Here is a 568942-nt window from a genome sequence, read left to right as displayed (position 1 = left end):
TTTTTCCTTTTGTCTCATGATTAAGTTGTCATTTGGTAAAGGGGAAAATGTGCGTCCAAGTGTGCCAATGCTCCATTCAAGTTTCATTCCTTTGAATCCAGCCTGTCAAATTTGATTAATCAGTGATTAATCTTTTCAGTTATATAGAAATTTTGGCCCTGTGTGAAATATCTGAAAGCTTGTCTCAGTTGGCAAGGTACTGCTACAGTTACTGAATATTTTAAAATACTTCTTCTGATTAAATTTCAGCTTTTTTGAAGTAGCAGACTTCCAAATTCACTTGTTACAGGAAAAGGAAAGGACTTTGTGGGGACCTTCTGACTCAGAATATTCTGTGATTCAAATCACTTTAAAAAAAAAATTAAAAAAATTAAAAAGGAGAGGCTAATTCAGTCTTCAATTTGGGACGCCTTTTAACAGTCTTAGAGAAAGAACAAAAGGAATTGTTCCTCAGCAATATCTCTCTCAAAAATGCGTGCTCATGGATTTGAACATTTTTGACATCTAGAAATTTCAATTCTTTAAGCAGTAAGCGTAGATGTTTGGAATATCTTGTGCTTTGCCTTGTTGTGCTGTGCATTGCTTTCAGAACAGCTGTCTTGGGTTATTGTGTTCATTGAAGAGATCATGGCCCAGCTCTCCCTGATCTGCCCTCGCACTTTCTAACCCTTTTAGCCAAGTTTGTGTAATAATATGTCTCTATGTAAACCTTTCTAATGTTTCTTATTCCTTCTTTCTTTCCTTTTCCTTCTTCCTCCCTTCCTCTCTTATTTATCCCTTCCTCTCTTCCTCTTTTACTTATTTATCCCAGTATATCCAGCTCAAGAAGTGGGACAATGCAAATCTCATGACATTTAACAAGACTTAGGTTGAAGTGCTGCATTTGGGTCAGTACAACCCCTGGTATCAACACAGGCTGTGGGATGGACAGACTGAGATGGACAGCCCTGTGAGAAGGACTTGGGGCTGCTGCATGAGAGGCTGGATGTGACCCAGCAATATGCTCTTGCATCCCAGAAAGCCAAATGTGCCCTGGGCTACATCCAAAGCAACATGGCCAGCAAAACAAGGGGGAGGACTCTGCCCCTCTGCTTTGCTCTGGTGAGACCCCTCTGGAGTGCTGCATCCAGCTCTGGAGTCCTTAATATGAGAAAGACTGAGCTGTTGGAGGATGTCCAGGCCAGGCCACCAAGATGATCAGAGGGATGGAACTCCTCTTCTGTGAGTCATGGCTGAGAGAACTGAGTTTTCAGAGTTGGAAAAGAGTGGGCTCAGGGGTACCTACTTGCAGCCTTCCAGTATCTAAGGTGGGCCTACAAGGAAGACAGAAAGGGACTTTCTACAAGGATGTGTAGTGACAGAAAAAAACAGCAAAACAGCATGGCTTCAAACTAGAAGAGAGGAGGTTTGGATTAGATATTAGGAACCAACTCTTTATTATGAGGGTGGTAAGGCATGGAACAGGTTGCTCAGAGAAATTGTGGTTGTCCCATCCCCAGAAATGTTCAAGGCCAGGTTGGACGGGGCTCTGAGTTGCCTGGTCTAATGAAGGATGTCTCTGTCTATGGCAGGGGTTTGGAATCACATGATGTTTAAGATTCCTTCCAACCCAAACCATTCTATGATTCTATGACTATAGGGAAAGAGTAATCTGAATCTAATTGGAAATAGTGGAAATAGTCTAGTATTCCTTCATTAGACCTTATTATAAAAAACCCAAAAGTTTTACACTTTGACACTTAAGAATTTCATAAAACCTTAGTCCTGTGCCAAAGAAGATAACAGAAATAACAGCTTTTATTTTGTTATTATTTAAGGTAATTTTGTCAAGATTCAATGAAGACAAGTAGTTCCCTAACAACATAAATACTTATCTATGGATCTGAATACCTCTTGTCTGACCTCGTCTCTTCCCATATGCTTTGCTTTTCTCAGTTTAGGAATATTGATATCCTTGCCTTTCACTCTTCCAGAAAATTTGTGATGAAGGAAAATAATAGTTTATGTAAGATAATCAAAGTTATTTCTCTACTTAAAGACAAATTCCTTTTTTTCTGTATTTTGTTCTTTTTCTTTTTTTTTTTTTAGGATGCTTTGACCAGAATTTTATTTGTACTTGATGATACTAAGGATATTCTTTTGTTATAGTCTAAAACTGCACTTTGTACTGCAAAAACATTGTGAAAATCTTTTTCTTTTTTTTTGTAAGGCAATAACATCTAATATTTCTAGTATCTTTGTTTAATTATAGTTGGAAAGTGAATATGTTAGAAACAATTTCAAGACATTCTCAAGCTGTGTTGACATACAACATAATTGCAAAGGAAAATAAAGTCTTCAGCATTATTTTACCTATTATCTACAAGCAGAAATATCAATCATGAAGTCATTTAGCAGGAATTCTTAGGTAACATAATAAATCCTTATGCTCAGCCATACATCTTACCAAGGATATTTATTTTCACATTATCAAACGTGTAATGCAAATAAGTTGCCACCATGTTGGAAGATGCAATTTCTTTAGCGCCAGATAATACACTACATTTAATAGACTGTTTTACACTTTGCTTAAGCACGTTGTAAAAACCCTTACAAATGTTATCTCAGAAAACATTTTTCTGTCCTAGAGTGTGCAAGACGTCCTTGTAATTTTGCAAGTGATTAGTCTGTGGTGACTGCTTTTTTGCCAGTGTTGTAATGGCTGTAAGTATTTAGAATCTAGAATTCCTCTTCTGTTGCACTACTGTAAATTCAGTGTCAGCATCAAAACCAGTATTGTTTACCCCAATATGTCAGAGGGGCACCCATTCCCCAAGGGAAACAAAGACAGGAGCTGAGCAGCTCTGACTTTTGGTTTCCAGCAGAGCATTTTGTCCAAGCTTTATTTAAGGTCCTTTATAAAAGGGGAGCAGGGGCATGCCCTCAGCTATACTGCCTCTAAATTGTCCCAAAGCCCAGGCAGCCCAGCCTCTGCCCTTAGAGCCCCACTGTCCATCACTTAGTATCAAATGACTATATCTGTATTAGAGCTTGGCTAAGAAGATATAAAACTGTTGAACAGTGATAGTTTCAGCTTAGCCTAATTCATCAAAATAATAAGTTCCTTCTGTTCAGATTGATTAAGTGTGAGCTTGGTTTTTTGTTTGTTTGTTTGTTTCGTTTTGGTTTTATGAGTTTTTTGGTTTTGTGGGTTTATTTGTGGATAGGGTTTTTTGTTTGATTTGTTTTGGTGGTTTGTTTCGGGTTGTTGGTTTTTTTGTGTGTGTTTTGGTTTTTTGTTATTGTTTTGTGGTTGTTTGTTGTTCTGGTAAATGAATCAATTAATAACTTTTATGTCATGTTGAAGGTCAATACTGATGATAGCTGACCTTCAAATGGAAATGACTGTAATGGGCTCCTGTATAGTTGAGTGGAAATACCTTTTACCAAGTCTAATGGCCTAGAACTGATAAGTTTAAATCAATTACTCTACATTCACACTCTTGTGGTTTTATGATTACTAGGTGTAAAGGTATCTGCAGTTCTGAATTGTCTTAGACATTTACAACTCATCACTCGACACACTATGATTGAAGAAGGTGCTTTTTCATAAGTAATATTTCCAGCTAACTAAGTGGAAGTGAATGCTTTTGGCAGTTCTGCATCCCTGGCTCCCATGGTATGAGGCAGATCAATTTACATGAAGAATATTGTTGGTAAAATCTGAAAGGTCATGGTACTCAGACATACATAATAGTCTGCCTTCTGAAAAATCAATCTGTCTGCATTGATTAGGTGAAGAAAGCTATTGATGTTTCTGTTTGTTTCAGAAACTGATGGTTGTGCTGAGACTAAACTTTATTTCCATTGACCTTACTGGGACTTCTTAAGTCTAATAAATAAATTATTTCATTTTATATGCAAGAATAGCCTTTATGTTTTAAAAAATATCTACTCCACAAATTAAAAAATTTTAGGAAAATGTCCTATGAAGAAAAAGAACATAAGGTCCTAGAGAAAAGTAATAAGACATTTTAATTTTTTTTATTTCCCAACAAAGCTAGATTTGACTCTACTCTCTTCTGTTTTCACAATGCTCCACAGAAATCTTGTAGCTTATAAACTGGTCCATTTGTTTCCATCAAGATGTAATAAAAGCTTCAATAATGTAAAAAAATTGTGGTGTTCAAACTAAAAGATGAAGGATAATAAAGTGAAGATAATAAAAAGCCTTGAATGCTTATGGGATTTTTTTTAACGAATGTATGCATCCACTGAAATAGGAATAGAAAAATGTTAAAGAAATCATATGCCCTGACACCATTGCAGCTACAATTTGGTATTCCGTTGTTAAGTGATTTGATAACAAGGGGTTAAAAAATATATATTTTCTGAATTTCTAGTAATTTTTCCAGTATATTAGTTAGTTCTTCTGCAAGAAAAAATTGTTTTCTTCCAAGTGCTTATTTTTCTGAAATGTTTCAGGTAATGCAATTTAGCCTCTAATTTTTTTTATAAAGATTTTATTACTAGTGACCAAAATACATGATGACAAATCACAAGAGGTTTTCAAGACCTTTCCGAGTGTGTAGTGCTTAATAGCTTCCAAATGCAGATAAGTTAATTTCACTGAACAGTGGATGCAACTCACACAAAAATGTTAAATCAAATGCTTCAGGATATGCCTAAATTAAATTTCATAAGCACCAATCAGGATCATGTGCATGAAGCAGAAGTTTTACACTTTGGAATGCTGAAGGTCATACGCCAATCAAAGAGAAGTTGTGAAAACTGGAATTTATGAGGAAAAATGTCTAGAAATAGTTTCAAATGCTTCTTATTCCTCACATAGCAAAAAAACCCTCTTTTCTTTCATAAAGAAAACAAGATTTGTCTCTAAATACTGGACATGATTCCCTAACTTGCATACAGCACTTTGGAATAGTAAAATATGTTCTATATAATTTTTTATAATTTTCGGAGTAGGCATATTTATGCTATACACTTGTGTTTTGTCCATTATAAAAATATTTTCACAAACTGAAAAAATAAAAAAGAATCAATTGATGAAAAAAAACTCTCCAAAATTTCTACAATTAAAACAATGTAATATTTAAAATGGAGTTTTAAAAAATATTGGTGTTCAATCTTGTCAGCCAAGACTTCACTTGTTCTTTGTATTCTCTAAATGATTAAATGTTTAAATACATAAATGGTCATACAAAACCAGACACAGTAAAAATTTTTACTTATTTGGAGCTTCTTGCTTTCAAGCAAGAAGAAAATGGAATTATCCTATAAAATAACACAGCCTTAAAAATTATTTTGAACTTGTTTGGATTGAAAGCACAATCCACTTTAGGAAATGAAAGCTGTTTTATGAAAATGAGAGTTGTTAGCTGGTGTGTTGTAAATGTATTTTAAATAAACTTCTTTGGGATTAGACTTGTTCCCGCATAGAAGGTAAAAATAAGTTTTCTGAAGAGGGGTGAGAAAAGGAAGGAACAAAATTTTGAATTATTTTAACCTAAAACATTGATATTAATGACAAAGCAATTTTAAAAATACAGCTATGTTATATACTCCAAAGTAGCATATATAGAATAATAGAATCAGAGAATCATAGGATGGTTTACGGTGGAAGGGACAATAAAAACAATTTGGTTCCAACTCCACTGCCATATGCAGGGACAATTTTCAACCGACCAGTTTGTTCAGAGTTCCATCCATCCTGGTTTTGAACACTTCCAGGGACGTGACCTCCACAGCTTTTCTGGGCAAGCTGTTCCAGTAGCTCATCAGCACCACAGAAAAAAATTATCATAATATCTAATCTAAACCTACTCTCTTTCACTTTGAAGCCATTCCTTCCTGTTCTGTCACTACACATCCTTGCAGAAAGTGCCTCTTCATCTTTCTTGTAGACTCCCTTCAGTTGTAACTGGAAGGTTACAATTAAGTTAACCCAAAGCCTTCTCTTTCCCAGGTTAAACAAACAATTCTCTCAGCTTTTCCTTATAGGAGAGGAGCTCCTTTCCTCTACTCAACTTGGTGGCCTCCTCTGGACTCACTCCAGCAGGTCAATGTCTTTCTCATATTAAGGACTCCAGAGCTGGATGCAGCACTCCAGAGGGGTCTCACCAGAGCAGAGCAGAGGGGCAGAGTCCTCTCCCATGCTTTGCTGGCCATGTTGCTTTGGATGTAGCCCAGGGCACATTTGGCTTTCTGGGATGCAAGAGCACATTGCTGGGTCATGTCCAGCCTCTCACCCAGCAGCAGCCCCAAGTCCTTCTCACAGGGCTGTCCATCTCAGTCTGTTCATCCCACAGCCTGTGTTGATACAGGGGTTGTATTGACCCAGGTGCAGCCCCTTACACTTGGTTTTGTTAAATGTAATGAGATTTGCATTGTCCCACTTTTTGAGCTTGTACAGGTCCCTCTGGATGGTATCTCGTCCTTCAGGTGCGTTAACTGCACTACTCAGCTTGGTGTCATCTGCAAATTTGCTGAGGGTGAACTCAATTCCTTCATCTTTGTCATTAATGAAGATATTAAATTACTCCGGTCCCAGTACAGACCAGTACAAAATATAGTTTGGTTTTATAAATACTAATGGTAGAAATAGAAACAAGAATATTTGTAGTGGTGGAGAATCATAGGAAAATTGTGAACCATCCAGTTCATGGCATGTTCCCAAACCCACGCACGTGGGTGTGAACTCAACTTTCTTACATCTTTAAGCAGCAAACCAGTACAATAACAGAATCAGAAGTTTTTACAGATGATATTTATGAACACTAAAATAGATACTATGCAATCACTTGTCTACCTGTTGTGGTCTCTTACCTACTGGATGTATTTTTCCTTTAACACAATAATTATTATATATTAAGATATTCAGTATCTTAAATTAAATTAGGGGTCTATGTATAAACTACTGAGCTGTGGATTTGGACTAGTAAAAGTAGGCTGACAGAGTCCAGCATGTAAGCTGCAGTATTTCTTATCTACCTTTGAACTGTGGACAAAATATTTGAATTTGTATTTTTCTTATTTTTAAACAGTTCTGCTGGGCTAAGGAACTTGCACTGGAGTATTGGTTGAGTTTGGCTCTAGAGAAATAGGAGCTGTTTCATAAGATCAGCTAAATTGATATTTAGAAATGTCACTGGTGATATGGTGGCCTTTTCTAATATATCCCAAGGTAAATATTACCTTTCACTCAAAATTTTTGTTGTTGAAATTATGTAGTTGTATAGTCTATTTCCTATTTGGAGTCCTTAATATTTTAATATTTAAATGATTTTACAAAGAAAACCCCAAAAACCAAAAAACAATAAAGCCCAACTTATTTTTAAGCAGATCTACCTTTTTTCTTTTGCTTCATGACATCATTGATTTATTGATTTCTATTTGTATATATGGTAGAAAGCATGCCATTAGCTTCCACAGTAGGAAATGGTTGAACAGAATCTAAATGTTTGGTCGAACAATTCCTACTGAGAAGGGGAAAAATATGCCTTATTCGATTGGGCAAAAAGGAATTTTTGGTGTGAGAAACACATGGGAAATGGTGGAAAACATGCATACTCTATAAAAAAATTTATGATATGGTGCTATCTTTCTATGCATTGTCCTCCCAAGACAAGAGGAATGCTGTGATAGTTTAATCTTTAAACTTTTTTACTTTCTCTCTGTATTGTGTCCTCTTACCTTTTGCCCCAGCCTGCTGCAAAACCAGGGATAACTCTCCCGATGACACCAATAAATGCTGACAGGAAAATTATGCTGCTTTAGAATAGCCCTCAGGTAAATTGCTCAGGAGACCTGTCAAAAATGCCTTACAGTTCTCAAAGCACACGTATTAAAGTTGCCTTCTGGGTGATCTGAGGGAAGAATAGTGCTACATACTTTTCAAGATCAGAAATAGAAATATTACCCTGGTTTTGGATGTGCACTGTATATTGCTTATTTTGAATTCTTTCTACCACACTGTACTAACTCAATAGCTTCTAGGAGTATATCAAAATTATACCATTTTGGGGTATTTTTTCAACTCTTTGTGCCAGGTAGCATTTCCATGTGGTTACTGCAAAGAACTATTGTTCAGAAAAAACTCCAATGATCAGCGAGACAGAAAAAATTAATATATTAAAAAAAAGTTTAATAAGTATGAATATATTAACATATTGTGCTAACATAATGTGTTAATGTGCATTTAGGGCAACTGTGAAATTGCTTACACAAGCCAGTAAGATAATTTAGATAGCAACATTGCTTTTAATTTTTCCATATGTATTAAATATAAAGTGTGGAATTGGTAAACTGAGCTGGATTAACGTATGCATTAGATATGTATGATGACATATGAAGGACTGTATTTACAGAAGGATTGTAACTGGCAAAACTAATGGTTTTGTCAGTGTGGTAGTACCCATCTCAAGATGTAGTACAAGGCTGGAATAAAAAACAAGCAAGCAAAAAACATACTGATATTTTATGTTAAGGTATTCATAACTCTTCTCTCCCCCACCCACAGAAATTATATTCAAGTGACATTCAGAGGTCTTGTTAATAGATGTTTGGTAGGGTCTTGTTCAAAATACAAATCTTGAATTGATTACAAAATTTCTTTACTGATAATCTGAGGATCCAGGGCAGATCCATTATGTAGATCAGTTTCATAAGACTTGTGGAGTCATGCTCTGATTTTGGAGAAAGCAGAAGTCATGCTGCATTGCTCTGCATTGTTGGTTTGACCACAAACAGTAAATCTGATATGAGAAAAATGTATCACCTGTCCTGAATGTGCTCCTATCATCTGTGAATATCATACTCAATGGAGCTGACTTGGAAATTTTGGTTTGTTGTACTCATTTGCTAAGCAGGACATCTGTACATGCTGCTAAGCAGGACATCTGTATATAGGGCAGTATGTCTACCTGAGAAAGGTAGATGGTGAAAAAATCAGATTTTTGCTATGTAGTTTTCCTGCTCTGAATGCCCTGCCCTCCCTTCTTCTTCCTCCAGCTTTATATGGTGAGCATGACATGGTATGGGATATCTCTTTGTCCTGTTGGGTTCAGCCGGCCCAGCTGTGTTCCTTCATAACCCCTTGCCGATCCTCAGTTCCCTTGCTGTCAAGGCAATACGAGAAGCAGAAAAGGCTTGGATTTTGTGCAGGTACTGCCCAGCAATAGCTGAAGCAGCTAATGTTGCAACACTCTTCTCTACAGTAATTCAAAATACTGCATCATAGGACTGCTATGGAGAAAATCAACTCTGTCCCAACAAAATAAGTACAACTATGAAAGATTCCTTCAGGTTACATTGATCTCTTTTTTGAGGATGATTCAATGCAGTGTTACTTTGCTTAAAATGAGACATCATTTGTCTGTTGATAGCATCTTTTTCAATAGTTTATTTTACTTTATTTTAATAGAATGTAGGCAATAAACAGAAAGAATGAAACTAAACTATGTGAATGACATATACTTATTTAATTATTTTTATAGAGAAACTATCATTATGCATTTCTAATTGGACATTTGCTTTTAATACTTTTGTCAGATATAGATTCACAGCCTTTAGAACAGCAGCTTTTAGCTATAATCTGGAGGTGGACCAGGATTCCTGTACCCATCTTTATTAAAAAATAAATGTTCCATCTGCTCTTTTTCTTTTTTTTTGTGCATAACATATGGTGACAATAACAAAGAAATAATACCTAGGGGGAAAAGTGCCATCTCTGTGTACCTAAGGATGGCTGCATAATACTGTGAGATTCTATTATGTCATCCCATTACAATATGTTTCAGAGGCAAAAAGTATATTTTATTGTTCTGTATCTATGATGTTTGTGGTAATATCATGATCGTATTGTAGTAACATGAGAAATGTTGTGATTTGAACAGGATTGCATTAGAAAATGGCTAGTATAATAATTCTAGTTGATTCAGTCTTAGTAAGGCCAAGCTAAAGGAAACAGAGACCAGTAAATTCATTTATTACTATTTAAATAGCAAGATGCATATTTATTTGACATATTTATTTTAATCGATTTGAAGAATGATTCTATCATGGGGTTCCTGATTCACCCAATAACCCTTTTCCACCACATCAAAAATTCCATGTTCCTAATAGATAATTATACGGTGCATCTCCATTGTCACTTCAGTATTTTGTGTTCAGAATATAGCATATAGAATTAAAGTTGAAAATACTGATTAAATAAGGGTGATACTGGCAGTGGGAAGAGGGAAGGGAAGCTGAAATTTTGCTTTAATATCAATAAAAATTACAGATTTTTGGTTTCTATCAAATGTTTTATTTTTAATGTCTAACGTACTTGAGAGTAGCAAAGACAGAATTTACAATAAAAGTTAAAAAGCTTCTTGGCTTGCTCTTAATTGGCTTCCTTTCCTACCTAACAATTTCTCTGTGATAAAATTTGCCTTTTTTAAACTATTGTTGTCTCTAATTATTTGACCATATTTGAAGATTCACTTTTTCAACATAATTCTTTTTTTGGCTGCCATAGTTCTGTCTTTGTTGCAGTGTCAGGCACTTAGATCTAGAAGTAAGATTGTTTCTTCTGTTGTCAGGATTAAGAAAAAAACCCCAAAACACTGCCAATTATTGCCTTTTTGTGGTATTTTAGACTGTTCTTTAAAATCGTTTTATTCTTTCGCTGTCTGCTATCAACATAAACAGATTCTATGAAATACCAGTAGAGTTCAGCTCTGTTATTTCAGTTGCTACTTCACTGTGTATCAAGAGCATTCAGAACACTTAATGGGCTTTTTTTTTCTTAACAACTGAGTTCTGGAAAGGCCTTAAATCCCATCTCTTCCTATTTTTTGTGGGACATGCAGTTGTCATGCCATGCACTTTTTCTGTAGGTGTACAAAATTCTTTTTCACATGCCAAAATCAGAAGACTGGAATAAAGAAGAAGACATCTGGTTAGGTCGTCACTATCTTTCAGTTTGCCAAATTATTAGCTTAATAATATAATATCCATCAAAAGAAAAGAAAGAAAAAAATGTTGGGGGTTTTTGTTTGTGCACCATAAATGGATATTTATGGTAAAACCAGTGAGGACATTAATTTTCAAACTCCCTTTACTTCTTGAGCCACAGCAAGAAATGCTTCATTTGAATTTTTCTGGGTTCACTGATTTTCCTTCTCATCTAAGAGGGATTAGAAGCAGAATAAAAAATAAAGTAGTCTCTTCACAAACCCAATCCATCTTGGTTTTTTTTTTAACTCTGATAGTAATAGACATTAGAGAGAAAATCATTAGTTAAATGCTGTTTAATCATGTTCTTCATTGAAAATTAACTGTCACTCTGTTTAAGATTTGGACTTCACTACTCTAAGTAAATAATTGTTTGTTGGCATTGTTTAAGTATAGTAAACTTTGAAGTTGTTCCTGATTTGTTGCTTTTTCTTCTTGAGTGACTGATGAATGTTGTGGTGTTTGCAGTATCAGGCAAAGACAAAGAAAGAAAACAGAAAATAAGTAAAGAAGTTCATAATGAGTATATCTTGAAATTAGGAGGATCACATGAAATTGGTATGAATTCAGGAAGAGCACCCACACTTTGGAAATGAGTATATCTTGAAATTAGGAGGATCACATGAAATTTCGTATGAATTCAGAAAGAACACCCACACTTTGGCTTGTGTTATAAGGTTAGTCTAATTAAAGTCTAATTGTGTAATCCAAATAGGTAGTTACTGTCTCACTGATATTTACAGACTGAAATATCTAGATAATAAAGAAAAGCTTTTAGTAGAAATAGGGTTCAATTTGGGGGAGGATTACAGAGAGCTACTGGTCCTGATTTTTTTAAATGAAGAATTTTATGATTGGTGGGACCATTTCTTTCTTCTCAGATTTGAGTCTGTCGTGATTTTTTTAAAGTGTTTTCAAACACAATGTTTGACTTCTGTTTGTTCTGGTGGGACCATTTCTTTCTTCTCAGATTTGAGTCTGTCATGTGATTTTTTTAAAGTGTTTTCAAACACATTGTTTGACTTCTGTTTGTTGGTTGCTGCCTAAACTGTGTTTGCCCCTTTGTGAAGGCAGTTTGCAAATATCAGTTTACCTTCTGTGATAGCCTCCTCCAACCCCAGTGTAAGCTATAGGCGTAATGTCTGCTACTTTTCAGCTTTATAGATTTGTCAGACCTTTGCCATAAATCATATTCAGATTGCTAAACTCAACTCTGGTCAAGACAAGACATGAGATGTTGCACTGCTGAGTTAATAGACACTCTGTGGCCTTCCATGAGTAAGGTCAAATTGCTACATGGACTGGCATCACCACCACACTCTCAGTTTCAACTTTGAGATATATTCCATGTAGACACCCTTTAGCATATGGATTTTTAAATTTGGTGTTTGATCTCTTGTTTGGATTAGGGGTTTTTCATGTGGTTTTGAGGGATGGGTGGTTCTGCTTCTAAGGCTAATAAATGAAATTAGTTGGAAAGCTACTTGTTGATCCTCTGATAGGTAGCTATAGCAAAGATACACTATAATTTAATTGTATTTACCTGGGTTGGATTCAATGATCTTAATGATCTCTTCCAACCTAGTGATTCTGTGAAACTGTGAAATGTTCCAAATCAAGTTACATAAGACATCAGATTTGCTGTTAATAAATTAAAAGTATTTATGAGAAAAAGACTAATAAAAATTTAATCTTTGAACAATGGAAAGTGAAATGTAACTCAATATGGAGTACCAGAAGGAACCCTATGAGCTTATCCTTGCTCCTTTTCTTTAGAATGTGCAAGGTTTGAGGTTCTACAGCCTTACTCAATGGCCATTTCTCCTTTTTTAACTTTTCATTAAAGGAGACTGATAGACAGTGATGTCATCAGAGATATATTATGGAACTAAACAGCTTCAGTGGAACAGCTTGTCATTCTCTCATTTTGCTTTTCCAGTTCCCATCCAATAGTAAAACAAAAAAAAACTTATCTCTTCCTTTGGTCTAACATGCTTTCTTTCAGAGTGTGATAACATTCAGTAGTTTTTATGTATTTTGTCTTACACTCCTGTTTCTCAAAATTCTACTGCCTGAGGAACATGGAGTCTTAAACAAAAAAACCTTTGCTACAGTGCTGTAAATATTTCTCAAAATTCTACTGCCTGAGGAACATGGAGTCTTAAACAAAAAAAACTTTGCTGTAAATCTCTATAATTGAATGGCCAGAGGTCCATGGATTCTTTAGAAGGTATCTTGTTTAAATCCATACTTCACTATTTATAATGCATCCCAGCAGAGTCTGATCACATGGAGACCGATAAAAGTTGTGAAGTGGTTCAGCTGATACCTGTAAGAAAAAGTAATTGACTTGGGAATACAAGCAAAGGTTCATCTGGCCACAGATAACTAATTTCCTAAGATATTGCAAAGATACTGCTTGAAAAGGAATTTGTTGTGACTGAGGTTGTAGAAGAAAACTCAAAGGGACAAGTTTGTCTTGAAAGTCTAAAAGTGCTCATTGGTATATGTGGAAAACAAAGAAAAACTTTGAGGAAGAAGACTTGCCTACTGATTTTGGCTCTATTCCTATGGATTTGAATGGATTTAAACCTTTGAGCAATGTTTTTAAGAGACAAATATGAGAAAAAATAAGACAAGAAGGATGTAATTTCAGAGTATATACACTATTAGATGTAAAATTTATCTTTGAATTACTTTTTCCTGCTATTTCTGTACAGAACAGTTCTAGAAATTGCAACTCCTTTCCCCAGTTTCTCTTTCCAATTCATTAAATTTCAGTAATTTTTTACTCAATAAATTGAAAGTTATTTATGTCCTCTGAATAGAGAGGACAATAAATATTTTACTTTGAAAATCTTGGTGCTTGATGCATCAAACTGCTGTGGGTACAAAAAAACTAAGGTGATGCTGTGACTTAGGTTATATATGATGGATTCTGCATGTTCAAATTTGCAGGTGTGTACACCAAAAATGTCTGTACAGCAGTCTTATAAAGCTACATTAACTGTTGAATTTTATTTTCTATTTCCATGTATTGAAGGATTGTATAAGAATTGTTGTTGTTTCTTCCTCTGACAATTCTTCCAACAGACCTGAAAAAGTTAAATGAAACATGATTGTCAGTTTTGCAACATCTGAAAAGAAAAGGGACTTGTAATTTTTCAATATCTGACAATTCTTCCAACAGACCTGAAAAAGTTAAATGAAACATGATTATCAGTTTTGCAACATCTGAAAAAGGACTTGTAATTTTTCAATGTTTGTATCAGTAAACGTGGTAGAAGTGTAAGGCTATTGTCAGGTTATACTTCATGCTGGCTAAGCAGAATTTCTTATTTGGCATTTTAAATCTGTGGAGACCTGCCCTTTTTTAGTAAGAGTCACAAGTAAAGCTAGGAATATCTTAGTTTGAAGTCAATCCTCATGTGGATGTATTTGCTAAAATAAAATTAATACAGGCAACAGCCTTTTGCCTCAGATTAAAGTACGTGGATCTGCTCAGTAATTTTATTTTATGCAGAGAAGAGTGGTAACACTCCTTTGTGGATAGACAATCATACTGAGTAATCTTCCTGCTTACTGATTTTTGTTGGTCTTTTTGACATATCTGTTAATGATGTTGAAAACACCTCTGGGAATTAGAAGAAGCAATTATTAAAATTGATTAGTAATAACTTAAGGAAAATTTTCAGTGCCTTTAGAGCAGTCAATTATATGATGATATGAGATTTTTATTTACTGTGTTTAGTTAACTGACAGTCAATAAGGATGGAAGGTTTGGATGTATGCTATATTTTATACCTGCCCTGGAGAATTTTCAATCTTTGTGAGTGGAATGCACATAAGTTACGTCAATATATAGACTATTTGCAGTGCTTTTATTTTTTTATATTTTTTTTTTTATTACGGTGCTCTAAAAGTTCACTGTTGTTTTTTTGCTCCTGACCAAGCATAAAAACAATGATAGTCCTCAACAGGGGGCACTGGAAATAGGTCACAACAGTATTTGCCACAAGTGTCTGCATGGCATAAATATGGCATAACATATTGTGTATAATTTTGAAAGACATAACCATATTGCAGAGATGTTTCCAAGCTTCTGGAACTATGAGAAGTTGAAGAGGAGAACTGCTAGGTGAGCTCTGTAGTGGTTCATCTCCTTTGCCTCCCCTGTGTAATGATCTTATTGCAGGAAGTGCTCCTGAAAGCTTCTGCCTTTTGCATATCATTACTTGTCAATTGTTAATGAGCTGGTCATTTGGGAAAAAAGTGCTGGATTAAACCTGACCAACAAGTAGGTCCTAATTACCTGTATTTCTGTGAAAGTTCATGAATGGCCTGAAGGATCAATACAGACTGCTTGCTCTGTCTCTAGCACAGCATTCATTCAGCACAACTTTGTATTTTGTGTTACCTCAAATTCTGGTGATTAGATATTTTTTATCTCATAAAATTAACTGCAAGGTCAAAAATTTCAATCTTCCAAAATTTGTTTATGAATGCAATATACCTAAGAGAAATATGTAGAAGATAAAATATTTGATTAATAGTTACTCAGTAGTTGATCTTAATCAGTAATGAGTAATATTCAACATTAGTATATTAGATGACTAGTGCTAAATAATTTAAACAAGGTGTTTCCTGTATCTATTGTAACTCGATGGTATACTATGTGAATAAAGACAATATCCATACAAACAAAGCTTAGCTTTGATATTACACTTAGTTCTCTGTGTTTTAGGGATATTAATATTGGGACGTTAATATTGATTTATATTTACACAATCTGCCAACTGTAGCTGAGAAATCATTCAAAAGTAAAAAAAAAAATTATAAAGAGATGACTATGAATGAAATATGAATAAAAGTGAAAGAAATATTCTTGGCTTGCTTTGGTTTTGATATACTGTACTGTCAGTAACTGCAATAATCAGAAGGTCTCTGCAAGGTAGTGAATTTTTAAGCATTAAACTTCTGGATATGTAGATAGTTTTAGGTACTGCTACAATTGCTTTAATGACGGGGAAATTTTTTAATCTCCATGTTTATTTTGTGAGTGCTGCTATAAAAACTCAATAGTTTTGACAGAACAGAGGATATTTTATGTAACTGCCATATGTATATGTATATGTACATATATGTTCTACCAAAGAAAAAATGGGAGTATTTTTACTTTAAAACTTTAATCATGCTGGTTATATTCAGTAAAACTTAAATTTAGCTTGCTGTATTTCAATACAGGAAACTTAGATTTAGAGTTTCTAGATTTTCAATGACTTTTTTTCCTTAAGAAATCAAAGTGTCCCTGAATAACATTTTATTAAGAATTAGCAGGAAATCCCCCACTATCCAAATATAATAGGTTCTGAAATTACTATATTTTGGTTTTGCCTAGCTAGCTTCCACTGACAGTTCTCCTAGGCAGAGAGGCAGTTTTTAATACCTTGATTGTTAAAGTAATCTTATTTGCAAAGATGTCTCCTCATTTTCATTGTTTTGATTTGAAAACAATCTTTACATCAAGTGAGTTATAAAAATAATTGAAGTATTGATAAAGCTGCAAAACTGTAGCGTTTAAATTGTAAAAAAATACAGAGTTCATTTCATTTCTGCATATTGATCATGCTGAGAATATAAAAACCTTGATAAAGTGGCAATGACTGCAATTTAAACAAAAGGAAATGAAGCTGAAAAATTAAGTGAGTCTTTGAATTAACATCAGTAATTGAATTTTTCTGCATTCTGAATATTTTGGTTTTTCTCATATAAACTATGAAACTCCAAAGTTGGGTATTAATTTAATCTATTTGGTTATTAATAATATATTGTTCATATTTTAGAATATTCCAGATCAAAGTACAGCTTCTAAAATCAAAGAACATGGAGAATCTATCAATTTTAATACAACAATAATTTTAAAAGAAATGTGGAGAGAGTAGTGACATCATCTTCCTTTTGTATTCAGCTTGGATATAGTTCAGAGAGTGCAGACATTTTCAGGTGCCTTTCAAAGCAATCTGCCAACAAACTGTTGATTAGAAAAATGAAAGATAAAATAGTTAGAGTTGTGGAAACTTGAAGTATTGCCCTACTAACAGGTGTCTCAGGCAGCTTGGGCACAACTACATTTCTGGTTATTGACAAATAGCAGCAGGGCTACTGCTGATTAGCTAACAGTGGCTATCCTGAAGGAAGATAAATGGTTCCGTGCTGCTCTATCACCACCATTTCCATGATTACCATAGAAACAATCAAAGATGAGATATTGCTGACAAAACTGCAAACTGCAGCAGCAATCATTAACTTCAGAAAGGCTGAGCTTTGCACTTGATCAACCTCAAACTTAACAGTGGGTATTTTTCCTTCCATTTGGTGAGCTGTCCTTTTTCAATGGGGTAAGCAGGGGCTAAAAACTGGCTTGAAGTGTGGATTGCTGGGTATTCAGGCTCTGGCTATTGGTTTATATCTTGCTCTTTTCTGCTGGTGCATTTATGTTTGCACATGGCCAGGTTTACTTGGCAGAAGCTCAATGGAATATATGGTGCAATACTTCTTATGTGAGAAGAAATTAAACTGAGATTTCACCATGGTTCTCATGATTGATGAGATTTGTAAAATAAGAGGGAGTCCAATTACTAAACGGTGTTTCAGGCAAAAAGATCACTGAGTTTCTCAGTCACTCCTGACTGCTAATCAATTTGTTGAGTGATGATTAAAATGTTTTGCTTTGACCTAAAATGACTTAGCAGTTTGAGTCCTAGCTAAATGGTTCTCTTTGATAAGGAACTACATTCTTATTCTCTATATAAGTTACAGTTCTGTGCTCTGAAATGAAAAATTGTGGGTAGCTCTTTCAGAATTTTATAATTCCCTCCATTTTTTACTTATTCAAAACAGGAATTTGTCATCTTCACAATACCTAAATAATTTCTGTTCAGGTGGTAGGAAAAGAGGATGAAATATCTCAGAGATTAACAAGATATTAGTGTTTTCAGAATTTTTTTTCCAATATATTCCTCCTTAACATTTTGAACAATTCATTTTCTGTTTTTTAAAGGGTTTTGAGACATGGGTAACAAAAATATATTTGTAAATGTAGGTGACATCATGTTTTATTCCAGATAGTAAACCCATTTTTCTTAGATAAGTGAAAAAAAAAATTAAAAACCACTAAATTGTTATACAAAACATTTTCCTTTTTTTTTTTTTTCTGGAAGAAAGATTTCATGCAAAAATGCCAGCATATTTATGCTTTTTTGCCTGAATTTCTGAAGTTTTATCCAAAAATATATGGTTTTATGTCAATTGTATTGTTGTGTTGGCAATAAAGAACTGCAAGAAAACAAAGAAAACTCTGATGTATTGTATCCCATCTACAGGTAGACCAAATTTCATTGCAAGCTCTTCAGATGCATAAAGGGGATGCTTGGGTAAAATCCAGATAGAATTTTGTAGAATGGAGCCATCATTGCTGATAGCTTTGGTAAACCTTTTGCAAGATTTGTCCAACAGTCAGATAAGAACATAAAAAATTTGCATTTTTTTGGTCTGGAAAAGAAAAAGTGCTGGTGCATCAAAATGTCAAAGTAAATGATAATATCAAAGTAAGTAAACCTTTTCCTCATTAGAACATATGAAACTCCTGAAGCCATCATTTTTCAAAGTAGATTTGTGATATAAAAGCTTTGTGCAGATGTCAGGTATGATTCAAACACACAATTCTGGCCAAAATCCCAGATTAGATACTGTAGCATTAAATCTGTTACTAGCCTGAAATCCAGACTTCTTGTAGGTGTCTGTATAGTTTGTGAAGTGATTGTAAACCAAAGAGGTCTTAATACTCTTAAGCAGTTTTATTTAGGCAAAAGCCACATTTGCTTTAATTTTTATTTTTCCTAGCTTAAACAAACTAGGATATATGGTAATTGGAGAATTAATATATGCTATTTTAGAGAGCTGAAAGGTCTTTGGAGAGCTCTAAACAAACTTCTGTAATTTTTTACTAGTTTGTATTTCACTATTAAAATTACAAACAGTACAATTGTAAATTTGTAGAATTGTTTTTGAGCTGATTTTATTTTCTATTGATCATATTTAAGAGGCTGAGCATTCTAGTTCAGGGCATATGGAAATCCATGAGCGTAACTTTTGTATATTAAAAGCCACATTCCATATGTAGGGTTGTTTTGATTCACTCTTTCTGAATTTAACTGAATTTTTTAAGTGCCATAGGAAAATAGAGAAAGTCAAATGCAGAAAGCAGTATCCTGGCTTTATTTGTATAGGGACATCTATAAGAGCACAACATATAATACACAGACTCTCTTGAAGAGTGCAAAGGTGGGGAGAAAGCTGAATTAGCTTATCCACTGCCTATCAGCAGAGTCAAGCTGTTCTTTGGAATACTTTGTTTTGCCCCCAGGCATAAGTAGTGGCAGTATTCCCTCTTCACATTTACTCTAGATAGAAGAGCTTTTTGGGAAACCACTCTAAGCAATGCTAAGTAGGAAGTTGGAAATGCAGAGCAAGCAGACTGTTTGCTTGTGGGGAAAAGACAATCTGTCTGTGCTCACAGGAGTAACATCTCACTTTAGCAAGATTTATTGCAGCTTCAAGCTGAAACCAGTTTCTTGATATATATAGAAAAGAGGATGTGGTTGTCTTGATTAAAGCACTGTTCTAAAGATTAATTGATCTGTGCTGTATGTTCGGTTTTGTACAGACTTGAAGAAGACAGGTAGTAGTACCCTGTTTCAAATTTCTCATCAATCACAACAGATGATACTTTCCTTCTTTTTTAGCTTGTTATGAGCAAAAGCAATTCCTCATAAAGGCTCTAGTATTGTGGGTCCATAGTTCTGGAGAGAAATTTAAAACACTAACATTCAGTCCCTCTATGTACTTTCATACTCATATTTTTCACTGTGTTGTGACATGTGCCAAGAGGTTGTCCTCTGATTTGTTTGGATTTAAAGCAATTTACCTGTGTCACATAATTGGCTGTGAGTATCTTTGCCTTTCATCTGTCTTCATACATGGAAAGGGAGTTTTCAGGTTGATTTTAACTACACATCATTCACATATGCAATTATATGAAAGCTGGTGCCTTTTTGAAACTTTATTTTTTAAAAAATCAGAAAAATTTATATAAATCTAGCTGACAACAGATAAATACTTAATAAGCATTAGGAATATTTCTGTATTATATGATCATATGAGGTACATAAAAATTCTCTATATTCACTAATATTCACTACATGATAAGGCATGCCTCCTTCTGTGTGGTACCAAATATTTATAATGTTTCAATTTTCCATGCTAACCTTTTTGCAGAGAAGTGCTTTAGCTTCAATATCTTGAGAAAAAAACCCAGGTAATCTACCAGCAGAGAAGAATTTCTTTAATGAATAAGCCCTTTAATTATGTTCTCGTTCTGCTATATGCTCAAGATTGTAAAATTGCTGGAGAGAAGAGTAAGTAATTGAATAGCAATTTAAGTGTGAATTTATTAAATCAATTAGATTTACAAAAGTAATTTGAGACACAGTGCTGCTATGTTGGGTGCACCAAGTATATAAAAATTTTAAATAGATGCTTGTAAGTGCAGCATAGTTTCTAATGGGAATTTGTCTTGGTTATAATAGTAAAAATGATTGATTCTACGTGTCTTGTAAAGCTTATTCTGTAAGTTATTCTTATCCTAATAGCACCTCAGAGGTAGGCCATTTCATTTCAGATTGCTGGGGAATCTCTAGGCATAATAAAAGATTTAATAAACTGATGAAAATTTATAACAGTGATGGAAATATTTCTGTGCTTTTATTTTCCTATAAAACAAACATATCTTCTTATTAACTAGTTTGATAAAGTCATTAATTTCTCTACACTCGGAACTTCCATGAACATTATGTTAAACTTTTATGCATAATGTACTATGTAATATTTTATGTTGTACTTTAGAAAACTAAAGGAAAACTAATTTGTGCAACTCTATGGGTTTGTTTATTGTAACTAGCCAAACATAAGGACAGAAAATGGTTACAAAGTCTTTTGTAATCAATTGCTACATTAGCAAACGTCTTCCTAAAGACCTGACCTCATACCATGGTGTTAGGTGCAGGGCATCAGAGTGTGACAGAAGTTACCGTGTATCAAAAACCACAAAGAATCTAACATAAGCAGTGTGACTGCTACTCATTTCTTACCTTTCCTGCCTTCCAAAGGACATGCATGTTCAAGCTTTCCTTAGTGTGATAAAATAGATTGAACAGATGCAGAATTTATTGCCTCTAATGGAAGTATGATCTCATGATGCAATTTCATTGTCCCTCCAGTTTAGTGACCATCTTCTTCCTCTTCTGCCTCCCATAAAATATCTGTGGTCCTTCAGATCATCACGTTTCCTATCCCATGAGACTCTGTTTCCCTACTTGCTATCCAGAGGTACATGGTGCCATGAAATACAGCTTTATTCTTCTCCACTTTCAAATTGCATTTGGCATCTTATATTTGGAACTACAGTCACTGTTTTTATGTTCCTTTTTCTTCTCCTTACTTCACCTCCACTGTTATTTGGATATTCAAGATCTTCTCTTTCTCCCCTTATCAATCAATATTTTAGTTTCCAGACTCTGTATATTAATTTTTCATTATTCTCCTTAGTCCTTTGCATTCAGGAAATTTTCAGTCTGAACAGGAAAATTTCATGCTTTATGAACATTTATCATTATAAGATTTTTTTTCTGATTAGTCCACTATACACATTCAATGTTGAGGCTACATGCTAGTATCCACATCAAAGGGGGGTAGGAGAGTGAATTAAAAAATAATATTTGCTAAAGAGTATACACATATTCCTGTGACATTGAGTGAAATATCATAAAGATCAAAGCAGTAAATAAACTGTTCAAGATTAAATAGATCAATCATTTATTTAACTCAAAGTGAAAGTTGAAAAAAATTTCATTTAAAAGTGCAAAATTGAGTAGTTGCAATATTATTCTCAACAGTTAATTTTGTCCAGAGAGGATGATCTCAGGATACTAATATAGGAAAATCCATTTACTATCTGTTTTTAAGGCAATAAAACAGATGTGTTTGTAGACTATCGCTATATTAGCTTGGGTACTTTCTGTACGGCCTCTTTGGGTATTAGGCAATCATTTACAGAAGTAAAGTAATAAACCCCATGTCTTAAAATATTACAGCTCAATGAACATGGAAATATCCTAAAAGTCAGATCCCTATTTTGTAAGATATGAAGTGTTAGAGAAGCTAATGAAAAAAAGTAAGCTTGAACTTCTTGGCTTTATTAAAGTTTCTGTATGCACTGAATTTATAACCACAAGGAACAGTGAAAAGTGAAGGATAGAAAACTTCTAATTAAAAACTTCTTAATGCCTAATTGGTTGCTGAAACAGCCAATAGGAAAGCTGATTGGACACTTAACAGATGACAGAATCTCAGAATGGGTAAAGTTGGAAGGCGGCACAGTTGCATCATCCAGTCAAATCTTCTGAGTCAGGGTCATCCTAGAACACATGGCACAGAATTGCATCCATATGTGTCTAGAATATCTCCAGTGAGGGAGACTCCACAACCTCTCTGGACAGTTTGTTCCAGTGTTTGACCAACAGTCAAGTTCTTCCTTGTGTTCAGGTGGAACTTCCTACTCATCAGATTTTTATGTTCAACCATCAGTGGTTGGCTGGGTAATATTTTCCATAAGTGGGAAACATTAGCAGCAGTGACACTTAGGAAATTCAGCAATATCTGTCTCTTTGCCAGCTTGGGACACTAAGAGGCAGAGATATGTTTCTAATATCCATAGTCTCCACTCTCTGCTACCACATTACCTGTGAGGCTAAAATGAGTTATATTCCAAATCCCACAGGATCCTAGGCCTGACCTCACTATCTTAAGTTAGCAATGAGTTGCCCCATCTTGCACTACCATCTACCCCAGCCCCTGCTCCTCGCTAATTATTTGACAGAGCCATTGCCCAGCAAATTTAGCAGGGCATATGAGCCCTTCAGATCATCTACAGAGCACTGATGCCTTAAGTACGAACTGCTGCAGATTCTTTCCCTAGGGAATCTTGTTTAAGGATTCAGAAGTATTTGCTCTACTGTGAAGTAGACAAGTACCATACCAGTCACTTCAGAGCCATTTTGGTGACCCTCTTAAAGAATTCACCAGGTAGTGGGTGTAAAGTAAGTGATGTCTTCCAGAAAACTTTCTGGAAACCAACTAATGATATTGGTTATCAGGAAAAACTGAAACAGTTTTATATTCTCGACAGACAAGGCCTTAAAATTTTGTTCTGTTTCTGAAGAGTTAATTTTTTTTCACCTTTTTTTTTTCATCTGCAGTCGCAATGCACCAAAATCTGGCAGCATTGTAACCCAAGGAGACAGTAAATTTGATGGAGAATATAGCCATTTCTTTTTCATCTGCATATAAAATCATCACAGATGAAAGAAATATTTTCTTCTGGTGCAATCTGACTGAACATGTGACCAATATTTCACTTACTAATGCATTTTAGGTGCATTAGTTAAAAGCTGCTACTTTGGGCAGAAGAAGTATGAATTCTAAGGCTAGTAGGTACTGGATTTGCACTGACATTCTTGTGAGGGCAGATTGTATCCTCTATACACGGGATATTTAACAGCAGGCTTTTAAATTTACATCACCCTGACAGCATGCTTGAAGCTAGGCAAGGTATGGTGTGGTAGTATTGGTATAATACAAATTGTGTCACTCTTGAGGCCGGTCTAGTAGGGAATTCCAGAAATAAAGTTGAGATATTTCACATTTCTCAGGGGAATGACAAATAAGAGGACATTTCCTTTCAATTGACCTCAACAGTCATGGCTAAAATCTTTCTGAGAGCAGTACTGGATGACAGTAGATGTGGTAAACATCACAGGGATCCAGAGAAAAATGTGTGAAAATCACACTAATGTGCTATGAAAATGTGTCAGCAAATAATTTCAAGAAGTGAACTATCTTTTTATTTTTCCTCTTACCAGAATTCTTGGGGTCTTCCAAATAGTTATGGAATATGGCCAAGGAAAAATTGTAACACTCATGGTCAGATATCCCTTAAAGAAAATGTCTTAATCAATATTCTGACCATTATAATGATCAGACAGACAGAGACACAGCGGGATCTCAACTGTGACAGAGATGGTGGATGCTATACAGGATTAGGAACTGTGCCCAGTGTTCTTCAGGGAAGCTCTGTTAGCTCAATATTCCAGTGCCCTTATCTGTAGTACAAGCGGCCTGAGAGAAATTAGCACTTTTGCCTCAATACATTAAGCTCATAAACTTGCATAAAAATTGAAATTCTCACCAACTTCATTAACAATTATATTTTGGAGTCTGTCTTCAAATTCTTTCATGGAATAGAATACAGAAGATGGGAAAGTCAGGAGTAGTAGAAACATTTCCAAATGCTGCATCTAAATACACCAGAGCTGAACTATTTATCCTTATTTTTAACATGTTTTAATGATTGATTAATCATCAGAAGAATGTAGTAAATTATCAGTAGAATGTATCTATGAACAGATTTGTATTTACAAAGAATTGCACAGTTCAAAATGAAATTACCATGTTCTGGTGTGTGAATACTGTAATGCAAGCCATGCTGGTTTACTCCCACATAGCTTCTGCTCTTGCTGACAGTGTGGACACACACACATGCACACAAACAAATCTTTGCATTCATGCATTCCCAGACAGAGTTCTTTGTGACCCTGAGCTGTGCCATGAAGAATTTTGATAGAGATAAGTCCAAATAGCAGTCAAATTATTATGCAGCTGTCCTGTTGGTTTTGTTGTTGTTGTTATCAGGTTTTTTTTCAAGGAAATGTTTGTTTCCTTTAAGGTTTTGGATTTTTTACATATGGCACTAAGCATCTCATGACTTATCTATAGTCAGATTCCTTTTGTGCTGGTCCCTCTGGTAGGTAAAAAGGATAAAATTCTTCATATTTTTCACTGTTTTAATACTCTGCATAAAAAGACAGCTTGCTTTGACAGAAGGTTTTTAAAAATGTTAGGTGATAACAAATCTAAGGCCATCATGATGGCTCATTATCGCAATCTAGATTGATGTAATTGAATCCCACACTTGTGAAACAAAAGAATGCAGTAAAAAAGTATTTCTTCAGTTACTTTGTGTGCCTTGACCATGCAGTATACTTGGCATTGCATGAAACATTGGTAAAACTCGTGGTATTGAACAGATCGAAAGGTGTTTTACTATAATTTCTAGATTGAAAGTTAGGTACATGTTGAGAAATAATTTCTCTTTTGTCCTTTTCAGATTAGTTTGCCATGTGTTTGTAGGACTGAAACACTCTAGTGTGGATAAATGTTGTCATTTCATGCCAATATTAAACTTTGCCCATTTCTTCACTTATCACCTTGACTTGCAAAGAAGAGGTCACCATCAGAAGAATATTTTTTTATTCAGTCACCCCAAAAGGAAACACTGTGCTCCAGATAATAAGGAAATTCTTCTTTGTCTCTGGTGCACATTTTTCTGCTTTTCTGAGAATCAGTGATCTTCCGGAATTGATATTTTGCTGATTCCCGGTGACCCTTGAAGGCCTCATGGCATTCAAAACATCTATGCAACATTAATTTCTAGGTCCCCATGTAAATAAAAACAGCTATCCTCATCTAGATGATATTCTTGCATCAATTGCTATGGAATGCAGAACTGATAAACAGTTACAGACATATTAATGCACGTGTTTACAGCAGCTGAAGAAGTTTGCAGGACGTAAAACATATACATGTAAGAGAATTAAAACATTTTTTAAAATCATGTTTTAACATTCAGAATTCACAGACTGAAACTTTGTATACTAGTTCTTTATTTAATCAATTTCTAGTCTTTGCTTTTACTGAATCATAACTTTTTACAGACACTGTTATTTCTAAAGTGCTCTGGTTCTGTCAGAGAATCAGATGTAAGTATTTTCAAGTATTTGGAGGAAATCTTGTCAGCTTTGACAGTCATAGATTCAGTAACCTATTTCAAAGTTCTTAGAGTATTCCAGGCCACTTCTACAGACAATATTGTCTATATATATTTATCTCTGTGAGGGAATGGAGGGAGTTGAGCACTGTTAATACTAAATTGCAGAAGAATTCTAACTTATGTTTGTAGATAATTAATATTACTGATAGGGGTCTGGTCTCTAAAAGAGGGTAAATATTTCTACACTGTAGCTGAAAGGGAGTGGGTTGTATAACCTTGGTCTTCTGGATGTGAGCTGGTAACAACAATTAGCTGAAAAATAGACTGTATTTTAAAAAGTCATTTACTATGTAATAACTATTTACTATAATGGTAGTATTTCCCCGTTACTTTTAATTGAATAGAAATACCCATTTTGTCTTTCTTTCAGTCTCCAACTTTCCTGCCTGCATGGATGCAGCTCAGACTTCAAATGAAACTTTGGATACAAATAATGAAACTCATTTAACTTAATTTAGCAGAATGGGCTATTCTAAGATACAGTTCATTTCATCCTAAAGTGGATGTCTCTCTGAAAATTTCTGTTATCTAACAAGTCACACATGCAACATCAATATAGCGGATGAGGTATGAGTGTTCAAAGTCTAGAGATTATTAGTTCACTACTTAGCTCAAAACAAATTTTATTCAGTTCAGTCATTACAAATGTCATTCTGATGTATTGTTGACCATTTGTGAACTATGGGAGCTGAAAATTACAGTAATAGATGGTGAAGATGGGAAATATGGACCATTTCTTTCACATAATCACTAATGTGGCTTTTTTTCAATACTGAGAGAAATTAACACTATGGTAGTCAATAATAGTTGTTCAGCTTTGAAGGTGATGGGGCAGATTTATTCAGATTTTGCCTTCAATCAAGTTCCATTTTATTTATGTTCTATGTTGCTGAGGATAACATTCACTTTTTCTGTTTGCTCTCACCAGAGTGTAATGGCACTGCACCTGTTTAGTCTAATGGTACCAAACATCAATGTGATTAAAACACAATGTTTGTTCTTAAGTCACTTTTGCACATTTATAGGCTACATTGTTTTTTTCAATTTTAAAAGCTGGTTCCATTATCTGCCTCTACAAACCAGAAACATTAAATTAACCATACTGTTATTTTTCCACATACAATAAAATAATTATTTCTGACTGAGTGCCAACAGCTATCACACAGGAGGGATGGTATAGTCTCAATGTATATATATCACATTAGTGCTCAGGAGGAAATAGCAGATTATGCACAGGATCGGTAGGACAGCACAAGATAATAGTGATAGTGTCACGGTGAGGCTATTTTAAATATATATATCTATTTATTTTTTTTCCAAACAGCCTCTGTCAGTGCTTACATTTAAAATAAAAAACATACTTGTAAATATAAAATCATTTTATTAGCATAAATAAAGCAAGACTATTTTTAGTAATTCTTTAAAAAGTCTGTGTCTCTGAAAGTCTTACCCTAAATATAGCAAATGTGGACAGATAGGGATTAAAAAGAATAACAACCACCAATGGTGGAAATATTACTACATACTGGAAATATTATAATGCTTTTTTTTCCCAGCAGTAGTCAGATTCCTTGACATAACTCTAGATAAGGTCTTGGAGTTCCACTTTTGTTTGGTTTCTGTTCTTAGTTAAAAGTAGTTCCAAAATCTACAGCATGCTTACACCAAAATAAAAGTGGAGGATCAAGAAAAACTAGGAAAACTGATACACACAAAGAAAGTAATCGAATATCTTGAAACTGAAGCTAAAATACTGATAATTCTCAGGAAATCTTAGGGAGTTAAATATTCAAAAGCTGAGGTACATCAAATTAGAAGTTACTAGTAGCATATTTTATCAGAAGCACTTGGTTTATAAGGTTTGGAAAATTTATATATTTATTGGAAATTAATCAAGGCTTATATCTGAATTTAGACAAGGATCAGACTAATCCATTGCTGATACTCTTCTTCCTATATCTTTCCTCTATACTCATATTTGCTTTCCTGCCTCTGTGTGCATGTATGTATAAAATTTGAAATGTCTCTATTTGTATAAGTAATTGAGATTATGACAGGCTAATCTGTAAAAGCACAGCATGGTTTTAAGGTAAAATCTTAATGCTTTTAAAAATATATTTAAGTAAGTTTCAGCAGTCATGTTATTATAAATCAAAAGAAGCTGATTTTTCCTCAAGTCTCATGATCACTTACTTTGAGGAGAGATGAAGGAGTTATAAATCAAAATGGTTATCAAGAAGTGCATGCAGTAAGTTATCTAGAAAATGGTATTGGGCAGATGCAAGGCACTTTTGTTAATTATCTTTAATTGTAAATAATTATTTAGCAGTTTTGTTTTTGTTTTTGTTTTTGTTTTTTTTAATTCAGGTATAGGATCCTCATGAAAGCTTCATTTTATACTTCCCTCAAGTGAAAAATTATATGAAAGAAATCAAACTTTATCTTTAAATCTATATGTGCCAGGTATTCATTCTTCCAAATCCATCCTCTTTCTGAAAATAATCTTGCTTAATAAATGCTCTTGCACCAGTCTAAGAGTAAAAGTTTCTACTTGTTACTGTTGTTGTGAGTAAAGTCTCCTTAGTAAGACCATGAAAGTAGCTGCCTTTCATTCTCTGCAAAATGGCTGGACTTTCATTACTGCATCTCATTTCAAGGATCACACTTCATCGATAAATGTGTGCAAGTTCTGTGTTTGCTCTTCTCTGAATTCATGGAAAGGGGCAGGGAGAGGTAAATCACACACAAGCTTTATTTTGAAACCTATAATAGTCCTTTGTGTAATCATACTCATGATATAGTATAAAGAAGACCTCTCCCTACTGTTAACCTTGTGCTTTTCATTCTTGTGTAGAAGTGTATAGGGATAAACATTTTCTTATCAAACAATATGACCCTTGTAAAAAAACACAATGCATAAAAAATCAGGTGAAGTGAAATAAAAATAGAGAAGTTCTTCCCTTATCCTGAAAAATGTGTCATTTTTCCTTGAGCTTTTGTTAGGTTTTTCATTTCCTGTGATTGAATTTCTGACTGTCAAATCCACACAAAGACCAGACCCAAGCAACAAGATTTCAAAGAAGATAGAAAATGGTAGGAATAATAGGAAAATATGGGATGGTGGGCAATGAAATTATTTTTAGGCTTGTTTTGAGCATTTTGGATTTGGGTATTTTGTTTGGTTTAGTTTGGCTTTTTTTTTTTTTTTTTTTATCTGTTTTAAGATCAAATCTTTGCTCTATATATTCCTATGTAAAACCTTCAATTGTCTCACTTGAGCCGGAAGAACTAACTTGCCTCATTGCTTAGTTTTTCACGATCTTCCTGAGCCTTAATGTGAACCTCACCACTGCTTCAACAGGTGACCCAATAGGATGCTTGCAGTTTAGGTACACAGATGCAACTGCTTGTGACTTTAGCTGTCCCAGGTTCCAAGTCCTATAAAACTCTGAGTAGCAGGACTAGTATCACTGCAATCAGTAAGGATATCTTTCCAGTGAAAAGACTTCAATTGCAGAATGCATTAGGAGCTGTCTTTAAACTTTTAATATATTCTTTATTATAGTGTCTGCACAGCAGCAATAAAGCACAATAGAATTTTATGAATGAATACACATATATTTGGCACACCTGCTAAAACATATTTTAATGATAAAGGTACCTGATCAAAAGTGTTTGGAGGCCTCTGTACTAGACCTTCTCCAGAGGTACCTACCAGCCTCAGCACTTCTATGACTTTTTGATTCTGAAATTAATTGACACATTTCCTAGAACTGTCAGGAAAGGGTTTATATAAAGAATAAATACAAAATAATTTAACTTCCTTTTCTAAAATATACAGTTTGTGGTACTGTAAGGGGTTTTTAAAATAAAACTACCATTCATCTCGAACCTTTCTTATAGTGTGAAAATACAGGCTTCAAGTCTGTAATATTGTTTTACCTATTGAATTCCCTGATCATCAGCAAAAACCTTATCTCTGATCTTTCTGGAGTAATAAGTAAAAACATGGGAAAAATGCCTACAGTACTGGAAGAATATATTTTCCTATATTGCTTAAAAAAACCCAACTCTATAAAAGGAGAGAGAAGTTGTATTTTTAAAGTATCATATTTATTTACGTTCCTTTCCCTAACACAGCTGTTTATCAGTAATTTAGCAAAAAGCATGAAGATCCTGTTTTCACTTTAAATCTGAGTGTTAGGAATAAAGGGATAAGACTAATGTCAATGTAATTTTCTTTAGAGAGCCCTTAACCACAACATATTTGCAGTTAATATATGTTGCACAGAAGAATTGTACTTAATGGTACAGGCAGTACATCTTTAACATACCACAAAAGTAATCTGTTGTTTTCTGTTTCATTGTCAGGAGATTATCTTGTGTATTCAAATGAAATGTGCAATGTGATTATTTGTATTCTATGACTCATAGGAAAATGAAAAGTTCTTAGTTTTTCTGACTCTGCTACTTTTCATTTTACTATATGATACCTATTAATTTTCACTGCTTCTCTTAGGAGTAGATTCATATAGCCATACCCTAACCTAGCAGGTTTTGAAGGGATATTTGACATGCAGTTAATATTCAACTAACTGATTTATGTAGATTAATGCAACAATGTGATGTGCTGTCAGATTTTTCCATTATTTGGTGCACTGTTTAGGACACGCATCATTAAAGTGATCAAGGCAAGTAAGTGTGATTCCAAACACTATTGTCAGTGAGTTTATAGTAAAGTGTACCATTTCAAGGATAAAGAGGTTCATTTTTTCTTTAGATTTGTTATTCTCAAGTCAAATAAATTTTACAATGCATGTTAACAATATGTAGCACTCAAGTTTTGTATGTGAAATTGCATTTATGTACAGCTGTAAATATTGCTGCAAATAGTAATATTACTTTGTTTCCAGTGAGGTAATAGCTCATTATTGTAGTATATCCCTGTACAATGGAGTGTGTTTTCTTTTTTCCTATGGCTGTAAATGTTTAAATCCTATCATATAGTTTCAGAAGAAAGTCTTTATGATGAGTTAGGAAAATGAAATTTTTCTCACGAGACAATAAAAAGATACTCTCTTAAAGATTTACATCCAAAACTTTTTGCTGTATGAAAACACATACAACTGGAATATGTGTGATGAATAAGGTGTAAGCAATACCAGTTATTTATAAACAAAGAGAAGGTTTTCTGCCCAAAACAACATAATGTTGATTGTAACGTGGCTAGAAGCAAAGATAATTTTGATGCATAATTTTTTTCTCTCAATAAATAAAATCAGAAACACTTATACTTTTTAACTCTCTTAGGGAATTGTAGGATAATGCTCCATTAACTTATTTCTTTTGTGAGCAGGAATTTTCATTTAGGCTCTACTCTATGAGTAGTCTCTTTTCTGAATGAGTAAATAATTGGGGTATTTTATTCATGTAGTCACTTTAGGACTGTAGTTTTTCAAAACTCCTTGTGGTACCATGTTGTGTATTCACTTTAAAAAAAAACCACCCCAACCAAACACAAAAAAAATTTAAGAATGAAAATATCAAGAGTGATTTTCAAGCCTATCTCCTGTAATTTCTGACAGTAATCTGTATTTACAGATGCAGTGAGATTTGTGTTTCACAGTAGTTGAAATTATTAAAGTCTTTCAAGTGCTGGAAATATGCTTAATTATCATCTTTACTGTGTTTAATCCCAGTGAAAAATGAGACTCTTTAGACTTGAAAACTCATGGTTGGATGGTAGGGAATAGAGAAGAAAGGAGTACTCTATAAACTAAGAAGCAAAAGAACAGGAGCATTAAATCCGTGGCTGTAAAAGGAGACTGGCTAAAATCTTGCTCTGGGGATACCAGATGAATGAGTGGATAATGACTTCTACATACATTAGAAGCAGTCTCCCAGATCCTGGTCCTTATAGGAACTTCAATCACCCCAAAATCTGCTGGTTAATTAATATTCAGTGATTTTCTCTGACCTCCAGACTGGTCCACTCTATTGAGCAGGAAATTGGGTAAAAATCCCAGGAGGCCTGCATGGGTGAACAAGGAGCTCCTGGTAACACTCAAATGCAAAAAGGAATTCTACAGAGGGTGGAAGTAAGGACAGGAAATTTGGGAGGGATGCAGAGACATTACCTCAGCATGAGGAGACACAGCTAGAAAAGCCAAGAACCAAGTGTAATTCAATCAGGCCAGGGATGACAAGAGCTTCTGTAAGTACATAGCAGACAAAACAAAAACTAAATAGAATTTGAATGGGGTGGGGGCCCCAGTGACAAAGGATATAGAAAAGGCCATGGTCTTGAAAAGTGTCTTCACCTTCTTTACTAGCAAGATTAGCTTTTAGGAAGACCAGGGCAAAAGTCTGGAGCAACAAAAATGTACACTTGCTGGAAGAGGACCAGATCAGGGAATTCATAAGAAAACTAGGCATACATAAGAAAACTGGACATGCATAAGCCTCTGGGCTCTGATAGGATGCACCCACAAGTGCTGAGGGAGCTGGTTGCTATCATTGCCAAGGCCACTTGATTATCTTTGACAAGCAGTGGTGGCTGAGAAAGATGCTCAAGGACTGGACTATCTTCTATCCTCAGGAAGGGTGAGAAAGAGGACACAGAGAATTACAGGCCAGTCAGCCTCATCTTGATCCCTGGAAATGTGACAGAGCAAACAGCTTCCAGGCAAGGACAAGACGTGGGTGTAGTCAGCATGGACTCTAGGAGAGGAAGACCTGCTTGGTCAGCAGGGACAACCTGTTGAACCTATTGGGTTAATTTTGTGAATACTAGGATCTGAACCAGAGAGGCACACAATGCATTTGCAAATACAAGTGGTGTGATCTTCATATTAAAAACAATTTGCAAAAAGAAAGTGGATCGCATGAGAAATATTTATTTGCAGATCTGCTTTCATTCAGGACATTTTATGATGGGTTTTGTACTACAGGTTTTTTTCTGGGAAGTCATTCAAGGTGAAACCTTGAAGCTTCTCATTGAAAATGAGCTAATGAAACTCCTATTAGGCAGCGTCAAGACTCATAATTTTCAGATTTTGGTCTTGATTACAGTCTGGTTACTAGATTTTGTGGATCCCAATGAGGAAAAGATAGTAAAAATTAATAATTTTGGCCTGCATCATGCAAAGGAAAAATGCAGATGGCTAATTGACTGATTAATCACTGGGAAAAAATGCAGTTTTTCATAGCTTTTAAGTGAGAAAATCTATGAAAGTAATAAAATTAAATAATTTAAATTTAAAAAATTAAAATGTTATATAAAATGAAAAATATTTAAACAATTAAATTAATTTATTTCTTTATTCATTTTTATTAGGATCATGGACTGCACTAATATACCATGCAAAGGGGTGAAAATTGTCCCAAACTATTGCATAGTTTCAACCCATCAATTATGAGATTGTGACCTGTTCTGATGAGGAACAAACATGACAGCAGCTCCATGTCTTTCAAAATTATCTCTAGCACAGATATGGTTGGGAAAGCTCATGAATTCTGAGAAGGTCAGTGTCATGCTAGCATTTATTTGAAAGGAAACAAAGTTCTCAGCCCAACAGATCTGAATTTTTTTTCTGCAAGGTTCCAGGTGACAGAGTCTGTATAACAAATTCAGCAGGAACTTACTCTGTACATACATGATTTTAATAGAGTGAAAATAATTTAAAACATTATATCTAAAGATAAGAAATGATTGAGTGATCTTAGACATTACTAAGAGGACATAATTTTTATAAATAATTTGGTTGACTAAATATCTGGCCATTCACAAAGCTCTTAAGATCAATATTATTCTTGCAAAATAAGAAAAAAATAAAAAGATGTGTATACCTGGAATTGTACCAATAAATTGTCTGCATTCTAGAGTCATATCTTGTTATAAGTGAAAAGATAAATTGGCACTGTTTCTGTTTTTAACTCTTATCCCTGAAAATAAGTAAAATTGTCTTTCATACCTAAGGATATAATGTCTCTCAAATTTAGATCAATATTGCCTAAATAAGCCTACTAGGATCAAACAGCAAAATTCTTACAGAATTATATTTTTTATCTTTTGTTGACTTGAAGGCCATTACAATTTTATACACTGTAAATTTGAATACAAATATTAGCCAAAAAAACCCAAAAGGCTCAATGTATTTATTTTCTGTTCAACATCGCTCTAAGGTAGATAGTTTGAAGGTATGGTCAGTGTGGCATACAGTTTATCAAGCTTCTTCTTTGTTTCAATAACAAACAATATTCAAATGTGTGTAATAATAGTGCACTGTTCTACATATACAATTGAGGTTACATTTCTATGGTAAGGTGAATGAAGATTTAAAACAAAGCAGTTGTATGGATAAAGCAAGGCCATCCTCCTTGTAAAATTCCTTCCCTTAAAAAGGGTCACTTTTGCCTGCAAAATTAAAATTTATTGTCCTACTCTTGAACCATCAGTCCTTCAAAACAGTATGAAGTATCTATTACTTGAGAGAGTAATAGATAAATAATTTAAGAGAGAAAAAAACTTTGAGAGATATTAAAAGTAAGATTAATAAAATATTTTATTAAATTGTGTTTTACATAAATGTTATAAAAACTTCTAAGAGATATTTTAGGTCATGGAGTTTACTGTCATGTAACAGATGATGAACCACTGAATTAAAACTCAGAAACCTTGAATTCCCATTCTAGTTCTGCCATTGAGGCATCACGATGTCAAGAGAGTCACTTGTCTGTACTTCAAACTGACAGCCTTGAAAATTGAGATAATTGCGTTTCTCGAATCAGATCTCTTTTGATATACTCATGTTTTTCGCTGTACCATTTCAACTGACTACAAACCATGGGACAAAACCAACTTAGAAATAACAGGTTACTTTTCTTTCAGAATTCTAATTCTTCAAAGAACTATTACCAGTATAAAATATAGTCCATTTCAGATGTGATAGCATGTTCTACCCTCTAACATCTCCAGCCTGGCAGGTCATACTTGAAGTATTTTTGGTGGTAATTCAAGATTCTCACTGTTTAGAAGACTGGGAGGATTTCTGTGAGAGTCAGTTGTTTAAAGATAATCTATTGAATGTCTAATCCTCCAAATGAGGCACAGGGCCAAGGTATTGACCACTTGCAGTGATTAATTTCCATGGCTCAAAGGGTTGAATCGGTGTTGAGCCAAACTGTGCCAATTGGTTTTACTGAGATGGTATGACTGCAACAGATGGCAGAATTTGTCTTGTGTTTCTCTGGCCTCCTTCCAAATTGGGTAGTTACATTCTACATAACTAGAGTTATGTACAGTTTCAGTTCAGTTCAGTATTTTTCATCCTCTTCATTGCTAGGCAGTTTTCATATTTGAGGAACCTGTTTGGGCTTCTTTATGGGTTCATAGATGGTGCTTTTCTATAGTTAAACCAGTATTTTTTATTTATAGCAAAACAGCATGCTAAGAATCTCTCTACAGAGAAAAACACAATACAGATTTTGAGAATCTTAGAGTCCATTTAGATTGTTACAGTCCTAATATATTAAAGTATGCCTGGCAACTGTGTTTATATAATGTGAAATGTATTGCCAGTGTAAGAGTCACCATTTGCAGTCCTGCAAGCAAAATGAATTAAGGATGGTGTGCTTTGTAGTGCAATATAAATAAATCATTTTGCCATCAACAACATTTATTTCATGTGAACCCTCCCAAACAAACCCACTCAAACAAACAAGCAAACAAATGAAACAAAGCAAAAGAAAACAAAAGAAGACAAAACTCTTTTTATAACAAAGTACTATTATGTTCCAAAATGTATTGCTAATGACTTGCTTCACTCTTTTCATAATTGTGGTTAAGAACAACAGAAACAAGAAAATTCTGCTGCAAGTTCTAGCCTAAAGATAGGAAAACAATAACCAGAATAAATCATGTACAGAAAATTGATATTTCTCTGTGAAGAAAAATTTCTGCATGTAACCATAGGCTAGCAAAGTACTTTCAAATTAATTACAATGATTTCAAATCCTACTAGAACTAATTCTAGATTTAGTGAGAGCTTTGTTCTCATACCTGTTAATGTTACATTAGGAATATCCTTTTCAGAGTCCTTGAAGATTTCCCACTCCTCCTCCATCTTTACTCTCTGTCATAAGTATCAAAAAATAACTTTTACTCAAAAGTGCAGATTTGTGCAATATTGGGTTAATTATACTGTTTTGAGCTGTTTACTACTTAGATTTCACTATTCAACTGTCGACATAACCTTAGTTTTTAGCTGAATTCAGGAAAAGTGAGATTCCTGTGTTCTCATCCTTCTGTGCTCATATAAAAGGATGCTGAAATTTTTGGATTTAAATGTTTACAGCTCACATAAATGTTTAAAGTGATTTGAAATCTGTTAAATTGGAATACTTATCAGCTTCTCCAGTTTCTTGGCTTGTTTATTTCTTAGCTTCTAAACATCATCCATCATTGCAAATTGCAAAGTATTTACCCACCAAAAGTCCCCTGGTTTAACATTTACATTTAGTTGAAGAAAGCAATATAAATTTGTGGGGTTTGACATATGATCTCATGGAGATATTAAGAATGACTACATTTCTTTTCCTCCAAGTGAAGATCCACTATAGTAAGGAATTAAGTTATATGTTGTATTCACATTGAACCCATTTATCTGAAACTGCTCAAAAATTCATAGGGTATCTTCAGGGATTCCGGAGGTCATGATTAGGAAAGAGAGTTACATATCTGCAGTTTTCTTAATTACCTCTCTTTTAGAGAGTTTTATTCTCTTGACTCCTTTACTGACCAAAGCATCTGGCTGAGACATGTTTTATTATTTCTTAGGGACTATGCTAACAGGGCTCATTTTGTGGCTTTTGTTCACAATAAGCCATATGTAATGATAGTTAGATCCTCCCAGATAAGTTCTTGATGTTATCCTGGTGTGAATTAATCAGGCATCCTTTGGATGACGTAAGCTATTTGGTCTATTTGGTCTGTTTTGTATAAAATGAAATTCCCTATGTGCATTGTGTGTAGGAGGAACTTTCTTGTACACTGCAAACTCACGAAGAGAAGACAATGTTTGGTTTCTCCCTCCACCAGCATGGTAGCCAATGTGACTAGAGGCACCAGTTATTGCCAGTAACATTCATGCATGGTTGGAGAGGCAGGTGAATCATACTACTTGTTGGGAATTAATTTAAGAGATGAAGAGCATTTGGACTTTTAAACTGAAAACTTTTCCATTACATCTAGACAAGAAATTGGAGGCCATCAAAGACTTTACACTGATTTTGTTTCCTGCTTCCTCTATTTTGATTCTGATGAATACCATACTGTAACTCATGACTTCCCTAACACTGCTGAGAATGGTTCTTAAAAAATATCTACTTTATTTAAAGTTGAGATTGTCCATGCTTACTTAATTTGCTTTCCTTTTAAATAAATAAGTTTCACTCTTCTAAGAAATCTATAAAATAGCACAAATCTTTCCTTTCTCTTTCCCATTCAGAACTTGCCTGTTGATTGATTTTGAGTCTTGAGAACAAGAATTATTATTTTATTATTATTGTTATGAGTGAGCATCATAAATTTTCTTGTCTCTTGTGGAAAGCTGCATTCTTCACACAGTTACTGAGATGGCTGTCACTGTTAATTCTGTTAAATTCTGACAATTAATTATATTATCAAAATTTAGTTCCCTTGTGAAAACAATGAGTAACACATTAGCTCTAGGATATGTACAAGTGACATGACAAGAAAAAGTTATTAAGACTTGCGTACAGAAATGACTATCTAATTATTGCATAGTCATGATTTTTTTATTTTCTACTCTGTTTCTAGGGACCTATTCATGTCTGGTCAAAACATAAAAATGAGGCTGGTTTTACTTGTAAATGAAGCCAGGCAAAAATGCTACCTCTAGTGGAAAACTTAATGAGTTCTCTATTTGTAGACAGAATAGTTTAAAAAGATCATCCAAATTAATATTTTATTTTTGCTTCATGCTCCAATTTGGCTGAAGAGGTACTGTTCATTAGAGTGAAATATGTATATACATGTGTATATATATATATATATATATATATGAAGCAGAGTTGTTATTCTCTTTCCCTGTGCACTTTCCCTGTCAGAGGTTGGTAGAATATTTTGTCCTTTTTTTTTCCAAGGTAATCAAACAACAATAGCTATACAGCAGCAGTTTGTACCATGCTGATGGTAGAAATACAGAAATACAGAAAGTCATAGAAATACAATACAGTCATAGAAATAATAAAAATGAGTCACGTTTTTTCAGAGCCATAAGAATAAAAGAATAGATCTGGAAGTACTGAAGAATAGCTTTTTCAATAGCATTTCTATTTTTTATATGTTCTTTGTTTCAGTTAAATTATTTTATACAAATTATTTGTCTTTAGCAACCAGTGGAATGAAAGTTAAACAGAAATGTAAGTGGTTTTTTCTATTTAAATTTGTATTTCAAGTCACATTTTTGATATGGAACATTGTGCATATCTAAATCATATTTCCTGTGATGTAAATTTGTCATATGTAATGCAGAGGAACACATATTATCTGATGAATGAGAATACACTCAAATAGGATTGAGTACCATTCCGTAAAATCAATATTTTAAAAACTAATTTAGTGTATATGGCTTCATGACATTTTAAAGAACGAAACTGATTTTTTAAAATTTTGTTATGTTTTATCAAACATTTTAGTTTCAACTTCAGTAAGACATGTTTTCAAGTATTGTAGTTTATAGCATTATATGTACTATGGCAAATTATGAAAGTTTTTTAAATTATCTTGGAAGAAATGACATATCAACCAATAAAAAATATTTCAGCATGCCGATCTGAATTATTGATTCACCATCTTCTTGTACTGCCTTTGCCTAGAAAAGGCCTAGAATATTTGACGAGAAGCTAAGTACTATTTGAAAAGAATCTCCTGAATCAGAATGGCTTCTGAGCCATAATATCAACCCTCTCATTAAAAGATTTTCCTCTATTTTATTAACTGTTATCACTATGTATATGTATACACATGAATACACTCAGAATTCTTTTCAAAAGTATAAATGCAAGATTTCGGCCCACCAGGTTATTTCTTTGAGAAACTTGAAACACAACACTCACTTCTTCTTCAAGATTTGTTTTTGTTCTTGTGATTAGGAATACCTACCTCAGTTCATCAAGTGCCTGAAAGTACAGAAGGCCATGGAGTTTGGAAAGCAGTTCATGCTCAGTTAGAAGTTTTTGATGACTCCTTTAAAAAAAAAAAAAAGATGGCCATACATGGATTGTTAATGTATCAAAACAAACAAACAAGACAAAATCAAACAAAAAAAAATTTCATCCATTACAAGTCTTCGTTGCAGAGATTTCAAAGTGTTCAAAATAACAGTCCTGTAGTGGAAGTTATATGTGACTTATTTCTTAATCATCTCTGCACTATATTGCATTTCGAGTCGTGCGAATGTTTTCTTGTCAGTGGTGCAGGAATCAGGGAAATACATTAAGATAAAGAAATATCCTTGTCTGTTATTAAAAGGCAAAATGTGTGCAATGCCCTGTTGTCTATAAACTGTCATATAACATTTTAATGGAAGAATTTCAAGGTAGCTAAGACATGTATAGCCTAGAACGCACTGTACAATGATATGTAATAAAACATGCCATAAGATCTGACAACTTTTATTTCAAGCATGAGAAGCACAATACTACTCTTTGAAGTTAAAAATTTTTAAAAGTGAAACGTGTACATATATAGAGAACAGCTTCAAATATTCTTGTATGTTACTTTGCAATGTAATCAACATCAAAGTAAAAATGTGCTTAGGATATTGAAAATCAGTCTTAATTTTGAGTTTAGTGTTTCGCTAAATTAGATTCAAAAGCTACAACAGTGTCTGGATTAAACAGAAAGAAGAAAAAGAAAACCTGCAAATTCAGTCTAGGCATTCAAAAAATATTCAGATGACGTTAACAGCTGGGTCTCAATGGTGATGTTCAAATGGAAGATGCACTATATTTTGATTTGCTTTCACAACATTGATTTGCAGTTCACAACAACAGTTAAGGTAGTTTTTTTACAAAAAAGAATTCTGTTCTGCATCTATGTTTCAAATTGAAAATGTTGGGTTTAAGGTCAGATGGATGTAGCAGCATTCAGACAAAGTACAGGCAAGCAGTGTCATTTCTGAAAGGAAAATATCTCATGCTCCTGCAGAAGGAATTCATGAGGGACAGCTAATTGTACATATTCATATTGTGCCTATATATTCTGTTTTAATGGTTTTTGGGGAAAGAACTAGATAGTTAGCAATGTGTAAAATACAAAAGATTTAACATTTACTCTATTTCCAAATATACTTTCAGTTATTTGACCCACATTTGACCCACAATGAAACAGCAGATCAGCTGGCTATCTAAGTTTTTTTTAATGTCAGTTCTGCCAGCCACATTACAAAAAGTGGTTACCACAGTAAGCAGTTACGTTCTTAATTGCAATATTCTTCCTGCCTTTGCGATGCTACCTTCTCAGGATAGATGAAGGCTTATGTGTTTAATAAACCAAGAAAGTGTTAATTAATATACTAAAATTGGCAGACACTTTACTGGGGTCTGAGTGTACTTTTGAAAGAATCTGCGGATATTGGAAAAGATCCAAACCACATAGGAGACCTCTATATTCATGTCAGCAGATGGGATTTTGTTTGAAAATGCAGGGTTGCAATAAAAATTTGGGCTACTGCTGGAGGTGTTCAGATCTATGAGCTTTTAATGACCAGCTGTTTCCTGTATCCATGGTTACCCTGAACATTAAAATATAATTTTCAAAAAAACTATTTCTATATTGCTCTTTATTTATGCTATACTGCTACATCTTACTATGGAAAAATATTAAACAAAGGTCTGTAATAATACAGTGCTGGTTTTGCCTAAGAAAATACACCTAGGTAAAATAGCCTAGATACACCTAAAGGAAAAAAGAGTCTTATTTCTTCATATTTATTTTAATTTTGTAATTAATACTCATAAAGAAATAAGTTACAGTATGGACTAATAAAGACCTTATGTAAAAGCAAATGTGATCATAGAAGAGAAATTCACCATTTCAAGAAAAGGAATATGTACAAATATCACAGATTGAACTGTCTTGGCATTGTTGTTCAAGTGCTGATGTCAGGTTGCATAAGGTATAAATTATAGATTTATTAAGTCCCAATAAACAGTAATTAATTTATGGGATTGTCACAGAAAATTATGTAACTAGTAAGATACACAGAGACTTTTGTCTATGACTATACTATGACTCAGGTCTATGACAGCCTTAGTCTTTGTACACAGCTTCAACATTTTATCACTTCATCAGAATTAAAGAATTAAAATTGGTCTTTTTCAACCTAAAAAAAATATTTCTGTAGGAAAAAAGGAAACCAAAATATTTGTAAGATATGAGTTATGCTGTATTTTGCAGTTAAATAGAATTATTGCAGTTAAGCACTGTGTTTAACACCTACCTGCATCTTCCTGTACAGTCAATTTTTTAAAATGTATTCCTACACTCCCAACTAGTCCAAGATATTTTCCACAGTTTTCCTACTGAAAATGTTCTATGGCTGTCCTGCAGTCAACTCAAAGTTAACAAGCATCTTAAATTAGTAGTGAGAAGAAGATAATTTACCAGGAAATAATCCAGATGCTTAAGTATTATAGTGCTCTTCATAAAAGTGAATTTCTTGCTTAATCTGCTTCTCTCTGAGTCTTAAGGGCAGCCAAGTGAAGTGCCTTCATGCATTTTCAGAAGCAGAATCTTCACACCTTCACAAGACTATGACAACATAAATTTTTTTTTATTTTTTGATAGTGGTTCTACCTAATATCATAAAGGTGCTTTAGAGTATATAAGAAATGCAGCACCATTTAGATTAAATGTCATTATTAATTTTTTATGCAAATCAAAATCCTTTGCATACATTACTTAAGAGATATTTCCAACTTTGTCTGATTTTTTTTTTTTGTGACTTATGTTTAAAATAAAAGAACATTTAAAAAAAATATCTTTTCATGCCCACTAAATAGCTTTTAATGCCCACTACTTTTATTTAGTAAACTAATAGCTTCAGTTCAAGGAACTAAATTGTAAGGGACAAAGTTGACACACAACTATTCTTGCACATTTCCCTTAACTAGATTAAGTTGATAGTTTTAAGTAAATGTTCACTGATTTAATTTGAAGGAATTTTCAATTTCAATTGAAGTCAGTTTTTATTGTCACAAGGTGTTAACATTTTAGCCTTTCCACAGTCAGAATCTTGGCTGTGTAATTGTCTAATTTAGTGTCTGTCAATATTTTAAGATTGGTTTGCTCTTTAGTGTTACTCAGAAAAAGAAATATTTGTTCCCAGTAAAGATGTGAAAAAGTGATGAATTCGAGGTTTGATATCAAAATGATGACACTTTTATGTTGGGAATGGTACTGAAGAGTGTCTGAACTCAAAAAAATCTGCATAAAAATAAAAAGCTTCCCTCAGATCTGCTGCAACTTTTAGGCACAAGCAGGTCCCAGCTAAATGGCTCTGAAAGATTCAGCTAAAATGTAGTGATGTCAAAAAGAAAAAGAGTCTATGTGTGAAACAAGCCTATAATATTCTTCCCATTTCTCATTAAGTGTAATTCTACTGGATAAGATAGCTTCATTATGTTGTGAAAGCACCATTTACTGTTGGTGACACGAATGCTGCTGTTCTGGGTTATCCATTGTCTGATTAGACAAGTATTTGGGACATGCTGTTCTCTGGAGGTGACTCTGCAGTAGATCTTGGATCAATCACTTCTCTGGTGATTTTCACTTCTTGAAGCAATCACTTCTTCATTTTTTTGCATCCTCTCTTTGCCTCTTCATTTTAAATTCTTGTCTTTTTAGACTGTGAAATGCTCCCTATTATGCACTTTTCTGACATCTAGAACAGTTGGGATCTAAATTCCACTGTAATTTTAGCACTTCAGCATATAAATATTCTTGAAGGACTTTTAAAATCACAGAGGTTGTGATAATTACAATTATATGAAGTGTTTAAGATAAAATAACTTTTCTGAGTCAATGTTAGAAAAATTTATCCTGCTGAGTTCTGAAATATAGAGTGAAGTTTGTCTCAGAACATGTCTTCATTATGCTGTTGGAGGATTCTCCAAGTCTGCTTTTCTTATTCGTGATCTTGCAGCCAACTACTGTTTCAGCCTCTTTCCTTCTCTCTCACTTTCTGCCACACTGTTAACCCTGTCTGGGTTTTCCTTTTTTTTTTTTTTTTCAGATGCAGATTTCTATTTGAGAGGAGAAATAATATCATTACACTTCTCTCTGTTTTGCATAGTAGCCTACTGATTCCTCTATTTCTTTACTGCTGGTGTTTTGGCAGCAAGTATTAATCCCGTATTCTCTCTTTCAGTCTCATTTTTTTGGTAGTCTTGTTTTGTGGGGTTTGTTGTAATTTTTTATTTTTAAGACAGACAGGAAGCTATCAGATGTCTTTTGATAGCAATGCAATTGTTCAATGGAATTTTGACTTGGTAGTTTGATAATTTTGAGTCCACATTACCACAATATTCCATTCAGGTACCAGGTTTTGAAAAACTGTGCCAGTGCGTACAACAAGTGAAGTGCTAAAATGCATAGAACCAAGCTTCATCAAGTCAGGTGTTGTTACCAGTTTTATGAGTTCCAGATCAATCAAGTGGGAACAAAATGCAAAAAAAAATATCCATATATTTTACTCTGCACTTGTTTAGACAGGATGGAAATGACAATCTGTCTCACAGTCAGTGCTGGGACTGTGTACTCTGAGAAGGAAGCTGTTTCCTTATTGATTTGGAGTAGTGTTACGAATAAAGGTCCTGATTCTTGAACTTTGATGTTTCATGTAAAAAAACCTTGATATTTAAATGCAAACTAGAATGTTGGTATTTAAATGCAAGCTACAAAATTCAGTTAGAAATTGCACATTAAAAAAAAAAGCAACCCCCACACACAATACGCAAAAAGTAGTAATATTTTGAGTATTTTGTGCAAATCTTGCTATGGTTCTCAGTGGTTACAGTATTACAGCACAATAGTTCTTATATATATAATCTTCTTGGCAGTTTGAAATTAGACTTTTCATAAAGTGTCATGCTTATTCTATGTTAGTATCATAATTTCAACATTTTGACACAATCTAATCTGGCTACATGTAAGTACATAAGGTACTAAGGACCAAAAATATTTTGACTTATTCATTTCAGTGTGAGTTGTTTTTATCTGTAACTAATAGCAATTTCACATGTAAGTACATAAGGTACTAAGGACCAAAAATATTTTGACTGTATTTATCTGTAACAAATAGCAATTTTGCTGTAGCAAAGAGTGCCATTATAGAAAAATTCTAACAACAATTATTAACTGTTAATATACTTGCAAAATCAAATTCAAGAATAGTACTGTGTTTTGTTACCAAATTCAGAATGACACTAGGAAGGACAGGCGAGCTAGATATTGAAAATTGATCACGGCTCAGTTTCTCTGTGTGTATAAATTTCCTGTGTGTACATTCTTTGCTAAATCTCTTTTCCTTAGATTAAAAGTTAGAGAAATAAATATGTTTAAAGTTTACTTTTATTTTTCCCTGACTTGATGTCTTCTTTGTAATACTGACTCACATAGGAATTACATCTATCAATAATACTTAATATATTATGGTTTTGCTAACTTTACTAAGTGCTTTACTCACAGGGTAGGATGACAACCTAGAAACCATGTTTCTACTAAAGTCAAATAAATCACAAATATGTTATATTTCTCCTTAGAGAATGGGCTTGTGGTTCTGCTGTTCATATGATACATCACAGCAAGGTCAGGGAGCAGACTGAGCATCTCTCCAGGCATTTTATCTCATTTTAGAAAGGATGCTGATAGTAAATCATCCAGAAACACTTTTATTCCCATTTTCTCGTTATGGCACTGTAGCTCCTTTTTTAATAGCCAACCATTTTATTTATTTTAACATGTGTACTAAAATATTTTCCTTCCTTGAGCTCAGGGTCAGAGTCCATGAAAATGCATCTATGAGCACTGGCTAAGCTGCTCCCTCTGTGATAATTCTGAACTTCAGTATAATTTAGTGTTGGCGTTTGGTATACTCTGACTCTCAGTAGCTTGTTGCCCCTATATCTTCATATATTTTGAGTTTGACTTTTGAAATCCTGCCATTACAACCATTTGAACTGTGTAATATTTTTAGGCAAATCATACAAAAAATGGTTCAGCTTGCCATATTTCACATTCACTTATGTGTAATAAATGTTGAAACCAAGTTTATTATTCTTTTTACAAAGGTGGCAGTTGTGACTTGGAGTCAGACTTTGGAAATAATATTCATAACTTCATGGACAGTGATTTTCAGAAGTTAAGAAATTATTATTACAGGGTTGGTTTTTTTTAAGTTGCTCAATGTATATTACAAACTCTTGATGTTTTCAGACTCTAGTAGAGGCAGGTAAGATGGAGCTGTTTTTAAGCTGGTCTTTTATGTAAAAAATTGCTTTTAAATAATTTTATAGAAAATATGGAATAATTCAAACAGAAACTGCCAAAATAACTCTTTTTCTAGTTGAAAATTAAATTTAACAGATTTTCCCATGAAAATATTAAATGTCTCAGTGCAAAGTACCGTGTTTTACTTCAAATTAATGATTTTTCCCTTTGTTTCTGAGTATCTTATTCTTCCTTGCATAACATTCTTATTCTTCTTTACTTCAAATTAATGATTTTTCCCTTTGTTTCTGAGTATCTTATTCTTCCTGTTATGCTAAGCAGAATCTGCTTGCATAACATTTATGTAGCATTTGAAGCCAGGGAAAAAATAGCTGATACACAGTATTGTATTTCAATAAACATGATTGCTTATTGGAATACACTGAATTGAATTCTACTACTACAGAACACTAATATGTATTATAGTATTAGAAAAGCACGAGTGTTCCTGTTTTCTTTAGCTTCTGTGCTCAGTCTGGACATTATTCTCAGGTAAAATTATAGGAAAAAAAACAGAAAAATTATTTTAAATTTGCTGTAAGTTCTATAAAATATTGTCTTTAGAATCTAGAATCTAGAACTGCTCTCCCATTGTAATTAAAGTTCTGGTGAAAGACAGGGACATGCTGCTCTGCCTTGGTGATATTACAATGAAAAATCATAGATACAGTGAGATTTTAATAAATAAGTCAAATAATGGAGAACTGGAGTACAATAATAAAAAGCAAAATATTCTGAAAATTAAATAAATTTCTCTCTGGTCAGTAGGCTGTTATGAATCTGTGGATGTTTATTTAAAGTGAGGACAGAGTATGGAATAGTTCATCTTTCAAAGCTCTTTGGGATTAATGCTTGTAAAATTAGAACCGATTTTCACTGAATATGCTTGATCTTCAAAATGTATGGCTGGGTGGAGCAGACGAGCATAGATTTACATGTGTGCATGGGAGTTCTGTTCACTGTTTGCTAAAAATCTCTACTTCCAGAAAAAGATTTGTCACTAACAGAGGTTTTGAAACATCATTAGCAGAAATTGAAAGAAGGAAACTTTTCTTTCTATAATTTTGTAATTGTGTTTTAGTTTTGTTTTTGGTGGTTTTTTTTTTGTTTTTTTTTTTTTTTTTTTTTTTAATAAACTTTTTTCCTGGCTTTATTGCATGAGCTGGCTGGGAATAGTGCATAAAGAAAAACCCCCTGGTCTACTGGCTAGTTCTTTGTGACACAATGGAATTAAAATTAAATCAAACTTAATCAAGCCTCATGAATGAATAATCAGGTTGTACATTAAATCTTAATTGCTTTTTCTAAAATATAACAAAGATATTTAAAATCATTTTTGCAACGAGGCAGCACTTACATCAACACTTACTAGTCTGATAATGTTTCATGTTCCCTAATATGGATAAAAAGTAACCTTAATTCTTTTCAATATTTTATTATCTTTCATGTATCAAAATGTTTACCTTTTTTAAGAATTACATGGAGAAAAAAGAATTTATGTCCTTACAGATTTAGGCTCTTTGATACATTTCTATGAACTATACAACAACACAATGATTAAGCTGAATTATCTCAGTAATTTTTAAATTTATATTCACTGTTCTTCTGCATTTGACATAATTTCTTTTGTCTGATCCTTCAAATGATGCATCTGCTTTGCAATTGCTCAAAAAGCATTTAGCAGCATACTTCTAATGAGGTATGGAGATTTCTGAGGTGTTCTGCCCTGATAATCTAAGTTTGCATATGATTTTACTAAAAAACCTTCAGATTTAAAATTGGTTTTGTGAAATTTAAGGAAAAACTTCATGTATGCCCTGTAAACAGAACACATGGATAATGAAAGAAAATAATTGATGTGGTGCTTGTAAATAACAGAAAATGCAAGTTTAAAGCAAACAAAATTAATAATATAAATTTTTGACAAGAGAAGTTCAGGATTATTTATGGCAATTAATGTGTATTTCATATTCCTAATGCTTACTGCTTCCTAAAGTGACATCTTCTTTGGCACAAAAGGATAATATTGAATTGTACAGTATATTCAGATTAATTCAGGGTGCTTTTAAATTTCACTTCAAGCCCTTAGGATGAAGAATTCTGTAGACCTCAGTAACCATTGTTATTTCTTCATATTGTGCATTTACCACATTATCTCATATAATTAATGCAATAATGGGGGGCAGGGGGGTGGTTTCCTCTTCTTTATGATGATTTCTTCTTTGGGATTACTAGGTTTGTTTGTTTTCTATCACATCCCTCATAAAGCACTAAAAGCTGTGGCTTTAGTTGCCAAAACTCAGCTGTAGTTCACACCATCCAAGATTTCCAACCTCACTTGTTGTAGATCATTAGTTTCATGTAAATCTGCTCATTTCATATAAAACCAATGTTGCTTTTCAGGTTATGGCATTGCAATTGAAATATAATTTATTCAAACTGCTGCAAGCTCACACTTCTCTTACTCTTGTGTTCAAGATTTCCAAGTTCAATATTTGCACTGGACAGTCCAGCTTGATTATTCATGTTTTCTTCTTTTTTTGGTCATATGACAGTGTTTCCAAGGAATGGATTTTAGTCACACTGCTCTAACATATCCATTTTTTAGGCTGACAGATTTCTTTTGCTCTTTGTATCTATGGGGAAGATAAAATGCTTACAAACACTAAGTGCTTCAAGAGCCTTCTCTATTCCAATACACTTTTTCATGACTCTGTAAATTCAAATTATAGCAGTATGAATGTGTAGATCCAAGGCTTGACTATGTTACAAAAAATTTTAATTGTTTCTCTTTGATAGAATATCTGTATTTTGCTATTATGTAAAATAGTATTGGTTATTGATACTAAATTTTTTTCCCCTGAGAATCTACTTCATCACTTCAAAAAAACCTGGTTTTATAGTCAAATTAAACCCAGTCCACTTCCAGCAATTCCAGCATGGAACAAAATCAGAAACTCCTCTTTAGGGTGCAGGATAAAGGTTAGGCTGGTGTATGAAATCACTGATAGGACAAACCTATTTCTTATCAGTCTTTGTGCTATCTTGCATCCTTTCTGTTTGCTACTTCCTCCAGAAATGAGCACAATTCCCTGAGCCTGTGTTTATTCCCATTATTTCATAGTGAAAATACAGAACTCCAATTCCTTTGTTAATTTCATTTCAGTATTACTATTTTCTATTAGCATTTTTTGGCTTTATTTGTATTACAGGAAACAAGAGGGACTCTATTGTAGCAAAGATAATGCCAGAAAATGTTTGCATTGTATTGTAAAATGTGTAGAATTGGAATTGGAATTGTTTACTTTTTTTTTATGGGGGTGGCAGTGGTGTTGTTTTTTGTTGGAGTTTTTTGGAAGCTTCATCAGTGAGCCTGGGGCTAATGCTCTTAGCAGAAGATTTACATATAGAGAAATGGTAGCAGAGGAATTTTGAGAAAATACTCTTATTGCTGCCTTTATATGGATAGGTGAAGGATATTGAATGCAATTCTCTTCTGAAAGGGGTAATTGCTACACGGTCAGATGCTGCATCTATTGCTTCTCTGGGAAGAATCCTACTTGTAGGATGATATCTTTTTATATGAGTAATCCCTGAGTCATCCACTGATCAGCTGAGTCATCAGTGTTTCTTAATTTTCAGTTTTTTGGTCAAAAGACTTTTTAATTTATTGATTGGGTTAATTACTTGCAGATTTTTCTCTTTCTTCAGATTTTTACTTTATTGAACTGAAATTGTTTAGGTAAAAGTGGGCATGTTTAGTATTATAAGCTGTACTTGTTAGAAGGTTTCACTGTTCTAATTCTCCAAAAATTATGAGGAATTTTATGCCTGCAGTAGAAGTTGAAGCACATTGTGTCTTATCACTTTCTTTGTTGTTACTCCCAGAAATTACTGAAGTCTGCAAGAATTCTTGGCAGAAATAAAAATTAGTCTGTTTAAAGAAGGAAACTTTGTGAAGACATTTCTCTAAAAAGGCCAATTAGCTGTTGTATAAAAGTAAATTCATTTCAGAATATTCAGGAGAAGATACTAAGAAATAAATAGCAATTCTAGCCTAAGTTTTGAGAAGGAAAAAAGAAACAGTCTTTATTTTTATAGCATGCCATTATATTTTAAATTACTTTACACATTTTTTTCTTTTCTTTTTAAATTCTGTTTGTATTGTCATTTTTCCTTAATATGAATTAAAGATACTATAAACTTTAGAGCATATAATTTGATGCATAAAATAATTTATTTACAGTTTGTAGAACAGAAGATCTGAATATTCTTAGTAAATTATACTTCTTACATAAGCAAATCCATATTCATGCCTTGTGTCTTTGGAAATTTAGATCCTCTCTCTTTCAGAAATTAACAAAGAAGATTTCTGAAGTTCTGGAACTCATGTAGATTTAAAAGAATGTATGTTTTCAGGATTTTCCAAACCAAATTAATTGCATAATTAACTGATACAAATCTAAGTTTAAAACTGATAGTGTTTTATCTAAAATTTACAAATATTGTACTTAAGCTGAAGTTTTTAGCAATATATGAGTTTTAAAACATTAATCATCTACATTTATTCTATTTTATTATCAATCCAATACATTTCTTTAAATCAGGCTAATTAATGTATACTATTTGCACTTATCATGCTTAATAACACTCTGGAAAATAGTCAATGTACCTAATTGTTCCTAAGACCTCTGTTGTAGAATCCAACATCATCTCTTATTTGTAATTGAAATATTTGGCAAGGAAAATCAAACAACATGTTGTGGTTTTGAAACTTTTCAAAGTCCTTAACAACCATTACATTTTCCTCAGAAGGAAAACTGAAAAATTAAGTTCTACATTTTAGTCAGACATAAATATTTCACTTTCAGTAGCAATTTGGAATCAGAATAATTTAGGTTGGAAAGAACCTAAGAAAAGGAAGAGATCCAGCCCAACCCTATGCTCGAAGGTCAACTTTGAGGACAAATGTGGTTGCTCAGAGCCACTCAATGCTTTGGATGTTTTCAGCAGCAGTAATGTCACGATTTCTCCAGAAAACTTCTTTTTTTTGGAACTTTACCTGCGTGTATTCAACAATAGTCACCATTCTAAACACATTATATGATGTCACTACTGATTAATAAATGATTAGTAAATATTGTCTGAGGAAACAAGCACAGTGTGCTTCTGAGATACCAACTATCTGTATATTTGCAATAGTTCTATGGCAATAAAGCAAAGTTTTTGAGAGTATTCTCAAATATTGGAAGAAAGTATATGAAATGGGTAAATTCATATCAATTTTAAGCACATATAATGCCACTGATTTAGTCAAAGCAATGTTTCTTTTATCTCAGCCCAGGACCTTTAAATCTTGTCAGTTGTAATTTCACACTAAGTTTATTTTTTATTTTAGGTTTTGTTTTTCTTCATATATTTATTTCTTCAATTAATATTACTTTTTATTCATTCAAGACCTCTTAACTCTTATATAATTTTTTTTTTGCACTGGTTTCATTTTGGTTATGACAACTATTGTTCATTAAATGTATGAAAATTATGAATCATTGTAAGCCTTCTAAGCCCAGTGCTATAAAATAAGAAGAAAAATCCTTGATAAAGTGATTGAGATGCTTCCATTATTTCCACAAGATGCAAGAGTGAAATATAAGTTCCCTTTTTTATAAGAACCTCTCAAACTTAGAAACTAATATCTGATACCACATAATGGGATTAGGGCTAGCACTGCTTCTGTTACAGTCAAGAAGAAGGATATTTGTCTCTAGCATTGAAGGAAAGGACAAGATGTATTTGTTCCTACCAGGACTAGGGCTGGAACAAGAGGCTAGATACACAATGTCTCTGTTTAGACTTTTCTATGGTCAATATACATTCTCAGTGCCAAAGCGAATTTGTCTCTCAAGAGAACAAAAAAATAAAATTATGAAGTTTGTGTTCTGAACAAAGCAATTACCTTGCAGTCAAAATAAACAGACAACATTCTGCAGCTGTCTGAATCATGGATGCTTACTGTATCATTTTTCCCTGTGGTCCAAGAAAAATGTTCCATCTGCAAAATGATTAAATGGATTTCATAGGTAAACTCATTTACAATTCCATTTTAATGGAGTTACCCTTCATTAGAGGCTGTCATTCAAAATTAATATGAGGAGCTATTATTGAGATACAAAATGTGAAGAGCTGAATGTCATAGTACTCATTTTTCTTAAGTACGGATGCTCTTGAAGTGAGAATTGAGCACTGAGAGCAGATTGATCAAATAAATATTTGGTGTAGTACTTAGTTACTTTTTTATGTCAATTGCTCCTGTCAGTCAAAGCATGGCAAACTAAAGGAGAAAATACAGCAGAACAAATATTCAAAGCAACAAGCACAAACAAAATAATGTCCTTCCCTTGTCCTTTTTGCCTATAACACTTCCACAATCATGGAGGAAGGGTCTGGGTTCATTGTTTGTTGGGTTTTGTGTTAGTTGGTTTTGTTGCCTTTTTTTTGTTGTTTTGGGGTTTTGGGTTTTTTTTTTTAATAATAACTGAAATTACTGACTATACAATAAATTAATATTTCAAAAGAAACAAATGGGCACTGAGCCTGTACGAGCTTACTGAGCTAGAAGACAATTTGAATATCACCACTGGACTTATATCTTTACCTAGAAATTTACCTGACAATGGAAAGAAATAAAAGAGTAGAGGAGAAGCATCAAGTACATTTGTATTTTCAGTAAATACAGTGTGCAAAATATCCTATAGCCTTTCTGATTTATTTGCTGAGTAATATATATTGTCAGGATGATGTGATCTTATATACTACTTCCTAATGTAATTCATATAATTTTCTACTCTTGTTTCCTAGCGGATATCTATACTTCTGTTCTCTTTAATAAAAGTCTGTATTGTCCTTCATATGTAATCATAACTTTCAGAGTATGACAATAGGTAGTTGTACTTGGTGTGTGTCTTTTTTTAAGGTAAGCTGTGGGAAATAGATTTGTAGAGAGTTCTCAGGGCCTGACAGAAGGCCCACACAGTATGTATCCCTATGAAAACTTTGAAATAAGAAATGCTGACTTAGAAATGCCATGGAATAGGACAGATATTGTTGAGGGAGATACAGAGCTAGAAAAAAGTTTCAAAGGATGGCCTTGCAAATAAGGCTAGATACTTTTGGGAAATAGAACTATGAAAGATGGATTGTAGTAGGACCCATGATGGGTAGTTCTAGATTATTTGCTTTAAGGCATCTGCAGCATGGCGTGGCAAAAGCTGATAGGCCAAGAAATGCTTATAATGTATTGCAACTAGGAAATATCTGATTGTGATGGCGGGAATTATAACATCTCTATTGTCTCACCATTCTCATGAGACTGAAAAGGAAATAGAAGTTCTTAAAATGCCTCTCAGTTGCCCCATCACTGGGTCAGGAGAAGGGTATTGTCCAACAGTATGCACTTTTGTGCCCTTTTAAAACTTATAGCATCTTTTGCTGTCAGCTGCTCAAGGGGAGGAAATATTTCTTTGCACCTATTCTATCATCTCAGCTTATATTTTGTTGATAGTAAAGTATAACAAGAGGGGAGTGGGTCAGACACAGAGACAATACACAAACCAGGATTGCCATGAAACTGCAGTTTGTTTTATTGTCTGCACGCTCCTTAAATAGGAAGATTTGAATCTCCCAATCCAGACAGCTCATTGATCTGGCTTAAACACCGCCCAGCTCGCCCAGCTTCTGTGCCAGTGAGATTCTGCAGCTCAGGGTGGAACATGATTGGGTCAAGTCCCTGTATGTGTTCAAATCCATCCTATCATAGTTCAGCTCAGGGGCTGGTTTAGGGAACTGGGCTGGGTTTCTTATTTATAACTGAATTATTTGCTCAGCCACCGACCAGCTGTGACAGTAATGCTATTAAAATTTACATGTAATAATTAGTATTGTTTAGTTTGATTAGAGCATGCATCTGCTCCTGAAAATTATGATGCTTCAATTTTTATTTTACTGTTTGCTCTTATTACAATGGAAAACCATTGTCAGTAATTAGACCATTGTTTACTTCAAGAAAGTGGAGTAGTCATCTGCCTTCAGCAGCATCTGTGTGCAGCTACCATCTGTTCTGCTCAGGCAGTCATGAAGTACTGTCTAAATTTTCTTCCTTTCACTCTGTGAATGATGTCTAAAATGTCTTAATATTTGCTGCTAACCAAAAAGCAACTTTTTGTGTATTCAGTTAATAAGAGGTGGTATAATATAATTTTAAAATATAGAAGACATTATGTCTCAGGAAATATCTTCAACCTTCAGAAGATGAAGGTCCACAGAGACCTTACAGCAGCCATCCAGTATCTAAAGAGAACCTATTGGAAAGCTGGACAGGGACTCTTCACAAACACCATGTAGTGATAGGAAAAGGAGGAATGTTTTCAGACTGGAAGAGGATAATTTGGATTAGATATTAGCAGGAAATCCTTTACTGTAAGAATTGCTAAACACTGAAAAGGGTTGCCCAGGTAACTTGTGGATACTCCATCCCTGGGAATGTTCAAGGTCAGGCTGGATGTAGCTCTGACAACCTGGTCTTACTGGAAGGTGTCTCTGCCCGATGCAGTGAGGTTGGAACTAGATGATCTTTAAGGTACTTTCCAACTCAAACTATCTATATATATTATTATCTACTCATCTGCAAAGACTATGGTTCTGTGATGCGAAATCTAGTTTTCACTATTACTTTAGCATTTTGAAATAATTTCCACAGGAAAATGTGCTGTAAAAGTGAGATGGCAATAAACTGAAGCCTTCCGTAAGCTTAGAACTCATTTCATTATCAGTAAAATTTAGGAATTTTTTCATCATGATAATCTGTTGTTAGGCTTAGAAGGTTACATTCAGACTACTGATTATTAAGTCAATGTATTTTTTCTCTTGAGGAACTTAAGAATTTAAATAAGGCCAGTTTAACATGTCCATCTCATTTATATTTTTACAAAAGTCATATATATATATATATATATATATATATATATATATATATATTCTCAGAGAAACTATTAATCCTCAACATAGTTGATAGACACTGTAGAGAGGAATGAGCCACATTTTAACCTTAAAATTATTTGATTTCATAAATGATTTCAAAATATCTTTAAGACAATAGTAAATTGTATTTTATTAATGTTGAATTCATTGGTACTGTTACAAAATATCCAAGGCAGAATTATGTATAACTTCTGTACTGCAGTTTAGGATGTATTCTGTGACTGTGATGTCATTAGTGATAAGGTTAGGGATGGAAGGCTTATAAACCTGCTTTATAAACCAACCTCTTGGGCAAAATAACATTTGAATTGGCAATATTTTGCATTTTATATCTGCTTTCTATAGCAAAATGTTCTTGAGGGTTTTTTGTGACATTGCTTGTCAACAAGTGGATATAGACTTTCTTGTTGAAAATGTAGAATGCAGAAAGTAATAAAAAACAGGGCAGGGGGAAAGGAAAAAAAAAAGGAATATTATTAAAATGATTGAATTAAAATTTGAAGACTTCTTTCCTGAAATTAAAGTAAGAATACAAAACAGGTCCTTGTTATACTTCTTATCCGTGGTTTATATTTTGCCTTAATCCTTTTTTCCCCTCCACCGCCAGATTCTCAATATTAAAATGGAAATATAAAAAATATAGCATTATAGACAGGGAAAAGTTTGGTTCGGCCAGACATAACATCAACTATTCATAGGTAATCTGCAGTTCTTAATCTAAATGCAAGGTTAGTCATAAGAAAAATTCTGGCAAAGGGATGTGGCTATGGTGGTTAGTCTTTTCTGGTTAGCCTTAATGTGTTGTCAGTGTTTTCCTCCACTACTTTCTTTTTTAAAAATACACATATATAAAAACCTGTGTAAAAATAAAAAACTTGAGGGATGAGAAAAGGCGGTATTTTCATCAAATTTTAAATATGCATTATTAAAGTGCTGGTATTTCCAAATTCTTGACAATGATCATCAGAATAAGTGAAGATTGATCAAGTGGCCAGTGTAAGTTTGTTTCAGGAAACTGGAATGATGAAAAATGCCCACTTTATACATGCACTGAAATGTTAATTATAGTCAAGTTCTGCTGATTTCATAAAGCTGAAGTCACATTTTCACATCAGCATTCAATGAACATAAATAACTAATGAGTAAAAATGTTATTTCTATTAAAGATTCTTAATAAACCATAAAGAGTAGATTGGAAAAATGATGGTTGTTCAATTTTAGCATAAATAAAGGAAAAGCACGAGAAAATTAATCTAATAATTTTTATAGTGACAAATCAATTTTAACAAATAAATTTGTAGGACAAAAAGCCATTTTTTTGCTGATAAGCTGCAATTTTCTGCTTAATAATTATCTTTTAGGGAACAGTCACATTTTATTAAAATGACTAATTAACTCACCCTACTGCTGTGCTAATAGTGAAGGAAGCACAATAAATGAATATTGATAACATGATTTTTTAATAAGAAAATAATTAAATAACAATGTGTTCCCCATATTCCATGGCAGCAATTTAAATGCAAATGTGCAATACAAAAATTGCCCCCACTCTCCCCCTACACAGAAGGAATATGTATTCTGGTAAAGGACATTCTTATTCAGGAAGAGGCCTGAGAGCTAATAGGGAGACATCAGTTGTTAAAATGCAGTTGATCTGTTCAGCAGGGGGAGATTTCAAGCAGGGTTATCCTCCTTAAATTGAGATTTCAAAAGCTGTAATCTCTCCAATTATCTAATTTCCTTAGTTTTATGCTTCTCAACAATTGCAAAACTTGGAACAAAACTGGGAGTACAGATTTTTGGAGAAAGAAGATCTTTTCTCTAGGAATGTGATAGATGGATATGGTAGGACTAATCAAGGTCTCATTGCTACCAACTGCACTTGTCTCACATACTATTCAGAATTTTTGCTTTACTTAACAGGCAATACATCATGCTCAGGGGGGCTACATAGAACATAAAATGGCAGGAAACTTGGGCTGATGGAAATTTTTGCTGAGAAAGAGAACATGGAATAAATAGTAATGTAAAAGCAATTTGGAGATTTTCATCAGTCAGTATTTTTCCATATCTAGTCAGATTTTGGTTAATCACGTGCATAGACTGATATGAATTTTCTAGTTCAATAAGAGCTCACACTAAACAGGAAGGTTAGAGTTATGTGGTGATTAAAGGCATGTATTAATGACAAATTAGAACTGGTTTATACATTGTTTCAAGCAAGCAATATGCTATTTTGGAACAGCCCTTACCTTCTATAGAGAGACCTGGCATCCAAATTTTACATCCAGCTAGATATTTGAACACCACTATCATATTTATAGCTTGATAACCTTACTTTGCTTTGGCATTTCTTATTTATAACTATGCGGTCCTTTAAATAATTCATACTGAATATTTGCACTTGCAAAGTGGAGAAAATTGAAAGACTATGAAAGAAAAACTTTCTTCTAGTATCTTCCAACTGTGCTTCCAGAATGATGAAGGGAAAAACAGATACCAAACTGACATTTGGACCTCTTAGTGGGTGCAGTGCTACATCGTGTGTCAAAAAGAAGTTTAATCCCACAGTGTTAGTTGTGTCATTGTAAACATTGCAACAAATAGCTTCCTAGTATGGAAATCTAGTATGGAAGCACTTGCATCAGAAGGTGACCAAAATACAAATAAATATTGCCTATGGAATTTTTCAGAAGATGCTATGACTTTCTAATATTATTATTATTATTATTATTATTATTATTATTATTATTATTATTATTATCATTATCATTATCATTATCATTATTATAATAATTATTATTATTATTGTTATTATTATTGTTATTGTTATTATTATTATTATTGTTGTTGTTGTTGTTGTTGTTATTTCTACTATTATTCTGATTTTTTATTAAAAAGGGCCCTCAATTCACTTTCATTCTCACATAATATAATCTCTCCAGCTGAAGAGAGATATCTTTTTTTCATTTCTTTTGTATCTTATTTTATTTCTCTTGCCTTTCCTTCTCTCTGATTAGAGTAGCCACAAACCTGAAAGCTGTGGTTTTTCTATGTGAATTGCAGCATGAATTGATGAAGAGATTTTCAGCCTGAATTTATAATAGGAGTTATAACAACTAGTTTCTTCACAATGTTGCATTTTACTACAGCAGTTATAGCTAAAAGTACTGAGAAACTATTCATGTCAAAATTAGAATAAAAAATGAAGCTTAAAACTGCAGAAAGCAAAGAAAGCAAGAATTAGATTTTCAAAAGCAACTGTAACTCAGGGGTAGGTTCTTTAGAAACCTGGGAGCTGATAAGGGTGGAAATTAATAATGGAACTCAAAAAGTGTTATGAATAGTTCCCAGGGCTAGAGGTAAATAAGATGTCATGCAACATTTCCGAAAAATAACACTGACAACCAAATGTAATCTTCTAATAACAGCCTCAGACAGGATCATACTAAACATTATGTGCTAATATATACTGTATTCCTGCCATTAAGCTCCACATCATTAGTTAAATGAGATTTATGTCTCTATAAACATATCTGGAAAGAAGATTTTTACTGGAATTTTTATTTCAATTGCATTCAGTTAGAAACTACCCATGTTCCTAAACAATACCTGTGCCATTAAAATGAAATGTACTGTGTTCCTATCACCTTGTAATAGCTCAGTAATGAGAATCTCCATCAGGAAATGATGGATTGGGTTCCTACTTTGCTCTACTCAGATTAGCAATTTGTTGTTCCATCTGTAAAACTCAGAAATAACCCCCACATATCTGAGCTCCTACTTCAGTGCATTTCTCCAGTCTCAGTATGGTAACATTTTCTTTCTGCCAAACTACATTCTGAGTATTCAGGTACAGAAAATCACTTAATTTGCAATTGGTAATTGTAATAATTATCAGGTATAGAAAAATGCTCAATTCTACAGCCATTGGTCATATTTTTCAATCATAAACCAGTACACATTTATTTTTAATTTATCTCTACTGAAATAGAATACTGAAATAGAGTTACTTGCCAGCAAATTAATTGAATAAATAGAGACTTTTCCATATACTGGTGCTCCATGACAAGCATTGATCAGAAGTTTGGCTGTAGTTCATAATTTAACTAGCAGCTTTAACTAGAGGCATGTTTAAGAGGTATTGTGATGACTAAGGGAAAAACAAGAAATACACCTTATGCCATCGTCTTTCTTCAGTGAAAGATTAAGTAATTGTGTCCCTTTTGGTTTTACACTTACAGCAGGTCATCTTCAAATCTCCTTCTTTTTAGCCTTTAGAAAAATACTGATGAAGAGACTCATTTGACACAAAATAATAGATTATATGTGAAAATACTCACTATACATATCAAATGCAAACAATGCAAATGGTCAAATCCACCCACATTCTTTTCACTCTCTTTTTTTTTTGATGAACACATAGGCAAGAACCAATTCTTCTGAGGGTTTTGGATTAAGAGTTAGTGTTTGGAAAAACAAGTTGAAGGTTTTCTATCATATCATCAAATAAAATTATGAAGGAAAACAGACTTGTACAAGACTTTCCTACTTACTCCAGTCAAAGTATAGCATGGTCTCCATAGCCTGCCTGAGCTGTGCCCCAAAAGGCAGTTTAGAAATTTTCATAACATTGGAAGACTGTGTTCTTACTGACTACAGGCCTTTTCACAATCTGGTACCTTTGCCAACAAATGTTTATGTAGCACTTGTCATACATTCTGAAGTTTGATTCAGTTTGAGGTTGAAATTATTCATTTGTAAAGGAATTGTCTACACATCCATTAAGTTTCTCATAATTTCAATTCACTTTTGAAAGCTAAAGACCTTTCTCAAACATTCACAGCACTAGAAGGATGTTAATCTACAGCTCTTATTTAGATGATTTTGTTCTCTTTTTACATAAGAGGTATACAGGAATCTTATCAGAATACAACATTTTCTATTTTATCTAATGGTGTTGCGAAATTCTAATGTGTAACATGTAGGCAACTGTTTGGACACATTATGAAAAATCCATGGCAATAAATATTTCATATATACCTTCCTGTGTGAATAGTAAAAAATTTTAGCTCTCTTGGATTGTGATATTTTGTTGGCTTACTAAAGACGCTCAGATAGTGAGCAATAGGCAGCCTTCTGTGGCTTGCAAAATCAGTTATGCTTCTTGATTTTTTGGTTAGCATTGGCCCAAATCCTTGATTTCCCACTGTATAAGCTCCAGAGTGATACTCTTTTATATGCTGGAGCTCATCATCAAACCCTAAGCACTGGAAAAAAAATTAAAAATGGAAAAATATTTGCAAAGTTACTTTTTTTAATTAAGCGCTTGATGACTAGGAATATAATGTACATGAATTGTTTAAAAGTAATATGATCTGAAATTCTTGCAATAAACAATGATTAAAATGACTCAAAACTATAGTTGCTGGGTTGGCTTTTTTGTAATTCCCAAACGTCAACTAAACACAGACTGATGTGGTGTATGTAGCAGAGCACTCTATAATTACTGTCAGGAGTGACACCACTCATCCTGCTGAGTGAGAAGGCTTTGGGTTCTCATTTTTTCTTTCTTCTTGTATAATATCTGTGCTCATCTATTAAACTGCTGGACTGTCTGACTAAGTTTTTATTGTTGAGATAGCCTTCTTCAGAGCCAAATGTCTGTGGAATAATGGGTGCAGGTTTTTTTGTTTTGGTTTGGGTGTTTTTTTGGGTTTTTTTTTGTTTTTTGTGACAGTGTTGTTGGGCTTTTCTGTGACACTAGAAACTACAAACTTCCAGCTCCCTTCATTTCTGAGGTTATTGAAGTATACTTACATCTTATTGCGAGAAAAGGATTTTCGAATTTGTTGTATTTTTTGGTCTTAAAAAAACCTGTGAGAACATATTGCAGGCTACTTGACTAACTTCCACTATTGCCATCCTCTAGTGACATCTTATTGTCCCCAAAAGTTTCAGATTTCTTACTTAAATTTTCAAGCTGATGTGAACAATAATGTGACTTGTGAAGAATGTTCCTGGAACAAAGCTTAAACCTATATATATAAACCCTTTAAAGACAGAGCCATTGAAGAAAGATTGTATTTAAGATATGTAGAAATACAAAGAAAATCTCTTAAAAAGTTCATCATATTCAGGATTTCAAATATTTTGAATAAACTTCATTGTAACGCACAGAGAAAATATAGCATAAGGAAACAAAAAGCATGAACAATAGTTAAAATCACTCCACAAAATAAATAAATATTATAATTAAGTAATCTGTGTGGTTACTTACAGAATAAGTGATATAAAAGGTTTAGGTGGATATTGCTTTGTAAACTGCATCCACCACTCATGCTGCATCAGCCGAATGTGTTACTTTGTTGTAGCAAGAGTTGGTTTGACAAGCACAATTTGCCCTTGGTGAACCTATGCTGTCTTTTCCCAATCCCCTGCTTCATTTGACTTCTGAGAACCTCCAGGAGTCTGCATTCCATAACTGTCCCTGGGATGTAGTAAGCCTGATGGGCCTGTAATTTCCTGGATCCTCCTTCAAGACATTCTTCTTGATGGGTGTGACATTAGCCTCCTTCTATTCTTCTAGGACATCCCCTGACCTCCATGGCCTCTGAAACATCATGGAGAGAGTGGCCTGGCAATTGTGTCAGGCAGCTCCCTTAACACCCTTGGGTAGATAATGTCAGGGCTCATCAATTTCTAGGGGTCATGCTCAAGTAATCATTCACACACAACCGCTTCCTTCACGGACAGTAGCTCTGTGTCTTCATCAGCCTGGATTTTTGGTTCCAAGGCCAGGAAGCTATCAGACAGAGGTAAAGAGACTGTTGAGGATCTCTACCTTTCTTGATCTGCTTTTTAACCTCAGGCTAATATTTTTCTTCTGATTTTGATCATCATTTACATACCTGAAGAACCCTTCTTGTATTTTTTAACCTCTCTGGCCAATTTCAATTTTAGCTGAGCTTTTGCATTTGTAACTCTATCTCTGCATACTCGGGCAATGCCCTTGTAGTTCTCAATGTATGTTTGTGCACTTTTCCATCTCTGGCATGATTCTTTTTTTTTTTGCATTTGAGCAGACTCAGATGCTTTCATTTAAGCCAAGAGACTCTCTTGCTTTGCCTGCTTTCCCTTACCTTAAAGAGGATTAATTGTTTTTGTGCTTCCAGAAGAGTGCTCATAAAAAGCTTCTAGTACTCAGTAACTCCTTTACCCCCCACAGAAGCTTCCTGCAGAATCCCTCCCAACCGAGCTCTGCACAAGCTGAAGCTTCCTCCTCTAAACTGAGAAACTTTTGTCTTAGAAATAACCTTCACTGCACTCAGCAGGATCCCAAAGTCCACAGTCTTGTGATCACTGCAGACAAGGCTGTCAATAACAGAGATAATACAAAGCAGGGTTTCTTGGTTTGTGATCAAATTTTGATTGAACTCTTAAGACTTAGTGGCTGTAGTCTAGTTCCATAAAAACAGCAAGTGAAGAATAATAAAAACAAACTGATTTATCCATAATGTCTTGTTGTTGGGGTTTTCTCTTTTGTTTTTTTTAATAAAACATAGTTTTATATAAAGAATAATAAGTGGCACAACTACAGTATATTAAATTTGTTTAAAAAATAATATTAGAAAGGCTTTCTATCTCAAGTTTATTAGTCAGTCACAGCATAGTTGCTTGAAGTGCATTTCTTAGTAGTTCAAAAACTGATTTAAGAGAACAGTCCATTTTCTGAAATATGAGAGCAAACTAGGGTTGAAATTTCACAATTATACAAAAACCTAGGGCATGATGCCACATTAGATTGTGAAATAGTTCTCAAAGTTTTCGAAAACTAATATTCCACAAGTCTCCTAAAACTAATATATCTCCTGTGTCCTTATATAAATAATATTCAGTGGTAGACAAGAAGCAATTTGAATATATGAGGAACTGATATATGTATATGACCATGAAGAGTACATATTCACAAAAACTAATATATGTCAATGACAGTGCCATCCCTAACCTTCCTTGATGTAAACCAAGTGGTCAGGAGAGAACAAAAGGCTCACTTTGATTGTCCCCTTGGTATAATACTTTTTTTTCTCTTATTTTACTTTTAAGTGATTACCTTTGACCAAGTTTGTCAGGCTGGCATAAAGGTATGATCTGCCAGTTAATCTCAGTTCCCTGAACAATCTGATCTTGCTGGAAGGTGTGTCTGCCCAGGGCAGGAAAGTTGAAATTTGTTGATCTTTAAGATTCCTCCCACCTTCTGTGATTCTATGATGTATCTTTTTCTCTCTCTATGATTTGAAGGAAATCCTCTCCTTAGGTAAGAATTATGTGCACTTTATTAGCTGGAGATTGCAAACCATCTTTCAAGTGTGGAGGAAATTTGCCGGTCTTTAGCAAAGCAGTTTAATATAATAAAACCCTTGACAAACTTATAAAAATAATTTGATGTCTAACCTTACAACAGTCTTCTAACATATTTTCTACGAACATTTTGGAGACAATATCTTGTACAGAAAGAATTTGTTTAATTGATCAGTTTGCAATCATGTAGAAACAAGTATTTACTTACATACACTGGCAAATATTTTTAGTTTTAAAAGTTAACTGTAATAATGATGCAGTAAGTTTCACATCAGCCATATAAATTCATAACAGAGCTACCATGGCTAAACATTTAAGGGAAATTTTCTTTTTCACTGTGTCCCGAAAGTTGAAAAGTCCCAGTTCAGCCAGAGCAAGGCAAGAATGCAAAAATAGAGGGCTGCTAAGACAGAAGTATTATTAGCTCAATCCTATCTCTCAAACTCTCCTCCCCTCATTCTCTCTTCCCTCCCATCACTTTCCTTCTCTCACTCTTTCTTTCTCTTCCGCACTCTGTCTTTCCCCCTCTTCATTTTTATTTTTTTTAACACCATGGATTACCAGCTTCAGTATGGTTGGTTTTGAACTATGGTGGCAACAGAGAAATCAGATTATAGACCAGTTAGTACCTAATTCAGCTGAGTTATTCCTGTTTATGCAAAGCCCATGGAGACCTCAGAACAGTGACCCATGCTGTCTGGTTCAAATGGTTGGTCATTTAAATTTATTACACCTTTCCTGGGCTTTGTAAGTGCATGTGTCTTGCCCAGAAATGCCAGAGGGTGTGTATTTTTTGTTAAGCAGAAATGCAAAAAGGACACATGTCATGATATTTAATCCCTGAAAGTCCAGTAAGGCTTTCAAATATAAATTTGAAATCCATTAGGTGAAGATTTATTTCTATGCTGTGAACATGACTAAGACATAAATATATAAGAAAAACACTCTGTCTAAAAATAATGATTTTGACTTTGGTATATAAAACTAGATTGGAGAGAGTGATTTTTAAAAATAACTTATTAAAAAGTGTACAAAAATATTTGACATATTATGAATGACGTAAGCTAGAAATTAGAAAGAATCTTAAAATGTTAAGATGCAAGAATTTGTAGGAATAAGATTTTCCTTTCTGAAGGAAATAATTTAAACAGGTTATTCCCTTATTAGTAATGCTTCTTTTTAATCTGAATAATATCCATAGCTACTAATATTATTTCTACCAGAAATTTTCAAGAAGTGTTAACTGAAAATTATATTCTTTACAATGTCATGGTATTCGTAAAAAAAACAAAAAAACAAAACAAAAAAAAAAAAAAAAAAAAAAAAAAAAAAAAAAACAAAAACAAAAAAAAACGGGGTTTGCAATAAAGAGCTCTTTCATTCAAGCATCTATAAATGTTTTCCTTAAGACACTATAAGCAAATTCCACCATCTAGATCCTGGGTTTTTTGGCTTTTTGTTGGTTTTTTTTTTTATAAAGTATTCTTTGCCAAAATTTCTAGAGGCTTGTGACCTGTAGCAATTACATAAACATGGAAAATAATCCAAATAATAGCATGTAGTACTTATGCCTATCTTATCTATTTAGATGTTGCCCCTTGTAATTCTGCATGAGATCTGGATTTGTCTCAGGAGCTAATGAAGGGCAAAATATTTTGGCAGGAATGTGTCTGTATGACAATTATTGCTTATTTTTGCTACAAAGAACTGAAGTACCATTTTTATTTCTTGCTTGCAGTATTTCCAAAGCACTGTTGACTACTCCTGATTATCCTAGATTGTGTGACTGAAATGAGATATTTATTTGCTTGTTGGCTCAGAACCTTCAGCAGTATTTTGCATCTCTAAAATTGGCATTAACATTGCCCATTGGCTTTGATAATTAAATTGTACACCTGTTCAAAAATAAGCACCAGATTGTTAATGGTTCTTGGCCATCACACTGCCGGTCGTTTTCCAACAATATTTCTCTTCAAATTATCAGAACATTTTTGTATTCCTCTAATTGTGACATTAACTATTGCAAGTCTTCCATGGCAATGCAATGGTAAAACCATAACATCAGTATTCTAAATAACAATAACACTCTAGCTGAAGTGGGGAACCTGATGAAATGAGGATCATTATTATTAAGGGTTTCTTTAAATAATCAGCTTATAAATTCTCTTAATAAGACATTTAATTTTGGTTATTTCTACAAAGATATAACAACTTTACATATCACTGGAGGTTAAGTAGTTTCAATAAATTTAAGTCCATCAAATTCTCTTAAAAATTTGCTTATTATATTTAAAAGTACATGTTATTGCATAATTAAGAGAATAATAACAGACACAGAGAATAATTAAGAATAAACCATCCCATCCCACCTATACATTTTATTGGTTGATATAATTTTTTAAGTAATAGATGCAATGAAACACTATCAGTGTTTACATGTTAGAGTTTTTATGAATAACCTTTTCTTGCAATTTCTTTTCTAAGTATGTCATTACAAGACTTATAAGCTTCGTGTTTCATGAAGAACCTTTCCACCAGGACAAGGCTTCATTCCACCAAGTGATTGTTGAAAAACAAAGTACAAAAAGGACTAATACAGTGTATTAAAGTATTTCCTTACTATATTATTATAGTCTGGCTCGTACATTTCCAGGCACCAGAAGGACAGAAAGAAGAATCATTGCATACTTCCTGAGTACTAAAACAAAATAAAGTGCTGTCTTTTGTTGTCATTCACTCTCTGCAAATCTGAATTCCTTCTACAGTTGAAGTTTAGCTTCTCAAGGATTGCTTTATATATTTTTTTTCTTATGGCATAAAATAGAATTAGTCTTTGCTTACTTGTAAACACAATTCCAAATTTCCTTCACAGCTGAATTTTGACCTGATTACTTGTGGTCTGTACAATCACTAGGGTATGAACTATTTTGCTCTCCATAGCATCTCATCCTGCTCAGCTGGGTCTCAGCTGCTGGGCTTCCCAGACCTAGAAGCAAAGATAGAGCATCCTGTAATCATCTGTTCCAAGTGCCATCTGTGTGGTGCTCTGAAGTTGGTTTACTGCATCTGGCAGCACTTCTGCTTTTCCTGGGCTATGCCTTATTCTCACCTTGTAGAGCCGGAATCTCAGTAGCTGGCTCTGCAGAGATGAGGGTTACATTCTGTAGGGTCATCTCCCTGATATGTTTTAACAGCTACTGCTCAGAGTGCACATCTGCTGAATGGCCAAAGGCAAACTGATGAAAAAAACCATGCAAAGCATCATAACCACTAACTTCTTCCCCATCTCCTGTCCCATTTTGATATGCACTGGCTGACTCTTGCTGTTATACAGAGTACCAAGGAGGATTGACCTGCTCCAGGAGTGGTCTTACTGATTTATTCATACATTAAAGCCCCTGATATTTTATCTTTTGTTCTGATTCGGCTTGCATTACCTTTCTCAAGTTCTGTAAGCTTCAAATAAATATGAATGAAGAAAAGTACTGTTTGGGCCATATGTATCATTAGACTGTATTCATGTTTGTAGTGAAGACATTTACACTATAACTGGCAGATAACTTAGACATCTCTCTCTAATGGTCCCAGAGGTCAGCGTTCCAAAGTATGGTTGTATGTTGCATTAATCCAAACCTTGTATTGTCCAAGCTTTTTTCTTCGTTTGGGAATATACCTTTAAAAGCATTCTGAGGTGCCCTCATGCTGTGTTTCTTATATGATTTGTTGATTTTTCTTTTGTCTTTGTTTTGACTTTCCCTAGAAGGACCACTGACTCCAAGTTTCATGTCCCATTGTGTAATAGCATAAATATTTTTTTGTTTATAAAATTGAATGGGTTCCACTTTTTAGGACAAAACCAATTTGACTAGTCTTGTGAATACAACTGGTATTTCAGAAAAACTTTCTCACATCTCCTCCAGTATTTTCCCTTTTGTAGTATGGGATCCTCTTGTCTTTTATTTAATCAGATTGGGCCATCTGCACCAGCAAAATACTGTCCACGTCATCTTTATAGATCTAGCCTGAAGAAAAAACTGAGAGAATAGTCCTTCCTTCCTCCCATTAGAGGCAAAAGAAACTATATAAAGGAAAATGAGTTTTCCTAATCTTGTAATTGGAAAGCCAAGCTCAAAGAAATATCAAAATATTAGTTCAAGAAAAACACTCTGTGTATGTAGTGAGGCCATAGAAAAATTTTCTGAAACATATTATAAATCAATTTAAACCTGTATTCTCTAACAGTGTTAAACCTGTATTCTCTAAAATGCTGTCTCATTTTAATTACCTTAGGTAGCAGTTTTAGAAGATACCACATTTTTTATCCAGAAAAAAAAAAAAGAGGTTTGTTACTATATGGAATTTTATCAACTTATGTGATAGCTGTTGTCATTTACAGCACAGCAACCATGAATGACAGTAGTCAGGAGCTGTTGCTGTATCTGCATTATAAGAACTGCCAGAAGCAGCTGGAGAAATGTGATGGACCAGCTGCACATTTCAACACGTGTCTGTTCAACAGAGGATAAAATGAATGAGAAGAAAATAGAGAAGAAAATAATATCACCAAGAACATGGAAACTCTTCTCAAAAACAAAGCACCAGTATTAGGAATTGAGTTCCTAGCATCTTTATCCCAACTAACCTCTGTTGTAAGTCATTAGGAAATGCCTTTCAGGCCTGCAGAACCACTGCTACTAATGAGTACAATTACAAATTCATTTGCAAGACTAAAAAAAGGATTGGAACCTCACATGGATAAAAAGACAGAGTGAACATACTTAAACAAATCATGGAAAGGAGGTATAAAACTCTTAAACCCAGGATTAAGGCAAAAAGTAAATATCTTTTATTAAACAAGTAGATTATTAATTATTTCCAATCAGAATTTGGTAAAATTAATATGCATATATATATAACGGCTGAAACTCTCTGTGGATTGTGAAGAATCTTCACACTGAAATTATACTGGGTTGATCAACATAGACATCTGGAATAGCTGTTGTAGTGTCTTAGCTGCATTTTCAAACACAAAATAATTTTGGAGGAAAACAAGTGACATAGCTACATCTCCTTTTTAGAAAAGATGCAGATATTGCAGCTCCTTTTATTTATGCAATGTTTGCACTAAGTAATATACTAAGCAATGAAAAATTGGAAAAAATTAAGAGTTGTTTCACAAAATCTGTAAAATATTCTGTTTTGGATTTTATTGGAATTCAATTAAAGTTTTTGAAATTTTTTAAAATATCTTTATTGAAAGTAAAACCTTTTCGGGTATGTCAGTCTCATATCTGCAATTGTAGCAAAAACGTGAAATAACAAGGGAGGTGATGTTTTTAGATTCATTTATTCTTCAGACAATTTGAAGCTTTTATTTGAATTTTTGAAAAGGAGAGTTTATTCAGTGCATTTCCTTCTGGTTAATTTTTAACTCGGTGTTGTTTCTAATGTTTTAGCTGATGAATATCCCACTTCTCCCTCCCTCCTTGCCACCCTGAGGGCTCCTAAACTCTGTCACAGGAACCTGCCTGTGCTAGCATGTGTTTCTTTCTGTGTGCAGTGGGGACAGAATTAGAACCAGTGCATTCAGCTCAAAAAGGAATTAAGTCTGGGAAAGAGTCAGCAGCTGTGGAGTTAAGGTGGTGGTGGACTCCACTGATCCTGGTACTAAAAGCCCTGATCTTTTAATTGATTGAAGTTTAACTTTGGATAAATCAAGTGAAGCACAGTAAAATCTGTACCATTTAATAGTTCCTTCTACAGACATGGTGCTGGTGTTAAACATAAGAAATGGAATTTCAATATAGGAGTTATGTTAATTTTTTAATATATATGAAGATATATAATGGGAAAATATTTACCATGATAAGGCACATCATATCAGAAAAATATAAAATGTTACAAATTTCAGAATTTTTTTTTTTAAATTTGCAATTGTATAATGAACTCAAAATAGTGGAAGAATAAGTTTTTTAGTTTTCCTGGAAAAAAAGATTCATGTACCTACAGATTTGTATATTTTCTTCTAGTCAATTCTCTGCTTTGAGAGATTAAGCTGTTATCTAGTATATAAATTTTGTTAGTTAAAATTGCTACAAAAGCATAATTACCAGCAAATAGTGAAAAATGCTACAAATTTTCTCCTACATAATTTGTGCCATCCTTTTGCTCTTCCTCAAATGTATGATGTCATTTTTAATGAGCTAGTTTTGATTTGGAGCAAGAGTACAGCAGGGTGTTTACAAATTAATATTACAGAGATGTATCAGCCCATCTGATTTAGACTTCAAATTCTTTACTCATTTATCCTTTGAAATTCCTTTTGTTAAGCTATTCATCTACTGTATTTCCCACTTACTGAAAGACATAAGACAATGACAGAAAAGGTTAAAAAAAATAAACAGCAGTAAAGTATTTCCAAAGAGTGGAAACCAGAGGCATATTATGATACAATACAAAATACAGATTTTTTACTATTATATTTCAGAATATGGTCTAATACACATTTGCTCTTAGAACTTGCTCTAAAATAAAATTCTGATCTTTATCCTTCAAAATCAATTAATCTCTTTTGAAATTCATGAACCAACATTTCTACTGTGTCCATTCTTCCCACTGTAATTTGAACAGTGTAACAGGTAAGTGTGGGTTTTTGCACATTGGAAAGAACATGGTAGCTTCATGCCCTGTCCCATGGCTCATAATGGAAGGATGACAAGATTTTAGCTTCTGTATTCATGTTACACTTTAAGCCAGAGGAAGACTTGGTGGCTATTAAGAAATCTGCAGCTCCCTGAAATTAATGAAAAATCCAGCTGTGCAATGAATACAATTTTACTTCTGGTTTTAGAAGGTTAGAAAGAAATTATGGACATCTGTAAACCAGCACCCATAAATATTGAAAAGCTCTGCTCCAGCACAGTAACATGCATGTACAGCTTGTAAACAACAGGAGACATCAATCTTGATGTTCATAATATTGGATGGATCAGAATCTCAGAAAGCAGACTTTTCTATTTGCACAGTCTCCTATGGTTGCTCCTTGTTGCAATAATAAACAAATGGGATTCAGTTTCTTCATGCAGAAAAAGCTAATTCTTTATTCACATAACTCATTTTCATACAGCTTTCACAGACCTCTTGTCCAACTCCAACTGGCTAGTAGTTTTCTTGTCACTCAATTCCTTGGTTAAAAGGCGTTTTTGTGTGTACATGCTAAGACTCCCTATTGTTAAATACTTTATATATCTTCTTTACTGATTCTCTGGGATAGATTTGTTGGTTTTGCAGGTGTGAACTGTTCTGTTAGCAGAATAGTTTGTTGTGCTAACTGCTCTCGTTCTTATGATTTTTCACATGGGAAGTTACAAGCTGACTGTTAGCTTAACTGGAGTAGCAGGGCCTAAACCTTATCTCATAAGGCCTCTTTTATAATATCTCTACCTGTATGCAACAACTCGTGTATTAAAAAAAAAAAAAAAAAAAAAAAGGCATCTTTTATAGCGACCTTTTTACCTGGAGATGATGATGATGATGACAATGGTGGTGATGATTATAAGCAACTAAAAAACTTCATCTTATTATATTGAACATTTAACAAACTTCCATGGTACAGCACTGCACTGTCTGGAAAGGCCTGAAGCTGTGTGTTTGTGTCTCTGTGAGTGTGTATTGCTATATAAAGTCCCTATAAGGACTTTGCAACCTCCTTAAAAACACAAATATTTGCTTACTTTAAAATACTACCTGACTTTAAAATTTTCAACTCACATTGCTTTAGAGACCTTAAATCAGGTAAATTGATTGTTCTGCTGTCAGATACATGCCTTTTGCCTTCCCTGTTAAAACATGGAATATTCTGATGCAGCCGGCAAAAATCAATTTCCTGCACTGGATACTTGTTAAGAGTTTTGAAGCAAAATTCTTCATAGCTTTTCAGTCTACCTGGTGCACATCAATCCTGAATCATGAGGTAATACAATATTTGCTAGAACTTCTTCTTCCAGCTGCAAAAAACCTGTGGAATCTGCAATGTTTTGGGGCAGGATCTGTTCTGTGTGTGCAGCACTTCCCCTCTGACATCCACATGCTGAGATGGGTAAAGGTCAGCAGGACTGGGCTCGACGTGATGCACAGTGGAGGAACTGGGGGAAGAGGTAAAACGGGAAGGGCAAACAAAGGAGTATCAGATAGTAGGGGAAGGGACAGAAGGAGATTAGGAGAAGAAAGGGTGATTAACAGGGCAGATGTGAATAGGGATGAAATTCTCAACCATTTATGCTATATTTTAAATAAAATTTGGGTCCACCAAAAAGTTGTGAATGTCAGTTCTTCAACTTTTAGCTTATAAGATGTTTGATATTTGCAACCATAAACTATATATGGATTTTGTAGCCAGAGGCAAGAGGAGAGCCTACGCATAAGTCTTACCTTTCCATCATATAATTCCTCCACAATTTGGATTTTTTTATTTTTTTCCTATCCTCAGTGAAGAATACATTCTGAAGTTCTGTACTGCTTCTATCCACCAAAAATAGCTGTCCTTCTGCCAGTAACAATATGTTTTCCAAAAGTAAGGGAGGAGAAGAAGGCAGACAATGTTTCAAAATGATGTATCTAACTAAACTGATCAATATCTCCATCTTTACTGAATAAAATTATTTTTGCTTTATATAGGATTGAAAGAAATAGAGTAAGTGGTTTTTCTGTATCAAGGGACTTCCAAACCTCCAGTCTGTGATCTTACGAGGCAGCTATCCAGCGTAACTCAGTTCTTTCTTGAAAGTATATGAGTTATCTCCATGCAAGAACAGTTTGAAAAGAATATATAAAATTTTCATTTCTTAAAATTAAATTTGACATCTGGGAATAAGGTTCCAGGTTTCAGACTATATGAAAAATGAATTATTCAGATGCTTACAGGGCAGTATTCTTATTTGATGTAGTTTAACCTTATTGCACTGAAAACTTGCCTTCCTGAATAACCATCAAATATTCAGCCAATATTCAGACACTAATTACTCTGAGTTTGCTTTTTTATCCTTTTTTTGGTGTGTGTTTAATGCATAAAAGCTTTTGATGAGAGGCAGATCTTTTTTAGATACATACAGATTAATTTTTAAAAAATTCAATTAAAAATTATATGATTGATTAACTCACCAACAGCATTAAGCAACAAATGATTAGAATAAGCATTGCAGTAATAATTTCAATAATGCATTATTCTAAAAGTAAAAATGCATTTAAGCAGATTCAGTGACAAAAGATGAAGATTTCAATTTCATACAGCTAGATACATGGGACTTGGAACAAGCAAAACTGAAAGATGTAAAATATGATTGGTGTGCATGCTACAGTATTGCATCCTTCAGTAAATTATGGGTACAAATGAGTACTTTCTAACATCAGCAACATCGCTAAACTTTTATGCTTGTATCAAATTAAAACTGAAAATTTTATTGGAAAGTTGGGTCTCAAAAAGGATTTTTCCCCTTAGCAAAAGAGTATGAAAAAATGCATTTGGTGTTGTTGCCTCTGCAGTGGAGATATTAAGTACCTTGAAAGTCTATAAAGTTGGGTTGGTTTTTTTGATCAGATTTTTAATAGGTATTCCCATTTTTCATAGTGGAGTTGACATTCAAAGAGCTCTGAAGCAGTGGGTCTTGGAAAAGGAGTCACTTCACAAGGATTTATTGATTCCAAACTTCTAGCACCATAGCAAACCTTCTAATCTAGAACTTTAATTATTCACATTTTTGCCATACTAACGTGGCACCCAGGAATCACAAGGATACTATTTCAATGAACATGAGCTGTTACATTGTCTTGTGCGAAATGAATGTGGGAAAAGAATATCAAGTGATATGTAACAGTTTTATAAAGACAAGATTTTTGCATACTTCTTCTACCACTTTAAATATTCCAGGCAAAAGACAAATTGTACAGCATCCTGATGCTATTGGCTTCTGCAAAAAACTGAAACACTAATATTGTTTCTCTGTAGCTTTAGAATCAGTGTTCCAGATAATTCAAACTCATAACTACATATGTTTTCTATGTCCTTCATTCTCAAATTGAATGTGTTTTCTAAACTGACATCAGGGATGAATTTATCTTATGACATAGTTATTAAGATCTTGAATTACTTGTTTTCATTCATAAAATCTATGAGAATTTTTTTTTGTCAGATGCAGATGGAAAAACCTGGTTTCCCAGGTCTTTAGTTCAATTAGAAGACAACTAAGGAAATTAAATGGTAATTTTTGATTATTTTAAAATTATTCTATATTTTTAATTTAATTAGAAAGATTCTCAGCTAAGTTGCCGATCTTTTGAATGCTTTCACCTATAGGTTTTTCAAACTGAGAAATAAATTTGTAAAAAATTTTTTAATGAGATTTCTAAAATTTAAAAATGCAGGCTGATTTTGAGTGGGCATTTAATAAGATACTACTGTGTTGTTTGCATGCATATGTCTCTAAAAAGTTCTCCTTATCACTAGTTTTTAGTTGTCTGATGATTGGTAGAACTTACACAGAAGCAAATGTAAGGAGATAGCAAAAGGTGAATATTTATTAACATTTAAGGAAACATAACAGAAGGAGAGTTACCATGTTTTTTGAATTGTTTATCACAGTGCAATTGTGTTTGTCTTCTCTCTTAAATTAGAAAGCCAAACAAGAGTCTTTTGTCAATGACCTCCTGAAACTACAGCCTGCCTGTCTGCATTTATCCCCTCTCTTAGGAAGTTTTCACTTAAAGCATTAAAAGTTGCTAAACTCTTTTTGTTAGTGATTTAATGTCAGCACAGAAGTAAATTTCAATACTAGGAAAAAATATTTACAAATCCAGTAATTCAAGTCCTTTTTTTTTTCATTGTGACTGACAGTGTTGTAATGTCCATAGAACCAACCACATTGCTTCTTATAGGCCTGCAAAAGTTCACTATATGAGGATATTTTTTTATGCTATGCTGATTATCTGCAATATCAGCAGTATATATATTATTATCTACATATCTGAAAGGTTCTTTTCCTTACATTATATTCTTTTGGATTTTGTGTTTGAGATAAATATCCACCCCTCTAAGCAACACCATTTTGACATCATTCTATAAATTTTCCAAACGGGAAGATGTGGCATAGGATCTCATGAGCAAGATGAATCCTTTCTATTTCAATCTATTATTTAGAGATTATTAGGTCACTAGTGCAGTAAGAATTTGGCTAAATCATGAACAGTTTTTAAGGCAACAAAAATATTAGATTTTAATATGTGAAATATATGATCTTTTTGTCTTAATCTTGATGATGGTAATAACATATTTTCTTTCAATAGTATTGAATTAATATGTACAGTAGAGATAACCAATGTATTAGTCTGAAATCTAACCTGAAGTATTTTGTGATTTTCTTAAATATAGACTGTCACCATGAATGTTCTTGAAATGAGTTGTTGAGCTTTCCTGAAATTGTTCTGTCACTAAGCATAAATACCATTTGTAGAATGAGTATTAAGATTAACTTGTAATTAAACAGAAAAATTATTTACTTGAGATGGTAAATATCATAGTCTTGAAATGTGATTTTACAGAAGTTTTTTAAAGAACCATTCAAGTCACAAAGCATTTATAAAAGAAACACACTTCTTTTTACACATAATTTAAAGTTTCAACTTTTCTGAATGCACGACTTTATGCTGAAGACTAGAAATGTTTATCATGGCCGAGATTAGCTAATGGTCTTCAGCAGAATTTGAAGACGTTTTCTGTAGTCAACTGTGCATTTTCTGGTTCTGAAAGATTGCTCAAAAGATGATTTGTCATGACAGTTTCTGTGTCAGCAGCTCTTTTCTTTATTCCTGAGAGCTTTAATTAAATCTTTTAGCTGTGTTTATCACTTCTTGGAAGATATTTCCGTTGTATTTTATTCTGGGGACCAGAAGAATCACTTTCTTCCAGTTTTCACATAGCAATGTGAAGAATTTCTATTATATAACTTCTTCCAACAACATTTCCAAATACTTAAAACTTGCATTACATACACTTTTTTTTTTGAGTAGCATGTTTGTCATCCATCAGTTCCACACTTGAAAGTCTCCTGCTGTGCTTTGCATTTACTGTCACTTGCAAAAAAGTACTACTGTATGTTACTCATTTTTCTTCAAACAAGTTCCTGAGATGCTTTTAAGGAACAGATTTTGCCTGCTTGCCCACACTGGAGGTGTGTTTAAAGACACAGAAGCAAACAAAAAACATGCATGATTTTTGAAGCACCAATACAGATCTGCAGTGACCACTAATAAAATTTTATTATAAGTCTCAGACAACACAACCTACAATTTTTGAGAAAATTCCCCTGGGTGCGGCATAATTCCATCACAGTGGTAGACGGACTGAAGTTCCTTTTCAGTAAAACTTCTTTATTTGTAATCACTAGACTAAACACGAGCAAAGCATACAATCAATATTTAGAATTTGAGAAAGCAAAGATTTTCAATATTTAAGCAAAACTAGTTACTTGACACAGAGAGATCAGTTTTTTTATTATATGGTATTTCATTTTAGAAACTAATTCATAAGTATACATACTGCACTGCAGTTTTAAATAGACAAGTTTAAAGTCTTCAGAAGCACTAAAACTTTTGTGGTTTGATATCTAAATGAAAAGTTAATGCTTCTACCCAGAACTGACCTACCAAAAAGCTAGAAATTTGTAGTAAAATATATGGCTTCGGAATAATTGAAAAATTAACTTGTATATTCAAAACAAATAGACGTAATAGAAAAAAAGAGAATGTGGAAAGGAGTATAAAAGAGGAACATTAATTAGAAAGTGATGTATGACCAAGTGGTGGGATTTATAAGCAATTATGCACTTTGCAGAAGGTCCTGGAAACCTATCATTGGAATGATTAATTATTTTCATAAGTGTTTAGAAGATTTGCTTCCATATTTGGAGTCATGTCCCTAAGGAGGCCAGCTACAGCTGGTTTCATAAGATATGAAAAATGAAGTATCTTTGGATGGGATGATGGGAAAGTGTGGAGTGAGAGAAGCAATACTGCAAAATGGGTGCCAAATAGCCTAAGTTGTGTGAAACTGGAGCACACATCAAAAATTACAAGCCTTGTGATCCTTCCAGTTTTATATATTTTAATAAGCCAGAATTTTGTTGGGGTTAAGTGCTACACTAATTAATTTTAATTCTCAAGTGACAATTATGGAGATGTTATTTCAACATTTTTAAGGCCATTCTTGATCTCAAAAAAAGAAATAAAATACACTACAATTATATGAATTACTTAAATTCATCAATATTAACAAGAAATTTTACATTGATTGCAATGAATTATAAGGGAGATAATAGCCCAGATTCTTCTAAATGAGAAACTGTAATTTCTCCTTATCCTTGAAATCATAATACAGGCAAAATTCCGCTGGGTTTTACTGGACAGAGAAAAATCCCAATCTGAAATCAAAAAGACTGAACCTCATATTTCCTTAGGCTGCATTTTGAGACATTGGTAGGGCTTTATAGTAAAAGAGAAAGCCATCCTTATAAACCTGAATGCTTCTCTCTGGTTAGTGGGGATATGTGTCTTAAATTCAGTTGGATTCAAAAAACAGCAGAAGCAAAAAATCCTGCAAGTTCTAGCAGACTTCATTTCACATTTACAATTCTTCTGATGCCACCTCAAACCCAGCTGGTTTCAGATGTTGTTCTGAATGCTCAACAGTGCCTAATGAGTGCCACAGAATAATATCACACAAAGTTCCCTCTAAACTGGTGTCCTCTTTGTGGGGTGGAAAAAAGTAGGTCTCTGATTTTAAGAACAAAGCAGGTGTCCCAGGGGTACCATGCAAGATTCCAGGAAAATCAAAATTAAGGACTCTGCAGTCAGAGGTGTTATCTTTTATACCTTTCCCCTACTAAATTGTTCAGTTTCTTTCTGCTCCCCTCTAAAGCTTTTATAACAGCTTGATTCAAGAGGTCTTAAGACTCGTGTTCTGTTAAAATTCATTCAGTACTGATAGAGATTGTGACCTGTTTCTATTCACTCCATGATATGCACCCTGAAGTTTGCCTAGTCACTTCTGCTGTTCAAGTCAGACCATATATGTGTTAACATATCTGTGTGGTTCTGGAGACATTTTCTTGGTTTAGCATGATTTCTTGTCAGGTACAGTAAATATTGTATTCATATTCATCATGTGGTCATTTGTTGGATTAATATAGTAACATAAATATTGTGAATACTGTGTGCCTCACTTATTTTCTAGCAGTTAATTTTTTTTTTTTTTTTTTTGGTACTTTTCCATTCCAGACCATTGTTACAGTATCTTATCACTTTCTAAATTCTTTATAATGATCAATTATCAATTCTTTCAAAGAAGAGAGCAACATGTTCTCACTGAAAAAGTAATGCGATAACCAAAAAAAAGTATTAGTTTTGTAAGTGGAATATTTCAGAAGTTTTCAACTTCAGCTCCTGTTAATTAAGATTATTTATAATCTACTTGTCTATAACTAATCAGAAGATCAGAAGTCAGTTATTTCCATATGAGATATTTCTTCTTTTTTTTGAATGCTGATAGTCTGATGATTCCTTTCACTAAATTGATCTCACTGTCACTTCACTGATCTCAAATGATCATCTTTAGAAATCCTGAATGATGATGTGCAAAACTGTTTCTTGAGCCTATAACTCCAAATACTTCTTTTTAGACAGAAAATAGTAATGTATTTTCCTATATCCATTGTGGTGTGCCTAACTAAAAAAAAAAAATGGAAAAAAGGGGATAATCAATTTTGCTACCAAAATTAACAGTAGCAAGCAAGGATGGTCTATCAACATAGGTATGTCAGCATTTGTCGTGCTTGTAGGCTTGTGCTTTTTTACTATTACATGTAAAATATTTGGCACTTAGTGTTTCCTTTGTGTGTTTGGGCTTCAGCTTTGTTCCAAAATTTAGAAAATTGATAGAGAAAAGCAGACCCAGTGTTCTAATGTTCTTACAGTTATAGATTCATATCTGTTTTTCTCTCAGACATAAGATTTTTAAAGTAAAACAACATCTCACACTTGGAGAATGCAAATGTATTCCTCTTAGAGGCACTTTAAGTGCCTCCTTCTGCAGATGACACTGCCAATAAAGAGCTTCTTTCCCTTCCTAGTACAGTTGCTCTTGTCATAAAAAATTCCCAAGTGATAATTGAAGACTGCAAAGTTAAAGTTGAGCTAAGATTATTCATATTCTTTGTATGGTTTCTTTTTTTAATTTCTAGGTTATAAGGAGGAGAGGCTTAAGAAAACTTAAAAATTCCTACTAACACCAAAGAGTTGTTCCACAGAAATTATTTGTGTATGCTCACAATTTGTATTAGTTTTGTGAATATAGCTCTATAAATTTTAGAGATACATCAGTGTTGAGCTGTCAGTGGTGCTTCTTTCACAACTTTCAGTGGAAAAATATATTTCTTCCATCAGGTTTAGGAATAGTTAAATTCTGTGTTCATACCTCTTCTTATTCAGAGGTAAATTAACCCATAAACATAAATGTGTTTGTAGCAAACATGTCTCTATTTTCATGTATGGTTGTATTATGCTCAATATTCTATATAATATAACTTGAAATGGATGAGCTACTTTACTTTACCATAATGTCAAGGCCAATCACTACTGCAATCTCACAATGAATAATTATAATACTCTATGTGCATCAATTTATGCAGTTAATGTAACTATAGTGGCACAATACCAATCAAATCCAGTTCTTACAAGATATGAGCAGAATTCAGAATTCAGAACCACATGATGAAACAACCAGCTTGCTTGATTTAATTTTTTGGTAGGCTTTAAATTTAGCATATGTCATGTAAGTGCTTCTGAACTCTGCATGTTCTATGGATCTTCTTTATCTTCTATAAAATGCTGTAAAGATTCCTAAAATTTAAGAAAATCTACCAAGAAAATATTCTCAAACTGGTTTTTGATATTTCTGAACCCAGTTAAATGATGCTCACTCTTTAGTTCCCTGCTGTGATTCATAATTTTCAGGAAATAAAGAGAATACATTAAATCAGCTATGCCTGTTTAAAAATGTAGCAGAAACCTGGATTCTGTTTCTAGTCAGAGAAGAGCTTCACAGCATTTTAGTCCAATAGTCTATTGATTTTATGACATAAATATAACCATAACCTTGTTTTATTAATTATTTATATTTTTGAAAAGTAGCAATTTACAGGCATCTAAAGAATTGTTTGAAAAATTTAATCTGGAAGTAGCAAAAAATTTTAAGATCTGAAAATCAATGAACTGCAAAGCAACAGACAGAAAATTGTAACAGTAACAAAATTAATATCTTAAAAGGTTTCTGTATTGCTATTGAAAGAAAGAATGTTCAAGATATAAGACTTTTTCTATCATTAGAAGTTATAAGTAAAATTGCAGATGATGTGAAAATAAACTCAATTACATATAATTGGAGCTATTAATATTCCATCTTACTGTGTATACGTTTGGGGTTGTCCTAATTTTAAAGCGTAAGTGTTCAATAAACCAACAGTTGTGCATGCTCCACCTGCTGAATGGGTCAGGTATTGGGTGCTTTGCAAAGAAAGAGTCTTGGACTGTTCCACTCATAGACAGAGAGCTGAGAGGGGTGTGAATGAGATTTACAGAATCATGAAGGCAGGAGATGAGCTGAGCATGGCACTGTTGTTGGCCAAACATGATAAATAGGGGTCACTAGAGCCTGGGCAAGAGCAAGGATAACAAGGCAGCAGTTTGCACAACCTTTTGCACAGAAAGGTACAAAAAGTGGAGACCGGAAACCACAGGACAGTCAGTCTCACCTCACCCCCCAAAAAGGTAGCAGCTAAACCTAGAAACCATTTCCAGGAGTACTGAGGACAATAAGCGTGTTGTCTGGATCCAGAATTGGTTATCTGAGTTGCTAGGCAACAGGACAATAAGGGAATCCTGAAAGTACGAAGCAGGAACCTATCCTCAGACATTCCTGATGCAATGGTTCTGGATGCTGGAGGAGTACCAGAAAAACAGGTGGTAGAAATGCATTGTCCTGGAAATGAAATAATCCAGAGAACTAAAATTGGACTTTTCAAAGGAGTGTGTAGGTAATAGGTCAACTTATCCTGAAATGCATTGTGAATTAAGTGTATCAAAAATGTAATTGAGATATGGAAATTTTCAGGCAACTTTTCTTACCAAAAAAAAAACAAAAAACAAAAAAAACCAAAAAAAACCAAACCACCAAAAACCCAAACTTAGAAAAGCAGTATTTTTAATTTTTACCAGATCTATGAATAGTATTTAGCAAATACCAATTTGTTTTCCTAACACATTGTTAAATAGATAAAACAATGTTGTGAAAAATTGACAAAGAAAAAAAAATAAGCATGATGTATATGTTATCTACTTGTGTTTTAACTAATCTTTACTCTTTCACTGCTTTTGTCTTTATCAGCTTTACTGCCATTTTGGCATCAGAGGGTTTCCCCCTGCTGTTTGCATACATAAGATAATTTTATTGGTCCTGAGAACCCTTGTGTGTTTTTTATCAGACATGGTAGGTCCTAAGATAACGAAACCTTCATGTCACCAGATTACCATCAGCATTTGTTGCTTTTCACTTCAGCTCCCACATGATTTCAGCAGTCAAAACCTTACCAGCCACAGAACTGGACATTAGTGCTTTGTGATACTTGAAAGCTGAGTTCCAACTTCCAGTTACATGATTTTCAAGCTGCATGCTATCTTCAACAGCTGGTGAGATAGTAGCTGCTATCATGTCAGAATTTGAAGCTGTGAGGAACGGAAGGGAGAAGAATGACTAATTGTAATGCACACATTCACTTTCTATCTCCAGCTTTGGAAGTTTTAAAAGAAATGCTTTCACTGTTGTAAAGCTCATAATCACAGCACAGCAGTTGTGCACGGTATTTGTTCCTACTCCAGCCGGTTCAGGAGATACCAGAATTTAATACTGTCAAAGATGAGCAGTGCTTTGGGCAATGATCCAAGGCAGAACATGGTCTATGGCCTAACTCTCTAGTGCTTCCCAGAACTCTCATATAATTTTGATAAAATGACTATAACTAGGAGGCATAATATTGAATGATGCCACAATATACTAAGCAATTTTTTCAGGAGTTAAATTATTTATTTTCTTGAATGTACATGAGTTTTTCCCTTTTTTTGAGGGGAACTGGATTTTCAGTCTAAATCTTAGCATGCTTTTCATTGTGAAAAGTACAAAGAACCTCCCCAATATAACTCTGAAAATAATTTAATTTCAATTACATATTTGAATGGAAAATAGCAATTGAATAAGGGACATGGGGAGGAAAGTTAATGTCTGCTTCATAGTTGTATATCCTTCATACCTGGAAGAAGTAGGAGGAAAGCAATGAAGATGCATGGTGAGCAAGTGTTAAAAGTTTAGAATTCTGAAAGGATAAAAGAAACTAAATTGAAGCTGGCAAACATGTAATTGCTGGGAAGGGAAATTATCGTGATTTTTATTGGCCTGGAGATTATGTAGGTGAAGATATTATTATGGCAAGTGAATCTTAATGTATCAAAAAATGAATGAGAAAAGGGCTTGTGCCAAGTATACTTTCTTAGCCTCTTTTCAATTCCGAGGAAAATTGCTCACAGAAAATTGCCACCTGTACTAGCTACATCCTTCAATATTCGTGATATCTCTTTTATTAATTTTTAATTTCAAATGTACTTAAATTTTAAGTGCTTGCAATATGAATATCAAGCTTTTAATTATGAGAAAATGCACTGAATTATGAGAAAAATGGCAACATCAGTTTGTATTTGGCCTAAATGTATGCTTAGCAAGAGCAAAAATGCTGAGACATGCTTTCTTTTCAAACATAAGGGAAATTTTCTGATATCTTTTTGTAATATGCAAGGAATAAAATATTTATTGGCAAAATTAGAAGAGTGATAAATGGAGATGGACATAAGAGAAAAAAAAAGCATTTTCCGACAAATTTTGAAAAATGTACTTTATTCTGAATACTTTCACTGTAAAAGCAGATAATATTGGTATTCTGGATCATTCCAGGAGGTTCAAAGTATTCTAGAAACCAAAGACAGAAAGGCCATTACTCCCCTATTACTATCATTCCCAAAAAGCTGGAAATTTGACTTCTTTGTGTTCATTTTCTTGGGGAGAATGGATTAAATTAATTAGTGGATAATTTTTTCTTCTATCATGTAGTTGAAAGGGCAAGTTGTCTTATTTGGTCATCTCATGGCCTGCCATGGTCATACTCTAAAATGTTATAAATTAAGAAAGATGTTATTATGCAAAGCTGTTATGAGAAAAAATATCTGAATATCTGAGAATTAACAATTTAAGACAAGGAGCTTTTATTTTAAAAGTAATTTAAATTCTTATTACATGTCAGAATTATATGTCAGAACAGTGAAAGAATTATGTTATAAATGGGAACGATTCTTCTTTTGAAAAACCACAGTCAACAAGACCTGAGTTTAAGAAAGCCTGTTCAAAGGAGTCCTTTCCTATTAAGTATTCACTGAGTTGTATTTATCCTCTACCATTCTAAAAGTTCTTACAGTCAGTAACTTATTCAAAATTTCAGTGCAGTTATGGCGATGCATAAGCAAAGGGTTTGCTTCAGTAGCAAAAGTTTGATAAAATATTAATTTTGTCATATTGTATTTTAGGGAAAATATTACATGTAATTGTATAGTGAATTTCAGTGGTACCTATTGTGATACACTGTACCCAGAAATGTCCTTGGGAAATTTATTCTGATATAAATTTTGAAGTTAAAAGGGATTATAATCATATAGGAAAACAAAAACAATTTCTTGTAAGGAAAATAAAAGCATAATTTTTCATTAGTTCAATAATTAAAAATAATTTAATGAGAAGTATAGAAAAAGATGGCTTGTGCTCTTGTGGGTCCCAAAGGAAACACAACATTTAACATTTAAAGAAAAAGTCATGCTGTTTGAGAGCGCACGTAGTATTTTTAGAGATTGGAATGGCATAGTGGATGAGTTTACAGTGGGTCTGTAGTGTAAAATATGAAACCTAATTCAATATCCATATGTGCACTCATGATCTTTCACAGTCCCCTAATGCTAAATGGCAAATACATTTTAATTAAAGCAGAAGCTGACATAAATCCATGTTCTATAATTTGGGCATTAGCTTGTAATCCCACTCAGAATATTAATTATTTTATTCATAAATAAATATCTAAAATTTATACCAGTAGATGCTAGCTCAAGTTTATAGTGATTTCCTTTCTGAACTCTGATTTTGTTTCACACCAGAGATCCCTTCTTTCTATATCCACCAATGAAAATAGCTTAGCATAGCACCACTGTTGAAACAGTAAATGACAAATTGAAGTGGTTCTGAACTGAAATTTATTATTGATTATTACCAAGTGAATTCTCATCTTTTATATTTAAAAAATACATATCCGAGATAATAACTATTTGGTCTAAATTATTTGATCAAAACCTTTCTGATGCAAGTATTTGAGATTTTAGTGGAAAGGGCTCATTTTCTTTCTTATGTCATTTTCTATATCAAGCTCATGACGCAGTATATGCCTTTTGAAAAACTTGTGGCATAGTTAAGAGTATTCCTTTGAGAAGATAACTGTTTTTTAGTCTCCACAGGAGTTCTAAATTTAAATAGGAACCTTGATAGGATTGAGCTAGTGTGGCAAAATTCAGCTCATCTAAGAGGCCTATGGAATCTGTAAATACCAAAAAGAGGGATAATGTGTTTTACAAATAACTATCATTGTAGATTTGGAAATCCATAAATTCCTTAAAGTTTAGTTTTTCTAGAATGAATGCCTTAAAAGCAGAAAAATATTTAATACATCTTCATTTTCCTCTCTTCTCCACATGTACACATGGATATTTATCAGAATATAGTTACCTTGTATTTCTTGCTGTATTTTCTTTAAGGCTCCTACACTAATCCCTTACGATTTTGCCTCTAATCTGTGCTCCTGAGAAATACACACATCTGTCCTTGGGAAGTCATCATTGATTAAAACAAACAACAACCTTGTAATGTCTCTCTGTAGAATCATTACAGTAAATTGTGTGAGGATTAAATAAGATGACAATAATAATTTAAGTATCATGTGTAGCTACCTTAAAATAGTTCTATCTAGCTCTTCCATCTAATTAAGATTTGGAAAAAATCCTACCTTCCATTAATCCTTACTGTGCACTTTCACTAAAAAATAGATTAATTTAAACAGCAGTGAAATTTTAAAAAATATTCTGTGGAGAAATGCATGCACAAACTATATTAATTGAGCTCTAAAATAGTGATGCTAAACAACAAAAGCAAGGAAATGCACAGTGAAGCAGGAAATGTACCATATGTTATTGTATACCTGGGTACAATGGGGACACTATCTTAATGGCTTTCTTAATATTTCTGTTGTACCAGATATTGGTGGACATATGGTATGCTGCATTTTTATACGCTTGTGTCTTTTCACAATTTTGTTACCTGACTGATAGCATTTTTTTTTGTCTGCTGTTAGAAAAAAGGCTTTAAAATTATTTGCTTATTTACCTGGAGTTTGAAACACATACACATTATTTTGCTTATTAATTTAGACCCCATTTTTAAAATTTTCTTCAAGAGTATTTGCTTATTACTTTTATTTTTAAGCTTTCCGTAGTCTTAGTCCCTGTATGGCAGTAATTTGAAATACAGCTGAGTATTTCACATGCAGATGGGTTTCGACTCACTGTCATTGCTGGCCAAACAGATGGCTAAAGCAACAGCAACAGCTGCAGAGCTCACCAGGCTTTGCACAACCAGGATGGTACAATCAGAGAATCATAGAATTATAGAATCCTTTAGGTTGGAAAAGACCTTCAAGATCATTAAGTTCACCAGTTAACCCCGCACCACTAAATTATGTCCCTAAGCATCATATCTACACATCTTTTGAACACCTCCAGAGGTGATGACACAACTACTTCCCTGAGCAGCTGGCTTCAGTGCTTGACACTTCTTTTAATGAAGAAATTTTTTCTAATACCCAATCTAAACCTCCACCGGCACAACTTGAGGTCATTTTCTCTTGTCCTTTTTCTTGTTACTTGAGCACTCATGCAACTGGCTTCCTCCCTGACTGCCCCAAGGAACCTCAACCTGTTCCAGCTGGCATCCAAGTTTCCCATTTCACTTGGCTCCTAGTGCCCTTCCAGCTGAGGAACAAAATACAACTTCTTGTGACATCATTTCCTGGATACCATGTGTTTTGAAGTTTGGCTGATGCAGAATACCAAAGGGAAAGGTTTCCTTTATTTTTTTATGGGCCAATCTTCATAAATATTCACATTTAATTAGGTTGTTCATTGCTTCCATCACATGGAATACACACATTGAAATCACAGAAGTCCAGAAGTAGTCAGAGGAAATATATCATGTAGCAGAGAGAGCAACTGGGCCAAATCATTTTGACACACGTGTGACTTACTCCAGTTATATCCTGGCAAAAATTCCCTTCATTAAAGCAGTGACCTCAGGGCTTCTTACTGGAGGTGTTCAAAGACTGTTCAAACCAACGTGGAAATAAAAGGACATTGTTGTACATTAGTTGGTCAATAGCCATTCTTAAGTCTTATAAAGCTTTACAGACCAGGGCTAGTTTTTTAACTAAGATTTAGTAATTTCTGGCAAGTGTGAGTATTTTTGTCAGAACATTTAAAACTTACCATTCTAATATTCATACAGCTGTTCTGGGAGCAGCTCATTATATGTGCAGCTGCATTAGTTTAAATATGAAATAGAAGGCATAATGAAAGTCTCCTAACTTTTTATAATATCAGTAACCTTACATGTTATCTAGCAATGCCAGACTAATTGTTTCTAAAATGTTTAAATAAGAAATATTTTTTAAAAAAATAACTTGATTTGTGCTGAAAATGTACCTTGTATATTCCCAGGAAATCTACTAATTTAAGTCCATAGCCATCATTTACACCAAATAATTTTTCATATATTTTAGGGTTTTTTTCTTTAAATTTAATTCAAAACTTTTTCAGTTGCTAGTTTTAGGAATTCTATTTTTAATTTATATTAATATATCTTTGATTAACTCATGAATGAGAAAGGATAGAACTGAGTAATTTTGCACAAGTATTTTAATAAGGAATTGTTCATATAACTAATCTGGAATTTTTTATAAGGTTAAGTCATTATTGGAAATCATTAAATGAATGTAATTTAAAAGGAAACAGCGATCTCTTTCAAAAGGATTCCAGTAAAATTCAGTAAGAACAACCAAGTTGCTGCACAACCTAGTCTTGTGTATCCAGCAGGGTGAAGAACTTGCCAGCTTATTGATTCTTACTGATGTAGGGCTTGGCAATCAGTCTGTATCTGGAATAATTAGTGGGGATGTTAATCAGTAGATAGGAGCATCATGGTGTTCCTGACACTATGAAGAATTACACTGCTATGCCAACTCAAAGGCTTTTACACTTTGGCAGCGTAAATGCTTTTGACATGTGACACTGCTTTTTTCTAAGAACGTTGTTGTTTTATAAATAGTAAGCAGATTAGATGAGATGTGTGTGCACAGTGGCATGACTGACCTGTCCATACTGTCAGGGAATGGATTTACAAAGGGATTACAATTGCAAAGAATTAACTGGGTACCATTACAGTGATAAAATGTCTCAGGTTCCCTGACATTTTATTCAGACTTTGTTCATAAGACTAGTGGGGTCCCAGAATCAAGGGTAAACCAATGTGTTTGTGAATTCCTTTTTCTGAAAACCTGTTCAAGATATATAAAGGGACAAGGAACACAGTAATGGCACCATGGCTTTCAGTAGGATTTGAATGAAAGAATAAAAGTGCCAAGATTACATGGAGGGAATTGGAGATATATACCCCTTAGCTTAAAGGACAATAAATTAATCATGGATGAGATAAAACCTAGTAACATGTAGAAACAGTTTAGATCTGACATGATTTCCTCACTCTTACATGAAGTCTTCTTGAGTCAGCTTGTAGTGCAGCTACTTTGGGTGCACTTAAGATCCTAAATTTTGATAAATGTCTTCTATCCTGTGCAAGGCTACTGTCTGTTCACCGTGCTCTAAATTCCCCAGAGTGTAATAGCCAGTTTCTGACACCCAGTTTGAGTGGATTTTGGTCTGCTACACATTGTTATTAGGAGTGCAACTTAACAAGTCAAAAATTATAAAAACTGACATACTTTTATCATAGTTATGTTTCAATTATAAATTTTATAGTGCTTATACTATCTCCTCATTGTCATTAATTTAATATGAAGACATTATGCCAAACTAGTGGCTAGAATTCTGTCAAATGAGGAGTTTGATACCTGTTTGGTCTTTTACACTATTTCCTCCTTTCCCTTCTTGCCAAAAAGACACATGAGTTGAAAGTGCTTTAAATGCATCTTGCACAGCAATAGGACTGAAGTTCAGAACTGCCAATCAATCAATAACGTCTCCTAGTCATCAAAACTGCAGTTTGCTTCTCACTGTGAAAGACAATTCCAAGCAATTGCTCTGAAACCCTGTGCTTTTTCATTTCTTATTAAGGAATCAGCTGAGAAACTATCCAATGTGTACACTACAGAAAGATTTTCTCATCTAAATTCTAATGTCTTCTATTAAAATCATTTTCTTAGAAGAAATTTGAGCTGCAACTGTTTAAACTTGAACTGACTTTTCTGTTTTGTGTTGTGGTCACAGCTTTTTAAAAATTCCATTTCAGAGTAAAGAGGCGGAAGGAAGTGAACACAGGATTTGGAACCAGACAAAGTTCCTTGTCTGTTGTTGGAGATTCTACCATGACAGTGAGTGAAGATGTGGGAGATCACCAAAAAGCCCTGCAGCAACAAGGCTAACAGCAAAGAGGAGAGGCAAACACTCTTCATAAAGACATACAAGAAAGTTTCATTGAAGAAGTGCATGTCAGATATATTATATAGGAATACTGTATGCATTTTTTCTATGTATTCCTGATTTTTTATAAGAACCAAGGAAAATATGCCAGAGTCAGGGTGCACATTTCTAGAAATTATGCTGACCATTATCATTCCTTTCCAGTTGTTTTAACTGTTATTTTTTGAAGTAAAAGGTGGACTTTAATTAAAATGTCCCTTATTTTACCTTTGGAAAAAGGACTTAAAAATGTGCATGGTCTATGAGAGAGGTTCACGTTCTGTCCTGGGAAGACATTGAGTCTGAAATGGAAGTCTGTGGTTTGTTTCTTCCTTTGCTTGTGTGTTTTACTTTCATACAGCAGTGGAAAAAAATATCTGTATCACAGGACCCCAGTTCTACCAGGGTGACATGTGTATTACAATTTTCTTTCATAAAAAAAAAAAAAATATTATTTTAAATACCCAAAAATTATCACATACACATTTAGATTTAAAAAAAAATCCTCATCTTATGTGTTACTTATACTCATCACATAACAAAATAAATGCATCCCAAATTTAACCTTATATTACATTTTTATTTAAATTTCACTTTATTAATTGTCCATGAAAAAAAAAATTGTAAATGTCACATAGGAAGTAACATGAATAAGACAAACTGTAAAAGCAGATTTTGAGAATTTTAGAAAATTCACAGTTTATAAAAAGACCAGCAACTTTCATCCATCAAGGGAGACATAAATTATAATTTTTTTGCCATGTGCAATTCATAATGAGTATGTGCAGATTCTATTTCACAATGCTTGCTGTAATTGCTCAGCAATATTTTTGTTTCATTCCTTATATCCCTATAAACTGAAAAAGTATCTGAGGGATCTAGCTGTATTTAGCTTATGTCCTTTCTAAGAGGGGGTTGTTAGATTTCTTGATTTTGTTTGTAACCAAGGACCACACAGAAAGTGAAAAGTATTAAAGATAATTGATTACACAGGAATTGCATTTTTTCCAGGAATTCTCTGAGCTGAAGATGCTTGGACGCTGGGAAGAAAATGTTCTTATGACCCTCTCTGAGCTTTAGGCTGCTGCTGGAGATGGGATGCTAGAGCAGAAGTATCTATGTTTTGACTACCTTTATAGATTCTTAACCCTCTTTCATGTTTGTAATGCTGAACTAATTTCAGCCACTACCCCTCAGTACATGCTAAGGGATATACAATGAGGAAATTCTGTCTTTGTTGCCAGTAGCTGATTCACAAGTTCATCAACAAGCTACAGAGATACTGTAAGACAATTTATTTTTTAATGGAGTTTAAACATGTAATACTTACAAGAACTGACAAGAAAATAAGATTAATTTTCTTCATAATTCAAACTTCCTCCCTTTATTAGCTCACTGGTTCAAGGTTTTATATTAGACAAAAGAACTCTGGTCTTGTTCCATGCATTGTGAAATGGCACACTGACTTTCTCTAAAACTCCATCTGCTTTTCTTATGCCAGCGTCTTCACGATGCCACAGTGTGTGAAATGGCTGCATTGAAAATGTTGATGTGAACAATAGAAATGGAAAGTGCATAATTATTGATTTTTAAGTGCTGTAGCAGCCAAATGTACTTCTGTGGTTACACTGAAGCACTTGAAAGTATACAAAAACAAAACAGCTTACTGATAAAAGCTTCTATCATTTAGATAAGCTTCAGAGATAAGATTCTTTTTTTCCCCTCTGTCAAGCCATTAGAAATACAGCTCTTTTAGAGATAAATTATAGTTTCAGCACTGGCCAAAATATCTATATGCTCCAGAGTATTTTTTCAGCCCTCAATAATAACTGTGCCTAAAAATCAAGTCAAAGGATATTAGGAATTACTGGAGAAACTGGGATTCTGTCTTTCGTGTCTCTGTTTCTAAATCTGTTGGAAAACCAAATAGTGCTTAATTGGTTCTGTAGATCATTTCTATGTTAACTGCTTGGTAGTGTAACATAGATATTGTGGGAAATCAAACCAGAAGCTGTTTCTGTTGTTCTTTCTAACTCTACCATAAGTCCTTTAATATGTGTTCACTGTATTATACTACCCAGCAGGTGGGATGCACCTGGCTGGTCTAAAAGTCATGGCAACAATAAAATTATCAACACATGATAGTTTTAAAACTTATATTTCAGAATGTCAGTACAGTATCTTTTCTTTCTCATAAGAAAATCTTAGTTTCTTTTGGGGTGGTTAATATTGACATTTATCCTACACATATCTTTTTGATAACTTATTGATCATATTTTACTTTCAGGCACCTTCTGAATAGCACTTTTTAAGTTTTCTTTCTTGCCTCTTATACACTGTACAAGATGCCTTAATTTTTCATGATTTCTCCCTATTGCCTGAGACAGAGAAAACTCAGCTACTTCCATTATCTAAATAAAACATTTATTTCACCTTTACACACACCAGGAACTTCAGAGGCATCTCTGAAGAAGTAAACCCATAAATTAGTCACTTGAAAGTGAATCAAAGTAAGATGATATATGATTACCCTGGGTGCAGTGAGAATGTTTGTGAATGCTAATTTTTGACCTTTTCATAATAATACTATAATATTTCCTGATCTTAAATCTGCAGCTATGATATTTGCTATATACCAATGTTCCCATCCATTCTTCTTCACATTTTACATGTGGGAAGTGAAAATACACAGATTTGTGCAGGAGTGATTTGCCCAAGGTCACCAAATATAATTATGGCAAAGCCAAGAAAACTAATGTTAAATATGATTACAAACAATTGAGCTGTTCATCTTTTGAGATGAACGGTGCCTAAAACAGTAGAAAAAATAGTCTTTCTTATTTTCCTTTTTAAGATAATAAATAGCATTAATCTTTTATGTGGATCAATTTTGCAAACTGATTGTAAACACAGTGATAGAACAACACGGAAATAATTTTCACAGTGCTCAATTAAACCTTGTTTAATACCATAAACGTGTGTATTATTTAACATTGTTACATGTGCAGAAATATAGGAGAGAATGATTTATGTAGTCTTGTGGTCCTGTACTAGTTGATATGGAAACAGTGGGTAACACTATGTTTGGAATAAAATAAACTAAAATAGCTCAGCTGGAAGAAACCTACAATGACCATCTACTCCAACTGCATGACCACTTCAGAGCTGACCAAAAACTAAAGTGTGTTTTTAAGGATATTGTCTAAATGCCACTTGAACACTGACAGCTTTGGGGCACTGATCACCTCTCTAGGAAGCTTTTTCCAATGTTTGACCACACTTTCTGTAAAGAAATGTTCCTAATGTCCAGTCTAAACCTTCCTTGGCACAACTTTGAATTATTGCTAAGCATACTGTCACTGGGCAGTGGGGAGAAGGGTTCAGCACTTCTCTCTCCACTTTTCCTCCTCAGGAAGCTGCAGAGGGTGATGAGGCTGCCCCTCAACCTCTTTTTCTTCAAGCTACACAAGTCCAAAATCCCTAGCTGCTCTTCCAAGGACATTCCCTCCAGCCCTTTCACCTGCTTTTTTGTCCTTCTCTAGATTCATTCGAGGACCTTTATATCCTTCCTAAATTTTGGGGTGCAGAATTGCACAAAGTGCTCAAGGTGAGGCCACACTAACACTGAATAGAGGGGGACAATCTCTTCATTTGACTGGCTGATTACACTGTTTCAGCAATCCCAGGATGGGATTTGCCCTCAGCACTTCCAGGGCACTCTGCTGACTCACACTGAGCCTGCTGCAGAGCAGCACCCCCAGGGTCCTTCCTCCAAGACTGCTCTCCACCCATTCCTCTCCCAGTTTTTAACAGTGCCCAAAATTACTCCACTCTTGGAGCAGAATATGGCTTTTGTTCTTGTTACATTTCATCCCATTAAGCATTACCTAATGCCCAATCTGTCTAGATCCCTCTGCAAGGCATCCTGTGCCTCAAGAGAGTCAACAGCAGCTCTCAGCTTGGTATCATCAGCAAACCTGCTAATGGTGTATTCAGCTCCTACATCCAGATAGTTAATAAATATATTGAGATATTGTTGATAAATATATATTAAGTTCCTTTTTGTCAGGCCAGGGTTTATGAACCTTCAAAAGGGAACCTAATACACCCAAGGATAACTTAGCTATTACCTTTGGAGGCAAATAATGAGCAGGATGGCTTCTGCTGCAGTGTTAGAAACAAAAAGGTTTAATAAAAGGCAAAATAACAAACAGAAAATCCAAGCCAGGTACAGAGGTCTGCCCCTGGTAGAAAGCCTCGTGGTTCTTTTGTTTTCTTCTTTTCTACTTGATGGGCCAGGCGGGACTTTTTGGCTTCTATCCAATTAGGTGACCCCAAGGTTTTAGTGAAGCCTCTGGGGTCCTACAAGGTCGCTTTTCACCTGATCGTTGAGAGAAACTTCTGGGCTTCTTTCCTTTTTTGGGGGACAAAGGCTAGCTTTGCCACTCTGTCATTAGGGGGCACTCTCCTACACTCCTACAAATATATTTAACAAAATGGGCGCTAAAACTGAAACCTGAGAAACACTGCTGAGGTCAATTGGCAGAGAGATGTAGCCCCATTCAGTACAAACCTTTGAGCTCTACTTTTCAGCCAGTTCATCACAGAGCACACCCTAAAAACACTCATCCCACAGCTGGACAACTTGTCCAGAAGGATGCTGTGATGCACTGAATTAACAGCCGTAGTGAAACCCAGACCAACATCTACCACCTTCCCTTCACACACTGGCAGATGACTTTATCATAGCTATATATCAAATTAGTCATGTAGGACTTTGCTTTGTGACCCCATGTTGTCTGTGCCATGTTGATTTCCTCCTTCCCGAATTAAGTGCTGCTTCTCTGACGGATGTCTCAATCCCCTTCTAGAGCATTTTGAGATACTTTTCAAGACACAGGCCAAAATAATGTGCACTTATTGGACTGTTGACTTGATTAACAGTTAGAGAATACTACTGAAATCTCTACCCTTGAATTCCCCAATCCTCCTGTCTCCATGACTTTCCCAACTGAAAACTTTTCTCAGAAGAGCCTGAGTCTATTTTTACCATTTTAAATGGAAAGAAACCTTAAATGCTGCATCTAAAATATGCCAGTAAACATATTATTTCTCAGAAAACATAAAAATTCTTGGATGCCTTTTACCATTACAGACCTTTTATCATGTCACTTCAGGAAGAAGACAGGCAATTTTAGTCAACTGAAATCAGAAAAGGTCTATTCATAATTTTATAAAATCTAAATCAAAATTACCTAAAACCCAACACTAATTTCAAAGGATATTCGAAATATATTCAACAAATATAACTATGTAAGACTGCAAATGTGATTCAATTGCCTCCTTTAATCATGAATAGAATATTTTCCAGGCAATGCCATTTCAGAAATCTATTGATTATAATTAGAAAAGGGCCATGAATGACTGCTTATGCTAAGATTGGATAAAATAATTCTTAAGGCTATTAACATTTGAAAGGAAGAAAATGTAGATAAGAACAGGACAAATAAAACCCTGTTATTTACTGTTTAAACTTTGGGGGTTTATCTTTGCAAGAGAGTTTAAAGTGAAATTTTAGCATACCATCAATCAGTGACCACATCAGAAGACAAAAGTGGGCTTAGTAGTCATCTTAACTGAACAAAATGCTATTTCTGTTAACAAATTAATGCTTTTCTTCCAGTTATATAATCAATAAAAATACAAATGGATTTAAAAGGCAATGTATAACCAAGCTTCTCATTACACATTGCACGATTTTATTGGCATCCACAAATAGAATTTAAGGAGCAGTTTTAACAGTTTTGAAATGGCAGCATATTTCTGAAGACTCTTAGTTGTTTCTTCATGTTCTGTCAATGGGCATTGACTAGAGCTCAATGAAATCATGCACCTCTCTCTTAGAAAAAGAAAACAAAACAAAAAGACTCCTGTGTGGAGTAAGTAGTGACATGGTAATTTTCTAAGAAAACAATTCAGAATAAGGAAAAATATTGAGCTTTTAGGTGTTTGTGCTTAGAAAACACTATTTTAATCTACAAACATATATCTTAGACATGTATTTTGAAAAATCCCCCTTTACAAGCAACAAATAAATTAATCCATTTTTTAATATAATATATAAACATATAATCTCATATTTTTTTGTTTCCTTACCGTGTACTAATTCTGCACCATTATTCCTATTATATATTTTCATGTGTCTTGCTTAATTCATGTTGAGAAATAGGATTTTTAAATGCTTTTACTACATCTAATGGAAAAATAATTCGTTTTACAAATTAAATGCCCTATGAAAGGTAATTACATATAAATAATCATCAGTCACATTGTCTATTTGCAGTGTTGTGGGTTAGCCATGGCTGGCTGCCAGGTGCCCACCGAGATGCTCCTCCCTAGAACAGAGGGAAAAAACAAGATTAAAGAACTTTAGAATAAAGCTAACATAGTGATTTCTTACCAGTTAGTTTCATGGGCAAAACAGAGTTGACTTGGGGAGTTCAGTTTATTGCTAATTAATAACAGTGTAAGATGATGAGAAATAAAAAACTAAACTAAGAGCACTTTTCCCTTCCTCTTCTTCCCAGGTTAAGCCTCAGTCCCTCACTCCTGACTTCTGTACCTCTTTCCCTCAAGTGGCACAGTGAGATGGAGAATGGGGTGTGTATCAGCCCATAACAGCTCCTCCCTGCCACTCATTCCTTCTCACACTGTTACCCTGCTGCAACATGCAGTCTCTTTCACAGGATACAGTCCTTTATGAACTGTTCCAATGAGGCTCCTTTCCATGGGGCGCAGTCCTTCAACAGCAGACTGTTCCAACATGAATCCTGAGCTGCAGCTCCTGCTAGAAAATCTGCTCCTGGATGGCTCCTCCACGTGCTGCACCTTCCTCTTGACATGTCCAGCATGGGGTCCTCCATGGATCTGTGCTCTACCACAGACCTCCATGGGCTGCAAGAGGGCAGCCTGCCACACCACACTGCTCTCCAAGGGGCTGCAAGAGAACTTCTGTTCTAGAGCCTGGAGCACCTTCTCACTTCCTTCTTCTGTGACACTGATGTCTCCAGAGCTGTTGGTTTCACTTCTCATTCTTCTTTTCCACAGCTGCTGAGAAGCATTTTTACCTATTCTTAAATATGATACCAGAGATGAGCTACCAGCTGGGCACAATTTCAGCCAATGGCAAGATCTCTTAGGAGTTGTCTGTAACTGGCTTTGTCTGATATGGGGTCACCTTCCGTTGTCTTCTCACAGATGCCACCTCTATACCCACCTCCCTGTTACCAAAACCTTGCCACAAAGCCCCAGTATAATGGTTTTTATTCTAATTGTAAAACACTTCCTTCTGGACTAATGTTAACAGTGGAAGAGGATAACTTAGAGTAAATTTACACTATTGTCTTATTTAAACAGATTTAATCAACCATTATTCTGTTGTTATGATCTCCTATAAACCAGTGTACCAGAACTGCATGAACTATTCAATACAATTGTGGCTATGCAACAGTATAGCAACCTGTTCCAGAGAGGTCAAATTTTATATTCTTCTCCATGCTTATGAGCTGTTTCCAATACTGCCATTCATTACACTAATTAATGAAAAAGAAAGACCACAAGAATAACACAATTTCACTAAAAACCACACAAAATTTAACCTAGTTTATTGTTAGCAAAGTAAAATTGTTTCCAAAAAACCATCCCATGCATTTCTGTTCTGTTATTAAAAGACCAGCCACTTATAAGAGTTCATAGAATCATAGACCAGTTTGGGTTGGAAGACACCTTAAAAATCACCTGCTTCCAACCCCCCCTGACATTGCCTGCTGTGCCCTACACTAGTCCAGGGTGCTCAGAGCCCCATCCAAACTGGCCTTGAGCACTTCCAGAGATGGAGCATCCAAAATGTCTCTGGACAATCTGTTCCAGTGCCTTGCCAACCTCACAGCAAGGAACTTTTTTTTAATCCCCAATCTAAGTCTAATCTCTTTCAATTTTAAGCCAATTTCCCGTGTTCTATTACTACACACCTTTGCAATCCTCTTCAGATTTTGTCTAGGCTCCCCTCATGTCTTGAAAGGCCACAATAAGGTCACACCAGAGCCTCCTCTTCTCCAGGCCATAGAATCTCTAAATCTAGTCATCTTTGCAAGTCTCAAGTTCCCATGTACAGAATGATGGGCAAAGGAAGAGCACCACAAGTTATGGGACAGATGGCATCTGTGGCCACCAATGACAACTGAATGTCCCACAAATATTCCTCTGTGCATACCTGGAATATGCAGATATGGTAAAGGGGTGCTATTGTCCAGATGTTACCTGAGACCAGGGGGAGGTTAACATAGCTGGGAGAGATTGTATGACTGAAAATAAACACAAAGAATGAGGAATTTATGAGCCACGAGGGAAGCCAGCTCATCAGCTGTGCTGAAGTCAGCTAAGACTGGCCAAAATGTAATTCTGGCAAGGACAGATTACAATCACCATCTCCCAGCCCAATGATCCAAGAAACCACTGACTCAAAAGTAGAGAAAGACTGAGCACGCTCTCTAATTAGCATTTCAGAACAGTGTAACCATTGAACATTAATTCCTTCATTTGCTAAAATGTGTAATATGTGAAAAGTTTTGAATGACATCAGGACCAGCACCACCAAGAAGCCCAGGGTGAAGAAGGACCAACAGGATGTCACTGAATCTGTGGGTGGTGACTGTCTTCTGCTTGGTTTCTGTCTTCACTTTCTTTTCTATATCTTTCTATCTCTCTACATCACATTTACTGTTAAATAAAATCCACATTATTGACTTTGGCATATGGTCTCCTTTGCACCTTAATTCAGACAGAGGCATCTCAGTAGTCAGATTTTAGCTATGTTTTTAACAGACATGCTTTTTCTGGGTTAAATTTAAAAAAAGTGTCCAAACATATGAGAAAATGAAGGAGTGTTTTTGGAATAGAACCAGCACTTCAATGAGAATGAGGACTAGACACATAACTTGGCAGATTCAAGAGAGCTCGGAACTAAAAATCACCATGATCTTCAATGACAATGGAGTAAACATTCCATTTCTATTAATTCAACTCATTTAAATTCTCACAGTTTGCATCAATCTGCATTCCAGCCAATGTGAGAGGGAAAATAGAAAATATTATCTACGTGTTCGATGAAAGTCTTTTCATGCATTCAGGGAAAGACAGAACCTTGCAAGCTGGATGGCTATTGGGGCACTATTTAAAATTTGGTTTAAAATATCTTTCATCAAGAAATATGAAGAGAAACTATAAATGTGAGTCCTCTGCAATTATTTATATATGAAAATACTGCTCATAGAACTGAAAAACTTAAAGAGACTTCACTTTCACAGTACTTTTTGATAGAAGATCACCCTAGACTGTTCAGGGAAAAAAAATACAAAGATTCTTGGGTACAACACTGGCACAGAAGTAATAATAAAGATATATTTTATTTATGAACTTTCTTTCCACTCTTTAATTTGTTCATATTTTTTGTATATATGGAAGCACTAAGTTCACTTTTCAGTTTTGCCAATTTTTTCAGCAAGATGTAGTTTAATCCTTCAAAACTTAGCATTGTAGTTTGCCTTTGTGGCTGCACAGGTGATAGAAAAGTCAGATTCAGTTTTCCATGTAATTTTTTCTTAGAAGCTTGAAAACTTCCTGTGTCTTTGTTGTATTACTTGATATTTCTTTCCAAACTGATCTGAGTCATGTAGAAACAATTTCTTCTGTGTTTAAAGACAGAAATTCAGGATAGTAGAGAAAAAAAAATCAACTCCTGGCTAAGTTACATTTTCTTATACACAAGAAGTAGTTTCTAAACATGAGCGTTGGGTAAGGGTCACATTAAAAGGGCTGACTAAAGAGTACTATCACTACTTTGTGAAAAAGCTTTTACTGTTACTGGTATCCCCTCTTGAAGCTGATCCTAAAGGGAAAAAAATAGCTTCATTTTGCTTTAGAACTAATGCACAGTATAACTCAAAGTCCTCCTTAATTGCCATTTCTTCAGGCTTGACTTCCCGTAATAAAACATTTCACCCATAGGAAAAGATATATTTGGCTGCTGAAGATTTAACCATTTTCCTTAGATGGTGCCCTGTGGGAGAGACAAGGCAAGGAAAGACTTATTTTTTACTCCTAACTAATTTTCACACAGGAGAAAGGAGATGCTAGAGGTTAAAAAATAGTCTTGCTATATATTTTTATTTTTACAGCACAATTTTCTGAAGCACTGTTTAATTGGTATATTTGTTTGATTTGGCCAAAATTACATTGACCCTATAATATTTTTCAAAAGATGGATTCTTCTCAAGGTTAGTTTCCAATTGAGGTCTTGATGCAGTAACTATCTCAGCTATTAGTTTGAGCATATCAAACTAATAAAGTCTGTTAATTTGATGTACATCAAATAATGTATATATATCATGATCATGCATTTGGAAAGCTTTTGTGTCCTTCAAAAAATCAAACCAGAAACATTTGGGAATTTTAATATGAAAATATTCTGCTAATTGCACATTTTATTCAAGCTAGAAAAGATATAATACAAAAGATTTGTGACCAGGAGAAACTGATAAGACAGTTTTTTTGCTGAATGGAAATATCATAGAGTGTAGCTCACTGTTTGTTTTGCTTTTTTAAGATAGAAGTTCCATATTCTCTGTTCTAAACTTTTAGATTTAGGACTATTATTTTCTAAACTAATCACTGAAAATTATTCTTTAATATATTTATATTGAATTTTAAAAGCAAGTATTGTTTCATGAAAGTGGAAAATGTCATAACAAAGTGATACAGAAATTCAAACTTCTTCCTGTACACATCAAAGCTACCTGATCAAAGCCATGACAGTAAAATGGAAGGAAAGTACCAAAGCATAAAAAGCTGGTAACTCATGGGTCAAAGGACTGTAGCAGTTCAGGCCAGGATAACAGGGTTTTGTTGCAGGGAGGCTTGCTAGAGCTAAAAATATATTTGAAATGTACATCATCTCCAGCAGGGAGCATGTCCCATGTAATCCCAGACTGAATGCTTTTAGCATAATATAAGGCACTGCTATCAAGAGGCTTGATGAAGAGCATAAGGATCGATGAATGCATCTGAACCTAAATGTAACAAAATATACCTGTTATCTTCACAAAACCCCCATCTGCCTCTTACTCATACAAAGTTCTTACTCATACAAAGGTTCCATCAATGAGCAATGTGGAAAAAAGCTATTAGAACAGCACTGTGTGTGTGAGAGAGTGTGTTGGTGTGCATATAGACGGACATAACTTAAAATACAAGTTTTTTCTTTACCATGTACTTATTTTTAGGCTCAACATCAGTTAGCAAAACAGAATTAAACTACTATAGACTGACTTACAAAGTTTTATAGCACAATTTAAAAAAAATATTCAAATATACAGAAAGCCATCAGAAGGTTTCAGAAGTACTTTGCTGTAATAGAGGAAACAATAATGAGATGCACTGGAGGCTACATAATAAAGATACATAGTACTCTGGTTATTCAGAAAAAATAGAATTCAAATTTGGACACTTGCTGTCAAGGCTACTAAGATGGATATAGACTAGAATGTGGGTATATTTGACTAGAAGAACTATCTCCTTTTATTTTACTGTGGAAAGCTGAGGAGGAATCAGAAATACACTAGATGTGGGCAAAAGCAGCAATACAGGCCATGCAGCAATGACAGTGTCACACCATAAGACCATCAATTGACTATGAAAGATTTCTCTCCACAATTAAAACCACGTGTCTGCCTTTTCTTGTGGAGTCATGGTATGATACAAGGTGAGTGATCACTGAATTTAATCAATTTTTTAAAAAATTCAATCGAAATTTAAGTATTATGTATTTCACAGTGTTATAATAGGGATGAAAATGTGGACTGTAAGACCTTCTGAAGTCTAATGTGCGAACTCAGTCTGATGCACTAGGAAAGATAGAAAGTGATTGAATGACTGCAGTAATCCATCAACCCAGCTGCATGCTGTAACACTGTGTTCCTGCTGCAGGAAGGTAATACAAGCATTGATCACGCTGTTCCAAGATTCCTGTTCTCCAAGATGTTTAAGAAATATTGTAGCTAAACTTGTGGAATTAATGAAAATATTCAATTGTATCCAATTGAGGGGAAGGTGTGGTACTACAGTTCTATTAACTGCAAGGATCCTGCATCTACTCTCTTTGAAATTCTGCTTCCTCTGGGATATTAGGAGTAAATTGTTTACCCGAGTTTGTAGAGTGAATGGAAAAGGTTTCCTAACATGTTTGAAATGTCCCTAAATCTCAGATGAGGATTAATCACCAGGTGCAGCCAACAGCTGGCTCTGCCACTGCCAGCTCAGCCTGCAGCTGAGCAAGTTGAGCAGTGCTGGCAGTTGTGTGCTGTACGACCCCTGCTCCCTGGCTGTGGAGGGATTTCATAAGAAATCCTTCCATTCCATGGAGACAGAAGAGGTTTGCTGCCTTTCACAACAGGAGAATGTACTTCATGAGGCTGAAGAGGCCTTTCTCAACTGTTAAAGAGGTCAATGGCTTTCTCTGTAACCTAAAAAGTTGTACAATAACCTAATATGCTATGGTACAGTGTTTCTATACTTTAAAATAATCCACAGTTTCAGACTTAACTAAATCCAGAACACAGTCACTCTCTTGACAAATGTTGTTATAATACCTAAATACATAATATTCAAATGTGTTTTTAAGTTACTAGAAGCAACAGAAACCTGAATTCTGGGCTGACGACAGGAAAGATTTGCATTCATAATTTTGTCTTCTGTGTCTTCATTCTAGAGCAGTGAAGTACCATCAACCGTACCTTTCCCAACAGCAAATTGACATTTTCTAAGAAGACAACAGCAGGAGAATTGATCTCTGTGTGGGAACAACCACTAAAACATTTGGTGCTCTCTGGGAGTTGTTCAACATATGCTCATCCATTGAAACGTTCTGCATGTTTCCTACATAATCGGGGCTGGACCTCAGCCATCCACAAAGTTGATGACAGCCATAAGCACCAGGCCATGAGCTATATTCTCTGTATGGCCTTTTCTCAGCACACCTTCTGTTCCCTCCACTCTCCAGAAAGGAACTTGTTTTCTAAACATAAAGGTTTTTATTAAATGTAATTTCCCCTTTTTTGCCAAATCTGGTAATTGTTCATATCATCTTCACTTTAAATGAAGAAAGAAACAGTGTGCTCTTTGGCAGAGTGTTCCTTTCTTAGTTGGCAAACAGGAATTTATCACAATGGAATAAATTATGTTATAGCATAACTTTTTAAAGCACCATTAATACAAATACATATCCTCCCTTTTTGACAGAAATGCCACTGCTCTATTCAAAATCTAAATTAATTTTCAGACTTTTATTGATTCAACCATTATCCTTTTCATCCGGAACTCTAAAATAATGCATTAACTTTACATGTTAGAGAAGTGCAGCCTGATCATATATCCTTTCCAATCTTCAACATGCTATAAAAATACCCAGAAAAAGTCATTTTTTTCCCAAATGATCTTTACATGATAGCATTATTGTAACTATGGTCATATTTTATTTTCAGTTTATGGGTCTGTAACATAGCTACTCTCAGTTATATTAAAAGCAGAGGATATGGCTTTGAGGCTGGAAGTTCTTATGCTGGCTGCAAAAGATCCATGAAACCATAGATGGTTTTATTTTCACTAATCAATTAGAAACCTGAAAGAAAGGCTTTATTAGCATTTGAGAAGCCAACAGATCTCGCCTATGTGCAGATGGAGATAATTCATTGGTCCCTGGGGCTGAGTGTATGGGGATATCAAGATCTTTTCACTGGCTCTGAGATCAAAATAACATGGCCTAGCTCACATTCACATATCCATGTTCTCTTGTGCCCCAAAAGAAGCGGGCAGCATCACAACTGCCAGTGTGGCTGGTCCTTCTCATGCGCTGTTTGTGCCAGCCTCTGTTTGGGCCAGTGCCACCCGACAGCAGCCAGAGCTGTGGACCACGCCAACCACTGAGAAAGCATCCGTAGCAGACTGCAGCCGTGGTACAATCACAAACCTAATTGTGGGGCCATCTCAAAGCCATCTCAAAGCACCCTGTTTCATTTTTTTGTACAGACAGACCTCTGAAACCTGTGAGGTAGTAACAGAAAGGTGCTTAGCATTTGCAGAATATTAATAGGATAAAAGCTAATGGAAAGATTAGTGCTTCGAAAATTTCGTGCTGCAAAATTTTTTTTTTGCATTCTTGTTTCTATGAAAACTATGAATTTTAAAATTCTACACCATTTTTGATGCATTCTGAGCAGTGCGCTTTTATTTAGCTATTGAGTCTCTGCTTTAAGGAAGCCTCATCATTCCATATACATAAATTATGGTAAATTTCACCAAAGAACATGTGGAGTTGTTCAACAATCCCCACATACCAGGGTAACACAGGTTACTATTTCCTGCAACAACATTCCTAAGTTACACCAATCCTACTTTGACTTCCAGTTGTAAGTTCCCCTTTCTGTCTATTTAACAGCTTGGGGGTTTTTATGTCTTTCTTACAGACTGACACAACAGGAGTAAATTCTTCTCCAGAAAGGTATAAATAGTAGTCTCCACTCATCATGAAAAGTTTATTTTAGTCTTGAAAACAGAGGAAATTTGGAGAATGCAATGGGACTTAGAGAAACAGAAACTATAGATTAGCATAAATTACATAGAGGCGCAATAGAGTGAATGAGAATATGTGTCAAGTCCAAATCAATACCAGCAAAAGAGCCACATAATAGATTTTCTACTTTGTACTGTGTAGTTAAAGTTTTGAACAGACTTTAAGTTACTAAAGTTATTCCTTGTGGAAATAATAACTTATAAGCCAGATTTTGCCTTTATTAATGTGTTTGCAGAAAGTGCAAACGATCACTGAAGAAACCTGCCCATTTTAATGTTTTCATTCACAGCAAATAGAGTTGCCAAGTCTATGTCTTGTAAAACTTAACAACTTGGATCCAGCTGGTATATCAAAGCAAGTTATGGCCCATCAGGTTTTGGAACACAACCAAGAAAACACAAAAAATTGCAGTTTACGGAAAACACTGCTTACTTAAAAAAAAAAAAAAAAAGTGGTTAATTTTTTTTTCACCAACAGCAATCCAGATGGAAACTTCAAGTGCCAGTCAAAACCTGAGTCGTAAAACACACTGTGTGATTTACTCAAAGTTCACCAAAAGAGAAAAGAAGTATTTTTTGTTCTAGATACATAACAATGCAAAATCATTTTAGCAACTCTTTTTCATAGAGTTTTCTTTGTACTCAGTTTAGGTTATGGTGTGACATTGCAACACCTGAAAATCTCTATATGTTGTTAGTCATAAGACTTTTCTGATAACATTGTTGTTTTGTATCAGTGTGTACAGTGTGTTCTAAAATATTTTTTTGTACTCCCTTTTTTTTTTTTGTTGTAGGACCACTTTTTTATATCAAAAGAATACAGTTTTAAATACTTTAATGATATTGCAGATTTGATTATGTGTGATGAGCAAACTCAGAAAATCTTTTCAGTCTTTGTCCCAGACAATAACAATAATTATACATTGCTGTTGTCTTGTACATGAAATATTGCAGGATTATGACATCTTATCTTACCACTGAGGTCCTATCATCGAGGTCCTGTTTGAACTTCAGTAAAGTTTTGTTTTGAAAGCTAGTGCTAAAGTTATTAAATTGACAGTAGAAATACTAAGAGAATTTCATTTTCTCCTGCTCTTCCTCAATGCATAACCTTGAAAAAAACCAAAACCCTCAAATGGAATCTTTGTTCTTTTGATAATTATTCCTTATAAATTATGAAATCCTCTGATTTTTTATATTTACTCTCTGCATTTATGAAATTCTTTACTCCTTTATTTTATTGAATTATCTGTAAAATTACATTAAAAAACGGAATATTTGTCTTTAGTTTCACTTAGTAATAAAAAGTCCTTATAGTACTCTGTCTTTATTATGAAAACAATATTTCTATTACATATAGGATAATTTAGGCTCTGAAATATCACAGCAGGTGACTTTAAAATGAGGTGTGAAGCCCTCCATGAAAATAAGGAGTTTTGTAAATGTACCAGTGGGTTTTTTTAATATCTTCTTGGTGTTTCTTTTTCTTAATTATGTCTGTCATAAATCCAAAAGCCTTCAGTTTATATTACACAAAATTATTATGCTTATTTCAAATATAAATGCATTTGTTTATTTTGTATTACATGGTGAAGTTTTGTTTATTACTCAGAACTGTCTGCTTTTTAAAGCCAGATGATTACTCATAAGAATTAAAAATTCTGCAGAGTACATATACTGATGTATACGTAAAATTATATGATTCATATAATTTTAAAAGTTAAAATTATATTAATCATAAATATTTGGGCAGTTTTCATGTGCAAAAAATTACCTACACTCCTGAGTACAGGATGTCTAAGTTTCTAAGCATGGCATGACACAGACCATAACAAGGCTGAACATAGTTTTCACAGATTCATGGAAGCATAGAATGGCTCAGGTTGGAAGGGACCTTAAAGATCCTCTAGTTCCACCCCCTCTGCCACAGGCAGCGACACCTTCCACTAGACCATGATTCTCGAAGCCCCATTTAACCTGGCCTTGAACACTTCCAGTGATATGGGGTATCCACACCTTCTCTGGGCAACCTTTTCCAGTCTCACCAGCTCACAGTATGGAATGTCTTCCTGAGAGCCAATCTAAACCCATTCTTTGCCATTTGAAGCCATTCCCATAATTTAAAGCCATTAGTGCTTTGCGGGTTTGGACAGCCTATGGGTTGTTTATTGCAGTCACAGGGTGAGGATGCAGATGCAACAGGCTGCACAGCAGCTTGCAGTTATACACTTCCTCAGGGGCTCTTGGTCAAAATGAAACATCTCTCTAAATATATCAGGTCAGGGGAAACTTGCACAGGATTTTGTGGACAATGAGATGGCATCACATGCAGCCAGAGGCTGACACTACCTCTCAGATCTGTATTCAGTTTCGTCCATCCAGGGTCAGAGTAACACCTCAGGGCTGCCTGAGCATCTCTCTGGCCAAGCCTCTGCTTGTACGATGATAAGAACTGCAATATAGAAGTGCCAGTAATCCTACACTGTTGTCTGTTTTATTTAATGATAAAACCATAAATCAGGGACAACGACAGTATTATATCCTTTTCACCTTCTATTAGAGTTCAGTGTTCCCCTGATAGGAAATAATTCTCTCCAGAGAGAAAGAGCTGATCCTAGATTGATTTCTGAAATACTTTCAAGCTTCTAGGATTTAAGAGGAAATGGAAAATTGATTTGTATTTCATGTGCTACATTCATTTGTGGAACATGTCTTCAGCTGCAGTTATATACTATTTCTCCATTACAGTAATCTGTATGAAGCCTGATTTGCATTAGGGTTTTGTAATAATATTCTCTTTTAACTCCCAAGACCTTAGGAGACAATATCGATATTCCTTACTTACTTTTGGCATGAACATGCAAAATGTTTGAAACCTGTTTCTTGAGTCAGAACTTAATGCTTCTCTCTCTGCCCTGTAAATGAACTCTTTTCTGAATATCCTGATGAAGAGGGATAACATTTTCAAGGCAGGAAGCGGGAGACATTGCTCTGTTCCACTGTCTCTGCTACATGAATTAAATAGGATTAAACTGCTGGCAAGGTTTAACTGTTAAAATGACAATTCCTGACAGAAACAATATGAGGGTTTCTTTTAGAAATTATTCAGGTGAAGCCTGCATATTAATGAAGAATCTTATACAATGCATAAAGCAAGTGTCTGTAATATTTGCCAGTTGATTCTACTCCCCTGGTAAGCCCAAGTTTATTGTTTCTTAAGTAGAAATTGTACTGATTGTGAAGACTGCTTCAGTACCTTGAAACTATTCAAATGATCAAATAAATTTAAATTATAAACCTGACCTTTCTTAACCATGTAATGCCAGATCTCTTCCATGACATTTATTTAATTAAGTCATCGTCTTGTTTATTTCTGTTATGACAACATAGAAATATAAAATTAGGTTTGGTTAGGCCAAGTAAGCCAAATGATCTGAATTCCACAGTTCTAAAATTCATTCAACAAGAGGTTAGGAGAGAAAAAATCAGACCTTGCTCAGTGTCAGGAGGGTATGAATTCACATATGGATTCCCATTTATGACAATTGGCTTTGTGCAGCATGAAATAGATGTCTCAGTACAAAAATGATGACACATTGCTTTCATAAAGTCTTAAAGTTTGCAAATACTCTGCAGGCAATTCTCCTAGCATTTTCAGATTTTTATGGCATTAACAAATGGGAACATTTTACATTCTCTACCTCTATTTCAGTGGCATTTAAAATGCAGTAAATTGTTGTGTTTAGTTTTTGTTTGGTTGTTTTTTTTCCAGCATGCAATAAATATCTCCTTGATTGAGAAGTACCATTTTTTTCAGAAATTCTTATCTTTTTGTTACTTTCCATCAAAGAACAAAGAAGCAAAGATTGTACTATTTTTATTGCCTCCTAATAACACTACATAAAAATATGTTTTCCTTTTGATCTTAAGATGTCAACACAGAGACACCAAGCAAGCTTCCATCATTTATCTTTATGAAAAACCTTAGTTATTACTTGAGTTACTAAAAATTCTCTTGAGCTTTCCTAAGGACATGATGAGATGAGTAGTAACTGAAGAATGATGAAACACCATATGAATTGGTCCTTTAAAAATATTTCATAGGATCAGAGTGGTTTATGTTGGAAGGGACCTTAAAGATCATATAGTTCTAACCTTCCTGCCATGGGCAGGGACACCTTTCACTAGACCAGGTTACTCAGAGCCCCAACCAGCCTGGCTTTGAACACTTCTAGGAATGGGACATCTACAACTCCTCTGGCAATCTGTGCTTCAAGTCCCTCACAGTCCAGAATTTCTTCCTAATATCTAATCTATACCTACTTTTTTTAGTCTGAAGCCATTTCCCTTGTCCTGTCTCTATATGCTCTTGTAAAAAGTGTCTCTCTGTCTTTCTTGTAGGCTCGCTTCAGGTAGTGGAAAGTCAAAATTAGGCCATCCCAAAGCCTTCTCTTTTCCAGTTTGAACACAATTCTCTCAGCTTTACCTTGTATGAGGGGTGCTCCAGCTCTGTAATCATCTTGATGTCCTTTCTCTGGCCTTAATCTGATAGGTCAATGAGCTTCCATGCCAGGGACACCAGGGCTGGATGCAGCACTCCAGGTGGGGTATCATCAGGGAATAGAGCAGAGGGGCAGAATCCTCTCCCCCATCCTGCAGCCCACACTGCTTTGGATGCAGCCCAGGATACATTTGCCTTTTTGGGTAGCGAGTCTTATTAAACACCAGGAGATTCCCATTGTCCTGCTCCTTGAGCTTGTTCAGGTGACCCTGCATGGCATCCCATCCTTCAGGTTTGTCAACTGCACCTCTCAGCTTGGTGTCATCTGCAAGCTTGGTGAAAGTGCATTTGAACCCTTTGTCTATGCCATAAATAAAGAGATGAAAAAACAGTGGTCCCACATGGACCCCTGAGGGACACCATTTGTCACTGACATCCATCACGACTGAGCCACTGACAACTAACCTCTGGATGTGACCACCCAACCACTTTCTTTTCCATCTAACAGTCCATGCATCAACTCTATTTCTCTCAAATTTAGAGAAAATGTGAGAGCTGCGTTAGAGTCTTTATAGAAGCCCAGATAAACAATATCTTCAACCCTTTTCTTGTCAACTGATGTAGTCACCTCATTTCTCTTGTATCCAATAGAAACCACTAGACCACAAGATTTCTTTTATATGATCATCTCCAATAACCATTATTTAAGCAAACGTGGAAAGAACGCTAGCATTATTGATATTTCAACAATATTTCTAAGGAAAGTAGTTTTGAAAGAAATTTCTGAAGCTAGTGAATTTTAAGTAACCTCTGACAATATCACTGGACACATGTCCATACTAGAAATCCTGGCACTGACCTTTTGTATAACAAAGGTCACAGGGTGACCTGTGGCCCAGCCAGGAGACTGAACACTGAGAGACACAGCAGGAGCCAAGGACCTCCAGACTTTTATACACTTGGACTGCAAGACAATAAAAGACATGGGGCTCCTTTTTTCAGGGTCGCTCCTTGCAGGCACCCAGACTGAGCTGTTATTCTGTTGTTGCACCATGATTAAATTATTACAAGGATCAAGACATCTGAGATTCTGCTATGAGAAACCTGGTGTAGAACTGGTAAGGAAACCTGGTCTGAGTGTATGTGTGTGTGTGTAGGGAATCGAGTGGGGCTGGCTCAGTGGAGTTGGCTACTGCAATGGGGCCTTGGTTGCAGTTCAGGGGGTGTGAGTGTGATGACAGAGTGGTTCCTGAGAGTCACACAGGAAAGTTTTCTTAACAATCCTCTAGAAAATTACCACTGGCCTATTGGGTGTTTGATGTCAAAGAGTCTGAATTCTATATTAAACATGCTAACTACTTGGAGTAGCAAAAATTTAGATGCATTTTTGTAGGAATAAAGGGAATGCACTCTCAAACCAGTGAGTCTCTGCCAGAATATAGGCCTAAATTGTGCTTTAATTTCATCAAGCCATCAGCTTGTCTCCTAGATGTTGTAAGGTAGGACAATAGATTGCTATTGCTATTCCTTGCTTTAAAGAATGATCAATAGCAGACATGATGGATAGTGCTAGGCAGAGAGAGAGTGGTCCGGGTTACATGAAAGATGCCAATTACATTTTGCCCTGTGGGGCAAACTTTCATTTCACCAACGTGCTAATACAAAACAACTCTTTCTCTCACACAGCACTTATTTGAAGACTTCTGTACTCTGACTTGCAGCTCTAAAAAAATATGGCATAGAAACTTTCCAGTTACATCACTGTCAGGAACATAATGTTTCTGGCTTCAAAACTGTTTACAACCATGCTGTGTCGAAGAAGGCTGCTCTCACATGTCTTTAGCAATTATCCCAGCTCAGTCTCCTAAAAGAATTTCCTTGGGTTTTTTTCTGGTAGCTATTTCTCTGCTGTCTACTCTCTCTTTCCTCTAGTTCAACCTATGGACTGACTAGAGTTCCCTGATTTTCAACCTGCTTGTCTAAAAACTGCCTACAGTCTATCTATATGTTGCTGTTAACTGAGATATAGATCAGAATACTTTGTATCATTATTTATTAAATTACTGTGGTTATTACTTCATCTTGCCATCCAAAAAGAAAATATGCCTGTGACAACTCTCTCCAAAATATTTTTAAATCACCGTGATGTGTGAGAATAAAGGACAATAAAATTGCTTTTTCTTCTTTTGTGTCAGAATGAATCTAATATACTGTTAGAAAAGCTGTCTCCATCACAGGAAAGCTTTCAATGGTTCACTGCCCTAACATTATTCAACATGCATTGAATGTTGTTTTGAAGAGATGAAGTGACAAATATATGTGAAAAATGTTGTGGTTTTACCTGAAATACAGCATCATCTTATACTGTCTCTCCATGCTTTCCCAATCCAAAATCGAGTAGGAGAGAAGAGGGTCAAACTGAATTAAAAAAAAAAAAAAAAAAAAACAAGTAAGAAAAGAAGCAAAAATTTAAAAGATAAGTATTTTAGATCTGAACCCTGCTTTAGGTAATTTTGAATGAGTTTATTTATCATATTTTTACACACAGATACATATTTATAAAAATAAACATAGGAGTACATATCCCTTCAATACCACATTAAACAAAGAAACAAACTAAAAAGCTTGCAAATCTGAAACATCATGTTGTTTAAAAATTAACATTTAACAATTAAGTTGGCTTACTTCAGCATGCCAGAATCATTAAAATAATATTTTAAATTATAAGTGGAATTCAGATTAAAATATCCCTGAATTTCAATGTTTGCAGTTCTATTTTTTCTTCTATAATCCTACCTCCAGAATAACTTAGAAAATAAAAGTTGTGAAGAGATATTTCAGCATAAAGATTCTTTTTTTCAAATGTATTAATATTGTAATTGCATTATTGGCTATTGCACTGCTCCAGAATGGGAAGCTAATTATTAAAGTGCCCTATTTTTTATGGTGTCTGTTTGATATAGCTTACCCTGGCCAGCAGCATAGACAGGACAGACATATGACGAGGAATTAAATCTCTAATATTCAATATTTTTATCCTCTAATCTTGCTTTCAGTCTACTGCCACTCTCACTTTCACATGATGTCTCCACAGATTTGTTTTCTGAAATTATCAGTGATTATTTCTCTCATCATTATGCATATGGCTACGTGTTTTCATATCACAGAATAAGAAAAAATCAACCTTGAAGTCTTAATGTCCTTATAATTGCCATCTGCTAATACTTCAGCTGAAAAAGAAGACTGTTTGAAGTCCTGACATCACCATGTGAATTTTAGAGTAATGCTTTTGGAGGAAGAGTCACTGGTAAGTGATTGCAGGTTCTGCTGCTGCTTTTTGAAATATTCTTGGTAGCACAACACCCCAGCATTTCACAGTTATAAGTGCTGCTTGTAGTAATTCCTTGCTTGGGTCTGTCATTTTCTCTAGGAAAGTAAGAAGAAACAGGAAAGAAAAGTGTCATGTTGACAGCAAAATACTTGACAGCTTTGACCTGCAGTAGACATGACATTGACAAACAGCACCAACAGGATCCAGTCAATCGCGTTTCATGGGTGCTATGATGCACAGTCAGACCTTTGGTTCTGATTTCTATCCCTTTCCTTCTCCTCTTAGTGAGCTCAGATAGTGTTTCTTCTGTAGAAGAGGAAATCCTTTCACAATAAGAATCTTATAAACTGAGACTATGCAGATACAAAGTGTGAGAAGCCCCTGCAGAGAGCGGCATAGGACAACAATTCTAGCAAAGAAAAATTAATTGTGGTAGTTTATAGCTCATGGCAGTGAAATCATGATTGCTATTTTGAAAAGTGAATAGAGAAAAGCAAAGCAAGTCTGACTTAAAGTATTGGATGTTAATAATGTAAATGGCAGAAACCATATTGTTTCTCCACAGTTTTCCATAACTGGTTCCTTCAGTGTTTCCTAATATGTCCAAGGAAATTTTATGAACTTGGCTATTTTTTCTGCTGCTGAAACAAGCAAATAGATGAGGGGAGAATCTCCCAAAGACTGAGATTCCTTGAAGTCCTGCAGTCTAGATGCCAGGAAACTTTATGCTGAATCATACAGTCTAATTAATGGTCAATATTTTTTATGTATTCTCAAACAGCAGATTTATACTATGATAATTTTGTTTAAATGTCAGGAAAATCTCATACAGAAGTCAACACAATTATTTCTTTCCTAGAACCCATCATTATCTCATGTATAACAGGTTTAAAATCATCTTAGCAATAGTTACCACATGATTTCATCGGAGATGAGCAGGGTCTGCTTCACAATTAGAATATCTAGACTGCATAGTAAAGTTTAACAAACCATTTTATATGCTTTAAACAGTATATAAGTAAAGAATAAGAAAAGTTTCATTGCTATTATACACTTTTGTCCATACCATAATATTTATAGTCAGAATTAATAAGTCTAAGTTCAAAACATAGCCAAAATTCCATGATTTCCAAATGTCACAAAAATAAAGCTTTTCTCAGCTAAAAACTCCAATGTGACCATGAATAAAATAACTGCAATTTTTAACGCATTCCTAACATTAATAATAATGTTTGTTATAGTACCTAAGACTTCCAGTTTCTTTCATTTAAAGGTCTCAGAGCTCATTACTAGTTTAAGAACCCAGGTATCTTTATAAGGTCAACAAATGTTATCTTCATTTTGCAATAGGAATAGTGACAGAAAATTATCTCCCAGGAAAGTAACTGAAACCTGTTTCAGGCTCTGTTCATCCCTTCCTATTCTATATTTCTGTATATTTTAACTATCCTAGCACCATTGCTTCAAAATTGGAAATGTTTCAGCCCGTAAGAATCCAGGAATGCTGCTGCAGTTTTGACTGATTCACCCTTGCAGCTTAGTATGAATAGTTCTCAGTCAGTCATCTTCTTGCACTTATATTTGCATAATGTTAGAAGAGTTTTATCTTAGTAATTTAGCATAGTATACAAATTCCCATACCCTGACATGCAGGCAGCTACTATTTGTCAGCCGAAATACAGGGATTTACATTAATCAATGTATTGCTCTTTCTCAGTTACTTCATTACAATTATCTAAATCTCATAGCTCTGATTATGAAGGAACAAAGACCTTTGAGAAAACTGTGATAAAGTGAATAGAATTTTTGAAATCACCATTTTTTTTTATTAACAATGGCTTTGTGGACCATGCATTCTCATCATAAAGATTGCACAGATGAGAAAACTCCTAAAAGGTAAATACTACAAAAATCTGTGTGAGGATGCCATTTTATATATATCTAGAAGATAAAATGTATTGCATCAATCTGTAACTCACCTCAGTCTCTTATGTAAAACAAGTATTTCCCCCACATCTAGTTTGTTGATAACTATACTCTATGCAAATACTTTGATGCCTAAAGAGGCTGAACTAGAACAGAGGCCAGACAGAACCAAAGGAATAAAGCAGGTATTTATTAAAAGGCCTTCAAAGGATACACCTTGGGCAGCACAAGGGTCATGGCTTGGCCCAAGATGGACCAAGAGGGATGCAAGATGGACGACCAGTCATGGGTTTTCACACTTTTGTAAGTTTTGGTCCATTTACATATTTGGGTTAATTGTCCAATTACAGCTTTAGGTTATGAAGTCCCAGTCTGCTCAGACTGCTTTTCTCAATCCACTGTTGTTTATACTTCTTGAACTTAAAGCTGCAATGGTGTCCTTGCTTCTCAGGCTGGAAAAGGATTGTTTTGTCTAACTACCCTATGAAGAGAACTTTGTAACACTTTATATAAAGTTCAGAATCACACACTAGGGCAATACATAATATAAAAAATATGAAAGTGAAAAGTTAAGGCACCAACTTGACACTTAAAATAAAAAAGATAAAAAATTCTCAGCAAAGCACAGATACTTAAAAATATCCTAGTAATTATGCCATTAGAAAAATTAGAAACATAGGGTCAGATTTCTCAGTATTATGAATTATCAATACTCTTTTGACTCTGAAAGAAAGATGGTCCAAAGAAAATTGTCCAAGACATGTAAGTGACTTAGAAGCTCAGCTGTAGAGAACTCCATCCTACTTTGTATAGGTACATTTTCAACCCCTTTGGCTTATTTCTTCTGGGAAAGATTTAAGAATAAAATATCTTTGATGATTCATCCTCCTCTTCAGGAGCACTCAGAGAGAAAATATTTCACAAAAAATAACAGGCACAATTTTTCTTCATTAGAAGACAAATCCTCTCCTTCACCTTGTCTTCAATATGCTACAGTCTGGTGGCCGGGACACTCCTGGGGAATTGAGATACCCTTGCCAGTGGAAGATTACAGCCAATTTATACCACCAGTTGATTTGGCCATTATCCTGCCAGATTTTTTTGAGAGGCAACTTTTACTTTAGAATCATATAGAATGGTTAGGATTGGAAGGAACCTAAAAGACCACCTAGTTCCATCCCTCCTGCCATGGGTAGGGATGCCATTCATCAGATCAGGCTGCTCATGCTGCTCATGTTCCTCATCCAACCTGGCCTTGAACACTGAAAGGAATAGAACATCCACAGCTTGTCTGGGCAACATATCCTAGTGCTCCACCACCATCTGAGCACAGAACTTCTACCTAATATTTAATCTAAACCATCCTCTTTAGGTTAAGTATAAGAAGTCCCTCTTCAGCACTTTTCATAAGCCCCTTAAAGTACTGAACTGCTTCAGTGAGGTGTCCCCAAAGCCTTTTCTTCTCCAGGCTGAACAACCCTATCTCTCTCAGCCTGTCTTCATAGCATACGTGTTCCAGCCCTCTGATCATATACACAGCCTCCCTGGACCTGTTCTAACAGGACCATGTCGTTCTTTTGTGAAGTATCCCAGAGCTGGATGCAGCAATCCAGGTCGGGTCTCGTGAGAGCAGAGTGGAGGGGCAAATCCCTTGACCTGCTGGCCACCCTGCTTTTGATGTAACCTGGGAAGTCAGCCTCCCTGGACCTGTTCTAACAGGACCATGTCGTTCTTTTGTGAAGTATCCCAGAGCTGGATGCAGCAATCCAGGTGGGGTCTCGTGAGAGCAGAGTGGAGGGGCAGAATCCCTTGACCTGCTGGCCATCCTGCTTTTGATGTAACCTGGGAAGCGTTTGGATTTGTGGGCTGTGAGTACACACTGTTGACTCATGTCCATGCCTTCATCCACAAGAACCCCTAAGTGCTTCTCCACAGGCCTGGTCCCAGTCAGTTCTCCCAGTCTGGGATTAACCCAATCCAGCTGCAGCACCTTGCACTTGGATTTGTTGAACTTCACAAGGTTTGTGTGGGCTGACTTCTCAAGACAGTAAGAGTCATATACACACACTTCTCCAACTCCTTGGGCCTTATTTCCCTCCTGCTAACCACAGAGTGTGCACATGCTGACTGTCATGGATTGAGTCCATCACCCTCTTCCACAATTGTATTTTAAGGAGGAGTAATTTTTGTATTTTTTAAGGAGGGTGTGTTCTGGTTATACCCAAAGTTAGAGAGGAGGGCATGGGATGGCTGGACATGAGGATGAAAACAGTACAGAGTGGAAAGTTAGAAGATTCCAGCATCCCAGCTGTCCTATGATTTTGAACATGAGTGGCATGAGCCTATTATATAACTGTATGCTACAGCCCTTCTTATGACAACCAAAAAGAACTGGGATTTTCAGACTTAAAAATCAGGATTAGTAAATGTATTGAGAACTTCTTGTATTTGTGTGACTGCACAGTAGCCATCACTCAGGAATTTTCTGGCTATAGCCAAGGTGTCAGGGATGAACATATGACAATTCAGGCTAAACCAAAAAACAGTGCATGGGAGAAAACAGAAAGGTAACGGTAAAATCTAATTGTTTTGATTTCCAAGGTATTAAAATCTGATATTCTTGTCTTGCTGGCATTGTCTTTAAATGATTTAAACTATGGTTGAGTGCAATAGTTTTCCATTAAATATTCTCCTTGCTGCACACATACACAAACACACACATCTACTATAAAAATTCTTAATTCCTATTAGCTGAAAAGCATTAGAGATGTCACTTCCTCTTGAATAAAAGGCGTGTACAGCATAATTGTACACAGCAAATATAACCTAGAATGTGTTTTTATGGCAACTTTCTATTAGCTGTGTTTAAGCTACAACAAAGCAGCTAGAACTGGGACCCAGTCCTGTTCTCAGTGGTTTTAGTTTAATATACCATTCCCCAAACTTGGAGCTGTAAATATTTGTAATTGCCTGTAACTTTGCAGAAGCTGAAATAAGGCACTCATTTAACCTTTCCTTCCTCTCCAGTTAATTTTGCTTTTTCTTTCTCTCAGAGAATGTTTTTGCTCTTGACTAATGACAATAGTGATATGTTTTTGCAAAACAATTACTATATAAAATGTACATACATTTGACACTAATTTCCTAGTTCCTCCACAAGCCATCAGGAGTGACATGGACGTTATTGCCTATATTCCTAGAAAATATAATTTCATGCTACTGATACATATTAATATGTAGCTATAGAGACCTATATTTGGAATGCCTCATGCATGTGTTTATTCTTTGTGAGTGGAACCCTGGAACTCAAATATAAATACATATAGAAACATGGTAAGATTTTGTTCTGAAGTTGAAGGCTCTGAAAATACAATGGCTCAATTATAAAAAGAGTACACCTCATAAAGAAACATGTCCTCAATCTCAAATTTATACAGTTAGAGACACTTAATCGGTGGAAACAAACTGAGAAAGGCCTAGAGTAATAGCATCTCCAGAGGTGGAGTACTTAAATAATTTCCTGCTTTTTAAATCCAGAATGTTAGTTGGCATATGTATATATGTATGCATGACTGCCTGTGTGCACATATAAAAGGTGCTTAAGAAAGAAAAAGCACCAATAAGCTGTTACCTGCTGAAAGAAATCCTGATCTACCAGGAGCTTTAACACAGGGAGGCCTTTCTTTCCAACTCCTATGAACACTTTTCAAACATAAATTTTCAGAGCTGAATTCCTAAATATGGTTCAGGCTAGCATGATAGATAGTTCAGCCTGCAGTAGAACCTCTTTCTTCACAACAGGCAAAGATAAAATATGAAGTTTACTGTAAGGTAAAACTTATGGCCCTAAAGATATTTTTAAGTCTTCCAAGTTTGGTAGCTACTGATATGGAGTTTTAAACCCCCAGATTTAAAGTACCTGAAATCCATTTTCAGCTTTTCTGTGTCTTATTGCTCTGTATCCTCACCAGGATCTCAATTAAATTTTCTTCAAAAGCTTTTCTAAATTAGATTCTTATTACTAAGAAGAAAAGTAGTATCTCTGTTTACACTTACAAATAGGAAAACGTTTCACTGAATTTGTAGTCATAGTACTTTGGTAAAGAATGAAAGACAATTAAATCTAAATGGGAAATCTGATAAATAATTCACTGCCAGGGTTGAGAGATGTGCTGATACCATTTAGGTCTTGCGCTTTTTTCTATTTTTTTTCTGTATTCTTCACATATATATTTGTAGCTCTGTAGTCTATTGTATTACTGACTAGTTTTCCCAGTACTTTTCTGTGGCCTTTCCTTAAGCAAAAAGATAAAACAAATTCCAGAGCTCCAAGCCCCAGGAGGTACAAGGCCCAAGTGCTCTCTTGGCTCTTCCTGGGAAACAAGGTTGAGAACAACTCTTGGAGATACATTCTCATGGGCAAAATACAACTAATGCTGAAGGGGGGGCTCCAGAGAAGGGGCTTGACCTGTGGGGGGAATTTCATCACCACTTGTCCTCCCAATTTTATAATTTATTCTAATTTCCTAAAACCTACAAAATATACTCACCCCTGGTAAGGGTTGGGGTGGGGGCTTTTGTGGACATCTTTCCATAACTGCTTCAGAAGGCCTTCAAATAAAGATCCCCTTTTATATTATTACCTCATTATTAAAATTATCTCGAGTTTCATTTCCAGATTGGGAAAAAGGCAACAGCACAATAGTTTTTGTGGTAAGAAATACAAAAAGACTTGTTGTGTTTTGAAACTGAACAAACCTAGAATAAAAGTGAGCACCCAAAAAGAATTATTATTTCTAATGTCAGCCAGTTTCTCACTGTCAAGTTTCTGCCAAGAGTTTTTCTTCATGGGATCCCAAAATATTGCATGTTTTTTCTTTATTTCTCCGTATTGAAGTCTATGAACAAAACCTTGTGTGATCTTTAATATAAAACTTGGGTTGATTTTCAAACTCAAAGAATACGGTGATCAGCGGCAGTTACAGATTGAGGCTGAGTCTGTGGTAGATGTACGGTTTTTATGTCTGTCAGATAATGCTGAGGTTTGTGTGCAACTATATCATTATTCCAAACAAGATACAAATCTCAGGGCGTACAAATTCAACCTAAATAAAACAAAAACCCATAAACCTAATAAAATCCTTTCCCACATGAAGGAAAAGAAAAATATGCTGCCATTATACTAGACAGCAAAATCACAGGTTTTTATAAATATCTCTGAAAGAAATAACAGACTAGCATTTAATGAAAATTTGCTTTGAGATTTAATGGAAACACCATGCTGTTGTTGATGAAGTTGCAATTATAGTGAATTATAATATTTGGTAAATAGAATTAAGATGTAAAGGGACAGATTGCTAGAAGAGATGCAAAAGTGAATTTTGGGGATAATAATGTTTTCATCAGAGAAATAATCCTAAATGTTGCTAGGTCTATGGAAGTTTTTCTTTTCTTTGCTGCTTGTTTTATAGACACATTAACAAAAAAAAAACCAAAAAGGATGATGATTTGTAGATACTATGGGGTTTTTTTTCAGCTTTCTTGCCTAATAGCAAATATTTGAAGTTTCATGATACTACCCAAAGATTCATGTTCCTTTGTTTTCACATGTCAAAGGATTAGTCTGGAATAAAGGAGCATTCTGAAATATGTAGCAATTACAAAGATTATATGCGTTTGATAGTTTGTCTTTTTGGACTTGACTTTTTAGACACACAAATCAGAATGAGATTACTGTTATTTGAAAAAAGGTGTTTGTCTATAAAAACTTGCATTTAAATTATCATCATTTAAGATGATCCATGGACTTCATAGCTTGATCTGGTATCACTTAAAGGTGAAGACCCACCCACTGTTTTCAAAGGAGACAAGGTATAAAAGAGATGGAAAGCAGTGAGCTGGGCTTGTAGTTTATTAAGGCAGAATAAGATTAGTAGCAACAAAACTGTTAATGCATTATTACATAAGAATTTAAATATGAGCCCAGCTGCTTGTAAAATAGTATTACATTAATTCAAATGACAACACTAAGATGCAGAGAATGGTGATAATATTCTTCTTTCAGTCTTAGATAGATATATTGACCTGGTTTGTTTGGTAACTACATGTCTTTTGACCTGCAGAACTGACAGTCTACTCAAAATTTCTTTAATGATGGTATGATATTTCTTGATAATTAAAGAATACCACTGCTATTATTCTTTCTGTTTAGCTAGAGCTTTTTCTGCTAGAAATTATATTTGGCTTGAAGTCATTTTGGTAACTTTCCAGGGAGACAGGTTTTTTTAAAATCATGCCATAGATATTTTCCCATCCTGCACCTGCTCACAATGCTGCCCTCTGTCCTATTATCCAAATACAGGAATTCACTGAGAGTTTGGGGTTCAGATTTGTATGCAGAACTCACTGTTGATTTTGATTTCTGTTTTTATTTGTGTTTCAACTAGATATTATTTGATTTGCATTTTCATTTTAACTATTTCTTTTTTTCTTGGTGTCATTTCAAGGCCCACGAATTTAAGGCAGGATGCATTTTATGCCCGATTTCTAAAGTTCTTTAAGGATTTCGTTGTGGTTTCAGATGAATTATCCTGTTTTGGCCTGTGCTTTTGCTTGTTAACCATTACATGTTGCAGTTGGCAATACTTCCTCCACAAGATTTTTGCTGGGTTTGATGTGATCCATATTCAGCTGGGTTATGTTTCCCAACCCCGGGACCATTAGCCTAGTTATGTGGATGTTAGCAGAGACATCCTCATTAGCTTCCATAAGAGCAGCCAAAGCAGAAAACTTTTGCAAAATCAGCAAATTGTTGTTTATAGTCTCCAACAATGCTGTCGCTCCTTAAATAAGCAGAATCACTCCAACTTGTTTCACAGGGAGTCTGGCCAGCGTGCGTGCCATCAGAAGGGTTTTGTCAGAACACAGCACTATTTAGACCAGACTAGGATGTAACAAACTCATAAGCCTTGTTAACAGCACCTGTGGTAGGATCTTTGACATAATTTCTGATTAAAAACTCCTCTTTGAATAGGACAAACTGCAATAAATTAGAAATTAATTCCAGTTGATCATGTACAAGGGTCTGCCAATGGTGAAGAACTCAAAAGAGGAAGGACAAAATTGTATTAAAATGAATTAATCTTTCATTTTTAAAAAAGGGACATATTTATACCACTGAAGATAGCTTTCAGATGCTTTAACTTACTCTGAGAAATCTTTTCTTATATAATGAAACACAGTGATGTGATAATCAATTTGATAGAAGGGAAAAAAAGAAAAGTTGAGTTTTTCTTTCCTTGACAGCAAATATTAACATATTATGCACATCAATGCATACAAAAATTACATAGTTTAGAAAACATTTTCTCCATGAAATATGCTTCAGCACACAGTATTCTCGTTAGAAAAGAGAAAAAAAAAAGAATAAGTAGAAAAAATCCTCAATGTTCTTTTCACAGAATATGATGATTTTCTACTGTTTGAACTTAATATTCTTACTTTATTCTTAGTTATTATTCTTATATATTACTGCCTTGTATATAAAAGATAGATCTTATCAATTCATTTAATCAAGTATCCACTCCCTATACTTCTTTTTTTTTATCCTTAATTGATTGCTGTGTTTAAATTTTACATAAACCTCTATCCTTCCATATTATTTTTTTTTTTTTGTAGAATATCAATCTTCTGTAAGGAAAGAAAGAGTTTCCCTTCTGTTAAAGAGATATAAAATGTGAACAATAAAAGTGGAAAAAAAATTGTGTATTTATTTGCCTTATCAATTTTGAACATACATTAGTTAAGTATTCACACATTATTTATCTTCTTTTTTTTTTTCTCTACAGTGTGGAACCAAAGGACAGCGTTTCAGAAAGGCAGTACTCCCAGTTCAAAGAAATATTGTTGAAGGTCATTATTGCAGCACTGAAGCATTTGCTTTCTCTTTGTGCATCAAACTGACAGTTTTGATGACAGATAAGAGCTGTTGTTTCTTCCAACTTCTTTCTCAAAATGATGGGGTTTTTTTTCCTTTCAAGCAATTGTCTTTCATGTTTACTTAATTTAATTGTGCAAACTGTAGAATTGGACAGGAAAGAAGATGCAGCCTAGGCTTGTAATTATTCACAAAAATCTTCAAAGACTTAGTGAGAAGAAACAATTTGATGGACATGATCAATGAAGCTGTCATTTGACAAAAAAAATGTCATTATAACAGATGCCTCTGCATATTCCTGGCTAGTTGTTTCTGTTAAAGACAAAGTAAGAGTATAAGACAAACAGAATATTAAGGGGTTTTTTTCTATAATTTATGAGATTGAAACATAAAATTATTACAATGATCTTCAACAAACTATTTCAGAAATAGTTCCAGTTATTTCAGAAAGCCAGAAATTCTGTCTTTGTTCTGAAATAATGCAAAAGTCCTAACACTGAACTTGGAAGAAAATAAAATAAATATCATAAACTAATTTTCAAACATAAAGGGTAATTTCTCACATACAGCTATGAAAATAAGAAATATGTTACATAGGAAAGAATTAGACCCCAAAACCTTTCTGAACATAATCATTGCATATAAAAATTCCAAATTCTAAAGCTACAGCATATGGAAGCAGCAGGGGCTTTTACACTTAATAGTGTGATACAAAAACTTAAATGCTTTAATTCAGCCTGAGTTGATCTGATTCCAAGGTCACTGAGAGGTCTGAAAAGTGTTGAGGGTGGCTGCACTTATGAGAGAGCAGAGGACTCAGATAAGCACAATCCTTTCCCTGAGCAAGGATCTGGCATCAGAGTAGCTCTTGTAAAAAAATAACTAAGCACACAAATCAAAACCAGGGACGTGCACACACATGCACATGTTCAAGCACATGTGTACAGGCGGTGGCAGCTGCAGCTGTAACATACCACATGGATTTGGGGGAATAATTCCTGTGATTCTTGTTCTACTTCTCATGAGTCATTTAAGCATCTTTCCCCTCATTTCAGAAAAAATAATATCTGATTTCAGTACTGATATCTAGTTGAAACCGGGGCACCTATTTCACACATTTTCTGCCATAGGCAATCTGGAAGACATTCATAGAAGTGAATTTCCACTGGCACAATAAATGGTCACTAGACTATTTGCTGCCCTTAATATTTTGCTTTTCTAGGTGACTACCTTGTCTGCCAGTCAGATAGGACCTGTTCTATGGATTGCTGATGCCTCATATATTTCTTCTTATCTTCATTTTAATGTTTGACTGCACTATAGCCGTCAGATCAGGTAAAATAGCATTGGTTACTTGGTTATCCAGCTCCAATGGTGGATCCCTTCCCAAATGTTTTGAGTAGCACAATATCCTTTAATTTCTAATAACTAAGTTTCATTTGGTTGCCTAGCTTGCTCCTGGATTTCATTTTTTGGTAATGAACTCACTGTTTAGCCTTTTGACTTGATTTCTGACACTGTGCTGAACCTACATTAACCTTTCTACCATTTTTTCTCCCCTCGTATGTTCTTTAATTCACTATCTTCTAGTGTCTCCTTCTTTTCTTTCATCCTCTGGCAAGGCTACAACATTCTTGTCACTTTGACTGCCCTGCAATAGATGGTGTGTACTCTCATAGCTCTCAAGCTACTGATAACTACCATATTTCTTTTTTTCATGTGGTAGGAAGCCAGACTTAAACATAAAACAAATAAATAGCATAAAGTATTAGAAAACTGCAAGCTTTAACATTTTTTCCTTTCCTTTTTTCAGCTCCACCCTGATCCCTAGAGCAAGACTGTTACATTATTACTTAAGAAAAATGATGTAATCATTTAACCTTCAAGGTCCACATTAAAGTGTTAACTTCTGCAAGTCCTGTGCCATTAAATCTGCAAAGGAATATCATTTCATTTCATTAATAGTGACATTTTGTCCCAGTGGTCAAAGAACAGACTCTCCTGAAAGACCTTTATTCCCTTTTATCCTTTTAATCTTGATCATCTGTAATCTTATTCTAGCCTAGAAAACAACAGTGAAGATTTTTTTCTTCCATCTCTATATGTTAAATTTTAAAGTGGGAGCTAAAATACTCATGATTGGAGAAAAATAGCACTGTATATAGTATTACCATATGGCTCATGTTGTTTCTAATGACCCACATTTGATCTTTCAGATTTTTAAATTTTAGGATTAAAAAATATTATATTCTTATGCGAATTATATTGTAGATTTCTTGAGAAATGTTCAGTGTAAGTAAAATATAGTCTCAGTCTCATTAATTAAGTGTTTTAGTACCCTTGTTAATTGTTCTGTAAGATACTTGCCATTCTGGAATATCAGAATATTTCATCCAACCCAGAATTAATCGTTTCACTGTAGGTTATTTTTGGTATAAACACAAAGGAGCACATCATGGTTTAATTTCAAGTATTTTTTCTTCCTCCATTTCAAGTACTCAAAGTAATTGCTGTTCCTGAATATTTCTGAGGCCTTCTTTATGTTATATGTATTCCATTATACTAACTAGAACAAGAACAGGGAGAGGAGTAAAGATACTACTGATGGTTCTTAGTACAAGAATATGGCTAGAAAGATAGTGTAAGGGAGATCAGAAAATTTAATAATTTTTTTTTTTTTGGCAGTCACAGATTCATTAAAATCCTTAAAGTATGGGCTGATTAAAATAAGGTCAGCTGAAATTTTGGGACGAATGTGTTTTAAGTTCTTCCTCATACTGAAATCTCCAAGAAGAAATGATATAATTAAGGAATGTATACAATCTCTATTAGAATTTAAATTAAAACATGAAAATTCAAACTAAGGGAAGAAAGAGTCGAAAGTTTTGAAGAACTTTACCAATATAAACTTCAACAAATACTTTAGAAAGTATTTGTTGTTATTCACCCCTGCTGTCACTTAGGAGTTTTCCTAGCTGCTGTGCACTCTCTTTAGCAATTTCTCTTTGTGCTGCAAACTTCCAACTCCTTGCATTAGATCTTCCTGTCTCAAAATCTGCTGTCTGAAAGACTGAGTTTATTCATTTCCTTCCAGGAAAGTAAAAAAGGATAAAGCTCCTCCTTTTTAGGGAGTTTCACCAAAACAAGTTTCTCCTATTTTAAAGGAATGTAGAGCAAAGGTTCTGTTGAGTCCTGTGTGCAGTTTTGGGCACCACAGTATTAGAAAGACATTAAGCTATGAGAGAGCATCCAGAAGAGGCCCATGAGGGTGGTGAAGGCTCTGGAGGGGAAGCCACATGAGGAGCTGCTGAGGTCTGAACTTGCACTGTTCAGTCTGGAGAAGAGGAGACTGTGGGGAGATCTCACTGCAGTTACAACTTCCTCAGGAGGGCAAGAGGAGGGACAGGCACTCATCTCTTCACTCGCATGACTGGTGACAGGACCTGAGGAAATGGCATGAAGGTGACTTGGAGGAGAATTAGGCTGGATATGAGGAAACAGTCTTCTACCCAGAGGGTGGTTGAGCACTGGAACAGGGAAGTGGTCACAGCACCAGGCTGACAGAGTTCAAGGAGCATTTGGACAATGCTCTCAAGCACAGTCTGATTCTTGGGTGTCCTGTGCAGTGCCAGGAGTTGGACTTGATGATCCTGATAGGTCCCTTGCTACTCAGTATATTCTATGAAATACAGAGCTATTGTCCACCAGAGATTATAAAAGTACAATTCTGTACCTTGAAGCTCTTGAGACACTGTCTCAAAATTGTGTGTGCCATGACCTGTGTACTAGAGAACTGCTGTTTATCTCCTTGTGATTACCATGAGGGAGTTCCATGAGGGAGTTCCATTTACCATTTGAGAAAGTCCACTTCATAGAGAAAAATCTGCATGTATTTTTCCTAATCATCCATATTTTAGAATTTTTTTCTTCCTTACAGTAATTAATCTCAATAAATGTTGATGGGTTGTTTATTTTTAAAGCACTATATATGCATATACATATAAGTATGTGTATATATGTAAACATACAAAAATAAAGATACACAAATATATTCCAGTCATCTGCCTTTTCATCCCACAGCACCAGTACCTTTTTGAACTCCTGACCCCATGCTGAACACCGACTGAACATCCTGCAGTTCATCTCAGTGCTACTCTGCAGTGTCAGAACACTTGGCTGCAAATCAAACAACATTTTATTCTTTTTTTTTTAAGTTCTCAAAGAAAGTTTTAAAAGACTGAAGGTGACATTTTGGCCTTGAAGCTTACTTCACATTGTTGATGTACAAAATTTTCTTCCTTGTGCCCTGAAGAAAAATTTCTGAATAGGAAGAACAAAAATAACATTCCCATGCATACTGTTCTCTATACAGGAACAGCCTGGCTTGATTCACAGTGGGCACCAATATTGCCTACAGCCACTGGTATCTTTTGAGTTCGTTGACAGGGAGTCCAGGTACCGTGCTTATGGTATGATTTAGCAGGTTTTTTTCCACTGGTTTGGAACTTCCTTGATGTTTTTCATTTGAAACAATTGCAGGTAAAGCCTCTTTTCCTCATGAATTACTGTCAGGTATGTAAGTTTGGCAGCAGTTCTATTATTCTCCTTCCTTCCTCTTTCTTCCCGTCTCCTCCACTCCCATTCTCTTGGTTAGCACTCAAAAGTTCTTGCTACTCCAAGACTGGAAGTTTTAAATTTAAGTTGGACCTGAGAGAAGGGAAACACTGAAACAAAAATCAAGAAGGAAATCTACAGCCACTTACAACACTTTTTGCGCTGACATAAGGTCCCAAGGGCCTCACATTTTTTCAGCAGAACTAGAAGAATTCATTATTTTGTGCAGTCAGATGCTGCAACTAATTTTAACAAAAACAACAGATTCTAAAGAGCTGATGTAAATGCAAATAGACAAATTCCCTTGATCAACTTCTTCTTCATGTACTGTCTTGACAGACTTGCTGAGCTGTCACTTCTAGGACAAAGTTGAAGTTTACCTTTCTTATTCAGTGTTTTGTGTGGTTTACACAATGCCTTAAAGAAATCAGGGCTGGGGTTTTTTCTCCCTTTGAATTACTCTTTTTTCTCCCTTTGAATTACTCTTTTATACAGCATGTTTCTTTTTGTACACTGTTTCCACTGTTGTGATGAGATAAAATAAAATGTTGAAAAGAAAGATTTAATACATGCATTTTTATAAATACAGTTCTATTTCCTTTAATTTATAAAGCACGGATGAAAAAATGTTTGCAAAGAATTAACCAGAAAAACTATGCTGTGGTGAGAAAACAAATCTTAGAGAGCAAATCAACACTGCATACCTATTTAGTAGGTACCTGCAAATTTGTTTTCAGCCTGAATTCCAATAGGATTTTGGATGAATAGGGAAGCAATTTAGCTTCCTACAAGGTTATATTGCTTCATTTGGAATGTCTTCTGGCTTTTTAGTATTAGTAGACAGCATCTAATAAAACCGGTTAGTGTTCCTGCCTTTTACTTCATCAAATTTTTTCCTGATAGTCTTCAGATGGTCCTGTCTGAACTATGAAAACACAGAAGAGTGCAATTTAGGTTCCAGTTGTACTGTCTATGGACAGCATGAAGTACATGTCATGATAACACCAATGACAGTAATAGCAGCGGTCCCTACATCACTGTTCAAAACTCTTTAAAACACTACCTTTGCTCACAAGAAAAAAATTGTTCTTACTCTTTGTTCAAAAGTTGAACAAGATACAAGCTGCAGATGACTAGCTGTATATTTTTGTCTTTAACAGGTGTCAGGCTCCTTCACATATATCTTAAGCCTGCATACTGTAAATCTGACTGCCTTCATTTCCCTTAAATCTGGAACTGCACAGCTTTACATTAAATAAATGATGACATGCATTGGACTCTTTTCACAAACGTTGAATTTTTTCTTCCCTCCAGTATCTTATGAACAACAGAGTGATTAAAATTACGAGTAGACAGGTTCTGAATAGACTACTAATGTATTGTTTTCACAATAAATATCCCACAGCACGAAAGCACAAACCAATAAGCTCTCCTCTTTACTTTTCCCAAAATAGCTTTCTTGCATTCCTTTTAGCCCACTTATTTGCATCTTTATAGTGAAGTGAGCAAATTGCTCATTGCAATATCTGTCTACATTCTCTCTCATCATTTATATTCTGTGTCTTTCTTCCCACTTGCTACCTAAAAATTTATATTCCAATTCACTTGTTCTTGTATCCCAAACTTAGTTTGGAGAAATCAAACTTTTCTAGCCTGGGTCTGCAGTTCAGTATCCAAATACTCCCAAAAAGCCTTGGCACTACTCCTTCCTGCTGATTCCCTTGTCCTATTTCTGTTAGTCTAGCTTTGAACATGAAGCAGAATACTATCATTACCTTAGCCTAAGGAGCACATGGATGTTACATCCCAGTCTGTCTTACGGTACACAATAAAAGGATTTACATTTATCTAGGACTGAAGTAAATTTTGACTCCTAGCATACATGTGTAGTTATCTGTTCAAATGCATATTTTAAGCCTTTTTTAAAATATGTTTAATATTTATTTTTTAATACTTAGAAAGCAGTTGTTTTCTAAACCACTATTTTTCTTTCTTATATAAATGCCTTTGAATATATATTCAGCAGAGAAAAAGATAGGAGTGTTTCTGCTGCATAGAATTTATAATGAAGTGCCATATAAAATCACATAGTAAAATGCTGGAAATTAAATAATCAGAGCTTTTAAAAAGTTTTAAACAAAAATATATTTTCTTTGAAAAAGGCTGGTTCTTCAAAAGAGATTGGTTTTGATTTCTCTGGATTTTTTTCTTGTATCTGAATGAGACCAACAAAATTGATCCATGCTTTCTTTGCACTCTTTGTTTCTGTTTTGTTCCCCTTGCAATTGAGAGCAATTGGCTGAAATCTGGATTCAAATTTCAGAGCTTGGCTCCATCTTAGAGGAAGACAGGATGTCTTCATATTGGATGTTCCAGAGGCAACAATTTTCTCCAGATTAAAGGCTTGTAGGCCTCCTTGACTTCAAAGAGACCTCCAAACTTTAGAAAGAATGACCACTGTAAACAAGACACAATTGCTCTTTTCCAACCAGCAGCTCACAGGAAATTGGCAGTGTTGTGCTTTCCTATCAATATAATGGAAGTGTTTGCTCCATGCACCAGACTGTGATAAGGATAAATTAAATATTGCAGAGCTGAATATAATAGAGGAGACTAAATTTAGTTATTCTTTTTCAAGTTGTTGTTAGAAGGTTGTGCTTGAATTGGATTGTAAGCATTCCCTCAGGACAGAGCTGGCAAGCTACTATGAAACCAGGAAACACAACACCCACTATTCCAAACACCTCTGTAAGCATGACTCAGATGCAGTCCCTGCTGATGCTGATGCTAATGCCACTGCCTTCCCTGATCTTCCAACTGATCCCTGCTGGGAAGTATGAATGAGAATTTATCACAACTTGATAATAAATTGTGCAGGCTCAGAAATACTTATTTTCTGGCACAGTGTTCACTAAAGGAATGTCACAGACAACAATGTGTGTAGCTCCTAGTGCTAAACTCTATGCTCACAATGATTGACCTAGAAAGGAGGTTGCTAAATGAACAGCAATCAGCAGAGCAATGGTTGAGTTGAAAATGGCAATGATTATTTCATAGAATGGATAGATGGATATCTATTCCTCAGATTTACAACCTTTCCAGAGTTATGTCTGTATATCCAAGGTATTAAGGTAATTACCATTTCTCCTTCTTTGATTATCATTGTGGTAGTATTGCTCACAATCATACCAAGTGGCTCAGTAGAGCCAGGAATATTTTACAGTAGTGTTATTAGCAAAGAATTTACATCCATTTACACACTTCAAGAAGAAATCTCATTTTCCATTTCCAAAATTTTTGAAGCATCTAACTACCTTTTCTAAGCTATCCCAAGCCTTCTGGGCCACCTGGGCACACACTGGCTCATGCCACCTGCCAACCAGCACTCCCAGGTCCTTTTCTGCTTGGCCATTTTCCACACCTAGCTACAGACCAGCTAATCTAGATACATTAATTTGGTTTTTAACCATAATTAACAGTAGCATATTAAGACTTGCTAAAATTGAGTAAGCTCTAAAATTTTTTTAAACCCCCAAACTAATGTTTTTAAGCACTGGAGGTTAAAAAGATGTCTTCTTTCTTCTATCGTCATAAAGTTGTGCTTGTTTTTTTTTTTTTTTATGCAGCAAGGAGTAAATAAAACTGATGATCATTGAAATTATTCTTCTCTTCACTAAAATTAAAACGTTGTAAAGTGTTTTAGATCTGATTTACAATGGCAACAAAAATTTCAAATTTGGCACAATGTTAGTATTAATTGACTTGTTCAGAAAAGGTGAAAAAGTCGTATTCTTCTAGTACTGCACACTATAAATATATTTAACCTCAGCTGCTGCTCTTGTACTAATAAATTACAAAAAAATTATTATTAACTCTGTTAAAGATTAGTCATTTACCTTATTAGTTTTAAAGAAGGTCTTAGGGTTTTTCCTAGGTTTCAACTCTAATTTTCCAAATGTCCTTTTATGGAAAGTTTGGTTTAGAACTGATAATTGAATTTGTCTGAAAGTATTAGTCACTGACATGGCATCAGTGATGAGAAAGTTAGCACTCAACAATATTCATCCCATTGTTAACAGATTTTCTGATCTAAATGCTGCTCACTCCAGCTATGTGACAATATACTAAAATGCTTGAAGCTCAATTTGCAGTGTTGCTAACACTGAAGTAGACAAACTAAGACTGAAAAATAGTAAAATCAGAAAAACAGATAAACCATAGTTTTAAAATTAGTGGCATCTCACCATAAATCAAATCCTATTGTAAAAATTCATTCACACACTTTCTAATTCTTGATGATGTTATGTTTCTTTGAACATTTCCTGATATAGGGGTTTCTTTCTTCACAGATAAAGCTGAAGTTCATTTATTGCTTTAGAAGCAGCCACACAAGAGGCAAGTACTTCAATTGCTTCTGTATGGTCAGCATAAGCCTTTATTCAACAAGTAGTCGAGTAGTTGCAGGTAAGAAATGGCAACATTATGTTGACTAAGTTGAAAGATAAATACAGTATATCATTCATCAGATTTTTTACTCCTTACACCAGATCCTACAGATGAATAAATGACTAGCAGTCTCTGTCCCCACTCATATGTTCACATGAAACATCCTCCAGTGTACAGAAATAAGGTTTGGATGACAGAGAATTATTTCCCTGTTCCTTTAACAGTGCACATCTTGCCCAGTCTTTCTGAGAAAGACTCTCATCTCCTTCTAAAGCCAAAAGATTAAGATTTTGTTTCTGCTTTTTCCTTTCCAGACTGAATAGTTTTAACGTAGCAGTTAACAAAACAGTTGTAATAATGCTCATTTTACAGCCCAGCTTGTAGGAAAACATAAATTACCTAAGAACATTTGACCTCTGTGCTTTCACACATCCTTGTTCCAAATAGAAAGAATATACATACATACATGCATATAAACCTGCATGCATATATGAAAAAGGAAATGATATCACAGATGCTTGATCAGTGTCTGATACTGCTGGGGCATTTAAGATTATTGGCAAGGTGCTATAAAAGTTGGAGAAAAAAAAAGTGGAAATTAATTCAGCCTGATGGACTCAGTAATGCACATTTTGTGCCTCAGTCTTTTTATGTCAGTTTATACTCAGTTTATACTACTGCAATGACCACAACAGCATCTTTACCACTGCTGAATGTCTGTCTGTGCTGTTATCCCCTCACAAGAGATTTGAACTTTCATTTTTTCCTCACTAAAAGGAGTATCCTTAATTATAGTACACATTCTTTGCGCTTAATTGGTTGCTATCTGAACATTTTACATCCTGCAAATGTCATCTCTCTTTATCTGTAATGGAAAATCAGAACTTTTCTATTAGCAAGTAAATACTGGAGTTCAGTTTATTTTCAGACTTCTGATTCTTTTGTCTTAAAGCAAACAAAAAAGAATTATTGTTCTGGGCACGTTGGAGCATTTTTAATGACTGTACTTAATGAAATATGCCTCTTATCAACACATACATATTTGTTCCTAAATGAAAATTTATACACTGTAATCTTTACATTATGATAGTTATTATACAAATACTGCAGGTATTTGGGGTTTTCTATAAGAATTTTTTTTATTCGTATAATAATAAAATCTAAATGTGACATTTGAACATATGAGGACCTGATGGTCTAATGATGCCATTTATCCATATTACAGTGCATTTGTCTCTTTTGCTATATGTCACAGAAAGATGATATAAGATCCAAAAAAGTCAAACTTATCAGGAAATTATTGTACTATTTTTTCATCAGGACAAAAATAATTTGACCTGAATTATACTTAATTTATATATTTATTTTATCAGAAATTAACTATTTTCTGCTGAATATACAATTTAGGATAGCTACTTAAACATCTGGCTATGAATAACATGGAGTGGTACTTCAAAACATGCTTCTTAGTATTCATAAAATTTTACTCCTAACATTTAGAGCCAACCTGTTATTATTATACTTGCTATTAACAGACTGTTTCAGCTTGTTTATTTTGGAGGATAATGACTTTTAAGGATATGTATTAATCTTGTTGCATGAGAATCATTCTTGTAATTCCTAATAACATTCTTGGGAGCTGCTCATACAAATCCGTACTGAATTAAGAATAAAGGCCAGCAAAAAATAAAAAGAACATTGAAGGCAATGAAAACAATTGTTACAAAAGATTAAAAGTCAGATTTTGGTGCTCAGTGGCCAATTAGCTAATTTAACAGTGTCTCAATATGCACATATAAAATAGTTGTGATTTTCATTGGCATTTCATTTTGTTTGCAAGACTATAGGATTGTTAAAAACATAATTAAAATATATTTAGAATAATGCATGAAAGCCATCCCCTAAAGGCCACTAGGAAAATTTATTTGTTATTTATACTTTAGACATTTTCTATTTTCTCATCTCTGGAAAACATTCCCTCATATATGATTCTACATTTTTATCTCCAAAATATGAAGAGAAATCAAGTGACATTTAGCTTCTGTAAATGTCATTATGACCTGTGATGTGAACAAGAAGGAATTGAAAGTTTATTGATTAAATCCTATAAATGTCTAGCAGATGTCCAATGCAAATAAGAAAAGAGTGAAATTTCAGTGCTCTTCACAGTGACCTGACTTTTACTCCTGTCAAAAAGACAAAAATATGACCAGCCCAGAGTAATTAGCAGACACAGCATCTCATTTGTCTTAAAAATGACCTTCAAGTTTATTAAACATTTCTTATTTTATAAATATATTAGCAAGAATAAGCGTCCATAGATAATACCCACAACACTGCTACACCTGAACTCTTCCAGTTTAAGGTGCACGTTCTTTGCAATTGTGTTTTGTCATCACCAATTTATAAATAAAAATGCTACATTGTTCATTACTTTGAGGAAGAAAAAAAAAGGAAAAAACCCAACAGACTGGGATTTATTACCTTATCTAATAATCTGTGTACTCAGTGGAAAACAGCTGGACTTTGAAAAAAAATATTATTGCTCCTCTGCTGTGTATGCAATCTTTTTGTACGATATAAATTTGTGAAATTATGCCAATCACTAGAAAAAGAAGCACTTGTTTGGAATAAAAATAAGTTTGGGTGAGAAAGAGAGGAGCTGGAAATTTTCTTTAACATTTTCAGGCAGGCACATATCAATTTGTCCTATGAATTGCCTGTAACAAGTAGTTTCATTCCATCAGGTTCATTACATATCTTTTCAACTTAATTGTTGTTAAATGCTAATTGTCCTTTGGAGAAAATTCATTATCATTTGCCAAGGACAGAAATTAAATTTGTGTATTAACACTATCAAATCCAAGAAGTGAAAGTTATTAATGTTTTATCATAATTAAAGCATTAATTCAGTGCTTTAGAAGTCAGTATGCTACTTTTTATATCAGTGTTATTACAGACTCTGCAGCATCTTTTTGTTTCCCATTTGCTATGCAATTTGAGATGAAGATTGACTGTGAGAGGTACAGGATGCCACAGGCTTTGTGTGGTTATAAATTTAATTAATGTCAAAATGGTTAAAGTGTTGGATAATGACTCTGGAATATTAATGAATACCTCATTGGAAATATTAACAGTATACAAACTAGATTATCGTTTTGGTTCACTACAGAAAACTGCAGTGAAAGCACACAGCCACATGTTCAGTTATCATACTTGTCCCAATCATAAAATCAGTTGCACGGGGAAAAAAAGGAAAGGGCTGTTTATATGCAGCAGATAACTCATCTGGGTTAAACATCATCTGAAATACAAAAGGTAAGCTGTTGAACTCAGTTAAAATGAAGTTAAGAAAGAAGATAAATAAGAATGGCAAGTTTGAATGGCTAATTTGTAGATTTGGGTGTTACCAAAATTATCTAGGAGTGACAATGATCCCTAGGTGCACTATTTTCAATAGGCTTGTTCCTGGTACTCCAGATATACACATAAGCAGACAGTGTAATGCTTGCAACACACTCCTTTCTCCATTTCTTTCTGGAGTTGGAGGTAACTCAGCAAGGCATCTACTCAAACTGGTTGGAATAAACAAAGAACTTCTTATCTTGGCTGGGAACTAGTTTTCAGAATTACAAGGAATGAATGATCAATAGGTAGGACAAAAATTCGATTTAATGGGTAGGACAAAAATTAGAATGCCAGTGTCAGAACATGGTCTCATCTTCTAGATGGTAGTCCAGGACCTATTGGATTTAAAATCTAAGATGCCTTGGTAGGGTAAAAGAAAGCTGAACATAAGAAGAGGAGATAATGATACTGAATCCCATATTTTCTAATATTGCTCTTAATTTTATGATACCTTTACTGGCAAGGAGAAGATGAAAAAAGGCCACCCAGATTAAAAGAACTTAAAAGAGTAGAGGAAGAATACACAGAGCAACAGGAAAAAATGCAACATAAAAAGTGTGACATGATTGTGGAATAATAAGAGCAGATAACAGAAAATTTTTGTTTGAATGTGTGGACATTAATTGGAATGTAATTGTATTACATGTATTCCATTACATGGAATTGACAGGATTATGTGATATGATGGCTTCATTGAAGTGGTGAGAAATAGCTTATTTAGTGCAGGCAATTTAGATACCTGGCAAATACATGACTGAAAAGTTCAAAGGTATCAAATGAAGAAGAAACCAAAGCTCTGAATCTGAATCCAGCTTGCACCAACTCAACTGTGATGTCAGAGCTTCTGCACCCCCCTGCTACTACCTTCAAAATAGAGGAGTCTTATTTTGGCTCCAAATGAGACTGGACAGGTCCCCTGCCTCAGGCAGAGATCACAAGCCTATTTCCAGTCCCTCCATTCTCCAAAATGAGACAAACCCACAGTATGTATTAATGACTGCTGAAAGGACACAGGTGAGTCAGTGATAATATTGAGACAGAGGAGCACTATTCCCACCACTTGTTACTCAGTTTAGAGACCTTTGATAACATTGATTCTCTCAATTGATTTACAGATATGTCAATGAAACTCCAAATTTTGCTACTAAATACTTTTTGCATCTTAATAATTGAATTATGCTTTCCTTTCTTGATGGAGTCTTGAAAACAAAACACGCAAATATCCCATGAAAACATGTATCAAATAGACAATGCAAGACTGTATGTGAGTGAAATAGAATGCAAGACTGAATGTGATGTGAATAGAAAAGTTAAATTAAATTTCTCTAAATTTATTTTCTGGAGAAGAGAAGGTTATATGATTCTCCTCCTCTATTCTGCTCTTGTTAAGATCCCACCTGGAGAACTGACTACAGGTCTGGTGTCTCCAACATGAGAAGGACGCAGAACTGTTGGAGCAACTTCAGAGGAGGACCAAAAACTTAATAAAAGAAGTTGATCACCTTCCCTACAAACATGGGCTGAGTTAGGGGTGCTCAGTCTGGAGAAGAGAAGGTTTTATGCAGAGCTTATAGCAACCTTCTGGTATCTGAAGGGGTTTGTAAGTAAGTCAGAGAGGAACTGTTCATCAGGAGTTGTAGAGCTACGACAAGGAGTAATGGGTACAAATGGAAAGTGGGGAAATTTAGAATGTTAGGAAGAAATTATTTTCTGTGAGGGTGGTGAAGTGCTGGAAAAGCTTGCCTAGAAATTTGGTTCTCCATTGCTGTCAGTGTTCAATGCCAGCTTCAATGGGATGTTGAGAAACTGGTCTAGTGGGAGATGTCCCTGTCCATGAATGCTCATTAAGGCCCCTTCCAACGCAAACAATTCTATCATTGTGTGAAATTAGAGACTAACAATGTAAATTTTACAAAGAAATTAAAATTATTTTGTTAATTAATTGATAAGAATTGAAAGGGAAAAGGACAATTCAAAGAGTTTTAGACTGGTTTGATGCCAATTAAATAAATATCCAATAAAAAAGACAGAAATTAACAGAAGTGAAAAAAGTTTGGGATTATGTTTAAGACATTAAAAAAATACTTGGTTTGAGATATTTGGGAGGTTTTATTTAGCCTTTGTTTTTTATTTCAGTTCTGAAATCAACTGAAAAGGCTTAGTGATAGAGAATAAATCACTTAATCAAAATATCGTCACCTGAAGGCCAAAGTGAAACTAAATGTGTAAGTGTACACCAATGGCAATAAAGCAAAGGAATGTTCAGGACAAAGCGCTGGACACGTGATAAAATGTAGCTGTCTGGATGTTTATGATTTTAATGGGAAATCACTTAGAAGAGGTGTTGCATAGACTAGAGAAGATGATACAGATCTATGGAAAATTAAAAGGTCGTCCCTTTCAAATCTCTATTACTAAAGTGAGAATACTAACTTTAGGAAAGAGCCTAAATCAAATAATCCTAATTAAATTACAAGAAGATAAGTGATCCAATTCAAAAGCAGATGCTTCACGAAACAGCATTTTCACAGACTCTGAAAGTACCTTTTTCATGATGTCAAATTGTAAAATAACCTTCTTGAGAGGAAAGGATGGAAATGAATGTTGTTAATAAATTACATTCCTATTCAGTTGCTGTTCATCTAAGTCCCCTTTAAGTAAGTGAGACAGTTAATGAAGTTGGGAAAACATCAAACACAAATCATACCATCAATGCAAGTAAATTATAATTTGTGCATACAAAATAGATAATTCCTTGGAATGCACAATAATGAATAAGTATAATGCTTTTAGAGCCTCTTTTGACATAGGAATTTTCCATGCCTTTCTGTTTCTTTTTGCTGGCTCCTGAACTTTAGTCCAAAAAGTACTCAGTATGTCTATATCTTTCCATTTGCTTCTTTCTCCCAAGAGAGTATTTTATTACCTTCATTCCAACTCTGAGCAGAGTAATACTTTTTGAAATCTAACACCACCTCTTTATGGGTGTATAAGCAGCATAACATGCAGTGATATGGAGCAACGGAGGTGGCATCCATCACTTTGAAATATGAGGTTAAAATTCAGAGCCCAGAGTGCACAACAATATCAGCAATATTGGAGCAATTCCTCCATGTAAATATTGCAGCTGCTTCTCAAGAAGTTGCTCAGCAGATCAAATTGCTTATTTTCAAGGTTTAATTCTAACCTAACTCCGTTCTATGGCAATTATTTTCCTTATCACAACTCACAATTACTGTGAAAACATTCTTGTGAAATTGGTTTTTGTGCTGCAAAACAAGTGAAACTGCTCAATTGTTTTGAATAACAAAAACATTTTTGGAGGAAATCTTGCCACCATTTGTAAAAACATTCAAATCTGTAAATTCTCCAAATTAATTGAATGAATTTGAAATGGAACTATTCTAAGTAATTAAGAAGAAGTGATATGCTTGTTTTATCTTATTATGCAGTAAGTTTTACTTTTCAATGTCATTTATATTACTCATTGCAATGAAAGTCAACTGGAGTATAGTAAAAATAGTCTGTCGACCATTTTCAAAATGACCAGTCTTCCATGAAGAATCAGATTTTTCTTCTGAGCAATAAAGGTTATTAATATACAACTTGGGTATGCTTATTAGTCAAGGAGTCGTGAAAGTTTTATATTCTCATTAGAAAGATAGTCCAGTCCAGAAATATCTGTACCTTGCCTGCCCTTTCTCCTTCACTAACAGCATTGAGATATTTTCCTAGTTAAGCAGCATCTAGAACTCAGAGCAGACTATATGTTTCATCCTGGCACACTGATATTTATTCCTGAGTTCTTATGCAGTGGTCTGTATTGCTATGAAAATATTAATTCCTCCAGCTTAATTTCTAAAATTTTATTTATTTTATGTTTTGCCTCATCACTATACTTACATAAGCACATACATTTGTATACTAAAAAATTTTTGATATTTTTGATGTTTCCTTAGAAAACCTGTTCTCTTCAAAATATATCAATATTTTACACTGCAGTGAAACTGTCTTCTTCTGTTGAACACTTTTCATTATTCATATATATGGTTGAACATGACAAAAATTCTTGAACAGCCATTGCACATCTTAGTCCAGCATGCTTCTTCAGATGTGATGAAAATACTTACCACATCCTAAGTTTGCAAAACTATTAAAGGGAATCATTGACTTACTTGCTGTTCATTTGATTTCTTGTAGAAGAGTATAAGGTCCAATGACATTTGTCTTTGTTATTTCAAGGAAAAATTATTCAAAATGTGACTCTTTATTCTTTTTGGTTCTTAACTTGTGACTCTTTGTCCATGCACACATATTTCTCTTAAGAAGAGATGGTAGACTTAAAACTACCTACATGATGGACCTGTCAGCAGTCATGGATTTCGTCATCTATGTCTCATGTCACAGCTCCTCCACTGGGCTCTCAGAATCAAATGCAATCCTTTGCATCTACAATTCCATCTTCATTCCAATGGCTTACATCTCCATGTCTGGAGTGCATGTACCTTGTGATCCTAATTATGACTAGGTGATCAGGCATTACAGAGAGTGTGGAAAGAAATAATTTTTTTCCCTATAAGGATTGCTCCTCCTAAGAGCTGATGCCAGTGTATCATTCACACCTGAATTGTTTTCAAAGCAACACATTGCATACCTAAATTAATCTTGATCATCTTTTTCCCTTGCACTGAGAATATTCTGGCCCTCTATGACAATTAAGTAATATCAGCAGTCTGTGGCACTGTTGTGTGTTAATTGCTACACGAAGGGATAACATCTCTTGTTTCCTGTCTTTCTTACTGACAGACTACATGCACCCAGTTGGAATAACAACAGTTGACTGAATGGCAGCTTACTTTCCTTGAGAGTAATGAGAGTCCTTTACCTGCCTTGAGGGTCAGGAGAGAGATTGGAAACATGCTAGAGATATCTTCCCTTTCAGTGGAAAATTTCTGCATCCTCTATCTGTGTAAATATTGAGTCTCTTTAGATCATCCTGCTGTACTTTCAGCATAGGGTAATAAACATTCCCATTTCTTAAAATTTTCATTTGGTCTGTCTTTGTCCTGTGGTCCAAATTCATTGAGTTCTACTCCAGTTCCTTGTGCTGAATCATAGATATGCAATTTTCATTCCCTTTTATGGAGAAATCAGTTGCTGCCTTTAACCTGGATGCATGGCACCTGAGTTAAGTCTCTGTCTTTCAACTAAAAATTTAATTTAAAATTTTTAATTTGTCTTTAATCACAGGATTTTTTCACTATCCACAACATTAATCAGTTCCCAACACAAACAAGAATGTTTTTCTATTCTCAGCATCAGGCAAAAAAAACCCCTTTGAATTGTTTCATTTTCTAAGGGTGAAGCATTATCTTATAATTTTATTAGTCATGCCAATGTTTCAGATACAACTGCTGACAGTATTTTCACAGACGTGTCAATTCTTATGTGGCAGACACAGTAGTGATTCATGAGAATCTATTCTGAGTTACTTGAAGGCTCAATCTAAAGTCTTTGTTAATGCACATGTGTAACCCTCTTCTATGTCTGTGTACCAACTGACCTATATCCATTAATAAATACAAATACATTTTTTTTCTGGATGTCCAGAATTCTGTTCTACTTCTATAATTCTCTCATACCCTTTTCACTGTGTTTTGAATTACTGCAAGATTTGCTTATTAGTCAAGATCTCTTTTTCTGAGTGTCCTTAAACTGGTAACTTCCATGACATTTCACTAATTTATTGTTAGAAAAAAAGTAAAGATGAGATGTTCATGAAAATTTGTGATCTTTGTCAAGACAGATATTTATCCAAATACTGAAAGTAGGTCTAACTGCACACCCCCTAGCACTATTCTCTGGAGCATTAACCAAATGCATGCCTTCATCATTTTTATTCCTTCATCCAATTGTTTTCAATTTAGTAACATCATTAGAGCAGGCTGGATTTGCCAGCAGTGGAGAGGTCTAAGTGATGGGAAGAAGGAAAACAGTATCTGAAGTGTGTCTGAATAGTCTAGGGTATCTTAGTGAGAATTTAGAGTTTCAGAAAAATTAAGTAGGACTCAGAAACTATGGGAAGATGTGTCTATTTGGGGGGAGGGTGTTTCATAAAAATAAACATTCATGTTTCATAAAGATAAGCATAAAAATTCCTCCCTCTGTTCTGATCTTAGCAGAAGGATTTTACAGCCCTCTCCTCAGGGTTTCCCTTCCTTCACATAATACCCTGTGGTGACCCATCCTCTCCTCCCCATGTGTTTATTCACCTTTCTGCAAGTGTGTTTGTATTTTCTCATACAGACTGGTTTTTCCAATTATTCATTACTAACTATAGTGTCTGCAAATGCTAGGCTTTAAGATGCAGTGAAGTATTATGCATAAGAATATGGATTTCTGTAAATATAGGTTTTTCAGAAGCAAGTTTTTGAGAAGCAAGTGATGACCAAAACACACAAAATAAAATGTCAGATTACTAATTTCTCACTTCTCAGTTGGACAATGGCCCTGTTACCCCTTGGAAGTTGTGGTGTGAAGTCAGAATGCAAACCTAACCATGATTTTCTTTGCTGTACACTAAATTACAGGAAATGTGAAAGATAGAGTACCCAGCAGGAAGATCATTTGTTGAGCAGATTATGTTAGGGGTAAGTCAATTCTAACTGTGATCTCTATTATTGCAACTAGTATATAAATAGAGCTGTGTGACCTGAGAGTGTACATCTGATTTTGTTACTGCAGAGTAACAGTACTGACAGAATGTCTGCAAGAAAATGAAATTTATATCTCAGTTGGAAAAGACAAGAAGTAGATCCCATCTTGTTGCCCTTGCTACAGCTAATGTGATAAAAAAACCTGCAGTCTCCTCAGCCAGGAGGCACATTCCTTCAGCAAATTTGCTTGAGGGTGTTGAAAAGCACTACCAAAAGCACTGGTGAGAATGGCAGTTAAGTTTCAATAGAAATAAAGTATAAAATATCCAAAAGAAGACAAATATTTAAGCATTTTTTTTAAAACTGAAACTTTTGCATTAGGGTCAGACTTACAGTGGTGAATGGAAATATAAGTTCCTTCAGCAGAGTTTGCAGTTTAGGACATTGAACGGACCTATTCATTAAAGATCAGGTACAAAACTTTGGACAATTGAAATCCAGTCACATGTTTCAAATCAGTCATGAATTAAGAAGGTGATAAAGATAGGTATTTTAACAATTGGACATAGACTCATTAATTTAAAATCAAGATTCAGCTTTACAACACCCTAGACTCTTCATTACATCCTCTGTCTCTCCATCTGACATATTTATGAAAGACAGCATTTATAGAAGCATTGGAAAAAATTAAGGATAGCCTTCTCTGTGTCTCTACTATAATCATGCTAAATTTTAAAGCATGTAATGATGATAGAAAAAATAGTGCTTCAAACATAAATACCAGATTGTATGCCACTGTTAAATGGGCAGAGATTCCTGATGGAAAATGAAGCAGTGTTTCTGGGGTTAGATTAGATTTGATCTGTATAAAGTAGAAAATTAATAAAATATTTTAAAATGAACATTCTTTAAAGTGCAGGCTTTTTTATCTTGTTGGGGTGTTTGCTTTTTAATATATACATGCAAGCTGAGGTAAGTAATTTTTTTATGTACGCATCTGGAACCAAAGCCCTTAATGATTCAAGAACAAAGCAGATTTGATGCACTATTGATTTTCTACCTCAGCAATAGAAAAACAATTGCTCTATGCAAAGATCTGTTTTTCTGGGTTTCTGCCATCAGTCTTTTTAATGCTTATGTAATGTAGCATTTACATAGAAAAAGAATTTCACACAAGGTTGAAATGGAAAAAAAATACTCTTTCATAGAAACTTCAGGCAAGCCTTCATGTTGCAAAATAACTTTTTTAAGGTTTTTAATGAATTTTCCAGTATTAAGTATCTGCACTTCTCTGGAGTACCTAAATGCACTCTCACTTCCACTTCCCTGCTCTCAAGACCACATGCTAGTCCAGCTACCTGCAGCAGTGCGCTGAGTTTCCTTTCGCAGAAGCCTTGAACATTGGGGATTTGCCTTAAGCTTTCCTGAATCAAACCGTGGTTTGTGTGAGAGGCATCAGTCAGACAGCAATTTGGAAAATCATTCCCAATGCCCCCAAGGAAACTCAACAAGCTGTGTAAAGGCAACTCCTGGCTGCAATGCACCTGAGACCAAAATGAGTTTTCCTGTGTTCTAGGATTTCTTTGCCTGTGATGTGCAGACAGTTTGGAGGTCTTCAGAAGTGGAGAACAAATCACAGAAGCAGTTACAGTGTAACCTTCCTGTGATATATAGTGCTATAAGGGCTATTTTACAGCAGCATTCACAAGTCACTAAAAAGTCTAAGACAAAGCAGTAATTTAAGTGTTTATAGGTGCAGGCAACAGAACATTTAAGGCAACAATCCCACCAGTTCATAAATCATTAAAGGTGAAACTGCCTCCAGTCCATTTCAAAGTTCAAGAGTAATACCCTGCAGAAATAGTATATGACATTGATACAGAAACCTGAAGCATTTATACATGCTGAAAATAATAACTACCTTTCTTCAAAAGGTCTGTTGCAAAACACCCTAGAAGATATATCATTGCATTCCACTGTCAGGTCTAATGCTATTTCATTTATTATGGATTGCAAACAGGAATGTGTTCCTTTACAAGGCTGATCAAAATTCAAACTGAACATTTTCTAAAATGAGTGTTTTATGGAAATATTACTAGGATTCAACTGACTATTTGAGCCCTGGGGTGGTGTGAGAGACTGAAATCCTGAAATAGTTAATGTAAACCTGAAACCCTTAATGTCTCAAACACTGGCAGAAGAGAATGTTACCATGCCAACGAGATAAGGCATGGTTCGAAAAGAGCATCTTGAAGAGGCAGGATGCTGCTTTTCTGGGACCAGCTTCCTTATCTTGGGTAACTATAGCTAAAAACAAGTTTGAGACAGCAGTGCATTTGAGTCTATTTTCGGGAGAGGAACTGAAATCATGCGACCCTCCGAGTCCCTTCAGAAAAGTTTGAGAATAAGAAGATGCACCTGCATGAGGACAAGTCTGTAAATAGCACAGCTGAGAAGGGCTGTGGATGTATCCAGCATCTGGAGGAACCGGACCAGGGATGGCTTTGGAACCCTGGGTGGTGACCTGGATATTTTTTCTACTTCTGTTTTCCTTTCCCTCTTTCTCTCTCTCTTCCTCTTCTTAAAAGTTTAATTTTCTTCTGCCAGGAGCAGTTCAGAAATCTCTGTTACCAAGTGTTATTCAGGAGGTTTACTCTTCGGACTGTTCAGAAATGTTTAAATTGTCGTTGCCACAGGCTCTTCGATGTATCAAAAAAGGTTTCAACCATTGTGCCATAAATGAAAACTTTAAAATGATGCTTTGGTGTTGTTTTGCCTTAATTTCGGTCAAGGAGATCTTGAATGTCAGCTACCTCTGATAGGCATCCAGGACAGCCAATGAGTTGACAAGGTGGTGTTTGACCACAGGCTGGACTTGAAGATCTCAAAGGTATTTTCCAGCCTAGCTGAGACTGTGATTCTATGATCACAGTTCTGTGAGCATAGTTCAGCAGTGGTATTGTCTTCCTGAAGAGTGTTCCCATCCTATAGTCTAGAATCATAATATAATGACTTTTTCTTCCTCTTTTCTTCTTTTTACATTTTCTCACATTACACTTCTGCTAGTCACATTTTTCTTTGCCCAGCCTCTACCTTTGCTCTCCAGTCTCATTTAACTCTGTCTCTTCTCCATACATTCTGTCTGACAATGCAAGACCATTTGGTAACTTCTTCTTACCCGTTTTTCAAAAATTTGATCTATAATCCTTCTTCAGAAGTACTTTATCTACAGTACCAAGAAAAATTAAAACACCAGTACAAGTGTTGCTTTGAAAAAGTATAGCTATGAATTTTTTTTTCTCCTTTAATCTTGGATTTCCTTCAAAGAAAATGAATGTCATTGACAGTCTTTCTATTTATTTCCATATGCTTGGGTTTCAACGTACATGAGTCTGATGAATAAAATTTGTCTTATACATTGAACATGAAAAAATCCATGGAAAAAAATAAGATTAGGGAGAGGTAAATTATGCAAAACAGCATTATTCTATTGATTTCAGAACTATACCAATTCATAGATTTTGAAAATGGCCTGTCCCAGAAATAAATTTAATTAAATTACATCAAAGATCAGTGACCCACAGGAGAAATTTGCCACTCACTGCACCCACCTTATGGGCCACATGGCTGTGAGGAAGAAGTAGAGATCAGTAGAGTAATATATGAGGCAGTATCCTGAGGAAACAAAAAATTGATTTATTCCAACCGATTTTATAATTTTATATCTACCATGACACTTGGACAATTCACACTAGATTCTGAACCACAGAATTAGATAATAGCAGCTGCTAAGTCTTTCCTCTGTTCCATATTTGCCTGCTTTTCATTTTTTCTCCTTCCAGTTAATTCTGTTTTGCAGAACTGTGAATGTGTCCTAAAACTGCCTCATTACAAGATTTGGCTCAAAGGAAATACCAGAAAACAATTAAAGTGATGCTGTAACCTAGAGAGAACATAAAAGTTTCTAATTGTAGTCTGGTTTTACCTAGTCTCATTGGCTTCTTTGTAAACCTTATTTGAAGACTGATTGTCCTATGTATTTTATTCAAAGAATGATTCTCATATTCTGGATGATTTTGATACTGATAGATTGTATTCACTGTCAAGAAAACATAGCTTTGGAAAGCAGAGACACAGTCAAATAATAAAAGAAGTGTGAAGTATGTTCATGCAAAGTGTGCCAGAGACAGAGTGATTGATTGATTGAAAAGACAAGATGTTGCTGCTAAGTGTTCATTTTTTCTAATTTAATTTAAAAAGTAAAGAACATTTTGTTATTTTTAAACTGTTAAGCTTCAGTGAGATTCCAAGAGTAAACAATTCTCATTTCTCACCTAAAAGAAGTTGAGTAAGATTATGTCAAGAAGAGCAAAAGCTGTGAATGAACCATAAGAATTGTCTGTCAAAGTCTGTAGTTCACAGTTTAGGTGTTATGAGAAGTTACTGATAGGTTTCTTAGTATCAGCAAACTGACTTCTTTTCTCCCTGCATTTTTGGGACACTTTTGAGTTTTATAGAGTTCTCCAAGGTTTCAGCAATGTTTTGGCAAGACTGTGGTGGTTTATGTGTTTATAAGTGAAGTCATAGTAAACCAAAAGTATCAGCTGAAACGTCCTTGAGCCTCAATGTACGAGCAGAAAATTATCTACAGATCAACTACAATGAATCTGTATTTGGTGCATAGTAATTTGTTGGATCAAGCAATGACATCCACTAGTGTAAAAAAAGCAAGAACTGCACCCCTTAAGTATAAGGTAATCAGGAATCACTCTCAGCTGAGTGTGAGCAATAAAGAAATATAAATCCATTTATGCTGTATAAAATAACATAAACTTTCAAATTCCCGCATGCACACTTTCTCCCATCCTCTTCTGTTTTTCTTTCATTTCAGGAGTAGAAGCAAGAAAGAAAAAGGCCTAAATGATTCCGGCCTAAATGATTCCAGGATCACAATTTGATTCAAGCACGCTCCTTTCTGAACGGGGAGCAATAGCTATAAAGAAAACACTCAAAGGTTTTGAAGTTGCAACAATTTGCAACACCTTTGTGCTGAAGTTTCGGGTTTAAAAAAATTAAGATAGGTTTTTAATACATTATTAAATCCAAAACAAATATAGAAAATACAGAACACAGGTTTATAACCTCAAGCATGAAAAAAGATGTCTTGTGTATTTGCACAATTCTAACGAATTTACACAAAGTGATTAGTCATCAGAATATCTGATACCCTTTGTTACATCTTCACAAAACCAATCTAAGTTTGAAATTTTCCTCTTGCTGAGTTTTTTGTGAGTCAGTCAGATGTGTTTGATTGTGACTGTACACTTCCTTGAAATACATATACAAATACATATTTGTCATAGCAGAAAAGCCATTCATTGATCTCTGGTAAAAGCATACCTCAAAACATCTAATGCAAATTTGTGCAGTCTGAACAGCTTTGTTTATTTTGTGTTATGAAACCTGCATGCCTGCATTTTTTAGCAGCCATTAATTGCTGTCTCACACTGTTCTCTCTGCCTTCCACTTCATTAATCACAGGACAATGGTAGGCCAGGGGCTGCGTGATTGGAGCATCTAAACTATAAGGAGTAAATTATCTGCTGCTGCTCAAAACTGTGCAGTAAGCTGCCCTTCCAACATTCTTTTTTATAAAAAATGTTGTTTGAAAATCTCTTGTGGAAACTGATCTTTCTCGAAGTCATAGTGGAAGGCACTATGTTACTTCCACTATGTACCCACCTTGGCTGTGGATAATCCATGCTGGGACAGAAACACCCCTGGGGAGGCCCACCTTGGCTGTGGATAATCCATGCTGGGACAGAAACACCCCTGAATGACTGGGTCCTGGGGAGAGGTGGATCAAGTACAAAATGCAACAAAAATAATGGGAGTTGAACCTGGGGAAATGGGGATGATAGCATCTTCCTAAACATTTATTGTACAGACTATGTCTTTTTTATATTTGAATCAATGAAGAAACATTGCAATAAGTGCCAGAAAATTAAATTAAGTAAACTTACCCATGTTAAGGCCATTTTGCCCAAAGCAATGTGTTAGCATGACCAGTTTTCCCTGGTGTTTTAAGACATATTGTGGTCCTAGATGTTTTCATTTAAATTATCCTTAGTTCCTCTCTCAGTAATTTGACAATATATTTTGCTGACTATGTGGCTATAACTAGAAACATAATCTATTGCATTTGAACTGAGGAACAAGGTGCTAAGGACAAATGATAACAGAACAATTCATTTGCCATCTCTGCTATTCCCTGCAGGAATATTTTGCATAATGAAAACAACATTCTAAATTAAAATGGTTGCCTTTTTGCAGACCAAGATTCTTAACCTATTGAGAAGATTTTCTAAATATATTCAATGATTTTTTAATGCTACAAATTTATATGCATTTTCATTTAGTGCTAGAATTCTGGTAGAAATTGAATTCCTGGAGTCAGAAAAGGGGAAAAAATGCTGAGTTCCTGCTTTCACTGGTCAAACTTCCGATTAAACATTCTGTGCAAAGTGTGTAAAGAAGCATTGGATTTTCAGCACTTAATTACTTTAGCCAGTTGCCATCTGTTCTTTGAATTCTGACCTTTCTTTCCAAGCTGCAGCTACATGGAGTGTCTGCAGTCAAGCCAATTAGATCATGGATGTTTCATGCTGACATTACAAGAGATTTAATGTCCACCTGCAGAACACTGGTTGATAAATTTAATAGTGATGACACAGTGGCCTTCTGCAACCTTCATCCAGCAACAAAATAATAGTTTATTACACTTGGCATTCTTCGTTTAAAATGTGGCACAACGAGCAGTGGCAAAATCACATTTTGATTTGTTTCTTCAGCCCATGACATTAATCATATACTGTCAAAATCTTTTCTTGCTAGTTTCTCACAAAGATGATGCAGGTTAACTCTAAAAAGCAACCCCATAAAATTACCCTTTTCTGGCCTAAGAGGAATAGTCACAGACTGAAATAGCTTTAAGCCACCTATGCTCCCATTAAATTCTCAGACGGTCAAGGTTGAACTTTGTAGGAAGTCTGCAACTCTGATATCGCCTGTCATCTGCCTATGAAAATGACAGACTGTCTAAAGAGTTCTCACACTGGAAAAAGAAATACATAAAAAATACCAACACATTCCTTATATTAGTTATATTAACAGATGAGTATCCAACAGCACATAATAGTAATACAATAATATTTTAATATTGTTTATTAGCAAATGGTACCAAAGACATTCAAGTGTATCTCAGCATTTAATGGGGACCAACCACCTGTGAACCTCAAAAAACGTCATAATTGGTGGATGTAATATTATCATTGACAAGTACATTTCTATTGGACTTATTACATAAATCTTCTTTAAAAAAGAAGCTTCTGGAAAAACATATAGCTTCAGCACCTGTCTGAAAACATAAGAAAAAACCCTCTTCCTTGAGGAACATTTTGAAGGTGATTATAAGTACAAAGGTGAGCTGTGAAGCCTATCAACATCAGTGAGAATCAGCCCTTATATTGGTTTTAACGGTCTTTGAATCAGGTCTAAGTGTGAGATTTTGAAAACCCATTAACACATCCATATTTTAAAACTGAACTTCTTGTTTTGAACCACAAACTTTGAGACAGAAAATAAATGCTACATGAAGAAGCACAAATCCCTATCATTGTATGAGAACACACTACTTCAGTTCTTCCTGTGCTTACAGTGCTGAGCCAGATGGCAGTATATGTAAAGCATTGTGTTGCAGAGTTTCAGAAGCAATTTTTCTGAGTTTCAAGGAGCCTAATCTCTTAATAGAACTGCAGATTATCTGTGTGCACTTAATAGGAATCTTTTGTTCCTCTCTCTGCTTCCTCGACGCTGAGAAGTGCAATAAAGCCAACTGCATTTCCTCTGAACAGAATTCACTCTATTTCGATGCTAGGTGGTGACGAAAATTCTAATGAGCCACTTTGCTCATTATGTTTATTTGGCAGCATCAAACAGAAAACTCATACATCACAGAAAGAAGTCTGGCAGTTATATATATTGCTGAATTTTTACTGCTAAATTAAACATTTTCAGAAGTCTGGATAGAGAACTAGGTGTTATTTCATCTTAAAAATTGTGTTGAAATACTGAATTTCTTCTGTAAAGATTCTGAGATGCTTCAACAATTTCACAATAAAATCTGAATAAAGAGAAAATTAAACTGAATTAAACAGCATAAAACATCTTTGTCAAAATAAATATATTACATTCAAAGTGTCACAGAGAAATTAAATATTAAGTATTAAGTATTAAAAATACTTAATAATTGTTAGGTATTTTTAAACTGATCTGTGATGCATATACATAAATATTAAATTTTTCATTTTAAATAATTAGTCACAACAATGTGATTCTTTCCAATGAAGACTAAAAATCACAACAATAGAAAATGTCTCATTCCTTAATTTGCTACAGCACAACTTCCACCTCTGTGATCCTTCTTCATTACCATTTAACCATGTCTGTAGCAAGACAATCTGGAGACCAGGCATGATGTCATTTTGATGCTTTCAACCATTACTTTCTACACACTTTTTTTTTTCAATTAATTTGGGCTAAAAAAGAGTAGCATGCTCCATGTGTTGTGACATTTTTTGTCCTTTGTGACAATTAATACTTAAACTTAGTTTTGTATTTTTATTCTATGAACGCAGTTATTATATGTATGTGCAAACACACTGTCATACATGCTCAGTATCAATCTTGTTCAGACATTCTACTGTCCAGAATACAGCAGAAAATATTCAAGCAAACAGAAGTACTATTGTTTTGGAGTTTTTTTGTGATGCCCACATATACTTACTTTATGTCATTATTCTCACCTGCCTGGCATTTTAAGATTTCTTCAAAGATCAGATTTTCTAACAGCATGGTTGTTATGGGCTGCCCATGTTATCTACTCAAGCTCTCTATCTGCTGTTACCTGCCATTTTTGGGCTGCAATCATCTCTTTCCTGATGGGAGGGTAAGACCACCTCTAACCTTTTCTTTTCTCTGAATTTCTCTAGCAAGGGGATATTTCTACCTACTACAAGGTTGTACTCACAACTGTTGCAAAGCTGTAGACTTTGGGTGAATCTATCACCCCTTTCCCTTCTCTCCTTCCCCTCACTTCCCTGTGTTATCTTTCCCTTATTCCTCATTACCACGAACTCTATAACTCATCACCACCCTATAAGCCTATAACAAAATCTATACCAGACCTTTCTTGTCTTTATCTAGGCACCCCAATTTTCCTTCATCCTACCTGCAATCTCAGCTGTTCACCTGTGCCTTTCTGGGCTTACACTGTCTAATATCATGCCCACTTTAACTCCTAATCCTTATGTCCGAAGATATGGCTTGTTTCTGTTCTGCCTTGATGAGGTTGAGCAGCAAGATCATTGTGCTTTATAAAGAGCTTTCCAAGCCTTGTTCTCAATTCTGGATCCTCAGCATCTCTAAGAGGTCTACTTGAATGTCAAATGCAAAGAAATTCGAACTACCTAAAAACATCTCTGTCAATCCAGTATGTCAGCCTACAACTGAAGAGAGAAAATGTGCTGCATGGAAACAGTTGCCCCCTGCTGCTTGTTCCTTGTGCCACCATGTGTGTTCTGCTCTGTCACTCATGCATCACTCGTTAGTCTGCTGTGATACTGGCATTAGTGTGATGCAATCATCAGAGGTGACCAAGTCCCTAAACTTCTGACGTCTATTTTTCCAGACTGTGCCAGCTTGTTTTTGTCTGTTCACTTGCCATTTTTGGAAGGAATTATTCAAGTTAAATTAGAAGACTACAAAGAAGTATTTGACCTCCATGGATAAGGTGAGATTCGTGCCGTGTTTATAAAATTTTTATTACTGTGCTCTTGAATTCACAGTAATACTACAAAGTGAATTGCCTCTAAGCAATTATGGATCCATCAAAACTAATGTTCTTGCTATTTTTGTCTTTTACAAACAAGAAATAAGTACCAGGGAGCATGTAGAACAGACCATTTTTAGGAATAAATTACTACCTCATTAGAAAGCAGTTTGTGCTGTAGAGTATTAGAGCATTCTTGCTCTTCATTCAGATTAGGCAATCACGGAGTTAATTGCTTGCTGGCTAGATGAGCTTTCATTAGCTCTGAAGTCAGCTCATCAGTTACAGTAGTGATGACAGTGGAAATCACTGAAGGAAAAAAATACTACATCATATTAAAAAAAATAAAAATTAAATCAAAGCATGAAAACCTGATCTGCATCCTACCAGCAGCTATGCAGCTCATGTCAATAATCCATGATATACTGAGATACACTGGTAACAGTCATAACAGGAATAACAGGACATACTGAGGAAAAAAAGCAAGAGGCCAGTGTTCCAAGAAATTATGTCAAGAAATAATAAAAAACACTTTGCTGACATTATAGATTATATATTTTGACAGAAAGTGGTTTGATAAAAGTCAAGGAGATAGAGTTCATGTTGCTGCATTAAAGACCTAACAGAATGTTATGGTCAGTAAAGACTAGGAGAATTATTGATTATGTGTACAACAACTGAACCGTTAGTAAAATTCCAAAGGTGTCTCTCAGTCTCAGTCCTAAAACCAGAAGTCGACATGGGCATATCTATCCTACTCCTGTAAGTCATCCATCATTGTTATAGCCAGCCAGGGAAGAAGCTGAGTGATACCCACAGTCATTCCAGCTGTGCTGTGGATTTAAGGCTTGTATACTTTATATACACTACATAAATGTTATCAGCGACTTCTTGTATACTTTATATACACTACATAAATGTAGTGGGATTTAAGAAGAAACTGAGCACTCTGCAGCAACAAAGCCCTAAATAACCATCCGTATTCTATATAAGTAGAACCTGAAGCAGAAAGCTAATTCACATTTGCTCATTGATTTCATTATAATGCACAAAAAGAAGACAGTCAAAAATAGCAGAAATATTCCATTTCACAGCTTTTTGGTTTAACCACCAAATTAGACAAGAATAGCAAAGCAAATTTCCTTATTTTTAATGTCTGTGATCCTTTCAAATTTTTGAAGAAATTGATTTCACTTCCTTGAATTGAAGATCATTTATATCTTTGTGAAAGCAGTTAATGTTGCAATTATTTCTTTTCAGGCATGCCTGAAACATTTTAATGGGAAAAATTCATCCTGGTGACATTTTTAAGAAGCAGATTCATGCATTCTTAGTATAAAACTATTCTTTATTTAGATTAAAGAAGCTGGAAAGTTCTTAATATTGCAAGACATTTAAGACATTTACTACAATTTAAGGTATTAAAGCTAACTGTTTAGGAGAAAAGATTAAGCAGATAAATTTTATTCTCTTAAAATTTACAAATTATCCACCCAGAAATAAATTATATTAAGCATTTGTTGAAAAAATGGAAACTATTTCTAAAGATCAATTTTTAAAATTACTTAAAATACTATTTAAATTTAATGAATTTGGAGTACTAAGTAAGTGTGAGGAGATAATTTTTTTCAACTCAAAAACTAGACTGGAATTAATCTGAAGATATCAAAATTAAAATTTTCAGGGCTTTGGGGTTTTTTTTTGCATTTAGCTGGATGACAACAATGTTCTCCCATCACTGAATTTGATTGTGATAAACAACATTTTCTGAGAAAATTGATCTGACAAATTTTTCCTCACAAACTTAAAAGCTGGTGTTTAACCAAGTATGGGCAAAAAGTTTGCTATTCATGATCACTGAGGACAATCAATTCCCAGCAATGAATAACTAGAACAGCAATATTATTCCATTCTGTCTCAGAAAACTGGTAAAAACTCTCCTAATCTTTACCTTTACAAAGCCTTCTTTGTTTTTAGATACAGATCAAGGTTGAAGTAAGAGTGAAGCTAACAGAATTAAGGTTGACTCCAGAGTGAAGAAATTTACTAGAATTTGTACAATGCTGAGAGAAAAAAATGATGTTTTTTACAACAGAATTGGGACAAATTCTATGCTTGGCTAATATAATATGAACTATCTTAGGAGAGTGTTATTATAAGTTTTCTTGTTACCAGGGTATGAGCTAACAACCTATATAATCACAAACAATATACAGTGATAAGAAATTTATTTACCCATAGTTAATTTACATGAATCCAGCTTGAAATATCTGAAGCAATCTGTAAACTATCTGAAATGTCTTCAAAAGGCTCAATGATTGAGCAACATGAATTTCATACTAATGCTTATGTTTCTAAATTACAAATTCATTTACCTCTGAACAAAACTTTATCTGTGAATTAAACATTTCAAAGCCCAGTCTAAATTATTCAGGTCTTTTCCATGTAACAATAATCATGGAATCATAGAATGGTATGAGCGGAAAGAAACCTTAAAGTTCATCTAGTTCTAAGCCCCTGCCAACAGCAGTGACACCTTCCACTGGACCAGGTTACTCAGTCTGTTTTAACATCTGTAAATCACAGAAGAAGTATCTATTCTAGACTTCCAGAAAAAAAGTTGTCATGAGATGGGGGCTGGTCTCTTCTGCCATGTCTCACGTGAAAGTATGAGAGGAAATGGCTCTAAGTTGCATAAGGTTCAGGTTCAATATTAGACTTTTTTTTTCACTGAAAGAGTGGTTAGACTTTGGAACAGGTTGGCCAGCATGGTGGTGGACTCACCCTCTCTGGAAGTGTTGAGAGGCGCCCAGATGTTCAGAGGAGGGCAACAAGGCTGGTGAAGGGTCTGGAACACAAGTCCTATGAGGAGTGGCTGAAGGAGCTGGGGTTGTTTAGCCTGGGAAAAAATGAGGCTCAGGGGTGATCTTTTCACTCTCTACAACTGCCTGAAAGGAGGTTGTGGCCAGATGGGCATCAGCCTCTTCTCGCAGGCAACCAGCAACAGGATGAAAGGGCATAGACTTATGGTGCACCAGGGGAGGTTCATGTGGCACATTAGGAGGACTTTTTTCACAGAAAGGGTGCTTAGATGTTGGAATATTGCCCAGGAAGATGGTGGAGCTACCGTCCCTGGGAGTGCTCAAGAAAAGGCTGGATGTGGCCCTCAGTGCCATGGTCTAGTTGTCCTGGAGCTGTTCTGTCAAAGGTTGGAATTAATGATCTCAGAGATCTTTTCCAGCCTAATTGTTTGTGTCTGCAGCCCCAAGCAAACAGCGGTCTGAGCCCAATTTCTATCACATATTTCAGAGATTAAATTTTATTATCAGAACTCCTTAAATAAATGGTTGCTCCAAAGACACTCAGGAAAAGCTTCATGGAATCTTGCTGAAACACAGAATTTTTAAGCTTGCCAAATTGTTTAATCATGGATCTGTAGAAAAATTTAGGTTGAAAGAGATCTTTGAGACCCTCCAGCCCAGAATATGATTAATTTGGATGCTGGATCTAGTTAGAAAATTAGGTCAGGTTGTTCAGTCCCTTAACCAACAGAATTTTGAGCCTGTCCAAGGAGTTAATAAAACTGTCATTATATTTTCCTGACATTGTCAGTCAGCTTCCTCTCAACATGTATACTTGGTGAGGCTACTTAGGTTTGAAGGATTTAGATGATGTTTCAGAAGCATTTATTTCAAGAATGGACATATTAGTGAAAATTCTTTAGAGCCAGTTTCACATACAGGCCCTTGTCCATAGGGTGGCTGTGAATGTGGAATTTCCAAACCTTGTCAGTGTTAGGTTAAACAAAGTAAGTGGCTCCTAGCCAGCTCTGAATGAGAGCAGAGCTGTCTCATGTCTATCTGTAAAACTGGCTTTACAGAATGGGTATCCCTAGTATGGTATATCTTGTTTGCCTAAGGAGCCTGAAAGAACCATCTGGTCGGTTTTGATTCTCATAGTTATTGTGATGAGAAACTCATTCAGGCAATTCTTCCACAGCTGCAAAAAAAGTGGTGAGACAGGCTTTATTTGTGTGAGAGGAAAAAAAAAACTAAAATGCTGCTAAATATGTTTCAGGATAATAGCATCAATAGCACATCTGATGAGTATTTAGAATAAGTGAATGCTGAATGCCTTATCAGTGATAACACAGACAAAGGTTATTGCCATGTGCCACACATCAAACATTGATCCCACTGCAATTAATCTAAGTGAAAAATTGTCTCCATCAGCAAATGCTTTTGCACAACATCAAAGCCCATTTCTTTGTTGTTTGTCTTCTTTTTAGTGGGAAGCTTCGACCTGTCCAACTAAGTCAGAAATCTGTTTCTTTTAATTTATTAGTTTCCCATGCTTTGTAATTAACCTCCCAGCCTTGGATCCTGAATGAAATTTTCTTTTCTGAAGAAATTTTCACTGATGTTTTGATAAATGAAGGGTTTTTTCCACCTTCTGGGATTATTTTTATAGGAATGTAAGTGTTGTAATATATATATGATAAAAATCACCTTCAGCCAGTTTTGAACATGAGACCTTCTACTGATTCTACTTTTTACTGTTAAAAAAAACACTCAAAGCCCATTTTAATGAATGTTCATACTCCCTGGAATTTTGATTCTATGTTGATGTTGCTGTTAGAAGGTACTAGTAACAAGGTGAGTTTCAAACAGACAAGAACCTTTTGAAACATGATGGCAACTTAGATACACACTGATAGAGTCAGTGTGTCTTCACAAAGACACTGAAGAAAGTAAACTCTTATAATAGGAGAGAAGAAAAATTCTGTCAGCAGTTTCTTGAACACAAATAGAAACAATGGGCCGCCTTAGATATTTGTTGAAAATACCAACTACAAAATGTGCAAAATAGAAACAGTAATGAGAGCACAGGGTAACTTCATTGTGCTCAAAAGAGATCTGGGGCAAACTATTTGAACAACAATTATGGGCATAATAAATCAGTTTTAGAGGTCACTAGAGGCACTGAACAGTATGAGTACAAAGCCTGAATTTCATACACACTTTTCATTTCACTCTGCCCAAGTCACATCATGGAACTGATTAATGGTTGTGGTCAATGCCATCGTATTGACTACAGAAGGACTAAGGCAAAAAGTAGAGTAAGCAACTTTGCTGAGCAGAGCACAACCAGACAGTCAGCTGACTGTGTTATTTTTATCTTCTTTTTAAATTATGACAAAAGAATTATTATTATAAATGAAAGTCTGGCAGACTTTTTAAAAGGACAGCAAAAAAATATGACCAGAGGACCAACAGTAGAATTATTATAAGGCATTTACAAATTATAGGTATCATACATAAAAATACAGCATTTCTGTAATTATTCTGATTAGTTTAATATTCAATTTGCAAAAAAGTTGCTCTCTTTAAAGAAAAAAAATTGAATTGATTTTTCAGTATCTAAATGTTCAATATCTATAAATGCATTATCTTTTTAATACATTAAATCTTTTCATGCACTTTGCATAAAGATTGATTATGTGGTAGTGTTGTGAACTAATATTCTATTTTTATAACATTCACTGGAATAAGGAATGTTTCATTTAAGTTTACTCAACTTTACGCTAATTTGAAAGAAAATACGCAGAACGAGTGAGGAATACAGAGTAATAAATACTCTTAATTGCCATTTATGAAGCTGACAAACTAAGCTATGAAATTACAGTTTGGCACATAAATGGATACACAAGGAATTTTAGCAAGATGATGACGTGATTGTTGGCTGACAAGGACCCATGTAAGTGGCTGAAATAGGTATCCTGCTGAAAAGCAACTCAGCTTGCTTTTGGAGACACATGTCAAAGTTTTGGACAAGCAGAGCACTCCACAGTGAGAGCAGTACAGTTCTTGTGGGGGAATTTCTAACTGATTATTTGAGGAATTATAATTTCCATAGAGAAAAAATGCTTCTTATGGTCTGCAGTACTGTGTCTCTCTTGCATTCACAGCAGATACAGGAAGAGGATCAGGATAAATAGAGACCCAGGAAAAAGGTGAATAAGGCAAATGGAAGGAGTGACTAAAATACAGGCAGATACCCTAGTCCACTAGTCACCTGACAAGAAAAATAACTGGTGTTTTCTCTGTGCTTGCACAGTTCTGTAAACTTAGAAAGCGATATCACTGTGCCTCTTTGGTCCTCTTGGCTAATTTTTCCCTTGGTTCAGAAGTACTACACAAGGAACACAGATTACATATACTTGCCTGGTGACTTTATACCTTTCACTAGTGCTCTGCCTGCCACAGAAATACTGCCAGATCATTCACTAGATGCATGGCACTTAGAACAAAAGTTACACATTTCTAGCCTTGGTTGGTAGTATAGCCCGTAGGAACTTGAGACAGTGTCTGCTGTGTAGCTAAACCACCTCTTTCCAAATTCATAAATCACAAATAAAAAACAGTTCTGAAGGATTTACAGTAAGATTTACAAGGCAAACCTAAATAACAGAGCAATAGTTATCCAGATTTATATCAGAGCCTACAAATTGTAGAGCTACTAAAATCCTTCCAGTTTCTGACATACAGGGTATATGATTTGCATGAAATTAAAGCATCCAACTCATTTTCATAATGGCCCACAGCTTTTCTCTACCTCAAGCTTATATATCTTTGGAAGGCAAAATAGTTGTACACCTCTACCAAAGCAGTAAAACATTTATTTATTACCAGATGGGAGAGGAAGGTCTTTTGCCTTTAAAAGCAGCTGCATTGAATTAATAATAGCAACATACTGTAATTTTAATATGATACAAAAAACCTAAGTAAATCACCTGATGTTGCTTTTGCAAATGCACATTTCCATGGAGATGTAGAAACTGGATTTATTTGGAGAAATATGTGACATTAATTCACCTAGAAACAAGGCTAGGAAGAAATTTGTATTTTAAATATTGGATATGAAAAAAGAAAAACATTTAAGAGTCCAGTATTCTCATAGAGAAGTTTCCTTTGCTAGGAGAAAATATTCTCCAGTCATATCATCAATAATCTATGTCCTATGTAGCAGAGTACTAGCATCCTTAAATTATTCTCCTGGGTTTAGACACACTGCAATGCTATCTAAGACTAGATTGAAAGTCCAGTGTTGTAGAATGTTGGCCAAGAGTACACAAAACAAAAGCAATATTTTAAAGTGGATTGAATCTAAGCTCATAAGCACTAGTGGCTGGTGGCTCTTTCTGGTCTACAAAAATTTTTAAAAAATTAAATATTAAAAATTATGAAAAAATTGACAAATATAGAAAATTTCTGTAGTATTCTAGGGTATCATTTAAAATATAACATGACCGCCCAACTTAGAATTCATTCTCAGCACATTTTCTTTAAACTATTTTTTAACCGATAGGGAAAAGATTTTTGTCCTTTTTGGTGTGACGGTATCGTGCCATCCAGAGGCCAACTGAGCGCATTACAATGTTTGGTTCCTAAGATTATACAAAAGACAGCCATCTTCTGGTCATCCTAAGGTTTGGTCCCTACTTCATCACCACAAAATATACTTTTTGCTATAAGAAGACCTGAATTTGGACCGAAATAATATTTATGTCTTAAATAACTCTCAACATCTTCAGAGTTGTCTATGTGCAGGGCTATTTAGTTGGGGGCAAACAGGAAGCTTGAGAGGAAGGACTAATGTGAAGAGCTCATTAGCAGAATAAAAGTTAAGCATTAGATAACTAATAAATTAAAGCATTTAACTTCCCAAAATTCCCAGTTCCCTCACCTCTGTTCTGTCCTGCAAATCACAGTCACTGAATCTCATAAAGGGGGAGCACAATGTCCTCAGTTTTCAGTGCCAATAGCATAAAGTTTATGTTTATATTTGAAAATCCTTAAAAGTTCATTCTCAAACAGAATTCTGCTCACTTACTGAATATTTAACAGTAAAACCAGAACAAAATAAACACTCAAAACCTCTAATGCCAGACTATTTATCTTTGGATCTAATATCAAGACAAAGTAAAGCATATAATTCTGGTGAGTTATTTTCTAGCCTACAGTATATATTCATTATAATTAGACCAGAATATTTTCCTCTCCTAGCTTAAAAAAAAACCCCAAAAATGAAATAATGAATTTCTTCTATGTGCACAAAAGATTAATTACCCTTTAAAAATTTCATTTAGGACAACATTTTTCCATTTTTCCTCTGAAGAGGTATGTTAACAAGATTTATGTTGCTTTACACTGTGACAAAATCATTGCTTGTTCATTATATAATTTTTTTAATTTGAAAAAATTAAAAATGCTTTAAGACAAGGGCGCATTAAAATAATAAATTCTCATTTCAAAGATTAGAGAAAGGAACACAGAAACTGAAAATAATCAATAATTAAATGGGGAAAGGAAATTAATTCAACATTTTGCTCTCAGTGACAATATTAGACTTGGTTCACTTTGTTGATAAACCCTAAGCAAAGATTAAAAACCTGACCTCTGTGACGAATTAGATATTTTCTCAAAACGGGAAAAGTTATCCCCAAAGATTTTTTTAAGATACGAGAGAAATTGACAGGAAAAATTATGACCATGCACCAGTCAACTCCTACTCACAGATTTTCTGGGAATGATCAGGTTGACTCTTTAACTATGGATTAGGAACTAGGTAATGAGAAGCAATAAAAGCACAGAATAACCTGGCAGGGAGAGACTCAGCCAGCAGCAGTGAGCACTGCTGTAGGAATTAAGGGAGTGGGTGAGTATGAGGAGAACTATCAAGAAGTGAGAGAGAGAAAGAGAGACTTCTGAAACCACGCCCTGCTTTCCCTGGGACAGATCCCAGGGACAGACAGGATGCATGATATGGAACATTCCTGGCTGTCCCACTGCCTGACTGAACACAGTGAGTGACTGAAGGTACAGGGGGTAGTGTTGACAAATTCCTTCCCATCACAAGGGGCAATGGTGACAAGTTCCTTCCTGCCACAGCACATGTAGCTCTCCAGTGGCCACTCAAGTGCCCTCACATTGTAGGTATGTGGCTCTGCAAGTGGAACCAAAGAACTGATGGTTCATTTAGCATGGAGGTTAAGCTGGCCTGTGTGGTATGCAACATGCACTAAAAACAATTGAATTTGGATACATTCTGCATCAGTTTGTACTTTTTATACAGTGCAAACGATGTATCAGTCTTCATTTTTTTAATGGCCAGTTTTTGGGGTGGGGGTGCTCTATATTCCTAGTTGTACTGTTGATTACTTTAAGCAATATTAAGAAAACTGGAAGTTGTTTTCTATATGAGAGCTGAGCTGTTCCAATTATGCAGAGAATGTCACTTTTCCTTAGAAGGGTAATCAGTCTATAATGTTGCATTGAAATGTTAACTTCACTTGCAATAAGATGCAGTTAATTAACTTGAAGCAGTATAAAGTTCATGTTAGAGTCATTTGAACTGAGTGAAAAAGTAAACTCAATTGAAAATCAAAAGGTAGAATTATCTTTTTATACTATGTTTGGGATTTCTGCAAATTCTTAGAAAATAACATCTCAATGCTTTACTACCTTCTTTTAATACTTTTTCTGTGCCTCTTCAGTCTTTTACTTTCTTTAATTTTTATAAGGTTACCTTTGTTTAAGACATTTTATTTGTTAATTTGAATATGCTAGAGTTGATCAAATGGAAATTTGTCAGTGAATCCCTGAATGCCACAGTACCCCAGCTTCTGTCTCATGTTTCCAGGCTCTTCTCTGAGCCAATATTTGCATTTGAAATGTATTTTCTATGACACACTGGTCTTGCCTTTGGTTGATCTAAATGTTAATTTGTGGCATTTTCATCAGGTAACCTCATCTCCTGAGGAAAAAGAAACATACAAAATGACATCCCTGAATTTATCTTACCATTGGTAGAAAAAGTTCAGTGCATTAAATAAAGGCAACCATTTTTGAAATCCTAGAAATTAAAGAAAAAATATATCTGGCTTTGTATGCTTATGTGAAAATGGACATCTCAATATTTGATGCTTATATTTTTGGAATTCTGTGGACAATGACAAAATTCAATACTATTTAGGACAAAAATAAATGTTGAAGAGTTTTAATTTATTTAAGAGCAGAAAAATCCAAAATTTTTAATCAGATTAATTCATAAGAGATGGTCCAGATTTCCCTTTTTTTCATAGAATAATATCTGTCTTCTAAGTATGAGCTGAAATGGCCAGCTCTAATTTATTCTAACAAACTATTTCTATGGGACAAAATTATTCCTTGTCTCATTAGCTTTGACTATGCAGTGAACTTGAACATATTTCAAAATTAATTTGAAGGATGCAATTTGTTTGGAGAAAATTGCAGCCTGGAAATTAGTTCTGTTTTTCCGTGTTCCTTCTTCTCAAACTGGAACTTCATTAGAAATGGTGATTTGGTCTAATAAACTATTTCGATTACTCACAGTTCAATTTAAAAGTTTTACAGTCCAAAGGGAAGTTCAGCCACATGTATCACCAGATTATGAACTCTTTTTCCACAGCATTTCTTGGTCTCTCAGTAGAAAATGGAAGGAGCATAAAGGACATTTTTTTTTTTTTGCCTATAGCTGTGATTCCTACTTAGATGAAAGTTAATATTGACTCAGATTTTAAAGTAGGACCAAAACTATTGCTAGAGCATAGTATCAAAAATTATGGAGTGGCTGATGCTGGAAGGGACCTCTGGAGGTCCTGTAGTTCAAACCTGCTGTTTAAGCAGGTATGAGCTGAAATGGCCACAGAAGCTTCAGTATTGCCTCTGGTCCTGTGCTGGGCACCACTGAACAGAACCTGGCTCTGTCTTCTTGGCACCCTCCCTTCAGCTCCTTACACATGTTGCAAACAGTACTTCAGGTGTGGCTCACCACTCCTGAGTACACTCAGGAAGGATCACTTACCTCGACCTGCTGGCAAAACATTTCTTAATGCATCCCAGAATACCATTAGCCTTTTATTACTACAAGCACATATTGCAGCCTCGTGCCCCTGCTGAGCACCAAGAACTCCAGTATCCTTTTCTGGAAAGCTGATTTCCAGACAATCTCCTGCATGTGCGGGTACCTGGCGTCATTCTTCCCTGGCTCCAGGACTTTTTACTCCCCACTGTTGAACTGCACAAGGTTCCAGTCAGCCCATTTCTTTAGCCTATTGATGACCTTCTGAATGGCAACACAGCTCTCTGGTGTATCAGGGGCTCTCACCAGTTCTGTGGAATCAGCAAATTTTCAGAGGGCACCCTCTGACCCATTATCCAGGTCCTTAATGAAGTAGTTGAACAGGACTGGGACCCAGCATTGACCCCTGGAACACCACTGGCCTTCATCAAGACTTCATACCGCTGATCACCATGGGCTCAAACATCTGTTTAGCCACTTTTCAGCCTACTTCACTGAGCTGCTCCTCCAGCCCATACTTCACCAGCTTTTCTGTGACAATCTGATGGGTTGCATTGTCAAAAGCCTTCCTGAAGTAAAGCTAGAAAATATCCAATTCTGTCTCCTCACCTACCAAGCCAGTCATAGTACACAATGGGCCAGGGAATTTTATAGCCCCTAATAACTATGACAAGAGAATAGTAGGTTCCTCATGTTTTCCATTAATTAATGAATAACTGTTTCAGAAATAACTTCACAACAGTGGCAGCAGTAGGGAGGAAAAAAGACGGATACCATAAATGCAAGATAAGTATCATGATAAGTAGGCAGCTTCTAAAAATTACTAATTAAGCCCTTCAGAAAGATCACTGTAGAATAGCTCCCAAGTAATGATAACTGAAGGACCATAAATAGTTAAAGACAAAGCAAACCATATGCTTTGCTTGGTTTTTTTTCTGTAAGCCAAAAACAAATAGATGTATAAGTTAATATTTTTATTATCTATAGAATTTAGAGAAGCTCATCTTCATCATCATTATTCCTATATAATATTTGATTCTGTCATAACTTTTTAAATTAGATTATATTTTTCAAATAATAAAAATTTAAATAAATAGATGCAATGCTAATCTCCCTAAAACCTTATTAAATTCTCAACAGCTCTTCTATGGAGTAATAACTTCTAGCCCAAGACCTATACAAATAGGTCACCACTGTGTAATATACATGTATGTATATATACCTCACAGCTAAGTGTAAAGCAGTGGTTTCTGAAGGCTGCTACACAAGCTGAAATGCATTCATGATTGCATCTCTGAAACTAAGCCTATATGTCATATTTGTTAGTGTACATACACCAGTGGAATTGATAAATATATTGAATTGTTAGGTATGATTTTATGAAACATATTAAAGGAGTTAATAGTGCAGTTAATATTACTGTAGAAGGCAAAGACAATAAATCAATAGCTTTTATGCAAATGCAGCATCTGAAATAATACTGGGACTTAAAAGTAAACCTGTGCTTTAAACCTGGAATATTACATTCAGAATACAATGTAAATCTATTTTTATTTGAAATACATTCTCTAGTTCTTAAAATTTCATATTATTAAACTTCCTCAAAAGAAGATAGTTCATAAAATTCAGGACTCTCCAGGGCAATTAATTCTCTGGTGGAATACTAGTTTCACCATATAAGCCTATTCCCTAAATACAGCAAGATATAGTAAAAAAAAATAGATGAAATGTTAATATCAATATGTCTCATGCTGAAATACTAATAAATTCTCATGCTACAGTGCGAGGAAATACGCAGTGTCCTCATTTAAGCCCACATCTGCTTACATTCCTGAGGAGACTTTGGATTACGTGTTCTTTTTTCATCTGCTTTACTGAGTGATTTGTGCAGATAATTTAAAATTAAAAAGTAATACAAAGCCTCTGGCACCTATTTTTCCTTGTTTCTAGAAAAGTAAGTTTGTGACTGCTTTCATCTAATTGGAGGGAGAGTGTTCATGTGGAAGGTACTGTGAAGCTTCTACTTCATTTATAAAACAGATAAGATTTCACAAAACTAAAACTGTCCAAATATTGATAAAATCTTCCCAAAGGAGACAATCCTAAAAGAGTATCTGAAACCATCTTAGAAAATTTATGAAGAGAACAGAGGAAGCATTTAAAATGAGATTTTAACTAGTCGTATGCCTGAGGAGTGGCTTGTAGACAGATTGCAGAGCCACAGAGCTGGACTTAAAACATTTTTGTTCACCCAGAAAAGCTGCAAAGCATCTGAAAGATCCTGCAATTCAGTTCTGTATACACATCAGATTGAAGAACCCTCAGCAATTTCACTGCCATAGATAAGGGAGAGACAGAAAGAAAAGAAATTTAAATTAGTGGAAAGCTTTGGCCATTGAAGAATGCCTTCCTTAGAGTGAGCTGAGTAAAGAATGCAGGAAAAATTGTCAGAAAGGATAAACAACTATGCAAATTATCTGTCTCAATAAAAAGTGAGGAAAGCCAGAGAATTTAGGACAAGAGATGTCAGAAACTTCTATTTTTCAGCTCAGATGAAGAAAATAAGACTAAGTCAATAGAAAAGTTTGCTTTTAATGGAAAGCAAAACTCATCGGATTTTCTTTAAACTCAATATCATATTTCTACTGAATAAATTTAGAAATTAATAGGAAAAAATCCTTCTAGCAAGAGCTTTGAGGGTGCAATAAACAATATTGTGTCTATAAAGAAAAATCTTATTTAAATATGTCTGCCAGAAACATTCGATATGTAGCTTGCATCTATAAAGCTTCTTCTGTAACTCTGGTTTTTCTAATAGAAAATGAACAGGTGTCTGGGGAAATAAATCCCTTTTGAAGTGATAAAAGATTTGAAAAAATCACAGTCACAGAATTGTTAATCTTGGAAGGGATCTCTGGGGATCATCTAGTGCAACCCAGCAGGCAAGGCAGGGTCACCTGGAGCACATTACACAGGAATGCATCCAGGTGGATTTTGAAGGTCTCAGAGGGGAGACTCCACAACCTCCCTGGGCAGCCCCAAGCAGCCCAGCTCTGACACCTTCAGTGTGAAGAAGTTCTTCCTCATGCTGAGGTGTAACTTCTTGTGCTTTAGTTTATGGCCATTTGCTTCTTGTCCTGTCACTGGGCACCACTGAAAAGGGCCTGGTGCCATACTCTTGGCACCCACCTCTGTGATATTTATATGCCTAAACGCAAATCCCTCTCGTCTTTTTCAGACTAAACAGGCCCAGTCCCCAGAGTCTCTCCTTATAGGAGAGATGCTCCAGACTCCTCATCACCTTTGTGACCCTCTCCAGTAGCTCCTTGTCCTTCTTGTACTGAGGAGCCCAGAACTGGACACAGCATTCCAGATGTGGCCTGACTAGGGCTGAGCAGGGGGGGAGGATCACCTCCCTCAGCCTGCTGGCCTCACTCTTCCCAATGCACCCCAGGGTCCCATTGGCCCTTCTGACCCCAAGGGTACTGTAGTCTCCCAGGTCCTTCTCTGCAGAGCTGCTCTCCAGCAGGTCAGCCCCCAACCTGCACTGGTACTTGGGGTTATTCCTCCTCAGGTGCAGGACCCTGCACTTGCCCTTGTTGAACCTCATTTGGTTTCTCTCCACCCAGCTCTCCAGCCTATCAAGGTCCCGCTTCATGGCAGCAGAGCCTCCAGCTGCATCAGCCACTCCCCAGTTTTGTATCATCCTCATCAAACTTGCTGAGGGTACATTCTCTCCATTTGTTCAGGTCATTGATAAACAAGCTGAATCAGGCCAGACCCAGAATTGATCCCTGGGCAATGCCAGTGACTGCAGGCCTCCAGCTGGGTTCTACTCCATTGATCATGACCTCTGAGCTCTGCCATGCAGCCAGTTCTTGATTCACTGTTCATTCAACCCACATGTTCTGAGATTACCTATGAGGATGTTATGTATGGTGTCAAAAGCCTTGCTGAAGTCAAGGTAGGCAATATTCACTACTGTCCCCTCCTCAACCCATCTTGCTAGAACATCATAGAAAGCTTTAGAGTATAGAATAGATGTTATTAGAGTATAGAATGCTATTAGAGTATAGAATGCTAATAAAGTATGATTTGCCTTTGGTGAAGGGGAAATGTATATTTCTGATTTACCCGGATACCTACATACTGCTTCTCAGCAAGATATTGATGCTGAGATATTTAAATAGAAATTACCATTTTTGCTATTCATCGACAACCAGAACAATAGAACACAAACAGACAAAGGACTAGATGAAAACTGTCTCCATCATATGCCCTGCAACAAAACTAGGAGAAGCTGTGGGCTCCCTTGAAGGCAGAGAGGTCCTCCAGAGAAATCTCAATATATTAGAGGGCTGGGCAGCCATGACCTGTATGAAGTTTAACAAGGGCAAGTACCCAATTCTGCACTTGGGATAGGGAAACTCTGGATATATATACACTGACTGAAGAACAAGAGGCTGGACAGCAGCACTGTGGAAAGGGACCTGGGGGTCCTGGTTCATGGCAAATTGAACATGAGTCAAAAGTGCCCTGGCAGCCAGGAGGACCAACCCTGTCCTGGGATGCATCAGGCACAGCCAGGCAAGGGAGGGAATTGTCCCACTCTGCTCTGCACTGTGGCAGCCTCACCTCAAGTGCTGGGGGCATTTTTGGGCACTGCAATATAAGAAAGACATTAAACTATTAGAGAGTGTCCAAAGGAAGGCAACGACAATGGTGAAGGACCATGAGGAGAAGCTGTATGAGGAGTGGCTGAGGTCACTTGGTCTGTTCAGCCTGGAGAAGAGGAGACTGAGGACAGACCTCACTGCAGTTACAACTTCCTTGTGAGGGGAAGAGAGGGGTAGACACTGATCTCTTCTCTGTGGGGACCAGTGATAGGACGCAAGGGAGTGGCCTGAAGTTGTGTGAGGGGAGGTTTTGACTGGATATTAGGAAAAGGTTCTTCATCCTGAGGGTGGTTGGGCGCTGGAACAGGCTCCCTTGTTCCCAGGGAAGTGGTCACGGTATCAAGCCTGACAGAGTTCAGGAAGTGTTTGGACAATGCTCTCAGGGATGTGGTGTGACTCCGTGGGATAGTCCTGTGCAGGGCTAAGAGTTAGACTTGATGATTCTTGAGAATTCCTTCCAACTCAGTTTATTCTGTGGTTCTGTGATGAAAAAGCATTGGAGCTGGTTACTAATTTCTGTGTCTTGAAAGTATCAGTGCCTTGATCTCAAATAAAATGAGAGAGGACCACAGGGTTCTGACATGCAGGTTGCTCTGGTGCCCCTGCATCATGAGAACACCATGAACATCCTGTTGCCAGCACCAGGCAGGTCCCCAGAGATGGCAGCTGCTCTGAGTTTGTACACCACTCTGAGGGAGCATTGTGTGGCAGCACACCAGGGATGGGTGCATGTACAGACCCCAGACATTAACCTCTACTGAGGGCATCACACTGCCAGAATACCCTGGTCTGTGACTGATTGAGATCAACCTTTGATTCACCATGGACACTCTCAATAAAATATGAGAGTTTTCCAAACATGTTTTTTTGTACCTGGTCCACTGGGAAAATAAATTTCTGGGTGCAGCCCAGAAAGACAACTGTATCCTAGGCTGCATCAAGAGCAGTGTGATCAGCAGATTGAGGAGGTGATTTTTCCCCTCTACTCTGCTCTTATGAGTCCTCATTTGGAGTACTGCTCCAGCTCTGAGGTCCTCTGCCAAGAAAGACCTGGACATGCTTGAGTGATTCCAGAAAAGAATGAAGAAGGCTTTGGTAAGATCTCATTGCAACACTTCAGTACCTCAATGCAACTTCTTGCAAGGGCATGCAAAAGAAACCATTCTATGATTCTATGGTGTAGTGGAATACCAGCTGCTGAAATCCCCTAGCAAATAAGGAAACAAGAAGTGATTCAAAGACAAATGAAAGCCTAAACCAAAATAAGAGGATTATAGTTTCAAGACAAACTGGGAGAAGTATCACATATGTGTAGTGCAGTATGTTAGCTTGCTAGATAACTGTCAAAAATATTGCCCACTAGAGATAAGAACAAACAAATATCACTTATTAGTCTTATACAGCAATATTTGGTACCTGCTTATCTGCACGGACTGTTTTTAAGAGATGATTTTTCACATCATTTGGCAAGAAATAGGCAAACCCTTGTGTATATCTGTATGCCTTTGAGTGTGTGAGAGCATGTGCATCTATGAGTTTGTGTGTGTGTATTCACTTACACATACGTGTTTGACAGAGGATGGGTACAACAGCCGTGTCAACTACAGCAGCTGCTTTGTGAAGATAAGCAGCTGCTGCTGTCTCAGGACATGAAACACATCTACTGCACCAGAAGGGGCTAATATTCCTTTAGCCATGTCAGATACTTCTCTCAATAGTTAATCTGTGGTTCTGCATCTACTACCAAAAGATACAGTGTTGTCATAATATAAAGGGCGCAATTACCTGGGCATTAGAGCTTTGAAGTATTTAACCACTTTAAGTGGATAATTATCCATTAATCTGAAGATAACATCTGATTGCCTGCTGCTGAATTCTGCAGTAATTATATGTTTATCCATATTATAAAGTAAAATAAACCTTTTAAGATAATAGCTTGTTTCTTAATAAGTTTACAAATGTATCATCCACTATAATTTCCCAGGCAAGATTTTAGTTTTTTTCTTTGTAGAACAGGATCAGTTTGAATGAGCCAAAAATTTAGTGCTAATGTCAGTTTTAGCACATTGCAGTAGAAAACAACCAAGGGGAAGCCACATTCATTCATATTTTGATACTCCAGGGATACTGAAAATGGTAGACTTTGTAATGGATCTTATGGGAAATCTGCTCCTTGCTTTTCTGCTTGTTCATTCTGTCAACTAGTCTGTAAGTTCCAAGGTCAGCAACAAGTTAATGTTCTATCACAACTATGTTATGTTTTGGTAAGAGACACAGCTCTGTGATGTAAGATTACATTTCCTGATTCTCTTTATGAAGCGTTAGTCATTATTCAGACGGAACTTATAAAAATCTACAACTGCAGGAAATTTCAGTACTACCAAGAAAGATATCTCATTATTCCCATTTGGCATTTTTACCTGCTTCAGTGTGAGAGAAAGGGTAGCTGGATACAAAGTAGATATGACATTGAACAATTCAAAAGTATAATACAAAATATAGATGATGCAAAATCATTGTTCTTATTTAACACAGCTGCATGAACACACAATTAATGGCAAAAGAAATGCTAAAAGTTTCCAGAATTTTATTATTTATGCTGCACTCAGGACAAAAAAGAAACATAGGAGAGGAAAAAAGATGAAACAAAACAAAGTTATTAATATTTCTGAATCACTTTTCTCTTTGAAACTAAGAAAAGCTTTAGGGGAAAAGTTCATTCCATCTGTTAAATTAAAATATGTACTTTCTGAAAATAGAAAAAAATCTTGAAATAAATTTCTTCCAAAAGCAGTAATATTGATGCCTGCAGACTGAGTGTACATACAGCAACAGAATGATTTTCTGTAAGAAATTAGATACCATTATTTTTAATAACATACTGAATTGTATTTATGAAATTCAAAGCTGTTAGCAAGATAAGATGGACTAAAAAAAAAAAGAGATCTAATAAAAAGATTATTGGTCAGTGATCCTGACTGATAGAAAGAAAAGACAGTCTTGAGTAGGGACAAGCACAGAGCTTTATGATGAGCACAAAACAGCTGCATAAAGATGGTAAACCATGGGGATTACCAGCAAAAATCTGGCTACAGGGATCACAAACTTCTATGAACCAGTAATGTCATGCTGATGCAAAAAAGGACAAGTATGTCTATATCTTCCTTGGAAGCATAAAGAATAATATGGCCACAGAGAAAGGAAAATATTCTTTACGTCTGAGGAAGATGATGAAGAAGATTTACCCACATCCTAACGTCAGGATTCCAGTTCAAGTAAAGTGGTGCCTGAGAGAGGGAGACCAAAGGAAGTCATGGTTATATGCTATAGAACTCTGAGCATGCTCTGTGAAGCAGGCTTTTCAATGAACTGGAGATATTTGGTCTGAAAAATAATGTAATGGAAATACAACAATCTTCTCCTGAATAAACATTGCTGAAAAGACTACTGCTCTCAGTAGTCAAAGGTCAAGAAATAAGAAGTTTTTACTCCAGCAAGGGTGGTTCCAGATGGATGTGAGGGACAGGAATAATGGAGTATGGAAAAGGAAATTGTTCAGAGAAGCTGTGGACCATAGAAAACTCAGTTATAGAAAACTCATTAGAACTGACTATCCTGGATTCCTAAGGTGTTCAGTCATATGTGACAGGTCTGTTCACGTCTCTGATCCACCAGGTTTGGCTGAAGAGTATAGGTCTTCCCTTCCCTTCCCTTCCCTTCCCTTCCCTTCCCTTCCCTTCCCTCTTTCTTGATTTAGCTGTCAGCTATAGCTGGCTATATATATAGAAGGCTTCTCATGCTAATGTGATACATTTAGTTTTATTTCTAAATCAATAGCCTGAAATCAGAACAGGCTGAATTAGCAGTATTTTGCTCCCAAAATGTAACAGTTAATGACTGCATTACAGAATTTTTGTATTATATCAACTGAATTCTTTGTCACTTACTGTTTTATAGAAGAAAAATAAAACATATAAAATGTTGAAGACAAAATGGGAAATAACTAAGTTCTTATTTTTAAACTAGTTTTCATCTAGATTAGTATTAAAAATGTTTGTTCTCACAAACAAAAAATTTTCCTTTTTATTTGATACAGGTAAGAATAACCCTGTGCTGTATATGTGAGCATGACAAGCCATTTCTTTGAACTTCTGATGGCTGTTGAAAACTTGCCTTAAACAGAAGATGTGGTGTCAAAATGTGAAATGGCCATTGGCATTTCAAAAGAGAACAACATAACATGTGCTCCAGGTCCCTCAGCCAAGTCCCAAGGCCCTGAGGTCCCTCTTGCTAGTTTAAAGCCTTATTGATCTGCCCACCTGGAAAAGCAGTAGCAGGTAATAATCAGTGGCCATAACAGGCTGGGAAATTTCTTGGTGATGTCCCTTACCCCAGATCCCAGGGAGGTAACACACCTCCCCAGGGACTGGACCTGGCTGGCATCTTGAGACCTCTGTTTATCTCAGAAGGCACTCAACAATGACTACTCCCTTCTTTTTGCCTTAACTGAGGATATTGTGATGCAGAGGGTAGGCTGTTCTGCCTTAGGTGGTCCTTCCAAGGCAAATGGACATTCAGCCACATTCTCATTTCCCTGGTCCTCAGATTCCAGGGCCTGGCACCTACTGCATAAACTCACTTGTGAATGTGAGGTAGGTTGGAAAGGGATGGACCTTGTAACCCGAGCAGACACTAGTTTTCATTCCCCTCCATCTGCCTGGTGGTGAAAGGGTAGAGGACCCATTGCTTCTTGTGAAGCAGATGGCAAATGAGTTTCTCTGAGACATGGTAGAGTGTGGCTCACCAGTCAATCTCTTCCTCAGGGTCCCTAATCATTCTTAGTCTTTCTGCTTCATCTCTCAGCTCCTCCACTAGGCTGGGCAGATGGTGGACCTGAGCACACCTCACAGAGCTGTTGTCCCTGTTGTCCTCTGAGAGTGGCACCAGGCTCTGGCACTCTCTGCAGCCTGAGTTGTAGCCTTTTCAGCTGCTTCAGAGCTGCCTCTGAGTCATAACTCCACCACTTTTGCTTGGGAGCAGGGGAGCTGGGGCACCTCCCTCTGCTCTAGTTTCAAGGTCTTGCCATATGGGAAAGCTTACCTTTCTTCTTCAGCATGATTCTTTACTCAAGAGAAATTCTTTCTGTGCAGTTCATAGAAGAGCCTTCACTGAAATGGTCTCTTCTGTTTCCCAAGCAGGAAAAAAACCCAGAGCCTCTGAGCAGGGAGGCAGACATTTCCACAATGAATGTACTCATCAGCTCTGCAGCCATTGGCACAGAAGATATCTGCTGAAATGCTCATTACAGCACCAGGCTCTTGGAAGCACCAGGTAACCTCAGCTCCACTGACAAGGACGTGTGCTGGTGCACAGGTGGGTTATCAGTCCTGAGAAGTCGGGACCCACGCCTGCAAAAGGGTGTCAAAATCTTTCCCTCTGCTGTTTGCAAACATAAATATGTGATTGAGGGTTTTAAGCAGACTGCCTTAATTATTGTACAAAGAGGCAGAGGAATGGAGGTGATAGACAAATTCAATTTACTTAAATACAAATAATGCCCATCACTCACGTTGTATCGTCTCAAAACTTGTTTTGTTTGTAGCAAAGGATTTCAGGCCAAAAATTATGACTAACCCAACCTAAATTACTTAGAAAGCTCTGAGAAACAGCTTTCTTCCTGTTTAACATTTGAATAGTCTTCCTTTTTCTTCCATAAGATTTATACCCATATGGAGAAAAAAACCAAACAACAATACCAAAATATTTTGGTGGAAGAGTTAATTTATAGCTCTGTATTTAGTTCAAAGCATGCCTGAGATTGATGTCTAAAATATTTCATAGTAGTGAAATAAGCTTGATTATATTCAGTTTTCTTAATTTAGAAAAGTAAAATGTATTTTTTAAGCAACCTGCACTATTTCTTCACAGAACTATAAGAAACATGACAAAAATAAGGATTTCTAAATATTAGGTTTCCAGAACATTATACGGCTTCTTGTGATATTGTTTCTCTAAAATCCCTGTTCTTCCAACATTAAATGCCTGCAAGTTGACACCAGAAATACAATATTGCCACTGGGGATACTGATAGGTGAAGCTACCAACAACACAGTGGAGTAACTATTGTAGTTTCAACTGTGACAAAATTTCTGCTATCACCATTACTTTTTTGGCAAAGCGTAGAAATCCCTTGCTTGCCAAAGTACTTTCAAGGTCAATGACAAAGCATTTACTGTGAATTCCAGAAGCTGTTTTTATTTCAACAAAATTTCTGAGAAAAAATAGCCTAGTTGCTAAGCTTAAAAAACCCACAGAGCCTCTCAGCAGGTGGAAAAGTACAGGACTAATAGTTTGGAGAGAATAAACAAATAAAATATATTAAGAAAAAAAGAAAATTTATAGAAAAAGTATTTATGACTTCACTTGTCATTTGCTCCCTCTACAATTCTCTCTATTCTGTTCAAAATATTTAATTTATATTTTTTCCAAAATTTAAATTACACAAAATACAATATCTATTTATAACAGAATTAAAATGAAAGGGAAGATTTACTTACGGCTTAATATACTTTTGGGACCAAGTCTTGGACCTGCGACTGCTCTGGAGGCATATGTTACCAATTTTGTAAAGCAGACATTGTTGTGCCTTAGCACAGCAGTTAGATATATAATGGAGTACATGTGCTCCTCAGAAAGTGATTAACAACAATTTTCTGATCTTTGAAACAGTACTAATTAGTACTATTGTTTTTACACACAAAAAATTGAGAATTTCCATAGCCTGTTACTTTGGAGACTAAAGTCTGTGAGGATGTACTTGGATAACACTATTCCTGAAAGGCAACTATATATTTAAATTCTTCACAGTTAAAATGAAAGGAAACTTTTTAAAGCAGAATCGACCTCACAGACTACTTAGGGGGCCAATGTAACTACCTTTCCTCACTCTTCTTTTAGTAGATTCCTGCATTAGAAAATGGTGGCATTTTAAGGGCTTGACTTAATTTTAGCATGACCATAACTAACCCTTCTCGGTCTCTTCACTGACATTATCTGTCTTTAGAGAGATCATTTTACTGAAGGACATGCATGCAATTGCAAGAGCCTTTTCTTTAGTGGTGATCAGGGATCAGTGTAAAGTAACTTCTCTCAGTTGTTTTCTGGAAAGCTTTTTATAAGCTCTGAGGTTGTACTGAAAGGCACAGTACTAGGAGGCTACAATAGTTGGAGGGCTATGCCCTATATAGAGAAATATTTCTCATGTTTTTAATGTGTTTATGAAGCTATCTATGAAGAACAACCTGATATGAGTTCTGCTTATTCAGAGACCAGAGGAGAAGGTAAGCTGTATAGGTTTTCTGAGTCTCTTGCAGGTTTGACTGAATTTTCTTAATGACAAAAGGGGGCCCTGTGTGAGATCTTTAAGGCAGCAATGGGGAATGAGACAGGTGATATGGCTCCCTAAGCATGAAAAGTACAGAGATGGATGCAGACCAAAGAGACTGTCCAGACTGAACACTGCAGAAAGCTAGAAAGCAAAAAGTACAAATTTTCTAGAGGACTCTAAGAGTAGTTAGTTATTCAGAGTTGTTGGTACTACACTAGGTTATCATTGATGTTCAAAATAAAGTCAGCTGGGATATACAATGACAAAAATGCCTTCATTTGCAAGAAAGATCTCATATGATCAAACAGTATTGTATTTGAAACTGTATTTGTATACTTTATTGTATAATGAGACTGGATCTTGTTGGTTCACACTGTTCTTTATGCTTTTCTTAATTAGGAATTATTTATTTCAGCTTCCAATAAAAGGCTGATAATCTTAATAGAAGATCATTCAGTAATCCTGGAATGGAATAGATCTTGCAGGTGAATATGATGTCAAAACAAAAAAATATTAATGAATCCATTTTCCTACATGGAGATTGTGAGTAACATTATACATCACTTCCCTACAGGGAATGAGTTACAAATGTTCTTAGTGGAGTCTGGTGGCATGAATAGTGCTGTAGGAAGCACCCTTGAAATATGTGGTGCTCCTTTGCTCTCAGTTGTGGAGGAGGAAGACAGTGTTCGAGGCTTGTCTGTACAAAAACTAGCACATTCTTGCTTTTTCACTTTTGAATACCTTCAGCATTACGGTGGTAGCTCAGTGTGCTGTTCTCATTTTACACCACCTTTGTGAGATGATAAAAGTTGAACCTGCATTGAGTTTTAACAAAAAGAGCAAGCAGGGATTTGAATGAGATGATTTCAGAGACTCCGATGGTGACTTTTCAACATCAGGATAATATGTTTCTAAATTGTGTAAGAAAATGCTGCCTAAAACTTTCTTCTGAAAGAAGAAAATAACTACTTCCTCTAAAGGAAAATGTAGTTTCATTTTTACAATAAAATACTCCCAAACCTCATCAACAATAACACAACAAACCATGTTCAAGACCTGCAAAATATAGCAAATTTCAGATGTTTCTCCTATAACTTGTTGGGTTGTCTTTTTCTGTACTGTTTCTTCATGTAAAGGCAGAATTCATTGTCTATTTTATTTTGGGATGCTGTGAAGGGTCAGTATGCAACATCTACCTTCAGTCTAGCCTTCCAACTGTGCAATTCCATCCCTTTGATTGCAATTTCCTACTTTGTTTCACTCAAAGCAGATTTCTCCCTCCTCCCTTCTTTTTGTTTGTATTTGGCCTCTGAACTGAAAAAAACCCCCATCAATTATTTTATTTAAGTCTGTAGTTTACCCATCGATAATTTTCTTCAAGGTTCTTCTAGAAGCATCTTGTAGATAATCTTTCTGTCAAAAAGATTTAAATTACTTGTATCATGCACTATGAATAGACAATACATAAACAGAGAATCATCGCTGTGATACGCCAGGTGGTATCAAAGTCCTACTGGTAAAAACAGAACCGAAACAAAAAAAAATAGAGAAAAGTAATCAATAAAGAGAAGGTACTTTCAGCTTTCCCCTTCAACCACTCACCACTCTCCCTTCTCCCCCTGCTCCTCTTTCACAGAAAAAAAAATAAAAATTTCCATGTATTCTTTTTAAGCAATTACCTTCTCCAACTGTGTTGGTCACCCTGCCAATCACATAGGTTCTCTCATAACCTGCCACTGCTCTTATCCTATAGGCACACATTAAATCCCTTTCTCCAGGACAGTTTGTCTGCAGCTGAGTTACATGAAGAAATTTACAGAAGATGGTCCAATGAGAAAGAGAGAATTCCATTCAGTGCTTATCAACTTCTCTCAGAAATACACTTGGCTTTCAAAAGCAGTTTTAGTCAGTTCCCCCAGTAAACCTCCTTCTCCATGCAAATTCTTTTTTTCTTGTGTCTTTGTCATCAAATTATAGGCAAAGTCCCCTTCCTCTTGTCATAGAGACTCTGACATCGTGGACTGTGCTTGAAACAAAACCAAATTACCATTCAATAAATGCAGCATCCAAAATGCCCATCCAACCCAGTAGATAATGGTATACTTATTGCATGCTTTTGCTGAAGTCTTTACAAAACCATTAATATTATTAAAATTTCTGCTCAGTTCTCATTCCAAGTTGGTTTGTTGAGAGTCTCTGGTTACCTTGCCACTCACTGCTTGTGTGAATATCTGATGAGTTGGAATGCAGTAATACCTGACAGAGAGCACATCTCCACTGCAGAAGTTCCATGTGTCTTGTCTTCTCTAGGTGGACTTCACACTCACTGATAGTTAACACTTTTTTTTTTTTTTGGACAAATTTGAAATGTGGGCTCTCTGAGGGTGTGGTGGGATGGTAGTGATTTTTACTTTTCCTAACATTATATTCTGAATACTTTCTAGACAACATGCCTCTATTGCTGTTTGCATGTCTCTTCTTCTTCCATCTACTTGCTCAAAGCTTTTCTGTTCTTGCTCTCTTCAGCTCCACCACAATGCATCCTTAAGTGGCACTATCAGGGAGCTTGCAAGGTCTATTTTCTCCATTTCACATTTAAGTACACAATCCCTCTCACCTCCAAATGTTAAAAGAATGCTGCAATCTCAAAGAGACCAATACAATTGTGTTATCTACATGAAATCATTTAAACAAAAAAGTGATTGTTTATTTTCATTAAGAAAATAAACACTCTTATTTTTGTATTATAAATGCTTATTCCTGCCATTCTTGGCAGGCTGCTATGAATATAAACTATGCCAGACAAAAATAAGAATGAATCCTTATCCAAGTTGCTCGATTAACTTAATGAATCAATTTAATGTTATTTCACTTATTATTCTCTTTTTTCTCACCCCAACTTCCAAAAAAATTAAATGCCAGTTCTTGTTTTATCCAACAGACTGGAACTGTTGTGCTCTTGGGTCTGGAAAAACTGAATTTAACATTGTTTTTGTTGGTTAGGCTCTACTCAGTTTACTTATCAAAGTATTATTTTCTCAGTCTTCCTCAGCATGAAAAGCACATCATGGTCCACTGGGGCTAAACCTGAAAGACTAGAAAATCTTTGGAACAAAGTGGTTGGTTGGTTGCTTTTTCCCAGCTTGCTATTGATGGAGCAGATTGAAAGTAAAAAATATCAAAATTTTAAAATATTAGTTGTTTTGAAAAATTTGTTATTTTGGCTAGGGATGGTCTTAACTATTTTGTTACAATTTTTGTATTGTGAAAAGTGTAGTAGTTATTCTTAAGAGTCTTTTTCCACCAAAGTGTTATTTCTACATTTAAAATAAATAATCAGAAAAATGCTTATTTTTATCAAAATTTCTGATAATACTTTCTTTCATTACTCTCTCTGTAAGAAATAATATTGAATTATCATAGTAAATGGATATTGCATCTAAATAAAAGCTTTAAAATCAGATACTCATAATGAACAGAGAGCAGAGCTGTTTGCCAAATTTGCATTTAAAAAGTTCTTAAAGTTTGTTATAAATTTTTTATAAATTCTTAAAAGGTGAATTGTTCTGTTCTGACCATTCACCTTGAGAAATGAAAAGTTTTAGGCCTTGAACATGAAAGTCCATGCCCATTTTTCTGATTTATTGTGCTACTGTGTAGCTAATATTAACCTACGCTGCTGTGCAAGTTTCACTTTGTTCAAGGTTAGGACAGTATTAAAGTCAAAACATGCCACATATAAGAGCCACAAAAGAAGTCAAATTAAGAAATCTTCTGTTTTTACATTCCTTCATGTTACTTCAGGTAGTCTTATTTTATGTTTAAACTGACCAATGACATATTTAAATTAGGATTTGAGGTAATTTCTTTCACACTAGTAAGTTCAATACATGCTAAAAAAACTTTCAATGTTCAATTGAATTATGCACTAGGGTAATTAATGTTCATGCTTTGATCTTCTCAAAATTAGGCAGAAGTTAAAGTAAATGCAATCTAGAATGGACACAGTAGAGAATGAACAGAAGCTCTTGAAAACTCAACTTTTTTCCCCAAATCCCTAGGTCTCAGAAGAAATTTTTCTATTTCTTATGCATGCTTTAATATCCTGTTGGCTTCCTTTGCACATGGATTTTTGGAAGAATAATAGTGAGCTTTTGTTCTCTCATCACACTGGGGGAAAAACTGGAAACAGAAGTTTCTGGAATGCTTTTACATGGAAAATATGACTGGAAAAAATCTTAGCAGTAAAACTATAAACAGAAGTGGGGGAAATGCAAAAAATTTAAAATCATAATTATTTTGCATCCATATCTGATGCACAGGTTCTGAGTTTCTGAGCTCCTTTTCAAAGCCTTGTTAAAAATGTGAACATAAGCCAATGCTTGCATTTATTTGCTCTGTATCAGCCCCGTGTTATTCAGGTTACAGAGTGAGATTTTTGAAAGTTAACGCAAAGTATAACTCCTGTCATTGCACATAGTCCAAGGACAATCAAAAACCCCCTGTGAAAATACATAGTATGTCAAGTAACTGAAGGCTGTACTTCCAAGCACTTCAGGAAAGAGGTGGCTTGAGGACTGTATAATCAATCTGAATTCTGTCATCTCCAAATCCATGTCTCAAATCTCTTCCTTCTCCTGCTTTTGTAGTAATGGGGTACTTCCAGGCAGCCTGGTGTGGCTGCTTTATACATTGTTTAGCAGTAGTATAAACCTGGCCTGGGAATGTGCCAAGGTGAATTTAGCATGCAGCCAAGATTTTTTTTCCTGAAAAACACAAGTCAAGAGACGACACATTTCATTTATTTGTACCTTCAGTCAAATGTGAATGTGATTCCACAAAAAGAGAAAATTCAGTCTTGTCACTCACAGATTGCCTCCCTTCATGCTCCCCAGTCTGCAGCAAATAGCAGACAATGTGGACATTTTGAAAAACTTCAAATTGGAAAGCATCAGGCATTTTGAATATATAAGCTCTAACAAGCTACTATTATAATGTTCAGGAATAGATTTTCTGAACTCAGGTCTTGACACAAGAAAGAATATGCCATTCACTATTAAAAATCAACTAACAAGTAGAAAAGCATTGAAAAGCTGAAAAAATAATAGTGCCAATACATTAAAAGAAGTCCTGTTTGGTCCCTCTTTCTCAAAGCATCTCTGTAAAATACGTTTATTTCTTATGCAAACATGCAAGGCAAAAAAATCCCCTAACCTAAAGGGAAATTTTATGAGGTAGAAATCTTCAGTAGCTTCCTACATAGGACATAAATGAGGGACTGCACATTTTTCAGCATGTAAGTGGAATTATCTTTTTGTAAGTTATACATTAGACCCACTCAAAACCCAAATGCATTCATACACACCATTGATAGCAGAATAGGCCTCCAGCTGCACAGCTTTATTAAAAAGAGATATGGTAGAGCACTACAGGGCTTTGTAACTGCTGTGGAACAGAGAGAGAGATTTTCACCTGCTGCTGTATGGCAGAGCTGTAGTAAGACGTGATCCTTAGGAAGGCATTAATACATATAAATATATACACACATATAAATCTATACTTAACTACATAAGTTGTTTAGAATGTATCAGGAAAGTGACGCAAAAGCATTATATAACTCTTAAATAGAAGGAAAAAACTGAAGAAACCATAAAATAAATGCAATAAAAAGAAGAAAGCCAGCTTACCCTATTTCAAACCTTTTTACAAAATTAGAGAAAAACAAGTAAAAGAACTAGTTCATATGTTGGACCTGCCCATTCAGTCCTTTGCAAAACCCAAACTGTTTATGCCTTATAAGAAAACAGGAAAGTGTGAAGAGATTCCTTCCTCTGATGCCATACTGTAACTACATCCTAAAAAAGGTTTGATTTTTTTTGTTGTTGTTGTTGCTCTGAGGACCCACATTTAGGTTTTCTGAATACCTGGTTAGTTACATGTCAATGACCTTAAGTAATTTTTGGGAGTATTCAGAGGAGATCCACTGTCACCTTTTTTAGAGTTTGATCCAATGTCACAGTAGCCATGGAACACTTGTTCATTGCCTGATTTAGAAGCCTACAATGAAAAACGCCAGCAATTAAACCTTATGCTCACTCTCTCTCCAAAGAACAAACATACTTTCAGGAAGATTTTGAAATGGTGAATTTTTCTTCTTAGCTTCAGGTAGCACTGTACATCTTTTTGATTATACATAAGTAGGTTTTATATTTTTATGGTTTTCAACTGGCATTCCTATGTCACAGGATTACGTGTACTTTCTCCATGAAAACCTAATGTCATTGGTTTTGTAGAGGAATGCTGAAGAACAGACTGTATATTTCTCACTTCTGCAGTGACCCAGCTGTATGCAGAGGCATGAAGTTTCCTAGGACTGTCAACGACTGCATCTCTGGCAGCTTCTATTGGGCTCAGTCTTTCACCTTTCTTCATTAAAAAAAACCACCAAAAAAACCAAAAACAAACAAACAAAAAAACCCCCAAAAGAACCCCAGTGCTTCTAACAGTAAGCAGTAAATGAAATTATTTCACTGAGTTTCCTTTAAACAGGGTAGGAGTGAAAAAGAGACTTTGTTTTCCATTTCTCTTCATTGTTTGGGATGGTATGATGACAATAAGAGTGTGGTGTTGGGGTGAAGAAATTGAGTCAATCCTGCCTTTATCAATTACCTGTAGTGGACCTAAGTTGCAAGTTTTCATATTGCAGAGGAGGGAAGATTTAGTTTCACATGTCTATGATGTTTTATTATTAGAAGGTAATTTTCTGTATGCATACTTATGTATAGAAATTATTCTGAGTACCCAAATATTCCCTCGTAATAAATAGTGAATTTGTTGGTTAAGTTTAAATTTTTTTAAAAATCCCAAAACATAGTATTTTGGCAAAGGTAGAAAGGTTATTTGTTGTGAGATATGTTTTTAATTGTAAGTGGAATGCAAAACTTAGCTGTAATAATAAATAGTAAAGGCATTGCAATCAAAGATGATCTATAGTTAATATTTTTGTGCATGTGTGTAGCAAGTAAAATTGATAGCTTAATGTATTAAATAACACTCTTACAAAAGGAATATTAAATAAGATAAATAAGACCTAAAGGATACACTGGATGTATTTGAACGTCTTTCTTCAAAGGTTTCACCAAAATGATATTTCTGGGGGTTATATGACCCTCTTTTCTGATCCCCGTTAAAGTACAGAAGGTAAACAAGCAACTTTTCTGATTCTAAAGAGAAAGAATGTTGAATTTTTCCCTTGATTTATGCTTAGGTGGCTTTCTGCTGTGGCTTTCCTTAATAATCTTAGTGTGACTGGTCAGGAATGGAATCAGCAAAGCTATGAAGAATTAATTAGGATCTTCTCAATGTAATGTCATCCAGTTGTTAAGCTTATTATGTCACTCATATTTAGGGTTGTTCTACTGCCCACCAGGCTCTGAAAACATCATCTACAATCTCACACCCACTATTAATATCCATTTATTGAATTCTGGGAAAAGATCAAGAGTGTTGTAATTCAAAAGCCTTGTTTTAAGTCCCCCTTCTTTTTAATCTTGGCAGATGCCTAACCACCACTGTGCTTGTTGCCATTTCAAACCACCATGACCTTCATACAGGATGAAAGAAATATGCTATTTGTAGCAAAATTCTTCAGTATGCTTAAAATTAACAAGCTGGGAACTATAAGAGTATCAAACTTTAATTAATAAATATTTTCTAGCTAAAAATGCCATCCACAAAAGGAGTAATTCCAGAAAGTGCTGGTCTTAGAATATGAATTTGAGATCCATAGGAGGAAGAAAAAAAATCTCAGTTTGCAATAAAGATAATAGCTACTGGAAATTGTGTAACAGTTGCAATTATCTGAACTTGGAAATGAATAATAATGCTGGTTCCTGATTAAAATAGTCTGTCATATTTAAAGGGTAAAACTAGGTTTTACCCCTAAATCTGTAGGAAAAAAAAGGAAAAAAAAAAGAAAATTACAGGCAGCAAAGACCAAACATTAAAATTGCCTTCTCATAAAAGATAATAGGCAAGTAACAGAATTCACAAATTGACAGTCACAAATGGTCAACCCAGAAACTTCTATCAAATTATTACCGTTGCCTGAAAATATATTTAGTGCTTTAAACTGGCAGGTTTGTGGAGAGTACTCCTTTAAAATTACTGTCTTTGGAGCAAAAGAATGAGTTAGGTGCCCAGGTCTGTATAACTAAATTGAAGCTATAAAAAAAACAACAAAAAAAATTGCAGTCAAATAAGTCAGATGATGATGGATTCCTGAATGATATTTAAACATTCATAAAATGTTCAACTCCATTTTGCAGACATACACAAGAGCTTTATTGCACTGTTAGGGCAGGAGAGCAGATAAGAGTTCTATTATAAGTTACACTTTGGACCCTACATTTATTTGTGCATGAACAGATCCTAACATGCACATTTAGAGGCAAATGAATGCATGCTAGAGAAGATTTTCTCATTCAGCCTAAAATGTCATAATTTTTTTTCAAATGTGATAAGAGAGCAATTTTTCAGAGAGAAATTATCTCATCTGAAAAGCCTGTTTTGAACTATTTGACCTAGAAAAAATTCGTAAATTTCATTTTTTCAAAATAATGTCCATCCATTTTCTATTTTCTCAAGCTGCAGCTTAAACTGCCCTATATGGGGAAAAAATTACATTAACTACAATAAAATAGCAATGAATATTAGCCTTAAAGGATAAAGGACTGGGGATTAGTCATGTACACAATGTTGTGGTACTTCTAAAGAATTACAGAAAGTCTGCGATGTTAATATTGAACCATTCTGCAAAGTTATTCAGGTAAGATTAAGTGGTGAAATCATACACATATGTGATTGAAGATAAGTAGGGAAATATTTATGTTTTACACTGTGCATTCCCTGAAGGGGTGCCTACCACCTACTCTACCCGATACTGCAGGCAATGGAGGGTGAGGAATGACGATTTGGTAACACATTAAAAACAGCTCCACTTCCAGTGGAAAAGCACATGGCTGTGAAGACTGAAATAGATTTTCCCTCCTGCCACTCCCCACCTACCCACGCAAAGGACCTAAGCTGGAATTGCTGGGGTTGTGCAGAGCCAAACAAGCCAGTGTCAGCCCAGGGAAAATGCAGACTGCAATCATGATTTCTGCAGGTTTCAAGAGTGATGCTTGGTTTCTCTCTGGATTTGAAGGCACAGCCATATTCAGGATTCTGTAAATGCCATATAATCCCCAGATCTTGGGCCTTCCCACAAAAGTTAGAACTCCCTATGATCCCATACTTCTGTGAGTCCTAGTCTTGTCCTGCAAAAGTTACAGGTACTGACAGCAACCACAGAGTGTCTCTGTAAATCTGGCATCTATTTCCTACAGTCAGTCCGGATACACTCATACAACAGTGGAGTATGCAGAGGTTTGGGGTATGGTCACCCAGGATGTTCTCAGACCAACAAAGGTTTGTACACTCACCTGAAGGAGGTGTCTCATCCTGCTCTCAAAAGCTTCAGTACATTTTGTGGTAAAGTAAGTAATGCTCAGGCAGAGATTTGCCTCCTCCACTGCCACTAACACTGCAATATTCTGAAATATGTGATATCTACCAAGACCACTCTTTGAACTTGTGAAAATCTGGAAAAGTTCTGCATCCAGACACCTTCCTCTGCTGCAGGGACTGCTTGCAGTGTTAGAGGCTGGTGCAGTGTCAGTGCAGCTGGATTTTAAATAAGCCATTTTGGGAACAAAACCAGTGAACTCTAAACTGCTAGAATTCTGTTATTTTTTTCCTCTATTAGACATCATGGCCTCAGTAATTACATCTTACCCACTGTCTCCTGCAACATCTGGACAAAGGAAACTCACGCTGTGTATAGTCCAGAAGTGTGATCAAAAGGATTAACTGGAAGATAATAGCAATGCTGCATATGTGATAGTTGAACATTTATTTGACTTCCATTACTGATAGGACAAGTCACAGTCTGTGTTCTTCACCTGACATCAGTTTTTACAGAATTTCTAAGCTACAACCCACCTTTCAATTTTTCTTACTCCCACCAGACTGATCAGCCTGCACAGCTGTGTCAAGTTGGACAAGTATCCTGTGCATGTTCTCAAGGATGGTCGCTACATAGACATGTTTCCCAGTACCTTCCTGCACATCTAAACCTTTCCTACACAACTGGTTAATTTCTTTCTCTCAGATTTCCCCACCTACACCTCCCAGCTGGTCAAGAGTTACAAATGGAGGCACATGTTTGGATACTTTGGAGCACTATGGGTAAAAGTTGGATAATAAAACATTTGAAGTCCCCTGTCTTAACAAAATACTCACCACAGCTGTCACAATGAAATACATTCGTTTGCATATCACCACCAAAATCAGCCTTCCCAATAGACAAAATTCAGGGCTTTAAGAAGACAGTTTCCTTAAAACATGGAGTTGCAACAATGCAGCAAAAATACAGAAAAAAATAAGGCAACAAAATTTGTGATGAAGGCTATATTTAAGAATAGTCACATTTTGTTCCTCAGAATTTTGGCTAGATTCCACCCCTTTTTTCGTTAGGTCAAGCTGAAGTCTCCTTTGAATTTAAGTCAGATCTATCTTCCTCTTATTTTTTCAGGCTCTTGCTGTCTTCTCTCACAGAAATGGGTAAGAAGGGGAAAGGATGGGTCAAACCTGATACAAAAATATGCTAAGATATATTGTCCTAGCTTTTATTTGTGTTTTGGAAGACTTTGGCTGTGAAATTGGCACTGAGATGTGTCACTCCCTTTTCTCCTTGTTCTTAAGGTTCTTCCACTAACATTTCTATGCTACTTAATTTCCACATTCTTTGGTGTAGGCTGTTTTTTTTTCCCCTTGTGCATATTTCTGTACACACATTTGTAAAATATCGTTCTTTCTATTAGAAGAAATACAAAGTGAATAGACCTCTTTTATACACTCAATATCACAAGCTTTAGCTTGCAATGAAATTTATCTTTTTGAAGACTCTATCAGAAGACCAGGTTGAAATGCTACCTGAGAGAATAGAATTGGTGGAAAACCAGATAGGAAAATCAAATATAATAACTTTCCTGTAAGACAGGAAGGATGGTAGGAAAAGAACATTCTTAAAGTGCATTTGGTAGCTTTTGATCCAGTTCTTTTCATTAACAGACTGTAACTCTGACTGTTTATAGAATAAAAACCCATACAAAACATAAAGAAAGGTAGCAAATAGGTGGAATATTTTTTAATGCAGGACTTCCCAAGGCAGACATGCTAGAAAACTTGGATGAATTAGAATTCAAGTTTGTCTTAAATCTTAAGTGCATTTAGCTAAGTTTTAACTTTCAAGTCTTTATGATAATTATAATTGAAAATAATATTTTCTATACAACATGGAATTTCATTCCCTAAAATTTTTCATGGAGCTTTTTCTGAAGATTATTGGAGTATTTTAAGTAAAATGCCAAACATATTATTTTAAATAGAAAACTTATGTGCTATTCACCATGTTTTATGTTTAGAAATTGGCAGAAGCCAATCAGAAAATTAATGATTTTATAGCTATATTTGTTTGCAAGGGGATTAGCTCTAATGGGTTGCCTAAGATTTAGCTTTCTTAATTTGAAACATTATTTCTCCACAAGCAGAAACTCAGCACCATTCTCTTAGATAATTACACTTCATGGTCAAATATATCAGCCTAACCCCTTTAAGATAAAGACGGTATACAAATTCTTCTAATATCACTGCTGCAGAGTGTTGCTCTCCAAAACCAGACTGAGGCAGATATCTGGGGAAAGTAATGCCTCTGGCTGGTGTAGTTTCCTCCAAGAGAGCACATCTGCCAAGGTAAAGATAGTTTGCCTGCTCAGTCACAGGGGTCCCCAATCACACCCACAGTACTTCTTGGTTTGGGACAAAGTGACAAAAGCATAAACTATGATTTGTGTCCAAAGTCAGAGTTTTGCAGGAGCAGAGATTTTGACTCTTACTGGCCCTCTGACAGAAAAGCAGAGGTGAAAATATTCGCTTTTCTGATCTCTGAAACCAGACTAATTAGCTATAATATGTCACTCTATAAACTAGGAGATTACACTTTTTAAAACTTACCTTTCTGGCACAGATCAGGAGCAACAGGGTAAGATACAAACCTAGATATCTACCCTATAGTTGGATATAAAAAAATAGGTACTATTGGACTGGATAGAAAGTCAGTAATAAATATGCATGTGGTTTCATGCAGGAACTAATGGCTTTGCTTTTTACAATGCCCATGGAAAACAATAGTTTTTTAATATTGTCTATCTACATGATTTATATTTCATGCTAGTTCACAAAGGACTCTGGTTAGTATGTGATTTATGGTTGGAGCAAAATAATTGTCTCAAGCCTAGCTGAAGGTAGGCTTTCAACACATTAATAATACATTAGCTAATGTTTCTTCCTTGGCATTGCCTATGCAAATTTCTATTATCATAATAAAAATGACTGTTTGTTTTAGATTGGAAACAGCCTTTAGGTGAGAACATACTTTTTATCAGGTGTCTTGAATAAATACTAACTGCCATTCTCTGATAAACTTTTAACCAGAGCTTTTCCTTTAGTCTCAGCTGGTATTTGGTCAGGGAAGTAGAGGGAGAAACACCCAGAAATTGAGAGGAACTTTCTGTGCTCCTCTTTGACAAGTGTGGTAAAAGCCCACCTTGGCTAGAAACTTCAAACACTGAAAACCATCACTGAAAAATTATTCATGAATGTGAATCATTCACAAACAGTGGACATATAATTTCAGATTTAAAATATATACTGCCTAAATTTGTTCATTTTGTCAAATAATCACAAGTAAAGATAATTTCATTCACATTAATTACTTTCTGTCAGAGGCAAACAGCAATACATATTGTCTCTCCAAAATAGTATTAGATTTGATTGCACCTATGTTAGCTATATCAGAAATTAACTTCTCTGCTTGAAATAATTTGACTTGATTACCTGCTGAATCATTTCCCTTTCCAAATGATGATTTCACACCAGCAGCCATATAAAAAACATGATATTTTTTGCAAATATATATGTCATTTATTCATGTCAATGTATTCTTCAGAAGGAATCATACTATGTCTTCCCTGACACTGCCCACTGAGTTTGTACCTGTTGAGTTTCTGAGATCATTTGACTTCCCGAGATTTCTGAAGAGACAGAGCATTTGGCATGGCTGCTTTGAGGAATCTTCCTTTCTAAGTTGTGACTTTCTCAGCAAATAGAATGCATGCATGTCATGTGAACACAAGAGCATTTTTGTGGGGAAGTAACAAGACAGTTTGTCTGTATTCCTGTGATTCAGAGTGGCCTTGCTATGCATTTGTGCCCCAAGCTGCCCATGGGACTCATATGCAAATGAATATTTGATTATTCTGTCTGGTGCTATACAAAGCAGCTGAAAATAAATATCAGACTGATCATTTTATAAGCTCAGGCTGGCTAATTTACACTCTGGAGACTGTAGAATGAAAATGCTTTTGTATTTTACACATATTTTCCTTATCCTTTATTGTATTTTTCTTGTATTTTGTTGTAATAAAACAAGTAATAACAATGCAATTCATAGACGGAGTTTAAAGAAAAATACACAAAAATAATAAATAATTGGAGAAAAATCTGTTGAAAAATACTATTAGCTATATGATTATTGCAAATCAAAACAATTTTCCATTTTTTTATATGATAAAACAACATACTTAAGAATAAATGGATGATTAGCTTTGGAAATATAGCACCATCTTCAATTTCATTGCCAAGGAATTTTGCACTGTAGAGTTCTGACAAGACATGCATGTTAGGGAGCTGACACAAATTCTGCTGTATCCTTACTGCAGAAATTGGAAAACTAAATAGTGCCCAGGAATGCTGTGTGTTCTGAAACTGCTGCTCTTTCTGAATGAAAAACAGAGCAAATGTAAAAAAAAAAATTGCATTAGTTCTATGTCTGTTTGAGAAGACATGTAATTTTTCTCAGATCCTACAAGTCCATTTTTGTGTAGCTGAGAGGTGGTGAAGAGGGGGCAGGGACTGCATGTGAAACCAGTTCTACAAACTTACAAATCATTCAGGGTTAATCTGTAAGAAAAATGTCTTTTTGTCAGTTAATTGAATAGGATTATATACTTTTCTGGTTGGCAATTGAAAGGAAATGTTCCTCTCCTTTTTGATCCTTCAAGAGCTTTCTGTACTTTAAACAATCACTAGTCTCATCTTGAACAAAGCTTTTGTTTAATATGTGGCAAGGTGTCTTGAAAGAATTCTCTCGTAGGTATATCCCAGTTTTCTCCATAAAAATCACTGAATATTCTGACTTGACATATCTTTAAAAAAGAAATTAAGGAGGAAGGAATATTCTGCCCAAAAGTAGGAGTTCAAACTCATCCTTTTGATCCTTCACTAGAAATACCAAGGAAGCCACAATTATATATAGGCTAAGTATTTTTCTCTATTCCTTCAGATGACCATATCTTCTATTAAAAAATGCACAATTATATAGAAATTTTTGTTTGGATAAATAAAATGCAGAGTCTCTATTCCTAGCAGTTGTTCCAAAATTTGCATAATTGGGAACTGAGTTGCTAGAAAATAAATGGATAGGTAAGCTTCCATGTGCTTCACTAATTGTTATTAAATTAAGAAAAAAAGATTGACAACAAATAACAAGGGTTATTCGAGGGAAAGGGAATTCTCTTGGCATAGTCTTGTGATTTTCACACTCATTAGACTTGAATGTAAATCTAAAAGCAGTCAATGAAAATGCAAGATCATGATGTTAAGATTCTGTTTTGTTATTTTTAAATGGGATACCCTGCCCAGTTGACAGTGGACTAGCAAAAATAATTTTGTACCCAGTTGTATGACAGTGGACTAGCAAAAATAATTTCGTACCCAGTTGTACCCTTTAGGTACTGGAAGAGTACTACAAGGTCACCCTGAAGCCTTCTCTTCTCCAGGCTGAACAACCCCAACTCTCTCAGCCTTTCCCCATAGGAGAGATTCTCCATCCCACTGATCATGTTCATGGCCCTCCTTTGGTCCCTGTCTAACAGGTCCATGTCTTTTCTATGCTAAGGACTCCAGAGCTCGATGCGGTACTCCAGGTAGTTTTACAAAGTCACAAAGTTTTCCCTTATAATTCCATCACCCTGTTGTCTGTTGATTTTGAAAATCAGGAATAAATCTAACAAACTTTCAACTACGGAATTATGTTAGAATTATGTTCTATCACCCCAGCCTGGAGCACACCACATACTGCAAATTCCTGTTTCAGAAAACCTCAGGGCAATGGTGCAATAGAATGTAGATATCCAGCAAAAGAGGACGTGAAGCTTTCGTTAAGCTTATCATACCAATCAAACTTTTCCCACGGAAGGTGCTTATTGAGCACAATTTTATGTAACAATAGTTATGCACTATCTTGTCAATCCCATATATCTGCAGTTTTTCTTTCTCAAGCAGCTTAGGTCCATTCTTGTCCACTCTACTTTATATGTAACCAAATAAAATAAAATTTCCTCGGTTTTCTTCCTCTTCCTAATGTCTCCGAAACATTATGTTTTCTTTAGAAGTCATTCTGCTAGGTCCACCTCCGTGAGCAGTAATTAAACACATGGTCATCACTGTGGAGAGCACAAAAAGCCTGTGTGTGACAACTTATTTTTCAACTTCAGATGCATTCGTGCCTTCCTTTTCTTTTTTCTTCCTTCACTTCTGTAGCTTACACATTGTTTCATTAAGTTTGTTGTACTGACACAACAACACCGCGTTTGCTGATGGGCGTCTACGCTGCTTCCCGAATGCGCGATGCTGAAAGATGCCCTCCCGGGCCGTGTTCCCGAAGGGATCTGCCACCGGAGCCGGGATGCCGCGGCCGCAGCCATCCGCCAGCATGGAGAAAAGTGGGCAAAACCGAGGCGGCCGAGGAGCCCGCCCGCGCCGCGTGTCACGCCCGAGCTCTGCCGGGCCCCGGAGCGGCCGCCACCCGCCCGGCGGGGCGGTGCGGAGCGGAGCGGCCGCGGGAGGAGCGGAGCGCGGCGGCTGCCGCTGCCTGGATGCCAGAAGCGCCTCTGGAGCCAGCGGCCGGCGGCACCCGGGAGGGCCCGGGAGGGGAGGAGGAGGAGAAGGCGACGGCGGCGGCGGAGGACTCCGAGCGCGGAGAGGAGGAAGCAGGCAGCGCTTGCCATGGCCTCCAACTTTAACGATATAGTCAAGCAGGGCTACGTAAAAATCCGCAGCAGGAAGCTGGGGGTGAGTTCTTTTTCCCTTCGCCGGCCCTGCCCGGGGTGGGGGCAAGGGGCTGGGCATCACCTCGTCGGCCTGGGGGGCGGTGGTGCCCCGGGCCGGGGCCGCCAGCGTGGGGCGCGGCGACCTGCTGCTGGTGCTGCTGCCGCTGCTGCTGGAGCTGCTGCTAGTTCTGCTGGGGCTGCCGCTCCTGCTGGAGCTGCCGCTGGGGCTGCTGCCGCTGGCGCTGCTGCTGCTTCTGCTGGTGCCGCTGCCGGGGCTTGGACTTCGCTGCCGGCTCCGGAGGGGTCGGTGGGGTTGTGCTGCCAATGTGCCTCGCAGAGAGCCGGCTGCTCCCCGCTCCGGGAAGGCGCCGCTCCTCCCTTCTCTCTCAGCGATCGCCCGCCAGGGTCACTGTCCGCGAGAAGCTGCTCCCCGTGCCCCTGTCCTCCTCGAGTCCCCCAGCCCAGGGCTGACGCACCCCTTTGGCCGTCCCTGTGCTCCCCTGCCCCTCGCCTTGCTGCCTCCGGCAAGGGCTTGGGTGGGGAGAGGAAGGCGCAAGCAGGAGCTGTAAACTTTGTGTACAGATTCTCCCTCTCTCTATCCTTCCCATTTCGGAGAGGGATGTTTTCAATCGGGGCAGGGTCAGAAAACACTCTGCTGATACCGGAGTAACCGAGAAAAGCAGGCGTGGAGATGTGATGGTGCGCTGCCCTCGGGCACGGGGGACTGGGGAATGGGAGCTTGCAGCGCTCCGGGGATGGACAGGGAGGCAACGGGGTGACAGCCTCATGAACCTAAAGGCAGATACAGAGGCTGACAGTGATTAAAACTAGGGGCAGTCTCTTAGGTGAGGGCGGCTGTTCGCAGCGCCCACCGGGATGCTCAGCGGCGCCGCGTGTGCTGTCAGACTGGCCATGGGCACTTTCCCTGAAGGGGTGCAGCAAATCTTGAAAAGTGAAGTTGGAGCAGAGTGTGTGCAGAGGTCAGGATTTTCTAAACTTCAGTCGGTCCCGGGCATCATAGGTTTGGGCTGTCTCCTACCTTTTGTGAGCGAACAGGAATGCTTGCTTGCGCAGGTATTGATGTTGCCAGTAATCCTGAAAGGTCCAAGTCCCTGTTGCCCTGAGGCTGGGAAGAGGTCTGGGGTTCTTTGTGTTCACTTTTAAGGTTTTCCTTCAGGTGTGCAGAAAAGTGCAGTGTCTCCACCAGCTCTCCCTTCCAGGAAGGTGGTCCCTCCCTGCTTCCCCTGAAACGTAGCAGCAGGGACCATGTGAAATCAGCCCTCCTCCAAGTCGTGCTCTGTGAGCTTATCACAGTGCTAATATTTATCTCCTCCTCCCCCTCTCTCCCTTCCCCCCCAGATGCTGTGCATTGCTTGCAGACACAGTGTGCAGGATGGTGGGACACTAATCATGAATTGACCTTTGGAGCACTTTGGTGACTTGGCAGGGTTGTTAATTTCAAAAGAACGCAGGAAAGTTTCGACCAAACCCGTAATAGCCTCAACTACAAATGTTTGAGAGATGGTGTAAATTCAAAGAGAATGGATGCTCTTAATGATTTTGCAACCCCAAAGTCACTCTGTGTATCAGTCAAGCATTAATCTTATCTGAAGAAGCAATTTCTAAGCCTCAGTTTGTTTCTGGCAGTCCTCTGCTTAACCTTTGCTCATCAGTTTTTCCCCTGCTCAGCAGTGTTATTGGATGGGCCCAACACAAAGCAGGGAGATGATGGTATCCCATCACCTTGATGTTAGTAGCTGGAAGCAAAGTTAATCTATTTGCTTTGCAAATCTGGCTTTGAAGCCATCTCAAGTGTCCTTTAAGTGTGAAATTATGTATATGCATATCTCTATGTATGCAAATACTTTTACATATCTATGTCTATATCATACGTGCAACAAATGTAGAGTTCATATTGCAGGAATCTTGGATGATACTTGCTGACCTGTGTAAAAAATTTGTGAAGAGAGTGATATTTCATTTTATGTAGCTTGAATATTTTGTTTTGAAGATGTCATCTGATTTTTTAAGGGAGACACATAAAACTTTTTTTTGCATAGATGTTTTCCATGGTCATAATGATTATCATACCTCTACACTAAGCAGAAGGGAAATTGTTCATATGGTGTCTGTGGAGGATTTTCTCCTACTGAAGTGTGTGAGGGTGACAATTCAGACTATACAGCCTCAGGCAGGTGGTAGTATAAGCTTAAATATGACATATGGAAATGCACATGTGAATAAATCTATTAAATGAAATTTAAAAGGGATTATATTTTATAGAAAATAGCATCAAAATTCAAATGAATATGATGGTTGAAAGCTATGAATATGTGTGTATATATCCATAGCTAATTGGATTCTCGTGACTGAATATATAAATTAATTCAATTATTATTCACCCAGTGAAACATTAAAGGTTTTTCTTTTTTTCCTTTTTTCCCTTTATATCTGTCTCCAAGTCCAAACCTTAATGACTTGCACTGGAGCCATCATAATGTAGGTGGATACTTCAGTCTTCAATAATATAAATGTCTGCTAGAAAATGAGTATTTTTAACTTCCAAAAATACAAACATACTGAAAAGATGGAAGATATAGGTTCTGGAAACTAATAGTAAGACATTTTTAACTTCCAAAAATACAAACATACTGAAAAGATGGAAGAGAGCTATAGGTTCTGGAAACTTTTTAAATATGGCAATAGAATTTTATCTCTTGCTATGTTATGGGTAGCTTTTTTTTGGGACATAATAGTCTACGTTCTTTGAATATTTCAAAGTCTCCTGAAAAGCAGATTGATTAAAACTTGGAGAGCTGAGGTGTCTAATACCAATTTTAGTGCTAGACTTGGGCAATACAACTAATTCTAACCTTTAGGCTGATAGCCAATTTGTTATGGAAATTCTTCCAATTCAGCTTTTATTTTGTTTTGTTTTGTGACTGAGGGAGCCCTGGCTAGGAATCAAATGTATACTTCAATAGTATATTTTCATTTTATTGAAAAAAACCCACAACAACAAACTTTCATTTAGGGAGACCTTTCTGGTAGAATTTACTTCTTTAAGAATTTAATTTACAGAAAACCAAGTAGTAAATCTTAATCTAATTATAAAATAGAAATGCTCATTTATTTTTTAAATGTATTATGTTTACTTCTGATGTTTTAAACCTGTACCTTGCTTTAAGTACTTGTTACCCTGTCTTCCTACTCCCCACATACCTTCAAATTCTATTCATTGTATTCATGAAGTTGGGACTCAAGCTGTTTTCCCATCAGTAATTGATTCTGTTCAGAAAAGTGATTTGAAGACAAAAATGATGCCTAAATCATGGAAATACATGGCAAGAAGAACTGCAAGAATTTGTCCTTACTTTTTTGTTTAGTGATACTTGATTATTAACTTTTATTTTGCCTGCTTTTCAGTGTAATCCTTACGTGCTTGTTTACAGAAATTAATTAATAAGTAAATTGTAAGTAAATAAGTCAATTGTTCTGACAGTCCAGTATTTTCAAGTAGACCTCATTGTTCTGATTACTTTATGATGCTAAAGTTGCTTTTGTTGTAAGGTTGGATAGTCAGCTGAGGAGATTTACCAGCCACTCTGTTGATGTATTCTGACACTGGGAGTATCATGGTTTCTGCCATGAAGATATCAGGCCACAAAGAGACATCCAGCCACTCTGAACACTTAGTCTGTCTCCTTACTTTTGTTAGGCATGAACTGTACTTGAAACCTTTCTCTGGTGCCTTGAAATGTCAAATATATGTTCAAGGCTATATGCAGTAGGCAAGCTCATGGGTATTCATAATGTCTTCATCAAGGTATCACGGTGTCTTTGAAACTTAGAAACTGTAGTCATTGAGGATGACTGTAATGAAAACATCTTTATAAAATCTGTTTCCCTGAAGCCTAAATATGCCTTTCTTTTCAGTGCCCTGGCATTCCCACATTGTTTGATATTTTGCTTTTCTCTAATACTGCATAAAGGAAATACTCATTCTAGCAGCCATTACATTTGATCTGTGTGACCCTTCTTTGAAATAAATTTGATTGTGATGTGGTCTGCTGTTCAGATCAGAATAGGTCATTTGTGTAGTGTGGAACAGGACTTTGTTGCCTTTGTTCTTTTGGACTCTTTCGTACTTGTGTCACATTAAAATTCATATGACACAATTTTGTACTGCGCTGACTGTGCTTATAGGCTGAAACTTTCTTGCAGCAGATTGGAATCCCTTTGTTGCCTCCTAATAAACTAAGCTGTGAGGATTTCGTGCCTTGCTGAAGTGCCGTTTCTCAGAAAAAACCCCACAATTTGATGTCACATTAGGAAATCTAAATAAAAATGAACATTGTGTCACTTTGATAGTCTTGTTTTGACCCGTATCAACCTTCGAAGTCATAATCTTACTGTTTGTTTGTTTTTGTCTTTTTTTGTCATGCCTCAGCCATAGAATGAAGGAATGATATCTCTTGGAAATTTTCACTTCTTTTGTTAATAATTACTTATTTTTCTGTGTTTCCACACACTAAGTGGGATTATTTTCTGGGTGCTTCAGTTTATACTCTAATATAGCTATCCTGAGAGAAAATTGTACTTGCCAGTCAGTCTTGATTGAGTAATAAATAGTAGGTTGCTCTTAGTCACCAAATTAGAAGTTTTACCTTATAACCTCCCCCTATTTTTAACCATACTTTTAGATCATTACAGGTGCCTTTTCTGTAAATGAACACAGTGTTTCTCCTTCTGCAGTTAACCCCATTTTCAATCAATCAGGGCTAACAATGCTATGAATACGAACCACTGATTGCAGTGTGGTTCCTCTTGAAATAATGCAGTCTTACAAAATCCTAACATTCAATTGATGTTGTGTGTATATTTGGGGTGAAGAAAGAAAGGGGACCTGCAAAATTTCTTGGGTTTGAGATTACATTGATTGATCGCACTGGCTCTGCAAGTGGGTCGTGATGAATACAGAGGGCAAAGTAAAGGTTCTTCTATTTCTTTGAGTTGCCACAGCATATACAAAGAAACAAAAAAAACACATGAAAAAGTACAAACAAGTAGTGCACCTGGAATGGATAGCCTTTCTGTAGATTGTTTTATATTATTATCTATGGGAAAGGTGCTCAGACCGATTGTAAGCACTGAGATTACCTTTTATATAACTGCATCCTGACCGGTGGTACAAACTGTGAGTTACATCTTGGAGTATGAAAATAATTCACATGAAGCTATAAAACCTCACTTCCTATTTATAATGAATTAGTTTTAATTTTTAGGAAGCTCCACATGGACAGGATTTAGATTGCAGATTCCTTCCTTGTAAAGGAGTTGCTTTTTCACAATAGTTCAAGGCAACCTGAGATACGGAATTAAAAGGATTTCACCATTATCCATTAAAGAAGCTAGTCACATTCACTGCTTAATACTGAAAGTATCATTTAAAATACCAATAATTACTCCTTTCATTTTTCTTGCTACATTTATGTGAATGGATTTGAAGAATTAAAAGGAAAATACATGGATTTCCAATTCGGTCATTATGGAAAGAACAATCATCTTGAGCTTCTGACCAGTTTTTATTGATTAAGCCTGTTGTACAGGAAATTGAAAGAAATATCTTGCAGCCATGGTAAACAAGGACAAAAAGTCCCACAACTTTTTATGCTAATGTTTGTGTTAAAGCAACTTGTGGGTCAGGTTTGTGGTAAGAACTTTGAGGTTGCTGTGCTTCCCAGTTATTTTCTTGATGTGCTTTTCCACCTCTTAATTCCCAAGAGGTGTGATAGCCAAAGGGCTAGTGATTTTGTAATGGCTGGCACTTACTTAGAGTCAAATAGTTCTTTCTTGTAGATAGCATATCACAACCATGTTATCAATGGATTATAGATACTAGTATTTTTACTCTTGTGTGTAATACCATTGGCCTCAGTGAGATTACACTTTAGCTATGTGAAGATTACACAAAGAAGTGTTTGTACAGATACTCTTCTCTTTCACTTGCATATTGTGAAATGGTAAAATTTTGTTGAGAATTTTTTGTATCTCCTGGAAGTCCTTCTGTTTTTTCATTTAGGAGTCTGTCAATTTTTTTCTTATAATGGACATTATAACCTGATGAAAAGATCCTGAAGTCAATTTAGGAACCCATTAACTTTGGTGGCTTTGGTTCAGTGTCCATGTGGGAACATTAGCCACATGCATAGAACATGAATTTCCTTGTTGTAAAATGCCTTTCAAATCCTACTCAAAGGAATTGTCCTTTCTGAAATTGGTAATTATGGAAGGAACATGTTCTGTGAGTCCTTGAAATATACAAGGAATTATTCATGTAATTCCAGTAGTGAGTTTTCTTCCTAGTTTTTTAGAAATAATCTCTCTTCAAATCATTCATTCAGATTTTTGCAAGCAGTGCAAAATGCTTTATAGCTGTTGCCTGGCAACAACATATTCAGGCAACAGCGTATGTGAGTCAGTTGTTATATGTTTATATATGTGGCTGTGTATAGAGCATATATTTTAGATAGATACTAATGAGACATTTTAAAAAAAGCATGCTATGAAATGCTCTTTTTAAAAATAATAAAATTCAAATAAAGGTTTTGGGGTCTATATTACCCTGGAAAGTTTGTCTTTTGTTTTAGGTCATGTGAAAGATCAGCTATCTGAATAGCTTTCCACAAATGTCATGATGTAGTTAATATACTTCCATTCAGTCTGAGCAAGCAGTGTAAAATATTCTCTTTGTTGAAGGCAAGCAATATTTTCTATGTATGGATGCTAAATTATATCCTTCACCATTCTTTAAATTAATAATGTGTTATTGAACCAAAAAGTGGGTCTTTTAGTGTGTACTGTAGCCTTTCATGTATACTATATTTGAAATAATAATTGTGAATGTTGCACTGCAATTTTTTATTTTAATCTTTGGAACTTGCAGTGCAACTATAAGATTCAAAATTATTGTGGTGTATTACTGTAAGGAATTATAGTTTGATTTTTTTTTTTCCGGCGAAAATACAGACTTTAAATACTGTAAAATTTCTTGAAGAAAATTAATAAAGAAAAACAAAAAAACTTTTTGCTACTGTGGAGAAAGTTTCTATGGGGTAGGACAAAATTAAAAACTTAGAAAAAAGATTTTAGTAAGAGTAGAGTGTGTGCAGTAACTGCCTTGACCCTTGGGCACATAAATGCTTATTTTCAATTAATGTTTTTTTAGAATTTAGAAAACATGTTCACACATCCTGTCTGAGGAAAAAAATCTCTGTGATTGGTAGATACAGCTCATAAACCACTATACCTGAAAACTTTGTACAAGTCAAGAGAGTTCCAAAGAGTGAGATTTGTATCAGAATTGAATCTCCTGTCTCCAGGAGTACTCTTACTGGATAGGATAGGATAGGATAGGGTAGGGTTGGGTAGAGTAGGATAGCTTTCTTGGAAAGAGTTTTGAAGATGAAGGTTAATTTTGAAGTCTACTTAGAAATTAAGGGGGAAAAAAAAGTGTTTTGTAAGGTAGTTATGAAATATGCTTCTTTTCAAATGTGATCTCCCCTGCCAAATAAGTCTTCCAGATTCTGCCGCTTTTTAACAATTGCAATGTGTGAAACATGGCATCGCTGTCATACTGAGAGGTTACAAGCCCATGCAAATGGAGCCTCCCAGGAATTACTGTTCACTTAAGATGCACATAAATTAGGAAGATAATTAAAGGAAGTGTGTAAATCTTTTAAAAGATTGATCTTCTTTCTCTCTGTTGTTCAGTTGCCAAAATGTCCCTCATCATCTCCGGCTTATCTGGGCTGAACTTTGGAAAGGTTGTATTCATTAACATGTCAGTGAGGAATTAGAAGCACACAGCATGGACTAGACCTGGAGAAAAAAGTTACAATGTCTGCTGGAGGAAGGGCTCTTTGGTATATTTCCCCTACTCATTCATTGCAAAAAGAATTAATAGCAAAGTTTAATATTGAAAGGCTGTCACCACTGTAGAACCAAATTACTACCACCTTTGAGAAAGAAATCCTTGATACTTCCATTACTCTCTGTTTATCCCTGGATTTTTTTCTTTATTTGAGTCTTGCTCCGAGGTACCCTGTCCTCAGAGTGAATTGTGTGTTCTCATTCCTCATGCAAACACTTTTTTTCCTGCAAAGAGAAGAGAGTGCATGAAGTCTTACCAAACAAGAATACAAAAGAGTTTTCTGAATGAGTGGTCATAATTATTGGTATTGTACAGTGCCTAAAAAGAAGAGGAAGCTTCATTTTAACTGAAGTTGACATGTTCAATTATTAATTGCTAGATTAGTATGATGATAATAAGGTGTATGGTATGTATAATATATATTAAAAATAGTATAACCGTAAATCCCCAACAGCAAAGGGTGGAGGTTAATTTTCATAGCCATAGCAAGATTATTAAAATAAAAGGTATTATACTGAGTTTTATTTTCTGTACCTCTAGTATCTTAAGCTACAGAATGAATTCTAGAGCTTTTTGCACTGTGGATGAAATAACCTCTCTTGAAAAGACAAAAATCTTTGTACTGGTATGTTGGACTCAGTATTAGAAAAGTTAAATTGTAGTCTTTTGCAGAGACATAATTTGTAATCTTGAGCACTTTGATTCGTTCCAGCCTTATTCTCAATTATACTAAGCCCACTGTACACTACATAAATTAAATCTAAAGCTGTGTTAAGGCCCCTTATACCAGCATAGAGAATGCTTTTAATGTAAATGGGAAACAGGCTTTCTGAGCTTAACTTTTTTGTTTGTAAAATCAGTATAATCTCTTCTCACCCATGATTGCTTTATTTTGTTTGTCTCAACTATAAACTCATGCTACATTCTCCTTTAAAATGAATATGTTGGCTAATGCTGACTGTGGTCAAAGTATTTTTAGGTGCTACACCTCTATAGAAAACACTGGAATAATTCATACTTCGTTTTTGATTTTTGAGTTTCATAACTGTGGAATGGTTGAGGTTGAAAGGGACCTCTGGAGGTCACCTGATCCAACCTCTCTCTCAGGCAGGGTCACTGTCTATTTTAATGTTGTATGAAGAGTTTTGGTTGAAAAGAAACTTTTGCTTGTGTTTAATTTAATTCTTCAATGGATTTTTTTTTTTTTTACAATCAGAATTTGTTCTGTAATTTATTTTAGATTTTTGTATGTAAAGAAGGAAAATATTGTGCATTTTCTACCCAGATGTTATTGATAGAAATGACTGCTCATCAGTTTTCAGTTTTCTTCTTAGACACAAATGGAATAGGAATGCTAGAAGTCTGAAGCTGGTAACTTTGATAGGACCTATATTTCTTTTGCTCTGAGACAAAATTATAGCACAAAATCTAAAGTGCTGCAGAACTTCACTTTCAAAAGTAGATACTGAAATATTTAAGGTAGAATTGTTCACATTTTACTTGGCAGAACAATCCTGAAAGCTGAATACGGTGCATGAGACAATTTCATAATTGCTTAGGTTGCTTGTCTGCAGTTGTGGGTGTAAATTTCTGACCTCAGCCATTCAGAAAAGCTGTATTTCTCAAATATATGGCATGTAAAGTAACAACCGTATTTTAAAGCAGGGGGGATGTTACATGTTAAAGTTGTTACTGCAACATTGTTTTCCTTTCCTAGTGCAGTGTATTACTGGTCAGATTTTGAGAAGGCATCAGTTGTCTCATTTCCAAATTTTATAAAAGGCATATTCTTCAACGAAAAAGCTTGAAACCCCTTACTCTCTAGGCTTATGTGAAGCATTCTGCTAAGAATTGCTAATACTTAGCCTTAAGTTGTATGTTTTACCCATAATATCTTGGAGTTCTGCATGGGGAACATGTATTTGCATGGTCCTACAGAGGAAGGTCTGTGGGGCTTTGTGCAGGTTGTAGGGTGAATCAGTTGAGTCCCCTCGTAGAGCCTAGAGATAACAAAATGCATTGTTTCTTGAGGAATTCTACCTACACCATATATGCAATAAAAGAGCACTGTAGAAGCATTTATTCAGAGGAAATCTGTAAGGTTGCGAAAAAAAAAAAAGAAAAAGAAAAGAAAAATCAAATTATGGTTTGCCCTTAATAGTAATACTAGTCTGAATGCTTCCAGAAGATTTGTAGTATTCAATATTGTCAGGGCACTGGTTTGCCTACAACAAAAAAAGTAATTTTTTTTCTGCAAGAAAGGAATAATTTTGAGATCACTGAATGATTGGTATCTTCAGTGTGTCATAGCATAAAGAAAAAGCTTGAAGATGTACTGGATAGCCTTTGCTAATAAGAGTATTTGTTGAACCTTTTTCATTATCAACACATGTAGGTGGTGATGTATTTAATGAAGTCGAGTTCCCTCATCATGTTACGTTTTTCCAATTATTGAATAATCTGGATGTCTGGGTATTTTTTTGATAATGAAAATTCTCATGTAGAACCGTCCAAAAGAAAAATAAGGGAAAGGAAGCTACTTTTGGCTTTAAGTGTGAGCATGTAGATGAATTAGATCATCTGTTTCAGGTGTAGGTAATAGTTACCTTGATTAGATCCCGCTGCTCAGTGTCGGCACATCTTCAATTTCTTCTGGTGAGTTGTAAGAACAAATGTTTTTACTGGGAAAGGTGTGTCACAGACAAAAAGTTTCTCAGCACTAAATCTGCATTTGTACATAAATTTTGGCTAGTGAGAATTAGTCAAAATTCGTTTTGCAAAAAGCAGAGTGAAAAATTCTGATATCTGTCTTCCCTGATGGAGCAGAATCTCTGACAGCTGTTATTGCCAATAATGACATGTGATGTAATAAATTGATAAATATTTTAAAAAATGTAGCAGAAGGAATAAGCAAAAGGAAGGAAGCAGTCTGCTGTAGTCTGATGTTGTTGCAGAAAAACAAGAATGGAATTATTTTTATGGTCCCGGAGGTCTTAATAAAGAACACTGCAGTTTTTTAAAAGTGAAGTAGATACATTAATGCAAAGGCTCTATTTCTAGAATATAAGCTATTACACATTACAGGAGTTGTCCAAGACCCAGGGGCCAAATGGAATATTGCGGAGTCACGGCCATTTCAGAAGGTTCAGGTTATTTTAAAGAATTAGGTCTGAATGCTTGTAGTGTGTCATTAGAGATGACTCTTTTCAGACACTTCCTAATCATTTGGGATGAAGATAATGCTTACAAATCATGAAAGGGAGCTGTAACTAATGGTAACAGTTTAGCAGCTGGCAGAGAACATTGGCTAAACTATCGGATTAGGAATCTGAGGTACATTGAAAATGGAAACGTCACAGTGAGACGTAAGGAGGAATCTGTGGAACAGCCATGGAATAGATTTATGTGAGATTTATGGCCAATAAGAGGAAAATTTATTCTAGTGTACCTCACAGTGTATTTATGAGGATAGACGTTGCTGTAGCAGCTTTTATACAATAATATACCTATAGCGTTTAGTTGTATTGCTTTGGGATTTTTTGAACTGAAGGAGAAACTAGAAAAGTAAATGGTACATGTAAATATTTTTTACATTATTTTGACATGATTATAACATAATACAGTGTATGTCTCAAGAGAACCCAGAGGTTAAATATGTTTCAAAATGGTTTTGGAAGTGTATTTTCCAGAATTCTGGATGTCAGAAAACAATTTTTGCCTGGATTTTTTTTTCCTCTTCTCTGAAATGGAAAATTTTTGCTGTGTTTCTGTATAATATTTTATGGCTTAGAGTCATTGTGCTTAAAAATAAAGGATATTCAAGGTGAATCTATCCTATCCTGCAATCTAAACAAAATGTAATTTAAAACTAGCGAGGTGGTACCTCTTGTTTGATCCTTCAGAATCTTTTCTTTCTTCTACGCCTGACTTACCTGAAACATTTCCTTGACCAGTATAACTAGTTGATCTTCTAGTAGCAAAACTAACAGTTTTTGTCCTGTAATTTGGAAGTTACTATTGTTTGATCCTTCAGAATCTTTTCTTTCTTCTACGCCTGACTTACCTGACATTCCTAGACCATTTCCTAGACCAGTGTAACTAGTTGATCTTCTGATAGCAAAACTAACAGTTTTTCTTTCTGTAATTTGGAAGTTACTGGAAAGAATATATACCCATTCTCATTTAAACAAAAAATACTTACTCAATTTACTTGTACTGATTAAAAGGAACTGAACTAATAGGTCAAATATCTGCTTGTGGGTGGAAAAGCATATGAAGGAATTCAGTGTCCTTCTGTACATTGAAGGCTTTTAAGTTTAGGAAAATGTACGAAGTTGTAAATTACATTGATTTTGTTGACCTGAGCTTACCTGCAGTGGTGGCACAGCGGCACTGTCGCTGGTGCTCAGGGCTGAGCCGAATGCACAATAGATGAAATGAGTTAAACAGGAGATCTGAAATGGGGAATGCTGCTAGCCACCCTTTGAAGTCAGCTTTAGAGAGCTATAAAACAAAGCAGAGCTGACTGCATTGCCATTAAGATGATCGTGACTGAAATAGTGAGAATGGAAGCTCAACTAGCAATACATAATTACCAAGAGATTCTTGATTTTTGTCACTAGTGTTTTTTTATTAAGTTAGGCTTGCAGTGAGTTTATAAACAAATACAGAGGGAAGACCTCTGGTAAAGAGAGCCAAACCTGCCCTTGATTGTGCAAGTGTCTCTGAAGGTGTGTGTGTTTGAAGGTGTTGCACACCAGCCTCAGGGCTCACCATAGCAGTGCTTGGACCAAGCTTCCTTCGGTCAGTCCTTTGTTACAGCAATTTCATAAAATTCTGTCAATCCCATCAAATGCTATTAAAACCTAAACCAGGCAAAGCAGATCCTCATCTTCAAAATTCTTTTTCTAAGTAGGCAGGTAGTTTTAGGACTGCATCCCATGTAAATGGGATTTGTTCAGATTTATGCCTCAGCTTTTCTTCAGAATCAGGAGGGTTAAAAAGCTCAGTTTCTGAACCCAAAAATTGAAATGCTTGTGTAATATTTTGTCCTCAGGACCAGATGCCTTAGGCATAGGCCTTTAATCCCTGTGCCCTAGTTACAGCAATTAAGGTTCATGAAATATAAATTTTGTTACATATGCATCTTGGTTTCTTCTTTTTTATTCAGTTTCAAAATCAGTCTGAAATATTAATGATCATATTAAATGGACTCCGTTATGTGAATTGCTGTTAATATTGCATTCTAGTTATCCTTAACAGATGCAATGAATGACATTTTCTAACATTTAGACTTAAATGCACGTTCTCTTGCTGAAAGAAATCTTGACTTTAATAATAGAGTTTCTTTGTAGGTCTGCCTCGTTATCTGCATTTAAATAAAAAGTTGCTGAAGGTATTCAGCACTTTGGAAAACCACAGCTTATAATTGTTCATGATTTCTAGTGCTGCAGTGCAAATTAATCATTGTAGAACTGTGCTGGGGAGAACAGAAATGCGTAACAGCGTTGTGGTCCCTGCCCGAAAGAGCTTATGCTCCAACATCTGAGATGTTAAACCTATCCTTCAAAGTCTCGTGGCATTTTTTTTTTTCACGGAAAGATTTCTCTCAACCTAAATCTATCATCCATTTCTGCCATCCTGTCTATGCAAATAGATTACTGAAGCTTGATTATTACAGTTCCTTTCTCCCTCCCCACAGATGAAGAAACAGTCACTCATTTGAATGAAGTCCCCATCAGTGCAGGTTTTTTTTGGGACCAGTGATAAGTAATGAGGGTACAGAAGTGGAAAACGAATTTCATTTAAGTGGTTCAATAAAAGAAGTGCTCTCTGCATGGCAACAGGTATAGCCATGCTAGATTACATTTTACTTATAGAGATAGTAGTCCCTTTCTATAGATATGAAAGCTCTCAAATGAAAAATTCACAGCCTTCCTAGGGGGTTTGTTTTCTTTTTTGAAGGCAGAGGCGTATGTCACTGTAAAACAACTATATGTACTTTAATGTGGCCAGAAAAGAGGCACTTAGCTGTTCCACTGCAAAAAGAATGAGTTAATAAACCCGGCACACAATCTGTCTCTGCTGTAGCTCTTGGCACACAACAGCCCTAATTGGTGGAAGCTATTGAGGCCTTAATTGCTGATTTTGCAGTACTGCCATGTTTACTGATAAGGTTTAATGCAAGCTAAAATTTGTTAACTAGAGAGAAACAGTCACACTTGCGTGAAGAGTGTGAGGACAAACAGCAGGCTTTTCTGAAGCACCAAATGATGACGAGATATTTCAACACGTGGCATCATTAGATTTGTCCTTTGAGGCTCTTGAAAAGCCTTTCTTTGAGCAAAAAGAGCAAGGAAAACTTCGTGTCATACAGCTAGTGCTGAAATAAGCCTATAGCTGAAGGGACAGTGTTTGATTCACCTCCCTGATTTACATGATGTTGCTCTGTTCTGAATAGATGATGGATCATTGTATTTAAACATTAAGACCTTTAGTTCTTGAACTGAGATATCCTCGCATTTTATTTTTAACATTATTACTACACTATAATACAATGGCCTTTTGAGCTACTAACCTGCTGTTTCATTTCTGAACTATTAAGTTAAAAATCATTGTTATTTGCATTTGAGTTTATGTAGTAGTAATAAAAATACCAAATAATTATGTTTTATGGCTGTTTATGTCCAAAAAGCTAAAAGGGAAAATAAATGGAAATGTGTTTTGTACTTAACGTACCACTCTGGAAGTGCCTTATTTTGTGTCTTAGCATGTTTTTCATATACTGCATGCATGGCTTGGAGCAGAGGAAAGTGTAAGATGCTGGCTGAGTGGAAACCAGATGCTGCTGTGAGCTCCTAATGAGTTTTTTTCTTCATTTTTGTAAAATGAAACTATTCAAAGAGATTGTGTGCTTGCATATGATTAAGATCTATTTAATATTGTTACTGGACATACTGTATCTAGAGTATATTCTCCAAGCATCTCAGACAGTTCATAAATTGTGCATCTGCATGTGTATAAAAGAGCAGATATTTGAAGTTCTTAACACAGTGCTTTAATCCAATATTTATTAATGTTCAGGAGAGAAGAAACGTCATGTTCATCAAGTGTACTGAGAAAACTAATAGTAATTAGCATTATATTAATTTTTTCTGCAGCTTAAATGGAAATTTTGTCAAACATACATTAATTATGATTGTAAATTTTCCCTACTCCTTAGACCAATTTGGTTTCAATCCATATTCGGTTAAGTTGTAATTCCATGTGGATCTATGGCAGTATAAAATATTAAAACTTGTATTACATAGTGGTTTAGATACATAACAAGACAGCTTTACAGCTGTTTAGACACATAACAAGACAGGTTGATCTTAAGTTTCCTCAGGGCTCTACACTTCTGTAATAGTCCTTGTTGGTTCAATAGTTTTAGCTTGAAAGGCTGATGGACAAAACAAACCTATCATCAGTAAAGCCATGGTTAAAACTTATCTATGCAGATGTGAGAGGAGCTCCCAAGTCCAAGTCAACAAGGGCTGTATCTTTCTGCTTTTAAAAACCTTGAGGGTTTGCAAGTCTGGCTCACAAGAATGACCTTCTTGCCAGGCTGTTTGGCAGACTTGTGTGGATTCCATGGAATGGGTAGCACTTTGTTTTTTAAGCAATCTGATTCAGAATCCACTATGTCTACTGATGTTCTGTTGCCCACAGATGCAGCAAAATGTATCTTAATCCTGTTCGTTTTACTAAAATTTGAATAGTAATGTATTTCCAAGAAGAGTTATGGAAAATGCAAAATGATTTGCAGTAGCACAGATCCATTGTCTCTTTATCTCCAAAGCTGTGTGCTTCCTTACAGGGTTAAACAAACAAAAATCCAAAAAACAAACCAAATATAAAAAAACCCTAAAAACCAGGAAAAAAAACCCCAACCAAATAACCAAAGGGAAAGGAAAAAATATCTTACTTTCTTTCCTTTCTGTTGCCAAGAAACAGTATCTGTCTACTCCCTTAGCGTAGGAAAGGGTCTTTTGTCAAACACCAGTGGCAGCAAGTCATGAGCTCTTCTCTGCCTTTTCCTTTCACTTCACTGAAGTGTGAAACAAACAATATAAGACCATAAGTTTTTAATAAGATAAAGTGGGAAATAGACTAACACATTCTTGAACTAGGTCACGTTTTAGAAATATTAACTCTTGCACTTAATCTGGATGTGAGTGTTGGCAATAGTATGTTACTGTTCTGTCTTTAATTTTCTAACAGTAATTTTGAAATAGCATTTCCTGCAAAAACTTTATGAAGTAAATCCCACTTGCGCTAACTCCTGTGTAGTGCTGTACTGTTAATGGTCATGTAAGTTTTTGTTTTATCTCCTGTTCCAATTCTTTTATTGGATACCTTCTTCCCCTTATAAATTGTGATGCAGAATTAAAATTTGGAGGACAAAGTTTTAGAAGAACAAAATGTGACTTGTTTTTATCTTTCCATAGTAGCACAAACATGATGGTATTTTTTCTGCCTGCTGCTGTGCTGACAGAGATGGTAATTCCAATATTCTGTGTAAATAGCAAATCAAAGTTATGAAGCATAAAGTTTATAGTTTAATGCACGTTTAAATTGTGTGTTTATTTATGTTATTATTTCTTTATATTTTACAATAGTAATTCCACAGTTTGGTCTGTTATTAGGCTTTACCTGTCCAGAACTTTTATTTGCTTTACCAGAAGTAAACAAATTTCAAATAGAAAATTGCCTTTGTCAGTAATTGATACTTATATAATTGCCCAATCTGAAAACAGTGGTGAAATAAACAGTTTGTTACTATTCCTTTGCTCTCTGTAATCAGTAGAGGGCTCTACCAAGCTAGTCAGTTTCTGGTCATGGTGTTTGCATTTGATTGAGGGCATTTGAGTGATTTGAGTAAGTAGTTAAGATGTTTGCAGATGAAGGAGGTTCTTGATAGCTTTTTTTTTCCCCCCATGTAAATTAAGAAAGCTCATGGATAAGGCATACAATGTAGATATTTTAGGTGCTAATTACACTTAAGTGTTTCACTCCCGCAATTGACAGCCATATCCTGGGGCATCTTGTACTCATTTACTTTGTGTGTATGTGTTTCAGCAAAATACCTTGGACTAAAGAGAATTGCCTACTTTAAAAAGCAGTGGACTAAATAGTTTTATTTGAATATAATAATAATAATATTAATAAATAATATTTATTAAGTAAGAAACAATTGATATTTTCATGCCTCTATTCCAGGTGGATTCCTCAATTCCTTTAAAAAACTTTCCTGTGAGTTCTTGTCCAGTATATTCTTCTATTTGCTGTTGTCATTTGTATAAGACAAACAGAATGAATAATAACTTATATTCTTTTCTGTCATGTCTGGTTTTAGGGCTGACATCTGATCTGATTTAAGCAAATAGAAGTTCTGCTACTCCAAGAGAATTTCTCCAAACTTTCTGTTTGGAGACAAAGGATAGGCAGTCTGGGAAGAAAAAAAAATTAAAAAAAGAGAAAGAAAAAAGTGCTGAAATGAAGAAACAGTTTGTTTCCATAGTGCATTTTCCCCTTACAACTCTTTGATGCATCATAAATGTAGCAAGCATGGCTATTAACTTGATTCACTCTCTTTCACAATACAATGTCGCTGCTCTGGAGGGAGATTTCAGATAGTGCTGGACAAGCACAAAATAGATATGGTGAAACAGAAGTAAGCTGTTGGAATAAGCAAATGAAGGAAACTTTAGAAACAGGCAATATAATGTATGAAAAACATTTTCTAAATGAGGAGTAAAGGAATATAAGATGGGTAGCTGAAATTACAGCTTATGGTTTCCAGTATTGGCACACTTGTTATAATGGAGCTTTTAGCCTGCAATACTTGGTAGTCTTGTGTAGCAGGGGTTTTGCTGCAGGAGAAAAGGTCCTACCTGATTCCTTACCTTGGGGCTGTTTTAACTGCACATTAATGTAACGGTGTGTACTAACAAGATAATGTATAAGCTGCACACATGTTGCAATACAGTCATTAAATTTTAAATGTTTGGCTAGATCTGCCTTTTGAATTTATTCTCTTGCAACTGCAGTGGTTACTAATGTATTATTGATGTAACTGGAAAAAAACCCTGTAAAATTTCAGGCACTTGACTGGTCACATTTGAAAACATAGCTAAACACATGATGTCAGATACTGTTTTCAAAGAAGATAAAGCAAGCCTGGGATCATCCAGTTCAGTGATGCTAAACATATATGGTCAGGATAAACATAAAACGGAATGATTAGGAAGGATAGGTTCATGTTTTAGTTCCAGGCTTCAGTTGGCCCTTTACTACCTACATTAAGGCAATTCAACAGTCATCTATGATGAATAATGGAAAATAAACAGCTACAATTTGTGTTTTACTCTCTCAAACTCTCTGAACCTTTTTCTTTTACACATCTGCTGCCAGTGCTGTTGAATCAGCAGCTTACATCAATTCCAGTAATCAAAACTCTGAAAAATTTCTTTCCTGCTTTTGTTTGCTCCACAAAAGCAGCTTCTGTCAACATAATCTCCTTTCATTTTATATAGTCATAGAATTATTAAGTTGCACCCCAACAATTAAGGTTGGAAAAGACCTACAAGATCATCAAGTCCAACTTTTTACTAAACACCAGAACGTGAACTAACCCATAGCCACATCTAGTTGGTTCTTTAATGCTCCCAGGAATGGTGACTCTACTATTTCCCTGTGCAGCCCATTCCAGTGCTTGACAATGCCTTCTGTGAAAAAAATCTTCCTAATTTCCCACCTGAACCTTTTCTGGCACAGCTTGAGGCCATTTCCTCTTGCCCTGTCCCTACTTACCTCTGTTCTTCATCTTTTCCCTCGTGGAAATCTACCCATGTGTCTGCAAAGGTTTAATTTCTGTCCAAGGTCATAGGACTTTGGACTTAATCAAAGTTTGGCAGCTGGAAAAATTACATTTGGCACTATGACCATTTTCTTTAGAGCCCAATGAATGCCAGCACACTGCTCAAGCTTTGCTCTTAGCTAATATCTTCTCTACTGGAGGCCTTGAAAACTGCAGACAATTAAGATAATGTTTCTCTTGGTTTCATCTCTGCAAGCAGCCATCATACTACCTCTTTGTCAGCGTTGTAAATTCCCTTTTTAGAAGTAGCATTTGAGGTGATACACAAATCACAACCAGTATTGCTGGTTGGACACCTTTTATTCAGTAAGGCAGTGTAGCTGTGTACCCAGAAGCAGGGGACTGTGCAGGCATGCCTGTAAGGGCTTCTAGTTAGGTATTGAGGAAGAGCTTCAGGGGGCTGTTCACTTACCAGGTCTGAAAATGATGCCATAGCCTTTGTCTATGTGTACCAGAAGCTGCTTTCTTGGGTAGCATGAGCTGTACAACATCTTGTTGATGTTTTGTGTGCCTGTGGCCTTGTCCTTCTGACAAGCCCGTCAGCATGAGTGTAGCAGCTCTTGCAGTCTCAGTGGGACAATTGGTCTCCAGAGCTTATCAGTCCTTGGGAAACTCTCACATGCTGCTTTCTCAGCAGTCTCAGAGTTCAAATGCATTTCCTCTCTTTGGACACTTTCTGCGAACTATTTTCTGCAATCAAACATTTAAGAGCCTTTTGATGGCACAGGAAATCCCATGGTTTGATTTTCTGCTATGTGATTCTTGTCTCATCAGTGATGAGAATAATCTTTTTCAAGCTCTGTGTTCATATTTTACACTCCCTTTTCTGCCTGTCGTCTTGGTAATAATCATCAGTATTAGATTAAATCTGAATAAGAAGCTTCCAGCAAGTGGAACTGATGCAAAACTAAGTGCTGAGTGAGAAGACAACCCATGCAGAGTGAAATAATGCCAAGCTCTTTATTTGTAAAGTGCAGAAACATGTGATCAGAGTAACAGTCTTATTTATGGAATCGAGAATCAGTGTCTTCTCATGTAGTTAATGTGGCTGCTCAGCAAAATTCACTCTTCTTTTTTTTATTTTGATTGTGTGTTTATGCAATGGTGCTACACTGATGGAAAAACAAGCAGGAGGCTGATTGAACACAACATTAAAAGCCCAGCTTGTTTTGAGAAGGTATGTAAGTGCAGACATCCTCAAAACATTCACTATTTTTCACACCAGTTCAAACACTGTAAGTCTGTTGATCTTTGTAGTCCTTCGTCTTAAGTTGCTAGACACATTTCATGATACCTTATTTTAGGGTGAATTAGGGGAATGTTTCTCTTTATTGGTAACATTGTTGGACAGGTTGTTGCACAACCAAACATGCATTTACACTAGTGAATGTAAAAGTCATTTTATCCTTTTACTTCATAGTGTGTGGCCTTTCATACCCGAATAAAATGCTGATTTATTAAATGAATACTTCTTTCAATTGTTTTATGTAATTTCTAGCAAAAGCATAAATAATTGTAGTAATTAAAGAACGATGTTTGACATTTACAACTCCTTGTTGCAGTTGAGTTAAACAAAAATAATAATTTTTTTCTTGCAAAAATAAACAAAAGAGAAATTATCTGTGTGAATAATAGTTCTGTTAGATAGAGTTGTTACCTGAAGTTTTTGTCTAAACTTCAAAGTTACTTCCTATAGTAGCTATGCATCTAGATTGTGAAAGAGATGACAGAGGAGCAGGAATCAAGGAAAGGTATATATTTAATTTCACCAAAATTACTTTAGACAAATAGTTGAATGCAATTTAATTTATTTGAAAAATTCCCTAAGATATGTCTCTGCAGCTGTGACATGCATAAGCCACATAGTAAGGACTTCACCTATCTAAATTGCTTCTGAATTGTCAGTCAGTGAATAGCAAGGTGTCATACTGATTTGAAGTTATTATGATATGTACTATGACAGAAGCTTCTTCCTCCATGCACGTTTCCATAGTGTTTCTCAGGACTTCTATTGAGAGGCCACCTCTGGAATGACAGGAATGACAGTATTGGTAGCTTAGAGTCAGATCCCAATATAAAAGGAAAATCTTGATTTCAGTCTGTGGGATTTTAAACTATTTTTATCTTACATAAGATAGGATTTTCCTTCCTTATGTTATGCGGTCTTTAATCTTTCCATCAAAAATGGGATCATGTGTGGTTATCTTCTCACAGAAACTTGAATCTAAGAACTTACTAAATAACACTGTGAGAAATTGAATTATGTGGGTTTAAGACTGACAATTGTGTGAATATGTGCTGTACACTTGTAGGCCTGGATTCAATATTTTTCCACATTTACTTGAGGAGTATTGAGACCTCAGGCATTTCCTGGCCTTTAGATAAAGCGGCTTCACAATTTTATGTCTGAAAGGCCTTTGAGCAATTTCTATGCAGTATTGACCTGCAACGCTCTTGTATTATCAATGCTTTAAATTCTTAGAAGGCAAGTGCTCCTGAAGCGTGTATCTTATATGGAAGTGTTTTGTGGGTATTTTTCTTGAAGCTTATGAAATGATGCAGTACAATCTTATGTTGGACTCTGGTTTTGTACATATTTCTGGTTCTCTATACTATTTCATTATCCTTTTTTTATAAATACATTGGTCTAACACACTGAAATTAATGGACAGCTGAGCTGACTTCAGTACATATCCAAGCACGTAGGTAGCAAAGCACTGAGAGGACAAAGGTATCTTTTGTTTTACATGTGATGTAATATGAGGAAGACTCTCAATGTAGAATTAATGCCAGGCCACTGTGGTCCTGTAGAAACCATACAGGGATAGAGGGATAGAGGTTGTTCTTCCTGTACAACAGATTTGGTGACCATGAGGCTGCATGAAGAATTTTGCACAGGACAACTGAAAGTCTTCCTGGTTTGAGAGAGCTTGACCATCTCTTCTTTTCAAACCCTGATAGACACTTAAAGGTCCAGCAGGAGCGGCATTCAAAGACTGCTTGCACAAACTGTTATGCTGGAAAATGTTTTACATGCTGGTTATATGTGTTGTGTGTAGTACAGTGTGGCTCAGTGACAAGTCATGCAGTAAATAACCTCTTTGTGTGTCCATGTTAGAAGCTTTGCCTTAGCACTGAGCAGGTTGTCCTGCAAGGAGAATGGCAGTCAGATGGGAAAAAGCCCATTTTTGGGAAGCATTTTTGTCTGTGTGTTTGCTGTTACACCATCACTGTCGTGGTGCATCGTTTCACATTCCCACATACCTGAGGCTGCAGGGAGTGACACCCATTGCCCTCATGGCATCAGGCTGTGAATTGGGCAGGGAGCTCTGTGCTGAGGGTACCAGTGGATGCTGGATGTGATGATGTGTTTATTTGCCAGACAAAATTCCTATGCATGTGCATGTCATGTTTCAAATAGCTGGCAATCCTCTGCACTGCTTTCAACCAGGGTGGCTGAGCCTAGACACAAAGCTATTGAGACTTCATGTCCTTTTGGGTTAAATCTCACTTTTTCTTCGGGTTTTTTAAGAGGGTCTAACCCTAATCCTAAGATCTGTAGCATATGTTTGCTCAAAATCTTTTAAAACCTGTTTTTATGTGAAAAGCACAGCTGTATGAAGCAAGTCTTCAAGTGTTGCAACTCTTCCTTCCTTCACACCCATAATGAAATGCCCTGCCATTTCCTGAGATCTCTTAGAGCAGAGAAACCAATTTGTATAATATAAATTGGATTCATTTTGTGATGTCTTCAATAACAAGATTAAAATAATTTAGCACCTATTTTTAGCTTGGTTAGCATTCATAGGGCTGTTTTAATCAACCTGACTTCAGAAAGATTCCATTATGTTAAGCTTATCCCTGGCTGCAGATGAAATAATTCTGGATTAATGTCATCAAGGTGTGCTTTGAAGGTGGGAGAGTAGGCCTTACACTGATAGCAACTGTATTAATAGCTGAACGTATAATTTTTCTTGCAAAAATGGGAGAATTTTTTTTGATTATACATTCACATGAGACTGAGTCTTTTTTTTTAGCACGTGTAAGGTGCCCTGAGAAGAGTAAGGATGCTGACAGAAGAATGGGTCTCAAACTATTATCTTCACACTTGAGAGTCAATTTAATATTCTACTATTTCATATGAAATTAGTTGCCTCAATACTAATAAAAGAGTGTTATTTTAAAGGTGACTTTTTATGAGAGCAGTGTAGAACTTCTCTAGCAAGTCTGAATTACTTTCTCACTAATTTTTTTGTTTTGTTCTGATTTCTCAGTGATGCTTTAACTGTTTTTATACCTTCTTTGCCAGAACTCTGTATAATTTTATCTGTATTTTCCTCTATATTTACTCCAAAAGTTATCCTGAATCCCATGTGGTCCATTTTATGCCTTGCTCGCGATGCTTAAGATCACCAGTGTTCACCTTTCCATTTTACTTTTCATTGGTAAAATGAAAATGTCAGCCAAAAAACACATAACATGCCTTTTGTCTTAAACAAAATTGGGACCTGTACTTACAGTATGAACCTTATATCAAAAATCCTGAGTGCCTGGCTCGCTTAAACCCTCTGCAGATCTTTTAACTAGAAATGTAGATTTTCATGTCTAAACTTAAGCACATAAAATTCAGTTAATAAATGTACTATAATGGGGCAAACTCAATCCCTTTTAATGAAGAGATGCATATGCTAATCAGGAATATAATATGTTGGATTTTTTTTTTTTAGTTGTGAAATGAAATTCTTTCGTTTATGATTGCCAAAGAATCTGGTCCACTAGTCACATTTGGGAATGGACATCTTCTACCAGTCTATAGTGCTTTTGTAACTGCAAATTGTTTTTCATAACTTTTTGTGCTGACAAAAAATGCAATTAAAATTTATCCTCCTGGGGAGAAAAATCTTCCTAGGAGATTGTGCCACTTAGGTCATGGTTAGACAAAGTATTTCAGCCCTGTTTAATGGTTTATTCTAGTCATTATTAGGACAATACAATTTCAGGTGTGCTAAATACTAAGTATTTATAGATTTTCACATCATAAATGTGTTTTCCCTTCAGAAAATACAATCTAGGTTCTTTACAAAGCTTAGGTCTTAAGTCACCCTTTTCTGTAGTATGTAGAAATCCAGCTATGCATACAGTGATAATAGTGTAGAGTTGCAGCATTATGACTAATTATTTCATTTCAGTGATCTAATTATTTAATGGTGTAATATTTTGTATATAAGCCTAAAGCAAAATTCCAGTTTTGAACTTCTGGAGTTTAGTAATTGCTCATCATTTGCAATTTGTACTTGTTCTGGACAATAGATCTGTTACTTAACAAAACAAACTTTTTCATGTCATTTGCTTCATTGTTGGAGGGCAGCTGAGGAATAGTAGCAGAAATATGGTTGCAGAAGGCAAAGAGATTACAAAAAGACAATAACTGTTAGTAACAAAATATTTAATAACAGTATTGAGGAAAGGTTTCGATTGCAAGTCTGTGATAGGGTACAAAGTTCACAGTTGAAATATGCATATGATTTTCCTCTGTAGTGTTTAGGAGCTAGAGTGAATAAGCTACAAGACACTGATGGAAAGGGAAAATGCTGTTTGCCTAAAGACAGAGAATGCTGCCATTATTTTGTTATAAAAAGTTGCCAAAAAAAAAAAATTCTAACATTGTGCTTGCAAACAGTCTGTGCTTCAGTTTCTGCTGAATTCTATACAGACAGATTATAAAATTTCTTTTGTGGCAATGTTTTTGTTGTTCCATATCTCTTTTACGGTAGCAAAAAAATAGCAAGTCTCTGGTGTAGGGAAAAAAGCAAACACAGAAATAAGATTTCTAGGATATAATAAGATTAAAAGTAAATTATTTTAACTGAAATATCTAATGTTGGTTTGATTAACTGCAAAACATAAGAGAAAGTATAAATTAAAACTAGGAATAAAAGCATCTGTCTAATATCTAGGCACAAACTTCACATAATTCCATCGTTTTAAGTAGCACACGAACGTATTTACCTTATTTACAATGTTTCTATTAGTGAAAGGAGCTTCAGTCAGAGTTTTTGTTCTCCTTTGAACTAGGGACCCATCTTATACTGTGTCTTTAAAAACTTTGCAATTAATTACAGAGTAAAAAAAAATAAAACTAAACTAACAAACTAACAAACATTTCCAGCAAGCCTAACACCTACTCAACCTTGGTAACAACTGGTTTCTGTGATTATGTAATAATATTCTACATCAAATTAATGTTTCCACATAAAGTACTGTGGTCAGAAAATCAAGACCCTTGTATTGAATGTGACAAACACAGTCCTACAATTCTTGTTGTTCTGAATTAGAATGAAAATAAAATAATTTGGTTTAAAGTGTATGCTTAACTTTGATGTTTATCAGATGGGTGTCTATAAAAGTAGAAACCTGAACGACTCAATTTTGAGAGAAAAATATTTTGGAATTGGAGAATATAAACAATGCAAACAAACATTTGAATAATTCTGCAGGATTTGATCCAGTAAGTTTACTTGCATGTACCAGGGAAACATGTTATTCAACAAATACTCTTTTTACTCAGACTGCTTTTTAGATAACTGCCTGAAATTCATAAAATAAGGAAGAATGTTTATGAAATATTGAGATATCATCGTGACAGATGAAATGCAGTGCTACAGGGCTCACTGCATAAAAATTATATCATTCTGCTAGCTTTGAAATGTTTTATGATACTTCTTGAGGGCCTTACAACGTTAATTTTAAATCAAAAAATTATTTAAAAAATAAGTGGAATAGCATGTCTTTGCAAATGGAAAAATGAACTGTTAAAAAAGGGATGGAACCATACAAACACAAATCCATTTCAATTCCCTGGTGTAGTCAATAATGCTCATCAATATACTACTATCAGAGTGTAAGATTGTTCTTCATTTTAAACCAGAATTTCCATTACAGAAGAAATTGTGAATATCATTGCAGCTCAATATTAGTAAGTATTTGCCATTCTTAATGATCTACGAGAAGTACTTATACAGCAGTCTTTCAAGATCAAATACTGTCATGTTTCCCAATTCCTTTTCTCTCTGCCATTTATTTTCTTCAAAAGTATCTCTCCTGAACAAGTTGCTGGGGAAAAGATGTGGCATAGTAACAATGGGTGTCTGAGAGTGCCTTTAAGAAGCACAAAATTGATGGGCTTGTTATGAATCAGGAGATGACTGCAAGAAAAACTAAATTTTTTTTCTGAAGCACAGCTTGCCCTTTCATTATGATTCATAGGTATAAGGGTAATGTCTTCTTCCAGTTGGTGGAGGACTTGAATGACACTTCCTGGATGGTGGACTGATCTTAATGTGACTCTCATGTTCTTTAGAAAGATAGCGCCAGCATTGCTTCTCTTTTAGCACCACCGTGTCAGGGATAAATTGTAGCATTCCTTATCCTTCCTTTGCACTGGTAAGTACAGTGATCATTCATTTCTGATCTTCACTTAACTCAGGACTGTAAAGCTGGGCAGAGAAAAAGCAAGCTGTCATCATTAGAAAAACAGCAGGTTCACGAGTAAAAACAATTCTTTCTGATTTGGAAGGGAGATAGAATTGTTGTCCCTTAGGTGAGGTTAAAGACATTGCTTGCCCCTTGGATGAAGGTTGCACACTCAATTTCATACTCAAAAAGATTGATCCTAACTCCCCAGAAATCAATGATTTTTAAATTTTACCCTGCCTTAATGGACACTTTCTTGTGTCATAACTTTACATCTTGAAAATTTTGATCGATTTCTTAAGCACTTTCAGTAAGTCTATAATCCTTCCTTCCTCATTTACTATAATACATCAGGCAGATTTGAGACAGGGGATATATCTTGCTTTCAATCATAAAATAACTTCTTATTTTGCTTTATAGAAGCCTTATTCTGACATCTGGAGTATGTCCTACAGCTACTTACTTCCTGAGCGGCTGGAAGCTGTGCAACCTCTTGTGTGGGGCTCTGCACAATGTCCCAGGGTGGCCCTGAGTCTGCTGGCACTGTTTATTGAGGTCACGGCCGTCGCTTATTTTGCTGAGCCGTGTAGCCAATGGCACTGGGGGCACCTGCAAGCAGTTCACACAGAAGGGATGCAGGACTTTGAGTCTGTGTGCTGTGTCATCGTACACGGCATTGTTTTGCTGCTGACATTTTGTATGAGATTTGGATTTGTGGTTGTGAGGGACGCTTAAGTGAGATTTTAGAGTCTCTGCTTCTCATGAACATTTTTATAAAATTAGTGCCTGCTTTATTACTTCTGCCAGGGATATTTTTTAAAGTGTTTATTCAGTGTGTTAGCTTAAATGATGGAAAGCCTTTCCTCCTCACAGCTTTGTTCAGTCTTGTTTTTTATTTAAACACTCCATGAATTGTCATGCCTATGTTTCAATATATTTGTGGAACATTTTATGCTAGGTATTATGAGATTAATCCTAAAAGATTATGAAGTCCTCAAATCTGTGTATAATTCAACAAATCCAGATAAAAAAAGCTTTTAGGCATTGAAAATCATGGATCTCTTGGGAGCCTGAACATTTCATTATTTTGCCAAGGAAACCAAGCCATTAAAAATCATGTGCTGTAAGTTCTCTGAAACCAGAGGGTTGAGTGACACTATTGCCTGTTTTTCATTTGCTTGATCATTTATTTCTTTCCAGCTGGCTCCTTAGGAGCTGATTTTGAAGAGCACTTCCCACACCAAACAAACTCATTCATATGAGAAGTATAAAACCAGTTTGCAGAGATACCTAAACTTTGTGAACAGAATAATTTATCTTTCATTTGATTGCAACCCTTCCCTTCTCATATTTTTAAAGAACATCTGTTAGAATTGAAAATGTAGTTAACAACTTTAGCCGGTTATGTGGAGTTTAGCAGCTGAAAAATGAATTGTAAAAATTACGTTTGGCCTAATCCAGAGATAACCATTTTTGATTTTGAGATGTGAATTCTGAATTATGATAATTCTGATTAGGAAGGCCTCCAAAAGGTGGGAAGTGTCAAGTAAATTCAACTAATACTAATTTATCTAATTTGGTGTGTGAGTTTTGTGGAAGTTAGATTCTTGTTACCCAAATACTGACTGGTCCAAATTTTTTTAATCGTTCCATGTGTACAGTTCTAGCTGAGTTTGCAAATGGATTATTTCTCTCAATTAATCTCTCTCTGTTTTAGAGGAAGCTTTTGGGTTTGGTGTTTTGTTTTGTCTTGCTTTTTTTGTCTTTTTGTAAGGAGTATCTTCAAAATGGCTTACAGTAAGAATTGTGTTTAATACCAGTAGGCCTGGACCATGATTTAGTAATGACTTGGAATGACAAGCTTTTTCTTTTACAGGTCACTTACAAGCCATCCAGAGGAAGGAAAAGGACAGTTTGCTCATTAATCAGTGGTTTATCTTAGATGTTATATCATATGCATATATGATCACTGAAAATACTTGGAATTATAGTATCATATAAAGTGTTGGTTTTTTTTTTCTTTTTAAGGCAGACACATTTTTGTTGGCTGTTTGTTGCCGTCAGAGTTTCTTGCAAAATGCAAAACTGTAAGTTCTATTTATTGTCCCTGGAGACACAGAATGATATATGGTTGCCCAGGTTTAGGTTGAAAAGATCTGAATATTCAATCAGATCTGAATATTCAGTCAGATCAGCTCAGTTCTTCTCACTGAACTACTTGCATTTGGTTGAGGTGGGTAGATCACCTGTCAGGAACTCAAGTAAATTTGGAAATCTGCAATCCAGAACTAGAGATGGATAACTCTAAAGCACAACATCCCAGATTCCATAGAGATGTGGGTCACAGTTCTGAGATGCTCCTCTGAAAGTATTGCTTAGGAAATCCCAGGCAGACATGAAGGATGCAGAAGATAATCCTGAGTGTTCATGAAATCCTAGATGAAAGATTGTTAATTAGACTGTGAGACAGAAGGTAAACATAGTAGGGAAAGAAAAAATGATATTCAAAGCTTCTGATTTTTTGAACTTCGTGCTTCTCTAACTTAGGAATATGATGCTTGGCTGAGTCCTTCCTTACTTCTCTTCTGCGTGTTTCTTGTTACAGTAATAATTAAAGGTTGTTTCTTCCCCACATTATCAGGAATTTTAATGGTTGTACCAAGGAGAAAATTTGCCAAGAAGAATACCCTTTGAATCACTTAAAGATAATTAGCTTTTTTCCCCCCCCATTCTCTTCTTGAGACTTTTTTTTTTACTCTGTAGGCATTTAGAGGAATAAATGATTTTTGGCATTAAAGGACTAAAGGACTTTTTAGGATAAATTCAGCAGTGGGTTAAAATAGTATGTCTTATTACATTTTTTACTTAAGTATATAGTACAGTATATGGCCTTCTGTGTGCAGGATTTCAAACTAAAAATAAATATAATAATAATAATACCAAGTTTATAATTTTTCCACTCAGGTATGATGCCTGACCCTAAGCACATCACTTATTCATCACCAAAGTATTCCAGTAGCAGAAAGCAACAGAAATGGCAGAAATATTAATTACTCACTTAAAAGACAGAAAACATATTGGAAACTTTTTCAAATGATTGTGGACATTTTCTTGGACCACATATACTGACTGTATTTTCCATATTATCATTTCATATAGTCTTTCATCTTTTCCCAGTTGATATGTTCTTACATTTCTCCAAGACTCCAAGAGATTTATTACATTGAATTGAAATATGCTTTTAAAAAAGCTAAAATTCTCCTGAGATTTTAGATCTATACAAGCTCTATTTTTTGTGTGGTAATTGTATAAAGAATTTAGAGGCTGACTCATTCCAGGGTTGCTGCTTTGCTTACACAACATGTTCTCTGCTGGAGCACTCATGAGGATGACAATACAGGCATGTGAGCGGGTTTAAGTCAGTAGGTTAAGTGCTAACAGAGGGATGCTCTCATTGCAAGTATTAACTGGTCCCAGGAAGGAGTGTAGTAATTTATATCATAGAAACAAAGCAGCAAATAAAAACACTCATTTTTCTTACACAATTAAGTTGAATTCAATTAAATTGAATTCATGATGAAGGTCATTGTTGATGGTTGAGTGAAAGGCCATTCCAATTCACAATGCAAAGTCAGGATAAGAAGAAAATTCAGGAAGATTTAGTGTCTCTTCTTCCTCTAGTATTTCTCTTGGAAAGAAGCTATGAAATCTTCTTAGCCTGTATTAGATAGCTACCAAACTATGGGTACAATCGAGATGGTATAAATTTTCTGTAGTGTCTTCTGCTTTTTCTCATTTTAGTTACTACTCTCCATGATTTCTGTGTACTCAGGACAGCAGCATAATATGAAAAGGTTAAAAAGTTAAGTGAAATGTGTTAAAACCCATTCCTGGAAGTTTTTTAATCGTTCTTTACCTATTCTGAAGTGTGATCTGACTCATGGACAGCCTGGAGAACTCTCTCTGAGTCCAGCAGAACATTCAGCTGCTTTGAATGCAGAGATATTCTGAAGCCTTGGGTTTCAAAGGGAACCTTCAATGAGACTACTTACCACGCCATGCTTTTTTCCTGAGTTTGACTTCTGCCTGCTTGAAAAGGATGTGGTTGAACTTTTTTGCAACTTCTGGCACCAGCTCTACTTATTATACAAGTGCATTGAATTAGTGAATGGAGAAGAAAACTCAATGATTGACTGTGTCATTCTTGACCAAATGTGTCAGACTTAGTCCTGAGGATAAAGTTCAATGCTGTGAGGTTTTGAGGTGCAGCGTGCCTCAGAAAACTGCAGCTTCTCTGTGTGTCTGGATAGTCTCCTTGTGAATTTTCTTTGTCTGAGGCCGTTCCCATCACCAGGTACTTTCATGTATATTCTTTCTTTGGTGGCTTAGCTGGTTGTGCGTTGCTATTTATGGTTTGTCTTGGTTCATTTGTTGCTAGAAGTCTATAGGAATTTTGAACAGGAGTGCTGATTTGCCTTTCTGTTTATGTGACTAATCTATTAATAGCAAATCTACTGACTTCAAACACACCAATATGGAAATAGTCACTAAAATTTCACCATATAAAGTAAAGTTTTCTAGATTGTTAATTTTATTTCTTTAAGGAAAGTGGGATGCCTTTGTTAAGTACTTTAAATACATCTAGCCTTTTCTTTTAAGGGCCTGCATTCTCACAAGGGAACCACTCAGTGCTGTGATTGGATTAATGCAAATTGGATGGGAAGATTGGGCTGGGGTAGGAGCAATTGAATTTGGAAAGTTTATGAGAGCTGCTAGTTCAGGGTAAATAATAAAATAAAGACAGCGGTTTTGCAATTTTGAAAAGCTCTGTGCTATGTAATAGACTATAATTTAATTCTGAGAGACTTTTTTATTAGATTTTTTCCCAAGTAAAATCACAATTCCTATTGTTCCTTATCATATGTCTCATTACTGCTGCAAGTATTATCCTCTTTATATGATTAGAGTGACTCATACTTAGCTGTCTTCGTTGTTTTGTACACAATTGCAGGTAAATAATGGAAGCAATTTGATGCTTCTGAATAGACCAATAGGCACTTTGGGGTTTTTTTCTAAACAGGGATGTATATTTTAGCAAAGGAGTGATGATAAACCTTGCATTGAGATCATCAACAGATGCATACCTCTGGTAAAATATGTCAGCATTGGTCAGAGTAATAAGCCTGTGCCAAGCAGTGGTTCCGAGGTTCCCAATAAATGTGTATGAAGTTTGTCATCATTTACCCTCATTATCCTTTTTAGATTCTTCTGGAAAATATGTTATTATCATTTGTATATTTGAGCATAAAACTGTCGTAAGAAATGTACCTAACAAATAAAATAATCACTCTTTGAGGGAAGTTGGCTCTCTGAGAGAAGGAACACTTTTCATGCTCTGCTGAGTACTTCCAAAACCAGACAAAGCCAAAGAGAATTGGAACAGTGAGGTTTCAGTCCAGCACATTGTGGAATTGAAGGGGCTTCATTGGATGGGCAGAAAAAATCACTCGGTTCCAGTTCCTGAAGAAGCAATGGTTTAGGAAATCTAAAACCAGGGCAGTGATGACATAAGAAATATCTTATTGTTGAAACTGTATGATGAATTCAGGCTTCATTCTTACTCTTGCTCAGAGTTGTGTGTAGCTATAAATTCAGCAGGGTGGCAGTGTCTGAAGTTATCTTAGTGTTGATCGCCTGGTTATTTTTCACTTCAAAAATTTTAATTAATACTTACCTGGGGTAAGAGATCCTACATTTTGGCTTCTGGATTTTACTTGTGGAGCAGAACACAAGTTTAAGTTCTGTTCAAAAAGTATAGTAAAACTTTCACAAAATGGATCAAAGGATATTGGGTATTAATTTCTTCCTGCCTTAAGGAATCTCAAGAAAGTTGGTTTAGTTACTGCATGCCCACATTAATTATTATGTGATAGTGCTTGAACATTTTTTATTTATTACCTTTTCTACCTCTTGAATTTTCAATTTTAAACTGATGATTAAAACTTTACTGGAGCTACTGACTCATATTTTTACACTTCCCTCCCTATTCGCCTTCCCCTTTTCCCCTTTGGATTCAGATAGTAATTAACCTGGTAGATGTCATTCAAACTAAGAGGAAAATCAGTTGAGAGTATTATACTGGAAAGTGTTCTGGACTAAGTTATAAACAGCATAATTAAAATATTGACAAATAACTGAGAAACTGAGTTGTAAAATAAAAGACAAGTCCTGCCTATATTTTTTTGTGAAAATACTAATTTTAATTTTTGGGGTATGTAAATAATTTCAACTGATTCATTGGTCTAAATATCTTGAGAAACCAAGTATTACTTTTTTATGTAGAAGCCAGTGTCACCTCCTTCTTCATCATGGAATGGTCCAAATGGCTGAATCTGCCAGACAGGTTTCCACTGCTAGATCTCTTCACTAGATCTTGTAATAAGTCCACCAATTCAGCATCAATAATTTGTTGAAGTGTAGAGCTCTGTTAAAGAGCTAATGCTCCTTCATCTTGGATTGTTAATTTTTTTTTTACTATTAGACATATAGTCAACCAACAACATGTACAAACAAGCAAGTATATGTATCATCCTTGTTCTGAAAAATGTAGATGCTATTTGTATATTTACAATCCGAACTACTTTCCAAGGTGGAGATAAATTTTTTTTTAAGCTTTATGAAGCATAAGACTCAGACACTGTTGTTGTTTGTAACAGTTTTTCTCTGTATCTGCAAACATATGCATTAAAATTCAAAACACAAACTATGGTGAAATTTAAGTGGAAGTAAAAGGAGATAGTAACAAAGGGAAGATGATAATTACAGTGAGAGAAGCAAGAGTTTAAGAATCTCTATATATAGGTTCAAGGTGCTCATCTTCAGGATGCAAATAATAAAGCATGAAAAATACATTACTCTCTAACTATTATTTTAATTTATTATGTTATGTTAATTTGATTTTGTTTCTTATGAAGAGCCTTCCAGGGACATTTTTCAGAATATATTATCATAATTTTTAGGTTTTAGTATTGCTTAATATTAAAATAAATATTAATTATTTTTATTAACCTGGGAAATAAATGTTAATAGCAATAACAGGCTTTAATAATGGAAATAATACCTGTCAGAAACTTAGAGATCATCCTTTAACATTTGTGTAATGTCAGTTAAATGAATGTGAAAACCATGGATTGGTAAGAATGCAGTGGTATTTCTCCAAGTGGAAGTAATCTTTAAGAGCTTGTCCAAAAATGGTTACAGATGCATTTAATTATTTTAGCAGGTTTTATGGATGTTTCTGTTAGGTTTTATTAGCATTTCCGCTTCTGGACTGTGGCTTTTATTCAAACCCAAGATGTCATGATTTCATGATGTCTGTGTTTATGAGACTGCCACATATTGCTGTGGAAATTATTAGAAAGTCATAAATAGAAGTCCTACTTCTGTATGAGGCTTTGCTCTCTTTGCTTCTCCTTATTTATAAATTTATTTAGCTATGCAGCTACTACAAATAGCCAGTATTATTCAGGATATAATTATGGAAATATCAGTGCCAAAAGTGCAAGAAATCACCATATGTTTTAAGAAAAGCCTGGAATAATCAATAGGAATTTGGTACCCCTTTTCTACATGAGTCCTGATGTTAAAAACAGTTGGATTAATATATTAATTCCAAATGTCTTTTGATTTGTAGCAGTTATATTGCTTTTACTTGTAAGTGCTTTTCATGTGTTTCTAAGCTTTCTTTCCCCAAAGCATTAATTAAATTAATGTTCTGATGTACAGTAGGTTAATACAATTTTCATTTTACAGATGAAGAAACTATGTCTAAAAAGGTCACATTTCATGTCAGTGACAGATGGAGGTACACAGCACTCTTCTCCGTTAGCCACAGAGAAAAAAATAAATTTCTTCAAACTGTGTATTTGAAACTATTACCATAACCAAACACAAATGCACAGAAATTGAGCTTTTCACTCTAAGACCACATATTTCCATCAGATGAAGGAGGGGAGGAGGTAATGAAAGCTTTAGGAGGTAGCCAAAGCAGAGGGATGGGGTCATTCAGGTGGATCAGTCACTAGACATTGTGCAAAAATGTGTATTTATCATAGGTATTATGTGAATAAACAAGAGTGTATGTGTTTATGAATTTACATATACTTAATGTGTTTTTTAGCTAATTTTCAAAGAGCTGTGGAAAATATTTCAGGAGATTTGCAATCTAATTTTATCTTGAGGGGTATATCAGAAAGTATCTTTGGAGATATTTCTGTTTCCCCAGAGTTTGAAAGGAAAGTGCTGCTCAGTACTCCAAACCAGAAACTAATAGGAAGGAAAAAAAAATCTGTAGTGGAAGGAGCAGCTGGCATTTTCTGCAGAATTGAAATTCTAGAAGTTTATTTATAGAAAAAAATGTTTCATTTCAAACTTGTAAGTAGGCTTTTGAGACCCTCTCTCTTCTTGAAAATCCTACACACTCTTAAATTGAAGCTCCTGGGAGTTTTATCTAAAGAGCATCTTCGTCAGATTGAAGACCTGGTATCTAGGTTTTCTAGGATTTCTAGGTTGTTCCTGAGGTTCTGATATGTCAGAATGTATTTCTTGGTTGAATTTGAAAGCTTTGATATCTATATCGCCTCACCATGTTAGTTCTAGACTGAAAGGACTGAAAAACCTGTTAACTTTGGCTTCAGGATGGTTTGAGATGTAGGTAGAATGTTTTTAGGAAAACTTGGAAAAGTTTTCTAAATGAAAAATTATGATTTCTTATGAAAACTGAAATTTTCCTTTTTAAGTCGTGACATTTGTAAAATACACATTTTCTACCCAAGTCATTGGCAAAAGAGTAAACCTCAGCTGTTTACAGTAGGGTTATTAATGATTACTGAAGACACTAGAGCTGTAAGCAAAGAAAACTAGCTTTTGTAATTGAATATAGCAGGGCATTTTATATGGTGAGTAATTTGATTACCTAGAAATGCAGTTAGATACATATTTATCCAAATTTAATTTTTAGCAAGACCCTGAGATAACTGCCATTACTTGTAATTTTTTCTCTCTATCCAGAGTGAATGGCACCACAGTAGAACATCTGAATAACTTCATCCTCAGGAATGCACATTGAATTGAAACCCTATTGAAACACTCTGCTTTGGCTGCACGTAACATTTTGTTGTTCACCTGCATAGATGATCTTCTGTCCCACTCCTATTTTCATTTATGTTGCCAGGTGTCCTAGGCATTTTCCCTAAACCAGGATGCCAGGAAAGCAAGTTGTGGGGAGGAACTGTTGAGCAACAGGTGCACAGACATTACAAGTGTCTCTTCTCTTTTACCTGGTCTTACACTCTTAACCTATGCTGTGGATGACCCCTAGAACCTCCATCTCCCCTCTTGCAGCTCTTAGACCTGTGAGCCCCTGACATTCATGGATCCACTTGAGTTGCTGGCACTCAGACCTCACCCTGTGCTTGCAGACTAGCCCAGATCAAAGTTCACTGACTCCCACATGTGCATGTTCAGAGCTGAGAGTGTACCCACACATAAGATAGGCTTTAGTCAGGAGATGGGGTGGGCCATGGTGTAGCACAAGGTTCAGGCATGCTGACCAACCTCTGTCCTTTTCTATTTTCCCACTTTTATCCCTCCCAGATCCATCTTGATCCCTCTTTTTACTTATCTTTTGTCCTATCCCTAAACATCTCTTTTTAAGTGTTACAGAGTATCAAATATTTCTCTGCTTTATTCCCAAATTCTTTTGTAAAAAGTCCTACACCCTGATGACCCTATTTAATGAACCTGCTTCCTGGTGAGAGTTTCCTCGTTTACCTGCTTCAGTGGGTGTTTTCAACAGGGACAACCATCTCATTGTTTTCCTTCAGTGGCCTTTGTATTGGCCAGTGGTGTGCTCCATTTTCCTTTCTTAGGTCACTGAGGATCCTGTGCATATCTCTGCTCCTCTGTGTTTATGGTGGTCAGCTGCTTTTCAGAAAACCTAGCGTTTGTCATAAGAAAAGATCACTGTTAATGATGTTATTTGGGAGGCCACATTAAAAGTTACTTTCCCCCTAAAGCAGAGGTTGTGTAGGACTAAGGGTTCTCATACAGAACTGTGATTTGCACTACCCCTTTTCACAGCTGCTTTGTGTGAATTCTCATGCTCTCTTATGTCCAGTAGAACTTCAGTCCTAAGGTTTCAGAAATTAAAATTGCTTCCATTTTTACCTTGGGAAAGCTAGATTTATGAGACATGCTCAGGTCACTTTTATTAGATTGAAGCAGAAGTTGCCGATTTCTTTTTGTAGCATAGCCACTGCACTATATATATATCCTGCCCTAAAGCAGTGCTTCAGGAAATTAGTGCAGTTCAGATGTACGTGGAAACTGACCTCACCTGAAAGTTGTTTAACACACAGAGGGAGTGGACTTAAAGAAAAGTTAATCTCTTTTGTCTTTCTGCAAGATATTTCTGGAAATATGATAAGGTAGCTTCTTCTGTAATAATAATCTGTTTTAGGTTTCTTCTGTACAGAAAATATATTTGTAAGATTGTAACTTTCCCCCTAATTTTCTACATAAATAGGTGTTTTAGTTAGGACAGTTACATTTTGTGGGATCAAATGTCTAAAAATAGAAAATGATGGATAGTCAGAAAATCCAGGGAGTTTATTTCTCTATGGAAATAAGGGTAAACAGGCATAATCTAAGTAATGGTTTTAAATAACCTAAATTACAATTATTACTGTCATCTGGGAAAGAATATAGGTAATCATAGGAAAACTGAGAATTACAGCTTTAAAAGCATTTTTATATATATATATATATATAATATATATATATATATAATTTTTGCGTGTCTTAGATGGAGATAGATGGAGATATAGCTGGAGTTTTATAGCCAGAGTTTAATTTTTAATTTGGAGAGTGGTGAACTCCTGGAACAGTTACTTTTTCCCAGAAATTATTTTATTCATAAAAGAAATGGTATTGTTTGGTGAATTTTCTTGATGCAACTTTATTACTTAGATGGAGATAGATGGAGATATAGCTGGAGTTTTATAGCCAGAGTTTATTGTTTGGTGAACTTTCTTGATGCAACTTTATTGGAATAAAAGCAGTCATCTGTAATTCCCTATTGGTTAAGCTGAATTTCTACATTTCAAGACAAGTAGTTCAGGCTCCTTTTGGAAAACCATATTGAAATCTACAATGCCTCCACCGCCTTCCCTTGAAAGTGACTTGTATTTTATTAATTTTAAAAAACATACAGAAAAGTAACAGTAGAAGGATTTTTACTGTTAGATGAACAGTTGTTAATGACAGATATAAGGGGACGTGCCTCAGACAGGTAAATTACTGAGAGCTTTGTTTTGGTTTAAATATTGATGTTTACTTATTTTCTGGAGTTGAAACTATATAATGCCTCACTGTTTTTTCTGATGTTTCTTCCCTTTGGAGGTTAGGAGTATGTTTTTCATTTTCTTTTGAATTTCTCTTAGCCAGTTTCTATTGATGTTCTTATTAATGTGTTTTTCATTTTATGTTTTCTTGTATTGCACTTTTCTTCAGAAGTGTTTTGTTCGTCGGGGTAAAATGTATCCTGGTGTACTAGGTTCAGTCTTGCAGAGCTCTAATGTCCTGCCTGTTTCCAAATGATGCAGGCATTCCACATATATGGTAATGAAACCTCTGTGTCTTATGATACTGAAATTTTGTCTGTGTTCTCTGAATTCACATACAAGAGTAATTATAGTGTCAGATGAGATGGTAGGGTAGAAAAAACCCCACACAACAAACAAACACAAAAGGACAGCTGATAATCATCTGGTTCCTGCAAACTTCAATTTTGTGACACTTACTGAACAGCTAATGCCATTCATTGATATGGGTTTTAAAGATGTGGTGTTTATCTTGTCCATATAATGTGTTACTGAGAGAAAGCAGGGCTGATATGCTTTAATGATATCATTGAAGGATGGAGAGGTGACAGAGTTCTTAAGAAATTACTTTGCAGTCAAGTTACTAATATTCTTGGATATGAAAAGCACAGCGCTGTTGGTTGCATGGAAATTTGTACTGTGCAATTGTAATGTGATTTTCAGCTGTTCTGCAAACAGAGTGTGTAAGAGCCACTTAATATAGGAGAGCATGTCACTGTGGGCTCTGTGGAGTAGCAGAAGGTTCTCTTAAGAGACTTCTGATGTTTTACACTAAGTATATAAATACTGTTTGAACTGAAAGCTACATTTACATAGCCTTGTGTAATGAGTTGGCTATGGTAATTAGCAGCCAGGTACCCACACAGCCACTCACTCTCCCCACACTGCAGGTTGGGGGAAAGAAAAAAAATGAAACTGAAAAATACATTCATTGGATAAAGACAAATAAACAGATGAAGAAAAGAAGGAGGAAACCAATTCAAAGAAATCACCTGTTACAAGCAGACTGTTTTCCAGTTGTTGACCAATCATCAGCTGCATTTGGAGGCAATCCTTTCCTCTATCTCAGTTCTTGTTGCTGAACATTATGTTACATGGTATGGCTAATTTGGGTCAGCTGTTCCAGGCTGTTTTCCCTCCCAGCTTCTTGCCATGCCATGCTGGAAACAGAGTCAAAGTAGTCAGAAGAGAAAACCTTGATTCTGTACAAACACTGTTCCAAGAATGGCCAAAACATTTGCTGTGTTACTAATATGTTTGGCTACAAATCCAGAGCACAGCATCATGCAGGCTGCAGTGAGGAAAATTAACTTCATCCTGGACAAAGCACACCTTGTTAGAAGAGCTAATAAATGAATTATCATGTGCCATTTTTAGAATAATATCTGAAATGAAGAGAATTTACAGCAATAAGTAATAAGTAACATGGTGTGAACAGAGATGTACATTGTAGAAGTGATGGTTAGAGGAATATGAAAAAGTTGCAGCCCTTTAAAAGTTGCTTTATTTCTGCAGATATCTTTGCTCATTCTGCACTGTTTTCCATTATTTCTGTTTGAAGTATTTGCTATAATTTGTTCATGGCAGCTTACAATGAATGGTTTCATTTGTTTCTCAGTACAGTCAGGCATTAGATCTTGCTGACCTTCAGCAATGCAGTGTTAGTCAGCACAGTCATGTTTTTAAGTCTGGATTGAATAAGGCCAAAAGTAACTGGCTTTATATGTTCTTTTCTTTTTTCTAATTCATGGTTAATCTCTTTGAAAATGTATAATTCACTGTATTAGAACTGCTCATTCTTTAACTTACAAAGGCAGATAAAAATGCAAAGATAAAGGAAAGGAAAAATGGCGTACATAGTGAATATGAGATAATTGTGTTGTGCAACAAAGAGGGAAGAAATTAATTTTATTGTAAAGATTTGAGCTCTGCATTTTATTTTATTCCAATCTCCATTGTTATAATAATTTTGCTTTTTTGCCCAGCACATTGCTGTAACAGAAGTTAGGCAATAATTATTTTCTACCTAAGCATACTTGAGATTTGAAGAAGTCCATTACATTCTTGATATAACGTGTTCTATAAGTCATTAAAAATGGATTTTTTTTATAAATAACCTCCCAAAAATTTCAATAATACAAAAAAATGGGATCTAACACCTAAATTTCAATATTTACCACCATAAAAAAGAGAACTGGCAATAAATATTCATGTCTAAGAACATGAAGTAACTGAGGACATGCATTGTGTATTTTCAGTATGACTGGCAAATTGGAAGCAGATTAAGGTAAGCTAAATCCTGAGGAACTGGCAAGGCATACTTCAGGTCTCTGTGGATCTTCCTGTATGTTTGCAAAAATTAGCTTTACCGAAGTATTTGCTTGGTGGTATCTTCAGTTACAGATACTTTGTTAATCCTTAAAATGTAGCCTGAAACATTCCAGTCCTCCTTTTGGATTTTTCTTTTACCTTCGTGTTGGATATTTTCTCTAAATGCAACCTTTTTTTTTTCATCTACAAAAAGTCTTATATAAATACACATTTTTAAGAAGATATTCAAATGTCCATCTGTTCCCTGAAACTAATTCTATAAAAAGCTGACAGTAGACACGTTTTTAAACAAATTTCAGATTCAATTCAGAATTTATATTTAAAACTGATTTAATGGAAGGTTAGAGAAGTCCACTTGATATTTCATAATATTACCCATACTATTCTTTAAAAAGTTTTTCTTCTAATAAAAGCCTATGTTCATCTGTTTCGCAATAAGAGAAACGTAGTATTTTCAGGTATCTTTGTCTTCCAGGGAGCTGGGTTTACTAGTGGACAAAAGACCAGGGAGTTAGCAACTTGTAATGTAAAACCTGAGTAACAATATATTGACATCTTTGAGAGACATCTACTGGACTTAAACCCAATTTCTGACTTGTATCTATAGTTAATTATTTATAATAACATATGCAGAGAGAGTCTGAATCAGAATGTAAATTCTAACTTCACAGCGAGGCTTAGCTTTATTTCAGATATTAGATTTTTATCTGGTTATATATATGCATATATATCAAATTATACTGTTGCTGTATTAGAAATGTACACTGTTTTGCACTTGATATATTCTTAGCATGTAATAATATGTTATCAAGTTCAATACTAGAAAAATTGAAAAAATACAATTGTTTGAATAGCACAGTAATGAAAGTGTTGTTTTCTAAGTAACCAGTCTTGTCCAAAACTACTATCTGTTCTTAAAACTGTCTTGGACATATGGACTAAATAGTTGATAGCAATGAAAGAATCTTTGTGTATGAGTGTGTAGGAGTTCAGGAGAAGGAAGGAGAAGTAGGTGTTAAATATGACAGTAAGGTGGGAACAAGTGACAATGGGGGAATGAGAAATTTAATGCAGAAACGTATCTTGTGCAAGTAATCCTCGACACTTATGTAATTTTGTGTATGACTGTATCTACAAGCTATATCTGATTCAATACCTCTGCACTCTTACTCTGCTGTAAGTGTGAGGCAGCTTAATCCTTTTTATTTTAAGGCAATTTTTATATATAAATTTTTATGCACATTCTCTCAAAGAAAATAATCTTGGTTACTGTCTTATGTGTCTTACCAGGATGCTGGTAGCCATAGGTATAAGTTGCTTTTCATACAAGACACATAGGACTCTTCAGTTGTGGCTTGGAGGTCCTTGAGTACTAATAATGAAAATTTCATGTCATATCTTCACTTGTATCTACTTGACAGAATTCATAGATACTGAAAAGAAGACAGATTTTGCATTTGTTTGGAAAAAGTTATACTTATCATGTACCTGATACTTTATCTTTTCAGGTTACATTCCAATCAAGTGTTTATACAGTGAAAAGAATAGCTTTTTATATATTGAAATAAAAGAAATTTATTTATAATATGTATAGAACGTGGAATATAAGAAAGAAATTATTTACTTCATTTAGGATTGGGGAGAAGTTTTCTAACCTTTAGCAGCTAATTAATTTAGTTGCTGAGTGATTAAAAGAGCAGTGGATTATATTAAGAAGTTAACAACTCTCAGTAATGACCTGTTCCCCATTGGTATGCCTCTAACTTTATTACCTCTTGTGATAATTAAATAAAAACAGACCTGTGTAAGCTCCCAGGAAACACAACAAATGCTAAATTATGATCTATCATCTTTGTGTCTTGCTGATTTTTGTTGCATATTTTATGGTTTTGTTTTCCCTCTGATTGATCACAGCAGGTTTTCTTCATTACAAGTGTGTGTTTTAGCATGTGGTTCAGGTTTACATATGGAAGAACTAAAGATGAAAGGTTAGAAAGGCTGTGTCAGAAGCTCATTGTCATAAAATAAACTTGACAAGGGATTAAGTTTAGTTTTATCAAGAACATAAGATTTTTTTTAAATAGCTGCTTGGCTTATTGACAGTTTACATTGTTTAGATCAATGATTTTCTCTCTGTATTAACCAAAAAGGGCAACTAAACTGATCAAACTCAAACCTGTGTGTAGATAAGAAAGAATATTTTCAGTGTTTCGTAGGAAATGCAGGTTGTCTTAATCTAAAAACATGTCTCTTCCTTAAAACTCTCACTTCTTCAGGCCAGTCTTTAAAATGTGACATTTTCAGTTGCAATGGCACATTCCTTCTGTTGATAACCACGTACAGGAGCAGCACAGTTGGAGGCTCCGCTGTCTGTCTCATAAAGACTGACCTCATAAAGTGAGCTCACAAACCTGAAAGAGCAGGGAGAACCTGTCATGAAGAGCACCAAAGCATCCTGTGTAGGTTCCTAGGTCCTTTTATTTAGGGCATGTGCATCCTTCCATAGTTCATTCATTATTAGACAACCACTCTAAAAAATTTTAGACTTTTTAATGTATTTTAATTTTTTTTTCAGTTGTTTTAGGTTCCAGAAGAAGCATGAGTAAAGAATTACAATGTTTTAGAAGAGAAAATGGTGACAAGTTCATTCCTTTTTGTATCCCAAAGTTAATTGCAGACTTGTATCATACTTGCTCTGATGAACTGACTTCCTTCAGTAGTTTATATACCTACATAGAGTATCCATTATGTGTGAGAAATAAAACTTTTGACCTTGGTCCTTTGTCCCACTGCTTTATATATTCCCCTGGTGTACAAGAACTAATTTATTTATGAACTTGTAGATGAGAAAAAAGGCTTTGTGTCCTGTAAGCAGCCAGTGTGGGGATGTGGTATATTTTCAGTTTCTTGTATTTCTGAGTATGCTCCTTGCTCTCTTGTGAAAGTGTTATATATTCCTGAGGGTTGGTGGCTTCATGCCCAGGTGTGTTGCACTTCTGGAGCTAGGAGGCAGGGAAGTATACTTTATATGCTCTCAGTCGATAATCTTCTAGGATGAAAGTCACTGTCTCAGCCAGCTGTAGATAACAGAACACCTTTTTACATAAAGTATAAACTATCATCATTTGATATCCTAAATTCAGGAGCAGTTCTACACTGTAGCCTGTGTCAAACAGTTTAAAAAGGTAAGTTATTAAACAAAGGAATTAACATTATAGATAAAATTCTCAACATATTTTCCTTTGCCAAATACAACCATACAAAATGTATACCAAGCTATTATCAGCCACATATTATTCATGCAGCCAAAATATTTAACTGTAGTGCAGATTGTTTTGGATCATATTACTTATGCAAAGAGGATGCAATCAGGATCTATATAACTTGAATATGTAAAGCATTTCTTACCTGATACATAAGAGAGAGGTAGGACCTATTGAGTTCTTAGTTTAAGCACTAGTGTGCTCACCATTGGTCTTTGTTGACCAACCAGTCAGACAGCATTTTGGAGAGGAATAGTTGGTACCTGCAAATCCCTGGAAAGGTTCTTCACGGCTCCTGTGTGTCTTTCATATACTGTCAGCACTCATGTGGATGACACAAGGTATGAAACCCCCTATGCTGGCATTTACTTCCTTAAGCCCTTGACCTGCTAATAATTAATAACCCAACTTCAGCCTATAATTGCAGCTAAATTTAGGCAGCTAAATTTTGGACCTTGCATCCTTGGTACACAACCAGGGGTCTGGAGTGAGGGATGGCTAGGGTGAGGGAGGACTGCAGCTGGGTGTGGAGAAAAAAAAGACGATAAGTTAGAGATTATGGTTAGTTATCCTTTGTATTTGTGTATATTTTTAATACATCATGCAGATGTAATTTTCCAGACCTGATGGCTCACTTCACAAGTTCCTCTGCATGTGAAATAGAATAAGGGTGGTTGCTTTGAGATTCTATAGTTGAAAAAAATTTAGCCTAGATGATGATCCCTAGCAGAAAATTTCTGGCTTTTTGCTCAGAGCATTTATATACATTCAGTAAATTGTTCTGCCACTGTCACCAGTTGGAGTAAGAGTGTCACAGAGCAGCGCAGGACAATTAAAATGAATGGATTCCCACCAACCAATGACAGCAAAGGACCACTAAAAGTCATCCAGTCCTGCGGACTGCCCTGCACCTGCCTTATGCCCATGTAAAAGTGTGAGCAGGCCTGAAGGGCAGGACTTGGTAGATGAGAAACTGGACATGGGTCGGCAATGTGCGCTCACAGCCGAGAAGGCTGACTGCATCCTGGGCTGCATCAACAGGAATGTGATCAGCAGGGTGAGGGAGGTGATTCTGCCCCTCTGCTCTGCTCTTGTGGGACCCACCTGGAGTGCTGCATCCAGCTCTGGGGTCTCGAACACAAGAGCACTGACCTGCTGGAGCAGGTCCAGAAGAGAGTCAGAAAGCCAGGGATTGTAGCTCCTGTCCTGTAAAAAACCAGTCTGTCAGAGATGGAGTTGTTCAGTCTAGAGAAGAGAAGCTTCAGGAAGACCTCATAGCAGCCTTTTTGTACCTAAAGGGAAATTGCAGTAGGGATTCATGCAGCATAACATGTTTATTTTAGGTCACGTGTCTCTGTGTGTGTTAGTTCTTCACAAGGCCTAGCAAAGAAAGAGTTAGTCTGTAGTTCCTAGGACTCAGCTGCCCAAAGTATGTAATAGAAAAATAATTACTGTTGAGAAACTGGTTTAATGTTTAGGGTGAAGTTCATCTATTTTTGTTTTATGGAATCTGACCCTAGATGTTTAGGGAAGAATTTGAAAGTCTGTGAAGAATTGCAGTGTACCTCCAGCAATAAATATGAAACAACAGTATCTCAAGAGTAAATCTGAAAATATATATTTTTATATGTCTAAGAAAAATACAGCAGATTTTAGAGGCAATGAAAAGATAACATAAAATAGTATAGTGGCATTTAGAGATAAAGTTTCCTCTGTTGTAAGCATATTAAAATCAACTAGTGTCTGCTATTTATCTTTTCTGACTTCAACAGAAAGGGCAAAACTATCATGTTTCTACAATTCTAATGCCTTTTCGTTGTTTTAAACTTTTATTTCTCAATTATTATTTACATTATAAGTTTTCTAGTTTATTGGTTGTACAAAAATCAATTTTCAGTAATAGACTGGTCTTTTCTGCTTTTACAGTCGTTACACTATAGCAGTGATTGATTTACATTACCAATGACAATGACGTGGTGTTGCAACAAACTAGGCTTGAGTTCAATTAGAAAGTGTAATTTTAGCTAAGTCCATGTCCCAAACTCAAGGGAAATGATTAAAGTACTCTCATGTGGATGGATAGGATATTTTGCTACCCAGAAGAAATGTATCATTAAGAGCTACTTAAGTGGTCTTTAACAAGTGTATTAGATTATTGTTTTACCTCAGGTATTGCTACAGGAGCACAAATAAACAATATGTGTTATTCAGCTTGAGTTTAGTATAAGTCTCTGCTCCTTCATAAAAGGAAAATATAGCAACAATTTCTGGAAGTTCTGCAGTTTATGGTCTATGGAAGGTCAAACGAAATGAGATCCCTTTCAAATTCTAAACATTTAAAAAAGGAGTTTCAAGGACAATGCCTAAGACATTGAACAGAGTTTCTGCTTTTGCATGGTTATGTTTATACAATAAGATGATGTTTTTTTACTTCAAAAAGATCCATTCCTTTCAAACCTAACTTTTTTTTTTTTCTTTTTTTTTTTTTTTGTTAGAATTTCAGTACCTATAAATAGGACCTCTTGACATTTTGCGTCATTCTCTACCCTTGCTCTTTATATAGAACTCTCATTGATTTCAATTCTGTATATTGAATTAGACTAGGGTGGATAGCTTTTCATTTGTAAAAGATGGGGCAGTATTAACCTCTGTGCTCATAGAAAGTCTGTTAAATCTCCTTTAATTAGGAAATGCTTTAAATAACGTCTCAGGATTAAATGTTACAATTTCTGGGCCATCACAAATTGAGATGCCATGAATTTATGAATGAGAGTACAGTGAGTTCCGAACATCTTTCTTTAAAATTCACTGTTCCAAAAGTTGTATGAAATTCTGCTTGTTTCTGCAATGGACGTTTCGAGTCTTGGTGATATCTGGTGTCCATCTAAGAGTATTTCAAATTACAAAAATGTTATAATAATCACCTTCTATGGACTTACAAGGATGTATTTGCATTGACTTCCCTGAGAAGCTTTCCCACAGTATTACTCTGGAGAGGAAAAATTTGTCCATGCAGTTTTGTCCATGACAGAAAGGGTCAATGAATTTTTATCAATCCAAAATCTCTGCTACTGATCTCTATTCTAGACTGATTTAAAGATGAGTTGAACTGTGGAATCTTCCTGGGCATTGATGTTCCTTAAGAGTTGTCTTAAGAGGAAGGTGATAGTGAAGGAAAAAAGGACATAGAAATATTTAATATTTTGAACTGTAATATTTTTCCTTTTTTGTTTACTTCTTTTTAAACAGCTTTTTCATAGTCTAAGTAAAATTGTCTATGATACTGTTGGATTTCTGCAAACACAGTCCTTGAATATCTGAAAGTTCAAGAGGATGAAATTTTTGACTTGGGAAGTGAAGAATGAGAGTGAAATGGCAAAAACGCCATGAAATTTCAATAAAATTAGTTAATTGTTGAGAAATAAAAGGGATTAATTTCGCTAATACTCATTACTTCTGCATATACTATCTCAGAAGATACCAAGGTAGTATGTTTTATGTTCAAGCTATTTGATATATCCGAATTGAAAATATAATAATTTAATTCCCCTAACATAAGTAAGCAAAGTCCTTGCGATGCCTCAGTGGACAAAAAACCATGTTTAGAAATATAGAGACACTATAGAGAGTGGTTTTTATTACATATAGAACTTCTGATAACAAAGGTATTAAATTACTCTTCTGTTGATTGAGGGGATATTGGATGTGCCACATGGACTCTACAAGCAGTAAAGAGAATACGTGAGTCAAAATAACTTATACACAGACCACAGAAATTGGCATTTCCATTATGTTTGAGTCTCCAAGTTCTGCAAAAGGCAAAGTGACTTGAATACAACCCTTCTCCAGTATGGAAAAAATTACCCAGCTTTAAAACAATGGATAACATCTTTTTTACTATTTTGCTATTGATTTTCCTGGTTTATATTTGGCAGGTGGAAAGATATAGCTAGCATCTCTGAAAGCATTGTCTTGAAAGGAGTGCATGTGGTTTTAAATTAAACATTTTTCTCTAGTAAAAAAGGAGCTGTTGTGAATATGTTGAAGGGATAATGCACAGTACTCCTTCTGAATAGTTATTTAATGTCTCAAGGCTTGATTTTAAAGCTTTGAATAGCTACAAAATGCTGAAGACCTCTTTTGCCTTAGAAACCGGTTCTTTAGGAACAGCTCAGGTTTTAGAAACTCTGTTCTTTAGTTACAAACCAAACTGTGTTTCCCTACAGAAGTGATCCAGAATTTTAAAGGAAGAAAATGGAAAATACTGCAAACCAGATACCCAGAAAATGAGGCCCCATATTTGATGTATCTGTGTTTCGTTTTGAAAGGTTGGTGGTTTTTTAAACTAGAAAACTTCAAAAAAATTCTGTATTAGTTCTTTGTTTGAATAGCTTTTTTTAAACATTGCCTTGAGAGCTTAGCATCTTCTAAAATTCCTTTATTCAGATATTTCTGTGGAGCAAACAGATTTATTCCTTGTTACAAGAAAACCAAAGTAATAGAATTTTGCATCAAAATACTAATTGGGATTAGCCTTACAAGGAGGAAGTCTAACAAGTATATTGTTTAGTAGAGAGATGTCTTTATTAATTTCACAGGCTGTTCAAAGTTTTTCTTTGATATATTTTTCAAAAAGACTTTCTCAATTAAAAGTGTTGTGGTAAAAGGTCTTGGAAAAGGAATGCCTTAGGTAGGTGGATTTTTTTCTGTTATTCCTGTGAACAGAAATTATGCAAAAAAGAACAAACAAGAAAATTAATAGAGGTCCTTTTTAAAATAATTTAACCTTATACTCAAAGAGATTAAAAAATTTGTGGCAGATAATTAGTGTCTAATTCCTTGTGTGTACAGTTTAAGGGATCAGGAACTTTGGCTACTCTATTATTTCCTATGCATTATAGTTAAATAGATATGGAGTCAGAATAAAATTTGGGGTTTATTTTGGTGGAAGACAAAAGATGTGCTATATCTTTTCGTTCAGGGAGAGAGGATGTCAAGATATCATTTAATTTAGAAAAGTAGGAAATATTGATCTCTAGTACATAATGCTTGAATTCATAAACTTTCATGGTTCATTATTTTATCCAGGCTTTTGCTTCAGGCTTAAGCTATATTTGCTCCATTTTGTCAAGAGAGTACAGACTGACACCTGACTACCTACTGTCTGATATGTGAATATATGTTTTAGGAAACAATTGAGCCTATCTTGAGCATGGGGCCATATGAAACATTGGCCAAACAAAGCAAAACAATCCAACATTTTAGGGTCCATATGTTAAAAATGTATTACAAAGCTGTTTTCTCCACTGCTGAAGGAAAATAATCTGGCTCAGTATGTAGTTTATATATTTATACTTACTTCAGAGCAAAACAATCCAACATTTTAGGGTCCATATGTTAAAAATGTATTACAAAGCTGTTTTCTCCACTGCTGAAGGAAAATATATACTTACTTCAATTTATTGTGATTTTTGAATGCTTGCTTTTGCCTTGGGAAAGAAACATAAATTGTTTTCTTTGATCAAGGACTTATCAAGAAATTAAAAGATATTGCATGTGATTGGAATTAAATCTGTGTTGTTAAAGGGCAGATATAAATATTAATTCAATTTTATTTTTAATTTAGCTAGGTCTGTAGTAAAAATTTTCTTTGAAAAGAAATAGACCTTTCAAACTCCTACAAATACAAATATGCAGACAAGTGATTATGGACTTAAGAACAGCAAAGTAGTTGTTATGTTGGTTCTGACTGGGTGAAGCAACACCATTTAACCAACTTTTTTAGCAGGATCAAAAACTGGGGCCAAATATGAGATTTTTTTTTCAAGCAAAGCCTTCCTTGCCGTCACTGATGGAATACTTTTAAAAGGTCCAAGTAACTGGAAAGAGGACAGTGAAAAATAAATAAAGTGTGGGAATCGATAAATTAAGTTATTAATTAATAAATAATTAATACATTTTGCACCTTCAAAGAAATATCAGAATATTTTATTATATAGACATGATTTTTTATCAGTTCTTAGTTTACTTTATTAGCATCTCATAGATTTTCTGACATTTCGCATTACAAAAATTGGTTTTAAATATTTGTGGCTTATAGTACTTATTTCATATATTTTTGTAATATTGGTCAGTCTAGAATTTAACTCTTATTTTGAATGACTTTTTTTCAACATTTTCACTTTGGCCTTTTGGAAAAGATTGTTAAAGGAAAAACTTATTCAGCTCCATTAAAACAAATAAACTGTCATAGATTACTGAGTTTAAAGATAAGTCCAAGGCTAATAATATGAGAAACTCTTTGGCTTCATGTTTTTAGGTGTACATTTGCTATTGGAAGCATTTCTGACAGAAGTGCAGAGAGATCATAGATAGACAATCAGAAGTTTGTAGAAGACATTGAAACAAGGAGCTGGAGTGATGAAACAGGAGGATGGGAGGAATTGGAGGATGTGAGCAGGAGGGATTCTGGGAAGAAGGAAAACAAACAGAAAGTAATTGCAGAAAAAAAAAGGAAGAGACTGGGATGCTTTCCCAATTGAGAGATTATCACTGGTGTGTAGTGAGCCTTGCTTTGTACTTTGAAGGCTTTAGGAATTGTTTAAATGGACAAGAAGAATGGTAGTGAGACAAAAACCAGGGAGGCTGAAAGTTCAGAGTAGATCACAAGACAGTGTAGACCTTTTTCATAATATGTGTGCACAAAGATGGAAGTTTAAGATTGCATGTGCAGTTTTATTTCTATATAATTACCTAATTTTTTGTTTGTTCGTTTTCTGAAGGTGGGGGAGTATGCCTAAAAGAAGTATAGGAGTTTCAAGTAACAGCAAAAAGAAAATGGTTTTCCTCTGCATGGTGTCATACAGATGCCCACTTTGTTGATCAAATAGAATTATGGATTTCTGTCATGGGCTGCTGCTATTCTAGAAATAATTTAATTAGTGAAAATAGTTAATTGGCATTTAGTCATGATAGAATCACTTTTCTGCTAGAATTTAGAAAGCCAGTGTGGATTTAAGGAGCAGTAATTTATCTTCTGTATTTTCAAAGCAATATTTATATTAGATTTTGTATCTGAAAAGACCATGTGGTATTTATTTAGATGGTTTTCTTTCTCTGTTTATTTTTTATTTTCTTTCTTGAGGTTGGAAAATTGCTAGTAGCACAAACATTCTATGTAGCCTTTTTGATTGAGATAACTATTGCTATGAATACAGGTATTAAAAGAAGCAGGAATCTAAACACATATGGTAGACCTAATATTGCAATACTTACAATTGACATACATCAATTTGTTAGATAATTTTATTTTAGTAAGTGACTGTCCTGTGGATATGGTATTTTAGGAGAAAAGAAAGAAATTCAAGAACTGTTCAGAAATGTATGACAGGTTTCAGGAAAATCGTGGGAGAAAAAGTATAATATGATTTGAATATTTTAGAAGATTAACAAGATTTTCTGTGTGCTTATTTTCCAAAGTTTACATAGTTTCAACAATATGAGTTCTAATCTCCATAAAACTGTCGATCTTAACTGGCATTTGTGAAAAAATAATCATAATGCTTATTCCTTCCACCATTCAGTCTGTAGAGGTGGGGGACCCTTGGCACAGTTTGAGCTGAGTATCCTTTTCTTGCTATGTGAATATCCTTTCCAATACTGCATATTAAATAAAATAACTCTGTTTTATCTGGAGTGTTTGACCTGGAGTTGTTGCATAAACAATTTTATTTTCATTATAACTAATGTTATAGTTATCTTTGAAAATTGAATTACATTTGAATGATACCTCACAGCCCAGAATTTTCTCTGAATAATAGTTTAAAAATATGCATAATAGTGATACTCATCTGAACATACTTTCTTCTTCTTCATTGTAATTTGCTACACTGATTATGAAGGGCTGAGGTTATGAAATGAACATTGTTTCATTGGCTCTGCTTTTATCTTTTTGAAGCTAAGGTTGTCTTGCTATCAGGTTGATTTGGTGTACTGTTTTCACTATCTACTCTGTCAGGATTAATAAGGTATGAGTGAAATAAAATGTGTTTCAAAATTAAATTGGAATTGCCAGAAATGCAACAAGAGAACTGCTGATATGAAAGAAATGCTCAGTTAATTCATTTTATTATATAAATAAGTTATACTTTCTGAGAGAAATTCAGCTATGTTTGCTGCTGTAGTTGCATGATACTGCAGATCATTAGCACATTTTCAGAAGAAGCATTCTCTCCCTTCACATTATAAATATTTATGAATTATCTTCTGATTTGTGTTAGCATATATTTTATGAAACTTACTTGGGTATAAATTAGTGTATTGCATCCAAGTTGCAACCAAAGTTGGGGTACCAGACACAAAAAAGCAGATATATGCAGATATATGTGATAATAACTGGTTAAAACTTACTATACCTGTGTATCAATTCAAGATATTAGAGTGATCAGTTCTGTATAACTGATTCTGAAGTTTCCTTTGTAAATAGATGGGGTTTTTTAGCTTTATGCAATCTAAAGACATTGCTGTTTAGGCTGTCAATCTTGAGCAGCTGCGCTAGTTTGTTACACAGTTCAGCTGAGTATCCTTTTCTTGCTATGTGAATATTCTTTCCAATACTGCATATTAAATAAAATAACTCTGTTTTATCTGGAGTGTTTGACCTGGAGTTGTTGCATAAACAATTTTATTTTCATTATAACTAATGTTATAGTTATCTTTGAAAATTGAATTACATTTGAATGATACCTCACAGCCCAGAATTTTCTCTGAATAATAGTTTAAAAATATGCATAATAGTGATACTCATCTGAACATACTTTCTTTTTCTTCATTGTAATTTGCTACACTGATTATGAAGGGCTGAGGTTATGAAACGAACATTGTTTGTTACACAGTTATGTACATGCTTTAATTATACCTTAAATAACCTTTCTTTGCACTTCTCAGTGACTAATCTTTTGTAATTTGCATTGATGCCACTAGACATTATGCTTTCAAGGTTTCTCCTGTCTTGTGTTACTATTTTGTATCTTTTGATACAGATTCTGTTTTTTTCTTCAGAAGCCTGTGAGATGTAGCTTCCTGATAGCATTATATTTATTATTACTGTGCCATTAAGATATTTCCTTCTACAGTTAATCTAGGGTCATTCAGTCTACAAATATAATAGGCTCATTAAGAGATTTGTCACAGATGGAGACAAAGTGCATTCATAACTGCTTGTTACTAATATCTATTTGTTATCACGTTATCTCTAGTCCTGTATCAAAATTGTGTGGTTTCAGTGACAGAGCGATACAGTTCTGGTGTTGGTGGGTGCTGCTATTGTACAAGAAATAGCTGATATCTTGTTTAGACTTTCATAATGCTTTTGATACTGTCTCATAAGTGAGGAAAACTTAAGAGAATCCTACAATCATAAAATGCCTAGTCCCTGAGCACCACATCTTGTTGTCTTTTAAATACCTTCAGGGATGATGACTCAGCTGCTTCCCTGGGCAGCTGGTTCCAGTGCTTCACAACCCTTTCACTGAAGAGTTTTTTCCTAATATCCAATTTAAACCTTGCCTGACATAACTTGGGGCTATCTCCTCTTCTACTGCTTATTACTTTGGAACAGACACTGATCCGCACTTTGCTTTCAGGTAGCTATAAAGTGATAAGGTCTCCCCCAATCCCCCTTTCCTCCAGGCTAAATATTACCCAAACTCCCCCTATTGTTCTGCATGGGACTTGTGCTCCAGACCTTCCCCAGCCCCATTGCACTCCTCTGCATACACTCCAGCACCTCAAGGTCTTTCTTGTAGGAAGGGGCCCAAAACTGAACACAGTATTCAAACTGCAAATGAGGCCAAAATAGTTCAGGGATCTAAATTATTAAAATAGTGTTTCAGGGAATATGTAATGAATTAAAAGTCCTTGGAATTGTTATAGATCCAAACTCCCAAAGAAGTTCACTGGTGACCTCAATTAAGTAGAAAACATGCATATTATACTTGCAATGCAGTGTGCAAATGCCTTGTAATGTATGATTAGAATTTGATTAAAAATGTTTTAAACTGAAGAGGTATTTTATAAAATTAAATACTTCTTCAATATGAAATATGAAAATGTTATATTTATTATATTGTATTATTATTGTGTTATTTTTAATATAATATTTAAATATGAAAGACTGTTATAAGACCACGTATACAAAAAATATTAAATGTGCAAACTTACTTTGAAAGAATTGAAGAAAGCAAATATGATTTGATGGCCCTTAACAAAGGTTTATAATGTAATATTTTTAAATAACTGTGAAATCTCTGATATAGTGTGAATGCACATTCTGGCACGAACCTGAATGGGACGTTCCTCACTTACCTCGGTTGCTAAAGCACGGTGATGACTGGAAAACTTTACAGCAGTATATTTTGCTGTCAACTTGTAGCATCTGAGGGACTGTGAGAGCAAACCACAGATTTTATCAAGAAATAGTTTTTTACATATGTTATACTATAAAGATTTGATACAATTTTAAAATGGCAGTAACATAGAGCTGAGACCAACACTTTGGAGTGGGACAGCTCAAAAAACCTTTAGGTCATTTGGAAAGTCTCTATTGAGGAATGGTGCATATGTAACAAAATATATATTTAACAAGACCTTATTTAAATAGATTTGTGTGAATGAAAGCTAAATTCTAGTTACCTAGAATTAGAATGGTTTGTGATCTTGTGAAATTGCCCATATTCAGGGAGATAGCAGAGTTCTTCAAACAGATAGCTTTTTTGAAGAAGGTGATGACACTTCATGTAATTAAATGTTCAGCTGTTTGCCCCCAGGGCTGGGAATGTGGACACTCGGCAAAAATATATGGCAATATGCAAGAGCTGGAAAACCACTTGGAAACAAAGGGAGGAGGGGATTTGTCACTAAATGGATCTCTCTCTCTGCACATTTCGGTGTTGAAATTTGTACCTCAGAAGACATTCAACCAGTGGGCTGAAGTAGGGTGGCACTGAAGTATTAGATGAATATTGGCTCTAGCCAAGTTGAAGATTTCCCAGAACACATTTGATCTGGCCTACTGTTTTGGCTTCTAGAGTATTTTTTTTGCATAGTTTTGGTGCACAGTACAAAGACAAAAACAGTCCAGCTTTTCTGTATCATAGAAAACTGTGTCCATAGATTACTTTTCAGTAGAGTCCAAATTCGGATTGTATTTTTATCATTTCTAAACAATATAATTCTTCCTTTTTAGCATAAAAATTACTGAATTGAGGAAAAGAATTTAAGACAGAGAGACTGATGTAGTGTGTAGTGCCAGCACATCTGGAAGACAGTTATTCTCTAATTACCCAAGAGACAGAAGAGAAAACTGGCAGCTTTGCTGCTATTATAAATCCCATCACTTCTAAAGGAGTTAATGGCTGCCCAGCTAATCAGTCTTTGTTATCTTGTAACATTCAGAGACAAAATAAAGGCCATAAAATAAAAAGGAAAGAAAACTCACTGGTCTGTTATATTAAAATGTGTGGTTTTGTCTTTTCAATGCAACCCCAACATATCTGTCTTCCAGTGTTTAATTTGGTTTTAAAATGTGCAAGTATTTAGTTGTTTGGATGAAAATTAGTTCTGTAGATGGAATGGCTGTTGTTGTTACTAACTTCCCATCTTTCATCTCATCTTTTGAGCTATGTGCCTGAGCTATGCTTAAAATGGCTGTATCAATTTTACCACCAGCTGCAGAGCAGGTCTGCCTGTACCAATCTTGCTATTTTTATTCTAAATTTGACTGTAAAAGAAAAGAGAACATCACATGTAAAAACCCAGAGTATTTGTCTCCGTTTTCTTTGAAGGCAAGAGCCACAAATTACTTAACTGTCAGTAGAACTAAATGAAAAAAAGACAAATTATATTAGTCTACAGTGCTCTCATTGGGGCAGATAAGCTGAAAGATAAATTTTCTTAATGACATAAATAACAAGTCAATTTGGAAAGGGTCCTGAATATCATGGGGGATATTTAAACATTGCCAGAATGTTGCCAAAGTTCACTAATAGAGTAAGGAGAGAACTCCATATCCCAGAAGAAAATTCTACTTATATCACTTTCTCAGTCATGGAGAGCTTAGGAAATAAAAAAAAAAAGTATGGTACTTACACCACATTCCTCTCTTATTGACAGATGGAGTGAAAAATAATGTTAGATGGAGATGATCAGTGGGATTCCCTTCTGAAGTTATAAAACTGAATTATGTCTCACTGGGTCTGAGACACATTACATTATCCCATACTTCATAAAAAGGCCAGTAGTTCTTCTCTTAAGTGTCCACTCAATAGCTTTCTTCAGGGGTCCCTATGTCCTGAACAGCAGTGGGTCTCAGTAAAGTTTATTATCTATCTGGGATTTTTTTATGTATGAAAAAGGTCTGATGTAAGTAGATGTAGGCACATATCCAGAGTGTAAGGAGAAGCACTTGGTTATCTGTTGGTAAACTTTAGTGCCATACCATTAGCTGCAACTTGTCTTCCTTGGAGTTTAGGATTTTGGACACCCAGCTCCAAACACACGCATTTCAAGTTGTAAGGCGATATCAGAATGTTTTATTATGTATAGAATCTCCTGCTCTGAATTTCAGATTCTCAGATTTCATGGGTGACTGCAGCCTTGTGCTGAAGAATTCCCAATCATTTGCTGTAATTCTTGTATTGGGATTTTGGTTTTTTTTCCCAAACATATTTTAGCTGACATACAGGAGTCACCTGATTTAAGATGACAGCTATACCTGGCTTGGACAAAGAATCCCCATTCTACAGCAAGATACTTCTCAGTAATAGATTTTCTCTGCTCAGATACAGCAATGTATCTTTCTTCTGAGTGGCCTTGCTGCTCTGTTCTGGTGTTTTCATGGGAAGGTGGGACAGTCAGAGGGCAGTGAGGCAAAGCAGCATGGCTGGGACCATAACAGATCTGCAAGTGCAGCTGAGGTTTGTCTCCCCTGTTTGCTCCTCACAGGAGTGGGTTGTGAGTAATAGCCTCATGCTGCTCTGAGTCATAGCAGGAAACTTCATCAAAACAGAAAATTGCCAGGGTGTTTTCTACTGTGTGCCTTGTCATCCCACCTTGTTACTGTCTCGTGGGAAAGCTGGTGTGTGAATAGATGCTTTTTGCTTGTACCCTAAAATGGCAGGAAACAGCTCTAGAAGACTCTTCCAAAATAGCTGACTGATTTTCAGTTGATCATAAACATCAAATCAGTTGATATTATCCATCCCTACTAAAAAATAGCTAGACAAAATGGTCCAATTGTATTTCTCTTTGCTTTGCTGTCATGGGATACTTTTTTGTTGAATTGTTTCAGGGAACCACATGGGGAGATTTGTCAAACTGCCATTTAGGGAGTGTGGCCAGACTGACTTTGAATGTTCTGTTTTCCATTTTGTAGCATTTTTGAAGTCTCCAAATCAGATTTTTTAACAAGTATTATTTATGGCCAACACATGACAAAAAGAAAGGCTTATGTTGTTTGAGTTTGTAACACAAAGCAACTTCAGCAGAACCAAAGGATCTAACATTTCTTTTTTGCCTCATGCATAGATCAGGGACTAGCTGGGTAATTACTTGAAGTCTTAATTCATGCTAAACACTCGCAATGCCAAAAAGAATTAGAGACTTGTCTTTGGGTTCCATTAATTGACTTAGTTCAAGAATGATTTTTCCAGATTTGTCTGTCTTAAAAATTCAGAAGTCTCCTTTCACGTCCTGGTTTACTAATCTGGGATATTATAGCCATTGAACTCTTAATAGTTTACTTTGAATGCCTTCAGGAAGGAGAAATGGAAAGAGTTCCAATTAATTTGTCTTCTTAATCCACACAGTGTTCCTATAAGGATTTCTTATGGCAGAGAGTACACAGAAAAAATACTGCAAAAGAATAGATAATTTTAACATATAATCTGGAATACTCTTGAGAATTTCAGTTTCTCTCTGTCCTATTTCTACTGCTATGATCATTAAAATCATGTCATAACACTACCCCTGTTTTCCTCAATTATATACTAGTCACAAAATTAGAGGCTGGACTGCTCATAGTGGAAGAGGTATCTATGAATTGCACAAAGTTCCTGCTTGTGCATCTGAATCATGCCCTTTCTTCATTTTCTACAGATTTCTAAAAGAACCATTTCTTTATAGTGTCTTGCTTCTGAGCTTTTTGTTTTGTGGCTTAGTGTTATACAAATACACTCTGAGCTATTTTCACACATTTCTTCAGAAAAATAAATTAATAGTTCATTTTAGCAGTAGTAACTGTTTTCTTTTAGATGGTTATCCCTTTACATCTCTTTGAATTCTAAAACACCAGAATAGACATACTTGTTAGTAAGACCCCTGTATTCTCTGACACTATAAAATAGCCTTCAATACTATGCAAATAGAAGGGAAATGACTGGGAGGGAACTGATAAATTGGTAATTAAATGGCTGTGCAGGAATCTGTGGCTGTGGATTGATGACAGAAATGGGTCTGTGCCTTGTTGATTTTGGTCAGAAAGCCTCCCTGATTTTATACTTTCCCTGTGTTTTCCTCCTCAGAAAGCAGTAGAACAGCCATTTAGTGGTGCCACCTGAGAGATGGCTGAGGGAACTAATCCTGCTTTAGCAATACATAAATAATAAATAAGTACAGTAGCCCTCCACTTTCTCTTGCCAGCCAAAATGATTTATTATAAGGCTTTAAATCTGGTTCCACAAATAAATATTCTTGTATTCTGGCACCAGCTGTGCACTGAGGTAGAGGTCACAAATAAATGGTTGGAGCCAGGGGCACCTAAAACTAGTTTTGTTGCCAAGGGCATCTTAACCTGAAAACACAGCCTTAGAATAATATTAGGAACAGAAGTATTTCTACTCCCTGCAGGGAGCTGGATCTGTTTTCTCTTGTGTTTGGTTAAAGTAAATTTAAAAATAGAAAAATGTATGAAACCATCAATGATTCTCTCCATTTGAAACTAATGAGAGAGAAAAGAAAACACAATTTCATCCCAGTTTTTGCCGATTTGAGGCTTGAATCCTGAAGCTATTTTTCTTCTCAGTCTTAATGTTTATTAGGGCATTTCATTTGAATATGTAAGATTTTAACATCTGAAGTAACTATTTGCTTTCTTAAGATTTTTGTGCTTTACACCCATTCCAAGGTGGCCATACTAGAACTGTGGAGCAAGAGCAAGTGAACATACCTTCTTGAAAGTAAATTTCTATAAGAAGGTCAGAGCATCCAATTTGTTGTGACACTAAGTATTACATATATTTGGCACCTGCTGTGAGAGCAGAGTAAAACCTTTTATCAGGTAAAATCTCTAGGAATCACAATATTATATAATCTGCCCATATTTTCACAAAAAAAACCCAAATAAAACCAGACCAAAAATAAACCCCAAAACAGTACTGATGTGATTTTTTTTCAGATTGTTTGCTTATAAAAGATTTGCTTCTTGCCAGCATAGATGCTTTAAGGATTCAACATATTTTCCTCAGAGACACCATATTAATCCACAGATGTCTATACTCAGGCTACATAAAAGGAGCATTATTGACCAGTCAAAGGAATCAAATCATGACTTCTTTCTTCATATATTCCACAAGGAAAGGAAAGAGCTTCCAATGAAATGCTAGGTCATGCTTTGTAGAAATGCTTCTCTGTCTAGCTGTCTTTCACCTCATGAAGGCTTCAAAAGGGACAGAGAGTGAATCACACTCAGTTCGTGGAATGAAGCTGAAGTTTCACATCTACTTTGTGAGACTGAGTCCTCATTCAGAATTTTTCCTTTCTAGCTGTATTTCTGGATTCAGGAGCCCTTAGTATTACCTCTGGTTTCCAGCACAACACTTCTGAAGGCTAACTGATCTCTTTTATTCATACAATCCAACAGTTGCATATAGGAAAATGTTGGTGGAAAATTTCAGTGTGGACATTAAGAGTACGAGATTAATAGAAGAAGCTTCAATGGTTTCTTTTTACTCAGATTTCCTGCTCAAAATTTCATAGAAGGGCAAAGTTAAGTTCAAGACTCAAAATCCTTAAGGAGTCAATGAACATATTTAAAATTAATATAATGTATAAATATATTAGAAATGGCTAAATAAAGATCAAAAATGGGAAAGGAAATGGATACTGGGGAGGGGGAGGGCTGTTCTGAAATGGGTTTTCTGTAATGGCCATACTGTCTCTCCAACTCAAGTGTCCAGTGAAATTAGTAGAGGACTGCTATATTAATAGCAGTAAAACATTGGAGCAAATTCAGGGATACTTCTTTCCTTACGCTGTAATAGTCAGTGTTTTCTGACCTAGGGAATTAATTAGTAGGGTCATAAGTGCTACTTCGCTGTAAGCATTTCCCTTCTGAGCTCATCTACATTTACATGTGGCATTTATTGCTAGAGCAGTAAGTTCCAGGAAACTATGTTTACGGATATGAAGGATGTCCTTTATTATTTTATTTACTGTAAAAGTTTCCTCTCATGCTAATTTTTTGTATCATGAAACAGTGAGCACTCACTCCCTGTCCATCTTTGCCATGGCAGTCATGATTATGTGTTCTTGCACAATCTCCTCAGGCATGCCTTTTCCAGACTGAGGCATTTCCATTGTTTTAGTCAATCCCATACAGAATCTGTTATACATTTTTTGGTATCTGTTCTTTCCCTTCTCCAAACATTTCTACTGTACCGTGTCTTTTCTGAAAAGTGGTAACTCTGGTTCCAAAAGCTACGTTGGCATTTCACAATTTTACAATAGTTATTCCTTTCCTATTCAGTCTGTTTTTTCTTTTGTTTTTGACTACTTTGAGTGGTATTGCAGCCTAGCTCACTGCTCTATATTTCCACAGTCCATATCCAGTGTCTTGGAAAACCGTTTTTTTGGTCAGCATTCCTACTCATTGCACTAGTAATAAGGGCAGTTTAAGGGCTAATTCATTCACTTTACTTAATCTTTAGAGTTTACATTTGAGTTGTTCAGCTCTTGTATAACTGCTGTTGTGTTGTAGTAATCTTTTTTTATTCATTTTATTGATTATTTTCCAAAGCCTCTTTTACTAATGCTTTCACTGAGGCAGCCGCTTATTTGTTGCCAGGGAAAACCCAATCAAAACCAAAACAGTGGTTAGGATGTCACTCAAGCTCCTTGGTAGATTGATGCAAATAATTAATTTAATTGCTTGTTTTATTTTTTCTCTTACAGCCTTATGTTCTTTGAGCTTTTCTTTTACATGCTGATGATCTTTTGGCCCTGCAGGCCCTAGTGGCACCAGATACTTTATTTTTCAAGATTTTTGTGTCTCAAAATGTTCTTTGGCCTGACCTTACATTTAACATGTTAAAATTTATGCTCATCTCTGTTTTCTCTAGTTGTATACAGGTTTCATTTTTTAAACAATGCATTGTAAAAATTATTTCTGCCAGTTTCTGACTGTTAAAAAACCAGCTTTCTTTTGGTCCTTCTCATGTCATATACATTCAAACTTGTGTTTTATGATAGTGTTTATGAAAATTTAAGTCATGCTTTAAAAGACCTTAAACATCTCCATTTAATTTCAGTTTACTAATTTAGATATTTACATAGCTGATCTCTTTGAAATGAATGCTACTGTGTTAATGTTTTATTAACCTCAGTTATCTTGTTTCTTCATTAAAACTCCATAGTATGACATCCTATGTAGTTTTTCTCATTTCTATAGTAGAATGTATTCAACTAATTATTTTTAACACAATTTCCAGGTTGGCTAACATTTCAGTGTCCTCATTTGTAATGACTTAATTAATTTGAATCACTTTTTAATGCTATCACCTGAGAGGTGTCATGTTGAAAGTCTTTGTTTCCTTAAAAAAAAAAGTCATTATGTTTTACCAAGAAGAGAGATTGCCTGTGAGAGGTAAATGTGCTTCTTTTCCTCTTTCCACTGAGACATTGAGAGATCATTGCTCAAATACCTCCTTTTCAGATAACTTGTGATACTGTTTTCTCACAGGAGTTCCAGTTCCTTAAAACCCAAACAGATTCACTATCCTTTTCCATCTCTCTGATTTCCTTTTTACTGGAGACCTAGATCCCACATCTATATTTCTGCTTTTATTTCTATTACCGTTAATTAATCCTTAAAAGAATAACAAATTCCTGCTCATAGGAAATGCATATTGAATACATGGAGATTTCCTAACCTGGACACACCAAGATCGAAGGGAGAAACCTAGTTCCTGATTTTATTCTGGCTTTACATATCATCCAATCAATTACCTCAATATCATTAAGCTAAAACTACAGAAGATAGGAGTTTTGGGAAGATGAAAGGCTAGTTTGGAGCAAGGTATAACTCCACAGGCATGAATTCCTCTCTTCAGACATGGAATAAGGAATCTTTGAAAAATAAAGATATATAAACACTAATGAAATAATTCAACATTAAATAAGCATGCAAATACATGCTTAGTTTCTGAACTATTTCAAAGAATGCCAAAGAAGCTCTGAGACTTCAGAGTCTTTTTGGCATTCAATTTTCCTCCTTTGTATCCTGTGAAAATTAGTAAGATTTGCTGGCCAAGCCAAGACAAGCCAAATCATCTCTGCCATTGTTGCTGTACTTCCTGTGTCTCTTAAACAGCCAAAACACAGAACATTTGGTTAACAAACAATGTGTTATATGGACAGTATCAGGTTACATGTACAGTATCTGGGTCTGGGCTTGTTTGCTAAAAATAGTCCTAATTGCAGTGATTTTTGTTTATATGAATATATATTCATTTATCTTACCGGATAATTTCAGCAAACTCTTCAAAAGGTAACATTTTTACTTAATTAGTTGAGGGAAATTATACATAGCATCTCTTATAGTTTGGACCAGTTGTGATATTTTTTTCTCTTTTTTTTTGGGTTTTTTTTTTTGTCTCCCCAAGTAAGAATTTTGTGATTTCTAATCACTTTGTCATTGTGAGTTTTTATTTGTTTTAGATAATCACTATTTTGTTTATGCATACAGTAGTAACACTCTCAACCTAGGAAAAACAAATACCAAAATGTCAGCTTCCTTGCATGAACATTCCCTCATAATATGTGTGATGCACATAAAATCTCCTTTTGAAAAAGTCTTGAAATTTCGAATCTGCATGAATCAACACAATGTTTTGCTTTCCAGATGACAGAAAACACATTATAAAAGATTGAAAGTGTAATTTTTGCTGGGGTTTTTTTTTTCACTGTGGATATTTTCTAGGATTAATTGTTGGCAATTTGTATTTTAAGAAGATGCACAGTGGGGGTTTTTTTTGTGCAATTTTCTCCCGAACTTTAAAATTTCTAGTCACAACTTTTAGGTATCAGCACTGTCATTGTTCAAAAAGAAGATGCACAGTGGGGGTTTTTTTTGTGCAATTTTCTCCCGAACTTTAAAATAGTCACATTTCTAGTCACAACTTTTAGGTATCAGCACTGTCATTGTTCAAATAATCTGCATCAGATATAATATTTTTTTTATATACACACACACATACATATATATGCACTTTGAATGTGAAGTTAGGAAAATATCCATGAAAATTATGATTCCATAAAAAAAAAAAAAAAAAAGCTTTTTACCTGACTGCTTTCCAATCTGTTCTTTAGCCCCTTCGTGTCCCTGAAAAGAGGTTTAAACCATCTATAGGATTTTCTTTCAGGTTATTTTGTATATAACCAATGTATGAATACTGACTTTGTCCATTAAATACAGTAACAGTAATGAGATACTGTTTTACTGTTTTTTCATGGGCTTTCAGCTCACAAATGTTTTATTCCATGTATTATTACTGATATTTTTCAGGTTGGTATTGTTAATGGAAATTTGTGACTGGTCACTCATGCTTGTCCTTAACTTTAGCTGTTAGTAATGAAAACTTTCTCAATCAATTCATAAACTGCAATTTTGCTGATGCTGCTCATTTCATGCTATGAATTTCTGCCAACGCTAAGCTTGTGAAGCCCTAAGCTAATTGACTTTCCAATTTCACAATTGAAGTAATATTGTGCCAAATTTCTTGGAACATTATTTTATAGAAGTTCGTGCACGAAATTGACCCACATGGGTTGTTTGCCATCTGTTAATAAAACCAGAGCAAACAAACCACAAACCAGAAGTAAAAGAAATTTACAATATTCTTCATGCAGAAGTTGACAAGTTGGCGTGCAAGAGCACCATAGAGAAACTTACATTCAGAATCACACTTTTAATGACAGTGTGGGCTAAGAAAGAAAGAAAAACTCGTAGTAAAGGTTATAGAATAAAATATGCTAGGGTGTTCTTCCTGCTACATACCTTTTATTGTCTCCTCACCAAATCAAATATGTCCTGTGGTTTTGTTTCATGGAAGACATTGTACCCATCCACAAAGGTTACAGTGGGTGTAGAAAAGTTTGACAAACAATATTTCCAGCTGGAATAAAAAGAGAGGATGTAGAGATATAATATATTATCTGTCAGAAACATAAATGCCAATTTTGATTTTTTTTTTAATTTAAGTGGTATAGTGGTATAGCTGAAGAAGAGTTTGCTACACAGGCTTACAATTTTAATGTGCATAGTAACATCTACAATACAGTGATAAATAATAGCAAAAATAAGAATCAGATTATTTGCTTTGTTTTCCTGTAAAAAATATCCTGTCAACTAATTTTTACTTTTTACTTTGACATTTCCAGCAAGCACTTAACACTCTTTTTCTGATTTACAAGAAGATGTGCCTTGCATCAGCTTGTAGCAAGTTGGCATATTTGAATTTGCAAATTAAGGTAAAAACTTCTACTGTAGCATGTTTTTGAAAGCTAAGTTGGGAATTTTTCTAAACAATGGAAAAGTATAATTTCATTTCTGGCTTCTGCAGTGAAATGCCAGATTTTAGAGTTAGTTTCACTGGCTTTCCCTTGAGAGGCTTGGATTGCTCAGACTGGTTCCAAAATATGCTGACTGAGGAATGGCCATAAGGGCTCAGAAAAGAGAATTGTAGCATAAGAATAGTCCTTTTCAATTGAAGGGTTATTGAGAAACATAGTTTAACAATGTTTAGTGGGAAAAAGCATTTTAAATCCTTCCAAAACAAAAATCAGCCCTTTCTCTTTTTTAAAAGTCTATAGCTAGGTTTTCTGTTACAGTATCCTGAAGAAAACTTTTCTTTGAAGATCCAGTCATGGATCTCTTGTATCATAGGTGTCCCAATATCTACACAATCAGATATAAGAATAGGAAAGAACAGTTCCTGTATTTTGTTCTTCCTTAATTATAAGCAAGAAAAAGGTGTACATCTGTCCAGAGTTGTTATTTTTTCCCTGTTGGAAATTGGTATGGGCCTTGAGGGTTTGTCTTGTTCATGTCCAGTGACTCTGTGGGATAAGGTGTTCCAAGGAATTCCTTAATGTTTCTCTAACTTGTTTAGAAACAGCCTTTTAGTCACTGTATTTTAGCACTTTATGATCAGTTTATTTCTTTTAGGACTGGTAGGCTTACAGCATTTTTTAGGTAATAGGTGTGGATGTATGCGCTCATTACAATCAAGATTTTCAGTTGGAAACTAAGTACTTACTTGGATCTGCTTTTAATAGTAATTTTACAAAAAAAAAAAAAGTTTTTGTTTACTTACGTTGATGTTGCTGATGGCCATTTTCTTTTGTTTGTTACAGTGTGATGTTACCTTTTATTTGCTATGCCTTCCAGCTTGTTTTAAAATATATATGAATAGACTTGTAAGATGAGGCAGTGTCAGGAATGGTATTTTATTTTTTGATGTCAGAAGAATTTATAAACAAAGCTATTTACCTACAGGAAAGTGAAAAAGGGTTGTCACTGACTTTCAGTTGAGAATGCAGAGTGGTATTCCTCAGCAGCTTTCAAAAGGGAGGCTAGTCAGTGAAGAAATATATTTCTGCATGTTTGCATTCTCTCCTTTTGATGTCCTTGCCTTCAGTCTAGTCAAATGCTGAAAAAGATAACATTTAGTACAGGAAGGCATTTGAAGAAAAAAATAAATTACTGCAGAAAATGGGATGTTGCTTCTTTTGCATTGTCATGGACACAAAACTCAGCCACTGTTTTGTCAGAAGCTGCGCTGCAAATCTTAACTAAATACAAAGCCTGAAGTTTTCCTTTTGTTTTGATGTCCCTTTCAAGACTTTTGCCAAGAGCAGAGAAGTAACTGCTTGAGATTGACCCAGTTTATAAACAGAAGGTATGTTATGGGTCATAAGAATAAAAAGTGCATCTACCTCAGTTGTTTTTCTCCATCAGTGCCCATAAGCTGTTATGCAGTAAGCACTAAAAGCAAAACAAATTCATGTGTTTTTCACAACCAGTGTCCCAGCTTCCAGTGGTTTCTCACCCATGAGCTTTCCATGCTTTCTCTGGTAGTTCTTAACAGATCCCTCCTCCAGTGCCTGTCCAGCCTTTCCTTGAGTCCACTGCTATATTTGCATCTGCAATACTCTTCGCCAAAAATACATCCATGGCTTCCTACCCACTACCAAACAAACCATCTCCTGTGACTTGTTTGAATCCGAATCTCGATCTCTTCATTTTGTACCCTCAGTGCCTCTATTAGGAGGGTTGGTTAACAATTTACCCCCAGCTCTCTCACACCACATTGCTTTTTGATCTAAGACATCTGTGCTTCATTCACCTTCTCTACTGGCCTCTCCACCCATTCTCCAGGCTGAAGAGGCCTTTTTGCTCCTCTGACATGAGATGTTTCATACGTTTTCCTCTCTGACCCTTCCTATTCTCCCTCTTTGAGAGGAATGAAAGGTAGGGTGAGTTCAATTGTGAATCATGGTCATAGTGGCACAAAAATGCTCTCCATTTTTCTTTGTAGCTTTTGTGACCAACCTTAGCACTTAATTTATTCTTCTGACAGATGCTGAGGACAAGCAGGTGTTTTTAGAGTACTCTCCATACTCTGCTGAAGCTTGAAGCCCCTCTTTTCCTGAAATAGATGGTCTTGATTTCCAGACTTGTGTTAACTGATGTGTTTCTGTGCTACAATTTCCCCGTTTCCTTAATAACCAACCTCAAAAGTCTTTTGGAAACCCAAAAATGCACTAAAAATTAATTAAATATGGACAATTATACTTAGGTAAATTGCCCTTGTATTTTAGTGTGTATGTAATCTTCTCCCTGTGTCATAATGTGAAGTAACTGTGACGCTCTTTAGTCATGCACCTCGTTTCTTCTGAAATGCAGCTTCATTACAGGGGCATTAAAATGCATTAATGACATGAGCTATATACCTATATCAAAGTTCAAACTTCTTATCTCATTAGAACTGGAAAAAATTGACAGAAAACTTTACAATTCAGATAAATCTTTCTATTCTTTTTAAAGAGAATGGGTTGCTACTTTCATCCTCTAAGATCAATGAATTAAATATGGGTTCAGTATAAATTTTGTGCCCTCCAAATTGAATGATATTCATCTGTTGCATAAGAAATTAATGCAAATTCAGTGTCTCAGGTAAAGATAGTAACCATAAATCTGTGGTTTAGATAGATAGAATATTCTTATTTTCTCTAAATGACAGTACAATGAATTAGCTGAAAGAGTTATGTTTTTAGATTGGTGTATTGTGAACTCTTTTCTTCGGATAAAAAAGTAAGATTTTCTCCCCGCAAGCAGAAATGGTTTAGATAAGAGAAATAGGATACAGGAATGTACATATTCAGCCAGCTAATAATTGTTAGATGAAGTATCTATGTAATTCCAATAAAAATTCCTTGCACTCCCAAATTCATTATTACAATTCAAAATTCAAATGCAGGGGCTGATGCCTACACATGAGAATATATTTTATGTATAAATAAGGTAATTGTAGCAGACTGCTCAAAAGCCAGGAATTTTGTCCCTATTTCTATTGTTCAGTGAAGCAATAAGCAGCAGCAATCATGCTCTCAAGAAAGATAAAACGAGTAAAATCCTGTGTACCTTTAAAATAATTGGCTTTGTGTTTGTGCATGCACAGCAGCCAAGGACTTAATGAAAACTTTTAAATCCTTCATTCATACAGCCTCATAGAGTGTAAACAACCAGGTAGAAGACTTTGATAGACTGCCTCATTATAGTGGTGCCTGTGCCATTTAATCACAAAGCAAAGGCAAGCCAGTGGCCTCTTACAATGTAGAATGTAATTTTTCTATTTGAAAACTATTTTGCACAAGCCAAACTCAATTGCTTTAAAAATAAAAGCTGAGGCACCTATTCCAACCTACTTATATTGACCCATATATATTTTCCTTACAACTCAGGATGGATATGCCTGGATGATACTCAAACCTGTCAAAATATTAGCATACAACACTAAGTTTATTTATAAAAAAATAGCTTTGACTATGGAAGTTCTTCATAATTTCCCTCTCTTTCCTTTTTTTATTTTATCATAATGAGCATAAACAAAACCTCCATCTTTGGTTCAGCTGTTGGAATTTCTTTGTAAATTGTCTAGAACTCTGTATTTTTTTTTCAAAACACTGGCCAAAATTTCAAAATACAGGTAAAAATGTGTTACTGTCAGATACAATTTAAAATTCTATATTAAAAGTATTTGGGTTTTGATAAACACTGTTTTATCATCTGCTTTTGAAGAACGAGGTCTATTTGAAGATATTAGTCAAATCCATTGTGTAATGCTGTCTTATCCTAGACTTTAGTTTCTTCTTTTCAATCTTCATTTTAAAGTACCTTGTTTACAGCAATATTTGAATATTTGCTAACTACTAAATGATTTGTGTCTTCTTAATCATGAATGTGCTCTATCTTAATTGTAATACTTCATCTTACCGGTATAATTAAACTGTAAGAAAATATGTAATTAAACCTTCCCTGATGGAATACAATTTATAATTGTCCTGGTTTAGCACCAGCCAGCAGCTAAGCCACACACATCCACACACACACTTTTCCCATTGGGATGAGGGAGAGAATCAGAAGGGTAAAAGTGCAGAAACCCGTGGAATGAGATAAAAATACTTTAATAGGCAAAGTAAAAGCAGTGAGGGCAAGCAAACCAAAACAAGGAATGAGCTCACAGCACCCCATGGGCAGGCAGGTGTTCAGCCATTCCCGGAAACCTGGGCCCCATGACACATAATGGTTGCTGGGGAAGACAGAGACACCCCAAACATTGCCCTGTTCCTCTTTCTTCTGCCAGCTCTATATGCTGAGCATGTCACCATGTGATCTGGAATGTTCCTTGGGTCAGCTGAGGTCAGCTGTCCTGGCTGTATTCTCTCCCAGCTCCTTGTGCACCCCAGCTCCCCAGCTGTCTCACTGGTGGGATGGGCTGAGGAGCAGAAGAGGCCAGGACTCTGTGGAAGTGATGCTCAGCAGTAATGAGAACATCCCAAGGTTATCAACTGCTTGCAGCACAAATCCAAAAGACAGGCCCATACCAGCAGCTGTGAAGAAAATTAGCTTTGTCCCAGTCAAAACCAGCACAGTAATATAATACTTAGCAGACAGAACCTCTCATTAAGTTACACACTATTTTATTAGTAGAATGACTGTCTTCTATATATTTTGTTATCTTTTGGGGGGTTTTTTTGGGGTTTTTTTTGGTTTTTTGTTTTGATTTTTTTTTTTAAGAAGAATATAAATGCTGGACTACAAAGTTTTCAAAGCCTGTTAAGCATAAATAACTTTACACAAAAGTATACAGTTCTTCAGAGCAAGAGAGGAATTCTGTGCCATAAAGAACTATAATGAAAGTCTGTGCAAGAATTTAACATTCCGAAATGCTTGTCAAAGTGAGACCAAAGAGTCTTGAACTGTCAGCTTGCTGCATAGAGATGGATTCTGCCCTACAATTAGAGCAGGCTGAAGCATGAATTACTTCTGCCCTGACATTTTCTTGCACTTTAGGTGAAAGTTTGAATCAGCAGATATTTGCACAGCTCTAGCTGCTTTTTGCAGTCAAATCTCACTGAAGCTAAATGGAGCCTGCTTATGTCTGTCAAGAGATTCTGTATGCAAATATATGTATATGAGAAGAATGAGGCAGCTAGATAGACTGAGTGGTGATATTGACAGGGACCTTCTCTATGCTTCCATCGTCTCAGGTGAAATAAGAAATACAGATACTTTTTCAGGTATTTAAACTCATTATTAACTTAATACTTAACTCGTTATTAACTTGATACTTAATGTATTACTAACCAGGTGTCAAAGGGAAGCAGAACAATACACAGCAGAAGCCCTTTATGCAGTTACAGCAGGAGTGTCTGTGAACACAAAGTGCTGTCGGTGAGATAAACCTTCTGCTGTAGAGGTGACGTGCAAAATTTGCAGAAGCTACCCCAGGTCAGAGTAAATCAAATTGATGAAGTAATCAGGTTGCCATCTCTACTTTTCATTTTGACTAATTAGATACCTAACTAAAAGCCAGTACAATTTACATAGTCATTTTTCCTTGATGTTGTCTTGTTTTGCTGATTCTTTAAAAAAGATACCCAGTGAACTATAAATTCTATGTATTCTTCCACAAGGCTTGTCTGTTGTGAACAGATACTCAATATTTTTGCTTCATCTGGACCTAAGTTTCACAGGACAAAGTAAGTAATTTCAAATTCAGGAAGTCAACAGCTTTTTTGCTGTATTTTACTCTGTACATATATTTTTTAAATTATTTTGTGCATTTTTATGATTTTTAATTATATTTTAGAAATATGTAGGAAACATGGTGTGCCAGTTTCTGGACTGGACCCTCACAGAACTTGGCACAGTCATTCTTTGTCCTGTCTTGAAAAATCTACATTTTTCAGTTTTGAGTGAAGAGATTTGTGGCTTGTGTCATGATAAACCAGAGTCCTAATAGTTGTCATTTATCATCCAAAGAGGGACATGGATCTGAAGAACAAGATGATTCTTATTAATGCTTCAGAAAAATGAATCTTGGTTTTTCCTTCCCTTTCTTTAGGAAACCACACTCATAAGCTCTGTAGATAAAACTCTTGGTTCAGTCTTTCTTAGAAGGTTTCAGGGTTTCTAACCCCTTCTTAGAGGGTTTTCTCTGCTTACAAACAATAAGGTCTTGATTGTGTTCTTCTGGAATAAATGGAAGGTTGATTTAAATGGAGATCATGCAAAAATAAAATCACATCCTTATGCAAGAGACCAAAAGAAAACTAATGAATGGTTTGAATGTTTAAAGCCTCTATGAAAACCCAAGAAGAACTTGAAACTTAGTACTTGGAAAAAAACTAGATTTCAAATCTGGCTGGTTTTGTTTGCTTATTTACCATATAAAAGACTACTGAAATTAAATGCTTAAATGAAGACATTTATGGAACTGACAGATACAACAATTAGAAGTCAGCTGGAAAGTGTCTCCTAATATTAGTTTTAAAGAAATACAGTTCTTATAGGAATTATATTTATATAAGGAATTAAAGAATGTCTGTAAATTGATGTTTCTAGTTAAAAATTGGATTTTTTTTTATGTTGTTGTGTTCAGCATGGAAAGAAATACTTAATTTATATTTTTTCTTGTCCTGTATTTCCTTTCCAAAATTCATCTCTCATAATACAAAGTTCAGTTTCACAAATAGATCCATGTTTCTGGGGGAGTCACACAATGGGCAAAGTTAGATTCTGATCTTTGGAGAAAATGGTAGCAGCCTGAAATGCAACTTAAATGTGGCAGAAGCAGCTCATCACCAGTGGGAATTAATCCTGAATGTCTGTGTTTGGAAAGTGAGAGATTTCCAGTTTTTTTACTTCAAAACAATCTTTATATACCTTAAAAAAACTCCAGTTTTTATCTATTTTGAAACTACAACACTTTGCTAGTTTGCTATTTGCACAAGTTAGTGCTTATTTCAGAAAACAAAGATATATCTGCAATAACTGAGATGACCAAAGGCAGCAGGCTTGTTCACACAAAGGTTAATAGTAAGAAATCTGGTTAATTTAATTTGTAACTCTCCTTATTATCTTCCTTCTTATAGTGCTTACCTGCACAGCTGCTGTAGGCATTATAGAAACTGCAATAATTTTTTGTGCACACCAAAGTGGTTTTCTCAGATTCTGAGTACAGCCATGCTAATTATAGTTACTGTATTTTAACTGTTAAAATCCCCCTTTAAGATAAGAAAGCATAAGCTTTCAGAGTTTAAGAATTGGTATTGTCTTCTTACTTCCTTGGGATTTTTAGATCTAGTGAAATTAGAGATTTAAAGTTTTATGCAGGCATGTAATCATCCATAATCAGTGATTTGGCAGAAGCACAATGAAAAGTGGAGATAATTCCACCATCCTGTCTCTTCTCAAAGCATGGCTTGGATAGACCTCTTATACCAAATTACATAAGCATCTTTGTTGTATTTTTTAAATCTTCTGCATCTTTGCTGACGTTGCTTAAAGGTGTGCTAATTACTGTCAGTTGCTGTAATACTGGACACCTGTGAGCTTGGAATTAGGCAAAGACGACCAATTCTTTTTATGTAGGACACTGAACAGGGAGCAGATGGTAATAAGCTTCAGTCAACATCAAGCTGCAGAGGATTCACACCACCAAGCTAGATGTGGAAAACTCAAAATCCTTTGGCTAATCCCATGAGCCAGCCATTCTCCCTAATTGTGTCTTTCCATAAGAAGATGTACTTTACGTGTTCCAGTCTCAGCTGAATGAACAAACATGATTTAATGTACTGACTGTAGGATTTTACTAATCTATTTATTAGTTCCCCTTTCAAGGGAAGTTATAATGATGTGTTTTCACTTAAAGCAATTAGAATGTATTTTTAACAGGGGAAATGACTTAGATTATAATTACAGAGCATTATGCTGCACTTTTAATGATTTTGCTCTTTAGAAAAATGAACAGTAAGAATCATTTTGCATAAAGTTATTACTTTGCTCTAGCAACCTAGTACTAACTTCCTTCTCAGGCTGTTGGGTGACCACAGCTGTTGGATCAGGGATATCTTAAACTGAAATAGAAAAGAAGAAAATGAATGAACATTTACAATTGCATCTGTAGCAGCTGAAATATTTGAGCCTTTGTATAGTTTTGAGGCACAACCAAAGCTAATTTTTGAAGGTTTTACTGCTGTTTTTTTACATTTAAAGTTGCCAGTGTTGAATGTTCTAAAATAGAAAATTAAATCTAGTGCTATAGCAGCAACAAAGGTATGAGACAGTAAAAGCAAGCATGCCTTGTCCTATATGTTCAGCAGACAGCAAAGATAAAACAAAAGAAAGGACAAATGCAATTCTACCCATTTTCCAGGAAGAAATTATGTGACACAAATGCAATTCTACCCATTTTCCAGGAAGAAATTATGTGACACAAGGGCTTGGCAAAGAGTTGGTTTAGTCTCGTGAGAAATGCGTGCAATCACAAAATAGATATGGAGCATGACAGGTAGGTCTTCAGCCTTCTGCATCCAGTGGTTTGCATGCATTGTGTAATGGGAGAAGTGGCAGCTGTTGTTAAGTCTGGACCAGTACCACAAGAAAATTTCATCCCTTTTCTTCTCAGCTGCAGTGTAGACTCTTCTCTAAGAAGGCTATTTGGCTGAGCAATTTTTGCAGTGTTTTTTTCTCAAAGTACATTAAGGAAGCTACATACATTTTCCTAACCCTGAGTCTTTCAGCTGGCATAGAAATTACTGAAATGATTGATAGTCAATAAAAGAGACTTCTCGCATTAGTGAGGTTACCTCAATCAATCCTCTGTACAGAGACCTAACTGAAAAGTGAACTATTACTCTTCTCTTTAATTCTCTGAAATTACCTCACATCAACAAACCTTGCTAGGTCCCCTCCTGTGGAAGGTAATGTTCTAAAAGCATGCAAATAAAAAGCAGAAATGGCACTGTGTTGTAAAACTGACACAGAATAGGAAAAAGTTAGAAATTATGGATTTACAGTCAAATGGTTGGAAACATTAGTCCTTTGACAGTATTGCTGTAATCTCTTAGGTAAATACTTACAGTTCTTAGAAATTTCACTGCACAGTGTACATTATTAAAGGGTGCTTTGGTGATTTGGCCAGTCTGAAAGGAGGGAGGTTCTAAGGTTGAGGTATTTCAATTAAGAAAGGGGAGACAGCTGCTCATTGCTTTTCTAGACAGGAAATACATTGGAAATAAGGTGGGATGAGTTGGTAAAGTTTGGACCTTGAATGCATGTCTGAAATATAGGCCTGAGTGCAATGAGAACAGTAATGAGATTGAACAAGTTCTTAGTGCACTAAAACCAGAAGAAATAGGAGGCTGACAGGGTGGGGAAAAGTAGGGCTCAGCAGATAAGGGGAATATAAAGGGTGCAATAAACAAGTAGATTCATAACAGCTCAGATCTCTTGCAGACATGTTTCTCATAAGTTAAAAATAAATTTTAGCTTCACGTATAGTTTTTGTTGAGGTTCCATCACTATCAGATAAAACATGAGTTGTAAATTGTAACCTACCTGCATCTCAAAATACTTCAGCCATCATACCAGTTCTCTTTTTCTCCACACAGATAGATAGGAGACACTGTGAATCAAAGAACTAATCAGGAATTTTTGTGACCCATAATACTGGAAGTTGATCCATGTTGTTCTTTAGCCTTCTCTGTTCTGAAATATCTTAATTTGGTTATAGACCCATCTTATAATGTCAGTCTTTCCTTTAGTCACAGCAGTTTATTAAATCCTTTAGGTGTGGGAAGGCTGTTTAAGATGAACTGGCTGGGTGCTACTAGAAACATTTGGCTCTTGTAAAAGTCTGTCAAGACTCAACATTTCTGTTGTGAATCCCTGAAAGGGTTACAGGATTTGAGAAAAAAGCTGATACTGGCTCTTGGGGTATGTGGGTGAGTTGGAGTTTTTAAGATATGAGTGAAGAACAAGGAAAGCATGGAGGTTTGATTCAGAGCAGTTCTGTCAAAGAACTGGAAGACAGAGCATGTGTTCAATGTGTTATTAATTTTTCCTCATTTTGCTTTTTACTTTCCTATCACAAGGCTGCTATTGTGTAGGCAGCTTGTCAATGTACAATATATTTGAAATTCTCTGATAGGAGCAGAGTGACTAATTGCCTTGGCTGTATTGAAGACATAACAGTTTGTAGTCAAATTATTTCTTTTGTCAGCTTTAAGATCTGTTCTGAGAAATATACTCTATGGGGCATTCTTGGAAAAAAACATTCTAAAATTTCATCAGAGTTCTGTATCTTACTAGAAAAGACTCTATGAAGTGCTTTTTTGCTTTGTTTTCTCTTCATGAATTATGACCATTATTAATGTGGTAGCTTTTTTCCAGAGCTTTTTTGTTTGTTAGCCAATAATGAAACCTGTGCTGTTTTGAATATGCATTGACTATTAGTGTTGTTTAGTAAGTAATAAATAGTGGCAGTAGGCAAAAAAATTTCAATCAGCTTAATGTCTAAAACATAATGTACGTTGTATTCCTCTGTCCTCTAAGGGCTTTATATTGAGTACTGCTGTAGTAAGGCCTGTGAAGAGCTCATCCTTTATTTCGACAATTTGTGTTTTCATACAAATGGTATAAGGAATGGGAATAGACCTTAAAATCAAGTGTCTATTGTGAAGTATACATCCATTCACTGAGATTTATTGGAAGTAACTAAGGAAATTTGATGCTATGATTTATTTAAAAACAAAAAAACCCAAAAAAACAAAACAAAAAAAACCCCAAAGCAACACAAACCACAGCAAAAAACGCAAGGATTTGTTGGTGTGTATGTATTTGTGTTAGTATTCTAGCTGAAGATAGTTGGATCCACTTTAAGAGGATACTTCAAACTAGCTCCATGTTTGAATGCTTGACAAACATTTCCTCAGCCTTGCTTTTCTCTCAGCTTTCAGTAAGAGTAGAAGCCATGACAGTGCTTGGGAAATTGGAGTGTTGCTATGGAAATAGATGTGATACCACCAGTTTATACTTCATTGCCAGATCCAATGTGAAGACATAAATGGGAGAGAAATCTCTAGGATACTGTTTCTATATGGGGAAAAAAGAATAAAATGCACCAAATATTAACTATTAGTTAATTGAGGTGTTTTTAACACACCATGGCATTGAGATTTTTTTTTTCTTTAGCTGGTCTGTAAAGCACTGGCCGAAATTTTGAGAACTTCAGGTTTTGTGTCTGATTCAAACTGATCGGACACAAACCTATTTCAACCCAGGAATTAGGGTGCCCAACATAGATGTCAAATTACAGCAGACCTTACATAAGTACTCTGTTGTTCTACTGTCCTGGTTTCATCTGGGATAGAGTTAATTTTCTTCCTAGTAGCTGGTACCATGGTGGATTTTATATTTAGAATGAGAGCAATGTTAATAACACATGGATGTTTTGGGTTTTGCTGAGCAGTGGATACACAACGTTAAGGCCTTTGCTCCTTTCTCCACTCCACCAGCAAGGAGGTTGGGGTGCACAAGAATTTGTGAGGGGCACAACCAGGAGAGCTGACTCCACCTGGCCAGAAGGATATTCCATATTTTATGGCATCATGCTGGGTATATAAGCCAGGGATAAAGCTGGCTGGGGACCACTGCTTGGGAACTGGCTGGCCAATAGGTGATGGGTGAGCAATTGTATTGTGTGCCACTTGTTTAGTGTATTCTAACTAATTTCTCAAATTGATGTTCCTGTTGTTGTTTTCTCTTCCATTTCTAGCCTATTAAACTTTTGTTATCTAAACCCAAAAATTTTACTTTTTTCCCCCCAGTTTTCTCCCCCATCCCGCTGGCAGGGGACAGTGAGTGAATGAGCAGCTGTGGGGTGTTTAGCTACCTGCTAATTAAACCGTGACATTTTCAGCTCCCATGAAACAGAATGATTGTTCTCTAGTAAGCTGTAAGCAAAGTCGCATTACTAAATTTTATGAATTAACATGGTAATTGGTGAAGGAACTGCTAGCAATCGTGTTGAAGTTTCTGGCTGGGTATCTGTGTGTACATGCAGGGGAAAAGGTTCTGTCAGACATTTTTTTTGCTTGGTTTGGAAGGATTAAGTAAAGAAACTGGTGGTGGGGTGGGGGAAGTCCAGAAGGGGAGAGAAATTGTCATTTCTGAGACTTTGCCACTCTGCTTGTTTTACTGCAGAACAGGAAATATCTGTCCTGTGGGTCTGAACAGGATAATTCATGTATGAGATGAGTGATTTTTAGAGGTTGTCCTTTCTTGGACCTCTATTTCTCTTCCATGTTTTAGTCATTGCTGCTTCAATTGGTGCAACGTTTCAGGTGCAGAGGTGAAATTCTTGCTCATAAGTGAGACAACTGAAGTGCAAGCTTTTAAATCACAGCTGCCATTTTCACTGTAAAATTCCCTTGTTTTCAGATTTTGATTATCCAGGAGTCTCCTTTTGAGACTAAATGCTAATTATTTCATTCTATCTGAAAAAAATGGTTCTTCAGTGACATAAGATAGAAATTTATTTCTCCTTTCCTTCCAATTCTCAGAAATCAAATTGTTTTTTGAGTTTGTATTTAGTAGTGAATAGTTACTTCCCTGGGGTGTGGTGAATACCACAGCAAGAGAAAAGAAGCAGGGTAACATAAAAAGAAGGATAGTAAATTTCACTTTCTTTATATATTTACCACTGTCATATTTTCTTCAAGGAATCTACTATTGGGATTTGAAAATGGATTTTTTAAAAAAACTTTTTTATTGCTTCTGGTGTAGCTGACTACATGTCAGTAGGTTGAAGCAACTTGTTCTGCCTGTCTTCAGCAGCACTTGTAGTTGTTTAGATAAGAATTGAAAGACATAAAGTCTAGTTATTCATCCTAGGTGTCATCACAAAGAATTTTTTGCCCTGTTCATTCAGCCAGCTTTAATTGCAGATGACGTGCAGAAAATCAGATTTTTGGAATGCTTAGTAGCAAATTCTATTTTCTATTTAAGCAGTAATTTATATGTGTGGAATTACACCAGTCTCAGACACTTAGGACTCCTGGATTGGTAATGAAAATGTCTAAAATGTAACAGAAGAAGAATTTTAAGATCAATGAAATTTCGAAAATGTCCCTTGTAGTTTTCAAGATGTTAAATATGTTTTTGAAATTGTCAGAAAGCAGTTGATTTGGGCCTGTGTTCCCTCTAGCCTAGGTTGTGATATGATTTCATGATGGATGCTGCCATCAAAACCACTGCTGCAGCAGTGGCAGGACTTAAAACCTGATGTGGAAAAGAGGAGCTAGATGCCATTACAGAAAAAAAATCACCTTAGTTTAAAATGCCATATGTTGGCCATATACTATTTTTTCCCTAAAATTTAACAAAATTGTCATACTTAATCTGTGCAGGATAGTGGTTATCCTAGACTTTAGTAAAAGGTACAAATTCTGGACTTGCCCAAAAATGTCATGGTACGAATGGCTTGATGATGTGATCAAAACTTCAAAAACTTGTGAACAAAGAGTACATTGTATAGTGGAAAGTAAAAGCACACATTCTTATAATAGTGTGATCCCAGATACAGGATTATTTCTGTTCCTTCATAATTTCAGAAGAATAGAAACCACCATTCCAGTGTTTGCAGTCTAATTTCTATTCAGCTTTTGTTCAGAGCCTGACATCTGCATGCATGTTTTGATCTGTGCTATGTTTTGACTGAAGAGATGAGGGCAGAGGATTATCTTGGAGGCATAAAGCCTGATGGATTAAAAAAAAATGCATGTTCTTACTCTAGACAAAGCAACACTAAACTTTTCTCTAGAAATTACTGAACCTTAATCCTGAGACATTGTAGTCTTATTTTACCTCTTTATAATGGGCCAAAACCGTTCTTAAAAGTCCCTTACTTTCACTAAAGTTAATAATACATAATCTTTTTAGGAAATCCTTTATTTGGAATGGAGAAAGTTGAGTTTCAGCTTGGGAGGAGAAAGAGCTCCCATCCTAAATTACTTTTTCAAAAATTAGATTAAAAGTTTATATTACCTTTATGTAGCAACATAAAAATTGGGGAGGGGAAATGGGAAGAGATGACTAAGGAAGTAGAAAGAGAAAATTAAGGGAAAAGCACATTGTATTAATGCTTTCTAGAGTTTGAGAAGTAGTCCTTGATAGCCAATTGCCTTTTCTTGAGAACCCTGCTTTCAGGGTTGTATAAGTGGAAAAACCTCTCGTAGGCTCTGTGGACCAATTTTGCTTCAGCTCATTGAATTCCAGTTTTAAAGATAACAGAGGGCAGAACTGAGAAGAGCAAAATGGCTGTGTGTTTAGAGAAAGGGATATCTAGGTTTTTTTCTCTTATAAAATCCTCACAGAGAAAACAATAACTCTAAGAGAAAATTTGAGCATTTAAGATCGAATTTAATCACTAATTCACATATTCATAGGATCAAGGAGGTCAGCTAATCCAACACCCCAGAGTGGGACTGTTAGCTACTGGTATGTGATTTTAAATCATAATCTCAGCCATCACATCAAGTTTTGTTCTCCACAGTTTGCAGGAATTCTATGCAGCACTAATGAAAAGGATACTAAAATAGATTTCTTAATGTAAGCACTCTCTTAAAACACGTGCACCATCTCATATGACAGTTCTAAGAAATTCTAATCACCTGTAGCAAAACTGGGAAGTACTGCTGTAGAAATTAAGAACTTCAGCTAGAAATGCTTGCATTTCTGGTTTTTGATAGCAAATACTTTGTTTAAATTCTTTGTGCTAACTAATTTTCCTCTTGAAGTGCCTATAAATGAGTTAAATTAGTTGAATTTTGACATCTCCTGTACTTTCATTTCCAGGATATACATTCCCCCCAGTAAACTAATGTATAAAGGTATAAAGGTGTGTATAAACATATAGACACACACACTGAAATATTTAATTGTGGGTGTATTTTTAGAACAAACACCCACTTATATAGTTGACTTAAATCTCTGGAGAAGTGGTGTAGTGTTATTAAAAAGATCACTGACAAGTAGAATGACACAACATGCACGACCTTTAAGGAAATAAATATGGATTGTATTGTGTTGCTGAATTAGCTTATGGTCACTGAGGGATTTTTATTTTTATAGTTTGCCTTGCTTTTCCTGAAAAAAACCATCAAATACTCATACTTCAATAAATTTAACTATTCTTTTCTGTTTATAGGAATGGGGGAAAGGAAGAGAACTTATAACTTCTCTTTTAAAGTAATCCCATTGTAAATAAGCAATAAGACTTTCAAAACAAAGCTGAGAACATGGTCCAAAGTTTGTACTGGCCAAAGAAACCATTGTCTTAACCAATTAAATATACTCTAGTTAGTTCTAGGCAAAATTATTTAATTAGTCCTAGGTAGAATTATGTAGCTTCAATTTGAATTGGAATTGATTTAAAGACTTTAGAACTAATGATTAAAATAAAAAATGTGTGGTCTTCTCACAATTTCTGGATGCTGATGACCACAGAAAGACAAGCTGAATATAAGTGGACTATTTGGTGTAAATTCTGTCAGGAAAATTCTAATGCCTCTAAAATATTAATAATGCTGTGCCTATAGAGAGAATTTGTCCCAAAAATCAGCTCTAGTATTCATCTGTATAGGTATATCTTGTAAAAACATTTTTTTCCTAATTTTTTACTGTATTTTGATTGTGAATTTTTTGTTAGCAGTGATCAAAAAAGAAAAATCTGATACAAAACCAGAAAAATATTTATGTAGACCTGTTAAGAGTAATTCTGACCACCTGACTTCATGACAGTATTTTGAAGCCAGGCTTGGCTCAATTTTGTGAAATAGACCATTGCTCTCTGGTTTCTGCCTGTGGTCAGTGAGAATATTGTTCTCACTCCCTTTTGAGCAGCCCTCTGCAAAAGATGTCTGGAAAAGTTTCGTATAAATAAGAAAACCACATAGTGAACTCTGCTATTACTTTCCACAAAGACCAAATTTTGAAATCATGAAAACCCCCATAGACCTCCTGTCTTCCAATGCTTGTACCATTGAAAACCACATTTTAGTTTCTTCAGCCTTCAGAAACAAGGATAGGAGCATCAAAAAGATCTAGAAAATATTTTAAAGCACATTGCACATTTAAATCAAGTATTGTATGATGATGTTTACTAACAATGAAGAATAGGAAACTTCAGCAGTGTATGTAGAAAGAATCAGACAGACTTCTCTATGGCATTGCACAGTGTATCTGGTGGAACATATCATGTGAGACAATTACTAATGCTAATAATATTCTTGAGTTTCTGTGCTGCTAATAATAAAAGAATGGAGACAGTTCATAGGAGAAGGAATTCCTGTTGTATACAACAATAGAAATAGCATCAGAAACATAACCATAGAGAGAGGTAGAATTCTGTGAACAAGTTAAAAAAATCACTGTAAATAGGGCTGATCTTCCAATTATAAGCCTTCTCTATTTATGCAGTATTTTATTAATTTATGAAGTCTTAGAACTTAAATCTATCATAAACCAAGACTGAACTAATTTAAAGTGATTACTGAAAGATATTTAAATGTCCAACAGGGCAGACTTAAGGAGACCATAGGGAAAACAGTAGGAACCAGGGACTTGTTAATTTGAAAGGTAGATGAGCCAAAGGAAGAATTACATATTGTGTGCTGAGGAGAGCAGAGCTAGATCCTCTTAAAGAAAAATAGAATGAAAGCCTCTGCCATCCAAAAGTAAGATGGTGCAGCATCCTCAGCTGCTGAGTGTCAGAGTGGCTGTCTTGCTGTGACCTGATGCTGTGAGTTCACTGGTGAATGCTGCATTGATCTAACATGTCTTCACCTGGACAGCTCTCTGCTGATAGATTCCTTATATGTTAAAAATACAAAAACCCATATAACAAGTGATGAAGCCCATATAACAAGCCCCATTATAACAAGTGATTTGGAGTAAAAAGCAGAAATTCTTTCATACAGATGTTAGCTGCAACAAGTAGAATTTGCTCTGGGACAAGGCTCATAAATTAAATCACAATTAATAACAAAAATTCTCTCCAAAGCACGGTGGTTATGTATTAACCACTGAGCACCTATGAAAAGGAACTATGAATGTGAAATGTCCAGTATTTTCTCTCCCTGTTCCTCCTCAGAAAGGAAATTATTTCTATCCTAGTGAGCCAGTACCATAAGGACAAGAAAAAAAAAAAAACTGTCACATTTCAAATATCTTCTTAGATATAAATCGTGTGATGAGTACAGAAGGAGTAGCAGGTACCTATTGCATGGCTCTCTGCAGCTGGAGGAGGCAGGGCTCAGTGACTTGCACATTTTCCCTCATACATCTATGCCCACTCTTTCCTAATTCTTTCGGTTCCTAGGCAAGGGTCATTTCAGTGCACACTTTAAAGCAAAAAGGAATGTGTAGCAATTGCTGCTGCGCAGTGTTGGACTTAGACCTGTCTGTATCGAGGCAAGAGTTTTAATAACCACTTATGAAGAGTTGCTTGGATTAATTTCTGAGATACTGGAAATATAACTGTGATTTTAGAAACCTATTTATGATATACATCTATTAGGGAATGGCCCTCGTATGTGCTGATTAATATACAGAGGCAGAATTTATCTGCTGCTGTCAGCATGTATTATCTGATATATAGATAATGTAAATATGTACCTAATATAAAACACCTCTCAAATTCTGAATTGTTCAGTGATGATGACTGAGTTTTTCAGTGCTTTTATTAAATTTTACGCTGAAAACTTCCTTGTCTCTCCTCCCTACCCCACCTCCAAATAGAAACTTTAATTCTAAGGTATTAAAATTCATTTGGGAGTTCTCACCATGACTTTGTTGTAAATAAAATCAGTCAAGAAGGTGCACTTTCTGTGAATGCTTGGTGTGTAAGACAGCAACTGTGGTGACCTATTCAAAAGCAACCATTGACACAAATTCTTGAAGATGCTAAGGGCTAGTCATAATACTTGCTTATTTAGTTGTTCTAATACTAAAAAATAAAGTTGTTAGTCCATTCTCTCACATTGTCTCAATTTAGAGAATTCTGTATCATACAGAATTTGGCAAATTATTTGTAGTTCATGATTCATAGCATGTTCTTACTCAGAGTGGTTATTAATAAAGGTAATCATTCTATTAAACCTACTGGGTATTTTCCATAAAATCTGCATATTTTATATTGTAACCATAGGTTTTTTCTGACTTTTTACATGGAAAGGTTGATTAACAAGAAGCTGACTTGCTGTGGTATGGGAGTTTCCTCATACTGTCACTATATAATAAAGCTGTATCTATAACAAGTTTTCAGTCTTAAACTTTTACTAAGACTTCACAACTAAGATAGAAATTATTACTGCAAAACCAGATGTTACTTCTGGTAGAATCAACACTAGTGAGCACACAGCATTACCACCTTGCTTCTCTTCTGTATTAGACTGCACATTTCAGCTTCATATCCTGTGGCTGAGACCATCTCAGCAGTGTCAGGAAGTGCGAAGGGAGAAACACAGCTTTCTGCTCTTGTCCTATATGCACTTTTAAGACTGCAAGTGAAAAAAGGTACTTGTGTTAGGTACTCGTGAACCTACATGCTGGATGTTTGTACTCTGTTAAATTTGACCAGAAATGCTACAACTTTTTTTTTTCTTTTTTTTTCCTCTCCTTCCACCCACTCGTGCCCTCAGGTGGTCCCCAGAGCACAGAAAATCAATGTGCTTTCTATTTCTAAGCGGCTGATGAGACTATAAAAATAAATAGCATCAGTTGGGTAGACTAATAATTTTCTTCTGCCCATGGGAAATAGCTGTAGAAGGACAGTCTTAGCTCCTGTAAGTTCTGGAATGCTGGTGATAATCAGTGAAAGTAGGGGGAGGGGTGGGAAAATTGTTTTGAGAGGATTTTTTTCTCTTAGATAATAATATTATCTTAGTGGTATGACCATTAACTCCTTTAACAAAGAAATTCATGTTTGTCTATGAGACCTTGAGTGTTACCAGTTTGGGTCTTAGCCAAAGCAAACTAAAGCATGGCTTCTGTGGATTCACCTGAATATATTTTGGGTGAATCTCTCAAACAATTCAGGGCAGATTTTTTTGAGATCTATCACAGGTACAGAGCAGGGAATTCAGAGTGGGCTTTTGGACTTAGGAAGTTTGGGCTTAGAAACCATCTGCTTTTCCTCTGCATTATTTCCCTGGGGTCGTAAGAATTTGGTTCCTAATCCCCTGTAGTAGCTATTTCCCCACAGGACATGCTGTCTGGAAATGTAACATACCAGCTGCACTTGTGTTCTGAGGGAACCTATTTCATGCTATTTTTCTCTGAGTAAAAGCTGTCTTTATCTGTTAAAAGTTTGGTGTTGTACTGTTGCAACAAAAGCTGAAGAGAACTGGTGTTGGTAACTACAAGAGCTAACGGCTATAGCTTTTTCTTCCAAATCCTCTTAGTTGTGTGAAAAAGCATTTGTTTTCTCATCCTTTTCTTGATTTGGATTACATCTTTATTCATTACAGTATTGATGCATTTTAATAGCAGACTGGTAATATCTTTAAGCAGAGATTTTCTGGAAATATGTAGCACAAGAGTGGCAGAAAGCAAATCACTTACAGAAATCAAGCAAAGTTTGAAATATATGTCTTTCTGTCTGCATTTGTCTGAAAGTTACAACACCCAGAGCAAGTCCTTGTTGGAGTTTTGTTGGGTGTTTGGTTAGATTTCTGTTTGTTTTATTTTGTTTTTTACTTCAAGATAATTCTGTGCATAAATATTGCAGGAAATTTCAGTGAATTACTCCATTTTAGTATCCATTTAATTTCTATGACAGAGGATTCTTGCTAACTCCGAGGTTTTAACTATTTCCACTTACCACAAGCTGTGAATTCATCTTCCTCCCCTTCAGTTAATTTAAACGTAAGAAGTAATGAAGGTCTTTGGGGCATGACAGCATCTCTTACAACTATGATGCTTTGTCAGGAGGAGATTTAACCTATAGGTTACAGTAATGCAGGTGATCAAATGCCAGAAAAACAGCACTGAAATTAAACATCCTCTTGAACATTACTATTTGTATGTTCCTGCTCAAACCCTGCTGCAGCCTTCATTTTGCAGAACACCTTATTTTTTGTCTAAGATTAATTTCTCCATAAAATCTAGCGGCCATGTCATAGTACTTAAAGTGGATTCAAAGTGGAATATGTAACTACTTTAAAAAAAAAAAAAAGGATGAATTTGGTTTGTAGGAAACACAATTGAGTCCCGCAGCCTGGTATTTCAGAGGTTTATTGAATATGCCATAGATGAATGCTGTTTTTAAAGTATGTTCCTGTTCTGTGGTGCAGTGTATCAAAATATGTTTGGAGAGATTTTCTTCTACACTGGCATTTGTATATTCTTTAATCTCCCTGTATAAACATGATGCACACACTTCATGAGTGCCTGTGTGCCAGAGGAGTGACCAGACATTTCAAAGAGTCAGAGATTACAGTGAGCTTTCACCCATTTACATCAGCAAAGCTGGGTTTGCAAGGCCTTCTAAATATATGCTGAAATGACAAAATGTGTCAAAGAATAAAAGGCCCTAACTTTCCTATTCTTCTCTGAGGATCAATTGCTGTTAGAAAGTATACTCCTACATAAATATACAGTGGCACTTACAGTCAGCTCTCATTGTTTTTTCTTTACAAAAAGTGCTTTAGACTCAGTGCTGTGCTCAGCTATGTTAAATCCCATGCAAACTTTTCACTTATTTTGTCAGTCAAAACAACAGTATCCTTAGGATTTTGATGCCTTTGCTAAGTTATTGCAGAGTTTCTCTGCAATAATATAGAGAAAAGATAAATTATCAGAGGGCTGGAGTGCCCTGCAATGCAGACAGGATGAGAATTCAAGTTATTCAACCTGAAAGAGAGAAGGCTCTGGGGAGACCTTAGAGGACCTTCCAGTACCTAAAGAGGGCAAGAGGGCCTTCAAGAGAGACAGAGCAGGACTTTTTACAAAGATATGTAATGATAGGACAAGGCGGGGAGAAACTGAAAGACAGTAGATTTAGATTAGATATTAGGAATAAATTCTTTATTGTGAGGATGGTGAGGCACAGAGACAGAAAAGCTGTGGGTGCCCCATCCGTGGAAGTGTTCAGTGCCAGGTTGGATGGTGGTTTGAGAAAGCTGGTCTAGCTGGAAAGGTGCCTGCCCACCATGGGGTGTATGTGGGGAGTGGGTTGGAACTAGCTGATCTTTAAGGTCCCTTCTAACCCAAACTGCTCTGTGATTCCATGATATGTTAGAAAATCTAGCTGGTGTAAACCTGAGGAATAATTTTGGATTCTGAGGATAAATTTGAGCTTGTAACTCTCTAAATTGGAGCTGTATAAATTATTTTAATTTTTTCCCCTTGGTAGTATAGAACAGATGTCTGTGATTACTGTTTTATTCTGAAGCTCTGCTTCATTTTAAGGTATTCAGTTGCATGTGTTTGATTTTTTAACACTTACTTTCACAAATCCCTTCCTTCGTAACATAAAGTACTGAGGATCTGAGGTGATCGATACCATCTTTCAGTGTGTGCTATTTCAGCTTGTGTGTAATAGTCTGAATTTTGTTTTCTAGAGACATAAATAAGAATTCTATCTCAATAACTTGTTTCTTTCTCAGCATTAAGTTCCCTTGGTGGTAAAATAAATACCTTCATTTTTTTCAAGAAGTGATGACTGTCTACAAAATATGCATAAAATATACCATGTTTCAGCTTAATAAGCTCATCAGTGGGAGAAAGATAGTGATATTTCCATTATTTGTGTATGTATTTATAGTAGTAAAAATAAAGGAATCCTAGTTTTCTTCTCTAAATATTGCTTTCCATTGCAGTATATCAAACCATTCTTTGTGATTTTTAAAATTCAAGTGGGCTATATTAACTTGTAATCAGATAAAACATTTTTTTAAAAGTGAGATTTCCACAAAAAAAAACCTTCTGGTGCATTAAGGTAACTACTACAGTTCAGTTTGAGAACTTACTCAAATTTAATGTTAAAATATTGCAAAACCATAACTTTCTCTGCTGGTATTTTTTTCTGATTACATTGAGAAAAGTACATGTGGGAGGAGATAACAACATACTGGGGTTCATAATTATTCCTAAGCAGGTGCTGCACTTTCAGCTTAAGCTTGGTGAAATGCTTGAGATTTCTTGAGCATAATAATTTCTTTAAAAAATATCACAAACTCTGGGATTTTTCTGCTGGATGTGTGCTACAACTCTTGAAAGCAAATTTTTTCTTGTGGTTTTCAGGACATTTTTTTGTCACCAACTCTGAGGCCAGACATGAAATGAGCAGTATTAGTTTTCCTCCAAAAGGATCACTGCAGTTAGTCTTCCCAAAACTGAGTAAGAGATGCAGAAAGCCAAAAGAAATGGCTACTAGAACTGATGTTTTTAAGTAACCGTAAGATCAATTCAGATGTAAGTTATAAATTCTGCTGACCTGCAGACTGCTGTGGAGTCAGAGTGTGTTATTTGTGTAGACTGTCCTTCTGCCCTTGAATTTCCCTGATGGTCCTTCAGAACAAAGCAACAGTGGACAGGTTTTAAGCTTTGGGTGCTTAAGGATTGTTGGAGTCATATAACACTTTTCACAGGAATACAAGGGGCAGATCTGTTCTCTTTTAAACACATACAAATAAAAAGCTTTCAGATTCCATAACTAAAGCGTTTGCATGATGCACAGAGTAGTTTAGCTAGTAGAGGAATAGTTGGAAAATTGCTATGGTGTACTTTGATTTCACATAAATCCCTAATAATAAAATAAAACCTTTTATGGATTACATGTATAGCCTGTGACTATAACACCATAAATTATAGTATATTATAAGCATCTATATGAATCTATAATGGCATGTTATGGCAGCAAAAAGATGACGTGTGTATACTATAACTGGGTGAATTGTTCCTAATCATCTCTCTCTAACCATCCTAATTGTCAGACTGCAATCAAGCCCACAAGGACTGATCTAATCTTAGATGAAACAGTTTGTAGCAGATGTTTCTTTATTTCTTCAATTCCTAACTTTAAATGCCAGCAGATTTGCAATGTGCAAAATATTAGTAATAAAAAAATGCTATCAGAAATTCTAGGATTTGAACTATGATGCTAAAATTATCTAACACCTACTTGTGTTGTTGCAGAAGGTCATGGTCCCAGCTCTGTAAACTAGGAGTTTAACCTTTCTCCCTAATTTGGATGATGAAATGGAGCTCAAGGGTACATGCAAGGTTATCATATATGAGGAATGTTTCCCTGCTGCATAGCATTCACAGCATGCCTTCAGACAATATTTCTCATTAAAGACACTACTAGTATTTTTTTTTTGTATATATTTGTGGGATTTCTTTAATCCTGACTTGATAGCTTAAACAGCTTTCCTTTTATTGTGGTTACTTTGTGGTAGATAGCTTGGTAACATTTGAAGAAAATATGTTGAAATAGGCAAGAGCAGGTGGAGAGTTAGACTCAAATTAAAAAAAAAATGATACTACTCAGGCTTATTTTATCTTGTGGTAAAGTCTCAGCCTCACACCCCAGAGCTGCTGACAGGAGCAGGGAAGCTCTTGCGTCTGAGCAGGGCTACGGATTCATTTTGCCTCTCCTGTTTGGGTACTGTCCTGTTGATTTTTCATATCAGATGGCTGTGGAGTATCTCTGCCCTGCTGCTGGGAGAAAGGTGAGTTCCCAGCAGTGTGGTAAAAGGAGCAGGAGCTGGCCTCAATTCCCTGCCACTCTGCACCCTCTGTGCTAATTTGGGAGCTCAGTGCTGTGCAGCGGTGCTCCGCCTCTCTTGCTTCTTCATATGAATCCAAATTTGCCACCCAAAATGCACCTAATTAGTGCAGTGGGAACTGTATTTAATTTCTATTGTAAAAAAAGGTAGACAGCAAAATCAGAGCTGTTCAAATGTTGGTAGCTCAGGTTAGTGGATTGCAACCATGAGGTGTTTTGGTTTGTAGTTCAGGCTTTTTTTTCTGTTGAATTGATTCAGCAGTAGCTTAGATCCTGTAACTTGTTCTTTAGGCTGAGGTATAGATCTCCATTTTCCTCCTGGGCCTTTTTATAGATAATAACTCTGTTTCAATTTCTCCTAAGCTTTACTTGAATGTGTGACAAGTGTAGTTTGATTGAAGCAGAAAGGTGTCACCTCTTGTCTCTTCTCCCTTAGCCAAATTATGCACAGAATCAAAAAATGGTGAGTGTCAAAACAATGGTTAAATATGACTTTACTGTGACAACTATTTTTATTTTTCTCATTATGAATTCTGTATTTTTAAGTTGCAACTACATTTTTTAATCTCACAGCAAACTGCATTTCTCTAGCATACCCCATAGAAATATCCATTTTTAATGGAGAAAACTAGTGAGGTAAACTTGAACACATTCATATTTTAGTGTTTTTAATGCATATACTGCAGATGTTGTCTTGTCAAACAGCAGAGCAATGCACATGGCAAGTCAGGGATGAGAAATCAACTAGCCTTTCCTGCAGATAATGAGATGTAAATGCTGAACGGAATATTATTATGTTGTTGTCTTCCTGGGAGAAAATTTGATAGGTTATGCTAGCAAAAAGCTCCATGAGTGATGCTTCAGTGCCTGTCCTGGTCAGTGATGGTTTCTGTTAGTAATTAGGAGCTGACTCATTGCTGTTTCTCTCAAGAGACAAATGTTTCTATAGCTAGTAGCAGCAAATTAGATGGTTTTCCAATATACCCAAGAAAGCTGCCATTTGTACTGTCCTTTGGATAGGTGCAGGGAGATTTCAGAGCGCCTAAAGTGATTTGGGAAAAAAGCTTATAGTGTTGTAACTTTATTTAAAAAAAAATCATGGGGGATTTTTTTTTTTGTTTCTGTTTTCTGTTGGGTTGAGTGTGAAATTTCTGGAGTAATGTGTAGAAAGTTGTCAATAAAAGTTCCTTCTCTAAATATTAGTGATGACTGGGAAAGCTTTATTTGCTACAGCTGTGGATGAAAAGAAATGTGAATCTCAAAAGCATTTATTGTAAATTACTAGGAAAATGCCTTAGAAATCTCTGGAAAATGGAAAATCATACATAAGATTTCCACTATAAACCAATTATTTTAAATTATTTTAGAAAAGAGGAAAATATTTCCTTCTCTCTGAAAAAAAGTCTAGCCAGTGGATTTCCTGCAATATTTATTTTAATGGATTTGTTATGAACAGCCATGGCAACAATAAAAGAGAATTGTATGACGTGATCATGAAAAGTAATGGCCCATTCAGAGGCCAAATTTTTGCATACATTAGTCAAGAATATTAAAAAATATGATCATGATGGAAATATGAGCTGAGCAGTGTACTATATTAAGCAGAAGAAAAAGTATCAAAATAAGATTATGCAGAGATTTCCTAATTAACTTATCTGTTGCAGTGTTTCAAGTAGAATATTAAAGAAAGGATCTCTGGAGATTAATAGAAATGTATCAGCATTAGAAGTCAAATTTCTAATTGGAAAGATTTCAGAAATCATTTGAGGGAGGGGGTGATAAGGTAATATTGTTCCAGGTTCTGGAATCCTCTCAGTAACAAGACGAGGCTGCTCAGGGTCTGTCTTGAGAAGAGAGGCTCCTCTCCCCTCCAAGCTCGTACATTGTAATCAAAATCATTCCCATGTGCTATCACAAGGGGCAACCGAATCAGTTCTCACCAGACCACAAGTGTGCTGAGTTATTGCCATGGCTTACTGATACATAATTGCAAAACATCCTGGGTAATAGAATCTGAAGAATTTATTTTTTTTTTTTTGTTCTTTGTTCATCTTGTAAAGCTGAGATAGGAAGGGTGTTGTTTAAAGAGGTTCAGCTATGCCTAAGTCTCTGCAGGTAATTTCAATGGAATTCTTCTCAAGATGGTAATGAGCAAGTTTTTTCTAATTGATACAATCATAAAAGAAGACCTAAACCCAGCATGTACTTAATGCCATCTTCCTGAATTTCTCCAGTAAAAATGCAATGACATGGGGCAGACTTGGTGTTGTTTGCCCTTGATACAAAATTTTAAAATCATTGTTGTTGAACAGTTGAGTGCTCATCCGAGGATGTAACCCTGATTAAATTATCAAATATTTGGCATTTCTTCAACTAAGCACATGTGGAAAACAGTCTCACAGGAAATACTAAGTATTGTGGAGACAACACAGCAAATGTTTCTAATTCTCTCAGTTCTGGAAGGGCTGATGCTGATTTCTCTCACAATGGCTTCCCCAATTATCTGAGGACTTTAGAAGTCTTTCAGAAGTTTTGATTACAGCCAATGGCATCCTAAAGTAGGCCAGGGATAAAAGAGTATCTCACAGTTCGTGAATAATTGACTAGGCTTCTGTATAACAATGAGGTGCCTTATGAAAGGCAAATGTTTGTTTGCTGTGTGCTCACATCTGCACCTATTTATTCATATTTATAGGTAAATTCAAATGCTAATGCTTTTTCAAGCACTAAGATACAAAATGTCTGTTGGCATAATAAGGTAGAATGCTGCTGAAATGCAATGGAACTGTACATGTTTATACCAGTTTTAAAATTAGATTGCAAAAAAAATAAAATCCAAATTCAAGGATGTATCTTGGCATAAGTACATAGAATATCAGGAGTCCTCTTTGGGCCATTTAATTCTTCAGATCTCTCCTCTTCTTAAAGGTCTGGAAAAAACAGATGCCAATAAATTGTAGCACTTGCTGTCTAAAGGACAAACTTATGTTTCTCTCCTCTTGCTATTCAGTCTTCTCTAAAAGCAAAGGCTGTTCATTTCTGCCTTTGTCTGTGTGCTGAAGCCTATGAATTCATCTTGGTTCTGAAATGTGTGCGAAGGCCTGATGAGCATCCTTAAAGATAACTAGCATCAAGCCCTGGTATTTGATGGTAGTTCCCAGTAATAAGGAGGTCTAACCCTTCCTCTAGAATTTCATCAGGTTATCTGCAAAACCTCAAACTCACTTTCACACTGTCCCAAATTGATATCCAGTGAAAAAAAGACTGAAGCCATCATTTGTCTGAACCTGCTCATTTGTCACTAAAGGAAGTGCTTTGGAGTATGCATTAGATGACCTTTGATCTAGAAAATGTTCTCGTCCTCACAGGGAGAGGTCTGGCTCCATGATTGGGATGTCTAGTTTGCCCTTTTTTAGGAATATTTCTAATGTACTGGATCTAACTGATACTTCTCATTGCAACAAAATATGAGTCTCCCATATATGCATATATACACATATAAAGATATATTTTAAAAACCACGAACAAACTAAAAAAAACTCCACCAACCTTTGAAAACCTTCTGTTAATCAACACAAATTATCAGTTTCATTGTCGCCAGCTGTCAAAAATTCAGGTCATCTGCAAAACGCAGATTCCATGACTATGCTAAAACCCACCACCAAGATGATGACTTGGGTTGGTCTGGCTTTTCTAAAGATAATTTTTTGAGGACTGTAAGACATTAAAGGCATACAATGAAAATAAGGAAATTGAAAAAAACATTTGAAATTAAGATAGTTGTGTTCACCTTGATAAAGCACTTCCTAGGAAAAGACTTTCCTCAGAGGAAGAGAACTGAACTGAAACTACACATATACTAAAAAAAACCAAACAACCAGGATCCCAGAAGAGCCAGAAGTATTATTAAAAGTGACACTTTTACTAAATAAATAAATATGTCCCTTTCAGACAGTTAGTACTGCTGTTTTTTAGTAAGGTCAAAATAGTGTGAATATTCTATATCTTTGTGTGTGGAGCTTTTCACGCTACAAAATTGTGTAGAACTAATGTGTTTAATCAAGGAATAGCTGTGGGAGCAGTGCTGTAGTTTTGATAAAGTCAAGTTTCAACGCTGCCAAGATGTTATTTGAAAAAAGTACTATCTAATAAAGATGGTTTATGATGTCCCAAAGTGTAATGTCATTTTTTTCAGGAAGTATGATATTGTCTTTGCTTTCCCTCAGGATAGGTGAAGTAATTTCTGAGATAGAAAGTACAGTTGTACAGTTGCCACTTTACAACCTTAGTAGAAAAAGCTTAAAAGTTCTACACTTTGTAATACATATACTTGCAGAGGATTTAATTATACACCATGTTTTCTTCTAAAAGTCTTCATAATTAAACATATTGATACTGTAGCCCAATGGTAGGGTTTTAAAAGAAATCACTTACTTTAACTGATAACATTCATCTTAGATAGTGGCAGCAGGATAGTGTCAGTAGTATTATGTCATAATGTCATTAATTAAGCCTAATTATTTTAATGACACTACATTTTCTGCTTGTATTCAGTTTAGACAGCAGACTGAGGGGGAAACTCTTCCTACACTAATTACCTTGGGTTTTTTAATTACTTAGTTTTTTGGTAATGGGAGCTATGGTTGATCCAAATTTAACAGTACTGTATTTCTTGTGCTGTGTCATAAAATTTTGTAGAATTTTTACTGAATTAAGGCTCTTCACATAAGGGCAGTGGAATCACTGAGTAGTATTGGGTTTGGGACTTTTTTCAATGTATCCTTGAATTAATAACATAAAATTGCACATGGTATTGTTTATAGAGCTGTCCAAGTACTGGAGAGAAGAGTGAAGTAAACTGCTGTCATAAATTGTAAAACTAGATTGACATCTAATCTTTTTCTTGCGTAATATAGTCTAGAGGATTATCATTAATCAGCTTCTCTTTGAAATGCAAATTTTACTCTTAAAGTAAAATACTGTCATTTTATAATTTCTTCCTAAGTCAGTCATGTAACTGAATACATTTGTAATACTGTCCACCTTTAAAGAAATACTAATAGCATCCATTGGTTTTGTTCACAGATTTTTAGACGTTGTTGGTTGGTTTTCAAGAAGGCTTCCAGTAAAGGACCCAGGAGGCTAGAAAAATTTCCAGATGAGAAGGCAGCATATTTCAGGAACTTCCACAAGGTAAGTCATGCCTTTCTCTGAAGAAGTGAACTGAAACATTGCCTATTTACTACTCTTCCTTGGGAAGAATGTGTTCTTGCTATGTCTGGTTTGCAAACAATACAGTGTAAGCCTTGCTGAAAACCTAATCCTGTCAATAAAGCAGAGTAAAACACCCATAAGTCTCAGTGATGCAGGTGGGATATCAAACTGTTTTTTCCAGATGAGCACAAAACCCTCATGTATTTGAAGCAACAGAATGGTGGTTTTTTTAGTTAAACACTTGTAGTTTGGAAATGTGTAAAATTGGCTGCCTATTCAAATTTTTAATCAATAGTTCTTAGCTAAGTATTACACAAATTCTGAAAATGCTAAATGCCTCATTTGTAATGGTGACCCTCTTCAAATGTGTAAGGTTCTTCCCAGAACTCAAGATTTACAAGCTCTGTCAACAAAAAGATTTTTAGCAGTAAAAAGTCAGGATTCACTGAATGAGATACTCCCTGCTTTCTCTATGACTCACACTTCTGTGATGGAAAACAAGATATTCAAGCATGACTTCTTCTTTCTGTCCCGTAAGTTACTGTTATCAGCCCCCCCAATTTTGTCAGTAGACTTCATGCTGCCTAATCCTAAAACAGGGTGGGGAGCTGTGCTTGTACTGTTGCCTTCTATCAAGTCACTGTTAGCTTTATAACATACCACTGTTAGATATTCCATTAAACCTGTCAAGTTGAAACACAAAGATGACTTAACCGAGGGCCACGCAGCAAGCAGTGAAAAAGTATGAATATAATCCTAGATCTCTCAAAGGCAGCTGTGGTGTTTTTACCATAAAACTACAACTGGCCTTTAAGTTCCAGTAGCCAGACTGCTCTAGTTGGGTTCCCCTGTGGGGGCACAAGTCCTGACAGCTAACCATGTCCAGCATAAGCTTCTCTCTCCATGTGTCCAAAGGCCAGGAGTCTGCTCCAACGTGGGCTTCTGATGCAGCCACAGCTCATTTGCAAGGCTTTGGGGAAGTTTTTGTGTTGTTTACTTTTCATTCTTTTTTGAGCCTGTTATGCCTATAGCATACTAAATGTGTGAAGGGGACTCGGAAAAACTTCATATGTTCCATTTCAACTGTCATAATTGTAGAAAAATAATATGAAATGCAGGAATTGTTTGAGAAGCTAAGAAAATAACGTTGATACTGATGCAACTGTATGTTGTAGTATTGACAGAAGAATCACCATTTGCAAAGGGAAAGGAGGGGTATTACTCTCTGCTCTCTCTTTTTTCCCCTCTTTTTCCCCTCTGTGAGGATAGGAAGAAAAGAAAAAGATGCTCTTTCCTATTTAAAAGGATAATGTGTTTCTGGCAGCAGAGAAAGAGGAATTGTATCTCTTCACTTGGATTATATCCATTTTTCAAATAAAGCCATGAAATCATTTCTGAAGGTGTATTATCACAAAACAGAAACCCAGAATCTTATTCTCTGGTTTGATTTTTTTCCCAAGGATATTTTATTATTTCATAGATTATTCTCCTCACTTGCCTTCATTCTGATAAATAAAATAGTGGTGAAGTAGATGTGCATGAGTTGTGAATAGCCAAGCGTGACTATTGAGGGAACAGTGCAGATTGTTACAGGATCAAATATAGTTATTTGATTGTTGGTGTTGGATGAAAATACCCTGATTTTCTTTCTTTTCTAGAGCTCTTTGTTGGTTCATTATATTTTGAAGTTGTTCAAAATGCATATTTATCTCTAGTCAGCACGAACTATTAGTCCTGTCTTGAAATTCTCCATTTCCTTTCTCACTCACAAAATATAAAGAGGGTATATGGTATAAAAAGTTGAAGATAAACTCTGAACACTGAGAATCAATGAAAAAATAAAAAAGTATTAAATATTGAAGACCTGAGTCTTAGTACTTTTAAAGAAAAATTAAAATAGAAGTTGCAAGCCTGACTCCTTATGAAAGGACAACATCAGCATAAAGGGACAAAAGGCTCTCTTTATTTGCTAATATTCATATAAGACTATATATATCGACCCTGAGATCCTTTTCCCTGTACAAATTCTTGGTAAGTATTAGGAGAGGTTGGTGTAGAGTGGTACTCAGAATGCACTGTTTCTCTAACAACTTTTGTCCTTCAGACTTTCAGATCAGTCTAGGATAGCTTGGGAGAAGGCCTAGGAGTAGCACAGAGTTAGATGGTATTGTGCAATTTTTTTAGCTTTCTTATGCAGAGATATATAAGAAAATTTTGCATCTCAAGTGGAAATATGCCAAAATTAATATCTTTGATTTATCTGTGTTCAAATCAATATTCAGGATAAACAGTACCCCGAGCTTGAAATAAGGCTCAAATGAAATTCCTCTTAAAAATAATTTACCAAGATGAGTATATATATTTCCTATACTTATGTAGTACACTTGTTTACTGGGCAATATGATTTATAGAAGGGGCAAAACAAAGGAAAAAACCCAGAATTGGTAGCACAAAGCTAAGATAATTAAAAATAGAAATTTTCTGGTTTACATATGCTAAATAAATAGTCATTAATGAGTAAAAAAGATGGCCTTTTAAGAAAATTTATTTCCCACCACCCACCCCCGCCCAAGTATCCAGACTATTTATCGGTTTATTTGCTATTTTATAATTCTGTAAATTGCTGTTGTGCATTGCTTTGGTGTTGGGTTGGTTTTTTTTTTGCTAGTGATTTTCTTACTATAAATAACAGTAATGACCTTAGTCCTAGACAAGTGCCTCCTAAGAGCAGCAGTGCACATTACATTTGTTAGCCAAAACGTGACCTCATCTGTTCCTTGCAGCTTCTGGTATCAAATTAAAACTTCTCATTACTGTAAATTCAGACCATTGCAGTCTTGCTCAGGTAAGTTTATAGCTTCAATGTTCTGTTTTCCCTTGAACATTCATTGTGGAGGTTGTGCAGAACATCTGTGTTGACTCCCATTGCTCCTTCCAAAGAGGGGACAAAATAGCAATAGCTCTGCATCCATGCCAAGGGTGGGTATGTTCTTGGTAGACACCCCTGCCAGATGTCAGAAAAGACCAAAAACAGGCACCACAGCTTTGCCAACTTAAAAGAGGGCAAAAATAAAAAAAGATTTCTTACTTCTGTAATAGAAGATAAAAGGTATATAAAAAGTGAATTTTTCATACTTTGGAGACATACTGATCAGGCAGTACCAGTGCCTGTAATCTATTAGGAATGGCTTTCAGGAGCATTGCAGCAAATCAACATGAAGATTACTAGAAATGAGAGATCAAACCTCCAAACCTGGACTGTATCCAAATGAACTAGAAAAAGCATTACACAGTTGGCCAATTAATTGTTAAAGCAGAATTAGAAAGAGAAAAGTAGAGCTTGAAGAGCAACTAACCAGAATAGATTCTGACCCATCAGGATCAAAAACCTTGGCAAAGACCCCAGAGCATGAAGCAAATGTGCAAGAAAGACAGTAGAAATGAACACTTTCACACTGGGGTTTACTGTAGAGAAAAGTGACATGTTCTGGTGTGGGTATGTTAGAAGCAGTTCTATAGACATATCTTTGTATTATAAATTTGGTGATGGGTACCTCAGACCCAGCTACACAGAGAACAGAGTTACTCAAGAGCCCAAATGCCACTTAAGGGTGATATACCTGAATTATTAGTGATAGTCCATAAATACCAAAATGGGAATCAACAAAGAAGGATTCTTCCATTCCTTATAAAATGTCCAGTTCCATTCATGCATGCTTCTTCTTCACTTATAAGCTAAATAGCCTTCACATGAAGTGAGGGTGTTGGGGCTTGGCAAGATATAGCTGTCTTGGAGCAACAAAAGCTTAAATCTGTCAGTGTTATTGTGCTTACACTTCAAATAAATAAATAGCTGACATCTGGCACAGAGATCAAGACTTACTGATTTAATCCCCTCAGTCTGAGAGATTGTTCTGTTAAGACTCTGTAAACAACAACTATCTCCAAGGTTTTGAGTTTTAAGTTGGCAAGATTAAAGTAGGATAAGATTTTTAGATTTATGTTGTTTTTCCTGTCATTATGTTCGATTATGATGTGCTTTATATAAATCTGCAAATTCAAAAGGAAATAAATTGCAAAACACTTTAGCAACAACTTCTGATCATCAAAAATGTATATGGGACAGATGGTATTAAGCACATTATATAATATGTGTCCACAAAAATAGATAATAATCAAGAAAATGAACAGCAGTAGCCTTCTAACTATAGTTTACTGGATTAAATTTGTGACCAGGGCCACACAATGGTAGATACCTTAGAGTTTTATTTCATAGCTTGATTGTTCTGAAGAAATTTGTGGAATGCAATCCCAGCGATTTATGGCAAGTTCTTGTATCAGCTGCAGCAGCATCTTGAACACTTGTTGGCATTAAGGTCTCCTGTGTGCATGTTGACACAAACGCACACCCAGACAGTCCTGTTTGGTCAGAGGAAGGAGGGGACAAGTTCTCTTTGTGCAGTAACACAGTATGGAGGAACAATAAGATATTTATTCTTCTACAGCACAGTTCCTAGTCTCTAACTGAGATGACCTTAAACCATGAGGTGCTTATTTAGGATAACTGACTTCCTCATAACTTTGAAAACCACTGAATTTTGCCACAGTCGTGTGTGTGCTAGCTCCCACAATTCTCAAACGTAATTACAACCCTGACATGAAAATTAAAATTACTTATATATGGTAACACTGTAATAATCATAATCATAAGAACTTCTCTCTCATTGTTTCCACTTAGTTGCCTTTGGGTTGTTCTGGTTTGTTGTTTTCCTTCATGTTCTCTAGTCATTGCCAAGTTGCCTAAATATTCTTCTTGCTAAAGAAATGTGAACTAGCCTATTTTTATTCTAGTTTAGCCCAAAAGTTCTTCTTTGCTGTGGAGTATTTCAGATTCTTATGTTGCTTATGTTCACTACAAAGCAGAAGTTGTGCAAATTTCCTTATGGACTTCTATAATCTAGCATGTTACTATTATTTCTCATTATATTGCATGGTTTCTCAGCTGTAAAAGTGTTCTTAAAAAGAAAGGTGGACAGCCACCAAAATGTGTTAGGCCTAATTCTTGTGCTTTATATGATAAGACATATTAAGACACTTGATTTGCCTCTAAATTTAAATATTATTTTAATTCCCCTTCTGCAGCTTTTTTCCTTGGTATAATTGTTATGCTGTCTGTTTTTCACAATCTCAAATTAAAACCTGCCTGTTTTTGCTCTGTTGACCATTCTGCTTCTACTATTTGTTAGTTGATCTATAGTTCCTCAATAAGTCTTTATTTTCTCATCTGGTTAAATTCACTCAAAAATTGATATATGATGAAAGCTAAACAGGAATATCTTATGAAGATCTGGTCACATTCACAGATGTTGTTTGCTTTGAAAACCATCCCAGATTTAGAACACTTTTTCCTTTCCCTCTTCTTCCCTTATTAAGTATGGTATTTTTTTTTCCCAGAAGTTCTTTCAAAAAATTCCAAATAGTGAACTCAGTGTAGTATTTTCTAATGAACCCAATGAGTGTGTGTGTGACTATGTTAGTTTTGAATAATATATCTTAAATTTTTATCTGCAAATAATTAGGAATTTAACAATTATTTTTGTAATTCTTTGCTCTTTGAGGTTGAAAGAGGTGCCCAAATGTACTTTGTGTGTTTTTTACATCCCTATTTTGCCAAGTCTTTCACAGCAGAGGTAACTAAATATTCCTGAAAACTATATCCTTATTTTACCGCATTTTGACATGTAATTATCTTCAAATATTTGTTTATACCACTTTCAAGTAATATCTTGTAGCAAAATCATGTGGCCAGTATGGGAAGGTTGTGAAGGACATTGCTTCCATAGTCTGCTATTACTCAGCCAAAGAAATTAAAATGAATCCTATTTAAATGAATAACTGTTAGCAAAATAGTTACAGTTCTGTCACCAAACAAAAAGATTTGCAGTAATTATCAGATGCCTCTTAAAACATAGAAGTATTTGAACAACATGATTGTTCAAAGCAAGCATTCCGTGTACCAGAAAGCAAATTGCAGGAATAATTGGAGCTGTGCTGGTAATAAAGCCGTTAATAGAGTCTGAGCACATCAAAGGGCAGCATACAAACAAACAAAACAAAATATTTTTTGACAAAGTTTGTATCAAGGCAATAGCATCTTCTTTCCTTCACAATATAATGAAGAAATCTACAAGTTAAGCATGCTGACAGGACCTTGAAATCCTACAAATATAGACCTAAAATGCATAAGCGATCCTTCAAGTCACTTCCTGTATCCATTCATCCATCTTAACCTTTAAGTCACAATGTATTCATTTGAAGTGTAAATTCACACGTTAAATAAGTGTCAGTGTGTGGTGTTGAATTCCTCAAATATGGCATCAGTGGCTGAATCTAAGTATCAAGGAAGGAAATAACAGTAAGAAAATTAAAGACAATTTTACTTGTAACACAAAGAAACACCAAGACCTATTAGTGGTGGTTCTTATATGAAGATCCATGTAGAGTTTAGTACAGAAAATTCATAGTAATAGTTGAGTTTTTATGTAAAGTTTTGCAGCAAAAGGGACACTGCTCTTACAAATCAGCTGTTTAAATAGAAGAATATATTCCCATTATATTAAGTATTAAAATAAGCTGGAAGACTAAATCTTTTTCTTGGAAAAAGTAATACTGGGTAGGGGAGCAATGTTTAAATGTTTCAGCAAAAGGACAAAAAAGCATATAATGTAAAAAGATATATATAATGTAAAACTAAACGTAAAATGTCATTGGACCGCAGAACAATTTGGGACCTCTGGAGTCCATCTAGTTCAATCCCTTGCTCAAAGCAGCATCAGTCAGATCACATTGCTCATGGCCATGTCCAGTTGTGTTTTGAGTATCTCCACGGCTAGAGGCTCCATGACCTCTAGAAAGCTAAACAAGAAGTCCTGCGCCTGCAGCCTGATAACTAAAGCAGTAGAAGAGGCTGGTAACTAATTGTCTGGAGTGCAGCTCTGCTGCAAAGGCCCCGAGGATCCCACTGGGCAGTGAGCTGAGCTGAGCCAGCTGTGCGGCAGCAATGAGAGCAAACCGTCTCCTGGAAAGTCTCAGGAGGAGGATGGGCAGCAGCAGGAGGACTCTCAGCCTGGGAGGCTTCTCCATATTGAGCCAGACCTGCAATATTGTGTCTGATTCTGGTCCCTTGCTGCTCTATTCAAGACAGGAAAAAAACTCAGAGTGTCAGTGAGGAAGTTGGAGGCTGGAGAACCTGAGGCAAGACTGGAGGAACTAGATTTGCACTAGTGAGGAAAGAAAGCCTGTGGGCAGCATTCCAATTTTGATAGGGTGGCTGAGGTGTTATCAAGGATCCTCAGGGGATGGACAAGAGGCAATGGGCAGATGTTGCTTCAGGGGAAATCAGCTTGATATAAGAGATAAAAAAAGAATAGCCAACTGATGTTTAGAACAACTAAATGTGAGAGCAGGCTAAGCAGAGGTCAGTATTTCCTCACTGGAAATCTTGAAGACCCAGCTTGGCAAGGCCTTTTGTAACCTAATGGAAGAGTCTGCATTCAAGGTGGACCAGATGGTGTCCAGGGTTTCCATCCAGCACAGACTTTTCTGTGAACTATGAAGTTTATGTCACTAAAGTTGCTACTATAGTTCTTGGTATATCTCTGTGCTGCATGTACTGTGTCAAACTGGTCTTGCCCTCTCCTGGGTGTATTTCAGTGGTGGAAAAAATATACTTCATCTTCCTAATGTTTCTTAAAATAGTCTCAGGAGAACTTTTCTTTGAACTGCTCTAGTGTTATTGCTTTATAGTAGAGGATATGATGGTCTGTGTGTCAGCTATGTAAATTCTGGTTTTGCCATGGAAACCTAGCCATGTTTTGGCAAAGTTCAAAGCCTTGCAGACCTGTATTTTGTGCATATTTTTTGGAAGCACTTCTGACTTTGACAGCTAAAATGTTTCATGTCATCTGTAAAACTCTGAATATGATGAAAATTCAGATCATTTTCCCTCTTGAGTAATGGAATATGTTTCCCCCAGTTCATTCAGGGCTAAAGACTGGTATTCATTGTAAGAACTACTTATCATTTTTATAGACTAGTACAGGGACAGGTGTTTGAGTTGAGCTCATGGAGCCATTCTCTGTATGTATCTCCTCTGGCACTTTGTCACATGAAAAGGAAAATGGTTGAATTAAAACTTAAGAGAAGAAATAGACCAAATGTTAAAGCGTGGGAGAAAAATAAAGGAATAAATGTTCTGGCACTCTGTGAAGCACCTTGTCCTTTGGAAAGCTGTGAGAGACTCGAAGGTCAATGGAAAGCTGGCTGCTCGAATAATTGGTATGAGAAATGCTGAAGTGAAGAATGAGATGGGGAGATTTTGAAGAAAATATATATTACTAAAAGTAATAACTCTATTTTAATTGATTGCACAAAGCCAGGGAGACTGGTGCAGAGATAGCAGTCCAACAATGAGAGGGAGGTGAACAAGCAAGCAAAGAGCATGGATACGGTCTGTCACTCCAGCTCAACTATACCTGGTAAAAAAGTCTGTGCAGCAGGGCACATTAACAGAAAGCAAGGAGAAATTGTTCGGGTTTTTACACCCAAGTAAATTGCTCTCCAATAACACTACCTCATTTGTTCCAGCAGCTGGGAGACATTCACTTCTCAGACATGGCCCAGGAGATGCCAGCTCCAAAATAAGAAGAGCATGTGTTTGGAAGAGAGGGTTTCAGTAGCAAAGACCCTGATGAAGCGGGGAATAGGCATTTAGGAGGGGAGAGACTGAAATTGAGGTCTCTGAAGCAGGTCCTTATTGGTCCTTGGGGGAGAAATCAAGAAGAAAGAATTGAGCTAGAGTATAAAACAGCTGGGCTTGCTGTGGAGATTTGTACTCACCAAACTCCCCTCTTTAATGCAAGTGAAAAGTGAAATCTGGGTATCTTAAATTCAAATCAAAAGTTTAAAGGACTTTTTTTTACTTTTTTTGTGCTTTCACTATGCAATTCCTTGTTTCTTCCCTGACAATATAATCAACATATCTCAGAAGTAAGGAAGGTGTAAAAGAAAATTAATATTTGTGGAAGTATCTGTGTGAAATATACTTGTGTGATGACGATTACAGAATAACCTTGAGAAGTCAGGTCATACCATTGAGTCAGAAAAACATTATGAATTTATGACAGTCAAACAAATTTATAAAGCCTCTACTTACCAGAATGCTATTCACCATTTATTCTGACTGTGGTGCAAAATAGTTATGGAAAATCAAATGTAATCATATATTTATGACAATGTATATCATAATAAGAGTAGAATAGATACCAATAAACATAAAGATATTTATTTTTCATAAGATACAGAGTAGGAAGGCCATAAATCAGACCCAGTGGGGTCCACTGCCGTAAACAACAGGAAAAAGTTATACTAGGCCTATGGAACTAGCAGTCAAACATTGAAATCTTCCTTTCCTAGCCTTCAGCACTTGACACTGCATTTGTATTTTTTCCAATATTTTGTGCATCCATTTTCACTATTCAAGTGTAGAAAGTAGGTATACTACATAAATAATGCAAGTTCATGATGAAAGTTAAAGACCTAATTATCTAGACTGCAGTTTACAACACTAGTAAAAAAATACGTTATGTGAGGATTTTTTTTTTTTCCTAATGACAACATTTTCCCTTGAAGCTACTCTGAATTATGTGTCTGTGTTGCTGGGGAATGTTTACCATATTGCTGTGGAAATGGGAAGAGGTGTGGCCCCTTCTGCAGTTGCTATAAAAGGAAGCAGACAGGTACAAACAGGAGGTTATGGTGTGTGAGGGAGGGCCAACAGGTTTCTCTTTGTAATTTGTTTTCCCTTAATAAAGGAATGTGAAATATCATAAGTCTTATAAGTACTAAGTTTCATTTAAGGTTGTGATTTACTTGGAGTAAGGGAGGCTTTGCAATGTAGATAAAGGGCAATTTATTATGAAAATTAGCACAAAACTATCTAATTTTTACTTCTTCATAGAGGGAAATTTGAAATTCAAATCACTGGCTGATGAAGGTTATTAAAAATGCATTAGAGTTGAAAATGTAGCTGTATGTAATTGTCATACTAGAGACTCAAAATTAATTTATCCCAAATGACAATTAAGCTAAAAGAATTTTCAAATTATCAGCTAACAAACTTCAATTAATTTTAGAAACAAATAAAATGAAAACATTTCAAAAAATTTGTAAAAAATCAAACCTTTTTTAAAATACTCCTTAAAGAAAGGTTACATTTCTATTTAGAATCATTCCTTTTCTTCTCATGCAAACTACTTCACTCTTGCAATTTTCTTTTACCTCAGTTTCTCTCTATCGCATTTTTCTCTCTTTGACCTTTTTCTCCCAGAGATGTCTGGACCACTTTGAATGTAAGTGTACACACATGTGTACAGACATGGGCGGAATTTAGATTAAATTAAACTAATTTATTTTCCCTCTATACCTGGTAGTTTTTCATGTAGTTGATGCATTTTTCTGATGAGGAATCTCATAGGTAGACTGGTGCTGTTAATACTTCCTGAAGAATATCTGAAATGGCTCTAATATATATGTTTATATTTAAGAACAGCAACAAAATGCCAATTTTGGCATTGTTGGATTGGGATGGGAATTATTTTTTAGGCACTGAGGCATATTTACAACCTTTAAAAATGAACAGAGGAGAAAGTTTTTCTAAATAATACCACTTTTGTGGTGTGTGTGTAACTACTAATGTATTTCTAGAAACAATCCAGGAACTGTCAGCTAGTGGATAATATGTCTGTGGTTCTGCTTGTAGATGTACACACATGGGCTTACACCACTAGCTGTTGTCCATGGCCAGCAGTGTGTCCTAGCCCCCAGCTGAGTCCTATGCTTGTGTGTGTATCTTTCCCCTTTGGCATAAGATGAGAACGCCAAGGATAAGGACTGCAAAGACAAAGATGTCTCTTTTCCTGGCTAGTGTAATTTCTATTTTCCTGACTATACCTCTTTATAGTTCAGCAGCATTTTAAGCATTTTAAAGGTCCTTAAAATCTGCATCGTGGGTTTATTCTCAGCTGTGATTTTTTTCCTCTGTGAGTGTTATGTTAGAGGTAAGCCAGCCTTTGTCACCTGCTTCTGACCCCAGCCTCCCCCATGGTTTCAAGATCTGGCTAAAGGGAGCTACAGCTGAAATTAAAGGCTTTCACAGATTGAAACAGATAGGAAGAGGAATTACACCTGGGGCTCGGCCACTGGCATCATGTACAGCATAGATACAGGTGTAATAATTGATGTGCATGGAAAGCCTGCGGTTACTTGGATCCTCCAACACTCCTGACCCAGTTTGTCAATGCAGTGAGAGATTTTGTGGTTAGGGTTTTAACTTGCAGTTCAGCAGGAAGAATTATATATACACATCACTTACTGCATTCAAGTGATTACTGCATGTAAGTGATTTGTTTTCAAATTTAGTCTGTGTTAATAAACACTTATTTTTAATTGAGCTGATCTAACAAGATAATTTTGGAAACTAATGCAAGTCAGCTGATTTAAGTAAAATGAGATGAAAATTTAAAGGAAGTTTTGGAAAAGTATGTTCCTCCTTTTCTTTCCACTCGAAGACTAGTAACATATTCCTTTTAATTAACCAGTATCTTTGGGTCAAAAATAGAACAGATCTGGACATAATCATATACTTTGGGAATGTTAAAAGCCAAAACTCTGAAAACTGGTAATGGCTTCTAATGGTCCACTGTATTTTAGTCACCCCACAAGGATGTTAGCACTCATCTAATGATCTAGTGTTCATAGTGAAATATTGCATAAATATGGCTTACATGCCTACTAACTCTAGCAGGAAGTTTGATATTGAAAGCATTTTTTTTAATTGCAGCTGAAATTTGAAAGGATAATTGTGAAACCTATTTTATTTCAGTTGTGAATCATCTTCCTCCTCTGCCATCTCTCTCTAGTATTATGTTATTTTTCAAGTAGGCACCTGGGTTGCAAATTAGAAAATTTGTGTTGTTTTAGTATTAAGGCATTAGTTTAAATTTTGTTAACACTCAGTTTTACAGAAGGCTGTATTTTTCCCCTTTTATTTCAATGCATGCACAGTAGCCTGGTATTCAGACTGCTCTTCAAAATGAAAGGTTAGATTGGAAAACATATTTCAAAGGATCTTTAGGATAGCAAGGAAATGGGATTGAGGAGGACTGGGATTTTTGTTCTGCCAATGGCTGTCTGTACAATTACCCCATGAAGTGTGAATGCATTTTTTTCAGTATGTATTTAAAAGTTCTAATTAAAATGTTTGTTAGGGGAATAGGTCCATGTGCACATGAACTGATCAGATTTCAACTAGTGCTTTCAAACACCAGGCTACCAGCCAGAACCAGAATAATCTCAGTGGGCTGGTTGATTTTATGGGTTAGGCAGCAGCTCAGTCCTGACGGTATTACAGCAGCACGGCTTTAGAGAAAGTAACTTGGCTTGGAAAAATCCCTACATCTTTGCCTTGTAAAGGCAGCTGATATGACTTTAATATGCTTACTCTGCACTGGTAGGTTGGACTTACCAACATTGTCAACCAATTTAGCATTTAAAGTAGCATAATAAAAGCTGGTCGAGGAAGATTGTTTTCCATCCTTAATTTTTTTAGAGTTCATTGAGACAAAATTAAGAATTTATAACTTCTTATGTGGTAAGTGATCAGTTATAGCACATCATTAAACTGGGTACCAGGCTGTAGCCAAATCCCTACATCTTTGCCTTGTAAAGGCAGCTGATATGACTTTAATATGCTTACTCTGCACTGGTAGGTTGGACTTACCAACATTGTCAACCAATTTAGCATTTAAAGTAGCATAAAAAAAGCTAGTCGAGGAAGATTGTTTTCCATCCTTAATTTTTTTAGAGTTCATTGAGACAAAATTAAGAATTTATAACTTCTTATGTGGTAAGTGATCAGTTCTAGCACACCATTAAACTGGGTACCCAGGCTGTAGCTCATATGAAAGTCAGATACTTCTAATACTTAGAAAAAGTTAAGATTTAAAGAATGGAGAGAAGTTTTCTTTTTCCTTTAAAATTTTGATCCAGCTTTGCCCTTCTCCTAATCTTAATCTCAACTTCATGAGCTTTATTTTAACTGCATTTTCCCCCTCCTCTGCTCCAGTTATAGTAGAGAAAGGTGAGTAGATGATTTTCATGAGTGCGAAATTTTGATCCAGCTTTGCCCTTCTCCTAATCTTAATCTCAACCCCATGAGCTTTATTTTAACTGCATTCTCCAGTTATAGTAGAGGAAGGTGAGTAGATTATTTTCATGGGTGCTCTGGAGTTTGGCCAGAGGTCAACCCTCTACAGTTGTAAATAGCATTAATTTTTATTTCTCTTCCATTTATTTAAAATTTGAGAAATTAAAATCATTATTTTATTTTGTATTCAGGCTAAATCTTCATCTTGTCATCTAGGTTTCCTAAAAATGCTGGAAAATTCAAACTTATGCATTTTTTTAAATCTCAATTTTATCTGGAGGATAAGAGGGAATTATTCATTATCCTTCTACTATCAGATCTACATATATTTCTTCCCATCAAAGTTTTCTTTTTTGCCCTGACATTACTGCCTTATACTTAGTCTGATTTATTTTAAATATATTCATTAATTCTCCCTGGTTTTGGTGGGGTTTTTTTTATTATTTTTATGATGTTCTTTTTCAGTCAACAGACAAGATTTTTACTGTTGTTATAGGCCTGGTTTCCTTTTAGTACTTAGAGGAATGAACTTTTACTTGGTAGATGTTTCTTAAACATTTATCCCTCTGAAATAGCAGCTGGAGACCTGCCCTAGAGGCGTAACATGGAGGTTGATATGCCACTCTTTGGCAATACTCCTGGAGAGTGTTGTTACCATTTGTAACTCATGTAACTCATTTCCAAGGGTAAATCCACATGCAGAGATAGGAGGTTGATATGCCACTCTTTGGCAATACTCCTGGAGAGTGTTGTTACCATAACAACTCATTTTCCAAGGGTAAATCCACATGCAGAGATGGGGAAAACTCTTCTGTTCTCTTTCTGAATTGTTTTTGCTCTTTTATGATCCATTCTTTCACTTCTCTGATCTTGGGATTTCTTTTCTTCTTTATTATGATTCTCTTGTAATCTTATGCTTTAAGATTTGATATTATTTCATTAAATAGGGGGTTTTTTTTCCTTTTCTGTCTCTTAGTACATTTTAACTTTTAAGTCCCATTCTCCAGTCCTTTGCATCTCCTTGTCCTGTTGCTGGTTTTGTGCAATATATGCTGATATCTTGGAAATGTGTTTCATCTTATATACTCTGAATCACTTAATACCATAAGGGTGAGCCCAAACCCACAAAGGTCCAAATATCCTTGCAGGTCTGTTAGCATCTCTTTCTTAGACTTAGAAGTTATTTCTTATGAAGAGTTTTCTTGTCCAGCTCCTGCTCACAGCAGAGCCACCTCTGAGATCCAAGGTCTGAGCAAGCAGGGTTGTGCAGGGCAATGTCCAGCTGAGTCTCCAAGGATGGAGATTGCAGAGCCTCACTGGGCTGCCTGACCCACTGCTGGACTGTCTTCATGGTGGGAACATCACTTCTCATATGTAGTCTGAACATCTCTTGTCTCAGTTTATGCCCATTGTTCATCTGCCTGGCCCCAGACACAGCTGTAAGAGCCCAGCTCTGTCTCCTTGGTAATCTCCCTGCTGGCGCTGGGGGGATTGCAGTTAGATGCCCTCAAAGCCATCCCTGCTGCAGGTTGGAGCAGCTACTTCCTTCAACCTCTACACCCCACAGGGAAAGAGGTTCAGCTCTGGCTGTCCTGGGCACCCTCTGCTGAACTCACTTTGTCATTGGAGTCACTTTTTCATTGGAATCCCAAAAGTGGGCAGGATATTATAGATGTGATCTATTGAATACTGAGTTTAAAAAAAAAATGTCACTTCCCTTGATTTATGGCTCTAGCTTCCGTTAATGCAGCCATTTCCACGGTCTCAAAGGTCTTTATGCTTTTCAGGCAGCACACTGCCTTTTCTTAGGAGTCCAAATCACATCCAGCTCCATCCAAAGCTGCAACAAAACTTCTACTCTGTGGTAACTGGATTTAGCAATGTCAAAGGAGCCACTGCTAGCTACAGATAGTGTCACTGAAAGCTGAGCTGGAGGTTGGTGTTTAGATGCATTGAGATCCTGTCTGTGGTCCTCTGTACTGAGCCAACATCTTGTCTTCTCCTTTGGCAGACTGGAAGCAGCATATTGGTGCCTCCTTTGCCCTTTTCTTGCTGTGATAGTTGACATGGTCCTTGCTTTTTCTATCACTCTCTTATTGTTGCCATGCTGTTTCTGGTTCGGGGTGGTTCTTCACTGTCTGGGCGTCCCTCATTGCAGTCCCTGCTCCTTGCCCCTGTGTTGGCTCTTGCTCTGTCACATTACTGCTTGAGTGGTCTTACACAACAGATGGTCGTATGTGGACCATTATTAAGAAATAAGAGGATAAATTATTGCATTTTATAGCATTCTCTTCCACTTCTATTTTTTCTGGTTGGAACTTAAATGACAGGAAGGTAGTGTGCAATGCAAAACAGAAATCCATTTATGTAAATTCAGACCTTTTCTTCTGCCCAGGCAATTTCCAGGACTCTGCACAGTGGAAATAACATTCAGTAGATGGAATTGCAGAATCATTTCCCTCCCAGTTTCATATGGGAGGCACATGTCTGGAAAAAATCAAATAAGACATAACCCAGAATGGGGCACTTAAAGTTTTATTCATGATTTTTGTGGTTTTCATATCTCTTGGACCTCCTTTCTTATTTACCATGGAATTGTAATTTTTGTAGAGATGTAAATATAATAAGTGATTTGGAAGTAATATTTCTGTAATTGTGGAAGAGTTTTAGATCTCATCTATTTAAATGTACAATTTGAGCACCAGACCCCACAATGTGTTATATATGTACAGTCTTTACATGCCCGTGTAATACAAAAGGAAATCCTACGTCTTCAGCTGCATGACTAGAACAGATTGTTAGTACAAGAAGCAAATAAAAAATGTCCAGTGTTTGTCAATGTGAAGTGTTGTGATTAAAGAGAAAGTGTATTGAATTGTTCCTAAAATCCTTCCTCTTTGAAAGAAATATAGTTCCAAAGAAAGTAATCAGAAAAGAGGAAAAATACATTTACTGTGAAGAACCAATGCATTTCAGTTAAGATGAGCCTTTGTTTAAATTAAGTGTCTTTTGGAATTTAAAAGCTTTTCACATCTAAGAATATAAGATACTAAAATGATATCAAAACACCCAAACATTTTAAAGGATAGATGTTTTAAGATTCATTGACAGTAACAGTTTCATAATATAAATTATTTTGCTAGTATAATGAATTTGTGATCTTGTAATTATTTCCTGTTATTTACTTGGGTAACAAATGCTCTCTTAAAAAGAAGACTTAAGGTTGGTAGACAGGCAAGGGCTAAAGTGTTTTTAGAGAGACCAGAAGTTTGTTATTAGAAATCTATAATCTGATCTTTTCTGCCTAGACAGATGCAACTGACCTGGGTGCGCTTTTCAGAGATTTTATTTTCCATATAACAGTCCTAAATAATTTCCTTGATCATCAGCCTATACCTGTGTATCCTGCTATGGCTACCTGCCACTGAAGGCTTTCTTATATTAGTAGTTTTCCTGAAGCTGAATTATTTACTAGATATCTGCAGCATGTTTACTCAAATTAAATTACAGTTGGTGTAGCTAGAGACAAATGGAGTTAGACTTTTGTAATCTATCTAAAACATCTATCAGGATGTTTTTAAGACGGTTTTCTAGTCTCTTGGCACAGACATGCACTAAAACTGAAACAGACCAATCATTTAGTATTGCTTGTAACTCAGTCCCCTGGCATCTGACAATGCTTATGCATTCTGGTAGGGAGCAGGGAATTGAAGGAATTTGGTATTAGTGTCAAATTTAAGAGCTTCATGGAGAAAGGTGACTTCAAGTTTCTGTGAACCTCTCAGGTTAAATATTAGTATCATAAGACTTCAAGCAAATGAAGTTTTTTGGGTTTTTTTTCAAAGTGAGGGCATAAGCTAAATACTTCCTCTGATCCTCTTGTCTTTTTGAGCATATGGTATGAGATTTGTTAACTGTTGTTTCCTTCAGAGGAGTCCTTCTCAGTTTCTTCTCTTGTTTTTGAGGTTGAGGCACTGCTCTATGTTTGGGTTATTTCTTTTTTTTTATTTTTGATGGCTGATCTACCCAGATGTGGCTAGACAGTATTTACTTAGTGTTGATAGTTATGGGCTTTATTATTCCTATGTAACATTTACTAAAGGAAGCAAGTGAAAGCTCTGAATGTGTTTTTTTCCAGATGAGATGTTACACCAATGCAAAACAAGTTGAAGTTTTGGGCTTATCTCCAGACCAAGATGAAGAAAAACAATAAGGATGAGAGGAAGTGCATGCATTACTTGAATCAATATTTAGATGATTCATGAGTGGTCAAGATATATGAGCAATAGTTTCAGAAAACTCATTATAGGATCTTTCGCCTTCTTTTCAGTGCTTGATGTATCTGTAAAAACGTATTGCATTTTGGTGAACAATCCAAACATCCAAAAAAATTTGTCTCCAGATCAAGTGCATTTCTTTTCATCTCTGCTTAAAAGGAATCTTTGAGATTAAGCAAATTCCTGGGTGTGAGAAGAACCAAGTTACAGTAACCAACACTGATGTGTAGCCTTGAGACCCTGATGCAAGTCTAGCCTAGTATAATTTTGCAGGAGTGAGATTATGCCTTTACCAATCCTAGAAATTATCCTACCTAGCAGCTCCTCAAGGCTATATCCTTTTATCAAATATTAATGAGAAGTAGAGGACTTGGATGTCTCTGGTACAGCTATGTGAAGCTTCATCCCACCTCCACCAAGAAAGAAAAAAAACCACCTGTATAATAGATGAAAAAAAATCTAAAAGAAAGAAAGAAACCTTGGCAAATTTTGGTAATATGTAAGCTTAGTAACTCTTCCACATCTTTTCATCAATCAGTGTTAAACTGTCTTTCTAGAGAAAAAGCAAAACTGGTTTTAAAGACTGATAAAAAAAAATTAAGAAGTAGGGAAAAAAAAAACAAACTAGGAAAAGTGTGTGGGGGCTGCTGAGTGATGGACATATGAAACAGGAATTATTGATGAGGAGTAGGAGAACTGAGAAATGGTCCAGGTGCTGAGTTCCTAGCACCTACCACACTGAGCAACATATGGAGAACAGCACTAAATGTCTAGTAAAGAAAAGAAAGTCTAAGTTAGCATGCTAATGGTAGTGGAAATTTGTATACTACATAATCATAGCTTAATAAAAAAGGATTTATTTCACCCACTGAAAGATATCAAAGGATAAAAACTTAGAAAAAATCTCTTTGCAAGTTTGCTCACTAAGGAGGCAATGTTAGGGATTTTATTCATTGTTGAAATTATTTTTGTTCTAGAAAGTTACAAATGGGGGAAATAGGAAAACTGATTTTCAAAGTTTCTGTTGCTTTGGCTTGTTTTCAGTGTTAACAAGGTTTTAGGTGAAGTAGAATCCCACAATGGGAAAATGCTCTTTTCTTTTTTTTCCTTTTTTTTTTTGAAATGTCTAGGTTAGACTCTTACATATGTAATAGCACAGGAATTTTTTCCTTTTTAACGTTTCTCTTACTGATGCAAGGTTATCAATGGTCTAGGTAGTTTCAGAATGATATTTTGTTGTTTTGAAGAACAAAAATATTTTCAATGTACTAGAATGAATTTTGTAAACAAGTCCATTATAACACCACAGGGAGCAAATTTTGGTATAATGTTCCTAGCTTAAAAAAGTAGATTTACCTAATGTTCTACTCATAAAAATGGGGACTTTTTTGTACTTTTAAAAAATTTTATTAGTCTTTTAAAACATTCTTAAAATCTGCGAGGTGATGTTTTAAATTATTTCAAAGTAGCATGATTTTTATAAGTTTTCTATTTGCATTTTCTGTATCTTTGATACTTTTCCCCTTTTATTTTTTTTTAACAATACATAAAATTTAAGACACAGTTTTATAAATCCCTGAGAAAAAGCAATCTGGTTGCCAAGGCAAAGTTCATCTTTTCCTTCATACAAGATAATATACTCTCAGGTGTTTTTTTAATTGCACATGTTCAGCAAGTAGAGAAATGACTCATGCTTAATTGGCATTAAATCTAGAATTCAGAATTTCATTAACTTAATTCTCTATCAATGGGAGGATAGACTTTCACAGTTTTGCCTCTGTCTTTCTACTCTGAGCATGGAGAGAAGCACACAGTACAATTTGAGAAGATGAACATTGAAGTAAATATTCATCTCTATTTGATACTGAAAATTATATAAGCAATAGAAATACTGAGGGGCTTATTTGATAATATGGCCTTTGTACTTGTTAGTGTAAATTTGTGTTCCTGAAATGTTCTCATTTCTTTTTCTGTTAGTTTGCCCAGTAAAATTATACTTCCTAAAATCCTTATAAATTCCCTATGTCCTCAAAATGTTGTAGCTAAAATTATTGCCTTCAGTTCTTGTAAAGCAAAGCATTCCAGTGAGAAAGATACGATTTTTGAAAAAAAGACTTAACCAGCAGGAATGCTTTGGCCACACATGTTAAAACACTAAAGTATTTGACCAGGATATAGGTGTCTCACAATACCTTATAGTAGTTTCAAATGGGTCCATTTTTAATGGAAAGGTGAGATATGATTTTTTATGGAAAAGGTGACTGACTTTTTATGGAGAAGTGGGATAGACAAAAGGGATATGATTTCTGTAAGACTACAAATGGCTCAAGAAATTTTTCTTAAAGAAAGAAGGTAAAAGTCAGGGAGTTTGGAAGAGGCAATTCATGTAACTTTGTCACATTGGAGTTATAAGAAGTTCTGTGCTGTCTAGGGAGGTCCTGTGATTTCAGAGTCAAAGGAAAATTGAAATGTGTTTAGAACAAATACCCTTTTTTCCTGCATGGAGATTATTTTTCTTCACTTGCCTTGTATGTTGTTCAACTTAATCTCTCATATGGGTACAAAAAAGCAGCATAAGAATTTGTTAGTGTTTTCATTGTCTCTTTCAGACATTAAATTCCCACCAGCAAATAAAAAGAATTCTGTTGCATGTACATTTTTTTGACAGCATTCTTAAGTGTGTGATGAATGTTGCATATGTGACTGTATTAAACAAGGCAGGATTAATGTACTGATCAATAAGATGACTCAAAAAATATCTTTTCACATAGCCGTGTGTGTACTCAGGTATGTCTGTATTTATATTTCAATATAAATTACTATCAAAATTTTGTAGTTTCAGTGCCAAGAATGCAAGATTTTTGGCTATATTATTGTTATTATGTTATCTTACAAGCATTGCAGGATCTTTCAGTAATCTGCAGCACTCAAGCATTAAGAAAAAAAAATAGATCTCTACTATATAACAGAGACTAGAAGAAGGCTTAATATGCCTTGCTGTCACTATTCAAAGCAATTCTATTTCCTTTTCTGCTATTCCAGAGAGAGAAATTTTTCCCTTTTAAGTACAGCAAGATTTAAGGCACTTTTATCTGCATGGTGTGCAGTGTCACACATGCACACTCATGTGAAAATGTCACTTTCTGTATTAATTGCTTGTGTAGGAATACTGGATCTTTTTTCTCCTATCAGTGTTTTCCCTTTCCTATTGCACCACCAGCTATTTCTTGAATTTTCTTTAATAATAATCTGATCTCTTTTGTGTCCCAAATCATCTTAAATATTTTGTTCTTATATCTTCTTATTTAGCAAGACTACTAGATCTGTACCCTGTCAACACTATTAGATCTGTACCCTGTCTTTAGCAAGACTAGTAGATTTGTACCCTCGACTTCGGGGCCTTCTGTGTCTTCAAAATTCAATAATGACTTATGGATTTGGTATTGTTCCCTCAGGTTTTGCATTCTAGAGTCTGCTCTCTCCTCTGCCTACTAATGCTTTCTTTCCTCTCTTTTGGGGGATTTCCTGGAGATTACAAGAGCCCTCTCACACATTAGTTGATTTACCGTGCATGGATCAAGGAAAATCAACAGATATTTCAGTAACATCTTTAATGGAACAGGAATATTTGTGGTATTCAGCCCTTCTCTTTCCCCTAAGCCAAAAAGTAGTGAAATATATGGATTCTTACAAAGCCCTGAAAATGCATGACAAAACTTAAAATTATAAGGGATTAGGAACCAAATGGCGAGGCAAATGCACCTGTGTCTAAAAAAAGATCAAAAGGTCAACCTGGAGTATACAGAGAATTCTGGCAGTCAACCAAGGGTCAGCCTGGAGGATTTCTGGCAGTCTTACTTCAGCCCATAGGAGGAACTGTGGAGTAAATACAATATTTGGGAAAAGCAGCATGGATTTACCAAAGGTAAATCATGCCTGAGCAGTATGATCACCATCCACAATATGTTATGAGAAGAGCTTTATCAAGGCTTTTCACATTTTCTCCCATGACATCCTCAAATTGAAGTTGGGACATTATTATTTATGCAGGTGGGTGTCTAGATGATGTAAAGATGGTCAGATAGTCATTCCCAGAAAGTTGTGGTTAATGGGTTGGTTTTTATGTAGTTATGTTGGTTATTAATGTGATTATGATAGTTATTAAAGTGGTCAGTGTGTTTACCTGCTTGGAGGACCGTAGCAAGTGTGGAACTGCTGTGGTCTGTATTGGGACCTCTCTTGATATTGTTATCAGGGACCTGGAGTAAATAAGGGAGCTGCACCAATGTGCAGAGAGCAAATTGGGAAGCATCAGTTCATAGGCTTTTGGGAGTCAAGCTACCTTTTCAGCAGCCTGAACAAGCTGGACTAATGGGCTGACGTGGACTTTGTTAAATTCAAAAAGTGCAAAATCTAGGTACCAGCAGGGGATAGAAGAGCCTCTGCGATGGCACAGGTTTGGCATTGGCAAGATGGGAGCAGGCCTGCAGGAGGGCTCTGGATCTTGGTGCCTCAGCCTGCAAAGCTCCATGGGTTGTATGGACAGAACCATGGCCAGTCAGTACTGAGAATGATTATTCTCCTCAGTTTAGCACACATTTGACCATTTTTATAATACCACATCCATTTTTGGCCCACCTGTTGCAACAAAGATATTGACGAGCTGGAGTTAGTTTTGCTGAAGGCTGTCAAGACAGACTCTAGAGCAGTCTTCAGTTCTGGTCCCAAGTTCATCAGCACATAACACATTCTTCTTCACACTTTGTCTCAGTTTCTTTTGTTGGCTTGATGCCTTTCACTGCTTGTCTGCTATCAATATTTTATTGAAATATCTTTGCCCCAACGTGTTCCATTTTTCTACTGCACCATATAAAATCTCTTCTGCTTTAAAATTATTTTCAGTATGTGAAAAGGAGTGCTGGAACTGTACACCAGGAGCATAACAATTACAAAGCAAAACAAACAAAAAAACTCCACCTACATTCAGTCCATTTTTTCTGTAGTCATAGATGTCCAAAGTTATATGGTTGACATTTTTCTCAAAATTAATTCTGCCTGAGGCAAATGTCCTGCCTGAGAAAAACTAACTCTAAACAGATAAAGTTTGCCCAGAGTTCCAAGAAACTGAGAAAAATATTTCAAAATATGAAGTGTTAATCAGTTTAATATAGGCTGGGCCATTAGGTCTGGTTGGAATAACATATTTTTCTTCCATTTTTGTTAATTGTTATTATATACATGCATCCAATGAAAATGGAAATAGATTGAAGTTTTTATATTGTAAATTTGCTGCAAGAGTATTTTATTGTTGATAAGCTTTTCAAATATTTAGAAAACAAAATGAAAGTTTGAGTTCTTCTGAGGATGACAGATATGTTTTAATGACACATGAGGATCTAGCCTTACAAATGTAGTGATACTATTTGACATACTAGTTGAGTTACCTTCCTTAACTAATGAAACACTGTTCTTCCAACATTAGGTTTTCTATTTGATGCAGATTCTGAAACTGATCCAAGCTGTATGAGTGTAGAAATTGAAAAATAGATTGTATAAAATCCCAAGGCTGAGTTGATGTCATTGTAAACTATTTCCATGTAGGACTTATTAATGAAACAAAGTTTTGTGGAAATAGAGAGATGGAGTTATTAGAGTTAAGTTTTGCAACTTAAGACTCTACCTATTTATGTGGGTTTTTTAACCAATTACCAAGCTTATAAACATAAATAACCCTAGTGGTTTAGGAATGGTACTCCCCAGTTTAGTTCTCCCAATGAGACTCAAAGCCTCACTGCTGCTCACTCGCTCCCCCCTTCCCCTCCCCTTCCCACTCCTTTGGAATGGAGTTGAGAGTTGGAGGCACAAAAGCTAAAAATTATGGGTTGAGATAAGAATGATTTACTAGAAACAGCAATGAGACAGAAAAATGAATGGTACTAGCAGCACAAAGAAACAATTTACATGGAAAAGCCTGTGACAATCTGGCTCTTCCCCACCATGCTTTCTCCCCAGTGTAAGAAGAGAGGGTTCCTTACTCCTGCCCTTGGCAATGAGTGAGGTGGAGTGGAATAACATCTGGGCCTTGCCACACAGCTCTCCTGCTTACTGTGAAAAATTAACCCTGTCCTGGCTGAAACTAGAACATGGGAAAACCAGTTTGCAGTACAAACTGTGCAGTTAAGGTTAATATTTTTATTTGTACTATTTATACACTAGTCTAAAATACTTTTCTTCATTTTAAGGTAACTGAGCTGCACAATATCAAAAATATAACCAGATTGCCTCGAGAGACAAAGAAGCATGCAGTGGCAATTATCTTTCATGATGAGACATCAAAGACATTTGCGTGTGAGTCAGGTAAGTAATTGGTGCTTCATCTCTAGCTTGAAGAAATCAAGTTGCACATCAAAGTCTGGCTCAGATGAATTAACTCACAATGCCAAATAGAAATTCTTAGCTTAAAGAAATTTGTGATAAACAAAAAACTTAGACGTTTGGGGTTCAGGTCTTTTGGGGTTTGGTAGGGTTTTTTTAATACATGATGAGGGGTGTTAGGGGTGTTACAGAGCTCTTTTTTCCATTATTTTTCTTTGCATGCAGATGGTCTAAAGACTGGAGGTTTCCAGCTAAACTTGTAAATCCTAGTAAAAAATAACCTGTAAGATGTTATTAAGTCAAGATGTGAAACATTCTTTTTTTAACAAGCTTTGCTATAGGCACTTACTAAACTAATAATTATCATGCCATTGCAAATAAGTGGCAAATACCAGCTAAAACCTCAGGATATTTTAAAGCAGGGTGTCAAGCAGGCTGTGGTTTGAATGACTCCATAGCATAATGACTAGACTGGCATAGAACAAGACATTAGAATACACAATGGCAAGCAGTTACTTGTGAGACACTGAGCACTGCACAATTACAGTGCACTATTTTATTTGAAAGTACAATTGTACACATCTCTGTCGTGGGGTATATTTTAACAGAAAAAAAGATTTTTTGAAATAATGGGAAATTCTTTAATGATAGAGTTTGTGCTTTTTTAGTGATGTATTTGAAACTTTGCATTTTAAAAGTGTATATAGGTAATGTTATATATATGTTGTTTTGGTTTTTTAAATATATATGTAATATTATGTATATATGGTGAAGGGCCTAGAAGAAAAGCCATATGAGTGATTGAAGTTACTTGGTCTGCAGAAGAGGAAACTGAGGAGAGACTTCATTGGAGTCTGCAACTTCCTTTTGAGGGGAAGAGGAGAGGCAGACACTGATCTCTTCTCTGTGGTGATCAGGGACAGGACCCCAGGGAATGGCCTGAAGTTGTGTTAGGGGAGCTTTAGGTTGGAATTAGGAAAAGATTTCTCATCCTGAGGGTAGTTTAGCTCTCAAAAAGGCTCTACAGGGAAGTAATGACAGCACCAGCCTGACAGAGTTCAAGAAGCGTTTTGAAAATACTTTTGGGCACATGGTGTGACTTTTGGCACTGTCCTGCACAGGGCTAGGAGTTGAACTCTATGATCCTTGTGGATCCCTTCCAACTCTGGATTTTCTATGATTCTATATCAACATTATCATATAAATGTTGTACCATGTACAGTCTAAATAATAAATTAAATACAGTGAAACAAAATCAGAGAAATGTGGAGAAAGTTAAAAGTGTGCAAGGTCATGCATTTTTTTATTTATTATGTAACTTTTAGATCAGATATTGCAAACAGTTATATGCATATTCCATCATGAAAGATCGATTGACTTTTTGTTGTTAATTAATTTAAGTTTAAAGACACACAGAAAATTCTGTTTCTGTCTACAATTGCTTTAAGAGATCATTAGATTAGTCCACATTTTGAATTCTAATGTGTAGAATTGATAGTGTCTCTATATTATGATTAATAATTGAATAAAAACATTTTAATTACAGCCAACAACACTGAAGTCAGTCCTGTGGAAACTTTTCCATTTACCTATGCATGCATTCCCCTTCTTTCCTAAAAAGATTTGTTCCTTTCCTAGAATTACTGTGGTTCAGGTGTATTTGAAAAGAGTGACATCAAGTCATGACTTCAAAACTCTTTCAGCAAAGAAGGGACAAACCTAAGGAAGTTCAGCGTGTCTGGCCCACTCATCCCTTTCTTCTTAACCTTCAACCCAGCTGTAAATACAAGGCACATGTAGTACCGTAAGGTGCTAGCAGGGTGTCAGTATGAGATGCTCTCCCTTTATGCTCTGTACAAAAGTGTGTTTTGAGTGGACAGAACCCTGGGTGAAGTGGCAAACAAGTGGAGAGCCTGTGGGCAGAGAACAAAGTTCAGACCAAGATAGCTGATGCAGTAGGTGTCTGCTCTAGATCCTCTCAACAAGAGAAGGCAGATGAAGCAATCTCAGGGCAGGTGGAAAAAGCCTTAGAGTCCTAGGCACTGGTATTCTTGGGTGACTAACCTCAGCAGTAATTATTGGAAGGCCAATAAGGCTGAACACAAGCAATCCAGATTTCTGAAACAGATTGAAGACAATTTCTTGATACAGAAGATCAATAGTGTGATGAGGGGAGATGTTTGTTCAGGGACGTGCTTGGCAGGATCCTGTGGATCCTTGAAGGGCAAAGGAGCCCAGGAGGGCTATCCAATCTGCAAGGACATCATCCTCTGAGCACAAGAACTCTGTTCTCCCCATTCTCAGATGACAAGCTTTGCAGAAGATGAGTGTGAATGGATGTGGAGCTCCTGACTCGCTCAAGTACACAAAAACAGACCTACCATGAAGCAGAGACTGACTACTTAGGAGGGATACAGAGGCATTGTCTATTTACATAGGAAAGGAGTTCAGCAAGCTCCAGCTTAAGGAAGTGCAAGACAGAAAAGATTTCTTAAAGTACATCAGGAGTAAAATAAAGACTAAGTAAGCGTGGCCCTATTGCTTGCTAGAACGGTCAACATAGTGACAAGGGTCATGACAAAGGCTAAGGTACCTTTTATACTGTGGTTTTCACTTGCAAGGCTTGTCCTCAGGCCTTCCAGGTCCCTGAGCCCCTGAACACGATGAAGTATCCGTGGCAGAGGAAGGCATAGTGAGGCATCACTTAAATCACTTGGATTTCATGCAAAAGTTAGTGGAACTTGATTGTCAAGAATGGGTCCATTCAGTATGTACTCCAGTCAGCCTCACCTCAGTCCCTGAGAACACTGTTGGAGCAAATCACATGTAAACACATGAAGGACAGCAAGATGAATGGGAGAAAAAAAAAAAACCTCCCATATGCAAATCATGTTTGCCATGATGAGGTGTCTGGCAAAAGAAAGGCAGTTGTTCTTATATACCTTAATTGTAATGGTCTTTGACACCCTCTGTAGCTTCCTGCATAGCCCCCAAAATTGGTGGGGCATGAGATGGATAAAGACAATAAAAAGTGGAAGAAAATAGGCTGGACTTTAAAAAGCAAGGTTGTGAAGCCAAGCTTGCAGCAAGGAGGGAGTGGATTCCTCAGAGTCAGTGCTGGGACCAATACCATTCAGTGTCTTCATTGATAATCTGCATGATGAGGTGGAGGGTACTCCCAGCTGGTTTGCAGGTGGTGCCAGGCAGGGGTGACCCAAATTGGGAAGGTAGAGGTGCTGTCAGAGGGACCTTGACAGGCTGGAGAAATGGCTTACATAAACATTATGAAAGCTTACATAAATCTTTTAAAGTTCAGCAAGAACAAAAATTCTTTGCCCTGGTTTGTGGCAATCCCAGCCACAAGGTTTGGTGCCAGCTGTTGGGAAGCAGCTCTACAGAAAAGGCTCTGAGGTTGTGGTGCACAACATGCCCTGGACAGCATTAGTAAGGGTCTTCAGAGCAGGTACTGGAAAGTCATCCTTCCCTTTTATTCAGCACTTGTAGGACCACATCTAGACTGCCATGTCCAGTTTTGTGCACTCAGCACAATATTGACATACAGGAGTGAACCCAGGGAAGGGCACCAAGAGTCAGGGGCACATGACAAATAAAGAGAGACTGAGGGCTTATTCAACCTGGAGAAAAAATATTCCAGAGGATCTTATTGCTTATGTGATCTGAGAATACAGAGAAGATTGAGCTATAAAAGCATCAAATACCTGGCTGTTTCTGAATTACTACAAATCTTAACTGTGAGCATAGTGGAGTTGCAATCAGTTTGCCTTTCTCCATGCCTTCAGTATGTCTAAGCAGTATAGACTGCATCACATTTATCAGATGAGAAAGATACACAGTTTTGTTTCACTAAAATCTGACTCTCTTTAATGCCAAATCTTTTGTTTTCTTCTAGGAAGATAGGGTCCAAAAAGAAATTTAGTTCCCAAGTAATTTCCACAGTGAGTTCTGTCTTCTCACAAGGAATTGTTACCATTTTTACTGCTGTTGAAATGTGCCAAGTACTTGGCTTTCCTCTATGAAACTTAACAAAATTTAAGGAATGTTTGAAGAACTTGCTTCTTATTTAAAATGGGTTCATTTTCTTCTCTTGTTTAGTGACACTGGTTTATAGTGCAAGACTATAGACTTTTTACAGCCTCACAGTGTATAGTGATGTACACACACTGTATTTATTGTTTATTTTGGCAAATCATTTTGCCACTTCTTTGGTTAACACAAAAACTTTACTAATCCCTCTTCTTTTCGATGGCTTCAGTGTCAAGAAAACACTCAAGTGGTTTTGACAAAAGGCAAAAATCTTCTAAAATCATAACTGCTTGACCTTGAGTTTTTAAGACCCCAGAGTTTCATAATATGGACATTTTTCTACCATGAAGCCTCTGAATATACAGAAGCAGATACCTTGTTTCTTATCATCTTGACTTCCAGAGGCAGATGGAAGGAGAGTAACATTAAACCCCTTGCAAAAGGTCTGCTGAGCATAGAGTCAACAATTTTTTGGAGACCAGGAGAAAGGAATACTCAAAGCTGAGTTGATTTTAGGGACTGAACAATGTGAGGTAGGGGTTTTGTCAGTGTTGTACCAGAAAATGATTTTAAGTAATGGTATCATTTTGGTTTTGATAGCCTGAGCTGATGCCTTCTCCTCTGTGCCATCTTAAAGTGCCAAAAAGCAGCACATTTTTCTGGCACATAGCTTTCTTAATTGTGGAATTAAGCACAATAAAATACTGTTCTCTTTTAAAATAGGTCTCTAAAGATACAGCACACTTTGGTTCTCCCCAGAAAGCCTGAGAGCTGTGATACCAGCTCACTGGGTGTGCTGGCTCAGAGCCTGTGTTTTTTCCTAAGCTCCTGCAGCTTTTAGACCCTCATTTTGCTTATTGTCTTCAAGGCAACTGCTGGCAAATCTGAGCTCTGGGTGGGCTGTAACCCCTATATTTCCATTAGAATTTCAGCAAATTAGTAATCTGAGATGCATCTAATTGTTGGTAATCTTCATTTGCTAATGAAAACATTCCATAGAAAAACAAATCGGAATCCTCCATATGCTTTTGTTATCACCTACCCATCACTACCACCATTGCTCCCAACATCTACAACAGCTGTAGAAATGTTTTCCATTCTGAAGCCCTATTGAAATATTTTGAAAGCAAATCAATCTCATATACTACAGTTCCCTGAATAAAAGCATGGGATAACAAGTCTTTAAAGAAGAATTATCCCTCTTCAGGAAGAAAGGGAAGCTCCTTGCTGTCACTATATCTGTTTCTGACATCTTCTCTAAGGGGCAGAAACTTGTGACTTTGATGATTAGCAAGCAACATTTTAAAATTCTCCATTGCCATGAGAATTGTTTCAGTGGAAGTAAACTAATGAGAAGTCAGGGCTGATTAACTAACATGAAAAGTAGTCTATAACTCAGTGAACCTACAACAGACTTTAAAGCGTGGGAATTCTTCTTCAAACCGTGGGAAATTGCTGCTGCCTTAACAAGGAACATGCTATGATTTCAATTTGAGCCTTCCTGAAAATTGTGTGAAAGTCATTGCCATTATGGGAATTTTTGTATGTTTTTTTTTTCCTTTTTATTAAGAATTATGAAATTCTGGGCAGTTTTGTGCTCATTCTGAAGTGCATAATGAAGAAAGTGGAGAAGGTATTTTAGCTCTGTATTCCAGCTGCTGGATTTGACTTGCTGACTTCCCTTGATACCTTTGCTAAAAGAGTTGTTGGGTTAAGTCTTGTTTGGTTGGGGACCTTTTGTTATTGTTGTTGAGTTTTTTCCTTCAGGTAGGTGTGCTGTCACTTTTAGTGTAGTTACAGACATGCCTGAATGCATGTATCTGTTAAGATGCTCTTCTTTCTGCATGCCTGGTATCTGTAATGTGACTGTAAGACAAGTGTCTGAACTGAGACAGGTGTTCTGAAATGCCCTTTAAACTCTCACAAAACTTGTAGATGTGATGCAGTGAGCAATGGTGGCTGTGCAGGACCATCAATAAAATTAAATTGGAGGGCATGAGTACTGATTTAATCTAGAATTTTATGGTGCTCTTTTGGAAGTTGCTAACATGATGAGGATTATGCCTGAATAATTGCTAGCTTTTAAGGAGTGCTGTTTCTGATTTGCACTAGTCAGGGACAGACGATCTGGGGGCTTGATTTTTCCTTTAGTGATGACAACAAAATACTAAGTGATACCAATCCCTGGACATTTTATGCTTAGTGGCCCCTCCAGCACAGGTTTGTGTAAAATGTATTCTGATGTCTAAATGACAAAATGTGATGAAAACTGATGAACTTTTAAACCTAGTTCTTAAAAAATAAAAACAAAAAATTAAAATAAAGGGAGTTAAAAATATTATGGAGATAGAGATAAGAGAGAAAAATAGAGCTGAGAGGTGATTCTCATGATTTGAGAATAGAATGAGTTGTGACATAAGGGGCAAAATCACATTTGTGACATAAGGAGCAAAATTAGGAGAAGTCTTAAAACTGCCACTGTTAAGCAGACACCCCCTAGGATACTGACCTTTTTCTGTGTTCTCTTCAGTACAATGCCCTACTCTGTATAGAAGTAGATTAATTGAAGGGGTTTCTTTCTTCCCAGGCATGCATGAACTGCAGCTCTAGAGTCATTACAAGCAAGAAATGTCCTCATTATTTTTAAGAGATTATACCTTGGATTTTCCTTAAAACTTTTGCTATTCAAGTCTTGGGGAAAATAGAATTGGGTTATCGCAAAGTGTCTATCAGTTACTCTATTTGAAACTTCTGGTTTAGGGGTTTATGCATTCATGTGGTTGTTTTGGCTCAATTCACCATTTTTATTTCTTGAATGTCTTGCTTCTGTGATGGTTACCTTGATAAAATTCTTTCTTTTATACACCTGCAACATTAACAGGCTTTTTCTCCTGTATTCTTGTGTTTGTTTCTTTTGAGTGGTCAAACAGTGATAATCAAGTTTTGTCATAATTCTCCAAAAAAAGTTTTACTTTGTTGAAGTTGAAAGTCTGTTGGTGTCAAGTGGCAATGTGGGTTTCTTCTAGGTTTATACGTATTTTTGTTTTTAAATGGTTTTTGCCATTTGTTGGTGTTGGTTTCTTTTCTTAAAAAAATACAGTGGTGGTATCATTTGAAAAGGAACAAGTTCATTACATGTTTGTACTGAAAAAGCTTTTGGTCTATTGGCAAACTACTAATGATCATGAGCTTTTTCTCCTTGATAGTTTTCACAAGCAAAACCACTATGTGCTAAAAGAGTTTAACAGATATCAATGGAGGATTAGATGCAATTCATATTACTGTATCCTTTGACAGTTAAGAAGCCTGGAGGTTTTGCATTAAAATTACTGTGAAACTTTGAGACTTTGAGATGAAGCATCAATGCTCATACTTGCTGTTATGACCAACAATACAAATGACTATATAAGCTTTAAAAATAAAGCTTAAACATAAAACTAATATTGATATTTTAAAATAACCACATTGAAGTTCCTGTTTTTGCTGTTATTTTTGTGACTTTGAAGCTCCAGGATCATGGAGGCAGTGAAAGTGGAAGACAGCTTCCTAAATACTGTTTGGGCAGTGGAAAGAAGAATACAAATTTCACATTTTGTATGCACAAAAATAAACCCAAACTATTCTAAAACATAAACCCAAACTATTCTGAAACATAGTGTATTTCACTTTTAAGGTGTCAAGGATTGTTATATGAAAATTTATGACCCCAGCTTTTCTATTTTCTGGTTTTGTTTGCTCATACGGAGAGAGAAAGGAACCTGCAGTCTCCAGAAAGCACATAGCTCACTGGAGATCAGATGCATGCTCTCATTTCCATATGTAACACAGTGTCTGAGATCTAAAAAAGAGTGAAAAGACAGGCATTACATGAAGTTAAATATGTTGCTCTGGATTCTTACATTCTCCCTTTTTTATCACAATTTTTGGAACACTATCCACTTTCAGGGCAAAATTCAGTCTGAGTCATGGTGATGTTAAAATTTACTTAGAATGCATATTCTTTTGTTCTGGACAAATAGTTTCCTTTTCAGTATTGATGAGTTTGAGTTTCTTTTTTTTTTTTTTTTTTGCCTATAAATAAGCATCTCTGTTCTGACTTTAACATATATAAAGTATAAATATTTGGATTCTGTCTCTCATTGCTCTTGGTTGCCAGTTGATCCTCATTTTTCTTAGTTATCCGTCTGAAGTACAGTGTTACAATTTTCTGACACATACTGGTAATATGTGTTACTGGTAAATGGAATGAATGCAGAAAATTATGCTTCATCTTCAGCACATAGCTGTTGATGGAACAGGTTCTACACTGTTGCTTTCCATCCTTTTCAGTCACTTCTAGGTTATTAATTGACTGCAGACTTAGTTCTAAAATTATTTAAGTGATATTTTGGGAAGACAAACTCATATTTTCATCTTTTTTTGTAGAATGCTAAATCTGAAAGCAGTAGACACACCATCTTTTCAGCACTTCTTCCATGCAGAGCCCTGAGCTAGGAACACTGCTGCATTCTCAGTTTATAGGGCAAATGTGGGACAGGAAGGAAATAAGGTTAACTTCCAGCAGGAGCATGCACAGGTGCTCTGACAAAATAAGTAGGAAAGCTGTAACATTTCTAAATGCAGGAATTGGGAAAGGTAAACTTGGTCTAAAACTTCAATATGGGAAACCCTAAAGTTTAGACTTTGAAAGTCAAAACCTTTGGAGACTGAAATATGTTTTGGTTCCCTAAATTTTGATTATATAGTTGTGCAAATTGCAGAGATAAGGATTCAGTTGCCCTTGCTGTTTGTGTACTGTAAACTTGTCTGGAGGTGCTGATGGTAGATGGTGCAAGGTCAGCACCATCTTGAATAGTGAATTTAGAGTGACTAGGAGAAATGCATGAGTCTCAAAGACTCTGGCCTAGAAGTTCAACATACAGTTGCCTTTCCAAGTAAGCATGGAATGGAGGTGGGTTAGTAATGCTGAAGTCTAGGATTTCAGGCATGTGAAGTTGTGGAATAGTTTGTTGGACTTTAATAGAAAGTATCTTAGTTGCTCACTTCTTGGTTTCTATTTTTACACTGGAGAGAGGGGGTTGTAAGCTGTTAAAAATCAATGAACATTTTAGTATCTTCAAGCTCTATGTTTTGTACTAGAACAAAGTATGTGTCAGTGAGATGATAGGAGCCCATAAAAATGCAGAGCAACATGGTGTAACATTTGGCTAAAAAAAAAAAGGTTTTCCTTCGCCTCTGGCTGTTTACCTTAAACTGAAATCTGAAATTGCTGGTATGTTGTGTATCTCTGTACAACAGGATTTCTTTCTGATCTCATTTTGAGATTCTTAGTGGTTTTGATAAAAGTACCGTACCATAAATATCTTCTGGTCCTATGAAACAAAGATATGGAGACTGTTTTGTATAATTCATGCCATAAATTAAGTTAGAATAATTTTTAATCATGTTGTAAGTGTGAAAGTCCAAATGTACTTCCTCTCTTGTAAACACATTTTATTAGAAGGTAAAGCAATAAGACACGACCTATTTTAACATGCCTTCATGCTATCTGCACCTGGTTTTTAAAAATATTGGCCTGCTCTACACTGCCAAAAGGCATTCACATGCAATAATTAAAGGATTACAGAAAACAGTCAGAGAATCTTGATGAGTTTTGTGCATAAAATTTCCTCATATTCTGAGGTGTAATTGGTAGTTTGCAGATGAAGGGCTTGGATAACTTCATTAACTGGATGACAAATGAATGTGTCAAAGTTTGGAAAAAATCTCAGGCAGAGAACTTTCCTCTATATTAAACCCTGACTATAGATATATATGTGGATATAGAATCTAATTTTACTAAAATATCCATGTATGGGGTTGTAATATTGAGTCATGCCATGAAACAACACATTGTGCTTGAAAAGAATGAAGTTTACAAGCAAATCTTATGTCTTCATTTTAAAATTACTTTTCAAACATCCATGTTACTAAACACTCTGATGTTTGTAGAACAGAATACAATAAGTATTTGTTTTTGTACATGAGGCAAGGTAATTTCTTACTTTCCATAACATAAAAGGCTGTGGGATTTTCTAAAAGACTTATTGCCATCATCATTGTACTTAAGGTTGCTATTTCCACATGCTGTTCAGGTTTTTAGGTACCTTACCCTGATTTTATTAGGCTGATCATAGAAGTGAATTCTTAACAAACAGCACATTTGAACTTCCAGGGATGGTGATTCCACTGTTTCCCTGGGTAGCATATTCCACTGCCTGATCACCATTTCAGTGAAGAAATTTTTCCTAATATCTAATCTAAACTTCCCCTGGTGCAACTTGAGGGCATTTCCTGGTGGATTGTGCCTTTCTTCTTTAGGGTTTTGTTAACATGATTAAAAGAAACAAAAGTATATCAGGAGTTTTATATCAGGTTGAAAAGAGAATGGCATAGTGTATGTAGTTGAAGCTAGAACAAAAGCCTGTCTTTTCCATCTTGGTTAGTCTGTCCCATGTGGTGTTCTTTAACTGAGTAATTTGTTATAAAGGCCTCTGCTGTGGTAGGTACTTGGGAAAAAAGGTGAATGAGAGTTAGTATTTTAAGTAGGGCTTTTTTTTTGTAAAGCCAGAACAAATGGATTCAATTGCTTTCCTAGACTGATACTTTCTAGCACTCAGCACTACAAAATGTAATAGTGTATATTTGTATGCTTTCAAATCTATAACTTCCTGTGTTCTAAATACTGCAATTTAAAAATAGATTTTTTAAATGTTCTTCTGGAAGAGAAATTCAAACAAGACATTTTCCTTCAAAATTCAGGCAAGACTATAAAGCTGTATTATCAGAGTAGTTATTCTTCTCCAGTCTTTAGGCTTCTGATCCCCATCAATGTGATACAACTGTACCCGATGCTGAAGTTGTGGATTCTTAAGCAGCCTGCCAGGCAGACAGGCAGATGGGTAGTTTTCTGGCAGTGCATTTAGGTCTTGATTTACTCAGAAAAGTCTCAACTAGCTGTAAGAAAAATGTATTTTAGAGCAAATCATCACTTGTCTTCAGACTTACCCCTTAAAAGTGTGAAGAAATGTTAGCACCTTGTTAAGGTATGTCATCTGCAAAGGGTTGTAGTTTTCATTGCCTGATGATGAGAAAAGTCAATAAAGAATTATTTTTTTGTTTATGTCTTCATGCCTAGATGTAACCAGTCTTGGCTGCAAGCCAGCTCTAGTCTGCAAATAGTGCAGCTTTATGTTAGGAAAGCATCAGATCTCTGCAAATTCCCCATGCTTCTCCTCTGGTTTGCAGTAGAGTCAATACAAAAACATCATCACCTGCTCTTACTGAGAAACAGGATGACAGACCTGCAAGGAGGCAGGACATTTCAATGGCAATATCCAGGCTGTTTTTTTAGGTAAAAGAAATCTGTATTTCTTGTGCTTCCAATATTTATATCTAGAACACAGAGAGTAGATTATGCGGCTATGTTGTAGTGGTTTGACCTTGGCTGGGTGTGCCCACTAAGCTGTTCTTTCACTTCCACTGCTCAGCGGGACTGGAGGAGAAGGCACAATAAAAATTTAATGAGTCAAGGTAAGTATAGGAAGTTGTTTGTGAGGTACCAAAACAGGCAAAACAGACTTGGGCCAAGTAGCAACAGAGTAGGATAGTGAGCAGCAAAAAAAAAAATCTGAAAACACTTTTCCACCACCTCTTCCTTCGCAGGCTCAACTTAACTCCCAGCTGCTCCCTGAGCAGCACAAGGGCATGGGGAATGAAGATTGCAGTCAGTTCATAATATTTCGTCTCTGCAGGGGTCTGCTGTGGCACCTGGAGAACATTTTCCCACTCTTTATTTCACATGAATGTCTGCAGGGCTGTTCCTCTTGTGTTTTCTTTCCTATCATAATTGCCATTCCTTAAATGTCTTTTCACACAGGCACTACCAACATTGGTGATGGGCTCAGCTTTGTCTGGAAGCAGGTCTGCCTTGGAGCTGGCTGGAATTGTCTCTGTTCAACACTAGGGCAGATTGTGCTGTTTTCTTAGAGAAATCACTTCTCCAACACACCTCACTACCAAAATCTTGCCATATAAACCCATGACATATATAAAAAAATATTAGTGTATCAAGGAATTGTTAGAAAGTTTAAGATAATGCTATGTGATTGTGTATAACTTTGTCTTTCTCTTCCTTCCTTCCTTCCTTCCGCCCCTTCCTTCCTTCCTTCCTTCCGCCCCTTCCTTCCTTCCTTCCTTCCGCCCCTTCCTTCCTTCCTTCCTTCCGCCCCTTCCTTCCTTCCTTCCTTCCGCCCCTTCCTTCCTTCCTTCCTTCCGCCCCTTCCTTCCTTCCTTCCTTCCGCCCCTTCCTTCCTTCCTTCCTTCCGCCCCTTCCTTCCTTCCTTCCTTCCGCCCCTTCCTTCCTTCCTTCCTTCCGCCCCTTCCTTCCTTCCTTCCTTCCGCCCCTTCCTTCCTTCCTTCCTTCCGCCCCTTCCTTCCTTCCTTCCTTCCGCCCCTTCCTTCCTTCCTTCCTTCCGCCCCTTCCTTCCTTCCTTCCTTCCGCCCCTTCCTTCCTTCCTTCCTTCCGCCCCTTCCTTCCTTCCTTCCTTCCGCCCCTTCCTTCCTTCCTTCCTTCCGCCCCTTCCTTCCTTCCTTCCTTCCGCCCCTTCCTTCCTTCCTTCCTTCCGCCCCTTCCTTCCTTCCTTCCTTCCGCCCCTTCCTTCCTTCCTTCCTTCCCTTCCTTTCTGCCTTCCATCATTCCTTCTTGTTTGTTTGTTTTGTTGGGTTTTTGTTGTTGTTGTTGTGGTTTTTTTATTATTGGGACTACCAGTACTAAGGCTCTCAGATTTTTAATGTATCTGTTCACATTGGTTACCATTCACTCAATCTCCTAATCCATCTTCTCTTCTGGAAAGTACTGGTATGGGACCTTACTGACTTAGTACAAATATACCAGTGCAGATGTACATAGATGGTGAAATTATAGTCTCTTTCCTTTTTTCCACTTTTTTTTGCACTTTAAAAATTTATCTAAAGCTAATAGAAGATACAATTACTTAATTCATAGCTATTGTGTTTGGGCATATTTCTACTTCTTTTCCCTTTGGGATTAGTGTAAAACCCCATTTCATGTCCACAAGTTTGCTAACACTGGAGTGGAATCCAGGTATCAGCTGAGATAAAAAGGCTTCTGATCATCTACATGGAATATAGGTCAGATCTCCTAGGATTTGTGAATATGTATCAACTCATAAAATTAGATGATTTCTGCAGTTCCTGACCTCTCCTGAGAACAGCATACATTTAGTCACAGCACAAAAATCATGGCATTAATTTATAGATTGAGTTTGAAGTATTGACAAATGATGTATGGTTGGCTGAGCCTGGGGAGAGTCCAGTGAAGAACATAATAATTTACTGCTTCAAACCTTAAACACACAATCTATTTTTCATTCTCTGTCACTATTCAGCTTGCATTACATTTGGCTACTTATGGTGTGTAAGGTATATGGGATTGTTGGCAGCTTAACGGTTTCAGGTCTTTTGAAACACTTTTGTCACTGAATGAAAGCAACCTGAGAAGAGTAGTGTGTGTAAAAGAGCACAGAAATTTTTGTGTGCTACTCATGTGCACTTGACCATGTATTCAGCATTGGATATTCTATTTCACATAGAGTCTAGGCATGGAAACCTTGGGCAAATTTGTGTACATTCAAAAAAATCAAACCAGACCAAACAAAACTAACTAAAGTTAAGCATTCAGTGTTCACTGTCCATCCATCTTCAAAACATTTTGAGAGTTTGCCACAACCTCTAGTGGTATCAGCATTAGTACAGCCCCATGGGCTGTTGGGCAATCAGAATGGCCACTGCAGCCAGGGTGATCAGTGAAGCTTCTACATTGGCATTTCACTGCTATCTAGTGTTGAGAACTAAAGCAATTTTAAGACTGAACCATGTGTTGGACTGCTGCAGGTGTGTAGTGATAGGCAAAGACAAGGTTTTATGTGACTCTTGTAAGATTTTTCTAGAGATATCCCACTTTTTATACCTGTAGAGCAAAGCTGCTTAATGCATTGTCACAGCCCATTCAGTTTTTTAATCTCTCTGCCAATATTTAAGGGGAAAACATATTAAACTATGACTTACTTTAAAGAACATAAGTAAATAAATTTTAGGTAGAAATAACTCCAAATTTCAGTAATTCAATTTGTTCACTTTTCCTGGATTTTAGAAGACTGTCATGGATATGGGAGATATGCAAATGAATCACTAGTACACCAATTGCAGATATTCCAGTTACTAACTAGTGTATTCTCAGACAGCTGAGATTCTTCTGTTTACAATAATTGATGATCTTGAGTGTCAGTTTCAATCAAGGCAGCAATAAATTTCTGAGACAGGACTTGTCCTTTTCCCTGGTAAATAAATAAAAATTATTTCCTATATTAATTTTACTGTATGAGGCAATTTGGGATGTTCAGCCTTAAATTCTTGGAATTCTTATTTTGAGTAAGGCCAAGAAGCAAATTGTGCTTCAGATGCCCAAAGAAGTTTAATTAAATAACCCAAATTTATCAGTCATAATCATTGCTTAATGTAGTTTTAAAAAGTGCTCCAAAATATGTTGCTTTTCTTCAAATCAGTATGCCATTTAATGCAATTCAGTCTTCTCTATACGTAGTTTACAATGAAGGAGGAAAATATCAGTGTGATTTCTGTAATTGCAGAATGTTCTATAACATTCATACAATGTTTTCACAATCCATACAGATAAATTATCCTATTTGCTTAAAAAAAACCCTTCTTTTTTTCCAATACCTTTACTGAAGCTGATCTACTTTTAAAGTTTTAAACTATTTTAACTGCTTCAAACTGCTTCTAAATCTTCCTTGCAAAATCTGAGGTTAAAAGTGAAATAATTCAATGGAAAACAAACATAGAGAAGCTGTTGTTGCCTTTTAGCTTTTAGTCATTTAGTTAGCTCTGTTTCTCATTCTGTTTTCAGACCTACAAAATAGAGTATTAATGTGAAAATAAGGCAAGTGAGGTGTTAATGATGACAAATATATTAATTTCCCCCTTCTGCTGAAACAGCTACAATTAGTATGAAAAATTAATATAATAATGGAGAAAATGTATATTATGATTTGAGAACTTTTTTGCATTTTGCTTAAGATCCAGTTTTTATCAATTTGTAAGTGTTCCAGAAGACAAAAAAACCATCATATTGGGTTTGAGGTTTCCAGGTGTTTGGTGGATCAAACTTGCAGTGCTGTTTGATGGGTTTTGATGACCATCTATTGTGACAGTTTCAACTACAAATCAAGCAGGTTTAGGGTTGCTTCATGTTAGATGGAGTTCTTTATTTCTTAATTCAAATTGACCGATCACTCACTTCATCCCATAGTGAAGTCAGAATCAACAATTCTGTTCACAAAAGTAATGCAAATAATTCCAAAGGTGTCCAATTATATTAATAATGCAAATAATTCCAAAGGTGTCCAATTATATTAATAACACATTCATATAGTGTTCTGGCATATGTTAGGGGGTTAAGATTCATATTCAATAAAATTTATATGACATATACTAGTCTTCTAATGACTTATGATGATTAGAGCTTTACTTTGAAATTAAATCTGCGTATTAACTGGAATTATGAGGAATCTTGGTCTGCTTCTTAAGGATAGAACATTAGGTCCACTAACTTTCAGGACAGCTGTACATTTTGAAAATGTCTGAGATTACTTATTTTTTCAAGAAAAAAAGGATCTGTATGTGGACTTAATTTTGCAATTAATTTTTTTTCAAATCCAGCAATATAAAATTACTAGTAGCTCTTGTGAAACTATCATTTTATTGGGTAGCATTAAGGAGTATTTAGCCTGCATTTTCATGATCATGTAAGACAAAGTTGAAAAACTAATCTAATGTTCCTTGTTTGTTTTTAAACCCAAGCTTTTCCTTAAAATTGTGTGTAGTTTTAGAGTTAAAATACATACATATTATTGTTATTTTCCTAATAATGAAGTAATATTAACTGTCCAATTATATAGAATCATTTGTTTTTAAATCAGACATATTTTAAAATATTATTATATTTAGGACAAAATCATAGCCCTATTGGTTAGAAGAAAAATTAAGCAAACTTAGAATTAGTGAATTGGAAAAGGGAATTAGGACTATTTCATCACCTTCTAAATAACAGCAATGGCTCACTAAAATAAATTATCTCTGTTTCATAAATGGGAAGTACTTTATAAGTTATCCCCCAAAGACAGTCCTTTGGAGTGCTGCTGTTGGAAAACAATCAACTCCATTTCAAAATGGTACTTGCTCAGCGGCAGTGTGAATTTGGCTGCCTCTTTACAAAGTTATTCACTGGCCAAACCTGTCAGTAGTTTAGCATTTTATTTCAGTTTCAAGGGGGAAAAAATGAATCCTGTATCTGAAGTTTATATTCTATAAATAAAACATTAAATCAATATTACATCTGTTACTGATAATTTTGATTGTACCTAGAAATTCAAATAATCAAATCAGAGAATTTGCTGTGGGTTTATGAAATAAATGTAAATAATAAATGTAAAATTAAAGATAATTTGAATGTGCTAATAGACAAGCCTCTAGATAATTAAGTTAACCTGTCTAGGAAGATAGATATGTGTTAAGTATGTTCTATAAAAATGAATCCAGTAAGAATGGCAAAATATCTTACTATGTAGCTTCAGCTTTATATATTAAACATCAACAATATTACCATGGTAAGTTTGTTTAAATGTTTAAGGAGGTTAGCGTAAACCTTGCTATAGTTTGCAATCACCTTGCTGAAAAAATAAGAAGGGAATTAAATAGACAGCCTGACATTTATCTCTGCTTTTTTTCTCTAGTGATGGAAATGAATTAATGCAGGAAACTTAAAAAGCCAATGTAATTCCAAAATGTTGCTGCTCAGTGACAGTGTGAATCTTTTCCAAGTTTAGTACAATGTTCATGACATCTGTGTGATGCAAGAAGCAGTGCTCCCAGCATATGTCACTGAATATAGCAGTACTGTCCTGCTAATAAATGCTGCCCTTGCTGCTGTATCATCATGCTCACCAGCAATAAAGTAGAAATCAGCAATATTCAGATATGTACATAACCCCTACCTTATGTTTGTCTTACAATATTTCCAGCATGTGCTGAGTATAAATAGTTTTCTTCTCATATGGCATTTCATGTTGACAATCATCCTGTTTTTTCTGGGAAGAGTTTATTATTTCTGGAATGTGTTTATTATTTTCTGTACAAATATGATTTAGATGAAGATATAGTTTACTGTGGTTAAGAACCAGCTGGAAAGGAACTCTAAGAATCATACATGTCATTAACTATTCCTTCAAATGCAATGCCCTGCTATGCATTTCTTGATGTCTGGATATATCCTTGGGTTCATATCCTATCAATATGTGTAATTTTAATTAAAATGTAGACATGATTATAATAAGAATTTATATTGTAAGACAGCAATCTAAGTGAATAGTCTTAACATCTTAATACCTAAAAGCTAATTTATAAAGTCTATGATCATAGTAGGAGAAATGTGAGGAGGAAGAAGTTGGAAGGAGAGCTGTATGTTTCTACATATTGTTTTGTTGATCTACTTTATAGGCAGTTTCTAAATGCATGCCTGATAAGTTAAGAAAATACAGGTAGCCCATGAATTATGGGATTTTAAGTAATTTTATTTTTTTAAGGTTATCACAGCTATAATCTCCTTTGTGAATCAAATAGTTGACAGTATGTGAAAATTTGTATGTATGCTGATGAAGGCTATTTTGAATTCTAGTGGGTACTATGAATGCTTTCTGTGATGGAGGTCATGATGAAAAACTACAGATTTATAACTTGAGATAGCATATTTGTAAAAATCTTCATTCAGATTTGGCAGTTTGTACTTATAAACATTATATATGTATTTGTTGATATAAACTTTGGGCTTCATGAGGGATCAAATCAAGGGAGTAAATGAAGTTGTCCATTTTTGTCTGATATAAAAAGATTTCTCTCTTCCTAGCTCAGTAAAGCATTATTTCTCCAAAATGCTACTTGTCATTGGTATAACAAGTTTTTTTCAATCATGCTTCAATCTATTATATTGCAATACTAGTTTTGGGCATGGAAACTAATTTCTTTAATTATATATGTTATCATGATTCTATGCAAAGACATATGTTAGGGTTTATTATGAAAATGTAAAGAATAATAATTGTCTTCCTACCCTTATCCAATTCAAGAAAAAAAAAGGACAGAATTATGTGTATAGTAGCTCTTTATTAATTGCTTGTTATTATAATCTCATTGTAAGACTGTGATCCAGGAAAAAAAACCTAAAATCATACTTACTTGTTTTGACTAAATTAATAAACCCTTGCTCAGACTCACCATAAAACTAAGAGGAGCTTTTAAATTTTTTTTTAAGGCAGTGGGGCTTAGGAGGAAGCCACTCCAAGCAGAAGGAAGAGCAGCATTTAAGTCAGCCATTTGCCCATTTAAAATCATTAATGCAGAAAATAGGAAAGGCATATGGCAGCATAAGAATTATACTTTTGCCCATTAGTTGAGTGTGCTGATGGTGCTGAGTAACTCCTTTTCAAATGACAGTGATCAGATTTCTCGTCCCTGCCATTAAAACTCATTTCTCTGTAGAATTTTCTAGATTGCTTTCTCCACTGAAAGGTATCAGCCATGGATTTGAATTTAGCCTAAGTCATGAGAAATTGGAATCTTTTGCCTAGAGTCTCAGTAAGGAGCACAGAAGACCAATCGTTGCCATTGTATGATTTCATCTCCTCTGTAAAGGAGAGGCTAATCCTTCCCCTCCCCTCTAGTTGTGTGTGTGCCTAAAATTCACAAAGAAGTTGTTAGTGAGCAATTGATCACCGGTGTGCATTAATTACAGCTACGTCTTCTGTAGATACTGTTTCTCACTGTAATCAGCCCCTCTGATTTACAGACCTAAATACTAATCTTTTTGCTGCAGTTCTTGCTTTATATGGTTCAAAATATTAAATTTAAACATTTTTTATACTTTCTTGGTGAGTTGTTTACCCTTAAATAAAGATGGAAGATTTTAAATAAAGCAATCTTTCATCTGTGAGTCTCCAGTTAGCATGCCCTAAACCATTTCAGCAGAGCTCTTGAAGTTTCCAATGATTTAATCTTGGTATTTTCTGTAAGATTGCATTTGTCATGACTTATTTTCTTGGACAAAAATTACTTATAATTGAAGATGGATCTATTTACTGTTTTCCTGGTTCAGCAAAGGACATGTTTTTACTGTTCCGAATCTTAGAAGTCTACTGAATTAAAAAAGAAAAAGAAAAAATGTCCTATTAAAGTAATGAAAGTATGGATTATGAGTTTCAGCTTCAAGCATCTGTATCTTCTCAGGGAGTCATTTGTGTCGCTTACTTATCGATTATGATGTAGAGATCTCAGTGGTGTATAGTACAAACCCACTAATCTAAAATTTCCTATTTTAGATGCAATTTTTTTTTGGAAGACTGTTATTTACAGGAAATAGATGGAAAGCATCTATTTTCATAAACATTCAAAGAATGTCCATTTTCATTAAATATGTTCTAATTTAAATAATGTTTACATATATCGAATGTAGAACTTCACTTTATACTGGGAATAAAAGATACAAGTTTAAAATGAGAGTAAGAAATTGATAATGAAAAAGTAATCCCCTTTGGGTTTAAATTCTGTAGATGTGAAATTTGAGAAAGACTTTTCTAATTATATTTCCTTTGGTACTAACTCTAGACTATGAACTTTTAAGATTTATTTCTTTGCAGTAGCACCACATTAAAAGCCCCCAAGAATAAAGTGGAAGACACAGAGTCATTTTGAGCTAATATTTTGTTCTGCCTCAGAGTAAAGTTTTTATGCAACTGAGAATCAAGTAGAGCGCATACTGCATTATGATCTCAGAGATTATTTCAGTCAGTAATTGCTTTGAATGAGTTTCTTTACACTTGCAATGCCATAAAAACTTTCTTGACTCTCTTAGTAGCAAGGACTCACATATTCAAAAACAATAGTTTTAGAGTTTGGGGGGAAAATTTGCACTTGCATTGGACAATGGAAACACAGGAAGAAAAACATTTATTCTTTCTTTGTTATTATGAAAGTCATGTGTAGCACCATCCAGGAAAAGTTTCCTAGCCTTTTTACATTAGAAGAGGGCAACAATAACACTGCCCTCTGTGCTTGGCCAAAATTGAAGTCTTGCTTTAATTAGGCATGTTTAGCCAAAGAAAAGAAGGGAGATTGCAAAAACTTCCGAGTGTTTTAGTTACTGTCTGCTCCTAATGATTTAATGCAGAAGATATTCAGATGGCTGGGGTGAAAGTTATATGTTCAAAGGCATAAGAGCAATGAAGCATTTAGTGGAAATAGAATGTAGTTTTTCTTCTGTGTATTGAAAATAGTCCTTTTAACTTTTAATTTTGTAAAGGAGACTAATACTCTTAAAATTATTTGTGTAATCTAACAATATTTCTGATCTTCAAGTGACAAGATTTGTCAATACTTCAAAAATAAAACTGAATATTTAGGGTATTGAAAAAGAAAAGTGAGAGGAACTCTAGGATTTGTACCTAGAATTTGTTTATTTGGGTATTGGAGTCCCTTAGTAGACCATAACTTAAACACTTGAAAATGGAAACATTTGCACAGAAGGTATTAAATTTCCCATTCATTTAAAAACCAGCACTATAATTTTCCCAAGAGGAATAAAAATGTTGTGGGAGTAGACTAAATCTGAAATGCTACCAATTTTTAAGCTAGAAAAAGGCTATTGCTGACTGCCAGTAATGGGATAGCAGCAAAAGTTGATGTGATAGCATCCTCTATGTGTTACGTTCCTTGGTGACAGACCTTTTTTGGACACTTGACTGATGGTGTTTATGCCATTCCCACTACTGACACGCTGCCTGAGGTTATTTTACTTTCATGCCATTGCAATTTAACATTAATAACAGTTGAAAGAGGTATGAACTGACAGTCCTGGGGAACTGTATAATTCCCATGTCAGATTCTTGTTACTGGCCCGTTAGTTTCAGACAAAATGTAAATGTTTCTTCTATGTTTAGGCAGGTTTTCATAATTCTTTCTTTGCACTTTAAAGAAAGTTTGAAAGTTAAGGAAAGTTTGAATTGAGAATGAAATTTTGCCAGGCATATTTTTGGGTAATGATGTTGGCTCACTGTTGATCTGTTGGACATACTAAGACTTGATAAACATTTGTGGTATAATGAGGGCTGCTAGTCTCCAGCATGAAGTAGAATACATAATTTTAAAGAATATTTATAAATCTACCCTCAAGGACTAATTTATCCACTGAATCACATTTTCTTCCTGCAATGGCATAATTCATTTCTGTAGGACTAATCACAGACTAAGGTGATATATGCTTCTTATTAATAGTAGAAATTGCCATTTTCATGAAGAAAAAAAGGAAGACAAATGTCCTGTAGTTACATTAGCAGTAATATGGAGCAAAGGAAATTCCTTCCTTGTAGGCTATTCATTTTCCCATAGACTCTCCGTTTTTCAAACAAGTTGTCAGAGTACTGTTTCTGTATGGAAACTACTTTCTCAAGCAGCATTGCATATGGGGAACTTTGCCTCTTGCTGCTTTAATGGACAAGAGTTTAATAGACAGTAACATCAATATGACAAATCTCTTAAAATACTTTTCTTGCCTTCAAAATTATTGACTTAACATTGTGCATGTTTATATTATAGACAGGACAATAGACAGACTAGTAGCTGAGTGCTAGTTATGTGAAATCTCTTATCAGACCTGCAGAAACAAATGGGGTATTTTCATGAAAATGTCAGCTTTTATATATCGCAGTAAATACAGACGTATGCAGCAGGCTATTTGCAAATATAGGTACATGATTAGATAAATTATCAGAACCCTGTTCTTGATAAATCTTGCATCTCCAGATAAGTGTGGTAGAAATAAGAGTTTTAAAAGCTAATAAATGTCCTTTGGTAATTATTGCAATTAACTGTACTGCCGTTATGCCAACTCAAGTTTAAAATAGTTGGGAAATGAAAGTTTCTTTTTGTATATATATTTTTGTATAATACTTAGACCATAATAAAAAAGTAATGCTCAAATGAAATGTATATCTTTAGATTAATGGTATAGTCAAAAATATGAATGATTTTTAATAGCTGTAATTCATTCAACAGTAAGGGTGTTATCATATTAAAATGCAGAAACGACAAGTTTTGCAGGAACATGACTCACCAAGAGTATTTCCAAAGAATATTTTCAGGTTTCCTTTAACACATTTTGCCGCTGCTAGAATATGTAGCATTTTCAGTAAGTTAATATGAGTTAACAGTATATGTGGTTTCCTGTTATGAGATCCCTTGTCTTTTGGTTCAATGATTTACACTTAAGTAATAGCAAAACCCTTTACTCCAGGTGAAATATTCAAAAGTCACCATTCAAGAAAAATACGAGAAAGTTTCCTTAGAAGTAGTGTTATTTGAAACACAAGGAAAAATCCCATATATGAGTCCCACATGTCATAAGATACCTTCAAATATAATTGGTCAATAAGAAAATAATCTTAATAAACCAGTAATTCTCAGAGTTGCAGCCCATTATCTCTGTTCCTTTCTACTTAAAACCAAGTTTTAGTCTACATACAGAATGCTTTTCTATTCTTTCACAATAAATAGAATGCATGTCCCCTTCATTGCTTCCCAGCTATCACTCAATGAAAATTTGCCAAATTCATGCATAGGCTGTGTTAATCAGTAATACTTTATTATACAAGATAAGCTCTCTCCCTCTCTTCCTCTGGGCAAAGATATGAAACAGCCACAATACTTTAGATTTATATCTGTATTTGAGTGTGTGTGATGTGCTCTAGTAAAAGTACCCAAAGTAACAGAGACATGGTTAAATAACATATTTAAAATATTTATAAAATCAAATTATTTTCAAACCATCAAAGGATGATCTATATCCTGATAAAGGAGAGATGTTTTTAAGGTATTATTGATTTTGATAAGAAATTACATGCCTGCTGGCAGTAGTATTATTTGCTAGTGAAAAAAAAAAGAATTAAGTTGCTTCATATATTTTATGTGGTGCAGTATAATAGCACATCAATCCTGTGGGAATTTTATGAAATTTTTTCTTATTAACTTCTAATTAAGCCTGAGTGATTTTTAGAAGAGATAAACTGTCACATTTTTCAGAATCATCTTTCCTTCTTGGTAGAGAATATCAGGTCTAAATCCTACTAATTTAGGCAGAAAAGATCCTTCAGTTTCATTTAGGGTAACAATATTTAGTTGGATTTATTCCTCTTATAGACATCATTTAGAAGGAAGAAGAGCTAAACAATTTGCACAGCAAATACATAAAAATGTTTCAGAAATGAAGAAATAAACATTTCACATTTATGAAGTTTGACATCAGGTAAAACATGAAGATGTAAGTGAGGTGTTTTTTATTTGCACAAGGACTCTGTTTGTTATCCCCCTCTAAAATTGTAGACATGCTATTTCCAGCCTAAATTCTTAACCTCATCACTTTATGTGGTCTGCATGAGAAGGGAAGGAGGCCTGTCTCTCTAGAAGGTGCATATAAATTGAGCCCTTTTATTTACACATTCAGTAAACTGATGCTTATAGTGTTGAAGTGGATCTCCTGAAATGGAGGGCACTGGACTGAGCAGGAGGGGTCAGCACTTTGAGGCTTTGTCTCAGCCTAGAGGCATCCAACTGTGCTGGCAACTTGTGGTGGTGGGAGATGGAATGCTGCTGTAGGATTGTGCCATGTGAACACAGAAGGAAAACGTGAAAACCCATGAAGTTACCAGGATTCAGAAGGTGTTTGGTTAAGTCCATACACAAAATGCATCCTAAGTTAGGAGGCTGAAAACAGTCCGTCCTCTAGCCTTAGACATCTAGAGTATCTAGAGGCCAGATAGAAAGAGATCTAGAGGGTTTCTGTGGACAGTGAATTTGAAATGGGTCCATATATGTTTCATTGTCACTCACCCCCTCTCAGCAGAGAATGTTGTGTATAATGATTTCTTTTAAAGTGTAAGTAGCAGAAGAACACTTCTACTATGACAAATTCCTATCTCCATCACAATTTGCCAACATTATTCCATCATTGCTATTGTATCAACAAACCAACAGCATCTTGTGGTGTCACCTATGTCCAAGACAGTGGTCAGACTAGGTATAGCACCACTGTAATCACCTGAGAACTGAAGCAGAAATGACACATAGCCTCGGGCATGACCTAAAATTCGGATCAGCTGCAGGAAAATATTGTCAATAGTAAGCTGAGTAAGAAGCTTACAGATTTGTTCCCAGTAATGTTTCTTGTGCAGTAAACAGTTCCTATTTAAGGTCTTCCATCTCTGCATTTTATCTCACTTCATGAGATTTTTATTGTAGAATTTTATAATTAAATAACAGTGAAGATAAAAATGCAGGTATTTTGATTTTATTTATACCTGTGAAAGCATGCTTTACAATTTATCACTCAGTCCAGGAATTCAGTTATCTTAAAAGGAAAATAAATTTTTCAATGACAAGTTCCAGTTACGACTAAAAACTCTGCATTTGCCACCGAAGATAAAAATGCAGGTATTTTGATTTTATTTATAGCTGTGAAAGCATGCTTTTCAATTTATCACTCAGTCCAGGAATTCAGTTATCTTAAAAGGAAAATAAATTTTTCAATGACAAGTTCCAGTTACCCTAAACACTCTGTATTTGCCACTAATAAATCTAATCTGCATGCATTAAAGAGGACAATTTTGCTGACACTTTTTTATTACTTGGTTCCATAGTAATATTTCATCTGTTTCAGTATATGCATGTAATCAAATTAAGGAAGTAACTGAGATATCTCTGTTTTCTGACATGGTATATGGCATTCTTAAAGATTGCTGCCATGACACATTTATGTACTGTAAATTATAATAATTTTTTTTGGTATCATAAATAATATTTAATTTGTTACCCAGAATAATATTTAATTTGTTACCCAGAAACCCAAGACATTCTGTAGACATTTTACAAAATAATGTCACGTTGCTTTATTGATGCGCGTGGTGAAAGGAGAATCAGGGGTTTAGTTTTGAAAAGTGACTCACCTGCTTCTAAAAGAAAGGTTTCACATGTCCATCAAGGAAAAGGTAGAAGGCAATTCCCTGCAAGTAAGCAATCGCTATCAGAATGCATTAGGCAGAACTAACTCATACATTACCTTCATACCCTTGACCTTCCAGACACATTTGTAGATAACGTTGATTCTTCTGACAGCAGACACAAATCCTCACAGTTCTGTGGGCAGATATTTCAGTTCTGCATTGAAACTATATTTCCTGTAGCATCAAGTCAATCATTTCTGTAAGACAGAAATTTTGAGTTATACAGCAGTACAATGCATGCTATAGCCTACACTTTGCAAAATATAGCCATGATCTTAGAATGCTCATACCAAGATAAGTTTCTTCTGTATGGCAGTTGGAGAATGGTCTAATCTGAGCCTAATCATCAGTGTCAGGCAGCAATAAGGCAGCAGCTTGAAATAAACTGCCAGAGAACATTCTGAAAAGGGGTTTTTTGGATCCAAACTTTCAAGACCTAGATGTTCCTGTAAAAGAGATAAGTAAGTAGAATGTGGAGACAAAACAAGGACACACAGAAGAAACAGCTTCCTAGAGCACTTTGTTTGTTTCCAAAAACATCTACTGGAAATTTGGTGTGAGAATACATATAAGTTGAATTCGTAGCTTTTATGTGAGTTCTCTTTTGAATATATATTGATGTTAAACTGGATTTATGGGATTACCAGTGTGTTTCACTTTCTTCTCAGATATTTGTAATATTAGAAAGGTTAGGTAAGTGTTTGTTTACCATCATGTCATTCTATATTTTCAGTACATGCCCTTTCAGTCTGGGTGCAAGCACAATGAAAAAAAGTAATAAAATGCAGATTTTGTAAAATACATAAAATGTTATATCCTGGCTACGCTCCAGGAAAAATTGCAGGCTTTATATGGAGCTATGCATTCTGTCAGCATGTATATTGTTCTGTGATGCAGTTTAGCTAGAAAAGAAGCAGAAAAAGGAAAAAAAAAAACCATGGGAGAACCTGTCAAGATTTGCAGTCACCTTTGTGCTACCAGATTTGCCCATTGATTGCCCTGCCTTCATCTATAATTGGAAGCAGATGTTGGGTAACTCAATGGCATCTCAACTCTCTTACCTGTGTGCTGGTACCCTGCTCCCTTGCCCCATCCACATGCTGCCAGAATAGGGCAGCGTGGCTTAGGGTCCAGTTCTATCATCTATGTCCCTGGCATGAAACTGTCTCCATGGGAAAATGGGATTATAAGGTGTGGCTTCAGTTCAAAAGACCTCAGAAGTATCCAAGGAAATGGCAAACGCTGAAAGAGGGGAAGGGAAAATATACAGGAAATTTCTTCATGTATGAGTAGAATAATTTTGGAAATAGGTCTTTGAACAAACTCATCTTCCTTCTTTTAAAAGCTGTAAAAATTTACTGCTGTCCAGAGATAAGCCTATTCTCTCCTTGCTTCTGTCAGGGAGGCAGAATCCATAGCAGTGTTGAAAAAACAGTGTCCTGTTACCTCAATATTTTCTTTTCACCTATGAAGCTAAATGTCATCTGTATGTTACTGATATAATGTTCTGTCTCTTACCACTAGAAGGTGAGGATGTTATGAGACGACCAACTTTGGGAATCTGTCCTGACACAAACTGCAAAAAAGCAGGAAGGGTTAAGGGATACCACTTTCCTCACAACACTCTGAAGAAGCACCCCCAAAATCTTGTGACAACAACCATATTTGGTTCTCAAAACTTCTGAAATAGGCTCTGTTATTTCAGCTGTTTGGCTGGGAACTTTGTCAGCTGATAGTCAGAATAACTCAGGAATTATATTTATCTGTTCCTGGATTATTCAAGACGCTGAACAAAAGAAGGTATTCAAAGGTTCTTGGAGACCTGGAGCTGCGTGCCTGTCTCTCTTTCTTGTCCAGCAAATGTTTATATGAGATCTATGTCTAACCAGGGAAGCATCTGAGGACTGTACCAATTAGGCTTAGAGGAGTTTTTCTCAGATAAAAAAAAATCACTAATTCTAGTGATTCATCATCACTAAATGCTTTAGGGCTTGTATGCAGTATTTTTCTCTCTCCCAGTTTCAGCAGTGCATTAGAGAGATTGTCACAAAATTATTTTTCCAATGTCTCCAGAAAAAGGACTGAAAACCTGGCAGTTTAGTGCAAACATTTCTAGATCACTGGATCCCCCTCACTGTCAAAGATGATCAGATAGAGACTACTGTGACCATGGAGGCTGAGTGAGTTTGTAGTGCGGAGCCTGCTCTCCAGAAACTTTCCCTTAGGTGAAGTCTTTCCTGCAAATAAAAGACAGTCAGGGTAGTTGCATGATTTTTCTTGGTTGTAGTTTCACACTGTGTTGGCTCCAAATTGAGATTATGCATGTTTGACCCATGCCAGGGATTTCATGATGTTAAATTTGGGAAGTGGATAGAATAAAGCTGAAGTTGAACGGGAGGATGCTGTGTTGTGTGTGGGAATTATGCCTTGTGGAGTCCACATTTTGGTGGACTGGCAGATACAAACCTCTCATATTGCATCCATGGGAAAGTCAACTAAAAGGATTGGGAGGTTTTGAATGTTCTTAAAAATGTTTCAACTAATGACCAAGTTGCCCTGAGACAAAAAGAAGGTGAACAGAACTGAAGAAATTAATTGTTCAGCATACCTTGACAGACATAGTCTTTCACTACAGCAGAGAGGGAAATTTGGCATTTGAAGAACGTTTTATAACTGTTTTTCCTTTGCTCTTAGAAAAATGCTCTAACACCTTTAGAAAAAGAAATTACCTTAAGATTTCAGACTTCTACTAAGAGTTCTACTAAAAAGTAGTAAAGAATATTTCAGCTATTATATATGAAGTTTTTCTAAATTGCATTTTTTTTCAAGAGGGCCTACTAGAAATATACTGCCTTGAAAATTCACTATTCCTCTTCTTTGTTAGCTCCACCTCCTATCCTCAAATTTGAGGGTGGAAGATGCAGTCCTAATAGTGTAACCCTTTTTAAAAGTTCATAAATTGAGGCAAAGAAATTATTGTGGGACTTTATGCTAATAACTCATATTTCAACACAAACATATTGTGATAAACATTGTCAGTCAAAAAGTATTGATTTGACTTCACACCTTTTTTTTTTTTTAAATATCAACATGAATGGATTTCTTTCTGTTTCCTCAGAGCTAGAGGCAGAGGAGTGGTGCAAGCATCTTTGCATGGAATGTCTAGGGGCCAGGCTCAATGATATAAGTCTTGGGGAACCAGATTTGCTTGCTGCTGGAGTCCAGAGAGAACAAAATGGTAAGTAAATTTTTATTTACTCCTAGTTCTGTTCTTAGGTGATATCCCATTTCATCTTTGCGTGTGCTTGTTGTTGTAAGGACTTTTGCTAGTAGCTGGGAGCACATCCTTAGTAACTAAACATTTGGATATTCTTTCGAAGCTCAAGCCTATTTTTTTTAATAAATAAAAATTATTAAATTCCATGCCAAATAATACATATAGAGTGACTTTGTGTCTTCATTGTGTTCAGATTTCCCTGTCATGGGAAATGATGGCCATGACCCTTCTGTTTCTGGAAATGATGGCTTCTGTGCAGAGGAATAAAGCAGCAGCTGTTGTTTTGCAGCCTTTTAAGGACAGCGATGAACATACCAACAGCAATTTGAACCACAAAACACATATTTGCTTTAAAATCCTACCTGGCTTGAATATTGAAGTCAGGATCATCTAAATGCTGTCAAATATGGGTGAAAAGGGCAGTGACAGATGTTAGTCAGCACTAAGCCTGAGTTGTAAGTCTTCATCTAAAGGCTATTTGGATTAGACACATGCACAGGAAGAATGCTAGTGGATGGAATAGGCAATAACAAAAGAAAATCTGTGATTACCCTGTCATTTAATTCCTATTAATGAACATGAGGGCAACACAAAATGTGCTCATTTAGTCCTCCCTAAATTACAGCTCTCAATGATTATTACTGTCTTGATGCTTTTATAAGATCCAATAGCTTTCAACAAAGTAATAACACACACTGCCTCAATGGTCATAAAATATCAAGCCAGCTATCATTATAAACAAAATTACGTAATTAAATTATAGAATGTGTGGCACTATATTTATTATATCATTTCTCTGAACCTAATAGCACACAGCATGAAATACACAGAAATCTTTAAGGAATTCTGTTCAAAAAGCAGACATGTTGAAATGGGATTTAAAAGAAGTTCAAATGTTCATAAAGTTGTTTACCTGCTATGAGACACAGAATTCAATTTGTGGTCTCAAACTACTTTACAAAGGGAGAGCTACTAATGTTGTAGGAAAGTGATAATGATCAGACAGCACTCAAAGCACCCCATCTGCTATATGTTCATAGGCTGTAGGTATAAAACTCATCTGCATGCTACTGAAGAGAGAACTGTGTGAACAGGTGGAGGTCTTTCACAAATGTGAAAGGAAATAAACCTCGTCAAAAAGCCTGGGATGTGAACAGAAAAGTAGTTTGAAATTTGTCGAGCTCTTTCTGCAGTGAATTCATGTACTCTCCAGCAGCTTTTGGACATAGATGCCAAATATTACATTTTATCATGTTCTTGAAAGAGATCCAGTTAGATACACATGACCTCCAGGAGGCATATATTAGTTCTGTTGTATGAACTAGTCTTGATTCAATTGCCTTAGTCTAGAAATTAATTGCAGTGTTACCAACCAGCATATATGACCATAATTAGCATCTTTATTGTTCTAAGTAAATAAATGAAAGGAAACAAAGAGGCAAAGCATGTATTTGTTGTACAAATCACATGAATAATAATGCATGGAGGGTATCATTAGCTGTATTCTTTTAAAACAAGTGACTGAATACATATAATCCAATATTTGATGAGCATGCTCTGCTAAATCATTAGTTACAGTACCTCAAACAAGTAATTCTGATACCTATCCTCATCCTTCCCTCATCCCCTTGATGCACAACTTTGCATTTTAATAAGCATGTTTGAAATTCAAAGTTGTCTTGTTCAGAGGCAAAACAAATTCTGTTGTGGATGTCTTTTAATCAACTTAGAAGGAGGAAAATGTGGAGAGATTCTTACTATAAGTATGAAATTTGACATTTTGTTCATTTATCTGTGCTGTGAGAACCTGCAGTTGCACTCAAATTCCTGTAGCAGATTTCTTTAGTTGAGTGGAACCATGCCCTCAGTTTACACTGGTTATCTTATCCTGCAAACCTGGCAGTGTCATTCCCCACATGACAGTGTTATTGAGAAGGTGACTAGTTCCAGGGTGGGATCATTTGGTGATTTGGGTGGCATCATTTCAGATTTTTTAGTTTATTTTCTTGAACATTTCCCCATATGCAGCTTTTACACACATGCTATCAAAAACAGTAGTTCAAAAGATACCTCAAAAACTTTTGAAAGTCTACTGAGCTTTTGCTTATAAATATTCTTGTTGAGCTTTTGTTGCCCTGAAACTGAAAGGTCAAAGTTAATTTTTCAGCTGAAAATTCATGGACAGTGGCTATGTGTATGAAATGTCTCAAATCTTGCTCTTTGTGAAAATAACATCTGTGTCAATCTCTGGGTAATTTTTTTTTTTTGTGTTACAAAAAAGCTGGATACCAGCGTACTACCTTTGAATGTCATTCTTCAAAACATATTGCAAGTGTGTCAACTTCATAGAATTCCTCTTGAGTTAGTCAATTTATTAATGCTTACTTGAAACAGAGATGTGAGAATACAGTTTGTAAAACATATAACAGTCTCACAACCTCAGCATCTAGTTTTATGCAGGTTCTGTTGCCTGACCCATACAAAGGCTTTCTTTCAGGTCATTGAACAAAAGATATCTCTTACTGTTTCAGCAAGACCACAGATTGTAATAAATATTATAGCGGTAATGGGTTTTCAGTTTTGGAATTTTTTTTCACTTTTAAAGGCTAAAAGACATTGAATAATGGTGTCATACTGTTCAGATCTCTATGATATAACAGGTGTTAATACATTAATCCCAAAAGAACAGGTGTATTAAGCATTAATTGCATCCCATTCCACTGAGGTTTTTTCAAATAGTTACTTTTCAGTAAATATTTTCTGAAATGTGTAAAATTTGGTAAAGATACCTCTTCGGACTAGAAAAGCTAACCTAATAAGGTGGGGGTTGTTTCATTAACTGCTTTACCTTGTCCAAGAGATAATACTTTTAATATGCAGTGTTCTTCATGTGTTCAACTACTTGTCCATTCTTGTTCTCAAAGGACATTTTAATGTTTTAAGGGTGTTCACCAAACATATCAGATAAATAAATTGGCTGTCTCTCAAAAATCCCCAACTTTCTGATGTGTAGATTTGTAGTTTCTGGTGTGACACCAAAGCCACTACCCTCAGTTTGAAACATTTAAAATAATTTTTCAGTAATTGCTATTGTATATGCCCTGGGGCCACTAAAATTGCTACTTGTTTTTTATACACAAAAAATTCAATTTCAGAAAATATTTGGTAAAGAAAATATGCACGGTTTCTCACATTTGTTTAATACATCTTTTCATTATTTCTGAGCCTATTTATCCCCTCCGTTTCACTCTTATGGTCCTTCTGAGATGAGCTTTAGATTTGAGAAGGGAAGGCACTTTATTCTCTGTGGCAGGAATGTAACAATATGGTTTTCAAAAAACAATTTGCTCCAAAGGCTGGCAGAACTCTTGTTTGGTGTGCAAAGGCCGTACAATCACAAGGCAGTCCTGTCACATGACAATAGAAATCTAAGGTACCTGAAAGAGGCATTCTTTTATACCTCTGGTTGGTCAGTAACCGCCAGTGGATTTGTTTCAGCATATTTGAGCTGTTGTTTGAGCCTCCAGCACCGAGCAGTTCTGCAGTGCAAAATGAGGCAAACTGTGGAGCTGCTGTGCTTCTAGCAGTGGGCTCTGCTGCTGTGTCTTCCAGGAAGGATAGAGAAGACATCTAAGCTACACTTATGCAAAGCACATCAGTAACAGGAAGCTTCTCACTGGATTTCAGCTCCATTATTGCTTTCCAGAAGTATTACCACAACTCTTGCTGTGCAAACTCTGCTGCAGCAAATGACTATTAGGTGGTTTTCTTTAGAAATTTAAGGCTCACAACTAATGGCTGCTTAGCTTGGAATGATGCACAAATTCCAATTAAACTGAGATGTGAAATGAAGCTTCTGTTGCTCTCCAGCCATTTTACCTTCTCTCTCCTGAAAATCCAAGTGATTTGTTGGTGTACCTCAGCCCTATAGCAGCAACCTTTTTTCTGTTTAAATTTCTTTTCACACCAAACATGGTCTCTAGTATCTAGTAACTTCCCTTTAGATTATTTGCCGAAGAATTAAAATACATTATGAAAGCAAAAGCAATAGAGGCCTCACTTCAGAATCCTATTCAGGTAATTTATTTAGCATAATGGCAGTGAAGTTTTATATGCAATGATAAGACAAATAATAATACACAGTTATAACTCCATGAAAGAAAATCTGGACTAAGCTGGATTTGATTACACTATTGACAAGTCTTCTAAGCAATATGCTGTGATTCTTTCATGCACATTTCATAATCCTTACGTTTCTCAAGCTGCTGCTTGATGAAGAAGTTGTGAAAGTAGAGTGTTGACTTCATTTGGAAGAACTGGAAGCTTCCTTTCCAGCACTCAATGCATTTGGAAGCATTTGCAGTACACCCCAAAATGTAATGACAAAAACAAATTTTGGGGTTTTGGGGTTCTTTTTTAATTTTTATCTTCCTGGATGATGTCATATATAGAATTTTTCCATTCTCACAAAGGATAGCACTCCAAGGTGACACTATTTTCACTCTTTATAAAAGGAAGCAATTTGAAAGATGTCATCCAATGGACAATATACAATAACAGACTATATTTAATGTAAAAAGGAAATCAGAATATTCAAGATAACATTTGTTTAAAAAGCATTATGTGTAGACTATTAATCAATTTACTTTTTAGGAGCAGGTGCATCTGTTTGGTAAAGGTTCTATTTCTATCAGTTTTAAATAGTAAATAATAGCACTGAAACAGTTGAATACTTGTACTAAATAATTTTCTATTAAAATTTTCTTGTACTAAACCATTTTCTATTAAACTTTACTTGTAAACTTGATGTAAAACTTGAAGAAAATGGGCAAATGTTAAAATGCAAATTTCTAAACTGAAGAAAAGGCCATATCCATCCTTTGCTGCTATATCTTATTTACTCCTAACTCAGTCCTGTGATATCAATATGAGGCTTTTTAATTACGTGTTTTGAGGCTTTATTTAAAAAAAAATACTCCATGATAAACCTATTTTTTATTTTCAAAGTCTGGAGAAGTTTGAAAGATAATTGAATTTTTGCTTTTCTCCCTGCCTAATATTTAAATTGGTATTTCATAAAATTACTTCCTTTGTAAGGTTTTTGTTCTTTCATTGGTTTTACCTTCCTTTTTTATTTAAAAATTTTCCACAGGAGCAGCAGTCTTGCTTCCTGGATTTTAATTGCAAGAAACTCATTAATTCTTGTTAGTAAAAATGTAGCTTTTCATAGTGAACAACGTCCTTGAATCCTCAGAAGAGGATTATGAGGCATTTCTTTGTGCTACATATTGAGATTACAAACGACAGCCAAAGCATAGAGACTTTGTAATTACATTCACAGAGCTGACTTGTTTTAGGGCATTTTCTAGGGTCTGTAGGATATCTATAATTTAATACATAAAAGCACTTTGCATGGTTTTTTATTCATCTTCTCTTATCCTTAATCCATTTTTATACAATAGGTTTGTTTGTTGGATTTTTTTTAAATCAATGAAACACAGACAATTTTATTCAGAAAAGGAAGTTGTTTACAGTTTTAATGTTAATCCAGTGAGACTTCAGATTCTTCTCTACCTTACTACTTACCACTGAAACAATTTGAAATATTTACCTACCTTTATATTTTTATTGAGATGCTTACATTTTTAATGAATGCAAAGCAGAATATTTATAAGCAAAGGAAAAAAAAAATTCTTCTGAAATCCTGGTTCCTCACTGCATACAGCAGAAGGAAAGCATTCTAATAGTCCTGAGATATGAATAAACACAAAATGCTACACCTTCCAGACTTCAAGCTCTCTTTTCACCTGAAAATTAGCCACAGTTGGTCAGCAGCAGAACTTTCACAGATGGAGGAGTTTCTTTTGCATATAAATAGAATATTTGCTTTCAAATCCTCTACTTATTTATGTAGGTGCCACCAACTTGGCTGTCACCTTCTATAAGTAATTTTTTACCCATCATTAAAGCTGAAATGAAACCGAGCATCTGGATTGCAAGATTGCAATGTCATCTGGTTGGTTTTCCAGCTGGGATGATTTAACCAAAGGAATCCAGTGATAAAATGGCAGCATCAGGATCACTGGGCTCCCATGATTTTGCTCCCCCCAGTACAGCTGGAAGGCCGAGAGCATTTTGGAGTTGCTGCCAAGTCTCTGTCTCAGTCAATATGCTCATTTTCATAAAGACTCTTATGCTCCTATGCCCTGGAAAGCATTATTAAATGTCGTATTCTTGCCAAAGCCCAAATGCTAAACACCTTTACATGCACTAAGTGTATGATGAAGCATTGCTCTGCTTATTCAAGGAGATGGGAAAGAGCAGTCACATTGAGTGAAATAATAAGCGTAGCAATATATCAACATTTGTTTCTCATCCTGGCTCCCCTATTCCCTGAACTTTGCTCTCACCTGTTTAGAGAAGGGTGATAGGAATAGGAATCCTGGGTGCTGAGGAACTGTGCCTGTTCAGTCCCAGTCTTATTTTGTCCAACAATATTGCATCTACTTGTTTGCTTTCTTCCATCTCCCTGCTTTCTGGGTCCCTTATTAACTTCTATATGGTTAGTTTTACTGACCAATGGACTGTTATGATCTCATCCTACTCATATGCAGATGATATCTGAAACAAAGAGAAGCAAAATAACCTATTCAATGTCTTTCAGAAGATTTGGTGTCAAAATTCAGCTGGAACTTCCAAATCTGGCCTATGATGGATGTTTGTTTTTGCCTGGATAAGTTTAAGGGCAAAACATGCCACTAAAGATGGAATGACTGTATTACCATTAACTAGACACCTGCTCAAATATTTTCTGAAATGGAAAAATTTGACCCTGCATGTTAATTAATAAAACAATTTAATAGTATCTACACCTTTCCATGTCCTCAGCTGCCCGTTATTCAAAAGTGTAGGTTTTGTTCCAAAAGCAAATCTATCTATCCTCAATCTTCTCCAGCACATATGTTTGTACGCTTGTTTTTCTTGCCAATTTGATTCAGTTCCAAGGGTGCTACGTTTTGCCCTGGAGCTGATGTTCACTTTAATCAGACATACTTCCTTTAATCCCTGACATCTCACCTTAGACACTGACCTCCCATGCAAAGTCAGCAAATGTCTCCTGACAGTTTGAGGATACCATATGTCCTGGATGCCCTTCATGCAATAATATCCTCAAACACATCAGAGAAGTTGAGCATTTCATGGCTAACCTGGTAACATCTAAAGCAAGTTGAAGTATTTTGTGCCTTCCACACAGCAGCTTAATGTTAACTTCAAAAAATAATTGTACCTTTTCATTTTCTCTGCTGTCTGAGGCATTCTGTCAGTGAAGATGGGGAAAGATTTTCATTCTCACATAGTAAACCCATCCCCCATAGATACAGTGTGTTATTTCGTGTCATGCAAGAGAGAAAGAGCTGACAGGCCAGTTACTGCATCTTGCTTTCAAATAGATGAGGGAAGTGGCAATAGTTGACAGCACAGCAATGCAAAGCTGGAGCTAATACATGATAAAAGTACACCTGCAGAGCTGCAAGGAATTTCTGCGTGATGATCCCAATGACATATGGATACTGAAAGGATGTGTATACGTATACATATACATATACACACAGATATATATATATATATATAATTGCAGTGCAAAGTGAAAGTGAAAGCTATCTTGTTCACCACCATTCCCTTCCCAATGCAGTCTTTGACCCATTACTCCCAAGTGTGAGTCTTTCCATTTAGTTTAGTAGGCATTACATTACACCCCTGCCCCATACACTTCTCTGAGCATTAGGGGAAATTCTCCTCAGGGATCTCAACAGCCTCTGCTAATCTACCTGTGCTGTGTGTCACAAGACTTTCACAAAATGTCTGGGGTTTCACACATGGGATCCTGGTCATAAAATTAAACTTCCAGGGCTAAAACCCATTAGTGTGACTAATGAGAACTTGGGCCTGGGAGAAGAGGTTGTGACTAAATGAATAAATTGAGGAGCCATTAATAGGACAAAATTAAATTGACTGAAACAGAACAACATTGGGGATGGCAAGTTTACTTATAGCTATGCAGCAATTTTTATTGCTCAGCCAGCAGTTCCTTGCTTTCTCTAATTCCTCAAACTTTTGCCACTTTATTCATACACACGCAAAATCACACACACTCATAACATATTTTATATTAACTGATTTGCAATATTTTACTGTTTTGTCAAAAACATATGTATATATCAAATGTTTAAAAATTAGAGACACAATGCCTATAATAATGAATTTCAAACAGAACGGGAAGCTCATTTTGAGTGTTGCAGTAAATTTCTCTCACTTAAATTTAAATTCCTTCCTAATTTTTGAGAGGATACTGTGAGACAATTCAGTTCCAATGGTAGATTAAAAATATCTAATCCACCCTTTTTACCCTTTAACCCTTTTCACTTTATCAAATAATTGGAGGCAATTTTCCTATCAGTTGTCCCTCTAAGGAACATTTTCCAAATATTGTTATTGAATAAGCATTGCTCATGCTGATGCTTTGAATTGTTCTTACCGTTTCTGTCAACACCTTCAGGCAGTAGAATTGACATTTTGCATTTTTACCCATTTCAAAGATGAAAAGAAACTGTGACAGGAAAGTTGTGAATGTACTGCACTCTCCCATATGATGCTATTAAGCACTAATATTGCAATGCATGTAATGTTAAAATATAGGCTGGCACTTCCAACTGTACAACCAGAAATTTAACTGAGTTTTTCAATCTTTTTAGAAGCAACTCATAAAAACATAAGTTATTTATAAAATAAAATTACATTTTTATTTAAATTTCTCTTCCTAATAATGTTTACTTCCTTTCATATGAGTTAATGGTGGTTTACATCACCTTGGTTTTTTCCTTTTTTTTTCCTTTTTTTCCTTTTTTTCCTTTTTTTTATGATTTTTTTTTTTTTGCATTGCTTATTAAAACCCATGCAATCCAGGCACTTTAGAGAATTATTAATGCCCTTGACCTCCTACTGCAATAAGTGCACTTTGCAAGCAAAGTGCAGCTGATAGTGATTGATGTCATGACCATAATAATATATCATGTTGAATCAGATGTTTCAAGAAAGCAAGAGATGATTAAAATAGTTATTAATTTTGAAAATATGAATTACTTTGGCAAATAAACAGAAACTGAATGCAAGGAAAGTAATTATTTACAAGCTTCAAGCAGTAAACTTGGATTTGTAATTTCAAGGACAGCTTTTCTAAAAGGCAACGGCTGCACATACATATTTTGCCAGGATAACTTCAGTTCTGTTCTTTGAGAGAGGAGTCTTTGTCAGAGTTCTCATCATTGAGGATTTTGATTTTTAAAGAGTCATGGACCTTAATGTCAGGGTAAAAAAGGACTTCAGTAAAGTTGCTGGGAACATATGTCTGAAAGGACTATGCAGATAATCTGTGAAAGATGTTTCACACTGATGCATCATTTATAAGGGAAACAAAATGAGGATGATTCTCCTCTTACTCCTCTCTTACACACTAGCAGGACTGCTTCAGTATCTCAGTGGATCCTCACCTCTGTTAAAACCAGATTTTTTGGCTTTGATTTCTGGATCATCAGAACTAAAGACTTTATTTCACTGTTTTTTTCCCAGTATAAAATCTTACTTTAACCTATGATGTCTTACTTTGTGTTTTTTTCAGAACGATTCAATGTATACCTTATGCCTACACCAAATTTAGATATCTATGGGGAATGTACAATGCAGATCACTCATGAAAACATCTATCTCTGGGACATCCACAATGCCAAGGTCAAGCTGGTCATGTGGCCTCTGAGCTCTTTGAGGAGATATGGACGTGACTCAACGTGGTTTACATTTGAGTCTGGAAGGTAAGAGCTAAGGAAATGCAAAAAAAGGAATAAATTAACAATGTTGTGTTTTTTTAAATAAGCAGTCTGATAAGTTAGATATGCCTCTCCTTATGAAGCAAGACAGAATACATGACCTCTCCATAGACTTCCCTTTGCTGAATTTTACTTTTCAATATGTCCAGGCCAGTGTTTGAAATAAATGTTAATATGTCTCATATTAAAAATGAGCTTAAGCTCCCTCTGACTTTTATTTAACTGTGATTGAAATGTCATTCTTAAGGTTTATGAGTATCACTGTGCTTAAACACTAGTGTGGTATGATTTGAGTACTTTTGATGTAGAAGAAATTAATTCTGGATCATGGAAATGGCTCATCATGCAAGTATGAATGGAATAACTTCCATTACAGTGGATATTACACTTTTTGGATGCTCCTGATGACTGATTGCCACCCTAGAGTATAATTGCAAGCAGGAATACAGAGAACACTGTGAACCCATAAAAAGGCTAGCTCTTTTTCCTGCCTGCAGCTTTAATCCTCATTGCCATTTCCATCTTCAGATCAGTTTTAAATTTCCATAGAGCTCTGTTTTGTCTCTCTTTAATACATTTCATATCTTGCCATTAGGTTCACTGCCTTTTCTGCATTTCTGCACAAAAATAATTCTGCGTTTAACTCTCCCTCTGATGGTGTTTCAACTTGTATTTTATGGTTCTAGACTATTTTTTTTATGGTTTGGTTTGGGTTTTTTTATGGGTCATCATACTCCTTTATGAGGAGCTTGAATATTCTGAAACAATCTGTGAAATTACAGGTATCTCTACACTCCTGGGTTAGACACACTGTCTCACTAAAAAAATCTTTATATGCATTTTGATGTTTACTTATTCAATACAAATAACAAATATTCACAAAAGTTCAGTTTGTGATCAGAAACAAAACCATGGATCACATGGACCCTACTGTCTAAGGGGATAGTGGCCAAAATTCCTCTGCCATTTCTATAGCTGAGAGTTACCATTTTACCAGTAATTTGTATATCCAGAATGCTGTCACAAGACCATTTTGATTCTGTGTTAGTTTTCTGTGATGAGTTCACATGAAGACATCACTGGAGTTTTTCATTTAATATTTTGTTTAAATAGCGAAAGCTGACCCATGTTTCAACTTGATTTCAATGATTAAGCTGAGGGGCTTATTCAAATATACAGTTTTAGCATGAATTAGCATTTCAAGCCTCCTACAGTATTTTAATTCCATTTCAAGCCTCCTACAGTATTATAATTCCATGCTAGTATCTGAATATCATCTGCTCCTACAGCCCATGAACCATATGACCTGATGAAAAGTGGATTGTTTTCCTGTGTTTTATTATTATCAGATAGCTCTGCCTTTATCTGTCATGCTATATTGTCTTTGATCTGATTCCTCCCTTTTTGCTTGCTTGGGAGTACTTATCTGATTTGAAAATGCATAGAGGTAAAAAATAGAGCTAGAGAAAAGTTGGTATTTTCAATAACATCTGAAGGTTATGTAGGGCAATAATAGCACTCATTTTAAAATCTGTTGTTGATTTGTTTGGGGTTTTATTTTATTTTTTAATCAACAAATCATCTTTCTCATCTTTCTCAACATGATTTGCTTTGTCCCCTGATCTGCTAGTACCTTAATACAATAAATTCCTGATGCATGTTGTTTTATCAGAAGTGAAGCACTCATCCATGTTTTATGAGAATGTTGTGCAGTAAAAGTGTTGTTGCTTTAATTTTTCCCTAAGGCTTAAATATTAAATGTAGGCAATTGCTTTAAAGGAAATATTTTTGAATAGGTTATTATGTTTTAGTGTGTTTTAGCAGATATCCATTATATGTGTATGTGGTTTGCATGAACATTTGAAGCTCAGTTTTATATATTTATATTACATCCTGAGTTTTGGTATTACTTTGTTTAAAAAAATTAATCCTTTCAATAATATAAATTGACATATTCACAAAGAGATACTATGTTAAATAAATTGACCAGAATTAAGCTTTTTTACGAATTTACCTTTAATAAATATATTGCTTTTCATTTAAATGAAATATGAACGTAGATGTATAAAACTGAACTGCTCACTTGTCTAATGAAATGCAGTGACTACACAATTTGAAGAATGTCTAAAATATGGGAGGAATTAACTCAGATTCTTTTAATCTGCCAGATTTTTCTGTTTAGCTTTGCAATGAATTGGAGTAAATGTGTCTTTGCTCTATCTATGACGTTAGACTTGTCCTTATTTTTTTTATTATTTATTGAACCAATGAAAGGAAGTATTCCTTGCTCAGACATTACCTTAATCTGTGTTTTTGTCTATTCAAACCCTGCTGAGATATGGGGAAAGAACCATTTTGTGTGGCTTTGTTCAATGCTGGATGGAGAGATTCTCATTACCTAAAGTACCTGATTAGGGCTAATCCCATGAAATCTCTTCACCTATCAGAAGACAGTCATTCACAACTCCATTAGGCACCACAATAGCTTTGTGTGGATTAATGCTGTTTATCTAACACAGTAAATGGATCAGAGCACATGAGGTAGAGCATAGCTTTTATGTTTTTAACATCTAGGCTTTCCAACTAACCAGTCTTGTTCTGGATCTGGGAGTTGTGCTGGTTTTGGAAGATTAATTTTCTTCACAGCAGCTGGTATGGGGCTGAGTTTGGGATTTGTGCTGAACACAGGTTTGTAACCCAGGGATGTTTCAGTTATTGTTGATCAGAGTTTGAGCAGAGTTTACACAGAGTGAAGGACTTTTCTGCTCCTCACCCCACCCCACCAGGCTGGGGGTGCACGAGGAGTTGGGAGGGGACACAGCTGGGACAGCTGACCCAAGTGACCAAAGGCACAATCCTATACCCTATGGCATCGTGCTGAGCGTATACAGCAGGGGAATGAGAAGGAATGGGAGAGACATTTGGAGTGATGGCATTTGTCTTCCCAAGTCATTGTTTTGTGTGCTTGAGAGAAGTTTTCCTGGGAATGGTTGAACACCTGTCTGAACATGGGGAATGGTGAATTAATTCCTTGTGACATTTTACATGTGCACAAGGCTTCTACTTTACCTACTCCACTGTCTTTCCTCACTTTTACCCTGCTGATTCTCTCCCCCATCCCCGTGGGGGAGTGAGAAAATGGTTGTGTGATACTTTGTTGACAGCTGGGATTAAACCACAACAGGAGTTTCAGTGTTTAATCATCAATGATTCACAGGATTTCCTTAGTTTATGGATGTATATAATGTGTTCAGACGCCTCATTCTCCTTTTTTGGATATTGGATACATTGGAGGCGCTGTGGAGTTTACCTGCCTGGGAGGACTTACTTCTCTTCAAACTTTTAGAAGTGCTGCTCCATGTACATGGGCTAAATTAGTCTTTGATTGTCTCTGATTTTAAGCCTCTGAAACAGGAGGTGTGTCCTTACAGAGCTGCCCTCCCTAACTGTCCAGATGAAGTTGCTCTTAATTTGCAGGGGATTGCATTAAGTACATGCAATTTAAGAAATGGGCCAGAAAAGTAAAACAGCTACAGGTGAAACATTTCATAGTCCTCATCAGGTGTAAGGCATCCTTTTCAGTCTCTTGTCGAAGTTACAGGATTCATTTTGCTGATGTTGTCAACCAACCATTATAAAAATTAAAAAAAAAAACCAAACGTCCTTACCATAGTAAAGGCCATAAGCAATGTTTAAATTCCACTCTCTAGTAACTACAAAAAGCAATTGTCCAAGCTTTGCTTTTAGCAAAACAAACTGTCTGAGGCATCTTTTTAGGAGCATTTTAGGACCTCCTAAGAATTCAGAATTGAGACACAGAGAAAATTAAGCACATATGGACTCCTTGTTCATTTTGAAATGTTTTTTCTTTCAATTTACTGTAATTTTGTCTTTTACATTATTTTCTATGTATGGAAGCTGTCTGGTCAAGTGTATTAACTGGCCAGAAGTATAAAAAAAAGAAAAAGCTGAAGTTAAACATGGTGAAAAAATGAGGGCATGGGCTGTGGAAGCTCCAGCCAAAATTTGTCAAATTTTGTGAGTTTCCAGCAGAGACTTTGAGGCAGAAGGTTTTTCTTGGATTTTTGAGAGCAGAAGGAGCCACAAATCTATTACATACTCCTTTTTCTGAAATACATTTTCTTTTACTTTGTAGACAAGATGTTGAAATTTAAACAATTTCAAGTATTTCCAAGTAATTCATGCTGTGCATTCAAAGAGACTCATTGAACCACACTAAACTATTCCTTCTTTATTTGCCTTTGATTTACTTTTTTTTTGTTCATCAGAGAAAATTTAATGAAATATGGTCTTCTCTATCACTTCTAAGATCTGGAATCTGTTTCTTTGGTTAGGAAAAATATTAAGCTCAAGCATTACACTGTGGTAACATGAGAATTTCTCAGATTTTTTTTTCCCAAGACTGATATATTCATTTTCTCTGTGGTACATACACAGATGCTAGGGTTATCTGAAGCAGAGAGTTCACTGTTTGCTTCAGGCACTACATCTGACTGAAATGTTTCATTTGTCTGTTAGTCCTCTGTGGTGATTTTTGGTGTTAATATGAAATGTATTAGTCTATTAACCCTTAAAGCTCAGTCACAGGGAACCTGCTCTTTTTTGCTTATGTGGGAGGAGGCCCCTTATGCATGTGCCTTGTGAGACTGCAGTCATGGGACTTCATACACTGTTGCACATGTCTGTGCCTCCCTGAAGACAAGCCTGCAATTCCTGATTGCTGGTGGATTGTCTAAATAGTGGGTTGAGTTTATCTATCATGGGTTTATGATAGAATTATAAATAATGTATTTTAAATCATTCTAAATATCATTAAAAATCATAAGCTTGTGATAGAATTTGTGAGTCATTTTGGGTTGAGTAGCAGTATGAGCACTTGTGCAGCTTCAGTAGATCATTTATCCTTTCGCATAAACGTTAGCTCAGGGCTCTCACTATCCCAGACTTTAAATAGTTAAGTTTGCTACGATCTTTTCCTTCTTTTACACCTTTGTGATATTTTCAAAAAGCCAAATTACCCACGATATAAATTTTCTGTGGTTTTATGTTTCCTCATGGTCCCTTCACTTCTTTCTCATATCCTTTCCACAAGTGGCATATATCTCTAAAATCTGAAAATAAAATCTTTCTTGAAAAAGAAACATTAATCTCTTTTATATATCCTACCATAGCTTTTTTCTCAGTAATGACGCAGCTCTAATTTTAGGGAAAGTGGCATTTCTTAGCACTGAAAAGGTTTCATTAGTTCCTGTTACTTAGCAGTGCCAAGGTTATACTGTAATATGTTGTAATTGTAGTTCCATTCCTACTTTTTTCCATTCCAGCTCTCAGTTTGCCTCTTGCCAAATTCCTGACCTGGAATAAGTTCTATGTTAGTCATTTGATTCACTTAAACCCTACTTAAAGAGGAGTTGAGTGTTTAACTCATCTACAGGACTCTAATTCTGGCTTTGATCATGGTACCTAATCGAAGGTACCAGAAGGTAATATTGTAAGTGATTTATAAACTGCTCATTGCATTTTCTCTCTGCCAAGGCTCCTCTCAGACTGCTGTAGCATTGATAAGTCAGAGCAAGTTCCACCAAAACTCACATAGCAATGAAATTCTTCATCATATAATTGACCATGGGAAGCAGAGAGAAGAAAGGGTTGCATTGTACCTTCTAAAGCATTCTGCTTTTTCTAAACCCTTTGATTGAAAATTTGCTCATGATATACAAACCTACAAAAGATTTTCTCCAGCTGACAAAGAATGCCTGAGCCATTTCACTTCATTGTGAAAGCTAATTTTTACGAGAAAAACAATGACATCCTAAAAAGAACTATTTTGAGAAAATTCCCTTTTTTAATTTTAACAGAAATAGATTGAAAAGTCAGCGACTCTTAGGACAGAGCACCAAGCTTCATAGATGACATTGTGTAGCATAATAATGAATAAATTTATAAATACTAAATTGATAGCAATGAGAACATCACTAGCTAATTAATTCAGCACTGCCCAAGCAATTTCCTTATGAAGTTGTACTGAATGAGACATGCAGTTAGAAAAACAATCACCCAAAATTTGTTCAGTGAACACAGCAGATACGCATCTCAGAAGGAAAGCCATCATCTCTGAGGTGTCTGTAGAAGTGGGTTATATTTACAGATCACAGAAGGATCAGTGTGAGTTGTCAAGTCATCACCAGCTGTCCAATATTATTTGTTTATTTGAAATGCTGCAAAGCTTTTTAATGGAATCAATAAGAATGGTGTTTTGTTTGACTAGAGTATTAGCACACAGCATGTTAAGTTCCTCCTATGATCTTGGCATAACATGAGTTGTACCTTTCAGCTGAAGCCTAATTTGCTTTCTCCCTTCATAACACAGTCACCCCATAGTCAAATTAGGGCTTGTTTGAAAATGTTTTGAGACCAGCCACCATTTAGCTTTCAGGAGGTTCTACATCCATGTGTGAACCCAAAAGCTATGCTATCCTGTAGGCATGCATTGTTGGATTAATATTCCTGAAGCTGAATCTGGCTAACAAGGTTATTGCTATGTAATGTATGAGTGCAGAAGAAGCAGACAAAATAATTCATACATTCTTAATCACATTAGGATTCACTTATTGTTTCGACTCTGCATTTTAACCTTTGAATTACACAGTCAGCAACAGCAATAATTAATCTCATATGGCAGGTCTGGATAACTTGAAACATCCCAGCAGCAGGTCCTTTTATCTCCAAGAGGCATAATAACCCTTAACTTCTTACCAGAAAATACAGGAGGGCAAAAATAACTCAGATTTGAAACTCAAAACAAGGTAGTAAAAAAAAAAAAAAAGTCAAAACTCTAAAGCTTTTAAATACAAAATAGTAATAAATTTTGTAATGTTCTTAATTTAATATATAGATACCATTTACAATAAAAGTGTTTGTTTTAGCACTGAAATGCTGTTGCATCTCTCCCCCAGCAAGGCTATTTACATGAGCTAATTAAAAATGCTGAAACTTGACACCTAATTATCTATACAGACAGTGGAAGAGTGTTAAATGCTTCACAAAGGGCAATCCAGAAGGGTTTTGCACAGAGAACCATGTAGCCAGTAAGAATGCTAAGCACAAATAAATCCTTCTTTTCTCCAAAGCTTATGAATGTAGGATCATCAGTGGAGGAGGAGGTTTGAAATATCCATTATGCTAGGGCTGTGTACTGTACAAACATGGAAGGAAGTAATCAAAATGCAAAAGTTGGAATTTGCACAACAAAAGAGCCTCATTCATGAATATGTAGGAACCTGTGCAAACCCCTGCTTGCACATGCACAGGAACATTGCAGAAGCATAAAGGGGCACGGTTTTATGCATTTATGGCCTTCTTGCTTGTCAGGAGCTCTGGTTCCTCTTCTGGCATGTAGGTTTATTCAAAAGGTCATTTTAGTGTTGAGCAGTTTTCTCTTGTATGTCAGATGCAAAAGCAATTGCAATGGAAGTTTTATTCTTCTCTCAGGGTTGAGTCTTCATTACAATGAAATCATGTTGAGTGTAGCTTGACTGCTGTTCACTACTCTTGAACTGAGAAAGCTGCTTTAGCATGCTGGTTTTGCAAGCTGTTGCCAAATATTTGCCTTATTCCCCTTGTTCTTTCAGGCAGTGTTGATTCATTGTTCTCAGAAATTATAAACTCACTTATAAGTAAAAGCTGAGACCACTTGGTCTGTTCAGCCTTGAGGAAACTGAAGGGAGACCTCCTTGCAGTCTTCAACATCCTCACAATGGGAAGGGACAGGTGCTGATCACTCTCATCACCAGTGACAGGACTCAAAGAAACAGAATGAAACTGAGTCAGGAGAGGATTAGGTTAGATATCAGGAAAAGGATTTTCACCTTGAGGGTGCTGGAACAGGCTCCCCAGGGAAGTGGTCACAGCATCAAGCCTGACAGAGTTCAAGAGTTTGGATAGTGCTCTCAGGCACATGGTGAGTCCTGTGCAGGGCCAGCAGATGGACTCTATGATCCTGATGGATCCCTCCCAACTCAGCATATTCTATGATTCTATAAAATACCTACTGGCATCTTTTTGTTTTGCTTTATTAAGATGCATTTCTGGAAAATGTGGGTACCCAATAACTTCTTTGCTTCCAAAAGAGGTCAGTAGAGTGTTTTTGGCCATTACTGTCAGTCACAGATGGATAGCAGTTCCAGAAATACTTCTGTGTTCTGGACGTAGTAGTTGTGTGAGAGCAGAAATTCTAGCTTAGAAATTTCCATGGTGACACTTTTTTTCAGTAGCTGTATGCTAACTTTTCATTAGCAAGTTGAATGTCCTTAACAACAAGAGCTTTAGATGTATGTAAGTTATATATACACACATTTCCCAACATACTTATGGTATATGTGATCTAATGGGACCCCAGGCTGCATTAGAATGTATAAGTAACTGTGGAGGTTACTAACTTTTTTTTTAAATTGGTGCAGGTTTTCTTACATTTTTTGCTTTCAAAACCAATCAATAATAATGGAAATAATATTTCCATCTATTGATTAATTAATTATTAATTTCATTCATTATGTCATTGAATAGAAAAAATCTGCTCTTCCATAAAAAGCTATTGATTATTAAAACCAAGACAATAACATTGAAAAAAAGTACAAATGGAAACATTAGTTTGCAAAGCAGATAATTTTCTTGAACTGGTGAATAACTATGCTGTTTTCGTTAAAACCTTGAAAACATGGTAAATAATTCTGATAATATATATTCTTCACAACTTCCCAACATCTTCACCATTAGTGAAATCGAAGTTACTTTTTGTGAACTTTTACTACTAAGACAAATACACACACACACACACACACAATGATTTTAATTACATATGTAAAGTAATATAAATGTTTTCTTCCCAAAATATGTATATAACTAAATATGAAGACCTGAAAGAACTATCTAATTTACCATTCATGATTAATTGTTTTCGTTTTTTACATAGTGCCTGAATACAAATCCATGTGCTAAATTTCAAGGGTTTTTTTCACACAGCACTTTGCTGAGGAGAAAACAAGGCTAATAATTGAAAACCATGTCACAGCCCTCCTAGCATTACCATATTTTATACCCCCTCAAGTCTTTTACTGCAACTAAATGTCCTCTCACTCTAATTTAAATTAACTAAAGAACTATTAAAATATTGTCACATAGGGGAGATGGAGAGCACTTTACAGGCACTACCTATTCAGTAGCATTCTGGAAAAATCAGGCTGTTTGGTCCCACTGGCTCCTTTAATCTTCCACTTATTTATAAGGTACCAAAGGAAGGTTTGCCCCTTAGCCCCTGTAGAGGAAATGCTATTAGCTGCTGTGTCCCTCTTAATGGTACTTCTTTGCTATCACAGTAAGTTATTACTATTATTGCACTATTAATAATTCTGTACTCTGTGGTCTGTGATTTATTTCTGCTGTGAGTGGTCATTTGTCACATATTTTCTAAAAAGCTTCCATCTTATTAGAAAGAGGGGAGGGAGAAGCAGCATCTAATGGAATCTCTCAATCTTGGCTGCTCCAAACATCGTTTGATCTTTCTGACTTTTTGGAAGAAAACTCAGTCAGTGCTATAATTCACTGTAATCTTTCATCTACTTGATTATCCTGTCAGTGGCCAAAAAGTCAAATATAACATTGTATTCGCATGGCTTGCTTGAACCAGTATATCTAAGCAGATTTTCACATTTCCTTACTATTTTTTTTAATAATTCTCTGTCCAACTTGAAAAATATCCCCTCTTTAAAATGATAGTTTAAATGGTTCCAGATACATTTTCTGAAAACAGCATTTTGAGATGAATGACAAAAGGGATTTTATTTACCTGAAATAGCTTAAATTTCACTAGTTTGATTATAAAGGTAAATAGAAATTATCATCACTTATTGCATTTATTAGTATGCAATGCTTAAAAACTCAAAAACATTTGAAACTGTCTTACCCTAAGTATCATTTAGGGTCAGGAATGGGATAAAGGGCAGAAAACTCTATAGTTTTGGGGACAATTCCCTGGAAAACCCTGAGGTTCTTTCAGATGAGGGTGCCAACCCTTTATTTAATGATAGGAAGGCTGGATTATGTGTATCTCTGCTCATCTAAGAGTGCTGCCACCAGAGAACAAAGAGCAGCAGCAACAACCCAAAACAACCTTTGAAGAGGACCCAGGCAGGAGTATGCTGAAGATGGTTTGCAGCACAAAACAGCCAGTGGACCAGCTTGCTGGGACTAGGAGACGCTGAAAATGGAAGGGAAAGTTTGTGGGGGTGGCACAACAGAATGGGCTAAGCACGTGGAATAGGAAATAGGAGTGTGGTACTTAAATACAAATGGGCTGGTAAAACAGAACTTGATAGGGAGAGACTTCCTTAAAAAAATCCAGACAGTAACTGGGTTTGAAAACATGTATCATTTAAGGAGCAGTATCTAATCAGAAAGTGGGAAGATATGAGCAAAAGTAAACACATCCAGGATAAGTGTTCGTCATTAGTGGATGTTGACAAAACAACCTCAAATACTTCATTTCACAGGTACTTTGCTCTTTTTACCAGATGCTTCTTTAAGGCCCATGAGACCAATTTCTCAGAGAGGAAGGAAAAAAAAAAAGTATGATTAGCTCTCAGCTTTAGAAGCACAGATGAAATGGAGAACAGCCAAGAAAAGTGTTCTATGCACGTGGAAGTAGTGTCAAAAGCTGGTAAAAGGGACCATCAGTGTAATAAAAGCAGAAATAACAATATACAGAAATGAAAATGTATATTAGCATTCATCTGGAGACTAAGATTCTGTCTATGATATAAAGAATACCTGTATACAAATGTTCCAGGTTGACAAAATGTGGAAATTCTGTAAAAGAATTTTCCAGTGTTACCAACGATATTCAAAGTGGTTTTAATGGCATATGTGGAATAGCCACAAACATGTCCTAGGTTTTTTGTGCAAGTGTCTGGGAAAAGCGAGGTCACCTTTTGCTACATAAGAATGAGGAATATACATTATGTATCATTCTGCACATCGGGGATTTTTACCCCTTGTCTTTTGCCCCAGTACTGATTTCTGTTTGGGTAACTGTATACAAGTTTTTGATGAAGCAGTAGGTATTGCATCTATAGTGCATGAGGTTTTTAAACCTGGCATACAGAATCATAGACAGAAGGGACTGGCACATTGCAGTCTTCTGAGCAGTTCCATGTTATAAATTTCTTATAAAAGTATTGCTAAATCAGTGTAGGGCAGTAGAAGCCTAAACTCTGGAATGTTGAACTAGACAAGTAAACTCCAGTGTAAAAGAAGCTTGTTACTATTTCTTTTTTCACAGCAAAGGATGATTGCTTTTTTCATTTTGCCCCAGGTTCCCTGGGCAGAGAGCAAGCATGCTGTGCTTAAAAATTTTATGCACTAGGCAAGATGGATTTCATACTTTTAGATTATACTATCCCAAATTTGTTTTTCAGTCTTTGTTTTTCCCCTTTTCTGGCAGACTTGTTAAGGTGCATTTCTTGTCAATTAATAGTATCTCAGTGCTCTGCAGAGAGATGGTCTGAGGGAATATTAAATGGTGGCATGTGAATACAATGACCACAGTTCTCACCATTCTTGCTTAAACCTCTTCAGTTCAAGAAAAATTCTCACTAAAGATAGCATAAAATGTGTCTTTAGCCAATACAACATCAGTAGTTTCACACAGAACTTATAGTAGATACTCAACAAAAATAATCTAATCAGCATAACTGATTGATATTAATAATGTGGAAATGTACATTTATCAAAACATCAGAAAATGGCCATTGCACCCCATTAAGTTTTAGACAGGAGATATTATATGTAGTATTATAGGAAAATATGTAGGGAGCCAAGTATGTAACTATAAACTGAAAATAATGCTTTGTGCTTTTTTTTCCCATCCCTTTATAATCTTTTCCCATCCTTTTCCATTATGATCTAAGCTATGTGATTATTTGTGATTATTTTCTTTTGCAGGACTATTTTCTTCTATTTCTTTGTTTCTACACCTCTTTTATCCACTTATACCTTCTCCTTCCCACTTACCTGTGTAATTCTTAGAAGTCCCCGTTTTTATGGAATGAAATTTTACATAACTATTTTGAGGATATGAAATATTTTGAGGATTCTCAAGATGTTATCATGCTGCCACTTACCTAACACAAACTAAAATTTATTTTAGCTATCAGGCTAATGAGAAAACCTTACAGAGAGTTTTTCCACTGCTGGAAAGGACTAGCACAAGAATGTCTTATACACAATCAAACTTGGAGTCAGAGATGCCAGGTGAATGCAGTGGGAGTTGTTTGATCCGTTACAGAATTGCTGCTGTTTGCAATTGAGAGAACAGGGAAAATCTGTCTACTTCACTTCTGCCTGGCTTGTGTCAAAGAGGAAGAGTTAAAGCAAGTGGGAGTGAAGTCATGTTTCCTGACTAAATTAAATACCACACATAGCAAGTTGGTGCAAGTTCAGTGAATTTTTAATGCTTGTGGTGGGGGTTGTACGTTTTCTGTGATTGCTTTTTGATGTTATTGCACACTCAGTTTACCACAGAAGGCATTATTTGGCCACTGGTGTCAGCGTACATGTCTAGGTAAAGTTCAGGCCGGAACCACGGCCTTCAGCCAAGATCTTCAGTTCTAATTCAGTGGCTGACAGATACAACTTTGTGGTTTTTTAACCAAATCCCTGCCTTGTCTCATACCTGGTGCTATTGCCTACCCCTGGGGTTGCTGCTGTTGAAGTTGACAACCTATCCCTTCTGAGATTAGTGTTGATGAGTCCTTGGATGCCATTAGCATATATTAATTACTCATTAGTAATTACTCATTAGTGTGTACATAGCATGGTGAGTGGATGGCCATGTGTGCCCATAATATTTTCATGTGACTTTCTGAAAATTCCTTGATGGCCACAATGGTCAAAGCAGTATCTTTCATACCTTGAAGGTGGACTGACATTGAGAGAGGACAGCAGTGCTTAAATCCCCACCACAATAAAATCACAACGTGCTGAAAGCTTCAGAGAAATGGTTGACCATAAATGCTTTAATGGCCAAAATCACTCTTGATGGTGCATTTAAATGGGGAAGTGGTGGGAGGAACACTTGAAATGCTTACTTTGAAGTACTCAAAAAACTCAACATGCTCAGGGACCTTCTTTCATCATTTCTTCACACTTTTTGTCTCCCACTTTTGAAATGAGAGAATTCAGCATTCATTCTTCATAAACTGGGAAAATTGATGTTTTGGATGCATGTTAAAATTATGCCTGTGACTACTACACCTTTTTTTCCTGTTTCTATGGCTCTAAGCATGGCTCTGTATTAGTTCCTTCATAATTTTGACTTCTATTTTTCTGCTATTATTCATCAATCAAAAACATTAATTGCATTAGTCCATTCCTGTTCAGCCCTCCAGAAATTTTTCTTTCTCTCCTTATGTGGATATACTTTGATGAGGAAATACCTACTTTAAATGCTAGCTGTCAAAATAAAATGGCACAAACACAGCATCTGCCTGCATCACGGAAGGAACAGTTTGTTTCCAATACCGCTCAATCCACAGATGAAAGGTCAGTGAGACATTATAGAACAAATGCACTTGTAGATGATTTCAAATGTTAAATTCTTGGTACCCTACCTTTAGGTATGTGCAGGTGCAAAACTGGAGATTATTACAGAATTGGAATCCCAGGATCACAAAATAGGTGAAGTTGGAGGTGACTACCTTTTTTAACTTAAAGCTGAGCATCATCAGGTATTCCAGATATTATGTGCAAGGTCACAGCTTCTAAATATCTCAGGTTTCTCAAAGATGAAATAAAATTAACAGATATACCTATGCAAATTTGATCCTTGGCTGTTACTGTTCTAACATCTGTTGGTTGGCAAATGTCTTCTTAAAAATACAGTTCCTTCCTGAGAGAGAACTGAGTTAACTTCAGAATTATATCTCATTGTGTTTGGAATTAATGCAGACTCTAGGGAGTATCATCTGACAGAATTTCTATCCCCAGCACCCTGGGCGAGGAATAGTCCTGAAGATAACAGTCCTGGAGGGCTCCAAAAAAAATAAAAAGGGAGAAAATAAAGATCTTGGGTCACTAAGTTTTATTGCTTTTCTTATAGCAAGTAGTGATGTGCTGCCACAGGGCTCCTGTACTATTACACTATCATTTATTTTAACCAGTAATGGCCTTATTTAGGTTTTATATTGAACATTTTATATTTGTCAAAGTCAACAGTATTCATGCTGATTAAATGCTGTTTCCCCTGTGTACTGCTCCTAAAGACACAGAAAGAAACTGAATATTATTGTTATGGGTTGTCTTTGTTGGCGAATAATAGCTCTTAACAGGATTGCAGAAGTCCTGTAGAAATATCTGTACTTGCACATGATCCCAAATTCCAGCACTTGGAACTTTTATCTTTCTCATTCTAAAGGGAGATAAAAAATAATAGCCAAACCATGAAGAGTGAAAAGGTTTAGTCAGATAAATTTAGCTTATGGTAGTCTTTGCAAACTTTTTATCACACCAGTGTTTTACATTGGTGTGTTGTACAGCCAACAATAACTGCTCCTTCTGTACTAAAATAATAGTAATATATGAGTTCTTGCTTTGCTGGTAAGAATAGATGTTTGTCCAGTAGTTAAACAGTACTAATTAATAGTGTTAAATAGTATTTCATCATTACCAACAAAATCTGAGTTCTTCCAATTAACAGAGCTAATTATCTAACAACATTTTCATGTCTGTTCTATTACATAAACTGTGAAAAATGCAAATGTGTTGCGTATTTAAGAACATGTCAACAATAGGCTTTATTATCCTCCCTTTGCTTTTAATAAATGTGACTTTTTCTTTAAAGAAAATGTTGCAGTGTCAAAAGTCTCCATAAAGTGGGTTGTTTTGTATATTTTTATATGCATTAATTACGTGCACTGATTTCTTAAATAATATGAACTGAATACTAAAGCAAGAAGGTAATTTGCATGTGCAACTTAGAATATTTCTTACTTAGAAGTGATGGAAGCACAAACAGCATAGTTCAGTTGCCCCCATCAAAATATCTAGGTCATGTTTTATGAAAGTAGTCCATAAAGCAGGAAGAGACAAAAAATGCAGTTATGGTAAAGTATTTGAATTCTACTTCTTAGACTCCAAAGTATTGCTTCTAGTAGTTAGGAGCAATGTCTTGGGTATTGGTTGTATTGGGTTTGTTTGGTAGCAGGGGGACTGCAGAGGTGGCTGCCAGAAGCTTCCCCCATATCTGACAGAGCCAGTGCCAGGCAGCTCTGAGACAAACCTGCTACTGGCCAAGACCAAGCCCATCACTGTCAGTGGTAGCCCTCTGGGATAATGTATTTATGAAGCAGGGAAAGAAACCCTGAAGAACAGCAACTGCAGCCAGAGAGAGGAATCAAAATATGTGGGATACAGCCCTGCAGACACCAAAGGCAGTGAAGAAAGAGGGGCAGGGGGTGCTCCAGGAACTGGAGCTGGGATTCACCTGCAGTGGTGCAGACTACAATGAGGCAGCTGTGTCCCTGCAGTCTGTGGAAGTCCATGGTGGAGCAGAGATCCACCTGGAGCCCATGGAGGATCCCACAGTGGAGGAGGTAGATGCCAAAGGAGGCTGTGACCTTGTGGGAAGCCTGGACTGGAGTAGGCTCTTGACAGGGACCTGTGGGCTTATGGAGTGTGGAGCCCATGCTGGAACAGGTTGGCTAGAAGGACTTTTGGGGACCCACATTGGAGCAGTCTGCTGCTGAAGGACAACCCTCTGGAAGGTTCTATGCCAGAGCAGTTTGTGAAAGACTGCAGCCTGTGAGACAGACTTATGTAGCATAAGGTCATGACCAGGGCTGTCTCCTGGGGGAGGGATCCCATGTTGGAGCAGGGAAAGAGTTTGAGGAGACCTTCCACCGAGGAGGAGGGGAGCAGCAGAAACAATGAATGGATGGCAGCCCCCTTTCCCCATTCCCCTGCACCATTGGCGGGAAGAAGGTAGAGAATCAGGAATAAAATTAAGCCCAGGAAAGAAGGAGTGGGTGGATGATATTTTTAAGATTTGGGTTTACTTCTCATTAGCCTGTTCTGATTTGATTGGCAATAAATTCAAATACTCTCCCCGAGCTGAGTCTGCCTGTGACAGTAACTGGTGACTGAATTCTCCCTGTCCTTATCTCAACTCAGACACCTTTCCTCATATTTTCTCTGCAATGTCCAGCTGAGGAGTGATAGAGCAGCCTTGGTGGACACCTGGCTTCACACCATAGCTTAGTTTCTAGAATCTGGGAAATAGAAAGTAGAGCCTTGGCACAGCATGTTTGCTATTACATATGGACATATTTCATAATTGCACGTCAATCTCCACATACCACCTTTAATGCATGACTTTGAGTCCAGTTTGCTGTTTTTAGACTGTAACCAGTATTAAGAATTATTTACTATCTTTAACTCTTCAGCACTAGCTAATTTTATTCTTATATATCAAAGTAATTAATATAAACAAGAACATCTTAATGATAAGAGTATGCATGGCTTGGCAGCAACCAAATAAAAATGGTCTGAAATAAGCCCCAGATAGAATCCTTCTTCTTATCAAAACTGAAACTCAGGAAAAAAACCAAAGTACATCTTTTTCCACTGTGTCCTATGATAGACAGGGGTAGTAAACCCTGTGGAAATGAAATAGAGGATTATAGTGCTAGTGAACAATCATTGATATAGTCCAGACAAAGTCACAGCCCACTTTCTGCACTTCCATTAAGCAAAAAGTGGAAATATCTGGCATGCAGAAATAGGTTGGTATCTCTCATATGCCCCAGTGGTCTAAACGTACTATCACATGGGGCATCACAGAGACAGTGGCTGTAGAGTCAGCACAGTCAATGAAAGAAAAAGTATCCCAAGAGGCATAATTACCACCAGTAATGTAGAGAAAACTGTCCTATGTGTCCTTAAAACACTGAAAAACAGTTTCATGTTTTTGTTTCTGGTATATTATACTACTTAAATGGTTTCTGGTTTAGGCAGAAAAATAAATAATCTTATAATGAAAAAATACTATTCACTCACAAAATTAGTCCCCCTATAAGTCTCCCTATAACAGAGAAAATTTTTAGGGTATCACATCTCTGCTCAGAAAGACTAGCAGTGTATTCATCAGACTAGCACATAAGATTTTTGTTACCATGGCTGCATATAAGGTCTTTTAAAGATTTGCAACTCAGAATGCATTAAGATCCTCTAGGTAATATTACAGAAGGACTGCTGGATTCCTCTGAGTGGTGGAGTTCCACCTACCTGGCAGCAAATCATCATCAATCATTTCCACTCCATCTGTGAATGTTTTCCTTCTCAGAATTGCAAAATGTTTCTATAAATGGCCTTAGTAGGAAAGCCACACTGATAGTGTGGAGATCCCTTAGTGCATTTAGTTGAAAACACTGTGGGTGACTCAAGAAGCACGAGATCTGACCTTGAATAAATCTTCAGGGCTAAGCTCCATGATCAAGTTACTGAGCCATATCAGAGGTGTGATAATATTCAAACTTCCCTGTATTAACTCAGGCCAAATGCGGGGATATTCCGCTATCTATATCTCATAAGCATATTCAAGAGCAGTGTAAAGTTTCCCACCTCAGCTTAAGTGCAAAAACCTGACAATAAGTGTAATGGAGGAATGTCTATGGCTGGCAATTAGTAGATAGCATGCATAATTGCTTTTTCTTGCTTTTTCTTGCTGGTAAGTAACCATGATTAAGGGGGGCAGGCAGATACTTCATATATCAGAACATTTTCATTATTTGCTTCTCAGATCATAAAATTTTCAGGTTATCCTTTTGACACTCCACATAAAACTCTAAAATGCTGACAGCAAGGCATGGCAGTTTAACTCTTCATTCCTGTAGGGAATGTGTAACAGAACACACTCAGATTCTCTGTTTACTCCTTCTGGATGTTGCACTTTGCACCATTTCTATGCTTCACCTTGGTGATCTTCATTTCCCAAACAGATTTTTCACAAGACTATTTCTCTGTTTTCACCAACCTTTCCCAGCCTTGGGTATTTCTGACGATGTCTGATGCCAAAGTTGCATACCTGAATAATTTACACTTTGTGCACATTTTCTATTAATTGTTTTCTCTCTGCTTCACCCATAGAAATTTCCTAGGTCGCATACATATTCTGTTTATGAAGATACCTTTTTTCCTTATAGATTCCCCCTGTAAAGCATCCCTTTTTTGCCTGTTTGATAGTAAATTAGAAATTTTTATAAGGATTTCCTTTTTTCTGCTTTTATTTTCTATCCTTTCAACTAGAAGTTGACTTACAATTTCATAAAAAACATGCATAGTTTATTTTTCAGTTGTCTTGATAAGCATTCCTAGGCATAAAGAGAGCTTTTTATCTAAATATGCTCTTGCCACAAAGAGTTTATTTGCTTTCCTTACTTTTTGTTTTGTTTTGTTTTCTCAGAAAAGACCAACTTTGGCAGGAAGCAAGCTAGCATGTGTTGAAGGCTGGAATGAGCAAAGAATTTGGACCCTCAGGGAAGCTTTGCATTCATTTTGTAGTGAGGTCTGCTGCTCAGCTGGCCTGTCTTTAGTGTATGCTGTGTGTATCATCCTTGCACACAAAGAAGAAACAGGATTTCTGTCAAAATGGCTTAGCTCAAGTTAAGATAACAACAAACAAGAAAAGAACAAAAGTTAGATATCCACAAGAGAGATAGTGTTTGTGTGTCTCCACTGATAATCTAATTAAATTGGAGGCAAAATTGCTAGTTTCCACTACATTTTAAAAAATCAAAGCCGTAGCAACACAAGAACTAAGTGTCTCAGTTCGGAGTTAGATAGTGCATACCAATTAGTCCTTTTTCATGACTGACAGCCACATCTTCAAGGCTTTAAAGAAAGGCTGACTTTTATTTATTACTCTTCTTAGAAGTAACAGGTCTGGTCCCATACGTGCCATCTGACTAGCTTCTTTGGCATGCAGGAAATGAGCATTACCTAGCTAAGCACTTGTGAGGTGGATCAAGGCAGAGCTCAGAGGTCACGATCAGAGCTCCTCAGTACAAGAAAGACAAGGAGCTACTGGAGAGTGTCCAGCAGAGGCCACAGATTATTTGGGGTCTGGAGCATTTCTCTTATGAGGAGACATGGTGGGAGCTGGGCCTGCTTAGTCTGGAGAAGAAAAGAATGAGAGGCATTCTCATCAATACATATAAACATCTGTACGGTGGGTGCCAAGAGGATGCTGCCAGACTCTTTTCAGTGGTGCCCAGTGGCAGGACAAGGAGAAAATGGCCATAAACTGAAACACAGGAAGTTTCACCTCAGCATGAAGAACTTCACATTGAGGGTGGCAGAAAACTGGAAAGGGCTGCCCAGGGAGGTCATGGAGTTTCTCTCTCTGGAGACATTCAAAACTCAACAGCACAAGTTCCTGTGTTACCGGCTCTTGGTGACCCTGCCTTGGAAGGGTGAATTGGTCTAGATGATTTCCAGAGGTCCCTTCCAATTCTAAGAATTCTGTGATTCTGTGATTTTATTAACTTAATTTTTGGGCCTTGAAGTGTCTGAGTAAACAGCTCCACTCTTTTAATGAAACCGTTTTTCAAACTCTAGCTGTGGAGTACTCAACAACAATTACATCCAGTTTAGTACTGGACATTATGTACTCATGATGTGTTCTCATTTAAGAACTTTAAGTCTGTTTCTATTTCAAAAACTGGAAATGCTAAAGTAAGATAGTTATTTATTACCTATTAGTTATTAATATTTATAGTTATTAGTAACAATTAGTTATTAATAGTAAGCTTTTTTATTATGTATTTTCAGTTTCTATTTGAGGATTATTACCTCTTTTTAGTTATTTGTATGTAGATTGATACACTTTTGAGTATAAAAATCTGCCATTATTTCTTTAATCCTATATTATTTGTTGATATAAAGAAATCATTAAAACTCATTAAAAATAAATGAGGATATATGAAGAGCTAAAGTTTTTTCTACTTACAATTGTAAGTTTTATTTTAAAACAAGGCTATAATTTTTCTGGGCATTTCAGTTTTCATTCAACCTTCATTTTTGTGAAAATAGATTTTACCTCTAATGGAAATAGTGAAGCTGAAATGTCAAATTCTTGTCTTCTCATGCAGTTGCTGAATACTGCACTATTAAACTTCTAAGATATTTCACTGGTGACATGACAGCATGAACTTCTATCTGGGAAAAAGTACTTTTTATAAATGGTGGTCAGGTCAATGAAGTTTCCTTTTTGAAGGAAATTCTACATGGTCAATATACAGTATTGATTCTTATCTAAAAGGCAAAAATTACATAGTGAGCAAAGGTGGTGGGGAACCATTGTATGAATTTAGGACATATTGAAAAATGTCTGGCAATAGTGGTGGGAAAATCTCTTAGACTTGAACAGAAATTCTACCTTCAATGAAAGCAAGAACTTTCACTGCTGATCTCTGAATCCAGTTTGTCCTAGGCCAAAAGCTGAGCTCCCACATTCCTCTCTATTCTCTCTCCTGGTTCTTGAGCCAGATATGCTAATGGTGATACTTGTGAAAAGCTGCTGCAGTGTTTAAAGAATTTTTAAAATTGCAACTATTTGCAGAACTGTTTATCTAATGGTGTCACTGTCTGTCCAGTTATATCATTCTGTAATAATATATGAAAAAATGCGCTTTCCTATTTCAATAAAAGCACTTCATACATTTTAATGCATTGAATCCTTAAATATCTGAAAGCATAGGTTAATGACATCTCTGTTTCAAAGTTGAAAAACACAGAAATAGATCGGCATTTTTCAAGCACCCACAGACTGCAAGTATCTCATAAAAAAATGAAGTATACAAAATCAGTGACATTTTTCTGACAGTGTAGGTCATACCAAGTTGGTAGGACTGTATTGCTTAACTGCAACAGTACCAGGAAAAAAGAGGCCCTGACCTTTGTGCTGCCTTTTCTCAAAAGTGATTTTAGGGCATGTTATATTGGCAACCATGTATGCTTTGAACATAGAGAAATTAACAAGACATTAGCAATGCTAAACCTCCTAAGTTGGAGCTTTATAAGGACCGTTATCTGACATCTAGAAGGGCCATAGAGATAATAGCTTTTTGTCCTACTGACTTTGTTTGGACTATAAATAGAACAAGACAAGTTTTGTTTCGGCTTATGGGCTTGTCTCTTCTTGTTGGCCAGACAGGTAAAGGTTTTTCTTTTATGGCAAAACCCTTAAGCTTCGGAGAGCACCCTTTCCCTGTCCCCATCTTTATCATTCTTAGGAGCACCTCTATTTTAGTCTATGTTTCCTTCTTCTAGAAAGACTGAACCTAACCCTCATGAGGCTACTCATCTTGGTTTATAACTAGAATAGAATAGAACAGAAAAATAGATGGGACTAGACTGGACTAGACTAGACTAGAAGGTTTAAACTCAGATTTTCACTTTACTTCAAAGTAATGGAACAATGCTCTGAGGAGACAAACAGGAAAACAAACCTTACTGTGGCAAAGGGATTCATCTCCTTGGGAGACAGATTATTCATAAGAAGTTTAAATGGAAGAAAGAAAGTTTTATGCTAACAATTTTTGCTGCTTTCACTTTGTTCAGATGTGCCAAGTAACAACCACTTAATTCTTTGGGGCGTTAAGTCCTGTTAAATTTCAAGTCAAGCTAGGGGAACTCAGCACTTTAAAAAATGATGCCCACAATTCTCCTTCACCTCCAATTTTGAGCAGCTGTGTGCACACCATCCATCATTAGCCAGGAAAACCCTCATGGGGAGGCTGGTGGCAATGGCTATCCATCCCTGGCGGGACATGTGCACCACAGCTGAGGCTGGAGGCAGGGCAGTGTCCTGTGCAGGGGGTGAGGGGCCGTGGCACCCGCACCAGTGCCTCCAGCCAGGGACAGATCCTGCTCTGGTGGGCAGTGGGGTGGTTGGGGTTTGCGTGGTGAAAACAGGCAGCTAAGTCCATCAATGTTAATCATGCCCCATTGCCTGTTTTTTCCCCACTTCCTTGTTTTTATCACTGTAGGATTTTTCAGCCTCTGAAACCAACAAAAAGATCATATTTTCCTGCAGTTTCTGAAACCCCATCCTTTTTTCCAGGCTTTCCATTTCACGCTGTTTGAATTTTATTAAGATCTCTTTACACAAAAGCAGAGTACTGGCTATATGATGCCCTGAGGGATCTGAAAGGCTGTTGCCATAATGTCACAAAACTCTGGGGACATTTTATTTCCACCAGAAGCTCTTTGGAGGACTCTGTCTAAGGGTATAATATCTCTTAAATGTTTACAGCAGGGATCTTGATCTCCATTGGAATTTAATACAAAAAGCTCTTTTTTAAATTAGCACATCACATTAACACCGATTAAATAATATATATCTATAAAAATGGATTTTATTTTATTTATATTTTTCAATGAAGAAAATTGGTATTATTCCAGAATTATGGGTAATATTGTTAATCATGTATTCTTAAGACTATGAATTTTGTTTTCAATACCTCAGTTGATCACTACAAAGTATTTTCACCAGGTATTTTCCAGAAACACCTCTGTTTACTGTTTCTGCCTCTGATACTTTCTGTTCTTCCCAAACACAGACATGCATAAATTCTTTGTACAAGGCTCACAGTAGCATGTTTCTTCCAGTGAACAAGAAAAGATTTTGTAAGTGTTAATAAGGTGGTTTTTTTCACTGGTCAACCTTGAAAACAGAAACAACTGCTGAATTCTCAGCAGTCTCTTATACAGCACAACAACCCTTTTCAGATAACTTTTTAAATGAAACTGTTTAGGGAGCCATATCCTAATTTGACAAAAAGATAACTCTCATGAAAAAAAGTATTGTCTTTTCAAAAGGCTGCAGTATAACTGTGTGTGTGCATGTAATATAGTAGGACATATATTTAAATTATTATTTAATTAAAATAATGTAGATCTGGTTTTTCGTATGACGGGCAATTTTTTTGGTAAAATTTAATACATGAATAATCATACAGAATATGGGATGCAAATTCTAAAGATAATATTCAAAAACCCGTTTGAATGTTGAACTATATGGGACATGGTTTTTTAATTTTTTTTTTTTAATTCAGTAAGTTTTGGGGTTTCTGGGACCATGCTGAATGTACTGGGATATTAACAAAATTTGGTTTCCTTAAAAATAAGGTAAACATCCAAAACAATAAAGGAATCTGATGTTTTAAGGCAAATCAAAGTCTCTCTATTGTTGATGCATGTTATGCATTGGTGACTCAAGTCAACATTTTTCTGTCACAGATAACTGAGAATCTTTACAGGAGGTATCAGACCAAATAAAAAGGATTTTTTAAATTCCATTTCTGACGCTGCAAGTAGCATATAAAAATATGTAAATCAGATACTTATAATATAATAGAACTACCAATATAAATACAGTGAATTGCACCACTGGTTAACAGCATGTACATCCTCCAAGTAATGGTCACACAGCAATCTAACATTATTTCCTACTCCTATTTCCTGTATTTCCCAGACCTTTTTGTCATTGTATTTACTGTGTACCACTCTTCTTTCTCTGAATAATGCCGCACTGATATCACAGATAAGGAAAACAGCAGTTGCTCCCTCAAAAGAAGAAAGTAAATTTTATTTATGGAGTGGTTTTTTCAGTATTTAATCTTCTTTTACAACTGTTCCTATTCTCAAATGGACTGAATGGCTTTTGTGATTACCAGAATAACTTTGAATGCTGCCTCACATAAATATACTGACAGAGGTAGTAATAGTTTAACCCTTTTAATGCTGTCCTTCAATACATCATCTTTGTAGTGATTAACCATAATGGCATTTTTAGTTGGTCAGTGTTCTTTTAAAATTTCAGCTCTTCAAAATCAGAATGTGCTATGTATTTCTGGCATCAAGCGGTTAAAATAATTAAATTTAGCTCCCACTTACTGGTACAGTTATTTGGAAAAAATGACAGAAATAACTGACTCTATTACCTCAAGTTTTTATTCCATGCTAAAGCTTGTTTTTCACTATCCAGATGATGATTAAAACTGAATTTAAAAAATATGTTAATGAAGTTCTGCCCATCTCTTGGAATATGTTTTTCTCCAATGCTAAAAATAACTGCAGATGTCTGGTGTTTGGAATTTCAGAGTTTAACTGTATCTCTAAAGTCGGCATTTGCTATTGTAAGGTATGCACTTTTTATAAGAGTTAGATAAAAATTACACAATACTAATTTTTTTTCTTCCCGTTCTGCTTAAATCTCCCTGCAGGATGTGTGACACAGGAGAAGGGCTGTTCACCTTTCAAACTCGAGAAGGAGAAATGATATATCAGAAGGTCCATTCTGCAACACTGGCAATAGCTGAGCAGCATGAAAGATTAATGATGGAAATGGAGCAGAAGGCAAGGGTAAGGTCCTTATACCAAAAGTCTTTAAACTTATAAAAATTTGTAATAAACCAAAGTCAGTGGGTTCAGCTGTAACGATAGGATCAGCTGGGTGGCTAAGACAAAACAGACTTCCAGATTTATGTACTTTCATGCTCAGGGCTCCTTGGTGTGTTCTGTATCTTTTGTAGGTGATTTTTTGCAACACGAGATACTATTAGACAAGAGATACATGGTCACCTTCTCTGAAATTTGGGCTCTGTTACTCAAAGATTAAACCTTTAGCCGTTGTGTTGACTACTGATGAATGAGTTTTAATTGCTCCTCATGGCCTCTCAGGTGTAAAAAAACCCAGTATAAACACTTCCAGGTGACAGCAGGCATGTTTTGTTTTTTCTTAACCCCTGAAATTATAATTTCTACATTATAAGTAGCAATGCAGTTGAGTTCAAAGAGAGCTATTTTATTGTTTTGTGTTCAAAATTTCCAGTTTGGACAAGTTGTGTTTAAGTGAGTACTGTGGAAGGATTTGGTGTTCTCTTAAGGGAGCAAGAAAAGAACTTTCCCTGTTTCCTTAGAAGTAGAAATGGTCTGTAATGGTTGTTCTGGAAAACTGACTTTCAGGCCAGGGAATCTAGTCTGCATGCTTTTCTTCTGAGATGACCATGAGTCTCTGCATGTCTTCTTCCATAGACAGAGATTTCAGATTAATTGTGGCATTTCCTTCTTTTCCTCATCCACACTGTACGTGCCTCCAGACAGGCAAACATGACTTATATGGATATATCTCCCACACTCCACACTGTCAAAATGCCTTTCTCATTCTACTGAGACAAAGTCTCTTGTAAGGACCAACCTAAGACCCCCAGTGTTCAACTTTTCTTAATTACTCCTCAGAGAAGTCAGAGAACCTATCACGATTGTTAAGGGATGGAAGTGGACCTTAAAGGTCATCTAGTTCCAATTTCCCTGTGGGCAGAGACACAATTTTCCTTATTCACCAAAAAATAAACTAGAAAAATACTTAGATTTCCGTGTCAAAAGTCTGCTGTGTTGAATGTTCCTCTCAGACTTTGAATGTCTGTTAGGAAAACCTGAACTGGAAAGCCATAAAAAAGGTTTAGGTGCTTTATGAAAAAAGAAGATTGATTTTTCCATAAAAGTTGACAAAGTAGGAGCCTGTGCATAATACTAGAGGAGCACAAACTTTGGACAGGAAATGCAGGAAGAGGAGAGTTTACAATCAAGATTAATAAGGAGCAACTGCTGGAAAGTCCAACACAAGGTAGAATAAATGGAAGGCTATGTGAAAAAGTAGGTCTGCTGGCAAAAAATCACTTCATTCTTGTGGGCAGAAAATGATTGAATAATGGGAAAAAATGAAAAATGCATCATTATTATAGAATGTGTTTGCTGTTAAAGTGTCTACACCAGTAAGAGAAATAAGTACATTTTCATGCTGCCATAATAAGTGCTTAGACCAGGATCATACAAGATTTTCCTGTTACAGAACCATCACTTTCAGCTCTTCCACCCATCAATTAACAGCTTTGCTGCTTTACAAAGCCATTTCCATTCTGCCATCAGATGACTTCCTTGAAACCATATTTATGAAGGCTGTGGCCATATGGTACGTAATATCAAACTCCGAGTGAGAGCAGGCTGAGAAACAGAAATGACTCATCAGCCACACCGTGTGTGATGTACTTGTCTTCTGAATGAGGCTGCGCTGTGATCTGCACAGGGAGATCAGGAGAGGCTCACATAGCTGCTGTGGGCTGTCTAAAAGAGGCTGAAAAACCTGTTGATTTTATGCTTCAGTTAATAAACTAATGTTAGTTTGGATTTGGAAACTCTTCTGCTTCTGACTGGTGGGGTGCTGAACATTTAAATGTCTGCAACATTTGAGTTTTATTCATGTTAGAAACACAATCTAAAATATCAAATAGACTATGCACATGTTACGTTCCATTTATCAAGTGTTATTGTATCTAATTTCAATAATTTCACCATGTGTATTTTTTCCATATGATCTGAAATTGAAATACAAGCAAAAGAATGTTTTAAATCAGGAATTTAGTGGATTTTCCTAAAGCTTGACATTTGATCTTTTTATTTATAGATCTACACTTGGGGGATTTTGCTCTTTCTTGGCCCTTTCTGTAATGAACAGCTCAAGTTTAACAGTGTTGAATTGAATCTCATAGATATACATATATGTATGAGATAATTCTTTAAAAGTAAAGAAAGGTGAGTGTGATATCTATTATTGTACAGATCAGAAAAAGAAAAAATATCCAACAGTAATAATTACTTCTTCCTTCCAATCATTAGAAGTCATTTATTAAAAAGGACTCCTGTGAATATTTATGTTCTAAATGTTAATAGGTTTTAGGAATTGAATACACTGAAGTTTCATTTAATTTTTACCAGATTATAATATCTAGTACAAAAAGTAATATAATCTAGTATAAAAAAAAATACAGATTATAAAAGAAATTAAAGTGATTTTTTTTATTAGAGCAACCTTGATAAATTATATAGATAATGATTACCTTCCAAAGTAAATATACAAAGTACATCACCATGAGAATACAAAAATAGCAAAAAAAAAAACAAAACAAAAACAAAACAAAAGCAACAAAAAAAAACCCCAACAAAAACAAAACAAAAAAAAAAAAAAAACCCAAAAAAAACCCCAAAAAACCTCCTCCCCCAAAAAAAAAACCACACACACAAAAATCCCCAGAAACAAATTGTGGTAGAAGAATAAAGGTATTGCCTTTAGGCAATTGCAGATGTTTAGTTATGGCCTGTGCCTGAGCCACAGACACATTTACTCAATTTATGGAAGTCTCTATCTAAAAATTCTGTTTCAGAATGCTAAACAATAAATTCATTTTTATGCTAAAAAATCTTTTGCTCAGGCCAAGCAACATGCTGGATAAACTGTTAATAAGAGAGAGACATGAGAAGGAAAGTAATTCTTCCCATTACCTTTGAAAGTGCATGGGCGTTCTGTGGCAGCTTGTACAGTACCAAATCTGCTTCTTTGTCACCTCTAGCAAGAGAAGCCAAGGCAGTTTAAGCAGGCAGTCATGTGCATACTTTCATCTTCTGCCCATTTTCCTTTCGGATTATAACACTGGAAGAAAGACCTGTAATATGAGATCAGTAGTCACTGGCATGGGTGTGGATTTGAGCTGGTTATTGGTTTTACTGAGATCAAAGCAGACTGGATTTTATTCAAAAAATTCAGCAAAGTGGACATTGATCTAATTTAGCTCAGGTGGTTTTCTTGATTGAATTTGAAATGTTGCATTGGCAGAGTGATAGAGCTTGCTTTGTTTGGGACAATAAAAAATTTGGGCCAATGCTAGTACTTAAATTGAAATTATTTTCAGGGAAATTGTTACCTGTATATTCATTTTTTTCAATCTTTGATTTTTCAATGGATCACTGTAACACAGACAATAATTCCGTTTTGTCCTTTTTTTTTGTGGGAGAGAGGGCAATATTGCAGTGATTTTTAGTGATTTTAGTTCGAAGACAACAAATTAAAGAGAACTTTCGGTTTACATGCTTTTATTTTGTGCTGCTGTGTTATCCACATGACAGTGTCAGTAGCTTTCCTTTTATCACCTGAACAAACCTGCTGGTTTTTTCCTCTGTCCCTTCCCCCTCTCTGACCCCTTGTTTGTTTTGGTTTTTTTTCTCTGTAGCATTTAGAAGTCTGTTTGGATTGTTGGTCTTGAAATTACTGTGCAAACAAAAGTGTTATCCTCAGGAAGGACCTGTGTCCCCCCACTGGCTTTAGTCTGATGCTGAACATGGCAGAGGCAAGTCTGAGTGTCTAACAGCCAGCTCCATCAGTCCCCAGTCCCCAATTGGACTTCAAGCTCCTTCCACTTCCTTCCTCTTAACCTAGGTGCTTATCTGACTGAGTCAATTCAGTTTGCTAGTTTGGCAAAAAAACCCAAAAATACCTACCTAAAAGGAGCAGGCTTCTTCAGGTTTACCAAGCTGAATTGGCTTACAAAGGCATGAGAAAACCATTGTATCTTCTCAGTTGTCCTGTTTTGAGAAGAGAAAAAAAGGCTAATTCATCCTCCCTAAACACTTCATCTAAAAGGCTGAGTATCCTCCCCTTTGTCTTCAGGAGATGATGTTGAGTTTGGTGATCTTTTTTTAAAGAATTGGTGTTCGGATGGTTTTTACACGTGAGCATATGAACAGTTGTTCTCAACAGCACTTATCTGTCTAACCTCTACACCAGGATGACAACACCGCATTGGAATTTTAATCTCTGATTTTCCTTTCTAATGCCAGCTTTGATCTTCTGCCATTTAACTTCCACTGAAAACACTTCCAATGTAGCTTCTGCCCTCACTGTTGTTGAAGGGTAGAAAATGGGAGGTTAAGAGCTGTAGCTAGGTTAGCACTACACATATGAGGGAGGAATTCTGAGGAAATACTTATACCTTTGTAGCTCTACAAATTACTTCTTTTAAGAGCTGCCAGTAGAAACTTATTGTGTGTTCTCAAAAGAATAAAAATTTACAATATGTAAAACAATAAACCTAAATAAGATAGTACTAAAGTTGATGTTAGCCAGCTGAACTTAATCAAACATCAGTAAGACTGAAGTGTAAATGCAGGAATAAATTATAATGGCCCAAATTTTATAGCATATTATCTTTGGAAGTTTCCTATAACATTTATTTTACTTTAGACAGCAGAGCTGAAAGCCATTTTAGATTGTGGTCTTTTTAACATTTCCCAGAAGATAAACACCCTTATGAAACACTGCATCAGTATATTTCTATTCTCATTATTTACAAGTCTTGTCTTTAAAATTCGATATAAGTGAAAGAGTCCTCATGATAGATTTCTGTAATTAAAAAAAAAAAGATAATGAGTTTATGTATTTTTTCTTTAAAAGACATTATTAGCAGGGAAATAATAAATTTTCCAAAGAAGACAAATATCAGGCAATTAAACTGGACTTCAGAAGATGTTGAAGAGGAAAGTTGTTAAGAAATAAGACTGAGAGTAATTTTGTTTTTCTTATAAGGAACAGCATGAAGAAGGTATTTCACAAGACTGGTCTGATAAATATAAATTACAGTATTATCAGAGTATTAATAAAAATGTAAATAAAGTTAAAAGTATTAATGCAAATTGTCTTAGGAAAAAAAACTGTGAGGCTGGAAGAAATAACAGCATGAGTTAATTAGTGAACTTTTAATTTTTCTTTGTTTTGTAAGTCTGTACTATCTTTATGTGTTTCAAACCTGGTCACAAGCTAAATGCACATTCATCAAACATTACACGATCAAGTATAAACAAACACATCAAATATTCTAGATTTTAACATGATGGTTTCAATTTGAAGTATTCTACTTTTACCACTGCATCTTCAGAGCTTTGACTGGTTTACAGATTTTATTTGTGTCTTTTTGCAATGGTGTGCCTATCACCTGTGAAGTAGGGGAACTTCAGAGAGATACTAGTGGCTGCTGCTGACCAATGAATATATGAAATATTTAGCAAAATACATTTTATATATCTTTGGGTCTTAATTTCACCACTGGAATTTACTTAGTATAACAAAACTCTTTTATGTTGTAATTCTGCCTAAGTGTGTTTAATTGATTCAATTCATGAAGGAGAAACAGGAGAAGAAAATTCTACAGTTTATCCAAAGATTATCCCATGTCATGCCACATTGGTCTCTTAGTGTGTTTTCTTCTCTTGCCAATTTATGTGTAAGCTCAAGTACTGAGATTCTGAATGCACATGATGATTCATGAACTCATGTACTTTATGCAAGTTAAAACATAGCCTCAGGTCAGCTATTAATGCATACTTAGCTGAATATTGTTCCCGTCTGAAACTGTGTATGGTGTCGCTGCACAATGTGTGCCTAGAAATTTTAGAATCCCTGTAAAAACCTGGCTGCTTTATTGCAATACAGTGCTGGTGAGTTGCTTACTTGGTTTTCGTGGGGGCTGTGAAGCTTATTTCTGTACTAGGATAGGATAGGATAGGATAGGATAGGATAGGATAGGATAGGATAGGATAGGATAGGATAGGATAATATATTTCTATTGGAAACTATTTGCAATGGTCACATAGTCCGGTTGCCTGATCACTTCAGGGCTGACCAAAAGTTAAAGCAGAATTTTGAGGGCATTATCCAAATGCCTGTTAAAGATTAACCATCTTGAGGCATTGATTCCCTCTCTAGGAAGCCTCTTCCAATGTTTGACCATCCTCCCAGAAAAGAAATGCTCCCTAGTGTCCAGTCTAAGCCTCCCCTGACACAGCAGAAACACCAGTGCTCCACAGTGGAACACTCCAGTGGTCAGTCTGTCTGAGACTATCTATAAATTTTGCCAAGATTAACAACATCAAGAATTTTGAATTTGGTGGGTTTGTTGTGTTTTTTTTTTTGTTTTGTTTTTTGTTTTGTTTTGTTTTTTTCTCATAAGTCAGAATCTGTGTACTTTTTGGTTTTAGTTTTGTAAACTGAATTCCCACAGGTAGCGGTAATTTTTTCCTAAGATTCTTGGTTCATTAAGTATATAATGACATTTTAACTCTGTTTTCTATGAGAGTTTTTTTTTAGAATTTTTCCAGAGTCTTTATTACCTTTCAGGCTTAGAAAACTGTGTTTACTCAGATGAAGTATCCCTTACATTGAAGTCTATTTTCAACATTCACCACTTCATAAGAAAGCAGGAAATTAGTGGATATTCAGGCTGGGTGACAGTTAACGATCCTTTCAACTGGACCACTTTTCTAAAAGAAAATACCTCATCCCACTAAGATATTCAAACTTCCACAGCCACTAGTCACCCATTTTTCCTTTCCTTACTGAGCCAAGACCTTCTTGACCCCAATTCCTCTGTGAACTGCAGGGTTTCATTGTGCCCCTATATGGCACCTTGCAGTCAGCAAGAGGTGTAAAGTCCAGATTCTCCAAGGAACTCTAGGCGGTTGGCATTCCTGGATCTTTGCTGTATATCTGAATGAAATCACAGAATAGGGAAAGTCTTTACTATGGCAACGAAGGGTTTGTGCAGCTGCTCCTACAAAGTGATGGGGGTGGGACAGAGCTGTTCCTCATGTCACAAAGACTGCAGAAAACATAAAGGTTTGTGGGGTGTGTAGGTAAGTGGCGTGGGTAGGTGTAAGAGCAGAGCTGGGAAATCCTTACATAAGAGTGTGTCAAATATTTTGGTAGCTGGTGATGTAATTTAAATCTGTTTTGCCATTTGGAAACTAAACTTGCCCTGGAGCTTTGAATGTTTTTGAAATGGTAGTAATCATGAGGGTTTTCATTCAGAGTATGATGGGAAAAATTAAATTCTTCCTTTGTCTGACACAATTTTGAAATTTCTCTTATGCATAGCCATAGGGCTGGATGATCTTGAATGCAAAAGGCATTTTAAATCTCTTCTATGGACTAAACCCTAAGTACCTTAGCACATGGATAGATATCCTTACTGAGAAATTAGTCTCGTTCTTTTCTCGTTGAAAATTTCTGGAATATTTTGTATAATGCTACCATATTCTTTTAACTATTTGTCCATCATACTACCTAAGACTCAGATTGAAATCTGCCTTCCTGCTAATATAAACTATGAGCTCAGACAAAGTTTGTATGAAAAGCTTCACAAAGGTGTCTCACAAGTGAGATGATACAATTTTTCATCTGCATGGAGCCTGCTCCATGCAGATTAATCCATCCTAAAGCTGCATACATGAAACCTGTGAACACTGTTTTCCTGTTCTGTTCACCTCAGTTACATGTTTGCATGCAGCTGGGCTGCACTGTGAACTTTTCTATTAAAGTCACTACGATCTGGTTAGCTTGTTTGAATGCAACAGGGCAAAGATATTTTCATGGTAAGGTATCCAAAGATGCAAACTGTCCTGAGAATTTAGCATGTAAGCACTTTAAAAATCCCTGTAGCAACCTATCTATATTTCTGGGCTCTTTTTAAAGAGCTGTTTCTTAAAAGTCAGATATCATTTATTTCAACTTTATGAAGTTGCATTTGAATATAAAAGGATTTGAAGGTTAGAGACATGAGCAAATTTGTAATTTTTTTTCTCTTTTCTTGTGCTTTGCAAAATACTGCATGTTTACAGAGATAACAAAGTAGTTGGAAAGGCACTGTCAGGCTAAAATTCATATTTGCTTCCAGAAATGCAGGAAATGGAGAGCCAAATAACTTTTTTCTAATCAAAATTGATGATTTGTTTAGCAGTTTTGCTTGCTAAAGCTGTGGGTGATATGAGCTATAAATTAGGATGGCTGCTGTAATTATATGGTGGTTGTTGCATGTCTGACTGAAGCCCAGCCCTCCCCTTAACTAACCTCAGAGAAGCATTTAATATGGAAGGGAAGTTTTCTTTTGTATTGTGTGCCTTTAAACAAGCTCACTTGTGTAACTGTGCTGGTAGGTTCACGTCATTGAACTCTCTCAACAGAGAAGCAGGTTATGTTGACTTAAGTATTACTAAAAAATAATCCTCAAACCACCTCACCAGGGGGCTTAATTTAGTATTAATCTCATATCTGCTATTTTCAGAAAACTGTTTCTTATAAAAGGAAGCGACTATAGAGCTTCTATTATTATTAGCAAAAATAATAGCTGATGAAGTTATCCAGTACTCTCAAGAGACAGGTATTATTATAATATTAATAGTAATGAGTAAAATGAGGCACAGAAAGATTAAGGCCAAACTCAGCTGCATATGAATTGCCCAAGGTCACAGAATAATCAGCTGTATGCAAGGCACAGCACAAAAACAAAACAATAGCAAAACAAATCCTGAATCATAGTCAGTTGCTTATTCATGGAAGAATTATCTTCTGAAAAAGGTATTTTTCACATGGTTTTCATCAGTCTTTTGAATTATATCATCATTTTGTGTCTCTTGTCAAGCAAGGTCTTCCTCTGTTGCAGAAACTATGTTTAGGAATTCTTTATATCACTCAAGGGAATAGTTAAGGCTTTGTCTCTGATTAATAGAAAACTTCTTTATCAATGATTTACAGAGGGGCATCATGCTTTTCAGAGAATAGGAGAATTATAGAAAGTAATAATCTTAGAAGGGATCAAAAATTCTCATTACAGCCCTAAAGTTGCTTTGCAATTCCCTCCTGTGCTTTTTGTGCTTTGCCTCATCAGGTACTTGTTGGTAGGACAAAAATTAGATGAAGTTCACCCTATGTGTTAATTTTGTGGGTTTCTTTCTCTGCTTCTATTCCTTTTTATGAAGATGACAAGGATTTTAACGTGAAAATTATTTATAATCTATCTGATTATGTTTAGATTGAAGACAAGAGATACTGAGCATCTAAAAAGCCATATCCGATGTACAGAAACTTTCCTGTACTGCAAGTATGTTCAGTCTTTTAATATGTATTTATCAGAGCCTATCCAGATACAGATTGGTTATGTTCTTTTTTTCTCTCAGCTGTGGGTTGTTGTTCTTATGCTACTGATGTCTTATATGATGTCTTATATTATTTATCAGCTGTGCAGGAATCTAGTTGAGTAGAATTGTTAGGCAGTAGTAGAGACTGTAGACCCTGTGCTGTTGGTTTGACATTATTTCACTGACCACAGCAGCTGTGCTAAACAAAGATGTGCAGCTACTACAGTCAGCAAAATGTCAGTTTGGCTCAATGGCACAGCACATCTCATTAGCTCTCAAGTTTTCAAATCCATTGAATATAGGATCAAAAATACTGGCATTGGAAGGGTGGTCAGCTCACCTACTTGCCTGTTCAAAGCAGATATAGCATCAAAACTGGATAATGTTAGCCAGGATCTTATCCAGTGAAGTTTTGAATACCCCCAATGATGCAGGTTATGGGCATTCATTCCAGCACTTGGCTGTTCACACTGTGAAGGACTTTTTCCTTGTCTCAAATTTCCCTTGCCACAGGCTGTGACCTGTTGACTCTTGTCCTTTCACTGTGCATCTCTGGTAACAGTCTTCTTTGAAACATATTTTTCAGAAGAGAAAGAAAAAAATGGCTTTAGATTTATTTTAGCCTTTGCTTTCTCATGGTGAATAAACATGAGACATTTAATCCAGCGTCACTGATCATATTCTGCTTCTTAGAGGTTCTTTGCCAGGCTCTCTCCAGTTTCAAGAGATATTCCTCTTGTGCCTGGGCCCAGACTTGAAGACTTTGTGAACATAACTAAACTTCCAGATGTGGTTTCTCAATTGCCAAACAGGGGGAAATGTGACTTCTTTGGTTGTATTGGCCTTGCTTTTGCTAATGTGGTCCAGTGTGTCATTAGCCTCCATCACGGCATAGATACGCTGATCATTCACATTATCACCAGCACAGCTAGTTCCTTTTGGCAAAGTTTTTATCAAGCAAGTCAGTCCCCAGACTGTGCCTGTGTGCAGTTGCCCTGGCCCAGTTGCAGCACTGACATCTCTCATTGCTCAACTTCATGACAGTCCTGTCAGCCTTTCGCTCTGCTTGCTTTGCTGAAATCCCTCTGAATAGAAGCCCTCCTGTCTGGGGTTTGACTATTCCCCCTTGCTTTATGTCATCCCCAAATTTGCTAAGACTCAATTCTGTCCCACTGCCCGCGTTGGTGATGAAGATATTAAATGTAATGAAGTGCTGTTCCATCTCAACTGCAGAAATAGGTTTTTCAAAAATATTTCAGTTCTACAGCACTCAGCAGCAAGGAATTAATGAAGATTTTCCATGCTATGGCAGAAGTATCTATTTCTCTGTTTCTTATGACTGTCTCAGGGTAAAAGCTGCTAGTCTCATAGCATATTCAGTCTGTCAGAATCCATTTCCATAAAGACAGCTGCAAGGCAAGATTCATATGGTTTCGTATGACTGGCTGTTGAATGCACATCACTACAGTCTTTGTGATTCAAAACCCATTGATAAATTGGCAAAAGTTTTTCTGTTCATTATTCTTAATCATTTCCTTGTAGAATATAATAGTAAAAGTTGCAGTTGCTACTACATGAGAGATTTTGTCGAATCCTTTGTAAAATTATGGCATTTCTATGATGTGTTCTCACATATTTTTTGGTGTTCAGTTTTCCATACGTTTTGTTTTACAAGGAAAAAAAGCAACAGAGTTACAGATTTCCATGGCAACGGGTATAATTCTATTTCCTTTGTTTTGTGAAGCTGAAATAGGCAAAGGATTGTTTAATTTAATAGCAAGTATGGATTTGAAAAGGCTTGAGTTATATGGCACATGGTTATGTATGTACAACTTCTACTGTGCCAAGCAGCTTTTGCCAGCAGAAAAAAAGCCATGTGTTTTTTGTCTGAAAATGAAATTAGGTGAAGAAAGATTGCTAATGGTAGGATTTATTGGGCTGATGCAAGTATATGGAAAGATAAAACAATCTATGAACACTTCTCTGTCTCCCACCTTTCCAAACTGAATTCCTTATTTGAAGCTACTTCTACTTTATTAGTAAATATGCATCAGTAAGGAAGCAAAAATTTCACAGGCTTGTTTTATAAGCAGAAATTTGAATTGCGATTCAGAGAATCATACGTCTGACTACAAGTTGATTCTGGGCCACAAAACCCCAAATACTTCCAAATATATATGGTATATTTTTATTTGGAAGTATATGCATTGCTTTTTAATGATCTCTTATTTCAATTTTAAAAGAACAATGTCAAGAAATGTCTGTTTCTATCTTTGTACGTCATCATGGTGTGATCCCTGTGTGTGAACACACAGTGGAAAAGAATAGCCCTTTATTTTTATATACCAGCTTCTCAGTTGATTTTAGATCTGTTAAACTCTCATTAAAGACAATGCAGTTTCAGAAGTAAATATTTAATTATTAATGAATAGATTTTCTTAAATTAAATTAATGCGTTTACTTATGTGTTCATATGTGCAGGCATGTACCTCCTTCCCCTCCCAAAAAAAATACAGTATGTTTCAAAGCTAAAACCTAATAATTTACATTCATGGACATTGCATATATATAATTAGCCCTAGTATGTGTGATTTAAGATGCATTTCAAATGTCTAAAAAGTAACTAGTTAAAAGGAAGGAACCATGTTTTTTGGAAGATATTGAAGACTCATCTGAGAAGACTTTACTACATAGTAGTAATTTTAATGTGCTCCAGATTTGCTATTTCTTGTTTTTAATTGAAATGTCTTTGGATGACATATATAACTAACTTCTGAAAATGTCAGAAAGTAGAGGTCAGCCAGGCTATTTGTGTTACTGAATACTGGAGTCACGCACTGATAAATTTAATGAGGAATATTCATGAAAAGTTATTGGTGATTACTGTTTCACAAAGTATTCAGAAAATTGTCTTTCTGCTGTTTTATTAAAGTTCAATGGTCAGTAATTTCTGTACACCAAAATAAAGAAGCTAAAAGAAATGTGATTTCCACAAATATGTGTAATTGGAAACTACTGATTTTTTTTAGACAATAGATGAAAAACTTCTTGTGAAATTTCAGGAGGTACAAGTAATTTGCTTTATCAGAGATAATGGAAGCCAAAGAACTGTGCAGTGAACAGTGAATATTGATTGCAGCATTTTTTAGAAATCCAGTTTTCAGGCCCAACTTTGTTCAAGTAGGGGCCTTGAAAATAGGGAGGTACACAGACTGTCCCCAGCTGGGAGCTGGGGACAGTCTGTGTACATCCCTATTTCACCTTTCTTGCTAGAGAGAGGTTTTCGAGTCTGTTCTCCACCAAGAGAGATATTTCATACCATGGCTTCTGCCATACCAGTTGTAAAGCAAACTTCTATGAGGTCAGAAAGGCTGTCCTTATAGTACTATCAAGTAAAACACTGAGACTTCAAGTGTCCCAAATATCTGTCTAAGATATGTCAAGTAATTGTCATGGCAAGTAATCCCATGAAAAAAAATCTCATACTTTGAAGACTTTGCCAGAGCATTTCAGGTTGAGGTCAGACGCTAGTAGCTTTGTAAGAGAGAGGAATACTCAGCAGAGCGAGGAGAGTGCAAAACAGAGAGGAGAATGAGGACAGAGGAAGGACTTGTATGTCAGCACTGATAGCAAGCCTCACTATTTTTAGCTCTGGCTTAACAAACCTCATGAAAGAGCCACTTCTGGAACTCCATAACTCTCAGGCTGAATTACCCAGAAAACTCTTGCCCCAAATGAAGAAGACAAGTCTTTGTTGATGGTCTCTTTCTTTGATCTCTCTAACTGATGCATTTCAGTTTGTTCTTTTCCACCTCAACTGACTTACTTGTTTAGGAGACAGATCTGTGACTCCCCCTGTTCAGTAAAATTTTCTCTATAATTTTGGAAATGACAATCACAGACTGGTTGAGGATGGAAGGGACTTCTTGTCCAGCCCTCCTAGCTCAAGTAGTGCCATCGAAACTGGTTGTCCAGGACCATATCCTAATGTCTTTTGAATATCTGCAATGTGAGAGACTTCACAACCTTCCTGGGAATTCTGTGCCAGTGCTTATTCAACCTCACAGCAAAGTGTTTCCTGATGTTCAGCAGGAATCTCCTGTGTTTCCGTTTCTGCGCATTGTCTCTGGTCATGTCACTGGGCACCACTTTAAAGAGCCAGGTTCTGTTTTCTTTGCAGTCTCCCATCAGGTATTTACAAACATTGATGACATGAAGCCTTCCCTTTTCCAGGCTGAACACCCCCAGCTCTCTCAACTTGTCTTCATAGCAGAGGTGCTCCTTCCCTCTAATTATCTTCATGGCCTCCTCTGGACCTGCTCTAGCAGCTCCCTATCCTTTTTGTTCTGGGGCTCTTAGAGCTGGATGCAGTGCTCCATGTGGGGTCTCACGAGGCAGAATAGAGGGAGCATCACTTCCCTCAACCTGCTGGTTCAGGTGTGGCTGGCATTCTGGGCTGCAAGCATGCACAGCTGCATCCTATTTCATAGCAACAGAAAGGACAATCAATATCTGCAAATAAGTTCTGTGCAAAACTGGATTCTCTATCATGCAAATATATATATATATATACACATACCTGTATTTCTTGAAGAAATTAGCTCAGTTGTGTTTGTTTCTACTAAGACCTGCAATATAGCCAGGCTTGAAATAGTCTCAGCTCTTTCCATGTTGGCATTATCTTCTATGTTATTAGTGAATAGTTTAATGCAATAAAAAATGGATAAAATATTTCTTATGTATAGAAAAATGGCTCAAATCTTTGAAAAATATAAGAATCTGAGCTTCTACCCTCACACTAATTATTTTAGTTTCCAAGAAACTTCTTTCACAAAAGGAGCAAACCTACAGTTTTGTGACAGAATATGGATGAAGACACACACCTTACTGACATTCAACAAATATAATCCCAACGTGCTGTAAAATGTATATAATTTTCCTCCAACATTAATCCCTTCTGTCTAGCAACACTGATCTATTCTGAGTTTCTTTTAGAGGAAAGAAAAAATAAATTAAAATAACCCAATTCACTTCCACCAGAAAAAAAGCAAAGTGTACCAGTTCTCTCTTCATAGTGTGGCAAGAAATAATATAAAAAAACAATCAGCCCCTTTGAATCTTCCTTCAGAATACTTTTCTTCCACCTTTGCTTTATTATTAATTCACAATGGTATTCCACCACCAAAGAATAATCATCATCCACCCTGTCACCATAAAGTAGTGTTACTAGTTTGACTTTTTTTTTTTGGTCTGTAATTTTTTTTTGGTCCATCCTCTCCAAAAGGTAAAAGCAAGGTTGGAATCACTACTGAAAGCTCTAATGCTAGAAATATATTATAAAGGCTGAAATTACTTTGACAGATAGCTTTTCTACAAGTTTTTCAGAAGACTTTTAAGGTCATATACTGGTGGGGGGCTTGCCAATATTATGTATTCCATCAGGAACTGCAAGCTGGATAAAAATGTAAAAATAAATATAAAGCAGTGCATAGCAAATAAATAGCTTGCTGATATCTATATATGTTTATATTCATAATAGACATATTTAATTAACACAGTCCAAGTAACATATATAAAAATGAATGTAACTATATTCTAAGCAAGCTAAGTGATTATGAAAAAAGGGCTACAGAAAAATTATAACTAAAGAGTATTAGTTAACAGATCACCAAGGGAAAGAATTTTCTCACTTGTATTTCATGGGACTGTATCCTGCATCTAGTTTTATTAAGTATTTTCGAAGAAGGATCAAGGCTCAGTCTAGTTCTTATACCTCCAGATCTTATGTTAATAACAACGTGGCAGTGGATCAATGAAGAGACAGAATTCAAAATGACAGATTGGAAAATTGTTTGGAGCAGGAGAATTGATTTAAAAAGAAACATGGGCAAACCTGTGCTGATGAAGGAACAGTCTGCTTTACAGTACTGGATGAGAACTGGTTTTTGTCAAATAGATCTATGTGTCATAGTATAGAAGTTGATTCCAGGACACCAGTTGCTGCTTTTGCAAAAAAGACAAACATGATACCCTTTTTTTGGTCATGATAAGAAAATGAGAAAACTCATTTAAAAAAACCTGAAAACATTTCTCCTGTTTGTTCTCTAACTCAGGTGATATCTGAGCTGATGCTACCTACCAGATTGTGTGATTCTTAAGCTCTAGTAATTTTTTACTGTGGATAGCAGTGAAATGAGTCTATGTCAGCTGATTGACACTTGTGAGGTGAAATATATTTCTTAAGCCCTCTTTCTCTTCAGGGCATAACACACAAAGTAACTTTCTTTAGAGTTAGAAAGAAAAAAAAATCTAAATAATGATATTCAATTTATATTTCTAGACGACAACTCTCGTTAGTCTTCTGTGACCTAGTTCTCTTGCTATTTGTTTAAAGGCACTAATGAGAATTTGAAATGAGACAGAGGGTTTTATCCATAATAAACTAACCTATTTTCAGAGCATATCTGTAAAAAGCAAACTGTCCTTATTGTAGACTAAAAAAAATATAGAATGAACTATAAATTGCTCAGTTTGTCTCCTCAAGCCAAATGTATTTTCTGTCACCTTCAGTGTTTTGACTTTTTAATGAAAAAAATAAAACAGAGAGAATAATATGGTAAAAAGATCAAAGCTCAGAACCCTAATACAGTTAACAGGCTTCATTTTTGGAATTGTATTCATTACTGGTATCAGAGTAACAAATCTATTGAAGTCAATGGAGATGGCCTATGGGAATTAAAATAAAATTTACTCTTTAAGACTTTCATAAAAGAACAATAATGAAAAATATGGGAAACTTCTTACAGTTCACATTAATAGACTTCTTTTTTTTAATTTCTATTTTAATCAAATAGACCTGTAAGAATAATAAAGTTGTCACTGGAAAAAGAAAAACTTCATAGAGCTCAATATTGTGGATATTATGGCTTTGGGTAATAGATTTGGATACAGAGAGAAATGTAATGTTCACTCTATAAAAAGTATTTTATCAGACAGATTCTGGGGAAATGGATGAAGCCTAACTACTACATGTTTCCTGTCAGGTAACAAAAATGCTTCAGTGATATTTGGGGTTTTTATATTCTCACCACAAAATTCCCTGAATTAATATGGTTTTGATGTGTGCATTTCTACTTTTCACCTAAGTTCTAATTCTGTTCTTTATACCTCATGAACTGGGAAAAAAATCTAGGTTATGGTTTTTATTTCCTGAAGTCTCATCAGATTTGAGAAATATTTGTAGCCAAGTCATTCTAGATGCATGTTTAATTTGGTATATTTCTTTTACTTTCCTCTGTTAAGACCAGAACACAGATGCAACATGGCAAAACAACCCTCAGTAATTCTCAGAAATCAGAGAATGCAGTGGGTTGGAAGGGACCTTTAATGGCCATCTTGCCCAACTCCCTGCAATGAGAATGAACATCTTCATCAAGACTGGCTTGCTCAGAGCCCAGTCCAATCTGACTTGAATGTGCCCAGGGATGAGGCATCCAAAACCTCTCTAGACAACCAATGCCAGTGTTTTACCACCCCCATCATAAAAAATTCCTTCTTCATGTCCAATTTAAATTTACCCTGTTTTAATTTGAAACCTTTACTCCCTGTCCTGTTACAACAGGCCCTGCTAAAAAGTCTGCCCCACCTTTCTTACAGGCCCCTAAAGTACCAAAAGGTCACAATAAGGTCTCCATGAAACATCTTTCTCCAGTCTGAACATCTCCAGTCTGAACCCCAGTTCTCTCAGTTTGTCTTCACAAGAGAGGCATTCCAAGCCTCTGATCATTTTTGAGTCCCATCTCTGGATGTGCTCCTGCAAATTCCTATATTTATGCTAAGGACCCCAGAGCTGGACACAGTACTCCAGCTGGTATCTCACCAGAGCGGAGGGGCAGAATCACCTCAAATTCACTTCCAGATAGAAATGTTTACTTCTTCGATGTGTCTTTGCTACCTTTGCTGTCATGATGGACCCTTTCTGTACATTTGGTGTTAATGCATCTGAGCCTGTTTTGCCAGCTCCTGAGAAAAATGTGTCGGTGTTAGAAACAACAGCTGAATATTGGCCTGTTATGTAAGAAGAAATCCAGACTCAGAGATGTTTTAATTTTCTGAATGGTAAACAAGCTTAATGAGATAGGTGAAATAATTTTTTAAATACATTTTTAACTGTTACATTTCTGTTAAATTAAGGACAGTAATAAATCTGTGCAGGATGGTCTACCTGCTTGGAGAAAACAAGAAAATTTAAAGGTTATTTACTTGATTTTCCACAATGAAAAGTTCTCTATTTGCATTAGCTACTTCCAAAAAAGTGTAGAGGAGAAATCAGTTGTTTTTTAATGAGGCATAGTAAAAAGACAAAAGGGAAGGGTATGGAGGACAAAGTCTCTGAACTTATAAATGTGTTCTCTTTCGCTGGGCTGGAACACCAGAGGTCTTGAACCTGGGCATCTAATTTTTTAACAGTTAGACAGTTTTATAAATCTTCCCTGATTTACAAGTTGTTTGTTGGTTTTGTTTTTCTAGTTTAACTTTATTAGCTGCCAGAATTTAATTTACAGCTAGGAATAAGGGATTCCAAAAGAGTAGATCTCTGTACTTTAAATCTTAGTTTAGCTTGTAATTATTAATATAGCAAAGAGCAATCTAGTAGTATATGAACAATTGATTATATGGATGTTTTTATGTATTTTCTTCATTTTGGTTTTCAAGGGTCTTTTTTTAATCTGAAACACCCACAGTGTAACATATAATATGTTCTTCAGAGAAAATGGGTTTCAGTCAATATATTATTTGATTTTCTTTGAATAGAGGAATATTTTTACTAATAACAGATTGTAGAAGTAAACATTTTGTCATTGTCAATTATATTTGATCAACAATGTGAGTTTTATGTGGATAAAACAGATTAAAGGAAAAATTATAGCTGATGGTAGTCTACTATTCAGTAAAAATAACTTCATGGATAAATTAATATTATCGTCCCTTACATGATATACAAGGTAATATGGTCTTCAAATCCAAAGGTTTATATTCCTATTTTAAAGTTACAAGTGAAAAACAAAATTGATATTTTATTTTAAAGTTTGTCAGGTTTTTTTTCTGAGGATGGTATTGTAATAAACTAGAAATTGCATTTTTTTCTCTATGGAATCTCCAGAGAAATATGGTTCATCTGGTCCTATTGCAGTTAGCATATGGTGATAATTCTTACCCAAAAGGTGATATCAGAAGTTGTTCCTCAGTTAGAGAATCTGAGGAAACAAAGTATTGTGAATGCTTTCAGTGCAGTCTTCTGCTTGAAAGCAGTTCTTACCTTATTTTATAATGAGAACAGATTTTTTTTATTCTCTAATGTGTGCAAATAAAGTTCTTCTGCATCACAATTGGTCAGATCAGGCAGGAGTTAATCACCTCAGATCAGGAATGATGATACATTTAACCACATATTCCGTTCAGTCCATGGATTTAGCTTTGAGATAATAAACTGCAGTCAAAGTGGTTCTGTTTACTGGAATTATTTTTTTCAGAATGCATACTAAGAAAAGATTTTGCCTTTAATTTACCTTTGAGTCAATAAATTATTCATAAATCATTGGTAAACTAAAGTTAGATGATTTTACGTAATTTTCTTCTTTGGCAAAATTACCCTTGTTACCCTTGCTGTACAAACTTGGTAAAATAATGTAGAGGGTTTGTCACTGTCCTGATCTCTACAATAGAGGAAATTCTGTGTATCAATAAATTTCAAACCCTCAAGTCTCCCTAAAATTGGAATTATTGTGGTAATGCTTTCAAACTTCTCTTTTAATGAACTGAGTGCTTCTGCAAGCTCTTTACTTCATATCAAATAGCTTCTAGTGATGATCTGCACCACTGACAAATGAAATGTAATACTTGGCTATAAATGAGCAGAAAATACAGTAGCTACAGACTGGGAGTTATTTTGATGACAGTTCTCAAGAAAACAACAGAAGTAATTACAGCAGATTGATCTGAAGCAAAATATATTCCATGCATTCATTTTTGTTAATACTCAAAATTTAAATAGTTTTAGATATTTGGGTGGATACTGTCTCTAAATATATTCATTTTGGGGGGAGGAAGATATTAGAATAATAGAATATATAGAGTTTGTACAGTTAAAAAAGGCACTTTTTTTTTTAATTTGGCATTGTGATTCTCAATGAGGAATCCCTAAGAACTAATCGCTAAACCTGCAGTAAATGATCCAAACCTTAAATACCTTCTGCTCTGTATCTGGACTCTCTGCAAATGAGCTTCTAGGCACACCCTCTCAGAGGGCCATCCTGGTGCCTCCTCTGAAACTAAGAGGTTTTTCATTCTAAATATTCAGACATAATTGATCCTTCAGTATTGATATTCTCAGACATCCTCTGAGAAAATTATGCTCGCAATATTATGGTGATTTGTTAGATCCCAAAAATCATTGATCATATTTTATATTCTGTAAAGCCAGATATACAAAATATTTGCAGGTGCATTCTCTTTTCTTCTAGACAAAGAAAACATAACAGGAATATCCAAAAAGATTGCCAGAATGCTCAATCCTTCATCTTTCTTTTTTCTCTGTAGTAGTGTTGTCTTGTCTTTCACTCACATCAGTAGTTTGTTGGAGACAGAGATCTCTTTAATAAAGTTGACATTCCTCCTGTCAGGTTTCTGTGCTGTAGCTCTTGGTCACAGGGACACTTACCATGCAATTCCCAATTTCAATCACATAAAGTCCCCCAGACCAGGAAAATCTGCTCTTGAAGCTGGAGCCTGCTACTAGTGATGAGACACCTCCCCTTCAAAGGAGGATTAGGAGATTAATGACTCTCCATTGCTAATTCTCTGCTGGTTGGCTTGGATTCTCTCTTAGCATCTTTATGGGTATTCAATCCAATATGCAGGCTAAATGACCAAAAGGAAATGTGATTGCAGAGGGGTTTTAGAATTCAGGCATATGTTAATCTGTCGTTATAATAAAGTTAAAGAAGAAAATAACAAAACCCTGGCAGCAAGAAGAATAGCTGTAGATAAATAGGGACATTTTCTGATGTCCTACTATTAACCTCTGCTAATGAAACTATAGACACAGATATACTTTTGCAGCTTTCTCCTGAGCATTCACAGTGCTGATGCTTGTAACACAGTTTAAATGATAGTGTAAAACCTGTGGTAGTTTAGAAAATTATATGTTCATGACAACATAGATTCAATTTACAGTTTTGAGATTATTTATCAAGTATGCTTATGTGTGACCTTCCATTTATGTTTGCTTTGGCTTTTAGCTCCAGACCAGTCTGTCTGAACCAATGACTTTATCCAAGTCGATCTCACTTCCTCGTAGTGCGTATTGGCATCACATCACCCGGCAGAACAGCGTTGGAGAAATCTACAGTTTACAAGGCAAGTTGCTTATCATTCCATATCCATTAGCTTCTTTCCATTTCACCAGAATTCATGCAAATTGCTTTTTATTTGCACTGGTTATTTTCTCTCCATTTCATTTTATCAATTGTCAGGAACCTCAGCAGGGTTCCCAAATTTACATAAAACAGGTTTCTTTTAGTCATTTTGTAAACAAATGGTGAAAATTATTTCTAGAATCACCACATAAAGCTGGATAGACAATTTGGCTCAATGTAGCTTCTCAGTAGCTAATGAATGTCAGGTTGTTTTAGTATTTTCTACCAATGAGATGGGGCAAGTATTTGGGCAACCTCAGGGTGCCTAATTAAATCTACATAAAGTGGCTATATGAGTTGCAAGATTAAAACAGAGTAATTCTAGGAAGAGGAGCTATTCTTGGTAAATTTGCTTGGCAAATCATATATGTGAACTGTTGACTCAACTAACTCACAGACCTTCAACAAATCATCTTCTGTCTATGGTTTTCTTTCATATGTTTGGATTTGCTAAAGCTTTTAAATGCTATAATTAGCACAACTTGATGATGATGATTCACTGCTCTTAAGCTGACATTGATTTGTATCTTTTAGGAAAATGAAATTATTGTTACATTTAAAATGTAGACCTTTAAAAAATAGCCTTTTGTAAACATATTGCTTTGTATTATTTCTGAAGGCCTTAAGGATTTTGTTTTAGTTCTCTCTTAATAATCTGTTTGCATAAACAATTTACATTTAGATAGGAGATTAGAAACTGCTTACAAACAAGAGTACCCAATGCAAGGAGACAGTACATATTTTCATTGAAATAATTGAAATCCAGTATATAGATGAAGGACATTAAATGTTTTGTTTTGTGAATTATCACGTAAATTAAAATCAGCAGGTGAACTGAGCATTCAGTGGGTGAGTCATTAAAGGGTAGAGGCATTTGTTTCCCATTATTCTCCATAGAGCAAAATTAATTTTTAATCATGGTTATAGTCTTATATTTAAATACCAGTAATGGAAAAAAGAAAATAATCTTTCAGAAGCTGTTTGTAAAAAAAAGTTATACTTGTACATCACCCTGCATACAGTCATCATATCACTGATATTTTTTCATGGACACAATAAGAATGTTAAAAAGAAGTTTATTTGTAGAGATGTTAGATTTCTTCTTCTTGTGTTCTTGATGTGTCTTTTCTTCATCAGCAAGATAGTAAATGTGTTATATTCACTCTCAACAATCTTTTCTTCTATATAAATGGCCTTCAAAATAAAGCAAAGCAAAACTTTATATATAAAGTAAAAAATACAATATCTATACCATCAAGCTGTGCAGGATTCAACATATTGGAAGTGTACTAAAAATGTAATTTTTCTTTCTGGAAATATGCAGATTTTATTCACATTTCTACTGAAACATGAGGCTAATAAATATTTCAGAACTTAATATTTTCATTTTTCCTGCATGTACTATGATGACTAAAGCCTGAGAATATGTAGTTGATTTCAGGAGAGACTGATTCAGTCTTGCCAGTGGGCAGGGAAGTGCATCCAGAAGACTGGTTGCAAAACTTTTCCATGCAAGACTACCATTCACTATCTCTAAAGAAAATCTCTTTGGACCTTCTGCTGCAATTACTAATTAAAAACAATGAATTTGTGCAGAAAGTGAAGCGGGTGCAAAGTACACCTTTTCTTCCTCATACCTTGTCATAGCGACAGCCTTGGCACTGCAGGGCTGTCAAAGCATCAGCCCACGGAAGCTCCATAGATGTGGGTGGAAGGTGGGTAGCAAGGAAGCAGATTGCAAGCATCACTTCAGCCCTCACCTTAGCAGAGCAGCCAGCTGAGAGGAGCTGCTGCAGAGGGAAGAATCACTTTCTGTTGCCATGATTTCCTCTGAGCTTCAAAAGGTGCACTGCACCTTTGGGGAGGAGATGTTTTCTTTAGAGAACGGGACATTGAACTTCGCTCTGCACTTCATGGGCATTTACAACAAAGCTTTGAACGTTCAAGAAACAAATTTGAAAGTTCCCCACATACTTCTAAATATCTCACAGACTCTAAAGTGAAATAAACAGAGTGGTGTCTACCTATATCCAGGTGACTGTCAATATTAGTAGTAGTAGCCAGGCTCACTGCTAAATGCAAGTGTTTCAACGGGCAATTATTTCAAACTTGCAGTCTGAAGTGACTAGAATTTAATTAATAACATCTGGTGATGTATAAGGAGAAATGAATATGTGCTCATACTACCTTAGATAAATTAGCTCTTTGGGAGTTATTTAGCAGTCACATTTAACTTAATTAGTAGTGTGTGTTGATCTGATAATGAATATTCTATGGAGTAAGAAGGTAGTGGGTTTTGTGATTTTTGGTTTTTAAAAACTACATTTCAGATGAAAAAAAGCCCTTCAATAAATGAGTGTTTGGTCTATTATGCTCCATTAGCCCATGAAAATAGTTACATGTAAAGAACTGTAGAGATTAATACATAGAATAATAGAGCTAAAGTAACACAAGTTGCACAAAATACTATAAAAAGGTTAGTTTCTGTTGATAATCCAAGTTTGCCTTTAATTACAGTTCAAAAATTAAATAGTGTCCTTTTAATATTTATTATTAAAGAGTAATTTAAATAACAGAGGAAAAAGACCTCTACACCATTTTTGTGCATACATGAGTATGACATACATGAATTGTATGTTTTCATAAATAATTGACAGCTCCAAAAAAAATTTGAGTCCAACAGAAGATAAACATTCATTGATATGTTATGCTATCATACATCAAGATCTAAAATTTGATAAAAATGAGAAGCCAAGAGTAACCTTATTAACCAAAATAATGATTAACAAGGAAAAACTCTAAGAGCCATATAAGCATGTAAAAAATACCCTATATATTTCCTTGAAATTTAGTGTTTATTGTTTATAGCTACCATAAAATTTAGCACTGTTACACAGGATATTAAAAATTGAAAAACAAAACATATGAGTTTTTATACAACAAAAGATATAAAGGAGAATTCATATTTTTGGGGGTGGTTTTTTTGTTTTTGTTTTGGGTTTTATTATATTTTTCATTTAGGGCTTTAAATTTGCTTAAAATGAAAAAAAAAGATTGCAGACTGAATTTTCAGCTATCTGAAGAACTCTAGTTCTTACCCTTTATAGTTTGGATGATACGAATGTTAAACACAGTCGGTTTGTGTATTATTGTATAAATAGGGCCAAATAGAATTTTGGTATTGAAACATTAATTAGCTTTTTGTATTGCAGTTGCTGAAATCCCTGAGGAAATTATGTTCAGAAAATCTAATTACAGCCTGGCCTTTCTCCAAGAAATTCAAAATTAAGAAATGCTTTCAGTCACTCCTGTTATGTTTTATCTTGTTTGTCCTCATTTTTTGGACTTGGGTTTTGCTATCCATACTCAAAATAATGGACACCTACCCACAAAGGCAATGCTACTCATTCAGTGAGAATACTTATGTGAAAGAGCATATATTTGTATAAGAATTACACCAGTAACATCTTACATGTTTCTTCCAAAAAGAGAACACTAAAGAGTTGGGGGTTTTCTTCCACAGTATTGCTTATCACAATTTGCTTATAATTAATTTTATTTGCTCTATCACAAATTATTGCCACAGTTTGTTGTAAACCCATAGCAAAGTAATTAAATTACATGGAAAAATACTAAGAAGCCCTCTAAGAGTCATATTTTTAAACACAAAGAGGAATTTTGAGAAATAAAACTATCGTCTTTGAACAAATAGAAAATGCCCCAATGAAGTCTGAAGGAATTTTGCTGATAATGTACAATTACCTTTTGTATGTTACAATAAAGATGCAAGAAACATAAGGTCGGTTTTGGAAACCAAAATGGCCTTGGTGAGCCTGCAATGCACATTGTCTTTTGGCCTTGTTAGGTGAGAACTCACCTTTTCTTTTCTTTTTTTTTTTTTTTTTTGCATAAATATTTTAAGCAGGATAACATGTGGTCTTAATCTGGTCAGCAAAAAGGTCTTGTGCATAAAAGGGAGACAAAGTAACGTACCAAAAAAACTGTCTACACAGTTTTCCAACCTTTTCAACGTAGAAACTCTGATATGTCACTAAAAATTATCATAGAACATTCAAGTTGCTAAATATTTAGAAGGGTTTGAATCATCCTATTCAACCTTCCTTAAGCTAATCCTGCAGGAAATTCTGATGTAGGCTTCTGCAGCTTTCTGCAAATTAAAGTATGTAAAATGAATGGGAGAGCATTCGTCATTTTGGCATTTCCATTGTTTGTTCATATGCCCAGCAATAGAGTACAGAATCCATTTCCTCATCTAATCTTGGTGCCTGAACAATGTGAATAACATAAAAATGTTAGAATATATCTGTTATATAAACCTGATCACTCAGTAATTTTTCAGTAAGTGTCTACCAGCGGCTAAAGCTGAAATGCTTTATAGCTTTCCACATTCCCATTTCCTTTGTTGAATCGCATCAGGACCTTCACATTAGTAAATGAAGCCTATAAAATTTGAGATATGAATAAAGGACACCTGGAACAAGATACTTATTGAGTAGAAACTGCATAAGAGCTACATTATTTAAAATGACTGTATTACGTGTCTTCTCAAGTCTTATGCAGTAGATTTGATCTTTTCCTTTTGAGCTTTGAATTTCTCTACTAAGTAGTGCATCACTAGACTGATTTTAAAGTGGCACATTGGAAGTGGGATATATCTTACTCAGAAACCAGTAAAGAACTTCATTTTGCTCAACAGTGATTGCTGCCTCTAACCAAGAGCGTTACTGACAAGCTCTAAAGAGTATCTTGACACATTTCCATTCATTCTGATAAATCATTGCTGAGTTAAGAGGTTGTTTCAATTATGAGCATGAAAAATAGAGGAAGGTGGGAAGCCAAATGCAATTAATAAAGCATATTTCGCTGTCATATTCAGACCTCGTGGTTTCATTTAAGCCCAATACTTTGGTGCCCTTTCTCTCAGGAGATGGTCCTTCAGTGAGATCTCTTGTCAATGGAGTTGTTCTGTGCCAGACCAGAAAGCACAGAAGTCACTGTACTCTTGACTTAAAGCTGAAAGCCCAAATTAAATATTGGCTGATTGCCTCCTCTCCCTTCCAAAACCCAACAAATGTAAGTTCTTCAGTCCAAACTACAGATTCTTAGCTATAAATCTCTTCTTATATCTTAGCTTAATGACTTCATAAGTATGTGATGACAATAGCTTCTCACTCACTATTCACGTGAGAAGCAAACAAAGCTTTGCCCCCAGCTATACATAAGTGACACCAGGAATCTTTACTCTGACTTTGCCTGAAACTCATTACAGTTATGCTACATTCATTTGATCTCTCTGCTGTATTGTAAGATTCAAGGATTGCCATGAGAGCTGCAGTGCGATGAAAGAATGTGTGCACGGGGAGAATTAGCATAACCAGCTCCATAACAGCTTTCATCTGGTACTGGGTTGTCTGGAGAAGAAAGGTTTGCAATGTTAGATCAAAGAGAAAATTGAAATACTTGTCAAAGATCAATTTTGTGAAAATTGCTTTTTTCTATTAAATTGTTTCACCAATAAATCTGGTCTGCTTTAGCTATGACTATCTGATTTTGTGTTAAGTATGTTATCATGGTTAGAATCCAAAAGATTGTCAGTTCATTTTTATAATTTCAAAAAAATTGAAATACTTTTATGCTGACAAATCACTCAAATTATTACTCAAAGTCATGGATGATTAAACCCCCTTTAAGACAACTTGGGGTGAGGGGAAACCTGCACACTTGTGAAAAAAATACCTTGGCAAAAAGATGTGTTTTCTTTAGTATTTCTTTGCAGGAACAGTTTATACTTCTTTTTCTTTCAGTAAATATTTTTACAAAAAGCAAAGAAATTACTGAAATTGACACTTCAATAGAACATGTTCATAAAATGTTTTCTAAAACAGAAACAATGTGAACTTGAAAATAGGCTGTGTAACAGGAAGAATGGGGGAATGTTAATAATACCAGCTTTGCTAGCTGCAGCAAGGAAAGAATCCAGGCTCAAGGATGTCAGATGCAATTGATTGTGTTCTGCTTTCACTGGAAAAAAGATCCTCCTTTCACGTTCTAAATTGTATGACGTAAAATAGGAAACTATAAATCTATGGTTAAGGGCTGGTTTAAATTGACATAACATTGACCTAACTGACTCTTGTTTGGTTGTTATGAAGTTTAAAAAATATATTTTTATAGAAGAGGCATCATAAGATCTCAAATACATTAATTTTAAGTTTCTATAAGATTTTCTTTTACATGTATCTCATTTTGCTAACAAAAAATTGTGGTGACAACGTTTGTGGCACATGGCATATGGTCTGTTGCTAGTACAGACCTATTTATTTTCTTGGTAAGGCCAATTTAAGCACAATGAATGCCCTACTCAGTACGTTCAGTTTAATCAACCCATAAGAATATGTTCCTTATAACTCTATAGTGCATTTGAGCTGTGCAGAACTGATTAAAAAATCATAGTATTATTCAGTAGAGACAAAAAAAATGTTCAAAAATCTTAGAATGTCTTTCATTTTCTATTTGTTATAAAAAGCCTTTTCATCTTGGTGAATTTTTATATCCTGCCAACTTTTTATTTGATCAAAATGATACATTGTAAGAAACTAAGATAAATTTCACAGAAGTAAGAACTACAAATAACAAAGGAAATATCCTGCCAATGCAGAGTTAGCAAGATTCCACCAAAGTAAAAGTTTTATCTTTTCAAACACTGAAGTCTCAGTTCCTTGCAGTTCTATGTTTAAATACTAAAAGCAAAGTGGCTGTTTAGCTGCTGGATACTTGTTTATCCTTCAAAATTCTTTGACGTTTCCTTTTGGGGAATGATTGTGATGAAAAGTTCATTTCCCTGAGTTTAAGAACAAATGAAATCTTCTGTTATAAAAGCTACATGGAAAAAAGAAATGCAATACCAGATTTGGAGAGAGTTAAGATATAAAGGATTTGGTAGAAACCAGAGTTGCATACTCTGGAATTTATATGATAAATATCAAAACAGAGTGAAGATAAAATTATAAGATTCCTACTACTCTCTTTAAAGGCTCAATTATTTACATTATTGTTGGTAAATCAGGTTTATATGCAGTGGGACAGTGCCATTGGTGTTTTCTCTGAGCTGGTTGTAGTGAGTGTGACAGAGCATGGCTAGTGTGGTTGTGTTCCCATCAGTGTCCTATCTCTTCCCGTGTGCTCCGCCCAGCACAAGGAAATGGAGGGAACCACAGCCTGTGGTGATGAGGCACAGCTTGTTGCTCTGTGCCTGAGAGGCTGTTCTACCCTGAGTGTGTTGATTAAGAGGCTAAGGATGCATCTTCTGTCTGCCACTTGTGCTCCTTGTGCTTTCATCCTCAGTCAGGATAGCAAGAAAGTCAGAAAGCAAGGTCTTGTCCTACCCATCTCTGTCCCTGGGGATAGGCAGTCCTTGGTAGGGACTGCTGCTGTATGCAGTGAGTCTTTTTTTTCTCTCTAAACTCTGTTCAGCCTGATACAGCCAGTGCAGGATTTTCCAAATCTGCTTGATATGAGCTGAATTGGTGCCACTTGCTTATAGTCACTATTATCTTGCACTCGGGGCAAAGCATCTACTTTATCACTTGAATATTTAGCTGAGAATTGTGCAAAGCTGTGTTTTCAACCTGAAAAAGACACATGGCTAGTTAGCTATAGCTATACCACGTTTTATCTTTACTAAATTAAATGTAATTAAAATAGGAGTTTTATCAGCTGTTTGGTTTCAGCTTCCAAGAAAAATTCGCTTCTCCTGGCTTGCAACACTGCTCATTGTTTTTGCATTTCACTAATTAAGCATTTAAACTAACAGCCTTATTCTTTTCTCTACTGAAATTCTGTAAAGTTGTTATTACTGGGTATGGATCTTTTCCATTGAAGTTAGTGAAAACTGCACGAAGCAAGTTTTCATTTTTACCTCATTTTGCCACTTTTCTCTACATCTGTATAAATAGATAACAAAACCTTTTCTTCCTAAATGCTGATACACACATGCCAGAGTAACATCTGTGTCTCCATACACTTGCCTGCCTTTTTGCTAAAATAGGAATAAGGTTTGGTTTTCTTATTAAGGTTCTATATGCTGTGCTATGGTTTCTAAAAGAAGGTTGTCAGATTTCCTAGTTTCTTGATTGTGAGCTGAAGGTATCAAAGCAGGAATGCAGGTATCCAAATGTGCTTTCTATTTCTTCTTTTAATATGTGGACATCCCAGGTTTTGGGAATAATCACTGTTGCTGAAAGTTTGTTTCAGAGTCAGTTTACATATGTTGAACCTTTTAATTTTAAAAATCCTATTCTCATGGTAATTGTTGTAAATGCAGCATCAATTTAAATGATTGGGTTTTGACAGGTTGTGGCCATTTATTTTTATCTGTTATTGTTATGCTGTTCCAGGACATCTCAGCAAGTTTGAAGGGCTTCTGTTTGTGAGGTGAAAGTTCTATCATCACCAAACATTTGAAGTCACAGGCATCTTATGATGGAAAAGATAACCTGTTCTGTGTTAGGAAATGGAAATGTGTTTCATTCAGTCTTGTCAAATGTCTCATTATTCTTCATTCATCAGAGCAGGTATTTAATTCTGAGACATAGCTCAGCAGTTTTTCATCCCTTTCATGGCTCTTATAAAGACACTTGCCTCTGATCAAACATGTGTGTTTTGGCTTAAATGTCAGTCTGTCTCTGGAGAGTCTTGTTTTTCTCCCGTTACCATGTATCAACTAACACAACCCAATTTTAACAAATAAATAGGGGGAAGGGCTGGGAACAGAGTCATGGGCAGCAAATGCCAGACATTATCTGTACCAGTGTGTGATTCTTCACTCCTAATAAGTACTAGTTTTCATGAGCTAGTCATTTTGACTCTCTAGGATACCAGTGAGAAGATCTCTTGCAGACTATGGCTGCAAAATTCCTGTAACTTCTAGGCCATACATCTTCTCTTCATCTAGTATAAGAATGAGGAAAAGGATTTTTTATGAGCTTTTTTATCATTTTGTATCTGATTTCCTGGCCAGTATTTCAAAACAGAGAACTTCTCCATCTTATACTCATGGACTGGACCAGCACAAGGTGTCTTACAACTGAAGAAATGTAGAGAACAGCTCAAGATCCCTCTTAACATATTCTTATTACCTTAGTTGCACTTCAAATCTTGTACGGAACTGTAGGAATCAGTCATATATTTTTCAATGGAGTTTATCATGCAGTAAAACACCAAAGAGGGGGACAATTTAAGCTTCTGTCTTCCTAGGTTGACTTGTTTTTTTGCTTATGTTACAGTAAATAGAAATCTTGCCAGGGACATGAATAACATGCTAGTGCATAGGTGCTATCAAATGGGAAAATGTACAGAGAAATTGAATAGTGTCATTGCTATGAACATAAGATGCTTACCCTTTTTTTAGTTTAAATCTTTAAAATATGCAAGATGTAAAAGAAAAGCTTCCTAACTATGCAAGAAATAGAAGTTATTTGTTGTTAAGGCATTGGTCCTCAGCTATTGCCAAATCATCCTTGCTCATGAAAAAAACCAGCCAAATTCTGCAGACCTTACAGGATGAAAGCCTTCCTCTATGTCTCATGTCCACAAGCACTATAGCATAAACTGAATCCCCACCTCTGAGCATTTCTTCAGTGGCCCATGTAATTACGCAGAGCCTTATTGATGGAAATTAATATTTATCCTAGTGGTTATGGATCTTGGTGCATTTTATATGATACAATTTCTGCACATTTGCTTTGGCCTTAAAAATTATTTTTTATGAAAGACATTTCTTTGTCTTATTTTTTACACCAGTGAGGTTAGACAAAAAAAATTGAAAATATCACTGCAGCTGTGAAAATTGTTAAATGGTTTAATAAAGACTTCTCAGTACCATCACACAGCATGAAATTGTCCCAAAATATAGCACTTCAGTATAGATTAATAACTGGAGAATGGGTTTATACCTTTAGACTGTCAGTAAAGCAATATTCAGCCTCAACAGTAGGGGAGTCATGATGCCCTTATCTCCCTGAAAACAGCCCCTAGTCAGTAGGAGCTCTAACACCAAACTCTGTGAGTTGCTGCTTGAAGCTATTTTTCATCCTGAAGTGATAGATAGAATCAGCTTTGAACCCTGTTTTTGCTGACCTCAGAGGAGTAAATTACCTTACACTTGGAGGCAGCATGACTCACCGTCTGACTGTTTGCACAGCACTTGCAGTTTTCAACTACCTGGGAAGGAATCATTGAAATCTGGCAATTATTGTGACAGCTCTCATCTGAGAGCCAAGCGTTGGTCTTCAACCAAGATGCTACAGTTTATGTGCCTACTCTTTGAAATTTGTTGTTTCTTTAAGTGGCCACTAAAGCCATCAACCCAGAGTTGCTTTTCTAGAGATTTTTTCTGGGACAAAATTATGCAGAATTAGTTCATAGCATTTTGTCTGAAATGGAGATACTTCTATGCATTTTGCTGACACATACTTACTTAGAGGACCTTCCTCTTTTCCAGATAGTTACAGTTGGATGTGGGAGGTTGTTGGGAGTTTTACTAACAGAAACTGAATACAAAGCTCATGGATATAAGTATACCACTCATTATAGATATCCCCAAACATATTATACAATAAGGTCATACAAAAATGTTAACAGGATTTTTTAAACCTTGAAAACTTTAAGAATATTACATGGATCAAAAATATATAATCATGGATAAGTTTTGAGTTTCCTATATTTTAACACATTATGTTTAGATAAATTATTGTAACAAAGATGTTATTTCAATGTGAAATCTCTTCTAAACTTATATGTGAGATACCTGTAAATGTGCTAAGCCCTGAATGTGTTCATTATATGCTTTATAAATTAAATATTTAGTTCTAAATGTCTGCAAACTTAAATAACTCACATCCAGGACTTTTTCCTCACAAAAGTGTGTATTAGATCAAAAAATATTTTTTGGTCAAAATTGGACTTAAACAGAGAGCCATGCTACCTATCAAATTATCACATATCTTTGTTTTTGTAAAGCATATGACCAGGCACAGTTCTTGTAAATCTCCTTACACCGTCTGTGTGACACATTTTTCTTTTTTGAGTTTCTCAATGAGCATTATATTTCTGTTATTTTTTTTTTTTCAATTCTTGCCTGTGTAACATTGTTTTCATTTCTTGTAGATCATACAAGATCATTATTCCGTATTATTCAGGTGCTTCTGTTATACAAATAATTGGTGACAATTAGGTCCAGTATTCCTGATCGTGTGTCAGAACAAAATGAATGCCAGATCCCAATCTGATCCAGGTCAGCATAGCTTTGCCAAAGAGACCTCCAAGTGTTTTTGCTAAAGAGATATATATTTTATGCCTACCCTACGTAAGATATCAAAAGTATTTATTTCACCACAGTTATTATTCTGTACTTGTAAGACCTGATATCATAAATTCAATAATTCATATTTACTATTTTAATGTGCTAAAAGTGGTTTTTATTTGAAGATAATTGTTATCATTCAAAAGTTTCCTTTGCTTAGCAGATGTTTTGGTTTTTTATCCCAAGCTGTGACTTCATTTTTTTTATATTGGCATTAGGGCTATGTGCAAAACAATATCACTACTGTTTGCTGTGCACTAAATCTACTGTCTTTGGAAAGTGCAATAGACACATTTTCTGCTACATGATAACTGGAAGCTTCTTTCCTGAGGACATACACTTTGGGCACAAAGACATAAAGGAACCATTTCTGGCCTGGATGGTCACAATGGAAGAATTATGGTTACACACTTTTGCCCCATTGTACCAAAATGCAGATGCTTTTACAAATTTTTCATAAGGTGATAAGCAATTCAGGTCCTTCATATTCACTATGACTATCAGTACACTGAAAATTGAAATGAAGGGCAAGAAGAAAGTCTGCCTAGCAGTCCACATTCAGCAGTGTTAATGAGTGTTGTTAAGTTGAAAGCCTTCATATCTTCAAGTTCTAATTCAATTAAAGATTTTTGTGCCTAGGATTTTTTTGCTTGCTCATTTGTAAAAGGAGAAAAATCCCTGAATGGATGTTGAAGCATAACATAGACATATAATATATTATAATTAGTAGCAGTCCTGATTAAAATGTTACCTTGTTTCCTTATGATCATCTTGTTGCATGCAATAGGACAATTGTGATTTGACAAAACATTAAGTCCAGTCTGAAAGTGCCACAGCTTAAAAAGAAATGCCATGGCTCTGTGATTCAGAATGCTGAGCTGGGACTTGCTAATTAAAATAGTTCACATTTGTTCAAAATATTTTGGTAGGTAGCTTTGTTAGGGCAAACTTTATGCCAAGTTAGGTATCCTTTGGACATTACAGCAAGTCAGGCATTGTTTGGTTTCCAGTCTCTGGCATAATGCCAAGTTGAACACCCTGCTGTGTTCTTACCTGCTCACTGTAAACAAGCTCATATTCTGAGGCCTGATCTAGATTCAGTCTGTGTGATCAACTGGTGCATCTGTGCCTCAATGGCACCATGACCCAAATCTCCATTTTGAATTTTTGTCCTTGCTGTGGAAGCTGTGGGGCTCGGGTCAGCGTTCAGCAATGAGACCTCCAGCAGGGATGCAAGAGCCAACACACAAGTTTTGAAATAAAAATGTAATTGGATCCTGGCTCTGAATCAATCTAACGTTTAAATTGGCCTAAATCAGTCAGTCTTCCTTCCAGATGCAGATTACTGCTTCCTCAATATTGCAGGGGGTATTTTCCTTGGGGCTCTGGAAGCTTTAAGCCCTTAAATGGAAGTCAGCACTGATACTGATATGATTATAGCAGTTCATGCAAGCTGAAGGTGTGACTCCTGGGAAAGCAGAGAAGTGCCTGGAATTTGCACCAGCTATGAGAATTGTTAGTACAGGAAAACTTTAAATATTGCTACACAGCTTTCAGTCCTTCTTGAGACCATGAGTCTCAGCAAAGGCTTCATAAAAAAAATGTGAGTAGTTCCAGATACCCATATTTATGGGGTGTTTTTTACAGACCACATCCAGGAAAATTTGAACATTTAAAAAATTTTGTAGGATTTCTTTTTTCCTAATAAGGGGTTTCTGTGATAACCTTTCTTTCTCAGTTCTCAAAGCTTATGTTATGAAGCAGGATCACTGAACTGGCACAGTCATAAAACAGTTTATTGTATTATGGGAGAGAGTAGTATATATGGTCCCATGGAAATTGTTTGGAATAGCTATTTTATCTCTGAAATTTGTTTTTTTCCTCACTGAGAAATAGGATGATCTGGATAAATATACAAAACCACCAATGTATTTTTTTGTACATGACTGAGATAAAGGGTGTTATTTATTAAACATTACTAATGTCTGATTATGAAGTCAAGCAAATAATTATTATTTAAATTCTTATCATAATTCCTCAGAAAAGGGTTTATATTAATGGTTTTGCTGTTTCATTTTTACTATTCACTCTTCTTTCACTAATGTGAAATCTCAATTTCATCACTTTACTTGAAAATCTGTTTCCTTTCAAAAAGCCAAAAATAGACAAAAAATAACAGATACCTGAGGTAGAAGGGTGGGAGAGAAAGGATGTTATCTGAGATTCTTATCAAGAAAGGTCACTTTTCAAAAAGTGAATAATCAGTATGGTAGTGTGTCCCTCCCACTAAAGCTGTGTGCCAGGATTTAAACTTGTTGTAAATAACTGCTGCATTTTCATGGCTTGAGAGTTTCAATTTGATCTTGAGCTTGAGCATTTTAGGAGAAAGAGGAAATTATTAAATTTTTCCTTCTTCTGATTATCAATCACTTTAAAAAAGTACATTGTACCTACATTGTTATCTTATGGATAATAGCAGTGAGCAACTTTACTTTTTGATCCCACTGTAGCAAGGCTACATAGTCTCTTATTTATTTGACCTAGAGGAGGAAGTGTGTTTCATATCACAGACTCTTCCAATCCTATGAAAAATAAAGAGGGAAGAAGATGAGGTTCTATTTTATAGTGGCTCAAAAAAAAAAAAAAAAAAAAAAAGTGAAGCATCTTGTTCTCTGCCCTGGAATGTTAATAAAAGCACTGTAGTGACAATAATATAGCCTTTTCCAGGATGGAAGGAACAGAAACGTATGTTCTGCCTTCTGGCAAGAACAATGGTGAGGCATTTTATCTGTCAAATCTATCTGTATGTGCAATACTTCTAGAAACATGGTATCTGTGTACTGAAATATGGGAAATTTAATTTAACAGCTTCACAAACCAAAACTGATGAAAACAGAAAACATCTTCTAGAGAATATGTGTAGATTTTAGGAAAAGGAAGAACATCAGAGATGCTGATTTTATATCCATTATCTAAATATTAAATAGTTTTTTAATGTGTATATATAATATGGATGGTACCCAAAGAAGAAATTGGCTTTTTTAAGACACTATTAAATTGACCCATTTTGATAGAAGGTTTTGAGTATTAAAAACTATTATGGGATCTATTCCAGTAAATTGGATTTTTAAATTTCCTAATTGCTTGGGAGACCTTAACTTATTGCCTTGATATTATGAGGTAGTAATGAGTTATGATATATTACTTTTCTAAAATATTTTTAGAGAAAAAAAAACCTAGGCAAAGATTTTTTATTAATACCATTTGATTGCTTGACTCAAATTTCATTTATTGATTTTATAAATAAAATTAATTTAATAAATTATAAGACAGTTTTCTCAAAACTGCTTTTTAACTTGGGAAACTTTGTGTATATATACCTCCTCATAACCTTATTTTCTCACAGTGCATGCATAAACTAACTCAGTTCTGCATCTGTTTTTGACTAGACTTATGTTATATTGCATCATTTTGTTGTTTGTTGACATAAGAGAGTACATATATGAGTGGCCTTGTATAATTTTGCTTTGATTTCATTCACATTTTTTATCTTGCATTTCTTCTACCAACAGCAATCAAAACCAATTTTGGCCCTCTGTACAGATGGATAAACTTAATCTTCTGTTAGTATATTTTCTGGTGATAACCACTTCGTTATTTTCAGGATTGCATTTAACATGCCAAGGAGATTAAGCACTATTATCAGACAAGAGCAACTAACTGTGTCCGTGAACAAATTACCTTATCTGTAATCATTCTTAAAGGATTAGATCACACGCATAGATTTTAGTGAACATCTGGATCATTAATCAGCTTTGGTTTAAATACTTCCATTATTTTGCTTTCCACTTGAAATTTCCAAGCAAAAAGGGGGAAAAGTCGTACTGACCTCCAACATATGTCCTTACTATCAATTGAGACACATGGTCCACCAATCTATTCTGTAATTTCCTGGTAGTATAAATATAATACATTATATAATTATAATTCTGTTGACTGTGTAAGCAAAGGCCATCACTATCTGTAGGAAAATTTAGGCAAAGACACTGGCAAAAACATAAAAAAGACAAACCTTAGAACTGCCACAGCACATTCAACCCTTTTGAAGATTAAATAGAAAAGTACCCAGATAAAAGGGTGAAGGAAGGTGGGAACAGTCATGCTCATTTATGTGCAAATTTTATCTTAACATTTAACCTTTTCTTTATGTTAAGCATACTTTTTTTTGTAGTTCACATTAAAGAGCCATGCAAGAAACAGCTAATTATTTTACTTTATTCACATTCTGTCATTCTAAATATAATATAGGTGATACAATATATTCCTAAATGTCATAAAGACATAACCTGTCATCAACATCTCAATGGTTTCAGACAAAAATATAGAGAGTGCATATGATGAGAACATCAGTTTTTGTCACTAAGTCTGATTATACTGCTGAATTGGCTGAAACAAGTAGCACATAGGTTTTAGCTAAAGGACAGGGACATTCTCCACTCACCATGAGACCAGTAGATTTGAGTTATTTCTAGAAAAAGGGATATTTTAGCTGAAATTACCTGAACATCTCCAGGAGGCATTCTAGTTTCACTGTCCCATGCACAGTATGTAGCTATGGATTACAATTAAAGGACTTTAAGAGCTGTATTTATTGTCATTATTGCCATTGCATTGCAAAGAAGTATCTGTCATTGCAAGAAAATGTTTCTTGCCCTCAAGAGACCAGATTTTCTGTGAATGGAAAAAGGCCAATATTGGGTCAGACCTGAATATACATACTTTGGGTGGAAATTCTGTGATTTTTGATGGAATAAGAAGGAATAACCTTTATCAGAGCTGTAGAAGTGTAATAAGAGGAGCATTTGAAAATGCAGGATCAGTATAACTTCTTAGTCTATAGTTTATCTTATTACTTTTGCTAGCAATGAGGCAGACTATTCATTCTCATATTTAAGAGGTTTATATTTTTCTCAGAGATTTTATTTTCCTTCTCGCCAGCTCATCTGATCTCAGTCCTCTACTAGAGCTTTTCATTAAAGATGACTTTATTAAATAAGTGTCAGCTGTTTCATTTGCTCCCAGCTCATGAGTAAGGCAGGGTCCTAAGTAGTATCAAATATCTTAGCCACCAGAACAATGTATGAAACTGTTTCTGAAGCCTAACTTGGTAAAATGAATTGGCTTGTTGACCAAATGCCATTCTGTGGTCAGAAACCACAACAGTTACAAGACTACTTAGGGGCATCCCTAGACAGAGTTAAAGAAAAAGATGAGTGACATAAATACTCTTCCAGACATATCTTAGTGCCACTAGGCACTAATTCTTTAAAAGAAAACAGGATTGGATAAGCCAGGGGAAAATAGCAGATTTTTGTGTGTGTAAGTGTACGCAAATACATTTAGAAACCACAAATTAGATCTATTACATAGCAGTAGAGATACTTCAGTACAGAAACTTCTGCAACTTCTACTTTGATTCCATATTAATCATTATTAATCAGACTAATTCATGAACTTGATTGGATTTGTCTATATAGGATGCTGAAAAAAAATGGTGGTGATGAGTACATACAAATAATTTTTCTGTCTGCCCCTTCCCAACCACAAAGGAAACTTCAAAGGAGTGCTTTAGCACAAGGATTACTGTATAAGAAGAGTTAGGTTGGTCTTTCCAGAATGTTGTGACAGAGGAGCAGAGTTTTTAGTGTAACTGGTCTAACAAAATTTCATCCAGACGGTTCAACTAAATGAAACAAGAGTATCTGTTGAGATGGGCTGTGTCTCATGGCTGTATGTATTTTTAGGGTTCAGAATAACTTTCCAATATGCATCTTTGTACTTTTCTTCTTCTCTTTGACGCAGTGATGGTCTAAAGTGCAGCACAAATTCCTGTTTCCTGAAAAAATTATTTACTGTGCGTTTTTACATGAAAGTAAGCATTTCTTAAAGCAGGCTTATCATAGTTCCGCATGTAGTCCTGACAGTTGGAGAACTGTTATTTTCTTGGCAAAATTAAACCTACAGTGCTGGGTTCCTTTTCCATAATTTTAGCATAACAGCAGGGTGGAGACATTAATTTGCTAGTGAAACCTTCAGAAGAATAAAAATTTCTTTCTTCCACAGTTGGTAATTCTAAATCCAAATGTATGTTTTCGTTTAGATTCAGAAAAACAGAGCATAAAAGTGATAATTTTAATTTCTTAATATTAGATTTGTTTTAGTTGTTGTGAAGTTCTCACATGAATTGCTAAATGTTTTTGTTTTTTTTTTATTCCCACGCTGTTAACAGACAGTGTCACTGTTGTAGCATTTTGTTTGTATGTGTAGCCATACGGTGCTCCTTCTTCAAAGTTATTCTAAGGCAAAGTATGTAGGGGGAAAACATCTATGCTACCATTCATTACTTTCTATTTACACAATTCATTCTAATTGTTCTCCTTCTTCAAAGTTATTCTAAGGCAAAGTATGTAGGGGGAAAACGTCTATGCTAGCATTCATTACTTTTTATTTACACAATTCATTCTAATTCTTGCTTGTTTAATGGTAGAGTAAAAACTAAATATTGTTATGCTTTCAGTCTGTATTTTTATGCACTATCTGAAGTCATGTGGCCAAATTACTGCTCATTGCTAACACTAGAAATGGGGTAACTAATATGTAAAAATTTATACATTAATGCTATAATAATATTAATACTAGAAAAGTGGGTTTAAATGTCCTCCTTATTAAATACACTTTCAAACTTTTTAACAGCTTTCTGGGCATATGCATGACGGATGAATCTGGGTATGCCTGGATGAGAGAGTGTGTCCTAGAAACATAAACATATTTTAAATTGGAATACTCTGTCATGTGACAAAAAAAGAACAATTTCTAGACCTTTTTTATTTTTTAATGGATCCAACTAAACGTGGTGTGGCTTCAGACCCAGCTAACTAAGATTTGTTGTTCAGTACAACACACAATGAAAGGATCTGAAAATATCCTGAACATAAGCAAAAGTTGGAGCACAGCATCTGCTGTCTTTAAAAACAATCCTACAGCAAGAAACCATACTCCCATGAAATTGCAGTTTGTGTGAGTTAGGTTTGGTAAATATAATGCCACCAAAAGTGGTGATTTGGAATGGGAGAACACAGAAATAAAGGATGCTCAAGCCCTTTGTCTTTTTGTCAAGGCAGTGACCAGCATTTTGAGAATTCCCACATGAGTAAATGGCAAATACTTTTTCTGTGTGGTCACAAATCTTTGAGCATGCTCACTATTTAACCTGGTAGGAAAATGGCAACTTGAATTGTAGCGCTGTCAGTGCACTGTCTCTTCCCTGAACCAGCAGAGCTGGCTGGGAAAGAGTAAAAAGTTCCCTGTTCTGTTACTTTTCTGTGTTGAGGGAGTCTTCATTAAACTGGATCCCTGGGCAGCTGCCAGCTGCAATGCCACTGCATTGGCATAGATTTAGCACACAGATGTATAGTTTTTTTCAGACTGTACGTTTTTCCCCTGGTGAAATTTCCAGAATTATTTCAAATATACCATTCTCCCTAGCCTATTCCTGATGGAAGGGTAGCATTGAGTCCAGCTGATGCTGTTGTTATAAACACAGACTTCTGCACCTACACTAGTAGTCTGAGCATGTAGTAGTCGAGTGAATAAAAGGAGTTCCTTTGCATTCAGTGGATTGTGTGAAATACAGGTGACTGCTCGCCTCATTTTCTGAAGTGAAAATTCCCACAAGATACGTCAGTGTGACATATATCTGTAATAGTTGTTGTGTATGCTGGAAGTCTGGACAAATAAATGAACATTTTGAAAAGAGTTTGAAGATACAGTTCAATTTCTTTTTAAAAGTCTTCCTGAATTTAAAGAGAAATGCCCTTCAGTAGTAGATTTATTCTGTGTTCTTTACGAACATATCTTGGAGATTTTCCCAGCTCATAGGGAGAATACTGAGGAAAAAAATAAAATAATTTCTATATAATAACACAACTGTTTAATAATATGTATACCTCTCTTGGGAAGATATTATCTAATTCCTTGACTATGACTTGTATGATATATCTAGAAAAGAATTCAAAGTCCAGGGCTGCCAAGACCTGCCTATACAACTGAGCAGTCAAAGCAAATCACCTTGTCAATAACTGATCCATTAAACTCTGTGGAGGTTGTCTGTACATTTACTTGGTATCAAAATAGAAACAAGTTGGGGTTTGGCCTTTTTTGTTTGTTTTACAATGGCTATAAATACCTCTGCTGAATCTCAAAACACTGTTTACACTTTTCCTGCAAGCTAAGCTTCTAAAGAAGTATGACTTCAAGTATTTCTAAAGTGAAAACATTCTTCACTTCTGAATGTGGTCAAGTACATTTAACAATGACAAAAAATGTCAGTACATCTTCCCCCTTTTGAGCTGTGATTTGTTAAATTTCACAGTCATATTAGGCAGAAATCTTTTGCAACACTGAGGAAATTAACCAGAACAAATGAGCCAGATATAAAAGAAATTTTTTTATTTCTAGCTGTTTCAGATGGAAGGATGACTCTTCACTCTTTGATAAGCAAAGGATATTTTCCATTGCATTTAACCTTTCCAGCTTGTTTTGATTTTCCCAACAGTTTGCTTTCCTTGACTCTTTAAGCCACAGCACTGAGTATGTGGGATAGACAGAGGTGAAATCCTGTGCTTGTCTAAATGTGTCATCAAATTTAAACTTTCATTAGAATACAGAAATTTAAAAACTTCTTTTGCTACATTACATATTTCCAAAATCATAGATTGGCTGTGATCACAGGATTCCCAGTGAGGAGCGTTGGGCACGATGGGGGAGAAAGCTTTCTTGGCCGCTTGTTTTGAGACTAAAATAACAGGTCACTTTCCTCTTTTTGCTTCTTTCTTTCTGTCAGTAGTGTGGTTGTATCCATCCAGAACTTATCTCGCAGCTACTTCATGTAGCTGTCTGTGCTTCAGCCCTTAGAAATTGTGTATCAGCCCCTGAGCGGATTAATGCAAAAAGAAGTCTTTGATTAATTCTCTGCCACCTTCCGCTCTTTTCCAGGACTCAAACAGAACTAATATGTTCCACAAAGATTGTTCAAAACATACAGCTGAAAGGAGAAAACATGGCTTTAAAATGCATTTACAGCCTTTCTGTACATAAAGAAGATAACCATAAGATATAAAGAATACCAATAAGCAACTGAGCAGGTGCTGAGCTGTAGTCGAAGGAGTACTATGACAGTTTTACATCCAACAAATCTTCTTGTGACTGAATGCCAACCCTAACATATAGGTTAAAATATCTTTGTGTGGTCAATTTTTTAACTTTGTTTCCAGAGCTTTTGTAGTCTCTTACATTTGCATTTGTTTTCAGAAGGAAAGAAGTAACTTTTATGGGTCGTGCATTAGATATGTGGTTAGACATGAGACTTCAGGATTAGATTTCATGAACTTATGAGCTCATTTCTTCTCATTGCTTATATGGGTTGTGAGATTTTTTTTCCCCCCTGGTCTTTGGCTGTGAGAACCAAGTTACAAGCTAGTTCCTGAATCTACAAGAACCTCGTGCTCTTTCTTCTTCCTTACTTTTTCTTCTGAACACAATATCAGCTATAGTTATTCTTCCTGAAACAGGGTAGAATGCTTCAAACTGCAGGACTGTTATTCCTACAAAATTCCAGCCAACCTCTTCAGTTGCAAAAGATTTTCACCTAATGCAGTTCTGCAGCTGAACGAATCACAGCTCAAAGCCAGGTGGCATATGTCTTGTGACTCTGCATTCTCATAAATACAGTACAGCAGAAGCCTAAATGGAAACACATCTTTTTGCAACCATCTGTTCTTACAGATATCTGCAACAATAAAGAAAATAAAGGCTTCAAATGCTGCTATGCTGTTTTAAAACTTAGAGGCATTTCCTATTGGTCTTTCTTTTGCTTCTGAGATGCTCTCAATTTGTTTCACTTGGAAATAGCTTAGCTGCCATGTTTGTTGCTGTTCTGTTTATGAGCTTTGGAGAATCTGACTATAGCTGGCTTATAGATATATAAATATTTATAAAACAGAACATTTACCATGGTGGAAAGTGCCGGTTTGCCCTATGGTGAATGTAGCTTGTCTTTATACATTTTATAGTAGCTTACAGGGTAAAGGCTTTCCCCTTATTTCTTCTTTCTTTATTTGAGGGAAGCTCTGTATGAAAGACAATACTGCAGCAGCTCCCAAAAAGTTGGTACACCTTAACTGCTTCTTACTTCTTTAATTTCATCACATCAGTCTTATGGTGTCTTGACTGTAAAAATGCTCAGTTGGAACAATATCCCTGAGTTTTTTACTGGGGATGAATCTGTTGTCTTGTTGAAGATATAATCTTTTTCTTCTGTTGCAGCCAGTGAATGCTGAAAAAAGGAATACTATGGCAGTTTCACGTCCAACAAATCTTATTGTGATTTAAATCTAATGTACAAGGTTAAAATAACTTTTTGTGTTTCATATTTTAACTGTGTTTTCAGAATTTCTGTAGTCCTTTACATTTGTATTTGAATATAGAGATTCTCCTAAAGTGAAAGAGAGATGAAAATTCTCAGAAATTCAAGATATAAACCAATATATGAAACTGAAATGCAATAATATAAGTTGTCCCATTCCCCAAGGACTAACAAAGAGCAAAAATGACAAAGGGAGAAGCAGCAAACAGAGCTACAATTTCTAATCTAGAAGGTCAGTATTAATCCACTCGTTTATCTGAAATAGTTAAACCTATGAGCCATGTATTTGGCAAGAAATTCTGCTTAGGCATCAAAATGGGCAGGAAGGAAAGGCACCACAGGCATCATCCCTAATTATCCAACTGGCAGGTTTTTTTCTGCATATAACTACCTAACAGCATGAATTTGCAGGAAACACATTTGGTCTCTTTTTCTATCGTGTCTCGTTGTCAGCAGGGTGATAGAGAAGGGGAAGGTTGCTCTTGACCAGCCTGGAAAAGGTGTCAGCCTCTGAACCACAAAACATAATTGCCCTTTTTACTCGGGGCCGGAGGCACGGGCTGGAAGAGAGAACTTTCTGCCCGAGTGTCTTCTCCTGGCAAAGGGAGAAATGAAATGTCACACCAATTATCTGAGCAGTGGACAGTGTAAGGAAAACTGGCTGCAGCTCTGTGAATCTGCAGCCAGATCCCCAGTTACTGAATGAGGCCAAGGAGGTTTTTTATGCTGTTGCCCCCGTACGCGGCTGACGTGCTGCGCAGAAGACACCCCAGCACACACGGGGTCCCACGTTGTGGCTGCAGCACTGTGAAGCTCTGAGCCTTCCCTGGGGGTGGACCAAGGCATTGGGGACTCAATCTGTCTTTGCTTTCAAAGCACAAAGTCATTTTGGTGGCATTCAGGACCAATCCCCCAGAAGGAGGTGAAATCGCGTGTCTGCAGCTGATATCTGGACAGTGATGGAGCTTGGAGTGATGCCTGGGTGCACAAAAAGCTGTGCTCTGCTTCAGGGTTGTTTTGGTGGTGGGAGGAAAAAAAAAGTAATTCAGCACATCAAGAATGTTTAAACTAGAGAGGGATTTTGGCTAATTACTTCTCAGCAAAACTAGATCTGGCAAAATGTACAACAATGTGAAATAAAATAGAGTATTTTTTAATCAGGAAATTAAGTCTCTTGGGGGAAAAAAATTTCCAGTTTTTAGGTTGGACCAGGTTGTTCTCATCCAGATGCTTTATATCCAACTTTTCTGGTGCATGAAAAAACTTGCATCCTGATACAGTCAATTAATATTCACAGTTTACAGCAGGTGTGCTAACTTCTCATATGACAGTGGGACGTTCTGCTAAGTGCTGTGACATGACAGCAGCCGTGATAAATGGAGCTGAGATATTAAAATCTTTTAAGCAGCAATGGCATTCCAGCTGATAAAGCACCAGTTTAAAAAAATGGATTTATTTAGAGTTTCTAAGACAGGTAAACAACCAAAGGAGTCCAGCAAGACACATTACAGGTGATAAAATGGTTAATGGTGTGTCACAGCTTACTATACTTCCATATATTTCTCTTCATTTCCCTCAATAATATTTGGTATATGCTCTATAAAGCATCCTTTTTTATCAAGTCCCCTTTTAAATGTATGGTCTCTTGAGGAACGCATAGTAGAGAGAGACAGTCTAGGTGTATGAAATAAATCCAACAAAAAAATAAATCCTACCTTCTATGGCAAGAAACAATTAAATAGTAAACTTCAAAAACGTTCAAGATCTACTACAATATTTTTAAGGTTTGTGACATTAGATCTTGCATTTTCTGCAAATCACTCTCTAATGCTTAATGAAAAACATTTATGCATGATATTGCTGATGAACTTAAAAAACATGATATGGAAATATGGAAATAGAGGTTGTATGAAACCTTTGAAGAGTTATATCTGATCTTCTCATCAAAAAGTTTTCCACCACCTATTACTTGACAGTATTAAATTTTTTAAATAAAAATGATATTTAAATTTAATAATTAAATTAATATTTCTCAAAATTTTAAAAGGTCAACTATATCTCTTTTTCATAATTTATCAAATTAAAATTATTTGTAAAAAGACTCTCATCTGCAAATAATATTTGTAGGTGGTTAGGTTGTTTTATTATTTGCTGTTTAGTTTTCTGCAAAAACAAAACCAACCTTGCGAATTTAATATATAGTATTAAATGTTGTATATAGTGATGAAAATAAATTAAATAGCAGAATTTAGAGAGACACAGGAAACAAAATTTGAATAAATGCTTTATATCAGCTATCATGTTTTGAAACAATCATCACAATGTCTACCTCTCTTTGGAAATGCACATTTAATATCATTTAATTTACAGACAAGCCCTATTGTAATAACTCTGCTTTCTAGTTGTTTCTAGTTAGGCAGGAGTTAGAGCCATTAGAAGATGATGCTAATGAGAGGAAAATAAAAGAGCTCTGTTTGAAGAGGTGCTCCCTTTTGTCACTAGAAAAGGACTGTACTCCATCCATTGCTTTTACCTTTGAGCACAAAGCAGGTAGCACAGTGACTGCTGTTACTGCAGAATAATGAAAAGAGTGTTTTACCCTCTGCATGGCATTCCAGGCAGAAAGATTAGGAAGCTGGAATCCTCCCAGCCCTATTCCTACTACATCACAGGTGGATTGAGCAAGGGACAGATCGTCTTAGTGATTTGATATTGATCATAATTTGAAATTATTCTCACTGGTTTCATAGCTTCCAGTTGGTAAGTTAAAGGTATGTGCATATTAAGCTCTTGTTAGGCAAAAATAGGGCATCAAAAGAACTGGAAAGGATTTTGTGAGAAATCACTGAAGTGACTACAGTAGACGTAAAGTCTTTGATCAAAAGGTGATACTCAGTAAATCAAAAACTGAATTCTACTTTGAGGAAAGGAGGAAAAGCATTCTGTCAGATGGTGCCACTGTTCTTAAACATAACAAAGAATGTTATTTGCCTGCTTTACTCAGTTCAAAGTTAAAATACTAAGATAATGCTTCCTTTTCCCTCAACCCACTTCTGGCAAAGGTGCTGTCACATAAAACAGCATGTCCTGTAGAGGTTTTTCTCCTTTCTCTTTTCTTTTCTTTTCTTTTCTTTTCTTTTCTTTTCTTTTCTTTTCTTTTCTTTTCTTTTCTTTTCTTTTCTTTTCTTCTCTTTTCTTCTCTTTTCTTCTCTTTTCTTTTTTCTTCTCTTTTCTTCTCTTTTCTTTTTCTTTGCTTTTGCGGGGGAGGAAATTCAAAATATTTCAATACATCTCTGCTGCTTTTTCAAGGCAATTAATTTTTAAAATGAAGACAAATAATGGCTGGTCAGTACGAACAGTAGCACTGCATTTTGAGTTCCTTGCTGCTAATGCTTCCTCATTTTTGCTCTTAAAATAACAATTTAGTATGGATAGGATGACTCTGTAATGGATCATGATGGTCCAGTTGCCTGAGTCATTGCTATTTAGTCATTCTACCAAAGACATAAAAATTGGATTTCCCTTGCTCATTGCTTCTATGGAAATCCCAAGGTATTGTCTGAGAAACACATTTATAGGCATATTTATAAGGACATGGTTCACAGCCCTCAGCAGCAGGTTTAGAATGCCTTCTAAAATTTAGATAGCTCCCCTGTCACCTTTTAAATTCAGTTCCAGGTTATCCTCTAAGGTAAATGGACAGACAGATTGCACATCCCAGAAAATTTCCTTTTATAATATATGGTTGTTCTCAAAAGGAAAAAAATGCTTGTTTCATTTGTTTTTTAAAGTGAATTATGGAGCCAGGTACTGTTGGACTGACTGGAAGACATTTTGAGGTAGTACCTCAATTTCTGAGCTGCTTTAGAGGCTTCTGTAGCCATTGCTGTATTTCATTAAATATTCATTGCAAAGAGACGTAAGTGGAAGTAACTAACTGGATCCCATTCTCCCACTTATGAAGGAAAATATAAAATCTAAAAAGAATGCAAAGATCATGTGAGAGACAAAGCTCTCCAAGAATCACGGAATTCTCCCTCTTTTGTGCCTTAGTAGTGCTCATGTCTGCAGCTGCAACACTATATAAAGAAAATTATTTTAACTGCAAGTTCTAGCAATGGGATGTAAATATGGTAATTTTGTGATGCAGAATCAGTGTCCTGAATAATCAGGATAGTGCAGTCATCACTGGCGTGAGCTATAACATAAAAGATTTTAGCTCTTTTTCTGGTTGTGGAATAAATACCCATCTATATTTTGTTAATAGCATACCTGTTCTATAAGAGTTATCTCACACCTCAGCCTGAGGACTCCACTAAGAAATATACATTACTGCTTTGTTCTGTTTAAAAAGTAATGAGTAAAAGTCCTCACAATTTCTAATTTTTATTATTGCTCCAGGGAGGAGTAGGCTATAAAGATATAAATTGGGAAAACTGGTAAAAGTAATTTGCTTTATGAAATTGTTTTTTAGGGGGGGTGGATTTTTTATTTGTTGGGGTTTTTTATATTTTTATTTGTTGGGAGTTATAATTTTTTTCTTTGTTTTATTAGTTGTTTCCCTTTCAATTGTCCTCACTGTACTCTTAAAATAGAGAATATATATGTTTAATTTTAGTTTGGCTTTACTCTTACAACCTGAAGCTGGTACCTCATACAACACAGTTTTGCAAGCTGCCATTTTGCCTTAGTGTAAAAGTATGATGACATGTTTCACCAGGTATGGTACCTGCAGAGTTGTCATTTCTGCTGAATTCATACTTTAACTTCCTTTTAAATCACAGCTGATTTTTAGCTCTCTAAATTCCCATTTTTTTATCGAGCCAGAAAGCTACTTGCATTCTATTATTTACTTCCCTCCTTTTAGAGCTGTACTAGCAAACCTAAAAATTTACACTCAAGGTAATAATTTTTGCAATGTTCATGGAGAAGTAGTACCATAACTCAGGAATACTGTCTCATACTGTATGCTTCCACATTATGTGCTGCTCTGCTGTAATAGGCACTGAAAGGAAAAATAATAGCACAAAAGGCAGCAAGCCTTTTGTGGTGGCAGAAGCTGGTTTGAATCTCTTTTGTGTCTGAGCTGCAGTTTCTGGATTTCACATGCCACTGTGTGACCACCAATAGCTGAAAATGACTGCAGCACTGGATGGTCTAGCCACATGTGAGAAATTCCAGAGATTTCATTCAGGAACTGTGAAGTGGATCCTCTATGTTACTTTTCTTTCCCTTCTACTGCTGATGGTTCTATGCTATCTGTCTTGCAGTTAGCTAAACTGCTACTAACCACCAATATCTGTAGCATTCAACCCTTCTGGGAGATTAATTCATCTTTGTTCACCTCAGCATCTCTTACCTGTGTGCTACAACTGCAGACATTCATAATGAATTTAAAATCTGTGTTACAGTTCTTCCCAAAGCCAATGGCAAAATCACCATCAGTAAAGTGCCTTGCTTTAATGTCACACTCTTTTCTCTAAATGTCTGTAGGAAGTGTAATTACTTTGTACATGTCATGTTCTGATATGATTGCTGCTTATTGTCTTGTGCTGCGGGCATGCTTTTTTGTCATTTCCTGGCTTGCTTTAGTAACACTTCACTAACAGGCAGTGAGATAGGACAGGATGAATGTCATTTAAGATAGTGATAGTTCTCTACCCCTTCCTGCTTCAGCAGATCAGTCAATTGGGTTTGTCAGGACTCTCTTCCCAGCAGCTGGAATTAAGGAAATCTTTTGAAGGGACTGCTGCTGAGCTGCTCAAGCAGCTTCTGTGATTTGAGAGGTCACAAAAGGAATGCTAACAAAAAAACCAAAAAACAATAAAAAAAAAAAAAGCTAAGGAATGGAAAAAAGCAAAACACAGGACAGAATATTTACTATTTTAATAATGATCTTCCAGGGAGGGCACGTGGGTGGCACTTTCAGTGGTTTTTACTATTATCATTGGTTTTCATATTCTGTTTATTTGCTTATTGTGGGGGGGAGATGGGTGTGGAAGGAAGTGCCTCCGTGAAAGCTGTTTCTTTTGTTGTCTAAAAAAGGAAAAGGGACTCCTCCCATCTCCAGAAACAAGCAGATCAAGTTCTTTGACACCCCTTACCAGATTTGCCTCCACTCATTTCCTCTACTGTTACACAAGTGTGATAAAAATGGCCCAGTTTGTTCACACTGAATCACAGTGAATTCCCTTTCAGGGAAAAAAAAGCAAAAGAACATCACTTGCATCCCTCAGTGAATTAGAGCCATTGTTTTTGATTTCCTGGTGGGTAATTGAAGGCTTTTACAGCTAGAAGAAATTATTTATAGAGTCATGAAAAATGGATTAACTTTTCTGAGTGCTTCATTGATGTTTTAGACATCTACTTTATTCCAATTAAACTTCTATAATCTAAAAATCAATAAACTTCTTTATTTTAGAGAATAAATTATAAAGGAAAATAATTTGTTTCATCTCTGTGAACTGCCTTATTGCCACATATTTTATATATGCAATCTCTGAAAGGAACAAAAGAACTCAGAGTGCTGTTACACTCACTATAGACAGAAACCTTTCCTTTATTCCATCCATTTCATAAACTGTTCAACCACTTGCAAGGGCTACTACCAAACACCTCAAAATATACCTCAAATACATGTCATAAAATCCATTTCTGTATTTTTTGTGTACTGTGCCTGCTGTCTCAAGTCTTATTAAGGACAGTCTATAATTTTAAATTGCACTTAAAAAAAGTAAAAATCCTTTCTCCTTTAGAATTGGTGGAGAGGTATGTCTTCCTGCTTTCAAGTGTTTCAGGAAACTTTTTAACATTTCCAGAGAGCAAATTATCAGCTAATACAATATTTCACTTTTACATGGCATCTACTATTATTATCTAGTTGCAGCTTGAAATAACATTAAGGTCTTCTAAAGAATACTTCTAAGGACAATTTCATAGAAAATTACTCCATAGAGACCCCAAATATGAATAACAAATGGTTTAATAAATGCTTTTAATATATGGGTAAAAAAATAGATTTTGAAAGGTAGAAGTTCTGAAAGCTGTGTTTCATCCCTGCATATATTAATGTGAGATCTTCTCTGGATTTTTTTCATTGGTGAAAAATCTTTAGTTTACATAGCTCATTTTATCAAACTGGAAAGAGTGTTTTTTATCTACCACAAATCATCCTCCTCCTTCTCTTCCCAGCAAAGTACACACAAGCAAGGCAAATTCCCTGTGTTACACCATTAATACAAAGTTCCTTGAAGGAAAGGCATTTTACCAGAGTCCAAGGCTTTTTCCTGTTCTTGGACGACATTGTCTGCAGTTTGAATGGCACTTTGTCCTCAGGGAACTTCCTTCAATGGAAGTGCAGTAATAGGATGACTCTGAGTTTTGTAGCAGAGGTAGAAGAAAATGATCAAAAACAGATGACGAATTCTGCTGCTTTTGTGCAGTGAGAAGCTCTAGCATGGCTCAAACAGGACTGAATCTGCATTGAAACCACTTGCTGAGGTAATCTCAGGCACAGCTGATGCTAAAATGATGGTCCTGTTACACCTCAGGACCATTTCCAACAGCCAGGCATTCCTGTCTCTGAACAGCCCTCTGGAGCAGATCTGACTCCACAGTGGAAACCAAACATGCATAAAACATGTTTTTCAATTTGATTTGCCTTTTTTGTGTCTTTGTTTTTGATAAGGGTTAGTTTTGCTAACATTAATCTCCCTATTTTACTGGCTCTTCAGGTGTGAAGAAGAAACTGGCTGGGAGTGCAAAAAGAAGGGCTCAGATGTACCACCTGCATGTCTTAGACTTTGTTTTACATGTGTTCAGTTCTCATGTTCTACTCAGATAATAAAATTGTCTTTTAAATATAGTTTTTGAAGAATACATATCCATTTGGGCTGGTATAAATCCTTTTTCCCCATTTTTCCCTATGTTAAGCAATGTAAGCTATACTGCCTGCCAATTTTTCTCTATTTTTAATTTTTTTTTTCCAATCAGGGCTGTATTTTACTTACATAAAATATGGTGAAAACATATTCCCTCCATCCTGTCAGACCAAATTTACTCTCTGTCTGTGTTCTCAGACCTCACGTGCTGAGTTTCATTTTATGGCAATATTTTTTATAGGCTAGTGATAAATGTTTGTGAATGGAGTGTTTATAATGAAAATACTACCAGGCCAGGAAATATTGGTCAACATTAAGATCAGCAGAATTATAACAGCAACAAGATTAAACAATACTGATCAATGAATAGTACCTGCAATAGTACCCCCTTTTCAAAGGCAGTATACCATCTCCACATTACACACTTTATATGGATGTAAGTAATTTTTCCTTCATTTTACTTTAGATATTCTAATATTAAATTAGGAATTCACTGTTTCACTCTTTCTCCGTAGTATCAGTTGAATTTCATCAGGCCTGTACAGAGTTTTCTGGAATAGTGTATCCATGGGGGAAATGTCAACGTTATTTGAAATGCAATAAATATTTAACAGTGACATATTCCTATCATCAAAGTGATATGCAATGTATAAATTTGCATTTTTACGTTGAATTTTTCAGTAAGATGCTTTCCGTTACATCAGAGATAAATTTAGGCTTTGATTTTTTAACAATCTATCTGATAAAATTTCTCTTTTGAAGGGGCATTCGGTTTGGCTGTAATAAAAACACAACATAAACATTTTGAGGAAGGGAAAAGTGGACTGAGCTAACAAATTGGTAAACCAGCATGATGACACTACATATATAACTACCAGCATTAAATTATTCTGGTACATGTACTTTGTAAGAATGTAAAATAAAATTATGCTCCAAATTCTGCCCAGAGATCTACAATCAGCTGGCTGTCATAATGACTTCATACTCTACCCAGGGCTCAAAAGCAGACAGCCAAGTGTGTAGCTCTACCTGCTTAGACACAGCAGAAAACTATTTAAGAAAAAGTAACTCAATCCACACAATTTTATCTATCCTTCACATTTGGGTTTTTTCACTAGCTTTATATTCTTCCTGCTTTTCAATTAGTCTGGGAGCAGGTTAATTTTTTGGGGTATTTTCTTTTGTTGGTTTGTTATGTCTCCATGATACAAAGTAAACACTAAAATAATTTCTGTGTTGGAGTTTTGCCTAGCTGTTGTCTCTTCCCCCACTTTAGCCGTTCCCATATGCATGGTATTTTCTTTTGTTGGTTTGTTATGTCTCCATGATACAAAATAAATACTAAAATAATTTTCTTGTTGTAGTTTTGCCTAGCTGTTGTCTCTTGCCCCTTGCTTTAGTCTTTCCCATATGCCCTTAGGATCAGAGCATTCTTTTCTTGTTATTTCTTGCATTTTGCAATTGGATCTCATTCAAATGTTCCTTGAAGTGAAGGAAATTGTCACTTGCAGAAATTTCCCCTGTACCATTTTTTTCCTTAGTATTGCCAACATAGAATGTCTGCTTTGTGAAGTTGTTGCTTTAGTCTTTCCCATATGCCCTTAGGATCAGAGCATTCTTTTCTTGTTATTTTTTGCATTTTGCAATTGGATCTCATTCAGATGTTCCTCGAAGTGAAGGAAATTGTCACTTGCAGAAAGTTCTCTTTTTTTTCCCTTAGTGTTACCAACATGGAATGTCTGCTTTGTGAAGTTCCTGTTTAAAAAGTTCATTGAGTTTTGAGCTTGAATAGGAAAGTGAAACTATATTCATTATGTATAAAAATGCTTAGTCTTTGTTTACTTTTGTGGTGAATGAAATAAATTTACTTGGCACAGGCACAAGTTCAGAAACAGCTAGTATTCTCATTATGAACCTTGATTTTACAGCTTAAGTGGAGATGTTTTATATTAGGTTTTATATTAGTTTCTGGTTGACTGAGCCTGTGGTTTAAAGAATAAATTGGGCCACCTTGGACAAAGTACTCAACCTTTTCAGGTAGCTTTGTTAGGGCGCTCATTCAAGATTTTATTTGCTGTTAATTAACTTGCTGGCATTTTGGTACATTTTAGTGCTCAACTGCCCACATTTCCTCTCAAAAGCTTTTCCTCAAGGTTGTGATGCCTGTACCTTTCAGTACAAAACAAAATCCTTGACTGTAGTAACTCCATACACATAAATTTTGGATCGTCTGTGTAATGGTTCAGAGAAACCTGCAACTCTCCTAACTTAGAGCAAGTCAGGAAGAGCAGCTCAATACTTTCTTGAATTGATTTTTTTTTAAATAGAAGATTTTTTTTACTCTCACAAGAAAAATTACTGAAAAGAAAGTATTTCATTGTATTACAGAATAGTTTGGGTTGCAGGATGAGGCTGCTCAATGCCAGGCTATCAGGGTTCCCTGAAAAATACTTTTAAATCAAGAAACTAAGAATTCAAAGTATCACTGCAGAAATTTCGCTTCTATAGAATTCATGAAACAAAACTCAGAAATCCTTCTTTCCAAGAGTCTTCAGCTAGAAAATTATGTTTGTTTTGTAGCAAATTTGGACCTCAGCCTAATTTTGTGTCAAGTGGGAACTTGATTGAACCTTTCTCGACTGTGTTGGCATAGTTAAAGAGCTGGACTCAGGACAGAGGGTGAGAGGGGGCTGGTTTAGTACTCCAATGTTAGCACAAGTGCAAAAAGCTGCAAAGACAAAATGAATTAATCTCTTCAAGGACTGGTGTGGTCTTTATATGGAAGACAATATAAGAAAACTAACTACAAGCTTATTGTGCTTACCTGCACATTGGCTCACAGCACAAAACTACAAAAATTGCTGCTCCAATTTCTTTTACTTAATCTCCTTGAAATTCAGGCACAGAGGCCTACAGTTATAGATAATAAATAAAAGAGCACCAGTCAAAGAGATATAATATGTAAAATAGATCAGTTTTTCCAAATACGTGTTAGATTTTGGCAGCAGAAACATGAGCAAAAATGGAAAAAACTATTGGGTAATGTGAGATGTGTAAATAATTTTCTTTTTCCTGTCCTGGATGGAGATGTTAGGTAGTCGGGATTTATATATGTCCCTTTATAAACACACCTAAACACATTATTAGGAAAAAAAATTAATGGAAATCAATTAAAAGTAGAGAGCAAGATAAACCTAATAATTCTTGAGAAAGATGTGGTTGATGTTCTAATATTTCTACCACAAGAGCTACATCAATTTGTGATAGTCTAAGAACATGATTCACAGGTTAAGTGCATCAGGACAGCAAGTATTTGAAAACACTTCCCAGAAAAACACAGCAGCAATTAGGCCAACCTGGCCTTCAGTCAATTCACTGCCTTTAATTACATGTTTCAAGATACTGCTTTTAAATACCTGCTATTTTAGGTAGGGATACACATGAAATAATGTTTGTTTTTCCTGTGCATAACATTTACAAGCAAATCACATTGTAGATATTAAAACAATTTTTCTGTGTTTCAAAATATTGACATGTAGATATGATCTTCACAAAACTCCAGAATTATTGTGCCAAAGTTGAATGTTGAAAATCAGCATATTGTAAATTTGCTGGTCTTAAACTGCCAGTGGCAATCCTGCAGTGTCTTCTACATGCGTATGTAAAGCTCCTTCTTTTCTAGAGGAGGACTTGATGACAATGCCAAAGACTTTTAAGTTAAATAATAATCTTCCAGTTCTGGAAAGTGATATGGCTCTGTAACAAATATGTATCTACTCAACTACTTAATAATCTTGATGCTGTACAGTTAAAAAGTTACTATTTTTATTTCAAATTCTGAGGAATATGAAACTATTTTTCAATTAAGAATGAGAAATAAATATTTTGAAAAGGGGGAGGCTAAGAGTTTATCATTCATTCTCTTCATATATTTCCTATGTATTTTATTCTCAATCTAAATTAGTTTCATTCAAAAGTATTTATAATAAACAAACTAAACCATTTTCTTAAAAATCTGTCCCAAAAATTAGGTTTTTGAATTTCTTTCTCCCTTCAGAAATATATATGTATCTGATAGAATTAAATCCAAAATTATTTTAGAATACATGAAAGTTGGAGCCCAGCTGTGCTCCCTGGAGTTTTTATTCCAAGTGCAGTTAAATTCAAAGGAAAATTTTATTTCTTTATTTGGAACTGAAACAGGCCCACAGTTTCACTTTCAATAAGTATATGGAAATCAATATGCTGTAATGTAGTTTATTCTGTTTTTCAGTTTCCATCTGCTCCCTTCCATTGCATCTTTTTGTGAGTGACAGCATAATAATTGCTGTACCAATTAATGCCCTTCCAATCCAACTGCATCATTACTGCAAAATAAATGTTTTGCTTTGTAGCAGTTTGTCCTGCTATGAAACTTTGCTTTAATTTTTCCAATCATCTAACAGCAGAAAAGGAAAAGCTGCTTTGTCATCAGTAGCTCAATAGAAGACACTGTATATTCAATACAGAGAGTTGGCAGAATTTTAACCAGTATCAATTTATAAATAGGATAGCAGCAATCATTTATTTTCTGCCTTAAATGAAAGTATCCTTTTTGATGCAATAATAGCTACTTAACTGATTTGAGACCAAAGTAAGGGGGTTTTTGGAGAATTTTTTTTCTTTATCCAGAATAAAATATGAAGTCTCTTTCTTTGCAACAAAAGCTCTTAGAGGATAAAAGCTTCCATCTGAAATAAGCAGTCATAAAAATTTAGTTCTTTTCAGTAAGAGTTTAATTTTCCCTAGTGGGATTTCAGTGCATAGCTACAGTACCTTTCCCATTCTGTCCTGTGTCCTAACAAAAATGCTGCAAAGAATATCAGAGGTTGAATCACTTTGCGACAAGCTTCCCCATTCAAACTATATCCTCAGTACAATCTCTCGGCCCCTTCTGGTATAAATAGGAGCTTTCACTGCTGTTGGGAAAGTCCTTGGAGAATGCAAATCTAGATTAAAGACTGGTACGAGTTTTGGGAACTTTTCTGGCTCAAGGGTTGCATTTATGTTGTCCAGTGAGAATTGTGTGAGGAAACAACATAGAGCTAACTCCTTCTTACTAACGTTTCATTCTTGAAACATCTGTTAGCTAATTGGTTTTTTTCCACCTTCTTGCACTATCCTGTTGTGCAATGATAAAATCTCATCATCTCAGTTTCCCTGCTTCCCAGACTGTTCTGTTTATTGGGAACAACAGAATTTTCCAATTAATATTTCTAAAGAGAAACAACTGCTTTACAATGGAACATTTGATTCATTTTATTTATTCTTAGCTGGCACTGATTGATTCATAGAAATTTCTTTGGAGCACCGTTTTTCTGTAGCATTAAATAAACAACTACAGCAATTGCAGAACTCCTGCAATTGTAAAGTCTCAGAGACTGTCAAATACAAAACAAAATACTAATAAAGATATCCAATTGGCTTTAATTTAATTACTTCAATTTTGTGCTCATAATCTTGGAAATGGAAATACCAAATTTTAATTTCAAAAATAAATTTATTATTCTTACCCAGAAAAATAGAAATGCATTAGAAGCACAGCCTTTTGTTTGTAAAGTCATCTGTTCAGAGGTAAAGAAATCCCAGATGAAAGCTTGCTGTGCAGCTGCAAATGTCTTTATTTTTACCTAATGGCTATCTCATATAAGGTAATTAAAGGCCTGCAAGAGAAGCTGAAACACAGGAGCCTCTGGTTCTATTAATTTTTAATCACTGTACTGCAGAAACATAAACTTATATTACATCTTGTATGGGAAGAGCTTAGTCATGGGGTTTCCAAAGTGCTCCTGCATCAGAGCTGTGAGCAGTCTGGTGGCGACGACGTTCACCCGCATTTGGTGGCACATTGCTCACAGGTCATCATTTGCCAAACAAACCATCTGGCAGGGAAACCAGTCTGAGAAAAAAACTGCCATCTCTTGCCCTTGGCTGCTTGTTCCTGCTCTTCAGCTTTGCCAGTACAGAGATTTGTAGGGCCCTTGCAAACCAGATGACCAAAGTACTTCAGTCTACAAAGCAGCTTTGCAGTCACAATGGCACAACTGAGGGACAGTGAGCAGCAGTGTCAGCACAGAGCAGAAAGAGAATGTTTTCAGCTGATTTTCCACAGAAAGTGTAATGTTGAACCTTACCCACAGGCAAAGGGGAATTTTAACATGGGACTTGTACATCAGAGATGAGTGCTCTAACCAATGAACATCAGATGAGAATCTCTTGTATTTGAAAGGAGAAGAGTGACCTTTATTTCATTTAGAAAAGAAAAATGGTTGGCACCTGCCTTCTGGTTAGGAATTTGAATTCTGAATCTAAAACAGAAACATCTCCCAATAAGCAGCAGTAAGGAAGCTTTTAAATCTTATCCCTGGATCTTTTATATATATATTTTTTTTTTCGTTTTCATTTAGCTTAGTACTGCAAGTTTTCTCTCAGAAGTTGTGATCGATCTACTTATATGTACATCAGTCACTGCTGTTACTAGGAAACCATTGGGTTTTTCCTCTAAAGAATTGTTATAAATAAGCACCATGCCATGAAATAAGATCCTTGTGTATACTGCCTCGGCTTCCAACATAATTAAGATCAGGAAAAATCTAATTTAATGTAATTTACTGGGTTACATTAAATTTTCTTGATGGATCATTCATACCTAATTGCTTTGGACTGCAGCTTCATTGCATTCTATAATCCTGAGAGTAAATTTGAATAAAGGATGAAGCAGGCTGAGTAATACTTATGTTTCCAAGGTCTTGTCCTGGAACAGAAAAAAAAAAGCAACTTTTCCTCTGTAAGCCCTGGGGGGAAAAACCTCCCCCAGCTCCATTGGTGTCTTCAGGTCATGAAATCTGGGTGAATTAAATTCATCTTGTGCTGACTTCAGAAGAATTGTAGAGAAGAGTTAGTTTTGTGTTCTTAAAAGCAGCTGTGGTACCAAAGAGCTGCAAAATCCACAAACAGTATTCTTATTATTCTTCTTCTGTCTTAACCTTTTAAGGCCCAAGTATGACTGACGGAGGAAACTTAGAAAGCTGTGCAACTTTAATCCTTCACTGCAAATACTTTACCTGTATCTTTAGTTTCAAAATCCTGACTGCTGACATAACGTGTCACTGCAGTACCTACTAAGGCTCCATAAGATTGATCAGATGTATGAATCTTAAAATAATATTTAGGAATGAAAATAAAAGAATCTATTACAATATAGAATTTCCAGTATGTGATATGCTGAATTTTAACAAAAATCTGAAAAGTGCCCTAAATTTTGGAAATTTACTACTTAGCAGTCTTAAGTCAACTTGGAACCTTTGGGCTATTTTATTATTTTGCCACCATCATTTTCTTATTCATTTATTGAAGTATATTAACATAGTTAATTGGTTTTTTTTAAAAAAAATATGTTGAAAGTAAACATATTGCCTAGATCCATTCTTCCCAAACTTGTAACTTTTCTATTACCCATAGCTCTCCCATTTCATTTGCACCAATGTCCTCTACTCTTTTCGTTATTATTGTCATAGATTGATGCTATATTGTTCAGCTTGAACCTCAACCAGACATCTTAGACCTCTTGGCTCTGTTAAGTGTGCCTTAATCTTTTCAATCTCTCTGTCTCTCTTCTATTTCACTACATGTCCTAGCAGTTAGGAGAGAAGAACTCTCCTCCTTAAACTCTTCGGCTGCAGAGTGCAAAAACTAGCCCTGTTGTGACATTTAGCATCCACAAATTTTCCTTTAAAGAACAGCAAGGGATGTGCTGGCTTTTGGAAATGAAAGACCTGAACTTAATTTCCTTTTTAACCCTAATAGGTTCAAATTCATCTTCTACCTTCTAAGACATTGCCTAAATTCCTTAGCTAGAAATTAGCAGCTAGAAATTAGTGTATTAGGGGCACTCTTCATCACTGTATTAAAGCTACACTTAACTACAAAAGTGGATTTAAAATTAATTATACAAGATACAGCAGATGACACAAAAAGGCATGAGTTTAGGGAACTCTGTATTTAGTAAATCTCTTTGTTCCTGCTCATTGTCACAGGGATTGTTTTATACTCTTTGGATAAAATACATTAAGAGAATGAAGGAAAATTTTATCTTGACATACTTTATTTATCTTTATTAGTAGGAAAGAGACAAATTTTACATAGGAAATCATGTGCCTGGTTTAACAGTTCCTTATGGCATTTAAAAGACATATGATTCTGTTTCTGGGTAAAAGGAAAGCAAGATCTTACTTCCTGAGAAGGAAATGTGACAGATTTGGAATACCAAATTAAAATCTTGAATCATTCATCTTCTTATGTTTAGGTTTGCATTAGATTAAGCAATAAAGTGACAATAATTGTGATGTAATCCCAAATAAAAGTAAAACATTAATAAAGGCCTTATTTAATATCATGATTAAAAGTTGGTCAAAGCAATAAAACCTTTAAGACTATTCACAAACATTATCACCTACTGTGTAGCTCAGAACTCACAGTCACCATAAACTTTAATTCAATTTGATGTAAAATCTTCTTGAAGCAGAAAACATTTAAACCTTTCATGTCAGTGAAATTTTGGTAGCCAATGTTAATTTAACCCAATGAATGAAGAGTAAAAATATACATCAAAAATTCATCCTGCTTGCTTGTACTGTGAGAGGGATTTTATGATCATTAACAAGCCAGTGGGAATTCAGATTCTGGTTTTATTGTCTTCATTGTCACTAAGATGTACCTTTTATTCTATTTTTCATTTAGTTGGATTTTTCTCTGTCTTGGTCCCAGCATTGGTCTGATAGTCTCATGTTCAGGGGGAGCCATGGGGTTTTTCATGAGGAAGTCAGTAACGTGTTATGATCAAACTTTTCCAAATGCAAGTGAGGAAAAGTTTTCCCAAGTCCGGTGAACATCATCCTTGGTTCCTATTGGGCCAGGTGCTAACTGTTTTGAAACATGTCAGCATGTCAGTATTCTTTAGTATTTGAGTCTATACCATTGCAGCTATTCTTTACCATCTCTGTGGTTGACATAAAAATATGATTTTGCATTTCTACAGGTAAGAAGTGTATTAAGATATTTTTTAAAGGATTATGTAAAACCATTTTAAATCCAAGCTTCAATATACATTAAAAAAAAAAGATACATTGCACAAAGATATGCATTTTGGAAGTTTGCTTTTTGTTACTTATTAAATTTCAATTTCAAAAGGAAATATGAGGTAGGAAAACTATCAGGTTATAGAATTGGGTCATTAGGGTTACCTGAGTTTCATCACTGGCTTTTCACATGTGGCTTCCCATCTTGCAGATTAAAGCAATGGTTATATGACATTTACAAGCCTGTCTGGAAAAGTGCACATCCTGGCACATCCTCCTCCCAAACAGTATTCTCCCATGTGAACCATATCCCACTGCCAGTTCCTTTTGGAATTACAGTGGTGCTGTGCTTACCTGACAAACTGGCACCATGTTCAAAGGCAGTATGTAAATGAAGTGGGATTTGTGGGACTAATCCCTTTGAAACTCCTGGCATTACCTTCTTGGGCAGCGCTTCAGGTAAAAAATAACAAAAGTTATTTGTGAGTCCTAACTGACATAACTAAGACTTATTAAGCAGAAAATGCACAAATACGACACTCTGAAACTTTGAAAAATAATTCTGATCCTAAAATATTTCTGAGTTGCGTCTGGGGCCTTTTGCCTTGGCTGGGAATCTGTCAGCCACGTGTGCCCTTAGCCACAAGGAAGGCCCTCTTCTGCAGCTCCAGAAGGGCCCAATGAAGCAACTGTTCTCCAGGCACTCTGGCACCATGGGACACTAGGAGGTTAATCCACTGGAGTCTGTGTCCGTGGTGAAATCTTCAAAGCCCACTTACATCCTGGGTGTTCATGTCTCTCCTCTCCAGGTCACAGCCTCGGCTCAGCGAAGGTGTCCCGGGCGCAGACATTTCCCAGCTACCCGTCGGAGCAGGGTGAGGAGCACCAGCAGCCGCTGTCGCTGGCCAGCAGCTATGCCTTCAGCTACGGCTCGGGGCTGGTGCAATGACAGCCGGGGGCTGCTGGCCCACATGGACAGCTGAGCCTGGAGCCTCCCGTCAGGACCGGGGAGCCGCTGGCCCCCTCTGCGCCCACCATTTGCCGTGAAAACTGATGCCTACCAGCTCCAGCCGGGGCGTCGCCAATGCGGAAACCTGGAGAGGCGGCTTCCCCGAAGCAGAGGCTAAGTCTTTATTTATTTATTTTGCCGTTCCTTTTGTCAATATGTTCAGAAAAGAGGGGTTTGGGGGGTTGGGGGAGGGAGGAAGGGGGACACGTCTGTGTTGTAAGAAAGTGGTGGAAACAAATGAAACTGTGTTGGTTGGTGTGAAGGTTTCTGCATGACCGGAGAAGGTCCCTTCTGGGGCTCCATTGCAATGGCGCGTTTGACGCTGGGGCCTTCCTTCCCGCCCCCACCAGAAGGACAGCCTGTCTTCACCCACAACCTCTGTAGGTCCTTGCCACAGCCTACAATTCCCGCTGGAGGCACTGAAATGTCACCTACTCAAGATGCAGCATCAGTGCTGCTAGGGTCACCTCCAGATCTGAGTGGGCTCACTCACTGCCCTAGAGGGTGGTTGGGTGTTTTTTGAGCCACACACCAACAAATAGTGGAGCAGCAGGCTGATATGTTTTGTTGGGAATAGGGTTTGGTGCATTAAGGTAAGGTTATTGCCTGGTCCAGCTCTAATCTTAAATTCCTGGGGCACAAATTCATCCCTTACACGTGCAATTTTCACCATGCCCCTAGGAGCTGTGAACATCCCTATCAGCAGCATAGTCTAGTCCTCAGAACGGCTGCAAAGTCTTCTTGTTCGCAAATTATTTAGGTAGCCATGCCTGCAAGCCTAACTTTAAAAAGCGGGAAAACTGTTTTGTTTCAAACAAAAAAAAGTGGGCCACTTGCCCAGCTGGCAACCGCCTGTGCCACGGCTGGGCCAGACATGGTAGAGCTGAGCTCTGGTCTTGTCTTTCTGGTCAGCGTTACTTTGATTTTCTGTGTTTCCTTCTCAGATTTCTGTTCTAGATGCACATTGTATCTTGTATGATCATGTGTCAAGCATCTGTTTACTCTCGAAAGGAGGATGAATACCTCTCAATGGAAATTTTCTGTCTTTGGAAGACGTCTTTAAAAAACGAACTGTAGTAGATGTTTGTAATCAGTAATGAGGGAATAAGTTGGAAGGCATACCTGTAGGTGAGGAATGAATTTTATCTATCCTGAACATTTAGATTTTTGTAACTGTTATCGAATATTTATGTACTCCTTGTGATGCCCTGAAATGTTTGAAATTGTGAGGAGAAAAATTTGCCCTCTTGTTTGTATGATCTGAGGAGCCTTGTGTTCTGTTCCCAGAGTGAAACTATTGCCATGATTACCAGAGGGATTCAGTTCATTGGTTGTTTCTCAGGACGGGTTGAGGAAATGTACCAAGGAGGATACACATAGACTCTTTTCCAATGAAACAATCGGGTTTATGTACTATAATTTAACTGAAAAAATGCTGTTGGGTTGTTTTATATATGCACATTATATATATACATATATATATATATGTATTAAAAGGTATGGAAGAAACTTCTGCTTTTGATTAAACATTTAATGATACAGTATGATCAGCTTTTCTCCAACCATTTTCCTGGCTGAGACCTTGCAGACTTAGAGCTTTCAGTGAACGGCTGCTGAATAAAAAAGCTTTGTGATCCACTTGAATGAAACAGTTCTACCCCACCACAATCACCTTTATTTATTTTTTCCCGTTTTTCCTTGTCTCATTCACTACCTCTTTTCCTTCTCACAGTGCTGCCATACTCAGGAATAGAATGGCTCCCTGCAGAGAGTATTTTGATGAGCTAAAATGAAAAACTGCTCTCCCACGCTGTCAGGGCACTGTACCTATGGTGCTCTCAGAGCTGTACCCATCAAGGAAGCTTCATTCACACTTTCAATTAAGAAAAAGATTCAGTTGACATTTTGCTTAGGGAAAAAATTCCAATTTTCAAACTTTAAATGTGAAATTTGATACAAAACAATAATGGTGTGATTCTGTTACTCAGTGCAGCTTTGCCAAATATTTGCCTTTTGGGGAAATGGCCAGTTATTTTTATTCCTTTGCAACTGAGATTCATTCACTTGCCCTAAAATTATGTATATTTTCTTTGAAACTCCTTAGATTAAGTTTTCAATATGTCCTACAGTTTTCAATGCTGTGTCCAAGTAACTTTCTTCCTCTGTGACTAAAATACTAGTCATTTAATAATTACATATTTTACACAACCCAAAACGGGGAAAAGGCAAAGCAGAAGCACATAACTGCTTTCTAGTTCCAGTGTCCATATACTTTAAGAACCTATCTAATTCCTCAGCCTAGTACTTCAACTGTATTTCTATCAAAAGCATAAGGTCTATATAATGTTCTTTTTTCATTTTCTGGGGAACACTTGCTGTTTGTGGCTCTGTCTTCCTATGCAGTACCTGAGTATTGCCAAGTTAATGAAAATGTAGATGCTATTTTCAAAGAAAACACACAAAAAAGGGAGGGAAGGGGGCATTATAGCAGTTTTGGCTATATATATGGCCATACATAGCAGTTTTACTAAATATTTTCCTTTCATTGCATAATGCAACCATCTTCTCAACTCATACATTTATAAAATATCTGTGAGGTCTCCCTCCTACAATACACAGAAAATTGAACAAAGCTACAGAACACAACCAATCTATAGCAAATCTGACCAGTTGGGAATCTATTTCTTGTAGAGACCAAATATAAGCACACTAGAGTTTGAAAATGAGGATGCAACTTTGCAATGTAACACAGCCTAAGACAACTGGTAACCTGAAGCACAAAAGTATTCAGGAGCCAGTGGATGCTGCCTTTAGTGCCACTCCAGAACAGCAGATGATATCACTGTAACACTGATGTATTCACACAGCTTCCACAAATGTTCCTCAGAAAAGCTCCATGAGAACCAGGCAGACACTGTGACAGCAGTGTGCCAGAAAATTCTGTTTTCATGGAATTGCTTTAATTCCTAGCATATGCCTGATGATAACCTAAGTGATGGCCACTGAGACTACTTTGTACAGCTCCCAGTGCTTCCACCAGAAGGAAAACTCTCTTTTGGAACACATGGTAGAGCTGCCTGCCTAGAGACTACAGAGGCCTTTAAATAGACCCAGGGACCCCATGGGACCCTGTTCCAGTCTGGGCTTTCTTCCTGTGCAAGGCACACAGACTACTCCTGACCCAAGAGTTGCTCTCTGTTTTCAGCTAATGAGCTGTGAAGGAATGGAGGGCAACAAAATGTCTTAAGTGGTAGCCAGGTGCAGCTGGTACAAATGGAACCTAGCATTAATATGTGATAGAAGAAATAAAATAAGGCTTTTGCTTTTGTTTCTGTTTTGGAGGACATGATATGAATGTATAATTGTGACTGTGATTTACTTTTTTTTTAATCACCCTTTGATAACAATATATTCACCCCTATGAACCAATAACACATGACATTACTAAATATAGTTACTAATATGTCTTTACTGTGAATATTACAGATTGATGCATGCTGGTACTTTTGATTTTGAAGTCACGATGCAGAAAAGGTGAAATTGAAAGAGACTGCTAATAAATCATGACATGGTGCTAAGGAACTTGAATAGTCCCATTTTTTTAAACAGCCACCTGTCATTATTTCTAGTTTAAACCGTCTGTGAGTATACTCCTTTGAAACAATTTCATCTGCCCATGTAAAGGAAAAAGAAGAATCTCTTGTAGCAGGGACTTTGAGGTTTTTCTGAGTAAATATTCAGACATTACTTTTTGTGGCAGACATGTGGTCACATGTATCAAGTTCTGTCCTTGAGAGGTTTTGCTATGTTTGTTTTCTTCTTTTTTGGTTCCACAAAAGCTACAAGTAAAACTTGAAAATGTATTGACAAACCAAAGGAGTTTGTTGAGACATTGACAATGGCTGCTTTCTTTTGTTTTGTCAAAAGTCTACCATGACATTTTGGGAAAAATATTTCATTCCACAATACATGTATAGGAATCCTGTTGGGATGCAGAAAACTATAATCAAGTTTTGTTCTAAGTTAATAAGACTTTGCTGGAAGAGGGGTTGAAATTGAGTGTCTGAGGGCAAAAGTGTTTTAAAGTGCTCTCTATAGCAATAATTTAAGTACAAAATACAGCCTTCAGGCACCCATTTATTTAGAAGTTGCTAAAGTGCAGGCAATCTGTGACGACCCTTACCTGCTTACGGCAAAGAGAAAAAAAGGTCAATCGTTAATCATATCTGTGTACTGCATTTATTAGAAAAGGAATTAACTTCATGCTTGTTCAGCTTTCCAGTCTAAAGGGCAACGCTATGAGGAGTAGGGTTTTCTGAGATATTTGATCTCTAGAACTGACAAAGACCATCAGCCTGTAGCATATAAACCTCTGCTCAGACTTAGCTCACCAGCCACATGTGCTAGTTTTCATCTGGTAACCTAGAAACTGCAGGGTGGTTTTCCATTAGAAAATATAACTGTCCTGAATGGCTGTGCATTTTAGCCTGAAATATATAATTATTTACAAAATACTAAAAAGGAAGGAGTAATGAGTTCCAATTAATCTCTGCTTTAGTGTTTAACATCAGTGTATTTTGGCTCTTTTTTATACCTGCTGCAAAGGAATAAGTGTGGCTTTTATCCACACACGGAATGGAGTGAATAGTGGAAAAAGTGTGAAAAGCTTCTCTTTGATTATGAGAATAGATCCAAAAGCACCAGAAAATTTAATTTTTCTATCATTCAAATACCTGTGACTCTTTCCAAACACACTTATTACACAACAGGATATATTAGAATTTTACATTTTTAACCACAGAGAACTGGTGAAAATGCCCATCTGTGTTTTGTAAGTAGAAGGCAATGACTGTGCAACACCACTGTAGTGACATAACTTTAAAATCAAAGGGCTGGATATATGAATTCTGCAGTAATAAATTCTTGCACTGCATGAAGGGGGCTGTGTTTGTACTTGATATTATAAATAAATGCTCTTCACTTTTTATTTTTGATAAAAAGGTGAGGTATGTTGGAAACTAGGATAAGCTTATGGTGGAATGAAAGAAACTACAAAGAATATTGACTCCCTTGTTGTAACAAGAAGTTTGTCTCCCTGTCCAGGTCCTTAAAAGACAGTAAAAGGTGATGGGTAAAGGTCTTGTGTATTCAGCAATTATTTAAATTGCATTGTGATTAGAAACTGCTGGCATAATTAGAATCTGCTGGCAAAGTGATGCTATTGAAGAAAATGGAAGTTTCACTTTGCAAGGATTTTACAAGCTTATGCAGCTTGACAGATTTTTACAGACACAATTAAAACCCATGAAAGTAACTGAGGTTTAAGTATGATTAAATATAATTAAAGAATTTGAAAATGTCCATATTGTTATGAATATTGCTAGCTGTAATGGAGACAGTATTTCCTTTTAAACTGAATGCAAGCTCAAAAAGTAATAGGCTCTCTAATATAATGCAGTTAATCTTTTTAAAAATCACATTTAAAGTGCCAAAGAATTCATTTCATTGGGGTTTTTTGTTGTTTTGATACAGAGATCTTCATGAGGTTCAACAGATTTACTATGTTTTCTTACAAGCCTGAAATTGTCAAGTACATTAATGTATTTTACAGTAAATTTTTTCCTGTGAGAATGTTTGACATGAATGAAGTTAATTTTTAATCAGCTGACACATTGTTTTCAGTCTTTTTAAAAAATTGTGTGATAACAAGTCAGAGTCGGCATAGAAAATAGCACAAAATTAATTGGCTGGTTTGGCAATTCCATACCAATAACCAAAATAAGGGTTTCAGTTAAAAATTTATTTTCACCACTGCTCCTATACTTAGAATAAATTACATAAAATAAAATTTTCCTTGTGGATGTTTGTTGTCACATTTCCTGAGTTTCCACAGATGACGGGCTGTGACAGGAGATATCCAGAACTGCTTTTTTGAAATTGTTTTGATTTAAGATGGTTGAAAGGAAAAACAGAAAATACATGAAAATAAGAAGTGTTATGACTTCTTACCAAAGAATGACACATGCTCACCTTCTATGTCTTTGAAAATCATCATTATAGAAAGGTAGAGAAATTTATGAAAGGAAGTGAAAAATGTGGTAAGAAATCAACAAAAAATAAAACCAGATTCTGTAATCTTTGAAAATATTAGGAGAAATTGGCAAACACTTAAGCACACAGCAGTGGGCCATGTTGAGCACAAAACACTTTCCCATAGCATTCAACTCCTTCATCAGGAGCTGGAAACAATTTTGTGTGTTCAGTCTGATTCACAGCTCTACATTACTCTGTACAAAGCATGATGGGCTCATTTTCCCTAACCTGGCTGGAAGAACCAATTACCAGCCTGCCTGACATGAATTATGCAATACAGAAAAACAGTATTTTGCACAACCCACTGCCAATGTCATCACACAACTTTGTGGAACTCACTGCAGCCAGGTGTTGTCAAAAGTATGATTTAGAATATTTCACAGCTCATTGAATTTTGGGTGATATCTTCCTTAATGAGCCATAAAAATATATACAGAGGTGCTCAACCTTTTTGCCTCTAATTGCAAAATGTTCTGACAGAGTTCTGTAGGAAGGTTCCTCCCATTCTAACATTGTTAGGTAAATTATAGACATTTCAAAGAAAATAATAAATGTCTGGAAAAGAGTTTTATTTCAGAGGGGAAAAAAGAGTATTGAAGATTAATTTTAATTAATTTTCATAAAGATTAATTTAATTATTAGAGATTCATTTTAATACATACAAATATTTCTAACATACATTCCTCTTTCCAAATACACATCAGCATGAACAGAGAAAAGTATTAAAGAAAAAAGAAAGATACTGTGCTTTTGTTTATATCTTAGTATGATAACCTATTGATCACTTAAATAATTTTTTTTAAATTTACTGGTTAATGCTACAAATTAATTACTTAGTGTAACAATCTAATTGAATAAACTGTTAAGACAGGTATTAAATACCCTTTAGAACCACTGACATGCTTTTTTTGTAAAATTACAAAGTTTCTTTTTAAGTAAGCATAAGGTTAGAAGAAATATGTCAGCCATGCTAGCAATTCATATTAATTATATTATCTAACTATACAGGCTAACAGTGCAGATAGTGCGGAAATAATATTTTGAAATTTGTGTTAGATACCTTTGTACATTTCCTTTGATATTTCTAGCTCAAACATTATATCCTAATTATATGTAGGGATATATAACTCTATAGCAGAGATAGTAAGGTTAATCTACAGTTTATAAATCAAGCCTAATCAGGGCCAAGAAGTTGGCTGCCACCATGCCACGGGACTGACTAGAGCAGTGGCACTAATCAGTCCTGTGGCATGGTGGCAGCTGACCTCAGTAGTGTGGCAGCCTGCCCCAGTAGTATCTGAGCACACACAGCTGAGGCTGTCTCAGTTTTCCTGAGGCTCCCCTGCTTTAAAGGCAATGTTGGCAAACTCATCACTCATTTATCCCTTGGTTATCCAGATGCTTGTCTTCTTCTCATAACTCTCAATGCATTATACTATTAGAAAAGAAAAACAACAACAAAAAAGGTATGGACAAAAGCAGAGACAAGCACCCTCTTGGTAGAAGAGTGTCCTACCAAGCCCTGCAGGATCTTCTTCATCCTAAAAATATGAGTTTTTTCTGTGCAGGAGCCCAGCTTCAGAGGGGATAGAGCGTGCTTACTTGTCTGATGCAGGCTGGGAGAGGACTGGGAAGGGTCTCCCATTTCCTGAGTGATTTCACAGGTATGATGCTGGATGAACCAGCATTTCATATGGCAGTGAAAAGCCTGGTCCAGTTTAGTGTTTGGAAGACTGCTGTGGGTCTCCAGGCTGGGGTGGAGCCATTTGCCTGAGATATCAAAGGAGTAGTGATCCCCTGAGCCCACACAAACCCTGACAGCACACGCCAGCAAGGCACAGCTGTGAAGGTGTGTCTTGTGCTCTAGCCTAACAGGGTTCTCCAGGAATGTGTGCGTTTTGGAAATATTTTTTATGTTGCCTTACTTACACCTTGAACAATACAGTCTGAGAACTTGGCAGACAGCTTCTACTCCTGGGGTCTGCAGCCTAAAAGAACATTTTAGCACCTATCTTGTAGACAGAGGGGCTGGTTTTGGAAATAACCTTTAGTGTCAGACTTAAAAAGCTGTTCAGAGGATTAATTCCTACTGAGCATCTCAGCTTTGAAGGAAATTGCACTAGGGAGTAGTCACTGAGGCAGAGTTTCAGCTTCTGTAAATAAATACCATTGATCTGGGTTTTCACAGAGCTCCATAACAGAGTATATTTAAAGGAGCATGATGCACATGAAATTTTAAAGTAAATTTGAAAAATCAGAGTCCTGGTGCCCTGATATCTTTATAATTCCAAAAATAATAATCATGACCCTTAAAAAAAAAACAAAACCAAAAAACAAAAAAAAAACCACACAAAAAAGCACAGAAACAAACAAACAAAACAAAAAAAGCAAAGCACCCTAGAAATGAAACCGGTAGTGAGATCATTCCTCTGAACAATCCTCTGAATATTAAATCTTTCCTTTTTCTGAAGGAGTGTTTCTTATTTGGAAGTCTCAGGAGTAAACTAGCAAGTGCTGGTCCTCTCCTCCTGTCCCCTAGTCCTGGGACAAGACCTGGAGAGGAGGCAGGTGGTTAAGTTGCACAGTATAGTTAGAACAAGCATTCTTCAAACAGAGAAGGTGGGTGGGAATTTAGGTCAGGTGAAGATCATAAAGAAGGTTAATTGCTGAACTACCCTTCCAAAAGAGGGGGTGTCCAGCTTTTTGTGTTCCTTGGTGGGTCCAGCCCTTAAAACAGCCTGTTTCCTCACATTGTTTTACCCCAAGACAAGGGAGAGCAGAAGACTAGCAGAAGGAGCAGTATCATTGAACTTATTAGAGTCAGAGAAGTTCTTTAAGGTAAAGAAATGTGTCTGAAATTAATAAAGAAAATAACAGGTTCTAACTTTCACCTTCTTTCATATACTGTTTCTTTTTCGTCCTGTTGATTCAAGCTCTGGTGACTGCTTTTCCTACATTCATTTTTCAAAGAGATTTGAGTTTACACTCTTTAAAGACTTAGTTGTACTACTGATTATTGAATATCCCTTTGAAGACTGAATTTAAACATTTCCCTTTTTGACCCAATGAAAAAGATTATTTTTATTATTATGAAAAATGTTTTACTTTTCTTTAATCTCATATATTCATTTTCAAATCACACAGATGGTAGTTACCCTAGAGTACCCTTCAATGTATTCAAAACTCATTTTTTTAATGACAATATATTTTATTACATTTATTTCCTTTCAGCAAAGTTTCTAAGACCTTAAAAAACCCTCAGAACTATTTTACAGTTTAGATGGTATGCTGAGCTAGTTGCTATCCATGGTTGTGTCATTTTGCTTCATTGATTCTTTTTTCCTCCCTCTTAACTATTTGAGCAAGTGATGTAGCATGAAACAGCACAGTAACTGTTTAACATAAAATTTCCAAATTACAGTTGATGGAGTTTATTCAGAAGAAATTTTTAAAATTCCAAAAGGAAAGGACAAATCTATGGGAAATATTGAAACTAAGCAGCAATAAACAATGGTTTGTTTACGCTGGAAAGTCTATTTACATAATCCAAACACCAAATATTGGGTCCCAACCTGCCAGACTCATAAAATATTTAAAGAGTTATAATATTGCATTTCAAATTGAGCTTTTGGAAGTTTCTCTTGTATGTATCTTGCTAGTTTTTAAACCAATAAGAATGTTGATAAGTTTGGGGTTGTTTTCTTTTTGGTTTTAATTTGTCACTTGTTCAGCTGCTGTTCACTGATATTACTATGGTACAGAAATGAAGCTGTTGTTTTGGGATTGTTTTTTGAAAAAAAATAACATATTGTTCTTATTATGCTATGTGTGATGTGATTTACCCTGTGGATTATCCTACTGGTAGAACTAATATGTTTATGGAATTTGAATTAAAACAGATTACATACCTGCAAAGGAGTGCACTATAGATTTTGTTTTGTCTTCAAATCTCAAAAATAAGCAATTGTTTCAAAAAGACAAGCTGAAAGTACCAAGAAAAGAAATAAGGGCAGTACCACAAATAATCAAAAGAATCTGGTATTCCAGATATTTAACCTCAACTTCTCCCCATTTTTTACCCTCAGTAAAGCAGGGATGTATTCTGACGTTCTCTAAAAGCAGTAAAACAATATCATCTTCTCAGCTTATGGATGTTTGTGTATCAGGACTCCAGCTGAGACCTTCTGTGTAATCAAATCCATTACATTGTTATTTTTGGCATTTTACTATCGGGGCATCATAAGAAATGACCCAATGCTACAAGGTTTCATTTGTAAGGCTGTGCACAAGTTAGAATTATCTGCTATGACATTTGATAACTCAGGAAATAAACCAACTTGTTAGTAGTACAGTTCTGTGTATCCTCATCAATTTCACATTGAAGCATTTGTATACCTGAAAACCTTCAGCAAGTGAAATTAAAAAAAAAAAAAAACATTCATTGCAACATGTCCTTGTTCAGGAGTACAGAAAACCAAAAGATGTTTTTAATGGTATATGACATTGTAAACAATTTAAGTCTTCAGTGTAATTTGAAAGGACACTTTAGTTTAGGATTTTAGATTTTTAGCTGAAGTGTAGGATAACCACATGACGCTCTTATTGCTCAAATAGTGAAGAAAAGCCTTGTGTCCATCTTATTCTCAGAAAAAACTAGGTTCCTATTTTCCTGTGCACGTGAAGAAAGATTTCCACTGGGGAAGGCTGTGCAAAATGTGCTTTTCACTGTCAGGCTGTGATGCCCTTCCTAGCCAGCCAAGCAGAACTGGTACCTTATTTGTAGGCAGGTTCATGATGCCTCCACCACTAACCCCTTTCAAAAAAAACCCAAACAAAAACTCCAAACGCCATATCCAGCAACATTTTTGCATATGTTTCAAGAGAAAAGTGGAATCAGGCATAGGTGGGCCAGGCACACAGTTTGCAGTATGTTGACACAGATGATTATCAGCTGTCATGGTAACAACACACCTTCTCTTACTGGGATTCTGTCCTCAGTAATTCAGCGGATTTGTAAAAGGCCAAAAGATGCATAGATCCTAATTCTCAGGTCTGCCTTCTAGTTCTGTTTTGTTTAATGATTTTTTTTGTCTGTTTGTTCAATTTCTGTGTGATTTCTTCTGTAGGTTTCGGCAGAATATATACATATGCACACATACAAATACATATGTATGTGTATTGTTTTGTAAATGTTCTCAGTCATGCTTTCTTCTGCTTTGCACCATTTACTCATATACCTTCCATGTTCTCATTTATTTTTTGCTCAATTAAACCTTACAATAAATTATTAAATATAACCTGGCAGTGACAGAGTCTTCCTGCTTTGTTTTCTTCTGGGCATGGGGAGGAGTGAAGGGGGTGAAGGAGTGGGAGAGGAGAGCAGGGGCTACACTTCAATTGCATCCCCAAAAAGAAAACCCTGAAATTACTCTGGTGAGTGGCAAGAAGCCTGTAAAACCACAAAGCTGTCAGATACCAAGCTGCTGTTCATACTTTTAAATCTAGGTTCAAGGAGCCCTGATACATTTGCTTTTGTCAGCTGAATAGCACTGTTTGCCCGGCAGCAAAATAACACCTCCTGTGTGGAAAATCATGGGTATTTATTATTCCATAGAGCTCTCAATTTGAGATGCAAAAACCATGAACACCGACAACATTAAACACATTTTCTTTCTCACCCTGTCACATAGGCTTCTCATACACATAGATTTCTCAGACCAAATTAAGTTTATGTAAACGTATGCAGCTCCATTCTGCATATTAGAGTGTTCTAAAACTGATCCTTAAGAGTCCACCTACTAGGTAAAAGTGTTTCCATTGCAGAAGGACAAATAGTCTCTAATCCTGCTTATGAATTATGGGATAGGGTAACTCTGCAGGCTGCAATACAACACCAACACAACCAGTTGTGGTTCTCGTCGCTGTCCTGCCAAAGCAGCTCAGGCCCAAGCAGCTCAGGCCCTACCAGCACAACCAGTTTGACCTTCAACATCTTACCAGCACAGAGAAAATAAAGTATATTCTGTAAATAAAAGGCCTGTGCTTTGATTGCTTCATTCTTAAGAAATAACCTAATGATCTTTTCTTATGTTTTTGTGAGACATTTTTGCAGTTGACATAAATCTCCTCTGTCTGCCTGAGTGATGATTATTCTCCTCTTCTTTCTCTGCTGTGTATGCCATGAAAATTGGATCTTCCATAACTGTTAGAAGAAGGCTAGAAGAACATTAAAAGGAAAAAAAAAAAAAAGGAAAGAAAGAAAAAGTTGAAGGACTTTTCTCAAAGCAGCTACCGCTTTGAAAAAGCAGAAAAATTTTTCTTCAGATGCTGACTTATTATTGGGAAGTATGAAACCATCAATAAAAATAGGGTTTTTCAGATCCAAGTCATATGAAAAAAAGAAGTTGCAGCTTGAATATGTTTCCCAGCTGTCTCACATCTGGCCCCTGATAAAGCACCAGTGAAATGCCCCTTCCCCTCACACACACTCTTCAGATACTGACGCAGTCTCTCCTACATCCATCTTAAAACATGATTATTCTGAAGCTATTGACTATGCTAAGAATTAGTCATTTCATTAAGACAACTAAATTTTACAGTGCTGGGTAAAACTGGTATGGAGGAAAAGTGGTTTCTGAAGCAAAAGACTGGTCTCTAACCTATGGCCACTCTAGGAAGAGCTTCATCCGCGTACAAACAGTGACCCAACAGTCAGAACAAGAGAAATCGGCTTAATCAGGACATATTGACAGTGACATTGACAGTGGAGCTTGTCACTGGATCATACAGGAGTAATATCTGGGAGGAGATAGGTGGAAAGGCAGTCTCACATCCACTGTGAAAATGGGGTCTCACATCCACCATGAACATTCATTTCCCTAAACACACCCCCGATTAAGAGTATGAAGAGACAAGACAGAAGCAGTGAAATTGGCTCCTTGTCTTTCCACTTCTAAACTTTAGGGCTTGAATAGGATTATTCGGGGGAGAAAAAAAGACTCTGTGTTCCAAAACACAGACTACTACGGAACAAAACCAAACCAAACCAAACCAAAACAAAACAAAAAAATAAAATAAAAAAGGAGATGCACTGAAACATCTATCCTAAAGAATTGTAGTGAAGCTGAACTGGAAAAAAACAGATATGACTAAGACAAAGAGTATCACACAATATGAATTTTTGCCTCAGTTTTACAAGTGATGACTTGAGGAAAAACGACATTTACAAAGACACAAATAATAAAAAGGCTATCAAATCAAAAGAGGTAATTTGTTGGTAACATAGACCAAAGTAGTCTCTAAATATAGCTGTAAAGCATTGAGGGGTATTCATGAAAAAATAATGAATAGTAGTAATAATATTTTAAAATCTTCAATTTTTCCTGTCTATATAATTTAAGCTTAGACTACAAGATTATGGGGATATAAAAAGTAGACACAGAAGAGAAAGATCTTAGTAAATATACAGTACAAACCATGAGTAAGCTTCATCTCAACAGGTGACCTTACCCAGATCTGAGTAGAGTACAAAGCTTTTGATAAAGCCTCTGTGATCCTCCTCTTCTTTCTGAAGACATACATTTAGTCAAAAACATAGTGAAGGAAACTGCATCATATATGATAGTATAGTCTAAATTATCTAATTCAATATAATGCTGATATTGCTGACTTTCTCACTGAAACCAATAAATACAATAAAAATCCAGGTAGACTTGCAAACTGCAACATACATGAGATTAGCACTGTGTCATAAAAGCCTGAAAAGTCCTTTTGATTTCGGGAATATGTTGCCCAAAAATTCCAGCAGCGGTATTATATGCAGCAAACTTAGGTAATGTTTGATAAGATACCTTAGATAAGGTTTAAACTATTAATTTGGATCCAGCTGTAAATCTGGAACATGAAATCAGAGCACAAAAAGTGCTAGAAGATGTAGAAAACTTCAATATATCACCTGTTCTCTGTGCTCAAAATAAGAATAGCAATGCCTAGCTTGATGTTGTTCCTGACAAATCATCCTTAACATGTAAAAACAATATCACAGTAAGCATTTAGCTGACAAAGGAACTTGAGTAAGCCATTTGTTTTCCCAATGTGGAAAAAAGGGAAAAAAAACCAAGAAAATGTCACTTTTTCATGGGCTGTAGAACTGATAGTTCTTTTTAAGTTTAAAATTTTGGTGAGAAAATTCAATTTTTTATGGATATCAGGGGTTTTTTGGTTCTGAGGGGGATAACAGGATGAGCTGTTAACACATCCATCCTTACCTGCTGCAGTATATTATGCAAATTGATTTATTACTCCCTTTTTTGTGACAAGCAGTGGTGATGAAGATCAGTAGGAAATCTAACATCGAAACAGCAGCAGAAATCCTTTCAACTAGGTAGGTAATAAACCATTTGTTGCAACCATTTTTTAGCAACCAAGTTGCTAAAATATAATCGCAATAAATACAATTCGTAATTTGTAAAAATAAAAATCAGCATGAACTTTTTATTACAAACTAAGCTGAAAAATCAATTATTATATAAAGACATTATTCCATGACAGCTCATGCTCAATATTCAGACTTTACAGCAATTTCCTCGTTTCTAAAAAGCCTTTGTTATGCTGAACCAGCTCTTAACAAAGTTGTGACTGGGATGACCAAAGATGAGTGAACACAGCACAGCAGTATGAAAAAAAAAAAATAGCTATATTTTATACCACCCTTTTCTATCTCCTTCCTTCCCTGGTGAGAAAGCAGTCCATACGTAACTTACTCAATAAAAGTTAAGTAGACTGAGAACGTCTACTTAAGTGAGTGTTCTTGGCTAACACAAAGCTGTGAGGAGTGGCCGATACCCCAGAGGGTTGTCTGAAAGCTGCCCTTCTGAAGGACCTCAATGGGTTGGAGAGATGGGCAGAGAACTGTCTGAAATTCAATGAGGGCAAATGCAGGGTCCTGCACTTGGAGAGAAATAGCTCAACACACCAGTACAGGCTGGGGCTGATCTTTGGGAAAGCAGAGAAGGATGTGGGGGTCCTGGTGGCCAACAAGCTGTCCATGAGCCAGCAGTGTGACATTTTGGCCAAGAAGGCCAATGGGATCCTGGGGTGCATCAGGAAGATCATTCCAGCAGGTCGAGGCAGATGATCCTGCCCCTCTATTCAGCCCTAGTGAGGCCACATTTGGAGTGCTACAGTTCTGGGCTCCTCAGTGCAAGAGGGACATGGAGCTCCTGGTGTGGGTCCACCACAGGGCAACAAAGGAGATCAAGGGGCTGGAGAGTCCCTTTTATGAGGAAAGTCTGGGAGAGCTGGGTCTGTTCAGCCTCGAGAAGAGATGACTGAGAGGAGACATCATCAATGTCATGGAATCACAGGATCAGCTCAGTGAGAAAAGCCTTTGAGATCGTCAAGTCCAACCTGTTAAATCCATAAGTATCTGAAGGGAGGGTGCCAAGAAGATTAATGAATCCAGGCTTTTCTCAGTGGTACTAGGCAATAGAACAAGAGACAATGGGCAGAAACTGGTGCACAGGAAGATCCACCTGAATATGTAGAAGAAATTCTTTACTGTGTAGGTGCCCAAGCGCTGGGACATATTGCTCAGAGAGGCTGTGGAGTCTCTCTCACTGGAGATATTCAAGAACCATGTGGACACAATCCTGTGCCATGTGCTGCAGGATGACCCTGTTTGAGCGAGGAGGTTGAACCAGATGACCCACAGTGGTCTCCTCCAACCTGACCCTGTGGTTCTGTGATTGTAAAGGGGGTCCCATAGGAGATACCAAACGATCATCCAATACTTCCATGGGCAGCAAATTATTTTTCAGAGTACCAGGAAGATCATCTCAATGCTCAAGAGATTTTCTGTTCAGTGCTTCATGCAATGACGTCAGTTATTTTCTGCTTTAATTCAAAAAGAAATCTGTTCTGTTTTTTACCAAAAAAATTCACTAAAATTTTTCCCATTATCATCCCCCTTTTTTAATCACCTAGTATTGTACCTGCCTTGATGACAGATGTCAGGAAACCTGCCCCATTTATTCTAGCCTAAGCAAAAACGCTTTCTTTGAAAACTGCAACCTAGGCGGGAAAAGTTAAACTTATAGTAACTTTGCTTGAAATGCATTGATTTCTTTGGAATGGAGTCATATCTTGAAATGAAACTAAATAACAACCTGTAATAACTAAAGGTAGAGACAGACAAGAAAATGGCTTCAAGGTATAAGCCGATTTATTCTTATAGTGCTCAAGTCTATGGTGAGGTAATACTTATTTTTTAGGTGAAAAGCATTGAAGAAAAGAACAGAGGTAATATTATCGAAGTCACACAGGTAATCCACAGCTAAAGTTCTCAGCTATTCATTGGTGAATGGGAGCTAAAATCTGTCTTCAGGTGTACTCCCTCTTTAATGTTCTGCTCACTCTACAACGAAATCACAGCTGCCCTAAAGTGCAGCTTCCATTGGGGTAGGCAAGTTCTGTGCTTAGTTCACAGGCAAAGGAAAGCAATCAATGTCACTAATGACAGTAATCCCAGCTAACCAGCTGCTGAGCATCACCAGATGGCTTTCCTCTCCAGGATCAAAAAGGTTCACATCTTCTTATCTGGCTGTCCTGAATCCCACATAGCACTTGCTCAGGTACGTCTCTTTTTGTATTAATGTGTTCATTGGAGAGGATAACAAAAAATACTGATTACAGACAAGTCTTATCCTTGAATCCAATGCTATTTTACTGGGAAGAAAAAAGAAAGAAAATTCTCTCCAAAGTTTACACTGGTGAAGGTATGTGACACTATAGAGAAGGCTGCCTGATAACACAAACCAGCATCTTTTGTGTCATAACCACGTATGAAATCACTCTACTGCAGAATGTTTTCAGCTTCTGTGTACTTTAAATGGCAGGATGGTTCATATATCTATCTCCAAATTCAGGAAAAATTATAATGTCTTTTTTTACCAGCTGTTATTCTAACCACCAGAGAAAGCCATTGTCTGTGCCAGGGAGTACTTACAGTAATACAAAAAAACCCATCCTGTAAGTAGCAAGGGGGAAAAAAATTAAATATTTTATTTGATTGTCATCAAGTATGGGTGACTCTTGATAGAGTTGTGGATTTCAGCAGCATCCCAACCCTTCAGTTTAACTGCTCCAGACTTCATTTTTTTTAATGAAGTTTCACCTTCAGTTTTATCAGGTCGTGGTTATAATCTCTGAGTTAGTGAGTTTGAGAGCTGAGATTATCAGCGGTCAGTTAAATATCGATACAAAAAAACATTCGATTATTTTTCTTTTAACTAACAACTGAAAGCCCATGTGCCTTTTCTCATTTGAAGTGAGCAAAACTTCCCTTAAGCATTTGTTTTCTTTAACTACACAAAACCTTTTGTAATTACTGACTTTAACATCCCAGTCAAGATTTTGCAGAAACATGTCAGAGGCTTGTCATGTGTCTCTTTAGTTCTTATGTTCTCAACAAAGGTGTTATGCTGACAGGAGGTTATTAAGTATATTTTCAGCATCAGTACAATTTCTGTCAAGTATTAGTATTTCTCTGCAAGTTTGGGAAATTTTTTTTGCGGGATACTTTTCAACCTTCAGTACACCAACTTTGGTTTTGAGGAGGAAGCCTTGATGGGCCAGAGAGTTATTTTAGCAAGAGATTCAAACTGTTTTGTCAAGACCTTCATGTATTTTGTCACATACCTTGCTGGACTGGCATGTATGGTATCCTAACTGGGTATCAGTGAAATAGCTTACCCCATAGATGATTTACCCCATAGCTGAAAGGCAGAAATCCAGCATGAATGCATTCAAGCCCAGCAAATGGTGGTTGGTGGTGTGGAGACCCACAAAGATGGTTTCATACCTAGTGTTCATACTGAATGACTTCATGAAGGAGGAAGGAAGATAATTTCACTCCTATCCTAGTTCTCCTCACCCCCTTAGTGCAGCTCTTATTTTCTGTGTGTTTCCCATGGCCCAAAAGCACTGCTGTCTCCTTCCAGCTCTCAAGGAATGTATGACAAACCCCACTGACCATACAAGTGCTTCCCTGCTTTTCATCTGGATGCTGATGAAGATTATCCTAATGTATTCAGCCATGGTGTGATCTCAACCTGAGCACTATGTGCAGTTATGGGCCCCACAAATTTAGTAGTAGTTGGAGGTATTTGAATGTGTCCAGAGGAAAGCAACAAAGCTGATGAAAGGCCTAGTACAAACTGTAATGTGACCCCTCTAAACATGCATGTAAATACAAACACTAACCCATTTTTCAGATCTAGTGGGACCACACAAAACATGTTTCTGTTTTACTTTGCCTAAGAGAACTTGCTACCCTGCTTTCTGCTAAAGTGAGAAAAAATGTATTAAATCTCTGAAAATGTCTGTGTCTTCAGGAGGGAATAAGTATTTCTTTCTACCATACTACCTCTCAGAATCAGCAGTTTTTGGACTGCAACCTCTTCTGAAAATAATCCTGTGCTCTTAATACAGCCTTTCACCTAAGACTCCTGCTCTTCAAAAGTTCTTGAGCTCCTCTCAGCAGCAGCTTAAAAAAATGAAAGGGGGGTTCTTATCTTTTTTCTTACTCTCTCAACCTAAAACCTAAACAGCATATCTCCTGCTCTCCTCCCACCTTCTAGACTCAGTATTTCAAAATAACTCTGGAACTGGGCAAGGCGAGAAGAATCGCTTCACCCATGCAGAATCGCACGAACAGGCTTAAAGCGTTGGAAGAGTTTGGTAGAAAATCCGAGCTGGAGCGTGGCTTAGCTGTAATGCTAAGCCAAAAGAAGTGACATGACTGAACTGGTAGAACATACTCAAAAAAAAAAAATATAGTGCAGCAAGTTTCTGGCAGCAGCTTGTTTATTCTAGCCACAACTGTTGGATCAAGCAGAGTAAGTCACTCATGAGTTTGTGAGAGACTTCACTGCTGTGCCACAGGGTGCAGTGGGAGCTCATGCCTGACCTGCTGTTTCTCTCCACTTACAGTTTTTTCCATGTCACACCAGAAATATTGATTGTATCTTATGAAAATGTTCCAAATGTTAAAGAGAAATAATAGGAAATCCTTGATATTTCACTTTCTTTGAAATTAATGAGAACTCAACAAAATGCACTTAATAATGCAGGGCGAGGACTTAAAAGGGATACAATGGAGTGTTTTCTGACACATATTGTACTTCATGTTCTTCAATGTTTTCATATTCTTTTCTCCAATAAACAACCACAACTATGCTACTGTTGCTAGGACTAAACTCAGAAATTGAATTTGTTTCAAGAGCAAAAGAAGCATGGAAACTAAACTCTGCTTTTGGAGAAGAAATATTTTGTATAGGTAGAACTGATCATTCTGAAGGTTACTGTATTTTTTGCAACTATATGTTTTCATTTTGGTGTTAGAAGTACTGCACTTGGGAGTAAGAGGGAAATATTTCTATTGTTCCACAATTAAGACATACTTGATTATATCAATATAGTCAGGATTTTGAAATTTGAATGTTTAAAATTGTCAGAGGTGTGGACTTTTTGTCGTGTTTCCTGTATTTTTATCACTTTCTGCTCATTTTTCTGGATTTCTGTGGTCAAGTATTCAAAGTGAAGCAAGTCATCATGGTTTTTTTCTCAAGCATATTCTCCTCTTCTCAATTAACCACATCACAGTTTAAACATATTTGGTAGTTTTAGATCATGCCACAGCACTGCCAAACATTCATGTGTCACCAGGACAGAGCAATAAAAGCTGGACCGAATGCTGCAACAAAAGGAGGTCTGGGGTGCTAAAAGGATTAGGTCTTCAAAATGCATTTGACAGAGATTCATGTGTCACCAGGACAGAGCAATAAAAGCTGGACCGAATGCTGCAACAAAAGGTGCTAAAGGAGGTCTGGGGTGCTAAAAGGATTAGGTCTTCAAAATGCATTTGACAGAGAAGAAGCAAAACCAAGTCTTCCTTTTTTTTTGTGGGGGGAGGGATGGATCATAACAAAAAATAGAAGTAAAGGTGGAACTAAACCCACAGTATGAGAAATGTCAAGTGTCTATGTGTTGGGACATGTAGGTCCCATTATAAGCAAACTGTGACAATAGTACCAGCAAAACCTAGAGAGCTTCTCAGCTCTCCATGAGGAAACCCATTACCTGAATAAGGTGGAGCCCAATTCACTAATTTCTACATGACAAATATGACTGTAAGTGTGCTCTTTGCCTTTGTTGGAGGACAGGTCTCATCCCAAGGCCCTGCAGTACAATTTACTGATGGGAAATTCTCCTTTCAACTTCTATGGCAGAATGTCCACCTCTTCTGCAAATTCAGGCTCCCTTTCCAAAGCATCTCCTTCTTGTAAGTCATATGAGGAGCAGCTGAAGGACCTGGGGTTGTTTAGCCTGAAGAAAAGAAGGATCAGAGAGGACCTTATCACTCTCTACAATCACCTGAACAGGTTGTAGCCAGGCGGGAGTTGGTCTCTTTTCCCAGGCATCTAGTGGCAGGACAAGAGACTCCCTGAAGCTTCACCGGGGATGTTCTGGTTGGACATCAGAAAAAGGTGGTGAGGCACTGAAACAGTCTGCCCAGGCAGGTAATGGAGCCACTGTCCCTGGAAGTGTTCAAGAAACAGCAGGAATGATTTAGTTCACAAGATGGTGCCCAGTCAGAGTTTGGGCTTGATGATCCTGGAGGTCTTTTCCAGTCTAAATGATTCTATGATTCTATTCTATTCTGTGATTGTTGATATCAAACCAGTTTCTCACAAACAGGTCTAAAGTCCTGCAATAAGATCAGACAAGCTTAAACCCCGTTTATTTTTGAGAAAATAATATTTATTGTTAGCTTAACTATCTTTTACATGCTGCTAATTGGAATGTGGTATTTAAATGAATCCACACTTGTTACTGAAGAGTTATTTTATTTGTGTAAAAGTGTTAATGCCTCAGAAGGTTCTATTTTTAAAACATCTACCATTTTCTCCTTTACTTACCAGCCACAGTAAAATTCATCATATAGTTTTTGTTTCTCCCAGCAGCTACACAGAAGTACATCACAAAGTCAGAGGCTGTAACGTTTTGAAAGACAATCCTGGAGATTTCCTGATCAGAGCAATCCACTAGAGTACATTCTTTGAAACCCAAACCAAAGCTTTGCTTTCCTGACGAGTTGCACAGAATGACAATATCCACCCAATCTGCTTTAATCCTTTCCCACATCCCTCACTGCACTGAATCTCCAATTTTATCAGGGAAAGTAAAAGCAACATTTCCTCCTGGCTTGGTAAACATGGGATTATTTTGTTTCTCAGACACTTCAAAAGCATCTGTTGAAAAACACAAACCCAGCAAAAACCTGCTTATAATTAATTCAAGGGAAGTTTAGTATCCACAATTCCAGTACAGCAAATATTGATGAAGTTGACTTACAGCAGAATGATATCGAAATAATTTGAAATGTTGAAAAATATAATTTATACCTATGACTGTATTTTTGTGCATGTTTAGATAAAACAATCTTTATGGAACTCTGAGTCTGTGATGACATTGGAAGAAGGCTATTTATGTAAACTTTGAGTACATGACTGTTCTGTTAATAGTTTCAGCAAATATTCAGCAGCATAAATTATGGGGCCAATCTAATTAAACTTGGCATAATCTTGTTCTTCTTTCACACTAGTTATAATGAGAAAATGGTTTGATGTGACCCTCAGGACATGCTTTAGTAAATTATTTTAAAAGACATACCAGCCTAAGAGCTGCAATTCTCCCATTCACAAAACTCACGCTACTAAAATTTAAAAAAAAAAAAATAATCTAATCCATTCATACACTCTACTTGGGAAAAGTCTGTATGTTCTGTTTGTCTGTGGTATGAAAGAAGACTTCCAGACAAATTCAAGACTTCAATCACATAGAAACCACAGATATATCTTAAATAATTTTGACTGAAATCCCTTTGAGTTACTGTTTTTATTAATAAAATTTACTGTTTTCTACTTAAGAAAATAAATGTTTAAAAGTCTGCAAGAGAAAGATTGTCAATTTCTCTGGCATTCAGAGCTACTTGATTTCTAAAGTCAGCTTTGTAATGCCTGTATCCCATAAGCTAGGATGAGCACCGTCACATTGCTGAACACTAATGTTGGAAAAGACTAATGATCACACTGATTTTCTTACACTACAAAAGGATCAATCTTTCAAGTTCTTCAATGAGATTTTTTTTTAAGTCACTACACTATATTTTTAATGTGTTTGTCTCTCTCTGTGGTGACTACTGGAAGGTAAATAGGCTACCTAAGAATAAGTGATTCCGTTCATGTTGACAGGATGGAGACTCCATTGTGGGAATCTTCAGAGAGCCTGTCAGTCTCTGTGAAACAGAGAGTGAAAAGGTCTAGCCTGCAATTTTTTATCAATGGAATACAGCACAGAAAATTACATTCTCTCTACCTTTGGAGACTTGAAATATGATTAAAATGTTGAAATGTGAAAGACAAAAGGAACACTGTCTAATGAGTTTACCTAAAATAATTAATGAAGGACTTGAAGATCCATGTAGACTGCATTCAAGGAGACTGAAAGTTAATGACAGCCAAGGACAGAAGAGAGATAAATTCACTAAACCAAACAGAAGGTATAACACAGTGAAGCTAATTAACTCTTTACACAGTTTGCCAAAGACAGCTAAATTTCTGTTACTGAAGTTGACTGCAAAGGCTGGATAATCATTTAAGTTATCATGCAAATTCCAGCAAGAATTTACTCATGGAACTTCAAGTATTATTCAAATTAGGCTGAATGACTGCTATGATGGGACTCTACACTTACAAAATATGTTCCTTAAAGTGCAGTCCCTCAAAATTCACTACATTAAATCAGGTAATGGTTTTTTTATACTCCTTGCAGAAACAGATCTGCAGATTCATTCAGATTTGCTAAGGAAGAGGGATAAATGAAAAAGTGATCAAAACCCATCCTCTCTCTGGAACACTATTCTTAAAGGTCAGATTCTTTCTTCAGACTGCTAACTTCCAGCAACAGCCTGCTTTACAATAAGCCACATATTCTTGCCGAAGAAGTCTTGCCTCATTGTGCAGCCTTTACTCTGGTTTTCCACCAACAGAGCAAGCCTTACTGCTACCCCCATTCCCCTCAGGAGTGTTGACATCTCCCCATCTTCTCCTGGGTACATCCTCACTGTCCTAATTATTTCATTACAGTGTCACCCTGAACTCCAGGTGTTTCTCCTATGTAAACATGCTTAATAGGGAATTTTGTGTTTGATGATGCTACCTCCCACCTTCCAGAGCATTTGCCCCTGACCCAAATGATAGGACCTTATAACAACCAGCATTCTTCCTGCTGCTTTGCCATATATTTGCTAGAAAATTGTACATTGCACATATGGTCAACTGGGAGCAAAGAGATAAAATACTTCCACCAAACAGATGAAAATCCCTTCTGTCTTAAAATTTATTACTTAATTTCTGTGTTATATTTACCAAAAAATATATCCCAGTTGCTTGATCATATATATTATTACAACATTGTAATATACTATAACAAATACATTACAAAGCTAAGGTTGCCTTGCAAATTCAGTGAACATTTTCCATGTAGAAATTTTGATACAACTGTATGTAGTTTGCATGCATACAAATAAAAATATGTTAATAATGAGAACAAGGTACAAGCAGCCAAATTAAAATAGAAACAGTTTGGAGATTCTGGACTGCTGTGCATTCTGTCATGACCATTTTCAAACACAGACGTCATGACTTTTTTTTTTGTTTCTTTATTTGTTTGCATATATATTTTATTTGAAAATGTGCAGCAACATTAATGTATTTTCACTCATGATAAATAATGTATGTATCTCCCCTTATTACAATACGGTACCTTGAACAATTTATAGGATTATATAAGGCACAAACAATGGCAAATCAGGCCTACATAGTTCTAATTAAATCTTCTAAGTATGCTTGAGTATTCCAGGCTTTTGTTTTAAGCAATTGTCCCCTTTATTTTGACAGCAGCATCAGCATAGTTCTTTCATCCTCCTTCTCCTCTGTTCAATCACTTACTTTATTTAGCACCTTTCTAAACACAGTTTCTTTGCTTTCAGCCTGGTAAGTGTGGGATGAAAACCTCCCTCTCCCAGAAACCCTTCTACGGGAAAAAAAGCACACCCACACACCTTCACCCCTGCACACGCGCGGCTCAGGGTTGACACGCAGTGTGTGAGCACTTCAGAAATGTTAAATAAAAATTTATCGTTGCATCTGATAAAAATAGACTCTGCCTTCCTGCTACTCATGCCAGACACTGCCACTGCTGTCTGCTCTGCCCATGGTCACATCATCTTTCTTCCTGAAGAGAAAGTAGGAGGAGGTGACAGCTCTCAGGATAGGTCCATAGGACTCTCCTAAGTAAGGAAGTTGCTCATATGCTTGTTATCCTCCACCAGCCTCTTTGGCAGCATGTTATCATATTTTGCAGTTGTACCTATGCCTATCTGATATTGGGTATTTAAAGGAGAAAAAAAATGCAAGATTTCATAATTTTAGAATTTATTATCTTTCAATATTTTTGTTGGAAAGCAAATATCAGTAATATAGAGGCATAGAACAGTGTAAAGGAACTCTCTGAGATTTAAAAAATCAAGCAACCAAATTAAAATTCTGCAGCAGGGAAATAGTTGAAGTTGAGAAAATCTTCTGAAGGAATAATAAAATAATGGTATAATTTCTCCCCATCCCCTCCTGCTCTTGCTACAAGGACTTAGAAGTCAAAACAACTCTTATGTGAAAGTTTGGTCCCCATTCATTGGTAGAGATATTCAGAATTTCTCAGTTTTTTCATGTCCACATCATTTTTACTTGGTCTGGGATTTTGTTTTTGTTTGGTTATTTTGTTATTGTAGTTGTTGTTTCGGCCTCTGATAGTATTAGTTTATAGTGTTTCTTCAGAGATTCTTTCATTCCCTTAAAAGGTAATGCTTTCTATCAGAAATAACTAATGACCTTAGGAAACTTTTCAAAACCACAAATCTAACTCAGCTCTATAGCAAAGACAGGTTCCCAGGTTCCACTCAGTTTGCTGAAGCTCCACACACAAATACAGTTTTCTTCCTCTGATTGTAATAAGCAGTGACAAAAGAAAATAATTGCACATAGAAAGGAGGCTTAAAATTTTAGGAAGAAAACATTTCTCTGGGGCTCTTCTTTTCATCAAGTAAATCAATTTTCAGAAGAGAAAATATTTTGAATGACCCTTTCACCCTTCCTGAATAGACTAAATAAGGCATTATATTTAGCTTCTAAACTAATGTCTTCCAACTACATTAGCACATACTACATGATTTTGTTATGTTTCTAAAAACACAGGTTTTTAAAAACTCTTTTTTCAGTTTTAATGAGTTACTGACACCAGTTCTACAATTAGACCAGAAACTAGCAGTACTGTTGTGTTTGAAGATGCATTTTACTAATAACAGCTGTTCAGATCACAGAAGCTAAAATGAAGGTATTTATACTCTTATATACTTAAAACATCCCTTTAAATATATATTAAATTATATTGTGAAAAATGCGGTGACTCTTTGTGTAAAAATTAATAATCCTGCATTAAAAATTAAGCACACGATTGTAATTCACCTGCCAATTGCAGTTTGTTTGTATATATTCTATTACTCTGTTGATTTGTTCCTGTTCTAAGCTGAACTTTAGTTGTCTAGAGTGCAAGGAAAGGGAGAAGTCAAAGTGAGGGCAGGAGAAGAGTACAGTTCTAATAAGAATCAAAAAATAATTCTTCAGGTACAAGTAGTAATGAACTTCCAGCAAGGAGAATTTCGTTGCTGGGGAAGAAATCATCTGTTAAAAGCATATAAAGCACTATGACAACATTTACCTGGAGAAGAATCTTGAAGATCTAAGAGGTCAGATTTCCATCCTTTCATCCACTTTCATCCCATCCAGGTATTTCATTGGTTCAGGATGAAGAGAATTTTACCAGCAACAGGAGATCAAGGAGCAGACAGGAGTAAACACAGGATACTGTGCTCAGCCTTCACCTGTGCTGTCTCAGAGTGGCAAAAGGGAGAGAAATGCTGTGCTGGGACACTGCATTGCATGTCACAGCCTGCATGTGTGAGTGTGTGTGTGCATTTGTGCCCAGCTAGTCACACCTGCCACAAGGATCTTCAGAGATGTCCAACAGGCAGAGCAGAGGATGGCATGGTTGAAGCCACAGAGAAAATAGGCAGGGGAAAAGGGAAGGGAAGGGAAGGGAAGGGAAAAATTAGGCTGGATCCTAAGGATGACTTGTTGGAACCAGTGTTTCTGAAGAGTGAAAGGCACAGGTGCCAAGACAATGGATGGTACAAACCCGAGCTGCCCAGCCCCAGAAGTGTTATATGACAGGAGTGTAGCATGAGGACACACTATGGGGAATTTGCTGTCCCACTTCTCAGATCCTTTGAATGGATTGTTTTATGGGCTGAAAATAAACTGGTGAAGAAAGAAATGCCTAATTTGTTTAATAATAAGTTTGTTATGCAGCTTGGTACCTGGTAGGAAAACAGAAAAAAATATCAATATATCATCAGTATTTTTTACCAAAAGTTTTCTTCACATTTCTTTTTGTCCTTATTAAGTTATAAATCCTATTCCTGTCTTACAGGCCAGCTGAAAGAAAGGTTCATCATTAGAAATATATGCAGCTGCAGTAGCTTTTGCAGATAAGAACATTTCAGACATTAAATAGTAATCACCTGTTAGTGATTTCCTTTAGAGTATTTGGAAGTTTAAATATCTGAATCGGTAATTCCTTTTATCCTCTGTTTTTTATCTGCCTATATTAATTCAATAAGTTAACTTGTATTTCCCCAAATAAAATATTATGCCATCTGTCCTAGACAAAACTAGGATTCATGACTTAATTGTGAATACTTTAAAGTTGTCACTGTAGACTTTCTATTTTCCCATGCAATTGTATCCTGTGATGATTTATAAATTGCATTATCTCAAAATTTCATCCATCACATTTACTATGTGGGAAACAGAAAACAAAGTTACAAAACTCTTGAATCTGGATTTAACTACTGGGTGTCACAGCAGTTATGTTGGATAGTAAAGATAATACCATACTTTATTTAAATTGAATTTCCAAATGGTGGCTGCAGTGGCATAAAATTATGGAAGAGTAGCTGAGAAGATGAAGTATTTTTGGATATAGAGGTAGCAGAATACTTGCCCTCATAAAATGTTTAACCCATTAGATTCCACTTGTGCCCCCTTAGCATTTTCCTGTTTGTGTAGGCATAATTGGAATGATCACCCTTGTACCCTTGTTTCTTGTTTTCAAGGTGTTTCCTGCACATCTTATGCACACCAAATATAATTGCACACCTTATGCCTGTCAGCCCAGTCCACTCCTTGCTCACATGTGGGTTGTCATCTCCCTTTCCTGTTGGAGCTCTCCTTACTAGTCTGTTGTCAAGGATGTTTTTCTTCTCTGTCCTCAGATGGATCCTGTTTCTTTCTAGCAATCCTTGATCAATAAAAGAGCCCATGGTGATAAAAGGCAACTTGCTGTTGACACCAGCCATGCAACTCAGTCTGGCCCATGGACTTCTTCTCTTCCCAGGACTTTTCCCTTCCTCAGCAGAATCAAGAAGACACCACCTAAGCTGCCTGTGTCCTTGATCACCCCCTCCAGCACTGTGTAATCATGCTTGATGTGCTCCAGATCTCTCCTGGACTGATCTTAGGTGTACATGTGAAAAAGCAGCAGGTCAAGCCTCAGCAGTCTCACTGCAGCACCCTAAAGTCTATCCTGGCAGCAGCAAATCTCCCCAGACAGCAGGATGGGCCAGCAGGTGAACAGAAAGACGTGAGGGTCATCCTCAAACTATTACCAAACAGATAAAGGTCAGGTGACAGCCATAGCAGCCATCTGACACGTGTTCATCAAAGCAGTGCTCATATGGAACATATAAAACATTGGTAAAAATACAGCAGTCCTCATGGGTACTGAATGTTACAATTTTTCCCTTAACATAGCACATTCCAATGCAAACAAAGTAACCAAGTGTACCTAATGGCATCATTATTCTTAGTAACTAACTGGATGTTCAAAGGGTTAAGAATTAAAAAGAAGAAAAAGAAAAAAAAAAAGAAAAAAAAAGAAAAAAAACCTCCCGAGAGATGAATAAAAGGATCTGGATGCTCTCACTGCTAGGCAAATAATATTGAAAATGTTATCACATTTTCTGTTTCCAAAAGACAAATTTTCTCAAGTATGTCAAGAGACAGTTACATACAAGACAAAGGAGGCATTTTTCTGCTTCCTTTAGTAATGGTAAGACCTTAGATAGAATATGATTTCATACTATTTACCTTATTAAAAAAAAGTGTTTTGCACAAATGTGAGAAAATTCAGATGAGAACAGGAACTGATTAAATTTAGAATTATGAACAGAGAAGAAAAGCTGAAAGAACTGCGTTTGTTTAGTGCAGAGGTATCACAGAAGCATAGAATCGTAAATGTCTTGGGTAGGAATGTTTAGTTTTTAAAAATGGTTTAGTTCCAACTCCCTTGCAGTGGGCAGAAACAAATTCCACTGAACCAAGATTTGCAGAGGTCCACCAGTCTGGCACTGAACATTTCCAGAGATGGGACATCCACAAATTCTTTGGGCAAAAAAATAAAGGATTAAGTCTGGTAACATGACACTCTTTCTCTTTTGTTTTCAGAGAACAATAACAATAGAAAGCTGTAGTTAAAAGGCAACAAATACTGACTTGACCTTTTAAATTGAAATTCCCATGTTTTAGTTTTTCTGTGAGGAAGAAAGAGAGTTTTCACACAAATAAATCATGAGCAGTAGCCAGCAGTAAACCTATAATAAAGTCATTATTAACCATAAGATATCTAGGTTAGATAGATATAATGAGAAAAAAATTTCCTTGTAAGGCTGGTTACGTGCTGTAGTATGACCTCGCAAGGGTTTTATGTGTGCATTTCCAATGTAGGAATTTCTCAGACACATTAAGGGTATGCTTCTCCTGCCTCACAAGGCAGAGATGGATGAGATGAATTTGGAACATCTCTTCCAGCCTGAGTTTTCCACAATTCTATAACTGCTTTTGATCCAAGCTTTTCCTTAGGAAAGGAAGAGGAAATATCTCTCGTAGTTCTTTCCTTTTAGCATTTTATAGTGAAAGGCCATCCAATCTTTATTTCATCATAAAAGATAAAAAGTAAGAAAAGCAGCATTTAAAAGGTCAATAATCACAGCAGAAGTGTGAAAAGGTATCTTCGCTTGTCTCCATCTTCTTGCTTTCTAATTAGGTGCTGACAGTGTGGCTGACACCGTGTAAGACACAGAGATAATTCTGGCTCTGGGGAGCTCAGCATCTAAAAGCCAAAGAATGAAGGTCCCTCAGGATTAGTTCTTGCTTCCATGTGCTTTAAAAGTCTGATAATTTTTCACTGTAGATCTATGAATCACATTCTAAATTGAGACAAAGATAAATAGAAAGCAAGTTATTTCAGGTGAATAGGGACTTGAAAAAAAGCTATGCAACGTGCTGCTTTTGGCAGGCAGAAGAGCATTAATATAGAAGTAAGTGCTGAGTGGCATGGATATCATCACACTAGCCAAGAATAGAAAAGCTCTGTCTCTGCTATCACAGAAGAGGTTGATCACTCTATTTAAAAATTTGGAGTACTTCATGCTACATCTGGCATTTAAATACTCTATTAATGAACTTCCATTCTTATTCTGAGTTCGTAGCAAAACATATCCCCTGAGAAAATGGTTCATTGTCACTGATTGACAAAAACAACAATTCACCCACAAATTAAAAAAAAAAACCACCAAAACCCCAAACCTGACAATTCCCAATTAAAGAACAGGAAAAAAAAAATAAAAGGTAGATCCCATCCCTCAGGCCCCCAAAAACAACAAAAAACCCCAACGAATTATGCAACTGTGAATAATTCACACTGTGGATATAAAAGCCACTACCTCTAAATAATTTTTTTCCCTTTCTACTCAGAGCATGGCATGGAATATTTAAAGTCAAACTAACACTATTTTAACACATAACAAAAATAAAATTCCTGAGAAAATAAACAGTTTTCCAAATATATAGAAATTCTTGTTAAAATTAACAGTTCTGAGAAGGCAAATATACAAACACAGGACAAAAATATTCCAGTTAACTATAAACTTCGTTTCTGTTTTTTTTTTTTTAATAAACATATAACACTCTTCTACCATAAAGGCTAGTTTTTAATTAAATAGTTTATATATCATATAATTTTTCACTGATGAAGACTTTCAACTTTTTATCTAGATGTGTAGCAAAGGCATGGTGCATAGTAGATCAATATCTGTTTATGATCTCTCTAATGATATGTATTATATTTTATATTTTATGTTAAATTTGCATTGTAAATTTGCTCATCATCCATTTTCAGATTTCTCATCCAATTTTAGCTGATTGAGTTCTGTATCACAAAGCTCTTTGCAAATTGTTGAGACATTTCTGCTTCTGTTAAATTTGAAATGATCAACACTCTAATTACATTTCAATGAAAACTTTAAAACTCTTAATTCAGGGCCTACTGCATTTTGAAGCAATGCAGCCTAGAGAGCTAACTGTTAACAAGGCCAAGAGGTTTTGGAAGGATGTGTGAAGCACATGAAGCCAGATGTACTTACCAGTACTTCTCAATGCAGCATGAGTCAGAGGGTAGTTTGTGGGTGTGTTGGAGGCATTAATGCAGTGGTCTGGAAATGGGAAAATGATTGCACTGAACAGCAGCTGACAAAGAAATTCTTCATGCTTTCAATAAGGGCAAGAGAGAAAAGGGTAAGATTATCATTATGGGCAATGACAACAGAAAGTTCTAACCAAGCAGTAATGGTACATAATGTATCATCACAGGGATGAGAGTGCAAGAGGAAGAAAGTTTTGCGTAGTGTCTGTACAGGGAGCTTAAAATATATCCGTCAAGTTCAACAGAGCCCAGGACCTGGAAGACATTTTGCATGTAAATTATCACTAATTTATTTTGCTAGATTTGGAACAAGACAGAAATACAATTCATGTTTGAGAATTCTTAAATTCTTGATGTACAGATATTAATGGAAACCATATTTTATACCCAATATTTGTCTGTTGACGTCTTATCTTTTCTGTTTATACACCCTCATTATAATGCTCCATGGAGTCAAGTAAAGCTGAAAAACAACAGACTAAGTACTTTAAGGCAGATATGTAAATGACATGACAAAACCTGAATTTCCTGGCCAGAATAATTGCTTAAACTCTTTTTCTGTAAATTGATACTTTATTCATACTTTTAAAAAAACCATCACAGATTAGTAACTTTTGTACTGATGGCTTTAACAGAGCAGAAAAGAACCAAAGGACTAAAGACAGGTCTGGAAAAGGATGAAGTAAATAAATGTATCCATACCTCAGGTGGCCAAAGGTAATAAAACACCAGACAAACCAGGAAAAGACAATGCATATCATATAAAGAAAAAAGGAATTTTCCCAATACTTCTGCCAACACTTTTATAAATTAATATCATTCAATGTTTCCTTTTAATGTTCTAAAGACTGTAGATATATCTTTTCTCTGTATACATTTATTTGCAAAAGTTAATAGTTTGAAACAAAAGAAAGGATTGCAAGAATTCCTGCTCTGCTTTGCTGCGGTTAGATACATGGCTGGAAATTGGTGAAATGTCACAGTTGTTTAATGTGTTTTGAGTGGTCACCTGGCATGAAAAGTATAAGATGCACCTCCATACAGCCCTGTCCAATGGACTGTCCCAGTGCACTGCTCTCTCTCACTCTTCCATTTGAAATTAAAGTTTCAACACATGCAGCTTCAAATACTTTTTCTTCCAGTTAACAAGTGCATGAATTAACATCTCTTCAATGATCAAAACTCCTGTTGATGTCTTCAACTGTAATGCTTCTTCTATTAATAGTGACTTCAATCTCAGCTCCTCACATTTTATACTGAACTTGAAATCAGTCTTCAGACATACATCCCTAAGCATTGTACATAAGAAACTACAAATCACTTTTAAACTGTTAATTAAGAATGATGGAATAAAGATACTGACTATTCTTGCATAATCAGTGTATCTTAGAAAATATGTAAAGAATTTTTCTCTGAAAGTGAGTGTTTTGTCTGCTTAGTGCAGGAGGATTTGTGACTCATATAATGTGGGAACACTGAGGATAAAAAAAAGTCCCTTGAACTCAGTTCTGAAAACTGTTGGATATATGTTCACTCTGCAAGGAGGAAAAAAAAAAAAGCCTCAGATTCACCCAGCTGGCAAGTATCTTCCTGTGGGATAACTAGAGTGCTCTTTACCCATACATTCATGTGTAAAAGAGGCAGCACGAACTCTCAAGTTCTTCGCAATTATGGTGCAGGATTTCAGCACCGCATTCACATGTAATAATATCCTGTAGCTACATAACCTGTGAAGTTCCTGATATAATATCCTGAATATTATCTCTTTTCTGTCAGTCTGTTTCAGTAACTGCTTCAGTCACTGGGCATAAAGAAAGCATGGATAACATTGTGCGTTCTACAAGAATCCTCTCTCACCTATTTCACAAATGCCATAGGAAACCTTCAGCCAAAATTCATGGCACAAGGAACAACATACGTCTAAGATTTTTATTATATATTCTGATAAATCTTCAGGACTAAGCTGACACCACATCTAGTAAAGAAAAAAAAATCTATCACTAGAATGATTGCATCAAAAATTTTATATAAGTGGTGATTTATCACCAGTTCTAGGGTCTTCCATCTACCAATAAGGACGACAGTACACCAAGAGAAAACCTCTGTAATGAGAGCTATAGTCTCCTATACTAGGATCTCAGGTCCTTATGCCAGCTCAGCCATAATTTTATTTTTTTTCCTCACTTTTGTCCTTGATTGAAAAAGAGTGGTGTTCACCCCACTCAGATCATGGTGGGGTGAATTGTTCTGTGACCAGAGACTGAGCCAGAAGAAGAGTCCTAAATAGAGTTTCTCAAGTATTATTTTGACACCTCAGAGTAAAAATCTCTTGTGGTCTCTTATTCATTCAATACATCTTTACCACACATGAAAGAGTGCAACCACCACTAACGTTCTTTTTACAAAGACACCTTTACTCTAAAGGAAAATAGAGATATTGTCAAAATACCAAGAAAAACATGCTTAATATTTTTCAAATACCTGATTTCTTTCTTCTCTTTCTGTTTTTGTTTTGAAAAGCAAGCCATGATACCCAACCTTTTTTTAACATTTTGATCTTGTAGTGTCATGGTTTTGCTACCATGTGAGTTTCTGGATCTAGTGACACTGCTGTCACCATTAGATACTCCTTGAAATCTTTACTCATTAAAGGTCAGCACTCAAGGATTCAAACTATGCAGATCAGAATCACACTAAATTGAATCACACTTTGTATTAGAACTTTTAAAAATTATACAAAGCCCATGGGAAAGCAGAATCAGACTCATGACCTCTGTTGATTACCAGGAATGAAGCGTTAGAGCAACTTGGAACAGACTGAGTGCAGAAACATTCATTGTTTTGCAAGATAGTAAAAGTTAACTCAAGATACTTTATTCAAATTTATGTAGATGCCAGCAGATATGATTGACATGTGAAGAACATTTCACATTTAGTCTAGTTAAGAAATCTCCATCATGAGCATAATGCCATATGGTATTATTTCCATTTATTTCTTCTATTTCCTTTCAATGGAAATTTTGAAAGTCAATCATATATTCTACACCTCTAGTCTGCTGTCAGCTTTCATTGAAGCATGCACTGCAGATTCCTCAATGGCATAGTTACCTGCTTAAGTTGGTGCAGGAATGTCCCTGTGTCCAACAGTAACAGGTCATTATAAATAAATCGTAACAATTTTCAATACCTTGGTGGCATGATTTAAATTATAAACCAGGCTTCGGTTTTGATTGACACAAAAACCTTAATAATTCCTTCTTAACTTCACTGTGTCAATTCACAGAGCAAGCTTAAGTTTCATTTTGAATATATGTGTCCACAAAGTTGCATGTTTTTACAGGCACACACTTCACAACTTTAGCTCAGCCAATCAATATTTAAAACTAAAAGCATGAATTACAAAGCATTAGACACCATGCAAATCACAGAAAAAGAAATTAGTCTTTTAAATTTTTGTTGATTAACTGAAGAAGAAGAAATGGATTTTGCAGTGAGTTGTTTATTTGTCTGGGGGACTGTAGATAAATTAATGCTTTTAGAAAAGTAATGTCTATTGGGAATCAATAGCTTATAAATCCAAACAAAAAACCCCACACTGTAATTGGAAAAAAAGTTTAATTACCTATAAAATTATCATTCTTGTATGTTGGCCGGATTTCTTTGTTCCATGAAAAAAAAAGATAGCTTAAAAAGCACTTAATATACCAGGACCCCCATTATTTTTTATGTGAATCTTTTAGAACAAGATTCATATCCAGTAAAATATGAGACTAACACTCAGCTTTCTCAATACTCTACTTTAAAGATTAACATCAATGTCCTAATTTTACAGTTTGGAAGACAAGAAAAAATATCTATCTGGTGTCAGCAGCAAGCTAAACTACTGTCTACATGGATGTGTAGTTTACTGTTTATTTAGTCTCAGCAACATGTCATCCAGGAGTTAAAATACTTGGTACTGACAAAGATGCTGGTAAAGATAAAGTCTGACTGAAAACAGTTCTACTATGACTACTTCATAAATAAATACATTCTCTAGAGTGTGGTTTTAATAACATATTTAATTTGCAGTGTAGATTAAAGCTGTAATATTTATCTTTGCTGGCAATACACTTAATTTTTTTCCCCAGATCAGATCATGTTTATACATATCTACCAGGAGCTGAACAGGATTGTTCTCAGAAATCTTGATTCTTTAGACGGAAATAATTAATTTCTATTCAAAATTATTGTCTACCTTTGTAGTTGATTTAAATAGACATACTTGAAACATGAGGGGTTTGCTGTTGATTAAGGTTTCATTTTTAGTGTGCTCAAACCAAGAGAGAAATCCCACGTGCTGAGAACACTAAACGCTACAAAATAATTTCCAAAAAACCTACCTCTGGTATAAATCCACTTTTTTTGTGATTTACAGGGTACTCAAATCTGTAAGGTGATTGCCTAGTAGAGGTGCTGGACAGAAGAAGATCATTCCACATGAAGGTGGCTGCTTTGTTTCTTGCATAATTTCAGATCAACTCTAGCAGAGACATCCAGGAAAAAACAGCGGGCATCACTGTTGCCTTGGCCAGAATAAGGACTACAAGAACTTCCAGATCTCTACTGCATCTAACTTCCAGAATTATATAGAAAATTGACCCATTGTGTATAAGGGCTTTGCCCTGCCAGAAGTCAGGTGGGATTGAACTAAATAAGAGATCTGTTTTGCCTGTCTTTCAAATGCTAGCAACTGAAATTTCCTTTTGATCTTTTATTTCCTAGCTGGGAAATACAAGCAAATGTTGAACGGCATCTATTTTCACTCGGGGAAATGGGAAAGAGGAGTATAATTTTTCTACATTGTGACTAACAAATCAACAAAACAATAAGACAAATTTCTTATTTTTGAATGCTATTCTGTCATATGTACATAATGATTCTTCTAAGTTTTCAGTTTTCAGTTTGACCCATGTTGATTAGGCATGCATGAAAAATTACTGGAAGAGTTCTTTCTCCTCTTAGTCATAGGACTGAAAGGGAAACCAAATGGGATGAGCTGTCAGGTAATTACAGCATTTTTGGAAAGTACATGGACAGCTACACAGAAAGTACATGGGCATAGCTAGATCTTTTTCTCTCCTTCTTCCCTTTTCCGTTTTTAAAAAAAAATTATTTTAAAGAAAAAGTTGCAATAGCAGATGCTCTCTGAATTGGCATAGATTTCTGTCTTGCATATATCTGAAATTTTTAAAAAATAAGATCTTTTATGACCTGAGTAATTTTTATTGCCATTTTCAAAATTCCATCTGGGTTAGTTACAATGGAGGAAATGTTGGTTATAGTGGAGACCGTGGTCTTCCAAAGTGCTCTTCATGAAGAGCATTATTTTCAAAATAAATTCTTCTATTGTATTTGTCTTTGGTATGTATGCCATAGATTGGATTCAAGACAGCTGTGTTTTCCCTAAGAGTTACACTAAGTTTCATCTGGGATGTCTGGATTATCACAGCTTTTTTTTTTGGATATATGCACTGCATTTTCACTTTCTCAGTAAGCTTAGCAGATGAATCTGCAAACTGTGCTTCCATGTTAGCTAAAGCACACACAGGAATTCAGTTTCAGTATTAACATAACTGAATATTAAATTCATAGAGAAACTCAGAAAAAAATTTTGGTAGCACTACAAGCAAAATACTGCAAAAAAAGTTTGCTGAAAAAAACCCCAAAACCTACAAATTATTATTACTTTTAATTTGTGAATGTCACTGAACTGTTAAAATTTATCTAAGCCCAACTAGTGAATTTTGATTATATCTGTTGTGATATGATAAAAAACCAAAAGATGCTAACTGAGAATAAGAAAGCAACCTTACTTCCACAAAGCTGCAAGCCAGTAATTAAAAGAACTGTGTAGTCCCTTTCAAAGAACATGGAATCAGTGACTACAGTGTGACATGATTTTATTCAACCTCTGCACATCTAGTGCCCCCCTAACAGGATATTTTCACTTTTGGAATATGAAAAACACCATGTGCTGTTTTACTTTCACATTCTGAGAAACACCAAGTTGGAGGCTTCAGTGCAGTTGCACTGTTGTCTAAATTTCCACCAAAATCAATCTCAGAATAAAGTTGTCATTACCAATGAATCCATTTCAATATGCATGGATACTATAAAAAGTGATGAAACAGAGGTCTTCAGGGCTTATCACCAGAAGAAAACAGAAATTTTCCATGCTATGTATCCAAAATGAACTGGTTTTTTTCAGACACCACAGTTCAACCTTTATCTATTATTCAGGTATTAAAAAAATCTAAAGAGAAGATAAGACAGTTTCTATAGGTCATAAGTCGGTGACTAGTTATAAAAAGTAACGTTTTAAGGTCTGAGGATTTATTTGTGATAATATGTCATGAGGTATTATTTTAGGATCAAAATTATGCAGCTTGAAAATTCATGTTCAAAGGTGTAAGAATCCTTAGTATTCATGACTCATGTTGAAATTTGTCAAAACAAGCCTCACTCTTACATTTTTAATGGATTTTTCCTGGGACAACTGCAAGTATTTTTGTACTTCTGCAAACCACATTTTTATGAAGCTGCTTGAAACTGGAACAATATGACTAATTTGAAGTCAAAAGTAAGCTTGAATGAAGCCATTAAAATTCTCTAATGAATAAATAAGTGTAATTTGAACAAAAGCTGACAACAGAAGTTAATATTTCAGGTGAATAATAGCCTACACAAGCTAGAGAAGGACTCATCACCATAGCTGCTCAAAACACCTTCCACAATGCAACAACCTGACTGGAAATCAAAATGTGCATATATTTATCTGTATAAAACTAGGCATCTTTTAGGAGGATACAACATACAGTTCTTTTCCAACTTAAATGAATCTACAATTTTCAATTTTTCCAATTACTCCATTTTGCCACTGTAATTCCACATTGTTACAGTGACACTTATTTCTACTTCACCTTACCAACAAACAGATTCCAAATGATGAATAAGGAAATTCTATTTTATTTTTTAACTCAAAAAGCTGTATTACCTGAATTTACTTACTTTTAGGAAAAAATAAGAGCTAATATATTTATATAAATATATGACTAGTAATGTGACTTTTTCTGCAAATTTAGAAAAAACATATAAAGATTACTCTTCTCAATCTCTTAAGCTGACATGATTCTTGTCTTCCTGTTATCTGAAACAATTTTCACAGAAATTTCAATTATTTTAAAAATTTTCTTCTCACGGAGAGCAATTCTGAGGGGAAGAAAAAAATCTGAGTTTCGGTGTGCGATGTCAATAAACCTTGACTTTTTTTTTTCCTTTTTTTTCCTTGTGATTTTATTTGCTCTTGCAAGTGATTTTCTATTTTTCCCTGTGTGGGAAATCACGTTCACTGTTGCAGGTAAGTGAAATTGTTGCAGATACTGTATTCCTCTAAACAGGATTGGGTTTTTGTTTTATGAGGCAGTGGTATACTTTGTATTAATTGAATCATAGAATCACAGAATCATACAATGGTTTGGGCTGGAAGGGACCTTAAAGACAATCTAGTTCTGACCCACTTGCCATGGGCAGGGACACCTTCCACTAGACCAGGTTGCTCAGAGCCCCATCCAACCTGTCTTTGAACGTTTACAGGGATGGGACATCCACGGCTTTTCAGGGAGAACTACTCCTGTGGCTCACCACACTGACAAATTCACCAGATATGTTACAAATAAAAAAAATTCTTAAAGTACAGAAAAATATTTTATGCAAAATATTTTGTTAAAAGCCTGAGCTTAATTTTCCAAATAATTTTTAACACAACCACTTCCTCATTAAAATTGCTACTGACTTTGTTTCTTCATTTATGTATTGTTTTTCTTGCAGTTACTGCCGTATTTTGGGAATTTCCTCATGTACTGGAAATATACAGAAGCGCAGGCTTTGAGGATTAAGAAAGTCTTGGACCCATCTTGTCCTGTCTTGGGCAGGACACAATTTTTTTAAGCAACTTTCTATTTCCTAAGAGTATTACTTACTTACATTTTAATTGAGCAATTAAAATTGTCATGGAAAATCCAAAATCTGGATTCACAAGGTACACCTAGATAGTCAGTAGTCCCTGTGATGCTCAGTATAAAAATCTAAATGGAAGAGAATTGAACTGGAGACTGAGCCTTGTTTTATTTGCATGACAAAGTTATCTTTTCAAACAGATCAAAAGATTAACTTACATTTAGCTTGTCTTGGGAAACACAGAAACACAGAAGGAGGAAATGGGAAGTTTCAGATACTATACTCCAGATTTTGTATTTGAAAGGTTTTATGAGTTAAATTGGTTGGATTCCTGGTTGATCTGTGGCATTACAGCCTTTAAATCTGCTACACTGGAACTATATGGTTCCCATTTTTAAATCTTCAACCTTCTGGCTAGCAGTTCTCACACTGCAGTTGCAGAAGAGGCAAAAAAAAAGAAAGTACATCTCTAACCTGAAATATTATTGTTTATGCAATAATACGTGCACATTTAGTAGTTTACAGATGAGTGGTGTTCCACAAAATCTAAAGTGGAATGAAAAATATAAGCATATGTTAATTTCTTTACGATTATTATTACAAATGAATTTTTTCACACATCTGCTTTCTCAAACCAAAGCTAAGATGTATTCAGGACATCTCCAAAATGAAGACATACTCCCTTAAATGAAAATTATTCTTCACTTATCTGTCTATGTAGAAAATTGTAATTTTATTGCTCTGAATTTCTTGTTCATTTCTCTCCATCTGGCATTGAAAGGAAAACAGAAGTTAAGAAATAAATTTCTAACTCCTTATGATGACTAAGTATTGATGATATGTTGATATCTAAGGATGTTTATTTGCTCTACAACAGACAAAATTACTGAAAATGTCAAGAATTCTTTGGCAGCTGGCCCCAAGGACAGGATCCCTCATCATACCTGCTAAAAAATACCCTGTAACCAGGGCATTGCTGGGTCTCCCCACTAAAGGCTGCAAGTCCCCTCTGGTCACCAGTACAAGTCCCCTGGAGAGACAAGGGCAACATGTCTGCAAGACACAAATCAGAAAGCTGTAGGCACTCTGAGAGTTGATTCCACTCATACAATTTGGAAGCAGACACACAAAACACCATATTTTTACAGAAGATGTAGCCTATGAAACTAAATATCTACCACCTCCACACGACCCACCTGGGCAATGGCACACCAGAGCAGGTAATTTATGGAAAAACCCAATGTGCAGCTGCCTCACAGCTTCTCTTCATTCCTCCCTTACCTCTAACCCTCTTTTCTCCCTCCTCCATCCAAACTGAAAGGATGGAAAATCCATATGACACTGACCATTTGTGGATGCAAGACTCACAACAGCAGCAGCACATCTCACAGTCACTCTATCACCTGAGCAGTTCTTTGGTCTCTGCCTCTCCATTTCTCTGCCCATCCTTCCCCACAGCCTGGCTCTCCTTTCCCAGTTATCCCATTTTCTCTCCATGCTTTGAACCCCCAAGTAGAGGGAGGGAATGCCCACAGACAAGCCACATTTAACTAAAATAATTGGCTAAATGCCAGTTATCGTTTGACAACTAAAGCAGAACACAGTGGAATTTTCCATCTAAATGTAAAACTGATGTGGTTTAAAGAAAAAGAGAAACAGCATAAAAATTGTGCAGCTAACACAATGCAGATCTAAAGCTTGGATTTTAATCATGAGTTGAACATACATCTTCAGAGACCCTGGGTGAGTCATTTCATTTCCTGGTGCATTAATTTCCCAAATTCCAGTACATAGATAATATGTAATGAATGCTGCTGTTTCAAAGCATGTCACAATAATCTCCGTAATGAGGTTTTTAATAGAAATTGCTATAAAACTGTGAAGAATAAGACAGACATATAGGGCCAACAAATATGTTAATACCCTTTTTAATGATTCATTAGTATTTAAGATTTAACAGATAGGCCTGTAGCAATAATGCAGAAAGAGAGGCAAATATTCTTGCAGAAGGCTGTTACCACAAGAAAGAAAAGCCTTGAGTGGGGCACCAAAGCAAGAGACAGCCAGAAGGGGAACCACCCCAGCTACCACTTCTTTACCAGTAAATATGACCAACTGGAAAATGGCCAGGACAAAAAGGCTCTTCAGGTGCAATGACTTTGCAGCGAAGGTAATGAAGTGAGTGGGCTGGGAGGAGGGAGGATTAGCAATTCCACACCTGCTGTGAGCACCCCTGTAGTTTAGCTCTGACCGTGTAGAAGCCAGGTTAACTAATACAGAGCAAAAATTCAGTGATAAGGGATGTGCCTTTTTCTCTATGGATGAGGGACCACCATCAAGAAAAATGCTTCTTTTTCCATGCACCATTCTCTGCTCCTTTCAGTGGGATGGCTGAATGGTGCAGATGGGTAAAGGCACAATAATTCAATTTGCTTTTTCCTATTCTGCATCTAATTTAATTGAACAATCAAGCACCCCAAACTGGATTAATCTGTAGGCATGCCTTATTCAGTAACATAAGGGATAGGATTCTTCAGTATGTATTCTTTCATCTCAAAGGAGAAGTTAAATGGGCATTAAACATTCCTACAAAGAGAAAGAAAACATTTGTAAATTAAATATGGTCACATTTTGGGGATATTTTGATAAATATAATTCAGAGAGGGAAAAAATTGAATCTTAAAGAGTTTTCCAAATGTAGAAAAGTAAAGAAAATAGAATCTACCTGCTCAACTTCTCAATATTTTTTTTTTATTCCTAAACATACTGGCCTGCAAGAGGTAATATTATATAAATCATAGCTTTATGATAATATGCTTCAACCAAAAAAAAAATTGCAAAAGGATAGGAATTCAGGAATCTTAAATAAATGTTGATGCTTCTGCATTTTTGGAACTGGAAAATTACATATATTTTTGGCTATTCATCCTAACATAACACTGAATACCTCAATGTGTCTGTTGTGGTTTAGGAATGTATTATCCAATTTCGTGTTCTCATCCCCCTCTATCCTGCACTGGGCTGGAGAGGAGAATTGGAGACAAAAGAGGTAAAGATGACGGGCTTAGATAAGAACAGTTTACTGGAACCAGCAATGAGATGAGAAAACAAAGAGTAGCAGTAACAATATTGATACAATATTAAAATGTACAAGAGAGCAATTCAGGTGCAAATGCTCACCAGTGCACCTCCCCCTGGGTCTGAGGTAGCACCCAGACAATAGCAGCACCTTCATCTCATCTCGAGTTCCTATCACAGCAGTAACTTACAGTTCCAGGTATCCTCAGAGATCTACCCAGAGGGTGTGGTTTGGTGGATGCAGATGCCATCAGTCCAGTGAGGCTGCTATGGAAAAACTGCCTCCATCTCAGCCAGACCCAACGCACCTGGAGATGGCTGAACATGCCTGCTGTGGGAAGTGGGGAATGGACTCCTTGATTGCCTTTGCTCACACACAGCTTTTGCTTTTCCTATTAAACTCTTTTACCTCAATCCACAAGTTTTCTAGCTTTTCTGCCCTTCCAAGTCTCTCCCTGATCCCACTGGCTGGGGAGTGAGCAAGTGGTTGTGTGGGGATGAGCTCCCAGATGGGGTTTAAGCCATGACACTGTGATGTCAAGGTTAGAGGGCACTAAGGGAAGAGCATTTTCACAGATTTTGCAGGGAGATTGTATGTGTGTAATGGGTGTCATCTGAACCTGTAAAAGATACATTCAGTGACAGATGCTAATGGTGAGATGTACCAATGGTATATAAACATCTGATTTGAGCAGTGGATGAAGCACCACTGCTGAGCAATTTTTGAGCACCACAAAGCACTACTGCTACCAATTCTCAAGTGAAAGGTGTGTTGGCAGGAGACAAGAAAGTTCATGGAATTTTCAAATTCAATGTGTAAGGAACATTCCTTTGATATGTTCATGGCTGGAGTGTCTGCCTATGAGGACTTGACAAACTCGAGGGAAGTTCATGTGTCTGAGTGTGAAGGGGAAACCCTTAAAGCAACCATTCAGATGATTCCTCTGTATTCATATAAAACAAAAGTGAAAAATGGGAGGGAAAAGTGAAGACACTTGTGAAGACAATTAACAAAACCAAGTCGATCTACTTAGAAAGGGGAGAGAAAACCCCAACAAATCAACCAAATAAAATATCCACTTTATTTATTTTATTTATATTTTTATTTACATGACTGCTTAATATTAAAAATTATCACAACTGTTTTTTTCTTTAATCTAAGCCTTTTCTGTTCAGTGATCTTGGCTGTGAATTTGCTACTGATTAGGTCAATAAGGTATCAGAAATTTCCTTAGAAATATTTTATGAATTCTTCTATTTTTGTAATAGGAAGATAGTACTGGATTATTATTCAAAATATGTTGTCAAGTAGTTTAAGCATTTCTATCCAGTAATAACATGAAAAAAAAACATTTGAAAAACATGAACAAACCTAATTCACAAAAGAAAGTAAAGTACATTTGGGTCTCAAAGTATTTAATGTACTAATTCTGCGTAGTCGACTATGTTTATTTCTTTCACTTGAATTTTTGTATTCCTGCTGAAATCTCTCATTCTATTAGTTTGCAATAAGTGATGTTTTTTGCAAAGACATGAAAGTTTAATTTTAATGAAAGAAAAATCAAACCAGAAAGGCTTCAAGGGTCTCACAAAAATCTGGTTTTGATGCAGGAAATGGAAATTTCTCTTTCAGAGTACAGCTATCCTTGTACAGCTATTATTTTTCCTGAATTATTCTTTTCCTAGCTCCACTCTTCTTTCTATGCCCATCATGATGCTAAAAAACCCTGTTAAAAGTCTGTTTAAGGAAATGAGTGTTGCTGGATTTTTTTCTCTTTCTGGCAGAGGCTTACAGAGCTGTTTCCTAAACAATGCCCTCAAATACAGCCTGAATGTGAAAACTTTCTGCAGATGCAGTTCACTTAAGGTTGAGGCTATCCTTAATTATAGGATGTTTTCAGCTCAGAAATTTCTCCAAGAAAGACCTCAAATTTTTATAAAGCAAAGAAGCTTATGAGTTTTTAAATGGCCGACAAAATCAAGCCAGAAAGTTAAAGAGGGCAAACAATGCATCTTTCCTATACGGCATATTTAACCCTTTTTTGCTGATGCATTCAGGAACTGACAAGTTACCTTTGTAGCAAAGTTATCTCATAGATCTTCTTTTTCTTAAGCCTTTTATTGGGAAAAAGCTTGGTAAACAGCAAAGTGACAGTTATTCATTTTCTGATAGTGCTCATCTCCCCTCCAAGATCAACTCAAGCAGACAATTCTAAAATCTCCCCTCTACACACAAAAAAACTCACACACAAAGAGAAAACAAAAAGCAAATAAGACCACCCCAAACACCAAATGCCAAGCACAAATATCCTGGTTTCCAGACAAATGTCCTGTCAGAAAGCATGGCCACTTCTTTCTTTTCCACTTTTTGATCTTGGAACATTTTACTGGCTTTAAATGTTGGAAGAGGTACAAACCAAATCACTCAAACTGCCCCTTGTAAAAATGCATTCTTCAGAGCAAACGAGTGAACTCTTTTCCTAAAACTGTCCTGCTTAGAGATACTCAAAACAGCAAACCAAAACCATTTACTAGCAAACTTTTGAATTAATCATGAACTAAATGCTGCCCAGTCTAAACCTTGGAAAGGGTTTAAGAATGACACAGAAAGTATGTAAAAACCACTATATCCTACCAAATCTTTACATATGCAATGAAATGAAAAAATAACCAATATCTAAAGAAGAAATTAAAATTCTGTTCTCTTGTAATGAATGAAACTGGACATTTTTGGCATTTTTTGGGCTTTTCTTTACCTTTCCACCCCCAAAACACTGTTAAATAACATTCCTCAAGTAAAATTCTCCTTCCTACTAAAATTCAGAACAGATATTTCTTATGCATACTGTTGCTTTGCAGAACTTCATTTGTTTAGACAAAGCCAAACAAAATAGTAGAGCTTTTACAAGAAAGGTATCATAGTCAACTGTGAATAAACGGAGCCAAGGAATATCTGCTGCAATCATTTGTTTTAGTAGAAGTAGCATAATTGTGCCATAAACTCCTTGTGCCATAAACTCCTGCCTTATCCACTGCAACACACTACATCTGTTTTATGCTAATGTAGTTCCAAAGAAATCAATGATATTTATACTGACATAAAGCTGTGGTGAGTCATATTCTCAATTAGAGTCTTCAGCTTTGAGAAGGAATATCAGAGATTTTTCTTGATTTTCCAAAATTTAGCCTGTAATTTTGTTCATCGATTTCTAAGAAGCTGCAAGTTCAATTACATCTATAGGGATGCAGAGCACCCCTTGAAAAATCATCACAAGTTATTTTAGGCAGAATTAACTTCTAAATTGAATTACTGTGACTGCATAGATCTTTTATTTCATTGGTATGTTCATAACAAGAGGCACTGATCTGCAACACATTTTTTTAAAATTACATCTACGATCCATAAGAATCATAAAATGCCTGCTCAAAAAATGCTTCTCAACTATCCCAACATAATTATCCTAACATATTGATGGTGCCATCACTCAAATATATCATGTTCTTATTCTGATGGTTGAATTGAACTCCCCTTGGTCGAAATCATGTGTGAAGCCCCTGTCAGTTTAAATACAGCACAGAATTTCTAGAGACTAAACCAAACAAGGAGAGGCTGAGGGATCTGGAGTGTTTAGCCTGGAGAAAGGGAGGCTCGGGGAGACCTTATCACTCCCTACAACTGCCCAAAAGGAGTGTGTAGCCAGGTGGGGGTCAGCCCCTTCTCCCAGGAAACAAGTGACAGAATGAGAGGACATAGCCTCAAACTGCACCGGGGGAGGTTCAGGTCGGATATCAGGAAGAATTTCTTAATGGAAAAGTTTGTTAAGCATTGGAACAGACTGCCCAAGTAAGTGGTGGAGTCAACATCTCTGGAAGTGTTCAAGAACTGGCTGACGTGGCACTTACTTGCCATAGTCTAATTGACAGAGTGATGATCAGAGGTTGATGATTTGGAGGTATTCTGCAGCCTAAATGATTCTGTGATTCTGTGATTTTGAATCACTCAACGTGGAAAAACTTCAGCTATTTCTTTTTGTACAATTTTTTCTGTCTGTTTTTAGCAGATTTTTTGTTAAAGTGAAAGAGATTTTTTTTTTAAAGTAGTGATCTGAATTTATGATGTGTGAGTGTTCAAAGGCTTATCAGAATAATATGATGCATTAGACAGACAGGAATTTCAACAGATAATCTGAAGTAAACCTTGCTAGGATAGTTTTAAAGAGCTGGTTGTCTGCATTTAGTTTGATCAGAAATAACCAGAGACGCTGACTTAGCAGGCAGTTAATTCCTAAATATCTTATGGGAGAAGGCTTTTCATGAACATGGTGGGCTGTCATTCACATAAATTGAGGTTTTGGTTTATTCACATTAACATCCCAGATCCAGAGGTCCAAGATCAAAATTGCATTTTTCAGCTTACTTGCATCAGTGTTTCTATCCATTGCAAACCATATCTCTTTTGTAATGGGAAACGTGGCTATATAGAATTACTATTTTGCTTTATTAGTTTTCAAAACATAAAATGAAATATACAGTGTATTTTTATAGCTGAATTTTTTTCCTGGATTCCTGCGATTGAAAGTTTTGTGTGCTATTTTTTATTGTTTCTGTTGTAGATAACAGTAAATTATATTTCCTGGACATTATTTCTCAGTCTCCATGGACCCTTTTTTACACAACTGAATCAACCACATTTTTTACCAAGCCTGAGATGTGTGTGTCCCACTTTCACTGAAGTAGAAATTCTATTGCTTCAAATATATACATATAAAATAATATATAGAAAATGGCTGCTGAATGAATTCAGCAAATGGTGAATAAGTACTTCTGAGAACAAAGATACAATTTTCTGGCATTCTGATATTAGTCTTTCTTTGTACAGGACGAGTAGCATTAAAAGCATCTTAAATAGCTCAGTTTGCTTTTCTGAAGATTTTGACAGTATTAATTACTTTTGCTAACAGAAATTTCTGACACTTACATGACCTTCTGCTGCATTTGAAAAAAGGCTGTCATGGTTGGTGTACTGATATATGCAAGGAAAATCGCAGGAATCAAAATTAAATGAAACTAAAAAAACCTTACCCTTAACATTACCAAGTAAGAATTTCCAATGACTTCACCAAAACATAGATTATACTTCTTCTGGTGGGGGAGAGGGTATTTCTGTATGAAGAAATTAACTCCTTTGGAATGCAGCAATAACATGCACTGATGACAAGACAGAACCAGTCACAAGGAGCCAGCCTGGCTCACTGTTTCATTCACATATGACAAGGTGAGCACACACATGGAAGTCACCTCTTTGTGGAAGGTTTGTAAGAATGTCACTATTGATAATGTTACACTGGTATTAAAAAAATAATAAAAAAACCCCAACACCTTAACTTACTATAACCACACTGGCATAAAAAGATGCTACATTCAAGTGGCTGGCACAAAATCGTCATTCCTAGAATAAGAGCTAACAAAAGTTTCTAGAACACTAGAACAGCAGCAGTGGAACATCTCTTTGCTAAACACAAAAAAAAAAGGAAAAAGGAAAATGAAGATTAAATAATTGAATTTCAAACAAGCTATAGCACAGTGAGCTGCTGTTTTCACAGGTGTTTATAGCTATGGCCCTTTGAACTGATTTTCTACAGTACCAGGCTATTTTACCTGTTTTAATATTTCTTTTTCTCTCTTTGTCTCCCTTATTTCTTCTTTTCTGTTTCTTTAAATTTTCAGTTTTAGTTAGATTTCAAAACCTTAGTTTAGCACTTATCACCTACCACTCCTTCCAAGTGGCCATTTTGTCACTAACTGAAAGTAAAGTTATTCCAGCATGTTGGAGGGAAATCACAGAACATTTTTGATAATCATGTGAAAAAGTGTGTAGGCTGTTAAGGATCTTTCTTCTAATACATTATGGCAAATACTCTCCCTGCACAGGATAAGGAGATTTGTTACCATTAAAAAGTATTTCAGTTCAGACAGAGAATAAAATAATCCACACCAAACAGCTATGTTCTGGGTGATTACATTTTGACCTCAATTCCTGCTATATTCCCTAGTGACTTTGTCCATACAATAAAGTTTCTCCTGCTGGACCTAGTCGAACATCTCCTAAAATTAGATTATTCTATTGATTTTTATGGTCATTTTCTTCTTAAAATCAGTTGTTGTTACTTCCAAAAAAAAAAAAATCTACTCTGTTTGTCATACAATATTTTGAAAAGTATATTGGAGAAATCTCACAATGTTAAACTGCAGCTTTAACCACATAGAGACTCAGTAATACTCATAGAAGAATACAAATCCTTATAATCCACTGCTGTGCTACAATTTTTTTATCACTTTATTTTTACAGGATTCAAATTTCTGTTGCTGAGAAAGTTAGCTTTAAGAACAGTATTTAAGGTGGTTTTGTGACACCTCAATCATATTGCCCTATAAAACTGTGTAAAAATGTTTTATTCAAAACGGAGAGGGAGGATTGCTGTCATTATATGATAAATGTAATAAATAGAAGCAACACAATGGCAAATTACTGTCAACAAACATCCAAAGTGAGCAGAGAGAATTTTTCTCCTATAAATCTCCTGAGACAGAGAGGCAGCCACAGGCTGCACAGAGTCCCAAAAGCTCCCCACAGGCTGTGCTAGCTGCTGGCAACCTCCTGCTGTATGGCTCCACTCCTTCTCTTGTATTAATAAGTTGGTTTTTTTTCAGGGATGCTTTGCCAACCTTTAATTATTGCAGAATAATTTTGGACAATGCAAGATTTTTCACTCCAGAGTAGCAGTTATTAGGTCAGAAAGCAGCATGCAGGTGAATTTAATATTCCTTTTTTAAACTTATTTTTAATGCTGGAAACAGTACATCTTGCAGGCATGAAGCAAGAACACCAGAGGTTCTAAGGAACAGTCTCCTGAGCTGTGGACTAATGAGCAGCTGATGTCTTAATTTACACAAACAGATGAAAAATCACACCAAAACTTTCAGAAAAAAAGACAATTCCAGTAACACTGCTGCTACCTGCAAGAGCAGTTTGTGTTAGCCCTTGAAACTTCACAGTTATTTGCCATTTATGAAAAACTTTGAAACTGTAGAGCATTTAATCATATAGTCACTAAAGCCTGTTAGTAGATCTACAGGACTCACAGAATTATGAAATTGTTAGGGTTGGAAGAGACCTCTGAAGATCATGCAGTCCAATCCCCATTCACCAGACTCGAGATTCAGGAAGGCTCTGAAGTTCAGATAAAGTAATTTTAATTGGAAGCAACTAAAAGTTTTTATTCAGGTACTGTTACTCAACTGTGAAAGACGCGTTTTTGGAAAAATATCTTAATGGGCAAGAAAAACTCTGGCTGAGGAGGAGTGAGTCACTCTCCAGCTGCCACAGCAACCTGAGAAAGTCCTTCTGCAAATCCTCAGTTACAGAGTCTTAGAATGGAAACTGAGAAGAAAGACTATTTTCCTTATCCTAATTTGGTGAAATCCTCCTCAGAGTGTAATTACTTTGAGCTTGCCTACAAGATTTTAAGCTTGTATTTATGTGATGAGCACTGCTATGCTGATGCTTGCAGTTGATTGGTGCTGCTCCAGTTGAGAGTACATCTTTCTCAATTCACCTACATGTCAATACAGATGACAACTGTATTCTCTCAAAAGAGTTATTTTTGGATTCATTTGTTTGTTTTGTTGGGGTTGTTTTGTTCAGATAACTAACTGGTGTCTGAAGACAGTGGCAGCCAGTGGCAGCATAACATAGAAAATAAACTGAGAAACTATTACTTTGTTGTTAAACTCAGTTAGCAGACATATCTAGACTGGCCAGAAAGTTCTCAAAAACATGCATTTAATTATTCCCTGGGTCTAAAACACAGGTGATCCTACAACTCCCAGTATGTTTCAGAGTGGGCCACAGGCTGAGGACATCCTCCCCATCTCCTGTTCTGCTCTGTCTCTCTGAAGATCTGCACTGCCACTTAGGGTTAGTGAAGGATATTTTGGTGAGGGAGAGTATTTGGGTTTAAATGCATTCCCCCTGTTGCTGCTGACCTCATTTGTATCTCACCTCCAGGTCAGTATTCTGAAGACATTCTCAATTAAGAAGTATTACTGAAACTGAGTTTTTAAAAAAGATCTGCAACAGTGGAAATCTGCAAGTCACACACGTGAGCTACATCACATGTTACCTACTGTATGTGAAGCACTGGGAATTGCCATAATGTGTTCTGCTCAGCAAAGACTTACATGAAAATAGTAAATGCTAAGGACTGGGATCTAAAAACATACAGATTTATATTATAGGCCTGTTGGCAAGCAATCAAGAAGCTGGAATGATGACATAACATCCAGACTCACCATTCAAAGCAGGTCTATGCATTTTGTTTATGAGGACTGAGGACATTTGTGAGCCTAAGCCTATAGGTCGGCTATAAATTCAACACACACTGACACTCCATTTTGGATGCATGAAAGCGGGTGCTGTAAGAATTCTCCTCTTCCAGTGAAAATGCAACCAGTTTTTCCATTTTCTCTTTTTTTTTTCAGTTGTGGTAACTGATTGGAGGAGAAGAGGGGAACATACCCTGAATACCAAACTTAATCATAAAATCTCTAATACTTAATGTTCAGCACCTAAAATACTAGTTATAAAAATAAACATGTGCCCAAGAATAGCTGGAACTGAGGCTGAGGGCACACATTGACCTTCAATCATGGAGCCAAACCCTTATGGCTTACAAGACAGGGAGACCAACCAGGTCTTAGGAATGCTCAGAGGCCATGCAGAATTACTGAATGAGATTAGCTAATCACAAAAAGATGATGATGAGGTGATAAACGTAGAATGCACATCTTCCACAGGGCAGCCCAGGAGGCAAGAGAGGAGCCTACAAGGACTGCAGTGCTGTGAAATTGTATTTACCACAAGCACTTCTCTATCCTAATGCAACACCAGCATGACTGCTATCTCAGCAAGGGAGGTGTAAGTGATTACTTTAGGAGCCATCTTGGAGAGTTGAAGGAATCACTTTTTTTTTTGCATAACCATAAGAAACCTCAAGTGAAGTGTGGAGTGCCCCCAGATTCCCCAATGGACAGCAACCTTTGTGTGGCTGCTAACCATTTTTTTCTCCCCTAGAAGACATTAAAACATTTCTCTGAAGAAAACGCAGATTTGAGAAGCTGTCACAGCAGCTTCTACTTTACTGTAAAGGGAAATCCTTAAAAAAAGCTGGGCTGAAGTCTCAAGTATAGAAAACTCCCCTCCCCAGTCTGGCCAGTACTGCTGCCACAAGCCCATAATTGCTGTAATTTGCAAGTTTGGTATGGAGGGGAATCAATGAAAAAAATCATCCAGGGATGTGTAGTTGCTGAGTGAGGAGAATTCATAAGTCTAAATTGCTGGAAGAGCAAAAAATAGTCCCTTTCTCATAAATGAAGTATTTTTCCTGAGGATTTTTAAGTAGGCTTGAAAACCTATTACTCAAAGGTTTGAAAACTTCATCAGTAAGTCATGGCTAAATGTCTCTATTTGCATGAACACACACAATCAAAACAAAATTATTTAAACTTAATCTACAATATTATACCACTTAAGTGGAAATTATTTCTGTGAAAGTTTTGAACATGCACTAGATGACACATCCATTTTAAAAAATAATCTGAAAGTCTCGTTATTAGTGGATTTTATGCACTTACCTCTTTTGAATTTAATAACTTCTTTCTTGATTACAAGCTTATCATAAAAGATAAAGCAGCCAAGTAAGAGCATGATATATCTGCAGCTAGGGCAAATGGTAATTGAATTCTCTTGGATAAGGATTTTCAAGAGATTCCTAGCTTGCATGGCTGTGCCTTTTATTAGGGAAACTAGATGAAAGTTGAATATTACCTTTTAAACTCTGTAGCTTATTCAGGAAATGCATCTCCACTTTAATTGCACTTTCCTCTGTAAGGTAAAAAATTATTTTACAGTTCTTGGAATTGGAAGTTATTTAAGGGTTTAATTTTCTTTGAAAATACAAACATGACAAATACCCTATCCTTCAAGATAGATGGATGATCTCCAAAATTTGGAAATTAACTGTGAATGAAGTCTAAATATGTAAGTCTTTTTTTATTAAATTCATTAAGGATAAAGGTTATTGTGAGGCTATTTATGGTAGTCTAAGTGCCAGTGAACAGGAAATATAGGGTCATTTACAATTTATAACTCACTTTGTTAACATGCAGGAAGGCAGGATGCAGCCACTCTATGTTCCCAGTTTTCAAGAGAAAATGTGATGGAAGGAAGTGCTGTCCTTTAAATAATGACATAAGGCCCTTTCCTTAATCTTGAAGGAGGAAAGCTTATTCAAAATATGAATATAGATTTTACCCTTAGAGTTTAAAAATTGTTTTGATTTTCCAGAATAGCAACACCAAACATAAGTATTTACTTGTGACATTGCTACAATTGCTTCCCACAACTGTAAATTGTTGTAGAATACTGAGAAAATAACTAATTTTGGGATAAGTACAGCACTAAGGCCTACTGTAACAACAAATGTACTAGCAATTTGCACAGAATTTTCAATATAAATACTTTCTTCAAAAACAAGCACAGCTTAGTAAAATAGAAATGTTTAATAGAAAACAAGCATCCAGATCTTCCATGGCCTTATATTGTACTTGCACTTCATGGAAGTCATGAAACTGCAGCCCTCATTCTCCTCATGAGATCCATATGCATTTTTATACTTTGAATGAGATCTTGCCATCCTTGCAGGAGTGGTAACTTCCATTAGAAATCATTTGGCATTGAGTGCTCTCATTTTTTGTCCTTTTCAAACAGAAAAAATGGCAAACAATCTGCATTTGACTTAGTGACTGATTTATGAGAAAGATCACTGGGGTGAGCATGCTGAAACATAAGTCTCTGAAGAGACTCAGCACTTGGTAGTCTGAGACCTCACACTTCTACACTTCCAAGCCCAGTCAGCAAATGCTGACTTGCAGAGCTGTCTCCAGCCCTGCAGCTGAGTGTTCTGCAATAAATACCATGGGATGAGCATGACAGCATTTAACAACTGCTTTGCAAAATACAGTAATTACACAATACAGTAAGTGGAAAAGAATCACGTTTTGGTGGTCCATCCTTGCTCTTTGTTTGGTGGAGGGATGGGAGATCAGCCAATAATTACATTTCAAGTTATGACTTAACCTAGCCATAAGCATCACACTTATGGTCAGCTGAATTATATCAAGTCACACATAATTTACAAGCACTGCTAAACAAATAAACCAAAATCTCCTCTGTCAGCAGAAAATACTTTCATCACCTGGTTAAGAAGAAAACACTAATTACAGGTAGACATGGCCTTGCTATAATTCTTAGAGATGTTATTTGGGTTTTGCTTTGAATTAGCTCACTTCTATCTGACTCTGACATAAAATAAAAGCTTTATGTGTTGAGGGAAATTAAAACACCCTGTTAGATACTCCAGAAGCACGGCCAGAAAAACAGTTGTGCTCAGACAGCAATGTATTTTTTTTTCTCTAATTCTGTCAGCATAGAATACTGAAAAACTTAGAGCAATAGTTACATAGTAGCACTTCAAAGGCATCACAGGTCCAGATAATGAGGGGGAAGGGAGGAATTTGCCCCAAGCAAAAGATTCAAAATCTTTAGAAACCAAGGATTTTGAATCAAATATTTTCTACATTGTTGTAATGTAACTAAAACGGATGCAAACACCCTGTATCCTGAATAAACCAGTATGTTAAAATAACTGTCACCTCTAATATCAGCAATTGAGAGCTCTTTTTCAATTGTTAGCATCTTAAAAAGCATGCAGCAATTTGAACTGAAATCTTCTTCAAAACCACAACACATACCTTGCTGTTCTGCATCTAATATGTGTAACACACCACAGTTGCCAACATTTTCAGTTTTTGAATCTGAGCATACACGGTGTACACCTGCAATCTTAAAAATTCCACTTCACTCACAGCAAATGTTGATCTCAGTTAAAAACCCCTTTATTAAGAACAATGCAAACCAGAAATTCTAATACTTGCAGTAACAATTTTAATGCATAATTTAAGAAAATTACTAATTTTTCAAATCTTTCCCCCTGTACATTCCTTCTTCTGTGTACATACTTTACATAGTAGCATAATTATAATTTCCCATTGGGACTACAGTACAAACAGTTTGAACCAGAAACAGTGCAATTTCTTTGGTTCAAAGAGATGAACTCCTTCCACAAAGGCTTCATAAATTTCTTCCGCAGCAAATCTGCTGCTGCCACAAATCTGTGAATCAGAAGTGCCTTCTTCAAATTTCAGACTCTCATAGAACAAGCTATTCAATTTCAACATGAGAAGTCGACTGATGACCATTAACAATCAAGAAGCTGCACTATATTCTCTAAGCATTTCACATGGTATGCATGTAGTTCATTTTCTTCTGGCTGGGGAGAACCTGAAAGGAAAAAAAAAAAAAAAACAAGATGTGAATTTCTAGTTGATTATTAATACAAAATTACTTTTCTAAAGATTGCATTAAATGCCTTGCAAGAATTCATGCTGGTTTATGACCTTAACCTCTGTATTAATGAGTAGCAAATCAAATACTTTTACTTTATTTTGCAAAGTCTGTTTTGGTTTTACCCTTGGGTACACCAAAGCAGGAAATGTAAAATAACAATAGCCATGTTGAAATATTTCCCCACATGTACTCAAAATAACAATCTACCATTTTAGCCCAATTATCACTGTTAAGTGATCAAAGCTTTATAAGCACAGACTAGTTGAGACCTAAATGCAGGAATGTTTTAATGACAATATTGATATATTACACAACTATGTAACAATGTAACAATGACAGTTGCATAAAATCTTTGCTATCCCTTATTTTGATATGTAATTTTTTATTGAATTAAAAATCAATAGTTCAGTTGGGGACTTTTCATGTTCTACAGCTGTACATAAACAAATGTTATGAGTCTATAAAAGGTATAAGGTAAATTGTATGTAAAAGGTACATATTTCTACTTTGTTGATTCAACAAGGTAGAAAAGTCTCTGATCCATGGTAGTTCTGCTATAAGGAACAATACAAACTTCTTAACATATTGTCAGCATATGAAATGTTGTATTGTTATGTTTAAGAATTGACTTACTAAAGGCTGAGTTTGAAACAACAGTACATTCACAAAATTAATGAATTTGGGTGATAGCACAGGAAAAATGATGAGATGTTCTATCAAAAATATATCTCCTCCTTATTAGGATACCAACAATGGTCAATGTAGAGAGCAAGTTTGTGGCAAATATGTTATGCAAATTCTATGGAAACCTTGTATTATAAGGCCCTTAATCAATAAACCTATTTGCGTACATCCATAGAACAATTTAAATTAGTAGGAAAGCTCATTAGCTTAAAAAGACATTATCATGTCCTTTCAAGATTAGACTAACTTGATGTGACTATCAATCAATAAACCCATTATTAGCTACTGAAGCTCCAGATCATTGTTTGAGCACCTTCCATACTGAATGTTCTTCAGCTGAATCTATTGTATTGCAGCCATTCAAACAACAGTTATGTTCAGTTACTTAAGCAAAAACCTGAAGCTTTCAGAATGCCACTAACCCGTGCCAGAATATTTTAATGTGGGAACAATGCTCTGTTCTGATCCCTTCTCTGTGTGGCTTAACACCCTGAGGCTGAGCACAGTTAGGCAAAGTCATTGCTAAAAGAACAATTTTTCTTATCACTAAGTTTAAGATTTAAAGATTCACAGAACTGTATTGTGAAAAGGCTTTTTATTGCAAGCATGATCAGACCTATGCTTCAAAACTAACCTTGGTAATTACCCCAGGTCTTCACCTAAGGCATTTTTCTCCATCTCTATTTCTAAGATGCCTAACCATAAGCCACATAGCTAACTGTGATTTTAGGGACAAAAGTATCCTTTCAAAAACTTGTAGCATAACAAAAACTTACTGTGATGTTATAAATTGAAATGCTTTAATGATGGAAAAATTAAGAATTTGCATTAGGTAGAAGTAAGACCTACTTTTCTTCACTGAAGAATAAGCTTCATCTATTCTTCTCCTTATGGCTGGATTCTTCAAAGTCACTTTTGCCTGTAGCACACAAAAACACAATGAGCTTTCTTGCCCACATGATCACATCTTAACAGCAAAGTTTAAAAAAACTGCAACAATTCAGCAGAGCATGAGATGTAGGAATTTTTAGAATTAATATAACTGTATCACCATTTAAACCACATTTATATAAGTAGTCACGAATTACAAAGGACAAACTGCTTCTATACCACGTTGTTTAATCTCCCAGCCTCAGTAGCTACGTGATTAAAATAAAAGAGAATTACTATTGTAAACTTTATTATTATTTACTTAGAGATTACTGTATTGTTTACAGCATAAAAGTAAAACATTCTTAAAAGTACAAATTTCTTAAATACTAACCTTCTGACAGTTGTGAAGCAAAGCCCAAAGCGAAGCTGCTCCTATTCTCTGAACAGCAGGACTGTTACTTTCCAAACAGGCAGACAGTACTGCAATTGCTTGATCTAATGAGACAAATAAAATACATGAAACCAAATGCATCTAGAAAATATAATCAAGAGCAACGTAAATATATTTACATGCCTCAGTAGATTGATGCTTGGAGTATACTTATTTTTATGACAAGTACTGGTACGGCAGAGGAGTTACAGAAACTTTATTATCGATTAAATTTCAATATGCTCATAAAATCAGCACAGTACATTGAAAGAAGTGTTAAAAACAATATAGCAAAACAAAACCACGTAATGCTACTTGGTTAAAAAAGTTAAGCCAGCAGTAATAAAACATGAACATTATGCATAGCTATCAGCTATGCTTAGGGACTAAGTAAGCTGTGAAACTGTTTTATAACTCCCAGTAGCCACAATTAGAGCCACATCAGGATGGATATTAAGATGTTTCTATTTCCCTTCATACTTATTATGCAGATGATTTGCAACCAATGAGAAATATTTGCCACCCCACTGTAGGTGCCTTAATTTTCTAGCATTGCTCTGAAGCCAAACTCTTCCACTTTGATTCTTCACTTCACAACAAAAATTCATAGATTATGTAACTAAATAATGTATATTTAATTAAGGCAGTAAATCCACATCTTAGGAAAAATAAAAAGCCTGGACACTATGGAAAACCTGCTGAGAGTTTGAAACAAAGACAGGAGCATTCTCTCTCAATTAAATGAGGGAAAGAAACATGCCTTCTACAAACAACCAAGAAAAAAGTTCTAAACATATTGTTACATTAAATTTACATGCTATGACATAACTTTATCTCTATCGCAAACATTTTCTGTACAGGACAGAACATAAAATGGTTCGTCTCAACATTCATGATTTGCACAAGCTAAGAAAGTTTTGTCCAACTGAAAGATAGGAACTTCAGTTATTTCAAACTGACTGATACAAAGAATCCTTTAACCCTCCCTGAAAAACTAGCTGTTTGAGAAAACTGCAAAAATCCTTTCATTCATAATCTGTTATTATATCCAAATGATCTGCCTAACAACGAATCTTGATTTTCTTTTGAGAACTATTTATTTGTTTTTCCTTTTATTATGAATTACTGTAATTGTCTCTCTGCCAAAATATGTATTCTATAATGACTTCTAAAAATTAATTTCTATACAAATGCTCTTCTAAAATACAACATTGAGTTCTTGGTCAGTAACCTAAACTGCCATGAAAATATAGTCTTCTGGAAGCCATGATATCGTCAGGGAACAAGTCTGCATACCCTTCAGATACTTACCATTACCTAATATCTTTGGTTTATTAGCTGGACTAAAACACATGTTATGTAGAATAAGAAGTGCTAGATGTTGGTTGCTCTTGTGCTTGTATTTACACATTTCAATGATTTGGTCTAAAAAGCCATTTATCTTCATAATCATCTGTTGTCCATCTTCTCCAAAAGATATGTTCAGCAGCAGCTTTAGCCAGAGAGTAGATACATTACCAGAATTTTTATTACTTCCTTTTGGTAATGAAAGAGATAAAAAGTTCTGCAGGAAGTTACTCTGTCAGAAGGAAGAAAAAGGGTTTTAGAATTTATAGTAATTTATTCCACGGCTTGATTGCTGTAGTTTGAGGTTCCAATCTACATACTTGACCAGACACTAGTAGAATTGTTAAATTTAGACATTAAAGGCAACCCATTATTAGCCAAGGATTTTTGAAAATAATTACATATGAAAAAGAATCTGCTGCATGGTTAAAAAGTTAATATGGTAACCTACATTTCTTCAATAATAATTTATGCAGTATAGATACATAAAAGTTGATCTAATGCAATATATTTATTTAAAGGCTAATTCCCACCACTACACAAGTTTTTTGTTTTGCATTCATTGTTTCTACCTATAAATAAGCTAGTGACATTTTCAGTGAATCAATGCACTACTTAGATAATGTATTCTTGATTTCTTACTTATTATTGTATGCTATTAACAAATGTTAAAGGTATCATAAAATATCTCGAGTTGGACGTGACTCGTAAGAACCTAGAGCAGCACTCCTCCCTACTCCTCCCTTCACTGCCAGCCAGAGAAATGTCCTCTATTTTTGTAAGCACTGAAGAAAAAGAACTGTGCATTGATATGATGTATACCATCTAAGGCTTTGCCTCCACTTTAAGGAAATTCTGAGAAGATGAAAATCAATTCCCCGGTTGCAAGAGGGAGGCGTTCCAATATAAATTCCTCTAATGAAAAAGTCCTTTACTAAATATTCCCAGCCTCACTGAATCTTGGCAATATATAAAAGCATCTGGTTGAAAGCAAGCAACCCAGCATACAAACTGATTGTGGTTTTCTTCATGAGAATATAATATTGGTAATTTAATTTTCACAGAGGGAATTGGTTATACAGCATTGCTTACATTTATGAAAGCAAAGCCCAAGAGAGAGAAGAAAGTACCATCACACTAGAGTGAAACTCTGAATAGTCTAAAAGTAAAAACAATTCACAGAATACAACAGTTACTACAGAAGAGATCTCAAACTCTTTGTTTCTATCAAAAAGTTTGAGTATTAGCCACTTTGCAATGGTATGATCATGCTTTATATAATTAGCATCACAAAAAGATCTATTTCTCCCTGCATTTCTAACAAGTAATTAGGTCCAAGAACAGAACACTGCTAATGGAAAAACAAAAGAAATTTTTGCAATTAATAAATTACTATAAAAGATGCTAGAAACACACTTTTTATAATTTCTGCTGCGTTAGCTCATCTTATCACATCATTACTACAGTTGACTTTCTACATGGTCTGTCTTCTATTCTCAAGGTTTGAATTTATTTAAATGATCAAAGTTTAAGGGAAACAGATTTTTTAAAGCACATTTCATAAAACAGAGGATCATTCCATATACAAAATATATAAAAAGGAAAAGACATTACAAACATTTGTGAAATAAACTTTTTATCCAACATCCAATCATTGCTTTTTTCCTAAAACTTTTGCAAAGGTTAAGTTTCCCACAGCATACCTAATTATTTACAGTGTTTAATTTCTTGTTCATTTACGTGCAGTTTGTTCTACAGCATACTGACTTGCATGATCCACTAGTGATTGCTATCAATACATATGGGTATTAAAAATGTTACAACCCCCTGGCACAGAGGGGTTACAAAAAGCTCTATCAAAAATTGCCCAGACCATGAGTATAACTGAATTACACTCTGCTCTTAGGGAACAGTAACTCAACTGAGAAGACACAATGGATTTGATTCCCACAGATGCATGTCTATATGGTCATAGGACACTCCATATTAAAATATGGAGTTTATTAAAAAGGAAACTGCATCCATTGCTAAAATACTGGTTACCATTTACTTACCTTCTGAATAATGCCTTTACAGTCATGAGACAAAGCAAGGTTAGATATTAGACAAAAGACCACCTGCTGAACTGGGCTGTTATCATTTGACACATAGGAAGCCAATTTCAAGACATAATGCATTAATGAATTGCCAGCTGCACTTCGTCCAGATGGAAGTGATGATTGTCCACCACTGGCCAAACAAAGTGAAGTACAACCTTAAAGCAATGAGACATTTATCATATTAGACATGCAGATATGTATTTAAAAGAAAAATCTATAGAAAGAATAGTACAACTGGTCAAACACTGAGATGGAACTTTTCAAAGGATTTGTTAGGTATCTTTTCATTGAACACCAATGAAGTCAATCAGACAGTCTATGAATAGAATTGTGCCTGAATGTAGCACTTTACTGGAATAGGCATCTGCTGTTCTATTGTTCTAGAATGTAAGAGGTGATTCTGCTGTTAAATAGAAGCCATTGCTCCATCTCAGAAAGTCTCCTTAAAAACCGGAACATACACCTAATTATACAATTATTTGGAGGTTGAATCTGAAGGGATCCTTTGAAACTGGCTCAGAAAAAGAGGTCTCTGTATAATTTGAAAGGATTAATATAAGTTTCTTAGAATATTTTTCTGAGAAATACAAGTGCTGTCTGCAGCTGTCATTACATTGTACAACAGAAGAATGCACAATCCTATGCTACAGAGCTACAAGTTTGAATTAATACAGCAGCAGGGAACAGCTATGTTACCAACCTAATACAGATAAATGCCTTCTGCACAAATATAGATATGTCTTTTTTTTAGTGGCAACGGCCATCAGCAACAACAGGTAATTTCTTACATGGCAAAAGTAAACAAAAATGAGACCATGTTTAACTGTGACAAATATTTACATACATTTCTCTGACTACACTGAGGAGTGGTTAACCAGTCCACAGTAGGTAAATTTGGGATACCTCATAAGCCAGCTATTCCGAACAGGAAGAAAAAACATGATTGAGCAGAGATCACTTGCTCTTATCAGCAAGGAAAATAAAAATGCAGCCTAGAGTCACTTCAGCTTGATTTCTTGCACATGGACAGGACACTACATTTTTATTTTAGACTATGTAGCTGACTAATATACATCTTTGTTCAGCCCATATTAAAAACAATCTTTATTAAAAAAAGCCATTGCAAGTTCATTTGAGGTCTGGAGACATCAACTTTAAAAAAGTATAATATTTTAACTGTTAACTATTTTAACAGCTATGGTATCCTGACAGGGAGAAAGGAACAGACACTTTTGTGTCTCTTCAAGCTACTTGCAAATCATTAGCTATGATTTGCTAAATTTAAATAACCAGGATATGGAAAGAGAAAAATCCATGATATGGAAAGAGAAAAATCCATGCTAGAAGAAAGTTCAGGTTTCTAGTAGTGGAATAATTATCAATGGAAATAAAAGATTTGCTCAAATGGAAAGGAGTTTCCTTATGACAAATATACAAATGCAAGCTAGTGAGTCCAAGGCATAAATAAATTGAAGAAATTAAATACATTATTGAATTTGATTGACTATTTCAAAACCAGAATGTTCTCAATAAGGACTGATGCACAACCCATACAAAGTACTGATACTGTTCTCTATTAAAGAATTCCTAGAATAGTACTTGTATAATATACTACTCAGCTTGGCAGGACATCTCTGGTTTGAACAAAATGGTTTGAATTAAATGCTATTTAATCCTTTAGTACAATTGCACTCTTGCTAAATCCAACAGCTTGAACCAGATCTGAATAAAAGTCTGGAATGTATTAAAACCAAAACTCTTGATGGACTCTGATGGACCAGTGCTTTTACACTTTCCTAGCATGGTAGCAATAAACATTCTTTTCCCTTTATTATGCTTTTCTGTCTTAATTATCCTGGTAAAATATTTTGATGTATTCCACCACAGCATGACTTTCATACCTGCAGGATAGTTTGCAGTGTAGACACAAAGCAAATGCAGAGCTATTTGCATTGAGGAATCATCTGCTAAAAACCACGGCCACAGAGAATGCAGAACAGGAACAAGATGAGCTTTGAGTGCTGCCATCTACAACAACATGAGGAAGAATTTCAAATGCAATCAGTCCTTTGAAAAGGAAATATAGAATCAGAAAACCACATTTTCATCTTATGGTTTAAAAGACTGTACAGAGAACTGAAACCATCATTTCAACTACTAATGAATTTAACTCTACACCAGTCTAAACCAGCACATATCTTAATTACTGAAAGATATGCAAACAAAAGATTTATTCATTCCAAGTGTTCTTTTTCAAGAGCCCTCTAAAGTTTTATTCAACTCCTTCTAAAGTAATTATTGAAACTTAAAAAACATGGAAATACAAGAGTGCAGTTGTATACAGAGAAAATGATAGAAATCTTCAGTCAACAACAGCAACCTCCTTCAATCCTCCAAGCAATTCTTTCTGCAGATCCTGATCAAAAGAAGAAAAACTTTCCACAATAATCTTAGCTGAGATTATGGCACAACTAAGTTATGGGGACTTCAGGAATAATCAGATGCCTTATTCAGCCCCAAGTGTTCTGCATACAAAAAGGATGTTAATACATGCCCTGGAAAAGGGGTACTCCTGGAAAGTCAGGAAATCTTGTAGTTCTACCACTGCATTTGCTAAAAGTAGCCCAAGTTGTATAAATAGCACAAGTAACACAATGCCAAGAAAAATTAAACTGTGAAAGTGGAAATAAATCTGTGAATGGTATCAGCAATAAGAAAGAGGAAGAGCAGTGATCAGAAAGAAAAAACACAGGAAAAAGTGAAAACAAGTAATGTAGCATTTTCCCCATGGAAAAAACAAGTAGGCAGAATGGAAGTTGAAAATAAATCGAAAAGAACAGAGAAAAAACAAGAATAAAATGAAAATACTTTCAAAGAAACATGATTTTATAATAAATGGATATGAAAACTGTGTTTTGGAGGATTAGTACAATTTCACTCAGATAAAGAAAAATAAATAGCAAATTATTTTTTAGATTTTGAGGGTTTTTTTGGTTTTGCTTGTTTTGCTGGGGTGGTTTTGGGGTTTTCTTGTCTTTCAGAAAGGCAAAAAAAAGTAAGAAGAGGAAATAACTTTCTAAGATCTGAAATGTATCTCTACACACCCTTCTGGTGGGCCCACACTTTTCTCCACATCCATTTTTCAAATGGTATGCTTTGAAAATTAGAATTATTGACTTACAAAAAGCAGAAATGGATATAAAAGATCACAGCCATCTGAAACCATTGGGAGATGATGTTTCCATATGAACACTAAGTTCCTAATAGATGTGTAAAGTATTCTTAGGAAGTGCGAATAATAATGAAATATGAAGTATTTCTTGCCATTAATATCAAATTTAAATTTAGCCAGCTTGAAAATAACTTCAAAGTAGAAAAAAAAATTATCTCCATTCAGTAACTAAATGTGCTCATATTGCTTCAGTATAAGAATACTTACTTTGCACTCTTCATTTTCAAAGAGGCAGTTTCTAAGGATCTGCATTGAACACCTTAACTCCTTGATAAGGTTATCCTCCTGTCCAGGGAAAAATAATTGAAGATCATCAATGTAAGACCGGAATGAATTTTGTACAAGGAGGAAAGATATTTCAAACGAAGAAGTGCAAATCTAAGGTATCAACATTTGGGTCACATCTGCACAGCAGTTTTCTTCCGATTTCACATAGAATTCATCTTCAAGCACATTTACTAAAGATATTTATAACCAGTAACTTATTATCCTTATCTCTCTTTATAAGCCACAGATACTGTTTCTAGGGGCACCAATGTGACCAAATGCAGAAATCTGTAATGTTGAGCTCCATTTCTCTTATGACTAATAAAGAACAGGAGGAGCCTTCCTGAGCATTTGTTCCATCCTGAAGCATATGTCTAAAACAAGTGAAATGAATCATTGCCTAGAAGCATTTATTTTTCTTCCTTGGATAAAAACAAGGTTAAATTAGCTGTCTTTCAGACCTTGAGATGAGCTCAGTTGGAGCATGGTGCTAATAATGTTAAGTTTGTGGGTTTGACCTTTATACAGACTATTCATTTAAGAACTGGATTTGATGATCCTTGGGAGACCCTTCCAACTCAGAATATTCTGTGATCTCTACAGCAAGCCAGGTCAATCCATCCTTATATTCCCAGGATCTTAATTTCCTATCCTTAACTATAAATATAGAAGCTATAAATAACTTCCAATCTGATAAGAATATTACAAAAATAAATACAGACCTTTGGACAGTGAGGTGCTCCCTTGAGATTCAAGTTACAAGTGAACAAAAAAATCAATCTTCTTGACAGAGCTGTGACACTACAGGGCAGTGATGGCTGACCTAACTCTATAAGGGTGACACACTAAACTACTTCTGAAAGATTACCAAATTCCAACAAGCTTGTTCACCACAGGATACTATTCCTGTCTTATCAAGCATAAAGGAACAAAAATGTAAAATAGGATTCATACTTAATCTCAGACAAGGTGAAGAAACAATGCATGCTTATAAATCATAACGTGCTTATACATCATAAATCATGTATTTGATGACTTTTAGAGATTAAGTACTCTGCAGTACGGCCTACTGCAAAAAGGTTAATGAAAGCCAGGTGTAGTAGATCAGGAAGAAACATACAAGACATTATTACAAATACATTTTATAACTGGTTTGTCTCACCTCTAGTCAAATAAAATGGTAACACTAAGGTAAGACTCTTAAGAATTCTTTCAAGGAATTCTGTATGCATGAATTTAGTTAATAAGTAGAATAGCATTAAAATGCCACAAACTACAACTCATATTTAATGTACAAACTTCTAGGAGGTTTAAAAATTATGGATTGCATTGGTAACACTGTTTATTTATTTTAGGATATCTTGCTTTTTACTACAATAATATTTTGACATGATGTTTTGAAAGCTTGACTATTTCTAAATAGTTTTCATGCTCTTTATTATCATCACACTAATTATTGTGAAAGAAAAGGAATATCAAGTAAAACACCTCAGCTGACCTGAGAATGAAGCTAGTTAAAACACGTTTTTCCAAATAATTAAGAGTCAGAGAAAGGAAAAAAGAAGAGAAGCTGTCGTGACTTTTCTCTGAGAGTTGTGCCTTGAAGTGGGTGAAGGGGCAGTTTTGTGAATGATCAGCTAAATCTACCGTGAGAGCAATGTCTCAGTACCTGAAACTGTCATTATGTACCACTTATGATGAAGAGCACACTTACATATGATGCAGCAACCTACAGTCCCAGCTCAGCAGGAAATCTGTCACAAAATATTTTGCAAATCTTTCAAAGAATTTTCAATTAAACATAATCTCTTTTTCTGAACATTCTCAGAGGCTCCTTTCATCCAATTTCATTCAAGTTTTAAATTTCTCCTCAACCCAAAAACTGCAAAGAACCAGCTGACTTCAACCTTATTGGATATATCTAGGGCAGGACAACACTTTTCAGCCTCCAACACTTGAAAAGGGAAAATGAATGTGTTTAAAAGATCTCAAGGAAAAATATGAGAGCCTTCACATCTTAGGGTTGAACTCAAATTTTTTTTAAGAGTTCATTGTCACAAAACACAATTCCACACTCCCACAAATCAAGGCTAATGTCTGTATCAAAATCTCAGAGAAAAATACTATTTAAAATACTATTAATAAATACTACTAAGAAATGCAGAAATACCCTACAGAAAGGTGTTTTCTGCAATTTCTGATTTATGTGGGAGTGGACAAGATATCAAACTTGACGCAGAGGTTACTGCCTGTATTTTATTAATTCTGTTAGATGAAAGTGGCAGAAATCAAGCAGATTGCAACAAAGATCTTATGAAATGCTGTATGATGGCAAGACATAATTTATATCTAAATGTGGCGAAGAAGACTTGGGTTACATGAGAGTCTGGAAGAACTGGAAGGCAGGTTGAAAAAAAAGGCTAAAAATATAAAACTGAATGGAGAGAAGCTACTGGGAACGTAGGCAGTGGAAGGGCCACAAGTATGAGGTTAAAAAGACTCAAAACTGACAAGAAGTTAAAAAAACAGGGACAATTGAGTCTGATGACAAGAAACTGAGATGTCCAGACCAAGTTCGAAGGAGAGAAAAAAAAAAAAAAACAAAAAACAAACAAACAAACAAAAAAAACCCCCAAAACTGAAAGCCAGATAAGAGGAAAGTAAAACAGCTATGATTTACATGCACAAGCAGAATGGAACTAGTTTTGGGATGGAAGGGAGATTGACTGATACAAGAACAGACAAAACCAAAATAGCTAGCACTGGTTGAAAGACACAAAAAAACAACTTAAGAAAACAAAAAAATATTATTGTGGAAACAAGATGGAAAAAAAATTAGCTGGATTAGATAGGGCCATAAAGTCAAGACTGAAAGTCCAACTAAGTTTGAAAACAATACTCTGATATTGCTATAAGATAAATATCATAAATTACAAGCACAACAGATTACAAAAGGATGAGATGTGTATGTGAGTGGATGTCTGAAAATGAATTTTGCACTCTCAATCAGCCTGCTATTTGCTGCTTTCAGCCAGGATGGACTAGCTGCTAATTCTGATAACTAAAAGTGGGAAGGCCAAATCCTCCAATTAATGAAAAGACATGAGACAAAACCAGTAATTCAGATGCTGATCATGTTGTACTTCGCATGTAGACTACTGAGTTTAGGCAAACAGAAGTTTGGAGATCTGGAAAGAAAAGTTAGTGGACAAAAGAAGGATTCCTGAAAAGAGATTGTGCCTCGCAGAAAGAAATGGGCCCAAAAAGAAGAATGTGAAGATCCTGGTTGGAGGAACAATCTGGCAAACAGGAGAAGATCCTGAGGACCAGAGAGAGGCATGGAAAAAAACTACCAGGACATGCCCAGGGGCTTTGTCCAATGAACAGCCAAGACTGGGCAGCTGCAAAGTATCAACTGAGGTGATTTTCTGCCTGACATTACTGAAGTAGCAGTCATCTCTGTGTTAGAAAAGGTAGTTGAGACCTAGTGAGACCTCTAGGTGGAAGAGCATGTGAGATAATTACATTGGTAAAAGTTCTAAAATCATTGAATCCTACAGAAGCGCCAGTATCTGGATCCACTACAAGCTGTCATTTACTTTGTCTCATCTGTGACACATACAAGCAGTATCTGCCTCAAGAAAACAAACAAACAAAAGCTGGGAAGTGCCTTATCCTATCAAGGTTCTTATAGCTACCTTTTTTCTCTGTGCTTTCCCAGGCTTTAGGGAATCCAAATTCAGCTGTGCGTGAATGTGCTTCATGTTTTCTATACAGCTGTCTATCAGGTCAGCTGGAAGACAAAAACCAGTAATAATTTATAATTACATTCAAAATCAAAAATGTTTTATTTAAAACCAAATATCTTTCTGGCAATGATCTTGTTATCAGGAAGTAGCAAACGGTTTCTGAGATGAAGCTCATCTAGTTGAATGCTCTCAAGAAGCAAGAATACATTTGACTTCTCTTGCAACAAAGTCCCATCAGAGGAATGCCCAAAGGAATGAAAGGTAAGACTGAGAGGAGAAGATGATTTGGGTGGAGAGGATAATAACTCATAACTCTTCAGGGTATCTTCAACAATGTTCCTTAGAAGTGTGAAACTTCAAGAGATTAGGACATCATTTATTTCACCCAACCTTTCCCTAATCACAGCAGATTTGCTGCATCTGTGGTGAGATGAAGGACAGCAACTGTTCAGGTGACTTAAAGGGCAAAATGTTGAGTTAGGCTCTTTTCTTTGAATCTAGTCTTTAAGTCACTATAAGACAATGGAGTGACTATGTAATTGGAGAAGTGGAGAAGGTAAGAGCTACAGATATCATCTGTCTGGACTGTAAGGATTTTGACACGGTCCTTTACAACATCCTTGCAAATTGGAGAGTTACGTAATGGACAGGTGGACTGGATAGTGGAGGAGGAATTGGTTAGATGGTCACACCTAGAGGGAGCAGTCAATGGATCAATGTCCAGATGGAGAGTGGTGACAAGTGGTATCCCTCAGGGATCCATATTGGGACCAATACTGATTAATGTCTTCATCAATACCATAGTGGGATTGAGTGCACCTGCAGTAAATTTGCAGGTGACACCAAACTGAGTGCAATTGACACACCTGAAATCTCAGACACCACCCAGAGGGACCTGGAGAAGCTTAAGGTCCAGATGGACCTCACGATGTTCAACAAGGTCATGTGCAAGGTGCTGCACTTGGGTTGGGACAATCCCAAGTATCAATACAAATTGGGGCATAAAAGGATTGAGAACAGCCCTGCCAAGATGTAATTAGGGCGCTGGTGAATGAAAGTTGGACATGGCCAAGCAATGTGACCTCACAGTCTAGAAGGCCAAGTAAATCATGGATTGCATTCAAAGCAGCATGGCCAGCAGGGCAAAGAGAGGAGATTCTGCCCCTCTGCTCTGCTCTGGTGAAAACCCACCTGGAACTGCATATAGCTCTGGGGTCCCCAGCAGAGAAAACCTGTTGGATCGGGTCCAGCGGCAGATCACAATAAAGGAACTAATACATATATGAGGACAGGCTGAGAGGGTTGGGATTGTTCAGCCTGGAGAAGAGAATGCTGATGAAAGACGTGGTTGCGGCCTTCCACTTAAAAGATAAAGCTTGAGAAAGATGGGGACAAACATTTTAGCAAGGCCTGTTTTAAGGAACTAAAAGAGGAAAATCTTGGACTAGATATAAGGAAGACATTTTTTACAATGAGGATGGTGAAACACTGGAACAGGTTGTCCAGAGAGGTGGTGGATGCCCTACCCCTGGAAACAGGTTGGATAGGGCTCTGACTAACCTGATAAAGTTGAAGCTATCCCTGATTACTGCAGGGGGGTTGACCTAGATGGTCTTTAAAGGCCCTTTCCAATTCATTCTATGATTCCATGATAATGGGATAATTCAATTTGGAAGAGACAGCCTCCAGAGGTCATATACCCAACCTTCTCCTCAAAGCAGAGCAAGCTCTAAGCAGGCAAGGTTTGCCTGCAGCTTTATCCTGCTGGGTCTTGAAAATGTCCAAAGACAGACAGCACACTATGTCTAGCACTGCTTTACTCCCTTCAAAGGGCAAATGTTTATTTACAGGATGTTTGACTATCATGTTTCACTTTATGCCCATTCTTTCCATCCTCCTATACCATGCATTGCCATAAGAAACTCATCTCCAACTTCTTCAAAATCTCTTAGGTCCTCCCAAAACCTTATTTTCTCCAGGCTGTACATAAGTCAGCTCCCTCAGCTTCTTCTCTAATGACAAGTGAACACAACCACCCTGATGGCTCATCTGGGGCCCTCTGCTCCAGTTTGTTGACATTTGCTGTACTGGGTCAAAATTGGATGTGCTATGAGAGATTTAATTACAAGTGGAAAGTAGAGGAAAGAAACTTTTCCCCTTGATCTAATGGCTGTGTTCCTGTTAATACAGCCCAGGATGCTATTAGTCTTCTCACATTCAACTTGCTCCCTACCAGCTCCTTTTTTCAGCTTTCCAGTCAGCCTCTATCTCTGTAAGGGCTTGTATCTTTTGAGGTGCAGGACTTTGCATTTTTAACTTAAAGTATCCCTTAAGAGCTCAACAGGTGATACTAGAGCTACATGTATCTTTAGAACACTGCTTTGAGCCCCAGAAGCTGTCCTCTTCTTTTCTAAGGTCTGTGTTGCACAACAGCAAGGATGACTTGATGGCTGCTGTAGCACAGAATGATGCACTTCCTGCAGTGGAAGTGCCTTCACAGGAAGCTGGAACTTAGATGATCTAGTAAGTCATTGACAGAAGAACCTGAGTGAAGTAAGGGCTGAATACAGAACCAATGCCCTGGGAAAAAGCAGAAAGCATAAGACCTGAAGTTGAGTTTTCTACCACTATAGGGATCAGACACTGAGCAGATCTGTCTAAGCTATCAATGTCAGTGTAGGGTAGGTTTACAGAGAGTGGAAAACACAGAGATGAAAGTTATAGGAAAGCACCCAAGACAAAGTACAATTGGCCAGATCAAAAGGTGTAAAACGCATGATGCATGAAAATTGCAAATTCTAAATTCTCCCATATTCTAGAGGGCACAAGAAGCCTGGGATTAGAAGCTGGTTTACTACTGTGACAGGAAGAAAGTCCTACTTAAACTGTAAAATGGGACCAAATAACCAGGGAAGAACAAAGCTAAGAAAAAGAAGTCTCCTCTTGTTCCAGGTACAGCCACAACTGAAAACACAGGCCATACTTTCACTTACCAAAGTACTGGAGGATACTGCCAGTGAAAAATCTCCAGTTTCTAATGCATGAATATGCCATTAGTGGTAAAAGCTAACAGGTCTCTTCTTACTCCAACACAGACCTGTAACTTTACCACAGGGCTTTAAACTGGCTACAACATAATATTTCATCTGCAGCTGAAAACTTTAATTATTGGTAAGATTTCTTAGTGAAAATCTGGTAAAACCCCTGCCATTAAAACCTAGGTCTTCTGCTTTGAAAAAAAAAAAATATTACAGTCTCAAGGTAGTATGTAAAACATCTGCAAGCATTTGATTCATATATAACTTAACATACATTTTTAAATGCTCACCTTCCAAAGCACATTTCTGGGCATTTTTACTGACAGCTAACAGAGACAACAGTGCATTTGTAGCAACTTCTTTCAGCACATCCTTTGAAGATTTTCTTTCACAGACCTACAAAAATGCAATTTCGTTACTGAAATTAAAAAGTGACCACACTAAAAGTAGTATTCATAGCTATAAATATATTGTCAGAGTCTATATTTTCATTTGGATGATTTATAACTCTATCCCTATATAGAGTTCTCCCTCTGTATATTCAGTTTATAGTCAGTCTGCATTGAAGTGTTCCAGGGTTTTTTGAAACTGATTTTTTAAAATTAAATCTTTCTTTTTTTTCCTCCTAAGCCCACTCCTCTTATTATTTTCTTAACATTCTACTTTTCTAAGCCTAGATTCTAAATCCTGGCATTCCATTACTTTTCTCATATTCAGGAATAGGCTTGGTATTGCAGACAACTCACTCATATACCTTTAGTGTAATCTCACTTTCTTTCTACATGATGATGATGAGGAGATTAAATACAGGGAAATTCCTTCAAAAAAATCATTGAGAGTTATTTTAGATAGTCTCACTAACCAGTGAAAAATGATAGCTTGTCTTAGTGTTGTGAGGCCTTTGTGAGCATCACCACATTTCTAATAACCTAAGCATAATCTCTGTTTTCAAAGGAATATTTATTTGGAATCATATAACAAGATAGTTGAAAGACAAGGAGCACTCTGTGCTTCATATATTATCCACTACAGAATTTTGTCTATCTAGCAATTTTCCCTAAAACACCATGCCAGTTCTGACATCCAAGATAATGGAAAACACCATCCATTGCAATCAGAAAAATATAGGAAAACAAGAACAGTTGCTGGATCATAGTAAAGAGAAAAACATATTTTGAAGCTAGCCAAAAATACAACATCTTAAGAAAATCTTAGTGTTTTAGACAGAAATCTCATAAGTACCTATCCATATGATCTCATAAACTTTAATTCTACATACATAATGTATTAATGGACTAACAATTTTTTCAAATTTTCATATTCAATAAAATATCAATGTATGCTCTAAAGTCATCACTTAATGAAGTGTTCACTGCAACCAAGGGTGAGAAAGCCAAAGAATGAAGAATAGAAAGTTAATAACCAGAAAAATCCCAACACCTCATTGATAAGAACAACTGACACCAAATCAAAGCACCGAAGCGTGGACTGGGTTCTGTGTTTATAACCAACAAAAAAGAGCTTTACATTTGGACTACAACTGTTGTTATTAGATCTGGTGTGAAATCTTAAATCTAACAGCAACACAAGAATGTTTGAAGTAACTTCACTGTTTTTCTGTTCTGATGGGTGATGGTTTCTTTTCAAATTAAAAAATTTAGATGTTTGAGTACTTAAAAGCTTAAAAGCTAAAACTAATTAACACAAGCCTGGAAAGAAAAAATTGTTGAATTCCAGTAATCCTGCATAGCCTAAGATGTAGGATCCAGTCAAAGACTTTTGCCCTATTAAATTGCTAAATGTTTTTACTTTTTCTTAGTATTCATTAATACTTTAGTAATACAAAACACGTTTGCCTATCAACCTCTGGGGTATTTTCCTGTAAGTATTATGTGGTAGAGTAGAACTGATCCAGTAATTAAGGTGAGGTGTCTTGTAACTTTTTCAAAAGTTTTAATCTCATCTTACTATTTTCTAGGTTTTATCTTGAACACTAGCAAAATTGTGTTCTTTCTTGAAGCATGCTCTTCTATGCATTTTTTCTTACTCTGCCATCAAGAACTGCAGTTCATAATAAAAAAAGAAAATTTATGTCAAGCATAGGGAGCACAAGTAATTAAGAATTAATTAATGATTAACTACCAGTTGAATGGAAAAAATAACTCTAGAAATTTATAATGCCTTGTGCCAAAAGATGCTATAGTTTTCAACTATAATAAAATCATTAAAATGAGAATGGATACTGAATTATTTTTTTTTAATTTTGTTGCATATTAAATTTAAGATGTCCCATAAATCCACAGCAGATCTGGCTATGTTAGTCTTCACCTACTGTAAATTAGTTGCAGGGGAGATCACAGTCTTGCTATTATACTGTAAGCTTTATATCTAGGAAAAAAATGTTAGGGCTAAAATTTGAGAGTTTATGTATAGATTATGATTTCCTTAATTTTATTTCTGATCTTAAGCACATGTACACAAGGACTAACATTTACATACACAAAACCAAAGCCTTTCAAAGTCAGCATGTGCACTTACTAGATTTCTTATGTGTGATAATGAATTCCAAGTTGAAACCTGGTCTACTAATATTCACACCTGTACACTGGGTACTAAATTAGCACTTGCCACTGCATACATTAGGTACTCTGTAGATTGTATGTATTTAGGATGATTAATTGAGATGACTGTTTGTTTGTAAAGTCTCTCATCCCTTTCTATGTTAGCCAATTATTTGCTTGACTGCTTCTCTTTAAAAGTGCTTCTCCTGAAGAAAGTCCAAAATCTTTTGTGTTGTTTTTTCATTTTTAATGGTGGTTTTGTTTAGGTGTTTGTTGTTTCAATAGGTTACTTTACATCCTATGGGCTCATTCCATTGTCCTCTCAATGACCACTGTAAGGGGGTGTAAATAAACACATGTACTTTGATCTAAGAAACCGAAGCTGTTTCTTTCCTAATTCTGGAATCCTTTTGGGAGATCATAGCAGCCCTGTAAGGATGTAAAGAGCATAGACTAACTTTTGAACTCTTTCATGAACAAAATGCAATGTCTGTCTTCATCTCCGAACAGTGAAAAAGCATGTTAAAAGCTGATGTCTCTTACAATACTCAAACTATGTCTAATGTCCTTTCATTGACCTGGCTGCATTTCATTCTTCATTGTATCAACTTTTTCTGCTCTAAGCATAGGAATTGTCCCCTTTTTGCTGGCACAGATTGATAAGCAGTTATGCACACTTGTATGAAAACAGAGGAATGTTACAACATGTCTTCATCAGACATACTCTCATGCATACTTTTTGTGCCAGAGCCAAGGAGTTTTGTTTCAGGCACAGATGCAAGCATTAATACAAAAACCCAACAGGATATTTAGCAAACTATGGGATTTGAACAAAGTACCCCTGTTTTGCTTGAGTCCCTGAAAGTCATGTCCTCACAGGAAAACACTGTGCCCTGAAATTATCTGAAATTAGTTGCCAAAGACAGAGAATTTTGGTTATGTGGCTTATAGAGTGAAAGACCCTATTGGGAAGTTTTTCCTCCATGAAAGACGGCAGGTTCTCAGTGGACAGAATACCATGCCCCAATAGATACAACAGAGCCACAGTGTTGCAACAGAGCAGCAAAGGAGCACAAAGTTTGTGACAGATACCAGGACAAGTCTTGGTAGGAGTAAGGTTATTCTACAAGAATTAAGCATCCATAGGAAGAGAGGAGATGAATACTAAGAGAGCATTTTTTGGTCACACCATCCAATATATGACCAATAAACATCAAAAAAATATGCTTTACATAGCAAAATAGTACTAAGATACTTATTAATGTGCATCATTGAGAAAAAAAAACCTACACTTCTAATCACAGATCACTATGATTGTTACAGTGACAAACTGCACATAAATTAAAGAATATGGATAAAAGAACTAATTTGGAGGGAAAACAAGTAAGACACAAATTTCACATATCATTTGCTTACTTCTATCAACCTGTAAATAAGGGAAGGATTAAATACAAAGGAAGTAAAAGAATCAAAAATGCAAAAACATATCCTGCAATCCCATTGTCAAATTTTAAATACCTGAATAATTAAAGCAGTAAGTTGAGTTACTGGTGCCTGGCATTCTTCAGTGTGATCCAGAAGAAAGCTAAGAGTTGGATTTTGACATACATTGTGTTTATCCTGGAGCTGTTTTCTTCCTTCCTCATTCAAAAGGACAGAGAGGAACTGCAAACTAGCCACATATAGAGCAGGATATGTGGTAGACAGATGAATACAATCAGAAATGGTATCTAAAAGGTTAAACAAAACAATTAAAATTTTTACATCTCATTCTGAATAAAGCTCAAGTATACTTTAGAACACAGAAAGACTCAGCAAAGAAAGCACATGAATCCAGAAGCAGTTATACTGTGTACTGTTCAAGGAATTCTACAAATTCTATGCATCTTATAAGTTTTCAAAATAATCTAAGAAAGAAAAGTTTGAGTCTTATAATGGTTGAATGAATCAGTTGCTCTGCATTCATTTCACTATAAAACAAAAAAGCAATCTCCATTTTTCTCAAATCATTCATTTGTCCAGTAATTTTTTGAACTCTCCTCGTTTTATCAACAGCTTTCACCATAAAACCAACAGTATGCATTAGCTGCTTTATTTGCAATTGGATTTGAGTTCAGTAGATCTCTTAACAGGCACAAGCTTGTCTGGACTGTGTTCATACTTCAGTATTGAAGCACATCACCAAATCTTACCTAACTACACAAGTAACTAATGCAAGAATAATTAAAATACAAAAAACATACTCCTGTATAATAATCTTGGATTTCTCTATCTCTCATCTCCTCTCAAAATTTTGATTTCCTTTTATGCAAGATATTTAAAAAGAGAGAAGGGAAAAAAATGAAGTGCTAATGGATCATTTAACAAATGCCACATTTGGTTAAGGTTTACAACTAAAATTATTCATCCATACATGTGAAGAAAACAAAGGAAGTCAGTCAAGCTCTGGACACATTGGTTTTCATTGTGGATATCTCATTAGTAATTACTTAATAGCATCTAAAGAGCAATGACTCTCTTTTCTATTTGTTTATTAGTTGCTAGGTAAAAAAACCCATGCTGGAATAGTCATTACCAATTACTGTTGTACAGTGATTTGCAAGGGCTGCTGTCACAGATGGAAAAGATATCTGGCCACTTTTCCACAGTAATGTAGCTAGAAGGCTGAAAGAGTCTACCCATGTTTCATGAAGTACAGATGTCAACTCGGCATCTGCAAAGATAACACAGAAAAAAAAAATCAAACCACTTACAAATGTGCACAAACCTGGAAAGGTGAGTCTGACCACACCTATCTATTTACCTCAAGGTGGTACCAAAATGAAGACCTGTCTCTGTTTGGTTCTAAAGGAAACAAAGTACTTCATTACCTAAGCCATCTTTGGGACGTATGGTGAGAATCCTGAAGGTATTTCCCAAGAGAGGTTTCAGCAGTTCATCCTGGCTTACAAGTTGAGAGTCCACCAATAAACATGATTTTAGAAGGCTGCACACAGATGACAAGTACTGAAGTAGTAACAAGACCTGTTAAATGTTTGTAGAAAGATATGAAATAAAGCCATATATTTACATGTTCCACATTATTGTAAGTTTACTCCCATTATGTTAACTGTTTCATAATGTTTTAATAGACACCATTTAAATAATAGAACATGAATTTAAAATGTTTCTCTTAATTTTTACTGTAGAAGATGAAACAGAATCCCTAGTCTGGAAACACATGTGTGCAATCAATTTTCTAGTAGCAAAGCAAAAGTTCCTTGTGAGAAAGTCATGAATCTTACTATATTTACAGCAACATACTCATTGCAAAGTCACAAAGAAAAACACAAAAATGGTCATTAATAGCAAGGAATACAGGTGTCTTCCTAAAAACAGAAGCTAACATTTATTTATTTATTCTCATAAGTATTCTGCAGAAGCACATTTCTTTAATTAGAATAGTAATTTACTTTTAAGTAAATCTGAATGCAGAGCAGCAGAAGCTACGAAATGGCTGTGTCATAAAACAGCATATTCTATATCTTGTATTTACAGAGTTCAATTTGATGAAAAGGTAGTTCTATCAGCGGTAACCCTATGTATGGTTTGCATACATCAAAATCAGCTGAGAACTATGTGTCTGCAGGATCAGAAGCAAAGCAAAGCAGCCAGGTTTGTTACAGAAAAGAAACATCCAATGTGTCAGTAACTATATCTGGCTCATACTTCAGTAACATACAAAAACTTCTATTACATAATTTCTTCAATAGCTGAATTTAACTTATACTTTTAAAAGACAATTCATTTTCAGTTTGATCATTCCAATTATAGTCCTAACAAAGAAATTAAGTCTTCTATGTTGAATAAAATGGTTTATTTTCACTTAAGCTTTGTCAAAAGCACAAAGATTCACATGAATATAGTGTATAACAGTGTGTCTGGACTATGTTAATGAAGATAAATTATACTAGCATAATTAAATTCAAAACTTTAAAAAATTAGGAAGTAACAAACGCTTCTCTAACCTGAGCTTTTACATGTTCTTTATGACATCGATGACCCAATGGAGCTTTCAGTTCCAAGATGCATCTTTCAACAAGATTAGCACTTACAAGACTAAAACAAAATATATTGGTTAGAAATATAGCTAAGTAATTAAACCTTCTATTAACTTAACATTCCATAGAAAAGAATAATAGAAATAAACCAAGTAGAAATAAAGTAAGAAGCACTTATTGCTAAACCCCACTAGTTTAAGGAAGTCTAGTGCAATGGCAATTCTAGCAGCAGTATGTTGTTTCAAAATAGCTAGACTAATATAAATTCCAATAGCTGCTACTGCACTGGCAAAAATCAATTTTTTCTATTTGATTTCTTATTTTCTTTCCCCTAGAAGAATAAACAGCTCTGCAATAATATAAGCTGTATTCACACCAGGGTTGTTGGGATTTTATGTTTGTTTGTCTGTGTTTCGTTTTTTCCATTAATTGCACCATGAAGAGCAACTATAAATGCTCTTGAAAATTTTTACCACAAGATGAACTAATTTTTTATGCTACACTTCAGGACTTCCAAGCATTTTTTATAGACAAAAGAATTTTCTACAATGGAAATGGAAATATGGCACACAATCTGAAGACTTCTTTGATGTGGTTCCTCCTTTCAAAAGGAAATAAAATACTGGGATCCATCATCCAAATTTGGCAAGTTTTATTTACTCTCTTTTAGTGTGAAAATCCTTGGCTCACCTTCAAAATACTTGATACAATTCAAAGAAGAAAAACATAAAATGAGCTGAAATGATCTGCAATTCCAAATACCTGACAAAACCCTAAAACATCATGAGAGGGACACAGTAGTCTAAGACATACACCACAAATGAAATCACCAATATGACTACCTATTCTGTGGAAAAAAAAAAAGTAATTCTGATTCATTTCTTCAATTGATGGTATTTTTTATTTAAAAAAATAAATTTTGAACACTTCAGGAACAAGAAGTGATCAATATGTTTAACAGTTCTAGTGAGAAACATGGGTAAATCTCATTCGAAGATTTTTTAAACATCTATTGCTACACCTTGTTTGTAGTTCAACAGTTATTGATCTCATACCTGCTGAGAGTTGTTAGCAAATGTGTTTGTTGAAGGGCAATTCCAGTATCTTTTGGCATGACAACCAGCAGATTGTGCAGAAGGCTGCAAACAGCTGACAAAAGGGCAGGTGTGACTACAGCACGCTGTTTAGACAGAGCAGCGGACATGGGAGAATCATGTTGACTTGGAGATTCTGTTATGGTTGTATCACTTTGACCTAGAGTGTGTTGAATTAAAAAAAATCCAAAACAACCAAAAGATTAAATTACATCAGTTACATAAATCAAGTTTATTTGTATTTTTCACAAAACATCCAAGTCCTCGCTATATTTAAATTGTATATTCAGGAATGAAGGGGAAAAAAATTAAATCAGATACAGGAAATAGTTCCCAAATAAAATGCTCCCTCTACCAGGCATTAAATAGAGATAACTAGCAAATTTGGAAAGACACAAATTACCAGTCCTTTATTTAAAAGAAAAATATTTTTATTTGAACACAACTCTCTCTACATACATGATTATAAATATGTTTTACATTGTATTAGTTTTTATCTTTCTACATATAAAGAGAATTATATACACATATTTGTGTATGTGTGTGCATACACACTCCTATGTATGTATATGACAGCTCTACCACGACTGATGTGTTGAAAGCATGACTAGATGCCAGGAAGAGAACCTAACTCTTGAGTTATATTTCAAGCAGTACCATTTTCACTTGCTTCTGTCAAATTTCATATTAAAAGAAGTGTTTAATATTTGTCTTCTAAAGCAACTACTAGAAGCATCAACTGCCCCAGGAACATGCAAGCTGTACAATGTAGAGCATGGACAAACACTGAAATGTGAACAGGTGAATACAATGTATTTAGCATCAGGTACAGGACTCAAGCTTGACTTACCTTGTGCCGTAAGCCGATCAACCACAGTTTCCGGAATAAAACTGGCTGAACTTGGAACTGTTGCCTGGAGCTCAGTAACACTCCCCAGTGATGGTGATGCAGACAGAATCTAGAAAGCCATAAAAAGAGAAACTAGTTGATTCCAGCCTTTACAGACTAGTCTTTTCTTTATATTCTGCTTGAGAAGCGGAAACAACCCAACGTAATCAACAAAATCAAATACTATATAAATATTACTGTTCAAAATCAATTCAATTAGATTTCGTCCACTATGTTTGTATATATATGATAAAAAACCCAATAACTGTAACTATTAAAAGATGGGCAATATGACAGTCTGAAACATTTCAGTCAAAAACTGATCAATGCCCATGTTACTGGAAATTCCTTCTCTTCATCCTTCTTTTTCATCCATATAATTGACTCAACCTACATTTGGATAAAGATAGAAAGACATTACTGAAGCATTTAAACTCAAATTTTTCATGGACTATTTGCTCTACTGAGAACATCAGCACTTGTCCCTTTGTACCAGAACACACTCAGATAAAAATATCACAAGTGCATGTCATAGTCAAAGTTGATGTCCCTGAGTCTTTTGAACTCTGGGTACTTCTCTTAACCTTAATCCTGTGATAATTAAATGTATTCATTTCATAGTGAAGATATAAGATGTTTAAATGACATCAGGTAACTTTACTGACATAATACCACACTCCTTCTACCCATTTTGCATTTACATTATGAATTTTGCGTGTTTTCAAAAGTTCCTAATGCTCTTGCTACTGTGTTTCAAACCACAAGCTTGAGATCAGAAGACCCAGAATCCATATCAATGATGTGCTTTTGTGACACAGCAAGACCTGTAACTTGTTTCAGAGCAGAGGACAAGTATCTATCATGTCAAGTCACTCCTTCACGTCTGGTTTCTATTTTCTAATATGGAAAAGTCACATCAGACATTTTAGTTCAAGAATGTCACTATACAAAACAGAGAATATAGAATTTTGGAGAATCCAATCAAATCCCAGAGTTACAGCTTGAAGAAGGGTGTTATTAGAATTTTCCTCAGTGAGCTTTCTAAGGAAGACTGAAATATCTCAAAGGTTTCCAACAGCTGGAATATATTTTTACCCAAGGAAATGTTAAAAGTGACTGTTAAAAGTAACAGACAAAAAGGGTGCAGGGAAGGAAATCACAGATCACTCTGTTCCCAGCTATTGTATCCTTGCAACCTCCACATTGCAACTTCCTTTTCTCCTGCATTTTCCTCTGGTCTCCCACTATTGTTCATCCTATAATCACGAGTCTTTATTCTTAAGACTGCTCAGTTGTTGCTCAAGGAAAGTCAGAGGATTATTGTAACACATAAAACAAGCTACAGTAAGATCTGGGGGTGTGTCCAAAACACAGGGAGCACATAGAGCTCATAGAGTGGGCACACAGAGTGTCCAAAATATAGAGCATATAGAGCACAGAGTGTCCAAAACACAGAGTTTAGATCACATAAACACTAGGACAACGCTTGGCTAAATCATTTGCTTGTTATCAAAATGCAGAACGAAGCTGTACTGAGTAATTGAAATTCAAAGCCTATTTTGACTGCACAAGTAAAAAGCATATTTGCCAATTTAAAAAAGTTACTTGAAGTTCTGTGCTTGCTAATTCAAATAATTACTGAAATCCATTATTTATATTAAGCTAATCTATCATGACACATGGCAAATTCTGCATTTATTCAGCACTATATGTCAATTCCAAGCATTCTAATACGTGAGAAAAACTGTAACACTTTTCCTTAAATAGTACAAACCCAAAATGTAATTTCTAAGAGTCCATATGGTTCTTCTGAAATAAGTAAAACCCTAAAAAGACTTTCACTACATTGACAGTCATCTTACAGATATTATTATAAATTATGCAACCTTTCACTTATTAGTAAAAAGTATCAGCTACCTCATACAATTGTAGTCCCTCTATCTTCTACAACTCTCTAAATACTTTGGGCAAGAAAATAAATAGTTCTCAGTTATGTTGAAAATAAATACATAAATAAATCAGCAAAAGCTGGTTAGAGAAATATAATCTTCCTGCACTGATGGAATGTTTATCGATAATTGCATCATAGAGGGAAATCAGTTAAACCCCAAAATTTTCTGCTGTCATAAGAGAAAACAAACAGTAACACACTGAAGTTGTTTCCACACTGTTCTGCCTTCCAGGGGGAAAAAAACCAAAATACTACCACTTCTATAAATTACCTTTGATAAGGATGAACTGGAAGTCTGGCACACAGTATTTAGTAAAGGATATTTACTACTGCCACCATATTGTTCCTGGGAGCAATGAAGCATTGCGTTGCTTAACAGTGAAACTTTGGAAGGGAGTGTAATAGGGGGAAAGATTCTGCGTGTGTGGAGAAGGAGATGACAACTGCAGATTAGAACTAATTCAAAAGAATACAAAAATTGTCAGAGTGGAAACACAGGAGAAATGTGAGGGTTTTGCCATTTATCTACTAGATAGGAATAAAAGGTCTTTTCTTAACCTCTAGTACAAAAATCCCTCTGGCATTGCTTTAATAGGCTTGCAGTGATTAATTCTATTCAGTTCCCTTTTCAAAGGTTTAAATCACTTTACTGTATAGCACTCTGGTAACCACAGTTCCAGAAAATAAAGCACACATTTTTATAGAAAATAGCAAGAAGATTTCATAGGAAAGAATAGCCATGACTTAAAACTGTCTGGGAGATGTCTGTAGCTCTTTAGCCCACATCATTTTTAGCTCAAGTTTTTAAATAACTGCTCATTTTGCTAAGATTTCCTGGATGCAGAACAGCCCTAGCATATTTATGCAGTGTAAAGCAAGTCAGTATCTCCATGCAGATTAGTGATTTCTTATCATATCCACAAAACACAAACCAAACATGTTGGTTAAAACAAGAGTAAGGATTCGTCTTTTCTAATGATAACCTGAGTTAATGCTTAAACTATTTATTCTATAAAAGACCAAGATTATTAATCATCTCACAACTGGCCTTTCAGTTCACTGAAAAATAAAAATAAATTTGACAAAAATCTGTAATCCACTAGGATTGTAAAGACACAGAATACAGTGCACATGAATTAACAGAGGACAGACAATCCAGTTCTGCTGTCTTTTTCTATTACACCATATCATTTATTTCATCCCCATACAACTATTCTTTACTCTTTAAAATGAACAAAATGTTACTTATGGTCTCTGCCCAATTTCTGATTCTCTTTTTAATTTTCTCAATTTTTTTTCTGCAAATTTGAGGAAAATAATTGGGGATGGAGGAAAAACTATGAAGCCAAAAAGTAATTTAGTTGCAATTTTCAACTCTATGTGAAATCAGCTCATGATAGCAGACAGCTCAAATAAAGTACTGGTTACATGAAATCTGGAAGCAGAGAAAAATAACAGAATGTTAGGAATAGAAATCAATATGGACCTATCTAAATCAATATTTTTTTAATGCTACAAAAATATGAGAGAAGAGTTTTCAGTAGAAACAATTCTACTTGGTTTGATTGCTCATTCTCAAGTATTTGTGGGTGTTTTCACCAAATCTGCACCATGCACCTAAAACACATTTGTCCCTTCAGTGAGACCTGCAGATTCCTTTCCATCTGTGATGGGGAAAGCACGCCATCTCGTGGGCTTGGAATAACAGTATCTTCCCGGCACCATCAACATCCAACATTTAGCAATAAACTTCTACAAACTTTTTGTGATGCCTTCATAAATATACTTCCTTATTCATAATCAAAACGAAAATTGGACCAAACTGTGACCCAAAAATTTGAAGTTATGTAGGAATAAATTACAAATACCTGAGATTTCAGCACAAATTTGAATTTTCAGAAGTACTTTCTAACTTCACTAGATACACACTTCAGAAAATTGTCCTCTGAAATACAGTTTGCAATTAGCCTCCATCAAAGTTATGCTCATCCACCTTTTTCTCCTAATTAATAGTGGTATTGGAACATCAGACCTCTACATCTTGTGGCTGAAAATTTTCAATATGACATGCCAGGACTAGCATTTTTTTAAAGGTAAGAAACTTAGTTAACAAAAAAAGAAGTTTACAGCTGCTAAAAATATCCATGAAGGATAAATGGAAATTAAACTAACTCCCAGAAATGACAATCAAAGTCTTAGTGTGACATCTTCACAGGTGTCAGGGAAAGAATGAAAACTAAACAAAACACAAACTTCTATAAAACTCACATGGTTAGCTGTAAGAGCCTAATCTTAGCAAGTATGAAGTCTGATATGTGGAAGACTGGTATAAATTAGTGTAGCTTAGTATTACACTGTACTTTCCATTGTTAATTAGTAGTTGTGTATCTGGTGAATGGAATAGTAGAGCTAAGTCTTTGTGTTAAACTATGATGCCACTTTACATATATAATTAGCATACATTAACCTGATCTAGTAGATTCCACATTAGTTTTTTTCTTTTTTGTTAACTACTGAAGCTGAAGAAATTTAATGTTTTCTTCATAAAAACTCAAGGACAATTCTAAGTAGATTAGACACAAAGCCTTGATAAGAATTGCTGCAGTCAAATTTTGTCTTCAAGTAATGTGAACAAAACAAGATGAAATTTGGTCAACTTTCATTCCTCTAAGTAAGTGGCAATCAATTTATTCAGTAAAAAGTGATCTGGGAACGACTGCTTTTAAAAAATATGAGATTCTTATGTAAATGTTTTTTTAAGGAGCAATCATGATTGCAGGTACTTCCTGGTTTACATGCACTTTAATTTATTTTAGTCTTGATCTTCAAATTTGAATATTTGTGTATAGAATAACCCTAAAGGGCTGGGGGTTGTTGTTCTTCATTAATGAAAATGAAATTAATTAATAAAATTTCTGAAAATGAGAAATCAGTTTACAACTAAAGTGCACTTCTTCCTCAATTATTAAAAACATGGAAGATAACATTATCAGTACTAGACAGCAATAAATTTATAACAAAGAATCAAAAGAACATGGAAATTGTACTTGTGTAATACTTTTTAGACAAAATACTGGTTTTTCTGGTTTTGTTTTTACCATGTTCCACAGGAAAATTGAGCATAGAATTTTTGTCAAGAAAAATATATAGGATCTTGTGATTTATCAGCATTTGTCATTTCCAGGCATGCATCTGTTTAAGAGAAAAGAAACTTCTAAACAATGATATTCTGGCTTCAGTAATAGATTAGATAGTTATTCATAAATGAATTTTTTAAAATATGAAATTAAAAAATTAATTTCAGTGCAACATGCCAGTTTTCTTGGATCTATACTGCAATCTTTGAAAAATACATGATTTTTATCAGGTAACTAATGAATGTTATAAAAGTTTCCTCCACAGCCTGAACTGATACAGCAAATCTACTCTGGAACTGAAAGAATGTCTTTCAATTTCTCTTCTGCATTTGCCATCTTGAAAGATGGCACATGTGTACAGCTTTTTATTGCCATTGTCAGAAACAAATATTTCAAGCAGCCACCCACTTTCTGTTCTCCATGTCTGCAAGCGCTTGTGCCACTTGTAAATTCTACAAAAGCATTTTCAGAATCCAGAGTTTATTATGGCACAGAATACCCAATGTATTTATGTGGCTTTGATTGATCCAGTTCTGTAGCTGTGTTGTGTAAACACAGGTTCACTCTGAAAAACAATTTGGATAAAAGCAACAGAAGTGACAACCAGAAATGGAGACAACTGCATTTTGTCAATAAAGCCAATTACAGAGTAATCTCTAGAGAATATGTCTTGTTGTGGGAAGCTACAGAATTCAGTACTGCCTTATGCACTTAGCTAGTCAAGACAAGCTACCTTACTTATTTTTGCTCAGGTTAAGAACCACAAAAGGATCAGTACTGCCTTATGCACTTAGCTAGTCAAGACAAGCTACCTTACTTATTTTGCAGGTTAAGAACCACAAACGGGTTTTTTCAGCATATTAAAGCTACATTGGAGTAAATTTCAACTTAATTTCACAGCTAATTTCCGATTGATTTCAAGTTTTGAGTTTTGCTGGAGTTTTTTTTAAATCAATTTTAAGAGTGATAATTTTCTTGAAAGCAGTTCACAAACAACTTTATATTTAAAATAAATATTAATTTATTTTATTTTTATAAATTAATATTAATTTAATTTTCTTGAAAGCAGTTCACAAACAACCTTATATTTAAAATTAATAATTACTCTGCAAGTTACCATAGTTTCAGATGTTGAGTGAGAATGTGAAGATTTTCTCTGACTAGGTGGAGCCTTCCAAAGATTGAGAGAATCATCAAAATCTGTAAAGGAAAAAAAAATAAGAATCAAAATTACTGTAACAAGCCTTTTAAAGGACTGTTTTCAGTGAAAAAATAGACAACCACAGCTATTCTTCTGAAGATCTCAGAACACAGGTTTTCGCATATTATATCTATGAACTCTTACACATCAAATTCCCTGAATAAACAAAAATAGAAAATTTTCAGTGCAATATAAATAGTCTAGAAAAAACTACACTTCACTCAAACTGCAGTTGCATAGCCTTCAGTAATTTCAAATAGTTCAGATTTCATTTTAGTTAAAATGCAAGAGTACAAAAGTACTGAAGTACTAGACTACGGTCTTGAAGAACACACATAGTACACTGATCTCCTTGTCTTCAAAATATGGTTCCTTTTGAAACTATTTCTCTAAAAACGCAGATTTGAAGTTTGCCTTCAAAAAACTTCAAATTCGCATTTTTAGAGAAATAGTTTCAAAAGGACCCATATTCATAAACATAACAAAGGCAGAATTACTTTGTAAATCTGTTTTAGAGTAAAAAGTGCCAAAAAATGCTATAGCACAAGTCTGCCAGTAATACTTTTAAAGTTGTCATATATTTAGAAAAGAAAATAAAAAATAATGAAGTCAGACTACACAGTTTGTGAGTGCAAACCCCACAAAAGTAGATGTCCTATATGTGTCCTCAGTAATTACTAAACTGAACTATCTTATTTGTAACATTACATTGCAGATGATTTTTATACATTCCTAAAATATTTATAAAAAGAAAGTAAGAAAACTACATAGGAAAAAACCCTACAAGGTTTAGATCCTGTTCTTCCCTTTCTAAAGAAACAAAAATATTGTTTCTTATTCCTAAAATACTGTATTTTCTGGCTTTGCCTTGCAAAGACTGAATAAAATGTATCTCAATTGCTCACTGAAAAGTTGTACCATTCTACATTTTGAGTTACTCTTAGATACAATATTGCAGGAGCTAACTGAACTACCAAAAGGCACATATTAGAGGACCATGGGAGCAGTAAAATGTGTTGGATTGAAAAATTACACTCATAGATTAAAAAAATCAGACACTGAAGAAGTTGAGGATTTTTATGGCTGGAATTTTGTGTACTGGTGAGGTATTTCTCTCAGTTAGTTAATGAAGCATGCTTCTTTTCTTTGGGTCTGTTATAAAGTCATAACTTAGCCAGGGAAGTAACATTCCTCTTCTGTTCATGCCTCTGGGACAGGTTTATGAAATGCAGAATCCAGCAGGATGCCTGACCTGAAATGTGCAAAACAACTCAAACAATACTTTATTTTCCAAAGCTATAAGTGGTGAACTGAGAGGGGGTGTCATGCTGCTTTCAGTGTTGAATTATACTAAGCCAGCCTGACTCATCAACCCCAAAAGTAAAACATCCTGATAGAGTTGAAGGATACTTTACCATGTCTGCCACTTCTTATGTAAAAATCCTAAGGCCCAGCTGGCCTGAGATATGTGACTGACAGTCAATCACTTTAAATTCTGGAAGTCCAGTCCCACTTACAAACAGCAGGTTTTTCTTGGAGTGTGTGTGGAGTTTCCTGCCTAGGGTAGGAATGTTGCTCACAGTCACTCCAGGCTGAGCAAAAGACATTTGCCAGGGTCATTGGTATGGGTAAGCAACATCAATCTCTACTTAATAATTGTTTCTTTTTTGCCATATTTAATACAGTTGCTTTAATATTATTCCTTTCATATAGTACACTATACTACACTAGCAGTTTTACCTTCTACATTGTGTAGTAAATAATTCTGATTATGATCTTTTCATATAGTCATTTATCATAGTAAGTCATTAATTATTATATAAATATATCTGGTTTGCCATCTTTAATCCCACAAGATAAAGTCAGACAAAGGTTCAAACACATCTCTACAATTCCTTAGATTTAAACAACTGAAAAAGTCTGGGTCTAGGCCAGGCTCCTCTCATAGAGAGCAAGGGGGTCCTTCCTGCACCTTGTGACTCAGTGGGAGAACTTCTCTAAACAACTTAGTCTGAAGCTCCCTCTCCACCCATGACACAGACTTAAAAAGAACTATTTAAATCAGCAGCCTTAAAAGATGGAAATATAGAAACTTAGGCCCACAAAAAAAAGGTAAGAAAAGAAAATTAAAATATAAAAGTTAACTATTCCAAGGGCATACATGCTAAAAATATACAAATAAATCCAATCTGAGTATTCCATCTCAACAGTCTAGGAATTAAATTATATCTGAATGTCTTAGAATGCAGCTTAATTCAGATTATTAGAGTCCATTCCCACTCATGCAACTTTGAAGCTGAACACATCAAGAAACAGGAATCCAAGGAAAGTTAATGTATTTTTTCCCCAAATTTTCCTTATATGAAAGTTGACTGGATGTCAAAGTGGATATTGTTAAAAGTATTTTACCCCCAATATTTTGCAAGAAAATTTACGGCAGAACCAATTACGTCTTTTCCATTTTCAACTTTCTGAAGGTGTAAATAACAGCTCAGAACTTTTTCTGAGCTATGTTAAACTAGAGACTTATCTACTTAAATCCTCACAGCAATCTTTTGACTTCACAACATTTTTAAGTGCAGGGTTTATATACATTCCATTCCCCTCTTATTAAGAATTACTGGAGGTAAGTTACTCAAAACTGCACTTTAAGTAGGTTTCAAATACCAGAAGATTACATCAACATCACTTACCAGTTGTACCACCTTTTTCTATGCTGAGCTTGTCTTCCTTATAAGAATTCAAATCGAACATGTAACATCCTAGGTAACAGCGTTTCACCATCTGATCCACATGTTCATAGAACTGGCAGTGATACAAAAGGGCTTTAAGAGCAGGTATTCCTGTCTGAGAGAGGCCAGATTCTTCGTCATGTACACAAGGACCCTGAAGACATGAAATTCACAGACATCATTACTTTAAAGAAATACTTTACATAGAATAAACTGTCAGAAAAACTCAGCCTAACTAAGGCTAATGCTGTGTATATGTGTGTACACTGGTTTACAGGCTGTAACTAATAAATTCCAAAAATTAAATGCAGATTTTAACGTTGATCTAAATCATAATATTTTACAAAAGCAGCCATGACTTAGCAGAATCAAACAGCTCCTGAGAATCAAAAATCTCCTGAGAAGTGTGCTAACAGTTAAGTAGAAACTCATGAAAAGCTGTAAATGAGTGGCTTCAAGACAGTAAATGTATCAGGAGACTTTACAATTTTAATGTCTCATTTATTTCTACTTACAGATATTAAGCAATGAAAAAGCTTTCCTTAGTCAAAAAGCACACTTAGATGAGACTAAATATCCTGAAAAGCCCATCCTGCACTAAAGTATACTGTCATTATACTACATCCAGCTATGTCAATCTTCTATGGGAAAAGATTACTTTAGAAAACAAGACATAACCAAAAAAATTCTCTTTGAAGTATGGTGTTCAATTATTTCTTTTTAAAAACTGACATCAGGGAAAACTTCCTAGAGCAGTGAATTTATACTTTAAGATAATGGATTCTAGTCATATTTCAAATAAACAGTTTATGTTTATTACCTGTGTTAAATGTTTCTTCAGCATTTTCCATGTTAACAGAAAAAAAACCAAAAAGTTTTACCAAGCTACACATAATCTGGTTTAGACTGACCATAAAAATTAGAAATGCAAAGAAGGCAGAAGAACTCAGAAATTCAAATCAACTAATTCAGAAAGACAGTTTTAGAGGGCATACTGCAGTAGTTCAAAAAGAAATTAGTTAAAATTATGGAAAGAAAAACTTTCAGTGCTAATTAGATACTTTCTTTGGCAGTCAGGAGAGAGCAGAGCTGGATCAATTGAAAACAAGTAATTTCAAAACACTATTTATCCTCAAGAGACTCTCCCCCAACCCCTTCATTTACGCTGAATACAAGTTTATTTCCCAATTTAAAAAAAAAATGAAACCCAAAACCAGACACAGTAAGCAGTAATACTATTTTGTATTACAAGATAAGCTACCACCAAAATTTTAGATTGTTACTCTCATTCTTTTTGGTTTCTGTAATACAGAAACTATTTTCACTATTTGCCTTTTACACTAACTAGTGGAGAATGAGATATGATGAACAGTTTAAGGCAGAATGTAGCATTTCAAGGAAACTATTTATAATGAATTATAAAACTCTGCTCATACACTGTCAGCAATAGACTTAAACCATATTGACTATGGCAAGTGTAAACTTAGGAAATACTGATAAATTTAGTCCAAATTTTACTGCCCAGCATTGTCTTTGCCAGTTTCAAAAGTCATACACTGTCAGCAATAGACTTAAACCATATTGACTATGGCAAGTGTAAACTTGGGAAATATGATTAATTTAGTCCAAACTTTACTGCCCAACATTGTCTTTGCCAGTTTCAAAAACCATGTCAGATACCTTATTGTACAAATGAGGGCCCTGAAAAGTTACTTATCAATTACATTGACAGAGTGCTCTGACTTCAGCAATCTTTATACAACACAGTCCGCTGCACCCTTAGAGTGCAACTTTACACAGGTTGACTTTACTCATGACTAAAGAGTAGCATAGGAAATTTTTTAAATGACATCACAAAATGAAATATTATAAAGCAGATCAACTAGACAAAAGTAACACTAGAGACATTCTCATGGAGATACTGACCTACAAATTCTATTTATATTTCTTTTTCCAGTCCTATTTGGTAGGACCATTACCCACCAAAATGGTAATGGTCTAATTTGGCTATGGCACAGTATTCCTACTATTCACCAAGATCCACTTAATAGCCCTCCTTTTCTTCCTGGCACTAAAGGAAACAAACAAATCGCCTTATTCAGTGCAAGGGAAAAAAGTTACTCTGAAATACAAAATTTTATCCTGGTGGTATGTTACAGTTTTAATTGTTGTTTTTATTTTGAGCAGTTTTAATTTACCAGAAACCATGAAGTGTTGTTTGATAACATCTTTCAGCATGAACACTTTTTAAGTGATGAGCAATTTCCACTAAATGCAGTTCTTAATAAGAATCACATTGACTCAAAGCTTCTTTTAATTGCACTGGAATTAATCCAGAATTGTGCAACTGGATTCAATTTTTGTCACTTCACCATAGTAATTGAATTTTTTTATAAAAGACTAAAAAGCAACTTTTAATAGAGTCTATACTGACAAGTTGAAATGGCTGCCCTTTTTAACCAGCTACTATTATGAATTTAAACAATTACTATTTATATTGATAAATTAGAAGTAGTAAGACTGAAACAAGGGCCAGATTTATAAAATTGCTTCCACGTCTTCCTTTATGATTACATGTAAAGAAAAGACGAGACATTCTATACAATTCAACTCTTCAAGAAATCGCATGATTGATTTTGGGCGTAGATGAATCACAGATAACTTATTCTAGTAAAACAGCTGGAATGCCTTTCAGCACTAACTTGATCTTTTGCAGAAAGCAACAGATTAAAAATAATATTGCTGCATCTGCAAATTTCTTCAAAAACTAATATACGCTGTTCCCATATAAGTCATCTCACACACTGAAAGGAGCAAGACAGACATTAAAATAGATATCAAGGTTACAAAAAATTTAAAAATTGCAAGCCACGATCCAATTATCCTGATGTACAATGAATGAGACTTGCTGAGAGTAAAATAAGATGACTGACTCAAGAGCAGAACTGGAAAAGTTTCCAAGGTATCTTATCAGTTCAATAAATATCTGATAAGAGAAGGTAAAGAGAGACAGACTCCTCTCACTGGTATCCAGTGACAGAAGAAGAGGCATTAAGCAAAAATTAAAATACAGGAAATTCTATTTAAACCTAAGAAAAAACTTTCTATCTGAGGGTAGTCAAAGATTAGAACAAGTTGCCCAGAGAGACTGTAGAGTCTCCATTCTTGGAGAAACTCAAAATCCAACTGGAAACAGCCCTGAGCAACCTGGTCTAGTTCACTTTGCTTTGAGCAAGTGGTTGTCTTCAGGAAGCATTTAAATTGACCTAAGTGACAAACTGCTTCATCTTTCTTTCAAAACATTTTATAAACATCACATTAACAGAATTTCCTCTTGCTCATGCCCCTCAAATCATGTTTTACCTGCATTCCAAGCGTGAGTAAAATAAATTATCAATTTCTATCCTAAAACATTAATGATATAGCAACTAAGTAAGCAAGTTTCCCGGGAACCCAAAGATACTACATTAATGAAATGCAACATATATTTAATCTAAATTTGGTTGTTTTACTGAGCTTGGCAAAAGCGTGAGAGAAGTTTGTCTATTCATTTACTTCTCTTCCCAAAACATAATCTTAGGCATGTAATTTTTTAAGTTCATCTTTTATAGTTATTCTGACTCAACTTTTCATATCAAATGACATCTCTCTGGGACACTATGACTTTTGTTATCAAATGTAATAGTCACTCACTTGCCAAATACAATCTTTAGTGTCTTCTGTAGGCATTGGAATCACAAGCAGATTTTGTAGAATAAAAGCAGCCTGAAAGAAATTAAAGCATCAATATTGCCATCTAGCCATCATGCTTCAAAAAAACACATGATATTGAAGAGTACAGTTTATGTATTACTTCAGATATATGCTGAAATACACAGAATTCTCATGTTCATGTTGAGAAAAAATAATTACAAGGATATAACTTCAAAGCCCTCAAACTTCACTTACAAGAGATGTCATTAGAGCATGGCACAAGAGCAGGCTGGTATAAAAAAGACAAGGAAAAGATGGGATAGAAACCACAAGGAAACAAATTTATTTATAAAATACTTTCATCACTGTTCCAGTACAGTCAATCGTACAGAACAAGCATTACAAGTACTAGGGGAAAAAATTCCTGAACAGAACAACCTAGATAATTGTTTATGATCAGTCACTCCACTGTTCTTGTGCTTTGGGGTTTTTAATTATTAAATAATAATTGGGACAATATGGTGAACCCATTAGGACAGAGACATGTTTCAAATATTTTCCTTTATAAATACACAGCATGTTTGTTTTTCTAATTTATATTACACACACTTTGCATGTCTGTGCATGGATTGAAATCCCTTTTTTATATTTTGTCAATTATATGAATCTTAAGAGAACATAATTGAGAGACAATAATTAGAAGTTAAATAAAATAATGAAAGACACATTATCAAAGCCATTTTGAGATATAATTTCAAATATTACTTTGGAAAAAAATATTAGTTAAGCAGTAGAGCTGGGAAAAAAACAAGTCACCGAGTGTCAGAGCTTTTATTTCTTACTGATTAGAACAGAAGGAAAACCTTGCAACTAGAGCTGCAAAAAAATTGAAAATAAAATGTACAGAGCTTAAATTCATCAATATACAATTCTATGTGTTTTTCTACCATAGTACAGACCTTCAGTTCTCACCAGTAACCCTTAGTGCCTAGACAAATTAGATTACTTCATGTCTTCAATGAAACACATATTTACTGCTGTTCAGGTGATGAGTTTGCACCAAAGCATTCATAACTCTACCATAGTACAGACCTTCAGTTCTCACCAGTAACCCTTAGTGCCTAGACAAATTAGATTACTTCATGTCTGCAATGAACACATATTTACTGCAGTTCAGGTGATGAGTTTGTACCAAAGCATTCATAAATGTTACAAAGCAGCAATTAAAATCAGGCTGATTAGTTACGCTTTAGCAACCTATTTATCTTACTGAGTAAGCCTTAGCAGCTTTTATGAGTTCACTTGTATTGTTTATGTAATTTCTGTTTTGAAATAACTAATCTGTATTTGCTCCTACTTAAGCAATTCTAAATAAGCAGCTAAACATTTATATTTATCAGGTAGTGTTTAACTTACAAAGCAGCAGATGTTGTGCAGCATCAGATAATAGATATATACAATAAAAAATAAAGAATCTTTTTTCACCATAATCCAAAAGAACTTGACAATCTACAACAGCAGAAGGACACAAGAAACATACCTCCCTGCGCACCATGCTACATTCAGATTGATCCAGAAGGATGTTTATCACCGTTCCCCACAGGCCTCCTGAAATATTCTGGCAGCTTTCTGCTAAAGCAATACATCCTATTTCAAGAGATGTAAGAGCTGATCCTATTCCAAGTGCTGTAAATCTGACCTAGTACATATAAGCACAACAGAAAGTGGTATTTTTTTTTCTTACAGTAATTAGCAATACTCTTTTTATTATTATTAAGTTGTATCAACTGAATCTGGAGCTTAAGAGAATAACTTCAAAAGTAACAACCTCTTTTCCTATATCTCTCTTGCTCTCTAGTTACAATTACAACTAAATTCACTTTGTGTTTATTCACAAAATGAATAAACAAAATTATTTTTAAGCATCCAAAACTAAGCAAGATAGTTTTTAATATTCTTCATATTTTAGCACTTGAAAATATGTCCATTTACCAAACTCACACAATTTAACAGATTCCCATTAAATACATTTGCTCTGAATTTTTTAGTTCATGTAAATGTTTCTGCTTTGCAGCTAAGTTACAACAATGACAAGGAAAACTGCCTATGAATCATGATAGTGAGTGACTAATGAAAGCATAGAAGACAGAAGATATAAGGAAGGATTTCTTAGATGATGTTTATATGGAAACACTCTCCCTACTGTATTATTACTGCTATTTAGGATACAGTTAGTAACATTCTAAATAATTCGGAACAGCAGTTCTACTATTAAATACATTAATGAATCAAAAATTTTCAAATGCTTAAGGGTCAAAATAAGATATGAAGTTAATACCACAGTAACAAACCTCAGGATCTCTATCTACCCATAAAGGAACCAGCCATGCCAGACCTAGATGAGACAGAACTTGTTCTTCACCACTATCGTACGGCAAAGACCAAAGAGATATCCAGTCCTGATTAGCAAACAGAAAACAAATTAAGAAATTATTTTATAAATCTTTCAATCCATGCTACTGTACTAACAGTGTGAGCTACCAACAACTACTAAAACAGTTTTGTGTAATACTAATTGCGCAGAGGAAGGATCATTTTGTATTTCTCTTTCCATAAGGATTCGACACTAAATCACATCATTGTAAACAACAGCTGGGTTTTAAAATTTCTTTGAGATTAAAATTTATTACTACAGTCCAAACAGTAACACTGTCATAAACACAGAGTATGACTTAGAAACACAAGAAAATAAAACTTATCATTATGCTACTATGCATATCACTCTCTAACAATGATACTAAAAAAATCAAGTCCACACCTTCATCTATGCATTTATGACCTAAATCTTTGGAGGCTGCTGTCTCCCTGCAGTGTACTTAAAGCTCTGCCCCCTCCCAATTTTAATAAACTCTTTCACTACCTAATATCTTGAAAAAGGAGTAGAGAACTGAAGAAAGAGAAACCTGGAATTTGGAGAAGCGGGTATACTGCAATTTCTAGTTACATGTGTGCTTGATCATAAAGGCTGTCATTTGTGGCTATCACAAATACTAGTAAGACTGGATTTTAATTCTTTAATACTTAATTGTTGAATTTGCTTCAACTGCTTCAGGATAAAGGCTATCTTACAAAACTGACAAATCTAGCCCTCAAACATGTACATGAACACAAAGCACAATATGTATTTTGCTAATATGTAATGATAGCTCGTTTTATCTGGCAATCCTTTTTCCATGTATATATATACATATAAATATACACACACAACTGTGAAAGCCCTATGTACATGAATGTTTAAACACAGGTTAGAAAGCCTGTTGTCTGTGAGGCTGAAGAAATAATGATGTTATAAATTCTTATATTTATTCATCCTATAGAAAATCCTAATGCTTCATTTTTTTTATAAAAAAGGAAATTATATTTGTTCTGAAAGAAGGCCTTTCAAAATCCACAGAATAATTTACAAAACAATTTCATTTTGTATACTCTGCTCTATCCTGTACATTTATCTAAGACTATAGACCAAATGAGATGAACGTGGGTTTTTTTTGTCTTTTGTGCTTCTAATTGGAGGGGAAGGAAGAGTAAGCAGTGGTGTGGTTTTAGCAGGACTACTCATTTGGAGAGTACCATTCCTAAACCATGACAGAAAGTTATCATTGAACTTCAGCAGTCAAAATCTATCTGCATAGCCCTCACCAGTGATAAGAACAACAGGAATGCACTCACCATATCGCTGGCTTGAGCCATCATTTCGTGAGATAAATGAAGCAAGCAAAGGACTGTGCTTTTTGTCACACCTTTTCCCATGAAGGACATGGCATTTCCCCCCCACTCAACATAAAATGATGAGATGACCTAAGAGCAGGGCACAAGTTCATAACAGCTTTACGGTAAACAGCACACAGAGTACAAACTGTTTTACACACTAAATCATTATTTAAACCCAAAAAGTTGATAGATTTCTAGCTGAATTGTAAGAATTTCTTTATTTCTGAGTCATTTGGTCATTGATGGTTTCCTATATATTTAAACTTCTGAACATCTGTGGTTTTGGGTTTTTTGTTCAAATGAAGAATACAATCAAGCTTAAAATAGTAAGCTCTAAATTGAATAGAAACCTGAAAGTTTCTTTTCGTTTATTGTACCTAGGGTTTCTTTTGCTATGTCTGGAATTAAAAATAAGGTTTTTTTTTCAAAATTCAGTGTTCAAGAGAAAGTGTCATTTATATATTTCATTGTGATTTGAACAAAACAATCAGCTTTCTATACACAATACTAGTAAACAGAAATAAAGGTCAGTGGATCATAACATAAAATAAACTGTCTGACCAAATAAGTAACCATGCATATTAAAAGGCATGCTGCTTTCAACAAAATATGCCCCAAAATACTTTTTAAAAAATAATAAACTTAGAAGATACACTTCTAGATTTACTTTTCTCCACAAAACACAGTGATTTAAACCTTTGCATTTTTGCTGGTGTTCTTTCTTTCAGTGTCCCAGCCTACTGAAGTTTTTTTATACCCACTTTCTCCATTCTTCTACAAAAGAAACTCAGGTTTATTTTCATATTTAGGACAAATAAAACTGCCTAATTCTTCTGAACAAGAGCATATGCATCACAAGTTGATTTCATGCCATAATTTTTTTTTTCCAGTAATAATCTTTCTTTTGCATGACATCTATAACCTTCGTGCCATTTTTATTCTAGATTTCAAGTGACTGAGCTCATCTAATCAAACAGGTCTAAAATGTTTATTTCTTTCTATTCAAGAAATCTGGGCAAGTTAAGGCCCCTAAAACACTATATCTTTTCTTCATCAGATGTATTGGTATTTCAACTAAAAACTTCTAAAAGTGAATTTTATTGCTGAATATGTGTTAAACAAACAAAGTCAGCATTATGCTTTTCTTTTTAAGAAGACTGGAGTTTTCAAAAGATATCTTTTTAGGGGTAAAAGCTAGCTGTCTACCACATCCACGGACTTGACAAACATAGGACACTAAAAATAAGAAAGAAATTCTCTTTTAAACAACCGCAGCAGCTTGAATTATCCCTTTTCTGCTTTCTCTGTGTTAACAACCTACCCAACAAGCTAATCTTCTCCCAGACCACCTTTCATATGTGGATTTTGCCTAGGGGAAGTTATGTTGGATTTTTCCTCCTGGAGTTCCAGTTATTAAAAACACCACATATATATTTTATCTTGCTTAAAACTAAGTCACTTTGTATTACCTCTTAAACCAATGATGAAAGCACATGCAATACAACCAATCTTCACAACATCTGTGTACAGATACACATCACTCAGTCTAGTCTCCATATCCTTCCTATTTACTTAACAGGAAAAGGCATCTCTCCCACACCTATATTGCTATAGTGATGACATTCACTAAAATTACATTGTAAAAAGCATAGTATCATTAGTTACACAGTTCTTTACCTGCATTCAAACCAAAAGCTAAGTAGGAACATAAGCTACTCACCTCAAGAAGACCTGTTAAATATTTCTTACAAATTGTGATAGGTTCAACTGCAGCAGAATAGGTAGTCCAGCCTGGAAGAGCAGTAACATGAACCATTCCTTGCAATGTTCTCTCCAGTGATGGAAGTCCATAAAAATGTGGTGCATCTGTTAGCCTTAAGCACTGAAGCAGCTTCAGAGCCAGCTCTGTTCTGAACAAGCCAGTAAGTTCCAAGCCCTCTCTGGTTTAATTGTAAAAAACAAAACAGATGAACCATCAATATGAAGCTGTTACAAAGAATCATTTTGAAAATGGCCAATGCCTCATTCTTCTTACTGTTAGCCTGTGAGGCTCAGAATCTCAATTACTTAATATTACATTAAGCAAAGAGTAATATGAAATCAAATTTGACATTTCTAGCTTTTCCCTGGTTCTGAAAATATTGCACCTGATTACAATGAAATTGTTTAACTAAAAAAAGACAAATGAGATATAACTCATTATTAATTAGCATGCTAAATAAAGAGCAAGAGGTTGAGGACAATAGATGACACATTGAGAAGAGCTGCAAAACTCAGTAGTTCCAGAACAACACAGTGTCTAGAATATTCTTAGTTGGAAGGGACCAACAAGGATTATCAAGTCCAAATCTTAAATGTAGGGCCTGTTACACTTATGTTCGTTCTGATTCAAGAAACAAGTTTAAAAACATTTCCTGCAAAAAACAATAAATCTAGAATTAAGTAGATAAAAAATACAGGAATGTGAAATACATAGCTAGCATGGATTTCTGTAATATCTCCTTTTCCTGCTGTCAAAACTTTTAAAAAATAACCAAGTGAAAATAATGAAAAAGATAACATTTTGAAAGTATTTTCACGAAGGTATATTGTGACACTAAATAATCAAACATTATCTTAAACTAAAATTGTATTAGCTCTTAGGATACATGTGGATGGAGAGATTCAGTGTGGGAAAGGTTTAATGAGAAATTTGAAGGAAAAATCATGTAAATTAATTTCTGTGTTTGTTCAATTGACAGAAAATGTCGGAGCTTCATGCTAAAAGTAGCTGTTACACATAGGCCAAAAAGGATTTCAATGAAAAGAAACATTTATTGCTATTTCCAATATTCCAATGTTTTACTTTGCTATAAATACATGTTACAAAATCAGTGAAGTTACCATTTGCTCATGCAAATTTGCAGCAGCAAAAAAGAAATAGCCCAACTTCTCCATGTAATCAATTTAATCATCTATTTGTTAAGTGACCACTAGCACATTCTCTTTCACATTTCCTGGTTAATTTCCTAATTTTACTGTCAAAAGGAATATCTAATGTTGTTTTTCATTTCAAGAGTGTATATTCACGGCTCAGAGCAACTGAGCCATGATGTAATGACATTCAAATAGTGACCAAAATTCAGCAGCAATAGGTGTTATGATGCCCAGTCAGAATGACAGAGGCAGGTCCATTTGCACTGTACCTGTCAGTCACTGACATGGAACAAACTAACAACAGGTTAAAAAGACGAATGAGTTCTTTATCCAGTCGTTGTCTGACAGCAGCCTGTGTTTCATCCACTTCATCCTGCACTTGGGATTCTGGTCGCACCAGAAGGCTCATAAGGGATTTTGGCTGCTAAAAGAAAATAAAAAATACAGTCACATAATGCATTGTTTAAATCCTCTTTCAATGCCTTCATTAAAGCCATTTTTTCTGTTGAAAACTTCCAGATCACATATATTATAAATCACAAATTCCATGATTACTTGACTAAGAAGTAACTGCAAAAAGTTTAGTGAAAAATTCCTATAATCCTACAACTAACTTGAATCTTGAATCTGTTAAACACCATAAAAGAATTTACTGTTAAGGCCTTTCAAATATTCTGGCAATAAGAAGACAGTGTGTTATGAAGGATGAAAGAAAACTCAAAGTAATACAGCAATAACCAGCAATAAAAAATAGATCGCAAAAAACAGAAAACACAGTAACAAAATTAGTTCAGACTGCATTTTGGACTTCTCAGCTGCTTGAAAGGCTTCATATCAAATGGCTTTAAGGTTTTATATTAATGTATTGAATGGGCCATACTTAAAAAATTTTATAGGCTTCCCAGGTAGCGCTATAAATTTAAGTATCTGTAGTCTATAAGTAATTGAAATTAAGTCTAGAAGATTTTTTCCACAAATGATTAGATTGTATTTGCAAATGGGAAAATGCAAGTGCATGCAGACTGTATCTATCATAGGACACCCTTTGTAAGACAATGGATGCTCTTCCATGTTACAGAGGTAATACATTTGTAGCTATGCAGCTGAGCACACCCTCATGCAGCTCTGCAGGTATGCACACGTGTGTACAAGTACAGTCAATCAAGTCATGTAAGTATATACAAGAACCCCAATCTTACATTTTTAAGCAATGATTTCAAGATCCACTTTAGATGGTCTGACTCCAGATTTGATTTCTGCTCTCTAAGCAATTTGTTTAAAAATCTTAGGACATCTACTAAAAGCTTTTCATCCTCCACTGAAGCTGGAAGCACTTGTAGAAACCTGCAATACAAATAAAAGCTTTCATACTTGTACTTTTTTAAAAGAACATTTAAAATCTCAGGCTAATAGGACTGGAGTCACCTGCAAATGTTAAATTATATGGAGCAAATATGTATATTACACATATAGCAAATATGGCATTGTATTAGCCAATGACACAAATATATACAATATACTGTTGTTATTATTATGCAAAATAGTTGTGCATATTTTTATTTAAAAATCTATTTGCATATGTTAATAATGGACTTCTGTTTCATAAACTGTAGAGAAATCTGAGCTGGGTCACATACAGGAAATAAAAAGTTAATAATCTATCAAATACTAGCATTTGGTAATAATAGCAAAGCTTACCTATGCATTTCAAATAGTCCTTATTTTAAATATTTGATGGGTTTTGTGTATGCAAATTGCTAGATCACATAATCTTTGAGATTGGAAGGGACTTGCAGGCGTCCCCTGGTCATGCTACCCTGCTTATGAAGGGACATGTGCAGCTGGTTGCTCAGGACTGTGACCAGGAAGCTTTTGAGTAACTCCAAGGATAGAGAGGCTACAACCTCTCTGGGTAATCTGTGTTTGTGTTTGTTCACCCTCACAGTAAAATAGTGTTTCCTGATATTCACAGGGATCATCTTGTGTTTCAGTTTGTGGCCATTCCTTCTCTCACTTGACATCACTGAAAAGAGCCTGGCCCCACCTTCTCTTCTGGTACTCGTAACACACTGATAAGAAACTCTTTCCTGTGGAGTATTTTTTCCTCCATATTTATCAGTCCTAGCACTCTCATCCTGTACTCAAAAGAAAGATATTCCAGCCTTTCATCATCTTTGTGGTTCTTCACTGGATTCTCTCCAGTATGTGTGTACCATATGCTTCTGTCTTATATTGGTAAGTCCAAAACTGGACCCATAGCTCCAGACCACTGCTGAATAGAACAGATGGATCACCTGCCTCGACTTGCTGCTAACACTCCTCCTAAAGCAGCCCAGGATAACATTTGCTTTTTTTTATTCCAAGGACAAACTGCTGGTTCATTTCCACCTTGGTGTCCCAGCAGGACCCTCAGATCCTTTTCTGCAAAGTGGCTTTCCAGCTTGGTACACCTCAGAGGAACGGGCTTGCTCCTCCCCAGGTGCAGAACTCTGCACTACCCCTTGTTGAACTGCCTAAGGCTCCTGTCAGCCCAAATATAGACATACAGATATATAATATATAAATATCTATCATATAGACATATGATAGATAGACATGTTTGTGTATATATATACATATATGTATATATATCAGAATCAGAGACGCATTGACAATCAATTCCCTAAATTTAAAATACAAAAAATAGAAATATTGCCACTTTAGTACAACAACCTTTAATGCATTCTTGTAGTCAATAGCTTACCTGTTCATTGCTTTCTGCCAAACAAAGCTTTTCAAAGTGGTTCCACAAAGCCCAGAATTGCATTTTAATGCAAGTCTGTCATTCAGGACATAGAAGCTAAGCCTAGTGAGAGCAGTTCTAACATCCCTGTGGGATGCTGCCTGAATGATCAAACTAAGACAATCCTGCAGTCCATGGTTTGTGTGAGTTATTTTCAATATAAGAATGTCTTCTGAGGAAAGTTTTAGAGAGTCTAAAAGTCTGAAAAGGCATAGAGAAAAGTTATTAAAAGTCAGCATTTTTACAAACTGTTTCAGAGAGTGTTGACTTCTTCCCCTCCCTGATTAACTGAGAAGACAAAAGAGAAATTGGCTTAAAACATTATTTTTGTTAGCCAATTCTTTCTTCACTAAACCTTCCAAAAAACCAAACCAAACAAAAAACTAAAAACCAAAAACAACACCACCACATGTAAATCATGAGATATTTTGAGTTCTTTGGAAAAATGATACCTAAATAATAATTCTTAGTACTACCATTAAGAATATTTATTTGATATTTAATCCTTCAAGAAAACCAAGAGAAAGTCATGCGACTTTATAGCTGGGGGTCTACACAGTAAAAAAGGAGAGTCAGTTCCTTAAGAAACCCTAATGACTATAAAGAAAAACAGCCACAGAACTCATTCAAAATTGTTTGGAATTAGCCTGACTATCAACAAAAGTTAGATCAAGCTCTAGATTTCATGTAAAAATGCAATTTAGGTAAAACACTAGCTGTGACAACATACCTTCATCCTCTTGGGATGCAATCCTTTACATTTAAATGTCAGCGTTCTCAAACAAGTAACAGCTTGAACTGCTGTTTGAAGTTGAAAACCTATTTAAACTTCATGAAACGCTAATTTAATTGAGATATATTGGGACTTAAAATGAAAGATAAAATGGCTCACCTTTCTGTTTCCTTCTCATAATTTACCAGCTGCAGTAGGTTTTCAATCCCATGGTACCATGACAGATTCCAAGCTGTTTTAAGCATATCTGCCACGGGTTTCATAGCCAAGCACTCAGAAGACAATGGCACCACAACAGTATTAGGACTAACTACATGATGAGCAGTGATCCTGACTGGGAGATGATACCTAAAAATACACAAATAACAACAACAATTTTTTTGAAAGTGGTTCATGAGAGTTTTTTTGTTTGCTCATTTTTAAATTAAGTGCTTTATTACAACCAGCTTGTAAGTTTGAGAATAAAGTTTTTGAAACTCTTTTACAGAGAACAAAGGCATGGAGAAAAAAAAATCCCTATTTAAAAAAGCTGATGTCATCATCATAAAAATGCTTTGATTGACATTTCCCTTCATTCTGCCACTTCCATACTTCAGGAAGGACAGCAAATGGAAATCAGCAGTTAACTGTAAAACAATCAAAACCAATGAACCAACCAAGCAGCCAGCACCCCCACGTACCTTCTAACAACAGCAACAGGTAAACTGAAGGCAGGTACCTCAGTATTATCACTGGCTATGTCATCAGCCCTGCAAGAGATTAAGTCATAGTTATTATGCTCTATTTTATGATTTTATTTTCTCCTAATGCTACGTATGTTATTTCCTTATTATTCCTCCCTTTAGCTAGATCTTTACTAACCCATTGGTGAATAATTTGTATTAATAAACAACATTTTGTCAAGATTATCCAATATTAAGATATTTCTGAAATCACACACATAATGGAATACTTATTGCAGATATATTGTACATTAAAAACTCCACATACTTGTTTCCTTTTTTCTGTTAAAGAAAAACCAGACATTACAAGTATTTTCATTATATTTCACATGTGTGAATTCTAAAAGCACATTTTTCATGCATATGGAGGTTTTAAATAACAAAATATCATAAGTTGAGGTCTGTTGCCTTAAAGACAACTGCTATACTTAAAAGCTAAAGTAAATAGAAGAATTCTAATTAAGCTAAAAAAACATGTCTACAGCTAGCTGTTTAGTTTTTGTAGTTTTCATTAATGGAAAAGATGTATTACAGACCAATCAAGGGTTTTGAAAAATAAACTTAAAATTAACACTAAGTATTCATAGTGCAAAAATGTATCATGTAGGTCTCCAGAGCATGTAACCCAATTATCAAAACAATCTGGACTACAAATATGCAATTTTGGATCTATAAAATTTGGGGCATAACTCGTCTGACATATATAGAAGTTTATTTCTATTAGAAACTTAAAATGTTTCTATAATATGCTATTAAATAAGTGGGTTTTCATACCATGTTTCTGTTCTTGCTACTTCATCAAACAACAGAAGACAAAGCAATACTGTGGTTTCAGTCAAAACAGCACCATCACTTTGGAGTATCAGTGAAACTAAATAAAATAAAAATATTTAAAGATATATTAGGAAAAAACTGATACCTAATAATACATAGAAGAACACTAGTTAAAAGCAACTGCTTTCCACAGTTTCCTGCCAGCACTTTCAACACATGCCACAACATGGGCAAACTAGCACACAGTGATTTAGCTTTTTAACATCAGAATATGCTATCATGTAGTGATCCAAAGTTCTTAAGAAGGTATTTTATGAAACATCTAACCATCTTTTGACAGAGGTATTACAGTGGAAATACAGTTCTCACCTCTGAATAGCAAAAGCAGTAGAGAAGGTTGCTGTGCCAGGGACTGGCGAACAACTGGGTCAGCACACACAATTTTGCGTAGGAGTGTCAGACATGGTACCACTATGGATTCCATAAGCTGCAGGAACAGAGAAAAAGATTAAATAAATACAACTACCAGTATAATTTATTATGATGCACTTAACATAGACTAATACTGTCCCACTATTAAGCAATATATTCCATTATTGGTAAAATAGAAGTCTAGAACTTCCTTAGACAAGCACATTTCAGCTAGATGAAAAATGCATATTCTTTAAATTTTTTTTTTACTTGTTGATTAATTTTATTATTAATTGATGGCAATTTTGTTGGTCTCTGGCTTCATAACAGAATTACAACATTTGCTTTCAAATTACAGAATTTTTAAAAGGATATATGTAAGCTGAAGGATTTTAAAAAAAACCACATCAAGTATTTGCAACCAAGTTTATTAGTTTTAAACAAATGTAAATAGTTTATTATAACATGCTAATTTTCTGGGTCCCAGCTTGTCAGATCATAAGAATGGAAAGCAGTTTGCTAAAAGTTAAAGTACCAATGAATGTCCAAAAATACAACCAAAGTCACAGTTCTAAGAATAGGAGAGTATTTCTTTCACAGTATTATTACTTTGCCTATGCGTTTCTGCCTTTAAAATCTGTTTTGTAAACAGCATCAACAAATAAATTTTATTTTCATTCCACTAGAATGAAAGCCCCTACTTATCTAGTATGGAAAAAAATCTTTTGTACAGTTATATATAAAGCCTTATTTAGATACTGATTTTTATTTATTCTACTTCTTTCATTTTCTTTTCTCAGGGGCCACTTTTCTAGGAACATGTAAGATTTTTTGTTGATTTTTCCTTGATATTGACTCTGAAATTTTTAAAAAACATTCAAGAGGAGAACCAAGGATCTGGACTAGATTCCCTCAGGACAGTGTCCAAATGTCACAGGCCCTAAAGAGTTGTTCCCTGAGCCCTTCCTGGATTAAATTAAACTTTAAAATAATATTTTTAGCCCTTTATAAAGTTCAACCTAGACCCTTACTTGATTATGAAGAATCTGCTCAGGGCAATATATTTCCCGTGCTTGTCCTTCTATTACTCTATTATTGAGTAATATCTACTCACTACCCAAACCAAAACAACAGTTGCATTGCTTTCTCTCTCTCTAAAGAAGATACTATAAAACTGACATAAAAAAACCAACCCAACATTCAGAAACCTGAGGTACCCAATATTTCAATTTCTTCAATTGCACTAGAACAGTTTACTGAAGTACTTCTGTACAAGAGATAGTAAATTGGACAAGACATTCTTTAATGCTATACAGATAATCTTAGATCCTGATAATCTGGGGGGGAAAAACTGCTATTTCTGAAGAAGCAATTTTCATTAGTTTGACAAAAAAAGGGAATTCCACTAAGTATCAATCAGCTCTTTTCTCTAGAATATTTTTGGAAAAAAAGTCATTACTACATAAAAATTCTTCTGTTTTTTTTTTAAAAAAAACCTCAAGGTTTGCACTGCTGGAATGCAGTAACAATACTATGAAAGAAAACAAAAAACTTTATCCACTGAAGTCATGTTGAGCAACTTCTAGCTTAAATGTGCTTGCATGAAATGATTTCAAAGAACGAATTCAAGAAAAAATCAAGCATCAGATTATCCATGTATTTCAAAAACAGAAAGCTCCATCATCTACACCAAGAGACCCTCCCTGGTGAAGTGATCTTCTATTGGTCAGAAAATTATTTATACCTGAAATTCAATCTGACATGTTTACAACGGCACGTCATGCAATTAGATTTCATTTTTAATTATAATTTGCATCAGAATTTAAGTTTAGAGACTATTATACATAACATTTTGCTTTTTAATGATCACTAAACTTTTTTTGTACTCTACTGAGCAAGCTTTCAGGGAAGTTTTGGTACATTCCGGAACCTCACCATACACAATTCCCAGGATATCTTTTCTCACAGGTAAGGAAACCAATCTTCTCTCATTAAATGAATCTTAGCATGATCAAAACTAGAACAAAATATATATTCTGATTATAATTGCTATTAAACACTTGTATTAAGTGATGTGATAATGCATGAAGACTGGTGTTGCAAGTGCAGAAAAAGGCAGACTCTGCTACTGTCATGCTGTGCAACGCTTGCAGAAGAAACTAACAATACACTTTTACCTTGCCATCCACGTGTACACACTCATTAAGGTAGGCCAATATCTTTTCTATCACACCTAACTTTTTCAGAATGTCATGCATTTTGGTATCTGTACGAAAAGCAAAAGTAATAGCAAGAATTACTGGTTCTGCACAAATTTAATATAAAAATGCTTAATATTAATACTGTTTAATAAGATTACAAACTCTTGCTATCTACAATAAGTTTCTAATATTGCCAATCAATCAACAGTAATACAGATCTCTAGCAAGGAAAACCTTCTCAAAGTATTTTTACCTGACTATAGTAGCCTCTTGTACACCAGATTCTTAAATATATTACATAAATTCCCACAATAATTTTACATTTAAAAATTACAGTAATCCCACTGCAACTCAATTTTAGTCAAACAAGAATGTCACTTCAAATATTTCAAAATACTTTAACAGTTTAATATGGAATTGAAAATGGTATTTACTTAATCACCATGAGAGTATTTTTCACTGATATCACCCTTTAGAGCAGCTGGTTTAAGAATATTAAACATAAACAGCAGAAAGGTATGACATTTGAATTGGTTGGTTTGGTTTGTTTGTTTTTTAACAACTAAAACATGATCCTTCAAATGAAATTTGTCCTGATAAAACTGCATTTTTTCCTTCACAATTTCATCCTATGCTTTGTTTCAAATTTGAAACATCTGAAAATTTTTGCAGTCATAACTACATATATTTTATGAGACAAAGTAGATACACTTCCCCATTTTTGTGGAAATTTCTCTGACAGTATTTTTAATATTATCTAAGATTTCACCTTCCCATTGTAAAGAACTTATGTACTCTCATTAGAATCCAAATTCCTTGAAGAAAACATAATTGAATTAGAGTTTGAGTATATAAAGACATCAAGTTTGAAACTCTACAGTTAAGCACCAAGTGAAATAATGATCTAAGATTGCTTACTTGCATTGTAATTCAACCACTTCTTTTTACCAAAATTCACAAAATAAAAATTACAAAGAGGACCCTTAGCACAAGCATACAGACAACCTAGCAAAACTTCAAGCTCACAAATGACCAGCACATGAATACAAATTTTCAGAAGAATTTTACCTTCTAAAATAACAACCAGCTGCTCAGCTGCAGACTTCCGTAAAACTAGGTCAACAGCATCAGAAGTCAAAATGTCATACAGCTTTTCAACAGTTTCTGCCTAAAAGCAAAACAATATTAGATTTGCATCAAGGATGCTACCATGAAACAAAGATACCAGCCAAATTTCCTAACAGGAAGTAGAAATGAAAAATATCTTAATTCTTTATTAGAATGTATTTGATTAGATCCTACATATACGCAAGAAGAATGGATTAGGTTACAATCTTTTTGCAACAAATCTTTAATAACATCTGCAGAATATGAAAACCAGACAGTTTCTAGTGCCTCATAGCTGCAGAATTCTAACAAATAATAGCTAATTTATGTAGGACTACAGAAATCTTAACACTATGCAGAAATGCTAGAACATGCTTTTAAGTCTGTAAAGGGGACTGACTTTTTAACGGCAATAGAGTCAAGCATCTAAGCACTTGCTTATCATATTGTTAATCAGAAAGTATTGAGGGGAAGGAAGAAAGGAGAATGGAAGGGAGATGAGAAATCAGAAAGAAAAAAAGAGGTATTCCCTTGAATCATACACTCATGATTTGCTTCAAAATTTGCAACAGCAGCAATGTTAAGTAAAGACAGACATGAGTTTGCAATCTGTTTAAAATATTTCATATTAAAAATTATTTGCGCCTGTTTTAGTAAAAATCGGTTTTGTGGGGAAAAATATATGAGAAAAATCTAACCATGCAGAATGAAATTGCTATGAACAGACTAAGCCTGTGTTCTCTGCAATCAAATCTTTCCTGCAGAGAAGAAAAAGAGGAATGATTTTTTTCTTAGTGTTGCAAATGGTAGCATAAGAACTACTGTTTCAATGCACACAGAAAGAATACATCAACAGATTTCTTTTTATGAAACAAGGCAATTTGTATGAAATATTGCAACCTTCTAAAAGTGGAAACTCAGAGACTGGACAGGTAGAAGAGCAAAATGTAGTTAGTTTACTAACCTTAATTACTGAGTTCATTTTATCATCCAATTTTAGCTCCATAGCTCCCTCTACTATAAATAAGTTTGAAATGCTGGAAAGGACATTACTATCCAGGCACGGGCGTTTCAGGTTTGACCCTTCTTCACTAAGAACGTGGAATGCTAAATGTTTAGCAGCCACAGAACGAACCCTAAATGAACAAATACTTAAAATAAATATATACAGCACTCATACTGGAAAATTTGAGCTGTATAGTTAGCAATTAATTAGTTTTAAAAGTTAATATGGGGTGGAAGTACCAAATTCAGAACTGGTTAATCAACCTTTCAAATCAACATTTAGGAGAAGACATTGTTGTCATCAAGATGAGAAGATGTGCTGAAACACTCCAGAGCATTACTCACAGCTGCTTTTTTGAGAAGAGAAGGCGCAGAGCAGCCTGTAGTCTGGGAGCTCCCGGGAGAATGCCCTCTCCTTTGTCAGTGGTTGTTTCACTCAAAGAGAGAATGCATTTACCTAAAGTATCTTTTGTGTCAGCATAACCCTAAGTGAAACAAACAACAAACAGAAATTGCCAGAATTACTGGAAAAAATCCACTTATTAACTTAGCAAATTAGATAAGGCAATTAATTCCATTTTAGGGGCTAAGGGAGAGTGTGGAAAGAGCAACATAAAAAAAAAAAAACTATGCCGTTATTTTTAAGAAAACATTCAAATTCTGCAGATTAATATTTTTCTGTGGAAAAATATTAATAAATCGTCTTGTATACAAATTAAGTAAAGAATTCTTTACGTGGGTTGGAGGTGCTTTGAACTAAAGCTTCACCTTTCAATCTGTTAACATGATTCTGCTCTATAAAGCCAGTTTCCATTCCAATAAACAAAATTAATCCCTACAAGAAAATGATTTAAAAACATTAAATTCTATCTATTTTCAGATCTTCATCAAATCATTTTCACACACAGACAAAAGGGAATCAGCTATATCAAGAAGTGATATTATAAATGTTTTAAAAGTAGAGCAAAATACAATGCATTTCATATGCATCTGGTAAACACAGACCTGTGGTATACCCTACTCTGGTATCTATTGTACAAAGCCACTACAGGCTACAGAATAGAGGGAAATTCTACTCACAAAAACTTCTCACATGTTTAGCCTACATCTTATATTACATCCCCAACTATTTAATCTTGAATGTCAACCATTAGTAAGATATATATATGCAGGTAACATTAAAAAGTTCTAATGACTGGTTGAGAAAGCTCTGAAATAACCCTTTTCCCTTCTCTTTCAAGTTCTCAGTGTATTTCCTCTACATATTTTTCTTTCTGAGCCATCTATTTCATGGCCCATGTTATTTGCAATTTCTCCCCATTTTTGCCTTGATTTTTGTGCAACTTGCATACAGAGTAAAGTTATATAAACTACTTTTTCAAAATAGGGCAATACTGAGGTGCAGGCAATTAATGAACACACAGCAGGGAAACAAGTAAGTAGGTATAATTATTGAGTGTGATTTTTTGGAGAAAATGAAGACAAAAAGTATACTTGAATTTATTAGCTAAGAGAAAAATAAAGGAAAAAAACCAGATACCAGGCAAATGCAGCAAAATATCTAATCTGGAAGACTAAGGGCAGACCACAATAAGAAAATTTCAAGTACTAGTAAAAGAACAGTAAAGAATCCAGATGAAGTAATTACACTGAAAATCCAACTGAGAAAGGCAAAAGTTCCATTTAGATCAAGCTGAGAGTAAAAATAATGAAAATTAAATTTGTATGTTGTTGGAAACATGAAGACTAAGGTTCAAGGGATACTTCTATAATACTGGGAAAAAAAACATCAAAAACCAAGTTTCTAAATATACTAAAAAATTAGTTTAGGCTGACTGCTATTTTTTGAGTGTGTATTTGATCAGAAAACTATTACAGAGGAGGAAGAGTTTTCAAATTTAAGCCATGGGGGACATTCCACTAATTATGAATGCTTTAATCTGTACTTGCATTATCCACTCATATCTTCAAACCTTTTAAGCCCCAGTTAGTACTGGCTATTTGTGCTACAACATTTCAAATTTCATGCACAAGTAATACCAGGCTAAAACGTGTCTACAAATTCAATGTACTAACAAACTTTACTGATATTAGGACACCTATAAAACATTTCTCCAATTGACACTTGATAGAACAAATCTGTATGTATGCTACTGTTTATCTATTTTCCATCTGCTACTTCTGTTATTTAACCTGATATATGTGATTGCATACATCAAATTCAGATTAAAACACTTAGAAGTACCTGTAAAACAGGAATTACAGGACAGAGGGCCTCAATAAACTTGTTCCAAGTCAATACTTCCATCATTAACCGTCCTTGCAACAGATGTATCAGAATGGCCTTGGCTGTAGAGTTCACCTGCTCAATAACAAAAAAAACCAATCCACTAATGCAACCAGCGATGTACCTAAGTCAGTTTGTCAATGCTGTAATTGGAAATGTTATACAAAAACATCTCAAAGACAAAAAATGTTTACTGCAGAATGCTACACTTAATTGCCAGTTCAACAACGTATTAAGTTGTTCGAAAAGCCTCCAAGAGAAAGCACATAAATAGTTCTGCCTAAACAGCACATAATTATTTTTTTCCTTAGAAACTCTGGTTTGTCTTTTCTGAAATAAAATAAATCATTACTTAAAACTTCTACACCTATTGGTCCCTCTATACCGCAGGTAAAAGCAATTCTGTTTCTTTTCTTTCCTGACCTTGCCTTTCTGGGGCATTTTATTCCCAGTCTATGATATGCTTCTGAAGATACAGAAAGACAAGAGACTTAAAGCCATTATGTGGCTTGAAGTTATGTGTTATGTGGCCATTTCACTTTCCTGAGGCAAAGAGTCAAACTAAGGCAGCTACCGAATATTTCAAGCTGTATCATAATTCATTTGAAGGTCTCTATCAAAACCAAAAAAGCTGTATGATACAGCACTCACTCTGCATTAATGTATCCACTATATAATCTACATAACATGTAATATTAGAGTATTTACAAACTAAAATTATTAATGCAATGGGAACATAGGAAAAAAGCCCAGCTTACCATAATTAACTTTTCCTTACATAGTGTGAAAACACCTACCTTCAGCTAAAACCCTGCATTTTGTTATGCCAGAGCTAAAAATCCTCTCACCCCAGGCAACAAGGACAGTCTTTAATAATATCACTCTAGCCTATCTTTAGAGAAAGACTGGCTTTACAGAATCATATGGCAAATATCAAGCCAAACTTGAAATACAAGGTTCTTGTCAATTTTTTTCTCAATGTCACATGCCTAAAAGATTAAACTGATACTTTATGAACACTTCAGCAGCAGTTATACAGCAAGAAGTAATATAAATTTAAAAATTATTTGGATACAATGTTCTTTATTTTGCTAGAAACATAATAAAAATGCACTATAAGGTAGAAAACAAAATGTGAAAAATTTGTAAATAGGCACTATCTCTGATTTTTTTTAATTCAGCATCAATTGAAATCTATTTCTTTTGCTTGAACAACCACTAATACAGAAAACTCTCAGTCTTTTTAATAACATATCCAATAGAGTAGCCAAAATAAATGCTTTCCTTGCAAAAGATAAATTACATTCAAGGCATAAACATATAGCACAAAGACATTTTATTTCTCTCTTTAAAATGCTCACATCTAAAAAAATCACTTTTAAATGGAACTCTGCATAGTACTGAATGTAAAAAAAAAATCTCATTCCAGAAGAGAAGCTAAAAGTATATAAATAATTTGTTAGTCAATGTTCTTTATTACTGTAGGGATGTTATAGATCAGCTATAAAGGAGTTGTTATAAAGAACACAAGTAACATGTCCTCACACAACTTCCCACTTAGCTCTATAGGCTAGTGGACACATCTTAAGCAGTCATATAAGTGAACCCAATGGAAATTTGGTCCTATTCTACAACTTTATACAACACTTCTATAATACTCCGATAACTATACTTAAACACAGATGTTTGTGGTGGTGAAATTCAATTTTTATAGCAAAGACTTGCAGATTTAAAGTGTCTTTTTGTTCCTTGGCCATTTCAGAGGTTACCCCACTTTTACAAAACTTCAGACTTCAAAGTTCATGTTTCCCATAAATGTAAAGCACCATACATACTTTTTCATCATACATACCTTTTTTTTACTTTTTTCCTGTAATATTCAGCCTTAGTAAAATGTATCTTATTTCATTTTTCATTGGTCTTTATTACAGTTACTAGCATCCTATGCACATAATATTATCTTGTCTCTGAATTAATTGTATTAAAAAATACTTCCATTTACTACAACCTTACTATTTGTATAGCTTTCCTGCATGCAAGAAACCATATTTAGTCAAAACTTCAAGTAAGCATTAGACCACTATGGAGAATACCAACACCTACTCTGTGTGCACACCAACTTACAAATGCAGCTAGCAAACACTGTACCTCATTCTTATCTTCCTGAAGGCCAAATGTGCAGATTTCATACAACACTTTAGGGTGTAGAAGAAAATGCACTCCCTGGCAGATTGAAGGCACGGGCTTCGCAATATTATGGATACCTAGACAGTCCTTCAATAAAAATAAAGTTGGTTAGTTTAAAAATTCAAGTCAGTCTCCACTACCACATCTTGTTTTATAGACAGACTGAAGTTGTCATGCAGTAAAAGACTTTTTCCATGCACTTTGGAGGACCAGTTTTGAAAGCTAAACATGACAGTCCTGGAAAAAACACAATCTGTTTGGATCATGGACTGAAAACTCCTGTTACTACACAGGACTAAGATATAGAAAATAATTTTGGCTTTATTTTGAGAAGTTGTGAAAATAATAATAGTTTGAAAACATATATATTTCACTAAATAAAACAATGTTTGCCATTACATTAAAATAAGAAAAACATAAAACAGGCTGGTAAAAATCTTGCAAACAGAGACAAGTGTCATTCAGTGGAGAAAGGGTTTTTTTTCAGAGAGACTAGTTCCAGCATATTTATACATTAGTGGATTGTGCTACAAGCACACTAGGTACAGATTAGGTCCATTATAGAAAATACAAGTTTCAATCAAGCATTATATGAAAATACAAAAATTATTTTTATTTTGTGAGCTAATATTACTGAACACCTAAAATGACCCGATAAATACAACATTGCCATTTCCCAGCATAGAGTACAGCCATACTTTTAGGAAGTTCATGCCATACTTCTAGGAAGTTCATGCTCTTTAGCCCTTCGGCTATCATTACAAAAAACTAAGGCCATGACAAAATACTCATGTAAAAAAAAAACAAGACACGCACAACACAGCTCCAGAACAGGGAATAAAACCCAAAGAAAACAAAACAACAAACAACATTGTTGCAGTAGATAAAAGGCCTTATATGTTCTTTATGTATCATTTTTAAGTGCAGTAACCGAAGTCTAACCTAACCAAGTAGATTTAATATAACACCAAGAATTTAATATAATACCAAGAATGTAACAGCAAACTGCAAGCCCAGGCCTATGCTGATTCTTCAGCATATAACACAGTAAAGAGAATTTGTATTAAAAATGCTTCTAATGACAAAACTATATAACAAGCATTATTGAGTGCAAAACCAAGAGTGGTAAGTAAGCATTAATTCAAACCTTAACCACTTCCAAACAGCAGTGATAGGCTTCAGCTTTTATATTCAACAAAGGATGAGACAACAGATGGAGAAGCAACTTCTGACCCTCCACCTGAAGCAATAAGTTGGCTTCGGCAGACTTCCAACTAAAAATGAAAAACAGTTAATTAAACTAATTTATTTTACAGTACCTAAAGATTCCTACAAAAATTTTCTTGTTAAATTTCAGGATAGTCTCTGAAAAATACTTCCTGTAATGGTATACATTCTGGAAAACAGTAAAAAGTTCAGAGATGACAACACATTTGCCAAAATCATACTATCAATCTTTGTGTTTGTATATTTTTATTCTTTTAAATATGTAGGTAATCAAAGACCATAGTTTTTCAAGCTCTCTCATCAAAACTAAGAGCCTAAAAAAATTTATGTTCATCTGAAGACATAAAATTCTATTGAGCTTCAGTAGACACGTTTGATCATATATATGATTACAAAAACACCTGTGCTTTTAGAATTTTTCCATTATAGAGGTTAAAGTCCATCTAACTGTCATGATGGGAGCTGATATTAGTTAAAAATTGAATTTCCTATTGCTTGCAACCTCAACCAAATGATAAATTCTAAAAGTATTAGAACATTGAAAAACATTTTTACATTTCATCATTTAGAATATTTACTGGACAGCTCTTAAATGCAGTTTCCTTTGAAAAAAATCCCTAAAGTCAAGTTCTGAATCAGTATATAATTAAATTTTTGTTCTTCAATAGCTTTTTCAGGCACCATAAGGTAACTTATTCTCTTAACTAGAGACATGGAAAAATTGTAAAAGCAATAAAAATATGCTGTTTAATAAATGAGATGCCATGTTGTAATATGAAGCATCTACAATAAAGGAAGTCCTTTAGGATTTCTGAAAGTAAAATAAAAGTAAATTATACAAATATACTTAGGGCAAAGGATTTTCAAGAAATCCGAAATGCAAGTCAAAGTGTTTAAGATTGCTTCCTTATAAATCACAAAGAATATAGTTAACTTTTTAGGAACTGAAATTTAGTTTTCAAGAAATCCACCACAGAATGGCACAAATCAATCTGTTCAATGACTAAAAGAAAATAATTGTTCCCTTTTCCACAAAAGAAATCACATTTTCTCAAGCAGAGTTTTAAATAGTAATATACTCACATATTTGAGCATATGTGAATGCATTCTTGAAGCAAGGGAAAGTGTAGGTGGAAGGGTAGACTACTCAAAGCCTGATCTGCCAATTCTAGTAATTCAGAAAGATTCTTGTCCCCCTGTGAAGTAAAATGAAGAAAAAGAGTGAAACTAGCAAAATTAGTAAAATTAAAAGTATCTAATATTACTGTATAATATTTGCAAATTTATCTTAATTGAATACTAAGTAGGTTTTTGTCCAGTCTTTCACAGAGTTTATAAATAACTAATCCAAAACTTTTCAACAAAAAAAAAATTAGAACCTGTTCTGGGGAGCTGAAAGACCTTCAGCTGCTGAGTCCCAATAAATGTCAATTAAACTCGGTAGGAATAATGTGTCTATCAGCATGAACACTTTAGCACTATTCAAATCAATATTTTTTTATCAATATGCATTTTATGCGAGAGGAATATAATAAAAGATTTAACTATTAAACTTTTAACATATCACTATTAATAAGCAAGTTAAATTATTTTTTTTAAATTTAAGTGCATATGTCTTCAACATATTTGGTAATGAAATACATTAAACATGAGCCATTTAAATTTGATGGAATTAATTTCATTGTAAAGAGCATTTTATGAGCAAAGTAATGCTTCTATTAACTTCAGAACCTGCCTAGAAAAAGGATAGATTAACTCTGATTTAAGGCATCACTATATTTATATCCTGTATGTTATTCACCTATATTAGTATCAATGGAACCAGTATTGTGCAAAATAGTTTATCCATTTGGATAGAATTTGGAAGAATATTTCAGTACTGTGCTAGAATCTCTTAATTAATAAAGCCATTGTCTTCATAAGTGAAACACAAAGCTCAGCGAGTCTAGTAGTTGTTCACTAAAACTGCAATTGCCAAAGTACTGGGGATTTAAAATTTTCTGAATGATATATTTAACTCCTGAACAACACACATACACCCACACTATATATTTTAATAGCTATAAAATAAATAGTGTACTGTATGAATATATAAATACACATAACATATAAGGATATATACAGGTATATGTATATAATAAGCAGAGTTCTTGCTGCTCCTTTCTTTGCTCATAAGAGGTCCTGTGCCTACTTCCAATTTCCAATTGTTTATTTCTTTTTTTTACTTCAGATAAGATTTTTTACCAACATCATAACTAGTATTAACAAAAACAAATATAAATTAACTACACCTTGTATCATACAGAATACTCACACTTGGGGATCTTCCTCTGCTATGTTATACTTTAATTTTTACTAGAGAGAAAACAAAGTGAGGAAAGAAATTTGCCTACAGGAAACATTTTACATAATAAAGTTTCACACCTCCTTATGAACTTCAACCATAAAGCTACAGGTGCATTCAATTGAATATGCAGCTTCTGAAACTTGTTTATAAATACTGTAGTTCTCAGTACTCATCTGCTCCAGATAGGCTGCAACAGATTCATGAATGCTTGGGTATTCCAAGGAGAATGACATATCCAGTGAGAGAAGGAACAAAGCATTCAGCAAACTCTTTTGTGTAACTTTACTCGCCTTTGAAAAAGAAAGCAACTGTCAGAATAACAGCCTGAAAATACAGTAAAACCAACAATACCACTTGCAGCCATTCAACAAATACAATCCTTACTGCTGCTACTTAAAATTTAGAAAACACATTTCATTTAATGAGTTTTATATGAAGAATTCTTTTTTCTTCATTAACAGTGATAGTTATTTAGATGTCACTCCTAATATCAGGCCTGCAACCAGTCACAGAAGTCGTGTATGATCCAGGCACAGCACACTGCTGGCCAGGGTCAATTCACTGTCTGACCACGAGATGGCAGAGAGTACACAAACCACAATTATTTCTGTATTTAAAAAAGCTGTCTACAATTCCACATGGTCATATTGCAAACTAAGGACTGGTATTTTTCTTGTTGCTTTGGGCTTTTTCTTTTATTTTTAATTAAAAGTGTACATGCTTTCAACTTAAATTTTGACCTCAAATACAGTAATTTTGATTGAACTGTTATACACAGAATGGAAACTTTACATTATGTACACAAGAACATAAAAGAGAAAAACTGTGAAAAGTCATTAGATTAGTACATCTACACTTATTTTCAGGTACAAGACTTAATATTTGTGACAAACCCCCTGTAACTGAAATCTTCTAATCCAATGGACTAATCCTCAGGAAAAGCCACATTCCACTAAAAACTGGTCCAAAATTAAAACCTATTCAGGTTTAAATATCTAATGCTTTCCATCACACAAAAACTTCATCGGACCTTCCCAACTGAAATAAACAAAAAACTCCCTCCACACTAAAAAACAAAAATCCCCAAACCCCAAGAGCTACCACAGAATTTTAAAAGAGCACTGGAAGCAAAGAACAATTAAAATCATTCCAATTTACAAAATGTAATTGATTACTACATTCCATCAGAATAAGAGTGATGATTTTACATGTTACATAATCCTACTCTTACTTGCATGCATACTACAAACAAGCAGGGGGCAGCAGAGCCTTGCAAGCCATACATCATATCAGAAAAAAAAACCAAAACACTAGAGGAGGAAAAAAAATACTGAATTTCAAAAATTCATTTAAAAACTGTATTAAAAATGTTCTGGCTTTTTTTTTTTTAAGATTTGTAATCTGCAGAATACACTGGTAAATTAAGAACAGACAAAATTGCCATCTGTGATCATACATCACCCAGTGCAAATTCGATTAATTTCTCTATTCAACGGGGCTATTTTCTCAGTATTCATCCCTAAGGAAGGTATCTCTTGCTGCCCTCTTAAAATGCAAAACCAAGAGACAATCACTCATAATTACTGATGACATACCTTTTCTACAGGGAGAAGTACTTGGAGCAATCTAACAGTGAAGAGTGAAATACTAATAAATGCCATTCTGTGATGCACCAGCATGACCTTGGGCTGTTCTGTACTTATATTGCTTTTGTGATATAATATAGTTTCTCCAAGCAAACCCAAGACCAGAAGCAATTTGTCTTTCTGGAAACAAAATCAGAAATACAATAATTAGAAAAAAAATGAAACATCACTGTTTATTTACAGTTTTTACACAGCACCTGCAGTATCATCAGCACAATTATGCCACATAAGCTAAAATTGCATAAACGCTGTGAAACACATAGCAATGTTTTTGTCACCTATGCATTAGGCCTAGACCTCAGTCTACTTTCACTATTAGTTCTAAGTACTTTGCCCAGTAATTACACATTCCTGGTTGCTCTTTCCCCTTTTCTCTCCCACTTTTCTCTCTCCCCCCACCACCTTTATTTCTGCTCACTACACATTTTACCTTCTGAAATTTTACCTGTTTTGAAGTTCCGTCTTAATAAGGAAATATTAAGTCCTGGTTTGAACTTGCTAATAAAGCTTTACTTAAAATTTAAAAAAAAAAAACAAAAACCAAACCACCAACAAAAAAAAAACTTTCCCAAACCAATTCACAGTAGCTTTGAAAATATCAAAGAGTTTTTTATCCCCATTGATTCTCAAAGGAAAAAGCAAAACTTTTTTCTTCCACTCCCCTATTAAAAAAAAAAAAATCAATATAACTGTGCACCATTACCTACCTACCTTATTTGCAGAGGTTTGTTTATTAGTAGTCTGGAAACAAACATTATCCTACTAATAATAATCAGTATGGTATACATATAATATAGTCTACTGTCGTTTGACATGTCTATAAACAATGAAATATACTGATTCAGATCATAAAAATACTGTAGTTCTCAGTACTCATCTGCTCCAGATAGGCTGCAACAGATTCATGAATGCTTGGGTATTCCAAGGAGAATGACATATCCAGTGAGAGAAGGAACAAAGCATTCAGCAAACTCTTTTGTGTAACTTTACTCGCCTTTGAAAAAGAAAGCAACTGTCAGAATAACAGCCTGAAAATACAGTAAAACCAACAATACCACTTGCAGCCATTCAACAAATACAATCCTTACTGCTGCTACTTAAAATTTAGAAAACACATTTCATTAAATGAGTTTTATACGAAGAATTCTTTTTTCTTCATTAACAGTGATAGTTATTTAGATGTCACTCCTAATATCAGGCCTGCAACCAGTCACAGAAGTTGTGTATGATCCAGGCACAGCACACTGCTGGCCAGGGTCAATTCACTGTCTGACCACGAGATGGCAGAGAGTACACAAACCACAATTATTTCTGTATTTAAAAAAGCTGTCTACAATTCCACATGGTCATATTGCAAACTAAGGACTGGTATTTTTCTTGTTGCTTTGGGCTTTTTCTTTTATTTTTAATTAAAAGTGTACATGCTTTCAACTTAAATTTTGACCTCAAATACAGTAATTTTGATTGAACTGTTATACACAGAATGGAAACTTTACATTATGTACACAAGAACATAAAAGAGAAAAACTGAGAAAAGTCATTAGATTAGTACATCTACACTTATTTTCAGGTACAAGACTTAATATTTGTGACAAACCCCCTGTAACTGAAATCTTCTAATCCAATGGACTAATCCTCAGGAAAAGCCACATTCCACTAAAAACTGGTCCAAAATTAAAACCTATTCAGGTTTAAATATCTAATGCTTTCCATCACACAAAAACTTCATCGGACCTTCCCAACTGAAATAAACAAAAAACTCCCTCCACACTAAAAAACAAAAATCCCCAAACCCCAAGAGCTACCACAGAATTTTAAAAGAGCACTGGAAGCAAAGAACAATTAAAATCATTCCAATTTACAAAATGTAATTGATTACTACATTCCATCAGAATAAGAGTGATGATTTTACATGTTACATAATCCTACTCTTACTTGCATGCATACTACAAACAAGCAGGGGGCAGCAGAGCCTTGCAAGCCATACATCATATCAGAAAAAAAAACCAAAACACTAGAGGAGGAAAAAAAATACTGAATTTCAAAAATTCATTTAAAAACTGTATTAAAAATGTTCTGGCTTTTTTTTTTTTAAGATTTGTAATCTGCAGAATACACTGGTAAATTAAGAACAGACAAAATTGCCATCTGTGATCATACATCACCCAGTGCAAATTCGATTAATTTCTCTATTCAACGGGGCTATTTTCTCAGTATTCATCCCTAAGGAAGGTATCTCTTGCTGCCCTCTTAAAATGCAAAACCAAGAGACAATCACTCATAATTACTGATGACATACCTTTTCTACAGGGAGAAGTACTTGGAGCAATCTAACAGTGAAGAGTGAAATACTAATAAATGCCATTCTGTGATGCACCAGCATGACCTTGGGCTGTTCTGTACTTATATTGCTTTTGTGATATAATATAGTTTCTCCAAGCAAACCCAAGACCAGAAGCAATTTGTCTTTCTGGAAACAAAATCAGAAATACAATAATTAGAAAAAAAATGAAACATCACTGTTTATTTACAGTTTTTACACAGCACCTGCAGTATCATCAGCACAATTATGCCACATAAGCTAAAATTGCATAAACGCTGTGAAACACATAGCAATGTTTTTGTCACCTATGCATTAGGCCTAGACCTCAGTCTACTTTCACTATTAGTTCTAAGTACTTTGCCCAATAATTACCCATTCCTGGTTGCTCTTTCCCCTTTTCTCTCCCACTTTTCTCTCTCCCCCCACCACCTTTATTTCTGCTCACTACACATTTTACCTTCTGAAATTTTACCTGTTTTGAAGTTCCGTCTTAATAAGGAAATATTAAGTCCTGGTTTGAACTTGCTAATAAAGCTTTACTTAAAATTTAAAAAAAAACAAAAAACAAACCACCAACAAAAAAAAACCTTCCCAAACCAATTCACAGTAGCTTTGAAAATATCAAAGAGTTTTTTATCCCCATTGATTCTCAAAGGAAAAAGCAAAACTTTTTTCTTCCACTCCCCTATTAAAAAAAAAAAAATCAATATAACTGTGCACCATTACCTACCTACCTTATTTGCAGGGGTTTGTTTATTAGTAGTCTGGAAACAAACATTATCCTACTAATAATAATCAGTATGGTATACATATAATATAGTCTACTGTAGTTTGACATGTCTATAAACAATGAAATATACTGATTCAGATCATAAAACAAGTAGATGAAGAGATATTAAGCTTCTGAGATTAAATGTTCTGCAAGGAATCTTCAGCACTGATGTGATGTTGATCAATTATAATAGATTTTCACAGACTGGAAGATTAAATTCAAAGAAAAAAATTCTCATTCACTAATAGGTCTTCTAAATTTAAATATTAACAATTATAAAATAGAGAATAGGAAAGCCTAAAGCAGTGTTTTAATTAATATTGCAGCTGTTATTGTTTCTTATTCAGTGCTATTTTCATGAATTCTAACAAGTCAAGTGCAGTTAACAGTACATTTAATTCCAGTCTTTAGACAATTTTCAGTCTGCAACTCTGGTTTTTTTGTTACATGCCTGAGCCATGCCAGCTTATGCTTCAGCTTTCACTTGTCTTCAAAAAAGCAAGTCATAATAATTTTATCTGTTTTCACTAGTTTTATAATTAATGTATATAACAACTCTCAACTGTGTTCAGCAACTTAAAATATTTAGTCAACAGCACCTTAAAACTTTGAATCACGGGTGGGCCAAAAAGGCCTCTCCTTGCTTTCCCAGCTAAGCAACATTGTTAAGATACCTGAAATTTGTGCAGGGATCTATAGCTCCTGTCTAAGAAATGGATAGCATGTATCTTAGAATTCCAGTCTTGCATCTGAACCGTTATCTCTCTAATTTTAAACAGATAGTTTATAAGGAGTAAAGAAAGGGAAAGTTCTTATGTACATCAAATTGGTGTCCAACATTTGCAGTCAGTGCTTTTCCCTCCGTTTCCCTTCCCTACATGTGTTTCTCTCAATGGCTGCTTATTTTCTTGAAGTGAAACTCCAAATATTGTCTGGTAAAAGAACTTACATTTTAAAAAATGCCATCAATAGAACTAGTAATAAACTACTTAAAATTTTCAAATACAAAGCTCAGCAGAAGCTTAGATATACAAATTGTTGCCGAAAATGTCAGAAGCTTAACAAAGGAGAGAAATATGGCTGACCAAAACCTGAAGAATCTTACCAATTCCAATGCAAAAAGGCTGTCATCTTCCCAAACATTTTCAGAAATAGCATCACCAATAAGGGACATGTCTTCAACAAGCAATTCAAGAACTTCCATTGTCACTCTTCTACTGCCTACAAACACAAATTAAAGGATAAATTCAAATATATACAAAATATTGTTTTGGTATTCAGAAGACACCACTGAAAATAAACAAGGGATTATTACTCTCATGAAATTCTGGTATTTTAATTTTCCTATATGCTTCTACAAAACTAATGCTAACTGTCCTCAACAACTAATAGCTCTGAATCAGAGAAGACAACAACCAGCCAAAGTCACCCTATTAAAGAAATTGTATACGTAGAAAAAACCTGAACTTCCTTAAAACCTATCACAAAATTTAAGAAAATAATCATGAACTTTACTACAGCTGTAAATCTGATTACAGACTTTTTTTAAAGTTCATAATAAAGTCACTAATTGCCACCATCCAGACAACAGTGTTACAAAACTTCTGTATATATTACCTATTCCCATTGATCTGCATTTTTGGTATAGAGGTGCCTTTCTTCACAGATTATTTTGTTTGAGATCTTTTAAAAGACAAAGAGATGAATAACCCCCCACTTAAGCTACTTGCAGAATTCTCTATAATACTTTCCCTTTTGCTTGTAGGCTGGTATTTATTAATTTTCATTTCTTCTTCTGTATGTCTTTTAATAACAAGGCTAATCTGGTCCATTAGTAACTTTTATCCCTTGTACAATTTTAAACTTGAATATGTGGCCACAAAGAAACTTGGCCTGAGCTTAGAAATCTACAGCCTACATTTACTACAAATATAAACCTCCTCCTAATGTACCCAGATAATGAGAAAACAGAGGAGTTAGAAGGTTTTGTGAAGAACAAGGCAGAATATCTGGACCCAGACCAAATATTTTCAACCTCACACAAGCGAAGATGCCAAAACTGTCTGACATCTTAAGGAACCATACGGTGACAGTTTCCCTTAAATAATCAATGTAGTGCAACTGTTGGCTTAGTTACTTGTTGATGGCATGTTTCTATTTAAAGTCATAGATGGATTTCACACAACAGCATTGAATTTTCAATGTATCTTTTAACTAAGATAAAAATTCTGCATCCCTCAAAATCTTCAAAACAAAATCTGTTTAAAAAAGATAAAGCTCTACTTGTTTGTTATAATTAAACATTAATTTCTTTGTGGATTTTTCTATCTCTTGTAAATTTTACACACTGCAGAAGCCTTGTTGATATACTTGAGGAAAAATTTTTATCTCTTATGTAACTAGATATGCAGTGATAATGACCACAGCTTTTGCAATTTGTAGCTTCAGTGATCTGCTTTGGGTGAGAAATGACAGAAAATGGCACAAAGCCTTTTTGAAATCTTGGTTTTACTTATCTCACAGAAGTTCTGTTTTCCATTGGTTTTAGGCCAATTTAATTTAATACATCTCTCCAATTTAACAAAAAAAAAAAACAAAAAAAACAAACCCACACCAAAACAACCCCCACAAAACCAAAACAAGTCCACACTACTACTGATTTCTGCAATGACTTTGCTTACAAGGCAGATCAGCACAAAGGAAGAAAAATTCCAATGAACAATTTCACAAAGAATAGAATTGAAGCTTAACTAAAATACACATCATATTGCAAAAGAAAAGGCAGCAAATTTTACAATAAGCTTACTGGTTTTTTCTTTACCCAGTAATTTAAACATCTAGATTAAAATTTACACTATACCATAAAAGTTGATAATAACATTCATAAAAATGCCTGTTGATTTTACCAAAGGCAACAACCAAAAATATAACTGCATGAGAAACTGTGTGTTACTGTCTCACAACATCACACTGTCTCACAGTGTGCCTTCAGATCACAGGCTTTCAGATCAACAGGAACAGGATAAAAATATTAGTTTCCTTACAATCTGTGCCTCATTACCGCACAGTGGAAGAATGAAGAAATATCACCAAGGAGAGTTAAAGAAGTGTGAAAAACCTAAGTGGAAGTTAAACAAAGACAGGTCCACCTTTTCAGAAAGTAAAACTATTTTAATTCTATGATAAGATTGAAAGAAAGAACCTTGAAATGTAGAAAAACTGTCTTTTAGCTCTGCAGAAAGTGAAACTTGAAATGACAGGCACCAGAAATGGAAAAGATAGAAAATGTATTTTCTGCAGTTTTACATTATAAATAAAAGATGCTAGGAGTCATGAATGTTCTTGTGATTAATTAATATTTAAATACCATTATTATGAAAGGGAAAAACCAAACTTTAATTCATTTTAGTTGGTTTATAACAAAACAAAAAGAATTGAATAATTTTCATAATAATTCTATGAAATGTGTATAAGTTGAAGCCTCTAACTTTTAGTATCCTAGTCATACATAGATGCACATTTCCAGCTCCTATATTTAAAACCTTGACCACATTAACCAATACCTGTTTTGAATTACATTACATTTTACAGCTAAATATCATTTTAGGCAACCTCAGAGCAAAAAGATTGTCCTCCAAAAGGGCTTTGCAATTTAGAACCTCTATAAATTAAAATTTGCAATTAGACTACCATTACTTGTGTTCCTTAAACCATTTCTAACTGCATTTGTAAGAATAAAAACAAGCCTTTCACTAGAATGTTTGTATATTATTTCTTGAGCAGGAGGAAAACTCTGTGCTTAAACAGATCCTTTGGAGAACGCCTTTGGTTAAGAGTGGTTATTTTTCCATCTTCCTGAATGCCATTTTATCCTGATACACCATTTTTCCACCATATATTGACTTCCTGCCACTGTCAGTAAAAAACACTTAAAATTTCTGCAGCAATTCTGGAAATCAGTCAGAAGATTCAAGTTTTGTGACCTGAACAAAGTCCCTGCTGCAACTAGCCACAGTACATCAGTAGTCATCTGCGCCTTATTTGTCTGAGGTAGTCATCTCATCTACCAACTTTGTAAGAGTATTCTTGTATTAAAGATGGGAAAGATATGCAAGTTAAATACTCAAAAATTTCTCACCTGTTCTTAGAAGAGGTATTGCATTTTCCAAGATGGAAACACAGAACTGAGGAAGGCTAAGCTGCTTCATCTGTAATTCCAAAGTGTCCTCATTTTTAGTATCTGGTAGGTCAATATGTCCTACATCAAATGGGGAATGCAGAGAGATTCTGGAGTTTGCATTTGCTTGAGTACTGTTTCCACTTAAAAATAAAACAAAAATATATAATTAAGTCTTGCAAAGAGAAAACACATATGTAGAGATGTTAAAAACAGCATTAAGTATTTTCATGACTCCTGCCTTAAGCGTATCCATCCTCCCATCCCAAACCTTCTCTGCTATCTTCCAGTGTTGCAAGAAGAAGGAGATTTTGTTTAGTTGTTTTTTTTAAATGTCAGAACAGGTAGCATCACAAGAGAATGCCAAATGTTTTGGCAATCATCTTCAAAACCACTTAACACTCTGTACTGGAAGAAATACACATGCAACAAACACAATATTGTGTGAGAAATATCAGTTGATTTGAAATTCTTTTCTTTTTTTTTATGAACAAAATCTATCAGTGGCTTGAAGCAACACAACTTAATAATATCAAATTTCAGCCTGAATTATACTCACTATATTGAAACCATTCTAGAATCCTTAGAAAGAAAATTAAGAAGCATGAGCTCTGTTTACTCCTTAGGACTACCTTATCCACTGCAAAACAGGAAGTATTTCCTTGTCCAAGAAAGCCTTAAGTGTAATCAAGTATATACTACAAAGTATACAGAATGCTATTAAATTTTAGACATTTTTTAATTATTAGATATTTTATCTGTGATATATGAATATATCTATATGAATACAGTATATATGGTTCATATATTATGAACAATATATAGTTCATAACTATATTAGTTTTCAACATAATCTAATTCCACTATCAGCATTATAATTAATAAAAATCAGAACATCTTTTTTAAGTTTTCTTATCCCAAACAATGTTTAGCAATCTTGATTTCCTTTAAAAACCTGTATGACTTAAAAGTGGGTTTTGGTTGGTTCCCTTTTTTATTATTAAACAAGCTGAAGCAACTGAATTGTGGCATGACTGTGTTACATTCTATTGGCCAATTAAATGTAAAAGATGTCTATCTATAAGAAGTTAAATGCTGACTGATTAAGAAGTCAACAGAAAGCTACAAGCAAAACACATGAGTTCACCAATATGTACTTTGGGTTTGGCTGCACTTACCAGAGGAAAAGGAAGGAGAGGTATCAATCACAAAAACAATTCAGAAGAGGAAAGGTTAAGTTTCCAGGCAGAATTTGAAATAGACAAACAGACAGATTGAAGAGTCTCAAGATTAAAGAAGAAGGAAAAGAAGAGTTACATATAGAATAACAATATACAAATAAATAAACAAATTTACATTACAATTACATAGAAAAAGACAAGATTCACTAAAAGCAGCTCTTCCTTATCATAATCAGAAATGTCAGAGCAACACTACTGTAATTTCTCTCTATCATATCTACATCATGCTGTTCTTTATGCTACCACAGGGCTAAATTATATTTTTGTAAGAAATGAGATTTGTGGGCAGTGAGCAGCTTTACTGTAGCACACAGGATGCAAGAAGATAAAGGTGTACGGTCATAAGCAGCTCATAAAATGACCCTATTAGCACTCCCTGGTTTCTAGAAGTCTCATCACTGCCTGAACAGGTACTTATTCTTATGCAGCTTTCACTTCTAGACTGACAGCCAGGCCATTACTCTCTCTTGCACAATATGCACCAGCTGCTATTAAACTGTTAACTGTTCAGCTCCGGGAAACGGCCAGGGCCTAGAAGGCATAAAGCCTGGAATTCATTGACAGTGCCACATTAGTTACATGATAAAAATTAATATATTAGACTCCAATAAAAATAACTTTTTAATATGACTGTCAAGATGTATTTACAATTGAGCTACTCTCATCACAGTCTATTTAAATACCTAAGAGATACTCAACCACTAGCCCATACATCACAGGGACTCAAATGAACTACCAACAAGCACACAGATTTACGGGGACTTTTAAAATTCCACATTCTAGAAGACATTGGTACTTGAACAGCAGCTTTAAGTCGGGCCAAACAAGCAACAAAACCACACACAAAAACTTCTACATTTTGAGGGTATACAGATAATTTATAATTTCATATAAGAGTAAAATATTTACATGTTATAGAACTGAAATTTGTTGTCACATTTAACAACAAATTTTAAAGACTTCAATAGAAATCTTTATACAGCATAGCATTTTTGACAATACTAAATACTGTTACCTACGGGATGGCCATTCCACTTAAAAGAACTTATGAGGTCATCTGCTGAAAAAAAGAAAAATCCCTGACTTTCCAGCAATAGACTGAATAAATGCTTTTCTGTGTCTTACAAATACATGCACGAGCAATAACAGCTGATAGGAAGAGACTTTGTTTGATATGGTGGTTGGGTACAAAACGTAGAAATGTTTTTATGTATTCCAAACACCACTTCAAGAAAGGTTTAATTCATAAACATGGTTTGAATCTTCACAAGTTACCAAAACCATTGCAACAATCCACACGGACAAAGGACCTGATAATATAATCCTATATTAAAATGTTTTTAAATGAAGGGTAAGTTATTTCCTGTTTCATTCACCTAGAAGATACTGCATCCCAATCTTGACCATCTCCTCTAGGACGCTGAACTGTCCGTCCAATTACAGAGGGCCGAGGACTACTGCCTCCAGGTGATGGATTCTGAGAACGAGGAGCACCTCTTGCTTCTTGACAGTAAGATATAGATGAATTCTGGGAAGCTGTGCCTTTATGTAACACAAAGAACATATTTTCCCTTAGAAGTATCCATTATTCTGAAAGATACTACATAGTAAGCAGTAAAAGTAGCTAAGGCAGGATATGGAAAAAAACACCACGCAAATACTGATGGCCTAGAACAACTGACCACTGGCAAGTAGCAGAGTTCGGAAATCAAATTCCAAGGCAAACATCACTGAAGATTCCAGCTGAATCATAAATCTTGAGTTTTAAAAATAGAAACACAGTGTCTGGGTAAGGCTATTGGACTTGTTGATGTTATAACTGAATTAGCAGCCAGTACCATTTATTAAGACACCAAATATAGGAGCAATCTTATGAGAGAGAGAACCAGACTACCAATTTATGGAAACGAAGCTTTGACTCAATTCAGATGACAAAATAGAAACAAGAAGACCATTATAAGTAATCTAGACCATTAAAGCTACAACATTTAAGCATTAAGAGCATTGTGAAGCAGCCCTCATGACTGCAAAATCCAAAACAATGATTAAACTATTTTGAGCCATCAGCATAAAAAAAAGAGAAAGCTCACATAGCTTATGAAATTAGTAACTACATTGTAAAGTACTAATAGCTTGAAAGCTTTTTTGAAACTTTGCCCACTTTTATTTTACAGATTTAATTTCATTTTAGCTAAAAATCCCTTCCCTGCTGACATACAAACAATTGGATACTGGGAGAAGTTGATGAATGGGGAATCAGAGGAAAGTAAAACTGAATAAGTACTTTAAAACAATGGAAGTACTCAAATTTTTCTTAATTAATATTAATAGCACTGAACACCAAAACAATTTCATAAGATTACATTTGCTATAAGGTTCGGTTTGGGGTTTTTTTCTGCCATTTCAGACAATCTTACCTGTAGTAAAAACAACAGTGTATTAAGTATCTCAAATACTTAAAAACACCCACCTTGCTCTGAGGAAGAAAAACTTGGATCTCTATGGAAGTTAAGCCTACTTCTCAAAAAGATGCAGAGCTGTTGCAAGCATGACACAGCCTGCAAAGCCAACTGGTGTCTCCCATCTCCTCCAAAAGCCAAGTTTAGTAGAGACAAAAGGCTCTGAAAAGACAAAACCACCAACATCAAGACCTCAGCATTAATAATTGTCATGAACAACCATGCCACCAAGTCTTACACTAAATATAGTTCAAAAATGTTTCCAAGTGTTTTCAAAATCACAGCAAAGAATAAATAGGCTCAACTACTGTTACATTACTGAATGCAAGACCACCAGGCCTAAAGAAGAAGCCAAGTTTCACATTGTATTTCCAATAAAGTCACCACTTTCATTATGGGAGCCCATTACAGGGTGTGCAGACAACAACCACACAAATTTATCTAATACAGAAGAAACAAAGTATTACTTCAGAAAACACTTCATTAGTGATTAGCAATATACATTGTTACAAGCAAAAAACTTTAAAACTGCAATATATAGCCAATGTCCCCTTTCTTATGCACCTGGAGTTAACATCAAGGTACTCCTGTTCAATTATTTTATTTACAAAACAAATTTAATCATTTGCATCAATTCATCCTTGGCAAAGCTTATACCAATAAAAACTTTAAACTTTATGTGAATTCTTGCCTGTACAATCTTTGGCCTTTGAAGGAAGATCTCTGCAGGAAAATCTTGCATAATCACATCCTGAAGAAGCTCACATGTACTCCAAATTAAACTTTGGTTGTTACTTCTCAAAGAGCTACAAGTTCATATTTAAATATGTATTAAAATGAAAAGAAAACCAACCAGCAATTATTAGCCTGGACAAGTCTTTACAAGAAAGTTATAACAACACTGAAGAATCTAAAGAAAAAAAATCCCTGTAATTCTATTGCCATATCATTTTTTCAGTTGAATTATTCCTTAGCTATATGAATCCTATACACAATAAAGAACATACTCAATTTCCACAAGTAAAATTTGGTTACAAAAAGAGAAATAAATATTGATTCTGAATTTGAAATTAAAATAAGAACTACTGGAAATTCCCTGTGAAGCTAGTGATTATCTCAGTGGCATATAGCAAGTAATGTAACTCATACCAGTAAGAAAGTTTCTTTCATTACTAGGGCTCATGTATAACTTAAAAGCACTTGCATTACATAAGTGGGAAATTCCATAAAAGGGAGAAATTTATTAGCTATTCTCTAAGATCAATATTAGTAAATTATAAGAATCTTTAGGATAGGCTACTTCATTTTTTCCAATTGTTTTAGAAACTACTGTTTCTGAAACCACTGTAAAAAAATCAAATATGTCCAGTGTTACAAATCTGTCTTCCTCTTCTATACTCTGGCATAAAGGAAATTAAACATTAAACAGGTTCTCCAGCTTCAGAAATATTTCAAAAGGAAAAAACAAACACACCCCAAAAAAAAAAAACAAAAAACCACTATGCTAGAAATGTATCCAAGCTCTTTAACAACTCATAAGGAATCCCAAATACAGAATTCTCCCTCTCCCTTGGGGCACTTCAAACACTTTTTCTAAATTAAAGAAAAAAAAAAAGTCGCTGGAGAAAGACAGTTGGAATGACCTAATGCCTGGATAAAGCCCCATACCTGAACTCACTGGCCTAAAGCTGCTACTGATAGTGGGGATTTTCCTACCAACTGGTCATGGGGGTAAAGTAAATAACGATTTTATTTCAGCTTGTTCTATTATTAGCTGAAAGAAATCTTTGATCCACTTAAGAAATTAAAAATACAGACTAAAGTAACATGAACAAAAGACCCAAAGACACTCTGATTTAAACACAAAAATTGGAGAGTGACAGTGCCCAGCTTTAGCCCAGTTCATTTATCAAAGCTAGCTCATTGGGTTTACTATTGTTCTTTCACAAGAACAACCTCATGATGCAGAAGGACAGAAATTTACAGCCACTATTCCTCAAAAGGAAAAACTACAAGGAAAATGTAATGTTTCTATTACTGCACCTTTCATTTGATGAAAGAACATGTCTATCTGTGGAAGTCAGAGTTAGCCAAGGAAAGGTGGAAAATTTCAAGCATTTCACTGTAAAAAAAACAGAGCGGATGTCTTGAAATATATTTTATAGAAATATATTTCTATAAAATATGGAGAAACACATTTCTGCAAAAATAAACAGAGCGGATGTCTTGAAATATATTTTATAGAAATATTATATTGTATACATTTAAGGCAAAGTAAAAAACTTATAAACAATATACTATCTTACACAGAAATATATTTTAGTAAATATAGGCCTGCACAAACTCAAATGCTTTTAGAATTTTCAGAAATACCAAAACACCACTAAGGTCATATCAAATCCAAATGAAATATGTTTATTGCAGAAACCTTTAGCAAATAATGAACACAGCATTAGTGGAAGAATACTCAAACTGCCACATCATGCTTTCAATCAAATTATAATTTTTTATCTGCTGCTAAAGAATATTTTATCCATTAGCATGATGTCTAAAAATGAAAAATTCACTTCATGGTTTTACTCTTCAAGCAGTAGAAATTATTGTTCTTACAAAATTACGATACATAATAACTTTTTAAAGAAAATAACTTTAAAGCTATTTCTAGCTTAAAAGTTTGTAATAATTATTGTGCAATTCCTAAGACAGTTGATATGCTACTAAAAACTTAACTGATGATTCACCAACAATAACTGCAAAGTCATATTTTAAAATCTAGATCTCAGCACCATACTGTATTTTAAATAAGAAACTCTCCTGTGAACTGCTACCAGTATACTGGTACAGGCAAAGACTTGCCAAAATATTATTGGTCTGTGGTTGTCAGTGCAACACTTCATATCATTTGACAAAAAAAAAAAAAATCAAATCATAACACTGGTTTTCATTTAAATACAAAGCAAAGAATCCCCTAGCACCCAGATCAGTTTCTAAAAAGTAGAAAGATACTTCAGACTAAGTTTTGTTGAAATGAAAGGTACTTGATCCTTTAAGCCACTTCTGATTATGAAACACAGACCATCTGGAAAACAGCGACAATTTAAATAATTTTTTTAATTGCACTGCTTTCCAATGTACTTTAGATATTCCAATGAGCTACACTATTTACTGGAAAAGGGAAATATCTATTAAGATGAATGTCATTTTTATAAGCATTATAATTGTACCTTCTGTGGTGTTAGATTTCAGGGAATAACAAAAGGAAAAAGAAGAGCCAATTTTGCTATCCACATTTGTAATGGAATTCCATCTAAATTACAACTCTAAGCTCTTTCTGTAATTAACATATTCTTTTATAACTACACATACCAACTGTTCTTTTGGGAGATATTTCTAACTGCGGCAGATGACTTCTACTCTGACAAAAATATCCAGTGAATAATTCCTCTTGAGGCAGGACTAAAATGAAAAAAGGGGTAAGTTTAAAAAATGCACACACACAAAAGAATCCCTCAATTTATTTTCATGCTTTTCCTTAACTACCTCTCTCTTGCTCTTGAGTTTTAAATCAGTTTCCTTAATAGGATAAAATAGTCTCAGATGATCAGAAAAATGGAGTAGAAACAGTGTGACAATGTTTATTTTTTATAACCATATTCTGCAACTGTAAAGGGCACATTTTTCTCCATTTTTTTTACACTAACTAGCATGCCATACAGACAATAGCAAAAACAATTAAGACAAAATGTGTTACCTGATGGAGGACTGCCAGCCAAATAAAGGGCTTTCCTTTAATCTACCTCTGTAGTAATAAAATTAACTTTTTTAATTAATTACTTAAAACCTTTTTCTACCTAACTGCTGTCATCTTAGATCACCTAGAAAGTTGCCCTCTTGTATAAATGTATTTTGCCCCATATCATTCATATGCAAACTGTATAAAAAATACACAAGAAATAACTCTAAAAGCAATCTCTCCAGACCATAGCATTTGGTTCAAAGGATCAAACTAGATAATGCCAGGTTATTAGTTTAGAGTAATTTTTTCCAGTAACTGAAGTTGAAACAGAAAGAAAAATACAACACTCCTGCTAGGAAGCATTAGAATTATTCCATCCACACATGCATACAATTTACAGTATAAATACCTTCAACCGAGTAGCTTCAGAAATACATAATTTAAGAATGCACATGTAGAAGACTATTCTTCTCCATACAGTAGAAACATTAAGTAAAAATATGCCCCTGTGTGGGCATAGGAAGGAAAAATATTAAACATTAATCACAAGGCACATAGTTCTAGTGAATTAAATCTCCAAGCATTAGAGGGGTGGCAGAAACCACCAAAAAATTACTTTTATCTCTGTGACTGCACAGCATGGGTGACAGAGGTGTGGTCATTAGTGCTACACACACTGTAACAGCACTGTCTTTTCCACAATAAGCAGGAGGTAATGTAATATGATATGTAATTTTCTCCTCCAAACTCTGTTCCAAAATTTTTAAGGCAGAAGAGGAGAACCAAATGGGTTAGACTACATCTAGGAGGAAATGTAAATCATTGTAGCAGACAGATAATGAGCTAGGTAACAGATGCAAGCAATAGCACTTCACACATTAATGTGACATTTTAAAGAAAGTTTATGTATTCTTCTATGACAAATGGTTATCCAATACTAAGTACATAGAGCATACAGCTACTGTAGTTTCAAAAATCATTCTATTAGGATCAATTATTGTTTTTTCTTTTTCTTTTTTCTTCTCACAGGACTTGAATTGCTTTCCAAGATAGAGACTACTATGCAAAGAATAGCAGTAAAGTATACTGGCTAAATTACAGATTTATTTGAAGTTGCTACACACTTGCTGCCATAAAGCTGTCCTTGGAAGTTGTGTCATGCTCTTTGTACATTATAGAAAACAGATATTATACACTGAGGAAATGGATACGGAATTCCATTACAGGAATTCCACCAGGTGATTTAGGTAAGGTCACACAGTCTCCGGTAGAATCTGGTTAAAACACACTTCACTGATCTCTCAGGAATAATTCACCTACTATGCCAGAAAACATCAGCTTCTCATAGCCTTTTCATTTGTTTTATTTTAAGGTAAAATAAATTACAATTCAAAAGAGGTAATTTACCTGGTTCATCTGCTGAAGGCTGAGACTGAGTTTGATAACATACTGAAGAACTGTAAGGGAGTTCAGAAGAAAGAAAGAACAGTCTATCCACAATCCCATCAATTATGGCCTGTAAATTTGGATCCACATCGGAGCGGAGCTGAGAGAAGAATTCCACTGCACCAATTCCAATCATTTTCTGAGCAGCAGGTGGATGCTACATTAAGACAAATAACTGACAAAGTTAGTTTGAAGAGTCTTAAAGTCTCTGGCTGGGGGCAGGGAATAGAGAGCAGCAGGGGGAAGAAAGAAAATAATTGAAATTCTTAAGTTTAGTTTGCCTTTATTCGTTTACATGATTGTGCTGAGGTAGAGTTAATTTTCTTCCCAGTGGCTGGCACAGGGATGTGTTTTGGACTTGTGCTGAACACAGGGTTGATAACAAAGAGATATTTTTGTTACTGCTAAGCAGGGCTTACACAGAACCAAAGGATTTTCTGCTGTCCTGGCAAGGGATCTGGCAGTACAGGGGAGTTTGGGAGGAGACACAGCCAGGACAGGTGACCCCAACTGACCAGAGGGATATTCCATATCACAGAATCACAAAAAGGCCTGGGTTGGAAGCAACCTTAAAGATCATCTAGTTCCAACAGCTCAAGTTCCAAATGCTCAGTCTATAAAGGGAGTAAAATTAAGAGGAAGGGGGGACATTTGGAGTCACTTCTTAAGTCACTATTACATGCCGTGCTCTCGTGCAGATGGCTGAACACCCGCCTGCCCATGAGAAGTGGTGAATTAATCTCTTGTTTTGCTTTGCTTGTGCATGCAGCTTTTGCTTTTCCTATGAAACCACCTTTGTCTCAACCCATGTGTCTTCTCCCTTTTACCCATCCCATTCTCTCCCCAGTGTCACTGGAAGGGTGTAAGCAAGCAGCTGTGTGGATGGAGCTTGGCTGCTGGCTGGGGTTAAACTCTGACATCCATCCGTCAGTATCAAGGATGGGGTGTTTTTTAGCTCTGCATAGTTGCAGTTCAGTGATTAAAACACGAGAATGTAAAAATCTGAGCTATCTGAAGTTTCTGTAACATCTTCTCAAATTAGTTGCAACAATGTTCAAATCTTTACTTTCCAGGAACAATGCAAATGCTTAGCTGCAAATCACACTCCAAGTTAAAAATGAAGCACTAGAGGAGTAACTGAAGAAGCTGAGAAATTGAAGAAGCTGAGAAACTGAAGCAGAAACCCAGAAAAAAAGATTTTTCTCAGCTCTCTCATCCACTTGAAGTCACTGAATTTGTTTTACTTTTGGTATACACACAGTGGCTTTATTATTCCAGTCTTTGTAAAATACTTTAAAAATCTCCTTACACGGAGTTACAAAGTCAAGTGTTATCCAGCTTTATTTAGCTTCAGCATTCTAAAAACATACAGTTTAAAAATAAATGAATGCTAGTATGTCATACCTTGATCAAACTGTTCACAAAATTTAATACTTCCTCTTTTATTGGTACAACTGGGAAATTGAACCACTCCAAAAGGTTCCGAAAAAGCGCTTTTTCGTGGACCAGATCAGCATAGGAAATCAAGTTGTGGTCTAGTTTAAACAGAATAGTCTTCAAAGATCGCTCTCTTATCTCTGTCAGTTCATGACCTGCCCAAAAAAAAGGGATTAAGAAACCCATAAAATTATTTGACGTAACTTTTTTCTTATTTGCAGAAACAGAACGCTGCCAGAGAAGCAGTGAAAAAAAGCCGGCTTACAAGCCGCCAGAATTATGCCTACCAGGAAGACAAATACGATTAGCACTCATACCAGCAACAACCTCATCAAGTGCGTTCGCGTGATTATAAAGCGGTGAGACATTATAAGATGTACTGCTACAAGCCGCTGCCAAATGCGCCTCTACTGATCAAACCTGGCAGCGGAACCTCCACCAGAGTATGTTGTGAGTGAGCTCCAACAGAACAAAAAACTACCCAAACACACTGAATAAGGGATAGCCACCGTGTCTGAAGGGGAAGCTCCTGGCATTTCCTTATGGAAGCGTGCCCCCCTAGGGCAGCGCCGCCGCCCCCTCCACGCCTGCCGCGGGGAGCGGAGGGAACAGCAGCAGGCAGAGGGGCGGCGGAGGCCGGGCAGGGGCGGCCGGGCTCCCGCAGAGCGGTGCCGTGCCACAGTTTCCCTTTCCACGAAGGCGGCGGGCCCGGGAGGGAGCGGAGCCCTTACCGAGCTTCCTGACGAGCGCCGACAGCTCCATCGCGCCGCTCCGCCCGCCGCATTCAACCGCCGCGCCGACCCGCCGCCCGCCCGGCGGCAGCCGCCCGCGGCGCACCTCGGGAAATGTAGTCCGCCCGCTTCCGCCCCGAGCCCGCCGCCCGGCGCTGCGCGCGAAGCACGCCGGGAACGCTCATCGCCCCGCAGCCCGCCGGCGGGAGCGCAGGGAACTACAGTTCCCATGAGGCCCCGCGCCGCGCCCGCGGGCCTGGATGGCGGCGGGGGGCAGTGGAGGGACCTAAAGTTCCGAGTATCTGCACCTTCCTGCGGGAGTGTAGCCGGCTGGGATCCGCCTCTGCTCTCAGGCAACTAACTAGGGACAGGATGAGAGGACACGGCCTTGAGCTCCGCCAGGGGATGACTTACTCATCCCAGTACGGAAGGGAGACTACTAGAAAGGCGGCGAGGGACGTTTTGCAAGCGCGTTTAGTGACGGGAAAAGGGAGAATTAGTTCAGACTGAAAGATGGTGGGTTTAGATTAAATGTTAGGAAGGAATTCTTTACTGTGAGGGTGGTGAGACACTGGAGCAGGTTGCCCGGAGATGATGTGGATGTCCCATCCCTGGAAGTGTTCAAGGACAGGCTGGATGGGGCTTGAGGAACCTGTTCTAGCAGAAGGTGCCCTGCCCATGGCAGTGGGGTTGGGATGAGATGGTATTTAAGGTCCCCTCCAACCCAAATCAATGTTCGATTTTATAATTTACATTTATAGTGATAATGGAGTGTTTGCTGATGTCACTTTGATATGTCTGCCAGCACTCTGGAAAAGTCAGCCCTTCCTGACTTGTGTAAAGCAAAGCAATGAGGGGGTGAAGTAGGAGGTGAGTCATTACAGGATTTGGGTTTTGTTTTTATGTAACCTAGACTCTAGGACTACATTGCTTTGTCTATAATGCGAGGCTATTTCACAAGGACTTTCTAGGGCACATACTAAAGATGGATGGTACATTGTTGGTCATCTGATCTGAGGGCAGATATAATTTTTGAAAATTCATGCTTGCCGTCATAATTGGAAAAAATAAATTGATGATAGCTGGACAAATTATAGACGTTGTGTGTATATGCTCACGAATTTTTTTGCACATAACTACAGGTTCACAAAAGAAGATGGCCTTATAATGGTTACTGGGGGGAGTTATACCATGTATTCCACAAGAAACTACATTTTTATCACCACCCAGCAAAAATGTAAAGGTGCAGTGCAGCACATGCAAATGCTTTCCAAAGGATATATATCACTGCCCGCTCAGTTTATGGCTAATTGTTTCTCTTTGTGGTCACCATCACTGTGCTACTCTTTCACAGTAAATTAATATTAATGTCCTCCATCTGCTCTATCAAGATTTTGCTAAATTCTGAATTGCAACTCAAAACCGTCTGTCATTTTGCAGGACAGTATTTCTATCTGTAGAACAATATAACAAAGGGACTTTATTGAGCTAATTATAAATGTACTGTGATTGCTGCAACAAGGGTTTGTTTAGCACAGGAGGCTGAACTGGCATGGATCTATCAAGAGCAATTACATGAGAAGCATCACTTACTGAGTAAAAATTCCTTTTAGCTGTGCCTGATACGCTTGTTCAATGAAATATGAAGAGCTCTAACCAGATGCACACTGGGCTACTCACATTTCTCCAAATAGGACTGGTGGGAACTTTATGTGACCCCATGTGATACTTGTGATAATAATAAAATGGATTTGTATCTCATTTCTGCAGCAAGAAGAAAGAATTAAGGAGGCATTTCCCAAAATAAAAAAAAATTCTTCAGGAGGAAGAGCTACATCTCTCACCTTTATGGGAGTGTTCAATCTGAGTCCTTCTCACCTCTTTTAAATATGGTCAATCTACATTGAACAAAAGTTTTCTTACACTGTCTTCAGTGTTGGTGTTAGTAGCTACAGAAGCGTTTCATGGAAGAGACATACAGTCTCCATTGCCAATATACTTCTGCACTCCAACTGTGTCCATTTTGGTCAGATTTTCTTAAATGATGGCCTAATTAGGTTAATGTTTAAGAAATATTCCTAACCTTGAAAAGCAGCTTCAGTTCCACTGCTCTTGTTTTAGACGAGAAAGAGATGATTGTTTACCCAAAACTGATCCAGGGGACTGCTGTATCAGCTGGTGCAATATATTTTGTGCTATCATAGCTCAAGACTTATATTCAATTTGAATATTTTAATTTTTAGAAATAGAAGAGTGATATATTAAGGGAAAAGTGTATATCTCCATAAAATACTTACTAAAACATACAGTGACAAAAATGTTTACTGGATACTAAAAATGAAAAGAAGTGGTGTATGGGCTCAATAATTATTGCTGGCGTTATAAGACAACCTAAATAGGGGAAGATTAGTCTCTCATTACTGGGAGCACTGACTCCCTCTGTGTCTGCATCTCCTGTTTTGGACTAATGCTAGCTCTGCTTTCCCTCTTACCTGCTTGTTCCCTTCAGCTTGTATATTCCCATGACTGCTTCTGAAGCCAGTTGGACTTTTTCCTCTCCATTGGCATTATTTAATATGGGTATCTTTTCTTCCAAGTATATTCTTACTGATCTGCAGTTAAAATGTGTAGGAGTTCCACCACTGGGAAAATTAGTCACTGATCTCATTTACATTGTCCCTTGTTCCTTCCTTACTGCACTCTGCATAAGATGAACTTTAAAGAGCTGCCTACTCCTGACTCCTCACAAGCTTAGTTTCTGTAATTCAAATAATTTTTTTCTTTTTTATATCCTGTGTGTTAGGTGGGTTCCATCCCAATAAACTGATGAAAGGTGGACAAGCAGTGGATATTGCTGTGTGTCTATGTGCATGGCATTTTAGCATGTAACTGCAGGTGCACAAATGAAGATGGTTTTGTAATTCTCACAGTTTTGTAGAGGTTCTTTTACAAAAGCCATCTCCTAGCACTTTCAATATAAGATGCACTGTAATTTTAAATTTCCCTTATTTCAAATGTCATACAGAGAGAGGAGCTTGAGAAAACTTTTTCTGAGATTTTTTTAAGAAGTTTTCAGTATTCTTTGTATTTATTATTTCTGTGACTCATTCATTACAGGATGAAGTCTTATTATCTCTGCATCCTTTTTTCAAAGCTGTCTATTTGTAACATATTTTTCCTTCTTTACTGTTCTGACTTCTGTCCTTTTACATTCCAAAAGTTCTCTGAAGATCAACATATCAAAGACTCTATCTGACAGGGACTCGATACCATTAGTGATAATATCTTTATTGTACTTCTAAGCTTAACTGTTGAAACTTCCAATTCCCTGGGAATTTCCTGCTGGAAATTCCTGTCTGGCTTTTCACCTATCTCAAGGAGCAGCAACCAGACAAAGAAACATCAGGGCATGTCAGATGCAAAAAACCCCATAAATTCCCAGTACCTCTCTGATAGTAACACTAAGTAGGGACTACAATGTC

At 35.6% G+C, this 568942-nt stretch overlaps 3 protein-coding genes across 7 annotated transcripts; 1 reads left to right on the top strand and 2 right to left on the bottom strand.

The window, feature by feature from the left end:
• The first annotated feature begins 188369 nt into the window (after positions 1-188369).
• DOK6 (docking protein 6) lies at positions 188370-464994 on the top strand. 3 transcript variants are annotated; one of them, XR_005627645.1, is made up of 9 exons: positions 188370-188651; positions 281770-281877; positions 305682-305796; positions 334216-334335; positions 344051-344240; positions 368612-368750; positions 389486-389603; positions 429334-430661; positions 464821-464994. XR_005627645.1 is itself a non-coding variant. In XM_039711160.1 (8 exons), the coding sequence occupies exons 1-8, from the start codon at positions 188586-188588 to the stop codon at positions 429471-429473; spliced, it is 996 nt and encodes a 331-aa protein (XP_039567094.1). In that variant the 5' UTR covers positions 188370-188585; the 3' UTR covers positions 429474-440930. The 3 variants fall into 3 exon arrangements, 1 of the variants encoding a protein (XP_039567094.1); XR_005627646.1 differs by lacking the exon at positions 464821-464994 and adding an exon at positions 461848-461969; XM_039711160.1 differs by lacking the exon at positions 464821-464994 and having other exon boundaries at positions 429334-440930.
• Positions 437927-466501, bottom strand: CD226 (CD226 molecule). Its single transcript, XM_039711020.1, is given in 8 exon segments — positions 437927-437934; positions 441698-441842; positions 443136-443193; positions 443894-444056; positions 450605-450945; positions 465658-465725; positions 465727-465763; positions 465765-466501. Coding segments are annotated over 8 exon segments (1029 nt in total). The 5' UTR covers positions 465974-466501.
• A 16988-nt stretch (positions 466502-483489) lies between these two features.
• RTTN (rotatin) lies at positions 483490-565541 on the bottom strand. 3 transcript variants are annotated; one of them, XM_039711182.1, is made up of 49 exons: positions 565461-565541; positions 564697-564884; positions 563254-563449; positions 561477-561566; positions 560154-560232; positions 558802-558916; positions 558122-558272; positions 557028-557193; positions 554372-554553; positions 551339-551454; positions 549438-549608; positions 545570-545782; positions 544229-544341; positions 543066-543192; positions 541880-542005; positions 539690-539806; positions 537790-537929; positions 537404-537575; positions 536401-536500; positions 535309-535397; positions 533090-533207; positions 532721-532817; positions 531905-531973; positions 531384-531572; positions 530453-530692; positions 528909-529053; positions 527979-528133; positions 526514-526733; positions 524752-524880; positions 523374-523481; positions 522563-522721; positions 521023-521094; positions 517291-517483; positions 514514-514596; positions 508270-508378; positions 507381-507579; positions 506293-506383; positions 505156-505309; positions 504861-504998; positions 503804-504015; positions 500015-500120; positions 496636-496730; positions 492878-492955; positions 491340-491466; positions 489394-489593; positions 487304-487571; positions 485954-486057; positions 485539-485608; positions 483490-483939 (listed from the first exon to the last, which is right to left on the bottom strand). In XM_039711182.1, the coding sequence occupies exons 1-49, from the start codon at positions 565489-565491 to the stop codon at positions 483857-483859; spliced, it is 6693 nt and encodes a 2230-aa protein (XP_039567116.1). In that variant the 5' UTR covers positions 565492-565541; the 3' UTR covers positions 483490-483856. The 3 variants fall into 3 exon arrangements, with proteins under 3 accessions (XP_039567116.1, XP_039567113.1, XP_039567114.1); XM_039711179.1 differs by lacking the exons at positions 549438-549608; positions 551339-551454; positions 554372-554553; ... (6 more) ...; positions 564697-564884; positions 565461-565541 and adding an exon at positions 547088-547235 and having other exon boundaries at positions 539690-539809; XM_039711180.1 differs by lacking the exons at positions 549438-549608; positions 551339-551454; positions 554372-554553; ... (6 more) ...; positions 564697-564884; positions 565461-565541 and adding an exon at positions 547088-547235.
• Positions 565542-568942: the final 3401 nt, after the last annotated feature.

This window comes from Passer montanus, unplaced genomic scaffold (assembly GCF_014805655.1).
Source record: "Passer montanus isolate IOZ18808 unplaced genomic scaffold, ASM1480565v1 scaffold24, whole genome shotgun sequence".
NCBI lineage: Eukaryota > Metazoa > Chordata > Aves > Passeriformes > Passeridae > Passer > Passer montanus.
Note: the sequence above shows the minus strand (reverse complement) of the source record. Positions and strands in the feature narration are given on the sequence as shown.

Bases quoted from the DNA above. Each gene is read 5' to 3' on its own strand.
- DOK6 (XM_039711160.1), top strand. From the start codon at position 188,586: ATGGCCTCCAACTTTAACGATATAGTCAAGCAGGGCTACGTAAAAATC. The intron at 344,241-368,611 runs GTAAGAGCTAAG...ATCTCCCTGCAG, and splicing joins TTTACATTTGAGTCTGGAAG to GATGTGTGACACAGGAGAAG. The intron at 389,604-429,333 runs GCAAGTTGCTTA...TCTCCTCTCCAG, and splicing joins AGAAATCTACAGTTTACAAG to GTCACAGCCTCGGCTCAGCG.
- RTTN (XM_039711182.1), bottom strand. From the start codon at position 565,491: ATGGAGCTGTCGGCGCTCGTCAGGAAGCTCG. The intron at 545,783-549,437 runs GTATGTCATCAG...TCTTTTTCAAAG, and splicing joins TACTTCTCCCTGTAGAAAAG to GCGAGTAAAGTTACACAAAA. The intron at 486,058-487,303 runs GTAAGTATCTGA...TTGTCTCATTAG, and splicing joins ACCAAAGATATTAGGTAATG to ATCAAGCAATTGCAGTACTG.